We start from the raw sequence: 576,716 nt of genomic DNA on the forward strand, positions 1-576,716 counted from the left end.
TGGATGCGGGTGGCTAAGCAGAGAGGGCAGCAGTGAAGGGACTGTGCAGAGAGAGGCTGAGGAGAGAGTGCTGCAGTTAGTGATGGTGCAGTGGATGAGTCAGGGGTGCAGCCTGGTTGCGGGGGGCTGAGCAGGGAGGGCAGCAGTGAAGGGACGGTGCAGAGAGAGGCTGAGGAGAGAGTGGAGCAGTGAAGGGACCGTGCAGGGAGAGGCTGAGGAGAGAATGAAGGGATGGTGCAGTAAGAGACTGAGGAGAGAGTGCAGCAGTGAGTGACGGTGCAGTGGATGAGTCAGGGGTGCAGCCTGGATGCGGGGGGCTGAGCAGAGAGGGCAGCAGTGAAGGGACTGTGCAGAGAGAGGCTGAAGAGAGAGTGCTGCAGTGAAGGGATGGTCCAGTGAGACGTTGAGGAGAGTATGCATGGAGAGGCTGAGGAGAGATTGCAGCAGTGAAGGGACGGTGGAGGGAGAGGCTGAGGAGAGAGTGCAGCAGTGAAGAGATGGTGCAGTGAGAGGTTGAAGAGAGTGCAACAGTGAAGGGACGGTCTTGTGAGAGGCGTAGTGCACAGGGATATGGTGTAACAGAATTGTAATTTGAAAGACAGATGGACATGTTTACAGGATGAACATTTGTTTCTGTAAGGGCGATGTTAGCTGCTTGATAGAATTGAAAGGGAGAGGCTAAGGGGAGTGCAGCAGTGAAGGGGCGATGCAATGGAAGGCTGAGCAGAGAGTGCATCAGTGAAGGGACGGTGCAGGGAGAGGATAACGAGAGAGTGCAGCAGTGAAGGGATGATCCAGTGAGAGGTTGAGGAGAGTATGCATGGAGAGGCTGAGGAGCGATTGCAGCAGTGAAGGGATGGTGGAGTTAGAGGCTGAGAAGAGAGTGCAGTAGTGAAGGGACGATGCAATGGGGGGGGCTGAGCAGTGAGTGCATCAGTGAATAGACGGTGCAGAGAGAGGATGAAGAGAGAGCGCAGTAGTGAAATGTTTGTGGAGGGAGAGACTGAAGAGAGAGTGCAGCAGTGAAGGGACGGTGCAAAGAGAGGCTAATGAGAGAGTGCTGCAGTGAAGGGATGGTCCAGAGAGATGTTGAGCAGAGAGTACAGCAGTGAGTGATGGTGAAGGTAGAGGTTGAGGATGTCAAACGCACGATACAACAAAGTATTGAAATGTGCTAGAAAGTGTGTAATAAATTAAAAGGTGCACGTATATTTTGAAAATAAAATGTAAAGGTATAACATTGTTACATATATCGTAAGTCAAAATATAAGTGAAGTTAAAAAAGCTAAAACATTAAAAGTCAAGCATTGTGTAATTTTCAATGTATAAAGTTACTTACAGTTCTGTAACAGAGATATATCAGCTCTCAAAGTATACTGCCTGGCTACCACTCGAGAAATGCTCGCTCGAATGCTTGAAATACTAGGAAATAAAAAATAATGTCAGTTACTTGAATAAAATAAGAAAAGAAGTGTGGCATTGGGCAGACAGATAGCGCACGAGGAGACGGATGCTTTACGTAAGGAGTCCGTAGCTACCGCATCCTCCCCTCTCTCCCCCTCCCCACCCTGCCCACTGACAGCAAAGCTACAGGCTGTTTTTGCGAACACTAGTGCTGCTATTTAAAGAGTTTATACGAGGGATAAGGTCTTTGATATACACTGCGTCTAAACACTGCAGCTACTAAAGAGCATTAGATATGGCAACAGTTGCATGATGATGAACGCTTTTTACAACAAATTATCTAAATGTGCTAGACAGTGTTTTAAAAATTACAGAATGCGCGTAAATTTGACAAATAAAAGCTAAAGGTATAACAGCGTTACATTACTCGAAAACAAATGTAAGTGAAGTTAAAAAAGGTAAAATTTAAAAACAAAGCATTATTGTATTTCCATTGTATGAAGTTACTTACAGTTCTGTAAAATAGATAGATGAGCTCTTGAAGTATACGGCCTAGCTTCTTTTCGAGAAATTTTCAGAATGTTCGCTCGTGTGCTTCAAATACTGAGAAAGGAAGAAATAATGTCAGTTACTTTAATTAAACAAGAAAAAGATGACCACGTGTAATGTACAAAAACAGCATGTATGTGCCCTGTGCCCCGGAGACGCGCTGGAGAGGGGTGCTATGGAGGTGGTCAGCCCCGGAGACAGGCCCGAGCAGATAGGGGATGCGCGAGCAAGGGGGGGTAGCTTGAGCGTTCGTGGCCCGTCACAAACGAGACACGATTTGGTGTGCAATCTGTTGACAAACGGATGGATTGTAATAATGTTATTACTTTCAGCTCATTTCAAAAACTTTACCCCGCATGTCACAGAGTTAGACTATTGAACACAGATGGGCATTTTTACAGGAAGAGCAGTTGTTTTGCACAAGAGAATGTCATCTGTTTGTTAAAGTAAAAGTCACCCCAGGACACCGATGATGACAGATGGCACACGAGGAGACGGGTGCTTTACGTAGAGTCCAGGGTTACAGCATCTCCCCTCCCGCTCCCCACAGCAAAGCTACAGGGCTCTTTCCTGCATGGCTACTATTTACTGTTTAAGCTTTTACGAACACTGGTAGTTCTCTTTATGGAGCTACTACAAATGATTAGATCTTTTAAATACACTCCTTTCTTACACTGCAGCTACTAAAGAACATGAGATATGGCAAAAGTTGCATGATGTTGAACGTTTTCCGACAACAAAGTATTCAAATATGCTTCAAAGTGTTTAATGAAAAGCAATGTGCACGTAAATTTTAAAAGTGAAAGCTAAAGTTATAACATTGTTACAAATATACAAATTTAAATAATTATTGTTAAAAAAATTTAAACGGTAAAAGTAAAGCATTCTCTGATTCTTAATGAAAGCAGTTACTTACCGTTTTGTTTTAGAGATCGATCAGCTCTCGAAGTATACCGTCTGGCTTTCTCCCAAGAAATGTCCAGAAAGTCCGCTCGTGTGTTTTAAATAGTGCGAAAGATAAAAAAAAGTGTCGTTGCTTGAATTAAATAACAAAAGAAGCCACATGTAGTGTTGAAAAACAGCAAGTAGGTAAGATGTTGCCCTGTAGCCGTATGTTAATGTTTGGGTGCAGTGCTTCCTTCTAGCAAACAAAGGACTGTCTGGCAAGAAGTGTATTCCATTGTAAGTGAAGAGGTGCGAATTCTGTGTTAAGTATACGTGAAGGCCTGTCAGTTGCTTGAATTAAATACCAAAAGAAGACCACATGTAGTGTTGATGTTGCCCTGTAGCCGTATGTTAATGTTTGGGTGCGGTGCTTCCTTCTAGCAAACAAAGAACTGTATGGAAAGAAGTGTATCTTATTGTGAGTCAAGATGTGGCAATTACATGTGAATTGAATGTGAACGCGCGCAGAGGCAACAGCAGTTCCCACCCTCCCAAAAGAAGTAAAGTGGCACCAAGTAGTCTGGGCAGTTACTACAAAGTCGTGCGTGCATTAAAAACAATATGCAAGTGCAGTGTAAATTTTACTAAAATAAAAACGCAGTTTCATGCAAGCCTGTTAACAAAACGTAATCAAATTGAGCGTAAACTTGCAAGCATAACAGTAGGCATATAATTAGAAACAGTAGCTCACATATTAATGATACGACAAATTGTGGCAAAATATTTTATTTTATCTTACTAATATGGAGCTCTGTACGTAACCTGTCGATCGTAGCAGTAAGGTCAGTGAACTGTAGAAATCAGACAAACGTTACACAAAGAGAACATGAACAGTGCATAAATGTATTAAAATATATCACTTACCTGTCGATCGTAGCAGCACAGTCAGTGGAGTGTATAAATCAGACAAACATTACACAAAGAGAACATGGACAGTGCATACATATACATTTTTTAAAGCAAGAGGAAAAGATCAGAAAATATCAGCTAGTTAAGGCAAAACTAGAGTACAGGACCCGGATACCAGGACAACACGCGCAACCATCAGTCAATGCATGGCGAAGATATGAGCTAAAGACGAGCCAGTGATAGCATGGAAAAGGACACGAAGCAGAGACGAGCCAGACACAAGCCAAGTGCGAGCCAAAAACGAGCCATGATTACATTAACAGCACACAAATGAACTGTATACAATTTAGTGTCAAAAATCACAAACACACTCTTTAATTATATAAAAAAAATGACAATTACCTGTCGATCGTAGCAGCACAGTCAGTGAAGTGTGGAGATCAGACAAACGTCACACAAAGAGAACATGGACAGTGCATACATACTAAGTTTTTAAAAAACAGGAAAACATCACAAAACAAAGGGCAATGCATTGCGGCGAGACGAGCCAGATACGGGCCAGATACGAGCCAAACACGAGCCAGGTGCGAGATAAAAAAAGAAACGGGGTGCGAGTTAAGGCAAAACTAGAGTACAGGACCCGAATACCAGGACGACACCTGCGCAAACATCAGTCAATGCATGGCGAAGATACGAGCTAAAGACGAGCCAGTGATAGCATGGAAAAGGACACGAAGCAGAGACGAGCCGGACACAAGCCAAGTGCGAGCCAAAAACGAGCCATGATTACATTAACAGCACACAAAGGAACTGTATACAATTTAGTGTCAAAAATCACAAAAACACTCTTTAATTATATAAAAAAAATAGCAATTACCTGTCGATCGTAGCAGCACAGTCAGTGAAGTGTAGAGATCAGACAAACGTCACACAAAGAGAACATGGACAGTGCATACATACTAAGTTTTTAAAAAACAGGAAAACATCACAAAACAAAGGGCAATGCATTGCGGCGAGACGAGCCAGATACGGGCCAGATACGAGCCAAACACGAGCCAGGTGCGAGATAAAAAAAGAAACAGGGTGCGAGTTAAGGCAAAATTAGAGTACAGGACCCGAATACCAGGACGACACCTGCGCAAACATCAGTCAATGCATGGCGAAGATACGAGCTAAAGACGAGCCAGTGATAGCATGGAAAAGGACACGAAGCAGAGACGAGCCGGACACAAGCCAAGTGCGAGCCAAAAATGAGCCATGATTACATTAACAGCACACAAAGGAACTGTATACAATTTAGTGTCAAAAATCACAAAAACACTCTTTAATTATATAAAAAAATAGCAATTACCTGTCGATCGTAGCAGCACAGTCAGTGAAGTGTGGAGATCAGACAAACGTCACACAAAGAGAACATGGACAGTGCATACATACTAAGTTTTTAAAAAACAGGAAAACATCACAAAACAAAGGGCAATGCATTGCGGCGAGACGAGCCAGATACGGGCCAGATACGAGCCAAACACGAGCCAGGTGCGAGATAAAAAAAGAAACAGGGTGCGAGTTAAGGCAAAATTAGAGTACAGAACCCGAATACCAGGACGACACCTGCGCAAACATCAGTCAATGCATGGCGAAGATACGAGCTAAAGACGAGCCAGTGATAGCATGGAAAAGGCCACGAAGCAGAGACGAGCCGGACACAAGCCAAGTGCGAGCCAAAAACGAGCCATGATTACATTAACAGCACACAAAGGAACTGTGTACAATTTAGTGTCAAAAATCACAAACACACTCTTTAATTATATAAAAAAAATAGCAATTACCTGTCGATCGTAGCAGCACAGTCAGTGAAGTGTAGAGATCAGACAAACGTCACACAAAGAGAACATGGACAATGCATACATACTAAGTTTTTAAAAAACAGGAAAACATCACAAAACAAAGGGCAATGCATTGCGGCGAGACGAGCCAGATACGGGCCAGATACGAGCCAAACAGGAGCCAGGTGCGAGATAAAAAAAGAAACAGGGTGCGAGTTAAGGCAAAACTAGAGTACAGGACCCGAATACCAGGACGACACCTGCGCAAACATCAGTCAATGCATGGCGAAGATACGAGCTAAAGACGAGCCAGTGATAGCATGGAAAAGGACACGAAGCAGAGACGAGCCGGACACAAGCCAAGTGCGAACCAAAAACGAGCCATGATTACATTAACAGCACACAAAGGAACTGTATACAATTTAGTGTCAAAAATCACAAAAACACTCTTTAATTATATAAAAAAAATAGCAATTACCTGTCGATCGTAGCAGCACAGTCAGTGAAGTGTAGAGATCAGACAAACGTCACACAAAGAGAACATGGACAGTGCATACATACTATGTTTTTAAAAAACAGGAAAACATCACAAAACAAAGGGCAATGCATTGCGGCGAGACGAGCCAGATACGGGCCAGATACGAGCCAAACACGAGCCAGGTGCGAGATAAAAAAAGAAACAGGGTGCGAGTTAAGGCAAAATTAGAGTACAGGACCCGAATACCAGGACGACACCTGCGCAAACATCAGTCAATGCATGGCGAAGATACGAGCTAAAGACGAGCCAGTGATAGCATGGAAAAGGACACGAAGCAGAGACGGGCCGGACACAAGCCAAGTGCGAGCCAAAAACGAGCCATGATTACATTAACAGCACACAAAGGAACTGTGTACAATTTAGTGTCAAAAATCACAAACACACTCTTTAATTATATAAAAAAAATAGCAATTACCTGTCGATCGTAGCAGCACAGTCAGTGAAGTTTAGAGATCAGACAAACGTCACACAAAGAGAACATGGACAATGCATACATACTAAGGGGGTCATTAGGATCGCGGACGGACTTGAGTCCGTCCGCGACCCCAGAGGAGGAGGGAACGTCCGCATGGGCTGCGGCGTTCCCTCTGTGCAGATTAGGATGTGACCGCCAGGGTGGCGGTCACATCCTCTATTTTTAACATTGCGGCGGGTGGAGCTTCAAGCTGCACCCGCAGCAATGTTAAAAATGCACGCATTGCATTTGTATGTAGAAAGTGGCAGGCACCGCGCGGTGCCTGCCGCTTTCTGCATACAAATGCTGGGGGGTACCATAGGTACCCCCCATGTGCACCCCCTACCCCCCCTTCACCTAGGGGGCCCGCAACGGGCCCCTGCAGTGAAGTTCCACATGCTTTTCCACGGCGGAAAAGCCGCCGCGGAAAAGCATGTTTCCGAGATGTTTCCGAGCACATCCTAATCTGGCTGACGGTGTCTGAGAGACACCGTCACCATATTAGTGCTTTTCCGCTGCGGTTGTAAGCCAACCGCGGCGGAAAAGCTGCGGACGGAAACAAGGACCCACCAGCCATCCTAATGTGGCGGTGGGTCTTGGTGGGTCCGCAGAGGATTTTCCGCATCCTCCAGGCTGGCGGTGGCTTCCGCCGGCCCGGAGGATGCGGAAAATCCTCCATCCTAATCAGCCCCTAAGTTTTTAAAAAACAGGAAAACATCACAAAACAAAGGGCAATGCATTGCGGCGAGACGAGCCAGATACGGGCCAGATACGAGCCAAACACGAGCCAGGTGCGAGATAAAAAAAGAAACAGGGTGCGAGTTAAGGCAAAACCAGAGTACAGGACCCGAATACCAGGACGACACCTGCGCAAACATCAGTCAATGCATGGCAACGATACAAGCTAAAGAAGAGTTTAAATTTAAAAAAAGTAAAAGTGGAAAACATACACAAACACGAACATCCCAATAAATTGTACACAATGAACAAAAGTCAAATACTAGTCATGTACATTATTAAATCCACATTTCACAAAATAAACTAGCTAGAATAAAGTAGAACAACACCAAGAACGCAATATGAAAATATATAAGAAAAAAAGGAGACGTACCTGTATGTCGCTTCAAAACGGTCAGTGAAGTATAGAAATGTCACAAGCGGTAGCCAAACAGGACCCCGACAGTGAATAGCTGTAAATGAAAACAAAAAAAAATATTAAAAGACATGTACAAAAAAAATTAAATACATTACATCAACAGACAAAAGTTGCTCTTACATGTAGAACTTTCCAGAAGATATCGGTAAATGACGTTTACGTGAAAAACGTGCCCCACCCGTGCCGTATTAAATTCAATTACTCCCCGTATTAAATTATGAATAGCACTTTCGTTAAATAAATAAAGTCTAAATATCGCAAAACATTTTAAACAAATGAGATTACAGCTAAAAAGCAAGACAAAAAGTAATACACAATATATTAAAAAGCTAGATAAAAATGTATTTTTAAAAAAACTTACCTGTATGTTGCAGCAACCAGGCCATTGTAGTGTAGAAATATCACAATCAGTACACAATCATTAAAGACTTACACATTTCTAAGAAATTAAAAGTCGATCAGAAACAAAAACATTCTTTCATTAATTGTAACACACAAAAAATTCTCTTACCTGTTGAACTTGCCGGAAGACCTCGGTAACTGACGTTTACGTAGCCAAACAGGACTCGGACAGTGAATAGCTGCAAATGAAAAAAAAATTCAATACATTACATCAACAGACAAAAGTTGCTCGTATCTGTAGAACTTTCCAGAAGATATTGGAAAATGACGTTAACATGAAAAACGTGCCCCACCCGTGCCGTATTAAATTCAAGTACTCCCCGTATTAAATTATGAATAGCACTTTCGTTAAATAAATAAAGTCTGAATATCGCAAAACATTTTTAACAAATGAGATTACAGCTAAAAAGCAAGACAAAAAGTAATACACAATATATCAAAAAGCTAGATAAAAATGTATTTTAAAAAAAACTTACCTGTATGTTGCAGCAACTCGGCCATTGTAGTGTAGCAATATCACAATCAGTACACAATCGTTAAAGACTTACACATTTCTAAAAAAATAAAAGTCGATCAGAACCAAAAATATTCTTTCATTAATTGTAACACCCAAAAAATTCTCTTACCTGTTGAACTTGCCGGAAGACCTTGGTAACTGACGTTTACGTAGCCAAACAGGACCCGGACAGTGAATAGCTGCAAATGCAAAAAAGAAATCATTAAAGTACATCTACAAAAAAAAAATTAAATACATTACATCAACAGACAAAAGTTGCTCTTACCTGTAGAACTTTCCAGAAGATATCGGGAAATGACGTTAACGTGAAAAACGTGCCCCACCGTGCCGTATTAAATTCAAGTACTCCCCGTATTAAATTATGAATAGCACTTTTGTTAAATAAATAAAGTCTGAATATCGCAAAACATTTTTAACAAATGAGATTACAGCTAAAAAGCAAGACAAAAAGTAATACACAATATTTTAAAAAGCTAGATAAAAATGTATTTTTAAAAAAACTTACCTGTATGTTGCAGCAACTCGGCCATTGTAGTGTAGCAATATCACAATCAGTACACAATCATTAAAGACTTACACATTTCTAAAAAAATAAAAGTCGATCAGAAACAAAAATATTCTTTCATTAATTGTAACACCCAAAAAATTCTCTTACCTGTTGAACTTGCCGGAAGACCTCGGTAACTGACGTTTACGTAGCCAAACAGGACCCGGACAGTGAATAGCTGCAAATGCAAAAAAAAATCATTAAAGTACATCTACAAAAAAAAATTGAAATACATTACATCAACAGACAAAAGTTGCTCTTACCTGTAGAACTTTCGAGAAGATATCGGGAAATGACGTTAACGTGAAAAACGTGCCCCACCCATGCCGTATTAAAATCAAGTACTCCCCGTATTCAATTATTAATCGCTCTTTCGTCAAACCAATAAAGTAGAAATATCGCAAAACATTTTTAACAAATGTAATTACAGCTATAAGGCAATACAATAAATAACCCACCATATAATAGAAAGGTAGATAAAAATATTTTTAAAGAAATAACTTACCTGTATGTCGCAGCAACTCGGACATTGAAGTGTAGAAATATCACGAACAATACAAAAACATTGAATAATTACAAATGTTAAAATAAAAGAAACATACATCTAAAAAAAAACATTCTTACATTAAACATAAACGCAATATCCCACAACATAAAAATGTAGCACTCACAAGCGGTAGCCAAACAGGACCCGGACAGTGAACAGCTGCAAATGTAAAGGAAAATAATTAAAAGACATCCACAAAAATAAGACAAACACATTACATTAACAGACAAAACTTACTCTTACCTGTAAAACTTTCCGGAAGATATCAGTAACTGACGTCAGAGTGGCAGAGACGCTGAAGTGTAGAAAAGTCACGGACAATCTAAACAGAACAGAGACAAAGAAATACTTAAAAAATGCTGAAAGAAAAACATTACATCTGAAAAAAAAACATAACATAAAATGCACGGAAAAGGTGTTCTTACCTGCAGAACTTGCCGGAACATATCGCCATCTGACGTTCCCGTGAAAAACGTCCCCCCGCCCGCACGTATTCAAATAAGGTATTCCACGTAATAAACGCGTTACAGCACTTTCGTTAAAAACACCAAACAAATATATTAAAAAAAAAACATTATTACCAGATAACAAATAAAGTACCTTCTATAATATAAAAAGAACTCTATAGGCTTACAAAAAACAGAAAAGTCATAAAAACAGAAAAAACATAAGATTATTACAATAGAAAAGATAGCTTACCTCAAACTGCAAAAGAGCCTCGGATCGGAACCACTCCGTGCACAGCGGTGCACACGGCTGCAGGGAGACTCCACGGGCCATGTTGGACCTAAAAAAAAGAAAAGAAACATAAGATAAGCCTCAAAAAACAAACCTGGCTTACCTGTAAAGGAAAACAACAACAACATACATGGACCATTTTAGACCTAAAAATAAGAGAAAAAACATAACATTAGCTACAATAAAAATATGCCTTACTTGTATCCTAAAAGAAAAAAAAACATACATACCTGTCTGAAAAACTGCGTGCACAGTAGTGCACACGGCTGCAGGGAGACGCCACGGACCTTGTTGGACCTACAAAAGACAGAAAAAACATAAGATTATTACAATAGAAAAGATAGCTTACCTCAAACTGCAAAATAGCCTCGGATCAGAACCACTCCGTGCACAGCGGTGCACATCGCTGCAGGGAGACGCCACGGGCCATGTTGGACCTAGAAAAAAGAAAAGAAACATAGGATTAGCCTAAAAAAACAAACATGGCTTACCTGTAAAGGAAAACAACAACAACATACATGGACCATGTTAGACCTAAAAATAAGAGAAAAAACATAACATTAGCTACAATAAAAATATGTATCCTAAATAAAAAAAAAACATACATACCTGTCTGAAAAACTGCGTGCACAGTAGTGCACACAGCTGCAGGGAGACGCCACGGACCATGTTGGACCTACAAAAGACAGAAAAAAGCCGTCTGAACAGCTTCGACTGACGTCAGAGTGGCAGAGACGCTGAAGTGTAGAAAAGTCACGGACGATCTAAACAGAACAGAGACAAAGAAATACTTAAAAATTGCAGAAAGAAAAACATTACATCTGAAAAAAAGAACATAACATAAAATGCACAGAAAAGGTGTTCTTACCTGCAGAACTTGCCGGAACATATCGCCATCTGACGTTCCCGTGAAAAACGTCCCCCTGCCCGCACGTATTCAAATAAGGTATTCCACGTAATAAAAGCGTTACAGCACTTTCGTTAAAAACACCAAACAAATATATAAAAACATTATTACCAGATAACAAATAAAGTACATCCTATAATATAAAAATAACTCTATAGACTTACAAAAAACAGAAAAGTCATAAAAACAGAAAAAACATAAGATTATTACAATAGAAAAGATAGCTTACCTCAAACTGCAAAAGAGCCTCGGATTGGAACCACTCTGTGCACAGCGGTGCACATCGCTGCAGGGAGACGCCACGGGCCATGTTGGACCTAGAAAAAAGAAAAGAAACATAAGATTAGCCTAAAAAAACAAACCTGGCTTACCTGTAAAGGAAAACAACAACAACATACATGGACCATGTTAGACCTAAAAATAAGAGAAAAAACATAACATTAGCTACAATAAAAATATGCCTTACTTGGATCCTAAAACAAAAAAAAACATACATACCTGTCTGAAAAACTGCGTGCACAGTAGTGCACACGGCTGCAGGGAGACGCCATGGACCATGTTGGACCTACAAAAGACAGAAAAAACATAAGATTATTACAATAGAAAAGATAGCTTACCTCAAACTGCAAAATAGCCTCGGATCGGAACCACTCTGTGCACAGCGGTACACATCGCTGCAGGGAGACGCCACGGGCCATGTTGGACCTAGAAAAAAGAAAGGAAACATAAGATTAGCCTAAAAAAACAAACATGGCTTACCTGTAAAGGAAAACAACAACAACATACATACCCGTCTGAACAGCTTCGTGCACAGTGGTGCACACGGCTGCAGGGAGATGCCACGGGCCATGTTGGACCTACAAAAGACAAAAAAACATAAGATTATTGCAAAAGAAAAGATAGCTTACCTCAAACTGCAAAAGAGCCGCGGATCGGAACCACTCCGTGCACAGCGGTGCACATCGCTGCAGGGAGACGCCACAGGCCATGTTGGACCTAGAAAAAAGAAAAGAAACATAAGATTAGCCTAAAAAAAAACCATAGGTTACTTTTAGACGAAAACAACAACAACATACATACCCGTCTGAACAGCTTCGTGCACAGCGGTGCACACGGCTGCAGGGAGACGCCACGGGCCATGTTGGACCTACAAAAGACAAAAAAAACATAAGATTATTGCAAAAGAAAAGATAGCTTACCTCAAACTGCAAAAGAGCCGCGGATCGGAACCACTCCTTGCACAGCGGTGCACATCGCTGCAGGGAGACGTCACAGGCCATGTTGGACCTAGGAAAAAGAAAAGAAACATAAGCTTAGCTTAAAAAAACAAACATGGCTTACTTTTAGACGAAAACAACAACAACATACATACCCGTCTGAACAGCTTCGTGCACAGCGGTGCACATCACTGCAGGGAGACGCCACGGGCCATGTTGGACCTAGAAAAAAGAAAAGAAACATAAGATTAGCCTAAAAAAACAAACATGGCTTACTTCTAAACGAAAACAGCAACAACATACATACCCGTCTGAACAGCTTCGTGCACAGCGGTGCACACGGCTGCAGGGAGATGCCACGGGCCATGTTGGACCTAGAAAAAAGAAAAGAAACATAAGATTAGCCTAAAAAAACTAACATGGCTTACTTCTAAACGAAAACAGCAACAACATACATACCCGTCTGAACAGCTTCGTGCACAGCGGTGCACATCGCTGCAGGGAGACGCCACGGGCCATGTTGGACCTAGAAAAAAGAAAAGAAACATAAGATTAGCCTAAAAAAACTAACATGGCTTACTTCTAAACGAAAACAACAACAACATACTTACCCGTCTGAACATCTTCGTGCACAGCGGTGCACACGGCTGCAGGGAGACGCCACGGGCCATGTTGGACCTACAAAAGACAAAAAAAACATAAGATTATTGCAAAAGAAAAGATAGCTTACCTCAAACTGCAAAAGAGCCGCGGATCGGAACAACTCCGTGCACAGTGGTGCACATCGCTGCAGGGAGACGCCACGGGCCATGTTGGACCTTGAAAAAAGAAAAGAAACATAAGATTAGCCTAAAAAAACAAACAAGGCTTACATCTAAACGAAAACAACAACAACATACTTACCCGTTTCAAGAGCTTCGTAACAGCGACTTCTAGCAGAGACGATCAGGGGAAAATGGCATTTAGAATCCTACGGCCAATTTCGGACTTGGGGGCGTGGTTTTGAAGTTCTGAGTGACAGACAACGTCACTGTCTAAAGAACATCAAAAAATACGCCCCCAAATCCGAAAAGGACGGGGCTACATCGGAGTGACGGATCTCTCCTCCAAAGGCTGGCCTCCGTTTCGGAAGCCAGCCAATAGGGAAGAGACGGGGCAAGGAGGCGGGATCTACTGAGCTACTAAGAGACATTAAATCTCCGACCCCAGACTGCGCAAGCGCAGCCTTTAGGTCCTCGACCTAAAACCAGCCCAACGGCTGCAAACCCACCAATCAAAGCCCTCCCAAACCGCCCGGGGGGGGGACCTCCCTACGGTCGGCTGCTTCCCCTAAAGCCCCCCTTGGGAGGGAGGGGTGTGGGGGGTGAGCAAACCAAAGACAACTGTTGTGTGTGAAAAAGGCTGCTTTATTGAAACAGGTGCACATTAACAAATTAAAACCTCGGCCAACGCCTTACAAAACTAATCCTCACTAAGTATGATATATCCTTAACCCCCAATTACCACCCCCACCCCTAACACGTCATCAACCCCGCCCCCACCTGCACATTACATAATTACAAATTCCAAACAATGCAAACCCCCTGCATAAACTTTTCAACTTATCAAAAAACCCCAAACCATAACACAACTCCCCAATTTGCCCCCCAACCAATCTAGGTCCCCCAACCTATGGAACCTACCCAAAAATCATCCTGCCCAAATCCCCCTGACAATGCCACAACTTAAACACATGCCAACCTAAATCTTGACTATCCCGAAAAAACCACCAAAAACCCCGCCACCCAGAAAGTGGGGGGAGAAATACACCACCCCTTTCTGCCCCCCAAAACTGCAGAACAAACTCAGCAAAAGAACTTAAATCTACGTCGCAAACTGCTGAATCTTCAAACAACGAGACAACACTTCTCTCAACTCAAGAAGATATAAATCCATTCCAATCCTGGACAGATGAACACCCTCACCACGAAAAAACTCTACCGTGTCATACCTAATGTCACCATGAGTCACTCGACCGAAACCCAAACCTCTACAAAATCTGGAAACCTCTAGATTGATCTTCTTATGTGCCTTATCAATTGCTTTGGGCTTGATCGCACCTCTCCAGGACCTCCGCGGAACCAATTCAGTCCAAAAAACATGGCATCCCGACCACTGCTGCTTCAACAAAGAAAGGTCTTTTTTCATGGCTCGCAACAAGACAACACCTTTTACAGTGCACAAATCATTATCCCCCAAGCGGATGACAAGATCATCTGGGCAGTGGCCCCCAGCTAACCAAGAATTAAGAGCAGGAATTAGATCCTTCCAAAGCATCTCTCCCCTGCCCTTCCAGATTACGGAGAAAAAACGCTCATTGAAACCCAGCATGTGACCAAAATATCTATCTCGAGCTTGCACAGATGCTCGCTTCACGAATGGCCCACAATCCAAATGGTTAGAACTGCTGAGCGCGGGCCAGCCACGGAACCTGAAACGAGAAAGGCAGTATCAAATGGAAGAAAAAGCTGATGACGCAAGCGCCTCTCCTGTTTCATTTCGCACATAGCGCCAAAAGCATTTTGAAGACCAACGCCCCAAGCGCATGATGTCCTGGCCAGACCAAGCCCTGTTATGTGCCTCCGTAGCTGCCCCAATCCTAAAAGAATGAGTGCCATATTTCTTATCATCTAAACCAATGTACCGCAAGGCCTTACGAAGCACCATGCGCAATTGATAGTCCATAACCCTGGATCCGTCAGCATGCTGAAAAACAAAAACCTCCAGTGCCCCCCCAGAAACAGACCACCAACGTCGCGCCCAATGTAATGGGCAGGTCCCAGGAGGGGAAGACGCTTCCAGCCAAACACCTTTAATTTTACCTCTCTGGTCAGTCTTTGACCAGGACAACCATAAATGAACACCTCTCTCTGACAAATGAACATCCCCCCAAACAAGCCCCCCATGTAACTTAGAACCTAACAATTCCGAAACTCTGAAAGCACCAAAAAACATCCACACCATAATGGTGGAAAAAAGCCAAGCTTCAAACTCATCTCTGCACACCTGGGGCAAAACTTCTACAACTCTAGCTAAATTTTGCCATGACAAGGGACTCCGAACCGCCTGTTCCCCTCCCCGCTCCCAGGACCAACCTTCTATCATTCTCTTCCCCAACTCCCCAGCAGAAGGAGAATAACCCCAGAGTAGCTTGCCCTAAAGGAAATGCCAGCTAACTTGCCTGCGATGGAAACCTTGGATAACTGCCTGTCCATCAAATCAATAATAAACTGCACAACATCTTTGGTCCGTCTCCAACCAGGATCACGCCTGCAGGCCCCTGATGCCAAAAATTCTCTCCAAGCCAGATCATATGCAGACCGAGTAGACGAAGACAACAAACCTACCACCAGCTGTATGACCCTGTGTCGCCTACATCCCAGAGTTGCTCCGGCATGGGTGTCGGTGTCCTGTCCGCCTCCGAGGCCAGCCCATGGAATCTCTCCCACTGCGAACGAGACAAAGCATCCGCAATGTCATTGTCCACACCAGGAATGTGCAAGGCCCTAAAGCTAATGTCATACTTAAGGCAGCCTAACACAAAAACTCGGAGCAATTTCAAAATCTGCGTGTCCCTGGCGGATTGCCTATTAATGATGTTAATCACAGCCAAATTGTCAATCCGAAAGAGAACTTTCTTGTGCGCCAACACCTGTCCCCACAATGTCAAGGCCACAACCACTGGAGACATTTCTAGGACGGCAATACTCCTACCACCCTCCATCCACCTCGCAGGCCACTTTTCTGCACACCACTTCCCTTGCCAGTACAGACCACAACCCTCACTGCCCGCTGCGTCCAAGAAAATCTGAACGTCCCAAACCCCATCATCCTCCCTGTGTAAAGGAACACCATTGAAGGAATGCAAAAAGGCTTGCAACATGCGCAGGTCTTCTTTTACCCCTGCTGACAAGCGCACATGGTGATGGGGCAAGTGATAACCGACAGGGACCTACCTAAACGCCTGCAAAAAGTTCTTCCAGCTCTGACCACCCTACAAGCGAAATTCAGATGGCCCAACAGCACCTGCACTTCCTTAACTGTGACCTTTGTTTTTGCCAACATTAGTTGCAATAGCTCCAGCATTTTCACCTTCTTATCCACCGGCAAGGGAGCCTGCATTGCCTGTGAATCAATCTCAATGCCCAAAAAAGACATGGTCGCGCAAGGACCCATTGTCTTTCCCGTGCTAACGGTACTCCCAAAAAATCCATAAGGGTCTGAAATGTATCCAAAGCTGCCTGGCATTCTGATGAGTCCTGAGAACCGACAAAAAAGAAGTCATCTAAATAGTGTGTCACTAACTGGTGTCTAGACTTGTGTGTAAAAAAACATTGCAGAAAAGTACTGAACGTTTCAAAAAGAGAGCAAGAAATCGAGCAACCCATGGGCAGTGCCTTGTCCACGTACCATTTTCCATTGAAATGGATGCCCAGGAGATTCCAATCTTCAGGATGGACTGGAAGCAATCGAAATGCAGATTTTATATTGCATTTTGCCATTTCAGCCGAATTGCCAGCAGTCACCACCAATGACATAGCCACATCAACGGAAGAATAAGACACAGAAGCTGCCTCCTCATCAATAAAGTCATTAACTGAGGACCCTTCCGGCCAAGACAAGTGTTGAATTAAACTGAACTGCCCTGCTTCCTTTTTAGGGACAACACCACTTGGGGAAATTATCAAATTATCCAGAGGCCAGTCATCAAACGAACCAGCCATCCTTCCCTCCCGTACCTCCTTGTCCAATTTATCTTGTACTATTGCCCTGTGCTCATCCGCCGATTTTAGATTCTTAGACCAGCGCCGCAGCCCTGAGTAACCAAGCCGAAACCCTTCTTGAAAACCAGTCAGCAAAATTTGTCGTGCCCTAGAATAATCATACTCCAGCATACCTTCCATTAAGTGATCCAATTTCACCGGAGTATGAGCTTTTGGGCCCAACCCCTGAATTGTGCTTCCCTCCCCTAGTAGCCTGTGACTGCTGGGGTGTGCCTGAAGCGCTGGTACCCTGTTGGGACCACTGCTGGCCACCTGAAGTTCGAGGCCCCCAACACTTAACCATGGGGTGACTCCTGCCCCATTGTGAGCACTCATGACGATATTTACAGAACTCCCTGGTACACAAACCTTTGTTAAAGTCCCAGCAGGCGCCCACCCCAGCCTGTGTGACTGATGTACTTCCCACCCCTACCCTGGTGGGCTTTCCCTGAAAGGGCCACTAGCAGTAAAGATTGTCTTACCACCGGTCGATGCCCCAAATGTGTGTTGCCATAAGTCCGTGTCTAATTCCCCCCATTTGGCCTCAGGATCCCAAGCCATCCGGGCCCTAAACTCCTCATCATATTGGGCCCACGCAAAACCACTACCTGTTATCTGCGCCTTTCTGATAACCTCCATATACTTAAATATAGCAATGCAGCGCTCTGGGAACTTTTCACAATATACACTAGCGTATATTAAAAAGGACGCCGTCCAATTTTCGATTGTGAGAGGGACTTTTGGGCGCTTAGCTAACTCATACTCCTCCTCTTTTGATCCTTCCTTAGAACGCATCTCCCTATGCAATAACCAAATTCTCTCCTCTGTGGACAGCATTAAATGAGCACCTAAAGGCTTTGTGACACCCATATAGGGCAATTTCTTAATTTTCAGCTCTTTGCTATGTAAAGTACCTGTTACTAATTCAACTGTGTCAGTGTTCATGCTACTTTCAACTTTGGCGCCCAGCGTTCCATCACCATCCCCTGTGCCTAGACCCTGATCTTTAACATAACTTCCTTTATACAATTTGCTTTCAACTCCTTCAACAGGTGTTTCCCCCCCCCGTCCCCACAGACACCATTTTTGGTTTGGCCCGTGGAACAGGACGCTCACCTGGTTGTAACAAGGGGGCTTGCCCCGGCCCCGATCTCCATGCCACCTGTTCAACATTATCGACCGTCCGAGGAACCCTTACTGCGGGGCTGCGCTCTCGACCTGGTCCTGATACCACCTTCTTTGATGCACAACCACTGGTGCCTGTAAAAGACTACGAGAAGCATGAAATTGCCCCCCGCCAGTCTCATTGTCACGTAGCTCCCCTTCCTCCGGGCTCACATCATCATAATCCAAAATCAAAGACTCTTCCAACTGGGGAGGGCTCGCCTGAGCCTGCACAGAACCATCAAGACCTACATGGGCCTTACCAACCCTTTTTACACCACTTGACGGGGGAGGCGACTGTACCCGCCGGTACTCCCCACACTGTTGACCACTCAAATGCAGATGTTCAGTTGACCGATCCTTCTGTGGATGTTGAAGAAATGTTGGGGCCAGTGAGGTCGCGCCAGACCTCCATTTGCTGACCGCGCCGGGATCCCCCGTCGGTAGGGATTGTGCCGCGCTAGGCTCCACCCTCCCTTCACCTCAGCGCCAATGGGCCGCACTTCGCCCTACCGAGTCAGCTGCTCCAGGGCGACCCCTAACCTGAAAAGAAAAAGGCTGGACTGATGTGCCGGGTCCCTTACTATGAAGAACGTCTAACTGCCCACTCCCACCTGCTACTCTACTCCCAGACCAAACACCCTTCTCCTGCAAGCCCCTCCAAGAATCCACAACATTTGCCTTAAAAGAAACACTACGAGGTGGGGGGAGGGCTCACCCAACTCCTCTCCACTGCTCCAATCCAACCTTGCTTGCACCACCACAGACGCCTGACCAGACTCCTGACGGTCCCCCTCCCCACCTACCGTACTGGCCCCTTCTGGGGGCTGACACAGCTTGCGCAGTTAGCACCTGACCCGGCAAGAATTCCGGCGAGTCAACTACGTCCACTATCAACTCCTCAGACTGCCCCAGAGACTCCACAGCATAACCCCTGTCTCGCACCATCTTCACAACCTCCAAACGCCGCGCTTTGACAGTCGGGCCGCTTTGCGAACCTGCGAGCGGCCCCGCTCACTTACCATTTCGGAACGAGCACGCTTCGGTGTGAGACATGCCGCCACCACAGCCGCCACTCCTACAGAGGCCTGACACTGGGGCCGCGACTGGCCCGCGACATCCCCTAATACTAAGTCCAATCTACCCGCTTCACTAAGCAGCCTGATAGCCTCTAATACTCGAAAATCTTCGGCTGCCATGACTACTAGAAAACACACAACTAGAAAAGATTTCCCTGACAGAAAGACCTCCCGGACACCAGGTCACCAAACCTAAAATGGTGGCCGGGAAGCAGAGCCCAAGGCATTTATGCCTGGGCTTCAATTTGGGCGGAAAAGGAGCCCAATTATAAAAAACTAGCTCAACGGCTGCAAACCCACCCCTCACAGCCCTCCCAAACCGCCGGGGGGGGGGGACCCCCCCTACTGTCGGCTGCCCCCCCAAGCCCTCCTTGTGGCATGTTTAGCTGCGCACGGCATGACCCCTAGTAAGTCTCGCATATCGGCTGGATCTGAGATTGCAAAGAACGCACACGCTCAGCGTTCTCTTTCAGAGCCGGTCGATGGCAGGTCCGGGCTGGACAGTGAATCATTGTTTATAACAGCAGGGGGGAATTCTCTGTTCTGACTCCAAAAGAGGCAGACCAGCCAAGCACTTGTCAGGCGCTTCTACAAAGGCAAAATCAGCTCCTTCTTTATCTCATGGGGGTCAGAAACGCGGAAGGGGATTAAAATCTGTAATGTCTACAGTTTTAAAACGGAGAGAAAATTAATTTCACTCAGTGCAGGATCAGGGTGAGTTGTTGGCTCAAAAGGAATTAGTGGGCACAACTTTAGCTGATAATAAAGAAAATATCATTCCTCACACAAAGTTTTCTCAGGGGTCTTCCTCACTTGTGGCATATCCTAGTGACAGAGAGGAGGATTTGTTTGTCAGATTCCATAAAATTATAGTTTTTCCCTGCAACTTTTAATAACAAAATATCTTTGGATGGTGTTCATTCAGAGTTCATATTTCCTACGGCGAGGTCGGATTTGGCTACAAAGTTTAATTTCGGATAAGCAGGTTTTCTCTGCAACAATACCTGCGTTTGATGAGTCTTGTCAGCTTTTAGGCTCAGAGGTTGTTAGGTCAATGGACAAAAATTTTATTTATCCAGTTGAACATCTTGGTGTCCCACTCGGGCATAGTCACAAAATACTCCTGTTTATGAACTGGTAAAGGCACTACCATGTCCCAGCCCATTTCATATTTTGACTCAATTTTAGATCCACAATCTGGTCAGTGGGTTTGGGTCGCTCACTCAGATTTCATTTTTTCATCAGTGTCAAACGATGCTGCATGTCAGAAAGGGAATAAGAGAGTGGGTTTAGGTCCCCCTTCAGGCACAAGCAGCTTGAAGGCATATTTTTCTGCTCCCACTATTACGGAGTCTGGCGATACCGTTTTTTTTTGTTTGCTGAGTAGGATGTGGCTTTACCACTTGGACCTAAACTTCAAAGAAGATCTAGAGCAGATGCTTCTTCTTTAGTGGCACATTTGAAGCGGATGCCAGTGCATTCTTGGAGGTCGTATGATGGGGGTGTGGGTGATGGTGAAAAGCCGGGTGTGAGCAATGATGGGTTGGTTGTACATGAAGACAACTTGGATCAAGGGGATGAAAGTGATGACTTTGAAGAAAGGGAGTTGAGGGAAGGGGATTGTAATTAACCTTTTAAGGTTTCGCACCTAAACTCTGCGGTGCAAAAGGGTTTGTTGGGGACAACAAATGTGTTTAGTATTTTACAGACATCTAGAGCTGAAAAGTCATCAGATCGAGATCGTCTGAGCGGCCCTCGACAGCAGGAGGATCCTAGAGAATTTCAAAAGCGTTCTTCTCAGTTACCTACAAGTAAGGGGCAATGGCAGAACTTGTGGCTTCTGTCTGATCATAAAGAGTGTAAAATGCATTCCATTGGTGTGGGTGAAGGGTTGGTGGATACGGATTTGAGATCACAATCTGATGTCCTATTACAGAATTCAAGTACACAGGTTAAGGATAAAGTGCATTAAGGGACATTTCTATTCAGTCAAAGAAAGTGTTGGAGGTAGTGAATTCTGATTAAGCAGAGAGGATGGAGGATCAGAATATCCATAGAAAGCTGCCTTAGATGGACATTGCAATGCCTTTAGGGTCACATCTTTCAGACAGGACAAACAACAGAATTTGGAATCATTCAATTCAATTCAATTCAATTCAATTAATTTATATAGCGCGCTACATACCCAGAGGGTCTCAAGGCGCTTGGAGAAGGGTGGGGAATTACTTGTCGAATATCCAGGTTTTAAGTTGTTTTCTGAATGCTAGGTGGTTCTGAGTGAGGCGAAGGAGAATGGGAAGTGAGTTCCAGGTTTTAGCCGCCAGGTAGGAGAAGGATCTTCCTCCCATGGTGGTTTTGTTGATGCGAGGTACAGCAGCAAGGGCTTGGTTGGAGGAGCGTAGCTGGCGGGAGGGGGTGTAGAAGGAAAGTCATGTGTTGAGGCATTCGGGTCCAAGTTCGTAAAGTGCTTTGTGTGCGTGGGTTAGGAGGCGGAATGTTATCCTCTTATTGACGGGGAGCCAGTGGAGGTTTTTCAGGTGATCAGAAATGTGGTCATTACGCGGGATGTCTAGTATGAGTCTGGCTGAAGCCTTCTGGATGCGTTGGAGTTTTTTCTGAAGTTTTGCGGTGGTACCGGCGTATAGGGTGTTTCCGTAGTCCAGTCGGCTTGTAACCAGTGCGTGGGTGACCGTTTTTCTAGTTTCGGTGGGGATCCAGCGAAATGTTTTTTTGAGCATGCGAAGAATGTTGAAGCAAGAAGATGAAACGGCGTTGACTTGTCTGGTCATCGAGAGTGAGGAGTCCAGAATGACGCCCAGGTTCCGTGCGTGGTCTGTCGGGATGGGTGCTTTTCCAAGGGACTCTGGCCACCAAGAGTCGTCCCAGGCAGAGGGGGAGGTACCTAAGATAAGGACTTCTGTTTTGTCGGAATTCAGTTTCAGACGGCTGTGCTTCATCCACTCGGCTACTTCTTTCATTCCTTCATGCAGGTTGGTTTTGGTGGTGTTAGGGTCTTTGGTGAGTGAGAGGATCAGTTGAGTGTCATCAGTGTAGGAGATGATGTTGAGGTTGTGTTGGCGTGCGATGGCCGCGAGGGGGCTCATGTATACGTTGAAGAGGGTGGGACTTAGTGAGGATCCTTGTGGCACGCCGCAAATGACTTCAGTGGCCTCTGACTTGAATGGTGGGAGGCGGACTCTCTGGGTTCTTCCGGCAAGGAACAAGGTGATCCATTCCAGTGCTTTTCCTTGGATTCCGATGTTTCTGAGGCGTTGTAACAGGGTGTTATGACAGACTGTGTCGAAGGCTGCGGAGAGGTCGAGGAGGATGAGGGCGACTGTGTCTCCATTGTCCAGTAGAGTTCGAATGTCGTCTGTTGCTGCGATGAGTGCGGTCTCAGTGCTGTGTTTAGCTCGGAAGCCGGACTGTGAGAAGTCGAGGGATTTGTTGGTTTCTAGGAAGGCGGCGAGCTGGTTGTTGACAGCTTTCTCGATGACTTTGGCCGGGAATGGAAGGAGCGAGATGGGGCGGTAGTTTTTGAGTTCGGTGGGGTCCGCTGTGGGTTTTTTCAGAAGGGCGCTGAGTTTGGCGTGTTTCCAGCTTTCCGGGAAGGTGACGGAGTTGAGGGAGCAGTTGATGATGTCTCGGAGGTGTGGTGCTATGATGGAATCTGCTTTGTTGAAGATGTGGTGAGGGCATGGGTCTGTGGGGGATCCTGAGTGGATGGAGTTCATCAGGCGGATGGTGTCCTCAGTGGAGATTGGGTTCCAGTCATTAAGGATGTTCAAGGGGGGGTGAAGGTACGGCAGAAGGTTGGGTGGGTTGGTCTCCGGGTTGGTTGTGGAATCTGTTGTGGATGTCTGCGATTTTGTCGTGGAAGAACGAAGCTAGGGAGTCGCAAAGGGCTTGAGAGGGAGTGATGTCGTTGGAGTTGGCAGTGGGGTTGGTAAACTCTTTGACGATGTTGAATAATTCCTTGCTATTGTGGGCGTTGTTGTCAAGTCGGTCTTTGAAAGCGGCTTTCTTGGCAGTCCGGATCAGTTGGTGGTGTATGCGGGTGGCGTTTTTGAAGGCGTCCCTGGTGCTGGTGTTTGGGTCTTTTTTCCAGGCCTTTGACGATTTTAAACTATTACACAGGGATATTCAAGCCAAGGAGGGATCTATGGAGGAGGAATGGGAACTGGCTAGGAGGCCCAGGGTTCTCAAAACTATTGATGATAACAGCCTTTCTTATATACGTAAGCGTATATTGTGAACGTCACCAAGATAGGGTGGTAGCCATATTCAAGTACATGGATATAATTCGTAAGGCCCAAATGCATTTTGGAGGTTATGCCTGGTTGAGCTATGAAGAGGAGTTCAGAGCCAGGTTAAGTATATTTCATGACAAGCCATGGGGGGGATATAGATTCCGAATTGTGGCTTCAATGGATGTCTTCCACACATCCTCAAGCCAGGACTCACACTGTTGGGAAGTAATGGAGCGGGTGTTTATCTTACCTCTGTAGTTCCTTTTCGTGTGCGTGCTATGCATGCTTGATTGGGCATGCGCTTGGGGCCGGGGGGGATTTCACAAGTATAAAAGCTGGTTCCTTGCATTTGACCAGCTCTTGGTTTCTTTCCCGGTCCTGTGACCCGGAAGGTCTATGCTAGGTTTTCCGGAACTTCCTGCTGTCCCGATGTTTGCCTGACTTCTTGTTGAGTGGATCCGGAGTTCAGAACGCCGGATCGGGACGGAGAAAACTACGCTGAATTTCTTCTTTTAGCGGGACATTTTGTATTCCTTTTCCTTTGGCAAGAGAAGTGCTCGAGGTACTTTATCTTGTACTTGTTTCCCTTTTTTGTGCCTTACTCTCCGCTGTCACAATGGGATCATTTGTGTAGTGGTGGTAATGGAAATAAACGTGGTTGCGTTTATTGTATAATTCCCTCTGTGTTTTCCCCATATTCTTTTTTGGATTCCCTTTTCTCCTTCATTTGGAGAACCTCTAGTGCCCAGTGATATTTCTAGTGGTCACGTACGTTTTAGGGCTGCACCATTGACGATTGAGTATAGTAGTGTCCTTTCCTCTTACGTCTGGATAAGGTTTTTTTTTCCTGATGTGTTTTCTTTTTTTTCCCTTCTCCTGTTCTACAAAGACTGTTTGGATTGACAAGAAGGTGTTCTTTATTTCATGATTAATGTTTACGTTCTGTGGACAATGACTTTATAATATCCCTGGATTGTTTGTATGATATGGTACACAAGAGTGAATTGAAGACTTCAAATAAGGAGACAATACTTCTAAAACTCAGAAGAAGCTCCTGGAACCTGAGTCAGGGGTAAGAACGTTTACTTGTTACCCAAGTTGCTACGCCCAATCAAGTACGTATGAGTATGGAAACGTGGTGTTAATCTCTCTTCTGTTGCCTTTTGTAGATAGTCCTGGGGTTCCAGTTTATACAGAGAGAAGTGTTGCATCACAAGTACCAGTCCAAACAACACCAGATCCTTTGTTTTGTTTCCCCACCTTGTTCTGTGGTTCTTGTTTGCCACAGCGAGTATATCTGATGGGCGGTGGCAGCGGGACCTGCAGAAGAGGAGTGGGACTAATCTCTGCTCCTGCAGTATTGGGTGGTTTTTTTTAGCGGGAGCAGGACAGAAAACCAAGCCTACGAATTTAAAATACTGCCTGAGGGGAGAAGGATCAAGGTGGGGGTGATGGAGCAAGGATTCGCATGTTACGCGACTTGCTTGTATTCATGAACCTCGAATAACGTTAACGTCATAATCAACCTGTTTGTCTTATTAATATTGCACTTTTACACTACACGAGGGTGTCCCAGTGATGCTTGCCTATGTGTTTACTAATCCTAACTACGCTTGCATATAAAATGGTCACTGCTTTACGGGATTCCAGTCTGCGCATGGGTCGGTCATACCCATGTGATGTGACGCACTCGCAGTTCTGGAGGGAACTTGTCGCTCATGCGCAGTACTGCTAAAGATGGCTGCTTTGTTTCTCACATGCTATTCGCTTGCACTGCTGCTTCAGCCAAGCTGTTTCGTTCTGCTTAACTCCTAATGCTATAGTTATTATAAAGTAAGGGATGTAGTATAGCCAATCATGGTATACAGTGTATTCATTTTTTCCCGTGTTTCTAAATTGTTTTCGCTTACTTTTCATGTAACATTCTTCGGGGGCCTGGGAGAGAGGTGCTACTCCATCTTGGAAGCCCGTGTGGTACCAATCACGTGATGGGGGACAAGAGAGTCATACAGCAGTGGAACCCAGGTAGCTGGCTGCCGAAGCTAAGATGCTCATGGGAACCTGAACAGCGCCCCAGCGCGAAGATATTAAACCCGTACCTGCATCTGTTACATTGTTGTGTTGTACTGTGTGCTCTATTGTTTTCTTAAACTCACATGCCATGGGAACTGGAATGTAGAGGGTGGGTTCAAATATTGAATATTAATTATGAGAATGTCTTAAATCCGGAGGTACAATGACCTAACCATCTCCTGTGTCCAATCAGAAGTTGGGGATCCTTACACTTGCAACATTGGTGGGTGGTACACTGACCCGAAAACAGTATAACTAGCCTAGGTTTAGCTAGAGAAATTGTCCGACTTGTCCGAATAGCTGACCTGTCACTGACCCTACGAACTCTATAGGTGATTGATACAGAGAGTTGCGGAGCACTCTGTCCGTAATTTCCACAAACTCAGTCGGAGTTTGGAAACCTTAAGTGCTGGCGCAGCACTTTGCTGGGTGATTCGAGAACCCAATCGGAGTTATTGGCAGATTCCTTGCAGAGAGGGAGTAGCGCAGGCGTTGCATCCGAAGCTGCAGGTGTTGGTCGTACCCTTTGGTGAGCCCAGTCCTTATCCAAATCCTGGGGTTATCCTGTCTTGACTGTCCATGAGCTGTACCTGCTCGCCTACTGGCATCCTAAGTCCTTGAGGGTCCCTTCCCGCCTTTCCCAACTGACCCGTGGCCAGGGTTAGTCTCCATCCTGTTCTAGGTAAATATATTCCGTGTGGAGGTTTGTCCATCTAAATCTTTCTCTCTCTCCCATTTCTTAAATAAAGCAAACTTGCCTATGTCAATTTCTCTGTCATTTGACTCTCACGTAAAGTATTTTACTAGCATGTTCCATTTCTTCTCCCTACCTATAGTCAAATACTGAACTGTTTAAATATATAGTATGTTCCATTCTTACCCTCCCTATAGAAAATAAGCACCTGTTGGTATAGAGACTTTCATGAGTTTCGTTTTCCGCTTAACTGTCAGGAATATTTTGAAAGCTTACGTTGATTAGTATGTTCCTTTTCTTTACCCGCCTTTAGTAACGTTGTGAAAGTCTGATAGACTAAAGTAGCGTGTTCCTTATTTTCCCTCCCTTTATTCTTCGATTTATAGATGATTCTTACTTTGATTCATAGCTACATTATATTTCTGATCTTAGTTATTGATAGTATGATCTGTGTAAATCTAATTCTCATGGCATATGACGACTAACTTTAATGAGATAAAGGTGTTGAAAATCTCTTGCGTTTGTGGTTATTACAAGAATACAAACAATTTCAAATGTACATGGTATTTGTGTTTTCTACTTAATCCATACAGCTAGCTCCTGATCCATTGTGATCTTAGGTACCTGTTTTCGAGGATTGGTAAGTCAGGTACACGGAAAAAAATATAAAGGAACAAGGATTACTGATAGCGGTGTGTAGGTTACCTGATTCATGAAATATAGTGATAAACACATTATGGGCCCAGGAGTGCATATTTGGTAAAATAAGAGTCGGGTGGCCTGCGCGCTCTATCAGGGGGACTCCTAGTGTAGGGGAGGATGAGATTCCCTCTATGCAGGACTTGATGGCTGCAGTCACATCCCTTCAGTTTGTCAGGATTGAAAGCAGCGCAAGAATACGCAAGCGCCACTAACCTCACTCTGATGGCCAGCAGAGACGATAGACGATAGTCCTCCCAACTCCGCACCGCACAAACCCCAACAATGGAATAAAACCCACTATTCAAGCCTGTACTGAAAGGGGCCGGGAGGTGGATTGGCATCGGGGGAATGGTACTTCTGGTATCGTCTGGTCGTTACACCACGAGGTTACTGGTACTGGGACACTGCAGGTAGAGGAGGGGACAGAGAGCAAGAGATTAATACCACAAAGATAACTGTATGAACTTTGGTTCTCCCCCTTGGATGCAACACTCACCAGTTTCTTAACCCCATGTATCCGAGAATGAATCCAAGAATACGCACTGCGCACTAGCGAAAAGATTGTCAGAAGTACAGAGAAGTTAGCTTCACTTCTCAACCTACAACAATTTGTAGGTAACAAAGGTATATAAGGAGGGCTAATTGTACTAGGCGTTAGAAGCCACGCTTTGTAAGAACCACAATACACCTTGTGGAACGGTGTAGCCCAAGTAGCAGGTAGTGTCAGCAAAAACCCGGACAGAGAAAACGGGAATCCCCAGTATATACAAAACTAAGAAAATAACAATGAACGAAAGAACAGGAGGCGAGCCCGCACTCCTCAGGTATACTTGCACGACAGAATACGGCTTGCAACAAGAATTCTCCGGGAGTCCTGACCACGCTGGCTCTTCGTCGGCGTTGATTGCTCCAACGACGACTGACCACGCTGGCTCTTCGTCGGCGTCGTGCAGATCAGATTTATGACCACGCAGGCTGTTCGTCGGCGTCGTGCTGTACAAGATTTATGACCGCGCAGGCTGTTCGTCGGCGTCGTGCTGTACAAGATTTATGACCACGCAGGCTGTTCATCAGCGTAGTTCACAGGAAATCCACTCTGAGATAGAGAACACCCAAAATACTGCTACGAGAGAATACGGAACAAGATTGACAAGCCCCGTTGTGTTCCGGAGGTGGAGTTTATATAAGGTCCTCCCATTGATTCAACCCCCAGCGCCGGATGGCCTTCTGGGACTTGTAGTATTTCCGTAAGGGACGGTCAGTACGGAATCTTTTGCATTTGGCTGTGTCGATGGTAGCGATCGCTACAGAACCCCCTCTCGTGGACCGCCGTCCCGGCGGTCGACCTGGCTTCCCGGGATACCGCTCATGGAATTGTTCAACCAAATCGGGACAATGTAGATGGTCCACAGGCTCCCAGGTTCTGTCTTCGGGGCCAAATCCTTTCCAATCAACCAGGTATTGAATCCTGCCACGGACCATGCGAGAGTCCAAGATAGACAGTACCTCATATTCCTCTTGCCCCTCAACTTCCACAGGACGAGGACGTTCAGGCAACCTTACACTTGGAAGACAGGGACGCAGGAGTGACACATGAAACACAGGATGAATGGTCCATGACACGGGCAAGGAGAGTTTCATGGCTACAGCATTTATCACTTCGCAAATACCATAGGGACCAACATATTTAGGTTTCAACTTCGTAAGTCCCTTAATATGCAGGTTGCGCGTAGAAAGCCAGACTTTGTCTCCAACCTTATACTCAGGTTCCGGGGTCCGTCTCTTATCAGCAAAACGCTTCTGGGCTGTTTGGGCTTTTTCCAAATTGTTCTGAGCCTCGATCAGAATAGCTCGAAGATGAGCATGATGTTCATGAATGGCAGGAACCAAGGATTCCGCCGGCCATTCAAATGGAAGCATGTTCGGGTGGAATCCATAAAGGCAAAAGAACGGAGAACAACCCAGGGTGTTATGCACCGCGTTATTGTAGGCGAATTCCGCCAACCACAAAAGGATGGTCCAATCCGTGGTGTTTTGCAATGTAAAACATCGCAGGTATTGTTCAAGCGTCTGATTCAGTCGTTCCGTTTTACCATCCGTTTGCGGATGGTAACTGGACGAGAGACGAGCATCTATTTGTAGAATGGTACATAGAGCTTTCCAAAAACGAGAGGTGAATTGTGTTCCCCGATCAGTAATTAACACACTTGGCAATCCATGTGGTCGTACAATGTGTTGCAGGAAGACTTTGGCTAAGTCACTGGAGGAAGGCAGACCAGGCAAAGAGATAAAATGTCCCATTTTCGTTAGATGGTCGACTACCACCAAAACGACCGTTTGTTTCTCACAAGGGGGCATTTCCACAATAAAATCCATGGACAAGGTGTGCCATGGCTTAGGTGGAATCGGTAACGGCTGCAACAGTCCTGGTGGTTTGATATGACTGGCTTTTCCCTGTGCACAGATCGCACAGTTTTTTACATATTCCTTAGAATCAGCTCTGACACCAGGCCATCAAAAAGATCGCTCCACATTAGCGGTGGTCTTGTAAATGCCCATGTGTCCCCCTAAAGCAGAATCATGTGCCCATTCCAAGACTTTGCGTTGCAACGCAGGTAGGGGTATGTATAAGGCATGGAAATGATATGCCAACTGATCCATTTCGCATCGATTGTCAGGCTCTTCTTGCACCCAGGCTGCTATGTCCTGGTCAGTTAGAGCGACTCTAACGTCTTCTAGAAAATCTTCGGAAGTGATTAAGGCAATGGACAGTTCCGAATGTTCGTTCCCCTTAAGAATAAAAGGGGGATCCATAGGAACCACTACTTCTTCATCTTCCAACCTTGAGAGCGCATCTGCTTTTCCGTTACGGGTCCCGGGTCTATATTTGATCACGAAATCGAAGTCTGAGAAGAAGAGGGTCCACCTCAGTTGACGAGGAGTCAAAGCCTTTGCTGTCTTCAAGAACAACAGGTTACGATGATCGGTAATGATTTTGACAGTATGTAATGCCCCTAGGAGGTAGTGTCTCCATTCTTCACACGCTCTTTTGATGGCTAAGAGCTCTTTGTCAGTGATGGTATAATTGACTTCACACGGGGTGAGCTTCTTAGAGTAAAATGCCACAGGGTGGAGCTGACCTGTGGTAGGGTGGCGTTGGGACAGGACTCCCCCAAGAGCATACTGTGATGCGTCAGTTTCCAATACAAATGGCATCTTAGGGTCTGGATGTCGAAGAATGGGTGCTTGCGTAAACTTCTCTTTCAGAAGTTGAAATGAGTTCTCGGCTTCCTCTCCCCATCTGAAAGGGACATTTTTCCTTAAAAGGGCAGTGATGGGATGGATGACCTTAGAAAAATCTTGAATGAAACGCCGATAATAGTTGGCAAAACCAAGAAAGCTCTGCACAGACTTGACGTTTTGTGGCGTTTTCCAAGTTAGGATGGCCTTAACCTTACTCATGTCCATTCGAAACCCTTGAGCATCGATAACATAACCTAAGAAGGCCACTTGCTGAACATGAAAAAGGCATTTTTCCAGCTTGGCATACAGTGAGTTTTGTTGTAGCCGTTCCAACACAGTTCTTACATGTGTGATGTGGTCTAACAGAGATGCAGAATAGATTAAAATATCATCAATGTAAACCACACAAAATGACTCCAAACACCCCCTTAACACCTCGTCCATAAAGAACTGGAAGGCGGCTGGGGCGTTGCCTAGACCAAAAGGCATCACCCGATATTCATAGAGACCAAACTTAGTTCTAAACGCAGTCTTCCACTCGTCCCCCTTCATTACGCGTACGAGATGGTAAGCCCCGCGGAGATCGAGTTTGGTGAAATAGCGAGCTCCCTTCAACTGATCCATCAACACTGGAATTAGGGGCAGAGGATAACGGTTCTTGATTGTTACTTTGTTGATGGCTCGATAGTCAATACAAGGTCGCAACTCCTCACAGTCCTTCTTAGGTATGAAGAACATGGGCGACGAGGCAGGGGAGGTGGAGTGTCTTATGAACCCAGATGCCAGATTGTCCTCGATATAGGTTTTTAGATACAGCGTCTCCTTTTCTGTCAGGGCATATACCCTGCTGCAAGGGATATCCGCACCCGGAATGAGGTCGATCCTACAATCGTAGGTGCGATGGGGAGGCAATTGGGTGGCTTTTTGCTTGTCGAACAAGGCGTGAAAATCACTGTACTCATTGGGTAATGCGGTGGCACAGCAAAAGGAATCAACTGAACATGCACTTACTAGGAAAGTAGCGGGTGATGGATCAGGTGGGAAGTCATGGTTTATCCCATCCTGACAATGTTCTTTACAATACTTGGAAGTCATACAGACTGTACGGGACGCCCAGCTGACCAAAGGATCATGCAGCGTCAACCAGGGCATACCTAGAATGAGACGGAACTGTGGGGCATCAATAAGGTCGAACTGGATGTACTCACAATGATCTTCTCCGAATCTCATTAACAAGGCAAGCGTATGGTACGTGACAGGGCCTGAGGTCAGTACAGTACCATCCACTGTTTTAACGGTTTCAGGTATATGTTTCTTTTCACAGGGAATACCCATGCGGAAGGCATAGTCTTGATCGATATAGTTCCCTGTTGCCCCCGAGTCTAACAAGGCATTGAGTCTTAAAGGGTCCTGATTAGCTACCCATAAAGAAACACTCACGTTCATATGGGCGACTGCAGGGTGTAGGGTATTTGCGACATAAGGGGAGACCTTATCATGTGGTCGTCTCAAATCAGAGGTCTCTATCTGATCCGAGACCTTCAGTTTTCCGCCGGCTCACTGGAGCTAAGAGCAGCCTGCACTCGAGGTAGGAGATTTTTCCCTGGAACGTAATTCCTTGCTCTGCAGTAATTGATGAAGTGCCCACCTTTGCCACAATATAGGCAAAGTTTGAGCCTCCGTCTCCTGTCCCTTTCTTCCCTGGTAAGAGGACCACGTATTCCCCCAATTTGCATGGGTTCCGGTCCTTCTGGTGTCTTTACTTTTTCTTCACCCCCTTGCCGGGGTCTAACCATGGGGTATGAGTATCTATTGTCTCCCCTGTTTCTATCCCCTTTTCGTTCCAGCAACCGGTGATCTAGCTGGACGGTCAAATCTATTAGTTCCTCACAGGTAGAAGGCAATTGCACCACCTGTGCTAATACGTCCTTCAATTCTCCCCGGAGCCCTTGATAAAACAAGGAAATCAGCTTCCGAGCCGGCCAATCCGTTTCAACTATAAGGCGATTAAATGTGGTTATGTAGGACAACAGATCCTGGGATCCTTGTCTTAAGGTCATTAATTTGTGATCTAGGGACAGCATGTAGGACTTTCTGTCAAATAATTTACGGAGTTCTAGGCAAAAATCGGAAAAATTATGCAAAACAGGGTCATTCCTTTCCAGCAAAGGAATGGTCCACCTGAACGCATTCCCTCCCATGTAGGACATCATGAAGGCTGTTTTGGAAGACTCATCCTGAAAAACCATAGGCTTACATAGGAAATGTAGACGGCATTGATTCAAAAACGTTTCAAATTTTCGCCGGTCTCCATAAAACCTTTCGGGGGGGAGCTAGAGGTATCCCATGATTTTGGATTATATGGACCGTGGGAGTGGTCTCGGTAGAAGTGGATGGGGCTGCAAACGAACCCCCTGTTTGGAAGGAAGAAGGCGTCTGCAAGGTAGCCGGCCTAATCAACGGTTTCACCACTGGTTCTTTATGTGCAAGGTTGGACATGTCTTTGCGTAAATCAGAGACCTCTTTATATAAAGCCTGGTTCTCGGCACGGGAGGTTTGAACTTCTTGTTGAAGTTCAGTAAAGCTCTCCAGCAAGGAAGTGAGAATCGTATTAGTATCCATCGTCTAGGCTGGGCTGTACTCTTGGGCTTGTCAATCTGTCGGGATTGAAAGCAGCGCAAGAATACGCAAGTGCCACTAACCTCACTCTGATGGCCAGCAGAGACGATAGACGATAGTCCTCCCAACTCCGCACCGCACAAACCCCAACAATGGAATAAAACCCACTATTCAAGCCTGTACTGAAAGGGGCCGGGAGGTGGATTGGCATCGGGGGAATGGTACTTCTGGTATCGTCTGGTCGTTACACCACGAGGTTACTGGTACTGGGACACTGCAGGTAGAGGAGGGGACAGAGAGCAAGAGATTAATACCACAAAGATAACTGTATGAACTTTGGTTCTCCCCCTTGGATGCAACACTCACCAGTTTCTTAACCCCATGTATCCGAGAATGAATCCAAGAATACGCACTGCGCACTAGCGAAAAGATTGTCAGAAGTACAGAGAAGTTAGCTTCACTTCTCAACCTACAACAATTTGTAGGTAACAAAGGTATATAAGGAGGGCTAATTGTACTAGGCGTTAGAAGCCACGCTTTGTAAGAACCACAATACACCTTGTGGAACGGTGTAGCCCAAGTAGCAGGTAGTGTCAGTAAAACCCGGACAGAGAAAACGGGAATCCCCAGTATATAAGAAACTAAGAAAATAACAATGAACGAAAGAACAGGAGGCGAGCCCGCACTCCTCAGGTATACTTGCACGACAGAATACGGCTTGCAACAAGAATTCTCCGGGAGTCCTGACCACGCTGGCTCTTCGTCGGCGTTGATTGCTCCAACGACGACTGACCACGCTGGCTCTTCGTCGGCGTCGTGCAGATCAGATTTATGACCACGCAGGCTGTTCGTCGGCGTCGTGCTGTACAAGATTTATGACCACGCAGGCTGTTCGTCGGCGTCGTGCTGTACAAGATTTATGACCACGCAGGCTGTTCATCAGCGTAGTTCACAGGAAATCCACTCTGAGAGAGAGAACACCCAAAATACTGCTACGAGAGAATACGGAACAAGATTGACAAGCCCCGTTGTGTTCCGGAGGTGGAGTTTATATAAGGTCCTACCATTGATTCAACCCCCAGCGCCGGATGGCCTTCTGGGACTTGTAGTATTTCCGTAAGGGACGGTCAGTACGGAATCTTTTGCCTTTGGCTGTGTCGATGGTAGCGATCGCTACACAGTTGGAGGTACAAGGTTTGAGACAGAAGAATGTGGGACTGCAGCAGGTAGTAAATGCCCTTAGAGTGAAGGAACGTACATGGCGTGCAGGAGCAGGGCCATCTTCAAAGATTCAGGGGCCTGTATTGCAGCCTGCTACATTCCATTCCGATCGTACCACTAGTCAAGGTGCGGGTGGTGGTAACCCTCTTGCGATTACTGTTAACACTCCGATCCCCGTCCCTTTGGCAGTTCCAGAGACATTTATGGGAGACTGTAATAAGTTTGCAGTGTTTATGAATCAATACCATCTACATTTTATGTGTTGTTCTTCAGATTTTCCCGATGATGCTGCAAGGGTTGTGATGTATTCAGAAATAGGATGGATACTTCAATATAGATTATTCAAGTTACTTTATTAAGTTAAGATGTTAAGATATAATGATAACCCCATCAGGAGAAGCTGTCCTGCTGCTCAGCCCTCACCCAACTGACATTCACAAACCACTAGCATTCCACCAATCCAACATTCCACAACACATGCATTCTAGCTGAGCAGCAGGAAGACATAAGATACAACAGGTGGCTTTTGTCATATCCTTTCTGACAGGTCCTGCAGCTGTATGGGCTTTTCTGTTAGTGGAGGGGGATGATCCTGTCTTGTATAACTATCCGGCTTTCAAGGAGCAGACGTGTTGCCTGTTTGCGAAACATACTTTTATGCAAGCAAGTGACGCTGAGTTGTTGAAGCTAATGCAAGGGAAGCAAGATTTATTGACTTATATTACATTTTTCATCCGCCTAGTGTCTGAAACTCATTGGCCTGTGGCAAAACAAACCTCTATTTTCTATCAGGGGTTATGTGAGAAGCTTAAGGATGTGGTATCACATGTGGTAGATCCTCCTGAGGCATGTACTGAATTTATTGATTTAGTTGTCAAGTTGAATCATCGCCTCCTTGAACGGCATGGGGAAAGGAATCGTTTTATGGTGCCCCGGGCAGTGGCGTAGAGGAGGGACCCAAAGGAACATGTGGCCACCAGACAGACGTCAAAGCCCATGCAGATTGGGGGATTGCGAGGGCCGTTAACATTTGAGGAAAAGAGTAGGAGGCGCTTACACAATCTGTGTCTCTACCTGGGAAGGGTGGCCATTTCGCCAGTGAGTGTCCCGTGAAACCATATTCTACCCCTGGAACTAAGGCAGTTGCTTGTGTGAGGACTGGGACAGCTCATGGTGGGTTCATATGTGAGGACGTAGCTGCTTGTAACACTTATGACATTCCGAGAGCTGTACAAAGGGCACCCAGGCATTTCACTGTTACTATGTGTATGGTGTTATCCAGTAGTAAAATATCAACCGTGACGGTGTTACTTGATTCTGGCGGTTCTGGTAATTTTATGGACAAGTAATTGGCTGAGGCCCTGATGGTTCCTTATGTTTACAAATAACAGCCGGAACCTATTCAGGCAATTGATGTAACCGAGTTGTCGTCAGGGGCAATAACACGTCAGACAGAACCCTTGCTGTTGATTTGTGACAATGGACATTCAGAAACTGTTAGTTTCGATTTAATTGATGCTCCGTCCTTTGGTATGGTATTGGGGGTACCTTGGCTACCATTGCATAACCCGCAGATAGATTGGGTGCGGAGGACGATAACAATGGACTCCGTACATTGTCAACAGCATTGTTATCAGGAGGCAACTGACTGGGTTGTGCCTTTGACTTGTGCAGCTACCATGGAGGGCGAGCTCCTTAATATTCCTACACCCTATGAGGAATACAGGGAGGTGTTTGATGTGGTACAGGCAGGGGTGTTACCTCCTCATAGGGCGTTTGACTGCCGTATTGATTTACAGACGGGTGCTACCTTGCCATGCAGCCGGGTGTATGCGTTATCTGAGCCGGAGGAGAGGCATTTACGGGAGTACTTAGATGATATGTTAAGTACAAGGTATATACGTCCATCTGTGTCCCCAGTTTCTTCCTCTACCATTTTCATCCCGAAAAAGGAGGGTGATCTCCGCCCATGTGTGGATTATAGGGCACTTAATAAAGTGACGATTAAGAACAAGTATACCCTTCCTCTCATTCCGGTGTTGTTGGACGAATTACGGCATGCCACAGTATTCACCAAACTGGACTTACGCGGGGCTTACCATCTCATTCGTGTCCGTGAAGGGGACTAATGGAAGACTGCTTTTCGAACAAAGTTCGGTTTGTTTGAGTACTGTGTCATGCCCTTTGAGTTATGTAATGCCCCGGCTGCATTCCACGAGGTCTTACGTGAGTTTTTGGATATAAGTGTCACTGTTTACCTGGATGACATATTGATTTATTGAAAGGCCCCTGCAGAACATGTTGATCATGTTACACAGGTATTGCAGAAATTATGTGAGCATCGGTAATATGTTAAGCTGGAAAAATGCAAGATCCATGCTGCCTGTGTGGAGTTCTTAGGGTTTCTTGTATCAGCTACCGGGATCAAGATGGACTCCCATAAGATCGAGGCAATAATTTCATGGCCTCTGCCTACTCGTGTGAAGGAGATACAGGTTTTGTTATGGTTCGCCAATTTTTATAGGCGATTTATATCCCATTTTTCGGATATCGTATCTCCTTTGTCTGCCTTGTTGAGGAAGGGTGTTCCCTTCGTTTGGTCCTTGTCAGCTCAGGCAGCTCTGGCCTTGTTGATAGAGAAGTTTACCTCTTCTCCTGTCTTGGTCCATCCAGATCTGGCATTGCCCTTTTTTGTGGAAGCGGATGCTTTTTTTTAAAAACTCTTTATTCAAGACTGATTTAAATCAATGTATCACTGTTACAAATTAGTACATGTATTATTCATCAGTCACATTTCTTTTTTCTCCCCAACCAAAATTAAAGAAAAACACATTCTCGGTCGTCATATTGCCTACAGCTCATCGTGCAACAGGAGAGACTTCTAAAAATATGAAACTACGAATAAAGTCTAACATTCCCATGTCTGTGCCCAATAGTGACATGTCATTCCAGCTCCATCGTGGGTAGAGCCAGTAGTATTCATCCAGTTCCTCCATACATAACCAGGATAAAGCAACCCTTTCCCATCCCTCCCTCCCCAACAGCCCCACCAGTCCCCTCCCTCGTCTCCTGGTCGCAGTGAAATAGCTACAATATAGTGCCTTCTGATTTATATCTCAATTGTGTAGACCGTAGTATAAGTATACAAATGGCCTGTACGCTGCCCCTGGTGTCATAATGTCCTATCCACCCGGCTCTATACACTGTGTAGGCATCATACTCTATCTCCTTGTGACGGTATAAGGTCTGTCCCCTCCAGATCCACCCACATTACCTGCCATTCCTGTGCTATAGGATACTTCCGTTGACTTTCTCCTCCTCTCTTCGAAGAGTTGACCCCTCCACTCTGCCCCATTTCACAAGGTCCGTCTGCCACACGGCCATTTTGGGTGGCCTGGGGGATTTCCATCTCATCGTCAGTGCCCTGACCGCTAATAATAGGGCCAGGACTAAGAATTTCAATTGGGCCTTCAGCTGTCTAGGTCTGTTACGAGACCCAACTAAGCTGTACAGGGCTGCATCAGGTACTGGCAACTGATTAATGGTCCTTAATACCTGACATATCTCTACCCAATATCCCCGCAGGCGTGCACAGGCCCAGAGCATGTGGAGGAATCCTGCCTCATCTACCCCGCAAAGCGGGCAATTATGGGGGGAGTCCGGGAACATCTTGTGTAATCTTTTCGGAGTTAGATAAGCCCTATGCAGCACCATTACTTGTATGAATCTGAATTTAACATTCCGCAACACTCGCCTGGGATGCTGAACGATAGTCTGCCAAGCCTTATCTGTCAGTGCTTCGTCTGTATACTGAGCCCAAGTATCTCTAAGCATAGTAAGTGGAATTGCTGCATGTTCCCTGATCCCTGTGTATAACCATCGCACCAAATGTCCCCCTGCTCCCATATAATATAAAAGGTGAACCAACTCGTGTTGCTTGGGTAGGAGCCGTTGTGGTGCCCAGGTGTTCCGAATGTAATACGACATTGAGGCATGTAATAAATACAATCTGGGGGGCACCTGTAATCTGTAGGAAGGACTCATGGTCCAACAGAGTTCCATCTCCAAAGAATGCACCCACCTCCTCTATTCCATTCTCTACCCAAGGGCGTAGAATATGCTTTATGGTCTCACCCTGCAGTGTCGGGATACCCAGTAAGGGGATGTTCGCTGCATATGGCTTTGTCAGTGAGGTGCATGCCAGTGCTCTTCTCCAGCATATCAAGGCCGTGTGTAGAAGCGGGTGACAGTCCGGAGGGATCCTACTTTTTGGCAACAGCAGAGAGTGTAACTCCCCTCGCGCCAGTCGCTCCGGTGCAAAGTCGATCTCGTAGAGATTCCTGCCAGCTACCCAATAGGAAAGCCATTGGAGCTGACTGGCATAGTAATACCCTCGAAAGTCAAGGACCCCCAGGCCCCCTAGTCAGGTCCCCAATTGAAGTTTCCGGATACTAATGCGTCGTCGGCCAGCACCCCATATAAGGCTAATCAAGATGGTGTTGAGCATATTAAACACCTGTTGGGGGATGAGCACGGGCATGTTTACAAAATAATACAATAAAAGAGGGAGCATGACCATCTTAGAGATTGCAACTCTGCCCATGACAGACAGAGGTACGGATGCCCAGAATACCACACTGTTCCAGAGACGTGTAATGGCTCGCTTAAGATTACCATCCAGTATGTCCTCCGGCGTTCTGTAGACCTGTACCCTAGGTACTTAAACGTAGTCTGGGCTACTGGCATGTGATACCTCCCAAAACGTGTGGAAACAGGATGTTGCGTGTCTCGGAAATAGAAGCCGTTCGATTTTACAGGGTTAATGGCCAAGCCGGATAACTCTTCAAAACGGCTAAAGATGTCATTAAGTACAGTGTGATCAGCCTTTAGGTCTTTGATATATAAAAAAATATCATCCTCGTATATAGATATTAAATTACGTGCGCCTCTGATCTGGATGCCCATCTGATTCCCATGAGCCCAGAGAGCTATGGCCAGGGGCTCCAGAGCAAGTACGAATAGGAGTGGGGAAAAGGGACAGCACTCTCTAGTGCCCCTATACACCGGGTAACTGTCCGAAACATATCTGCCCGTTGGCGCCCTGGCCGAAGGACCCTTATATAATAGTCTGATCCACTGTAACTAGGTGGCCGGGAAGCCAAACCGTTCCAGGGCTGCAAACATGAATGTCCATGACAGGGAGTCGAACGCCTGTTTTAGATCAGGAGCTATACCGCCCGCCCGGGGGTACTCACGTGGCGTAGTTGTCATAAGTGCATGTAACCGCCGCATGTTCAGGGACGTACTCTGTCCTGGGAGAAACCCACATTGGTCTCGATGCACAAGGGTAGGAAGATGGGATTGTATCCGTAGGGCTATAATCTTACTGAGGATCTTATACTCTGTGGAGAGCATAGACAGAGGCCTATAATTTACCAAGTCCTCCGCATCGCTTCCAGGCTTTGGTATTGCCGTGACCAGAGCTTGCATCGTCGACCTAGGTAGATGTCCCTCCTCAAACGCAACCTTGTATATCTTTTCCAGGACCGGTACTAGGGTATCCGCATAAACCGAGTAGAACTCCACCGGGAGCCCATCTAAGCCCGGTGTCTTATTGCGGTTGAGAGATCTGATGGCCACACGTATTTCCTGCTGCGTGATGGGCCCCTCTAGTTCCTTTCGCATGTCATCAGACAGTACCGGGAAGGGAAGTTCCTGTAAAAACTCAGACACCCTGACCGGGTCCTCGCGATCCAAGGGGGCATATAGCGCTCTCAAGTGATCATGAAACGCTTTATTAATCTCAGATTGCGAACGGACCAGGTTACCTGATCTATCAAGTATCCGCGTTCTCACCGGGGGGTCTGGCTGGTCTCGTATCAGGTGGGCCAAGAGAGTACCCGGTCTGTCCGCCTCGGTATGTTGGCGGCGTAGATATTCCTTGTGATCAATGTTCCTCAGTGTTTCTAGTGTTTCTGCGTGTTCAATGTTACCCAACTGCAACTCCCCTTTCTTCCCTGGGTCCACACTCACCTCACTCTCAAGTCTCTTTAAATGGTCTTCGACCTCACACAGTTTTTTTGTGGATTTCCTGTCTGGCTCCTACTAATTGCCCTATGGCTGCTCCCCGCACTACGACCTTCATGGCATCCCAAACCACTAAATTTGAGGAAGCAGTGTCCCAGTTTTCTTTGAAATTCTTAGTCAGAGTGTAAGACAGTGTTGCCCGGAAGGGGCCATCCTCCAGGAGGAGCGGATTGAGCCTCCAGGTAGGTACCGGGTTCGGAACCCTACCCCAGAGGAGGCTGAGCGAGAGGGGTCTGTGATCTGAGAAGGTCTTGGCCAAATACTCTGGATTAACAATCGTAGGCACCAGTGATCTTGAACACATAAACCGGTCGATTCTAATATGTAGGTTATGTAGGGGGGAATAGTATGAGTATTCCTTATGGTCAGGGTTCGATACACGCCACGCATCTGCCAGTCCCCAGCCGTCCGCCCATGTCATGAACACCTCAGGCAAACGGGAAGCTCCGGCCATTTGGAGGGGAGGATGTGATCTATCCAGACCCAGGTCCAGCACCATTTTCCAGTCCCCCCCCCAATACCCAGGGGATACCTGTCCAATCCGAAAGCGCCAGACCCACAGTATGTAAAAACGTATCCTGATCGAAATTCGGTGCATAGATACTGCCAATCACTATCAATTCACCATCTAAGGTGCCCTTCACCAGGACATACCGACCTTGATCATCTACTTTCCTCTCTATTTCTTCGAATGGTGTCCCATGTCTGATCCAGATGGTCGCCCACCTAGAGAAGGCCGAGTATGTTGTGGAATAAATAGTACCTCTCCACTTTTTCCGTAACTTCTGGGCCTCCGATGCTATGAGGTGGGATTCTTGGAGGAACGCAATCTGCGTGTGGTGTCTAAGCAAAAAAGAGTGGATCCGGTGTCGTTTATGTAGTGCCCCCAGCCCGTGTATATTCCATGTAGTAAAGTTATATGTTCCTACAGTGTTAGCCATGATCATCTGTGAGCAAGTGCAGGAGTATGGGCAAACCAGTAGCACATTCCCTTATGCCAAGTGACCAGGAGACTTCATACCCTAAACTCCCCTTCAAGAACTGAACTAACCTGGCGCAGCAATACAACCTTGCTGAGCCCCACATGGTAACAAATGACAAAAAAGTCCTAGCTCCAGTGCATACGCCAATGGGGGGGTGGCCAAGCAGCATTTCGGTCATCTATTCGCTCGCCACGGGTGCCATTGGCTCAACGGCATACCGCCTTGGGGGCACTATTTTAGAATCATACATGTGGCCATTTACTGCAGGCCTTTCCACGGTATGCATCAGTGAACCCGCAGGGTCCAAATCCAACTAGGGGTCGCGCTCCCTTCCCCCTCCCCACCCGGACAGGGAGAGTAACGCACACTCGCAGTATAAGCAGGCGGAAAACATACCTCCCAGCCACCCATCAATTCTTCCTAGCAGGAGAGGGCAGTTAGAACAATAATCAATATATACATTATAAAGGATATCAAACGGTGCAGTTCAGCCAGTCCGCTCCAAGCGGAGCCATCTGCTTCTTCAATTGTCCAGCATGTCATCCGCCGTTCTGGGCGTAACGGTAGGGAACAGGACCACACTGTGGTCCGAGTCTGAGTGGACCGTGCTGTCGTCCGAGTCTGTTGCGATTTTTCCAGAGTCTTCTCGGAATGTGCCTACCATCGCCAATGCTCCCAGCTGATCTTCCTTTTGATGCTCCCGCGACGGGCCGTGCCGTCCAGTTCTCCCCTCCGACCTCAGCGATCCTTTCTCTTCATGTTCCGAACCTCCTCGTGATCCACTGGCCACAGTCTCTTGGGTGACGTCTTGGCTCCCATCTATGCCCATCACCTCCAGCCATACTTCCACGTCCGCAGGGCTCTCAAAAAAGTGTGTTTTTCTGCCGTGAACAATCTTCAATTGGGCAGGGAAGAGTAGTGCATATTTCAGTTTGGCCTTTTGTAGCCTTTTCTTCACCGCCACATAGGAGGAACGTTGTTTTTGGACCACGTTGGTGTAATCCGGGTAGAGGGATATTCTTTGGTTCTCATATTGGATGGGGGAGTTCTCTCGGGCCTTCTGCAATATGCTGTCCCTGTCCCGGTAGTTGAGTATCCATACTATCAGAGGGCGGGGTGGGCGGCCCGGTCTGGGCCTACCAGTCGGGATCCGGTGTGCTCGCTCTACACAGAAGTACGGGGATAACCCCTCCGCAGCTACATGATCCCGGAACCACTGCTCCATAAAGCCCGCAGCACGGGCCCCCTCGCAAAGCTCCGGAAGGCCTATGACGCGGATATTGTTGCGGCGATTACGGCCTTCCGTGTCCTCCACTCGGTCCATGAGGGAGGTGACCTGCTGCTGTAATTGTTGGATAGAGGGGAAGTGGTCGGACACCGTTGGTGTAAGTTCTGCAATAACGAGTCCCTGATCTTTAACCTTATCCGCCAATTTACCATGGTCCGCTTTCAACAGTGATAAGTTTGTGGTGAGGGCCCCCATCTGCTGTTCCATTGCTGACCTGGATTCCCTTATTTCTTGCAGGATTGAGTCCAGTTTGTCTGTTTGTTGTCCTCCAGTGCAGCCCGGTTCAGAGGCACCAGGCGGAATCCGTCCATCTCCAGCACTCACTGCCGTGCGCGTGTTCGCAGGATCTCCCAGCCCCTCCGTCCCCTTCGCACCCTTGCGCACCATGGTGGTCCTCTATTGTGGCAATGCCGCACTCAGTAGGGTGGGGGAGCCCGTGTAGACGGAGGTCCAACTTGGGGGGAACATCAGTTCCGCCCGAGGGGCTCGGTCACTACCACCTCCATGGAAACCACTCCGCTGGGCAGTAGTTCACAGTGCCGGGCCAACCGGGATGGGGAGGGGGACCACAGCGGTCCAACCAGCCGAGAGAAAAGAATTCTCTAGGTCCCTGACTCTCTTTGCAGTGTGCGTGTTCAGTCCTTACGGGCCTCACCTCGTCTGCCCCCACTGGGCGGCCCCCTAAGGTTCCAGCTCGCTATTATATGTGCCGTCAGGGCTGTGCGTTACAAGTCTCAGGTTCACGAAAGCCCGGTTCGGCGATCACTCCCTCCACGCGTCGTCACCACTGTTCCATCCCCATGCCCCCTAGGCCTGCAGGAGTCATTCTCTCCCCACCAGTGAGAGGTACCCCGGACAAAAGGCAAATCAATCCCAGGCGCTTTTGACAGGGTCCTTATGGCCGGGTCGCACTATTGCAGCCTCCGTGTGTGTGTGGGGGGGCGGGGAAAGGGGGAAGAGAAAATGGCGCCGGTTGTATCCACCGGTCTTCACCCGGTATTGCCCTTCACCCGACGTTATTCCTTGTTCGCCGTCGTATGGGGGGGGGGGGGTCAGTCAGAGGCTTTGTGTTCCCTCCTCGTTTCAGCCGCCTACCTCTGGGTGTTCCCGGGCCGCGATCTGGCCCTCCACCGTCCCCGGGCCCCGTCGGACCCGGGACAAGCTCGGTCCTCAAGTTGGGGCTTCCAGCTGGGTCCTCGCCCCCCCGCAGCCAAGCGACGTCCTCCGGTGGGTCTCCGGTTCGGCTTCGCCCCCCCCTACCTTCCAGGGGGCGCAGTCCGGCACTTCTGGTTTCATGCACCTCAGCCGTCTCGGGCTCCACGCCTACTCCAGTTCCCGGCTTCTGCTTGCCGACGCTGAATCAGGCTCAGGCTTCCTCCATGTTAGTTTCAGGGATCGCGATCAATTTTTCCGCCGATCGCAGGGTCCCTGCGGGTTCCGTCAGTATTCCCCCTCCTCTCACTGCAGTCAGGGCTCGTGCAGGATCCCTGAATCAGGATCAGGCCCCCAAGCGGAACCGGAGCTCTAGTGGCAGCCGACCGCCATTGTAGCTGGCTAGCCACGCCCCCGGAAGCGGATGCTTCTATGTATGCCGTAGGAGGTGTGCTGTCCCAAAGGGATGTGGAAACCGGTCTTATGCATCCCATTGCCTTTTTCTTAAAGACGTTGTTACCTGCTGAGCGTAATTATACTATTGCTGAAACTGAGCTTTTGGCTATTAAGTTATCTTTTGAAGAGTGGCGACATGATCTGTGGGGGGCTAGACATTCCGTTACGATTTATACGGATCATAAGAACTTGGAGTTCTTCCATCCGGCGCACGCTCTAACCCCTAGACAGATGCGATGGGTGCTGTTTTTCAGTGAGTACGATTATGTTATTACATACAGACCAGCAGCACAACAGGCAAAATCTGATGCATTATCACAGATACATGGAAGAACATGTGAAGATGGGGTGGGTGTGGAGGAAAGACCGATAATCTCTGTCGAGAAGATAGTGGGAGGCACCTCTGAGGATGAGTTTCTTAAGTCTGTACAAGCAGAGATGGGGGAGATAGATCTAACCCCCTGGTTGACTGACCCTGTGTTTGAAATATGGGCGGGGTTATTATATCATGATGGATGTCTGTTTATACCACCAGAATTGAGGCAAAAGGTTCTTACATAGTGTCATTCCTCTTCTTTGCTTGGCCATCCTGGAATTTGTAAGACCAAGGAAATATGTTTGCGCTGTTTTGGTGGGAGACGATGGGCCATGATGTGCAGGTGTTTGTGGGGTCTTGTCCAGTTTGTGCAGTTAGCAAAGCAACACATACTCGCCCTGCAGGGTTGTTGAATCCCTTGCTGGTGCCCCCTTCCCCATGGCATACTGTCAGCATGGATTTTGTCACGGACCTTCCTGATGTGCGGGGGCATACTGCTGTTCTGGTGGTGGTCGATTTATTTACTAAAATAGCACATTTGATCCCACGATTGGCAATACCTAATGCTTGAGTACTCGTGGAAGTTTTTATCTCCCATATTGTAAGGCTGCATGGCTTGCCAACGGCTATTGTGTCAGATAGGGGTCCGCAATTTGTGTCGCATTTTTGGGCCGAGTTAAGTCTCTCATTGAAGATGGAATTGCGTTAGTCCCCCGCATACCATCCTCAGTCGGATGGACAAACAGAGCGAACTAACCAGACAATGGAACAGTATATCCGTTGTTTGGTATCCACCCTATCTTGCGATTGGTTGTTGGGTTTACCCCTGGCTGAGTTTGCGTATAATAATAGCTTGCATTCGTCTTTAGGTATGACCTTTCTTTTGTTCCTCTGGATTTCATACCAGGGCCTTACCTATTCAGCCACCTGGGAGGGTTCCTGCATTGGATACTTTGAATCAGTCTTTGGTGGCTATTCGGGCGAAGGCTCAGGAACATCTGGTGGCTGCCAAGGAAAGTATGAAGACACAGGCTGATAAGCACCGAAGTCCAGCCCCTTTGTATGCGGTGGGAGATAGGGTGTGGTTGGCCACGAAGAATATGAAGTTAGACGGGCCAAGGAAATTACAGCCAAGATATGTGGGACCCTTTAGGATATGTACAGTAATTAATCCTGTGGCTATGAAACTTGTCTTGCCTGATGAGTATCACATACACCCTGTGTTCCACACTTCCCTGCTGAAGCCGTATACGCCCACCACTTTGTCCTTGCCGCCTCCACCACCTGTAATGGTGGATGATCATGTGGAATTTGAGGTACATGCTGTTTTGGATTCCAGAAGGAGGAGAGGGAGGCTTTATTATCTTAGTGATTGGAAGGACTATGGTCCTGAGGATCGTACCTGGGAGCTAGCTCTGGACGTCCATGTCCCTAGATTAGTACGTTTCATCTTCATCATCCCAGCAAGCCTAGACCTGTGGGAAGGCGTTTGAGGGGAGCTATTGTTGGGAAGTAATGAAGTGGGTGTTTATCTAACCTCTGTAGTTCCTTTTCGTGTGCCTGGCTACGTTTATTGTATAATTCCCTCTGTGTTTTCCCCATATTCTTTTTTTTGATTCCCTTTTCTCCTTGATTTCGAGAACCTCTAGTGCCCAGTGATATTTCTAGTGGTCACGTACCTTTTAGGGGTGCACCCATTGAGGATTGAGGATTGTAGTGTCCTTTTCTCTTACGTCTGGATAAGGGTTTTCTTTTCCTGTTGTGTTTTCTGTTTTTTTTCCCCGTCTCCTGTTCTACAAAGACTGTTTGCATTGACAAGAAGGTGTTCTTTATTTCATGATTAATGTTTACGTTCTGTGGACAATGACTTTATAATACCCCTGGATTGTTTGTATAATATGGTACACAGGAGTGAATTGAAGACTTCAAATAAGGAGACAATACTTCTAAACCTCAGAAGAAGCTCCTGGCCGCAGGACGTGTTCCGGACACCGCTCTGTTCTACTTTGCTTCTGAAATGCGGTATCTTGCTCTTTCTGAGAACCATTCTCCACCACTAGAGATTCTCTTATTCGTTTAAAAACGACAAACTTCCCCGTTCTTGACACTAATTCTGAAGATCCTTTCTTTGAATAAAACGTATTGCCCTGAAGAAGCCCATTTTTGGGCGAAACACGTTGGGTGGTCCCATCGATTGCATACCAAGTACATCTGGAAATAAAAGACCAGAAACTGCACAAAACTAGTGTGGTATTATTGACTGTGTATAACTGTGTGTATATATATGTTGCCTCTCATCCAACAATTTATTGTTATTATTTTTGTGGTCTACGGGCAGCAGACCATTTGAGGTGGGCAATATCCATTATTAACTTAGTGACTAGCCCTGGTGGTGCAGTCTCCTAAGACCCAGCTGCTTTGTTCTGTGCAAGTCTCTTTTCACAACCTATTAATTGTAGGTAGACGCTTTTGGGGTGTGGAAAGTCTGCAGCGGCCTTATCCATCCCTCAAGGGGGCCAGGGGGGAGAAGGAATAAAGCTGGGGAGGGAAAGTGAAAAATTGGGTTTTGCTATTACATGGGGGTTCTTTCAGGAAACATTCGTTGGATCTGTTTGGGGACAAGTTTTACAAATGTTTGGGGCTTTTATGAGATAATGTTAATATTATGTTGTCAAGTTACTATGCAAAGTTGTTTGTTTGGAAAGATGTTTATATAATGTACCTGTCTTAATAAAGTGGCCTTTTTTGCTATGAAATTAATAGTAGCTTGTGATTACTGCGCGAAAGAGTATTGCTTCCTTGAAACTTATGGTCTTGAATTATTCATTCCCAATATCAAAAGAAAAAGTACCAATTCGGATCTGAAAGCCTAGACTGGGGTTGGGCAGAGGACAGAACTGTCAGTTTATTTGTTTATTTACCAGAGCAGTACTGGCTAGCAAAGGAAAAACTGCAAAGCAGCTAATGTACATAAAGATCTTTAAATGTTCACAATAATATTAGGATTTACACAGCTAATGCACATGCAGCAATTAATAAACTACCATGTAATTCTCCGAATATGCATGTCACGTTTCGTGCTTTAACTTTTTCGATGCTGCCCCACTCGCTGGCATGCCCAAATCCCGCGAATCAGCGAAAGGATCACAAATTTTTGTTGGGATTTCCCCTGGGTTACCAACATACAAATGACTACAACCCATGCCCATGTGATGGTATAAGTAAACAGAATGATTTGCACTTTCTATTCTTCTGTAAATTTTATTTAAAATATATTAATTGGTTTTTAACTCCGTATTTTAGAAAACACAGACCCCTTCGTTAGGGGAATCTTACTCAATGTTATTGTCCCTGGATACAGATGAATTAATTTTCCGCACTAGCACTTTTTTGAGAACTATAACAACATGTGCACGCAAAACCATGGAAAGCCCTTCATAATTGTTTACTTGTCTTATGAGAAATGCTTCAGTTTTTAAAACTTATGATTCTATACTTGTTCATATTGTACAAATGAATGTTTTTACTGTGTACTTTTATGAATTTTATGAAATTCGAATAAAGGTCTTTTGAATTGAAATTGATAGAGCAGATGCACTGTACATAGGAACAGGTCTGTACAGTTCCACTGCCCCGGAATTGTAATTAAGATCATACATATCATAAAAGCAACCTTTGCGCTGAATCACTGGACTAACCATTAACATTGGTTTCCCGAGCAGCTCGCTGCCTTGGTAAAGCTCTTAACACCTCGAAGGGGTTTTCTTCTTTTATGTCTATGCCCCTGTCACTTTGTTGTTTTTCCTTCTTCTCTGTCTACTCTCCGGCTGCTGTCACTCTGGTTTTCCGGTTTGTAGCGTGTGCGCTTCCGGGTCGCGTGGCACAGCAGGGACAGAGTAAGCTGAGCAGGAGCACCGCTGAAGCTGCGCTACCCCGCATACAGCGCCACGGAGCACACATTGGAGCGGCAGCTGAAGGCTTCAGCAGGTGGGACATTGGGGACGATTTGGAAGGGGAGAGCTTGACACTGCGGGAGTTTAAAGGGACAACTCAGACAGTTGAGGAAAGGAGGAGGAACTGTCATGGAGGGGTGGGGGGAGGAGGAGGAGGAGTTTCTGCTGCACTAATCCCCATCACTGCCGTTTACGTGTCTTTGGGGTAGAGAGCCCGGCACAGCTTCTGTCTCCAGCCGCACGTCATTCCTACCATTAGTTCTGTTCCACAGTGTCTGTCTGCTTCAGACCGTCGCACAACCTACTGTCCCTATCCAAACCATAGTTCTACTTCCAAACCACAGTTCTACTTCTGTCAATTAGTTTATGTATCTCGTGGATATATGCAGCCAGTTTGTGAGGCTTTTTTTTTTAATAATAGTACGGGTTGACAGGTTACGTAGCCTTTGATAGTGCATCATTACACTTCGCTCAATCTAATGAAATAATACAATTCAACTCGAACTCCCACTCCTCGCCTTAGTGTTCTTTCTGAAGACTGGGATGGAGCAGGACACCATAGGTAATCGAAACTGGAGATCATACAGAACTTAATATAAGCATCTGCTCACGGTGATTCGGAAGATGGCTAATTATATTGTACACTGAATTGATCTAACATGCTCCTAGATAAAACATGGCTCCAACGAAGGCTACTACATCAGGTAACGCTTCTCAGATCGCGTGATTGCATTTTATTTTTGATTTTTTGCAACCAGTTCCAATTTTTTTTTATAAGTTTATATACAATCACCATTTTGAACTAAAAAGGTGGGTGGGGAGGGGTGAGAAAGGCTTTCGTTTGTGCACACTGTCTTTGTTTTTCAGTGAACATCTTTGTACATTTCGTATTTAGGACTAACGCTGCTCGTCCAAAGTGTAGTCCGATAGTGCTCTCTGTGAGGTGGCAGCTTATATCTTGATGCCATACTCGTTGAGACGACAATACTTAAATGATAATGCGGATAAATAAACAAATGGTGCCTGGGAGTGTTTGACTTTACTCTGCCGGTATGCCGCAAGTCTACCAGCAGGGTATTAATTATTAACTCTTGGATACCAAAGCTGTTTCCTGTTAGTTAGGTTGCTGTGCAGGGAAACTGTATCATATGACCCAAACAATCGTCTTTAACCACAGTGTACTGTTCGCGCCTGGATCTACATGTAACATGTGTATTATTTCTGAAATGTGTGCATTTATTTTCAAGCTGTCAACGCGTCAGGCAGGAAAACCAACGGTCGTTTAAGATAGTATTCGTTAGCAATGTACCAACAACGTAAACAACTGAATAATTCTGTCTGCTTCCAGGTGATTGAACAAGAGTAAATTAAACCAACTATTTTTAAACTTTGAGGAATAGAAATTGATGAAACCTGACGCCTCACCCACACCCTCTTAGACTTCCTGGTTTTGTTGCTGTTTGGCTTGCCTTTACTGTTTGGTTCCTTTCTTATCTGATCTTTCTTCCTTCATGTGTTACTTCCTCAACATTTACAAATAGTGCATTAGGAAGGATGGAAAAGGCGGGGGTGTGGGGTCTTTAAAGGGGCATGGCAATGAAACATGAAACAACAATCTATTTAAATGTTTGCAGAAACATATTTCTGTGCCCTTAGAAGTAGTACGACTGAAAAGGAGTTTTTTTTTCAACAGAAAATACCTGTATTTATAAAAAAAATAGACACATTTCATAAGCTAGTTCTCGCAGGATGCCTGTTTCTATTCTCTGCATATAAAAAGTCTAATAGATATTGTTTGGGTTACTTTTATAAGTGAATGCAGCAGAACTTTTACTTTCAATTTGAAAGCATTACGCAGAGATATGATGCCTTTTAGCTATCCTAAAGATTATATTTCATTCTGAAAGTTTTGGCAGTCATGGGAAAGCGAGACGCTAGTAGTAATGAATGAAGGACTAAAAACTCCACAATGGATTAATAGCAATGGCAACGAGCCCCAGGGTACATGGCAGCCAGAGAGACAAAAGCGACGTCGTGATAGCAGTGTCGGAACAAATGCATAAACACTTCGAGCAGCTCACCAAGTGCCCTTGCTCCGTGCTTCAGTAAAGGAGGACTTTACACCCACAAGTTTATCTTAAAAGAAATACAACAAAATAAAAACACTGTACAGGACATTGCATCAGTTGCAGTAAAGGCACTATCCCAGTAACCATGGGGAAAGGATGGTTTTAACGTAATGCTTTATTTCTTATGGGCTTGAAAAAGGTCTAGAAGCTGCTAAAAACTAGGCAACTGCAAAAAGAACAAAAGATGGACGGAATACTGAATGATGTTAAACAGTCACCCCCTGTTCAAAGATCTCGGCCTAAGGCAATCGCTTTTTTGCTCACCACGCCACCCCAGTTTGGACCCAGCCATACGTAAATCAGTCATGACCCAGCTTCCCATGGGAACCGTTCAGACAGAACTGCCAGGCCAGGTCCAGCCTGAACTGGAAACAGGCATCCTAGGACCAGTTTTTGGGTATCCCCTCATCAGTCAGGATAGCCTGAAACCAGCGGCATGGCAAGCCAGGGGCCCACGTCTGAGCATCCCGTCCCACTTAGGGTGACAAATGCAAAAAGAACAATTGATATGTGGAATGCTGAACAATGCCAAACACTCACCCCTGTGTGCATTGTGCTTCCTGGAGCCTTGCTGAGGAAGTTGCAGAACATAGAAGTCTTTCTTGCACGTGTATTGTGCAAATATAACCGCAGGAATATTCTGGCTGCTGATTAAGCAGCACATTCCTTTATTGGTCTGGGTTTTGAACAGTGGGCGTGGTTTACTTTTTGACGCCCATTTGGCCCTGAGATTCATTCAACACCTTTGTGTGCTGAAACAACCATGCTTCAAAATGACTGTCTATAAGGGTAACATGTCCAGGTTCTGGTCCTGCACCTTTGGAATTCTGTTCCGATCCAGCCCTGACATAATTTTGTCTAGTCTCTGTTGTAGATGGCTCTGAAACCAGATTTCTTATGGGAGTCTCCTGTTTCTTGTGTTTATGGCCTGCCCATCTCCATGTGGGTCCTAGTACCAGGATGCAGTCCAGCGACATTTGCTCTGTATGAATAAATAACTAAAATAGTCTGTTCAGGATTGCAAACATTTGTTGATTCTGTTGTTCTACTAATGACATTTTTGGTTGTATTGTTTTGTTTGGTTTTCAGTCTACATGGTCTCTACTTTGTATATATTTGTATTTCATTGGTTCATTCAATTGGGCACAAAGGCTCTGAAGGACAGGTTTAGGGTAGTCAACACAGAATAACTTGTGTTAATTTTTAATTTTTCACTTCATCAACAAGTTATAGACTGATTTACGGAACATTTAACACGAAGCCTGAGCTAATGCAGATTAAACTCTATATGTTATTTAGTATAAATATGTTAATTCATCTTGTAGGATATCTGCAATTAAACTATCCTATTACACCTTTTGTAAGTGCTTTTTTGTTACCAATTGTATGCAAATAAAATGTAGAAATAAAATATTGACAATCCAGGCTTGAAAGGATTCACCTTTGGTAAATTTGTGGTGCTAAGATGCGAATACTGTACTGAAGAATGGAATTTCATATTTATGAGAAACCCAATCGCTTGACACCATGTCAGGTGAGCGTTCTGTGAACCTACATGATTCTGATTGTATGACACAGTGGCTTTCATTCTTTTAATTTCTCTGACTAAATTGGTATTTGAATACTAATCGCAGCATGGGGGGAAGCACTGTTATTTTTTTCCCTCCGGGTTATCAGAGGGCAAGTCTACAACAAAGCGATACTCGGGGGTGGGGTGGGGGGGGCATGGGGCGGTGTTATAAGGCACTCCAGAAGGGTCCAGACTTCCCTTGGTCCCCTAAAATAACTCAACGGTTGTTTGGCTGCAGGCTATGCCTACATCCGCAGACCCCTAAAGCTCAGATGGTGTTCATTATCCCAAAATCCTCTCATAAAATCTGTAAATCTCTTTCTGTGGCTTGCACACCTTTGAAACCATTCTGGTGTGTGAGCACAATATTCTGCAAACTACTATAAATGGCTCTTGGTCCATTAGCATTACACTAGTGATCTGTTTCACTACACGTTCACAAGTAAACCACAGACTTAATTTTTTTTTTTTTAAATAAAACTTATGTTGATGGACTTTATAGATGGTAAAAACTTGAAATCTACAAAGATGGGCTTTTATGTTTATCAGTCCTACCGCACCCATGGCCTGAAATATTTAAAATAGCCATACATTTAGGGTGTACTTGAGTGAAAGAGGTGAGCTTAGCCACTGTAGAATTAATCATGATGCAAACACATCATTATACTATTGGACATTTCATATTCTGTGATCAGATGTGAAAACCCTTGCTCCAGACAAAATTAAAGTTCATTCATGGAAGAAAGTCAAGTCTGAGTTGATAGAAGCATTTTTCTATAATCCTACAGGAATTTTCCACACCTGCAGTGTAGACAATGTACCTCAGATGTTATGTTAACCACAGTTCTAAGTTAGGGGGTATGTAGAACTCTACAACATTGTCAGCAGAAAGAAGTTTATTGGTTCATCACTAAATTGGCATACTGGCCAATCCTCACTAGTAAACTGGACGTATGCTATTGGAATCACATTCCCAGAAGGGTGTTTTCTGTATACTAGACTGATTCAGATCCCTAACTGTCCTTAACACAATTTTTCTTCTTTCACTACGATTGTTCAAGAAACTTGATATATTTACATGAACAATAAATTAAATCTACAACCCCCCCCCCCTTCAATTTCCACCGCCAAATGCAGATTTTGCAGACATTTTTATAGTCAATCTGAAACTGAAAATGTTTTCTTCATTTCTTATCTGTGCCCAGGTTCGTAGGAGTACACATAGCATGATATTCTACTGTAAATGCTGAGTAATGGAACTCTGTACTTTAGAGGGTACAGAATAGGGATGTAATTAGGACGACTTTGGAGTTCTTTGCTCCCTCGCAATTAGAGGCTTTCATTTGGTTTCAGCTGCTTTAAAATAAATGTTTGTGACGATACTAAGTAATCTCTGACCTCTATTTTACTCAAGGAATTTCAAAACACATGTTTATTATTATGATTGAGAATTACTCTACCTCACTTAAATATATTTCATAGTTGTGGGCAAAGAGGTATGTATTGCTCTCAAAGGGTAAGCAAGCATTACTGCCAACAAGCCAATACTATTCAGCACTCCAGAACTATTACCCCACTTCCTTGATTAGTGTGTGCCTGATAGTATGTTTGTACATTTGGGACTCCCAGTCCCCCCCCCTTTTGATTATAGAGTGCTCTCCGTTCTTGGTCACTTACCTGCTCATATGTTTTTTTCAGTCCGTCTCTGGAGTTTCATCAGTTCACCCTTTGATACTCATAGAGTTGTGGGAGCTGAACCCCAATTTTGTTGAACCACATATTTTACCTTAGGCAGTTCAACTCCATAAGTCTTCTCACTGATCTAGCAGTAAGAGACTACCCTCCCCATCAATAACAGAACTTAGCAGAGTAAATCATAATTAGAAACTGGGACTATTTAAGAAGTGAGTTCTAGTTCAAAATTAGGTTTAAAAGGTTTAATACAGAACATTAAATAAAGCATTAAGGGAAAAATGCATATTTTGCCATGAAGGCTCCGATATAGAATCGCAAGTGATAACAGAAACCCTAGTTAGTCAATGGAATGTCTTAAAGTGTCAAACTCTTAAAGACTATGGACAGCATCCTAAGTGAGTAAATCTAAAAATATTTGGACTGCGTTTCAAGAGGAAAATTGAAAGTCTCCCCGATTTATCAAAACAAAGGGTTTTTATACAAAATATATGAATATTAATGAATACAATTTCAAATTCAGCATGGTACGATCATTGTTAGGTCACAGTGGCACATCAAAACCAATTTCGTAAATTTGAAAGGTTCTTAACACCAACCCTTTTCTTAAGGTAACAGAAATCATCCGCTTGCTTCCTCAGTAACTGCACTCCAGAGATATACAACACAATAATAAATATTTTCTTCACAATGGGTCGTAGAATCGAAATTTGCCTAGCTAGTGTGACGGTAAGTTTCAATTCTATTAAGGACACGGAGGCGAGGATTATGTTTTTCTTTCTCCGCCATTTATTAAAATACAAACGCACAGCAGCCCAAGAAAAGCTCTTATTGGAACATCCTCATCGATTTCAATAAAAAAAACGAGAAAAACCATCAAATATAATCAACATAGTGCAAATGTCTCAGACTTTAACTACAAGTCCCAGCACTCCAACTTGTAAGGATCCGAGGGTAGTCCTTTCACAGTGTCCATTATCCTTAGATAAGCAGTCCCCTCTCTCTGTCCTTCCTCTTTCTTTGCGAATTACGCTTCATCTTTACTGGTCCTGCTTGGCACCTTCATTACCTAGTGAAAAACACAACTGCGTCAGAGTTGCACAACCAGATGCATGTCAGCAATATAAGCATGGACAACAGCAGGCATGAAATTAACAGCACCAAAACTGGGAACCTACGTACTTACTGGCATACGGGTGGGACGTCACTTGTGGACGATCTGGGTGGGATAATCCTCGCCTCCGTGTCCTTAAAAGAATTGAAACTTACCGTCACACTAGCTAGGCAAATTTCGATGCTATGGCAGGACCGGAGGCTCAGAATATGCTAGTTTAAAGCTTACTCACCACCAACTGGGCAATGTCCACCACTGGCTTGAAGTAAAACTTCTTAAAAGTGTACTCCGAAGACCAATCCGCTGCACGCATCAAGTCTTCCAAACGTGCACCTACTGCAAACGCCTTAGAGGCCATGGCCCCTCTGGCAGAATGAGCCCCAAAACGTTTAGTATCGATGCCTGCTTCCTGCATGACCCAGCGCACCCACCTGGCAATTGTGGGGGAAGAGACTGCATGGTGTGGCTTTCGCAAGGCAATCAACAACTGACGTTCGCCCGGAGGGCGCAGATCCCAAGTCATGTCTTCATACGCTTTCAAACAGCTCACAACACATAATTTTGGAACATCCACAAAAGCAGGATATGTAATTGTTCTGGAGCCAGATTTCGTACGGCGGCCAACTGTAAAGGTGACGCCCTCAGGCGAAAACACCCGTGCGGACACATCCAGAGCTCGAACATCTGACACTCTGCGACACGATACCAAGCATAACAGCATGGCCAACTTGGCCGAAAGCTCCTTCAAAGACAAGTATCTATTAGCCTGCCAGGAGAGAAACAAGTTCAACACCACATTCACGTCCCAGAGGACGGAGTAACGTGGTTCCGGCGGCAAGGCCAACCAGACACCTCGTAAGAGTCGGCACACAAAAGGATGTTCACCCACTGGGGAACCGTTCACCGGCAGGTGCGCAGCAGAAATCCCTGAACGCATGGCATTAATTGTGCGATATGCCAAACCCGCCGTAGCCAATTCCGCTAGGAAGTTCAGGATGGGAATCACTCCTGCGACCAAGGGATCTAGATCGCGTCAAAGACACCAACGTACCCACTTAGTCCAAGCGGACTTGTAGCGTTTCGACGTACTGGGAGCCCAGGCCTTGGACAAAAGTCCCACAGCCGGTCGCGAAAGTCCTGGGAGCGACCAGCGTCCCCTGAAAGCCTCCATACCATGAGGTGGAGAGAACCCTGCACGAGGAGGTGATGAGGCTCCTGATCTGGACTGAGAAGCAGGTGAGGAAACTGGGGGAGTAGGATTGGAAAATCCCAAGAAAGTTCCAGTAGAACCGGAAACCACACTTGCGACCTCCAGAATGGTGTCACTAGGACCAGCTACCCCTTCTGACGGCGAAGCTGAGCCGCCGTTCTCGTTATCATGGAGAAGGGAGGGAACGCATAAGGAGACTCCCGACTCCAGTCTTGAAGAAATGCGTCCGTGGCTTCCGCCACCGGATCCGGCCTCCAACTGAAGAACCTCGGAAGTTGATGGTCCAACCGTGAGGCAAAAAGGTCGATCGAGAAAGGACCCCAGAGGTCGTTCAACCATTGAAAAACCGGAACATCCAGTTTCCACTGACTGAAATCTCGTAGATATCTGGAATGCCAGTCCGCCACCTGATTGGACTGGCCCGGTAAGTACTCCGCCTGTACCGACACATGATTGTCCAGGCAATAGGTCCAAAACTCCTTCGCTAGGTTCGCTAGCGCATGGGACCGAGAACCTCCCAAATGGTTCACATACCGTACGGCTGAGACGTTGTCCATCTTCAAAAGGACGCACGACTGCACCGTATCTTTGGTCCAACAACGAACAGCAAAGGACCCCGCCAAGAGCTCCAGACAGTTGATGTGCAACTTCTGCTCCTCTGGTGACCAGGCGCCGCCTGTGGAAAATTCTCCGCAGCGTGCGCCCCAACCGGCCCTGCTGGCATCGGACTCGATAACCAAATCCGGGACTGACCCAAAAATCGCCCGACCATTCCAGGCTTCCATGTGAGAAAGCCACCACATCATCTCCTCCTTGACCTCTTCTGAGAGAGGAACCATCTGATCGTAAGACAAACCTCTGCGCAAGTGAAAGGCTTTGAGGCGTTGGAGGGCCCTGTAATGCAGCGGCCCTGGGAAAATCGCCTGGATGGAAGAGGACAAGAGGCCCACCACTCTGGCAATCTGCCTCAAAGAAGTGTGGGACCTCCCCACAGTCTGCCGCAACACATGCCGGGTCTTCGACAATTTGCGGGCTGGAAGACTGAGGTTGGACTAGACAGAGTCTATGATGAAACCCAGGAACTCTATCCGTTGAGAGGGAACCAGAACCGACTTGGTCTCGTTGATAACAAACCCCAGCTTCTGCAAAAGCGACACCGCCAGCTGCAGTTGCATGCGTAGTCTCTGAGGACATTGGTCCAAAAGCAAAATGTCGTCCAAGTAGACGATTAGCCGAATGCCTTGACCGCGCAAAAACTCTATCACCGGGTGCAGCACTTTCGTGAAGCACCACGGAGCGGAAGACAGACCGAAAGGAAGGGCCGTGAACTCGAACACTTGACCCTTCCAGACAAACTGCAGGAAACAACGGTGCGGGGGATGAATGGGGACCACCAGATAGGCGTCCTTCAAGTCCAACCGCACCAACCAATCCTGTGAGAGAAGAATGTCGCGCAACAGATGGATCCCCTCCATCTTGAAGTGGCGATGCACCAGCCACCCGTTGAACTCTCTGAGATTGATGACTGGGCGACGTCCGCCGCCGGGCTTGTCCACTAGAAAGAGGTTGCTGATGAACCCCGAGGGATGACGTGTTGAACGACGAACGGCCCCTTTGCGAAGCAAGTCCGCGACCTCTTCGTCTATCAACAACGCATCGGCCTCTGAGAACACCATCGGAGGGGGGGCACTCACCTGAAAGGGCTGGTCGTAGAATTCTATATGGAAACCGTGGACGGTTTTTAACACCCCCGCGTCCGCGGTCAGAAGTGCCCACTCCTCCCAGAAGGCCGCTAAACGGCCACCAACACAAACCTGGTCTGCAGGAATTACACTCACCGGCAGCGGAGTTGTTTCCCGCACCTTTTCTGAAGCCGCAACCTCCAAAGCGCTGTCCTCTGGTGGGATAGAAGTTCTTATAGTTGGCAGATGTATTATGCTGCCCTCGTCCGGAGCCTTGCCCTCTGTTGCCGGCATTCTGCCCTGTACAGCCGGTCGCACGGCCCCTGATGCGTCCAGCCCCGGAGGAAAAACGCTGTTGGAAAACACGTTTAATGCTGGATTGGGCTTTGTCCAGCGAGGTAAAAGTAGATACGAATTTGCCCAATTCTTTAATGAAGGGCTCGCCAAAGAGACCTCCTTGGGCCACAGCCCCCGCCTCCGAAGAGGCTAGGTCTCCTAGCTTCGGGTCCAGTTTAATTAAAAAGGACCGTCGGCGCTCTGTTGGAAGGGCGCAGTTGGCGTTACCCCAGAAAATAACCACCCTTTGTGCCCAATTAGACAGCACTTCAGGGGAAATGGTTGCACCCGTGACCTTCGCTTCCTCCGCCATATCTAAAATTTTAGTAATCGGACCCACCGCGTCCAACAACTTATCTTGGCAGGACCGCCAAGAACGGTCTATGCCCTTGTGCGGATCCTTCATGAATTTAGCCAGAAATGTCGCCATCTTGGCATCCAGGTCTGGGGTCATGGCCACCTTGCCTTCTAACGATGGCCTAGGGCATTCCCCCCGTAAACAACCTCTGGCCTCCTTCTCCAGTGGTTTGCGAAGCCTGCTCGCCACGAACTTGGCCACTTTGTCGCCCGGGGCCCACGCTGCTGACCGCGGATGAATAATTTAATCCGGGTCCAGCATGCCAGAGCTATCCCGAGGCAACTCCGCAACCGAGCCCGAAGGACGCCAGGAACGCTCAGACTCATCGTCCTCATCGGTATCTGTGGAATCCCTGTCAGGGGAAGAAGGTGCAACCTCCGAAGGCGCCACCGGGACAGGGGCAGCGGGCTGCTCCGCAGGGGGAGCGGTCGCCTTCGCTAAGAATGCGTTCCGAAGACGCTCAAAGGCGCCCTTGTCCACCCCTTGGGCACACTCCGACGGCCCTTCCCTGCAAGGTTTCTTCGGTGCTGGAGGACCCTCCCCCGAAGGACCTGGAAGATCAGCGCGTGCCAACTTGGCGCATTCTTCTACAATGCGCGCCGAAAGGCGGTCTTCCATAGGGCCAACTACCTCAGTCACACACCTTTAGATAGAACTATCCACCGCCTGATAGAACTCATCATCATTCAGGTAGGAATGGGATTCTTCATAGTATTCATCCTCCATAATGAAAGCTACTCTGACAGACAACCACCACCTGACCTAGAGACACCTAACGGCCTCCGCAACACTGCCCCAGTAACGTGGGGGTCCAAGGGTATTCAAACAGCCCGAAGGACTGTACAGCTTTGGGCGGCAGGAACTGACCGCCATTAGGGCGCACTCAGACCCCACACAGCGCGCTGACCCACCACAAGGGACCAGGTCTGCCCCCCCACAGCGCGCTACCACACCAGGGGCTAAGGAGTGCTCGAACCGGCACCACCGGCAGAAATGCGGTAAGACCGCAATACAGACCTTCAACAGGGCGTATGAGTGAAGAAATCACTGAAACAGGGTTACAGACCCGGATTAACCGAGCGTCACTGAGGGGGCACGAGGGCAAGGCTCCGCATCCGTTGGATTCCTCAGCGCGGCTCCTCTGAGGAGAAAACCGCGCTGAAGACCAACGAGACGCCGCAGTGCCCTCTAGCGGCCGATACACGCCGCGGAAAAACAACGGGAATAAAGGTCGCGAAAGGAGCGGAGAACCGCCCCGCGACGCTCTCGGGGCTCTGTGAAGAAAAAACCGCCATAGGGTTTACACAGACCCCGAAAGAATAAACAAGAAACCCCAAACGTGAGGTAAATACCACTATAGACCCAAGAGCAAAGAGAAAACTCTTAACTGGCTGCGGGAGCAGGGAAGAAAGAGGAAGGACAGAGAGAGTGGACTGCTTATCTAAGGATAATGGACACTGTGAAAGGACTACCCTCGGATCCTTACAAGTTGGAGTGCTGGGACTTGTAGTTAAAGTCTGAGACATTTGCACTATGTTGATTTTATTTGATGGTTTTTCTCGTTTTTTTATTGAAATCGATGATGATGTTCCAATAAGAGCTTTTCTTGGGCTGCTGTGCGTTTGTATTTTAATAAATGGCGGAGAAAGAAAAGCATAATCTGAGCCTCCGGTCCTGCCGTAGAATTATGTTCTTATGCATGTGCTGCTTCGGAACTAGAAGTGGAAATCCCTCAAAATAGTACATCAGGGACCCCAATAGTTTCTAAACTGTGCACCGTGGCACCCCAGTGCACTGCTAAAACCAGCCAGGTGCACCATGGTCGCAGTTGCTGAGCATAGTTATTAAACAGCCTGCAATCGTCAGGAAGGATTTTTTCCTTGTTTACAAATGTTTTGACATTTAGAGTTTAAAAAGTTGTTTCTTTCCATTCGTGGTGCCCCATGCCAAGAGCTCCCAGGTGGTACCGTATCCCTGTCAGCACAATTAATGTCTGCCCCAGATTAGTCACAGCTCCCTCGGACAAGGCATCCTTGTCTGCTGTCTCACAGTGATAATAATTAAAGCGTTATTTTGTTATAGCTCGCTCTGCTGACCTTTTCTCAAACTCTGTAACAGAGGTTCAAGCACCCAACAGGCTGATACTCGTGGGCCCAGGTATATTATTGTTACGTATAGGATAGGTATTTGCATAACTCAAAAAGCATTTATGACAGAACTCAGTATAAATAGCAGTGTTGATTAGTTTTTGTGCACAAAGTATATTTGTGTCTGAAGTCATGATGAGCTTAAAGCCGTATTGCATCAACTATTGCAAAACACCTGATTATGTATGAAAATGTTCATGCCGAAACACCGCAAACAGCAATAGGATTTCATCGTAACCCACAAATGCAAAATTCACACAAAGTAGCAGAACCTAGTGCTGCATGAAATTCTAATTCTAAATGGAAACAGGTGTATAACATGGCCATGAGTCGGAAGGGTGGCATTGTGTTATTTTTCCAAAAATTGTAAATGTAGCCTTTGTCACCATAGGGCAGTCATATGAGTGACAATTGTTCTCAAGAATTTCCTTTGACTGCATACATTATAAACATTGGTGCTTGATTATAACTTGTGCTTTCTGGTATAATGAAAAAATCCACTTAGCGATTCCTGACTGCTGGTTGCACTGCTGAATATGGACACCAACAATATCATGGTACAAGAATATCAAAGAAAGAATAACGAGGGACAAAATATCAAAAGCTAAGAGCATATAGGGAAGTATAGATTTGCAATTCCTAACTCTACATCTACGTACCGTGACAATATATGTACAGAGTAGGTACATATAGGTGGAGTTAGGTATAGAAAATCAAAACTTAACTTACATGTCTGTTTTTCTCCAATATTTTGTCCTTTATGTTCCACCAATAATGTGGGTTCGATATTCATGGGTACATATCTGAATGCCATGTCATTTGTGTTACTGTTAATATCATAAATATGGCACTAATCTATTTGTTCCTGTTGGCACAATGCAATCCTGCAGATTTTCATGCATCGTTTAACTGTATGGATCTTAGTAAATCTGCCCCAAGACACCAGTTCCTTACCTTAGCTCAGTAGTTCCCAGAGTGTGCACTGTGGCAGCCTGGTGTGCCTCCAAAACCAGCCAGGGGCACTGCAGTCACATTCGCTGAGCAGAGTCCATTATTACAGTAGTTACCAAACTATGCACCGTGGCACCTCAGTTCCCCCTGTTGGTTTTGGTGGGATGTGTCCAGCTCCAGACTGAGCACGCACGAACAGCAAACAGATTTAGGCAATGCATGGCCTGAGGGCCCAAAAATAATGTGAAAAGAGAGAGTAGGCATAGCCTTGCGTTGCACTCACTATTCTCCATACCTTCATCCCAATTGTTTTCAGGGATTAAAATGGGAGTGCTACCAAGGCCGTGCTACCATCGCAATCCCCCACCCTAAAAAAGTAATGTAATCGGGAGCCATGGCCAAAGGGTCAGGGGAGCCGTGGGTAAAAAAAGTTTGGGAACTGCTGAGGTACACGATGGAAAGTTTAATTCAAAGAACATGCCTTTGAACTCTACAGTTCGCTTACTTCATTGAGTACTATGTTATACGGACGCTGTGGGGAGATTTACAGCTAGTAATTGATTGGGAGGGGCAATGAGCAGGAACAAGAAGAGCAGAACTCCAGAAACGGCATTCATTTTAAAATAATGGTGTCTCACATGAAAATGTGCTATAACCTACTAAATTATTAATCACACTTCTAAATAAGATAATCATATTGTTTTAATTGCAAAATCATTAGTTCGTCTTTTACGGACATAATTCTCATTAAAATGATTATTCATCAAATAATTTCCCCCCCAAATTTGCTCATCAGAAAAAAACTTTGACAACGGTAGTGTTTGAGAAAAGTACAACACTTTATGGGAGGATGGTCATTTTGATTCCCTATATGTCCAACTCATCAACCCTTCGGGCTTGCAGGTGTACATTGATTGACTTGTATAGTTTGGTATTTTCAGTGCATCATGTTATTTATAAGAGTAGTAAGGTTGACACCCATGTATCTAATATGTGTTGAGGGCCTGTTTAAGGGTGTGCTCAATTGTAGCTCGGAGGATGTCTCCTTGTCCACTGTGACTAGAGTGACCCTCTGATTTGGTCATGTTCACCTTAAATCGTGCCACCAGTTGGTATTTTTTCAATTCCCTCATTATGTATGTGGTTTAAGTGGCTAGGTCAACTAAAGTTAGAAGGTGATCATCAGCAAATAGTGCAATTTTGAATATTTTTATCCTCTGTTATTTGCTTAGTAGGTTTGTTTTCTTTAATCCTTTGTGCTATAGACTTGAGGTGTAATGTCAAACAGTGTTGACAGGGGGTATCCCTGTCTTGTATCTCTTTTAACTCAAACTGTCTCTGTTAGAAATCCTTTTACCCTCACTCTTGCTCGGGGAGGTCAATATCCTGCTAATAACCATCCCAACAGCTCTTCTACGAACCCTATATGTTCTAAGATTGCTTTCATAAATGATAAGTGTTCCTGATTAAATTCCTTTTCCACATCCATGGGATATGGGACAGTAACACCAGCTGTAATGTTTCTCTGGTATTTGTATCGAATGCAGGTCTTTTTTGGGTTACCACTGATTTGTCTACGTTTTTATATATCCTAGGCTTAGCCTGGATAGAATATTTAGGGCATTATCTGTTACATGCAGACTTACAAGTACTCCTGTAAATGGTTTCTAGTCAATGTTTAGGAGAGATAACAGTTTAATTGAGCATGTCGTCCTTTACCAGCTTTAATATCAGGGCTATGACCACCTCCTCAATGCTATTTGTTACGCTGCAAGTACATTTAAAGGAAATTAATAATTCCTGCAGATTTATGAGGAGTGGGAAAACAACCTTATGAAAGTTGTCTGTGAACACGTCTGGGCCTGGTTCCTTGGAGGAAGTATAATCGCTAGAAGTATTTCTTCTTAAATGAGTGAAGAATTGGACCTTTTTTAAAGGTTTTTTTTTTTCACAGCTTAGTGGTCTTTCTTGTTTTCAGATGTCTATGAAGTCCGACTCCCTTGTATATGATTTTTTTGTTGAATTTGTAGACTACTTCTATCATCCTTGGTTGTCATCTACTGGGCTTCCCTTTTCTTTTTTCAGACAAGCTGCTTCTTTTATAAATGACCTTGGAGGTCAGCTTTTAGAGCATCTTATCGAATTGCTAATCACACTTGATCAACAATGTTAAAGTGTATGTAGTCTTTAATGGCTTTTTATGTTTTTTATTATTTGGTCATCGTTTAGTAGATTATCATAAAGCCACCAGAGAAGTTGAAGAAAAAAGAGAATGCCAAAACATCTAACAAATATGTTTTAGAAAGCCTTCAAAATATTATGGCGGTGTAGTGCTTTTTGTGACCACTGAGGTGCCAAAAACCTTTATTTATATAAAAGAGAGAAACTTTCAAACAAGAGGATGTATTAACCAAGAGATATTAGAAATCACTATTTAATGTGTTCATTCCGCTTAAGTACCTTTTCACTGAGTGAACCACTATAGATATATATATATTTATATATTTGGCGCAGTTTGACATATTGACAAGTCTTCACACAAAATTTTCCAAAATAGTACACCACTCACTTCAGCTGCTGTTCTGAAAGTTTCAGGGTGATTTGTCGATCAGGGGCCAAGAAAAGAGGGATGGTGGTCCCATAGGGATTTTGAACATTATTAAAGGCCGTAGTACAGGGCGGAATTATACCAAATTTTGTCAGAAAGCTTGCTCTTGGTCCAGAAAGTGTGTTTTCTGTGATTTGATGTAAATCTATTCAGTAGTTTTAGCGATACTCTATATCTAGGGATGCAGATCTCACAGTCCCGAGCTGAAATCTAATTGTCTACCAACACTTAACCATGAAGAGTTGGCAGCAATTTTGAGACTCTAACTCAGCCGAGTCCCCAAATAAAATGTAAAAAAACAAAAGGGGAAAGGAGAGTGATACCCTGACCCCCCCCCCTGGGGTCCCCTTTATTTCAGCAGAAAGCGCAGGCGTATCTGCAAATCATACGAAAACCCCCTCCAAAAAATCAAACAAGCGTGTGTTCCTGCGCTTGCATTTTTATGAGCCCCTGGGTGGACCAGGTCCCAGGGGCATGCTTTTAAAACTGTAAACTGAAGGGGGCGCATGATGCTCCCATCCGCAAGAGTTTTACCCCCAGGGAGCACCACCAGCTCCCGGGGTTTATTTGTGTAACAGGCCCCCCCCCCCCTCCCAGGTTTTTAAAAATCCCATGGACCACCACCTCTCGCAGCACAATAGTACTGATTGAAAGGCAGCAGTGCAGCTCTCCACCCGGACCATATACGGCCCCGGGGACCAACACTGGGGCAGGGTCATAGGAACTGAAGGAGGGAGCTACGCGACTCCCCTCCTGGAGCCTTTAATGGCCCTGGGGGCTACACTCCCCCCCCCCCCCCCCTCCCCACCCCACAGGGCCGCCTCTCTATGTCCCAGGGGGACCACCACTGGGACATAGCTGTTTGCTGTCTTTTGGCAGGTGCTTTCACAGCTCCTGTCAAGTGTGAGCAAATTGTAACCCTTTCTGAATCGTTTTGTCCACCATAAGCGTGGAAGGGTATACTCAGACATGAGTCCCTTGCTCACTGCACCATCAGGATTCAAGCAAGCCGGGCCGAAGACGGCTGTAATGCCAGAAACCGGTCCCCGGAAGCTTGTTTCCTTTCCAGTATAAGAATTGGCTTGGTAGTTTGGTCCGCCCTGTTCCCATGATGCACTGGGCCAGGGACAGACTAATTTGCATGTAGCCAGGTTCTGAGCTGGGATGGTGTAGTGAGCTAAAAAAACGGTGATGGATCAAGCCCTGATCTGTTGACTGGGTAGGAGTATTCTGTTTAATTCAGAAACTCTGTCCATCACCACCCCCTTTTCTGAATCAAATTGTAACTCCGTTCCTAGCAGGCGGGAGCAGGAAAACTGCTCCCACTTGCTGGGAGCAGAGTTTTCATCTGTTTTTCTGCCCGCTGTTAAACGGGGATGGAAAACAGATGAAAGGATTGTTCCTGCATGCAGGGAGCTGCATTTTATGCATTTCCTGTGTGCGGGAATAATGCCTGCTCCAACAGGAGACAGGAAGCCAGCAAGGACCACTGGAGCATTCAGGCTCCCCCTGCGGGCTCCAACATTGCACCCTGAATGCAGCTCTGGGTGGTCTCCAGGGCACCCAGCAGGAAGAGGCTAGGCCCTGGGGAATGGGGTAACAGGGGGCGAAATCGGCCCGGGGAGGGAGCCCTCCTCCACCCCAGTTGGGCAGACATTTTCAGTAAAACAGTGGAAACTTCTTGGAAAGAATGAGGTTCCATTCTGGCCCTAATGCTCATTTCAAAGAAATTAAACCTGAGTGGGAAACCCTTTCAAATACAATCAACGCAGTTGCCCAAGTTGAAACTCCAGTTCATTAAAGCGCATACAAGCCTAACTTCTTGGACTTCGCAAAGGCAAAGCAGTGTGTTTCTTCTCATATTCCACGTTGAAAAATTATATGGAATCCTTAATGGAAGTGAATGCATCATTGATCTATTGAAGTACAATCTGATCTGTAGTGTATGTGATGAGTGATTTATTTCTTGTCGGCTCCTGTGAGAGCAGAGACGATATTTCTCTCTTTTTAAAGACCATGAAGCCAGAAAGAAGCATAAACAGCTTCCTTAATAGAATGGGGGAAAGATTGTGACAGGAAACTGGACAGCTGTGGACCAACATGGGCCTACAAGTCACGTTTTTCAACAATATATTGAAGAATGGGTTACCCACCGAGGTACAGAATGGGTTGGATAGCGTAGTTGGTTTAGACACTAAGTTCTGGCAGGAAATACAAGCCCAAATACTCCATTGCCATAAGAAGAAAAAAGCGAGAGACCGGGAAAAGCAAGAGCAAACCCAGAGACACAGCAAAATGAATGCAGCATAAGCTGAGAAAGACTGCCCTCGAGGGAGCAGCGATTGCCGCAGCCATACAAATGGTGGCAGTCACAAGGGGAGCTTCACCGCAACATTTTATAGGGTTACAAACCAGCAACGGTGGTGGAGGCCAGGGAGTCTGGCTGATATCTGATGCTAAAGAGTGCTTCTATTGTGGTGGGGAAGGGGGTCACCTGGCAGAGGTATGCTGGCTAAAGGCATACTTCGAGCAGCAAAAGCAGCAAAGGCAGAAAATTAGGGGCCGGCCAGCCACCACAGAACCCCACGATACAGGATATGAGCAACGTCCCTCCTCCGTACCAAAAACAGGGCAGTCAGAACATAGCATACAAGGAGGTCCACCATCCTCCACACAGCCACAGCAGGGATCAAGTAATTGGGCGAGCATGTGGCATCAGCAACCACAGATAGGGAACCCAGCACAACAGAGACCAGGGCCACAACCCCTGCAAGGAGCGGTGACCGTGTGGGGAGGTAGTGCCTTCAGGCAACCACAGAGCCAAAATGTGCAGTAAAATTGACCCCACCCCCAGCAAGAGAAGACAGGTAATTATAATTCCAGCAACAACCTCCAGTAGTTCACCCCTCGATGATCTAGACAACCAACATCCTTCTGCCTTCTCCCCCTAAGAATCATATCAGAAAAGACTAACAAACAGCATTAGGAGTCTAAAATGTTTCACTTGCATCTAGAAATTCAGGGCTGCTTGGAGCTATGCCGATCGGGTGCCCACACTAAGTTCAGCACCAAGGGAGATTCCATAGTGCACAGAATTAGCAGGTTGCCTAAAGCGGCCACTGGGATTAGGCCCTACTCTGCTGCTGATTCCCCAACACAGGGTTCACTAGCGACACCCCTGGGGTAGGAAAGTCTGATGAGGGGGGCAGGACAGCACTTCAGAAAACTGTTTAAAAACAGTCACCGAGGTCCCACAGCCAAAATCTAATGGGACCCATTCCAGTCACCAAGTCAAAGGGACTCCATTTTTGGAAATCATGCCCACGCTTCACTTTTCCTTCATGGTGTCTAGTCCCAACCGCTCCTCTCTAAAATGTTCTTTAAGCCTCCAAACTTATGGACGGCTCCCTTTCAATTCTAAAACTATGCCATCCTCCGTGATTGGAAATGAGGTTTTTCTTGCACCAGGGACGGTAACCCATAAAACTCCATATCCCTCACAAACGAAAGTTCGTAATGGACCCCAGTTAGGGGTTCTCTAGGGTGTCCAGTGTCCCGGATTTGCTGAGGCAGTCCTGGTTTCTCACCAAACTTTCCTGCCATATTTTTGTAACGCTTATAGGAAGAGGGTGTGGTCCATCGGAGAGGGGAGTGCCAGAGGTGGAGGTTTCCAGACCTCTATTCCATCTCCAGATGAACGCAGGGCTCCAGCTGCGCTCACCTCCAATCCAAGCATATCCACTCACCGTGCTACAACCTTTCAAGCACTAAACAGTTTTTTCCGGACTTCGGACCCTATGGGACGGCATAGGTGAGGGAAAGGGGGTCACAGAGAAGTCTCAGACCCTCTTCCTGCAAAGCAAGGGAAGCCGTAGATTATGAGATACTCGGGGTAAACACTCAAAACTAAAAGAAAAAACTCTAAAGTTAACCCTAAAGAAGGTTCCAGATAAAAGGGCAGGGCCGAGATTAGCCAAAGCTAGGTATCTAATGCCACAAGGGAGGGCCACGTGACTCACCTCCTGCCGAGAATGGAAAGACACACAATCATAAAAACATGTTCCCAGGACACATTGCAAGTACAAGCACACCAAACGTTAACACGCCCCCTCTTCCCTACATCTCCTTGGACATGTGGCCTACACACAAAGCAACTCGCAGCACGTGCAACTGGGTGTATATTAAAAAAACTGTAGCCCCAGCAGGAAATAGTCATGGGAAGGGGCTGCGCAGCAACTATGCCTTTAGACATGCACCAAGCGAGAATATATTTGGAAATTAGCATCGCCCATAGATCTCCTGCCAAAGTCCCCAGACCAAACCCTCCTAAACTCATGGGACCCATCTCCAAAATACCAAGCACTAATCAGACTCCCAAGAACTAAAATGTCGGGAAAGATCAGAATTCACCAGAGTAGTATGGGGGGGTACCTCAGCGGCTTATAAAATAAGATCTGTCACATTTATAAATATCTATTGTGATTACCCTTATTCCCTGAAACCACTTAAAACATACTCAAAAGGGCCCTCCCATTAACTCACAAGATCGCGACTGGTAGGTTGGTGGAATCACACCCCTAAGGCAAATATAGGTTCTCCAACACAATTGAGAAAGGAGTGCATGTAATAAAACTGAATTAACAACCAAAAAAGTTCTTTCGAAACAGATAGCCGCAAGAACAGCAAATTGCACCAACGCCGACTAGTCATCAACCTCTACAACCTAAGGGAAAAAGAACAGTTTTTGAAGTTTTGCCAATGGAAGGAGGAAACACCCATGACCCACAAAGAGGAGGAGGAAAGTGCGTAGGTGCGCCATTCCAATGTGCTGTAGAGCCCTTTCAATTATTTCTAAAGACAGTGGGCCCTAGAGAAGGATTAATGAGAGCAAACAATAAATATAGACCCAGTCAGTACTATATTTTACAGCTGTCCAGCTGGACAGGTGTTTTTAATATATAGTTGCTTAAATATCCACAAAATTCAGCAAGAAACAAATAAAGTGGGACACAAGCCTGTATCCAACTTAGAGGGAAGGACGTACAACATGAAACAAAAAGGCTCAGGCAGAGGAAATTGTTTGTATGAGATACATTTTGGTAGGACAAACAAATTATAGTGGAGACACCATTAAACATAATAAGTATTAAATAAAGAGGTGTATATGGTGTACAACACGTTGACGGCGTTTTGATCCTTACAAACGATATGGGATCATCATCAGAACATTATACATTTTGCCTAGACCCAGGGCAGAGTAGCTTGGAGGAGGTTTGTTTCAGGTGAAGACCGAGTAGAAGTCAAGGCCAAGTAGAAGGAGAGTAAAGGATGCAGGCGGCCGCTGTCTGTGCAGTTGGATGCTTGGTCAGAGTCGACCTAATAAAGGTTGTAACAGCCTAAAGTAGGCGTTTGAAATGTTAGCCCCCGAATAGGCCACTCTGATTTCGAGACCACTCCGCGGTGTGAACATTTCAAACACTTCCTTTAGGCTGTTACAGGCTTTATTAGGTCGACTCTGACCCAATATCCAACTGCACAGACCACGGCTGTCTGCATCCTTTACTCTCCTTGTACTTGGCCATGGACGTTTTATGAACCTGTGAGTAAGGACGCATTCTTACCTTTCCACAGTTTGAGGCCTTGCGTATTGGTGTTTCTTCACCACTGTCACCCAAATAAGTAATTGACTTGGCTGAGACCTCAGAGCGCTAGGAATAATCTTCTAATTGTCTTAATCTTCAATGTCAGGTAGGCTTTATTCATTATTCCATCACACTAAGTGAAACGCCCTTTCTTATCCTCTCTCATGATAGCCTTCATGATTATCCTAGGGAACTGATTGATGTTACCTAGAACTACCAGTTGGACTAAATCCCTGGTGTACCCACCCCAAGACCTTTGGGCAGAGATTGACGTGCCTCCCTAGATGAAGAACTGGTGAGTACTATGTACGCACACCATGCATTGACGTGCTTTGACACGCTTGTACACATACTTATATCAGAACTTTCTCTCTGCAGGTTGTCCATCCTATCCTTTTGTCCTGATTAGACCCGTCTTGACATTGTTAATTCATGCCACATGTCAGGGTTGAAACTTTTTTTGGCCATGTTTCAACAAGTTCCCAGCACACTCGTTTTTGTAATGTATTTACCAAGCTAGGGTGACTGCCATTATTGTTGTGTTATTGGACTGTGTTTTCAATACTTGCTTTTGTACATACATGTACAGTATTATCTCACCCTGTTGTCACTTTATCACTTCACTCACCTTGTCACTATAATCACGCCCACATGCGCCGTTTTGCTAATTGAATTATTAGACAGCCTTTGTGTCATTCTTTCGTTTTCATTATTGTCCTGGTAACTCTTGACCTCATTTTAGAATTTTGGAAATATGAAGTAAAATAGCATTTCTTCTTTATGAACATGACTAATTTGTCTCTTTGCGTGTGTCCAAGCTTATTACCATTCCTTATAAAAATTGTAACACTACAAAGAAATTGTTTTGACCCGACCGAACCAATTGTTGTTTGTATCAGATATGCCCTGGTTCTGAGGGATACTGGGTTACCCCATTGATTACACATATCCTTTAATGGGATTGGCTGCTGTATGCTGAACCACTAGAACCCCAGCCTGCTGTTGATCACTGGTACCCCTGGGGTCCGTGTGACGTCTTAATACGGTTGGATGCTCATAGCAACGGAGACACTTCACAGACAGGAAGGGCCACATAGGGTAGGATATCTCAAGGGACGAGATTTCCTCGAGAAAATTTGTTGGGTGGTTGCGAAATCCCCAACTCAGTGCACTAATACATCTGCCTCAGTCTCCATCTGTAGACCGAGAGCACCTCTTAGCGTAACCGCGACGGTGTACTAAACAACAAGTGGTCTCCCGACATGGAGTTCCAATGAAGGGCTGCCCAACTCTGGGATAAAAAGAGGAATGGGCCGCATAGAGGAAGCTGGAATGAAAGTATGGCTCCCCATGTCAGCAAATTTGGGACCCGAGGTGGATGGATACACTTGGAAAGAAGGAAAAGGACAACCCCTAATTGTATGAAAACAAACAATGTACTCCTTATATATTAGTGAAAAATGAATGCTTCCGATGGACATGAGTGCTAACTGCGGAGTGATTTTATATATCCCAGATATACAATGGTGTATCTCCACGCTGATGGATGTCTACTGGCAATGCGGCGAGTACGGCTACACTCCACTCCCTCCCGGATGGGGAGGACTGTGTTCCCTGGTCATCATACATACCCAAACTCTGGTCATTCCTGGACAAGAACTATCAGATTGTACCAGCATCCGTTAAGGAAAAAGACAACTTTGCTGCACCAAGTTTGTTTGGAAGAGAGCTGCAACTTATTTTGGCTGGGCCCAGTTCAAGGACATTCCAGAACAGTTTAGACTGTTCACTAAAGCAAAGCTGGGGGTTAAGGGGTCGACCCCCTTCTCAACCCTGCAGACAAAATCTAATGCCCGCTGGCTGCAAATCACCCGGAGGGAAATGCTCAAAATGAGGAACAGTACTGAGCTCGGCCTTAATTCGATCAGGGAAGAATTGTGAGCAATCCGCTTTATGGTAATGCACCATTGTTATGTAATGAACTTAATGACCGCAATGGAGGGAGGGGTTTCTGCCAAGATCGGTGCTGCCAGCTGCACATTCATCCCAGGGAATGACTTGGACATGGGAACTCTGACATTTGCCATCCAAACTTTGCATAGTCTACGAAGAACTACGAGCGAAGAGGGAGGTGCCCCTGAGCAGGAGTCAAGTCAAGTCAAGTTTAAATTTGTATAACGCACTGGTTTTCAAATTGGTTCTCCTGGTTCCTACAGTGGAAATCCGGTTTATGTAAATCCCTGTTGTCCGTTATCATTGTATTTCTGTAGGTATGTGGGGTTATATAATTGGGGATCGCCTGCTGTAAAAACACAGTCTTCAAAATGGCAAGAATACAAGTAAATATAAAGGTAGGTATTGTTGAAAGCTAGCTTAACCAATACCACGCCCCAAATAAAGTGAATATCCAAATGAAATAGTTAGGTAAGGTGGTTGAAGAATCAACTAGAGTGGGGAATGTTAATATGGAATTGGATGCTTGTATCAATAAAAATTATATCTCGTATGTTTTAATTGAATCGCCCGTTGTGAACTCTACATCAATCTCGAATCGCAAATATGTAGTCAAGCAGGCCCTCAGATCAAGGCCCGGGGATTGCTGATTGAAAAGTCACATGTGGGAGGGTGTGTACCTGACAGGCTAACACTCAAGCAGGAAACTCACATACAGGTATGCGCAGCGCCATTACAAAGGGCCACAGGAGATTGCCTCACTAAAGCACACATGGCTGGAGGGGGTATGCCACATGAGTTAAGAACACCTAGCCAATCAGGGCCTAGCACACATAGTGATCAAGCGCTCCTCATGCTGGATATCTGCATTCGTATCCAATGGCTAACATTGTGTCCACGCAAGGTAGAAGACCCACCTGTGGTAACCATTAGACAATTAATTTATGACTCCAAAGGCACAACCAACATTCCTCACCATATAAGCTACGCCGGAAACCTTTACAGCTGTTCACATTTTGTTTAAGAGAAGGCCTTATACGGAATGTAAAGGGAGACAGTCCTCAGACCCTCTGCCTGTAACTGTTCTCCCGGTTTGTAAAGTTTAATGAAATAAACTGTTCCTGTTTTGCCAAATGCCTCTTCATCTGTTTTTTTTTTACGGGATTTCAAACTCAAGCAACACATCCATAGAGCCACTCGCACACCACATTTACTCATAGCACACAAAGTATAGTAATTTTACCTTGAAGTAGCTTAGTATGTATCTTTAAGTCTCAGAAACGTTTACAAAATGCTAACGCTTACTGGAGGATGTAATAAGTGATCTCACTGATCATGTCATGAGTGATGTAATATGTGCGGTCATAAGCAGCGCATTGCAGGGGTGTAAGTTATTCACCCCCGCCACCCCCCATTTTACTGTGGCTGGGCTGCACTTTAAATGAAGGAAAAGTCTAGATTTATGCTTTCATAAGACATCCCTGAATGTTTGTTTATGTTTATGTTTTTGGAATTTTTATTGCGCACAAATACCCGAGGGTGTCTCGGCGCATATCGGACTACCTGGGACGGAGAGCTGCCTGATGAATCATTGATTGAATAACCAGGTCTTCAGGAGTTTACGAAAGACCATAAGAGTGGGACTGGTTTTAATGAACAAAGGGAGAGAGTCCCACAGCCTGGGGGTGGCTACCAAAAAGCGTCTGTCTCCCCAGCTAGTGGTTCTGGTACGTGGGACCGAGAGGCAGTGGGTGCCAGCTGAGCGGAGAGATCTTTGGGGAGTGTAGATCTGAAAAGCATCCTTAAGGAACCTAGGTCCAAAATCATGGATTGCCTTGTAGGCGATACAGAGTGCCTTAAATTTGATCCGACTCTTAGCCAATGCAAATGACGTATGGCCGAAGAGGTGGGGCGACGACTAGGGATGTTGAGCAGGATTCTGGCTGCAGCATTTTGCACTGATTGTAGTTTGGTTAAGATCTGTTCTTGCGTACTGAGGAAGAGGGCGTTGCCATAATCCATTTCCAGATCCACACCAACCCGAACACCACCCTCAGAGGCACCCTGATCTACCGACCCCCTGGACCACGCACACAATTCAGCGAGGACATCGCCGACTTCGTCAGCCCACATGCCCTCCCCTCCGCTGACTACATCCTCCTGGGAGACCTCAACTTCCATCTGGAGAACAACAACGACCGCAACACCAGCACCCTGCTCGACAACCTCACCAACCTGGGACTCAAGCAACTGGTGTCCACCCCCACCCACCTCGCCGGACACACACTCGACGCTGTCTTCTCATCCAGCAAGGACATCAACTTCAGCCACACCACAGAGCTTCAATGGACGGACCACAGCTGCGTCCACTTCACCTTCAAGAAAACAACGACCCACCACCACCAGCAACAGACCGCCCGCAGAAGCTGGAACAAGATCACAGCAGACCAGCTCGCCACCTCCCTGAGCCAGCACCCTCCTGCCAGCTCAGCGAACCCCAGCCAGGCCGCCGACAACCTCACGAAGTGGATCAGCAACTGCGCGGACGAACTCGCCCCACTGAGGACCCCGCCCAGCAGACCCGGCAGCAAGAAAGCCCCATGGTTCACCGACGAACTCAAGAGCTCCAAGAAGAACTGCCGAGCCCTCGAGAAAGTCTGGAGAAGGGAACCGACACCGGACAACAGGACCTCCTTCAAACTTGCCACCCGGAAACACCACCAGCTGATCCGCGCCGCCAAGAAAACAGCATTCAAGGACCGGTTGGACAACAACGCACACAACTGCAAGGAACTCTTCAACATCGTCAAAGAGCTTTCCAACCCCAGCGCAGGAAACAACGACATCACCCCATCGCAAGACCTCTGCAACTCCCTGGCTTCATACTTCCACAACAAGATCGCGGACATACACAACAGCTTCAACAACCAACCAACGCACACCATGACCGAACAACCACCCCCCACCACCACCCTCCGCGCCTGGACCCCGATCAGCACCGAAGACACCATCCGCACGATGAACTCCATCCACTCCGGATCACCGACCGACCCCTGCCCTCACCACGTCTTCAACAAAGCCGACGCTGTCATCGCACCCCACCTGCGAGACATCATCAACACATCCCTCGACACCACCATCTTCCCCGAGAGCTGGAAACACGCCGAACTCAGCGCCCTACTCAAGAAACCGACAGCGGACCCCACCGACCTCAAGAATTACCGCCCCATCTCGCTCCTCCCGTTTCCAGCCAAAGTCATCGAGAAGACCGTCAACAAGCAGATGGCCGCTTTCCTCGAGACGAACGGATCCCTCGACCCCTCACAGTCCGGCTTCCGAGCCAACCACAGCACCGAGACCGCCCTCATCGCCGCCACCGACGACATCCGAGCCCTGATGGACAATGGAGAAACAGCGGCCCTCATCCTCCTAGACCTCTCCGCAGCATTCGACACGGTCTGCCACCGCACCCTAGTACGGCGCCTCAGCAACGTCGGAATCCAGGACAAGGCGCTGGAGTGGATCACCTCCTTCCTCGACGGGAGAACACAGAGAGTCCGCCTACCACCGTACAAGTCAGAGGCCACCGAAGTCATCTGCGGCGTCCCCCAAGGATCATCTCTGAGCCCCACCCTCTTCAACGTCTACATGAGCCCCCTCGCGGCCATCGTACGCAAACACAACCTCAGCATAATCTCCTACGCCGACGACACCCAGCTGATCCTCTCCCTGACCAACGACCCCGCCGCCGCCAGAGCCAACCTGCACGAAGGGATGAAAGAGGTAGCCGAGTGGATGACGACCAGCTGCCTGAAACTGAACTCGGACAAGACGGAGGTCCTCATCCTGGGCTCCTCTCCCTCCGCCTGGGACGACTCCTGGTGGCCTCCCGCCCTGGGCACCGCACCCAAACCGACAGACCATGCACGCAACCTGGGCTTCATCCTGGACTCCTCCCTCTCCATGACCAGGCAAGTCAACAACGTCTCCTCGGCATGCTTCAACATCCTACGCATGCTACGGAAGATCTTCTGGTGGATCCCCACCGAGACCAGGAAGACCGTCACCCAGGCCCTCGTCACCAGCCGACTGGACTACGGCAACGCCCTCTACGCCGGGACCACCGCCAAGCTCCAGAAGAGACTCCAGCGGATCCAGAACGCCTCAGCCAGACTCATCCTCGACATCCCACGAACCAGCCACATCTCCGGACATCTGCGAGACCTTCACTGGCTCCCCGTCAACAAAAGAATCACCTTCCGCCTCCTCACCCACGCACACAAAGCCCTACACGACCAAGGCCCGAGCTACCTCAACAGCCGAGTCAACTTCTACGCTCCCAAACGCCACCTCCGATCAGCCAACCACGCCCTCGCCGCCGTCCCCCGCATCCGAAGAGCGACTACAGGAGGAAGGTCCTTCTCCCACCTGGCCGCCAAGACCTGGAACTCCCTCCCGACCGACCTGCGCCTGACCCAAGACCACCTCTCCTTCAGGAAGAAGCTGAAGACCTGGCTGTTCGAGCAGTAGCGGCTCCCCCCCCCCCCAGCGCCTTGAGACCCCACGGGTATGTAGCGCGCTTTATAAGTGTCACTGATTGATTGATTGATTGATTTTGGAGAAAACAAGGGTGGTGATTAATGTTTTCCCTGCAGCTGGAGGCAGGTATGGCAACAGTTTCTTAATCTTCTTCAGAGTATAGAAGGAAGATGAGACCACTGCATTTACATGATGCTTAAACGACAGCCTGTCATCAAACACGACACCGAGGTTTCTGACCTTGGCAACCGGAATGGGGGATGGACCCATTTCACAGGGCCACCAGATGGAAGACCATTGCGGTGAGAGGTTGCCGAAGGTCATCACCTCGGTCTTGTCCAAATTTAATTTCAAGCAGTTTCCTGACATCCATGAGCTAATGGCCAGCATCCCCTCCTTGAAACTTGCAGCAACGGCTGGTCCATCCTTATGAACCGCCAACACCAATTGAGTGTCATCCGCATAGGTGGTTAGGCGGAGTCCGTGTGCCTTAATGACTCTCGCCAGATCAGCCGCATAAATATTGAATAGTGTGGGGATTAGCGAGGAGCCCTGGGGCACTCCGCACGGAAGGGTGAAGGTGGGCGAATAGAAAGTGCCCAGTTTCACCGCCTGCGTGCGGTTGGCCAGAAACGAAGCAATGAGGTCCCTGGCAAGACGGGTCTCCCCCAGGGATGTTACACGGTCGATCAAGATGGAATGATCGACCGTGTCAAAGGCAGCGGAGAGATCTAGGAGTACAAGGACCGCTGCCCCCCCGATCCATTAGAGTCCTGATCTCGTCCGAGGCCTTTATCAAAGCTGTTTCTGTACCGTGGCCCTTCCTGAACCCGAACTGGGTATCATCTAACGTTGGTGACAATCGATGAACCCCGAAAGCTGTTTATTCATGATTGCTTCAAATATTTTGGCCGGGAAAGGAAGGCAGGGAATAGGTCTATAATTAGCTGAGTCAGCAGAATCCAGAGACTGTTTCTTTAACAGGGCTTGATAAACGCCTTTTTCCAAATTTCGGGGTAAATGCCTGTCTGGAAGATGGAATTACATACGTCCGTGAGCGGAGAAGTAATGACCTCAGTTAGAGCACTCAGTATAGCAGGGGGGCAGGGATCTAATGGAGACCCAGATTTAATCGAAGTGATCAGCTTGCCGATCTGGTCTATCGTGACCATGTGAAAGTTGGAGAAGATAGAAGTGGGTGAGGGGGACAGAGGAAGAGGGTCAGGACAGTCCGAGCATATAGAAGAGGAAAAAGATGAGTAGATATTCATAACCTTGGTAAGGAAGAAAGTTGCTACGGCATTGCACAGGTCTTGAGATGGCTCAATGGGAGGCCCTGTCGGAGGGTTAGAGAGCGAGTCAACTACTTGAAATAGTTATCTAGCCGAGTTCCTTGTATGCCCACAGCGCAGGTTGCCAACATATTAAACTCAAGTAAACTATATATTGGTGTTCGTGTTCCCTCGCAGTGATTATAAAGCCAAAAGCCATTTCCCTCTGTAGGACTGGCTAGACTTTTCTCTAATAGGCTTAGGTGGAATTACAATCTTTATTTTCCATCTATGCTTAGTAAAAGGCTATAAAATGCTTAAAAGTTAATTTCTGCGTAGTTTATAACACCTGACAATCAGAACCACATTCAGAGGGCCACATTGCAGCAGAAGCGACTGCACCCAACCGTGGGGGTTGAAGCATTTACTTGTGATGTCTCTAGCCCATCTTACTATGGGTTCTGAGCAACTGGGCCGAGTACCCCTTCAACACTTGACTAAGTAATAACCTCATCCGAGCAGTCCAAGGCTCCCTTGAGAGGAGGTGGATACAGGGAGTGAACACAGGCTCACAACTCGAAATATGAGCAGCAGCAATCATTTTATTGTCCAGCCAAAAACAAATTTTCATGAAAAAAGAGAAGTATTTTATTTTACAACTACTAACTCAAAGGTAAATAAGACATTTACACACTTCACAGTCCCCCCTGAGGTCAGGACTGTGTCTAACTCTCTCCTTGCTCTAGCGATCGTGGTTATTCCCCATTCACTTTAGACAGCACCCAGGGCAAGCCCCACTCGTAGTCAGAGTCTCATGTGTCCACTATGACTCTACGGTGAAGTCAAAAGTGTTCCAGTGCGGCAGTGCTATCAAGCAAGCAAGCAGGATCTCCAGGGGCCGACTTGGACTGGAATCAGTCTTATCCTCGCCTGCAGGATCAGAGCTTCTGGAGTCCCTGAGCACCCCCTCAGCAGTCACTGGAGCTGCAGCGGCTGTTTCAGGCAGCTCATCTTCTCTAGGTAAGTCTTTGTTCCGTCACATGGTAGGAGGGAAAGGTGTTGTAAAATTCCAGATGTTGATTTTTCGCCCTGTGCAAGTGCGCAGGGGTTCCAGCGACAGCCTCCTTCTTCTGGCGACGTTTCTGTTCAGGTCACACTTCTTGCTATTTCTGGTGACCCCCTCTTGCATACAGGATTCACCGTATTGCTACTGTACACAAGCACAGACCTGGTTGGCTTAGCTGAGGTCTGCATGGTAACTCTTTCTGGCATATGAGGTTGCCAGCTCTTCACTGTACAAGGGCTACGGCCCACTCCACATGGCAATCTGTCCACAGCTGCCCCTCCTGGCATATATGGTGTCTGATCCTTCACTGTAAACAGGCTATGCAGCGTTGGTTACAGTTCCCTTTCTGGTTGCCCTCTTGTGGCATACTGGGGTTGCCAACATTTCCTTCACACGGGCAATGACCTGAATGGTGCAGCAGCTGTTTCCTCACATCTTGCTCAGAGAACCCACCAGCAGGATTCCCCACCGAAACTCGCTCCCTTCATCGCTCTACTCTTCATCGCTCTACTCTTCCTCACAGGGCACACTGGTATTTGCATGCTGGCAGGCGCTGATGCTTTAGTCTCCAGGGCAAGTGGTCCTGGATTCACTAGGTGATGTCCTCTCACCCTGCATGCAAAATCCTAAAAAGCTTTTTCTCTGCAAATGTAATTTTCATTAATTGACAATTTATTTTTATTGTACCCATTCAGGTTGTTTCATGTTGCTTCTCTCATTGTTAAATACATCTTTTTAAAACCAAATCAAATCCCTGGCACTGGCAGAAGTCTTGCAGAGCTTCTCTTCGCACAGTTGAAAATTGTTGGGGTCTCAAGCTCTCATACTTATAGTCCATTTGCAGATACCAAATGTCATTTAGGGTCTCAGTCTTTGAAGTTTATGTTGGGGGTCTGTTTCTTTTGAAGCACTCACTCCTCTGTCCTCTCTTCCTCTTGAAAGCAGCCTGTCACAGCATTAACAACTCCAAAGCTGATAGCCTTGCAACCCAGGCCATGGGAGTGACTAGATTTACAACTGAATGTCAGCCACAGTGATATTTGTATCAAAAGGTTAGTCCAGGGCATACGCCCTACTTTTATATTCCTTTATCAGCTCCATCTCCTGAGATGTGCACAGGCCTCTTCCGTGACCTCTCTCTAAATCAAAGAGAACCCTTTGAAGTATCCGTGGAAAGCCTGGCTCTCTCTTCTCCTGTGTGTCCCACCCACCTTGCAGGACTGCAGCAATATACAAATCTGTCTGGAGGGTTCCTCTACGTCCTCTCTATGTTTCACCATGCAGCCCTGGGTCTCTCAAAATGGAACCCATAGACTTCCATGTATTGTACCATTTATAGGATCGCATACACCCAGCACATGCATTTAACATGCACACACTCCATGGCACTACAAACTGTTTGTACTGTACCACTTTCAGGCCCACATACACCCTGGAAATGCATTAAACATGCATGCACTGCACAGTACTTCATTTACCCTTTATTGTACCATTCCTAGGCACACATACACTCAGCGCATGTACAACAGCTTTTCACAACTACCCGAAATAGGCCAAGTTGTGAGTTAGATCAAACAAATTATGGACTGAATGCTGACAATGCAAACATTCTCCCCCAGTCAAAAGATCTGTGTTAAATCCATTGTTCTGTTGCTCGCCATGCCACCCCAGTTTAGACCCAGCCATTTGCAAATCAGTCTTTACCCTGTGCCTCATGGGAACAGTCCAGACCGAACTGCCAAGCCAGGTCCTCCCTGGACCAGAAACAATCATCCTGGGACCGGTTTCAGGGTATGTCACCATTCTTCAGCCAGGCTAGCTTCAATCCAGTGGCACAGTGATCAACTGTCCCACGTCTGGGCATACCCATCCCACTTGGGGCGAAAAGTGTTAAAGCAAAAAAATGATGGACGCAGTGCTGACAATGCAAACATTCTCCCTCAGTCAAAAGATCTGGGTTAAATCCATCGTGGCTCGGCAGTTCGGGCTGGACTGTTTCCATGAAGCACAGGGTCAAGACTGATTTGCATTTAAACACCCTTCTTCATTATCAGAGTCATCACCCGAAGTCGCAGAAGGACAATATCCCGTTTGGGGAATTTCTGCGACTTCGGAGAAATTGTACCTCCTTAGAGAACTTTTACATACACTCTGATAAATTTTAGAAACAATTAACAGATCGAGGATACCCTAAAAAAATTGATAAAAAACTCATTCAAAAGAGCAAGATTCTACAATAGAGAAGCAATGTTGGACATGAATAGGAATAAAAACCAAATAGTCTTTGTAAGTAAATTTTCAAATGTGAGCAACCAGATCAAAAATATTATTAACAGAAACTGGAAGATTCTCAATGATGAAAGGGAAGAACCCATAGAAAAACCTTTGTTCGCATTTAGGCGAAATACCAATCTTAGAAATTCATTAGTTCATGCTTATCCCGACAGGAATGATTGCTTCCAAAGCACGATACTACAGACACAAGCTATTGGAAACAATAAATGTGGAAACTGTTCAATCTGTGAACAATGTATGGTGGGTAAATCCATTGTATACAATGAGAAGACCTACTGTTGTAAAAATTTGACAAATTGCAGAACCAAAAACGTTGTTTACCTCTTGGTTTGCCCATGTGGCTTAGGCTATGTGGGTGAAACAGGACGGGAACTTCGACTAAGACTAACTGAACATAAATCTGCAATTCGTATTAAAAAAGAAGATGCACCCTTAACTGCTCATTTTGTGTCAAAAACCATAAATGTGAAGATTTCAAATGGTTCATATTGGAAAAAATCAGAATCAACAGAAGAGGGGGTAACACAGAGAAAACCTGAAAAATGAGAGAACAGTGGTTAATGTGCACAAGGAATACGATAAACGAAGGGCTCAACAGTAGGGAGGACTGGATGTCGTTTATCATCTAGACACCAGTTCTGACTAAGAAATATTGTATTAATCTCTGTAGTTCACATTTAGACAGAAGATTTTATAAATATAAAATGATTTGGAGCTCAATGTAGTTGTAACTATAGGGATACACAATAGGTATATCTCGCTAACCCCTAGAAAACAAATTTAAGGTGATCTCAAATATGGGTAGGCCAAGGGCAAGATTACCCCTATTTAGAAAGGATTCATGTTCAGACATATACTTTGGGTACCATTGATGCTTTAAAATAGGTTCGTAGTATATGTTTATATTGGTTGTGACGTTTTAAAACAATTAAGTTGTGCACCTCGAACAATAGCAATAAGGTAAGAAAAAGTGAAAAACATTTAAGACTTCTTTTACCATTATGATATAGAAATATATTCTCTTTAGTGAATTCTAATTTTTTTAACAAATGTCGTTTGGCTTATTTATAAATAAAATTCTTTTATAAACGCATACTGGAATAAACATGTTCTAGGGGCGTATATTTTTGATTTCAGAAAAGTAACGTATTTACACATTAACTTCACTCCTAGATGGCGTGTATTTTAGTCCATCTAGCCATCCGGGAACAAGAAAGTTAAAAAAAAAAAATTGGTCCAGAAGTGAAATCAGACATGCCCCGGTAGTCGTGGCTTTGCACTGCGCGCACACGTAAAGTCAATCCGATGTGCTTGAACTTTCAATTTTGCATAAAAGACACTGATTCTCTCACAGACGTTTATATGCCCAAAGACTACAGCGGATGCTAGACGCACTCGAACAGCCCGTAATAATGGTAAGATAGAGCTACGCATCTGACCGCAAATGGCGGTATTTGGAGTAACGTTAGATTCGCTTCACGAGCAGGCATTTAGGTTTAGGGTCTTAACATGTAAAGATCTCACAGTTTTCTGTTACGAAGAGCGGTAGGGATCTGCTTCTCAATCACCTTGAAATTCCCGGGAAGGGTTGGGTAGTGGGTTTAATCTAGCAGACCCACCTCTATGAAATCAGACATATTTTAACTGAACACTAAGATATGAGGGTATGGTCCCATGGGCAATAAGGGTTGCAAGGAGTTTCTCTTTTAGTCCATGGCAACTCCTTTGAACCGTTGGGCATTTCGAGAATGGCAGTAAAAACAAACTGCCGCAAAACTTTGCTACTAATAGGGGTTTATACAATATAGGGCGATCAGACTTATAGTGTCCTAATTTTTTCTTAAAACAGGAATACTGACCCTAATTATAAAAGGAATATTGAGCAAGATTTTGGCTCAAGGAAATCAAATAACTGCAAAAGATTTGGGATTAATAAGACAACCTGTTTCCCGGGGGCTATACTATCTCCCCTTTTAAGGTAAAAATCATGTTTATTATGACCGTCATAAAATCGATTAAATGATAGAACGTTATGCCTACATTATCTTCTTATTCATGTTCATGCAGGGGCGATTTTTACAAATATACCATAACTTGGAACCATATACAGAGTGTCCAACCTAGGATACCTGACATAGTCAGCCCTGAGGTGAGATATTATTCATCCGTAGGTCATTTTACTTGCAGGGAGACCCCTATGATCATTTATCAGTCTTTTACTATGCCTTTCTGATTTCTGTTTCTGCCCACAGTTTTAACGTTGAGATATTTTAATTGATCGTGGGCCACTGTCTATATTGCCAAGGGATAGACGAGTACAATGAAGGGAAGGCAGTCTGCCATCTCATTAAAGGTGAGGTGTGACAGATAATCCTCACGGTAGTGAGCGTATAAGAGCTCATATTTTACTATAGGTATAAATGATAAAGAATGACTGATAAGAGTGTTGTGTGGAAGGAAGCATCCGGAGTTTGACTCTATCTAAATGATGCTTCTCAGGTATTTGAAGACTGGGCCCTATATCAAAGGGTTGTTCAACAGGACATGTATGATCTTGCGAATATAGTGTTAAAATAAGGGTTGAAACAGATATCAATGGGGGCCTAAACATTTGGGGTTGGAAAAAAAAGCAAAACAGAAAACCATGATCCAAATTGGTTCTCTAAAGATGTTTGTATGCCTTGTATTCCATACATGTGTATATACAATTGTGCATTTTTAACTGTTCAGATGTTGCAAAATATCTCTGAAATGTAGTTTTAGTAATGATTATATTTTTATATAGGTGAATGCATGAAAATATATAACCAGCACAGAGAGTCTATAAACTGGTCTTGAAAAAGATGGAATGATTTATTGAGCCATCGAAACGGGTCGACGCCAAATTAATACATAATCCACCTATCTAGCACTGGTTAAAAAAGTGAATTGTGAACTGTATTTCTCCATGCTAGTGATATCGTGTAGTAATGGATGTGTAGCTTGTCAAGATATAGTATACCTGTCTGGCTTTTTTTACTCTCCACTTTGTTATTGAACTATGTTGGATTTAAATTGTCATATATTGTGTTTTTTTTTTAAACCTTGATATATTTAGCTTATTGTTAGGTTTTTCAATGTAATGATTTTTTGTGTTTATGCAATTAATACAATTTTGTACATACTTTACTCTTTATAGTGGTTTTCCCATTATATATGGTTCAATCTTTAGGTGTGGAAAGAGAAAGTTGAAAGAGTGTAACTGGTGGGGATGTAAAGTGGTGTGTGGCATCCAAGATTTGCATAGAAAACTACCCAAAGGGATTTTTCTCGTTTCATTTGCATTTGATCAGGTCTAAACTGGGGTGGCTTGGTGAGCAAAAGAATGATGGATTTAACCCAGATCTCTTGACTGGGGGTGAATGTTCTGATTTGTTCTGCATTCCGTCCATCAATTGCATGTCTTGTGCTTTCACGCCCTAAGTTGTGAGTTAAGCGCACAGCAGCAGAACTTTAAATGAGTGACCCTGTAGTCCTCACTCCAGTGACACAGGGTAAAAAGGACCTTTTCACTCCTACTGGTCACTACATGGGATGCCACTGATGTGCTGCTTCACTCCTGATAAAAGGCAGTTGCCTTTCACCACTATGAGGGTAGCACTTTGGTGGCCCCTCCCCGTCCAACAAGATCATGATCCATGAGACAGGCATATGTCATGGCACACATGCGTGATCCTTGTTTGCCTGTGAGAACAAAAATGAGCATTTAGGGATCCAGACGTCAGTAGAGTTGGGGCACTTAGGGCAAGGGTGCACGCCCATTACCATGCAGTGGACTTTATCGTCCCAACACTGGCCTAAAGGTGGAATCTGAATTTTGATTGCCTAAGTTGAAAAATAACTTTTGAAAAATGTACTACAGACTGCCTGAGCCATAACTGTCTTAAAACAGTTCTGCCAATCATCCCATCTCCAGAGCTGGACTACTCATTCTTTGCTGGGAGACCTAACGCTTCTGGCTAGGAGGACAATAGCTTACCTTTGGGCTCAGGAAAGGCCAATCAGTGTTAACTGCTAACCACATAGCAGGGATTAGCTATCTGTGAGTAGACGGAAGCAGCTGGCAGAACAAAGAGGCTGATTTAGCACTTCCTCTTTTAACTTGGAAATGCAAGGGTGGACTACTCCTTTTCATCCTCAGGCTCCAGCGCTGCCAAAAAAACCTGGAGGACTGCAGGAAAATTGTTAGGATTGGGTGGTAACATTTCTCTAATCACTGCCTAGTGAACAGGATAAATCTAGCACCCTCCAGGCCACTTGGCTAGAGAGAGACTTGGTGCTCTGGAGCTTGCCCTAAGTAGTGCAGGGGCTGCAATAAGGATCAGAAGACGCTTTCCCAGTAGTTGGAGACTTCGTCCGCCGGTAAATACTTTGATCAGGACAACCCATTTAGTGTATTTGACAGCGGTGTCAAATTGTGCCTAGGTCACTGTCCATCGTGGACTGTTATTTTTTCATAGTGCTTGAGTTTTTCTAAGCACTTTTTCCTCAAAACATGAAAAACGAATATATCCTGTTCCACTTAACATGTTTTTTGATGGTCTTTGTATCTTTTTTGCTTGTTACATTTTTCTCTACTTTCCTAAATTGGTTTGTGAATTTTATTTTTTTTGTTCGTTTAATCTGTTTGTACTGCTTGAACGTAGCACGCAGTTAATTGCCTGGTGCTAATGCCATATCTATCAGGGGTTGAGAGAGATTCTCTCAGAATGGTGTTTTGACCTAGCAAGAGTGGGTTTCTTGCGTTGGTAAAGGTGCAACCCCTTCCACATTTATAACCCTATTTCCAACATACCCCCATAGCACTGTTTGGTTTTATCCATTCCTGCATGGAGGACCATGTGTTGGCTCCACCTATTATGAACGAACCTGTAGCTACTGCAGTTATTTTTTGTAATGTCTGTCAAGACCTTTTCCTAACCAGTGTTGGACCTGTTTACGGGGGTAAGTGGCAAGGGAGAAACCTTTATGGTCCCATTTAGTAAGCACCATCTCCCCATATCATCTTTAAGTGAGCTTGTCACCTAATAGGGGAAACCTCTTGATTTTATAATGCCCATTCCATCTCTTTTTGTTTCTCCTTCATAAGCTAATAAGCGCGATTTGAGCCTGTTATGGTCGGCTGGTTATGGATTTTTTTCTTTTATGAAGCTTGCATGTGTGTCTCCCTGTTTGAACTCCATCTTTAGCCCCATTATTTTAGCTGGCTTTTTTAGCCCTATCAAGTTACAGGCTGTCATCATATTGCTTGTAAAGATTTTGTATTGCTTGTCAAAAATCTCTCCATTCTATAGGTTAACTCTTACCCAAGGATGGCCAGTTCCCCTTCTTTTACTCACTACCTTTATCTCCAGATCAAACTTTCCTCCCCTTGATCCCGCCCTCCTTTCATCTCCATCTGTCTATAGCCATGAAAATTTGAATAAAGCACAACTAGAGCGATGGTATCTCCTACTTCTTTCTTATCTTCTACACTTGTTTTTCTTCCACCCTATCTCTAGGTAATGAGTCAGTGTTACAACTGATCACTGGAGTTCGCTGTTCCCTGAGTTCGTACTTATCTTTTATCTGATGCCTCCTCTGCGGCCACCCACCCTGTACCTTCTTTGAACAAGCTTCAAAAGGTACTTGACAGTCCTGGTTAGCTATCAACTTTTCACTTGGAATGTTCAGTATCAACCCCTCAGCCTGCTCCTATGTCACGTTTTCTGGTGGCATCACATTTTAGTTTTTAACACTTCTTGTCTGCTGTTTTTAATAATGACTTGTCTGCTGTAGGACTTTTTGTTGTTCACTTGCTTTTTTTGCTTGTAGGGCTGTCCTCTCCCATGTTCTAGGTGCACCTTATGCCATTCTGAGCGTTATTTAGGGATCTCATTCTTGACATCGCCCTCTTAATGCAAACTTTCTTGAGTTGGGATGCTAAGTATCTGACAAGCCTATTCAGCGGATTTAGTTACTTGCTGTGACCCTTTCCAGTTAAAGATTATCTTTAATGGGTACCAATTTGTATTGTGTGTCCTGGTTTCTGAGAACATCTGTCTCTTTACGGAGGGCTTTATGTTTTAAGAGGTTCACTTTTGATAGATATTGACTGATGCAATGGGGCACTCTGTTGTATGAGAAACGTTAATTCCTCATGACTTTAGACCTCACTTGTTACTTACCTTTGTAATTGTGACATTTCTCTATGGTGTCTGGTGGGAATCAGTTTAACCTGCCATTGAGGTTTACTCTCTGGGACTCATCATTTTGTATAATGAGATGTCAGGATTGCTGCTGCCATTTTGTATTTATTTTCTGTTTAGAACTTTCAGTATCCTAATGCTATTTCTCCTGGAATGATTTTCCATGCCTTCCTGCTTTTCCTGTAGGGTAATGTTTTGTCCTTCTGGAATTATAAGCTGGGAACTGTAATTTCCCATGCCTAGGACTGCCCCATCTGTCGGTTTTCCAGCATATTGACCCTGGCTCCACGGTATGAAACATTAAATGTATGAGAACCTTTTGCATTCATCTGACTGTTATTTCTTCATTCATTTTCCCAAGGAGTTGCTCAGTAGAGCTGTGGGTTGTTTGGGATTCTGTGGTCTTCATTGACGGTTTTCCCCATTTAGTTTCTCAACTGCTTCTGTGGTGTTCATTTTCTTGACTTTGTTGTGTTGCTGCATGGTTTTGATATTCTCGTCTTTTCTCCTCTTACTGGGTGTAAGTAAATTCCATAACTGTGTCTGTTCACTCTTCTTCACTGGCATACAAAGTGATTCGTGTATGTTACCCTCAGAGGCTTTATCAGGTGACTGTACTAAGGTGATGCTGTTTCTCTTTACCTTCCAGATGATTTATTTATTTTGGATGTGGTGCACACCAGTTAGGTGCTGTCTTTGATTGCTCTTGTCCTGTGTCTCCATTAGGGTTCGCTAGTTTAGTTGGGGTGCTGATGTTACTGTCTTTTTTTTTTGCTATACATCCATCAATTTGAGGATATTTTTCCTTTGTTTTTATTAGTGATTGAGGCCGTCATTCTGAATTCGTATTGCTAATATTAGTATTTTGATAGCAAAGTTTAGCTGTCCAGCACTTATCAGTTCCTCTTTATGTTGGTCTCTCTTAATGCTTTCTCCTGTGTTTTTGCTTTCAGTTATGTCTACAGCTCTTCTTTGTTATTGAATTATGAAAGGTTCTGCCAATGCTGTTATCAGTGGTGTCACTAGAGTTGGTGTCACCCGGTGCAGGTAACTCATGGTGTCACCCCCTCAACTTACCGGATGGACCATCTCACCCTCTGCCTGCACCATGTCCCCTCTGTCTGCACCATCTTCCCTCCACCTGCACCATCTCCCCCCCTGCCTGCACCATCTCTCCCTTAGCCTGCACCATCTCACCCTCTGCCTTCACCATCTCCCCTCCGCCTGCACCATCTCTCCCTCTGCCTGCACCATCTCTCCCTCTGCCTGCACTGTCTCTCCCTCTGCCTCCACCGTTTCTCCCTCTGCCTGCACCGTCTCTCCCTCTGCCTGCACCATCTCTCCCTCTTCCTGCACCATCTCTCCCTCTGCCTGCACCGTCTCTCCCTCTGCCTGCACCGTCTCTCCCTCTGCCTGCACCGTCTCTCCCTCTGCCTGCACCGTCTCTCCCTCTGCCTGCACCGTCTCTCCCTCTGCCTGCACCGTCTCTCCCTCTGCCTGCACCGTCTCACCCTCTGCCTGCACCATCTCGCAGCGCACATATGTGCAAATGTTTGCGCAGACGCACGTTGTTCGTGACAGGCCCCAGGTGTCTGCTTAAACCTGCGGGTCCTGTATCGCTTGGCTTGTATCAGGTCACGTGCTTGACTATACAGAGAGTCATAATAATTCAGAAATGTGCTCCATCTTCCCGGTGTCTCTTTCTATCTCTCCCGTATCGGGATCTTTTATACCAGTAATTTGATTTTGATGGGTAATTTCCTGGCCTGGATGGCCAAGGAAAAAAACAATTTTCTCACCCTCTTCATAGTCCTGGCAATTGCTGGCCCGACTATTAAGAATTTCCTTACCGTTACCCTGAAAGAAATCTTTCAAAGTTTCTTTCTTTTCCTGCCATAAATGCAAAGAGCTAGAAGACTGCTTGGTCAAAGGTTTACACTATGCCTCGCCAGCCCCTCTTTGCTAACTATACTGCTGTTTGCTTTTGTTCTCTCGGTTCACCCACTTGGCCTCTGTGTCCCAGGCTGGCATCATTTGATTCACCCTTTCTCCCGAAGTTAATCCAAAAGTGACAGAAAATTTTAATTTCCAGGTTTCAAATGATTGTTCACACCCGTCCCTTATTGTCTTTAGAAAAGCCATAAAGCAACTATTCCCTTAATAATACATTACTAAAACTCCTCCTGCATCCGACTGTTAAACCTCCTCCCTGTTCCAGCGCCTGGATGCGATATATTACTTTAGTGCTGCTATATAGATATAAAAATATAAATTGAAATGTAAGTGGAATTAAAATCAGTTTAGTTATATCTGAGATTTCCACAGATCCGCTAAGAAGACCATTAGTCTCGGAGTTTCTGTAAAATCCCTAATGTTGGCATTATTTATTCATTCTTATGTACATACTGAATTAATGGATACAACTAATCTGTACCTGCGAGAGGAATCGGTAATGTATTTATTTATTCAAAGGTGAATTCCTTTTGGAAAGGCTTTCGAAACTGAGAGCCTGCTTGGTTTATTTTGGCATTTTACGTCTCTTAGCGGTCGCTTTTTGAAAGAACAAAACATTACTCATTACTCATGGTGTCACCCCATGTGAGGGTGTCACCCGGTGCGGTCTGCACCCCCACACCACCCTAGTGACGCCACTGGCTGTTATAAATGTAGTGTCCCCTTGTGTCCTCAAAGATGTGTGGACCCCGTCTGTATAGTCTCTGGTTGGTCACCCATCAATGTAACGCTAACCCTCAGCTAGAAGTGCGGTTTCGGAAATATACATGTTCATTCTGTGCCTCTAAGGGCTTTTGGCCCTCCTGCTTGTCTTTTTTTGTGGCAGCCACTTAGCTCGCTGAGGTACTTATTTCCTGGTGAAGTAATTGAAGTACCCTGCTATCGTTTTGTTCTCCGAAACAGATTACCTTCCTGTTCTTTGTGTATCTTGGGCATGGACTTCTCATTCAGTGTGGAGTTTCCCCAAGTAGGTAGCACACCCCGTCCCCATCACAACTGTGCTTAGGAAATTAGTCTATCTCTGTGGCATCTCTTCCCACTGTGGTCTCTGAGTCGTCTTTAGCTGGATGGCACCACATCCTTATCACAAGTGTTTCCATCATCTGCTTTGCTGCTCTTATCGCTACCCTTGCAGCTACTGGTCATCTTATGATCTCCCACGCTGGACACCTCCACTTCTAAGTCACCCTCCCACTCCATTGATTAGCAAGGGGTCTCCTACGTTTTGCAGCTGCTGCTTGGCTTTGTTTTACTTTGTGTGGCCTCTGCCATGCTTCAGTTACTGACAGCGGCATCTTGTCTGTTTCCATGGGTTCATATTGCATCATCATCAAGTGCACTCTAGATCCTTCGAGCCGATAGCCTTTAATTGTGTTGTTTCTACATTTATAAGGGTACGTGGCCTACCTTGCTGTGTGTAGTGTGGTCTTGTGCTCCTGGATGGTAGTGAAAAAGGGTTGCCAGAGTAGAGCTCCCAGTTTAGGTGTTTTACGACCTCTTGGCTTAGACAACCCAAAATTGTGTACTTTAAACATTACCTTAATTTGCAGGGCAGTGTGGGTAACAATTGCTATTGTGATTCATACAAGTCATATCTTCATGAATTCCACCAGCTCTCTAGTTTTGTGAAATGTCAGGCAGAGGTTTTTAGGTTTCGGGAGACCCCAGTGCCAAATGTTGCAGTGTTCCCGTTTGTTAAGTACCTGCTAAAAACCCACTAAAAAGCAGTTGATATTGCAAGATTTTATTCCTCTAGTGTGCGTATATCAGTCCGCACACTGAAATGCTCTTTAAAGAAGAGGAGTATGGAAATGGGCGCTGTAGGAGTATTGCCACTGACAATGATTTGGAGTGTTTATCAGATTACAAATATGAGGAAGAGGTGTTTTTCAGCAATATGTAACATTTGCACAGCATCCTGGGTGAGGACTGCTTTAGCAGTAACTGCAAGTCACAACTTACATGGGACTGTAGTTTAAAAAAATGTGTGTGGATATTAGGTTTTGCCTTAATACTGGGCTTCTCCAAACTAAAAACTGCAGACATACCATTTGTCAGATTTCATGACAAAGCATGCACCCACAGTGCTGTACGAGTGTCCATTTTTAAAATGTCCACGACCTTTGCTTTAAATAACCCACTTGGACATTGTGAGGTGCTGGACAGCTGTGGGGGTAGAGGGATGCGGGGGAGAGGACAGCCCAAAACCCATTGTGGTCTACTTATTCAAGCTTTCATGTTAAATAAAACCATTATCCCTTGTAATTATTGGTGTCCAATCACTTTTGGAGAAGGGCTGGAGGTTAATCACCAGATATGGGTCCCCTATTCCGTCTGGCTACTGGTGTGCTTTTTTCATTAAAAAAGTATTCCTGCTATGGAGGGACATTTTGGAAACTTGGCACCAAATGAATTACCAAAATGTTTAACACCTTGGTATGGGGAAAGGGGCGTGGCTTTCCGACTGTGTCCTATAAATCTGATTCCTGCTCATGGATTGTCGGAGTCTGTGGCCCTTGAGGAGGAATATTTCTCCCTAGACACCAGGAATGTCTATTAAGAACGTTTTCCCCCCACAAAAGAATAGTTCCAGTTATTCCCCAGCTCAAAAAGTCTTATTCCTTTCTGGGGGTGACGGCAGATCAGGGTCCCGTGGCAGGATGTTTCTACCCCCATTATCAAACTCTACCTTTCCAGTGCTGCCCTTCCTAAAAGTATTCCTGCTCGGGCATTGCAGCAGGCGGAGTTTGCTTGGTCGAAAATACAAGAATCCTGTCAGTAGGGCTTCAGTGTCCATCCATGGAGGATTCTATGTCAGGACCGGAGGCTTCAGATTATGCTTTTCTCTCTTCGCTGTTTAGTAACACAACATCGCACAGCAGCCAGAAAAGCATCAAACTTGAAATTTTTTTAGTATTCCCAACACAGGAATATCAGAAAACATCGTAATAACATCGCTTAATAACTACAAGTCCCATGAGATCAACATTAGGCAGTCCTTCTTTAGTGTCCATAAATCCCAATATAAGGCGTCAAACCAACGAACTCCTCCTCTTTCTTCGCTGCTTCGCAGCCAGTTAAGTGCTATTTTCCCTCTCTTGCACTTTTTGTGTTTGTTGAGGTTTCTTGTGTTTTCTCTTATTTCTATTTGCATTGACTGTTGCTTTGGGGGTCTGTGGGGTTTTTTCCCTTCCAGAGCCCCTTCCATCGCGGGGACGCCTTCGCCCCTTATGCGATGTCCCTGTGCATTCCGCGGTGTTGAGTCGCCGCTAGAGGGCGCCGTTGCGTCTCGCCTGCCCGCAGCTTTCGACTCACTGATTGGAGCCGCGCTGGGGAGTCGACATCGCAGGTGCCCTGCTGCCAACTAACCCTGACGCCCTCTTGGGTTGTACTGTCCCGTGCTTGAACGCCCCGGTGGGGTCTGTACTAGTGGTTGTAACCACGTTGCCGCCTGCGGGCGATCTTTCAGCACCTTTTCTACATCAGCTTCCGCTGGGGTGTTCCCCGCTCGAGCGCGCTGGGAGGCGGTGCGACCCGGTCTCCGGAGAGAGGGTTGGCGCGCTGTGAAGGCTGGTGCTGCCTTTTGATTGCCCGGTTCCACCGGCCTAAAACCCTTGCTAACCTTCGGTTGGCCCACACGTGGCTTTCTGTGCACGCCATCGGAACCCTCAGTTTCCAATTTCTTCTCTACTGCGTGGTGGACGCCATGGCTGAGGGGTACTACGTCGAGGAGGAGGAGTCTCACCAGTACCTCCAAGACGACGAGTTCTATGCGGCTGTGGACCAGTCGATTTACCGGTGCGTGCAGGAAATCGTGGGGCCTATGGAGGACAGACTTTCGGCCCGCATTGTCGTGGAATGTGCCAAGTTGGCACCAGCTCTAGGGGGGTTCCCCGCCAACGACCCTAGCCAGCCTCCGGCGGCCAAGAAGCCACGTGGGGACGCGGGTCCCAGTGGTTCACAGGGTGTGGACAAGGACGCCTTCGAGCGCCTACGCGACGCTTTCCTGGCTAAGGCGTCCGGGTCGGCCTCCGAGGCGCCTCCGCCTCAGACCCCTTCAACGCCGGCGGACGTTGTCCCGGCCTCCCCGGGGGGTGTTTCCCCCGCGGATACGGACGACGACGAGGACTCCGTGCGGTCATGGCGACCGGCGTCCAATTCGACGGAGTTGCCCAAAGACACTTCAGGCATGCTGGACCCGGACGAAATCATGCACCCGCGGTCGGCCGCTTGGGCGCCTGGTGACAAGGTGGCGCAGTTTGTAGCGGGCCGCCTCCGCAAGCCCTTGGAGAAGGAGGCGCGCAGATGTTTGAGGGGCGAATGTCCCCGCCCGACTTTGGATGGGAAGGTGGCCATGACGCCGGAGCTCGATGGGAAAATGGCCAACTTCATGGCGAAGTTCGTCAAGGACCCCCGGAAGGGGATCGACCGTTCCTGGCGCTCCTGCCAGGACAAGCTCTTGGACACCATTGGCCCCCTCACCAAGATTCTCGATATGGCCGAGGAAGCCAAGGTGTCGGGCAGCGCCATTTGCCTGGAAGTACTGTCCAACTGGGCGCAGCGGGCTGTTATCTTCCTGGGGAATGCCAACTGTGCCCTTTCGACCGAACGGCGTCGGTCGCTGCTGATAAAACTGGATCCCAAGTTGGGCGACTTGGCTTCGTCGGAAGCTGGCGCTGTTGCCCAAGGATGGCTCTTTGGCGAGCCATTCATAAAAGAACTGGGGAAGTTTGTTTCCACCTTCACCTCCCTGGACAAGGCCCAGTCAACCATCAAGCGGGTCTTCCACCAGCGTTTTTCCCGGGGGGCCGGTCGTGGTAGGGGCCTCACGACCGGCCGTGGTGGTCAGCAACAGCCCGGAAAAGGGCATGGCTCCGGCAGAGGAGGCTACAACTCCTCCACGAATTACAACAACTTTTACCCCACCAGAGGTCAGCGTTTCAGAGGACGCGGAAACTTCCGGAACGACTCCGGCAGCAACAATTCACACAGTGAGTGTTATCCCTGCGGATCAGGTTGTTATTGGGGGGAGGTTGGCGTGTTTCCCCCAGGCGTGGGAAGCTATTACAGCGGACGCGTGGGTCCTTCAGACCGTGCGGGGGTTCCGCATAGAGTTTTACGACCAGCCGTGCCAGGTACAGCCTCCTCGGCCCATAACGTTTTCTCAATCGGACGCGCTCTTGATCGACGAAGAAGTCTCGGCGCTGCTGCGCAAAGGGGCTATTTGTCGAACAACGCGCCACCCCCGGGGTTTCCTGAGCAATATTTTCCTTGTGGAAAAGGGGGACGGGGGCAGACGACCAGTCATCAACCTAAAGGAGTTCAATGGCTGGGTGGTGTACAACCACTTCAAGATGGAGGGCATCCATCTTTTGAGGGACGTTTTGCTCCCGAACGACTGGATGGTCCGTCTGGACCTCAAGGATGCGTATCTGGTGGTTCCGATTTACCCCCCGCATCGTCGTTTCCTTCAGTTTTGCTGGAAGGATATGGTGTTCGAGTTCAAGGCCCTTCCGTTCGGTCTTTCCTCGGCCCCTTGGTGCTTTACAAAAATTCTGCACCCGGCCATCGAAACCCTGCGGAGCCAGGGGATTCGGCTGATCGTCTATCTGGACGACATCTTGCTGTTGGGCCAGGACCCGGGCAAGTTGGCCGCTCATCTGTCTCAGACAATCTCCCTGTTACAAGGTCTGGGGTTTATTGTCAACAGAGAGAAGTCGGTTTTCACACCCGCCCAGCAAATGGTGTTCCTGGGCTTTGTGGTGGACTCGGTGAAATCGACACTCAGTTTGCCGTCCAGGAAGATAGCCAAAATCAAGCATGTGCTTCGGCAAACTATCTCCAAATCGCACACCTCCCTCCGGCAGGTGGCCAGAGTAGTAGGCCTTCTCTCATCGTCCAATCAGGAGATATTCCCAGGCCCTCTTCACTATCGGGCTCTTCAGCGACTGAAAGCGCACCATTTGCGCAGAGGGCTCTCGTACGACCGCTTGATTCCCCTGTCGGTGGAGGTCAAAGAGGAAATGTCTTGGTGGCTCGCCCACATGGAAGCGTGGAACGGCCGTGCGATTTTCGGGTCCGTTCCGGACTTGGTGATCGAGTCCGACGCCAGCAGGTCTGGCTGGGGCGCCCGCTGCGGGGATTTCTCCACAGGCGGCGCTTGGTCGTCCGACGAACAGCGACTTCACATCAACTGCTTGGAACTTCTAGCAGGTTCGTTCGCCGTCCGTTGCTGGACGAGGGAATCAGTGAAGTCTTGCGTCCTTCTGCGGATGGACAACGTGTCAGCGGTTCGGTATGTGAACCACTTAGGGGGTCCGCGATCAAGAGCCCTTGCGGACCTGGCGAAAGACTTTTGGGATTATTGTCTCGCCCATCAAGTCTCGGTTACGGCGGAATACCTGCCGGGTCGGGCCAATCAGGTGGCGGATTGGCACTCGAGGTATCTCCGAGACTCCAGCCTGTGGAAGCTGGATGTTCAGGTGTTCCGCTGGCTGGCGGCATGCTGGGGACCGTTTTCCATAGACCTGTTTGCGTCCCGTCTGGACTTCCAGCTCCCGAGGTTCTTCAGCTGGAGACCGGACCCCTTGGCGGAGGCGACTGATGCGTTCCTCCAAGACTGGAGTCCGGAACGGCCGTATGCCTTCCCGCCTTTCTCCATGATAGTGCGGGCCGCGGCCCAGATTCGCCGTCAGATGGCGGATGTGGTGATGGTGACGCCCGTGTGGAGGTCGCAAGTGTGGTTTCCAGTTCTTCTGGAACTTTCCTGGGATTCTCCAATCCTACTCCCCCAGCTTCCTCGTCTTCTCCTCAATCCAGACGGGGTCCCTCACCATCTCCTCCAGGGTTCTCTCCGCCTCATGGCATGGAGGCTTTCAGGCGACGTTGGTCACTCCCTGGCCTTTCGAACTCAGCTCAGCACTTTTTGTCCAAGGCCTGGGCAGGCAGCACTGCCAAGAGGTATAGATCGGCTTGGACCAGGTGGGTTCGTTGGTGTCTTCGACGGGATTTGGATCCCATGGTCGCAGGCCTCGTTCCTATCCTGAATTTTCTTGCAGAACTCTCTACTGCCGGCTTAGCATACCGGACGATTAATACGATTCGTTCTGCCATATCAGCGGCTCATGTGCAGCTGGATGCAGTGGCGGTCGGGGAGCACCCCCTGGTATGCCGACTCCTTAGGGGAGTGCGTCTGGCTTTACCGCCGGAGCCACGGTATTCCGTCCTGTGGGATGTCAACGTGGTGTTGAACCTTTTTCTTTCCTGGCAGCCTAACAAGTATCTTTCCTTAAAAGAACTGTCAGCTAAACTGGCGATGCTCCTGTGCTTAGTGTCTTGTCGCAGGGTGTCTGATGTGCGTGCCCTGGATGTCACGGCGAGAGCGTTCTCCCCGGATGGGGTGACCTTTACCGTGGGCCGACGCACGAAATCGGCTACGAGGTCTATTTCCTATCCGGCATTTGCAGATGCCCCTAAGTTGTGTGTGGTACAGTGTTTGAAAACCTATGAGGATGTCACAACGGAACTTCGCCCTCCGGGCGAGCGGCAGTTACTGATTGCGCTGCGCAAACCGCACAAAGCTGTCTCTTCCCCCACTATAGCCCGGTGGGTGCGTTGGGTGATGCAGGAAGCTAGTATTGATACGAGGCAGTTCGGAGCTCACTCAGCAAGAGGGGCCATGGCCTCTAAAGCATTTGCCCTTGGGGCATGATTGGAAGACCTCATGCGCGCTGCGGACTGGTCTTCGGATTCCACCTTCAAAAGGTTCTATTTTAAGCCTGTGGTGGATATTGCTAGTTTGGTGGTGGACAAGCTTTAAACAAGCATAATCTGAAGCCTCCGGTCCTGACATAGAATCGAAATTTGCCTAGCGTAGTAACGGTAAGTTTCAATTCTATTAAGGACACGGAGGCGAGGATTATCCCACCCATACCTCCTGCGGAGATCCCGCCCGTACTGGAGTAAGTAATCCATTTTCCGACTTGCAGTATGGTTACTGTTTCGTGGGTTGCATGTCGTTTGACTTGATGCTCTGCTTTGTTGATTTGCCTTCGAGTTTAGCGGGTATGGCTTAGCTCACGCTGTTCTTTTTTCTGCCAGGGAATGATGGTGCGAAACGAGATGCTTTAGACTTTGGCCTGACTCGCCACGAAGAAAGAGGAGGAGTTCGTTGGTTGGACGCCTTATATTGGGATTTATGGACACTAAAGAAGGACTGCCTAATGTTGATCTCATGGGACTTGTAGTTATTAAACAATGTTATTACGATGTTTTCTGATATTCCTGTGTTGGGAATACTAAAACATTTTCAAGTTTGATGCTTTTCTGGCTGCTGTGCGATGTTGTGTTAATAAACAGCGAAGAGAGAAAAGCATAATCCTCGCCTCCGTGTCCTTAATAGAATTGAAACTTACCGTTACTACGCTAGGCAAATTTCGATTCCTTGTCAGGAGTCTGGGCTCAGTTTAAGCCTTTCTCCGAATTGCTGACAGTTAAAAATCTTTGTATTTTAGTAGCGAAATCAGTAGTCACACATGCTGAAGAGTCCAGCAGAATGATGATTCTTATAGATTGACTGAATGAAAAATCTCGAGTTTATTAAGGGCTAAGGAGGCTAGTATTATGCATTAACTTTTATTTCCTCCTTCTGAGCAGCAAAACCATTAAAAGCTCCAAATAGAACTTTGAAAAACATCACAATCAATAATAAAATGTTCTGTCCCATATATGCCGTTTGAGCTCCATCTTCTTCCTTTTTTGTTTGACCTTCTTTTTTTACCATTCCTGAACCAAATTGCAGCCCCAAAAAACCTATCCTAGTCTAGTTCTTGGCGGGAAAACCCCACAATATGAACCTATTCATATAAACTTTTAGAAAAAACAGCATTAGACTGTAAAGAATTGAACTTTATAGTTACAAACATCACTATTACGCTTATTCCTCCTCTCCCGAAACCCTCCATTTAGGGAAGGGTGGGTGGGACATTGCTTGCCTCCTTAGTCCTTAATAAAATTCCAATTTTTTATTCAGTCGACTTATAAGAATCTGCATTTTATGTCTAGACAGAAGGCTAGCATTATGCATTTTGAAAGCTTTTCGAAGCATAACCTAAAACATGCTCTACAGCTTTAAAGTAAAACTTTTAAATGTATCTGCGTTACGCCAATCTGACATTTTCAAAACTGCTTCCAACCATCCACCTGACATACAAAACTTGCTTGTCATGAATGAGCTGTAAACCGTGATAAATCCACACCTGCTTCTTTCATCACCGCTTTCAACCATCTTGCAATGGTAGCGCTTGATATCCCCTTGAATGGTTTCACATAAGAGATCTACAACTGATCTTCTCCTGCACACCTTTTATCCAGTACTCTTCTTTCATATTCCCTTTAACATCTCCCCACACACAAACTTGGAACATTATCAAAACTTCGAATAAAAAATCGAATCAAACATTACTTCTCCTCCACAACTCAAAAGGCACACCATTGGGTTGGTAAAATCTATAGATAGGTCTAAAGCCTTAATGTCAGACACCCTCTTGAAATGAATCAAACATAGCAAAATTGACAACTTCTCTGACAATTTAAGCACTCCCAAATATTTGTCTCCTAAACTTGAGAATTCTTGCGCTCACTCTGTGCTTCAGCCTGAACAGAAATACACATGCTCACTGTGCGTCAGTGTGAGAGGCCTAAAAGCATCAGCCACCTCTCGTGCCATGAGAAAGCAGGTTCTCCCCAACGGCACGACCACAAGGGTGAAAACTAAGCGTTCCTCGCACACTCAACCAGAAGGTCAGAACCACCAGTTTTCCTCTTTTAAAAGCCCAACGTAAACCTGAAGTCTAAAGAAAAACTTACCTCAAATGAATGCCAATAAAAATAAACATTTGTGTAAAAAAAAAAAAAAAAAAAGATGAAGCATGGGTGGGCAGCGTTTTTTCACTACGCCTATTTAATGAGCAGAAGGGCGCATCTGCCCCGGTAACGTTGCTTACTCTTAACCTCTACAGAGTATCTCTGAGCTTTAAAAACTGTGTTTAGCTGTATAAATTGTGTATTAAATTTGAATCTGATGGTTGTAGACCTTGGGGACGGGGCCTTCTGTATCAGGGCGTTTTTTTCAAAAGAAATTTTTGCGCGTGACACAACTCCCGGCCTGGTCGCGCGGCCAATGCTTGTTCTTGTTTCTTTGTTGAAAAACACTTAACAAGAGTGCTCGTGTTTTCATTGGCTGCAAAATATGCCTGTAAATCTTGTTCTTATCTAATAACATTTGCTGAGCATTTAAACACCGAGAACAAATGTCAGATGCTTGTTCATTTTCCTTTCTTTCACTTCTAAGGGAGAGGATTTCTTTCAGCAGCCTTTACAGGGCACTGCATGCTTGTCCCCTGCACGACGAGCAGGGCATTATTAACAACCGGGTGCTCTCTGGCAGCAATCACGGGCCGAGATGCCATGTCTGCCACCTGTCTGCCTCCCATCAACATTCAGGAACTGTCTCTACTCCGGGATCTGCGAGGCTCCACATCATACCATCACTTCCCTGCCCCCTTAGCGCGGACCACTGATTGCAGAGCTAGTGAACTGTGAAGGCCGTGTCCGTGATGACAGATCTGCTCCCTGTGCAAAGGCAATCCCAACAGGTAGTGGCACGGTATGTAGTACGAGTACTTGGAGGACGCTCCGGTAAGCAAAAAAAAACAGACTAGCTAGAATGCAGCTGCCCACGGCCCCCGCCTGGGGCCATCTCGGAGGGCGGCCAACCCTAAGTGCCATTTAGATGCCTCCCCACCCCATCAGGGGCAGAAGGGTACATAGTAGGGTTCTGCATAAATAGAGTGGGGCAAGACCTATAGAGCATCAAGAGTCATAGCTGGTTAGCAGGTATGTGGGTATCTGTGATCGAGCGTTAGTTAAGCAAGCCTGGTAGTTGGCGTAGGTTGTAACTCCACATGGTTGCTTCTGTGACTGTAATAGTGTGCGCTATGCGAACAGTCTTGTTCGCCATGGTTTATTAATCGCAAAGGTCTGTGCACATGTCTGGTCAACCCCCAACAAAGTAGGTGCACTCTGTTCCCAGGGCACGTTACGGGCTGCGTCGGTGATGCATGACATTCCTCGTCCACATAGCCAGAGTATATAGGCTGGTTGTGGATGTGGGCTTCTTAGCAAGTGTGCTGCTGTCCCATAAATTGGGTGAAAAAGGCGTTCGGGAGCACAACATGCTAGAAGGGTTGCAACTACAGGTTGTGAGAGGTGAGAGCCACATCAGCTTGCTGGGTAGTATAGCGAGGTTTATGAGAGCTCCCTCCTGGGAAGCCGTCACCGTCTTGTGGTCATGTGAGGCTCTGGTACATTCCCAGAGAAGGATCACCTGCTCCATGCGCAAGTTCGCTGAACTAGGTGCCTTGCCTTCAGCAAGCATGGGCTACGCCTGTCTTGGCACTGGGCCAAGTCCAAAGAATCAGTGGAGCATTCATCTAAAAGGGTTACAGTGCAATGCGTAAGTTCACAGACCATAGAGGTTTTGGCTTTATCAGACATGAGCTGATACAGATGAAGGTAAGAGGCTATTTCAATGCCGATGAGGTCCACTTGTCACAGGTTGGAATGGACCTGATCCTCTTGGACATATAAGAGACACTGGAAGGAGCAAGTTGCAAGTGATTTAAGTGCTGTTTGATTGGTGGGGGGCTCAGTAGGCGACGGGGGCCGCCTCCAGAGCTGTGGCAGAGTTACAGGGTGATCTGGAAGCAGTCTGGGTACAGAAGGATACCTCTGCAAGTGCACAATAGGGGTGCCAGTGCCAAATCACAGGAGCCTTAAGGGGGGGTCCTGGAACAATGACTTTGGCGCCCCCCTTAGTCCTTTAGGGCGGTTGTGGGCCTGAACAACCGTGAGCTTGCCTTGCTACGTTCCGCCCTGAAAGGGGCGTGAGTAATAAGGGACCTATGTGTCATGTGATCCAGTAAGTGGATCACCCCGATAAGGGTAGCGCTGATTGGGTTTCCAAAGTGCTTGGCTCATCAGGCGGGCAGGGTAGCATAGGTTAGTACGTCTACCTGCCCTTGGATCGCCCGTAAGATAACCCACCATAATTTGCATACTTTTGTATGGAATAAACTTGCAGCCATAGTTTCTCCAAACAAAAAGTTGTGTTGTGTATTTATTCATGCATGCCTTTTCTGCTTTGGTGCGGGTGGGGACCTTGCGCAGATAATGGAACTATGCGGCTGCCCGCGGACCCCGCAGGGGGCCACCTCGGAGGGCGGCCACCCCTTAGTGCCATTTAGGCGCCTCCCTACCCCCACTCGTTTCTGAGGGACTCCAGGAGGAGTCCCCTTACAGGGCACGCTGGACACGTCATGTCCGGCGTGCCGGGGGATGGGGAGGAGTATTTAGGCCTCCCCCTGCCTTTGTTGTTCCTCTTTGCTGCCCGACACGCCGTCTCTCACCCTACCGCGTACCTGGCATGGGACAGGCAAGGGAAGTTTGAGGATGTTGTAATGTTTTCTTTTTCGTTGCAGGCAGAGTTACAGGGCGATCTGTAAGCAGTCTGGGTACAGAAGGATACCTCTGCAAGTGCACAATGGGGGTGCCACTGCCAAATCACAGGAGCCTCAGTGGAGGGTTCTGGCAATGACGTCGGCGCCCCGTTAGCCCTTTAGGGCGGTTGTGGGCCTGAACAACCGGGGGCTTGCCTTGCTACGCTACGCCCTGAAAGGGACGTGAGTAATAAGGGACCAATGTGTCACGTGATCCAGTAAGGGGATCACTTTGATAAGGGTAGCACTGATTGGGTTTCCACAGTGCTTGGCCCATCAGGCGGGCAGGGTAGCATAGGTTAGTACGGCTACCTGTCCTTGGATCGCCCGTAAGATAACCCACCATAATTTGCATACTTTTGTATGGAATAAACCTGCAGCCATATTTTCTCCAAACAAAAAGATGTGTTGTGTATTTATTCATGCATGCCTTTTCTACTTTGGTGCGGGTGGGGACCTTGCGCCGATAATGGAACTATATGCTTCCTCATTGCCTGCTGGCCATTAGTTACACAGACATTGCAGGTCAAATTTTGTGGTGCCCCGTAACTGCCTCATCAGCATGCAGCACTGCACGGCTGGCATAAATTAATAAACAAGGGCAACTTATGAAGGCTGTTTGTTTACAATGTCCATTACTCTAATTCAATCCACCCGCTTGAACCTACATACCCCTTAATACCTCAGACATGCGCATAGAGTTCGTTTTAGTATTTATCTTTCAGATTGCACTGGGAGATTGCAAGGGTGCAGTGAGCACATTTAATGACTAAACAATGCCCCCCACACTTTTCAGTCCCGCTGGGGGGAGGGGGATTCATAACAATGTCATAAAAGTATGCAGGCGGAGCGTATTTGAGTCGCATGTGCCTGGTTGGCCGCGGGAGGTGCCATTTCAAAACACTAAGCTTGGTTTCCTCTTGCTTTAGGGACCCTCCTCGCATACAAGTCTGCAGAGATGGACAGTCCTCTTTTTAGGTTTCGGCTAGCCCTCGGCTGGACGAACTGTCATTACTCCGGAAGCAGCAAGGCCGATCATTACACCATCACTCCCCCTCACAAGAAGTGCAGACTGGGGCACTGGTTTTAACTGGGACGGCTGAGACCGCAATGATAGACCTGCTTCTTGCGCCTCTTTTTTTATGTCTCCCTCACCCTCTCCAAAATGAGTGCATAAGAAACCAATGAATCCACAGCACTGCACACTTTTGGAAAACGTTACATATACCTACGTGCCTACCTTTTTTAATTGGCTTTTCGCAGAGACTATGCAAATAGTTTGAAGCAAATCAGACATTAACCAATGAAATACAGCAAAGCTCTGAATGGATTATGCACTCAAGCCTTCATGGGAAATATATCAGCAACTGAACACTATTGTTTAAAATTACAGCTCAACAACTTTTTCTGCCCATTAAATACGGCACATATACTCAAAGACACGGTTTTGTTTGCTGCGCTGAACATGTAAACACATTTGAATTCCACCCCAGAGTTAACTTGAAAAGAGATTTGTCCTCTGCTTTGACAACATTACGTCTACCAGGGCTCCGATAACTCACTTGCGTTGGTTACCGGTGGAATTAGAGCTGAAAATAATAAAAGGTGCCTGTATCTGTGTTTAGTTCTTAAATGCTCGTGTCTTCAGGCCTGTATTTCACCCGGCATTATGTGCATGGAAATAGGTCGTCTTTTCATATGCGCAAGTTTATATCAGTCTGCCTATACTTAATGTTGTGTGTGTGGAAGTGGGGTGAAGTAGGAATTCCAAACGGGTGAATTGAGAGAACAGCGCAATACACTCCAGCTCGGAGTAAATAACATTTTTAAATAGTGATGCAAGTTTACATCCGCAGCTTTCACACTCCTAATTAATGCTATTCACAACTGGGAGACACCTCGGCCGGTTCACAAGGGCTGCAATTTTCAACGACACACATTTGCGCGCTCCAGCCATACATTGCTTCTGCCATCTCTGCTGTGTCCACCACCCCCACTCGATTGCCAAAGACAATATCTCACTCATAGGGGAGACCTATTGGCTTTGCCAATGCTCGTTTTCCCATTAGGAGTGTGTCTGGGGTGTGCAATATCTGTAGTTTGCCAAATGTTGAGTTGCAAGGCCTACCTAGATCAGAATCTCTGGGTTACTAAGCATGATTTATTTTATGTACCAGCATTCAATGTGATGTATGATTAAAAGAGTATTGCACAGTTTTTGACTGCCACTGAAAATCTGAATAAGCTACATAAACATTCAATGCACAGGAATACAAGATCGCATTTTCTATAATTATTTTTCAAAACACATGGTAGCTTAAACAATACTTAACCAGCACCCTACATTCACCTTTCTTTAGAAAACTCAGTTTGAATTCTACACAACTAAACTTCGAGAGCTAGATCGATCCAATGTGACATCTTAGTTCTGTTTGCTGCAGCAATAACCCTTGCCATTAATACTTCCACATTTTTAGTTGCCAAAACCAGTATACACAAACTCTAAAGGAGAGGACAAGGAGACAAAACGTGCCTATGACAGCACCTCATTCCTTTGTGTCAGCTACTTAGATATTGGCATTTGTTATATCAGTGGTTTTAGCAAACTACAAAAGAACCATCCATTGTACCAATGCCCAACACAAACTCAAAACAAGCATTGGCATAGCCAATAGGCCTCGCCTTTGGGACCTTATAAGTGTTTAGTTATCCAGCACAATATCCTTGGTGCAACAACATCAAGGGTTGCATGGCTAAACACTTATGAGGTCCCAAAGGCAAGACCTATTGGTGATGCCAATGCTTGTTTCTCCTGGAGTCTGATGCCCCGGACATCCTGTTACTGACCGATATCTGGCTTACGGAGGATTCTTCTCCAGACGTACTTGCGGCCTTCCCTTCCAACTATTATATCATATAAACAAATAGGAATTCAGGGAAGAAGGGAGGAGGGGTGGCCACTCGGGGGAGAATATTGTCATCCCTTTGGAGTCCTCATCCACGTCTGCTGCTGCTATACCGGCCCCCCATAAACATGCCAGATTTTCCTCAGGTCTTGGTCGAATCTTTGGCTCCTCTAATTGTTGATTATGCTCATGTTCTTGTGGTTGGAGACTTCAATTATTGGGCAAATGAGGTAGAAGGGGGCAGCAAGCCAAGGACCTGTTGGCTGTCCTGACTGACTAAATCTGGAACAAATAGTGAATTGTTCAACTCTCATTAAAGGGCACACCCTGGATCAGTTATAAACCATGAATTCACTGTGCGGAATCAGATAATCGCCCCATGTGGATGGTGTGATCATTATATGATGTCCTGTGTAATATCCCTGCTCAAATGGAATAAGCTCCCTACTACCTATTCTAGGAATTGGGTTAGGGCTAACCCCACAGGTTTTTGCGAGTACTTAAGTATGTCTCCTCCTGATCCGAAGGAAGACTTTGACGCCTTTGCGCAAGACATTACCAGCTGGTTGACAGTGGCAAGCAATGATTATGCTCCCCTCCATAGAACTAGAGCACCTAGGCGCCATGAGGCCAATAAATGGTTCTCAGATGACCTGAAAAATGCCAAGTTGAGCCTTCTGCAAGCTGAAAGAAAATGGCAGTCGAGATATGCGCCTGGACTGAAAAAAGAGTACCTTGAACAACTTCGAAACTATAAAATTCTATTGCGGCAAACTAAAGTAAGCTTTTTTTTATAGGCAGATTCATGATTGCCTTTTACAAATCTAAAGAGACCTTTAGGATTGTCTCAGATCTTTTTAACCCTGATCGAGTTACTCTGCTGATCCTTTCCATGCAAGATCTGTGCGACTCTGTGAATGTCTTTTTTGTAAACAAGATTGAGGCCATTATGAACAGAATACCCCCCTGTGCGCAACTTAATTATTTGATCACAGACGTAGTGAATAGTCAAACTTTTACTTGCTTCCCCAATTTAACGCAAGCGGACCTAGCACTTAAATTGACAAAGGTTAAGTCTGGATCTACTACTGACATCTGTTCTCCGAAGGTCTTGAAAGAAGTATGTACTTGGTTGCCTGAGTGGATACTGTCGTTTCTTGACCATTCTGTCAACATGGGGGTGGTTCCACGATCCTTTAAGAAAGTAATTATTGCTCCAATTATAAAGAAAGCTGGCGCTGACCCCACGGATATGAGCAACTGCCGGCCAATTTCTCTTTTACCCTTTATTGCCAAACTACTTGAGGTCCATGTAGCGTATCATCTATATCTATTTATCGAAAATTCAGGCTTCTTGGATCCTGCACAAGCAGGATTCCGACCAACACACTGTACTGAAGCAGTGATCATGTCGGTTGTTGACGACATGTGAAAAGAGGTAAATAACTGCAACACCCAGATGCTGGTGTTATTGGACCTTTCTGCGGCCTTCGATACGGTCGACCATTGTATCTTGGACGACCGGATCAGGGCTGCGGATTTCCGAGACTCTGCACTGAATTGGCTTCTGTCCTTTTTGGAGGACCGATCTCAATCAGTCAGGCTGCCTCCATGTCCGTCCAAAGAGGTGCAATTGAACTGCTGGGTTCCTCAAGGTTCCTCGCTGTCTCCTCCTCTTTTTAACATCTATATCTGCCCTTTGATTGATGCCCAAAAACATAAAGAAATTAACATCTTCAACTAGGCAGATGACCTGCAACTATTATTTATGATTAATAATTGCCCTTCTTCTTGCCACTTGTTTGAAGATGCTATGCGGTTCATTCGAGACTGGATGAGCAGCAATCATCTGAAACTGAATCCCCATAAAACAGAGATAATTCTTACAAAAAGTAAGGTACTTTATTGGTATTCTTTTTTCTGGCCCAACAAGATGGGTACTCCCCCCCCACACCCAAAAAGCTGTAAAAAACTTGGGTGTCATTATAGATGCTGATCTTTCTTTTAAGCAGCAGGTAGAAGTCGTGACCTCTGTTTGCAGTTCCTCACTAAAGAGGCTCTGATCCAAGTAATCATAGCTTTGGTCATGTCTAGATTATACTATGCCAACGTCATTCGCTTGAGCCTCCCTAAATTTCTCCAGTGCAGGCTCCAGCTTATTCAAAATCTGGCGGTTCGGCTGATTTATACCCTGCGCAAACGTTGCCACATCTCCCAGGCAAGGATGGATCATCATTGGCTCCCAGTAGTACAGAGATCAATGTATAAAGTATGTTGTGTAATCTTTAAGACCCTGTACCTGAGCTACCCTGTCTTCGTGAAGTCTAGAATCATTAAATACTGTTCAATCAGAGTTTTAAGGTGTAGTAACTCGCACCTCTTGACAATTCCACTTTGGAATAAACCAGGATCGGCATGCTTAGGTTTGCTGTCATTTCCCCATGTAAATGAAATAGTCTGCCTTTGGACCGAAGGGCCACAGTAGACCTTGCCACATTCAGGAAACTCCTGAAAACACTGCTTTTTAGACATGCCTACTGCTAAGGAGGGTTGAAATTGACTGGCTACCTAGCGCCAAGAGACCGTTTGGTGGATGTGCCCTCTATAAATAGACATTAACATAATAATTAAGCTCTAATCAAAACTTAAATTTGGGAACTGATAGACCTTATTAAAAATAATACCCATAAATTGGGCAATGTAAGTCTACCCATACAAATTCAAATATGAAATGTTGATATACTTATTTGCTCAGAAGCAGCAAACAAAAGAGGAGGAAGCGGGTCAACCAACATATATGGGACTGAACGTTCTTTTATTCATTGTGATGTTTTTTAAAGTTCTATTTGGAGCTAATAATGGTTTTGCTGCTCAGCAGGCATAAATAAGTTAATGCATAATGCTAGCCTCCTGACGTGACATAAAATCGTGGATGAGAACGAGTGTCTTAAGCTAGATTGCAGGAAAACTTAAATTCCTGAAGCAGACACAAATACATGCATATACCTTTCTCCCTCTTTGAATAGTAGCACCAGTAAAACATGCTTTTGTAAATCTGGGTACCTTGTTTAGCCCACACTTTAGCATGAGCAGAAGGCTGTTGATTATTCTGTTTTAGTCTCAAGATGCAATGGTTTTGTGATGAGGCCCCTGGTAAAACATTCTCTCCCTGCTTGGTAACACCAGAATTACCTTTAAAATTACTTTGCTTGATGTACAAGGGCATCCACACTATTCAACAGTGTAAGAACAGTGGCTTAAGCTTGCCATGTTTCAGATGGCATTTCCTAAGCCACTGAAAACTCATCTTTCCCTCATTTTTATGGACCCTTCCTTTCACAACTAAGTGTAATGGCCAGGGGACTATTTGTAGAATTGTGAGAGCTTTACAAAAACCCATCAAAACCTGACACAAGACAATGGAACTTGTCCTAAGACACTAATGGGTGCCGACAAAATATAGGAAAAATTGAGTCTTTTTCATATTTTGGATTCAGTGTCCCAAAACAGGAAATTATCTGTTCCCATTAGTTCCTTTCTGTATGTACAGTACCATCACAAGATATTCTGACAATCTTTCATAATAGGCCACCGCATAGTAAAGATTACAGATAGTTTGGTGGCTTTTGGAGAACACATTACGGACCAAGCACAGAATCTTAAATCTTGTTCAATCTGAAACTGCTTCCTAATACAGTGTCATCCTAGTAGGATGGAGGGACTTGATTGAATTATTCAAGATTTGTTACCATCTGAAGAGCCATATTTTCAAACTCCTGGTGATTTTTTGTTCTGCAATTTGCTGGTCAGAAGGCCCGCAGCAAGTCATTATCATAGACGATGTATGAGTTAATCATTGGTTTTATTAATATGAATGCCCTATCTTGTGTATGAATTGGTTTTTACTATGGGAACAAGCAAAACTTAATAAATAAGTTCAGTAAGGTAACAAAAGTAATCTTTTCCATCAATAGCCACTCTTGCTTTATTTTGGCATGTTCCCCATACAAAATGGGATACAGGAGTGTAACCATTCCTTTTGCTTTGACAGAAGGACACAGACATCTGATTGATGACGCTACTTGTTCATCTGTAACCAGGCCACCCTTGGTTATCTTCCAGACATTTTTTAAAGCGTATCAGAGTTTCTATGGCATGTTATGGTGAAATAAATGTAAGTATCATCTACTTCAAGATATACATGGAAGAGGTCCTTTTTAAAGATAAATCATCGGGGTTGAATATTAAAGAAGGCAAGTGACGAGACATCGGAACTCCTGTGGTGCCACATGAGAAAAACCATGAGGTGAAAGTAAATTCTTCTGTCGGTACCCATTGCTAGCTTTAGGCTGCAATGGCTCTGACCCACTCCTTAATTTTACCACTTCTCCCACCTGTAGTTTTTTTAACACAAACACAAGGCTTACCTTCTGAACATACTGAACTAGTCCTTCTAGAACATTATGTACACCTGGCTCTTGTCTGCCTTCTACAACAACAGTCCGTTTCTTAAACCCAAATCTTCCCTATGTTTAAGGCAAACTGTATGTGGTCTAGCAACACAACCTGGTTAAAATGCATCATTAGTCAAATGCAAGCGTTTAGCAACTTGGTGACAGGGGACAAGTTTCTTAGCGCTATAGTTCCATGACTCTTTGACACAAAGATTTCACTTTTAAAACATAGAGGAGCTGAACTGTCTTGAGTTTCAAGTGACTCACCTTCAAAGTGTTAACAATATTGGAGAACAGCCTCCTACTTAATTTGCGTTGTTCCATATATATCATTTGTGTGTCTCTTCTACATACAGGTTTCACCTTTGGCTCTCTGTTGTCGAAAGACCTATTGTGGACAATATTTAAAATGGGCTGTGAGTGAGCTTATTGCTTATTAGTAGATGGCGTTCTTGTCAGTATCATTTGCTTGCTACTGTACAATGGTTTTCCTTCCTCCTATTACATTGGAGCATAGCTTTATTGTCATTCTTTTGTCTGGATGACTTGTATCTTTTCATTGCTCCCAGTGAGGGAATATTTAATTTTGGTTTTGCTTTCATCACTCCATGGAAGTGCATTTGTTTTCTTAGTCTGTCCCCTATGGGCTGCTTCATCCTTCACAACCCTGCTCACCCAATCTTTCCATATTGACAGCCTTGATATTCTACCCAGCTACTCCTTTCTGTAAACCTGCTTTTACATAGTTTATTATTTTATTTACCACTTCAAGAGGGGTGTCTGCTATCTTAGAGTGGCAAATTAAAGAACAATTTGAAATGACTGCTATGTCATGATGTATTTGCGCATGCTAGATGAGGTTTGCATGTGTATATATCATCACTCTCAATCAATCAGGGAATTGTAAGTGCGCTACTCACAGGTGAGGGTCTCAAGGTGCTGAGTGGCATGTGGGGGGGAGGGGATCTGCCGATCTCTTTAGCCGAAGAGCCAGGTCTTGAGGGTCTTCCTGAAGGTGTTCAGGGAGGGGCGCTTCTGAGGTCTGCTGGTAGCTCGTTCATCTTGGCTGCAATGTGAGAGAAGGATCGTCCGCCTGCTCTGGCTCTTTGGATGCGCGGGGTTTTGGCCAGTGCGAGATTGGAAGATCGGGGGTTTCTTTTGGGTACGTGGAAGTTGATTCTATCGTTGAGGTATTTAGCTCTGGGGCTATCTTAGCATCATGACGTGCACATACTTGATGACGTGCTTTTTCGTGTTATTGGAATAAAATATTGTAGAACATAAAAAGGATCAGGAATAATACAAACATATAACCTGGTGCTCATGAGGTTGCACATAACAAACCTACAAAAGCACAAATTACAGTGTATACAAACCAACACAATGGCAGAGGAATAATAAACAAAATGTCTACTATATCACAAGATCAATAATGCACTGACTGCGTCCTGTGTAGTTGCCAAAGTAGATGGCGAGTACCCCGAATTGCTACAGAAGCTTTTCCTAATTTCTGGGAATTTCCTTTGTGAATCACTGATTTATCGGACGTGTTCCTTGAGATGAAGTCCGTTTAGAAATCATCGCTTACAACTAAAAATCCAATTCCTGACTTACTCTATGAAATTGTTGAGCCCTATCATATTGGCAAGGCTCTACCTTCGGTTGAAACCTTTGAAACCTTTGACATGATGAGTTCATTCATCATCAATGTTTTATGATGATTGCTTTAAAAACATTTATCTTGTGTCCTGATGATGACCTTTTAAGTGATGAGGTTGAAACTCTTTTGACATTTCCTTTGGAAACTAAAGAGGATACAGACACTGCTTTATTGATCTTGTGATTTAGTAGACACCGTTTTATTATTATTCTGCCTTTGTGTTTGTTTGTATACACTGTAATTTGTGCTTTTGTATGGTTACTAGCAGCCCGCCCCGGCGTTGCCCGGGGCAGAAGGGGCTGGGGGCAGCATCGCAGCAGGAGAGGCGCAGCAGAGCGGCCGTTTTGTTGGTCCTGTCCGCTTCTGCCCACGCTTTGTTTCCCCCGACGTCCCGACTTTGTGGAAAAGGCTTTCTGAGCACTTAGTGTTCATGGCCCACGCCCGTCGTAGGTCCTGGTCGCTTCTGCCCACGCTTTGTTTCCCCCGACGTCCCGACTTTGAGGAAAATGCTTTTTGAGCACTCCGTGTTCATGGCCCCCGCCCGTTCCTTGGTGCGCACCCGCGGCTGCTTCACTTACCTCATCCGTCCATCCTCCCCGCGCTGCTGAGTTTACCGCTCCACTGCTCCTCCACTTCTCGCCGCTCCTCCCCGCTTGTCCGCTCGCCGCTCCTCCCCGCCTGTCCGCAGCTCCTCCCCGCGCTCATGTTGGCCGCTCTTCCTCTTGCTCCTGAACGCCGCACCTCCCCGCGCTCCTGATGTCATCACGCACGTCGCGGCCGGCGCTACTTCCAAGGCACTACTTTTTTTTTTTATTCGTAAATTTTTTAAAGAACGTATATTTTTTCTTTTTATATAGCCTGTGTCCTTCTGCTTGCCGTGACATTTTTAAAGATGTCTTGGGTGTTTGGATTGGTGGTGTACTTTTCGAGTTTACCTGGCTCAAAGGACACAGTTCTCTCTTTATAATAGTAGTATAGATTATGTGTAACCCCATGAGCACCATGTTATATGTTTGTATTATTCCTGATCTTTTTTTATGTTCTACAATTATTTATTCTAATAACATGAAGTTATTTCCAAGAAAACTTTGTCTATGGGAACATTTTATTTGCACTTTTTTATGTGGTTAAATTTTATTCCCTGAACCACTGTAGCCACTTTATTATATAGTACAGACACAAGCACAGAGGCTAAGAGGGCGTCCTAAATTGCACTGATTGGGCTCCACAAGGAAGTGGGGCCTAGTCAGTATCCCATGAGGGTACATCTTGAGAGAGGGTCAGAGAGATCTAAGGGAGCCCCTAGTTATAGCCCTGCAGGGGAATCTAACTCCCTTGGAAATGCCGGCTGGTTTGCCACCTTCAATGGAAGACGGATACATGGCTTCAATCAGCTAGTCCACCTTTCGCTAATGTGCTGTTTACAGTGCAGATGTGTGTTTGTGCATGCAGTGTAAACTGTGAATTCACTGTAATAGGACACAGTATCTTGGTCTGCGCCTATAGGCTAAATTAAGGGGGGGCTGTGATGCAGACTAACAGTGTGCACGGTTCATAATAACATTGTGTATAGTTCTGTTTCCCACTGCATCTGCAATGCTTCTGTGTAGGAAGGTAGGATCTTTCTGCATGATTACCCCCACTTGTGCCTGGTGTTAAGCTGTGTTTTGACTAGTCTGACTAGGATCCAGCTAACCCCAGTCTATCTGCTTTCTCCCTAAATTATGTGTTCAGTACTAGGGTGCCCTTATATGTCCCTAGTATATGGTACACATGTACTCAGGGCATAGATACCCAGCAGTCTCCCATGGGCTGAAGCATGTATTATGCCACCCATGAGAGACCATTCAAAATGGAACTACAGACCTGCCATTGCTGCCTGTGTAAGTTGGTGCTTACACCACTTACTAAAGATAAAGGTTTACTATATCTTGGGTCACTCCACTTAAAACCTATAAGTCACCCCTATAGCAGGCCTTTGCAATCCTGAAGGCAGGGTGCTTGGTTCTAAGTGAGAGGGTGCCCCTGCATGAGCAGGACACCCCTGCAGCCTACGTAGTCCATTCTCCCGGGTTGTCAGTGAAGCAGCCATATACTATATAGAAAGGCATCGCTTAATTACGCAATGACCATCTCGAAAACGGCTGCAACAAATCCCATCATGTTTGGTATCAAACATGTTTGAATCGTACCCCTACACCGTAAACAGTCCTCCGTTAGGATCTCAGTGTTCCCGGTGCCAACCTTCTAGTCCCGGACAGCACATTTCTATCCTCCTGCTGCTGATCTAAGTTCGAGCAGAGGAAGGTGGAACAATAAGTATCCTGTCACGGAGAGGTGTGACCACCTCCCAGACAGGATTTAGTGTATTGGGACTGAGTGGGTGTGCTTGCCCGCAACTGAATGCCTGCATGAGGTGCATGTTTCGTGTCCCTGTGCATAACCCAGTTCAAACTAGTTTTGGGAGCCGTTAGTTCCCGCTCTGACGCGAAACTGGACAAAGGACATGGGATTAACCTCCCCCTGTCCAGGCTATCCCCTGGGTGGGTCCCTTGAATCTTCCCACCCTTTCACTAGGGTACTTAAGGGCTTACTTGGGTGTAGGTCCCTAGATTTGTCTTGGGATAAGATTCAGAACTGACACCACTGCACTTCTACCGTCTGGGGACTCTGGACTTCGCTGGACTTCGTTTGGGCCTGACTTCATCTCCCTTTCAGTCTGCTGCATCGTCTGTGCCTGTACACCATACAGGATCCATGCAGGACCTGTGGAGCATCAAAGACACTTGAAGGAATCTTCCTTGAAGTGAAGGAGTCACTTCCCTGCTCATGCAGGCACCTCAACACTGCTGACTGGTCTGCTGATCCCAAGCTCCTGTGGACTCTAAAGGGTTCTACAACACAGGTGGTGGTTTCCTACGTCCCTCGAGGCCCGAGCTGTCCCCTCACCGAGTTTGAGGCCCGTATCCCTTGTGGGGGCTGCAATAACCGAACCCCGTGCACTGCATTCTTTTGCAAGTGCAAAGGCTTGTTCGCAACTTTGCATTGGACTCCCAAGTAGCCCCAACCTCCGGCAACTTCTTCCACCAAGATCTTTAGCCGCATCGCCTCGTGGGCACTGTGGCTTGCTCCTTTGGTGAGCTGCTCGAGGTCCTCTCGTGACTCAAGTCCCTCCGGCCTTTGGGTCCATTTGAGGGTCATCTTTGTTTGCTTTGGGCTCCCCATATTGCTTGGGGCCTGCCCTGACTCCCCTGTTTGTGGTGAGTCGCCTGGACCTTGCTGGTCCCAACTTTACACCTTCTTGACTTCCTGCGTAGGCTGCATTTGCCAAGGCTTGTTGGCGCTCCTGCCGGACACCGATCCCCCATCAGCACTCAACATCCTTCATGGGACAGCTCGTATCCGGGTCCAGGTCATCCTCAGCGTTGCCTGGTCCTCGCAGCAGCAGAGTCGAGGTCCTCGTCATCTTCTCTGAAGCACCTGATATTGGAGGGCATTCATCTTCCAAGTCTCCTGGCCACTCCCAAGTGACATAGACACTGTCCTCTCTGCTTTCAGGTACTCCTCTTCAAGAATCCACGTTTGGATTCACACAGACACTTTCTCCTCTTCCAGCAGCTGCACTTTCCTGAAGTTCTCCATTGGGGTCGATGGCGGTTTCCGACACCACTTCACACGTATGCACTTGGCTTCCCTGTTCTAGATAACGTGGGACCTAGGGTATCCACAGGTGTTTCTTCAGAGTCCATTGGGAAGCGTCTCTAAACTTTAAAAATCCACCCGCGACTTGCACATAGATTTGTTCTGAGCACGCGGTCGTGTTCCCACACCGCACCCGCACTCCGTGGGGTCCCTAGCTACTTACTTTGGGTGGTTCTCTGGCTCCCCAGAAATTCTACGTCCTCTCTACATCTTCTTGACTTGAATCGTGGTTCTTCTACCGCTTTCTCAGTATATGGTTTGTGCTCCTATCTGCCGTTGTGTCGAGAAGAAGCATTGTTTGTGGTTATTTTAAGGAGTTTGCAATTTTTGACCCTCTAAACACACTTCTACTACACTGAATCTCAAGCTTACACAATGAGAACTATCTTGTGAAGACCATTCTTTGTAATATCACTAATTTGTGTGCTCGTAGTGATTGTTTCTTGGAAAAAACAGCTGTGGTCCTTGCTCCATTGGCTACCATGTAACATTTGCCTTCTGTCTTAAAATAAGATTAGAAGGAAGACTTAACGCTTTTGAGACACAAACATCGGAAATTCCCCAACTATGAACGTTGTTTTTTATGCTGCGCTTCCTGCCTTTTGCTGTGAGTTGGAAACTGTCCTGTTCTTCCTGCTAAAATCGTAATTGTTAACTTTATTTCTGTTTAGTTGATCCTTAAAACAAGAATATTCATTTTAATGGTATCCAATTGTTTCATCTGTGTCCCAGGATCATACAAAAACATGTTTTAATTCCGAAACTATTTTATTGATTTTTGAAATTCAGTCATCATGGACCTTCTTTTACATAGAACCTCATGTGAAACATTGTAGGCCTTGACAGTTATGCTCTGTTTATAAGTAATTTTGGAAGAAACGTCAGTTGTGTTTGCAGAGAAACGAACTCTAGGATAATTGTTAAGGTGGAGAGCGTTCCTTTTTTGCACAGTAAAAAGTGTGTTTTCTAGAATGTTTTTAGTCACTAGATTAGTGCAGTACCATTCATGTCAAACCAGGAAATTACTACAGCATTACCTTTCCAAACATAGTAGTCCAGATTTTAGTTTGGTTAAATGCCATCTGTGACCCACTGGAATGAGCTGAAGTCAATCCCCTCACCTCAGTTTGTGCTGTTTTGCAGCTCATTGGAGGAATATAGGGATGCTACCCTTAGAAGTCCAATCTAAATGTTGTATAACGTTCATAGTTATATGCGTCTCACTTTCTGGCTCAGCGCAGATCTCTTGTATTTTTGTTAAAGCATGCAGAAACCCTTTGGGTAATGCTTCAAATTACTAAGAAGAAGAAAGAATAAAAAATGGGCAAAATAAAACATCAGCAACTCTGTGATACGTTTGCCTGTTTTACATAACTTTCACTTTGCCCAATCTTCTGTGATCTAGTTATGCAGTGTCTTAACTGAGTAACTGTTTTTCTTTGAAACGCAGCCTTATTCATCGCACTCTGTCAAGTTATTTGTTTAATCTCGCGTTGCCTCATAATGAGATGGGTTTGACTGTTGAAATGCCTTTGACGGTTGATTCTTCTGTGTGAAACATTAGTCTGTTACTCAATTTAAAGTTGCAACCCGTTTATTTTGTGCTAGTCCTTTTACCAGCTCTCCACTTCCTACATTTTATGTCAGTGAGCTGTTAGTCCTGTTAGAGTGTTTTGTTTGCCTTTCATGCCTTTTTCCTGAAAGGTAGGCTTGCAACGAAAACAAAAGCGGATTAACTTGTTTTAATTTCTAAAGTGCAGCAGTTTGACGTAGATGTCGTTCCTTTGTACACGAAGGACTAGTTTGACCTGTAGTTTACACCTTTTTCCATCCTAAATATGATATATTTATTTGAATGGTAGGTACTGTGCGATCATTTTTGTTTGTCGTGTGTTTTGCTATTGGCTCACTGATTGAGAGAAAAAAGCTTGCAGTACTATATTGAACTACTCAGTAAAAAGTTATTTGGCAAATTAATTGATGTACAGTGATTGTAGTTAAAAAAGTTGAGTGGTGTGGCATAAACCAGGATGTAAGTCGCATTGCTTTCTAGATGTGCAGTGGTGATGTGGGACAGCTGCCACCAATCTGTTCTAGTTTGAAGTTGTTAAATAACAGGCTTGTATTCGCTGAGCATACAAGAGTTTCAAACAAAATCATGTTCGATAACACTTAGGTGTTGTGAATGGATGTCAAAAAAGGCTGACTGATTCTGCCAAATACCTTTTTGAACGGGTGGCCTAATTTTCGCCTTAAATTAGTAGAGAAATATCAAATCCAATGTAAGGTTCCCGTAATATATGTACATGTTGCATAATCGTTGTTTCTGCTCTGAATTTTGCCAAGCAGTGAATTTGTGGCACAAAGCACTACAGTCTTTTCCCCATGGAAACACATTTTAGGTTCAGTAGGCAACCAGCCATATAAACTTTGAGTTACAGTGGGCGAGTTAACTTGTAATCCATTCCAGATCCTCCAGTTTTGAGAGACACTATTCAGTGTTAGCTCCCAGCTATCCTGTGAATTCATTTGTGTCTCACAGAGGATATTGTTGTTAGACTGAGGGCCTACTCAAAGACATTTTTGAAAGGTGATTTTAACCCTTTCGCTGCTGATGACGAGCTCAGCTCGTCATCACCCACGGGTGTCGTGTGCTGATGACGAGCTGAGCTCGTCATGGAAACCGCAAAATGGCAATTTCCAGCACACAGCAAAAATCATGGCAGCAGCCATGTGGTTAAGCAGTGCACAAAGGTAAGAATATTCATATTCTCAGGTGGAGAAGAAAATCAAATATACTTGTGTGCACTCTCTCAAAGAGCATATGTGAATGAGAACCAGGGCCGCTCCGTTTGTAGCTGTAGGATACTGTTACGGGGATGACGTGTCCTGAAGCATTCTAATCTGTAGGAAGGCGAGGTAGACGCTGTAGCCTTATTTTAGTTGACTGCTATGTTAAACTCAGTAATGCTTCACCCTTTCACCTTTTTAAAGCGGCAGAGTACAAGACCACATAGCTGCTATTGTAAATCCTCTGGTATGCGCGAAACAAATCTGAAGGAGGTGAAGAAGAGGTGGTGTAATGGCCTGAAAATTCTGCCAATAATCAGCACATGCAAGCTTATCCCCTCTTGGCACCCAAAAGGACACAATACTCCACAATACTCACCCAAGAAAGGAATACTAACTCTAAGAATACGTTTATAGCACTTGCCGAGAGGCTCGCAAGCAACAACAAGCCTCCTGATGACAGGCGCTGTACGGGAGGCAATTTACCACTCCTCTCCGCCTTCAGAATACTCACCCAGGTATGACAACTCATACCTCTCCTAGCAAGGCTGGGGGGGTGGAAGAATTAGAATTTCGCTCCTCGCTGAAGGCCAGACAACCTTCCATATCAACAATTACCCATTAGAAGGAAATTCACTCATCCTTCTATAAGAATTTGGTCAAAAAGGAGCCGTTCTCCCTCAACAAGGAATACAGACAAATAATCATATACTCTGAGGTTTCTTTTATTACACAATGATAAAACAAAACAAATAAGGGTATAAGTCACGATAGGCCTTCTTCACATTAGTACCAAAGCAATTGCTAAACGCAATCAGTAAAACATATATATAGAACTAATATGTATATAAATGTATCGGGCCTGAAAATAGAGAAAGATAGTTAAGCAAGATCAGTAAGAATACAAGAATTAGTGGAACACCTCACCAAGTATTTACACATCCCGTTTCCACTTCGCCAGAGAGGAGTCCGTTTCTCTAGCCGAACCGGGGTCACTGGTTCCACCGTCACTCTCACAGCTACACGTCTGCACTGTGATGAACTATTGGTGTTCGAGACTCAGACACCCCCTTTAGTACAAGTGGAGACGTAGGACGAGGCTCCTGTGAGCCGCGCCCCCTTTTCCCATCAGATTCCGTACCACTCCACGCCAAGGCCACAGCATCGGCTGGCCTAGCGTCTGTTATGACTCCGGAGCAGAGTGAGCACATTCCTCCGACAAGAACTGGTTTCTACCAGCATACGAAGTGCAGAAAACAACGAAAAGCATAACCTGGCTTCTCGCCAAAAAGGCTCAGAAGATGGTGACAGCTTAGAAAATGGAGTCGCTTAAGCATAGGCCTCTACTCCCGTAAACAAGCAAAATTAGTATGCAAGACGGCATTAGAGTATGCCAAAGCCAGTAGGTAAGCACTGCCATGAAGCAAGATAGTCGGGAACAGAAAAGGTATAATCAACCCCTACTTTGTAGCTTATTCATACTATACAGGCCTACACATCGCTATATTGGACCAGAATATACTGAGATGGTGATGGGTCATAATTGGGCCATTCAACCATATAAATGGCACATTCCCTACATTCCACCCATGACCATTGTCCAACACCGTTGAATGTATAGTGTCATCAAACAGAACGCAAATCATTGCTAGAATAATAGGAAACATAACTGACAGATCTAGTGAAAGTACCAGGTCGAAACATACTCCAAAGTCTAGGCACACATTGAATACAACAACATATTGTAATGAGAAAACAAATAACCAATAGTGTACCACCCAAAATGGAAAGGAGCAAACCAAGATCAGGTAGCCTTCCAAAGAGCCAATCCCACAATCCCTGATCCAAATTCTGTCGAACTTCTGAAGATAATTCATGTAAAGCATTAATATGAGACTGGATAGATTTAGAGTGGTCAGAAAGATAAAAGCAACATAAACCTTGAAAGTCAGAGCATCCATGAATGTTTCAATAAGAGAGAGTCAATAGCAGCTCTATTCTGTAAAATAGCTCAACGTTCACCTTGTGCACCTAATAGAAATTCAGATAAAGCAGTTGAAGTGTGATTTATAGACCTAACCATAAGACAAGCCAATCTACTCATGGCTCTAGAATTGTAAATTGTCAGTCCAGGAATGCCTACAATTGAGGCAGCTAAACTAATGTATTCAGATTTAGAAAGTAAATGCAAGTTAGATTTACAATGTTCATCCAATTGAGGAGCCTCACATACAGTCCGACTATGAATAGAAGGAGTTAAAGAATACAACATCAAACTCAGTCTTGTCAGAGCACACGGTCCATCAGAAATGTTCGCTGGAATAAAGGACCATTAAGTATTCCCACATGAAAAGAGCCATCCGGTTGGCTGGAAAACATTTCTATAATGACTAATAGCAAGAACTACATTCTTACAAGACATAGAATCATGAACTGAGGAACACATGCTGAGTTTGCGATTATAGCACAAAGTCTGTACTTGTTAAGAAAGTGAAGAAGTATTTTCTAATTTGGTCTGTGGACATTTGCCAATCAACTGTGGATCCCACGTGAAGGTGTAACAAACTTCACCCTCAGTGATTTTGTGAGTGGTAATTACGAAGGTTTGGAATCTGCTAAAATCAGTCAATTCTGTGCAAGATCTACAAAAGTCCTAAATAGACAAATGGTGTGCATCATGAAGGCTAGTACTTCTGTCAATATTGGTAACGTTAAAGGCGTCCATCAAAACAGCAGCAGGAGTCGGAAAGGACACTAAACCCGTCGACAGTATGTACGGAACACTCCTCATGTTCGCCATGCAGAAATAGGAATGATTTAGCACCTCACCTGCAAGGTTCTCCCAAACATTCAGTTTGTTTGCCAAAATCGAATTCATCCTGCGCTCGCGGTCGACCGTCTCGCTTCGGAATCTCCCCAGTTCACCTTGGCACCATGCGCACCATGCCGAAAGGATTCCAGCGACGACACATCCCGCAGCGACAGTCCATACAATGACCTAAAGAAAGGAGTAAAAAAACGGTATTTCTCATTCTCGAAGATAACATTTATCTGCTGGGACAGAGTCCCATTTTTACTGTCCAGGTTTTATGACTAATATGGTGTTATCACGGCCGTGGCGATTTCTTCAGCCGGTTCAGGGGGTTGATTGGGTGACTGAACCCACACTCTGGCTCCTGGATTTTTATCAGTTGAGCCAAAACCTGTTCTCCACGAACAGTTAGGAGGGTTGGGGCAGTCCCCTTTCTCACCACACCTCCCAAAACTGTCATTATAACCAACTGGACAACTCTATCTCCGTGCTGGACTGTTAAATCCAGATCACCACTGTTCAACAGAATAATTTTGATTTCACCTTGGTAATCAGAATCAATTACTCCACCCAACACCTGGATGCCTTTTAGCACTAGTCCAGAGCGTGTGGCGAATAAACCAAAGTGTCCTGCTGATATTTGGACACCAATTCCAGTTTCAATGAGGACAATGTTACTTGGTTTTAAAATATGTTGCTTCAAAGTATGTAAATCAAGACCAGCAGCCTCAGGGGTCGCTCTATGTGGAGCCAAGGCTCGGGGAGTCATTTCCCAATAAACAATGGTAGCAACTGCAGTATGGTGCTGATCATTGACAGAAGGGGGTCAGCATTCTCATTAATGGTGTATCAGAGTTATTCAAAGGACGATTGTTTAAAATTTGTAAAGCATCAAATAAATTGTCTCTCCAGTTTCTCAATGAACCATCAAAGTTTTTTACAATTGATCTTTCAAAAGACCATTCATGCGTTCAATTATACCTGCAGCTTGTGGGCAATAAGGAATATGAAAAATCCATTCAATGTTATGTCGTGCACAATACTGAATTAATCTCCCTTTAAAATGTGAGCCGTTATCTGATTGAATCTGCAAAGGAATTCCATAGTACAATATTAACAGATCTAAAGTCTTAAGTGTATCCATTTGGGTAGCACGCTTGTATGGGGATGCAATCTAACATCCTGAGTAGGTGTCTACGATAGTACAGACATACTGACAGCCTCTGCACATCGGTAAGGGACCTATGTAATCTATCTGCCAAATCTGCGCTGGTGACTTACCTCTGTTTAACTGACCTCTCACTATCTGTGGTATCCCTCGTCGTCGGGAATGTTGGCAAATGGGACACTGCAAAATTACTGTCTTTACAATATCGTGAGGGAGATGTATTCCCCTATCTGCTGCCCACCTGCAAGTAATCTGCTCTCCAAAATGTCCACACTTCTGATGTGCCCACATCGCCAATCCAACCAGTTCAGAATTCTGTGATTCCACCTCTGCCTCAGATTTTAGCATTTTCGTCTGCAATTAGGTTAAACCACCTATCAAGTGAATCAATTGAACAGTGAGCATAGACATGATACACAGTCACAACACTTTGGGGAAGCTTATCCCACACCTCTTTCCACAATTCCTTTCCCCATACCTCCTTTGAATTTATTAACCACTTATGTGTGTGCCATGTAGGAAGCCATGTAGCTAATCCATTAGCAGTCGACCATAAATCCGTATAAATATGGCAAACTCCTGGCAATTCCTGTTTTAAAGCTTGATCAACAGCATAAAGTTCTGCATATGGACTGCTTTTTCCTTCACCAGTTGTACTGAACAATTTCTGGGAAACAGGATTATATGACACTGCTTTCCATTGTCTCTTTGCTCCAACATACCTGGCTGAAACATCCGTAAATCACACATTCTTTCTGTCCTCCGCGGAGAGATCGCTAAATGGTCTACCCGATCCAACAGGAGATTCCTGCACTATAGGTACGTTGTATTCCACATCTGTCTCTTCTATTGGCGCCTGCACCACCTGCTCATGCAACATTGCTGTGCCCTTAGGACCCACCCAAGCCCTATCCTGTATGTACCACTTCCATTTATTCACACTGGTTTCCTGTGCATGTCCGATTCTATGAGTTTTAGGGGAGCTCATAACCCATTGCATAATTGGAATCTCAGGTCTCAAAATTACATCATGCCCTACAGTTAATTGTTTTGTGTCTACCAAAGCCCAGTAACATGCAAGCAACTGTTTTTCAAAGGGTGTATAACGCTCGCCAGCGTCCAGCAACTTTTTCGTCCAGAATCCGAAGGGTACTTTTGTCTTACCTTGTTTTTGCCATAAACTCCAATTCGCATATGGACCCTGTACAGTCACATTCAAATCAACATCACCATTTCGCACTGGCCACAAATCCAAAGCATGCTGAATAGCCTATTTTGCCAGTTCAAACGTGGTCTGCTGTGTCTCACCCCACTCAAACGCATTCTTCTTTCGAGTGACTTTATACAAAGGAGCCAAAATCTGACTTAAATGGGGAATATGCTGTTTCCAGAATCCAAACAAACCAATGAATCTCTGAGCTTCTTTCCTATTTCGGAACCACTTCTCGATTTCCCTGATGCCACTGAATGCCTAAAAATTTTACACTTTTTGCTGGACCTTGTAATTTATCAGGAATGATTCCCCATCCTTTGCTTTGCAAATAAGTTACAATTCGATCTAACTGAATTTGGACTTGCTCTTGTGTCTCACCTTGGATCATAATGTCGTCAATGTAATGACAAATTTATACTCCAGAAATTATCGGTACCTCATCTAAATGCTCTGCCACCAGCCGGTGACATATCATCGGACTACGCAAATAGCCCTGGGGCAAACTTCGAAATGTCATTTGTCTGCCACCCCATGAAAAACTGAATTGTTCCTGGTATTCTGGAAAGCATTGGCAATATCAATAGTCACATACCAAGTCCCTGTATGCCTCTGAATTCTCTCTATCAAAGTAACAGTATCAGGGACGGCAACAGTCAAAGGTGGTGTGTGTTTATTCAGTTTGCGATAATCTATCGTCATGTGCCATGAATTGTCGCTTTTGCGCACCGGCCATACTGGATTGTTCCATGCAGTAGTAATTGGAACCACTACCCCTACGTCCATCAAGTCTTGAATTGGGCATTGATTTCATCATGCCCACCAGGAATTCTGTACTGTTTCATAGAAATCACCTTAGTCGCCTGAGGCAACTTCACAGGAGGGATTTTCAAACGACTTAGCCTCACTTCATTAGCTGAAATGTAATGTTTTGTTCCAAACTGATAGTACCCATCATCCAAACACAAAGTCATTCCTTTTAAAATGTCAATTCCAAGGATATATTCAGAAAGAGGCACAGCTAGTACACTAAATTCTCCTTTTGGTATTCTTCCGATTTTTAACTGGACATTAGTTTGCACTTCTGGGATCTCTTTACCTCCTAAACCTGTAATTGTAAAATACTGTCCTCTAAATTTCTTGGGATTTCCATATATTAAGTGGCCTCCGCTCCCGTTTTTACAAGGGCTCGAGCCTGTTGTACATTGCAATGTTTCCAGAAAATCTCTATATCCACATAGGGTCTATTATCTTTGCGAGCCCAATTCTGTACCGGAGCTTGACCTATTTCCTAGTGATTTTTAGGTCTCGCTGAAGCAATGCGTAAGCATTGTTTTCGGCGAGATTCTAGTAAGCTGCTTTCAAAAGTCTACCCACTGCGGATGGCATACAGTTCATGTGAGCAAGGCGCGTGCACAGGAATTCGCTCCCCCTACCCTTCCCACAAAGCAAGACAAGACAACCTGGCTGTTTCAGAAACAACTGTGCTAAACATCCAACTCAGCATTTTCCTTTGACAAACTTAATGTCAAAGGCGCCGGGAAACCCTTGTTGGGTAGCTGAGCGCCATACAAATGTAATAAATAAATAAATAAATAAATAACAACATCAAAGCAACCGTGGCCGTTTTGATTCCATTTGCCACTTCACACGCTCTGCAGGTCATAAACCGGACCATCTGCTCATGAATCGGAATGCTGGCATGGATGCCCAGCCCCCTCCCAGCGCTGCCTTTCCTCTGCTCAGCTTCAACCGGTGCCCGTACACTGCTCCCCATCGTTCGCTCTACGCACCGCACCCCTTTTTACTCCCTATGCAACACAACCTTCACTCAGTCACATCTGCAAGACTGGACCCTTCCTCAGCATCCCCACCTTGCCCTAGGTGTCTTTTTTCCATACAAACTCCACCCACTGTTTCGCTGCACACTGTACCCTTTTTTTACACTGCTCCACCTCAATATTCATACACCCTACTTATTTTACATAGTCTCAATTGCAGGCAAATATTTTCGCCCCTTTTGTTTCCCCACATTCATGGAGACCCGTTTCTAAAATATCCGTTATCAGTTTTTGAGGCCTGGTTAATGAATTCTGTGTACAAGGTATTCGGTTTCCAGCTTGTATGTATACTGCTAAGAGCATGGATCAGTAAGATGTTTACAGTGCTCCTTAATTTTCAGTTTGACAAAAGTCAAGTATAAACCATTCTCGTCCTCCGCAAACGAGTGCATAGTTAGAGTATAGTGATAGGTGCAATGTATATGTATTTGTGCAAGGTTTCTGTTTTACCTTTCACACACCCTCACCCACCCTCACCAGCATAGCATAAGAAAACCTAACATAACAAAACACAGCATAGCTTAACAAAAAAGCATAGGATAGCAAAACATAGCATAGCATAACAAAACAAACATAGGATAGCAAAACAAAACATAGCAAAACAAAACATAGCATAGCAAAACACAACAAAGCATAGCATAGCATAACAAAACACGACAAAACATAGTATAACATAACAAAGCATAGCATAACATAAAGCATAGCAAAGCAAGACATAGCATAGTTTAACAAAACATAGCATAACAAAACACAACAAAACATAGCATAAGATAACAAAACATAGCATAACAAAACACAACAAAACATAGCGTAAGATAACAAAACATAGCGTAAGATAACAAAACATAGCATAAGATAACAAAACATAGCATAAGATAACAAAACAGCATAAGATAACAAAACATTGCATAACATAACAAAACATTGCATAACATAACAAAACAGAAGCATAGCAACACAAAACATAGCATAACAAAACAAAGCTTACTATAGCATATCATAACAAAACAGCATAACAAAACATAGCATAATAAAACACAACAAAACAGCATAGCATAACAAAACATAGCATAGCATAACAAAACAAAGCATAGGATAGAAAAACTAAACATAGCATAGCATAACAAAACAAAGCATAGGATAGCAAAAGAAAACCTAGCATAACAAAGCATAGCAAAACAAAACATAGCATGGCATAGCATAACAAAACATAGCAAAACACAACAAAACATAGCATAGCGTAACAAAACACAACAAAGCATAGCAAAACAAAACATATAATAGCATAGCAAAACATAGCATAGCAAAACAAAGCATAGCATAATAAAACACAACAAAACATATCATATCATAACAAAACATATCATATCATAACAAAACATAGCATATCATAACAAAGCATAGCATAGCAAAACATAGCATAACACAGCATAGCATAACACAGCATAGCATAACACAGCATAGCATAACAAATCAAAGCATAGGATAGCAAAACAAAACATAACATAGCATACAGCATCACTCAGCACCACCACAGCATCACGCAGGGGCACCATAACATCACTATGCGCTACCACAGCATCACTGAACGCCACAGCATCACTAGTTCGCCATCACAACATCACTCAGCGCCACCACAGCATCAATCTGTGCAACCATTCAACAACAACTGGTTCAAATATGTTCTCTCAATGTTTCAAGCTTTATTACAAACGTAACAAAAGATGTTAATAATTCACTTCTGTTCTTGGATTTTCGTCACAATAAAATACACTGAACATAATCTTCACAAAAGTTATTTACAAACGTTTAAGCTATTGCCATTTTAAATTACAATAACTTTTATTTAAGTATTCATTATTTAAAAAATTAAAAGCCATTGTTATTTGTAATATCAATAGATCTAAGTCCCGTAAATACAACACACATTGCATTACAAATAATATAGGTGTCACATTTGCGAAAGTTAAAACTATTGGCATTGTAGCTGACAAAGCTATTAATTTCGCTATTTTCAAAACCAACACATAAATAAAAAAAAATGTCATTTACAATACCAATAGCTCAAACTTTCCTAATGCGGAACCTATTGCATTGCAAATGCTTGTTTTTAAATGCAACCAGTTTTCCTTTTTAATAAACCGGGCTGCAGTTGATTAAACATGATTGCTTTATTTAAAAGCAATCACGGACATGGTGGTCTGCTGCCCCAGCAGGCCACCATCCCTGTGATTTTAACAATCCCTAATGGGTCTCAAATTGCTACCTACCTCATAAATATTCATGAGGCAGGTTAATTTGCGAACCACTAGACATCTCTAAATTAAACTCATGGAGTTTTATACATTAGGAATAGCGATTACCTGATTGAGATGTGCCAAAATTCACAGTTAGTAATCTCTGTTTCAATATTGATGCATCTGGCCCCATGTTCCTCCCCCGTCTCACAGTCATCATGTCCCCGTCTTACATCCCACTCCAGTTGCATAATTTTCTCATTTTGGCTGTCAGTCACCAAATGACTACTCATCCATAACAAACATCTGTGTCGATTACCAACCTACAGTTCTACCCTCTTGGCTTTAGTTAAAATTAATTTCACTCACTGGGTAATATGATATGTATTGTGTAGGTAAGCCTAACTTGTTGGCAAGTACAAGAGAGGACGAAGTAAAGAAACAACAAAAAAGTATATTCACGAAAAATATATAAAGTAATAAGATTGACCATTGACCAGTCTTTAAAAGTATCATAGCGTTCAGGGAGTTAAAACATGTCATCATCATGCCTCTTCCTCCTTCTACTGCTAAATCTGGGTAAACTCCAGGCCTGATAGGAGTATTCATGCTGATTTATCAGGCACCAACTCCCAATCTGTGCTAGAGTATAGTGGTCGTCTTGCATCAGTATACGTAGTTTCCTCAAAGGAACACTAATACCCCTGAAGCTATTCACTTCTGTGGGTGTTGCGGTCATTTAGAAATTAAGGAATTACAGGTAGCCTGCATAGCTAATAATGAATGAGGGATGTATAAACTGCAGACCTGCACCTGTCATCAATGAGAATATCTGGCATGTTCTCCACCAAGTGGTGCAAGGCCGCAAGCAGATGTATTGGTGGCATATAATGGTAAGTCTTCAGTGAGCATGTTACAATGACAACGCAGCAGAAGCCCTGCTGATCTGCCCTGGCAGGAGCTTCCTTTGGTAGCTGAATGATGTGCGTGTGGTAAGGTTGCAGGATTTCTGTTTTCACCGGACTGTTATATACTGTTCTGGGTGTAGGCTGGCTGTTTCAGGTCCTGATTACCCAGCTATAAACCGTGTGTTCAGGTCATTCAGTAGCATGTGAGTTAATTGTGTTTTGCTGGGACAGGCTGACTGAGGCATCTTGGATTGAAAAGCTGCCAAAATCGCAAGTAATTTCACACAATTCCCGGATATAATTGGCAATTTTGGGACATGTGGGAAGCCTGACGAGTTGCAATACTAAACAGATTGCCAAACGATAATCTTGTTCCCTACTGTGGGGATCGTCCGCACGTTTTTCTCCGGTTTTGATTTTACACTCTGCACAATAACATTTCGGAGGCTGTCTAGGTCCAGGAGGGCCGCGTTTGTTGAACATTCTTGTTAAAACATTTTAATCCCTGCCGCAGAACTTTTAACCTATTTTTAAAGCTATCTTGCACTTTGTTTCAGTTTTGGAAGCAACACACTTCTGACTACGGCCGGTGCTGAGCACTGATTGGTTGGTACTTGGCTAATCAGATGCTAGCCCGGGAGTAGCCAGTTGTACCCCCCGGCAATTTGATGCATGCTGCAGCACGGAAGAAAAGGGGGGCCGCTCGGCCCCCTCGCACGTATTGTAGGGCACCAGCCTCCCCTTCTCCTGCATCCTAGGTGGTGGGGCGTGCCCCTTCGCCGCGTCTTGATGACGAGGCGGGCGCGCCCCACCACCGATTAGTTCCGGCTCCCGCGTTTGACCCGGAAGCAACCAAATTGCTTCCGAGTCAAAAGGGAGGAGCCTGGGGGGGGGGCGGACCAGTAGGAACTGGTCTGCCCCCATGGCCCAGTAAGTTTAAAAGGCCGGGAGAGCGCGGGAGGCGCCTTCTTGCCTCTACGCTCTCCAGGCCCGCTCTGTGCCCCCCAACAAGGGGCTGGATAATGTTATTTTCTTGTATTTTAGGTACAGGGTCGCCCGGAGATAGCGCCGAAGCATCTTGCCTGCCGGGAGTTGCTTGCGAGGAGAGGAGCGAAGGGGTTACAAGTCGCGCCCAGCAGAGGCGGGTGAATCTGTCAGGGCGTTGAATCACTCGGTAAAGAGGATCAACAACAAGATAGAGAAATTATTTTGATCGCCTCAATTGCAGAATATTCTTTTGTATCGCTTTGTTTGCCCTAAGTTGGCAGGGTATGCTCAGACGTGAGTCCCTTGCTCACTTTGCCACTGGATTCAAGCTAGCCTGGCTGATGACGGCTGAAATGCCAGAAACCGGTCCCAGGATGCTTGTTTCCGGTCCAGGGAAGACATGGCTTTGGCAGTTTGGGCTGGACTGCTCCCATGAGGCACAGGGTCAGACTGATTTGCATATGGACATGTCTAAACTGGGATGCGGAGTGAGCTAAAGAATGGTGATGAATTAAACCCAGATCAGTTGACTGGGTTTAAGTGTTTGATTTGCTCAAACGCTCTGTCCATCATCCCCTTTTGTATCACAAGGTATTAGTAGTAGGCAGCCCCCTTGGGAAGTACTCCTGCTGTTGGTCTGTATAATTATAAGCTTAGTCTTATTCTTAAGGTAACAAGCTGTTGACCTGAATCCCTTGGGCACTGTGCTGGCTTGTATAAACAACCCTGTTCTTCACTCGAGCAGATGATTCTGTTACACCGTGACATAGAACCAGTGAGGAGCACTGCTGTGGCAACGCCAACATGTGTCTTTATGAGGGAGGCAGCTGTGCGATAAGCAGCAAATTATTCAAAATAGGATTCCGCTCAGTAGAACAGCTTTGTTTATTGAATTTATTTTAAGGGGAGGGAGAGAACACAGAAGAAAGAAGGGACGCCATGGGTGGGGATGTGATGGTGGTGGGGCGCTAATTGGGGGGAGAGGGGAGGTGGATAGACAGGAGCCAAACCAGTAACTATGCACAACATGTAGCTAAGTACACTGGCAGAAACGATGCGTTACCATACCATCCATATTATTATTAAATAAATATCCAGCAAAGGGCCTAATTGTAATGTCTCCCCCAACGGAAATCATAATGGGCCCTTACAGTCTCAATTGGCTAACAGTAATACAGTAGCAGGAAAAGGATGAGCTAAAGTATACTCAGACATAGTTGACAGAATCTATAATATTACATTGGACCAGTGTAATCAATACTATATTCAGTCACAAATGCAAGAGCAGTGGAATAGTAAAGAGAGTGATATCGCAAAGTTATACTTAGAAAACAACATAACAAAGAGATAACCTATTAGTCTTTGAAATCAAGGAAAACCGGTCTTATGAATGGGATCAATACCGGTTACTAATGACTTATGACTCTGTCAGCCTATCACTGTAGGGGAGTCTTCCCCAGACCTTCTAAGGAAAGGGCCCCATACCTAGTCACATTCTGACCGTTTATCATTTATTTTGTAAACAACTTGTTCATTAGAGGCAATTTTGGATGACATTCTTCAGTAGTGGGTAGAGTTGGTTGAGTTAGTTGCAGCCAGTGCCCCAGGACCCAGAGTTTCACTGAAGCCAGAAAGTTTGCTACCCATCTATGCAAGTGTTTGGTAAGGTCAGGAATGTCCGATAAATTGTGAATCAGTGGCAGTTGTTTGGCTGGAGTCAACTGGACAGCTTGTACTCAAGGACGTTTAAACCCTACCAGCTTTGAGACTTGCATTTCCAGCAAACATTGGTGTGCAGCAGTCCTGCTGTATGCATTTTCTGTGGTGACCAATACCTTGAGTGCAAAACCTTGAAATATATGAATTTAATTCTGTCCTTGCAAAGTTCTTAGACTCGTATCTCCATACAATTGAGATTTTTTGGGAGAATCTTTTCCCGCTATATTTCCTAAGGATGGCAGTAGAATTATTCTATTAAATGTCTGTGTACATCTGAAGTTAGTCCACCCATCCGGCGAAGTACGGTTGAATGTGTAAAACACGAGAGTCCGCTAGTGTCAGTTGGAGGAGGGGAACAAGTCGACATCAAATAGAATTTTGCAGTTATCTATGATGCCAGTGCTGATGGTCAGCTCAGTCGAATTTACATCTCAGATCAAGAAAGGGTTTAAATTCACTAATGAAAAGTAGCTGGCAAGTGTGCAACAGTCCATTTGCTACCCATCCCATTTAATCAGGGGTTGGTTAATAATTTGTAGCCTTGTATTTCCCCACATAATAATAATAATAATAATAAAGCCATTTTTAAAGCGCCTGGTTACACCTATGACGGTGTGTCCCCGCGCTGAAATGCTACTACTCCCAGATGAGACAGAAAGTACCAGAGTACTATTTATTTGGGGAAGAGATAAGTTTTTAAATATTGTCTGAATCTTGTTTCGGAGGGCTCCATTCGAAGGTTTAGGGGGAGGCTATTCCAGTGTTTGCAAGCCAAGAAACGGAAGGAGCTACCTCCCATTCTGGTCTTGTGAACACGGGGAGGTTGGAATAACATCACTCCGGCGGATCTGAGATTTCGGGTGGGGCGATGGATAGTGAGGAGTCTTTGCAGATAGTTCGGGCCTTTTCCCTGGGCAATGCGATGAGCCATACATAGTGCCTTAAATTTTATGCGCTCCACAATAGGGAGCCAATGAAGTTTACGCAATGCTGTCTTGCCGGATGCCCTGCGTGGAAGCTTGAGTACCAAGCGGGCCGCGGCATTTTGGACACCCTGTAGCTGTTGAATGCCTTTTTTGCTCAGGCCTAGAAGAAGGGCATTGCCATAATCCAGATGTGGCGTGACCAGGGCGTGGATACGTTTCTTCCTGGCACCAAAGGGGAGCAGATCGAGAACTTTGCGGAGAGTTTTCAATATTCCAAAGCATTTTCCAGTGATTTTATTAATCTGTTGCTTGAAGGAAAGCTCCGCATCGATCATAATTCCCAAATTTCTGACAACCTCTGCTGAGCGGGGGATTGGCCCTAATTCCGTTGGCCACCAGTCCTGCGACCAGGTGGAGGGGGACTTACCGACCACCAACAACTCAGTTTTATCGCCATTTAGGCGAAGGCAGTTGCTGTTCATCCATCCTGCCACAGCCCGCATACAATTGGAAAAGTTAGCAGCTTCCTCAGGCTGGTTGTTGGCAAGTTGGATTATTAATTGGGTATCGTCAGCGTATGTGACGATATCCACACCATAGGATTCCACAATATGTGCCAAAGGCTCCATATAAATATTGAACAGCGTGGGGCTCAAACTTGAGCCTTGTGGAACTCCATGCCTCAACTTACGAGGAGATGATTTATAAGGAGGGCAATGCACCTGAAAATTCCTATTTTCCAGAAAAGATTTTATCCACTCCAGGGCTGGACCCTCTATTCCCATATCGGAGAGGCGCGACAGCAGCGTTGAGTGCAGCACGGTGTCAAATGCTGCACTAAGGTCTAATAGCACCAACGCTGCTGTCTGCCCTCCATCAACAAGTTGTCTCAGGCGTTCTATGGAAAAGAGGACCGCGGATTCAGTTGAATATCCTGCTCTGAATCCTGACTGGGTTGGGTGAAGACAGGAGTTCTCTTCAATAAATTTCATAAGTTGCTTATTCACAACCTTCTCCACAACTTTCCCGCAAAAGGGGAGGAGGGATATAGGGCGGAGGTTTTGTAGTTGGGAGATATGAATGTTTGCTTTCTTTTTCAGGGGTATAACCTGTGCGGTTTTCCAAGCCTCCAGCACATGGCACTCCTGAAAAGAGAGAGCAGTAAGCTGTTCAATCTGCTCGATCATACCATCTAGAACTCCTGTACAACGGTTAGGGGAAATTACATCCAGAGGGGATCCAGAATGAATTCCTCTCATGATGGAAAGCAGGTCTGATCTCTTAGGGACTGAAAAGCTTGTTAACTGGAGCTTGGTAACGGGAGCATTTCTCACTATTGATTGATAGTCATTTGGGCTGTCTGTGAAAGTGGCATGTATTAAATCTACTTTTTTCACAAAAAAAGTCCGCAATCTCATCACATAACTCATTAGAGTATGTATCTTGAGCCTCAAGTCTGGTGGGAACCGTGAGCTCTTTATATATTGAAAAAAGTTCCTTAGTAGGGTTTTTTGCGGATTCAATACGTTCTTTGAAATGCACACCTTTCGCTGCTCTTATAAGTTTGTGATAAATTTTTAATTCCTTTTTATATTTTATCTTGTCCTCTGGATCATAGTTTTTTCTCCAACCACGTTCAATGTTTTTACATTTAGCTTTAGCTTCCTTAAGTTCTTTAGAGAACCAAGGAGCCGTTTGAGTCTTTCTGACAGGGGGTTTAAATGTCCATGGTGCTACTGTGTCCAGAGCTTTGGACATCCATTTTTCATAGCCCTCCCATGCCTTGAGCAGAGTGTCGTTAGAGGGAGGAGGTTCTCTACATAGGGCAGATTTAAACTTTTCCTCTGTAAAGTTCTTCCAGTCTCTGCGTTTTAAGGGTCTAGAATTGGGCACATTAGAGTTGGTCGCACTGCATTCCTGTAGAACATTTTCCACCTCAAAGGGGATGACAAAATGATCGGACCATGTAATTTGCAACGGGGTGTTTATTTTAAGATCCCCCCAGTTAGCAAAAACCGGGTCAAGAAGATGACCAAGTTGATGAGAAGGAGATGTAGATTGCAGTGTTAGAGATAATGGTTTCAGAGCCTGTACCACGGCCTGTGCCTCCCTACATTTGCGATCTTCAAAATGAAAATTAAGGTCTCCTAAAATAAGAAATTTCTTATGTCGGAGCGCATGTTGTGTTATTAATTCTGTCAGCTGAGTGGCGAATTGAGAGGACTTACCAGGGGGCCTATATACTAGAAGTCCATTGATATTACTTTTGGAACTAGTTTTAATCGCAAAGAACCCACACTCACTGTTCGGCAAGGTAGCCTTCTCTAAAGTACAGTGTAGGTCGCTCTTGTGAATTATAGCCAGTCCTCCTCCTATCTGTTTTTCTCTATCAATTCTAAGCAAGCTATATCCTATCGGGACCGCCTCCAAGGTTTCTGGAGTCGAGGCTGTGTCAAGCCACGTCTCTGTTAAAAAGAGTACATCGAGCTCACCATCCACCACAAGATCATGTATCTCTAATCTGTGTTTTTTGAGGGATCTACAATTGAGTAGTGACATTTTCAAAATCTTCCCTCTTAACTCACCATTCTTTCCATCCTTAATCGTAAAGTGGCAGGACGCACAGTTCTTCGTGGGAGAGTGTACTGACATAGTATGGCGACAGCTATCTTTAACATTGGGACGTATGGCAAGCAAATCCTTGGTGGTGTACTTAATGTGTGTCATATTGGTAATGGCAGTCGGGGTGGAATGGACAGGGGTTCTGGCCCCGTGCCCCGATCTGCTGCGGACGGGCGCAGACGGGCCTGCCTTTGGCGCGCCTTCGGCGCGCCGCCGGCGCTCCCGCTGAGACCGCCCGCTGCGCGGACGGGAAGACGTCATCCTTATATCCAGTAGGGGGGGGTGAGGAGCGTCCTAACAACTGGACCGCTACCCTCTTCCTTCCTTCCTCCCCAAGATGGCGACCTTTCTGACCTGCCGGCGTCAGCCCTAAAATCGGCTGCACCGGTCAGGCAATGTCCTCGGGGGTCCTCGGCCCAATGTTAATCTAGGCGCGAGGAAATAGTCTTTGTCACATAGAGCCTTTCATATGGACCAGTGGATCGATGAGTAAAATTTTGTGGCACTGTTTACAAATCGATAGTATGTAGTTCATAAAGGCCTCAAACACAAGTGAATCGAAACTTGCCTAGCTTAGTGACGGTAAGTTTCAATTCTATTAAGGACACGGAGGCGAGGATTATGCTTTTCTCTCTTCGCTTTTTATTCTATAAAAACCACATAGCAGCCAGAAAAGCATCAAAACTTGAAAAAACTTCATTTATATCCCCAACACTGGGTTATTCGGAAAACCATCATAAGCGAAATTATATTAGAACTACATATTCCATCAGTCCATCATGCGGTAGTCCTTCTATAGTGTCCATAGTCCCAAGGTGGGGCATCCATCTTGTGATCCCCTCCTCTTTCTTCGCGCGAGTCATGCCAAAGTCTCAACGGTCCTGCTTTGCACCATCATTACCTGGCGGGAGAAAACACAACAGCGTGAGCGTTGCCAAACCCGCCAGAATTCTGAAGACCAAGGCATAACATGTACTACGACAAATGACTGAAATTCAAGCAAAAATTGTTTACTTACATCTATACGGGGGGATCTCCACAGGAGGTATGGGTGGGATAATCCTCGCCTCCGTGTCCTTAATAGAATTGTAACTTACTGTCACTAAGCTAGGCAAATTTCGATTCTATGTCAGGACCGGAGGCTTCGGATTATGCTTGTTCAAAGCTTATTTACCACCAAACTCGCAATATCCACCACCGGTTTGAAATAAAACCTTTTGAAGGTGGAATCTGAGGACCAATCCGCTGCTCGCATTAGGTCCTCCAAACGTGCCCCCAGGGAAAAAGCTTTTGAGGCCGTGGCCCCTCTAGCTGAATGAGCTCCGAATTTTTTATTATCAATACCAGCTTCTTGTAATACCCACCGCACCGAACGGGCTGTAGTGGGGGAAGATACAGCCTTGTGTGGCTTCCTTAGCGCAATCAGGAGCTGTCGTTCACCCGGAGGGCGAAGTTCCACAGTGACGTCATTGTACGTCCTTAGACACTGCACAACACACAACTTGAGGATGTCCGCAAAGGCCGGATAAGAAATAGACCTTGTTGCGGACTTTGTGCGGTGGCCTACGGTAAAGGTGACCCCATCTGGGGAAAACACTCTCGCCGAAACATCTAAAGCGCGCACATCAGAGACCCTGCGACACAACACCAAACAGAGGAGCATAGCCGATTTGGCCGATAACTCTTTTAAAGAAAGGTATTTGTTATGTTGCCATGAAAGAAAAAGATTCAGCACCACATTGACGTCCCAGAGGACAGAATATCGCGGCTCCGGGGGTAAAGAAAGCCTCACTCCCCTAAGGAGTCTACAGACAAGGGGGTGTTCCCCAAACGGAGCTCCATCCAACTTCTCATGAGCTGCTGAAATCGCAGAACGTATTGCGGTAATGGTCCGGTAGGCTAAACCGTCCGCTGCCAACTCTGCCAGGAAATTCAGGATGGGAACGACGCCTGCGACCATAGAATCCAAGTCCCATCGAAGACACCAACGAACCCACCTGGTCCAAGCTGATCTATACCTCCTTTGCGGTACTACCTGCCCAGGCTTTGGACAGAAGGTTTTCAGCCGACTCCGAAAGGCCTGGGAGCGACCAGCGTCTCCGGAAAGCCTCCATGCCATGAGGCGGAGAGAACCCTGCACGAGGAGGTGATGAGGGTTCCTGTCCGGATTGAGGAGAAGACGAGGGAGCCGGGGGAGTAGGATTGGAGAATCCCAGGAAAGTTCCAGAAGAACTGGAAACCATACTTACGATCTCCACACGGGCGTCACCATCACCACTTCCGCCATCTGCTGGCGAAGTTGGGCCGCCACCCGTACTACCATGGAAAAGGGCGGGAAGGCATACGGCCGTTTCTGACTCCAATCCTGGAGAAACGCATCCGTGGCCTCCGCCAGAGGGTCTGGCCTCCAGCTGAAGAATTTCGGTAGCTGGAAGTCCAGGCGGGACGCAAACAGGTCTATTGAAAAAGGACCCCACACTGTCGCCAGCCAGTGGAACACTCGAACATCCAGCTTCCAAAGGCTGGAGTCCCGCAGGTATCGCGAGTGCCAATCCGCTACCTGGTTGGCTTGTCCCGGAAGGTACTCCGCCGTTACCGAGATCTGATGGGCCAGACAATAGTCCCAAAAATCCTTCGCCAGATCTGCTAGCGCTCGTGATCGCGGACCTCCCAAGTGGTTCACGTACTGAACTGCTGAGACGTTGTCCATTCTCAGAAGAACACATGACTTTGCGGAATCCCTGGTCCAGCAACGGACAGCAAAGGATCCTGCCAGAAGTTCCAGGCAGTTGATGTGAAGCCTTTGTTCGTCGGATGACCAAGCGCCGCCTGTGGAAAAATCCCCGCAGCGGGCGCCCCAGCCGGATCTGCTGGCGTCTGATTCTATCACCAAGTCCGGCACAGACCCGAAGATCGCTCGACCGTTCCACACCTCCATATGGGCAAGCCACCAAGCCATTTCTTCCTTCACCTCTACTGAAAGAGGTATCAGGTGGTCGTAGGACAAGCCCTTTCGCAGATGATGCGCCTTGAGCCGTTGAAGGGCCCGGTAATGAAGGGGTCCCGGAAAGATTGCCTGAATGGAGGACGAGAGAAGTCCTACCACCCTGGCAATCTGCCGAAGGGAGGTGTGCGACTTGGAGATCGTCTGTCGCAGTTCGTGCTTGATCTTGGCCATCTTCCTGGATGGAAGACTGAGCGAAGTTTGTAAACAATCCACGACAAACCCCAAGAACACTATGTTCTGGGCGGGAGTGAAGACAGACTTGTCCTTGTTGATGATGAACCCCAGTCCCTGTAACAGGGAGATTGTTTGATTGAGTTGAAGTACCAACTTGGTTGGGCTCTGGGCCATCAGTAGGATGTCGTCCAGATACACGATCAACCGAATTCCCTGGCTCCGTAGGACTTCCACCGCTGGATGTAACAGCTTGGTGAAGCACCAAGGGGCCGAGGAAAGCCCGAATGGAAGGGCTGTGAACTCGAAGACTCGGTCCTTCCAGAGAAACTGGAGGAAACGACGGTGAGGAGGATGGATGGGCATCACCAAATACGCATATTTGAGGTCCAGGTGGACCATCCAGTTGTTCGGAAGTAATACGTCCCTCAGTAGATGGATGCCCTCCATCTTGAAATGATTATATACTAACCAGCCGTTGAAATCTTTGAGATTGATTACTGGTCTTTTGCCCCGTCCACTTTCTCCACTAGGAAAATGTTGCTGAGGAATCCGCAAGGGTGCCGCGTTGTTCGACAAATAGCCCCTTTGCGCAATAGCGCTGAGACCTCTTCGTCGATCAACTGCGCATCTGACTGGGAAAAAACGATCGGGCGAGGTGCTCTTAGTTGGCGCGGTTGATCGTAGAACTCTATACGGAAACCACGCACGGTTCGAAGGACCCACGTGTCCGCCGTAATAGCCGCCCAAGCCTCTGGAAAACAAGCCAGCCTTCCCCCAATTAAAACTTGATCTGCAGGAATCGCACTCACCGTGGGAATTGTTGCCTCCTGCGTCGTTCCTGAATCCTCCTCGTCCTCGGAAGCGCTGGCCTCTGGTCAGGTAGAAATTGTTGTAGTTTGTAGAGGTATTGTATTGGCCTCTGCTGGAGCCCTGCCCCCTGTTGGGTTGATTCTGACCACCACGGCCGGTCGTGAGGCCCCTACCACGCACAGCCCCTCGGGAAAAACGCTGGTGGAAAACCCTTTTAATAGTGGACTGGGCCTTGTCCAAAGAGGTGAATGTAGACACAAACTTCCCCAGCTCCTTGATAAAGGGTTCTCCAAAGAGACCACCTTGCGCCACGGCGCCCGCCTCCGAAGAGGCCAAATCCCCCAATTTGGGATCCAACTTGATTAGCAAGAAACGCCGGCGTTCCGTTGAAAGGGCGCAGTTTGCGTTTCCTAAAAATATGACCGCCCTCTGCGCCCAGTTCAACAACACCTCTGGGGATATGGGAGTGCCCGACACTTTGGCCTCCTCCGCCATATCCAAGATCTTTGTGATCGGGCCTATTGCGTCTAACAACTTGTCCTGGCATGAGCGCCAGGAGCGGTCAATCCCCTTACGGGGGTCCTCAACAAACTTGGCCATGAACGTGGCCATTTTCCCGTCCAACTCCGGGGTCATGGCGACCTTCCCCTCCAACGTTGGACGGGGACACTCCCCTCTCAGACAACTCCGCGCTTCCTTCTCTAAAGGTTTGCAGAGGCGACCCGCCACAAACTGCGCGACTTTGTCCCCAGGCGCCCAAGCGGCCGACCGCGGATGAATTATGTCATCCGGATCGAGCATGCCTGAAGTATCCTTGGGTAACTCCGTCGCGGAGCTGGACGGTCGCCAAGACCGCACCGAATCCTCATCATCATCCGTATCTGCGGGGAGTTCCCTCCCGGGGAGGAAAGGGCAGTCCCAGCCGATGTTGAAGGACCTTGGGTCGGGAGTGACGCAGGGGCAGGCACGGTCGCCTTAGCCAGAAAAGCGTCCCGTAGGCGCTCAAAGGCATCCTTATCTACACCCTGCGCACCCCTGGAGCCTCCATCCCTACAAATCTTCTTAGACGCCGGTGGCTTCCCTGGGTCTGACACGGGCGTCCCTACAGGCACTGGCGCTACCTTTGCACACTCCTCCACTATGCGGGCGGAGAGCCTGTCCTCCACAGGCCCCACTATCTCTTGTACACATCTATATATTGACTGATCCACAGCTGTATAAAACTCATCATCCTCTAGGTACTGATGAGACTCCTCTTCCTCAACATAATACCCCTCAGCCATTATGAACTCTTTAAAAGTATAATTAAGGCTAAGCTGAGGGTATTGTGGCGCTCACTGGGCCAGAATATGGGCCAACCGGTGGTTAGCAAAGGTTTTTGCGCCGGCGGAACCAGGCAATCACAGAGGCAGCACCCGCCTCTTTAGCGCGCCGACCCTCTCTTAGAGACCGGGTCCACGCCGCCTCCCAGCGCGCTCAGAACATAGATAAGCAAAGCAATACCTCACAGAACGGCCGAGCCGTTTCAGGGTGCTCAACTCAGCCCGCAGGCGTCAACGCGGTTAAAACCGCCAATACAGACCCCAGCGGGACGTTCAAAACACAGGCAATACAACCCAGAAAGGGCGTAAGGGTTAGGCGGCAGACTGGGCTCCGGCGCGGCTCCTTCTCCCCAGCGCGGTTCCTGTCAGCGAGACGAAACCGCGCTCGGGCAAACGAGACACGACGGCTCCCTCTAGCGGTACAATAAACACCGCTGCGCACACGGGGACATCGCGTAAGGGGCGAAAACGTCCCCGCGATCAAGGGCTCTGTAAAGAAAACCAGAAACGGTAAATTCTACCAACAAGAGGCGCACAGAGCCTTTAAACACCACGTATATCACTCATCATGAAATAAATCATTCACACATCGTAAAGAAATCTCCACACACAAATTTTGTGAGAGAGAAGAAAATAAAGGCACTTAACTGGCTGCGAAGCAGCGACGAAAGAGGAGGGGATCACAAGATGGACGCCCTACCTTGGGACTATGGACACTATAGAAGGACTACCGCGTGATGGAATGATGGAATATGTAGTTCTAATATAATTTCGCTTATCATGTTTTTCCTAATAACCCAGTGTTGGGGATATAAATGAAGTTTTTTCAAGTTTTGATGCTTTTCTGGCTGCTATGTGGTTTTTATAGAATAAACAGCTAAGAGAGAAAAGCATAATCCGAAGCCTCCGGTCCTGACCTAGAATTCTATAAAGCGTTAGCATTGACTCAGGACAATGCAGTAGATTTCTCTCAATGGTGACTCAAGCTGGCTTTGGTGGTCTGTTTGGTGTAATGAAAGAAAAATGGACTTTTCATGCCAAATGATTCGATTCAAAATACATTTTAATATTTGGGAGACGCAGCCCTCCTGAAGGTAAACGTGCCTGGAGTGTTCCAGATTTCATCCGGGGCCTGGCATCTTCCAATATGAGTCTTTTACTATCAGAATCAATCCTCTTTAGTATAGGGCTGTAAGTAAGATTGGGAGCACGGCAGAGACATAATTATAATGTTATGCTGTTGTCATTTTCATTATTTGTATTCTCCCCCCACAGTCACAGATTGAGTAATGACCAGGGTAAAACATATTTTTGAACTATCAGGTGTTTAAATTGTCCTCCATGATGTTCCCAATACCTCAGTTCACTTTGATACCAATTTATTTAACCTCGTGGGAAACGTCAACGGACAATCTTGTATACTGAATATCTTTGTACTGCTGATCATGGGTAGAGCCTCCCTTTTCTCACAGTTCATTTTGTAACCGGGGACTATGTCTTCAGGATATCGGCTGCATATAGAAACGCCATTATTTGTCCTGTCGGTGTTTCTGTGCTGTCGACATGCGAATTACCGCATAGACTTCGTTAAAACGAAAGGGTTAGAAAAGGACAACCTTGCTGATATCGATGGGTATTGACAAAATACCTCCAAACTGTGTGCTTGAAGTTGGAACATTGCACAGCCAACGTTCTTTGGCAATTAATGTCCTTAACCACGTTGGTTACACTGAGATGGATTTGAATGAGTTGTTTTTAGTTTAGCTGTATTGATGTTAGTAGGTGATGTTTTATATTTGAGCAGCATTTTATATCTCCGCAGGGAACAGATATTTGCTTTATATTTAGGAAATATGTAATTTATGGTGGTTTTGCCCTGCATTTTAGGCAGTGCAAAACCTCAATCCATCAAAAGGACAATTGTAATGCATGCTGAATCTCTTTCATTTTTAGGTATGTCTGACCACAGCGATTCCGCACCTAGCAATTCAGCTCCCCCTGCCGCTGAAGAGGTCGAGTCTGACCCAGAGGTGATTGTGTAATGTTTGTGTTAACAAAAAAAATCTGCGAATCTTAACAATTCTTCAGCGCTGGGTAAAATTAGAAATTAACCTGATAGGGACTAATTCAACTTAAGAAAGTAGGTAGATAATGTTGATGGCAAATTGGGTTTGTGATCACTGTGTTAGTAAAATCAAGTTGTAAGCATATGGTACTACACCCCTGCCCCCTTAAAATTTGGCAGTCTGCTTTTCTTAATCCTCCAAATGATTTCTGGATTATTAGTGGTTTATTTTGACTATATATTTTTTCAAATGTTAAATGAAAAAAATGGATCATGGCAATCTTTTTCTATAAATGTTATTTGTCATAAACTGCAGTAAGTGTAAAGGATATGACCCAACATTGTAGTTACATTGGAAGAACATTGATTTTGAAACACAGGCCAGGGGAGGCGCAGCCGGACCGAATGGGGGCCCAGGTCAAACGCCGCCCGGAGGTGGGAGCCCTCCCCCACCTTCCGCGATAAAGCCAGCGAAAAAGGGGGCGAACTAGATTGGGGGGTCCAGTGGCTACCTCTGTGCAATCAATCAGGGGAGGAGGCAGCAAGCGGCAACTGTGTGACTGTCCGGAGCTGTGGGAGGAGATCAGAGCACGCAGCACTGGGCAGTTGGAGCCTCCTCCTTTTTGTTAAAGACACAAGCACCTCACCTGGTTTGCTGAGGATCTACTGCTGCACAGAGCAATGGCTGTGGCAGCTGGAAGGGACAAGCAAAATGCCAGTGTGATTCAGGGAGATGCCGAGGGCTAACGAGGCCCCCGAAAAGGGTCTGAAGAGGCCCCGGTGGTTTCTGGGCTAGAGTTAGAAAAAGACCTTAAGACACTACTTTATAAAGCCAGGGCTTTGGTGGCCCTCAAAGGAAAAACCTGAATGGATGAGCATATTGGGGGTTGAGACCAACAAGAAGAAAGGAAAGCCAATGCAAGCGTCAGCACCCGCACCATCCCCCAAACGACGAGGAGGTAAGGGGCATGCAGCCAAGATTGTGGCCCCAGAGAAGCCAAGCAAAAAAAGTGAGCACCACGGCGGCCCACTGCACCCCTTGGGCTAAAGGCAAAGTGCACCGGATCAAGGAGTGGAGTCCTGGGCAAAGGCACGGCGGCATCAACACCAGAAGTACTGTCCGAACAGAAGGGAGCAGCAGCGGCAATGAGGGTACTGTGGCCAGCACGGTGGCCCCTCGAAAGTCACGCAGCGGGCGCATGTTTCACGACAGATAGCGATGTTGGTAAGCCACATGCACAGAGAGCAGGGGGCGGACAGCATGGAAAAGGGCGAGTGGGTCCAGCGAAGGGTAGGCCAGGACAAAGTGAATTTGGGACACAGCTGGGAGTAAACTATCTAGCAATGCAGTGGCGTTGGCCCCTTCAGCCCCCTTGGCTAACAAGCCAGGGAGGGAATTCTCAAGATTTTCAGGGATAGGCATCAGGGGCAGAGTGAGGCACACCTCGCAGCTTGGGTGCCTTGGTGGCAATGGTCTGGGCCGGGATCCCATTTGGAGGGACCCAAATGGAATGCAGAAAACAATGGGGATGGCCAGGGACCAGATCACAGAGCAAAGAATAAAGGAGACCCTGAAGGAAAAAACAGGTGGGATGCGGGAAAGCCTACAAGGCGAGAAGAGAAATGAGGGGGTGGCGACTGAGGAGACCGCACAAGGAGGAAGGACGAAGCACGGTAGGGTCGGGACCCAGGGGGGAAACTGGCAAGTGAATACATACGCCCCTCCCCGGGGGACCCGCCCACCAACACAAAACTCCTAGGCCTGGCAAAACCTCATCCCGCTAGCAGTGAAAGAAAGGATTTGGAGAAAGGACTATAAAGATATTTTCTCATTGTTGGAGGTGCGCCAAGCAGGTTTAGACCTCACAATGCAGGATAAAAAGATGAGGACAGGAGGGAGGGACAGACTGGTTAAGGGCATTAAGGATGCTGACATGCGTGTTCATAAAAAAGTTTCCGCAAAGGGCTGCAGCTTTAATTCTATACGAGCAGAAGGTAGATGACATGCAGCAAAAGTACGAGGTTGACACATGGTTGAAATATGATGAGGGCTTTAGGGTAAATATGCAGACATGGCCAGTGATGGAGTTGGACTGCCAAGAGATGGAGGGCTTCAGGACCCACTTGGTGGCAGCCAGAGAAGGGCGCAGCACGTGCAAATCCAATTTCCGTCCCCCTGGGTTCAAAGGAGATTTGAAGGTCAGGGACAAGGTTTCAAGGTTGCATGGTTTCAAGGGGAAAGGCCAGTATGGCGGCAAGGCAGGGAAATCCCATGTGCAACATGGCGACATGTTGGGAATACGACAAAGAGGAATGTAAATGGGGGAACGCCTGCAGATTTAGGTTTAACTCTTTTTATTTGAAATCCGCCCCTGGAAGACAAGTCAATCAGCGCATACATTACATCATCAACAGCGATCATGTACATGAGAAGGGTAAGGATAGGGCCTAAAAAAGGCAACATAACAGGCCAATACCCATCTAAACTGCGGCAGCATTGACCTTCAGGGAAGAATGCGCAGTGCCAACCTGGTGTAAAATCCCCACCCCCCTCCCCCACTTGCCCCCACCCCTCCCTCCCTCCCTTCACCTCTCTGTCCAGTGCTTGAAACAGTCTTTTCCAGTGTTGCCTTGTCGGGTCTCGGTTCAGAGTCCCCCCGTTTCCCTCGTATTAAGCCTCTCCCTCCGGTCCCATGAGCCGCAACAGGCGGAGATACAGTGGGCATGTAAGTTCCCTGAATTCAGTAACCAGTAAGGAGCGGAATGGCTGCCAAAGCTCGTCAAATTGGTCTTTATCTCCGGCTAGTGTGAGGGACAACTTCTCCATCCCCAACACACCCCACAGCCGATGAAGCCAGCATGTAGTGGAGGGGACTGTCGTAGTGCGCCAGTGCATCAAGATTTTTTGGATCACCGAGCCTAGGGCAATGGCCATTTGGCGTCCTCTACGTGAGCGCAGGGGGTAGGTCAGTGGATTAGGGAGCCCTAGTATGATGTAGGCGGGGAAGCGGGGCAGATCGGTGTGAAAATGTGCGTCAACATCATCAATCACGTGTGTCCAGTATGGTTGTATCAGGGGGCAGTCCTATAAGATGTGCAAAAACGTGCCTATGTGTCCACATCCCCTCCAGCAGTTCTTGTCTTTACTGCGGTCCATCTCGCTTATCCGTTCTGGTGTGTAGTACCAGTATGTGGTCACTTTGGTCAGGGTCTCAGTAAGTCCGGAGTGGTATGCTGAGTGTCGTGCTCTGGAGGAGATTTGGCCCCATTCTTTGTGGCTCAGGGTCCTGCCTAGCTCCCTCTCCCAACGTTCTCTGCCAGGATTGTAAAGGTGGGATGGCTGTGGTTGGAGGAATTTGTAAAGGTCAGATACGAGTTTGGCGTCTGAAGTGCGAGTCATCAGCCATCTCTCATATGGCCGAAAGTGTCGATCGGCTGTCTCCCTCACCTGTGGCTGTAGTGCCCAGTGGCGAATTTGAAGGTATCGCATGCGTTCTGTCTCGGGGAAATTGAATTCTTGTCGGAAAAGGGGGAAGGGGAGCACTCCATCGGGATCGTAGATGTGGCAAAGGTAGTGACACCCCGCCGACCGCCAGTGGACGTAAGCTCCGTTGGCCATACCAGGAGTGAAATCTGGGTTGTCGACTAAGGGCGTAAGTGGCGTGGGAAAGGAGGAGAGATTGTGTACAATGTTAGTGGCATCCCACACTTTTAGCGGGACCCGTGTGACGAATGATGCGTAGAGGTTAGCCGGTCGAGCCGCTTTGCTAAGGAAGGGGATTTCCTGAAGTGGGCGACCCGCCACTGCTTGATCCTGGAATAACCAGGGTTTTTCGGACTCCCACCTGCTCCATTCGACCAAATAGCGTAATTGTGCCGCCTGGAAATATTTGCGCAGGTCTGGTATTCCTAGCCCCCTAGCCTAGAGACCCGGCCCAACACTCACACCCAGTCAACAGATCTGGGCTTAATCCATCACAGTTCTTTAGCCCACTCTGCCACCCCAGTTCAGACATGGCTATGGTGATGGATTAAACCCAGATCTTTTGACTGGGTGTGAGTGTTATATTGATTCAGATGCTCTGTCCATCACAACCCCCTTTTGTACCGCTTTTGGCCGCCATAAGTGTGGCAGGGTATGCTCAGACGTGAGTCCCTTGCTCACTTTGCCACTGGATTCAAGCAAGCCGGGCTGAAGACGGCTGGAATGCCAGAAACCGGTCCTCGGAAGCTTGTTTCCGGTCCAGGGAAGACATGGCTTGGCAGTTAGGGCTGGACTGTTCCCATGAGGCACAGGGTCAGACTGATTTGCATAAAGCCATGTCTGAACTGGGGTGGCAGAGTGGGCTAAAGAACGGTGATGGATTAAACCCAAATCTTTTGACTGGGTGTGAGTGTTTGATTCAGATGCTCCGTCCATCACCACCCCCTTTTGTACCGCTTTTGGCCGCCATAAGTGTGGCAGGGTATGCTCAGACGTGAGTCCCTTGCTCACTTTGCCACTGGATTCAAGCAAGCCGGGCTGAAGACTGCTGGAATGCCAGAAACCGGTCCTCGAAGGTTGTTTCCGGTCCAGGGAAGACATGGCTTGGCAGTTCGGGCTGGACTGTTCCCATGAGGCACAGGGTCAGACTGATTTGCATATAGCCATGTCTGAACTGGGGTGGCAGAGTGGGCTAAAGAACGGTGATGGATTAAACCCAGATCTTTTGACTGGGTGTGAGTGTTTGATTGATTCAGATGCTCCGTCCATCACCACCCCCTTTTGTACCGCTTTTGGCCGCCATAAGTGTGGCAGGGTATGCTCAGACGTGAGTCCCTTGCTCACTTTGCCACTGGATTCAAGCAAGCCGGGCTGAAGACGGCTGTAATGCCAGAAACCGGTCCTCGGAAGCTTGTTTCCGGTCCAGGGAAGACATGGCTTGGCAGTTCGGGCTGGACTGTTCCCATGAGGCACAGGGTCAGACTGATTTGCATATAGCCATGTCTGAACTGGGGTGGCAGAGTGGGCTAAAGAATGGTGATGGATTAAACCCAGATCTTTTGACTGGGTGTTAGTGTTTGATTGATTCAGATGCTCCGTCCATCACCACCTGCTTTTGGCCGCCATAAGTGTGGCAGGGTATGCTCAGACGTGAGTCCCTTGCTCACTTTGCCACTGGATTCAGAAGACGGCTGGAATGCCAGAATCCGGTCCTCAGAAGCTTGTTTCCGGTCCAGGGAAGACATGGCTTGGCAGTTCGGGCTGGACTGTTCCCATGAGGCACAGGGTCAGACTGATTTGCATATAGCCATGTCTGAATTGGGGTGGCAGAGTGGGCTAAAGAACGGTGATGGATTAAACCCAGATCTTTTGACTGGGTGTGAGTGTTTGATTGATTCAGATGCTCCGTCCATCACCCCCCCCCCCCTTTTGTACCACATTCCCTCTACAAAACATGATGGTTTCCCCATTGGGCGTGGTACCTAAAAAGGAAGCAGGCAAGTTCTGGTTGATACATCCCTTTAACACCCACACAGTGATTCCATCAATAATTGGTTAGATCAAGGGAGCTGCTCAGTAGCCTACGCATCAGTGGACGATGCGGTAGAACTGATCAGGCAAGCAGGAAAGGGGGCACTATTGGCAAAGGCAGACATAGGCTTTCCGCCTATTGCCGGTACACCCAGACAGCTACCACCTACTCTGTTTTCAGCTAGACAGAGAATTTTACTACGACAAATGTCTGACAATGGGCTGTTGCATATCATGTGCGTATTTTGAGGCCTTTAGCGGGTTTTTGGACTAGGAGCTTGGGACACATTACCCTGCAGGGGGGAGGGTCCACTACTTAGATGACTTCCTATTCATTGGTAGGGCAGGAACAGGGGGATGTGCAAACCTCCTCTGCCTTTTTATGGGCCTGGCACAAGAGTTGGAGGTCCCACTCGCACAGGAAATAAACGAGGGCCCAACAACCAAATTGTCCTTCCTTGGGATAGAACTAAACTCAGTGGCCGGGACCTGCAAATTATCACCAGAGAAGGTGGAGGAGCTACACTAAATCATAGGTCGGCTACGGCAGCAAAAGAAGGCAATGCTAGGTGAGATACAGCAGCTGCTGGGGAAATTGAACTTCGCCACAAGAGTGGTCCCAGCGGGGCACCTTTTTGCCAGATGCCTGGCCTGGCTGACTAAGGGCATGACACAGAGAACCACAGGGTTCGCCTCACGCAAGGAGTGAAAGAGAACCTGGGGCAATGGGACACCTTCCTGGACAAATTTAACGGTACCCTCATGTGGCAAGAACCATGGTTGCCCGCTGACCAACTAGAACTTGGGGCCCGCATGGGCAGCAGGGGCATGGCCAGACATCTGCCATAAGAATAGCACTGCAGGCAACCCCTCCTTGCTGGAACTATTCCCCATTGTAGTAGCATTCACCATATGGGGCCCCAAACTGGGTAACAAGCAGATAATCCTATGGTCAGATAACCACAGAGTAGTGCAGGCAATCAACTTGGGTACAGCGAGATGCCCAGCGGTGGTCAACCGACTGTGGAAGCTAGTAGACTGCCAGCTGAAGCAAACCTAGCGATTAGGGTGAGACACATCACTGGGATAGACAACTCAATAGCGGATGCCATTTCTCGTTTTCAGTAGAGCAGGTTCAGGGAACTCGCCCTGGATGCAGACCAGGCGATCACGCCATTGCTGGAAGAAATATGGGCAATAGTGGACCTGGAATAAGAAAATGATTGGACAATGCACTGGCCCCCTAAACAGAGAACCTCTATCGTGAGTGCTGGGCAACCTTTGCTGACATAACAGGCATCAAGGGGGGACGGATAGCAGGACAAGATGAGGTGACCACGTTCTTAGACTGGGCATTTCAGAGCAGAAAAACTAGAACATGTGCCCAAGCACACCTGAGCACAGTGGCATACTACACCATACTGGCATCAGGGAGGGATCACATGGGGTCCTTTATTTGCAAAATGGCCTTAAAAGGCTAGGGCAGACTGCACCACAAGGAAGGGATAGCCGGCTGCCTATTGATTCTACGATCCTAAAACAGGTAATCTGCGCATTAGATGAGGTATGCAGTAGGGACCTGGAAATTAAGCTGTTCACTTGCATTCTTCAGGCCTACAGGGTCAGCAAGATAGTGAACCCTGTGAAAGGGAACCCGGGGACTACTTGCATACGCCATTGGACGTGAACATTGGGGTAGGGTATATCATAATCCACTTACTTCGGTCAAAAACAGACTATGCAGGCAAAGGGAAGTTTACTAGGATCGAGTGCATCGGGACAACACGTGCTGTCCAGAGTGCCTCGTCCAGGACTATATGCTACAGGGGGGGCCCAGCACTGGGGCCGTTATTGGCACATAGGAATGGTTCATGCTTAAGCCGGGGTCAGTTCATAGCTATAATGCCGAAAACACTGGAAAGTCCTAGGCTTTCACCAAGGGCATTCAGGTAGCACTCGTTCAGCATTGGGGTGGCTACCATGGCGGCGGACCTTGGGTTGGGCATGGATCAGATCAAAGCAATAGGGCGCTGGGCGTCTGGCGCTTTCAAACGTTACATACGCCCCTCAGTTAACTGAGTCTGGTTATCCCGATATATAAAAAAGGGGGACAGGTCGGTTGCCATAAACTACTGACCTATCTCCCTTTTAGACTCCTCACTGAAAATCATGAGCCGGGTGATGTTGGCCAGGCTTGAAGAGTGGGCTGAGGACAGTGGTATCCTTGCGCGGTCCCAATTTGGATTCCGAAAGGGCTTGGGAACCGTTGAACAATGTATAAATTTAGATCTTCTAATAGGGAAGTATACTCGTGCTAAGCAGGGTTCGCTCTTTCTCTGCTTCGCTGACCTAAGCAGCGTGTTTGATCTTGTTGATCCTGCGTTGCTCTGGTCAACCCTATTAGATCAAGGTGCCCCGCCAGAGATTGTTTATTTCTTGGCCAGATTATATTCTAAATTATCTGCACGTATAAGGTATGGCCAAGGGGGGAAATGCACGGACCGTATTAGTGTTAATCTAGGCATTAGACAGGGCTGTGTCCTCGCGTCCCTTCTTTTTTCCCTTTTTATTAACGAAATAGATTATGTACTTAGGCAGGTTAATTCAGATGCCCCGCTGGTAGACGGCCAGGCTGTACCCATTCTGCTTTATGCCGATGATTCGGTGCTTTTATCCAGAACCCCTTGTGGCCTACAGAGAATGATGGACAAGTTTGCAGGTTTTATTAAAGGAAAAAACCTTAAAATCAACAATACCAAAACATTCATCATACCCTGTGGGGAAAAAAAATGAGGAAGCTGAAAACTTTTAATATAGAGGGTCAAAAATAGAAATAGTAAACAAATTCTGTTATTTTGGTATAACATTCAGTAGCAACGGCAAATGGTCACAAGAGATATCCAACGTACAAGCCAAGATGTCTAAAAGTGCCCACTGAGTTTTTAAATTTGCGAATAAGCTCGGCGACCGTCGTATATATGATATGTTACACATATTTTGCTGTAGATGCGTTGGAATTGCGCTCTACGGATCCGGTGTTTGGGGGTACTGTCGTCATGGGGATCTGCAAATTGAAGAAAACAGTTTCTTAAAAAGATTGTTATGTTTGCCTATATCATCTCCCTCCATGTTAATACACGAGGAATTGGGCCTGGAGTTTCTATCTGATCTAATTTACCTAAGACCACTGTTGATGTGGAGAGCAATTTGGCATAAGAAAGAAACTAGTTTTTCGAGGTGTATTATTAGGGATAGCCTCTGCGTAGACAAAAGTTCACTGATCCCTTGGATCAAATATGTTGTGGCAACTGCCAGGGACTTATTTGACTTCAATCTCATGGAGGATCCGGAAAGTTTTTCTGATATCCCAAAGAAAGAGATTAAGTGCTCTTACTTACATAAGAAGGGTCTAGTGCTGCGAGACACTACTATGCTATTATCTATCCCTCAGTACTACTACTCCAATAGGGGCATATTTGGCTTCCCTAAATATCTAAAGGTAGTCTCTCGACCATCACACCGCTTTGTTCTTATTAGATTAAGATTCGGAATTGTCCACCATTTGGTGGCGTTTCCTCTTATGAAGCACTATCCCTCTATACCTTGCCCCTGTGATAGGGTCACCAAACAGAGCACTATTCACTTTTTGTTCCTATGTGATTTCTATAAGCATCTTCGTATTGTTTACTTAAACCCCCTATTTCTAAAAAGAGCAATTACAACTGTAAAATCGGCTATGAGGCTGTTGTGTTCCTTAGATGATCCCGATATTTGATTTTTTTACTGCTATGTACAGACTGAAATCTATGGCTGCTAGGAAAAGTATGTTTTTTTTAAACATTTTGTATTTTTTATACCATTGTGCTGTACTAAGTCCATCTGTTTTTATTCCTTTTTAACCCTCAATTTTTACCGATTAACTTTCTCAAACTTTTATGGCGCAATTATATCAGAGCTTATCAATTTGACTGTATATGTATATATTCTATATGCTTTTATGATTGTTTTTTCTTAAATAATCGAATAAAGCTTTGAAACTGAACTGAACTGAAACTGAACTGGTTTCTCACCCTGCCATCGTCTAAGTCCGTCTGAGCAGCTCAAGAAAGTCTGCATCGTGGGGCACTCATACATAACGCATGCGCAACGGTGGGCGGCGGCAAGGCGTTAATTGGGTGGAATCTGTCCCAGCCAGATCACTTCTGTGTTCCGGAGCCAATCGGGAAAGAAGTAGGACCAGCTGCTGTCCGCAGTGCATAGGGCACTGGCACAAGGTGGCAGGCCAGACGCAGTAGTGGTCCTCCTGGGGGGAACGATCTGGCAGCCATGGGCAGGAGAGGCCTCTTGGGAAAAAATGTTCACAGGCCGTGTAGCTCTAGCTAAATTAGTCCGAAATTAGTCCACTCGGCAGAGATAATTTTTCAGGAATAATAGTGCGAAGGCCATGGAGAGGGGCCATAGACGAGGGAGTGTTTGAAAAATCCAGGCACAAATTAAACATTACCATGGCAAAAATATGCAGGGCCAATAGCTGGGGTTTTATATAAGCACAACTTCATTAACGTGAGATCCCCGGAAGATGGAGGCACCATTGCTCCAGTCCCATGACATCAGTGATGGAGCTGGCACAAGAAAAGAGGCTTTGTAGAAATTACCGTAGAAGTATTGTGACCTATATATCCATGTGCAACACTGAAAATGAATTTAAATTCCGTAGCAACGTTTTGGAAGCTGCGACCTCCAACATGAAAAGTGATAAGATATTGGGAATGCATGAGTGAACAGTCCTAATGTGATCTGTCAAGGCCTGGAAACATCCAGGTCTGCAGGGGGCTCTACCAAAAGTCCCTAAGGTTTCTGTTTATGATATCCCTGGTGTTGAAAATATTAGTGAGATCCAGTGCTCCACATTTCCTCAATTAAAAATAAACAATCAAAATCCAAAAGCTTTAAATTCATGTATTCTGAACAAAATTATCACCAATGAAGTAACTGTGGTAGAGTGAAAAATGTATCACTGTTACATTTTTCACTCTACCACAGTTATTTTTCGGAATACTTTCTGCAAAGAACAGGTACATCTATGGGCTTACCGGGAGCCCCGTCATACGCAAATACCTTCATGGCCCGTTTTGAAGAAGAATACATCTTGAGGAACCCAAGCTGGAGTGATCACATACTACTGTTTCTAAGATTTATTGATGACATCTCATTATTTGGAAAGGTAGTAGGTCTAAATTGGAAGAACAAATACTGGAAATCAACTCCAAGAATCCCCGGATAAAATTTCACCCATAACATACAGGAGGATCGCATTTAATTTCTGGACATTGAGATCTTCAAATCCCCTCAAGGTATTTCGACTACAGTGTTTCGAAAACCTACAGACGTCAACAACGCTTTGCATTATACCAGCGCTCTTCCCAAAAACGCTAAAAGATCACTTACCAGCATCACAGTTGATACGCATCAAAAGAATCTCGTCGTATCAAAAGCATTGTGACAATTTGATTAAGGAACAAATTGAGCGTTATAAACAACGCGGATATCCAGAAAAAGTATTAGATCATGCACAAAACAAGGTAGCACTACTTGATCGTGCCACCTTATTAAAGAAATCACAGAAATCTTCGAATGAACGTATGGTATTCATTTTGAAACAATCCAAACAGCCAACATTGATAAAAAAGGTCATTCAGCAGAGATGGGACATTATAGCAAATGAACCAGACTTCGTAAATTTATTTCGGAGCACTCCAATTTTTGCGCACACTCGCCTGAAAAATCTGAGAGAGTTATTGAAAAATAAACAACCGCTCACTCATTTTAGATATAAAGGGATGAGCACAAGACACAATTGTGGCCAATGTAGTAATGTGATTCTGGGAAATGAATTTGCGCACCCCAGAACAGGTCAAAACATAAAAACCTAAACATAACGCTGATTGCAACACCACAGGAGTAATGTACGCCATACGCTGTCCCAACGGATTCGTATATGTGGGGAGAACAGCAAGGAAGGTCAAAACAAGAATTATTGAACACAAAAGCACAATACCCACCCGCCACATGTCATCCAGTTTAGCTACACATTGGTTACAGGATTCACATATATCCCCCAAATCAGATTTACAGTTTTGGAAAAAGTAGAATCGATCAGTGGTATAGATCACACATTGCTTGCCCGAAGAGAAACATTTTGGATAAAGTTTCTTGGTACCATAAACCCGGGGGGGTTTAAATGACCAGTATGATCTACTTTGTTTCCTGTAATCAGTATCTAGCTGAAGTTATATTGATTTGATCAGAAACATCACTGTCATATGCTGATGACATTTGCTTGAGCGATTGTATGGTTGTAGCGCTTATTTGAAACGTAAGTTCGCTGTGTGATTGAACTAGAAAATTGCACCGAGTATTTTTAAAAGTGGAAGCCTGTTCTACGGACACTCCCCAATGACATGTGCTGAAACGACTGAATGTTTATAGCGCGATCTGTGAAATTTTTTAAACAGCATTGTGTCGATTGATTTTAAAAATTGCACCGTGTACCCTGTTAAACTGCACTTTGTATACCACTCACCACTGAGGCACTTGTCGCCCCTGCAGCCCCGGTCCACCGCAGGCGCTAGGCTTGTTAGTGTGGAGGGTGCAGGGCGGTACCTTCTTCCGGCTTCCTGCCTGGGGCAGGCACTGATTGGGCAGGTGTGTGGTGGCTAAGTTGATGACTAGCCCGTCCTCTACATAAACCTAATGCCCTCTACGACGCGCAGCGAGTACGCGCTGCGCCCGTGCCAAATACGCGCCGAAGACAAGCCTAAGACCAGCCCGTCTGGGCCCGTCCGGGTCAGGACGGGGCAGGGAACTATGCCTCGCCGGCCCTGCCAAACCCTGGTATGACCTCTTAGCAGTTAAGGGCCTTACGTCCTGCTAAACACGGCAACTGTACTATACTTAATCCTTCGCTCATAGGAAACACCACCTGCCCAAATTGCAAATTTACTCTCACTAACTTCTAACCCTACCCTGACCAAAGAGACCGTAATTCAAAGCAGAAACAGCTCCCCAGGCCTAAGGCTCAAGATATTTCCTTGTATAGCATTAACTGTCGATCTCTACCGCAACACAAACATTTTTAATCTACTGCTTGACAATAAACCCAGTGCACTTTTCCTGACAGAAACTTGGCTACATGACTGCGCTGGTCCCGATGTAGCAACCGCTCTCCCGCCTAATTATGCTATTGCCAGGAGGGATAGAGCGGGTAAAATAGGCGGTGGTATCGCAATTATCTTCTGCATAGAACTCACATGTAGCCTTGAGTTGGTCAACATCCCTGAATGTGAAGCTGCCTTTTTTAAAATCACCCTTAATCCCAATTTCACGTTCTCCGGTATTCTGATGTACAGGCCCCCCGGGAATGCTAACACGTGGGCTGCAAATCTAGCGAACCACATCACATCGTTTCATCTTGCCTCCAACAACTTCTCACTGATTGGAGACCTAAACCTGCACTTTGATGATCCAGCTAACGCTTCATGCACAAACCTGCTGGATGATCTAGCGGCATTGAACGTTAGACTACTTAACTCTGGCCCCATGCACAAGGCAGGACACCTGCTCGACCTTATTTTTTCTAACATTCCAGAATTGAGATGGCGAAATACTACTCCCATCTGCTGGTCAGACCACCATCTTATTCATTTTAGTCTAACACTATCAACACCTACCCAGCTGAATCCTGTCTGGCCAGCTACTTCAATGAGAAATTGGAAGTCGCTTGACCTTGAAAAACAGAATGAAACTCTAGCCACAAATCCCCCAACTCCTGGCCTCGATATGGAAAGCATTGCGAACGCGAAACACACTTGGCTTGGAAACGCCACAGATGGCTGTCTCCCTTCCTTTCACACAAAAGGGAACGTTCACCCGCCAAGCCCCCTGGTTTAATGAACTCCTAAAAGTGGAAAAATCGAAGTGCAAAGCGCTTGAAAGACAGTGGCGCAAAGATTACGCACACGAAAAAAAAGAGACATACCATAAAGCCAGGAATAAATACCACACTGCCTGCATTAAAGCTCGAGCCCGTTATGTATCAAATACCATCAATACAGCACCAAATAGGGCAAGAACGCTCTTCAACACTGTAAAGGAACTAGTGGGTGTGCAAACTACCGCAACTGCCCGCCCTCTTAACAAGCAACAATGTCAAGATCTCGCTATTTTCTTCACTGAAAAAATCGACAAGATCATTATTGACATAAATAAGAACACCACTGCAAATGACCCACAAGATGACATGGTTCTCATGCCGGCTAAAATGAACACCTTAGAACACTGGCCTCCTATTACCCTTGAGTCACTAAGGTCCACCCTCAAGACCATCAAGTCAGGCTCCCCCCGTGATCCGATACCCGTTAGTGTCTTGAAACAACTGGATGCTCCATCCCTGAACATCATCGTCAACACTCTAAACTCTTCCCTCCAACTCTCCACAGTCCCTACACTCTGGAAACACGCCATGGTCAGTCCACTTTTGAAAAAACCCACAGCCAACCCTGAATTACTAGCCAATTACCGACCCATATCTCTTCTCCCAGCTTTCTCGAAACTTCTAGAAAGACACATCCACTCCGCCCTCACCCTTTTAACTGAAGAAAATTCCCTCCTTCACCCGTCACAGTCCGTTTTTAGAGCAGGTTTCTCCACCGAAACTGCTCTACTAGGAGTAACCGAAATCATCAGGAAACTCCTAGATGAGGGTCAAACAGTCGCACTCATTCTGTTAGACCTGAGTGCGGCCTTTGATACCATCTCACACAATAAACTACTTGCCACGCTCTGTAGAAATGGTATCTGTGGTGCTGCACTTAAGTGGATCAGGTCTTTCCTGACACAAAGGACGTTTCAGATCACATCTTCCCTCGCTTGCTCAGAAACGTTCAGCGCCCCGCATGGAGAACCCCAGGGCTCTATCTTGAGCCCACTGTTTTTTAACCTTTACCTCCGACCCCTGGCCGACTTAGCAGACAGATCAGGTTTCACCCTCATGACTTATGCAGATGACTCCCAGATCATCTTCTCACTGTCTGAATTGAATCCCCTAGCCCCATCCTTTCTCAGACATGGGCTCCACAATATCTTCAGCTGGATGTCTACCAAGCAGCTGAAGTTAAATGGTGAGAAAATGGAGATCCTCCTTCTGGGGAAAAACAAAGACCTTTGGAACTCCTCCCATTGGCCCTCTGAGTTAGGAAACCTCCCCATACCAGCCACCCAAGTAAGAAACCTAGGGGTCACTATCGACAATGCCCTCTCCATGAAACAACAAGCCAACAAAGTCGTAGGCCTCTGTTTCACCATCATGAAGTGGCTGAGGAAAATCCTCTGGATGCTGCCCTCTGCGACCCAAAAGACCGTAGTCAATGCACTTATTACTTCTCGTCTTGACTACGGCAACATTCTTTATCTGGGTTCGAATCAGGCTGTAATTAGGCGGCTGCAACTTGTTCAAAATTCAGCCGCAAGACTTCTATGCAAAATTCCGAAAACCGCCAGTGTATCGAAACACCTGAAGGACCTGCATTGGCTCAGGGTTGGAAACCGCATCAGGTTCAAAGCCCTGAGCTACATGTTCAGGATCAAAGCCGGTACGGCACCGAAATACCTGCAAGCACTGGCCCGCCCTTACATTCCTGGACGGAATTTGCGCTTTCAAACTGCAGCAAATTTTGGGGTACCTAGGTTCAATTTGGCGAGAATGGGAGGGAAGTCCTTTTCATTCCTAGGGCCCACTCTCTGGAACACACTCCCTCCTCACATTCGCAAGGAAAACAACTATGCCAGGTTCAGGAAAAGCTTCAAGACCTGGCTTTTCGAGAAATAACTTGAATGATCAGCTCATCTCATACCTCCGTTCAGTGATATGTCTCGCCGCCGGGAAACCCTTTTTGGGTAGCTGTGCGCCATACAAGTGTAAAAATAAATAAATAAATAAATAATTATTGGCATGATTATTATACATTATGTTGACCTGTGTTTTATTAACTTATTTGTAGCTACATTGATTTTGTCATCATAATTCATGTTTCAGCTAGTGATACATTTGTAAAGGATTAGCACATACCCTTGATTACTCTCTTCCTACTTGAGACCTCAAATTTTCAGCATATTTTTTAGTTATAGTCATAAGTTTTCATATTAGTTCACTGATACGTTTGTCTCCGTCGTTGCTCGTAATCAGTATTCAGTCATGCTGTCAATAAAGTTTTAAGCTTATTGAATACATGGCATTTAAAATGCGATCGCGGCACCCACCGGATGTTTACACCGGAAGGGCGTCTGTGGAGTAAGTCGGCACTCACGGACACGCATACGCGGGGCATATAGGTACGTGCACCACCAGACTCACGCTACGCTCTTAACATCGCTTGCATGATAGGTCTTCTTGGTTTAGGAACGTTATATATTTTTTATCCCTCAGTATATTTTCATGCACCGCCGGCAGCTGACGTAGTGGGATTATCGGCCACGGAAGCGACTCTGGGTAAGATAAAAGGATACTTAATACAAGGGGGAATTGGTATCGGTAGCTTTCCGCGTCTCAAACATAATGGTAACACTTGGTTGTACTAATTTGTTTACAGCTTGAAACTTGAAGATGTCCATTCAGGCATACAATTATATTGAAAGGGAATTAGGTGCGGGTAAGCCTCGACAGTGGATGACATCCGTTACACGGTACACTTTGGGTTAACTGCACGGTATAATACGAACATTGTATCATTACACAATTGCAGAAATCACCATTTTTTGATGCAGTGAGTACGTTTACCCTTTAAGAGGGTTTTATTTTGCTTGGCGTTTTTTCACCACCCATTTGATTTGCACCGGGACAGGCATATTTGAATGTTTATTTGGTCTTGTAGGAAACACTCTGGGTTTTACTCGACACCACTAGCATTAGCACTAGGGGTTTGTCACTGTCCTAGTTGACACTTTTTTTTCACCACCTGGACTTCACCTTCACCTTCGGATTTCTATTGAACATGTGCTAATCCTATAAACAGCTTGCATGTATGACCATTCGACTCATGTCAAGTGCTTAAACTCAGTTTTAAATGTTTACATTGTAGTGCCCAGCCACGGAACCCAAAGTCGAGAAGAATATACTTGAAATCACAAGCACACATTAATTAAACCCTGAAGAAGGGTTCAGTGTAACCCGAAATGCATTGGGCTTTTTAATCCTTTATTTTGCAAACCTTGGTTTTTCATTCAATAACATTGTTTTCAAATGTGATTATTTCTCTAACATGTTGTGAATGTTATGAGTAACTTCATTGGTGATAATTTTGTTCAGAATACATGAATTTAAAGCTTTTGGATTTTGATTGTTTATTTCAATTGAGGAAATGTGGAGAACTGGATCTCACTAATATTTTCAATACCAGGGATATTATAAACAGAAACCTTAGGGACTTTTGGTAGAGAACCATGCAGACCCGGATGTTTCCAGGCCTTGACAGAGCAGATTATCATTTAGGGATGTGGGCACAGCCGTCAGCAGGGTTGCTCCCGTATTGATTTTAACTAGTCTTAGAATTTGATTACCACAGATTCATAAGGTGTGCAGATCTTACATTTAGAGAGCTGTCAGTCCTAATGTGAAACATTTCAACAAAGGTTTTTTTTTTTTAAAAGACTAATATAATTTTCTTGACCAACACTGCAAGCATATTCTTATATTACATAAGTGTTGAGAGCCAATCTGCCTGTTGGATCACCAAGCTCACATATTACCAATTTGTATTTGTACAGTTGCTCATATCTGTGAAACTAGTCTATAATAGCCAACAGTAGTCTAACACAAAATTGTCCCCACCAAATGAAATGGTTTCTAATAGGATAAATCAATTTAAAAAAAACCATTCTTGGTTCAAATCAAATCAAATGAAGCTTTATTTGGTTGTACATAGAACATCCATAAAAGCACAGAATATATTACATCTAAAAAAGTACACTTAAGAACGGTTATATTATAAAAATGATAAAATATCAACAATGGGACAGTTTCCCAAAGTTCCGATCATCCCATAAATAGACACTATTTACTCTTTATATGGAAGCTACGACCATAAGAGTATAAGCTGCTAAAACATAAACACGGAATGAGCCAATACAATCGAAATAGAAAGCTTACAGGTTAAAAAAAAAAGGTGACAAACAATGTGTCATAAATTGATATAAAGATACAGTAAAATCTAAAAGAAAAATGAAGCTAATCCATTTTACAGACACCCAAGGTACATTTCACTGTTGCTCTAAGTTCTGCCTGTGCTTAATAGTCAATTTCAGGAAGTTTACTATTTATTTAGCAAAGGGTTCAACTTCTAGAAATTGCAAAGCAAGGAATGCCGGACGACACGTCAAAGCAAACCTGGCAGCACAAAGGCCTCATGGTTCAACGATGATCTTAAGAAGTCCAAGAAGCTCTGCCGCTCCCTTGAAAAGGCCTGGAAAAAAGACCCAACCACTAGCACCAAGGACGCCTTCAAAAACGCCACCCGCACTCACCACCAACTAATCCGAAAGGCCAAGAAAACAGCATTCAAGGATCGACTTGACAACAACGCCCACAACAGCAAGGAACTTTTCAACATCATCAAGGAATTTTCCAATCCCTCGGCCAACTCCAACGACATCACCCCCTCTCAAGCCCTCTGCGACTCCCTAGCCTCATTCTTCCACAACAAGATTGCAGACATCCACAACAGCTTCGACAACCAACCCGGAAACCAACCCACCCTACCATTTGCTGAACATTCTCCCCCCGTGAACACCCTTAACGACTGGAACCCAATCTCCACTGAAGACACAATCCGCCTGATGAATTCCATCCACTCAGGATCCCCCACAGACCCATGTCCTCACCACATCTTCAACAAAGCAGACTCCGTCATAGCACCGCACCTCCGAGACGTCATCAACTGCTCCTTCAACTCCGCCACCTTCCCGGAAGACTGGAAACACGCTGAACTCACCGCCCTTCTGAAAAAACCCACAGCGGACCCCACCGAACTCAAAAATTACCGCCCCATCTCGCTCCTCCCATTCCCGGCCAAAGTCATCGAGAAAGCTGTCAACAACCAGCTCGCCGCCTTCCTCGAAGCCAACAAATCCCTCGACTCCTCACAATCTGGCTTCCGAGCAAAACACAGCACTGAGACCGCCCTCATCGCAGCAACAGACGACATTCGAACTCTACTGGACAATGGAGACACGGTCGCCCTCATCCTCCTCGACCTCTCTGCAGCATTCGACACAGTCTGCCACAGCACCCTTTTACAACGCCTCAATAACATCGGAATCCAAGGAAAAGCACTTGAATGGATCACCTCGTTCCTCACCGGAAGAACCCAGAGAGTCCGCCTCCCACCATTCAAGTCCGAGGCCACTGAAGTCATCTGTGGCGTACCACAAGGATCCTCCCTCAGCCCCACCCTCTTCAACGTATACATGAGCCCCCTCGCGGCCATCGCCCGCCAACACAACCTCAACATCATCTCTTACGCGGATGACACTCAACTAATCCTTTCTCTCACCAATGACCCCAGCACCGCCAAAACTAACCTACACGAAGGAATGAAAGAAGTTGCCGAATGGATGAAACAAAGCCGTCTGAAACTGAACTCAGACAAAACAGAAGTCCTCATCTTAGGTACATCCCCCTCTGCATGGGACGACTCCTGGTGGCCGGAAGCCCTCGGAAAAGCACCCATCCCGACAGACCACGCACGGAACCTAGGCGTCAAACTGGATTCTTCACTCTCAATGAACAGACAAGTCAGCGCCGTATCCTCTTCCTGCTTCAACATTCTTCGCATGCTCAGAAAAACATTTCGCTGGATCCCCACCGAAACAAGGAAAACAGTCACCCATGCTCTGGTCACGAGCCGACTAGACTACGGAAACACCCTCTACGCAGGCACTACCGCTAAACTCCAGAAGAAACTCCAACAAATCGAAAACGCCTCAGCCAGGATCATATTAGACATCCCACGCAACGAACACATCTCTGGTCACCTTAAAGACCTACACTGGCTACCCGTCAATAAGAGGATCACTTTCCGACTGCTAACCCACGCACACAAATCACTCTACGACATCGGACCAGAATGCCTCAACTCACGACTGTCCTTCTACACCCCCTCTCGCCAACTACGTTCTTCCAGCCAAGCCCTCGCCACTGTACCTCGCATCAACAAGACCACCATGGGAGGCAGATCCTTCTCATACCTGGCTGCTAAAACATGGAACTCACTCCCCGCTTACCTTCGCCTTACCCAGAACCACCTAGCATTCAGAAAGCAACTTAAAACGTGGATATTTGACAAGTAATCCTCCTCCCCTTTCTAAGCGCCTTGAGACCCTCTGGGTATGTAGTGCGCTATATAAATTCTCTGACTTGACTTGACTTGACTAGGCCCATGATTTTTAAAATGGGACTGAGCCAGTTTTCTCAGATCCTGGCAAAAAAGTAACGTATGGATTGTGGATTGGGGGGAGCAATCTTCACAAGGGCATGGTTGAGGGTCTTTTTCCCAGTTATTAATCTTAGGGAAGGTGACTAGGTGGTGAAATGTATTGAGCCTTAACCTCGTTAACAAGAGTCTTTCATATCCCGAAAGCTCAAAGGTTAAATAAGGCTGGACCGTCAGTGTTGTCTGAATCTGTAGTGAGTGTTGCACAGTAGATTTAGACACCTCACTGGATAATCATAAAGATTCTAGATGGGTCAAACATGCCTTTTTAAACAATTCCTTGGTATTGCTGCAATTATAGAAGGCGAGTTAAAAAAACTGTTGCATACCAAGGTCGCACAGGAATTTCCTGACATAATCTAGCCAGGAGATGTAGTGTCCCTTTTCTAGGGAAATACAGTCCTTAATAAACTCCCTACAAAGGGAGGTTTCACTGGTGGACCATATGCGGTGCCACAGAAGAAGGGGTTGGATCCTTATCAGATCTGTTGTAAAAGTCAAGCCCAACTCCATGTGACATGCATAGTTGGAAGTTCCCTTTGGGACAGCCAAAATAAATCTTAAAAAATTATTTTCCACCCTTTGAACCTCCTCAACCTTAACAAAGCCCCAGATCCCAGCCACATAAATTGTGCTCGAAATGCATTTGGCCTTATAGATTTCAAGAAGTTCAACCGGGGGGCGCCTGCCTAATTTATTCGCAAAATTAACCAAGGCAGCTGTTGTCCTTTTAAAAGTGAGCTTCCTTGATTCAATGGCAGGCTTCCAGGTGCATTTGTTGTCAAATAGCACTCCCAAATAGGGATAGGTGGCTGTGGAATCCAATTTTTGATTTTCGATATAAATAGGCTTAGTATTCTTCATCCTTGGACCTGCGGACATAACAAACGTCTTTTTAATTTTTATCTTTAGGTCCAGGTTAGCCATGAAGTCGTGATATTTTACAAGGGCACGCTGAAGCTCTAAAGGGGTACGCGCTAATATGACAGCGTCGTCCGCGTAGAGTAGGATCGGTATAGGGCGCTTATTTATAGTTGGGAGGCTTCTTTAGAGCCTTTGACCATGGCTTTTTCCAGGCCATTGGTATACATATTAAATAAAAACGGGGCTAGGACACAGCCTTGCCTTACACCACGCGCTACTCTAAATGGCTTTGTAAGTTCGCCCCCGACTCAAAATCTAACACTATTTATCGCATTGGAATATAGTTCTCGCAAGTATTTTAGCAGAGACTTATCCACTCCCATGTCAGCTAGGATGGTCCACAGATTATTGTGAATGACGCAGTCAAATGCCGCTGAAAGATCCACATATGCCATGTGGATGCCCCCCCCCTTCGCCTTGACATATTTGTCAATTAATAGGGATACATTGAGGGCTTGCTCTATTGTGCCCAATCCCTCGCGGAACCCGAACTGGAGATCATACAGAACCTTGTTATCCGAGGCCCACTGCTTTAAACGTTCTAATATAATACGACCGGCCACTTTCCCCAGAGAGTCCAAAAGGGAAATAGGTCGGTAGCACGATGGTACTTGGTGATCCCCCTTCTTAAATATGGGCACAAGGATGGATTGGGACCATGAATCGATAAGGCCCAACTCACACGTTGCCTGGAGGACCCTAGTTAAAATGGGCAGCCAGAGTTCCATCTTAAATTTAAAAAGATCGATGGGGACACCATCGGGGCCCAGAGCTTTGCCGTTATTGCTAGCCATCAAGGCTGCTTCCACCTCCTCATAAGTTATATTAATAGGCAACGGGAAAGAAATTAAGTTTAGCCCAGATAAAAGTGATTGAGTTGCGGATGAGGGTGAGCTGAATATCCGCTCAAAATAGTCACCCACGTCTGCTCATCAATGGCAACATCAAGGCTGGGAATCACCGTTGTACTAACTAGGAAGGGGGGACTTCAGGATCTTCCAAAACGCGGCACTGTCTCTTATGGCACAAGAGGAATGCAGTTAAGTCCAAAGCTCTTTTTTCAGCAAGTTCTTCCTGCATCTTAAGGCCTGTTTGTAAATTCTTCTATAAGCAGCTATTTCCTTAGATGTTCTATCCTTTTTATCTAGCGCTATTTTTAAATCCTGGTACGCTTTCGTACAAGCGCTGTCAAACCAACCCTTCTTGGTCGATTTCCCTGTGTTTTTTTTTTTTAACAAAAAGAGATTCTCTAATTGTTGTTGTTAATGATGAAAAACTGACCATGATATCCTCACTGGTGGTGGCTGAATCAAAGAATTTCTCAAGGACTGGTCATAGCTTAGAGACCAGTTTGGTGGTAATAGCCTCAGGGTCTACCATTTCCCACTTAAGGGAATATCCGTTGAGTCTATCTAAGAAAAGATTGTTTTGGGTTAGGGTCGACTTGATGTTAAACCCTTCCAATTTCATAGACAGTTTCAGAGTAATACTGTTTGGGAAATGGTCACTGAGAATTATATTGTGGGTTTTACAATTAATCAGGTCCCTTGATGCTTTTGCTGAAATAAAGATAAAATCAATTGTACTTAAACAGCCTCTACCATTAAACGTGGGCAAGACGGGAATAGGGGGGGTTCACCAGATCATTAGCCAGGTCCAATTCTAAGCCGCAAAAAAATTTCATTCAGGCACTGGCCAACCACGGTGTGGGGAAAATGAGTTACAGGATTCCCACTTTCATCACACTCCCGCACACTATACCCGCACTCTGTTTGCAGAGGGTCTGATTAAAGTCCCCGCCCCAAATTATAGTCCGTTCCTTTCGGGCCTTAACTGGCAGTTCATGGAGGAGTACACTTATCTCCTTTAGCGTTTTTATTAGGTCAGCTATGGGGAGGTTATTGTAGAAATTCACAATAACAAGGGCTTTAGAGTGGCTAAGATGTAGGACAAGAATTTGAAAGTTTGGCTCCTGTTTTATCTGGAAAATGCTTTTCAAATGGAGGAGGTTTGAAACGAAGATAGACAATCCACCCATAGCTCTGCCTGAAGGAGAGGGTAATGCTGGGGGAAAGTATGTTCTGTATCCCTCCAGGTGTATCTCCAAAGGGGCCCATGTTTCCTGTAAGCATAGGATACTAAATCTGGTAGTAAAATCTAGCCAGAGGCCATTCCCAGTCTTTGAACGGAGCTCTGCGACGTTCCAAAATAGGACCCCCATAGTGGGAACGTCTTTATATGTTACCGGTTCCTTGGGTATTTCCGTATATTCCTCATGGTGGGAGGGATTGTTCATAGTTAAGACTGGTTCAAGGATTGTATCATCGCTCTGCTCGGTAATACCTTCGTTATTCCTGTTCACAATAGGAATAGTAGCCACGTTATTTGAGGAAGGTACTACAGGGTCAAGTGCTAGCTGGAGATAGCCACTGTTTCCACCTAGTTGCGCCGTTTCTTTTTTAGGGATGGAGGGTCCACCCTCAATTATACTAAAATTGGTTTTGTTGACTGCTACATATATTCCCTTACTCTTTCTTTTTTGCCATACCCTTGGACTACCCGTACCCGGAAAGTGTAGTGGGATACCAATGCTCTCAGTGGTTTGTGACTCTCCTATGTACAATCGTTATGAATGAGAGAGTCCCTCAAAGCCAGGCTGCAGAGTCAATCGACTCCTTCCATTCCCGCGAGCCTAGAATAATGATTGTATGTGGGGAAATTAAAGTCCGGGTAATTGGTATTATAGGGACGTGTAAGGGGTGGACGAGATGATCTCTCCAGTAGGGACTGAGGGTAAAAGTAAGTTAAGCCCAGTGTTGTGATTCCTTCCCCATTTCTGCCATCGAACCATTCCCCAATGTGTTTGGTTACTCTATGGTCCTTAAAGTTTATAATGATAACGTCCCCCGTTAGATCCTTGGGTCTATGGCCCAGCCACCCTACTCTTCTAACGTGTAGTATTTCCCCGTTTAAATTTGGTGGTAGCGGCCTATTGTTCGCCAACCAATGTACCACCTTGTTTTTCAGGGTTCCAAAGTCCTCAATTCTTCCTTCCTCTAATCCTGGTACCCCCGTCAGAATCACTACGTAGGGCACAGCCTGTGGAGTAAGATCTACATTCCTCCTATGCACCCTTGGGGGGATTAGGGTGGAATTGGGTCTTACTTTCTTCCATCCGGGTTTTTCTAATTTGGCCATTTCTTGGTATTTGGGCCTGTCCTTCCCCTGTTTTTTCCTTAGGGTTTATATATCCCTTAACTGTTTTACTAGTAGTCTTACTTTCCTTCGCTGGTGGAGGCTGCGCTTCCTTACTATGATTTTTACCTGATGGGAGAGATGATGAAGGTGGCTTACAGGAGTGATTTTTGTTAGTATTTGTTATTAGCTCCCTGGTCTGGTCTGCATTCTTCTGTATCGTAATTTCCAGTTCCCCCATTTTTTTGATATGATTTTTACCCTATGTACTAGGGGGAGTATTAGTGACTTAACTAATTGCTCCATGTTCCCCATTAATTCTTTCATGAGGGGAAAATGCGGGGGTTGATACTCCGACCCGCTTTTCTTGGTTGGAGGGGAAGGCTTCGTATGTGTTCCTTCCATCCTCAGAGAATTATGTGCTGTTTTTAATGACTTAAAACTTCTACCTTGGTTATTAACCCCGCCCCCCCCTACGTTTCCTCTTTTTATGCCGGATGTCTTGAGCCTGTTTCACATTTGGAGGGGTAGATGTTGGTGGGTCAACAAAAGATATCTCCTCAGATGAGATTTCCAATGTTGTTTCTACGTGTGATGCGTCTTTATTGGATTCAATTGGTATATCCTGATCCCTTAGCTGAAGTGGGATGCTGATGTCACCCTCATGTATTCCCCCCCTACTCTGATGTTGTGGAGTACTAACTGCTTTGATCATCCCCAGAGAAGAGCGTTTGTTATGCATAGAAGGAGACCGAGATAATCTGCTAGGCAGGGACTGTGTCTCCAAAAGAATGCGGTCACTAATGGGGTAACTGACGTGCGTGTTTGTAGTGTGGTGAGTACCTGGGAGGGATACAAAAGAGGGAGCAAGAAATGAATCCTGTGAGTTATTAGTGGTCGCATTAGTGGTTGATTGTTGATAGAGGGGGAAGAGACCCTACAGGAAGTGAGAGGCGTCTCTCTGTATGCTCAATGGCGTTTACCACCACCCCAATAGTCTTCTGCAACATGCGGTCGATCGCCGTCAAGCTGGGTAGGGTAGATTTTGACTGCTTCTTAGTGAGTCGGGCAGGCATTTCAATAAGCTGATTTATGAGCAAAATATTCCCCTGAGTTAAAAGTCCGAAAAAAAGTCAGTACACAATGTCCAGACTAAAGAATCCCAAGATAGAGAATTATTGCAGTGAATGATCGAAAGTTACTAAATGGTCAGAGGCAGATGTAATAGCCATAGGAAGTTCTTACATTACGAGGCGTGAAGTCCCAGGAATGAACTTTCGCAGAGCCAGAAGGCAAGAGGGGGGCCCAGCCCAGCCTCCTTCGGCCCCTGAACGGCCACAAAATGACCCCGCCCTTGTCCTGGTCTACTCCCGGGGCGCTCCCGCGCTGTGGGTATATTGTTTTGTTTTTATTGCGCCTGAGGTTGGAGGCATGCCGATGGTCCGGGCCAGTTGTGGGTAATCAGAGGGAGTCTTGGGACTTGTAGTCCACCGATGACGGCCGTGATGATTCAGATAGCGCCGCTCTCAGTCAGGGCGCTGTAGATGAAGAGTCTTACTTCCCGTGGAAGCACAGGAGCTAATGGATTCACCACAGAAAGGTTCGCCAGCAACAAAGGAACACACCACAGGACAATGCCACAACCAGCAACAGCGCTGCACTGTCGCACATTCTTGGTTATTTATTAGGTAGTTTTTCAGTCCATTTTTGTATGTTGTAATATCTGATGGTTGGATATTGAAGAAATTTGTATTGCATATAAAGTATGTCCTTTTTAATTAATTGGTGTACTTTGGTGGACCTCCGTTGGAGTTCCATAACAAAATAAAATAAATTGAATTGAACACAAAATTGTAAACCCATCTAGACCAAGTATTCGCTACGACAGCACGAAATATTAATGCACTCCTACCATGTTATTTTGCCACAAGTGTAATACTGACAGTGGCCGTGATCAAGACATGCAAGGAAAAATCTTTTTTTATGAAAACAAGCTGAACATCGCTATAGAAGTCAGACTATTACGGTTCTCAAAGCAAGATGGTGGCCGTGTGAAATGGCTGGGAGCAGCGCTCCATCCCACCAGAGCCTGAAACTCCAGAGATCATCCCTCCTCATTGAAGCAGTTGCCCTGGAGCAGTTCTCAGCTTCTGCCCATTACTGTGGCAGCTGAGAGAGGTAGACTGGTGGAGCAGAGGTCGCATAGCGGCAGAGAAACTGCTGCTGTGGGCCCTGGTGTTCCTCGAGGGTGCCATTAGTTGCGGGGGAAATCAACCCTGAAGAGCAGCAGAGTGCATTATGGTAATAAAGAGTCCAGGCTCGAGTACGGGCGGTTTAAGGCCAGAGGCACTGCAAACTCCGCTGTCTGGGGCACTGGCAGTAGTTTGGTATTGGATGTGGTAAGCAAAGCAGGAGCTGCCGGCTGGGAGCTTCGGCACGTGTTAATACAAAGGACAAAAACAACCAAATTGGAGGAGAAGATCGACTAGGTGAGCCTTCACCTGCCCAGACCCAACAGGCCCTCTATTGTGGATTTCCTTAGGAACTCTGGTGGGAAGCAGAGGCAAGTGACTTGTGTAAGTGGGTTGGGTGCTCTTCAGGGAACAGAGGAACCCGCACCCTGCAGACACGATCAAGCAGCAAGTGAGAGGGATACGCAGGGAGAAGTGCTATTTCTCCCTTCCCTCACAATAACTCTGGAAGGGAATGGGTCTAGCCATCCCTTGCAGCCAGTGCTGGACTTCAGGCCATGCTTGAGGGATATCAGCAGGTTAATGGAGCCCCGATAGTTGAGACTGGGGGGACTATGTAGGAGCTACAAGAAAACCATAATCTCGAGTAAGGGAAGGGCAGCAGGCAGGAGAAATCCCAGAAGACGTTTCTCTCAATTCTGAAATGGCTCGCCGGGCAAAAAGAGATAAGAACTATTGAAAGAAAAAGAGTTCTGATGTAAGAAAAAGAAGGTTAGATCACGACACAGTGGAGTGTTTTTTCTCAGTGCCGGGTGGTTCAAACTGGTTGGATGATCTTGATTCTTTGGGAGGGGAGGCCAAAGGCAGTACATTGAGCAACTTAAGTGATACACCTGACCCTGTTCTTTATGGGAACAGTCCAGCCCGAACTGCCAAGCCAGGTCCTCCCTGGACCGGAAACAAGCATCCCGGGACTGGTTTCAAGGCATCACCCTTCATCAGCCAGGCTAGCTTGAATCCAGTGGTGTAGTGAGCATTGGACCCATGTCTGGGCTTACCCTCCCATTTAGGGCGAGATATGCAAAAGAAACAATTGATGGACCGAATGCTGGACAATGCAAATATTAACCCCCAGTCCCATACCTGGCCTGACAAATTCGGGCTGGACTGTTCCCATTGGGTGCAGGGTCAAGACTGATATGCACATGGGTGGGTCCAAACTGGAATGGCATGGTGAGCAAACAAAACTATGGATTTAGGACCAGATCTCTTTACTGGGGTGAATGTATGACATTGTTCTGCATTCTGTCCTTCAATTGTTATTTTTGCATTTGTCAGCCCGAGTGGGACGAGTATGCCCAGACGTGGGTCCCGTGCTCTCCATGCCACTGGAGTCAAGCTAACCGAAACCGGTCCTAGGATGCTTGTTTCCTGTTCAGGGAGGACCTGGCCTGGCAGTTCGAGCAGGACCCTTCCCTTTGAGTGCAGGGTCAATACTGATTTGCATAAGGCTGGGTCCAAACTCGAATGGCATGGTGAGCAAAAAAACGATGGATTTAGGCCCAGATCTCTGTACTGGGGTGAATGTATGACCTTGTTCTGCACTCTGTCCATCAATTGTTCTTTTTGGGGTACCAATGTTAGCCAGGAAAAATTGATTTGTGGTGAAACGGAATCTCATGGATAAGCTCGGAAGATGGGCTAAGTGGAATGCCAGGTCAAGTCTTACCATATGCTCCATTTATTATTCCAATTCAGATGAAGCTGCAGTTCTAGATGGTCTGGTTGTGGAACTGGAATTGTGGGCTACATCTCTGGTTGAGTGTGGGGACCTTGATTTATATATTGAAGTGGCAAGCTACAGGATTCAGCCAGGGCAGTACGTGGGGAGGAAACCATCAGTATTTAGAGCAGTGTGTCAGCTTATAAGTGATCATGGGCTGGTTGATTTATGGGATTGGATCAAATCCCGAGATCCGAGTTCTATGTAATTTTCTCACCCACACAAGAAGTACATCCAGTTGGATCTTTTTTTTTATTTTGAGCTGCTGGGCAATGCTGATATTTAGAGACTCCTGAGGTTTTTTCTGATTTGTTCTTGGAAATATCGGACTTGGGGTCTCCAGAACGTTGCGAAATGGGACATTTGACAGGAAATTACTTCTAAATATTTGTTTCATTGAACATATGAGAAGTCGCTAGTAGATTTTTTGGAAGTCTATAGAAATAGTGCTTCAGGAGTGGTGGTGTTGCACTCATTAGTTGTGGGAGTTAGGGGTGAGACTATCAGCTTTGTCTTTCATAACCAGAGGCAGCAGGTCAAAAAGGTTAGGGGGGTTGTATGCAGAGTTCTTAGAACTGTAAGAGGTTGATAGTGGGCGTGGGCAGGAGAAGCAGCAAAGAATAGTGGTGGTTTCCAAGGCTATGATTAATAGCTACAATTTTAAAGTGTTCGCTGAAAGGTTCCAGACTCAGAATGGAGAGCTATTAGTATGGCGAGACCGTGGGAAGATTGTTGGTCCTCTGTACATGACAGAGAAAGGCAGATAAGGGGATAGAGGCTACAGACTGTAAGGACTGCTGCCTGGCCAGCACCCCCGAGGCTATAACTAGAATCTTCAAAGAGTATTATGCGGCATTATACCAGGAAGATATTTCTCCCTCAAGGGTCATCTGGGAGGCTTTCAAGGGGGAACTAGTAAAAAGGTTTTAGAGAGAGGAGAGGTGGAATGTTTAGAGTGCGCCATAACCCCTGGTGAAGTCAGAGGCTTTAATTTTCTTGCAGCCCGCAAAGCCACAGGGCCTGATAAGATACCAATATAATTCTAGTGGTTATTTTTCCTGGAACTGGCCAAAAATCTGATTGACACGTTTCTCTCAATGTCCAGAGGGACGGGGACGCCCTGCCTCCTGGGTATGTACTAAATTGTCTTTAGAAAGAACAACCCCCCCAACAAAACTGTGTCATACAAACAGATTTCTCTGATTATTAGCATTGCTAAACTCTAGTCAAAGATTCTTGCGCCACGTATGGGTAGGATCATTGACAAACTGGGTTCACCTTCGCAGCATGGATTTATTCCCGGTCGTGGGATCACAGAACAGTTTAGGTGAGTAATCATGTTGTTTGATGTCTCAGATGAGATGGGGAGTCCATTGGCTATGATCCTCCTCGACGCAGAGAAAGCTTTTGACCAGGTTTCGTGAGTGTATTAATTGGAAGTTCTTGGGTGTAAGGTGCTTGTGCTGGGCCAAATCGAAGGTATCAAAGCGCTATGCTATAATCCAACTTCCAGACTTTAAATAATGGGGTGGAATCCAATAAGGACAAGGCAAGTATGTCCCTGTACGCCCTTCCTTTTTGTACTGTATATTGACCTTCTCATCAACAGACTTGTATGAAATTTTGCTATACGTCCCGTTTGACACCAGAGTTCTGGCATATGCAGTCGATATTGCCTTGCTAACGCCAGCACCTTGACACGCTCTGGCTGAAATAGAAAGGATGCCAAGCTGGTAAGGGTGATTTCAAGCTATCATTTGAATAAAGGGAGTACCCAGATAGTTTGCACCAGTAGTATAGTAATGACTGATAGCCGAAGAGTAGAGTGTGTGATTTATGTAGGTTTTAAGATTTCTGCTATAGAGGAAAAAATTATAGCAATAAACTTCACCCCAATATTGGGGAAAGGCAGGCAGGATCTGAGGAGAATTAATAGCTTAATAGCTAACACTTAACTATAGCAGGCAGGTGTAATGTGGTGAAAATTATTATCTGGCCTAAGGTTGTATACTTATTTTGAGCAATACTACAAGAAGTTAAGTGGCTCAAAAAGCTAGATGCTATTTGTACTCCTTTTATATAGCAGTACAAAAGGGCTCCTCTGAGGGCTTGAAGATAAATGGTGCTGCCTAGAAACGGGGGTGGGAGCCCCAAATTTTAAGTATTATTACTGGTCATCACTGTTGCAACATATGGGGATTCTCATCGCAGAGAGAGGGGAAATTACTCCACCACAGCCAGAGCTACCGTCCATCTGTTAAGTGACAATGGGAGTGCACGCTAAGGGATGTTTTACAAGGAACATTGAGTATTGTTACTATAACAAAAGTTATGTTTGGAACAGTTGGAGCCACCTTTAAGCCTTAAAGCAGCTTAAGAGTAAAATGACATTTACAAAACATTATAGATCTACCCCGTTGTGGCTATCTTCCCGTCCACAGTTCATGATAGAATCTTTAACCTATGGGAACAAGCAGGGGTACTGAGACTTGAAGGGGTTTATTCAGTCAGTCAGGGTCAACTACATATGTTTAGGGGTCTCCAGATAAAGCTTGGCCCTAGCATGGAAAAGCTTTAATTACTTGCAGAGTAGGCACCTACTCTTAAGTAGGTCTATTCTCTGTTGACAAAATTCAGCTTTTTTAACTTATTATGGAGAGAAGCTGGATTGGGCCAAACTATAAAGTACTGATCGATGTGGCTTTGGACACTGTTGAGTGCCATGCAGGCAGATGAAAGGAAAGGCAGGGGATTCAGGGTATAGACCTGCAGAAATTGCTTGAGGTGGGAATGGGATTGCTGCTTAAAGCGAGTCTGAGGAGCCAGCATTATAAGACCATTTCTAGCCTATATTATATTAGAAAAGTAACAATATATCCTTTGGTTGGCAAATACTGAGAGAACTCTTACTCATCCACTCAACTAAATCGCACACATTCAATCATGGGAGAATACAGTACCAATTGAAAAAGCAATGTGCCAGTACACCAGAAAAATGTTGGAAATGTTATGTATCAATTTATTAAAAGCATATAAAACAATTGTAGCAAATTAAAAAACAGGTAATCATACATAGTATATTTATGTTCAAAATCAAAAAAAGTCCCACTATAAATAAGCAAATGAACAAAATCAATAACAAAGACAATTAGACGAGTATTAAAAAGACACTACACTTTTTCCATATCTGTATGAGGTAAAGTTGGGGCTGGAACCTGTTGTACAAAAGAAAATCAATATCCAGTGTGGCAGCCCACTGTGCGGAGTATGGTTCTATGGCGTTGACGCGTTTCGATGGTATTATCTTGAACTAAACCATCTTTATCAACAATAAAGATATTACTCTTGGATGATCTCTACAATTAAAAACAAACAATTATTACATATAGAAAATAACCAAAACGGACAATACAAACAGAACTTTTCAATCACATGATTAATCTGTTAAATTATTAACATGTACATCTAAAACTACAACAAGTTGATTACAAAGTTCATGACATCACTGCTTTAACAATTACCTTCAACTCCCTCCATACGTATCACATAACACATTCATAAATACACACTCTGTTCCACCAATTGGCAGCACACCACGAACCCATACATGAGTGGGCATTTTCTCACCTTAAAAAGTAGCTTGACCAAAGTGCAGAAGTCACTTCTATCCTGAAACTTCCTGTCGGGGAATAGAACATGCTTCTCCCAACATCAGAGAATGGTTTTTTTCAAAAAACACAAAATAAAGACCAGAAATAGTGTCTCAGAACCAGCATATTGCATCTTATTATGCCTCTTTTCTCCTAATTCGGCCCTAGTCACTTGTAAATATGGATCCTATCTCACCTTATATAAGGACCAATACGAAATAAATGAATGAGGAAGCATTTATAAAGCGCCTGGTTACCCGAGGGCATCCCAGCGCTAGAGAACACAAAATCAGACTCTTATCATATCAAGGGAAAAGAAAAGTCTTGAGCTGTTTACGGAAATGGTGGTAATTAGACTGGGAGTGGATATGGAGGGTAACACAATTCCACAACTTGGCAGCACTATATGAGAACATACGGCCTCCACTTCTTGTATGCTTGACTTTTGGAACATATTAGGAGGTGCTTACCCTCTGATCTAAGGGCTCTTTTGGGCTGGTAGGAAAAAATCATAGCCTGAATCAGAAAGGATCCTTTTCCTGCCAGTTATTTATGTGTGATGCACATAGCCTGAAATGTAATCCTTCCTTGGATTGGAAGCCAATGTAATGAGGCTAGAGCAGGTTTGGCTGAAAGGCGTTTAGGGACCTTTGGAAGAATCCGGGCAGGACAATTTTGCACAATCTGTAATATTTTAGTGGTGGACGCAAGGGCTCCAAGATAGATAGCATTCGCATAATCCAGCCTCCACAGGATCAATGCTTGTACTAACAGTCTTCTGGCCGTAAAAGGAAGAATGGGAAGAATTTTTCTGATCGTCCGCAGAAGGCAGGAGCCTGCCACTTTGCGCGCCTGTTCCTTAAAATCAAGATTAACGTCCATTATGACTCCTAGGCTTTTTATGGACTTTTTCGGAGAGGGGGGGGGGGGGTCCAAGACTATTAGGCCACCAAGAATCTATATTCAGAGGGCCGTCTTGCCAAGAAGCATAATTTCTGTTTTAGCTCCATTGAGCTTCAAATAGGAGGTGTCCATCCAGCCAGCCACTTTTCTAGACAGGATGTAAGGGCCCCTCCTGAATTATAATTTTTATTCAGTGAAACAACTAACTGAGTATCATCTGCATAGGTGACAATCTGCACCCCGAATGGGGTGACAATATTTGCCAGAGAACTCAGGTAGACGTTAAACAAAGTGGGTCTTAAAGCTGTTTACCTGAGGGACTCCACAGGCAAGAGGCACTGGTTCAGAAATACAGTCTTCCTCAAAGATCGAAAAAACTCTGTCTTCTAAAAAAGACTGCAGCCATTTCAGTGCCACTCCCTGAAACCCAGCATCTCGAAGTCTACTGATCAGGAGCGGGTGGTTAACTGTGTCAAAGGCTGCGCTGCGATCTAATAAAATAATTTCAGCACAGCCTCCGTTGTCAAGAATCTTCCTGGTTTCCTCCACTACCGACTGGAGGTCAGTCTCAGTGCCCTGTTGTGACCTAAAACCTGTTTTAGAGGTGCAGATTTGAACAACAGCTAACCTCACTGTCTTTCTTTCGTCATGGAATCTAAGACAAGGGTATATTGTACTGTTTATAATGCAACTCCCAAAAGGTCTATTCTTGCCAGAATTATACAAATATCAACTAACCTCCAGCACCAATAGGAGAAAACCTCCAATGTTGGTATACTGCTGCTGACTTAGGCCTGGATGATATATCACAGGGTTCCTATATGCTCTTCATTTGATAGGGTCTGCAGGAAGTAATAAAAACAGAACTCCATTAGGTAGAGAGCAAATAATATCTTACATATGTTCAGGACAGGACTCCAGTATTAGGCCATACTAATCCGGACATACTCCTGTACACCCCCACAAAATAAACTTCCAGTTACTCTTAAATGGCCACTCTATAGTGCAATAAAATACATTTTTTGCTCAAAGAAGGATTTACTAGGTACACCCTACCCACATATTAAGCAGAGAGATATAATATCAGAAATCTAACCACAATTATAACAATAGCCCATTTTGTTAAGGTAAAAGTTATTTTAGAACAAGTATTATCTCTACTCTGTGCAACAATAATCTATTGCTCTGTAAGTCCCTCAATCAATACATTAAATCCTTTAGTATGGAGGCGCCACTCCGCATCTGTCTACTGTTGTTCCTCAATAAACACCGAGCCTGCATGTAACCGAGCCAACCAATAATTCGACCACACCCCCAAGGAGAAAATATATCTAATGCGAGGAACACTGCAAAAGTAGTTCGGCCATCTTGGAATGGTCAAAAGTACTATCTGCTCAGTTCAGGGAACTTTATCTAAGCTTGCACTTGCAAGTGTCCTTTACAAAAAATATATATTATAATCAGCGGCTTCTGTTTTTTCATGCAAAGCCTTTACTGCCTACATTGTTGAATCAGGAGGCGGGTCAACCATTAAACCAACCTCACCCCAGAGAGAATATTTGTCTATTGCGAACCAGATCGGGAAAATAATTAGGCCATCTTAGAATGGTAAAAAACAATGTTTTCCTCCCCTCGCACCATAGTAGGATCGCGAAAGTAGTTTGGCCATCCTAGAATGGTTAAAACGATGTTTGCCTGTGCTCGCACCGTCGGACACTGACAGTTCTCCTTGCCAAAGAATATTGTCAGCGGCATCTGTATTTATGTCCCTGACCTTACTGAAAATGCAGCCTCATTTATATAGGGCGACCCACATGTCTAAAGGTACCACCGTAATAAACAGCGTCATGGTTGTAGCCATGCATGTTGGATGACTCAGCCTATACTAACATTTGGGCACTTACTACAGAGTACCTCAAACACTGGTAAACCTTCCTCTGTATGTAGGGCGTTCCGCATCACTAGAAGCGGTTCCGCCATCTTGGAGGGGTTAAAAATTGAATCAAAGCTCCCACCTAGGGCACTTACTCAGGGTACCCTAAAACCCATCACAGTTGAGGGGACAAATTTCGAATTTATGTGAACATGAAAAGAGCTTCTTAGTTTCAACAAAAGATTTTTTTTATAAGCACATGTGCCTCGAGAAATTCAGCCATTGATATCGCTTTATTGATTATATCATTTTTATTTGGGAAGGCACTAATGACCACCTGGATGAATTTATTGATTGTTTGAACTTGGGGGATTTCAACCTGAGGTTCACAGCACAGTGTAGCGAGGATAGTCAATTTCCTTGACATTTGTATCAAGGACAATGAGGGCAGCTTGGTGGTGGAGCTGTATACCAAGCCAACCAACAAGAATACTCTTCTTCATTATGGGAGTTATCATCCCAGAGACAAGAGGGATAACATTCCCTTTGGGCAATTTCTGCCACTACGCAGGAACTGTTTGTCAATTGATGACTTTAACATACACTCTTATGTTCTCAAAAAAGAAACTGAAAGATAGAGGATATCCCTAGAAATTGATTAACTATTCATACAAATGTGCAAGATATGATCGGGACTACAAGCTGGATATGAACAGAAATTGGAAAAAGAATAAAAATCATGACAAAATTGTTTTTGTCAGTCAATTTTCTGGCATGAGCAATCAGATAAAAAATATTGTGAACAGAAACTGGAAGATTTTGAATGATGGTCAGGATATCCAGTTACAAAAACCTCTCTATGCATTTAGACAAAACAAAAATATACGGAATTCCATGGGTAACACGTATAGGAATCCAACAGGCAGTGCCCAGAGCACAATTGAGAACACTAAAGCAATAGGGAACTACAGATGTGGCAATTGCTCCATTTGTGACCATTGCATCATCACCAAAACCTTGGAGTTTAATGGTACTATCATAAGAATTAATACTCTGAACAACTGTGGAGAAGTGTGTCTCACGGTGTGGAGAAGTGTGGCTCACGGTGTGGAGAAGTGTGGCTCACGGTGTAGAGCAGGCAGACCCGGAAGCTGAGGTCAGACCCGGGACCAGGGTTCAATTCCAGACGCGGCAGGGTCTTGAGCTCAAATGTCCACGGACTCGATAATTCTCGCTTCGGTGCCTGCTCTAATCATGGGTTCTCACTCTGCAACTCTGGGTATTAAGCTTGCTTAATCTCCACAACGGCCCCCCTGCGGCGGGATGCCTGGCTTTCACCTTGGGGATGCCCTGTAGGGGCTATCTCACAGGGAAAAGCCAGGACGGGTTCCCAAGGCAAGCGCCGGAAACCTCCGGGTAGCTGTGCGCTCAATAAATGCAATAATAATAACTGTTGTAGTTAGAATGTTGTATATGTCCTCATATGCCCATGAGGACTTGGGTATGTGGGCGAAACTGGTCAGGTGCTTAGGTTAAGACTTCTCGAGCATAAATCTGCACTGAGATCAAAGAAAGAGAATGATCTGCTCACAGACCACTATACCCAACCTAATCATAATTGTAGTAAGTTCAAATGGTTCATCTTGGAGAAAATCAAAGGGAACATTTGAGGCGATGATTTAGACAAAATAAAAGTAAACTCTGAGAGCAACGGTACATTTGCAAACTTGGAACAGTGCAATAAGGACTAAACTCCAGGGAAGACTGGATGGCATTGATTGTTAGAATATTTCAGCGCATCAGAAACATAACTGCTGTCTATCAGTTGTCCAGACACCCTCTGACTGAAGTACAATATGCATGAAAGAAGATGGGGGTATTCCTAGAGTATTGCCAGGAATAGGAATTTGGAACCAATAGTAGTTAATATCTGTTTTTAGACAAATTAGTGGCGCTGTGATTTGGGTGCTACATCTGGTGACAATATGAGAATATGTGTTGTTGGATTTCAAGACACGGCGAAATCAGCCCGTAGGTTTGTTTCCCATATAAGAATGGCATAAGAACGTGAAAAATGTTTAAAAAAATAAATCCTTTGTTGAAACTAAGAAGCTCTTTTCATGTTTACAGTTGAGGGGACAAAATTCTAATTTATGTGATAGGTTTTAGGATACCCCGAGTAAGTGCCCTAGGTGGAAGCTTGGTGCAATTTTTAAACCCTCCAACATGTTGGAATCGCTTCTAGTAATGCGGGACACCCTATATACAGAAGGGTTTACCAGTATTTGTTCACTTTATATTTACAGGGTATTCTGTAGTAAGTGCCCAAATGTTATCTAGGCTGAGTCATCCAACGTGCATAGCTACAACCATTAGTCTGTTTATGACGGTGGTACCTTTAGACATTTAGATTTTCAGTAAGGTCGGGGACATAAATACAGATGCCGCTGACAATATTCTTTGGCAAGAAAACCTGTCTGTGTCCGATGGTGCGAGCTCAGGCAGACATTGTTTTTAACCATTCTAAGATGGCCGAATTACTTTTGCGATCTGGTTTGTGCTAGGCAAATATTCTCTCTCTGGCATGGTCGGTTTAATGGTTGACCCGCCTCTTGATTCAACAATGTAGGCAATAAAGGTTTTGCATGAAATTACAGAAGCCGCTGTTTAGAATATATATTTTTGCAAAGGACCCTTTTAAGTGCACGCTTAGATAAGTTCCCTGAACCGAGCAGATAGTATTTTTGACCATTCCAAGATGGCCGAACTACTTTTGCGGCCTTCCTCGCGTTTTGATATATTTCCTCCTTCGGGGTGTGGTCGAATGACTGGTTGGCCCACCGCTTGACCTAGCTTCAACAAGGTAGGCTGTATAAAAAAGCCAGGTTACACACAGGCTCAGTGTTTATTGCGAAACAACAGTGGATGGATGCTGAGTTGCGCCGCTATACTTAAGGATTTAGGTATTGATTGAGGCACTTATACATACATATGTTTTGTTCATGCACAAAACTACAGCCGCTAATAGATGGAATTGGGGCCTTCTTAAAGTGTTGCTTAAAGGCGGAGTGGATATCACCCCATCATCGATGTTATTCGGTATAGATTGGTGCTTTTTTGGGTAACAGGGGGAAGCTCCATTTTGTATTCAATACAAAGGCACGTTGTAGTAAAGATGCTGGAGACCACAGATGCAGCAATAAGGGTTTATTGCAGAGGAGCAGAAAGGAGTAACCACAACACAGGCTGGCCAGGCACAAACTGTCACCAACTAGAACACTAGGAGGAGACAGGGCCATGTACATTCTGGAATGGGTGACATAGGTAAGAACTATAGTAGAGCATGGAAATAGAGGAAGGATAAATATACAACACATCTCCTCTCGTAGAAAAACAAAGAAATGAAAGGAAACTTAACACAAAAGGTAAGCATGTCATGGAAAGAAAACTTAACTTAACACAAGGCTAAAAGAGAGCACCTGAAATAAAGATAAGAGTTAACAACGTCATGGAATAAATAGGCATTATAAATAAGCATTGAAATGGACACACGTCACCCCTCTGAAAAAAAAAACTAATCACAACAAAAATCATTCAAATAGGCAGGAGGTCGGTGGCACCTTTGAGGTCTAGTTGCAGGCAAAGAGGGACTAGGATTGGAATCAGGGACGGCAATGGGATTGGAAAGAGACACAACAGGATCAGGGGCATCCCCCCCGCCATCACCCCTAGCCAAGACATTCACAGAAGCAGGAACGACAAGAGAAGAATCCTGAGAAGGAACAAACATGAACCCCGAAGAGGGAAGGTCTTGGACAGGAGCAGGAGAAAGAGCAGGACCAGGACCAACAACAGGACCAACACCAGCTTTCTGATAGAGAGCAATCCTCCTTAAATTCCATTTTTCTCCATTAGAGAGAACAACATAATGAGGATAGACCATCTTGACGAGGAATGGACCACGGAACTTGGACAAACCACCTGAGGCACGACCAGATTTTACCTTGACAAGATCACCTTTAGCGAGTTTGCCGGCAACAACCTGACCAGAGGACTTACAACCTACAAGAGGTTTGCGAGAAGGAACCTTAGACCTGCCAGGAGAACCCACAGTGCCCTTACCATAAGACTTGGGAGCAACCCTGGAAGCATCACCCAAAAGAGACTGACAGACCAGGTCCTTGAGCCAAGAGGGAACGAGTTTGGTGCTGGGAACCCTACCCCTCATCATCTCAAAAGGAGAAGTGGTGAGAGAACCATGAAGGGTGGTACAGTACGCATAAACCATTTCACTAACAAGGGAGGAGACAGAAGAGCCACTAGAGAGAGCCATTTGGACGGTACCTTTCACCAAACTATTAAGGCGCTCACAGAGGCCATTCCCCTGGGGGTTGTAGAGGGAAGTCCTATGGTGGGAAATGCCACAATCAGACAAGAAGGTTTGCATATCATGCGAAACTAACTGTGTACCATTGTCAGTTATGAGAACACTGGGGAAACCCTCTCTAAAAAACAAAGACTTAAGATGTTTGATGGTAGTAGCCGTGGTAATATCCTTAAGAAACTCCACAGACAACCACTTGGAATGGCAGTCGACAATGACAACAGCAAATCTCTGAGGAAGATGTAGTTCAGCCATGGGACCTATAAAATCCAAACAGATGGTGTGCCATGGAATTTCAGGAAACTGCAGCGCGCCCATCTCAGACCCCACAGAAACCTTAAGCCTCTTCTCACCCACCTTGCAGGTGTAGCAATTCTCAATCCATGAGGAAACCATGGAGTCCATACCAGGCCACCAGAAGTTCAACTTGAGACGCTGTTGCGTCAGTGTTTGGCCAAGGTGACCCTCGTGTGCCAAAGAAATGAGCTTTGGTCTCAAGTCAGAGGGAGGCACGAATTTGTCACCACGCATTATGACGTTGTCATTACACACAGACAAATCATCAATGACTTTAAGAAAAGGACGGACAGAGACATGAAGACAGCTCTCCCTGCGGGAACCCAACTTGATGAGCTGAATAACTTCCTGTAACACATCATCCCTGACCATGGCATCCACCCACTCAGAACGAGAAAAGGAGCTTTCAGATAGTAGGAGAACATCATCAATCCAAGCAACATTCTCATCATAACCCTCCAGACTGAAACCAACATCTGCACCAGAAGGAAGGGCTAACCTAGACAGACAGTCAGCCTGGAAGTTCCTCCACCCAGAAATGTGGGAAATATCAAAATGGTATTCCTGGAGTTTCGAGGCCAACCTTGCCAACCTTGGAGAACCAAATGCCCCTCCCCCAGGAGAGAGGATGCGGATGAGGGGTTTATGGTCGGTCTTAAGATTGAAACGGGTGCCCCATAGATATGGTCGAAAGTGATGAGCACCCCACGCAGCAGCCAAAGCCTCTTTCTCGATAACAGAGTAGTTCTGTTTGCATTTTGAAAGAGTGCGTGAGGCAAAAGCAACAGGCCTGTCGCCGTCCTTGTGGGACTGGAGCAAGACCGCACCCAGACCACAGGCACTGGCATCTACCAACAAAGTGGAGGACTTGGCAGTATCAAAGGGTGCCAGGACCTTAGCATTACAGATATCCTCCTTAATTCCATTGAAGCAAGCTTCCATTTCAGATCCCCAAGAAAACTTACAACCCTTCTTCAACAAGGTCCTCAGAGGCAAAGTCTTCTCAGAGAACCTCTCCACAAACTTGGAGTAGTATTCGATCAAGCCCATGAATGACCGTAACTGGTCCTTGTCAGACGGGCAAGGGGCTAGGCGTATTGCATCAAGAAGATTCCTCTTGGGTCTGACTCCATTGACTGAAATTTCATGCCCCAAGTACTCGATGTTCTCTACGAGAAAGGAACACTTCTCCCTACGTAATGTAAGGCCAGTGTCCCATATTCTATGTAGGACATTCCTGAGGACAAGGTTGTGGTCAGCCACAGACTCCCCAAAGACCAAAATGTCATCTTGAAAGAATACCACATTCTTGAGTCCCTTAAAGATTTCGCTGACCAACCTCTGGAAAACACTCGCCGCCGAAATCAACCCAAAGGGAAGACGAGTAAATTGAAAGATCCCCTCTGGGGTGATAAAGGCGGTAAGATGCTTCGATGACTCATGGAGCTTAACCTGATGGTAGGCACTCTTCAGATCGAGTTTGGAGAAATATCTCGCGCCCTGAAGAGTGGAAACCATCTCCGTAATATTGGGTAAAGGGAAGGTGTCCGCAACGACACACTTGTTTAGGGACCTGAGGTCCACACAGAATCTCAATTTTCCGTCTGATTTCTTGGAAATCACGACGGGCGAAACCCATGCCGATGCTTCTGTAGGCTCGATTACACCAGACTGGAGCATCTCTTCAATTAAGAGTTTTACCTCACTGCGGATGGAGATGGGAATTCTCCTTACACGATGTTGGACAGGCAAACTACCCTTCTTCAACTTTATAAGATGGGCATAACCCCGAAGCTCACCCAACTCCTCCCTGAACACAGACCTAAATTCAGACAGGAAAAACTCAATGGAGTCATCATCAACCACCATGATTTGGTTCTTTGCCCTAGGATTGATGACGATATAGAGGTCATATTGATGTACCCACCCTAGAATGGGAGGACCATCAATGGAAACATAAACTTTCCCAAAAATAGACCTCTTCTCAAATGAGATCTCAGATTCAAAAAACCCAAGAATTTCAATTTTCTGGCCATTGAAGCCCTTAGGGGAAATGTCACTTGGTTGTAAATTCACCCCCTCCCAAAAGGCATCGAAGGTAGACTTGGGTATGATGGTATGGCGAGAACCGGTGTCAACCATCAACAGCACCTCGTGGGAGTCAATCTTGAATATGGCTTTGGGTCTGGTTTGCCTTGGATCGTCGCAGATGACATCAACATCGTCAATGACCAAAAGTCTATCTGGTTCAACTGCAGAATCATCAACATAGTCATCAACAATATTCACTCTCTGTCTGGTTTTTGCCTTGCACATTTTGGAAAAGTGTCCGACTTTGCCACACTTCAAACACTCTTTGTTAGAGGCAAAGCAAAACCTGGCATCGGAAGAGTGACTGCTACTGCCACACCTGTTGCAAACTTTGCTTACTGAGGATTTCTTGGCAAAGGGTCTGGGTCTGTTTTTTACTACAGCAACATTGTCACCAGAACAGTGTTCGCACTCCGTAACACCACCTTTGTCAGTGACCACAGAAACTTCTTGATGTGGAGTAGATTTGTGTGAATCTAGGGCCTTCATGCACTTACTAGACTCCTCAATTACTTTGGCCAGATCAATTGCATCCTTTAAGGTCGGATTCTTAGCTGCCCATAGCCTCTCTTGGATTTTCTTACTTGAACACTGGACAACTAATTGATCTCTTATGAGCTCGTCGTTCATAGGACCGAACTTACACTTTATGGAAAGTTCCCTAAGCCTTGCCACGAAGTCATCTATCGTTTCTGACTCTTTTTGGCGTTGCGTGTAAAATTTATAGCGGTTCATAATCAGATTCTCCTCTTTTGCAAATCTGATTTCTAGGCGATCAACCGCCTCCTTAAACTCATCAATGTCATGTCCACTAGCACCAAGTGTGATAGGAAGAAATCTAAAAACTCTCTGCCCTTCCTTGCCCAGAGTGCTCAAAAGGATAGCCTTTTTCCTTTTGGGTGAAAACTCCTGTCCATCAAGCGCTTCCAAATAATTGTCAAACATGATGTACCAGTCCTCCCAAGGTATCTCAGGTACACCAGGTTCAGGCAGGAACTGAGGAGGCAAAGTTACTATAAATTGTTGTGCCATGTTGACTTAACTGTGCAGAATGAGAGGAAAATAATAAAATAACACTGCTTTTGCACAACAGAACACAGTATTGGATTATAGTAACATACCTCTAGCAATTCAAAAGTGTCCAAAGCGATACTGGAGATGTGGAACAGGAATTTGCCTTGAACCTGCAAAATTACGCTTTAAAATGACCCAAAACGGTTGAATTGCGAAGAAAAGGCAGGAGTTTGACTGAAACAGTAAAGATTCCGCTTTAAAATAGACCAAACCGGCTGAATTGCGGTGAAAATGAGGCTTGGATAGTAAACAAAGGATAAAATGGCCGCCGTTGAAAACGAGGCTAAGGATGCTTGAAAACGAGGCTTGAAGCGCACAGAGAGCGTCTCCCTGGTAACGCGAGTCAACAACAGTACGCACGCGCTCCACTGACTCACGCGCTGACTTCGCTGGTGCGTCTCGGCGTCTCGCTGGTAACCAGGCAACAGCGCGTCTCGGCGTCTCGCTGGTAACCAGGCAGCAGCGCTGTTCTCGAGCACCGCCGGGTGACGCGCAGACTCCGCCGACGTCAGGGGCTCTAAGTGACACACCAACAACTCTCGTGGCTGACTCACCAGTCCGTCACGCGCCGGGCTCGCCCTGCTGAGTTCGGATGACGTCAGCGCTGGTTGCGCTCGAGCTGCAATCCTCAATCAAGTTCAATTTAAGAAAATTACCCCAAATCGGTGTCTTCTTTGGAAGCGGAAGCAGAGCAAAATGACATTGACGAAGCCAGCACGCTGTAGGTTCGTTTCTCGTTAAGGAAACTCCGCTAGAAACTGCTCTCCATTACATATCTTGAAACCAGAGATCAAGATGAGGTCTTCAATGGTGCTGGCCAGCAAGTAACGTCGCCAAAATTGTAGTAAAGATGCTGGAGACCACAGATGCAGCAATAAGGGTTTATTGCAGAGGAGCAGAAAGGAGTAACCACAACACAGGCTGGCCAGGCACAAACTGTCACCAACTAGAACACTAGGAGGAGACAGGGCCATGTACATTCTGGAATGGGTGACATAGGTAAGAACTATAGTAGAGCATGGAAATAGAGGAAGGATAAATATACAACACACGTCTTAATATAGCGGCAGCTTAGTTGAACCCGGAACCTTCCTCAGTGCAGTAATGGTTCTCACAGCTGGTCTGTATGTATAATCTGGAGAAAACTCTTCACGCGTGTAAGGGAAAGAGCACTAGGTAAAACGGAGCCCTGATTGGGCACCAATGTGGAAATGGGTTGAGAACAAATTTGGAGTTGGGGACTGGATAGCTTAAAGTGAGTATATTCTCTCCAATCAAACTTAAAAGCTTGTATGAATAAAACTAGTAGAATGCAATGGATTACTCAACTCTATGGCCTATATTAACAACCTGGGAATGGGTGTAAACAATTGGAGGCTGACAAACCCTTGAGAAGGAATTGATGTACATTTTTGGTAAATGTATATGAATTGTTGGCGATTAAGTAGACTTGAGTATCTTTGTATTCGGATGAATATCTTGTTTTTGATCCTTTAATAAAAAGAGAAGAAAAAAGAAGTCGGGCTATTACAGAAATGTTCAGTTTGTCTGGCCAATCGTTTTTCACTAATTGAGGTAAAAGAGCTGCATTCTTCATTTTGGGTGGTGATGTGTTATTGTACCCTATTCACAAAAAGGGAGCAAATCTAACAGTCACACATTTAGGCCTTCTCTTTAAATAGATGTAACCACTGTTAGTGGTTCAGAGATTGACAACGAGCACGCCATCGAAATCTGTGCAAACCATAGCTTCTTGTGACGTACTCGTGTTCCATCATACATACTTAAGAGGCTTGTCTGCTTGCCAACCAGTTCTGTGGCTCGTGTGTAGCGGGCACAGGTAAATCATTTTCCCGTCAGCAATGCATACACCTACTACACTCCCATGGCCTATAGAGGCTGTACCTTATTCTTTCAGACCTTGGAAGAGCACTTACTCTTGCCATGATTTATTATATATAGATGTTTCCATGTTGCAATAAGGACCACCAAACGTTTTCTAAATACCCATAAATGTATCAGTATGTGATTGTTCACCTACCTGTTGCGGCCCACGTGCTTCGGAATGCCCATGCATCGCTGATCGCTGTTATTCTAGCGAGCTGCAAAATCGTTGTACTGTTCACCGAAGTAAATTCGAACTGAAAGTGGAAATGTCTGTCGCACCCGATTTCTGAGAACCGCGATTATGGACTTTACGACCGCGTTTGTATTTGTGCACACAAGGTTCCACGTAGGTGCGGAAAAAGATTTGTGAATCGGACACAATCAAAGAGAAAATTACATTAGGACACAATTTTAAAATACAGAGGCACCATCCTCAAATATGATGCTGCTAAGATATGCCACAAGGTGGTGCTATGACACAGCTAGTTTAATTTCTTTATTGTTGTAATTATGTTAGGTGGATGGTTTGAGATTTTTAGGAAAGTGTTTTAAGACCTTGCTAAATGGACCGTACCCCTAATTTTACTGTATCGTTGTAATGTCTATTGTTCAAATGTCTGCATATCTGATTATGATTGACGTCAGAATAGTTTCTATTGGAAAATTATTAGGTTAATTGCCATTTGGTACGATTCATTTGTATGTGTGCCGGTATAAAAACAGAGAGAGCACTTTTAAGAAATTACAACCGGAAACGCATTTAAAAATGATGAATTCGGAAAACGTATACTATTTATCACCCAAGTATTTAAGGATTCTTATCATCGAGTGCTGCATTTTTCCTAGCAGTTTCTTTAAGCGACTCCTCGTGTTAACGGTTTCTGTTAAATTACAGTTAAACATGTCGCACATGTATTAGCAAATTTCAGTTCGTTTTTCATAAACTTTTAGGTTCAGGTGTTCAGATGGTCAAGGGTTAGTCATGGCACTCACCATCCGATAAAAGTCTTTGCAAACATGCTTCATATAATTCTTGGCTTTATTTTTCGAGAACACGCACAGGAAAGAAAAAAAAGACAATCTAGGCAGAAAATAAAACCTGTGCAAATTATTTGTTTAAATGTGAAACTTCTTTGGGGCTCAAGAACGCGTTTCTCGTGTTTCTGGGTGGGAAACCTTTTTAAAACCCATATACTCTAATCGTCGTTCACTTCGTATTCTGCGTTGCGCTGCCCTGCTTTTCAGTTGGTGAAATTAGCCAACACTCTCACTTAACAGCAATGACCAGTAATGAGCCTAGAAATCAATATTCATATTTGATTAGGTAACTGAGAACAAGATTTACAGGCCAAAAGTTAAGATGTTTTATAGTTGAATAACGAGAGAACAGATATTTAACATTAGCTGCTCGCAAGTGTCTCTGCATCAAGCGTAGTAAACCACTTAACGTCTGTTACTAGGATGTGAACTCTCCAGGTAAACACAATATTATGATAACGGTCCATTAATAGTGTTACTAAACAAAACATTTTTTTACCCGGATTCATGTAAAAATATAACCCAAATAAGGTACAAATTGTCTGTACAGACATATTTACATACCGTGCAAAGAGAAAGGGCATTCATTCTGGATTTTGCTTCAAGCAAAGGTGCTACTGGAGCTTGGAAGAGTGTTTGACTCCAGAGCGAATACCGGTGCCCAGGGACTAAGTGGTTGTGACAGCTGAGACCATGCTGGCAGGGTGTCTCAAGGGTTGTGAGGGCTTCGAAAATGACATTGTCGACTGGTATAGACTAGGGGTGGGCGGAATTTGCGAAATTGACTTTAGCAAACTATCGCGAAATTGCAAAAAATCTCCGAGCATGCTGAACTTTCGCAAAGATGCGGAGATTGCTTTTCCTGCCCGTTCGCGATGTGTTTTTGCGTGCTCGCAGGGAAATGTACCTCTAACATGCCCATGCGGTCGCTAGTGGGTGCGGCCATCTTGCTCGCAATGCTTATTTCCTCTTCCGGGTCGAATGACGTATTCGCGGTCGCAAACTCGTGTGGGATAGCGCGAACGGTTACCAACAAGCCAACATCTTGTGGCGCACGCGGACGGATAGGAAAACTCGTCGGCGAACGCAGGGAGCCGGTAAGTCACTACTGCGAGCGCAAGAAAGCATTTTTAAAGCACGAACAAGAAAAAGCTTCCGTTTCGCGGCAGATTTTGAAAGTTTTGACATTTTCGCGCTCTCCGCGGAATGCGAAAATGTCAAAATATCGCAAATTCCGCCTGCGCAATGAAATTTACCCAGGCCTAGTATAGACTGTCAAAATCATTGCCCTAAGAGTCACAGGGAAAGGACTTGGGAGTCTCTTATGCTCAGAGAGAGTCTATATGGATAGAGGATCAGAGGGCAAGGTGAAGTTACATTCAGGACGCGTTATTGGCTCCAAGAGTCAGTAGAGAAAGTCTCCGGGAGGGTGGGTCTGAGGGTCTGGGAAGACCAGTTGAGAGAATGGGAGTGCCAGCTAAGAGCTTTCATGGGATCTGTCAGGCTGACTAAGGGTATCTTGGGTTCCCTAAGAGTCAACTGATGAACTGACAGAAAATCTCTGAGCAATTTTTCATAGTGACTGTGTGCAAGTGAAGTATGTGAGTGCCAGATGAGAGTTTCCGATTGTTGAGAGTTGTCCCTGGAGGATTTCACGAGGCTGGCAAAGGGCCTCATACGGTGCTAGGGACTCCCATATGTTTGCCTATCACTAAATACTGGTCTCTTAAAGTAATCTGAGGGAATTTTTTGATCTGGCTTCTGATACACGAGGGCCGTAGAGAGGTTAATGAGAGCTGGCTGAGGTAATGGATAGCCAGTTAAAAGCCCTGAAAGTCAGCATATTTGTGACTATAAGATGAGGCCCCTCTTGAGACGTCTCTGAGGAAGACCGGTTGAAGGCCATTAGGCTTACAGTGGCAAATAGAATTTTAAAAGGCTGGGCAGTGGTCTAAGGAGCATAAGATTGGACATAGGCTTGGGGGTGCGGGTCACAGAGGGGCCAGTGTCAGGCTCTTATTCTAGTTATAGACACACGCTACAGTCCTCACTGTCCTTGCAGCATACTCGTGTGGGGGAAGGAGGTCCTAGAGTGGGTTCATGTTTCCACCTTCTCTCTGATGTTCAAGGTCAAGCACAGAAGAGCACCATACAGGACGCCTGCCACCACATCTTCCTGCATGCATTGTAGAAGTCAGTAGGCTTTCACTCTGTACCTTGCCACAGGCATGCTTAGCTGCCTTAGTTTCACCTTTTTTTGTGTGCGAAACTTTCACGGTTATTGTGTATAGACTGCTGAGCACTCTGTGTATAAAGAATGGAGGCCAGAGTTTAGGGCAAGCTCACTGAATATCTTGTTTGTTCTGCTAACGTTCATTTTCCCCCAGAGGTTCTTCACTTCTGACACATTGCTGGTCGTATTCATCAGTGTTGCTGGCTTTAGGGGAAAGCGAAGGAGACAGGTGCATTTTTATTTACTCAAGGCGATGCGTCATAACGTTGAAAGATTACTGGGATAGATGCTGATTCGGTTTTGGAAATTTATGATCAAAACTCCCACCTGATTGTGTTGCTTTGTATCTTAGATTGATTTCTTCCATAATGGGTGCTGGTAACCACCCGTTCTGCGAATGGTGTGCCAAACGATTTGGGATCTGTAGATGGACTGTCAGTAGATAGTCTTCAGTAGCAGGTTTTCATCATGCTTTATATTTGAATCGTTAAATGTTTCTTGTAGTATTGATTTACCCACATACCATTGGTGTTTGTGGAGGGAACTTATTAATGAAAATCTATGTAGCATAGGCACAGGTACATTTCCCTTTATTTCTTTTTTTAAACATTTTATTTTCAGTTACGATAAACAACACTTGTTACGGCAGATGAGAAACCGATTAAGTAATATTGACCGATTCACAGCAGTACATGTCGATATCATGTACGTTGAGCTGATGCTACATCACTAGGCAGGAAGGGAAAGGGTTACACATAATCAATAGTGTGAGATTGAAAAGACATCATTATCCCTGCTTACCGCTGATCTTCATCTAGTCTCTCAGGTCCGGTTCTGTCCCATCGTCAGTCCTCGGTCTCCTCATATGAAATTCTTCTCCTAATAGCCATTCCACAAAATCTCTTGATGAGGGAATTAAGGAGTAATTTCCTACGGCAGTCATCCTCCTCACCAGTAGCCAGGAGAGTACCACTAATCTACATTCAATTTTATTTCGTTTCACTTTAGGGTTTTATCCCAACAGAGCGAGCTTAGGTGTCCTTTGTTCCAGTCTCTACCTGCAGTTGGGTCACACTGGCATGGGCTAAGGCCTCATTTTTTACGCTTAGTGTCTGTAGTAAGAGTGTGTTTACTTTTTGCGCTGCTTTCCTTGTTGGGACTGGCTCTTCCCTGCCAGATCTGAGTTACACCACTCCCTGAGCCTGTTTGCGAACATTGCACCCAAATGTGGCTTTTTATGGCGCCAGAGTGGTGCAGATCGTTTATAGTAAAACATTTATGAGCAAGATGCATATTTATGCTTATAAGTAAATAACGAAACACATTTACAGAAACTGTTTGTGTATAGACATCCTAGAATGCCCCATACACTCAATGCCACATAATGACTAGCCACACATTTCCAAAGCACACTATGCCACATAATTCCGCTACACTACACTATACAACTCCAATCAACATAACACAATTCCACGCCACACAATTCCACTCCACACCACACACACACACTCCAGAACACCTAGCTAAAAGACATTAACATTAACAATGTCTGTAAATCTCGGATTGCCGAGCCCTATAGGCTTTGCCAATGCTGGTTAAGTCTTCCCTACAGATGGACCGTTTTTGAGGTGTGCTGTGGAAGCCCTAATTTGTACGATAGACATGTGGCTTGGGTCAGCCCTGTGCCTATCATTTGTGGGCTTTCTTTTCAGTCTCATTTGCTTGCTTCTTATCTAGTGGCTTTCCTGCCTCATCTTGTGGGTGTTCCTACCATGGAGCATAGCTTCTATACAATCCTTTCAATGGATGACATCCTTCCACAGGCTCAGTTTAGGGTAGTACTTTTTTTCTTTTATTTGAACTCTTTATGATTTCATGGTTATTTTTAGTCTTTCCCCGTGTCACATTCACGTCTGTCCCCTGTTCTGTCTGTATTGCTCCCAATTCCCTCCCACCTCGTCCCTAAAAGCACAGCAACCGGAATTTGTTTTCAGCGCAAAACACCAGATATAATCTTGGTTTTCTTTTATCTCCACCCTTCCAAATGTTGCATGAAATCCAGAGACCTGGCACACAAAGGCATGTATGGCAATCATTCAGAATGTTTGTGAGGCGGAACGTGCTCTTGGTGTGAAAGAAATAAGTCTTTTATAACTGAGGTCCATAAATCTGCTATCCAGGCTGCTGCAAAACTAAATGGCTCGAGCATTTGTTTAATTTCTTATTTGTGTGCAAAGTAAATGGAAAGAAAGCATGAGTGGCGTTGATTGGAAACCCACACTCCTACAGCACACATACAGACTCCACGCTGAGGGGGAGATGCGGAAGCTCTATTGGTAAGATTAGTGAGGCAGCAGGACATCCTGGACCCCACATTGGCATTGTAGGACCCGGTGGACACACTAGTTAGATCACAGGCGGCTATAACTAAACTGCTACAACTTCATCTCACTGACATATATGCGAAAGGCACGACAACGGACCTCAGCGGAGCAGATTTTTTGCGGAATTAGAATTGCCCTGCCTGAGACCGGAAGATAGGGCCACACTTGAGGCGGACCTTACTAAGGAAGAGGTTGCCGCCACGCTGAAAAATCAAAAGCTGGCAAAAATGCCAGGGGCACAGCCTTCCTGCAGAATTTTGTCATACATCTGTGGATCTGATTGCCGATAGGCTGTTGGAGATAATTAGCGAGGCATGCAGATTGGGGCACCACCCAGATACTATGTGAGGAACACAAGCCGGTAGATGAGGTGAAGTCTTACAGGCCTCTGTCAATGCTTAATGTAGAGACGGAAATACTGAGTTGCCTGCTGACGTTCTGAATGCTTCCCTCCATACCTACAGGTAAGTTAATTCCCAAGAGCAGCACCATGTTAAATCTCAAGGCTCTTTCACGTCCTCCAGGCCCCTGAAATACGAGCTAGCATTCCTTGATATAGAACAAGCCTTTGATTCAGTAGTCTGGGATTATACCTGGCAGGTTATGAAGAAAATGGGATTTGGACGCAAATTAATTGCGTTGTTACATCTACTGTATACTGGGCTAACTGCCAGAATACGGACTGGTGGCTGTGTTTCGGAGTCCTTCCCGCTATGCAGTGTCACGGGGTAAGGCTGCCACCTATCACCGTTATTATTCACGGTGGCAGTGGAACCACTCGCAGCGATGCAGGCCAGCGCAATGGGGGATCAAGGTGGGGAGAACTGTGCATATAATATCACTCTATGCTGACGACGCCCTGGTGTACCTGCGAGAAACCGCCAAGGCACCGCCGGTACTACAGGTGGCCCTGTCTGAGTTTGCGTCAGTGTCCGGCCTTTCGGTGAATGCCCAGAAGTCACAACACATTCCACTTGGGACACTGGCGGTCATAGACCCCGTGCTGCTTCCAAAACTTCCGTTGTTATGGTGCCTGGAGCGGGTGCGTAACTTGGGTATTAAGATAGCCTCAGCGAAGCAGAGATTCCTGGATCTGAACATCAGCGGGGTGCTTAGTGGACACTGGTGGGGAAATTGGCCCTAGTCAAAATGGTGGTATTGCCTCGCTGCCTATATATCATGCAAGGCTTGTTATTTGAGATCCCCCGACGGTACTTCCCAAGAGCTTGACAGCATCCTTGTGGATCTATTATGGTTCACAAAGTGGAAAAGAATTGGACTGCGTATGTTGCAGCAAACCTGGGAAAGAGGGGCATTGAACTTTGCAATCTAGAGTTTTACTATGTGGCAGGAAACCTCCAGCATGCGATCCACTTGTTTGATGAGGGAGACAATTGGGAGAAGAGGCTGCTGGGCAGCCTTGATGTTCGCCAAGATCTACCAGAGCTCCTCACGTGTGTGTCACGTATCCCGACACTTACCCCTACTTGGTCAGGCGGACAGAACATATCTGTGAGCGAGTGGTCACAACAGTCCTTTGCAGAGCCCCATTTGTGCGAGATATGTTGATATGGGTGCTCAAACCCTTCGTAGACATGGAGAACACCATGTCGATGGGAAAATGGAAAGACGGAGGTAGTGAGGTACTAGGCGATTTGTACCTGGGGGCCAATTTATCACTCGGGAGGACACAGTGGACTAATTTGTGCTAGATGTGGGACAGTACCTTTAGTATAAGAAGATGCTGGCCACTGCCCGCAAACTCTGGCCTGGTTTCTCGGATGAGCCTGCCCCCTCTAGGCTATTGGGCCTAGCTGGAGGCCGGAGACTTATTACACACTTATACAGAGCGATTTGGGACGATGCTCAGGCAGTCGCCCCAAACGCACACGCTAGATGGGAGGAGGGTCTAGGAGGAGACATGACCCTACAAGACTGGCAAAAGGTCCTCGAAGAGACGCGTAACGTTAGCTCAAACGCTTGGTTTAAGCTTTTACAATTATGTTAATCAGTTGTACCTCACCCCCAAGACCTTGCATGCTATCTACCCGGATAGATCAGAGAGGTGCCCGCGTTACAGAACCCCCGCAGCTGACTGTTTGAATATAATATGGTGCTGCACAGACACTGTCACTAAAGCGAGCTAATGGATGGCAGTTTGAAGGTACTCTCCGAGAAGTGTTGCTGGGCCTTCTCCTGGCCCCTGTTAAAAGGGAACTTAGCTGTATATTCGTGTTCTTGGGGCTGGTGCTTGCCTAGTGGCGAATTGCTATGAAATGGTTGAATGCATGCCCAGCGAGTCATGGAGAATGGATGCGAGACATGTTGCAGTGGGTTAAAGCGGAAGAGGTCAGAATGAGACCTGTCGGGCTAGATGAGAAGATAGAAGATCTAGGTGCGTGGAGACAGATGCTCTCGGATTTGCATACAGGGGAGGGGACACCGGTTCGATATGAAGTAGTTGAGTAACAAATTGCAGAGATACATTGTCATATGCACTGGTGGGCACTGTTGTCCTGGGAGGCTCTGAATCCTACTCAAAGCCCAGAAAGTGTAGTTTTTGAAGACTGCTAATTGTATAATGTAACGCCACCTTGTCATGTACACATGTCTACATCAAATATCGTGCTAACATGTTACCACACCAGAGCTCCACCTAGGGTCCAGGGGGGAATGAGTTGATGTTACATGTTCACAACATATCAGCACTTTGGTGTAAGATGTATGATCTAACTGACTTTTGATGCTGTAAAATTAATAAAACTTTAAAAAAAAGAAAGTAGATAGAAAGCATATTTCTTCAAGTTGCTCAGAGAGCTGTTACTTTCTTTTAAGAAGTTGCAACTAGTCCTCTGTGTTATCTTTAAACTGGATCTCATGAATTATGCTTTTTTTAATTCTGTACAGTTTACTGTATAACATTTAACACCACCACCAGCAACAGGTTGCCCGAAGAAGCTGGAATAAGATCACAGCCGACCAGCTCGCCGCTTCCCTGAGCCAGCACCCTCCGGCCAGCTCAGCGAACCCCAGCCAGGCCGCCGACAACCTCACGAAGTGGATCAGCAACTGCGCGGACGAACTCGCCCCTCTGAGGACCCCGCCCAGCAGACCCGGCAGCAAGAAAGCCCCATGGTTCACCGACGAACTCAAGAGCTCCAAAAAGAACTGCCGAGCCCTCGAGAAAGTCTGGAGAAGGGAACCAACACCGGACAACATGACCACCCTCAAGCTTGCCACCCGGAAGCACCACCAACTGATCCGCGCCACCAAGAAAACTGCATTCAAGGACCGGCTGGACAACAACGCACACAACTGCAAGGAACTCTTCAACATCGTGAAAGAGCTCTCCAACCCCAACGCCGGAAACAACGACATCACCCCATCGCAAGACCTCTGCAACTCCCTCGCCTCCTACTTCCACAACAAGATCGCGGACATACACACAGCTTCCGCATTCAACCGACGCACGCCACGACCGCAGCAACGCCGCCCACCACCACCCTCCGCGCCTGGACTCCGATCAGCACCGAAGACACCGTCTGCATGATGAACTCCATCCACTCCGGATCTCCGACCGACCCCTGCCCTCACCACGTCTTCAACAAGGCCGACGCTGTCATCGCACCCCACCTGCGGGACATCATCAACACCTCCTTCGACACCACCACCTTCCCGGAGAGCTGGAAACACGCCAAACTCAGCGCTCTACTCAAGAAACCTACAGCGGACCCCACCGAACTCAAGAATTACCGCCCCATCTCGCTCCTCCCGTTTCCAGCCAAAGTCATCGAGAAGACCGTCAACAAACAGCTGGCCGCCTTCCTCGAGACGAATGGATCCCTCGACCCCTCACAGTCTGGCTTCCGAACCAACCACAGCACCGAGACCGCCCTCATCGCTGCCACCGACGACATCCGAGCCCTGATGGACAACGGAGAAACAGCGGCCCTCATCCTCCTAGACCTCTCCGCGGCATTCGACACTGTCTGCCACCGCACCCTAGTGCAGCGCCTCAGCAACGTCGGAATCCAGGAGAAGGCACTGGAATGGATCACCTCCTTCCTCGACGGAAGAACACAGAGAGTCCGCCTACCACCGTACAAGTCAGAGGCCACCGAAGTCATCTGCGGCGTCCCTCAAGGATCCTCGCTGAGCCCCACCCTCTTCAACGTCTACATGAGCCCCCTCGCGGCCATCGCACGCCAACACAACCTCAACATCATCTCCTACGCCGACGACACCCAGCTGATCCTCTCCCTGACCAACGACCCCGCCGCCGCCAGAGCCAACCTGCACGAAGGGATGAAAGATGTAGCCGAGTGGATGACGACCAGCCGCCTGAAACTGAACTCAGACAAGATGGAGGTCCTCATCCTGGGCTCCTTGCCCTCCGCCTGGGACGACTCCTGGTGGCCCCCCGCCCTGGGCACCGCACCCAAACCGACGGACCACGCACGCAACCTGGGCTTCATCCTGGACTCCTCCCTCTCCATGACCAGACAAGTCAACGCCGTCTCCTCGTCGTGCTTCAACATCCTGCGCATGCTACGGAAGATCTTCTGGTGGATCCCCACCGAGACCAGGAAGACTGTCACCCAGGCCCTCGTCACCAGCCGACTGGACTACGGCAACGCCCTCTACGCCGGAGCCACTGCCAAGCTCCAGAAGAGACTCCAGCGGATCCAGAACGCCTCAGCCAGACTCATCCTCGACATCCCACGAAACAGCCACATCTCCGGACATCTGAGAGACCTGCATTGGCTCCCCGTCAACAAAAGAATCACCTTCCGTCTCCTCACCCACGCACACAAAGCCCTACACGATCAAGGCCCGAGCTACCTCAACAACCGAATCAACTTCTACGCTCCCAAACGCCACCTCCGATCAGACAGCCACGCCCTCGCCGCTGTCCCCCGCATCCGAAGAGCGACGACAGGAGGAAGGTCCTTCTCCTACCTGGCCGCCAAGACCTGGAACTCCCTCCCGACCGACCTGCGCCTGACCCAAGACCACCTCTCCTTCAGGAAGAAGCTCAAGACCTGGCTGTTCGAGCAGTAACGGCACCCCCCCCCCCCCAAGCGCCTTGAGACCCTACGGGTAAGTAGTGCGCTCTATAAATGTCTTTGATTGAAAAATGTCTTTGATTGATTTGAAAAATAAACAATGTTGGTTATAAAGATTCCAAATAGTAAATTCGATACTCAGTTTGGAGATACGTCAATATTTGCCTTTCTTTTTCCTCACGTTTTTTAAGTGTTTACTTTTACCTTTTTTTTTTCATAGCTTTACAAACAAACCTTGGCAAAGTCGATAGCTTATCACTCATGTTCTAAAGGCGAAACCTGTTGGCTTTGCTACTGCTTTTCTTGATATGTTCTCTCTATACTTCAGGTTTCCCTGTTATTTGGTCGTTTTTCTGATCATGCCAATCCTGTTCCCAGAAATATTGTAATACAAGAGGTGCTAATACCAATTAGTCTGGGGCTACTTCTAAACAAGCATTTACAATGCAATGGGTCTCGCATTTGTTAAAGTTGGAGCTATTGGCATTCAAAATGATGGCTGAGCTGAAAGGAGGAGTCCGGTATGAAGCAGACACTGGTAAAGGAAGGGGCAGGATGACTAGGAAAGCCCATGAAGGTGGGGAGTGCTATAATGAGAGATTAAAAGATTGCGAATAAATAAGTGACTGTGTGAGAAATGGAAAACCTCTGGTGAAAGGAGGGACAGATTGACAAGGGGAGAGATAGCCTATAAAGTACCGGGGGGAGTGCTATTAGAAGACCGTGAAAGGCTGAGGTGAAAGGAGGAGTCCACTAAGAAGCCGAGAGACTCTGGTGAAAGGAGGGACAGTGGCAATGCAAAAGAAGGGACAGTGTGACAAGGAGAGCGGAGAGACAGCAATGAAGTAGTGGTCATGTTTTTATGCATGTAATTTTATTTGCAGTGGAGGTTTTATTTTTAATGAATTAGAATCACAGCGATTGAGGCTGTAAATCAAGCGATCTGTGCTCAGGAGACAGCGGGAAGGGAAGTAGCTCAGGGTGGAGGAGGGGTGGGGAGATGAGAGGCTGTGACCGAAGAGAAAGTTGGGTTAACAGTGAACAACGGGAGGTGGGGGGGTCTGGGTACGGGAGAACAACCAGCTGTTGGGCAACCCCCTTAGGAAAAGCGCATCATTGTGTTTGCCAGTGTGAAATAAAGAAATGCATATACATAGTGAAAGCGACTCCGTTCTTAACCACATCGCTGCTTGAGAGATTCCTCTGCTGTGCTGGACAGCAATAAAAACGGGTGTGGTCATGACGAGCTGAGCTCATCATGAGCACAGGAGCACTGTACTACTGCATGACGAGCTCAGATGACGAGCTGAGCTCTTCATGAGCATGGAAGGGGTTAAACAATGGAAGACGTGTTCAAAGTCAAAGCGTTGCCATTTAGAAATAAATAAAGATGCGAGGTAATGCTGATTGCCCGCTGCCACACCTCCCTGTGCATTTTCCAATGTGTTTACTTACTTCAGCGTCTGAGGCGAAACAAATAAGTGGGTAAATTAGTCTTTTGGATCTGACAACAAAAGTAAACAAGAAATGCAGTTGCTTCCCTGAGAAATGGATCCAAAAATGAAAATGAACCATCCCGCTGAGTGGTGCGCGCACCACAGGAGACGCGTTTTCAATTATTGCACCGTGTGTGAGCACGATAATTGAAACCACGTGACGGCCTATTGGTGTCTATTACGCGCACCAAGCGTGTAATAGACACCAATAGGCCATGGGCGGAGCAAAGCGGCCGCCTTTGGCCAATAGCGTGCAGTCTTTCATTAAAAGACGCACCCTAAGGGCAATTGGGTAGCTGAAAAGGAAACGCACGAGCGTGTGCGATTCCAGGTCAGCTTGATTTCCCCGTTCTTCACCTACTAGAGGTCTCGCGACCTGCACGTGCGCTGCTGCGCAGTGCAACGCAGGTCGGCAAAAGCTTGATTTCACCATTTTTCACCTACTAGAGGTCTCGCGACCTGCACGTGCGCTGCTACGCAGTGCATCGCAGGTCGGCAAAACCTAAAAATGGATAAGTATAGGTATTGTAGATTTTTCCCTAAGATTAGTGGAGATTTACAGACGTTTTGCATTCACAGAAGCTTTTGACAGTATGGTTGTAAACCTAGGCAATTAGTATCTGGGTCCACTACGTATACTCCATCAGATTGTACACAATGCAGGCAGTCCAGTGTAGTGAACTTGTTGGAAATTTGCAGAGACACATTTCTTTTCCTATGGGCATAACATTTCTTGGAAGAGAAATCCCTTCCTCCTACATTCCGTTGAGATTTGAATGTGTACCATTCCTTTCCTTCCATTCCTTCACAGGGGCTCCATCCCGAAGTGAAAAAGGACCTTCATTCAAAAATGTTAGTGAATACGCACAAATCCGTGATTTTAGGGGTATTTATACTATTTACCGACTTTTGGCTTCAAAACAGCCTATCCTGCCCTTGATTTAATACAAAAGATAACCTGCACACCTGATGGATTGTCCGCAGCAGTGAAATGGATAAGTGATGGAAATGTCTGCTGACTAGGAGTCTGTAAATCGATATGAGAAAATGTCTGCTCACATACACATTTGTTGCAGGAAAAGTTTGTGAATTCGGCTCATTGAGGGGGTAATCCTTTAGACAGCCACTGCGTACTCTTAAAGTCTCTTCGATTTTTCACATATTTTATTTTACTGACTTTATTTATGGAAGTACGGTGTGGTGGCTGAGTTTTCAACTTTTAGTTTCAAATCTGTTTATTAAAGAAGATTTTTTCAATTGTATAAGACCATATGTAGGCATTTATACAAAATGCCATATTACACATTGGCTTCAGAAGATCACTTACATTTGCTGTCTACATCATTCTGATGTGTCACATTGCTTATATTCATAGTGTAATGCATACTATTATAACTATCTACATATAACTGTAGTAATGAGCAAACAACAGTAAGTAGGAAATAAAATAACATAAAAGAGGGGAATTTCAGGGAAGAGGGGAGGGGGTGTGAAATACTGCCAGCAAAGGTATCCCGGGGTTTCCCTTTTAGGGCTAGGTCACGGGCTCTCTGTAATGTCCGACTGGTATGTCTCATGCGATATGTCAGTGTGCTGGATTGGTCGGGTGTCCTCAAATAGTTGTACGGCTTGAAGCTTACGTGGGGCGAAGGTATTCTAATTTGGTGAAATGATCTATAGGTTGCCATGTGCCTGTAAATTTAAGTTTAGTGTGCGTTATTTGAGACATAAGGAGTTCCATTGGCATAGTGTGCCATAATCGGGTGAACCACATGGCGATGGGTGGTGTAGATGCTTTCTTTCAGTAGAGAGCTAGTAACTGGTTGGCTGCTCTGAGCATATGGGATATAATGAGCCAGTCTGCGTGAGTCATGACAAAAAGAGTTGAGGGCCTAACTCCCAGGATGACTGCGGCGGGGTAGATGGTATGGGGTAGCCCACTATGTCTTGTATATTACTTAGGAGTTCTTTCCAATAATGAGTCAATAATGGACAGGACCACCATACGTGCAGGAAATCCCCAATCCCGTGCTGGCAATGCCAGCAGTTGAGTGAAGAGGTGGGGAACATTTTATGTAGACGTTGGGGGGGTATCATACCATCTTGTCATAAGCTTGTAAGCGGTGTCCCGCTGCAGCATGCTTTTAAATATTTTCAGTGTCCGCTTATCAGCCTATTTTGTTAGCCCTTCACGGAGACGTCAATAGGTTGAAACATGTAGCCCACGATCACCTTTATTTGCACATAGATACCACAGGTCAGTTTAGCCATGCGGGACTCATGTTGTTTTTAACCTTGTCTTATTACTCCATATTAAATTCTTAGGGAGTTAAATAAAGACAATTTTAACTCACTATTCTACTCGCCTGCACCACTGTTACGACGTGCCTGCTCCACTGTAATCAGGTGTTGAAGCACACCCGGGTAGCATTCGGCTACTTGGGTGGGACCCCTATGATGAAGCATGTCACCAACTAGGTTGGTGAGTGAAGGGTCTTCTTGAAAAGGAAATACTTTTTCCTTTGGTATCCTCTTTAAACCACGTCGATATCTTTTCGTCCTTGGGGTATACTCCTTCATTTGTTTAATAAGAGAGATGTATGACACCATTATCCTGGCAACCATTGTTGGCCCCATTCTTATCTTCTGGAGAACCCCCTTAGGAAATCCCAATCCACCCGATCAAATGCTTTTTCAGCATCAAGCGATAGTAGGCAGGCGGGGATATTCTGACAATGTGATTTTTCTACCAAGTGGGCTATCCGTCGCACGTTGTCGGCGTTGTTGAATGGATCTGATTTGATCGGGGTCAGTTAGACCCGGGAGATATGGTTCTATACGGTTAGCTAGGAGTTTGGTGTAAATTTTGGCATCTGTTTTAAGGAGTGCAATAGGGCGATAAGAGGAGCATAAGGTACGATGCTTGCTAGGTTTGGGAATAGGTGCTGTTTCTGCCATGGCCATTGTAGATGTCTGGCCTGTAGTTCCTGTAAATGAATTAGAGTCGTAATAGTTGGTCTTGTGTTTGAGGAAGAAACATGCAGTAGAAGTGGACCGGCAGGCCATCTGTGCACTTGGATTTACCTACTGGCAGGTCGTTCAGAGCTCGTTGGAGCTCTTCTAGTGTGATTGGCTCCTCGAGGAGTTGAGTGTTGTTTGCGTAGGGGGGTCCACAAACAGAGTATTAAATGAATCTCACCCAGGTTTGAGGACTTGCTATTAAATAGGGCAGAATCGAACAAGCAAAAGGCTTTCATCTTGTCCTGTTCAGTAATGGCCCATGTGTCTTCTGCGATTTTGACTTTAGCGGTGTGTGACTTTGCCTCCGTCTGTCTCAGCCTGCGCGCCAGGATTGACTCCACCTTGTCCCCCCATCGTAATGCCTTTGTTTCAGTGCCAGCATTGTGCGTTATATACTTCCAGTAAGTATACTGTGTTATTCAGAGGCTGCTGAAGAAAGAGTGGGCGAAGTGTTTTATGATGTCTTGCTGGTCTGAGCGGAGGATTGTTCCCTAGACCCTCTTTGCGGCTTGAACACCGTGGACCACTCAGGATGTGAAGGTTCCCTAGTTGAGGGTTGCAGAGAAGAGGGGCTGGCCTCCCTAGAAGGCATGGGGAGCTGCAAGAGTTACTTGGCTTCCTGCAAGGAGCGCATTACTCAGCAATTGCCCTCCCAGGTAACAATTAAGGCAAAGGGGTGGGCCCCATTAATATTTAAAGTCCAGATCGCGGAGCTTATCTGTGATTGGCTTAAAGTCTCTGTGCCTTCAAAGCATTACTGGGGAGATGTCTTGATAGAGTTGAATTGTATACCCCTTGTATGTTAGTTATGGTTTGTTTTGTGAGCTCTTCAGTATCTCTTGCTTTTCTGTGAAGAAGTGTACATTTGTTAGGATGTCTGGCACAAGTTCAGGGTGTCCAGGGGGTGTAGCTACTCAGTTCACCCTATCTAGAGCTGGTGGGGATGCATCCCCCCCCGCCCCCCCCTATTGTAGTGGAGCAGTTCCGCTGTAAGCGCAATGCTATCGGGGCCCTCTGCCCCCTTAGGAATGCCTCTGATCTGGAGGTGGTTTCTACTGCCTCAATTTTCCAAATCCTCCTGATTTATCTGAAGTTGGATATGTTGGTCTTCTAGTGCAGCCCTTCGCTTCCAGAGATTCTCTTGGTCTTCCGTCCGAGTATCTAGAGTTTGTTCTAAGTCATCGACTCTTTCACTAATCTCAATAATATCTTTCTTCTATTCTTTGAGACCTAATTTAAATTCGATTTTGAGAGAGCCAATCTCTGATTTGATTTCTTGGAAGGTGTTCATGTAGGCTTGTGTGTTCGTTTCAGTTGTCCCTTCCCATGAGAACGCATAGGGGCAAGAGTTGGCGGGCCAGTCTTGTGCCACAGGGAAGTAACTGGATTGTCTTTAAGTAGGCTTGGGGCAGTGTCTTTACCCTCTTTGGTGTGCGGCATGTTTGATGGGTTGTGCCCACCTTCAAAATACAACCAGCTCACTTACACAGCCAGATAATGCGGTGGCCTCAGCTTAGTTCTGAATACACCAGGGCTCCGTAGAAGTCCACGCCCCACGGGTAGGTAGGGTCCAGCACCGAAGAGGGGCACCCCGCTGGGGTGGGCAATGCTTGAGCATAGTTCAAGGTGGGTCAGGCTCGAGTTGGGGATTCCAAAGTGCAGCTGGGGATGTAGGGGTGGTCAAATTTCGAATGGTGGCGGAGTATGGGGGGGGGGGCTATGTCGCGCCTTAGGTGCTAAGGGGGAGGCAGGAGGAGGGGACAAACACCCACTGCGCAGTCACTCAGTCTAAACTCCCGTGTTCAGAGGTGAGGTCCATGCTTAAGTAGGAATATCCCTCTGTGCGATGACCTAGTCTGATGGTTTTGGCGACAGACCAAGAGTGCTAAAAGTCCGTGTATGGGCAGTGGTGGGCAGGTCATCCCACTGCATGAGCTAGCAGTCTATCACCCCTTACCGTGTCCGGAAGGTCAGCGTTCCGTAGAGAGCTCCTGCCTCGCAAGGTGCAGGCCCATGTCCCTTCTTTCACCTCTCGTCAGGGCGCGATCCAGAGCTCTGCTCCAAGCCCTCTGGTCCCCAGGAAATATCTGCTGCTCCCTCAGGGTTCTAGGATTCCACCCGGAGTCTCTGCACAACCTGCAGGGCCGCACCCCTAGCAGTGTAAGGCGTTATTCTTTGGGGCAGGGGCCAGCGTGGCCCCTATTTTTGGGGTCTCCAGCCATATAGGGTTTATAATTTCCGTCTAGTCCCGTAGGGCGAACCAGCAAGAGTCCAATGCCCTGTTTAGTTCTGCGTGTGGGGGCCCCTATTGCCCGGCAACCCCGGCCAAAGACTCTCCCAGGTTGTTTGAGGCGTGTATGGCGAGCCCAGGCCGAACACCGACAGTGGTAAGCGGCACCTAAGGCGGCCCAGGAAGTATTTATGGGGCTGGGTTAAATCCGTGAACGGGGGTTGGTTGGGAAAGGGAAGGGTTGGTGGGGGCTGGGGTCCAGGTGCTCATCCCTCCAGCTGATGTCTGTCCTGGGGAGTGCTCGTGGGAACATGCAATTACGCTGCAGCCCCAGTCCTGGGATTGATGGCCGCACAGGCCGCAAGTCTCCTACCTTCCTCAATGGCAGTCTTAGGGCTGGATACCTTCCTCTGGCTGGGCCCGCCAATTCATCGCACGGCCCCAGCGATGTCAAAGGATAGTCTCTTTGGGGTGCGGGGTCGCTCCCCGTCGCAACCCTCACTCCTCACTGGTACTGAGTCTCAAGAGGAAAGCCCCCCCCCCGCTCCAACCGAGGCCACTTCCAGGTGCCGGGCCACCAACAGGAAGTCTGTATTCTTTAATGGGGAGGTGCTGGGGTCCCTCCAGAACGCCTCCGGCGATGGTGCAGCCTCGGCCGCTCTCTCACCCCCAGCCCGTCTCACCAAAGCAGCCCGTCAATGCTGGGTAGCAGGGCCTCTAGGGCACGTCCCGCTCAGTGTTGCTGCTGCGTATCCCAAGATGGTGGCCTCAGCTTCGTAGTCAGTCCCGTTGTGGAAACCGGCCAGAGAGCTCGATTGGGGGATACTTAGTTTCCAACCTTTTCACCGCTACCTCTGATGGTTTAGGTGCCCTCGGGCGGGGCGCCCGATGCCTCGGTGACTTGATAATGGCTTTAATAGGCAGCGGTGGTACGTAGATCTCTCGGAGCACGTCCTACTCTATGTGCTGCTAAGCCACGCCCCCTCTGAGTTGACATCGTTGACTCCTGGGGCTCTTGGAACCGTTGCTCGAATCCTGGAATTATATAGTGGCTGAAAATCACATGCCTGTTAAAATCACTTATTCTTCTGTGCCCATGAAAATATGTAACATTAAATTATGAATATCTGGAAGGTAATTTTATAATTCTGTGATGAAAAACAAGGTTTGATATATACAGCGTTGTAGTGACACCCAGCTGCCCCTATAACGGTTAACATTTTGCTGCCCTCATTTGGGTTGGAGCTATTTAAATCCCCATATATACATACTGAGTAGGAGTCTATAATATACCATTTTTTATTTGTGAAAAAAACTTTGCAATCTTTGTTTTAATGAAATTCGAAACTATCCATAAGCAGAATTAATCAAATGTTTGCTTTGGTATGATTTCGTTGTCCCTCTTTCTTTTAGGAACTTGAAATGTCTGAAGATTCACCAAGAAGCACTGCTGCAGAAATATCCGTAACGAGTAATGGAGAAATCGACGATTCACTTGACCACAATTTCACCAGGGTGCGTGAGAAAAGTTTTTTGTCTTATGTACCTAGTTACTTGTCAATTTATTTCATTTGATGATGTGAAAAAGTAAGGTTTATGCTCCCTGGTGCCTTTCTGTATTGAAAAATCATCACAATTGTTTTTATCATTCTTTCTTTCTTGATTTTGCTACAATTTGCAAGTCCAGCTATTGAGTCAAAAAGAACATATCTTTACATTTCATCAAGTAGAATTACAGTTTTTAGGAACTCGCCAGTCCACCCTAAACAATTTGTTGCTGTGTGGGCAGAAGGAAAAATTTAATTCTTCTCAAAGCATTAAAATATGCTAGATACAATATTGTATTTATCTTCTAGCAGATAGTGTTTAATCTCTAATTTGAGGATCTATACGTTTTGAATCCTCTTTATTCTTTTTCCAGCTAGCTGATTTCTCGTTTCTTATTAGAAGTACCTAAATGAGTGTTTTAAATGTATTATTCAAATCATATCTCTGAGGACAATTGTAAACGTCATGTCTTTGTTTAAAGTATATTTCTGTTAAAGTCTTTTAGCCTCAGATTACTCACCTTTTGAATATTCCCCAGGTGGCAGACTGTATCCAGAAACTTTTAAGCAGTACCTCTGTGTGCCAGTAGATAGCACTGTGCAGCTCCACTCTAATGTCATTCCACTCTGGAAATGTGCGGAGCCTGTATAAGCACTACGTATGCGCTCTGACATCTGTTCCTTTCTGTTCGAGGCATGTGGGCTGCTGAATTCATATCTGTGCATAGATCGCCGCCTAGTGTTGGGTCCGGATGATTGCACTTTGTTGTCTTGGAAGAGTCTTCGAAGTATCACGAGATGGGTGACTCCTCCCCTGGACTACAGTGCGCATGGGCATCTTCTCCATCCTCCGATTGGTTTTTTCCGCCATTGGGTTCGGATGCTAACTCCTATACTCCAACTTCGGAATCGAAAACAAAACTTTTCTTAAGGCCAGAAGGCCTTTGACTTCGACGGTATTGTTCTCGTTCGGTACCTCTCTACTCGATCCAACCGTCCATCTCGAATCGGTCATCGACGCGGGCCGTTGGGCCTTTTCGACGCCACGTGAGCCGACCGTCGATGGAAAGAAGCCCCTTTAAAAGGTGCCCACAATGCCACTCCAAGTTCCCACATACTGATAAACACTTAGTATGCAACAATTTCGAGAAGTGTGGCTCAAGTGGTTGGAGCGGCAGACCCTGATGCAGAGGTCTGGCCCGGACCAGGGTTCAATTCCCCGCCTCGGCGGGTCTTGGGCTCAAATTTCCCCGGACCCGACAATTCTCGCCTCTGCGCCTATTCCAATCATGGAGTCCCACTCTGCAACTCTGGGCAATAGCTTGCTTAATCTCCACGACGGCCCCTCGCAGCGGGATGCCTGGCTTTCACCTTGGGGATGCCCAGTAATGGGTTATCTAACAGGGGAATACCAGGACGGGTTCCCTAAGCAAGCGCTTAGAAACCGGTCGGTGATACAGCGCTATATAAATGAATCTACATTTACATTTACATTTACAACAAGTGCCTTACCCCAGACCATAGGGAAGAAACCTGCCCAGCCTGCGCCCAGCTTCAATCCAAGAAAATTATTTGAAACCGAAGGGCGGCTAGACAAGAAATGCAGCGACAGGCACCGGAACCGGACAACATCTTCGATGATGATCACGATCTCCAAGAAGCTCCAGACTCTGACCTAGAAATCGTCACTGTTGAGGACTACTCAGACTCCGATGACGAGATCCCACTGGGGCAAATCGTGAGTACCCTGCCCCCGACACCAATTGGCCCGTTACCAAAGGCTCCGGTCGAGGCATCGCCAAAAGGCCTTAGCCAAGATCATAAAGTTTCGCCAGCCCCGCCGTCCGGCTCGGCTCCGAAATCGAAACCTTCAGAGACCCCAGGGCCCAGTACCATCGTCCCAAAGAAGGTTCCAGAGCCGAAGAAGGTCGTCGACCCCAAGGGCGTCGATCCCAAAAAGGCTGTACAGCCAAAGAGCGTTGAGCCAAAGAAGACTGTCGACCCCAAAGAGGCCGTTCAGCCAAAAACTGTCGACCCTAAAAAAGTAGTCAAACCCAACAAAGGCACACAGCCGAAGGGCACCGAACCGAAAAAGGTCGCCGACGCGAACAAGCCTACTGTTCCGAAATCAGTCGACCCGGCACACGGGGCCGTACCGAAGCCCGTAGCAAGGCCGGAAAAACCTGTCGACCCAAACATAACTGCTCCAAAGACACAAGCCGATCCAGAAAAAGACACTCATCCAAAAAGCCTACGGAGCACAAAAAACGTGTCGAACCGAAAGTTCCGGTCGACCCGAAGACACCCGTCAACCCGAAAAAAGGGCCCGAACCGATAAAGTCAGACAAAACACTAAAAGTCGTCCACAAACCAGGTGTTATCGACCCAAAAAAGTCTAACACTCCACCCAGGACTGTAGAGGAAGAACTATTCCACCCAGATCCATCAGACGACCAAGCAAACATATATATTAATCCAGAGACTGGTAAAGTTACCATCCTGCATAGGAAAAAAAGGCCTTTGGACTTTGAACCTCATTCCCCTATTCCACTAAAGAAAATGGACTTTGGGACTTCTCCCTCTAGACCCTTCATCCCTTTTAAAAAAAAAAAACAAAAAAAAAAAAAAAACCCTTTATTCAATAAAATTACAAGCACGGGCCAACAACCGCATGGGCCGGCAGCCACACAAGAATAAGATCCAATGTAATATCTAACGACACAGCTCTTCAGCCGACAACCCTGAGGTCCGGCAGCAAATCAGGATAAACATTGCATTGAACTTAAGACACGTTGCAGAATAAGACACAGGTTTCATTTTATGTTTAACACCCCCCCCCCTCCCACCAAGAAAGAAAGGAAACAGGAAACAAACATATCTGGTGCCATACCTTCAAACACTATGATAAAGTGAGCGGGTGAAAATAGACTAGTCACAGATCAATTTAAAGGGAACAACCGAGACTCCTGCGCTAGCAAACACAAAACAGGATATACGACAAGGCGAACTATAACCCAACGCAGCCGCCCGCACACCGACCCCGCCCACCCATTGACACCAGGATAGAAAATGAAGTACGGTTACCAGATACTGGAATACATACGTTCAGGATAATTCGCCCACGTTATACATATAGAAGAGACCGAAAGAAAATAAAAGGACAGAGAAATCGTAAAAGAGGAACACGGACAAAATAATAAACCCATCCCCCCACCCTGCACCCCTGCATATGGCTCTCGCCTAACCCCAACTAGCAATGTGCCTGTCGCCCCAGCTAACTAAGTTCTAAAAGAAGAAAAGAGAAAGAGTGGAGGAGAATAGTTCCAAACAGGCTCCCGTTCCTCTTCCCCCCCGCCAGAAACAGTGACCCATGGGATAAAGCAATAGTCAAACCAATGGTAGAAGAAAACAGATCAGGGGAGCACTTTAAAAAAACACCGCCCGGCCTCACGTGTGCCCAACAGTATAAATCCCACTTCCAGGAGGACCCTAATACTAACCCTAGGCCATACGTCTCAGCCCTGACCCTTCCGCGCCTTCATAGGAACCCCTCCTGGTAGAACCACTGAGTCGACACAAGCATCCGCATGCCAAGAGAGTTAAAAAAATGAGTGTCCGAGACAAATCCAAAACCTAGGATCCTGAACCACGCCAACGGCAGCAAAACTCTCCCTCAACGGCAGGCAGTCTCGATGTTGCTTCCTCCACAGCCACGCCGCAGCCATGGGGGAACAGGATGAAGAGAAGGCACCAATACAGTCAGTGACAGGAAACTCAAGGAAAGAAACGTCAATCAAGTCTCGAACCTGCAATAGAGACGATGTACACTGCAGAATGTTCAAAGCATTAGGGTCACAATCTTCCGATACACTGTCCAAGGGCTCCAAACACTCTTGTTGCGCAGGGTCCTCATTGGGAAACAACATGGCGGTCTTGGGTGTCGTTGCCGGGCGCAGGTCATGTAGCGAAGCAGGGTCTGGTCCTGCAAATCCTTTATCCGTTAAGCCCGCAATCATTCCACACATCAGGGCGTCCATACGAGCTTGAAACTCCCCGATGGCTGCCATTACTGTTGCAAGCGACGGCTCACGCTCCGTCCGGTTCATCATTCCAGTCACAGATACGAACATTTATGTACCCTCCAGAGACCCCGGGTTCTCTGGGGGAAGCGGGCAATGGCAGTGCGGACGGCTTTAGAGGGTGACAGCACACTTCCTACGGCTGCAAACAGTACCCCGTTGCTGCAGGCGGAGACCTCGACCACCGAGCCCCGGCGGGGGCCAAACCTGACGAGGACCTCCGCCCACAGCCTCAGTATTGCCGCTGCACTCCTCTCACCAAAGTTGAACACTCCAAAGTGATTGCCGTCGAAATTGGGCTTACAATACTTCCACCGCTGTAGACAGGACCCTGGTCGCGGCCAGACCAAAACTCGAGACCCCGGCTCTCCAGCTGAACTAGGCCTCAAACTTCAACTCGACATAACTTCGTCAAATCAGCGAATTACGTTTCCGGGATAGCACCATCGGAGCATACATAGATTCGTACACCTTGAGGTCGGGCGTTAATCAGGATTTTCATCAGGATCATCTGGCGGGGGATGGAGGTCGACGGAGCCGGGAGCCTAAGCAGCCATCTTGTTTGCAAGCGTAGCTCCCCACCCCCTTCATCCCTTTTCAACCTATCATGCCTACTACACCTTTTGCTCCTTACTCTGCTTCTCACCACCGGGACAATGAGGGGGACAGAGGGGATGAGCCACAGCCTCTATATGATTTCCCACAGGAGCCTGAACCACAAGAGGAACCTTGGGATGACTCACAAGACCCTTACAACACCCATCCCATCCCTGATGTAGCCACTTATCCTACCAAGCCGTCACCTACTGATCACACCGTAGTCTTCAATCAACTCATAGACAGGGCAGCACGATTCCACAATGTGGACATGCATAATGACCCTGTGGAAGAAGACTTCTTATTTGACACATTCCCTACTGCAGAAAAAAGTGTCAGAACACTTCGCATGTTAAAGGGAGTTCTAAAACACGCACCTGACATATTTAAGGATACAGCCAGGGCACGGGTAATCAATCCCAGAATAGAGAAGAAGTATAAGGCAGTTGCCACTATACTCACTGGTGGTGGCTAATGCACGTAAAAGAGCCAACTCCCAGACTACAGGGGAAGCACCTCCCCCTGACAGAGTCAAAAATACTAGAGGCATCAGGCAAAAGGGTAGCAGCACAAGCCTCAAACTCATGGAGGATTGCTAATACACAAGCCCTACTGGCTTGTTACGACAGGGCGCACTAGGATCAGCTCGAAAGCCTAATGCAACACCTACCTGAGCCTTTGAAAGCACAAGCTAATGATCTCATACAAGAGGGAAAATTCATATCAAACGCCACCATCAAATGTGCGCTTGACGCAGCAGACACCGCAGCTAGGCCAATTAACTCTAGCGTCTTACTACACAGACATGCATGGCTGCGTATTTCGGGGTTTAAGAATGAGGTGCAGTCCACCATTCTTAACCAACCTGTCAATCAGGACTTTCTATTTGGCCCTGCTGTCGACACCATTTTGGATAAAATGAAAAAAGACACAGAAACCGCAAAATCAATGGATGCATTGCAATTTCTGCAGCATAGGGGCTCAATTTCGACGCTCCTCATACAGAGCAAATACACAAGGAAATACCTCGCAAACATCTGCCTAATACAAAAGTTACACACAATGTTCCTTCAGCAAGAACACAACCAGAGGAGGTTACAGAGGCAATACCACCAGAGCCTCCACTGCCACAAAACAGTGACTTTATTACGCTACCTCCAGACCACTTAACACCGGTCGGAGGCAGACTACAACAGTTCCTACCTGTCTGGCACACAATTACCACGGACAGGTGGGTAAGAGAAATTATCCAGACTGGTTATTGCCTAGAACTGACTTCTATACCACCAAACATACCACCCAGACATCGTCCTATGTCCACGGAACACATCACCCTGCTACAACAAGAGGTGAAATGCATGCTGGAAAAGGGGGCCATAGAGCAAGTCCCTTTCCACCAACAAGGGACAGGAGTATACTCCCGATACTTCCTTATTCCCAAGAAGGACGGTTCCCTCAGACCAATATTGGACCTCAGACCCCTAAATCAATATATACTATCGGAGCACTTCCATATGATCACACTACAACAAGTGCTCCCGTTGCTACAGCAAGGAGATTTCCTAGCAACACTGGACCTCAAAGATGCGTATTTCCACATACCCATCCATCCAGCCCACAGAAAATACCTCAGGTTCACAATAGAAGGTCAACACTACCAATTCAAGGTTTTGCCCTTCGGGGTTACCACGGCTCCAAGAGTGTTTACAAAATGCTTAGCGACAGTGGCAGCACATCTCAGGAGGCAACACGTCTATGTGTACCCTTACCTGGACGATTGGCTAATACAAGCAAAATTGTACCAAGAGTGTGCAGCACACAAGTCTCAAACAATTCAGTTGCTACACAGCCTAGGCTTTTCAATCAACTACACAAAATCGCATCTGCAACCATCCCACGTACAGCAATACCTGGGAGCCACTATAAACACCTCAGTGGCGAAGGCATATCCAAACTCAGCAAGGATAGCTAGTATCCAGACACTCATTCGCAAATTCCTGCCACAACACTCTCTACCAGCTCGAGTCTTTATGCAGCTCATAGGCATTATGGCCTCCTGCATATTCATTGTCCCCCATGCCACACTTCAAATGCGCCCATTACAGGAATGCCTAGCACAGCAATGGAACCAGGCTCAAGGACAACTAAAAGACCTAGTGTTGGTAGACAGTCGCGCTCACAACTCTCTGCAGTGGTGGAACCCACAAAACCTTTCCAAGGGTCAACTGTTCCAAGAGCCGGTTCCACAACTAGTACTAACAGCAGACGCATCACAGACAGGCTGGGGAGCCCATCTCCTTCAATACACAGTACAAGGGCTCTGGACAACCAAACAGAAAAAGCTGCATATCAACCAACTAGAATTGCTAGCGATATTTCTAGCCCTAAAAGCATTTAAAAAATACTTGTACAAAAAGATGGTGTTGATCCGGACGGACAACATGACCGCAATGTACTATATCCAGAAACAGGGAGGAACGCACTCTCCACAGCTGTCCCATCTGGCACAAAGAATATGGAAGTGGGCGATTCCCAAAAACATTTTTCTCCTAGCAGAACACCTTCCAGGGAAGGACAATCAGATTGCCGACCTGCTCAGCAGGCACAGCCAACAACTACACGAATGGGAGATTCACCCCCAAGTTCTCCAGCCATTCTTCTAAGAGTGGGGTCACCCATAAATAGACCTGTTTGCCACAAAAGAAACTCCAAATGCCAGTTCTTTGCCGCCAGATTCCCACATCCGTTGTCACAGGGCAATGCGATATGGATGAACTGGTCAGGCAGATTTGCGTACGCTTTTCCCCCAGCACCGCTAATCCCGCTGGTGGCACGCAAACTACGGCAACACTCTCTCACGCTGATCCTAGTTGCTCCCACATGGGCGAGACAACCGTGGTACACCACGTTCCTAGAACTTTCAGTAGTGCCTCATCAAAGACTGTGCCTTGCACCACATCTTCTAACTCAGAACCATGGAGAAATCAGACACCCAGATCCCAATCAGATGAACCTAGCGATCTGGCTCCTGAGGTCTTGGAGTTCGGATACCTTAACTTGCCCCCAGATTGCATGAACATCATTAGGGAGGCAAGGCGACCAACCACACGAGCGTGCTATGCAGCTAAATGGAAAAGATTTGTTATTTACTGCAATAATAACCAAATCAACCCTTTAGACACTTCCATACAAAACATTATATGTTACCTGCTGCATCTACAAAGATGTAATTTAGCATACTCTTCTATACGACTATACCTCGCTGCTATAGCAGCATACCTTCAAAACAGGCAACACCTTTCACTGTTTAGGGTACCAGCAATCAAAGCCTTCATGGAGGGTCTAAAAAGGGTGATTTGCCCCCCCCCCCCCCCCCCCCACAAGACACCCCCCTTCCCCAGTCTGGAATCTAAATATAGTACTGACCAGACCTATGTGCCCTCCTTTTGAACCTCTACACTCATGCGAACTACAATTCTTAACGTGGAAGGTTGCATTCTTGGTTGCCATTACCTCACTCAGAAGAGTGAGCGAATTACAAGCACTAACAATTCAAGAACCTTTCATGCAGGCACATGCCAACAGGGTCGTTCTTAGAACCAATTCTAAGTTCAGGCCTAAGGTTGTATCCAATTTCCATATCAACCAATCAATAGAACTGCAGGTTTTCTTTCAAAACCCACAGTCAGTAGCTGAAATAGCCCTACACACATTAGATGTAAAAAGAGCTCTACTTTATTATGTGGACAGAACTAAATCATTTAGGAAAACAAAACAACTATTTGTTGCTTTTGCACCACAACACAAAGGAAATCCTATTTCTAAGTCAGGAATAGCCAGATGGATAGTTAAATGCATTACATTTGCTATCAAAAGGCAAAACACACTTAACCCGTCCCCCCAAGAGCACACTCTACAAGGACAAGCATTTACAATGCAATAGGTCTCAGGTTAGTTAAGTTTGAGCTATTGGCATTGCTTAATATTGCAACACTAATTGCACCAAAAGTCTATAAATTGTAGGCCAAAAAAATGTGTATGTATTTTTGTAGCAGTGGTGGCATGCTGCGCTTTAGATGAATATTTTTGAAAGTAAAGTGCGCCATACTGCGATTGCTACACTAGCTATTTGTGGATGCGTTAATAATTGATGTGTGCACCGATGGCTGGTGGTGTGTGTGCCTGTAGAAATTGTGCACTGATGGCTGGTGGTGTGTGTGCCTGGTGGAAGTGTGCACTGTCGGCTGGTGGTGTGTGTGCCTGGTGGAAGCGTGTACTGACGGTTGGTGGTGTGTGTACCTGGTTAAAGTGTGCACTGACGGCTGGTGGTGTGTGTCTGATGAAAGCGTGCACTGACAGCTGGAGGTGTTTGGGCCCGGTAAAAGCGTGAACTGATGGCTGGTGGTGTTTGTGCCCAGTGAAAGCGTGCACTGACTGCTGATGGTGCCTGTGCCTGGTGTAAGTGTGCACTGACAGTGTGGTGTTGTGTGTGTGTGGTGGTGCGTGTGGTGGTGCGTGTGGTGGTGTGTGTGTGTTGTTGTCTGTGTGTGTGTGTGTGTGTGTGTGTGGCTGTGTGTGTGTGTGTGTGGCTGTGTGTGTGTGAAGAAAGGAAGGGATGAATGAAGGAATACATTGAAGAAGGCAGCAACAAATGCAGGTGTGTAGGAGAGTACTGGAGTGAGGAAACAAATAAGTAATGGATGAAAGAAGGAGAAAATAAGAAAAGAAAGTGAAAGGAAGACATTAAGGAATATTGTGATAAAAGAAGTGAACAATGTGTAATGGATGAATACAAAGAAGAAAGAAAAGGAGGAAAAACAGCAGAAGGAAGAGTTGAGGATAAGAAAGGAAGAAATTAATGAAGGAGTAGGTGAAAAAAAGAAAGTAAGGAATAAACAGAGGAAAAAATGCACCAAGGGAGGAAGGATGGGGAATGAATGAGGATATATGGAAGCAAGAATGGAAAGAAAAAGGAGTTATGGCTGGAGGTGCAGAGGAAAAAGATGGGACGAACGAAAGAAAAGAGGCCAAGGGAATGGATGCGAGTTTGAAAGGTACTGGATGAAGCAACGACAGAGGGAATGATGACAGTGCAATATTGCAAAGAAATTGGAAAACAAAAGATTAAAATACATTTCTGTGTCCTTAACACGCCATGTATGTTGGTAAAGCACTTATTCAGCAGAGGAGGCCTTGACACCAAATAAAAAATGTTGCTATTCAGCTCAATGGCAATCATTTTATCGACCCCAGAAAGATGAAAGACTGAGTGGCCACACCAAGATTTTAATGTATGACCCTGAGATCAAACAGATTCCTGGAGTGGATATAAAGATATGTGCAAGAAGGAAAAACATAAAAGGGAAAGGGAGGAAGAAGGAGAGGTCTGGAAGCAAGGATAGATGCAAAGATACAAAGGTAGACAAAATATGTGAAGAGAAGTGGGGAAAGCAGAGATTGGGAAAGCAGAGATTGGAGTGAAACATGATGAGAATGTAAAGTGGAAAGAGGAGAAAGGCAAGGTAAGAAGAGCAGACAGCGGGGAGCGCATGAAAGGAGTGTGGAGATGAAAGCTAAAAAATTAAAAGCAGTTAATGAGGGGAGGCGGAGATTAAGAGGAAACGCGGATATAGGGCAGAAAGTGAAGGAAGAATGGAGAGAAGCAAAGGAGTGAGGTGTGAATGTGGGAAGAAAAGCAAAAACTGAGGGAGATCCCTCTTTCCCCTGCCCCTCCACATTTCTGGGGTAGCTTTCCTGTGACTCTGCTCCGATCACTAGGAGTGGACTAAGTGGTTATGAGGTTATGTGCTGCTCCCTTTTTGCACTGAACCTTAAAGAAGGAGCACAGAGAGGCTGATCTTTATAGTTAGTTGGTTCCTTTCCTCCAGAAATCCCGAGAGTTATAATTATCACCAGTCCAATTGGGTGGGGGCAGATACCAAACCCTGCGGGGTCAGAGATGGAAGCGATTTAAGCTTTCCCTTTCTGAGTGTATCTTCCAGTGTTCCACAAATATTTTGATAAGAAGGGGGGAGCTGCGTTGGCTCTACCCAACTCAAGACCCAAGGCTTTCTTGTGGGACACCACCAGCACATATTAAGCACTCGAAAGGATGCAAGTAAATTGGCAGGGCTCTTGGGAGGGGCAGACACAAGTCGGAAAAGGAAAACCATTGAATAAGGAGCAGGCAAAAGAGAATGGCAGGAAAGCCAACCAATGGAAATCAATGGGAGGGCTCTAGGTTCCTGTATGTTCTTAGAAGGCCCACAATATGCCTCACAACAGCATGTGCTCTGTTTTGGATGCTCTACCTACAACGGACAAGGATACAGACCTGGAGACATAGAACCATACAATGAAACTGATGCATGGGCTTATAGATAAGAAGACAGGCTAACATATATACAGAGAGGCCACTGGATGCACATAGAGCTAATATGGGCCCTTAATGATTTATACCTTGGAATTTATTATTTTAAAGCAACACTGAAAGAATGACAGGCCAGCCAACTTAGTCAAGAGTGTGATGGAGTTCAATTACAGACGTCTTGACTTCACAATTATAAACTGTGGTCCTTCTGGCAACCTCTGCTCTCATTAATTAAGTGAAATGCATTAATTTAGTGTTAATTGCTGATTCCCTAAAAAGCGCATTCTCTCTGGTGTGCCACGCTACAAAGGATCTCGTATGCAATTGCTGAGTGATGCCCAAAAGAAGAGTGGTGTAACATCAAATGATGCCCCCACTCCACCCCTCGCAGAAAGTAAAGAGGGGGCTCTGAGTCACACACACATTGCATATATATATATATATGTTAATCTAAAAGGTTAGGAGCTCTACCGCGCCGCGGGGGGGCACGCGTCATACCCAGGGGAGGGCAGGAACAGGTGAAATGCGAGGACTTCAGGATCTGCTGGGACAGGATGCAAGGAGTGACAGCAGGGAGTGCTGAGAGAGAAGCCCCAGGCAATGGAGAAAATGCAGAAGGCAGTGGGTGAAGGGGACAGAACTGCTGACAAAGGAGGAAACAAGAGGAATCCTAAGAGCAGGCGGTGCCCAGCGCATAGCGACTGACCATTGGCTCAGCAGGTGCAGTGGCACCGGGGCCAGGAGCCTGGCTGAGGGCCCAATGAGTCCACCCTGATACTGTTTGGTTTTACTCCCACAATAGCTGTCAAAGGGCCGTTTTCCTCGCTTGCACCAGGGCCACCCATCCTTACCAGGAGTCCCCTGGGTGGAGCTCACTTCCAGGGGCATCGAGGCGCTCCTGTGGAGAGAGAGAGAGAGCTGCAGCCAGGGCCACGGGTAGGGCTGAGGTGAATGTCCCCTCGTGTTCCGCCCAGGCTTCATGACTAACCAGGGAAGGCAGCGTGCATGGAAAATTCCTCCTGGAAGAGATGACCTGTTTAATCACGCACACAACCCTGCATGCAGTGCAAATGAAAGAGGGGTGTCTGTGGAGCACAGCAGCGTGGAAGAACAAGGCACAGAGCAGGGGTCCAGGAACAATTACAGGGGGAGGGACAGAACCAGGAACAACAAAAGGGAGGAGCATACAGGAGAACCAGGCATAGAGCAGGGGATAGGAACAATTACAGGGGTGGCGAGGCCGGGTTTGCCTGATTTTGTGCTAGATTTTTTTTTTTTTTTTTTTTTTTTTGGTGTAAGAAGTTTATTCGCACTTAGCATATCTGAAAATACATTACAAGTGATTCGCCTACATCCAGTGGTGGCCGGCTACAGTTGCACGTGCCCAATCGGGCTCTCTCAGGTATGTACACAGCCCATCAGCCGACATCCGTAGGACCGGCGGCGTTTTACATCGTCATCATACTCACTATCAAATACAGTGCTTCAGCAATGTATATTCTTGCCAGTGTTCCTACTTTTTTGGTTACTTTTTCTCCCAACTTTAAACTTGATGGTAACACCCCTAATTTAACTCGGAGTGTCCATCAGAAACGTATACTCTGTGTCACAGCATCCTCCCTCCCTGCCCATACCACATTATGCTCGTTCACCTGTTATTTACACTTCATGCAACAGTCCTAATTGCTCACATTCATCCTCTCTTCATTACCCTGTTCCAATAAGTAGGATCTGAGGTATTCCCAATAGTCTTTGGGCCTTGATCTAGCTGGCAGTTCCTCCTCATAGGTGTTCAGAGTGTCTCGACAGTACACCATATCTTCTAGCCACCTCTTAACCTCTGGGCCTTTTGTACTGTTCCAGTGCAGTGATACCCTTCTTTTCGCCAGCAACAGCGCCACTGCACAGAACTTTCGCCTCGTCGCCCTTAATGTTGGTTCAATACCCAAGAGACACATTTTGGCATCGCACGTTAAAGCAGTTTCTAGCATGACATTCAGTGTTTGCACCACCCGTACCCAGTAGCCCGCCACCTTGCGACAATGCCACGCCAGGTGCATGAAATCCGCCCCCTCCTGCTTACATCTTTTACACTTTGAATCCTCTTGTAACCCATATCTCTGTAGTCTCCGTGGTGTGTAGTAAACCTGATGGAGGTATTTGTAGTGTATGATTCGCAGGTTACCGTTTGGTGTCAGCATGTCTGTTAGCATGCATGCAGACGCCCATTCCTCCTCCGTTAGTGGTGTCACTAGTCCCTCGCTCCACCTGCTTCTAGCTTTATCTGTGCCCCCTCCTATCGCTCCCTGTAAACTAGTATATAATTTAGACACCAGGTGTGATGCCGTGGGTGTCGTGAGAAGGAGTTGTAGGGGTGCTAGCTGGGTCGGCTCCTCCGGATACGTCGGATAATGCTCCTTTAGTGCTCTTTGGAGCCTATAATAGTTAAAGGTGAATAGTAGGGACGGGTTGCTGATGTACTGTAGTTTGTCTAGCGTTTGGAAGACCCCATTGAGATACAAGTCCCCCATTTTATCTATGCCCGCCCATCGTAGCAGATCCATGCCCACCTGTTCTTGTGTCACTGAGATATGTGGGTTGTGCGCCAAGGGCAGAGCTGGAGCATACAGTGGTAGTGTCTTAGCCGCTTTGCCCATCAATCGCCATGCTTCCGTGGTGGTATCTACCGTGTTTATGTCTCTGTCATGCAGCCTGGGGCGTGTATGTAGCAGTATGTTTACCAGCGGTATCGGGTCTGTGTCCCCCGCCTCTACCGCCACATGCGTCAAGAAGGGTACTTCGTGATGCCAATAATGTGCGAATTGCGCTTGGGCGCACAAATAATAGAGATAGAGGTCCGGCACCTGATTTTGTGCTAGATAGATGAACTATTGCTTGTCTGAAATCTCTCACCTCCGCTCCAACTGCCCTGACCTTTTACACAGCGCTCGTTTGCTCACAGGACTTAGGGGATTCAGGACGGTTTCCTCTGCCACTTGCTTTGTGTCCTCTTGTTGAACTCAGCTGGTCCTGCTGCATTCGGAAAGATTCCTTTGCGCCACTGCCGGGGGCTTGGATGGGGACACCGGACACCCAATCAGCACTCATGCTGCCTGGAGTGCCCCGGAAGTCAATTCGCGCCGAGACCTGCCTGTTCAAATCGCACAGAGGGCTTACTATTCCATCCGCACGAAGGTCTGCCTCTCCCTGCAGAGCCTTGAATCTGCCTCGGACCACAGGCCCGCTCGCCGCTTCACTCCTTGCGCGAGCACTGGCACGCGCTCCCATCATGAGCTAAGGGCGAGAAGCTCCAGTTACAGGGCGAGGAGAGCACGTACGGCTGCGTGAGAGGCAGGGGTGGCACGCGACTGAGGCAAGCCTGGTGTGTTCGGTTGAGAGAGGGTGCCCCTCCTTAGGCGCTTGGTGACTTGTTGGGGGCCTGTAGACGACTGTGTACCTGCCCGTACTTGTGCAAGACAGTCTGCCCAGTGCTCACCCTCATTTGGCGAACGTCACCATACTTAAACAAGGGAGCGCGAAGACACGCCGAGATGAGGTAGGAAGGGGGGGGTCTCTGTGTGTGCGTGCGTGCGTGTGTGTATGCGCGGCGGCGGGGGGGGGGGGGTCCTGTGTGTGTGCATGCGCGGCGAGGGGGGGGTCTGTATGTACGTGCGTGCGTGTGAGTCTGCTTCCAAGGAGCCATGGGAGACAGGAAGCGCGCGCGACCTGATCCCAGTTCCAAGGTTGCACGTGCACCTCACTTGACTCCTGTCTCCCTTGACTCCTTGAAAGCAGGAATGATTGCAATAGAGTCTAGGAACGACGGATCGCTTTGCGATCTGTTCGTAGTTCTGAGACCTTAAAATGGGGGCATCCATGGCTTTCCTAGGAAATATTCCTCTTGAAGACATCTGTAAGGCAGCCACATGGACCACCATACACACTTTCACAAAACACTACTGTGTAGACGTGCAAGCTAAACAGCAAGCTGCTGTAGGCCAGGCTGTCCTCAAAACTCTTTTCCAAACTGCTGCAGCTGGCACAGGTGACCACCGCTAGAGGAGATACTGCTATTCAGTCTATGCACAGATATGAATTCAGCAGCCCACATGCCTCGAACGGAATATGCTACTTACCAGTATGCATCTGTTCTTGGCATGTAGGGCTGCTGACATTCATACTGCCCGCCCTCCTCCCCGGTGCCTGTCGCAGCTGCAGCATTATCTCTGGCATGGCCATCTCTTAATTTACCATCTCCATCTCTGCCACAATGGCAAAAAACAATCTGAGGATGGAGAAGATGCCCATGCGCACTGTAGTCCAGAGGAGGAGTCACCTATCTCGTGATACTTCGAAGACTCTTCCAAGACAACAAAGTGCAATCATCCGGACCCAACACTAGGCGGCGATCTATGCACAGATATGAATGTTAGCAGCCCTACATGCCAAGAACAGATGCATACTGGTAAGTAACATATTCCTTCCACGCCACCAGATACAAATCTGGATCTAACTTGCCTCTTTTTAGCCCTGTAAGGATGGTCACAAACAAATGTCTGTGACATCCTCACAAAATTTGCCTGTGATGGAGCCACAATTAGCCTGCGGTGACTGCGCATCGATGAACCCCAAGGATATACAAGACCGCAAAGTGAAACTCTACATCGCGAAGCTCCGGGTGACAAGACCGGCCCAAGCCAAAATTTCAGTCCAGGTCCCGTTCGAGATTCAGAAGTCTCCGGAGGCATCCCATGGGTTGCCCTTTGTCTCTATCCAAATCTTCAAGTAAGTTGGAGAAAAATATAATAAATTAAGCAAGATTCAGCCCCTTCTTGCCACTCACATTCTCCAGAGTAGGCACGGATACCGCATTATGTGTTTCGCTCTCGTTCCGGAAGTTGGTTGACTACAGAGCCGATGTTGCAAATTGTTTTGGCACAATCCAAGTTCCTAGGACCATCCCCTCCTCCTAAGCAGATCAAAGAGTTTTTTGCGGTCATGCCGGACTCATTCGATCTTTGTCACTCTCTCTGGTGCATCTGCAGGCCCCACATAGCTGAGAGCTCCTTCACCTGGGTTACCATTGGCAGTTTTACCCGTGGTGCCAACTGGACCTTCTGAGCCATAACGGCGTCTCCTCCGACTCCAATCTCGGCCCCATCTCTGACACCATGATCCACGCCGGTACCCAGCATTTCAACGCTGATGCAAACTCCATCAGCTTCAGAAGATGAGGCCCCAATTGTACTCTCTGATGTCAATGGATATAGTTTAATACTCTAATGAAGGAAATACAAAAATATTAGTTGTTAGTAGGTAAGTAAGGCCCATAAGTTATAATGCCACAACAAAATCCAAAATTATTATTTTTTTCAACATTTTGGAAAAAGCATGAACCACCCACAAACATGGATAACGTTTAAGTATTGCATCAGGTAATATTTGATGACAGTACATTGCAGTTTAAAATAACATAGGGCCCTATTATGATGTAGGTCGGACGAGCAACTGACCAACACTGTAGCAGAAGTGGAAGTGCCCGACTATTAGTCGCCAGTTCCACCAGCAGTATTTGAAAGGAAACATCCTTTTTTCTATTGCATTTTGGGCGGTGGCCAGAAAAGGGTCGCAGGACAAGCAGTATTTGAAAAAATGATGTTTTCAAACATCCCTGCACTGTGTCGCCGGCACCATGCGGAGGTCCAGGGGGGAAGGGGCAGTGCTAGGTGCCCCAAAGGCACTTTCCGCCTGTCTTTTCATGGCGGGCGGACCGCCATGAAAGGGCAGGCGGAAAGCGACATCGTAATCCCAACGGCAGAGCTGAGGCTGGCTCCGCTGTCATTTTAGGATTACAATTCCGCCCGGAGCTGAATTCCCCCGCGAGTTCCCCTCCGACCGCCAATATCAGAATAAGGCGATCAGATGAAAAGCAATGATGTCGGACAGAAAGCCTTTGTCAAGCTGTCGGATTGCTTTTCGCCTGACATCATAATAAGAGCCATAGTTATTGCTGTACATCAAATGAGTATCTTAGCTAACAAAGCAAACACAAGTAGATGATGGATGGAGCACTGAATCCCAGTTACTGTTCTGGGTTGAATCAATCATGTTTCTTTAGCTCACTTCGCTACCCCAGTTCAGACCCAGCCATATTCAAATCATTCTTGACTCATGTGAACAGTCCAGCCCAAACTGCCAAGCCAGGCCTTCACTGGATCAGAAACAAGCATCCTGGGACGAGTTTCGGGGTTAAACCCATCATCAGCCAGGCTAGCGTGAATCCAGTGGCAAAGTGAGCAAGGGACCCACGTCTGGGTACACCCTGTCGACTTAGGGCAAACACAAGGAGTCGATGGGTGGAGCACTGAATCTTTTCAGACACTTGCCACCAGTCACAGATCTGGGTTGAATCCATCATGGTTCTTTAGCTCACTTTGTCACCCCAGTTCAGACTCAGCCATTTGCATATGGCTGGGTCCAAACTGGGAGCAGTCCCACAAGCTCCTTCCCGATCATTGTGTGATGCCGTGACTGTGTTGACCCCGATGGGAAGGAAGGGTCTGGATTGAGTTGTGGAGTCAGCGATCTTCTTCGCAGTGAACGTCATCCTACCTTTTTGGTAAGTCCCACAAGAAAAAGAACATCAAGTTGTTGAAGAGATCTTTGACTTTGCCTCGTCTGTTGAAGTTATGTTGAGACGAGGGAATGTCTGCATTCAAGGCCTGGCTCCACGGTTGAGCCTGCACCTGGGCTGTTTCCAAGTCTCCACAAATTTCCTGGAGCCGGAGCGACCTCGCCCAACTCTGAGTTTTACGAGGTCATGCTCCTCATATTTTGGTGGACCATTCCCGCTAGTGCTCCTTCTGGCCCAACAGGATTGGGAGGGGCCCCTACTGGTTTTCTCCCAGCAGGCTTGCCCCTGGCACAAGTCAGGCCAGTTGGACCCATAGACCGATCCGGAATGACCCAGGTTGAGCCATCTTGACCATCCCCAGAGCCGGTCCATTTACTGATGGATCAGGATTGACACCATTAGTGCCACCCCATTCTTATCCTTGACTTCGACACTGAGCCGAATGGGCGTCGTCTGACTCCAGCGCCAACTGGAGCCATTCCTTACAGGCTGGAGCCTGAGCCCTATTCTTATGGGCTAGAACTTGGGGAAGATTTGGAGGGGGCACTGGAACCTTATGAATACCAGCCCCTAGAGTCCAATGAGGACAAGTGATCTGAGGATTTGGCGGTTGTCCGTGGACTGGACACCTCCCTAGATACTGGCATGGTCTCTTTTCCTACCTTGGCTATGGAGGAGGGAGCCTTATTTGCAATGGTGGTAAGAAGGGCAGCCGGAGCCGTTGGCCTTATGCTACCCTCTGCAGCTGTCAAGACAAACTTCTTTACTGAGGTGATTCAACATAGGGTCACCACATCTAAACTGCTTCTCCCATTTTACAGAGCCCTCATGGAAGTTCTACTTGGGGCCTGGTCCAAACCCTGCACAGGGACTTCTATGAATAGAACAATAGCCTGCCACCATATCCCCACCCCAGGGGACCCCAACGTCCTTGCTCAACTGCCCACCCCCGGAGAACTGGGTGGTCCAAGCCTCCCTTCCCAAACTAAGTCATGGTGCATCCCTTGCCACTACACCGGACAGACAATCCATGAGGCTGGAAACCTTAGTCAAGAAAACATTTTATTCTGCCTTTCTGGCACTGCGGTCTCTGAACACCACGTGCTGTTTGGGCCAATATTCCCACTCACTCTGGGACTCGGTTGTGCAGGTGCTGCCTATGGTCTTGGAAGAGGCCCGGGCCATACTCTCCAAAGCTATTGCTGGAGGGCGGGACTTAGCCAAGGTAGCTGTGAACTGGGTGCGAATGACTCACAGGGTAGAAGAGCAGTTTCATAGTCGGTGGCCCTTAGGCACCATGCCTGGTTGATAACCACTACCTTTTCAGGGGATGTTCAGGCCTCGATCATGGACATGCCCTTTGATTGCACCCGTCTCTTTGAAGTCTCGGCGGACTCAGTGCTTGAGGTCTTCAAGTACAGCAGAGCTACGGCCATGTCCTTGTGCTTTTCCATGACCCCTCACCTACCTCAATCTGCATTTCGATCCTTTTATGAACATTAAAGGGGCTTCCAGCCCTGTTTTTGCCTGCCCAGCCACCACAGCACCAAACTTCCCAGCCCTTGTTTGGCCGAGGATGTGGCACTCTCAGGCCTCGTCGGTCAAGTAGCCAGAGGTTAGGTAGTCCACTTCTCCACCAGCAGCCGCTGCTTCCATTCCTCTTTAGTTTGCCCTCCGAACATCATGAGTACCCAGTGGAAAGCAGAATATGTCATCACCTGCACCACTGGATTCTCCAGATTGCCTGAAGGGGCTACTCCCTCCCTTTGGTCTACCCCTCCACCGATGCCACCTTCTTGCAACAGGCTGACAGAGGACTACATCTTCTTACTCTGCCGGGAAGTGGTATCCCTCTTGGCCAAAGGAGTCATAGAAAGGGTGCTGGCATCGGAAGTAGGTTGTGATTGCTATTCTGGCTACTTTTTGGTGCCCAAAAAGGATGGAGGCCTTAGTCATATCCTATATCTGTGCCTTTTCAATTTCTTCCTGAAGAAGGAGGAATTCAAAATGCTCACTCTGTCTTGGACCCGGGAGACTGGATGGTAGCATTGGACATGCAGGCCACCTACTTACACATCCCATCCTACCTGCGATTCATGGTACATCACACGCACTTTCAGTTCACCGCTTTCCAATTTGGCCTTACCATCAGCTCTCGGGTGTTCACCAAGGTGATGGTGGTGGTTGCAGCTCATCTGCGGAAATCAGGAGTGTGGGTCGTCCACTATCTCGAAGACTGGGTGTTGGCTCGCCACAGGCAGTCGTCTACCACGGCCGGACTGCAGCATACCTCTTGCACTCACTGGGATTCGATATCAATGTGTCGAAGTCACTCCTGACCCCATCTCAAACACTCCCTTTCATCAGGGCTAATCTGGAAATTGTGCACTTTTGGGATTATCCTCCTGAAAGGCGAGTCCAGGATATTCAGGCTATGATACTGATGTTTCAGCCTTTAACCTCTATCCTGGATTTCGGTGACAATGACTCTGAGGCTGCTGGGCCTCATGGTCTCCTGCATCCTGCTTGTGGCACTTTATCGCTGGAATATGTGAGCTCTGAAGTGGGACTTGAAGTTCCAGTGTGTGCAGCATCAGGGCATATCTCTCAGGGCACTGCAAAAGATCTGTAGTGGTGGTTAACCAACAGCAAGTTAATCAGTGGCAGACCCTTATCCCTTCCCCAACTAGACCTGACAGAAGTGGCAGATGCAGCACTCCTGAGCTGGGGCAGCAACCTGGGAGAGGTTGAGATCAGAGGTGCCTAGTCTTCGGCAGAATCCAGACTCCACATCAACCTGTTAGAGCTCTGAGCAATCTGACTGGCATTGAAAGCCTTTCTACCCCCCATCAAGGGAAGGCTAGTGCAGGTGTTCCCAACCAACATCACTGCCATGTTGTACTACAACAAACAGGGTGGGTTGTAGACCCTTTTCAAGAGGCCCTATCTCTCTCAATATGATGGGAACATCAGGGGATTTCCCTGGTGGTTTACGACAAGGCTGATAAGCTCAGTTGAAGATGCCTTGCGGGCCACAAATGCCATTTTCATCTGGCAGTGGTGCAAGGTCATTTTCAACAGTTGGGAGAGCCTTCGAGAGATCTGTTCACCACCACTAAGAATGCGCAATGTCATCATTGCAGGGTGTTGGAGTTTTCAAGGCATCTCTCGCTCAGAGACGCTTTTCATCTTGAGTGGTACTAAAGCTTCCTGTACGCCTTTCCCCCCAATACCACTCCTGCCTAGAGTTCTTAAGAAGATGAGGGATGACCGGGCCCAAGTCATCCTTGTGGCTCCTCCTGGGCTCGGAGAGTTTAGTATCCTGAGCTTTTGAGCATGGACATCGGTCCTCCGATCAGGTTCCCCTTCTGGAGGATCGTCTGTCGCAACAGCAGGGGAGGATTCTCCACCCCGTTTGTACTGCTATAAACTGGGTGGGGTTTTGGACCTTTTCCCAGGAGCCCCTATGTCTCTAGACCTGGCTGGAACAACACGGGATCAGGCGGACTCTCTGAACTCCTGCCTTAATGCATGGAGATTGAGTGACTACAGTTTCCGGCTTTCAACCTTCCGCCTGAAGTTTGCTATGTTACCTTGGCAGCCTATCATCCCTCCACCAAGATGGTATACGCCTTGGAATAAGTTTGTGGAATGGTGTACAGCCAAAAAGGTTGACCCCTTATCTACACCCCTTTCGCAAGTTCTTTTGTTTATCCCTACCTTGGGCCAGCAGGGTTCAGCATTGGGCACATTGAAGGGGTATTTGTCTGCCATTTCCGCCTTCCCACTTCAAGGCCCCTATGGTAAATAGGTACCTTAAAGGTTTGTAACACTTATTTTTTCCAGATCCCTTCGTCATGCCTCAATGGGACCTTAGCTTGGTTTTTACCTTCCTTATGTGTGCTTCTTTTGGAGCCGCTTCATCCCTGCCCCTTTAGGCTTCTCATCATTGAGATGGTCTTCCTGGTGACAATTAGTTCTGCTGGAGGGTCTGTGAACTACAGGCATTGTCACCTCAGCCTCCATATGTATCCTTCTTCCCAGACAAATTTGTAGAAGGTTGTAACCCCATTTAATGTAGGAAAATATATCACCTTGTCTACTTTTTATGCTTTACCTCATCGCTCTAAGGAAGAGGAGAAACTGCACTGGCTGACCCAAAAAGAGCGTTGTTCTACCTTGACAACACAAAACCGTTCCGGGCACTGTTCCCTCCAAGGTGTGAGTCTGGGAGGCCGCGCACACTGCAGTTTATCACTGCTTAAAGGGCAGACTGGAGCGCGCTTTACAAAAGAGAGGCAACAAGAAACAACAGCAAGAAAGACTACTTGAACTTGAAAAGCAATAATTAGCATCTGTAGATGGGATGATTTCTGTCACATTTAGCAAGGCTTGTATTTTTACTCTACTTTCTTGGCTATAAAAGTTAAAGTATCACATTTTTGGAAAAGGCGGCTGTAGGATTCCTCCCTGTATGCACAGAGAGGTCTGTCAAAATTTCCTGCTGCCTTTTGACTTCGTTGCACCCTACAGTGACATTTCCATTCGTGTGTGTGTGTGTGTGTGTGTGTGTGTGTGTGTGTGTCTGTGTCCCCCCCCCCCCCACATGGGTTCCCTGCTGCCTATCCAAACTCAGCCATTACCTCACAAAGATGCCCCTATATGTAGAAACCCCATCTACTCCCAGAAAGCCGTGGGTTTTATGCCAAGCTTATGAGGTGGTTCTAATGGCAGTGTGGGCTTTGATCAGCTGGTGTTTATCCTTGGAACAGAGCAAACCCAAGCATCCTGTATTACCAATCAGTTATTTTTTAATGGACACCCAAGGGAGGAGTGAAAGAGGGGTTTGAGGTATGCAAGTTGAAACAGCCAATAATGTTCAGGATTGGGTAACTTTAGACCTCCACATACTGTACTAGCATGGAGTTTGTCCAGTTTCATTTGTGCTCCACCCCCCACCAAAAAAAAGAAATAGTTTGAGAATACAGGAGAAAAGTGCTGCCCGCCAATCCGCATTGGACCTAAATGCATGTATGTTTTTCGCTGGAAAAAAGACCCTGAACCATGTTGTGCTGGCGTCTGTTTTTTCACTTCGAGGCCTACTCTATGACTCCACAACCGCTCGCCCCCCCCAAATGGGAACAGGAAAGTACGGGAATATTTCCTTGGTGTCCTTTTAAAGTGATCTTTGTTAGCATACAGTTTTTTAGTAGATGTATATCAAACCTTGGTTAAAGACGTACTATTGGGCACCATCATTTTCTTGGGGCTAATCCTTTTTGGGAAAGGCAGACTTATTGGCTTCCGTTACTGAAATCCAGGTTTGGCCATTGGCCATGAAAGCAGTGCCAGAGGGATAAGTGGGATGTCCCAGTTGGAGAAGTGCAGTCCTCTAAAAAAAAAAAAAAAATGTGGGCACCTGCTCCGAATTTTTTTTTTTTTTTACAAATCAAGCTGTGTGTCTAAGGTCGAGTTGGCACCGTGGAGACATTGCAAGCAGTGCTTAGTTGGTAGTAGGTGTTGAGGACTCTTCACAGAAGAGCATGAGAAGCTGCAACTGCACTCCAGATGTGTCTGCAGAGTGAAGCCTTGGTAGGGGACGAGCTGCAGTAAATTAGGAAAGGAGCATGTTGACTTTAATGAAATTCCTTCTTGGATCTTCTGTTTGACTGCCAAGATTAAATTATTACATGAGCTGCACCACACCCTCTCTGTAACTGTAACTAATACTGCCTTTATACCATACAGTTAAAATAATGTTGAAAATGTAATTTTCCATTTGTTTCATAGATTTAACTGTTCTTTCACTCGCTCTGCCCAGAAGAGGTACCAGACTGCCTAGGTAAACTTCATCTGCACACACCTCTCAGAATAGTGTGCACAAAGACACAGTATTGCCACACACCCCAAAGATATTAGAGGGAACATTGGTTCCGGGTGGACGATCAACTCTTCGTAGGAAATGTTGGGCCCAAAGAAAGAAGAGGCCACGCAGAAGTGAACCATCTCCCGATGGATGATGCTCTGCATTAAGATCTGCTATTCAACCAGGAAAATAGGTGTTACCTCTATGTTAGCATGCAGAATTCTGGTCCTGGTAATCTGCCAGGCAACAACCTGGGCCTCACTGCATATGTTCACTAGGCAGTACTGCCTGGACAGTCGGGCACGTCGGGGACAGGCCTTTTGCTCACATGGTCCTGCAGGCCTTTGTATTATAAATCAAGTTTGCAGACCACCTCCGGAGAGGTATTGCTTGGTATCTTTTCCAAGGTAAGGAATCTGCAGCTAGAAGTCTCTATCAGATGAACAAGTTACTTACTTTCAGTACATTTTTATTTGGTAGAGGCTCTAGATAGCTGCAGATTCCTTACCGACCGAAACCCACCCTCCCTGCTCTGCGAACTTATTTATAGAGATAGGGCTGCCCCTTTCCGAGCCCTGGTTCCACACACCAGTAGTCAATGTTTTTTATGGCTCGGCACTTCTGTCGAGGAAAGTCGCAAAAGTAAACAGTTTGCACTGCGCACGTCACTTCCTGTGCGGACGATGCCCAAGACACCATTGGTAGCCAAACAATGCCACCTAGCGGCCCACACGGGGTACCGCTCACAAAAATATTTCCGGATCCATTCTGACGCCTGGGGATAATTCTAAGGTAAGGACTCTGCGGCTACAAGAGGCTCAACCAAATAAAGCTTTGCCAAAGGTAAGTAAATTGTTCATTAAGGTGCCCGTCAATTTATACATACTCCGCCATTCTCAAAGTATTCTCCCCTTTCAACTGCGGCTATCGGAAGGAAGATTCTTTTTTTATTTATTAGCGGGATCCCCACATGATAAAATTACAATACCAGTGAACTTAGATGTTAAAAGTCATAGTTTTTTAATTCTCAAAAAATGTATGTGGTAGTACAGCATAAATACTAGTTACTAAATTGTTGGTTTTAAAACGTTACATTAAACAGTACCTTTTATATATTTGCGTGACTAATGCAGAGTACAATTTGTTTGTCTACATCTTCAATTTCTTTAATCCTTTCTCATTTGGTGTTTTATAAAGCACCACTTGTGATAAGCTTGGAAGGCTGAAATATATATATATATATATAACACTGGCGGAAACAATTAGAAGCTCGTCTGAGCTTTGACAAACGACTACAACTTTATTGAGGTAGTAGAACCCATCTGTGGGGAAATGGTAGCACTACAAGTCCCAGGCGGCCCATCTGTGGGCGTGATATAGAAATTGCATGGGACTTTGCGTGCACGCTTCATCCTACTATTGTATGCCCATGATCAAGGGGGAGGATCCCCGAAACGCGTTGGGTTTTGGTATGTCCAATTGTGCACGCTGGTGTTAAAAGAATAAAGGACCCTGAGAAGACTGCTGGACCTGCCTGCATTCGAGTGCGGTTCCGTTTGTTGGACAAACTTGGAGCGTATATATATATATATATATATATATATATATATATCAGGTATGAGATTATCCAATGCTTCCAAAAACAATCATCCGGCACTCCGAGGTAGATTTTAACGACACTCAGTCTGTTTTATTTACTGGCAAAGTTACATCTACGCGTTTCGGCAGTCTTATGCTGCCTTGTTCACGATCACGATATATATATATATATATATATATATATATATCTATATATATATATATATATATATATATCTATCTATATATCTATCTATATATATATATATCTATATATATATATATATATATATATATATATATATCTATATATATTTATTTCAGGATAAGATTCCAGATTCCACAGTCTTTCAGGCTGAAAGCATCCAGGCACTCACGAGCAGGTTTTTATCAAAAGCTTATTTATTTAAGCATGTACCATCAACGCGTTTCGGGAGTCAAGCTCCCTTGATCACGATGTTTTTGCGTTGGTCTGAGCTTTCCTTTTCACGCACACACAGGGTGATTAAAACAGTAAGAGGATATATATATATATATATATATATATATATACTAATTAGCCACCAAAATTGTCCAACACGAGGGCGCACTTCTCACAGCTGGTGCTCGTGGCAAGGCTGGACAAGCCTCGAGCTTCCAATTCTTCACCAAATGTAGAAACACGCAGCACTCTCCCAGATTTGTGAAAATAAACGGTTTATTTCTCTTACTTTAGCAAGCCAGTACTCCTGCCTCCCCTACGCGTATCACCCAGCTGGGCTTGATCATGGTACAAAGAAACAGTTGTCCCTCTACAGTTTCTCTTTTTATACCGAACACCCAGTTCACACATTATGATGTATTCTGGGATTGGTAGTTCAAACTGTTTTTTTCACCCAAATTGTACAATTAAAACTTTGTGTGTACAGGTTGCTGTCGTCAGCCACAAATTCATTGTTACAGGGTATTTTTAGCATTGATACCAGATGTTTTAGGGGGTGACTATTAATTGCTAATGGGTTTAGGTACTTTATACATATATGTGTGTGTATATGTGTGTGTGTGTGTGTGTGTGTGTGTGTGTGTGTGTGTGTATATATATGTGTGTGGTGATACAGGAAATCTCAAACCACTTGCTCAATCTGGACTGAATAATATGATCAATTATACTGAAGGTTTCAGAAGCATCAGGAAGGAGATAGTTAGCTTGCTGGCCTTTTAGTGTAGGGAGGAACTACTCTCAGCCAATGATTATCCGTTCTTCTAATAGAGTGAAAACCTGATTGGAGGTTTTCACTAATAGATAAACCACAAATTCACATATATTAACACAAGTATTTATGAATTTCTTAAAGCAAGCATTACATGTAATGTTTTTCTGCTTGTGAACTAAGCCTGTTCAGATATAAGTGTGTAAGAATGCATGCTCACATGACACCCTTTTCAAATCTATAATGTCTTTGCTAGATTTGTAGTTTTACAACTTCTCCTAAAACCATAAAGGTAAACGGGGCCTTAATAAATACAATTTTAGTGCAGGTTTATGTAAGCTGCATGTTTACAACCTGGAGTAATGCATGTGGTGCATCACACTTGCTTCACTCGTGTATTTGTGCGAGCCAATGTTTTTATGCACACGCTAATTTGTAAATATTTAATGTTGCTGCACGTGCTACTGCTCCTATGTGTGTGTTACTGTAGTTTACTTTTAAGTTATTTTCTACTGCCATTATGTTGGTGGAAGAGCGTTCCAGTGTCAGTTACACGGTAACTCTTCTAGAGCATGGATCCTCAATAAATACTTCTCTAATTACCATTGGAGTTATCTCGCTCTTTTACACAACCTTTTGATACAAGTTTAAGGATGCAGCATTGATGCTCGTTGTTATTGTCACTAAGCCTTCAGTCAGTCCTTGTCAGTCTCATGCAAGGCCCATGTTAAAACAGGACCAGTCCTTAACTAACCATGATTTCCAGAGCTTCACCATTTGCTGCACATGAAAGACATATCAGTTGCCATAAATTAAAGTTCTGCAAGTTCCGAAAGGGTGATTTGTCTCTCTTGCGTCCTCGGATCAATCAAAGTAGAATTGGTTCGATTTCCCTGGACTGGTTTGCCATGCTGGGGATATTCGAGGCAGGGGGGGATGATGAGTCTAATGTTTCGATACCTATAGACTGAACTGTGTCCTGCCCTCAGTGGGCTTGCATGTACCGTAGAAAGACATGGTGCGCTTGAATATGATATGGGATAACCCATGATGTTATTGCTTATGTCACTGACTGATTGTATAGAACAACATTTTTGAAAAGAGCTGTTTTATGGGTACGGCCAAGTACCAACTGATATATACACACATGGTGTAAGAGTGTCTAGGGTGGGGCTTTTATGGGTGGCGGGTGGGAGTTCTTCTGTTCTTAAGGGTTTTGTTCACCTACTCAGAAACACAGCAAAATGAAAATGTACAATATACCTGCTGTTATCATGCCTAATAGAGCACACCTATATGTGGTTTCGTCATATGGTAACCTACTGTAGCTCTAATCACTATGCCAATAAACCGATTTTCAAAAAAAAAAAAAGTAGAATTGGTTACCACAATGATGCATACTACAACCTATCTTTCCAAGGGAAGTTTTTCTTTTATTTACTACAAGGGAAAGATTAGTGTGGATCATTGGGTTTTAGCATTGGTTGCACGTGGCTCAGATGTGCTCTCCCTCTTTTTCCCCTTACAGTTATGCGTCTGTCCACCTATTGAGCAAGATGTAGACATTGCTGAAACTGCCAGAGCTGGTTTCAGAGGAAGAAACTGGCCAGAGGCTCACCCTTTGTACTATTAGGTGTGAATTAGGATTGGGTCCAAGCCATTTGTCCCGTTCATGTTGGGTTTCTTGTACCTTCCTGACTAAGGGGCCTATTACGATGTCCGCCCCCGCCATGTAGCGGAATGCGGGACCGTCCGCAATGGCTCACAGCACCGCCCGCCACAATGCTGGGAATGCACGTCGTGCATTTGCATGCACAACCTAACAGGTACCGCGCGGTGCCTGCCACCTTGTGCATGCAAATGCAGGGTGAACCCCCCCACCCCTAACTTCCTGGGGGCATGCTACGGGCCCCTAACGGCAATGACAACATGCCTTTCCATGGCGGCAACACCGCCATGGAAAGGCTGATCACCGCAGTGATCATAATATGGATGGCAGTGTCTTGCAGACACCACCACCATAGTACCCTGTTTTCCCCACCGGTCGACGAGTCGACCGACTGAAAGCGGCAGACAGTCTTTCCGTCCGCCGCAGACCCCCAGCCATATTAATATGTCGGGGAGTCTTTGATGTGTGGATGGCGGGGGCAATCCGCCCGCCATCCAAATGGGCCCCTAAGTGTTGCAAATGCTGATAAATAAATAAGCTAGAAACTTCAGATATATCCAAAAAACAGGAGTTTATTCCAGTAAGGGACCCACGACTGCTCCCCAACACTTCAGCTTTCAAAGTGTCTAGGTTACATGAATCAATTCTAGAACCAGTTGTGGCATACATAGATTCCAAAGTCAAAGCTTAATGCAGAACTACAAAAGCATAATGTAAAAACTGCAATACCCACAGCACCATCTCCCCATTCAAAATAAACAAAATAAAATAACAATTAAAAAAACTTCTAAAAAGTCAGTACGTAATATAATCTCGGAGTCTGACAGGTGCAGTTCTAACCCTACCACTCCTAGACAAATTACCACAACCATCACCACACCCAGCATTCACCAGAGTTGCATCCCCCTCACCATGTACAGCTGCATTATCCATCTCTTCTTGTCCAGCACCAGCTCTCTCAGTCAAAGCATCCAGGAGATGCCAATCTCCTTTACACACATTAGACCTTCCACAATCCAGCTATTAAAATTATTTTTAATGATCTATGTGTGCTCATTATTAAGTTTAACAAGTACATTCTTATTCCAACCTTCCCTTATTTTCAAGAAGCTCTACCCATCTGGGGACCTTCTAAACTTTCTTGGACTTAGAGAATTTCAACTCCCCTTTCATTACTCTCATTGTTTTCTTTAACTAAAACCCATTCTCCTGGCACTACATCCTTTTCTTTGAAATGCTTATCTCTATCAAAATGTTTCTTAACAGCACTCAGTTTGTTTTTCACGGGTTCACGAATGCCTTCTAAGTCCAAATTACTTCCACTGTTGCCAATCTTTTCACTCAGCCACGGAGGATTGAGAGTAGAAAGAGATTTTCTACCTCTCAAAAGAGCAAACGGGACAACACCTGTATTACTGTGAGGAATGATATTGTAGCTCCACACTTTCTGTTGTAAGTAATCGGATACATTGATCTTTTATGCAATAGCCATTTGCGCACCCTCCTTCAACATGCGGTTGGCACTCCCAACAAGTCCATTAGAAGAGGGACTATACAAAGGCATTTTGACATGCCTAATGGCATGTTTCCTAAGGAATAACACCATTTCATCGAAACAAAATGCATGCCATTATTTGTTACAGTCTCCTTAGATGGATCCTGCACCTCAAACAAGCACTCCAAAAACGTTACTACCGTATGTGTATCATTTATCTTGACAAAGGCAAAATATAACTATTTGGAGAAATAGTCCACGCTACAATCGGATATTTGTTTTCATTCCTCAAAATATTAAATGGTCCTGCAAAGTCAATGCCTATTTTATCCCAAGATCCATTAGGCCACTCCACTGGACATAAAGGGCTTGTACTCATTCTCCAATGTTTACCTGAACACAAACATTCAGAAAACTTGGCAGTGTAGGTTTTAACTTGATTATCGATACCAGAGCACCAGTAGAGTTTGTTCTTCTTAGCTGTCGCTGTAATTCCCAAATACCCTTCGAGGACTTAATGTCACGTAATCCAACAGGTGGGACGAAAGCATCCTGCCTCAGAACGATGTCATTAACTAACAACAATTCCAATACAACCTGTACAAAGGACTTCAATTCTGATCTCATATTTCTGTCACAAGGCCAGCCTGTTATAAGATACTTCTCGTCATTTGAACAATATTCCTTCCACTCATCCTCAGTAATTTTAAGGTTTTCTGTAGCATCTGAAATAGTCATCATATAGTCATCCTCCTCAAAATACCCAGTGTTCTTCTCATCCTTTTCCACAGGCAATCGTAAAATGTGTTCCTCCCTGAAGTTCTTGTCCCTGGTACATATTTTATATCGAAGTTAAACTCCTGCAACCTAAACAACAGCCCAATCAACTTAGAGGAGGCCTTATTGGTGCAAGCATCTCCCAACATGTAAATTACAGGCTTGTGATCTGTATATAAGAAATCTTCTTCCCCCAAATATACATTTTAAACTTTTCTGCTGCCCACGAACAAGCAAGCTCCTCTCGCTTTATTGTCCTGTAATTCTTCTCAGGTGTGTTTAACATTCTGCAAGCACAGGCAATGGTACGTTCTCAAGTATTGAATCTTTCATAGTTTCACATGCTTGACTCTTCCCCATCGTCATAGTGGGAGTCCCACAGTACTTAGATAAGCAGTACTATAGAAGTACATTTGAAACGATTAAGAAAGAAAGGAAATGTTAAAACCCATCTGCATCTTTATGTTAGATCCAAACTTTGACCAATCAGAGAAAAGCCCCAGACCCCATCTCCCCTGCAGAGCCACTATACATCAGATTTTGCGCTCAAGTGCGCCCAAGTAAATAGTCGGAAGAGGTAAAACATGGCAAGCCTGCTTGTGAATCTATGAAAGATCTCAACACTGGAGAACCACAGTGTACAGGTAAGTAAGTTGTTTTTTCTCCAGTATTGAATCTTTCATAGATTCACATGCTTAAATCAGAGTGGTTAGCAGAACAATGCTTGAGGTCAAAGCGTAAACAAAAAATAAAAATGGATAAATACAGAAAAAATGAGAAAAAAATAAATATGGCTGTATGCATACGGAAATAAATACCATAAAACCGGGAGTCCTAATAATAATATATATAATTAGTAACGCTCCTCATATCTAATCACTAATAATACTATATATCTTGTAGTAGCTCCTCTACATAACAGATATAAAGTATACAAAAAAGATTGTCCCTTAAATGAACAGATACCTCACAACCGCTTGACCCACTGCCTCTAAACATTCTGTCCATAATCCTTTGAAAAACACTCTCAGCGGATGCCTGCCCAAACGGCACCTGCAAATACGTGTATAACCCAAAAGGCATTGTGAACGTAGTTAATGGTTGAGGTTCTTTACACAAAGGAATCTAGTGATATGCTGATCATAGATCTATAGTTGAAAAGTACCTACTACAACCTAAGCTTGCCAGCATATCATGAATCCTTTGGAAAGAATGGCAGTCAACTAGTATATTTCATTTTAATATGTCCCCAGACTTCTTCCGAGCAATAACTGCCTGTGTAATCTGGGTGGCGTTACATTTCAATTTGAGTTTGTGCTCAAAACCTTCCACTAACCCCACATTGTCGTTGAAAACCTTGTAATATTTTTAAATTAAATCATCCATTAAGTCATCTCTACCCCACAGACAAAATGGGGGCACCACGAAGAACGACAGGTTCTTCATGACCAGGTTTTAAAATAAATCCTAATCTGGCTGATATTACCAACCCGTTATATCTCTGCCATTTTCTGCCACATATACTTTAGTAAATATTTCTCTGCCTTTGAATTTCAAAACCTCTAAAAAAATCCTTTCATCATGAGGTTATAATCACCGAATGCTTTTGAATTTCCCAAATGTCATATCAGAAAGAATGGGCATAGGAGATCCTGATTCAGCAATTATTCCTAAATTGACTATCGCACAAATATTCGTCGTCCATACTTATTTGACTAACTTTAGACTTTGTTTTAGCTGGTCGGCACACACCTTGAAAATGACCAATTTTCTTACAGTTGTTGCATTTCTTCCCCTGTGCTGGGCATGATATACTAGTTCAAAAAGTTCAAAAGAAACTTTATTCGGTTTAAATCACAAAAACCATAAAAGTGTACAAGCATTAAAGAGTCCACACGCCACCTGTAGTAAAATATAACATTGATACAGAACAGGGGATAACCCCTGAGATATACAGTACATGATGGCAAGAATTTAAAAACAACAACATGAACAATGGTAATCTAATTAGAAAATTCGTACAGTAGTTGATATTTATAAAAAGTCCTCTAGGACCAAGCAATCTTTTTGCCGAGTCTCACTGCTATAGTTAAAAATGTTGCCACATTATAAATGACCCATATTTCTGTCAACAGTTGGATGTACAACAAAGCTGGCTTTACTTGCCTAAAGCCTTTTCCTTTTAACAATGGTATAATAAATTGTGTTCTAATACCTTTGAAATAATCACAAAAGAACAAAAAGTGGGCCGTGTCCATAATTGAGCAGCCATCACATTTGCATAGAACTAAGTCCGTGCTCCTGGTCCAAACAGGGCGGCCAGAAATTAAAAGATGAATTTTGTTCAATCGGAACCTTGTTAACAGATACCTATGATTAGCGTTATTCACAACTTTAAGGTACAGTTCCGGTTCGGGGTCAGGTAAAACGATCAGCTGATGGGTCCTGACAGAGGGTTTAATCAGCTCCCTACCCTCTCTGTCCATTCCTCTATTCAGCAAAAAAGTGTTTTTGACCCATTTCAGATCCCCTTTCACCAAACTTGAGGGTTTATCGAACAATTCGGGCCGTCCCAATTTTTCACACATTTGTTGCACGTACTTCAACCAGGGGATCTTTTCCCAGTGGTCCAGCAGTAAACAATCTTTTAAAATTTCATGGTTTACCTCAAGCTCCGGATTTAACCAGACTGCCAACCATTTTAATAAAGGGGCCATGGCAATTTTGTCTTCCAGGTAACCCACGCCACATTCCTGGTGAACTATATAGTTTGCGGTGGATTTTGGGAGGGAAAGAAGTGTTTTTAGAAAATTGTCCTCTGTAACCTGAAGCGATGAAACCTGCTTAAAACCCCACAATTCGGCCCCGTACATGACGATGACAGTGCATTTGGAAGCGTATACTTTTAGTACTGCCTCAATGGGCTTCACCCCCAATTTACGGGAGAAACTTAGCACTGCCGAGATTGATCGTGCCAAGGATGTTTTTTTCTCCACCAATTGGGGATGCCACGTGGAGCCTTCATCGAAAACCACCCCCAGATAGGGAAATCTGGAAACTCGTGACAACTTGTGTTTGTTACAAAATAATGGCATCACATTTCTTTTGGACTTCGCTTTGTGACCTACTACCATAACATGGGACTTGCCAAAATTGACGCTTAGATCAAGATTATCCATAAAAGCATAAAAGGAGTTCAGCAGGCATTGGAGTCCTACTGCAGTTCTGGCTAGGAGGGCAGCGTCATCCGCATACAGTAGGGCAGGCAATAGGTATTTCCCAGCCTTCGGGATATCCTTGCAAACTACGCTCAAAGCTTTACCTAGGTCATTTATATATAGTGTGAAGAGCGGGGGAGCAAGAATGCACCCCTGTCTCACACCATTGATAATACTAATCTTTTCCGTGCAGTTCCCCTTTCTATCGTATCGGACCGTTGCGGTAAAGTCCCTATGGAGGTCTGCTAGGAAGTATACTATGTTGAGGTCTATTCCGATGTTAAGGAGCTGACCCCACAGTTTGGATCTGTTTACCCGGTCGAATGCCCAGGACAGATCCATAAAAGCTATAAACAGTGACCCTTGCTTAGCCAGGGTGTACTTCCCGATGAGCAGCTGTAAGTTTAGGCTTTGGTCGATAGTGCTGCGACCCTTTCGGAATCCATACTGTAGAGGGGAAAGTGTGTTGGTTTCCTCTAACCAAGTGGTCAGTTTGCCTAAAACCACCCTCCCTAAAACCTTGACTGCAGAATCAATGAGGGATATGGGTCGGTAATTACCAGGGTCCCCCCGGTCCCCTTTTTTATAAATGGGTACAATTACCGACTGTGTCCATGACTCAGGAATGCCTGTCTTAGAAACTCTATTAAAAACATTGGTTAAAACTTTGGACCAAAATAAAATATCAACTTTAAAAAGGTCAGGGGGGACGCCATCTGGCCCGGGAGCTTTGTTACTGGTCACCATACCGATGGCCACTGCCACCTCCTCCTCGTTCACAGTTAAAATATACGGTGATTGAGGGAAGGCGATCATGCCTTCTACCGCCAGGGTCTCTTCTTCGTAAACAGAACTAAAGTGCATGTGCCATCGCTCCATTTGGATCCCACAGTCCAGTTCATTGTTACTGGAATCCGAGAAGTAAGGTTGGTTTACCGCCGCCCAAAACTTGGCGCTACTTTTTAGAACATCTATGGAAGTCAGATCAGCCCAAGCGTCCTCTCTAATATCACGCCGCCTTTTTTCAATAGCAGTCTTGTATTCTCTCCTAAGGATAGCTACAAGCCGTCTATCAACTGGGTCGGACTTAAGGGCAGCCTTGAGTTTGCGATTAGCCGCTGAACAATTTTTGTCGAACCAACCTTCCTTCCCTTGTGATCTGCCTTTTCCATGACTAGTCAGGTTGGAGAGAATATCAAGGCAAACCTTTTTATATGCCTCCATAACTTCTCCATCCCCAGCCCGATCATCCATGCACAACATCAACTCATCCCTGCTACTATGATACAAGTTACAAAAAAAACTCTTCTGGGATTACCCTGCACCATTTGATTCTGCGTGCTTGATCCGTTAACCGCATATCATATTTGTCTGCCTGGTTTTTACAACTTTCCTTAGTAGCAAATATATTCTTTACTTTTAAAACCACAGGGTTGTGATCACTAAAATGGGACCTTAAAACTGAATAGCTGCTAATTTGGGCTTCATTTGTGCTGCTGAGGAATATATAGTCAATCACAGAGCCACTACCATGGCCTGTGAAGGTAGGGATATCCCCATCACACCCCTTTGGCAAGATAAACCCGTGTTCAGCCAACATTATTTCCAAGAAAATACCCTGCTCTGAATGTTCAAAGTGGGTATTTTCTTCGTACGGGGTACCAAATAACACATTGGGGGGGCATTTATCCTGACATCCGTGAATATTAAAATCACCCATCAACAAAATGGGGCAGTCATGCTCTACAGACTCTTTAAAATCAGCCAGAAAAACACTTAACATCTTCAAATTACTAACTGGGCTGTCCCTGTCAAATGAGTTATAAATATTTATGACCAAAACATTGTGATAACTCCTATAAGAAATTAAAACAGCGACACAATAAGGGCAGCCAGTAGCTACTTGCGTATAAGTCCCGGGGATTTTAGCAGAAATCAAGGTTACCAGACCCCCTCTGGCACGCCCCCTCGTTGATCCAACTGCTGGAATAGAAAAGGTAGTAAACCCATCCATGGTCAATAAATTTTCAGTGTCCCAGGTCTCCTGCATAGCTATTAGGTCCATAGATCCTACCAAATCCCGCCAGATCGGATCATCCACTTTGTTTTTAAGTCCCGCAATGTTCCAAGTTGCCATAATGATGTCCTTGCCCCTCCAAAACCCATCTGTGTTTGATTTCGGTAACACCCCTCCTTCCGCACCCTTACCCTGAGTGGGAATTGGATTTAACATCTGCCCATCCAAAATACTCTTATCCACATGCGGAGGGATAGCTGGGTTGTTTTTAGGCCTTTGTGTACCTGAAGAAACCTGTATTTGTCAGTCAACCCAGTCCAAGGTTGACAGACAATCATAACGGTTAACAGTGGGGAAGTTAAAAAGATTATCATATCCATGGGCAGGCTGTTGATAATAGGGCGGATGGCTGTTATAGGGCCCTGCCGCAAATCCCCCAGGAAGCGGTCTTCCTCTTCTTCTCCTAACCTGGTTCCAACCCTCGTCACCACCTTCGTCCCAGCCTATAGGGTGTACCTCCCATGGGGGGTTTGCCTCTGGGTTGCTTTTAGCTCATGAGGTCCCCTTAACCAACTCCATCTGCTATCTGTTTGGTTCCCAGGTAAGTAGAAGTAGGAGAGGGGCCTGGCAGTAACAGTGCTAGCTCGATATCTAGGGGACCCTCTGCATATAAAATCTACCGCCTGTGTATTCTCAAAGGTAACCACCACACAATCCCCTTGTAGATTTTTTCTGTTCCCTCCCCCCCCATGGGGTTCTTTCCACCATTAAGATGTTACTTGGCATATTAGGCGGTAAGAGATAGTTTTTGGAGAGCCAATGGCACACTTTGTTTTTTAAGGCCTGATGGGATTCAGTTTCAGAAGATGAAAGTTCGCTAACCCCAGTAAGGATTACTACGTAAGGACAAGCATCTGGGGGTAGGTGAATATTTCTACGGGCCGCTGCCTTAGCTCTAGGTATCATGTCCGGGTTCGGGGTCGGTGGGGTAGGGTCATTTGGTTTAACTTGGGGAAGTGGCTTGGATTTGGTTAAATTCTCAGGTTGTTTTGACTTGGTGGCCTTAGCTTTGGCATCTCCCAAATTGGGAGTATTACTGATGTTATTAGAGACATTTTTATTGGCCACAGTAACACTTTTACCGGCCATTAATGGCTTAGTGGCTGTATTGGTGGTGTGGGATGTTTTAGAATTCATAATAAGACTAGGGGCACTGATATCCTTGTGGATGTTCTTCAGGATAGTCTCTAAGCAGCGCAGTCTAACCTCTATGGGTTCAAGTAGAGATTTTAATATGTTCAAAATGTTGTTATTGTTAAACATACTTGACCCACTCCCATCCTGACTGTGTCTAACTGAGTTAGTGACTTCTCCACTTAGTTCCATGATTTCCTCCAGACTTTTATCTATGATGGTATCATCTGGGAGACTTAAGGGCAGGCATGTGTTTGTCAAGTGTGCCCCCCCCCCGGTATCAGTTACACAAGCTGCCACGTTAGCAATTGGTGGGTCTAGGGTAGAATTGTTACGGTTATGGGCGGTTTGTGCTTTCTTCCCTTTAACAGAGGTAGATTTTTTTACCTTTTGTTTGGGAATTGCCCCTTCTTTTAGACCCTTTTGATGTATGTCACTAGCCCTGGAAGGATTAACTAACTCAGTCCTGTCTGGGTCACTTTCTGTTATAAAGTTAAGGTTAGGAGTGGCTTTCAGATCCTGCTGTGAATTTTGGGACATCACTTTCGCCATTATCCCCAGGGTTATGTACCAATGCAAGGGTATTGGAACGGGTCTCGGGGTTGGGCGTACAGGCCTGAGCAATTAGACCTAAAGAAGATCTCTTGGCCATGGCCAGATCTTGCGACACCCTCCTGTCCATTAATATTATCCCCTCGTTGATCAATGCGTGGGTGCGGACAATAAAATCATCCAGGGTCCCAGTTAATTTTTTAGCTCCTGCAACTGCCATGCTTCTGGTTTCACGGCAATTCATGGCACTTCCCTACTCTAATTTCTAAATGACCTCAGTACTCAAAACAGTAAAGAAAAAAGCCCATGCATTTAATAACTAACAATTAATTGCAACTAACAGCCCAGTGCCTTGTAAATAGATATTTAGACGACTTACAGGTTATGTGTCCATTAGTCTCTTGAGCAAGGAAAAATCGGGCAGAGATAGTGGCCCAGGCCAGGCTCCTCAGGCCTCTGAGGGCCACAGAGGGCCCGCCCTTAGCCCCGGGCGTCCCGCACGCGTCCCGCGTAGCGGAGGTCTGCCGTTCCTAATGAGGTGATGAGGTGGTTGGGGGCGGGGCAAGCAGGGAGAGCGTCCAGGTGCAGGTGATGGCGACACAGGGACTCCTGGGAAATGGAGTCCCTGTCCCTCACCTGGCGCTCGCAGCCCTGAAGGAGTATTCCTCTCCCGCCCTCTGGTGCAGCAAAAATCTCCAGCAAAGGTCCTTTTCCTTCCTTGGACACCCACCAAGACGGGCGATGCGGCACCCGCGCAGCGGGTACCGCGAGGTGCAGCGTTGTCAAAGGTAAATTAATTCAGCAAGCACGTTGCAGGGATTAGAGGGTGAACTCCCTGATCAGCAGTTTAGAGGTTAGGCGAAGAAAAATACAGTCAGCAAACACGTTGCAGGGATTAGAAAGTGAACTCCCTGGTCAGCAGTTTAGAAGTTAGGCGTCTCCCCATATATTCCACATACATTCCTCCACATATTCCAGGCCACACGGGCACGTGATCAGGTAGACCACGTGCCCGTGTGGCCTGGAATATGTGGGCATGACCACAAGGGCCATTAAGACACGTATGAATGAGCATAAAACCAATGTCTGTTGTACAAAGAGCACAACAAAGATGGCTACACACTACTTAAATGCTCAACACTGTGTTAAGGACCTCAGATGGACAGTGATTGAACAATTGCCATCATAAGCAGGTCTTTTCCAGAAGGAACAAAGATGGGTGTTCCGTCTGGGTACCCATAACAATGGACTTAATGATGAGGTTCCTGGGGCAACTGTCCACCTGAATAATTATTCTCTCCAAGTGACCCCACAACAGATTTAGAAATAATTCCCCCTGCAAAATGTACATCCTTGTCACAAGGGGTTTATTTCTCACAATCTTGACACTCATTTTTAATACTGTAAAAAGCGCAACTGCAGCGATTTCCCAGTCTAAATCGCATTCCAGCGATATGCCTACCCTTGTAGCTTTTATTTCTAACAAGGGACTATTTTTTAACTATTTTAACGATTTTGTCGAGAGTGGAGCTGCTGTGGACAGCATAATAGTTATTTCTACCGCACATGTGCGGGTCATATCATCTGGCCCTCGTGCATGCTCCGTACGTACGGCAGCATCTGTGCATGCGCGAAGGATACACACTTACATACGGGACCGTTGCCTTGCCGGATCTCCCTTAGAAGGTCCTCCAATTATCCAATTTGCAAAAAACCGCCTGATTAACAACGGATTACCCTCATATGGGCAACCCTCTACATCCGCCTAGGCGTTACCACAACAAGCAATTAACCGGCAAATTGGGGTATAAAAACCACACGCCCTTGGCTTTGACAATAGTCCAGCGGAGCAGCGTGTGGGGTAAGACAGAGAACTACTCCCGAGCTCGTGAGTATGGAATGTCACCTAATACATATTCAGGCGGCCCAAGTAAGTAACGGACCATACTCATACTCATATGTTTTCCATTTGGATTGCACAATAGTAATCAACCCCCAGACGTTTCTGAATGCTCATGAAGCAAGCAAGCACTACTAGACTAGTATGACCCTAACCTCTGCAACTTAGAGTGTGTTTTATGTTTCTATCTTGTATGTTATGTCAGTGTTTTTTTGCAAAGGGCTAACAAGCTGTTTGGTTTGTTCCAGGTGACTGCACCTGTCAGAACTACCCATTACAAGGGTGACCATTGTTTTCTCTCCCTTTTTTCTCAGGTCATGCAATTTGTATTAACTTGAGCCAAACCGCTGCAGTCACATAGTAGCCTGTAGTTACACAAACATATATATTTTTTATTTGTCACTTTTGTTAATAACAAGAAAACAATTTTTATAACAATTAGTGAAACGTGAGTAAGGTGGGGAAGTTGTGCCCCCGTCCTGAAGGAGCCCTGCCTCCGAAACATGTTGACGCACACATGAGGTACTGTCCATAATCACGACAGACACACGTCGCACTTCACTTCTTTTAACAGTACCAGCCCGGGGTCATGAATAAAAAAATATTCTAATACACCAACGAGCCAGGTACTTTTTAACCATCTCACTGAATCCCACCACTCGCATAAAATATCCCCAATCACATGCACCACATATAGTCAAATAACTGAAAGTGCTCCCGCGTAGTCGTAGGTCATAGCACACCGCATCCCGCATCCCGCTAGAGCACGGGTACTCATAGTACGGCCCGCGGGCCAACAGCGGCCCGGCAAGCCTTCCCTGGCGGCCCGCTGACCCTTGCACATATCGTACCGGTGTTTTAATTTTTTTTTTTTTTTAAGAGTGCCTGCCAACACAAGTTGCAGCAGCGCGACTTGGAGACTGCTGCTCTGTGGGGGCTGGCCGGGCGATTCCTGCCATACTTAGAGTGGAACTGCAGGGGCCTAAGAGTTGAACAACACAGCCTCATTAACATATTAATGGTCTTTTAAAGACCTGTTAATGCGCTCGGTGCGGCTGTGTGTGTGTGCTCCGAAGCTGTCTCCACCCGGGCGATGGAACTTCACCTCATCTTTTTTTGCAAATCTTATACAGTGTATCACAAAAAGTACATCCTCCCGCTTATGGAGAAAAATAAATTCACACCATGTCGCACTGCCTTATACTTCCTTCAAATGTTGACTGAATATTATGTGTGCTACTGCCCCTGCGTCCTACCTTTGTTTGCCATTAATGAGCAGGAGATCTCTTAATGATATTAATCATCAGTTGTATAGATTGCCCCAAGACATCTAATGCTACCGTGCGCCCGACAAACATTTTAACATATCACCTGCAGGAGCGTTGTGAACCCCCGCTTTTGCAGTTAAACTGGGAGTGGGATTTTTGGGGGGTTTCTTCTGCCTGAAACTCAGCAGACAAATGCTCCTAAATAACGCAAGCATGAGTAAGGAAACAAGAAAGATGAGTAAATGCAAGAAGGAAGGAATATTGAAAGGTGGATGAATAAATGGATGAATGACTGGGTTGATGTATGGGTGAAAGGTTGAGTGAATTGATAGGTGGATGGATATGTGAAAGAATGGCAGATGGATGGATGAATGAGTGACTAGATAGGTAAATGGATAGGTGGGCGGACAGGTGAAAGGAGGTGAGAGTAAAGGGTTGGATGGGTGAATGTATAGGTGAGTTAATGGATAAGTGAATGAACAGGTGGAAGGATGGCAGAGTAAAGGGGTGGATGAATAGATGGATGGACAGGTGAAAGATGAGAGAATGAAGGGATTAATATGTGGATGGACATGAGATGGGATGGCATAGCAAGGTGGTGGATGAGTTGGTGAAAGGATGAGTGACTAGATGGCAGAGTGGAGGGATGGGTGGATAGAAAAGTAGATGGATGGATGAGTGGATGGAAGAGTGGATAGATGAATGAATGAAAGATGGATGGCAGAGTGGATGGATGGATAGATGGACAGACAGAAGGATGGATGAGTAGGTAGATGGATTAGTGGCAGAGTGGATGAAGGAATGGAATGGCTAAAGATGGAATGATGGATTATGAGAAACTGGGTTGTTGGTTAAATGTGGGTGGCCCCTGTTCGAGTAGGCGGATAAAGTTATCATGGAGCATTACGAATTTTAAAATGCTTATCTTTACTCATATTTAACCATGTGAAGTTTAGGAGGGTGCCATGTGCTTTACTGCAGAGTCCCTTGCACTTGAGTCTACTGCATTCAAAACCCTATTAGCTCTGATTCAAGAATAGTTTCTGCCTAATACTAATACACTGGTAATAAATGTGAATTCTTCTTACTGCAGGCAAATTATGGAACAAATCAAGGAGTGCGGAATCCCTGAAGTTGAGACAAAGTGAGGGAGGGAAAGGGAGACTGGGTGAGGGAGGGAGAGGGAAGGAGGGAAAGGGAAAGGGAAAGGGAGGAAGGGAAAGGGAGGGTGAGGGAGGGAAAGAGAGTGACAGTGAGGGAGTGAGGGAGGGAAGGAAAGGGAGTGACAGAGTGAGGGAGTGAGAGAGGGAAAGGGAGACAGAGTGAGGGAGTGAGAGAGGGAAAGGGGGTGATGGAGTGAAAGAGGGAAAGGGAGACAGAGTGAGGGAGTGAGGGAGGGAAAGGGAGACAGAGTGAGGGAGAGGGAGAGGGAGGGAAAGGGAGTGACAGAGTGAGGAAGTGAGAGAGGGAAAGGGAGACAGAGTGAGGGAGTGAGGGAGGGAAAGGGAGACAGAGTGAGGGAGTGAGAGAGGGTAAGGGAGACAGAGGGAGGGAGACAGAGGGAGGGGGACAGAGTAAGGGAGAGTGAAAGAGGGAGGGAGAGGGAGGGAGGGAGAGAGAGAAAGAGAGCTAGAGAGAGAGGTGGGTATGCCGGGTCTGGCGGCTCAGTGGACGAAGGTGTCCGCTGCAGGGACCAGTGATCAACCTCATAGTCAGCTTTTTTTGGTTGGTCTAGCCCCGCCTCCTCCCCCACTGGCCCCGCCCCTACTGGTGCGGCCCTCAGACACAAACCACACTGTAAATTTGGCCCCCGAGAGAAAGTTTGTGAGTACCCATGCGCTAGAGGGTTGCGAAGACCCCTATGATGAAGCATGACACCAAGGGGCCTTTTGGTGTGTGAGGGGTATTTTACAAAACACTAAGTGCTCCCATACCACTGTGGTGAACACTTCCCAGACACTTTTAGGAGGATTCCTTTTGTTTATATCAACTAGTTTGTGGAGTAAGAATCCTTCTATATCACTCTACCTCCCCATTCCTGTTAATTTGTATACCTCTCAGTTTACCCAGACATGATGAGTATCCTGTCATTGTGGTTTTTGCAGTTTTTGCATGTTCAAAATGGCTGATCTGATCAAACAGCTAGTTAGAGCACAAGCAAATTGTAAGAACCTTATTAAAATGCTCTCATGAGACTGTAAGAATGCCGTGTGATGACAACTTCTCTCCCTCGCCTGCAATGACACTATCCAGCAAGTAATCTGTTTTATACACTAACTTCTCATTTAGAGAAGTTCTTACCCAGACATTAGTTTGGAGTTTACCTATCGATGTTTTCATGTCCCACACTAGGAGAGTAGGTTGTAATCGATCAAATGTATACAATTTGCCCAGCAGTTATGATTTTTTCATTAGCTGTTTTTTTAATGACACAAGGCCGTGACATAAATGGTGTATTTCATATAAGTGCTGATTTGAACTGACTCATCCCGACTGCAATATTTTCCCATTAAAATTGCATAGCATGCCCATGTTGTGTTGAAACATGTTAGTGCAACATTGGCTTGCAGGTGTTGCAGCCAAGTTTGGATTGCTTATGTATTTTTTGTGCCTGCAAACAATGAAGCTTGTTCTCACGTGCTCTTGCTGACAGTTGTGCGCTTGAGCGACTGATGGATTCAGGACTCTTGAATGACGCCTTGGGGTCTCTTTCCTGTGATTGAAACTTGTGTTAGTGCTCTAGCAGTTGAAGTTCTTTTTGGCGTCATGGTCTATTGTTAGTGCTAGTGGGATGCCTAATGAACACTGATTTCCTCCCAATTAGTGAAGGAAACACAGCAGACTGAGCTTTTATTTAACTAGAAGTCTTAAAGTCGTGCTTGTACTGCGGCATGCAGTGCGTGGGAAAGTCAGACTTTGGCATTGTAACTTTTCCTCTTCGACATCTCCAGCCTGTAATTGAAGGCCCTCAACAGCCTTTACAACAGGGAGCGAAAAGGATCGCATGTGTCCACCATGAACACGTAAATCACGCAATGTCGGTGTAAAAGAAACTACACTGAGTAAATGACATTCTTAGAAACTGGAAATGTAGAGTGGAAACGCGAACACACAGCAGCCGGAGTGAAAAGTCACTTTCTGAATAACAACTGAGGTTTCAGGATAGTTTCGAATTTTTTGTTTGGAAACAGATGATACATGAATGAGGAGTAATGAAAACCGAGTGCAACTCCTAAGTAATAATAATCACAAGTAGGGCTTAATTGTAATATTTGTCTAACGAGAGGGCTTCAATGGATTTACAGTAGCAAGCTTGGTATGAAATTGGTATCACAGTGATATACCACTGATTTCTAGGCAGGAAATGGTCTTGATTTTGTTTGTACAATGACTGTGCTATTTCAAAATTCTCATTGGACTTGTATACGAAGAGCTAATAAATTGTCATCCAGTGTGGGTCAAATTAGACAAATGCTTTCAAAAGAAAAAACACCATGAATCCATTCACTACTTTTTAAAAGCGATATTATGAATTGTTTATGATTGGTGCGAAAATACAGGATATTCTTCGGAAAGGCCCAAAACCTTTACTGCTAGACAGTTAATTGTGGAGAGGAACACCAGTGTACTCCTCAGAACACTCAGAACCTATGTTTGAGGTAATTCATGATACTGGTCTACTTTACACTAAACTATACGTGCTCATTTAAGTTTGCTGAATGATCTCGGAGGTGATGTCAATGTGTTTATGTGCATGCATGGTTTGAGTGAATATGCTGTGGAATGCGGAGTATGAATGCTGTGAGAATTCCATGATGCCTCTGTGCAGGGGCTGTATAGGACCGTGGTTGTATTTATGGGAATTACATGGAATAAAGCAATTCTCTCTTAATTGACTCATGATCAATGTGTGCTGAAGACCTTACCTTCCAGCTCTACCCATCAATTCTAACGGAATAAGGAACCACTTGACGTTTTTACATGAAAAAGTTTTTACATAGTTTGATCTTCTGAGTAGCATGACTTTTAATTTTAATTGTATTTGACCTTTACCATTTATTTCATGTTCAGACCACTAACCGCTTTGTTGAATGGATCAATTAATATTTTATTACACATAATAATAATAATAAGTAAGTAAGTAAGTAAATAGCTTTATTTCGATATATTTGCATATCATAAAAGCATTACATTACAAAGGTTGAATAAAATACACATCAAAATAACAATGCACATTGAATAAAATCTACAAGTTCAATAGTAAAATATCATAAATAGATTATTTGGCAAGCATAAGAACGAATTAAGGGCAGATACAGCAAAAATATATTACTGGAGCAGCAATTTCTGTGCAGATCTTAACCGCCATGCCCAGCCCAAAAATTTTGCCAGGCAGCAGGCGAAAAAAGGGCGAGCATCAAATCGTTATATACTTAATGCCTCCAGGTATGATCTAGTTCCCAGGCTCCTGCATAGAGGTTTCAGCCATCTCGACCTGGGCGCTGCATATGCGGGGCACTCAAACAACAAATGGGCAACAGACTCAACCCTTAAATCACAGAAGGGGCAATTTGGAACGGTTTGCAACGGTGGCTTCCAAGTGGAGGTTAACTGCCCTATGGAAAGCACTCCCACCCTGAATTTGAAATACAACGATCTGTCACCCTGGTTGCAGATCAAGTCCAGGTATGGTTCTCTATGAGGGAGCTCCTTGTTTGAAAGAAACTCAACAGCAGATTTGCATAGATTGGAGTTGCTCGTTCTCTCATTAGCCACCCATGGCCAGTAAATTTTCTTAAGCATCTCTTTAGATGGAGCTGTTTTATTGGTCCAGCATTCTCCTAGACCCAATTCATAGAGTAGCAGCTTGACTTCCCTGAGCCAACCGACCTTGTGCCAGCCGGGTAGGGAAAGGAGTTCTCTTAGGGCGTCAGCATAACTACACAGTTCAGGAACATTCCATATCCGGGCCCATAATAGGAGGGGGCGTAGCCTAATTTGTTCGCTTATTGGGCGTGTACCTGCATCGAGTAAAAGAGGGAGTGTGGGGGTACAGTGTGGTACCTTCATAAGGTCCTTGTGGAAGTTGTTTTCAAGGTATGTTAAGGTGACAACTCTCTGTACACCCCACAGTTCCGCACCATACAGTGCCGCACTCACCACCCTTGCCCTATAGATGTCTAATAGTGCCCCAATAGGTTTAAGAGATGAGGCACGTTGTTCTTTTAGCAGGGCCCCGTTACCCTCTTGTGCGTCAGAAAGACCTTTTGGTGAAGGGCCTTCCAATTCATGGTGTCACAAACTCGAATGCCCAAATAATCGAACTCCCTGACTCTTTCAAGTGGGACTGAGTCTAGAACAGGAGGGAAAACAGATTTCCTAGGCGGGTTCAGGACAAGGAATTTAGTTTTGCTCACATTAATAGCTAGGCCCTTGGTGTCACAAAAGGCCTTAAAGCTAGAAAGCAACTTTTGAATACCTGCTGGGGATTTTGAGATTAGGAGGGTGTCATCTGCAAATAAATAATAATAATATTAATCTGGTATTTGTAAAGCTCGAACAATTTCCCCTAAGGGTGGCATGGCACTGACAAGATTAAGCGAGCTATTACCCAGAGTCACTTGATGATGGGCTAACCTGCTGCCGGCGCCAGGGATCGAACAGGGAGCCCCAGTGTTCCGGAGTTAGCTGCTCTGGCCACTGCACTACATCTGTGCCAAATATGTATGACACAATGACTGTTATTTTTTGGTTTCTGCAAACACATTAGGTTGTTAGTACAAAGTTCCAATCATCCGAACTACCTCTGTGTTGTTAACTCTGGAACCCTTTCCAGGAATAAAATACTCCATATTAGCCATCTCCCATATATGACATGTATGCACCACCCATACAAAATCCCATTTATGCTCACTTTATATTTGTATGATGTTTGTAGGAACTGGGTTCGCCAGGTCCCCGGGGGGTAGCTTGGACCGAGCCGGCTGGCACCCGAAGTTTAGGTGTAAAGTGACTACACAACGCACTCATCCACAGAGACAATAAGTGCACGCAAGGACTGAGTCCACACCAGAATGCTTGATTCAAATAAATAAGTTTTATCTTGAATTATCTTGAATTGGAATCAGAGCAGTCAAAAATCACAGCGGTATTAACTCATTGCCGTTCCTCTAAAACACAGGTTTTGCATTTCTCGGCAATAAATATGTAAATAAATAAATATTAAATATTAAATAACGGTAGGCCTGGTAACAGCCTTACTCCTAGTCAGCACCTGCAAAGAATTTCCTTCTCAGAGTTTTAAATAACGTCTCATTGCTCCGCAGCAGTCACCAATGGAGGGTAAACATTTCCTAGCTGCGAAAATAATCCATTTATCAACAAATACAGTGCATTTCATCAGGCTGGAATAAAGCAATTCAACACTTAGATATGAGCATTTCTCTTGGTCATAATAGGCAGGACATGACTCTCAGGAATTAAGTATGACAATTCCCTTAACGATCAGGCCACCACAGTAGAACAATCTTTCCCCTGCTAAGGGGTTACTTTTCTTAGGGCTCTTGCCTTGTCCTCAGTATCTCTTGGGGCCAACGGGCCCATTAAAGTCTCCTGCGGGGAGGGCGGACTTGGAGCCTCCCCGGGGGTTTACCTCACTTCTTCGGCCCCTGTTCGGGCCCTTGCGAAGGGTCAGCACAAGGTAAGAGGACTCCCGGAAGGACGCGCTCTTCCTACCGCGCCCTCCGGTGGTGGTGTAGGCTCCTGGGCTCCTTTTAAGCCCTCTGGTGAAGTCCGGGGTGCGCAGGGGCTCCGGTAGTCTCTGCGAGCCCCCCGCGCAGGTGTCGGCTCTGGTCCCGGTCCTCCCTCCGAGCCTGCAGGGACCGGGGACCAACAGGAGGCCAGGGTGCGCAGCGACCGCCAATTGCAGAGCGGCTCACGGAGCACAATTTCAGGGACCCAATCGGGGCACGGCGGGGGCGGAATTACACCGGTGCCCCTGTCACGTGAAGCTAGATCCCAGCTTCAGGCCTAACGAGACCTACTGCGTGCGGCCTGACCAGATTTTACGGCGGCCTTCTCTTGGCTCTGGGGAGCAGAAGGCAGCACCGGCGTCGCGGAAAAGGCGCCAGGCTGCAACGATGCGACCGGGGGGGATGGGAGGGGGGGGGGCAGCTGAGAAGGATTAAGTGGTCAAAGCGCACGGTCCTCGTGGCGCTTTAGGGCAATTTACCATCACGCCTCAGGCAGCACTCTCAGGGCCCACACAGCGTCTCCACGCAGTAGCGATTCTCAAAAGGGGCACAGCGCTTGCCAGTCAGCAGTTCACAGCGCCTCTCAAGGGGAATGCAGGGCTTGCCAGTCAGCAGTTCGCAGTGCTTCTCAAGGGGAATACAATGCTTGGCAGTTAGCAGTTCACAGTGCTTCTCAAGGGGAATACAGTGCTTGGCAGTTAGCAGTTCACAGCACTTCTCAAGGGGAATACAGCGCTTGGCAGTTAGCAGTTCACAGCGCTTCTCAAATGGAATACAGCACTTGGCAGTTAGCAGTTCACAGCGCTTCTCAAGGGGAATACAGCGCTTGGCAGTTAGCAGTTCCCAGCGATTTTCAGGGGAAATGCAGCGCTAATACCTGGTTGATTTCCCCACCGGTCCTGGGGGCAGTAAGAAGGTCTTCTTGGCGCTAGCTGGATCCTGCGCCCTTGGTAGAAGTTACTTGAAGAGAGGGGGGTGGTGGTGAGTTGAAGGCTTGTCCAGTTTCCTCAGTAAATCACTTCATGTGGTCCCTGGGTTCCCCTCCAGCTGGGCCAGATCAGTGGGCTATTTCAGTGTTCCTCACACAGCTTGGTGGGCAGCACCTAAACCCTGTCACCCCCAGTGGCATAGGTTCCTGACTAGGCCCTACCACCGAAGTCTCCTCCGTAGGTTCCCCCAGGTCAGTGATGCCCCAACTACTCTCTCTGGAAAGTTTCCCTCCCTTTACTTATATAGCGACAATTGGCAGTTGGCAGTGGCAGTTGGTGTCACCTTCCCTGTTCTGGAAGGTTCCAGGAGCTTTCCTCATTCTAGCTATGGGCAGGCTGGCATTGCAACATTGTTTAAGGGTTCTAGCCAGCTCCTGGCTACTCAGAGTGCGCCTAAAAAGGCCACGCTGCAGTAGCAGTGGCAGCCATCTTAAGGGAAGCGAGCACCTGCACCTTAGCATTGGTAAGCAATGGGAAGGTGCCCAGAGACCTAAGGCCAACGAAAAGTAGGTGAGAAAAATGAGGCAAAAGCGAAAAAAAATAGGGAAGACCACCCTAAGGCTGACAGGTCTGCCATGCGTCGTCCCCCAGCTGAAAGTGGGGAGAGCTACCCAACCTCTAGGGAGTTCTCTTCACTAAGGCGGAAGAACCGGGAGAGACCGTCAGCATTAGCGTGGTCAGCTCCGGTTCGATGTTCCACCCGAAAGTCCATCCCCTGTAGGGAAATTAACCACCTTAGCAACTTGGGGTTTTCGCCTCTCATCTGCATGAGCCAGCGAAGGGGTCGGTTTGAATCGGGAAGTGAGAGCCATAGAGGTATGGCCTTAACTTCTTCAAGGCCCAGACCACGGTGAAGGCTTCTCGCTCGATGGTACTCCATCGCCATTCCCGAGGGAGAAGTCTTCTGGATATAAAGGCCACAGGTTGGTCTTGGCCATCATTGTTGAGTTGTGACAGCACCGCGCCTATGCCATGCTTAGAGGCGTCTGTCTGCATGATGAATTCCTTTGTGAAATCAGGTGTTGCAATCACCGGGGCTGTGCACATCGCGTGCTTCAGTGCTTCAGTGTTTCGAATGCCTCTTGGCAAGCAGCGGTCCAGATCACTTTTCGTGGCTGCTTTTTGGACGTCAACTCAGTCAAGGGGGCTACGATGGTACCATATCCCTTGACGAACCTGCGGCAATAGCCAGTGAGGCCGAGGAAAGCTCGGACCTCAGTCTGGGTTTTGGGGGGCTCCCAGGCCAAGATGGTCTCAATTTTGGCCTGGAGGGGTTGTACCTTACCTCGCCCACCTAGTGTCCCAGGTAGACGACAGATCCCTGTCCTATCTGGCACTTGCTAGCCTTGATGGTCAGACCAGCACGTTGCAAAGCTTGCAGCGCCTCCTGGAGATGCTGCAGATGGTCCTCCCAGGTGCTACTGAAGACAGCTATGTCATCCAGGTACGCAGCTGAGAAGGACTCCAGGCCAGACAGCATCTGGTTCACCAACCGCTGGAAAGTGGCCGGAGCATTCTTGAGTCCGAAGGGCATCACTCTAAATTGAAAGTGGCCCTCAGGGGTGGAGAACGCTGTGTTCGAGGCATGTGGGCTGCTGAATTCATATCTGTACATAGGTCGCCGCCTAGTGTTGGGTCCGGATGATTGCACATTGTTGTCCTGGAAGAGTCTTCGAAGTATCACGAGATTGGTGGCACCTTGGCACCTCCCCCGGACTACAGTGCGCATGGGCATCCTCTCCATCCTCAGATTGTTTTTTTCCGCCATTGGGTTCGGATGTACTTTTCTTTACTCAAGTTCTGAAACTTTCTAAAGGCCAAAAGGCCTTCGGGTCGTCGATATTGTTTCGATCGGTGCCGAGTTCTTGTTCAAGTTTTCTTAAACAGGACGTCGAAGAGAGCCGCGTGGCCTTTTCGACACCAGAGGCCTGATCGTCGATGGAACGGAGCCCGTTCAAACGATGCCCCCTATGTAACTCTAAGTACCCGCACATCGATGTACACCAAGTGTGCAACAAGTGCTTATCACCGGAGCACGACGAGAACAACTGTCTAGCTTGTGCTCGATTCAGGTCGAAGAAGACGCTTCGACTCTGACGCGCAGTGAGGCAAACTATGTTGAAGCCAGCGCCCGACCCAGTGAATATCTTCGATGAAGACAACGATGATGTCGTCGACACAGAGGATCCAGAACAGCAGTCGGATCCCGGTTCGGAGCATGGCTCCAACTATTACGAAGAAGACGAAGACAGCGTCGAATATGAAAACGTCGTCGAGGTAAGGGACAACGTATCCCCTATCGGAGCCGTTGATGACGACTCGAGCGATGAAACAGGCCCAAGAGTGGGTACGGGGCCCGAAACAGACACTCAAAGACTTTCAAAGGCTCAGGTCAAGGGATCGCCAGAAGGCCTTAACCGAGATCATGAACAATATTTTATAGCCCCGCGTCAAGGCCCGGCTAAGAAAACAGCACATGAGCCATCGGTTCCACTACTCAAAACGAAACCGAAAGCCGTCGAGCCAATAACAAAACCGAAAGTGCTGAAAACAGTCCTCTGGTCGAAAACCTCGAACCCATCGCAGTCGACAAGGAAATGAGGTGTCGACGACCCTGCGGGGTCGAAAGTAAAGGGTGTTGAACCGAAGATCGGGCGCTTAAGTCCGCCATTAAAGCCAAGCACGTCGAACCGAAGAAGTCGCCGTCAATGGACACCGACACAAACAATGGACTCGAGTCTCGGAAGGGTCTCGATCCGAAGCATCAGGTCGACAGACCACAGCTTGTCAAAGGCCTCGAGTCGAAAGTCAAAAGCGCCTCGAAGGACGCCGAATCAAGGCAGAAGAGTGCGCCTCCGACGCCACAAGCACCGAAGTCGGCGCACCCCCAAAACATTATTGGCGAAAAGGCAAAGTCGGTCAGGCCTACATCTACGCTGGCGCCGAAGAAGGTCAGTCTGTCTAAGGACACTATGCCACCGATAAAATTTGGACTACCACTAACTGCACGCCCCAAGGCGCTCGATCCAAAACCTGGGGTGGAAACCCCCAAACAGGTGTCATTGGGAAAAAGAAGTCATCCTATGGAAAAGGACGTCCTGTACCAAGAGCCCTCATATGATGACCAGTCCAAATTACATATCGACTCAGAATCTGGTAAACTTACTATTTACAAGAGGAAAATCGGATCAGAAAATACTTTGGATTCCTACAAAATTCCGCTCAAAAAGAAAAGGGATTCTGCAACATCACCTGTCCTTTTTGAGACTGTGAGGTACTATGGCCAGGACACTTCGGCATATTCACCCACTCCCACGACTGAGGATATGGGGTATGATGATGATGAACAATATAATTACCCTGCGGACAATGATCAGGATGACCAAACACAAGCATGGACAGACCCCGCTGACCAGGGGGAATCACAGACTATTCCTGATACTCCCACCTATCCTGTGAAAACTTCACCAACGGAAGATACAGCTGCGTACAACGCTCTAAGGGCAGCACTAAATCATGATGTGGACATGCATGCTGACCCAGTTAAAGAGGACTTCCTGTTTGACACTTTCTCCACTTCAGAGAAATCTGTTAAAACTTTACCAATGCTAAAGGGTGTCCTTAAACACGCAGGTTACATTTTCAAGGAAACCACTAGGGCAAGGGTTATTAACCCCAGGATTGAGAGGAAATACAGACCGGCGCCTGTGGACCCTACATATATTAAGGGACAGCTGCCGTTAGACTCTTTGGTGGTCTCAAATGCTCGTAAGCGCGCCAACTCACAAACTACGGGTGATGCTCCTCCTCCAGACAAAGAATCTAAAGTACTAGAAGCTTCTGGGAAAAGGGTGGCTGCTCAAGCAGCTATTATCTGGAGGATTTCTAATACACAGGCGCTATTAGCCAGATACGATAGGGCACATTATGACACTCTAGAGCAACTGCTACAACATTTGCCTGAGGCCTACAAGGAGGGAGCGGAGATGCTAATCCAGGAGGGTAAACTCATATCCAACGCATCCATTAAGTGTGCGCTAGACGCAGCAGTGCCGCCAGGGCCATCAACACAAGCGTCATGCTCAGGAGGCATACTTGGTTGCGCATCTCTGGGTTCAAACCTGAGATTCAGACCACATTACTAAATCAGCCTGTGAACCCAGATTATCTTTTTGGTCCTGATGTGGACACAATCTTAGAAAAGATTAAAAAAGACACTCAGACAGCCAAGTCCATGGGTGCCTTGCAGTCCCAACAATTTAGAGGAGGTTCCTTTCGTCGCTCCAGTAACAGAGGAGCTACACGAGGCCAGGCATCACAACAAATTCCTTACAAAAAAGGGAGCACGCAAACCACCTACCATAAAAATAATAGAGGTGGATACCGTGGCAACAGCAGCAAAGGCAGAGGACGGGGGAATAACAACACCAGATCCTCCGCCAATACTAAACAGTGACGCCTTGTCACTGCCCCCGGACCATGTAACACCAGTCGGGGGACGATTACAACAGTTCCTGCCAGTTTGGGAGAGCATTACCACAGACAGGAGGGTGAGACAACTTATTCAGTACGGCTATTGTCTAGAGCTAACCTCCACTTCACCCAACATACCCCCAAGACACCGTCCTATGTCAGCAGAGCACATTATTGCAGCAAGAAGTCATCAGCATGCTGCAAAAAGGGGCCATAGAACTCGTTCCTATACAGGAACAAAGTATAGGGGTATACTCGCTGTACTTCTTAATTCCCAAAAAGGACGGGTCTCTCAGGCCAATACTGGACCTCAGGCCCCTAAACCAATACATCTTGTCAGAACATTTTCACATGCTCACTTTACAGCAGGTTCTACCATTGCTCGCGACACTAGACCTAAAAGATGCGTACTTCCACATACCAATACATCCTGCACACAGGAAGTATCTCAGGTTTACCATACAAAATCAGCACTACCAGTTCAAGGTACTATCTTTCGGGGTGACAACAGCCCCCAGGGTGTTTACCAAGTGCCTAGCAACAGTAGCGGCACACCTCAGAAGAAACCATGTCCACGTCTACCCCTATCTGGACGACTGGCTCATCCAAGCCAAGTCAGTCCAGCAATGTGCCAGCCATATGTCTATCACTATTCACCTCCTGCACAGCCTCGGATTCTCATTAAACTACGCAAAGTCTCATCTCCAACCCGCTCACGTACAACAGTACCTAGGAGCGACAATAGACACTCTGGCAGCAAAGGCACAGCCAAACTCAGCAAGAATCAACAGCATTCAATTACTGATTCAGAGATTCAGACCCCAACACTCGCTCCCAGCACGGGTGTTTATGCAGTTGATAGGCATGATGGCCTCCTGCATCTTCATAGTCCCTCACGCGAAACTACACATGCGTCCGCTTCAGGAGTGCTTAGCACGGCAGTGGAACCAGGCTCAAGGACAATTAAAGGACCTAGTGTTAGTGACCGGTTGCACATACAACTCTCTGCATTGGTGGAACCCACAAAACCTTTGCAGGGGACGACCGTTCCAAGAGCCTGTACCACAAATCGTGCTGACAACGGACGCATCTCTCCTGGGCTGGAGAGCGCATGTCCTCCATTACACAGTGAAGGGACTATGGACGACACAGCAAAGAAAGATGCACATCAACCTGCTGGAACTGATGGCAATCTTCATGGCAATGAAGGCGTTCAAGGTACATCTGTGCAACAAAGTAGTGTTGATCCGGACGGACAACATGACTGCCGTGTACTACATACAGAAGCAGGGAGGGACACACTCTCCACAGTTGTCACATCTAGCGCAAAGCATGTGGAAGTGGGCCATTCAGAGGAACATCTTCCTCATGGCAGAACACCGCCCGGGCAGGGACAACCAGATGGCGGATCTGCTAAGCAGACACAGCCACCAGATGCACGAGTGGGAGATCCATCCCTCAGTGCTACAACCGTACTTCCAGCAATGGGGTCACCCAGACATAGACCTGTTCGCCACAAGGGAAAACGCAAAATGCCAAAGCTTCGCCGCCAGGTTTCCACATCCACAGTCTCAGGGCAATGCGATATGGATGAACTGGTCAGGCAAGTTTGCGTACGCTTTTCCGCCAGCCCCGCTCATACCACTAGTGGCACGCAAACTGCGACATCACTCCATGACACTCATCCTAGTTGCTCCAACGAGGGCGAGGCAACCGTGGTACACCACGTTTCTAGAACTTTCCGTGGTGCCTCATCAAAGGCTGCGACTAACACCCAGTCTTTTAACGCAGAGCCATGGAGACATTCAGCACCCAGATCCGCAACAGTTGAACCTTGCGATCTGGCTCCTGAAGTCATAGAGTTTGGTTACCTAAACTTGCCTCCTGACTGTATGAGCATTATCAAGGAAGCAAGGAGACCTACCACCAGAGCCTGCTATGCGGCGAAGTGGAAACGTTTTGTCATCTATTGTAGCAATAATTACATAAATCCGCTAGATGCATCTACTCAAAACATCATATGTTACCTGTTACATTTACATAGATGCAATCTAGCCTATAGCTCCATACGTATACACTTAGCTGCGGTGGCAGCTTATCTTCAGAACAGGCAACACCTTTCACTATTCAGAGTACCTATTATTAAAGTTTTTATGGAGGGACTCAAACGTGTGATTCCTCCGAGACACCCACCTTCACCTGTCTGGAACTTGAACGTGGTTCTAATCAGACTGATGGGACCACCTTTTGAACCTCTACACTCGTGTGAGATACAATTCCTAATGTGGAAGGTGGCTTTCCTAGTGGCAATTACATCACTTAGAAGGGTTAGTGAGCTACAAGCCCTAACTATTCAAGAGCCATTCATACAAATTCATGCAAATAGAGTTGTACTGCGTGCAAACCCTAAATTTATGCCAAAGGTGGCATCCCAGTTTCACATCAATCAAACTATCGAACTGCCAGTGTTCTTCCCAAATCCAGATTCAGTGGCAGAAAGAGCTCTACATACACTGGACGTTAAAAGAGCTCTCCTGTACTACATAGACAGGACAAAACCTTTCTGAAAAAAAAAACAACTGTTTGTTGCCTTTTCACCACAGCATAAAGGCAACCCCATTTCAAAATCAGGTATAGCCAGATGGATTGTTAAGTGCCTACAAATTTGTTATCAAAAAGCTAAACGCACGTTAACAGTTCCCCCAAGAGCGCATTCCACACGCAAGTTAGGGGCATCCATGGCTTTCCTAGGAAACATTCCTCTAGAGGACATAAGTAGAGCAGCCACATGGACTACCATACATACATTTACCAAACACTACTGCGTAGATGTACACTCCAAACAGCAAGCAGCTGTAGGACAGGCTGTACTCAGAACTCTTTTTCAGGCTGCTGCAGCTGGCACGGGCAACCACCACTAAGGGGGAGACTGCTATACATTCTATGCACAGATATGAATTCAGCAGCCCACATGCCTCGAACGGAATATGCTACTTACCAGTATGCATCTGTTCTTGGCATGTAGGGCTGATGACATTCATATCGCCCTCCCTCCTCCCCGGTGCCTGTCTCAGCTGTAGCACTCAGAATTATTCTTAGCATGGACATCACTTACTGTATCATACTCCATCCCTGCCACAATGGCGAAAAACAATCTGAGGATGGAGAGGATGCCCATGCGCACTGTAGTCCGGGGGAGGAGCCACCTATCTCGTGATACTTCGAAGACTCTTCCAGGACAACAATGTGCAATCATCCGGACCCAACACTAGGCGGCGATCTATGCACAGATATGAATGTCATTAGCCCTACATGCCAAGAATAGATGCATACTGGTAAGTAGCATATTCCTTTCTCCTTTGCTCCATCGGCCATGGCAATCTGCCAGTACCCTGATGTTAGATCAATGGTCCTAAGGTACCGGGCTGCTCCCAGCCGGTCAATCAGCTCATCTGCCCTTGGGATCGGGTGAACGTCTGTCTTGGTGACAGAGTTCAATCCCCGATAGTCCACACAGAACCGAAGTTCTGGTATGGTGCCCGCTGGGGCCGCTTTCGGCACCAACATAACCGGACTAGCCCAAGGGCTGCTGGAAGGTTCGATCACCCCCAGCTCCAGCCTTTTGGCTACCTCACCCTGGATGCTGTTCTTAACCTTATCGGACAGCCGGTAAGACTTGGTTTTTACAGGCGGAATGTCCCCTGTGTCCACATCATGGGTACACAGATGTGTAATTCCAGGCGTGAGGGAGAACAACGAGGCGTACTGCTCCAACACCTGGCGGCAGTCCCCCTGTTGCTCTGGGGTCAAGGATGGGGAGAGGACAACTCCCTCCACTGTACCATCCTTCTCCTGGGCCGCCAGAAGGTCAGGAAGAGGCGCACTCTCTTCCTCCTCGCTCCCATGCGTCGTTTTCCAGCAAACAGTCCACATACAAAACGGTGGACCACGCCATCTTGGTCCACCGGCTAAGACGAGTGGGAATCACCGACTCTGCCCTTGCCTGGATTAAATCCTTCCTTGAGGGAAGATCCTTTCAGGTGTCAGATGGCTCCTCCACGTCTAAAGCCTTGTCCATGCAGTGTGGGGTCCCCCAGGGCTCCTCCCTGAGCCCCACACTTTTTAACGTTTATATGTCCCCCCTCGAAGTTGTTATCACTCCTTTTGGCGTCAAGACAGTGATGTACGCTGATGACACTCAGTTGGTGGTGTCCATCAATCAATCAAACACGAGCCTAGTAAATCTCGCCAGATGTCTCAAAGGTATCTCACAATGGATGTGTGACTCACGACTTAAGCTTAACGGTGACAAATCGGAGATCCTTTTCCTTGGCAACCCGAACAAACTACCCACAAATCTCTCCTGGCCACCCTGCATGGGTACCTTCCCGACTCCAAAAACCGAGGTCAAAAGCCTAGGCATCTGGCTCGACCAGGATCTTAATTTTAAAACCCAGGCCAGAAAAACCTCAGGGACCTGCTTTGGCCTTATTCGCATGGCCCGAAAGATCCTCCACCTGATCCCCTTCCAGTCCAGGAAGTTACTGATGCAGGGACTGGTTAACTCCAGGTTAGACTATGGTAACGTCCTGTACCTGGGAGCCCCTGCATCAGTCATTCAGAAACTCCAGGTGGCTCAGAACGCGGCTGCTAGAGTCCTTACAGGAACCAAAGCAAGAAGCTCGGCGAAACCAGCCCTCAAAAGCCTGCACTGGCTCCCAGTGAAAGAGCGCATCACCTTCAAGACGCTCTGCATCTCGCACAAAATCATGCACGACAAGGGCCCCCCAATCCTCAGATCCCTGATGAAACCACACCAGTCTACCAAAAATCTAAGATCTGATGCACTTGCCCTGGCCTACATCCCAAGAATAAAAAAGGCAAGATCCGGCGGCCGTTTGTTCGCCTACAACGCGCCAAAGCTCTGGAACACCCTCCCAGTAGCCATGAGGAGAGATCATAACCTCCTCTCCTTCCGAAAACAATTAAAAACTTGGCTCTTCCCCTAATCTCCCTGTTTACTGACCTTCCCCATGGAAAAAACTAGGTCCTCTCAGCGCTGGGATGCCCAAGGGTAGCTATGCGCTCTACAAATCCATTTCCAAATTCCAAATTTCCAAATGCAAGGCAGGGCTTATCGCAACTCTCAAGGGGCCTTTCACTCCTCCCCACACAAAGGGAACCTGGGCCACGAGATAGTAGCTCAGTTTGCCGTCAGCCAACACGGCTGGATGGAACACATCCGGTACTATTTGCTCAGGGGACACCAGCCGCCTCACTACAGTGGTCATGCTGGCACCTGTGTCCCTCAGAGCCTCCACCTCCTCCCCATTAACCTTCACCCTCTGCTGGTACTTAGCAGTGTTCGATGGTAAGGACGTCACTGGGACTATCTCTCTGTCCCTAAGTGAAACCAGGGTCAGGCCTGTCCACTCCACTCCCCTTCCCTATCTAGGGGCAGCTCCACCCCAAGCGCTACACTAGCCACTCTGGGACTCTTGCCACCTGTGGGGGCTGGAGGTCTCTTGCGACACTGGGGAACCCCCTTGTAGTGTCCAACCTCCCCGCATTCGTAGCACCGGACAATTTTTGGCTGCTGACTCTTGTCAGGGTAAGTGGGCTTTGGGGAACTGGAATGAGGCAGGGTACCTACTCCTTTCCCAAACTGTCTAGTTTGTGGGCCTCGTGAGAACTCCTTCTTTTTATCTCCCCCCCTCTTTCTTCTGGTGGACCCCCTGTCCGCCTTTCGGGCCATCTCCCCCGGGGCTCTTGTGTGACACCCGGGTGCTAACCCAAGTATACGTCTCCTCCGCAAGCTCACAGTCAGCTTGCGAACTACCAGATGTTGGCGCAGATCCGGAAAACATTTATCAAAGAGGTGCTCTCTCAAAAATAGATTGTACAGGCCCTCATAATCATGCACCTCGCTGCCACGCACCCAACCATCCAAAGCCTTACGGGCGTAATCAAATAAATCCACCCAATTCTGTGTAGACAGCTTATGGCTGCCACGGGACTTTTGGCGATACCTTTCGGGGTTGAGGCTAAACTTCCTAAGGAGCGCCTCCTTCATGGGGTGATAACTGAACTGATCTGCTTTTTCAAGGTAAAGAAGGGTGTCCCTAACATTGGGAGGTATGTAACGATACAGACCACCTCCCCAGTGTTTCTCGGGCACCCCATGGGCTGTCAAGGCCACTTCATATGCCTCCAACCACTTGGCGATATCAACCCCCTGAGTGTAGCTCGCTATCACCTCCTTGGGTAACCAAAACCTAGGCTCTTGTTGAGCCCCTAGTAGGCTGCCTTGTTGGTGCACTTAATTGTAAGGCTCTCAGCTCCGATTCCTTAAGATGAAGCTTGTGCGCCAACTTCCTTTCCTTCAATGCAAACTCTTTATCTTCCCTCTCTCTCTCCCTCTCGTGCTCTAACTTGGCAAGCTCCCATCTCAATTGCCTCTCCTCCCTCCTGTCTTCATACTCCAGCGACGACATACTCCCTCTAGACCCACTACTACTTGCCCGGGAACGTCTTCCTGGCAACACATTTTCAGATACCTCATCATTAAGTAGGTCTAGCTCTCCTGGAGCACCCGTCCCCCCTGGTGCGCCCTGCCCTTCCTGTCCCCCATCCCCTCCCCTCTGGGTGGGCCCTTACCCATGCCCTCAAAGCAGTACGCAGTTCCTCCTTTGCGGCTCTCCGCCCAACCGGCACCCCCATCCCCTGACAAAATTCCCTTAGCTACACCACTGTGTACTCTTCCAGATCAGCTAGCTGGAACTCCATTTTGACAGGTGGGGACCCAGATACAATAAAGGAAAGATACTAGGACGTCGGTAACAATATTGGGTCAAACAGGTCTCTACACACTCAAGTTACACAGCGGGGGTCAATTGCGTAGGCTTGCATGCACGATAGGTGTCTAGTCTGATTGCAGCGCACTCTGTCCCACTGGAGGGTGCTGTATAGTCACAGGTCCTGTATCCCACCCCACGCCACCAAATGTAGGAACTGATTTAGCCAAGTCCTGGGGGAGTAGCTTGGACCGAGCCGACAGGCACTCGAAGCTTAGGTGTAAAGTGACTACACAACACACTCATCCACTGAGACAATAAGTGCACGCAAGGACTGAGTCCACACCAGAATGCTTGATTCAAATAAATAAGTTTTATCTTGAATTAGAATCAGAGCAGTCAAAAGTCACAGCGGTATTAACTCATTGCCGTTCCTTTAAAACACAGGTTTTGCATTTCTCAGCAATAAATATGTAAATAAATATTAAATATTAAATAACGGTAGGCCTGGTAACAGCCTTACTCCTAGTCGGCACCTGCAAAGAATTTCCTTCTCAGACTTTTAAATAACGTCTCATTGCTCAGCAGTAGTCACTAATGGAGGGTATACATTTCCTAGCTGCAAAAATAAGCCATTTATCAACAAATACAGTGCATTTCATCAGGCTGGAATAAAGCAATTCAACACTTAGATATGAGCATTTCTCTTGGTCATAATAGGCAGGACATGACTCTCAGGAGCTAAGTATGACAATTCCCTTAACGATCAGGCCACAACAGTAGAACAACCTTTCACCTGCTAAGGGGTTAACTTTCCTTAGGGCTCCTGCCCAGTCGTCAGCATCTCTTGGGGCCAACGGGGCCCAACTATAGTCTCCCGCGGGGAGGGCGGACTTGGAGCCTCCCTGGGGGTTTACCTCACTTCTTTTGCCCCTGTTCGGGCCCTTGCGAAGCGTCAGCACAAGGTAAGATGACTCCCGGAGGCGCGCTCTTCCTACCGCGCCCTCCGGTGGTGTTCTAGGTTCCTGGGCTCCTTTTAAGCCCTCCGGTGAAGTCGGGGGTGCACAGGGGCTCCGGTAGTCTCTGCGAGCCCCCCGCGCAGGTGTCAGCTCTGGTCCTGGTCCTCCCTCAGAGCCTGCAGGGACCGGGGACCAACAGGAGGCCAGGGTGCGCAGCGACCGCCAATTGCAGAGCGGCTCGCGGAGAACAATTTCAGGGACCCAATCAGGGCACGGCGGGGGCGGAATTACACCGGGGGCCGCCGAGGGGGAGCAGAAGGCAGCACCAGCGTCGCAGAGGAGGCGCCAGGCTGCAGCGATGACAGTAAGGCTCAAAGGCTAAAGCAGAAGTGCAAGAGCGCTCGACAAAAGTGCGACCGAGGGGGGGGGGGCAGCTGAGAAGCATTAAGTGGTCTAAGCGCTCGGTCATCGTGGCGCTTTAGGGCAATTTACCATCACGCCTCAGGCAGCACTCTCAGGGCCCACACAGGGTCTCCACGCAGTAGCGCTTCTCAAAAGGGGCAGAGCACTTGCCAGTCAGCAGTTCACAGCGCCTCTCAAGGGGAATGCAGCGCTTGCCAGTCAGCAGTTCACAGTCCTTCTCAAGGGCAATACAGAGCTTGGCAGTTAGCAGTTCACAGCGCTTCTCAAGGGGAATACAGCGCTTGGCAGTTAGCAAATCACAGCGCTTCTCAAGGGGAATACAGCGCTTGGCAGTTAGCAGTTTCCAGCGCTTCTCAAGTTGAATGCAGCGCTAATATCTGGTTGATTCCCCTCCAGTCCTGTGGGCAGTAAGAAGGTCTTCTTGGCGCTAGCTGGATCCTGAGCCCTTGTAGAAGTTACTTGAAGAGAGGTGGGGGGGGGGGTGGTGGTGAGTTGAAGGCTTGTCCAGTTTCCTCAGTAAATCACTTCATGTGGTCCCTGGGTTCCCCTCCCGCTGGGCCAGATCAGTGGGCTAGTTCAGTGTTCCTCACAAAGCTTGGTGGGCAGCGCCTAAACCCTGTCACCCCCAGTGGCATAGGTTCCTGACTAGACCCTACCGTCTAAGTCTCCTGCGTAGGTTCCCCCAGGTCAGTGATGCCCCAACTACTCTCTCTGGAAAGTTTCCCTCCCTTTCCTTATATAGCGGCAGTTGGCAGCGACAGTTGGTGTCAACTCCCCTGTTCTGGAAGGTTCCAGGAGCTTCCCGCATTCTAGCAATGGGCAGGCTGGCATTGCAACATTGTTTAAGGGTTCCAGCCAGCTCCTGGCTACTAGAGTGCGCCTAAAAAGACCACGCTGCAGTAGCAGGGGTCAGTGGCAGCCATCTTAAGGGAAGAGAGCACCTGCACCTTAGCATTGGTATGCAAGGTGAAGGTGCCCAGAGACCTAAGGCCAACAAAAAGTAGGTGAGAAAAATGAGGCAAAGCGAAAAAAAATAGGAAAGACCACCCTCAGGCTGACAGGTCTAACAATGTTTATATGAAAATTACACATAAAGGATTATTGATATTCATATAGTCAAGAAAACCAGGAATTGTAGTCTAGCCTTGTGTTGCTTCCCTCTGTTACTAGGGTGTGCTTTACCTGTTGAACTCTGCCTAGCGCGATCTAGTCAACCATTCATAAATCCTTTAACCTAATCATTTTACTAGCTCATGTCCTGCTTGAAGTCAGTTTAACTGTAAAACTTGCTACCTGCTGTCTCCAATATTGTCCATGATGCTTCTATTGTCAATGTTGATGTTATTCTTCTTGTTAACATGGATCACCTCAGTTTTTTCATGCTATGATGCTAAATTGCTCTTGTGTCTCAGCTTACCCTCTTGAAATTAAGAAAAATAAATGTGATGGCTGGTGATTTTTGAGTGCTTTCTCCGTTTCCAAGTAAGGTGTTTGCTCTTTGTTGGCATTTGACATTTTTGGGTGTTTCATCTTTGTTGAGACAACAATGGGAGAATGATGTAGCTTTTATGACCAATTTTGGAGTTGCAAGTATTGCTGAAAAAAAATCAAACGTGCGATAGGCTTTTTCCCAGTCATTTGTATTTGGAGCTCTCTTTGGCTAGACGTATCCCTTTTTTATGCCACGTGTCTGACTTATACTGTTCTCTATGAGCACAACATTCTGTTATCTGTTCTTTTTAACTTCTTCTGTATATCACCCTTCAAATGAATGCCTGATCCATTTTCTGTCTGCAATATTCCTGAGTGGGTGGGTTTTAGCTGTATTTGCTTTTGCGGATACTTATTCCAGAGCCACATTGAAAAAAAAGATAATTGTGAAGTTAGTGTTTCTGTTGTACCTGGTTTGGTCCAAGCAAGTATGTGTGCAAGTTTATACTTCTTTGTTCAGCTGTGCATTTTGTCCAGTTGTGTAGCTACCATTAGTGCAGCAAGTGAAGTGACTATAGGGCTCAAGGGTCCCACTGGAATCCACTATTGTCTGTTATTTAATACCAAAAGACTTGCTTGCATGAGTGCCCATTGCACCGTTGTTTTTTCACTACATGCATAGTTTTCATTAAATATATTTTATCAGTTGGCGTATTGCCGCAATGCATGCAAAATACTTTAAAGAGTTTTGTAAAATTGCACGGGGGACAGAAATAAAACTTTTACATCACAGATGGGAAAGAAAAAGCAGAAAAATAATCAGAACTGTTAATGCACATCTGAAACCATTCCGCACTGCTTCTAACTAAACAGGTTGCTACAACAGCTCTGAGATTTTTCTCATTCTATATGCTCCTAATGTTCACACACGGGCAACCACCCCACCCCTCTAAATCAAGACCAACAATGCCAGGTAAGTAAGCCTCATCCTTCTGCCAGACAGACAACACCTATCTTTTATATAATTAACAGCATTGATGTTTTAGTGGCAATCTCACTCCTTACAAGCAGAACGAGTCCCATAAAGATTCGAAACATCAGTAGAAAAACAAAGATATTGCGTAACTGAAATGTCATGAGATCGTCTGGCTTTGTAATGAAGTTGTGTTGAAAAATCAAAATGTTTAATTATTTTGGTAAATCCTAACAAAATGAAGGTTGAAAATTAGGACCCTGCAGTAAATTGGAAAGAAGGTAAAAAGGAATAAAGGATGCCGTGACTGTGGTCTGCTGTTGCATGACTCTACTTTCCCTTGAGAGAGGTGAAGATGCTGTAGTTTTTTTTTCTTTTATTCCTAGATAATCTCTAGATGTCCTTGCTGGCTTTCCATTATAGGACAGCTGAGGTGTCAATGGGTTTATACTATGCTGCTGTGTGTAACGTGAATAAAGGGTAATGTTGCTACTATCTCAATCTGTCTCTCAACTTCCTAACCCATCAAAACCTCCCACCCACAGTCCCCCTGTTTTCCACCAGTTCACACCATTTATTACTGAAGATAGTTACTACTTGGAATACCATGATCCTTTGTTGAGAAAACCTCTCCTGCATCACTCAGTCAGACAGTGTACAATAAAGCCTGCACAGCACTGGCATTATGCCTGCTGGTTAGTTTGTTTTGTGGTATGATTCTCATGACTTTTAGGTAACGGGGCATGTGAGTTCTCTACATTCATTTGACTGTAGGTTTAAGAAGGATGCCCAGTCAGACTCAATCTAGTCTTTCCTGTGTTTCACTGCTTTGGTGATTTTGTTCAATCCCCAAAAGCCCCCCTACACCTTGAGAAACCAGTCAGGGAAATTAGTAGTTCTTAGCTTGCCTAACTGCTCAAAGAGCTAAAGTGATTAGTTTGCCTTTCCTGGAGTGTAGTGGATACACCTGCCTGTTTGCCAGGCTTAGTAAAATGTATGTAGGATATCTAGAGATGGCTGTGTTGAAATTATTTGAAACTAGAAAATGGATAAACTGAGAAAGGGCCCGCGCTTATCTCACCCAAGTTTATACAGCTAGCAAGTGTTACATGAACTTTAATAGTGGATTGTGGGAAGTATAGGAACAACATTCAGAGTGCAAGTTGTTAAGACACTAACAAATTAATTGATCTAATGTGGTTATATTTACTTGTTTCAACAAATGAATTTCATGTTCATAGAAAAGTTACAAGAAATCAAATGATATGCCTCAGATTTCAGGGTATATCAATTTTCAAAACCGCATCATTTGATCATGAGTAAATTCCTGAGAATACATTTCTGAGAATCAATGTAGCATGTACGTAACCAGATGGTTAAATACAATATGAAAAGTAGCTATAACACTAAAGTAGCCTACATGTGTTTCGTGGGCTATCCGCTACTTCAGGGCTACTAAGAAACAGAAAAAACGTTAAAAAGGATAAAGAAAACCCAGTTAGTTGCAGAAATATGATCAGGACATATCAGAAAAATCACAGTGATATTTATAAAGATTTCCGGCTTTGGCGCAAACTCAGCTGTCGAACAATTCAGAGACTACAAAGATAATGAAGCATAAAGAACATAGGGACATGTTGCACAACTTGAGAAGCACAGGCAAGCTTGACTGTAAAAAAGAAAAAGTATAAAGAAAAAGAGACAGAGAAGAAAAGAGGAGAAAGGAAAATTAAATAAAAATAAAGACCATTTCAAGAAGGGGAGTGCATGTATCTAAAAATCTGAAATTTTCCTGGAGATTATGCTGACTTGCACGAAAAAGGCATACGTAACCACATATAAGTAATAAACATATGTAAGAAACACACAAATTAAGAACTCCACATTCCATAGCCTCAAACTAGGGTCTTGTACCATGATAGTCCGAATATAGAAAATATTTTCAACGCCTACCTAAATCAATAAATAATACATCAAATCACCAAGCACAAGCAAGCAAGGTAAGTATAAATAAAAGAGTGAATATGCGAGACGTATCCACAGTTTATTCTTAGATATGTCCAAGATCTTATTCGCGTATTCAAGTGTTTCAAATTCTGGTAATTAGAACATGACTCCATAAAACTAGAGAACATAAAATATAGAAAATGACTAGGTTTCAGTCTGCTAAAGGATCTCATATTAGACAAAGATTAGTCTTTAGTCGTTCTCATTAGTCAGAAACCATTTCTTGAATGACATGAGTTCTAATGGTGCACTGCAGTAGCCAGTGCCTAACTTGGTAGTTGTGGAATCTCTCTGATTCCAGGATGTTATTATAACTATACTCTCTTTTGATGGTCTCCGATGGCTTGATACCATCTATCGTTAGGAACTCTCCTATTCTCCCCGTCCCCTATTCTCACTTCGCATTTCCTTCCACGTTTCAAACTTACTGCCATATCTTGTCTGGACAATGGTTGGATTTGCGATGAACATGTTCAGTTACGACAGATCAAATGAGAGGACTGTGTTGGGTCACAGACTTTCACTGAGGTTCTGGTAAGTGGTGAATTGTACAGTTCTCAGGATTTGTTTTTGGGCCACCAAACGGGATCTTTTTTATTTGTGTTCCCACTATGAAGAACACCACTGCTTCCTGATCAATCCATTCATATACAAACCATAGATGGGCTGTCTGTTAAAGTGTGAAGAAGTGAAAAATTGGCTGCATATGCATTTGAAACATGCTGTGCCACTGGATGGAGCTTGAAGGTGATCCATTTAGATGTTGTTTAGTAAATTACGTGCTACACGGGCTGAGCACGTCACCAGTGTGCACGCAATTTGGACAAAGAGAACTGGTTAAACATTTTTTATAAACTACGGTGTGCTACCCCACCCCAAAATCATGTTGTTCACAATATTCAGCCCTTGGGGGTAAGCACCCGGACAGCAAGGAGTACTTAATTGATATTTGTCATAAGGCACAGCATCATTCCAATGCCAGTGGGAATACCTTTAATACTGGAGTGTGTTTTATTTTGGTTTAAATATGACTGTTAAGTATTTCATGGTATGGTAAAAGAGCATAAATGTGTCACAAAAAGCAGTCTTGTTTAATATCTGTGCAGGAAAAATTAATTTGCATGGTATTGAGTTAGATTCCAGTCACGTTAACATGTAGATATAATTGGTGCATTATGGGTGTTAGAGTAACTGAGAGTGAACGAGGAATGTCAAGCATTCCATATGTGCTAATGATATTGCTTCAAGTGGGCAGATTATGGAGGGAGGGGCGCTAGTCACGTTTATAACAAAGTGGTTGATAGACACAAAATGAAATGACCTCGCTCGGGAGGAAGTTTGTTTGTATAGAGAGCAGGTAAGCTAGCAGAAGCGCTTAAACGTTTAAGAAGCGGGTCACAATGTGCAGTTTAAAACTCCAGTGGGAGGGCTGTTTATACAGGTTTCCATAAGACGGTTTTAAAAGCTTTTGGGAGGTAACTGATGGTGATATAACCTATTAAGTATTTGGATGCGAAGGAGAACTTCTGCCTAGAATATGCCTATAGCCTTTTGAAAACTTAATGAACAAAGTTAACAGCTGGAACAATATTGATGTATATATTACTGTTTTGATGAGTGACAGATAGTGGGTTAATTTATGTATCTTGTACTTGCAGTCACCCCTGAAGAAATTTCCTGAGAGGCCTGAAATGCATTGGTTTACAATAAAACTGCTTTTCACGGATTTTGGCTTTAGCACTTGTTTTTGCTAAGAGGTTCGGATGCCCTGCATTTACATAAGAAACTTGGAAAAATGCTGTTTCCTGGCATGTGGAAGTAAAGAGTGATGAATGTGGAAAAACAATGAACAGAGATGTACGTGAAATTATGAAAAGAAGTGAAAAATTGGCTGCATATGCATTTGAAACATGCTGTGCCACTGGATGGAGCTTGAAGGTGTTCCATTTAGATGTTGTTCTGTCTGGTAATATTTCATAACTTTTGGGGAGGTCCAGCCCCTGAGGCGTTTAAACAGTATATAGCTTAGCAGAAGTTAGTGGGGATGGGGACTTGGTCAAATAGGGTTCATATAGCCAAGAGTTGTGGTATGTGGTAGTATATGAAGAGTAAGCTGAGAATATAAGGGATGGTACAATAGTAAGCAATCATCGTCATGACCTGGTATAACATGGAGGGCAACATTTTCTTGACCATGTGTAAAAGCAAAATGTACACTTCTGCCATCCATAAGTGTTTGAAGGGCGTTTGTCTTGATCTTTTGGTCCTGGCATTGATTCTGTTTCATTTGCATGTGAGAAAATGGTTTGAAATACCTTTTCAAACCTGATGATTTACCGGGCAAGATGATGCTCATGAGAAAGTCCATTGGAGGTTCTGTTGTTATATGCTGGAAATGATTCATCTAGAAAAGGGGTCTCCAAACCGGTCTTGGAGGGCCGGATCCATGCCAGATTTTTTGGATATCCCTATTGAGATACATGTAGTTATTTTAAAAATCTGGCATGGATCCGGCCCTCCAGGACCGGTTTGGAGACCCCTGATCTAGAAGTTGAAGTTATTTTATTCCTGTACCTCTTTCATGCTGCGTTGTTGCACTGGCTACTAGAGTTTGCAAGTTTTTCCATTAGAGAGTTTTGGATGGCTTTACAAGTCAGCTAGAAAGTCTTAAACATACATCTGGCTTCTGTTGAAAAGCAAGATAATGTGAATCAGGACCCAGGTAATGCGAACAGTAAATACATTGGATGACATAGATCACCTGAATTGCTTTTATAATGTCAGTTTCGTTTTATGCTTTAGTCTTCTGAGGGCTTTTGTTAGTCTGGTAATTTCAAGTTTTTGAGCCTCAGCGTGATTGTCCGATCTCGGGATATAGTCTTTTAAGTTTTTCAGTAAACTAAATTTGAAGAGCTCAATTTTCACTTTATTTTATGATGTATAGGTCCAGGTGTATTTTTCACCTAGCATGAACGTGAGAGAATTTACATTTTGATGGATACATCTGCCAGTGGATTCTTCACCTTGTGAATATCCCCTGCGCCAGCAGCATTCGGAAATTTTTTGTAGCTCTCCACGCCAACGAGGACGACGTCACAGAAGCATGGCTCCACTTGCGACTCCGCTGACGTCGCTGGAGCCATAAGAGAGCCTCGTCGGCATGATGACGTCAGTTCCCTTTATACCGCGCCGTCGACGCTGACGGTTTTCTTAGGCTCTGTGGTTTCACTTGCTACTTTATGTTCCTGGATTGTATTTCTGGTCTTCTCTTGTTTTTTTCTCCAAGATGTCTTCGAGGAAGTCGGGTTTCAAGCCCTGAAGGGAGTGCGGAGGACACATGTCCATTACAGATCCTCACGAAGATTGTGTCTGGTGCCTGTCGTCGGATCACGACGTTGAGGGATGCGCCTGCTGTAGGAAGATGAACCCGAAGGCGTTAAAGGAAAGAGAAGCTAAACTGTTCATGGCGAAGATGAGGAAGGAGAAAAGAGGTCGAAGAAGGTCGAGGTCGCGCCCCAGGTCGAGGTCGGGCTGGAAGTGACGTTGGGTCATGCTTCTAAATCAAAGAAGCATAAGAAGAAGAAGAGGCATGGATCTCTGCGCCGTTCAGAGAAGGACACAGCTCCGAAGTCGACCTCTCCAACTCATCGACATCGTAAAGGCTATGTGTCGCCTTCTCCTTCAAATCAGGGTTCGCCTGTTAGATCAACTTCGCCTACGGCTTCACCAGCACAGTCTCCGACACCGGCTCCATCTCTGACTCCCGCTCATTCTCCGGCTCCATTGGAAGAAATTCCGGTGCCTGATGAGTCAACGACTCCATTGGCTCCACCGTCGGTGCCAGTTGGCCTTCTCCAGGCACTTATCCACCTTTCCCTGCTCCGGGGCAAGATCCATAGCATTATTTAAACGCCATGTATGGAGTCTTTCAAAGGGCTATGTACCCCTCTGGAGCACCTTCAGGTCCCATGGGTCCTATGGCATTAAATCTGGGGGTTCCTCAAGCTTACGCTCAGGCTCCCTTTATGCCATTTCTTCCAGCTTAGCATTTCCTGACGCCGAGTACGTCGACGCCGTTCCCTTCATCTCCGGTGCCGTCAGCCAGACCTAGTTCTTCACAGGCTGTTCCACCGGATCCGTGTTCGACACCGGCTTCGGCTCCACCGACGCCAGTTCTAGGAGAGCGGCTCAAAGGATTTTGGAGGAGCAAAGGTATCGAGCAGAAGAAATGGAGGAAGGTGAGCTTCAGGAGTCGGGACTTTTTTGTAGATTTGAGGGAGGCAATTGGCCTTGATATGTCACCAGAATGGGAGCTCTCACCTCCTTCAGATGCTCCTTCAAAGGATGTGGCTCCTTACCACACAGTCATAAGGAAGGCAGCGGAGACTAATATATTGACGGAAGTACTTCATTCTCCTTCCACTGTTGTAGAGCCTTAGCTGCCATTCAATGATGCCATCACTGAGCCAGTAATGGAGGTTTGGCCTAAGCCCTTTTCGGATTTGGCTGTTTCAAAATCTGTTGCCAGGAGATTCAGGGCGGCTCCAGGGGATCCTTACTTTTTAACATTCCATCCTTCTCCTGAGAGTCTGGTGGTTCAAGCTGCCTGTTCAAAAGATCTGAAGCTTTTCCTCAAGTTCCTGGTGATAGGGAGTCGAAAAATGTGCCACTCAGCGAAGAAGGTGTTCTCCCTGGCAAGTATGGCCCTGAAGTCCACGAATGCCACTTGTATTTTGGGTCATTACATCCATGCCCTAATGGACTCTGCGAAACAGCTTGTCCCTAAATTGTCTAAGGAGGACAGACAGAATTTTGATGAGGTCTTGTCAGACACTCAAGCGGCTGCTCGTCAAGTGATTCATAGTTGTTTAGATACTGCGGTCTCTGTTGCCAGGAACATGGGGTCTTCTGTTGCCACAAGAAGAAGTGTTTGGCTTAAGTTTTCGGTGTTCTCCCCGGATGTGCAAGCAACACTTTTAGGCCTCCCTTTTGATGGTTCTGGCCTGTTTGGTAAGAAAGCAGATGCAGCCTTGGAAAGGGTTCAAGGATAGCAAAGCCACAGCTGAATTTCTGGGCCTTCAGCCTAGAGGTTCCTCCTACAGGAAATACAGAGGATTTGGGAGGTCGTCCTTTCGGACCTACAGACAACCTTAGCAGTAGCAGCAGCAGCAGCAGCAGCAGCAGCAGCAGCAGCAGCAGCAAAACACCTTGTACAAGACCTACAGGGGCAAGAACAGCGGTCACACACGAGGTTGTCAGCCCTCCTCCTCCTCCTCTACCTCCCCCCCTCTTGCCACAGCAAAGCAGCCCTAGATCCACCATTCTGGATCATGTTGGTCCTGTGGCGGGTCGGCTTACTCATTTTCTACAGGATTGGGAATCGGTCACTACAATCTTTTAGAGAACGGGTATGCTCTTCCCTTTCGGGAATTCCCTCCAAATTAACCTCCTTGCCAAGGGGCTTGCTCGGAGGACCACCTTCTACTCCTGTAGGAGGAAGTCCTAACTTTACTGAAAAAAGGTGCGATAGAGGTGGTTTCAGAGCAGGAAAGGGTCAGGGATGCTACTTGTATTTCCTGATACTCAAGAAGGATGGCAGGTTACGTCCAATCCTGGATCGCAGGAGGAGAAGTTCAAGATGCTCACCCTTGCGCAGGTTCTTCAAGCGCTGCAACAGGAGGATTGGATGGTGTCAATCAACTTGCATGACGCGTATTTTCGTATCCCGATCCTTAAGTCGCACTGGAAGTATCTCCGCTTTACGGTAGGGTCGCGACATTATCAGTTTGCGGTTTTCCCGTTTGCACTTACTACTGCACCTCGAGTCTTCACCAATGTGATGGCAGTGGTGGCAGCCCTGCTCAGGAGGTCGGGATTCCAGTTTTCCCCTATCTGGACGACTAGCTGATCAAAGTGGAGTCGCCAGAGAAGGTACTTCATCATCTGCAGGTTACAACTCAGCTGTTGTACAGATTGTTTTTTTTTATAAATATGCCCACGTCTCACCTGGTGCCCTCTCGGCGCAACTTGTTCATAGGTGCGGTACTGGGTACTACTGTGTGTCGAGCATTCCCACCTCCACAAAGGATTCTCGACATTCAGGAAATTATTCCTTGTTTTACAATGGAGCAGTCGTTCCAGTCCTGAAGGTCTTTTGCCTGCTCGGTCTGTTTGCTTCCTGCTTCCTGCATTCTGTATGGCAACCATGAACACTGGCACATGAGGGCGCTCCAGTGGTGCCTCCGCATGCAGTGGTATCAGCACAACGGGGATCCCAGGGAGTCTGTGAGGATCTCCAGAGAAGCTGCAACGGATCTGTCTTGGTGGAGCGTGGAGGGCAATCTGTCTTAAGGAAAGCCCTTCCATCTTCTTCCATCGGGGGCCACAGTGATAATGGATACATCCACTCCAGGGTGGGGTGCTCATCTGGGGAACCTGGAGGTCAAGGGTCTTTGGTCTCCAGAGGAAAGGTTGCTTCATATCAACCTTTTAGAATTGCGGGCGATACGTTTGGCGCTCAAGGCCTTCCTCCCTTCCCTTCGCGGTCAGTCGGTTCAAGTCCTGACCGACATCACTACCGCAATGTGGTATGTCAACAAGAAGGGAGGAGTGGGGTCGCATTGTCTCTGCAGAGAGGCTCTGCGTCTCTGGTCCTGGGTTCGGGACCATCAGGTTTGTATGATGGCAAATCGTCTGGCCGGAGTTAGGAACGGGCGTGCAGACAGTCTGTCGGCAGTTCTCTGCAGACCACGAGTAGAGGCTCCATCCGGAGGTGGTTCATCACGTCTTTCGGATGTGGCGAACTCCTCGGGTGGACCTGTTTGCCACTCACGAGAAAGCTCACTGCCCGTCATTCTGCAGTCTCCCGTATCCGATGCAGGGAGCTTTGGGGGACGCGTTTCAGTTGAGTTGGGGCTCCAACACCTTTATGCGTGTCCTCCAATACCCTTGATTCCTTGGGTTCTGAGGAAGATTCGCCAAGACCGGGCCCAAGTCATATTGATTGCCCCGGATTTGCCAAGAAGGGTGTGGTACACAGATATTCTCCACCTTTCCTCGTGGCCTCCGCTCCGTCTCCCTCTCAGGGCAGACCTCCTCTCGTAGTCACAGGGGCAGGTTCTACACCCCCACCTCCAGAACTTACACCTTCATGCCTGGAGATTGAACGGGGCAATCTGAATTCTTTCTTTCTTCCTTCTGACGTGGTAGACGTTATTTTGTCCGCCAGACGTCTCTCCACCAAGTCTATCTATTCCTTTTGGTGGTCCAAGTTTGTTCATTGGTGTGGGGAGAAATTTATTGACCCTTTGAAGGCTCGCTTATCCTACATCCTTCAATTCGTTCTTTCTCTAGCCCAGCAGGGCTTTGCTGTTGCTACTGTGAAGGGCTATTTATCGGCTTTGTCTGCATTCCTTTGCTTGCCGGACCAGCCGTTTTTGTTTAATTCACGCATTGTGCTAAGGTTCATTAAGGGCCTTACTAATAAATTTCCGCCCACTTCCTTTATTGTGCCTCAATGGGACTTAAATCTTGTCTTAAAATCATTTGAGTTCTCCTTTTAAGCCCTTACACAAGTGTCCCTTGAGACTATTGTCTTTTAAAACCGTATTACTTGTTGCCATTACCTCGGCAAGGAGGGCAAGTGAGCTTCAAGCTCTGAGTTCGAAACCCCCGTTCTTGACCATTCATGCTGATAGAATGGTACTCAGAACCAGGGCTGCTTTTCTGCCTAAGGTGGTAACTCCCTTCTATCTGGGGCAGTCAATTACCCTTCCTACCTTCTATCCTCCCCCTTCTAAGGAGGAGGAGTGGTTTCACCGCTTGGACCCTAAAAGGGCAGTGAGTTTTTACCTCAATAGGACTAAAGACTATTGCGTGGATGACCAGCTCTTCGTGGGTTTTGCTGGCTGCAGGAAAGTCAGAGTGGTGCAAAAGCGCACCCTTTCCAGATGGATTATCTTGTGCATCAAGATTTGTTGCTCTTTGGCTGGTAAGGATTCTCTAGAGGGTATAAGGGCTCATTCTACTAGGGCAAAGTCTTCAATATCTGCCTTGTCTAGAGGTGTTCCTGTGGAGGACATTTGTAGAGCGGCAACTTGGGCCTCCCTCCACACCTTCGCGAAGCATTACTGCTTAGATTCCGAGGTGAGGAGGGATGGTCACTTTGCGCGCTCGGTCCTACAGGACTTTTTGGTATAAAAGGGTGGACGCCCTCCGGGAGTGGGGAGTGCTGTGGGACTGTATTCACAAGGCGAGGAATCCACTGGCAGATGTAGCCATCAGAAGAACAAGTTACTTACCTTCAAAACGCCATTGTTTGGTGGATACAGTATCTGCCTGTGTATTCCTCAATGGCCCACCCGCCTCCCCGTTGTCCACCCTTGTATACCCACAATTATGTAATTTTATGTCTGTTACTTTAAGTTGAAGTGTTTAATTCTTTTTGCTTTACTGCATTCATTTCACACTTTGTGTGTTGGTTTGAATACTGTGTATACTGTATATATCTGTGCCGGTCCGTCCGTGGGCCTCGAAGGCATGGATAAAAACGGCTGAACTGATGTCATCACGCCGACTAGGCTCTCTTATGGCTCCAGTGACGTCCGCGGAGTCGCGAGCGGAGCAATGCTTATGGGACGTCATCCTCGAAAGGCGTGGAGAGCCACAAAAATTTTCCGAATGCTGCTGGCGCAGGGGATATTCACAAGGTGAGTAATCCACAGGCAGATACTGTATCCACCAGAAAAAGCGTTACCGAAGGTAAGTAACTTGTTCTTTAGGGTTGATCTTGTCAAAGCGGGGATGTTTATATATTAATCCTCATGTGTAGTCATTAAATAACCCCTCCCACCGGTCATATGGACCTTTCCTTGTCGCCGAAGAGAGCTTAAAAGGAGCATTCATTTGCATAAACCTTTTAGCATCAGTAATTCATTGGACATTTGTAAAAATTAAGAGTTTTTGTGAGTTTAAGGGTTTATTACCAATTTAGTAAATTCAATCTATTTTATTTTGAAATTGTTATGCTTTAGTCATTGTTCTTACAAATTCAAATCCGTTAGTCAATATTTAAAAAAAAGATAAATATCAATATTACTTAAAATCATTGTCAAAATATTGATAATGTATCAAGCGTGTTACATAAAGGAAATTCACCAATCGAAATTGAATTGAGACTAAGATGTCACTTCAGAAACCCAATAAAGAGTTATGACGAGAGACTAAAATGCATAAGCATGATGCCTTTGCACTTCAAATAAAAGAGAACGGTTAAGCTGGAAAGTATTCTCCACTATAATTCAGTAGACATCTCGTAAATGGGACTAGGCTCAAAAAGTGATCGTTCATGTGAAGAGATATGATCTCAATAGCCCAGATAAAGGATCTCCAAAATCAAGTGTCATGTTCTCAGTTTACAGCATCCAAAAGGATTTCAGTAAACTTCTAGGAGCAAGTAAACGCCCCTTTTTCTCAAGTCTTCACAATAAGCCACAGATACAAGTCCTTGAAAAGAAACTTCATCCACATTTTGTGGTTCAGACAGTTATTCCCATGAATCATCCTTCCTGTTGTCTACTCTCCTTCCAGTAAGAACCTCACTATCAGTTGTCTAATACAAAACAAATACATATTCACTAACTAACAGAAGGCTTCTGGAAAGGTACAGAATCTGCATTGGAAATAAAAACATCTTGAGCAAAACAACAATTCAGTATGAAAAAACAGGTCTTTCAATATTAGCATATACATCTTTGTTAATATGGCATCAATAGTTTGGCTTACTAAAGTCAGTTCATTATTATTTCTTTTTATAATGCCTAAGTATGATTGCTTACTGCAAAATTTATTATACTTAATATGTGTATTATGTAGTATTGACCTTTGCACGTTTCAGTTATTTTATGTTATAGCAGATATGATTGGAAGCTGAATTTATACATTTTTGGTATTCAGTTTAAGTGGTGGGGAATCAATTTCTGATTTGTATCTAAACTTCTAGAGGGATGTTTGATATCTTTGTTTGTCAAGTTCTACAGTTTAATTACATGAATGTGTTGCTGTATTAAATGCCCATAGTAGCTCTGTCAAAGCACTTTAATTTCCAGAATAGCTTTTCCAACCCAGGATTTTTCTTTGCATTCTAGTACGTGAAATCCTACACTTTTCATGAAAGTAGTAGGATTCACTGTAAAAAAGCATGCTGGACAAAGTGCCAGATGTCGAGCTCTGTAAATCTTTTTGTAAATTAAATCAAACATATGGCTTGGTTTTTGGCCCCTGTGGTGGCGAAATATTCCTGGCACCGAGCATAAGCCTCTTAAATGTGCTTAATTCTTACATTGGGAGATTGTCAGTTGTGGAGAGGTCTCATCCAGTACTCTGATCCTTCTTTTGTTCTGCTGATTGTTGTTCCACTGTCTTCTGGAATCAAAATAATTTACTGATTTCCCTTTCATGTCCTTTTTGCATTTAATTTAATCTTCAAATTCATACTTCCCGACAAAGATTTCTCAGTTTTAATGAATTTTTCAAAGATTCGTGTCTAGTTATGGTTGTTAAGGTGGCCACAAAATTGTCAGCCTGTAAAAATGATATACTGTCTATTACTTGAGAAAAGCATTCTTTTTGCAGGCATAGTTATTTCTTCAGCAACTCTAACCCAGCCCCACTTTCATTTATTGAAGTGTCCCTAAGAAAGCTATATTGTAATTTTCAGACCTAGAGGGGGGATTAAGACTTAAATTTGTCGTAGTGCGCTCAGTCCCTAGATTTGCCTTCTTAGTAAATCGTAATCCCAAAGAGCAATCAAATGTCAATATTTCTAACTCTCCCTTGGGAAAGTAAAACAAAGCTTGCTTTCTTCTTTTTTAATGACAACATTTAATTAAGGTTAATTTGGTTTACAAACTTGGTTATCGTGGGCAGGCCACTACATGCAGATGAGATTAGCATTTATCTAATGTTCCTCTGCCTTTTTTGCTGTGTTGGGATTTTGTTAATTCATGGAAAAGATTCATAAATTTGCAGCAGCACTGCTTTGAGTGTTCACCCTAAATGAACTGACCTAAACTGTGCAATAAGATGTGTCAAGACAAGATGAGCTGCTCTTGCGTATCACCACCTCTTTAATTTCATTCAATGGTCTGCCTCTTTTGACTCCATAAATTATACTGAACTTTAAGGAGTCCTTTTTATTTGAGCTGTTGTCAGGTTCTTGATTAGATTAATGGAAAGTGTAACTAAAATATATTCCCCAAGTTATTCGTTGTTCAGGCAGCATTGTTGTGTTACTTTTAACTTTCTGTGTTGCTTTTGTTTGTTTGCTTTTTTCCATTTTCTGCTATCGATGAAGGGTTCAGTTCTCAATTAGTGGAGATTACAAGTAATGCATTAGCATCCCTCAGTTATTGCCCTTAACACTTCGTGCTCATTATCTTCTTCTGCTTAAATTACCTTCAATATTAGATGACTTATATTTTCCCAGAAAGTTTTTATTTTACACTTGTTCCTGTCATGTATATCCTTTCTCTTTATTAGACCATTTGTTTTACTGAGGAGAAAACTGCCTTTGTTACTTGTCAGCTCATCTGCTCTTTTATGTTTTAAGTATGATTTGTGTGCGAGTCTCAATAGGAGTATTGCATCCGTTCTGAGTTCCCCTATATGTCCTATTGTTTCCTCTAAGGCAATCAATATTGCCTTCATTCTATTTCTTTTGATATTTGTTAGAGATTAATATTTCTCCAGTAACTGCTTCATCTAGATTTGCAGTGCATACATTGGACATTTTAAGCTTCATTCTCTGTTCACCACCTAGTATTTTGTAGTGATACCTATCAAACCTATAGACATGTATCTTTTCTGTCTAGTTTTGTTTTGTTCCTAAACCTTCTTATGGTCTTCTCATCCAATTCCTTAATTGATGGCTTTTTTTCTTCTCAATGGTGTTCTTTGTTGGTACTCTATATTGCTCTCTGGATACTATTCGAAACTGACATCTATGGAATCACTGTTCGTGTTACTTATGAAATCAAATATGTCAGTCTAACAAATTTTTTTTGTAAATTGGCAAAATCCTACCTATGCCTGTTAGGAAATACAAACGCCTATATATCAAAGACAGAAATTTCATGAGTTGTACACTCCTTAATTATTTACAAAATTGCACTGAATGACTGTACCAAAAAGGGATTCTGGCATCAACGCTGACTTCCTTCAAGTACATTATTGCTTGATGCAACATTAACTGTATTTCCAATAATAAAGATTATTTATCTCAAAACCTTCCATTACATTAACCTTACAAACCCTGTTTTTTAAATTTCATTTACTTAAATAGTTTTATATAGCGCAAATATAACCGAAGGGCATCAGAGCGCAGTTGGACTTCAGGTCCTCCTTGCTATCGTTCTTTACGGGAGGATTGAATAGCAGTTTTTTAAGGTTTTTTTTTTAAGGCTAAGGTCGAGGGGATTATTCGAATCTCAGGTGGGAGAGAATTTCATATTTTCTTAGCAGGCCCAGAGTAAGTACAGTAGTAGGACTTTAGCTTTCTAAATCTCAGGGGTTAAAGCCATAGCGACTTGGCAGCCCCAAGGAAGTGGCTACCTCCTGAGATTGTGAGATTTTGTTTACGGTACAGCAGATTATCGTAGTTTAGGGCTTTATGTGTTAGGCACTCAATTTTTAGCTGGGTCCTGGCTTCTAGATGGAGCCAGAGGAGAGTCTTGAGAGAAGGATTGATACAGTTGAAGTGTCATGTCCCTGTTATGAATCTTTCTGCGACGTTAAGGGGCATTGAGAGGAGCTGTTTTGTGATTTTGGTAAACTTGTTGGGGGTCGCACTCCTGTAGTCCAATCTGGACATAACTAATGACTATCTTGAAGTCCGGGGGCAGGATGAATGGCTTCATCTTTTTGAGTAGGTATCGTTGGTGAGTTGCACTACGATAGTGCGTTAATGTGAGCTTACATGTTAAAGTTTTTATCCAAGGTTATTCCGAGGGTCTTTGTCATTTCAATGATGGCTGGTTTTCAATTGAGGGCATTAAAGTGGTTAACACATATCTTTTCCAATATGTCTCCTATTTACCCGACACATCAATCATTTATTCAAGACAATTTAACTTTGTATCCAGATTATAGGGTTACTTGGTATACTTTCGAGAATTGAGTTCAGAAGGTGGATTTGTATATGTGCTTTTAATGTGAAGTGTATTATTCCTTTTGTTTTATTTGACTGCCCACCGTTTTTACATTTTCAGCTTTTGAAACTCACTTAAAAAAAAATATATAGTATTTTTTGTGTTTTGAGAATTTAAAAAAGTTATTGTGTATGTAATAAATTGAATTAAAACAACTTTGATTGTTGTGTTTTACCTGTTTTATGTATGAATGTTGTAGTAAGATTGTTTTGTGTATTTTTTGGAGTTTTAGAGATGGAGAGCCCACGCTCTGATGTCACTGCAGGATATGCTGGGACAGATGGAACAGGGCAGTTAGGCAGAGTTGTAGGCAGTATATCTGGAATCTAAAACACCTGGCCCTTGAATCATAGATAGCCATGCAAAATACTTCAGGGCAACTGAAATGGAATACTCCAGCATAGAATATAACAAAGAGCATATATTACAGTTTGTACTATAGAGAAACTGAATTGACATCAGACATACACAAATGTGCTCATTGGTCATATATGTTAAACTGCAAACGGTTTGCTCCATCACAGACCCAAGAAATTGTAAAATTGTTAAGGTCAGTTAAAGCGCTCAATGTTGTGTGATGATGCAATTTCTGCATATTGTTGCTGAAGACGAAGGTGCCTGAGATTTTAAGACATAGAACTGAGATAGTGAGGAGTATGTTCTTCATATCACATAGGACAGTATTCAGGCCAATCAATTGCCGGCACTGATGGGAAAGCTTTTCAGCTATTAGTCCAACCTCCTCAGTTATAATGAATCGTACTTTGTTGCAGGTTGAGTGCTGCAACTAAATAACAGCGGTGAAAAAAGCCTCTTGGCTGAAGGGATGTCGTATTGTTACAAAATGGGGCCAAACAGCACATCATTGGCTTGTGACCAAGTCTTTGGAAAAGATTGCCAAATCCTAGGAACAGTAGTTTTAAAATTGAAATACATATTGCAAATCCAAAAATAAAATCTCTGTATAGTGGTGCAAATGGTATCCAGACACCTTATTTGTATCTTGAAAACGCAGGTGGTCAGTTCCCTTAGCAGATAAACCACTAGTCTTTGTCCCCACCCCTACCATCCCACTCAGTCTCCCTATTATAGATAGAAAATTAGTTGTGAATAAGTGAAATAATAGGCATAGTCCTCGATGAAGATAAGAAGCAAGATTTTGTTACGACTGCATCCCTTCCACAGCGTGTTCCTGTAAATAGTGTTTGACACCACTAGAAATTCCTTACCCATCCAGGCATCAGGCTAGAACCCTCACATCATAACATGCCTCGATGTCTCCCGAGTACCAAAATAGGCCTACAATATTACCAGTTGTTCGAAAACCTTGTGATCCTTTGACCTGAATCACTGGTCATGCACGCTGGAATGGTTAGCAGACCGATCAGAGGCCTCCTAGCCGGAGGGATTTGCATTTACAGGTGGTTTTTATGCAGAACAAAAATGTCCATTGCCTTCCCTTAGATTTGTCTGCAGGGTAGCAGTGGTTAGAACAGGGCATTGGCCTAAGGAAAACACTAGCATCATGTCTTCCCTCTTTTAAGGTTTCTTCAGAAAGTAAGCCTGATACACCTACCTTCCTCAGTGAGACTGAGTTCACCCAAGCAATCGTTGAGAGGAAAGGAAAACTCAGTGCAATAGATATTGATGTTACCTCAGTGTGCACAGCCCCTCCCTGTTATGTTGTGCATACAACCCGGCCTGTAGAACAGTTAGTGGTCCCACTGCCTCTCATTTTGGAATAACTATGAAGACTAGAATAGTGTAACTGTCAATAACTCCTGAAGGAATATGGCACGTTACCTCGCATGCTTTTTTTTAGGCATGCCATTACAATGCGGTCCTTACAACGACCGCGTTGTAACAAAGCATGCCATTACTCCGCAAGTCAGAACAACGATTTGCTCTGGGGGACGCTGGATGTTGAAATAGTATAATTTACTATTCCAACTCCCGTCTGTGCAACAGTAGGGAAGGGGTTGGATTTTAAATCCAGCACCTTCTGACCCCTAGAGCAAGTAGTTGTTCCCACTTGCGCGGTGGTTGCAACATCCGTATTGTAATGGCACGTGGTGTTCCGGTTTCGTGGTAAACGATGTTCACCCTCCTGGAGCCTATTAGAGCTCCCTGTCCCTACTGTGGAAATGCAAATAAATCACAATATGTCTTGATCCTCTCGAACACCCACCAGCACCACTCCCTTGGCCTTTGCATGACCATAAGGCTATCTCTTGCAGCTCTCTGTCCTGGCTCTGGGACTACTCTCACCCCTTTGCCACTTCACCCACCAATATCTCATTCTCATCGGCCTGCAAACATCTAGTATATTCCTTCCTATTGAAGGAACTTGGATCTGTACAGGACTCTGCTTGGGTCTTGCCTGACAGGTATGGCCTAGTCTTGTGGCTCTGTTTTTTTTAGACCTAGCCTGCCATTTTTCCAAGTTATGTCACCCATCGCCACTAGCCTGCCCTTCTTGCTGGCATGGGGATCTCTAGGCATGTTCTTGGCTGTGGAAAATCGCCATCTGAGCCAGTGTGCAGTGTTGAGCAAGATCCAGGAGGATGGGTGCACTAGGTTCCCAAAGGGCAGTGATTGGCGCGGACACAAGGAATTGTGTTTGAGGTCACCTAACTGCAGATGATGGCATCTAATCTTCCTCACCTCATTGGTCAGAAGAGGTGAGGGATGGAAAGCGAGCCCTCACAAACCTTTTTGGTAGGTATTGGTGATTATAAAACAAAGGCCATGCTAGGACGTAGCACTGCCCATGCCAAGAGGTAAGAGCCCTATTGTCGTAAAGGAGTGCTCTTATTGTTTTTGTGTGTGTGAGAAAAACCGGGGAATTGTGCATATATTTTCTGAAGTTTCATTTGACTTGGCTAACAAAATGTCTCAATGGGAAATGGTGAGTGGAGCCCAAAAATGTTCATAAAACTAGTATCTTACTGACAGAACATTGGACTGTGCAAGTCATTTGCTCTGTATTTTGGAAAACATAATCCTTTTCTAATGTGAATTAAGATTTTTTCTGTAGTCCTATGCAGACTTTGCATTGTGTGTGAGTGACTGGTAATAAAAAGTACTGTTATGAGGCACACATTGGAGGCATGCAATTTTCTCTTCATGTGACACGAAAGACAAATTATTCTAGTTACATGTGTCTTTTAAGCAGGACATTTAAAATTGCTTCTGAAACGCTCTGATAATTAGCAAGACTCTTTTTAGGTTTTGCCTGCACAGCACATGCAAAACCTCTTGTAAAGAAACAAAAGCCTCCTAAAAGGGGCTTAGAGCTTACAGTTGCTCACCAACTTGTCTCCCATGTCACTCTCATTTCCTTGCTCCCTATTGGACATCGCCTCCTCCTCTCCTCTGGCTTCCTTCTGGGGTTTTGTATGTATCCCTGCTGTGGAGCGTAGACCAAGTACAGCTTCCTGCCTGTCCCTGCATGCCTGCAGAGGTATTTATTTTTTATTTTTAGGTGTAGTACTCGGAGTGCATCATTTTGCAGGCTTTCTCTAGTTACCCCTCTCACTCCGCCTACATTCGTTGCATGCCCTATCCCCACCCCCCACACACACTTTCCTGTGCTAGATTTTTTAGGTCTGTAGTACATTGGTGCCCTGCAGGTAGTTGTCCGAGCAGACAAAATGTCAGCAATGATAATATGTAAACAGTAGCGTGCAGTAAAGATATCGACCTTGTCTGTGGTGGTGGCCATCTTGAATAGTTACGAAAAGAAAGACATGTTCGATAGCTCCTATTTAAATTACAGCACAGTGGCAACCTTCATTGTAGGCTGTCAAGGAAGCTGTGCATATAAAACAGTGCTTCAAGAGGGGTTTCTTAAAGGGTGCAATTTGGATATTCAGCTACAAAATCCATTTCTCCTGAGAAAATCTTATTGGATATTGTGTTTCTGAAGTCCAATATGTTTTACAGAAAATAAATCTTTAAAAAATATCTATTTTATGTACTTCGTTTGACATACTGTGCGTTCTTCAAGGTCATTGGTGACAAACACTCTAATTAATGTGTCCTAACATTTTCTGTGGCTTTCACCCAATGTTCTTCTATGTTCATCTCTGCCCCTAGTATGAGTACACGTTGTGCTACTTCTCTTGGGTAAAGCAAGGTTAGTGGTCCGTTGCCTGTTCAAGCGGCGGAGGGTGGAGGACATGGAGGTGCATGATATGGTTGGCAGAAGTGGCAAGAGATTCACCAGTGTATCTCGCAGGAAGAGCACTTGTTGTTCATCCTGCCCCTCCACCACCTCCCTCTTGTGTTTGCTTGCTCTATTTGACCTCTTGTCCCATCAACAGATTCTTCCTCTTCCCACCCCGTAACTTGGGGTCACACCCGCTCTTTGCTGTTGACCCCAACCCACGCTGGTTTTAGACCTTTTGCACATTAGCGCAGGCTGCTGAGCAGCATTGTGTTGGGGAGGGGGGGAAAGCACTATGACTTGGTCAGTGGTTGTGCAACACAGTGCTTTTTTCTTTTTTTTTTTTAACTTTAAGCCATGTTACACAACAGCGAGTGCTGCTCTGCAACATGTAAAATGTGGGCAAAGACGATTTTGCCCAGGCAAAACATATTGGATTTGTCATTGCTTGTTTGCATAGGCGTTTTAGGGATTCTTGTTTAGAGAATGGGGTAGAGTACAGAACATATTTTTTAGAAGTGGAAAGACGTTAACAGTAAAACATATTTATTTGGGGAAAAACCTGCCTGTGGCCTTGGTATCACTCATGCTTATAAGTTTTGACTTTAATATTCAATTTTTGCTTTTTATGTGTTGATTTATCTCACGTTTTGGTGTTCTTGAGGGAAATCTACGGGCAAATGGTTTATTTTAGTGTGCATTTTCATCACAGTAGAATGTGGTGATGGAAAAAATAAAAAAAGATTTGACCGCAATGACGGGAACACTGAGAATTTTAAAGACCACGCCGGAGAGGCATACGAACTGTACCTGTACTGCTCGATCCCTGAGCACCTACAGGAGCAGATTTACCCCACCAAAGCAGATTGAATAGGGACTCCTCCCATAAAGAAAATAAGGGCCTCATATAGAGTGACTCATCCTACAATAAACCTGTGGAGGAGGGAAATGAATAAATTAATTATTTTTAGTGGTCTAACAAGGATACAAATATAAGAATACAATACACCATAAAATCTTCTCCATATAACTGGAGCAAGAGGTGGTCATAGAACAGAGTGCAGAAAGATTTGTGTTGTCAAAAAACGTTTTGTCCTGAAGAAGGTTGTGTTTATCAAGTTTCATCCACCGAAACGCCTCGTTGACAACCCTAGATCTGTATTGTGATTTCTCTATGTACTTTTACGGTGAAACTTTATAGTTAAATGCACATGCCGAATGTGATATTTTTGTGTTTTTATCGTGAAATTATCTATGCAAATGTAAGAATTGTGTTTTTAATTTTGATGGTATATAGATCAGATCCCTACCTGAAAATATTCTATTTGTTACAAACATAAAGCAATGTATGTGTCATTTTAAGATAATATAATGATTTTAAAGAGTACATTTTCTATATTACAATAACTGAGAAATGTTTGCATATAATAATGTTCAGTTGTAGATATTGGAGTGAGTGAAAAGTGTAAAACTTCATACTGTTGGATATACCATTAGAATATATGACACAAAATGGGCCCTTCTTTGTTTTGATTATAAACAACCCTGTCCCTTTTGGATGTAAGGGCACTTCTCACATTTTTGTGGTGTGACATTTCACCCCCTATGTTCCAATTTAGCATATTTTCCTGTTGAGCTAATGAAATACGCAAATGTGAATTTATTTGGAACCTTTATCCAGATGTTTCCTTCTTATACCATGTTTACCAGGACCTGAAACGTGCATTACCGCCCGGACTTGGCCTGTCTGAAACACACATTACATCCCTCAGCTACGATAGCTCTAAAGAGGGTATCATTGAAGCAGGACCTTTTCAAGGTAAATGTTTTTCTTCATATTCAAAACAGTAGCCCCTCATTTTGTATGTGAAAACAAAATTAACATAAAACCTTTGTTTCTATTGTAGCGTTTATCGTTTATATAGAGGTTAATACCCCGATGTGGGACGCTGAAGCGCATTTTCATACTGGACTACACAGTGGGGAGGAGGGGGGAGTGCATGGTTGCCTGAGAGTTGTTTGTTTGTGAGCCTAAGTGGGAAGTGTTTTGCGTGAGTGGCTGGTGAGGTGATCTTATCTTGGGGCACACATTAGCGTTATGATCGCGGTGATGTCAGAGATAGGCAGATTATGATCGTAGGACTAAAACATATAGGTAGCTATACTGCACCGTGTTATGATGGCCAGTACAGCAAGTAGCTGTAGATAAGTATTTATTAAGAACAAGCAGGTACGTCCACACAGCAGGTTGTATACAGGTGCACTGTCTTCATATTATTCTAGAATGACTAATGAGGTATTAAGAAAGTCACAATGCTATGCGTAACTATGGATACAGAGATGCCACATCTCCACTCTTTGATTGAAAATAATAAATTAATGATACTAATAATAAAACTAAGAAATACAAAACTACAGAAGGAATAGAGATGTAACTTAGAAGAAATAAATTAAAAGTTAGTACAATAATATTAGCTATAATCCCTTTCTTTTCACAACATATAATTTACATTACATAAATTCTGCATCTCACTGGTACATTTATTGCTCTACTAACGCGCGTTACTCTTGTGGAACAACTTGGAGATTGAACAGTTCCATTGATGACCTGGGTAGAATCTGTAGAGATGACTCTTGGAGACTGTTGAAAAGTTGTAGAAGGAATGCTGGATGATCCATTAGCAGATGAACTCATGACTTCATCCCACATCCAATTCATGGAAGAAGTAGATTTTGTACGTTTTTTCTTAGAACATGTATCACTACACAAGGTTATTCTGTTATAATGCCACACATTCCCATCGCTCAATTTGGCAGATTTTGAATAAGGAGAAGTAACTTGTAAAGGTGTAGAATATTTGCTTTGGCCTTTTTTAACTTTTGAAGATAACTTTACTTTGACCCAATCTCCTGCTTTTAATTTGAGATCACTTGCATTCTGTGTTTGTCAAAATGAAATTTGCAAGAGTCATGCATTTTCCTTAAATTAGATCCCACTAGAGCCGGTGACCACTTGTTATGAATCTTCATCGTTTTCCAAGCTACATTGTCTTTACTAAAAGGTTCTCTCCCTCTTACAATTCTGAAATGACTATATCCAGTTCAAGTAGGAGTGATTCTGTAAGCCCACAATGTGCTTAAAAGTTATTTTTCACAATTTTTTCCTGCATTTAAGGATGCTTGGGCACTGCCCATAATAACTCTGTTGAACCTTTCAACAATTCCATTTCCAGCAGGATTATAGACTGGGGCACATTTCCTGCAAATTCCATTTCTTTCTAATAATGTTATGTATTTTTTGGATGTCACTTTGGGTATTCCTTCTTGTATGAATACATTTTGCAAAAAAGTAATGACTTGTTTACTATCAAAATTCTCAGTGATTTCAATTTCAGGCCATTTAGAGAAATCATCATTTACAACCAAAATGTGTTTGTTTCCTTCATCCTCCTCAATCGGATCCAGCCAATCAATACTGAGGTTTTCCCATGGACAATCTGGAATTGCTCTGATGCCAAGTGTGGGTCTAAGTACTCTTAGGGATTTGTCGACATCGGCACAAATGGAACAACTTCTAACAAAGTTTTCAATATCTTTATCTATTCCTGGCCACCAATATAGCATTTTGATTCTCGATTTCAACTTCGTGATGCCAAGATGACCTTGGTGATTGATTTCTAGTATTCTCATACGTAATGTAACGGAAAAAATAATCATTTCACATCTACAGATGTAACCATAGTTGTCAATGGATAATTCATCTTGAATTTCCCACATAGCTTTTAAATCTCCCTGAAGATCGTTTTTACTTGGCCAGCCTATGGTGATGAGGCTTGCAGCTTTAGATAGTACATCATCATGAGAATACCCATTATCCCATTCTTCTTTTGGTATAGCACACTTGTCATCAAATACTATGGCTACACTGAAATCATCTGAGTCTGAACATGAATTGGATTCATGCTGTAATGGTGACCTGCTGAGGTAATCAGCTACTTGATTTTTTCCCCCTGGAAGGTATTCAATATTATATGTAAAGTTCATCAACTTAAAATTCATTTTTTCAATCATAGCTCTGGCCTCGAGTATACCTTCTGACGTTAATACTTTAAGTAAAGGTTTGTGGTCGGTACGAAGAATGAATCTTGTCCCCCAAACAAATTGTCTGAACTTTTCTGTAGCCAATACAGTGGCTAGCATTTCTTTTTCTATTACTGAATATTTCTCTTCAGGAGGAGACATCGAGCAAGAAGCGAATGCAATAGTTACTTCTTCACCATGATTGTTTATTTGTGAAAGTACAGCTCCTAGTCCTTTGCCACTAGCATCAGTCATGATGATACTATATGCAAATTTGTCAAAAGCTTGAAGTGGAAAAGCAGATGTGAGGTCAGATTTAATCCCTTGAAAATCACGTTCAAGTTCTTCATTCCATACAAATTCTTGTTTGATTTTCAGTAATTGTCTCAAATTGTTCGTTTTTGTGGTGAAATAATTCTTTGCAAATTTGAAATAAAATTCTGCGGATCCAAGAAAGGATCTTACTTCATCCTTGGATGTTGGTGAAGATGCTTTTTCAATTGCTTCAATTCGACATTTCTTAGGGGATATACCATCTCCACCGACTTGATAGCCAAGATAAGTTACAGAATTCATTCTAAATTTGCATTTTTTTAAATCAGCAGTTAACCCTTTTTCTGCTAACACACATTTTCAATTTTTCATCATATTCATTCGCATCTCGACCCATTATTAAAATGTTGTCTTGAAAGTATGTTATACCTTTTATGCCTTTGAATAATTTGTGCATTAGCCTTTGGAATACGGCAGCAGCTGAAGCGAGGCCGAATGGCATTTATATTAACAGTATATAACAGTAACAACCAAAGGGTGTAATGAATGCTGTCAAACCTCTGCTGTTGTCGTGTAGTTGAATCTGATGATAGGCTGATGTTAAGTCTATCGTAGTAAACTATTTTATACCTTTAGTTTGTGATAACAGTTCATCTATCCTGGGAAGATGAAATGTGTCTATTATAATATTTTTATTGATATCCCTCATATCTATGCTCAATCGCAAACAGCCATCAGATTTCCGTGCGACGACTAACGGAGCCAACCATTCTGCACTTTCAACTGGCTCTATGATCCCCTATTTCTCTAAAGTGTCTAATTCTGCCATGATACCTTCTCTGACACTTAAAGGAATATTCCTTGCTTGATGGCTTACAGGAATTGCATTTTGTTTAATGATTATCTTATGAGTGAACCCATTGAGTTTTCCTACCTCTCCTGTAAAAGACATTTGGAAATTTCGTCCTATTTCTCTTTTCCCTTTCCTAGGAAAGATTCTTGAAAGTCATATTACTTCCTGCCTCTCGAACTTCATTGAGGACAATCACCTTTTAGCCTCTAATCAGGCCGGCTTCCGTCCAGTTCACTCGACGGAATCCGTGGTCCTCCCAGTCCTGGATGAGCTTAGGCAACGTGCAGACTCCAACTCTTCTCAGGCATTGGTTCTCCTTGATCTATCCGCCGCCTTCGACACGGTCGACCATTCCATCCTTCTCGACCGTGTCGGAGGTGCTGGTATTCGGGGATCCTCTCTGGCCTGGCTCACTTCTTTTCTAGGAGATCGGACATAGGCCGTCCATCTGGAAGGCTTCTCAGCCCCTCCCTGTCCAATCACCTGTGGTGTCCCTCAGGGTTCTGCTCTTTCCCCTCTCCTTTTCAACCTTTATATCCACCCTCTTATTTCTGCCCTTCAAAACATGGAGGTGTCAGTGTATAATTACACTGACGACCTCCAGCTTATCTTCAACCTTTCCCCTTCTGACGAATCCAGGTCCAACTTCTGTTCTGTCCTCTCTTTTATATTCGACTGGATGAACTTCAACCAGTTGAAATTAAATCCGGACAAAACTGAGCTCGTACTTACCGGTAACCTCCCCAGCCCTTGGTCCTCTGCTTTTTGGCCCCCTGCCCTCGGTTCCCCTCCCTCCCCTTCTGCTAAAGCGAAAACCTTGGGTATCCTATTCAGTCAGGATCTGACTATGCACCCTCAGATCAGTGCCGTCATTTCATCCTGCTTCCTATCCCTACGCATCATCCGCAAAATCTCCCGCTTTTTTTCTGTTGAGGCTCTTAAGCTCATTGTAATGGCCATGATTGTCTCCCGCCTGGACTATGGCAATGGGCTTTTTGTAGGGATCCCGGCATATGAGCTTCGGCGCCTCCAGCTCATTCAGAATCAGGTGGCCCGCCGGATATACCAACTTCCTAAGCATCACCGTGTCACTCCCCTTCTCAAATCCCTTCATTGGCTCCCCATTTCCCAACGTTCCCTTTTCAAACTGGGCTGTCTTACTTTTATGGCCCTTGCAGGCACTTCCCCCAAATTTCTTAATTCTAAAATTCAGCCCTATCTTCCTACAAGAAACCTCTGTTCCTCTACCCAAGTCTCTCTGGTCATCCCTCGTTTCAAAAGGAAAAACACGTTGGCCTCCGGTTCTCTATTCTTGCCCCTACTTTCTGGAATGCCCTTCCCCTTTCTGTCAGGACCTTAACCAACTAAATGGAGTTCCGGAAAGCCCTCAAAACTCATCTCTTTCTTTTAGCTTTCCCTTTGTAATTACTGGCTCTTCTTCCCCCTTTTTCTCTTCCCCTCTCTGTGCCAAATCTGAACATAGCGCCATGAATGTTTTTAACTTCAACTTCAAATTGTTTAGTTATATTATTGGTGAAATCTTTATTTACCTCATCAATGAGCATAACTTCATCATCTGATTTAGGGTTAAAGATGATTCCTAATTCACCTTGATCAATCCACCCTAATACAGAAGGTCCTTTTTCGGCAACAAACAGTTTGCCTCTAGTCGATCTGTCTTTAAACTTGAAGATGTCCTCAATGTAACCTACCATAGGGATCTTTTCACCAGTGAATGTTACTGGTTGAATGTCTGAAGGTTTTAACTTCTGTTTAAGAATGCCAGCAAATTTATTTTTCCCATACAGCACGTTATCTTTCAGGTAGCAAAATCCTGTGATACTCTCTCACAATGCAATCCATGTGCACCAGCTTCTTCCTAAACTCATAGTTGTCCAACATCATCCACATTTCCTGCATTATCACCAACTGCACCATCAGACCCAACAGCAGGACCTCCATGTGCGTCTTTAAAATTACCAACATTTCCAGAGTTCGCATAACAGTTGTTATCAGGTGCATGTGACTGTAAGTTTCGTTTTCACTGCTTTTATTCCTATTCATGGCTTTTGGAATCACCTTTGGGTAAATGCCAGGAAACCTGGTCATATCAACAATCATCAGTATTCTTGGTTTCAACCTTTACCTTAAGTTGCAATCATGATACATCGTTGTCTTATTTTGATAAGTCTCAACCTTTTCCAAAATGAAACAATATTCCAGCACAGTCTTGTTTTCCTTTTCACCCACCCAGCAAGAAAACACCTACATTACAACATGCCTGTCTCTCAAGAAAGTAAAAAGGCTATGTCCATTGTTTATTGCGGTGCATTCGTATAGCTCTAACCTTTTGCTAGCAAATTACCCTCGAAGTCCAGATTGGAAGCTAAAGCTATTTCTATATACTCTGATAAATCTATTAGTCCTTCTATCAGCCCATTGGACTATGGTGAATATAAGGAAACCTTGTATTGTGCCATCTCTAAATCATTTAGAACGTTTGTCACTCTGTTCGCCTCAAATTGCACACCTTTATCAGACAAAATAACCTTTGGCAATCCTAATACAAAAATCCTGCTGACAAAAGCAACTGTGGTTTCTGAGGTAATGCAGCTTTAAAAATAATAGTAAATCCAGTTGCTTAATATTCAGTCACTAAAAGTAACAGCATCAATTTAGTAGGCACTTAGATGGTCAACAAAAACAATGGCAAGCTTAATCCAAGGCTTGTTTGGTAAAATTACTGTGCTCAAAGGTGTTTGAGACTTAATAATGGACTTAATACTGTTTTCAATAGAACTATCCATGCCAAGCCTCCAGTAATATGTTCTAATTATCTGAGTGGCAGTAACTCCTAAATGGCAGTCATGCACACTCTATATTAAACCTGTTCCAGTGACACAAACTTCCAGTCTCATTAAAAGGACACTTTTACAATTAGTTCTGCAAATACTTGGCTGAAGCTATTAGATTCCTTGTGCGACACTCTGTTATCCTTTGGCCAAACTTCTTCAATGTACTTAGACAATAGGCAACAATTTTGATCCATCTTGCAACTTTTCTTCTGGTTTCAATACACCTTTACATACGCTAGTGTTGCCTACCCAGATGGCAACACATTCTTTGACCTTGGAATTCCAGGGTAAGTGCATTATTTCAAAATGTAATAATTTTACCTTGGCTATCAACCTCACTAGTCTAGAAGACACCTTATGCACTTCTTATCCCACATTTGATATCAAAGGGGTTGTGGGCCTTGTAAATTACAAATTTAGTTATTTACAGATAGGCTTTACGTTTCTGACCTGCCCACGTACCAGCTAAAGGCTAGAGTTCTGTGGTGAAGATTGGCAACATCCTATGTGTGTGTGTGTGTGTGACAGACAAAAAAGGTTATTGTCCGTTTCCTCTTCTTCACCTTTTGACACAGCACCATGAGCCAACCCTATAGCATTGAAGTCCACTGTTTCATTGCACTTCAGCTTCACATTTTGTTTGATTATGGGGACACTTAAAATGGACTTATGTGATTGAGACTTCTAGCTACAGATTCCTTACCTTTGAATTTTTCCCAGGTGTCAGACTGGATCCAGAAGATTTTTTTGTGAGCAGTACCCCTGCACGCCGGTAGGTGGTGTCTATCGGGTCTGCGGATTGTCGCCGGTGTCTTTGCAGGAAGTGTTGTCTGCTGCACCGCCTCGGCACGCTGACTTAAATTCTTTTCTTTCTGTGTAAGCCACTCTGATCCGAGAGAACTACCCGTCTGTCCATTTTTGGCAGTTATTTTGCGACCTTATGTAACCTTTTTTGAGGTTTTTTCCTCCTGTGTGTCGAGGATGTCTTTGAGGAAGTCCGGTTTCAAAGCCTGTGGTGCCTGTCACTGTGACCATGATTCCAAGTCGTGCTCCGTCTGCCGGGCCATGGCGCCGAAGGCTTTGATGGAGTGATCCCTGAAGCAGTTAGAGGCCCAGCATGCGACTCTGCAGAAGACACAATCCGGGTTGAGAGGAAGGTCTCAGGAACGTTCCAAAAGTCTGAAGTTCTTTTTGTCCCACTCGAAATCGTTGGGGCAGTCAGGCAAGGGGCTAAAAAAACACAAGAAGTCAAAGTGCCCTTGAACTTCTCCTCATTCGTCAGCCGGCGCGACAAAGAAACATTGACATTCGAGGCCTGGTTCCTTTGAACCTGTGTATTGGCCGATTCGGCGTCTCCTCAAATTAAAGCGTTTTATGAGGCCATACGTCTAACTTTTGAGCGGCCTGACCCCTCCGGCGTGCCTTTTTGCGCCGTGGGGTTGGAGGGGTCCCACCTGGTTCTGCGCTGGTGGCTAGGATGAGCCCCCATGGATCCAGTCATAGATCCGGACCGGTGCCTGTTGTGGCACTCTGACCAACGCCGTCCCCAATGGCGATGCTCCTGGCACCGTTGTCTCCCACCGGCAGCACCATCCCCCTTTGTGATACCCAAATCAAATGCGGAGCCGCGTCAACGGTCGCCGACAGGAAAGCAGTGCCTGAGCCCTATTCTAAAGGGGAAGGTCTTGGGGAGGAATGGGAGCCTCGTGATCAGGATATGGACTGGCTTAAGGAACGGGGTGATACCAGCTAACTTGATAAGTCTCCAGATACCGGAAAGTTTTCTCCCCTTACTGTGACTACAGAGGAGGGAGCTACGTACGTAGTGGTGGTGCGGAGGATGGCTGAGGTCCTGGTCCAAACCCAGCAAAGGGGCTCCTGTGAACAGGATGATCGCCTGTCACCACTGCCCCATCCAGGGGACCCACATTTCCACACCCAAAACCGGAGAGCTTAATGTTACAAGCCTCCACTTTCCATGGAGTGTTCTCTGCTGCTCCCCCGGACAGGGAATTGTAGAGACTGGACAACTTAGGAAAGAAAAGGTTTATTTTCTTCTGCCAGCCTTGCATTACGGTCAGGGAACACTGCATGCTTATTGGGCCGCTACTCCCACAGGCTGTAGGAAGCCGTTGCTCAAGTGCTGCCACAGATCCTGGAGGAGGCCTGGGCCATTCTCTACCAAACAGTTGCAGACAGAAGTGGTGCAGCGAAGTTCACTATAAACTGTGTCTTGGACATGACCAACTCACTGGGCAAAGTGGTTTCGTCAACTGTGTCCTCAGATGCCACGCCTGGTTGAGAATGTCTGGCTTTTCTGGGGATGTCCAGGTTTGCCTCATGGACATGTCCTTCGATGGCACCCATCTCTTCAGAGAGCAGGCAGATATGGTGTTGGAGCACTTTAAGGACTCGGGGGCTATGGACAAGCCCTTGGACCTCTCGGCTTCTCTACGTCATCCCCAGCCTGCCTTTTGCTCCTTACGTGGTTGCGGAAGGATCTTTCAACCGCACCAACCCTATGCCAGACACCGAGCCGAACAAGCTTCCCAACCTCTGAGTGGCAGAGTGTGCAGTTCCTATCGACCTCGTGAGTCTGCAGGCCAGTGGTCCAACACAAATTGTGGCCTAGTCTTATAGCATTAAATCATGCAAGAAATGTAAACGATTCAGACGCCTCTGTATTTTTGCCCTGAATTATGCATCAGGAAAGGCAGACATTGCTTTTAAGTTCTGACTTGCATCGTTTTGGTGAGCTCTTTTATACATAGCCGTTAAAGATTTACAAATGGAAAGTGACTTCTGTCAGTCACACAACTATGGCAAACTAAGACCTGTATGAACATCTGCAATAATTCTTTCTCAGACTTCTATTTCTGACCATGTCTGTATGGCTCTCCTTATCACTGACCAATCTTGCCTCATCCTGTATAGAGGATTTGAACTTGGAAATCCCTATTTGCGAATTGCACATCCTTCCATCAGAGTCTCAAAACCAGCCAAGATCGTACGGACGGAACACTCTGATTAGTTGCTTAATTCTCTAGATTATTGTGATTATTGGTTTTGCCTTAAGAGTACTGTGCTAAATCAATGAAGGCGAGTATTCCAATATGTAGGTTATCTTGATTTAACAGTGGTGTTTTTATTTCACAGCAGTATTGAAGAGTGCTTCTTGCCTCAGTATCATGCCTTCTGTTAATTGACTTCTTGATTATTGATCTACTCAGTCTATGGTGTAAAGTCCCAATCAGGGTCCAGTCAGTGATTCCTTCACCCAATTGAGATTTATCTTTTTATAGTAGTTTCTTAACCCGTATCCTCTCTCGGTTCGCTATGGTTAAGTACCCAATCTCCAAGCAAAATAGAAGGATTTAGGATTATTCCTGTGTGGTTCTTAGCTTCTTATGGACTGACAGTGAAGCCTTGCTTATATACTTGCAGAGCCCTGGTGAGAACCCCCCCTTCACTGTGAAATGGTTTTTCGTAAGGGTGTGTCCTCCCCGTCTCTCATCTCTGCTTTCGAGTTGGGTAGAGGCAGAAAAACTAAACCCACTAGGTAAACCGGGCCCGTCTTGGTGAGGGAGGCCAACTGTGATGCACTGTAGAGCAGTTGTTGAAGGCTGGTGTGCTCGGGTGTTCTGTGGAACAATTAAATGTTATCCATGTTTCTATGCCCTGGCTGAATTGTAAAACCTCCTTTTCTTTTTTCTCCACTCCTACCCAGTGGCACGCAAGAAGCAATCATTGATGTTTTACAGCTAAGGTAATTTTTGTTACTTTCCACCTTCAAGAAAAGCAACGTTTTCTACTTTTGGCTTAGAGACTGTGTTAGCTGTCTCTCCAACTCAATGTTTCCCAAAACATTCATAATAAAAATACAACTGTACATAGACCCATAGATAACTGCTTACATAAACACATGCAGAGGCTTTTGGGGTCTCTTCATTTACATTTTGCCCAGCCCACCATTACTCCCATCATGGAGAACTAGGTTAACCCTCTTCATCTACTTGCTGTCTTCAGTGTGATTTGCACAATCACCTGAATGGAGATCTTTTCTGCGGTAGGGCTGATGTGCGTGGATTGTTGGGCCACTCCTTTATTTTGACATGTTTTAAATATTTCTGTCAATGTTTTGAAAATTGCATGTTTGCAATTACAAAAATGTTTTAAAGTGCCCACTTGCCAAAGCTAGAACTATTTATTGGCTTTGACAGTGCTAGTTTTCCCTGTGGTTGAGAGCGGGACTGGAAATAATCTTGTAGGGGTGCCATTCTTCGTTTTCCTGCTAGGAACATCTGTTCTTTCTCTGTTTCATCATTTTTCTGTATTTGCAATGCTGCTGACCATCATATGACATGGTAAGCAGATCCAACTTAATGGTGCACCACTCTTCAGGGCCATTAGCTGAGTATGGCGACCTGTTTATCCAACTCCGAACTGATCGTTTTCATGGTTTAGAGAGGTGTGTGAGTGGTTAACATTGGATGCCCCACCACCACATGAGCTTTGGACTCTACCACACTCTACAATCACTCCCTCAGTCCTGATCCATACTCTGTCGTCAGAGGATTCTCAGAACGGCTGAAATTCCCACTTTTTCTTGAGTGTCGATGAATGCTGCCATCTTGCTTTTTCTCCAGGGAAGAGCACCAGTGCTCTTCCCTGGAGAAATTGTACGCATACTTCTAATGAGAAGTATGGGTACAATTTCTGCACTTCTGCCTCACATGGCTGTGGAGTTGCAGGTGGAAATACACGAGCCACGCAGAGCTCAGAGGAAGCTCTGTGCTGCAGCTCGCTGGACCACCCACTTTCGAAATGCAACTTCTTCTTGCATTTTTGCTGCATTAATGAACTTGTAGAATACACTTTATATCTTTTGATGTGACTTGTTTGGTGGGGGTGAAACTGCACAAGATGAAGATCAGGCTCAGTAAGTAAAATGTGAAAATCTGGCATAAGTTAAAATGTAAACAGCAGGGAACAACATAATGAAAATGTGGGAAAGTGTGCATCTCATGTAAATATTGGATCACAGTTCGTTTTGCTTGAGGTGCTTAGGTTTAGTGAGATCCCTTGTTTTATTTTAACATTTGGGTTTCTTCTCTCAAACGACGCCTAATGTGGCAACAGGAGCACTGAAGTGATGGCTTTTTTGGTTATCTAATCAAAAGGATTGGCTGAGTTGTTTCTCTGCAACCAAGAAATTATATTTAATGCAGAAAAATGTGTTTGGTTATAAAACTGATTGTGTACCCTTTTCAGGTCCCTCCTCGTTGCCTACCTCGCCTATCGTATCTCCCAGCAGTGCAGCAGCTAGCAGACTGGCAGGACAAGGACATGATTGTATTGATCCCCAAGGTATTTCCAGTCCCGACTGGATAACGCCCCAGTACCTGCTGATGCTGCACTAAACTCTGCAAAGTCTCTCCCTTTTCGGTTTGTGGGTATTCTTAATTAACAGGCTGCTTATCGCGTAATCCTCTGCTTGTTGCACACATCTGCTACAATCTAAAGTAATCACTTTAATAATCTGAATGCTCCATTTCCTATCCTATTTAACTCTTCCTAATCTCGGTGTGTTTACGCACAATAAAGGCGTATAATTTACTCCACAGTTAATTCAAGTAAGCCTGATTGTCGACTTTGCTTGCTTTTAAAACCGGAAGCCTAGTAAAAAGTAAATCCTATGGAATCTTATGGGTCTATAAGATAGTGGTTTGACTCTCAAAACAATACATGTACTGAGCAGATTTGGAAACACGGTGTTTCAGTACCACATACTTGTAACCAGTACCAGACATTAGAAGATTTTCATGTATCTTTTTTACACACTTGTTTATTCGTGGATGGGTGAAAAGAGGAAGAGCTAATTCTCAATCAGAAGCACTGTATAAGGTTTCAACACAGAGTGTAGGGGATCAATTATTTTAAATCCTTGACATGCTGCGAGGACTTTTCACTTTTAGTTTTTTCCCTACCAGACAGTGTGTGATTACTTATTGCCAATTTACAGTGGGTTTAGAGCTTGCCCGTTGCATACCATTGGTATGCTTTGTTGTCATTCTAGTTTGTTTACTTCTCTTTTTTTGTGCCCCTAACCCCCAACTTTGTTTGATCTTTCTGATTTTGATTAGCCAATTTGCTCATTGTTGACTTCAAGGGATTTTTGTTTCTTTTTGATTAAGCCCTTCAAGAGTGCATGTGTTTTTCAAGTCTCACACTCATGCTTGTTGCCCCGTTGTGACTAACTTGTATGCTTCTCAACCAACCCAGTGTTGTTCTCTCCCTCGTCCTACAGACCCCTGTGTTGCTCTCTCCCTCTTGTGGTTCTCTCCGTTCTCCTTGTTGCTTTCTCCCTTGTGTGCTGTTTTCCCCTCCTTATTTTTGTTTTATTTCTCGTCCACACTCCACCCACAACCGATCGATCCTCAGTTGCCCCTCACATTTATTAAATAATTTATTTGAGAGGGGCCAAGCAGCAAATTGCTGTCAGCCCAAGTCTTAAAACAGAACTTTAGTTTAATTTTTCGTTTACTTACTAATTTTTCACGGATTGTTGATTTAAAAAAATGGTACCATCACCATTTTGTAGGCAGACAAACGCGTGCTAAGGCATGTGTGTTAATTTCCTGTTCATGCACGTGTCTGCATAATTTCACTGCTGCCAGTCTCACCCGTCATCCTATTTTCGTCTTTTTATTTTTTTAAATCTTTTTGACCATGCTCCGCAGCATCTTTAGCCTCTTAAATTTAAAAACATAGTGCTGTTGAATAGTGCTTTGTCTCTTGGACTACTGCGTCTGATTCTTCCCCCTACAAAGCTAAAAATAGCGTAAGATTTCTTCGCCCTTTTACATTTGCATGGGGTTTTAGGGATAAGATTCGTGTAGGCAAACCCTAGCTATTATGGCACTGTGAACTGTTTCTGTGTCTACTTTCTCGCTTTGTGCTGGGCAAGCTCTTCCTTTTGGTAAATGAGGAAGGGGAATTCATGGTGTTGATATTGCTGTGGTAAAAATGGACATCTGCGATCTATTCTTATTAGATGGTTATTTATTGCTGACCGTTTGTCTGCCACCCTGCTTGGAAATTATTCCTACCTATTCAGGGTGTTTTATCATTTTGTAGCAAGCGGGAGCGCCACCATAGTTTAGATGATTATTGTTGTGTATGAAATATAGAATATAAACTTAGCTCTAGCAAGAAAACACCAACAATTGACAGGTGTCCATTTCTACCACACACACACTTAATTATTCTCATTGTAATTCGACCATGGGCCTTACTAACATTGAGTTATTTAATGTATACTGTCCGCTCTGCTTTGCTTACGCTACTATTTCTAAATTATGCAAAATGGAGTTCTCTTGATGTGTTTTCAACAATGCATGTTTATCGCCTTTTAATGGACATATATGGCTGCCAACATAACTGAGATAAGAGTTTGAAAACGTTGTTTTCTTTTTTAATGATATGTTAATTAATTTCACTAAGTAGCAATGTAAGTGTTTTTCACGAAATCCAGGATGTTTTTCTACTGTTTGCCTATTTAAAAAAAAAATAGGATCTAAAAACAAGATATCAACACAGTGCAGTCGCATTTTCCTAGGAGTCTTGGCAAATATTTAAAATGTTGTTTTTGAGGATAAACAAATGATCTCTGTTTATAAACTAAAACTATTTTGACGCTTTTTACACTTTTATGCAACAACAATCATAAATGTATCTTGTGTTTGACCGCCTATTTTGAAATACTGATTGGAGCATCAGGCAAGCAATATTTGATTTCCCTAGCAGTGGATCTTTGATAAGTCAGTTTCTTGAAACATTCCCCATCACTGAATTAAGAATTCCACAGTGGTTTACAGTTTTGCTGGTTATCATTAATCTGCTATGAGTGCACGTTTAGAAGGGCAGTCACTTTGTTGAAAAATATCAAAACTTCAACCAGTAAGGTGAACGTGCTCTGAACTCCACTCCCCATGGAGGCTACCATAGCACACATTTCTACTGGAAGTCCTGTGTGAAGTGAGTCCCCTATAATCTCTGCTGTATAATCTAGTAAGTGGTTATTTGTCCTTGTTATTTTGCTTTCTTCTTTCTTCTCAAGCTAAGCTCTCTTTGATAGCCTCCGCAACTAGAGAGAATTATTTCTGGGAAATTTGGAACAAGGAGAGCTACCACACTTTATGATCAGGTCACCCAAAAAGTGCCTCTTCTGGCCTTGTGCCATCTGTGACCAAAAGAAATTGTTTGTCGAATATGCTGCTGATTCTCTGCCATATCGCTAAGGGACAATGGACGTGCATCTCCTCCGTCACCTCAGCAAAGCTCCCTTTCCTCATGTCCCTGTTGTCCGGAGATGAATCAATAAACACTGCTCATCCAGCATAGAAAAGTCTGATTTGCACATTTAAAAAAATCCAAAGTGTATCTTAAAACTGCTTCTTTTGACGACTTTCATGTACCCTGCTCATTACGCTTTCAAAAAGGCTGTGAGTCATCAATATCCCTCAGGAAGCCAAAATCCCCCAATTCAAATGCTTTTGCTTGTGTTTGGAGCTAAGCAAGTAGCCCTCTCTGTCTTCGACAGACACCTCTCCTCCAACCTCATTCTCTTAATTGATAATCACTTCTCCTTAAACGTCATTAACCATCCCTTTGTCATGGCATTTTCATACTTTTTCTGTTTCTAATACCATCTTCTCAGCCATTGTTATCTTTGATGACAGTACCAAAGAGGCTCAGATAGCCACCGCAGTGGCCAGTGGAGTTTCAGCTGCCTTTCTTTGTCTCATATTTCGGAAAAAAAGGTGTCAGCAGAGCTGTTGAGAAAACTGACACTATTGAGGAGGCTGAAATTGAGCGGCTGTATGGTCCAGTTCTAGCGGAGACTAACTAAATGTTAGACTTAATGTCAATGATGGTGATTCACCTGGACATGATGCCAGGGACCAAGCTGTGGCTGATTGCACATGGTACCTGTACTTTAACAACCCTTCGTACTGGTGGTACTTTTACCTACATTATAACAGACAGTGCTACTCAGAAGTGCCTATAATTTAGGTCTTGTCCATCTTGTGAAGGACCTGTACAAGAAAGTACTGGACTTACTTTTACATGAGGTTCTCTTCTGCTCCTGTACAAACACAACCCCCACTGCCACAGAAGCCACCTCCTCTTCCTCTAGGCGCATACCCACGCTAGACAAAGACTGACACTTCAGAAGACGTTAAGGTAGCAAAAGTGGTTAGTGAGCTTAAAAAGGAAACTCGGTGCAGGTGCCCAAATGTTTTTCTCTTGGGGTCCAACCGTTGGTGTTGCAAAGTGCTAGGGTTGCCAATTACCTAGGCAGCCTAGTCTAGATTCCACCTCATTTCTTTTTCTTCCATCTTACTACTCATAGTATCTCTTTATCACACTATTTTTTTCCCATCTCTCCTTTATGCATTTGGCACTGTTTTTATACTCCCTTAATCCTCTTTTCTGTCCCTTGTTCTGGGTCCAAGTCTGATGATGAAATAAATGTTGCTATTCACATAACTTCCTGTAGGGTTTAAACCAATGACTAATTCCTAGCCAGGATTGGGGTGAAAGGCGTGTGTTAATCCGTAAACATCTTGGTAAGTCAGGTGGGTGTCTCAGGATCATTCTCTTCAGTCCAGGTTCCACTGTCCTCATTTTCTTTAGTTTAAAATTTTAATGACAGCAGCATTGGTTAGAATATAATATGCAGGGGCATGTGCATGCACCATTAACTGAACCTGTCACCTGAGATTCTTTTACAGAATTCTAGGACAAATGCATCCCTAAAGCTGCTTGCGGCCCCGCAGGTGACAGTGTGGCACTCGACGACTCAGAGGTCTCGGTCCTGGTCCAGACTGGCGCTGGTCGTGCCATTGTGACATTCATCAGCCCAACGCTGATGCTGTCAACACCACTGGTACCCCCTGACAGCACTAGCCTCAGTGTGAATCCTCTCGACCCAAAGCTGGTACCACGTCGACCAATGCTGAATCGGATGCCAATTCCGGTGCCGACAGGACCTCCAGGACCTAGGTTGTTTCCAGAGCCCTACTCTGAAAGGCAAGGAGTGGGAGAAGATTGGGAGGGGTCTCTAGACCCTTTAGAAGACCAGCCGTATAAGGAAATGGACTGGTATGAGGAATTGAGTGAGTTCAGTGAACTGAATACTTCTCCAGAAGCTGGCATTCTTTCTTTCCCTACCGCGTCTTATGCTGTGGTGGTGTGAAGGGTTGCTGAGGTCCTTGGCCTTCAGCTTCCTTCTGTGACAGTCAAGACTAATATCTTCATGGAGGTGCTTCAGCCAGAAATTTCCTCCTCACAACCAATGCTACCCTTTAATGAGGCCTTCTCTGACGTCATACTGGGAACCTGGTCCAAGCCCAGCACAGGGGCTCTTGTGAACAGGACTGTTGTCTGCCGCCAATGCCCTTTGCTTGACGACCCCAATATCCTCATACCCCAGAGAGCTTGGTAGTCGAGGCCTTCATGACCCAGGACACGTTCCCTCTTCTCCCCTTAATGGGGAATCCAAGAGGGTGGATAGCTGGGGCAAGAAAAAAATAATTCTGCCCGTCCTGCATTATGGGCGGTACCCACCTCATGATTATTGGGCCGTTATTCCCACAATTTGTGGGAAACAGTTGCGCAAGTGCTGCCACAGGTCCTCGAAACAGTGTCAGGTGGAAGAGATGCTGCAAAGTTAGCCATTCGATGTGTTTTAGATATAACCAACCGACTTGCTGGTTAGAGCGATTTAATTGATGGTGGCTGTCAGGCACCACCCCTGGCTATGAACATCTGGCTTTTCAGGGGATGTTCCGGCTTCGCTCATGGACATGTCGTTTGATGGCAACTGTCTCTTTGGAGACAAGGCAGACATTCGCTGGAGCGCTTTAAGGACTCACGGGCTACGGCCATAACCTTGGGCCTCTCGGTGGCTGCATTTCCCCAGTCTGCCTTTCGTGGTTACCGAAGGGGTATTCAGCTTTGCCAGCCATACCTCAGCCACCAAGCCGCCCACGTTCAGCAAACCCTGTGCGAGCGCGGTTCATTCTGCCCACTTGGTTCGGGTGGCCAGAGGTGGTCCACCACCACCACCCCCATCCCCGGCAGCTTCATCCTTCAAAATCTCCTAGCAACATCCATTACGACCATGGGCGGCCAATTGGTGGCAAGATCAGCCATCATCTTCACCACTGGCAGGCCATCAGATCGGACAGGTGGGTCCTCCAGATAGTCCAAGGGGTATTTCCTTCCCTTCATAACCATCCCTCCCCTTCTTTCCTCCATCCCACAACTGGCTGACGGAATATTATGTAACTTTACTTCGGAAGGAAGTCATGACTCTACTAGGCAAAGGAGCCATAGAGAGGGTTCTGGTGCCAGAAGTAGGCTGTGGTTGCTAGTCTTGCTACTTTCTGTTCCTGAAAAAGGTCAAGGGGTTTTGTCCTATCCTAGACCTTCTAGCCCTCAACTACTTCCTCAAAAAGGAAAAATTCAAGATGGCTCACACTAGCTCAGGTTCTGTCTGCCCTGGAACCGAGAGACTGGATGGTAGTGTTGAATTTGCCTATTTCAACATTCCCATCCTACCTGCCCAACGCCGCTACCTTCGGTTTACAGTAGTCCATGATCATTTCCAGTTCACCGGGCTCCCTTTTGCCCTTACCAGCGCCCCTCTGGTGTTCACCAAGGTCATGGTGGTTGCAGCTCATCTGCACAGATAGTAGTGTCAGTTTTCCCCAATCTCGATGACTGGCTGTTGAAGGCGGGCTCGGCCCAAGATGTCGTTTCCCACCTCCAGACTATGACAAACCTCCTGCTTTCGCTGGGGTTCACCATCAACCTGACTCCCTCTCAGACGATCCCTTTCATTGAAGCAGTTCAGCAGACAGAGCAGTCTCTGGCCTATCCTCCGGAGAAGCGAGTCCATGATATTCAGGTTGTGATACAGATGTTTCAGCCTCTATCCTTGATTTCAGTGAGAATGACTCTGAGACTGCTGGGTCTCATGGCCTCCTATATCATGCTTGCAACACATGCCAGATAGCATATGTGGGCTCTGCAGTGGGACATGTAGTTCCAATGGGTGCAGCATCAGGAGAATCTCTCCAGTATGGTCAAGCTCTATGAGGGAAATGCAAAGGACCTACAGTAGTGACTGAAGAACCACGACTAGGTCAGAGGCAGACCCCTCTCCCTTCCCCAACCAGATCTCACAGTAGTGACCGATGCGTCACTCCTGGGTTGGGTTGGCCATCTTGGAGAGGTGGAGATCAGAGTACACTGGTCTCTGGCAGAATCCGGACTCCACTTCAACATGCTAGAGCTCTGTGCACTCTGCCTGGCATTGAAAGCCTTTCTACCCTTCAGTTAAAAGAAAGGCTAATGCAGGTGTTAAAAGACAACCCCACTGCCATTTGGTACTGCAACAAACAGGGCTGGTGGGGTCCTGGACCCATTGTCATGAGGTCCTGCATCTCCGGGCATGGCTGGAACAGCAGGGCAAATCCCTGGTTGTTCAGCACCTGGCAGATTCTCTGAACGCCAGGGCCTAGAAACTCGGCCGTCGATGCCTAGCAGATCATGAATGGCATCTCCATCCGGAGGTTGGGATTGGTCTCTTTATGGAATTGGGGAGAGCTTTGGTTATATTGGTTTGTCTTCGACGAGAACGCCCAATGTTTTGCGCGCTGGAGTTTTCATGGCGGTTCTTGCCTGGAGATGCCTTTTGTCTTCAGTGAAGGTCAGGCCTCCTGTACGCCTTTCCATCCATTTCACTCCTGCCCAAAGTACTTAAGAAGAACAAATCCAAGTCATCCTTGTGGCTTCGAATTGGGCACGGAGAGGTTGGGATTCCTAGCTCCTGCAAATGAGCATCCATCTTCCGATCAGGCTGCCCCTTCGGTAGGATCTTCTGTCACATCTGCAGGGGAGGGTTCTCCACCCGAACTGGTCAACGCTACTCCTTCTTGTCTAGAGATTGAGTAGCAGCAGTTGAAAGCTTTTGACCTTCCTCCCAAAGTTTACAATGTTATTCTGGCAGGCAGGTGTCCCGCCACTAAGACGGTATACACATGCTGGTGGAAGAAATTTGTTATATATTGTACAGAGAAGTCTTTCGACCCTCTTTCAGCTTCCCTTTATGATTTACTTTTTATTTTGACCCTTACCCAGCAGGGTTCTGCTCTGGGCACCCTGAAAGGGTATTTGTCTGGGCGGTGTGCTTTCCTGAGGCTTTCAGACCAACTCTCCTTATTTAAGTCACCCATTGTAAATTGATTCTTAAAAGGTCTTGTACATATGAATTCCACCTTTCCTCTTCATTATGCCTCAGTAGGACCTTAATTTGTTTCACACCTTCCTCATGTGTGCTCCTTTCGAGCCCCTGCACAATTTCCCCCTCCGGTTTCTCACCATCAAAACAGCCTTTTAGTGGTATTCACATCTGCCAGGAGGGGAAGCGAACTGCAGGCTCTATCGTTCAAGCCCCCCTTCTTTACGATATTCCCTGACAAATTGGTGCTTCACACTGGAGCCTCTTTCCTTCCGAAAGTGGTGACCCCTTTTCATGTTGAACAGTCCTCCCCCTTGCCCACTTTCTCCGCTCCTTCTCATCCTTCTAAGAAAGAGGAGAGACTCCACCGTCTGGATCCAAAAAGATCGTTGTCGTTTACCTTGAACCCACTAAAGATTTCCATGTGGACGATCAACTCTTCATGGGGTATGTTGGTGCAAAAAAAGATCGGGCGGAGCGGAAACAGACCATCACTCAATGAGTTGTTCTCCGCATCAAGATTTGCTATGCTTTCGCGAAGAAGCAGCCTCCTGAAGGCTTAAGAACTAATTCCACCAGAAGTAAAGCTGCGACCACTGCACTAGCACTTGGGGTCCCAGTACTGGATATCTTCCAGGCAGCAACATGGGTGTCTCTGCACACATTCACCAAACACTACTGTCTGGCCAGACTGAACCACAGTGACGGGCACTTTGCCTGTTCGGTCCTGTAGGACTTCCTAGTTTGGAATTTGTCCGCAGCCCTCCAGTGGGGATAGTACTACTTGGGTATCTATCTATTCAAAGGTAAGGAATGTGCGGTTAGATGTCTCTATCAGATGGACAAGTCACACCTTATCATAGTGGAGAAGTGTGGCTCACTGGTTAGAGGAGGCATACCCTGAAGCTGAGGTCAGACCCGGGACCAGGGTTCGATTCCCGACGCGGCAGGGTCCTGAACCCAATTGTCCACGGACTCGATAATTCTCGCTTCGGTGCCCACTCTAAGCACGAGTTCACACTATGCAGCTCTGGGCAACAAGCTTGCTTAATCTCCACAACGGCCCCCTGCAGCGGGTTGCCTGGCTTTCACCTTGGGGATGCCCAGCACGGGTGATCTCACAGGGAAAAACCAGGACGGGTTCCCAAGGCAAGTGCCGAGATGCCCAAGGGTAAAACCGAGCGCTATAAAAGAACACACATACATACATACATACATACATACATACATACATAGGTAGAGACATGATCTAGTTGCAGATTCCTTACTAATTCACCCATTCTTCCTGCACTGCGGACACATTTCCAGGGTCAAGGTTGTTCACTTTAAGGGCCTTAGTTTTTTCAAACACACCAAATTTATTACTCTTCATGACTCGGTGTTTCTGGTGTGGAAAGGCGTGAAAATTAACTGAAGTCAGTGTGGCGAGGTGGTTCTTATATAGTTCCCACGTGGGTGATGCCGACCGGCGCCACCTACCGGCGCATAGGTGTTCTTTCGTATCCAGACGAACACCTGTGAAGGTAAGGAATCTGCTGCTAGATCATTATTAGATATGTTACTGAAGGTAAGTAACTTGTCCTTTAACACCAAGAACTTCCAAATTGGGCAAGTATTTTTCGAGATATCAGTTTTTACAGTTATGCAAAACTGTAACACAAATGTGTTTTTGCATGGTAATGTTCTCCTATGGAGAAAGAAGCAAACATGTACTTGTAAGCATATTTCGGGGGTCTTCTATAGGACCTAAGGTGCTATGGGGCCAAGGTCCAAAGTACAATCTGCGCTTTGAGTTTACCTACCCTGGCGTGTCCAGGTGCAGAGGTGCTGGACAGGTTGGTAGCCTTGTGGACTACACAGTAGGCAAAAGGGGAGGGGGGGGGGGCTAGAAACAGGCTGCAGAGAAGGACTTGGGGACAAGTCCAGTTGCTACAAGCGGGGGGAGCTTAGTTTATGAAGGTCCTGGTAGCAGGGGAGCACAGGAGATTGTCGTGGATCTGGGCCGGGGAGCTTGGGTGCAGAGGGTTTAGGCCAGCTAGGTCAATACATCAAACGCACTCATGGTTCTTGTTTATACCAACAATGGGGGGCTGGCCTCTGCAATGCTGACATCCCTTGTTAGATGGTCGGTTGTTTAGGTGTTGGAATCTGGATTTTACTACAGACAAGCTTGATTGCTCCAAGGGGTCCAGTATCCTGGGTATTGGTGCAGGTTGGCTCTGGTTGGTCCTACCATCTACACACATGGTGGGGAGACTGATCTGAACTCCTAGAGCATGGTGACATTCTCCTGTGTGGCTGCTGCGTCGGTGGACTCTGTGGTCAGCAGAACGGTGGACCGGACATTGCAGTCAGTGCCTACAGGTCTCTGCTCTGCAAGGGAATTGCTGATGGCTTGGCAAAGTTCTGGAGGCCCTCCAATGCTTTTGGAGGATGTACAGCAGCAGGGCAAGTCGGGGGCAGGGCAAGTCAGATTGTCGTGATTGTCAAGACAGAAGCAGGCAGGCAGGGTTTGGCACCAAAATCCAACAACAGTCCGCAGTTTTCTTTTGTCCTGGAAATCTGAGTTCCTGGTGTCTGGTGGCCTCCTCAATATTGAATTTAGGGGCGTTAAGAGGAGTGAAGGGTAGTAGACAGTTGGCTACTTAACCTTGGGGTCACTACACCCCCTATATGACCACTTCCTGTGAGGAGTGGGCATAACCGTGTCCTAGAGTTCCTAATTCCACCAAAAACAAGATGGCTGAATCTTTCTTTTGTGGGGAACATCAGGCAGCCTGCCTTAGAGGTGCAACTGGCCTGGTAGGTCACCACGCCTCTTTGCATAGCTAATTTCCTGCCGTCCTCGTGCCAAATGGGCCTTCGCGCAGGCGGTGGTATCTCTCAGTTCTGAGAGAAGCCAGGGTCGCATATCCAAGGTGGCAGAGACTTTGAGGCTTCTGGCCTTGGTATGCATATTTCACTAGCCATCCTGCTGGAGGAGGTGTAAACAAGGCAGTCTTTATGAGTGTGATAGTGGGTCCCTTAGGGTGGCACAATACATGCTGCAGCCCTTACGGACCCTCTTTAGTACCCATGCTCTAGGTACCAGGGGCAACCATTTTCTAGGGACTTACAGGGGTACTAAATATCTTGCCAAATAGGGAATAACTGCACAGTTATCTTGTTTTAGGGAAAGAGCACTGGCACTGGGGACTTGGTTAGCAGGAACCCAGTGCACTTCAGTTAAAGTTGCGGCAAATACCAGGCAAAAAGTGTCGGCAACCATGTAAAAAAGGGGCAGTTTCCTAAAGTATGTGTTACTATTTTGTGTCTGAAATCCGGTGTCAAAACAGTAATATTTTGTGGACTACAAACATGTAGTAACCTATTCGCAAACTGGGTGGGGCCCCTTTCCCTTTGTAAATGTTGACAAAACATTTTTTTAAGAGTAGGTACTGGTCCCTTGTTAGTTTTATTCATTTATGTTTTTTCAGCACATTCTGTTATACTTTATGGGAAACAGGTTGCATTTAAACCAAACAAATTGCTTTATTTAAAAGCAGTCACAGACATGGTGGTCTGCTGGCCTCAGCCAGATACCATCCTTGTGCTGGTTGTGATTCCTAGTGGGTCACAATTTGCAACCTACCTCATCAACATTTGAGGCAGGCCAAATTACACCTCACTGTGAATTGGTAATTTATGAACCGACCTATTAGTTAGTACATAGGTCTTTTTTCAAGTTTCCACACTGGTCGCAAAAATACCTGTTGCAAATTGCGACCTGTATTTTGCGACCAGCTCCACGTACATCTGGCCCATGGCCCTTTAAGGCGACAGACCAACTGTTTATGTGACACCCAAGGAAGAGTAGCCCTCCAGTCCAAGCAAGGGAAACACATGAACGATCATGTTTTGTAAGACGAAAACCAATTGCACCTTTAGAAGCAGAGTGAAGGCACTTTCTTGAGGCATGGCACCGGCTGCAGCATTTTACGCTGGTTTGCCTCTAATGAACATCTCTTTATCAGCTACATAGAAGAGCCAGTACACATTCACAGATCAAGAAGGAGGTGGTCATGAAATTGTGTATGTGGCATGTGCTCCATTGCAAACTTGTTCATGTGCCTTTCTCTCACCGTCTAGATATTCATAATTCTGATTCAAGCATGTCTGTGAGAAATTTGTAGCTGGAGCAGCAAGTGCACAGAAAGCTTCTCTTCCCCTGATAGGCCAACATTGCTGAAACGTTTTAAAGAATGTGTGTGAAAAGCATGCATCTGGCAAACTTCTGACTAGGGGGGAGGAAGGGCTGCATGTGAATCTATGAAAGCTTCTTAGGCGAGAGAACTACATTTACCAGTAATTAACATGTTTATTTTCCTTTAGCAGGAGTCAGGTCATCAGCCTAAAAGTTGACTTCTTAGTCTGTAATAAGACTAAGAAACAGGTTTTATTTCTAGCGCTATTGCATGTAAATGTTATAGGTTAACGAGTATAATATTTATTCAAGTGAGATAGCTAATCTACAGTCTTTTCAGTCTGTAACCTCTGTTCAAATGAGTTTTTGACAACTTTTTAAGTCCCACAAAATGAGTGTATCAGAGGTTTTCCACCAGACTTCAAAGATGGCTACAACTACCCTGCACTCTGAACCCAGGGAAGTTAATCTGGTGGGCTGTTCTATGCCAGTAATACTTTAGTCTTTAGTTTTTACAATTCTTACATCTTTAGCATTGTAAGTATATTTTTACTTTTCCTTTGCCGTATGTTCTCCCCGCAGAATATTTTGTAGCATCAAAATGAATAAAAAATGCTTTGTCACAAAACTTTTCACACAAAAACTCATAAAATAGTTTGTACACAAAAGAGCATGTAATGAAGAGCTTGTTTCTGAGAAACAGGCCCTCATTCTCAACCGAGAGTAAACAAGTCTTAGGGATACCAGTAATATGAAATGAATGTATTTCATTTCAATCTCTTTACTTTTCCATATTGTGTTCATCTTATATAGCCAAATATAATTCTCAGGATGAGAAGTGCAGTTTATCACTTTAAAGCTAAGTTTCCATTAGAACAACTCAGGATTTATGTTCCAGTCAACAATGACGTCACAGACAAGGACAGATAAAGGATACTGATGATGCTGTCACACGGCAAACCTCTGTTCAAATTAGTTTTTGACAAGTTTTTAGACGGTTCTCATCTACTGATTGTTGCAGAGCCATTTATTCATCTGGTTTCCTCCTTTTCTTGAAGTGGTTTGTTAGTGCTACTTGTCTTTGCTTGTGAGTGTGCTGCTCAGTCGAGGTGTCTAAAGCTGACTTCGGAATCCAAGGACACCCACTCCGATGGATCTCTTACTTTCTGACTGGAAGGACCCGGTCACTCTGCCTGGGACCATAAACCTTGGGTGCCCACAAGGATCCTCACTGAGCCCGACCCTCTTCACCACATGCATGATCCCTCCAAACAGCACCATCCCCTCTCATGAAAGCAATGTTCTCTCCTACGCTGACACACAACTCATTCTCGCCCTCCCAGTATCCAGAGCAAGTTCATTGCCTGCTTGACTGAAATTGCCCAATGGATGAAGACCAACTGTCTAAAACTGAACACAGACAAGACCGAAATCTTGATCTTTGGGATGAACACATCACCGTGGGACTCCACCTGATGTCCAACAGAGCTAGGACCGACCACCACCCATGCCAAGATCCTCAAGATCAACAGCAAACTCTACTTGACTGCCCAAGTTGATGCCATCAAAACTCCATGCTTCCACAACCTGGAACTACCACCAAACTCATGGGAAGGGTCAAAACGATACAGAATTAAACGGCCAGATTGATCCTCAACTTGCCCAAATGGACCCACAACACCCGACACCTGAGGAACCACCACTGACTCCCCGTCCAGGAAAAAATGCCTATTCAAACTACTGAAACATACCTACAAAGCCCTCCACGATCGAGGACCAGCAACATTAACCACCAACCATTCAGAAACCTCCACTCCGCCTCCCTCGCACAAGCACTGCACATCCATCATAGCTACAGCAGAGGCCCCTCCTTCTCCCTCCATGCCAAGTCATAGAATGCCCTCCCGCACCACCTCCAAATATCACCCTCACTGACTGACTTCAGGAAGAGACTCAAGACCTGGCTTTATGACTAAGCTCAGCAACTCAGTGCCAAATACCCCCAAGGGTGATTAGCCACACTATATAAGTACTGTTTAATTAACCTGAAGATGCTGAGTAAGATTTTCAAATGGATCCCATTCAGCTCCCAGAAAACTGGCACACACTCACTGGTCACAAGAAAACTAGACTACAGCCTACAGAAACACCCTCTATGCCAGGATCAACAAAAAAACTCACCAGAAGGCTGCAGACCATTCAGAACTCAGCAGACAGAGTAACTTAAACCTCCCACGCCACACTCAAATCACTTTAGACCCGAAGGAGTTCCACTGGCTCCCTATTTACAAACAAGCATCTTTCACAAACCTTCCAGACATCTCCGCTCCTCCGGAATCCTACTTGCACAAATCCCACGCAATCCATAGCCGGCGGTTGAGCCTTTGGCTACCAAGCTCCTAAACCTGCCACTACACCTAAGAGCCTACTCCTCACTTCTTGAGTTTGGCAAGAAGCTGAAGACCTGACTTTTCGAGTAGTCCCACTAGGCCCTGGGTGTGCCTTGAGTCACACCTACTCAGCACCAGAATGCTCTCCCGGGTGATATGCACTCTACAAATCTGTATAACATAACATAACACAACCAACTACTTTTCTAATCACTGCCATAATTTGACTGCTTTTCTGTGGGGCATGATATTGTACACTGATTCTTTCCTCTAAGTGATCAGCTCATGCCACTGTCGAATTTATGTGTTCGAGGCATGTGGGCCGCTAAATCTTGTGCATAGATCGCTGCCTAGTGTTGGGTCCGGATGATTGCACCTTGTTATCCTGGAAGAGTCTTTGAAGTATCACGAGATAGGTGGCCCCTCCCCTGGACTACAGTGCACATGGGCATCATCTCCATCCTCAGATTGTTTTTTTCCGCCATTGGGTTCGGATGTGTTCCGTGACTCTCGTTCGGAACCTATAGGAAAAACTTGTTTTCTTCAGGCCAAAAGGCCTCTTTAAGCGTCGGTATTGTACTTTGTTCGGTTCTGAGTTAACTTATCAGGTTTCCCGGATACTTGAGCACGTGTGCTCCCAGCTTTTTAGGCCCGATCGAAGATTGGCATCGACGATGGAATTTCAGGCCCCGTTTAAATGTTGCCCAGTCTGTAACGCGAAGTACCCTCTCTCAGACGTGCACCCTGTGTGCAACAGATGTCTGTCTCCAGACCACGACGAGGAGAGTTGCTTGGCCTGTTCGAAATTCAGGTCGGAAGATGCGCTTGCTCTTCGACGTGAGGCGAGACTACCGGCGCGGAGATCGTCGGATGTGGAGGATATCTTCGAGGCTGGGGACGACGAGGGCGTCCAAGAGGAGGAACCGGAGCACTTCTCCGACCCGGCCTCCTGTCAAGAATCTTATTACTGCACAAGATATGAATTTAGCGGCCCACATGCCTCGAACGGAACATGCTACTTACCAGTATGAATCTGTTCTTGGCATGTAGGGCCGCTAACATTCATATCGCCCGCCCATCCTCCCCGGTGCCTATCGCAGCTGTAGCATTCAGAATTATTTGTAAGCATGGTCATCAAGTATTGTATTGGACTCCATCTCTGCCACAATGGCGAAAAACAATCTGAGGATGGAGATGATGCCCATGTGCACTTTAGTCCAGGGGAGGAGCCACCTATCTCGTGATACTTCAAAGACTCTTCCAGGACAACAAGGTGCAATCATCCGGACCCAACACTAGGCGGCGATCTATGCACAAGATATGAATGTTAGCGGCCCTACATGCCAAGAACAGATCATACTGGTAAGTAGCATATTCCTTTTCAAGAGCTCAGATCCGAGAGCCAGGATTCCAGCCCCTAAGAATCAGTGCTTTAAAAACTTCACCTCATCTGTGGACCTTTGTTTAAAAGTTGTAACAGCTAAAGTATTTTGATCTTGTCATGGATCGACAACAGTTCTTAATTATTGATAGGAAATGGCCTTAGTACTAAGAGTTACGGAGGCATCACAAATGTATGGCATTAGCATACCCACCTTACAAATATAAAAAATGAGTTAACATTTCATGCTAAGTACAAAATGGTTTATAATTTTTAAGGACAAATATTGAATTTTCCTTTACATGCTCTGCTCATTAGATTATCTTTCATATAGATTTTAAAGCCAGTATCACTAAGAACATAAATTAGCATAGTCAGGGAACCAGATCTGCTAGAAGCTGATCTACTGGAGGGTCAGCCATTCCTTTACATGTTAGCATTTTCTCCTTTGCTAATTAAGCAATTTTTTCTCCATTTAATCACTATCTTTCTTTGATGCATATAGTTTTCCTAGTCAAAAAAGGCTTCAGGTGGTTAATCTTTTACTTTCATTTTAATTGGAAAGTGAATATCTTGTTTTACTTAAGATGGACTACGACCATCACGAAGAAGCGGACCAGTTGTTTTGGCAGAGGATCCAAAGAACCCAGCAATGGAGAAACTGGAACTCGTAAGAAGATGGAGCTTGAACACATACAAGGTTTGCAAGATTTCACATTTCAAATATTTGTTCTTCTTTCTCTGGTAGCTGAGATTTTGCATAATTTAGACGAGTCACAAACTTAATGTATAACAGTGGAGTGGAGTACTTGTATTCATGTTTCAAATCCGTAGAACACAGCCTATTTCTTTCCAAGTTACCTTGCTCAATGTTTCTCTTGCTACTAAGCTAGCCAGCATTTGTGATATTTTACCAGTGTTTGGTTTGGTTTTGTCACATTCTTACTGATCGGTGGTTTCAACATTTACCAAATACATTATGACTGTCAAACACCAAATATAACAACGATTATAGTGTGACTGTGTATGTTACTGTAGTCAGTGTTGTCAGTTTATTAACTTTATGTTCTTGCCATCACCATTTTGGCTATAATTATCATAGGAAAAATAAACCCTCTAAAGTTTGGAGAAATTGACTTGCTGTCAGGTAATCATTGTTTTTAAATTGTGCTTCTTTTTCTATCCCTGTAGTAAGTGTTCAGGTGAATGTGGTACTGACATAGACTATCCTGCATACCCCACCACATTTGTCCTGACTTCTGTCTGTTCCTTCGAGAGGCCTAATGTAATCTCTGCAACATCCTGGGCACCTTAGTTCTACCACCACCGCTGGATCAGGGACATGTTGTCTATCGCCGATATTCCTTCATTGTAACATCAGCTGACATGAGTTTCACAAATGGTTTGCAAGACTGAATCATTATTGATGATAAACACATGTTTGGGGGCCATAATTCTCCCACCCCAAAAGAATGCATATAAATGTTATATATTTACTTCTTGATACTGATTGGCTCTTCTGTGACAATTTAGGGCAAAGGGAATTCAGGAATCAAGTTAGAGTACCTTAGGTTGTACAGAGATCTATGCTGAAACTCATGAAGTCATAGAGAACGGTCTGAAAAAAGCACTAATGAGCGAGTATACCTTGTTTTGTTCTCTGATGTGCACTTTAAAGGAACATTTACTTGATGCTTCTCCATGGCAACCATCTTATTTAATTATTTGTTTGGATTTTAAATTGCACTGGCATGTCCGCTTAGGTGACCTCTGACTATCAACAGACAATGTAAACCTACAGCACTACATATGGCAATATCAGCTTATCAAAAATGAAGTTATGTGATGCAGAGCAAGCATCCAAGGAAGAATGCAGGCCAGTGATCTCATGCTTCTAGTGTTAATATCAAATGTATCTAGATAGCTATTTTCAGAGAAGATCAGGGCAGCAAAGGTCAACCTGAGATCAGGCCAAAACTCTGCCTATTTCCCCATGTTGCAGCCTTAGATGCTGTACTATAGTCCTTGATTACCTTAATTGCGATGAGTCAGTCTGCTCTGATTCCTAGGCTTTGGCATTCTGTGAGCTCATCAGCCTTATCCAGCCCACGAGTTAATTGGTGAAATGGCCTTTTGTATTTGTTGTAATATAATAAATGCTCCCAACAGAAAGTAACACACCAACTGATATGCAGAACTCTGCCCAAGCGTCCATCAGCACTACCATAGTCAGATATCTGGTTCAGGGACATTAGGAGTGACCAGCCACATAAAGATATTCTACTGTTGTTGCTTTCTCTTTTTTATATAAAACTTTAATACATTTGTGCAAAGAAATACTTGAGTTGCTGTAGGGGAATAACATTCTATGGTAGGCAATGGCTCTTCCTAATCACTTTCCAAAATACAGGGTCCAGAAGAATAAGGATAGTCACAGTACTGCAGTATAACTGTGCATTACTTTTGACATTAAACCTATTGCTAATCTGAAGTTATTGTTGTCCATCATCCCAACTGATGCTGTCTTGCTATATATTTTCGACATACAGTAAGCATTTCCATAACAGCAACTCTGCTTCTTTGTGTAGGTGAAGTAGTGATGCAAGGATTAGGGAAAAGTAAAGAGATCCGGGGGTGGGATAAATGTAGAAGGTGGAGAGTAGGAATTGTACATCCCACTTCACTAATTTGAAACTTATAATTAAATCAATCAATGAATCATTAAATGAATCATCGGTCAGGAGTAAACAGCAGTGAGTTAACCAGACCTTACCATGTAACAAATGCACAAGCAATTCTGACAAACTGGGATTGTCTTCAAGCGTACGAATATCTCAAGATAGACAAGCCCCTTCATCTGAGTAGACCTTATGCAATAACTAAGTCAATGTCCAGCAGCAAGTGCCATCATTCAGCTTTATCACTTCATCAAGCTCTGTAGGCCCTTTAGATATTCCATAACTGTGACTTGTTGACAAGAGCCTGGTCTGGGCATGGGGGAGAAAGGGGAAAAGGATAAGAGATATTATATATATATATATATATATGGGCTGGTGGGAAGAACTGGTCCTCAGATGCGAATATGAATTTGAATGTAAATACAACATAGTTTCCTGGATGCGCTACAATGATGATCTTTTTATTGTTTGGCGTGGGACAGAGGAGAGTGTGCGGAAATTTATAGATGAAATTAATGTAAATAATCTTAATCTTGGATTTACTTCAGACATCAGCAAACATTCAGTAACCTTTTTATATGTACAGGTTTTTATAAATGAGAATATCTTAACCACTACCCTTTTTAGAAAGCCCACTGCGGGCAATACATTGCTCCATGCTACTAGTGCCCATCCTCCGCATTTAATTAAAAGCATACCGTATGGTGAGATGCTTCGCATCTATAGTAATGTGGAGGATGCCAAAGCAAAACCGCTGGAGAGCTGCGCTAGATTCATTGAAAGAGGGTATAGCCCCCTAGTGGTAGCTTCCGCCATGAGGAAATCCCAACAGAAACCAAGGCAGGAACTCCTCAGGTACAAGTCTAAGAGTACACCAGAAGAGGGATTATCCAAATCTACTCCTGTCCGTGTGATCCTTACCTACTCTAAACAAGAGAAAGAGTTGAGAAGTTCCATAAGGCGGAACTGGCACTTCATTCAGTCTGATCCGATAATTGGGGATCTGATGCCAGCCAATCCATCTATAACCTTTCGGAAAGGAAGAAGTATGGGTAACATGTTATCCAGGAACAGTCAGGAAGCTTTTAAGAAGGATATTTGGTTACCCTCCAGAAAGGGTTTTTATAGATGCCGGACATGCAAGGCCTGTCAGGTTAGGATTAACACCAAGGAATACACCACAGCATTCTCAGGGACTAAAATAACTATAAAACAACATCTGACCTGTAAGACAGAGTGTTGTGTTTATGCCCTGGAATGCGACTGCCATCTTAAATACATAGGCAGTACCAAACTGCAGGTGCACAAATGTATATTGCAGCATCTGCGCGCCATTGCAAACAAAGACAAGAATTATCCAGTCGCTAGGCATTTTGAGGCAGTGCACAACAGTAACCCCAAATTCCTCAAATACTATGCAGTTGACTCTGTCCCGTTTTCAAAGAGGGGAAGAGATAGAGAATCATGCCTCAGGCGACTGGAGACACAATATATTCTAGAATTCGATTGCAAATGGCCAGGGGGGGCTGAATGCGACTGAAGATTTGCAAGTATTTTTTAGATCAGATGTGATTAGATGTGGTATCAATTAGCAGTAGCTGTGGGGTTCCCAGTCATAAACATGTGTATATCCTTCATGAATAGTGATATAGTATTTTTTATGATTGATTTTAGGCAAAATGGGTAGTTTTTATCTGTTTGTCTTTTAAATCAATTGTTTTAAAACTTGTCTTATAGCTATGATATATGTCTGCTATTTTTGATCCATTGCGTATTTTGCACAATCGAGATCTTGCACATCTGACATTTTGCACATTTTCCCTAGACCCATCCCTATTCCCTCGAAAAAACTGTAACTCTGACTCTTTTTGCACTTTACTTAGAGCACTTTCGCGTTGTTGCACTTGAAGCACAGGTCACTTTAGATGAATAAGTATTGGTAGACCTGTTAAACCACACCTTGCATCGACAATTCAACATTGTGAATATAATTATGTCCTTGCTTATGAAAAGGATGTTTTACTAACATATGATATTTAGCTTTTGTATATTATTTGGAGAACAGTGATTCTCAAGGTTAATTTAATTTTGCACGTTGTGCTGAGCACTTATATTTAGAGAAAAACTTATATGAAGTGCATCAAATTGGTCTATGACAATATGGTTGTTGAGGCTCTATAGCATTATAGGTACCAAGAACAAGTATCTGTAACTTGGGAGAACCTCCACCGTTGTGTTTTTTGCTTTTACTAGTCATGAAATACCAAGCATTTATGCGTCTATTAACATTCTCTTTGATTAGAACGTATTCAAACGGTTATATACAAAAGACAACACATGTAAAAGCATTTTTATACATATGTATTTAACATGACAGTATTGTTTCTATGTCTATGACAAAATTGATGCATGTGGACTTTAAAAAGGGCCTGTCAGACGGCGTAAGTCATGTGATCAAGGCCACTTGGACGGCCGAAACGCGTCTTGACTTTTGCAAAAAAGGAAATAAAATAATGCACTACAATTGGGTCCACGCTCGTGATTTCGCGTGCATGCGAGGTTGATCTGCGAGGTATTGCAGAGATATATATATATATATATATATATATATATATATATATCTCTGCAATACCTCGCAGATCAACCTCGCATGCACGCGAAATCACGAGCGTGGACCCAATTGTAGTGCATTATTTTATTTATATATATATATATATATATATATATATATAATATATATATATATATATATCCCGAGGGTTTTTAGAGGCTCACTCACCAACAGTTCTAAAACCGGAAGGTTCTATTGAAACAGAGAACCAACATCTTTCACATGGGGTAAAAAGTCTTGTCGACGCGTTTTGAGGCAGGCAGCCAATTCTTCATGGACAGCTCTGATCACTGCACAGACTGCTCCAATCAGTCTTTTAGGGTGCATGCAAAGACCCACAGTGGATCACGGTTAGTGCCTTTGTATAGTACGGAGCATTCTTGGACAAGAAGTCCTAATTGAAGTACAGTGTTGCCCCCAGTAGGCTCCATGCAGTCATCTAGTGTAAAAGCAATTTTTCGCCCTTCAGTGGGTCCCCCAAATGCCATGCTGATTTATTAACTCACAGCTGATGTTCTTCTTGCGGTGGCGGCATGGATACCGCATAGCCTTCCCTGCACTGAACAGGAATGGTGCAGCTTCCCACGGCTGGGCAGCCATGTTCTTAATTATGGTCAACAAATCCCTGAGGATTTTAGAGGCGCACTCACCAACAGTTGTAAAACCGGAAGGTTTTATTGAAACAAAGAATCAACATCTTTCACATGGGGTAAAAAGTCTTGTCCCCGCGTTTACGAGGCAGGCAGCCTCTTCTTCATGGACAGCTCGGATGACTGCACAGACGGCTCCAATCAGTCTTTTAGAGAGCATGCAAAGACCCGCAGTGGATCACGATAAGTGCCTTTGTATAGTACGGAGCATGTTGGGATACAAAGTCTTAATTGAAGTACAGTGTTGCCCCTAGTGGGCTCCATGCAGTCATCTAGTGTAAAAGCAATTTTTCGCCCTTCACTGGGCCCCCAAATGCCATGCTAGATTATTAACTCACAGCTGATGTGCTTCTCGCGGTGGCGACATGGCACCTATACCGCGTAGCCTTCCCTGCATTGAACGGGAATGGTGCAGCCTCCCACCGCTGGGCAGCCGTGTTCCTAATTACGTTCAACAAAGCCCCGAGGGTTTTAGAGGAGCACTCACCAACAGTTGTATAACCGGAAGGTTTTATTGAAACAGAGAACCAATGTGAACCCCATGTGAAAGATGTTGGTTCTCTGTTTCAATAAAACCTTCCGGTTTTACAACTGTTGGTGAGTGCGCCTCTAAAACCCTTGGGGCTTTGAGATATATATATATATATATTACCTACTGGCGGTCGCCAGTAGGTAGTTATAGTTAGGATTTTTTTCAATGTTAAATCTCAAAATTCTATTTGGAATAACTTTGGCGCCGGTTGACGAATCTGCCTGAAAATTTCCTCAAAATGGCCTCGTCGAGCTCCGGTCCTTCCCTGGAAGTTTGGGGGGGATGCGTCTAGCGGGGGCCGAGATAAAAAGGGGGTCCCAAAACGCGTTTTCCCAATGTTAATTTCCATAGGGCGGTCAACCTCACTTTTAGCCCGAACGGCTGAATGGATTTACACCAAACTTGGCAAAATTGTAGGGACTGGTAGCCCGATGTGCCTTTGCTATGTCTCAAGATATGTGCTCCAGTGGATTTTGAGTAATTTAGGTTAAAAAATATATATATATATATATATATATAAGCGCCCCGGTACCCGCTCCGGGGAGCGCTCCAAGCGCGACACGCGACTTGCGCGCAGAAAGCTGATTGGCTCTCGGGTGTCTGCAAACATTCGAAACTGTCCATAGCGGCTCTTGTGTCTCGGTAGGATCGAGACACAAGAGGTGGCCAAAACAAAGGGGGAATTGACCATAAGGGGGCAGGGTAGACCCCCCCTGACCCCCTAGGTTTGATGTGGGAGCTATAAAAGGGTCCCGCTGGGCAAAAAAAATTTTTTTTTTTTTTTCGATTTACGCGGGGGGAGCGCCCGGTACGCGCACCGGGGAGAAAAGAGAATGGCAGAGTTTAAACATTTTTGGCAATATTTTATAAATGGGAGGTAGTTCTGAAAATAACTTTTTTTAATTCTTTTTGTTGTTTTATATTTTTTTTATTATTTTTCTGAACATTTTTTTATTTTTTTGTGTTTTTGAACAATTTTATATTTTTCTGGGGTTTTTTAAGGGAACAAACAAAAACAGGGAAATGGAAACAGCTCAACAGGAGCAAAAAAAAAGAAAAGAATTACTGTTTTCTTTCCTTGCTGCATTTGTGGTTGTCTATAGCATTATTTATTAAGGTGACGCTAAGTTCACCATAGCATAAAGTTTTGCCACAGAAAATGCAAAGAAATTTGACCTTGCCAAATTTTGGCTGAATATTTGGCACCATTTGTTCTTCAGGACCGGAAAGTGAGGGTACTGAAGAGGAAGTGCTGGCCACAGGGGGTGGGTTGGTACGAAGTTCTTGGACTTCAGCCTGAGCTAAATTATTGGGATGCCACCTCTCAATGTGGCGGATCATGGTATAATTCCCAAAAGAATATTTCTTTGAGGGATTGCCCCTGGAGAGAACTTTGTCACATATAAGACAGGTGACTTTGGGGGCATTCACCTTTTTTTGGTCATCTGGAAAAGAAAAAAATTGCCAAATGAAGTGCACTTTAACGTGCCTTTGTCTGGGTTCTTCTGGGAGGAAGCGCCTTCGTTGTTGATCCTCCTCCTCCTCTTCTTCCTCCTCTTCTTCTTGTCCTCCAAGAAACTGTGGTGGTAAACCTTCTTTTCTTGGTGGTGGGGGTGGACCAGCTGCAGCAACAAGTGAAGCCATTGTCTCCTCCAAAATAGCTCTTGCTCTCTCAATGAAGAAAGTAAGAATGAGGAAAAAAGGAGGAGGCTTTCATTATTTGTAGAAAAAAAATGATGAGAACCCATGAAAAGTGTTATTTTCAAGTCACATGACCCGATGCGCTTACGTTACGCGCTCCGGCGCGCTTACATTACGCGCTCCGGGCCGCGCCGCGGAGCGCTTCCGGGTGCGTTTACGCAGCGCATCATAAGACGCATCACGCGGCTACGCGATATGTCACGCTTACGCGACGCGTCACAATGTTGTTTTCAATCGCGACATTGGCGCTAACGGGACGCTTCCCAGTTCGCGCACCGGGGCGCTTCAAAATACTACGCTTTCCGGGGCGCTCACCGGGGCACGCACCGGGAGCGCTCCAAGACAAAAAAATAAAATAAATAAATAAATAAATTTGAAAAATTGTAAGGACTGGTAGCCCGATGTGCGTTTGCTATGTCTCAAGATATATGCTCCAGTTGTTTTTAAGAAAATTAACTTTAAAAAAATATATATTGGCCTACTTTGGGCTTTATATATGTTAGAGCCCAAATGTAGCCTAATGTAGCCCAAAGATGGCCACCAGAGACAAAAAAATACAAATGTAGCCCAAATATCAGCCAGATGTAGAGCAAGTATAGCCCAATGATAGTATGTACCAGAGTGTTCTAAAGAACATTTAGAGCGCTAACAGTCTTACTTATAAAGTGAGACTTTTAGTTAGGAATTAGCATTAAAAAAACCTTTGAAATTCACTGAAAAAAACATAGGTTTCACACCAGTTATAGTTAGGAATTAGCATTTAAAAAACCTATTAAATTCACTGAAAAAAACATAGGTTTCACTACAGTTATAGTTAGCTGGAAATTTTACTGACATAAAACCATTGAAATTCCCACATTATAGTTAGTTGGACTCACTATAACTTGCGCGTGTAATGTACTGCTGATGACATCACATATTACATCACTCATGACATGGTCAGTGACATCACTCATGACATCACTGATGACACCATCCAGTGAATGTGTGCCTTTCTGAAAAATAATTATCTTTTATATTTGTATATGTAAAGCATCCACTCGCCTACAGCAGTGCCATCACGGCAAAGATACAGTTTAAGGCCATGTGCCTGGCTCACAGAGCCTTCTGGAGGAACGGCCCGGTCATTACTCACTCCCTCATCACCCCCTACCATCCTCCCAGAAACCTTCGCTCCAGCTTCAACTATCTTGCCACCCCGAAGAAAATGCGAAGAACTAGATGGGTCGGGTGCTCCTTTTCTTTCAACGCCATTAACCTCTTGAACACCCTTCCTCCCAATCTGCGAAAGGATCCTAATCTGCTGGCGTTTCGAAAACTCCTGAAAACCTGTCTCTTCAAGAATTCACTTTAACTCTTTGATTGTGTGTATCTGCGTCTGTCCTCAGCACTGGGAGGCCTCAGGTTAGCCATGCGCTATAGAAATATAAATTCATTCATTTATTCATGATTTGCTGGCTGCAACCCGAGAGGAAAATTGTGCTTGCCATTTTGTGCATCGCGTCACGGTGTCCGGGGGACAATAACATTTAAGTGATAGAAAGGGTCAGGGTGATCCTTTGGGACTGATGGAGGGGTCTGTGAGGGGCCCCTCATGGGCAAGATATAGTCCAAAAGTTTTATTTTTTTTGGGTGCAAGGATCCACCCGGTTCCTCATAGATTTGGGTGGATTTGCGAATCCAGTTCGCAATTGAAAAAAATACATACACCCACTCAAAGACCCACACAGCTACTCTCACCTACTCACACTCACTCACACACCCACTTACCCACACAACACACCCATACAGCCGCTCACAACCTATACAGTCAATCGCGCATCCACTCACGGACCCACAAAACCAGTCACACATCCACTCACCTACCCACAGTCACTCGCACACCCACCAATACAGCCACTCACAAACCCATCCATACAGCCACTCACAAACCCATCCATACAGCCACTCACAAACCCATCCATACAGCCACTCACAAACCCATCCATACAGCCACTCACAAACCCATCCATACAGCCACTCACAAACCCATCCATACAGCCACTCACAAACCCATCCATACAGCCACTCACAAACCCATCCATACAGCCACTCACAAATCCATCAATACAGCCACTCAAACACCCACTCACATAGCCAATCACAGACCCACAATACCACTCAAACACCTAATCAGATACACACAGACCCACTCGCACACCCAAATAGCCACAGCCAGACCCATATAGCCACACTCACGCACACACACAGTGATACACTTAAGGGAAATTGCAATAGCATATGTTTGTATTAAGTGTGTTGTTGTTTTAGTATTGAATGTGTGCAATATAACCAGCAGACCCCTTATTTGTCCGAGGATTCGCGATGGAACCGCAAATCCATAAAATGAATTTAAAAAATAGAAAGACTTGGTGTAATGCATCTATAGAAAAACTATATAAGTTAGCTTACCTTAAGGTTTAAATGTTTGGTGAATAAAATGGATTTAAAACTCATAAAAATGTATGTAAGTAAATTCAACTTTTGGTACAAATCGTAGTACAATTTATATTAAAAAAAAAAGGTGAAATTCACAAAAAAGCTGAAGATTACAGGAATGGTATAGTTAGGAAAAAGCATTAAGAAACCAAAGAAATTCACTGAAAAAAGACAAAGGTTGTAGGGACGTTGTAGTTGGGAAATAGAATTTAACAAAAACCTTATAAAATCACTGAAAAAAACAAAGGTTACACGGACGTTATAGTTAGGTTCAGATTTTACACACACACAAAACCATAGAAATTCACCAGTTATAGTCTCGTGCCCTAAGGTAACAATAACTTGCGCCCTAGCCAAAAGAAAAAATCTATAAATATATATTTATGCTATAGACCTACCTCAAGCTCTTCTGGAACTTGTCTCTGATGGCATACAGATCTGAAATCATGTTTTTTCACAGTGCTTAACATATCTGAAAAACATCCTCTTAGCTTCCTTCTAAAAAAATTGCCCTCTTATCAAATTGAAGGTTCTCTCTGCTTTTTTCCCTTCTGTTAAATCAACTTCTCTGTCCTGTTTTTTGTTGTGTTGTTTTTGTGTAATGTGCAACCGGGTATAATGAATAGAAGTCGGAAAAAATGTAAATAACAACTGTCATTTATACCAATGCTAATCCGTCTGTAAAAAAGTAAATTATGTTCACAAAAAAATATAATTTGAAATGTAAAGCCAATCTGAACCAACCATGGAGAGGATTGGTGATATCCAAGAATATCACCAGACTAAATGGAAGTAAAAATGGTTAACTGAAGAATGACTGTCTAATCCCTAACATAAATTAAAAGGTCTCATAAATGTTGTTTGCTTCTGTCTTGCTTAGCAAGCTTGCAAATCTTCTTTAATTTGCCACACACGTAGACCAAATACTAACGCTAAATATAAATATGAATAACCTTTTTCAGTCTAGGTAGAAAAAAAGATAAACCTACATAAAGTTCTCATGCTACCTGTTATATTGTGTGCCACCGGTTGCTTAGCGCTTATAATATGACGCTTCATATTTCTAAAGTGTTGAGATGTTATAACTATCACGTTTATTAACTCTTACACCCTTTTCCTATAATATGCTTAGGTCAAGTAGGCCAGTGTGGTAATTAACTGCAATGTATGTTTATTACCATGATTTAGATCCTTGCAATAACTGAAATGTCATGCACAATGTGACGCACAACCATCCCTTAACTTAAAATACTGTTTAGTCAATCAACTGTGATGCAGGGCTCTCCATTCTCAGATTTTAAGGCCTGCTTCTGCATATGTTTGTTGGAAGACAACTTCATCAGAGTGCATTAAAAACACCTAGGGCCTGATTTAGATGAACGGTGATGGATATCCCGTCCACTGAAATATAAATCCCATTGGATATAATGGGATTTATATTTCGGCGGACAGGATATCCATCACTGTTGTGACGGAGTAACCCGTCCGCCAAGATGTAAATCAGGCCCTTAGATTCCAACCAGGTAACAAACATGTTTCTATGCTCCTTGGAGCAACATTTATTTATGACTAAAAACAGTAATACAATGAGTAACTCTTAACCTTTTGTCTGCCAGAACGTTTAAAACAGGTTCATTAACTGATTTAGGTGATTTACCTGACAAATTAGAACTGTTTGTTCCGAATTCTAGTGTTAAATGAACTATATGCTTTTGATATTCAATTCTGCCTTTTTTGATTTTATGGATGTGACACCTGTACACATTAAGGTGTTTTTTTTGCTTTGGTAGAAGTAGTTTGAGAGAGACAGGCAGTACCTAGGGGGAGGAGGGTTGTGTTTTTTTGAGGAATAAATGCCCAAAGCGTAACCTGTATTTTTTATTGAGAGCATCCGGATTTAAAGGCTGATGTGAAAGAAAATACAGCTGACACGTGTTTCACCCAAAATGGCTGGCACGCCTAGGACTTTCTCATGACAGAGAAACATCGTTCAGTGTTGTTTCGTGGTACACATCACACAAAGGAATCCGAAGACAAGGTCTCTGTGGACGTTACACGCATAGACCTTTTCTTCGGTTTCCGTCATGTGATGTTATCAATTCAAAGTGGGCATTTATTACTCATAATACAGTTGTTTACATTGTTTTCATCCTTTCTAAAGGCTGAGGGTTTTTATCAATACAAAGTGGTGAAACGCGCGTCTACCACCCTTAAACAACGTGGTTTGTTTTTCTTTTATGGATGATATATCAGAATGAGACACACATGGCTGATCATGAACAGCATTTTTGTTGCGTTACTCTTTTGAATGAAGGATAAAACTAATTCTGAAAAGATGTTTCGAAACCTTCTTTGAAAAGATTATTTTAATTAAAATTAAGTGAATGAATATATCCTTTTATTTGGGTGTGACTTGCTGTTTTCAAACAAATGCTGCTAATATTTCCAGGCAAAGGGATTCTCCCAGTAACCCACATTTAAGTACCAAATACACTTATTTTTATCTGTTAAAATAAAGTGCACTATTGGTGACAACGTCCTCATTGCCTTTTTACCCCCTCCATACTCCAAACAACTGAATGAAATGCAAATTTACACAAGTGGACAGAAATGCAAACTTCTGCATTTGGTGTGTTCAAAAGCCAGAAATATAAATATATATCTCCTGTCTGTCAAAATCAGCCCATTTCAGGGGCAACCCTTGCCTTCCGACCCTGCCAGCTCTGTATTTTTGTAAGAGCAGTGTTTAAATTTAATAACGTATAATAACGATGCTCTCAATATTTAAAAATATGTTGAGTTTATGCACTGTTGTCATTGAATTGATAATCAAGTTTTACTAGACTGATCAAGAAAGCCATTTGGACTATTTGACAGTCCTAAACTCCATATTGACTGGCAAACAATTGTTAAAAATGCTAAAAATATATATTTTGATGCCTCGATCTGCAAAGAAACTAATCTATTTGTGGGTGAATAAGCATCTCCCAATTATCAAATTTTTGGAAACAAACTTAGGATTTGAACTTATTTAAATAATTCAGCCTGTACAATGCCCAATTAATTTTTAATACCATCAAATGTTTTAAAGCCACTTCAACTGCATAATTGCACAGCTAATTGTTGGCAATCGAGTCTACATTTTAAATTATGCTAAGCCTGGAAACATCCAAAAGGCATTTGTTGCTTAATAAAAACTGTCTCTACGGTGACTGAAGAAGTTTCTTTAGAGGATATAGAAAGCAGTGCATTATTTTTTGCCTGCCATGTTTAGGGCGCATGCCAATAAATCTTAATAAGTGTAATGGATGAACTTTGAAGAAAATCATAATCGACTACACAATGAGAGTATCTGTTTGGGTCCCTATTATTACCCTTTTCTCTAGAGCTGTCTTATAATAGAACTTTACTGTTGGAAAATTGTCAGAGAGGATACGTTTTTTCATGTTTCATATGGTTGCAAGGGTAGTGATAAAATCTTTTTACTGTTGAAGTTGGATTCAACATTAATATTTAAGAAATGCCACTTTTAGAAAGTGTATGTCAGAGCACTCATCTCACGCCCTTCTGTCGTACTGCGAGATAGGGAAGTTTTCCCTCATTAATCCATGTATTACTCGTAAGCCATGTTTTATCATTAGAAATCCAAAATTCATCCGCTTCTTCTTGCAAGCTTAATGAATCACTGCAGAGACAGCGTCATGCCACTTCTTAAATTTTATTTTCAAAACTCCAAATGAATACTACGTGCCCGTCCAGGCTTTTCACAGCAACACGTTATCCAAACAGTGGAATGTACATCAAAACACGCTCATCACTTCATTTCCCAATGCATTTCGAGTCTAATATGACTCTTCGTCAGGGGTCACTGCAATAAATCAAAAAACAACTGAACCGACTGTTCACAGCAGACTTGAACTAATACCTAACTTAATACTAAAACCATGAATTGTGTTCTAACCCAACCGTCCCACAAACCCTGCCCTGAACTAATTCCTGAATAAATAACACTCTCATATTTATTCTCAACCCATCCTGTCGCGCAAAACCACCCGTGAAAATCGTGAAAAGTAAATCATACCACTCCTATTTTTAAACCCACTACATGTAATTATGCTCACATTCAACAAGGCCCGGCTACTGCACAAAAACACTAAAAAACTAAGATTTCCTATAGAAATACTTCCCCTCTAAACTCACACCACAACCTCCAACCAAGCGCCATCCCTTCTTCTCCCACGTCCAGCAAGATTAATTACCATGAAGAATCCGATGTCAGCAGCCTAACCTCCTCTTCACCTCTCTCCTTAGTGTCAATTATAACGCTTTCACGCTGCCATGCACTCCCGTTTTATTGAAAAAATCGCTCCTCCGTACAACCAATCATTCTGACTTCTCACACCGTCCTGACTCAACACCCCACAGCTGTGCATCAATGATCTATGGTACACCCAAAAACTTCAACTCCCATGATGCAGTCAACAAAATTCATCTGTGATACAACTAAACTAAAATGCTACGTAATGAAGCAAAACCTAATTACCCTCGTAAAGCCCTTCTTCTACCCCCACAACCCCTATTTTTCCTACCCATTACAAGACCTTGCAAGGATAGTGATAAAGCCTTTTTACTGTTGAAGTTGGATTCAACATTACTATTTTAGAAATGCCACTTTTAGAAAGTGATACATTTGTGCTTCCATACAAACTGATCGCATCCCCCTTTGGGGCACTCCTCAGAATGAATAGTGTTATAGATTTCAGTTGGTGTTTCAGAAATAATGTTCATACAAAAAGGGAGAAGTTCCTATAACAAAGAATGTACGCTGACTTACTGATACATTACAGAAAAATTAAAAGTAAACAAACGAAACAAATATAGATTCCAAAGGTAAATAAAGTGTTTTGGTGAATCATGCGTGTGTTACATGCTTAAGTGCGAGCTTGTGCAATTTGTAAACGTGTGTTTGGTACTCACGAGTGTAGAAACGGGGCTGATGTCTCGCTGTCGAAATTCTGCAAAGTAAAGTTCAAAGCAAACATATTCTTGGCGATCTTCAGTTAACATTTACACGCTAAGCGTTAGTTAAACGCTTAAGCGTCAAAATAACCTCAAGGTTTAGAAACGCTCGCCCCTAAACAGCGGAGAACTTACACGGTATGAAATATTAAACTTACTTGAAAAGGGAATCTCGCACTCTCTTACGGGAGTCTGTTTGGTGCCGACGGTGTTCTAAGAAAGTGTTTGTTTGTTTGTAAGGTTGTAACGTGTCACGTGACATAAACAGAAAAGATGGACTAGCGCTAAAAAGAAACACGGCGGACATGTTGAAGTGTGAAATCACGGTGATCTCAAAGGAGGGGTGAATGATATGTAACACTCATGAATGTAAATAAGTTATAATGAAAACGTATGCGAGATGCTATATAAAGTTTAAAAAGTGAAAGTATATGCATCATAAAAGTACAAAACAATTATAATAACTGATATCAAGCATCTTAGAACAGTTCAATTGTGCAAAACTACTTATGCATGGTACTATAGGTAACGGGCATATTCCACTCTTTCATTCAGTCCAAACGGTTTCTGTGATTGTAACTTCACCATCCAGTAGTTTTCTCTTTGTAACAGTTGTTTGTTGTTATCACGACCTTCAATGTTGTCAATTTTCTCCAGTACCATGAATTTTAATTGTGAAATGTTGTGGTGGTGTTCCATAAAGTGGACCGTCACTGTAGACTTGATATTTTGGGTTCTAATATTAGATTTGTGCTCATTAATCCTCAGACGTGTTTTTCTTTCTGTCTTCCCTATGTAAACTTTGCCGCAGGGGCACTTAAGTAAATACACAACATTAGATGTTTCACATGTAGCTGTAACTCTTATTTTGATTTGGTTACTTTTCATAGCATTATTTATAATTGTGCCTTGAATGATGTTGTTGCAATTTTGGCAGTTAAGGCATGGCTTGGTTCCAGTGTATGCTAAAAGAGGTGGTTGATTTTGTTTCAAAATCTCTCCCAAATTATTTTGCTGAGTATAGGCAAATATTGGGAATTGTAGAATGATTCTTTGAAGTCTGGCTCCATGGTTAATATCGGCCAATGTTTCTTTATTATCCTTTTGAATTTGTAACTGGAAGTTGAAAATTTAGAAACAACCACAATTCTGGTATTTTCTTTTTGTTTTTTGTGTCAATGCTTTTTCACGTGAGATAGATGTGCATTTGTTAATGGCTTTGTCTATAGTTTGTTGCGGATAACCTCGGTCTTTGAATCTTTCAGCCATCTAATGGACTCTGATGTTCGATAATACTGGGTCCGATACTATACGTTTGATTCTCAACATTTGAGATGTAGGAAGATGTTCTTTGAGTGAGGGTTGGTGGTGACTTGAGAATTGCAAGAGATTATTTTTATCAGTATGTTTTCTGTAGATATCAGTTTGCAAAGTGGTATCAGTTTTCCGAATTATTACATCCAAGAAAGTGATGTTTGTGTCTGATGTTGTACTAGTGAATTGTAGATGTTCATTGAATGTATTCCATGATTCTAGCACCTTTTCGGCTTCCTCTTTAAGGCCATTCCACAGCATGAAGATATCTTCTATAAAGCGATGATATGCAATGATTCGATGTTTCCAGTCTTGATTTGACAAAATGTATTTGTTCTCAAATTTTTCCATCACCAAATTTGCGTACGCCGGCGCCATACAGTTTCCCATAGACGTTCCACTAAGTTGCAGGAACCAGTCCTCCTTCCATTGAAAGTAGCTTTGGTACAAAGTGAAGTGTACCAACTCCATTAGGAATATTTACATCTGGTTGTCTAGGTCCAAGTTGAGAAGGGTTTGTTCAATAGCTTCTAACCCCATGTTGTGGGGAATAGAGGTATATAATGCTTTTACATCAGCTGTGCATAGTGTAATATTGTCATCTTCTCTCCAAGTAATTTCTTGTAGTTTCTTGAGAAAATCCGTAGTGTCTTTTATATATGACGCCATATTATATGGCTGAGATACCCGCCACCCCCTCTCAACACAATCCCCAAAGGAGGGAAACCGGAAACAGTTCTTGAAGTTTTTGGAAGTGGGAGGGAGTGACCCTCCCGGCCGTATTTATTAAAACAAAAAATTATAAACATTTTAAACATTAATGTACAATTTCATACCACATTGCGATGTTTGGCTAACCTTAACAGATTCTCTAATACAGAGGTTCTCCTAGCCGAACTAACATCCTACAAAACATTTACTTGAAATATTGAAATTGTACATCCTAACGTTTAAGGGCCAATGGCAAGGTCGTAACCGGTGTCAAGATCCCTAACCAGACATACCCCCCCCACTTGGAGGGGCGACAGCACTGAGGCGTACTCAAGTGCAACTACTACCAATTTCCCTTGACTTGACGGGGGCACTTATCAACTCGACGCCAGTTAAAGGTCGTTCGAAGACTCGTGTGAGGTATCTAGAAGGTATCGTAGACCTCCCCCCAACCCCACACAACTTACCGCATCTGCCGTCGCAGATGTCACTGGCCCCGGGAAATTCCCCAGGAGGGGGCTGTAACCCCTCCTACACAGGAAGGGGCCTTGACCGCCTTTCCTCTTCTTTCGGCGACCCATCCTTAGAAGGGACCGCCTCCCCGTTGAGGGGCCAAAGGCCACCTCCCCCGAGCGCTCCCATCCGTGTTGGGTGACGCCCACTCATAGGGATCTTCCAATTAGTGCTCACCGATCATGACCTTACCGCCCGACCAAAATAAATACGACAATGTTAACTAAATGACTAAACTAAAATTACAGTAGCAACTATACTTTCATTAAAAGCATGCTACCAATGAACACTAAAGCAGAATTTCTTTATTTGCAAAACGTACCACAAATCGACATTCTTTATTACATACTCAAAATCATCACGATAATACCACAACCTGTAAACGAAAATCAGAGTTATCCATTAACTTTGTTCAAAACCACTTGCTGTCATCAGGGGCTGGTGGGTGGGTCAAAATTGGCTCTTCGTTCCGTCTCGAGCTCACGTGCAGCGAGGAGGTGCAGCTTCAGAGCACAGGAACAAGAGGATGTCTTCTGGTCTTGCTTCTCCTTTTATCCGTCTTCAGGGCGGGCGTAAACCCGCCCCTGCCTGCCCCGAGGGCGTGGCCAGCCGCGTCAGTGTCTAGGCCAGCCCACTCTAGGGCGGGAAAAAGCGCGCCCCGGCTACGCCGCTTCGGGCATACCAGCCGAGACGCGCCTCCCGCCCAAAATGGCTTCCCGGGGGGATCGAGGCACTCTGCCATACGTTCGGGGGGACCGAGTGGTCGCCCCTTTCCATATGGCTGAGATACCCGCCACCCCCTCTCAACACAATCCCCAAAGGAGGGAAACCGGAAACAGTTCTTGAAGTTTTTGGAAGTGGGAGGGAGTGACCCTCCCGGCCGTATTTATTAAAACAAAAAATTATAAACATTTTAAACATTAATGTACAATTTCATACCACATTGCGATGTTTGGCTAACCTTAACAGATTCTCTAATACAGAGGTTCTCCTAGCCGAACTAACATCCTACAAAACATTTACTTGAAATATTGAAATTGTACATCCTAACGTTTAAGGGCCAACGGCAAGGTCGTAACCGGTGTCAAGATCCCTAACCAGACATACCCCCCCCCACTTGGAGGGGCGACAGCACTGAGGCGTACTCAAGTGCAACTACTACCAATTTCCCTTGACTTGACGGGGGCACTTATCAACTCGACGCCAGTTAAAGGTCGTTCGAAGACTCGTGTGAGGTATCTAGAAGGTATCGTAGACCTCCCCCCAACCCCACACAACTTACCGCATCTGCCGTCGCAGATGTCACTGGCCCCGGGAAATTCCCCAGGAGGGGGCTGTAACCCCTCCTACACAGGAAGGGGCCTTGACCGCCTTTCCTCTTCTTTCGGCGACCCATCCTTAGAAGGGACCGCCTCCCCGTTGAGGGGCCAAAGGCCACCTCCCCCGAGCGCTCCCATCCGTGTTGGGTGACGCCCACTCATAGGGATCTTCCAATTAGTGCTCACCGATCATGACCTTACCGCCACAGGCCGGATAGTTGACCGGCTATCCGGACCCCCCACACAACTCCTACCTAAAGGTCATGTTTCAACGATTTTAACCATGCTAAGAAGTCTCCTAAGAGTAACTCATTCCCCACCCAAGACAAATGCACACCATCCCCCGAATACATACTGTCATCATTAATACAGCTATGAGAAATAGAATGCAATGCCCTGGAACGGAACAACCTACTCACTTTATTGTTAAGCTTTTTAACAGAATGGTTCAAAGCAGGAATAGAGATAGCCCCCCGCCACACCTTTCGTGGAATCAAATGGGACCATGCAATCGTGCACCCCGGAACTCTCCTCGCCAACCAACTTACGGTGGAAAGCATTGCCTCCAGGAGTAGTCGTCTACCGATGGTGACCAAATCATTACCCCCAACATGCACTATAACTATAGACGGCGGTGACCTTGTCCGCCCTAACAAACCCTCGAAAAATGTTTGAAACTGGTCAATACAGAGACCGCCCCTTCCGTAGAAGGACATCCTGTACCCGTATTCCCCAGCTACGTGAATCATGTCACCTGCTTTGAATACGTCTGCGGCACGCCTCACGTATGAGTGGCCCACGACCCACACCTCCTTTTTCACAGCCGGTGATGTCTGACCGCTGGCCCGGTGTAGGGTCGACTGCATAGTCCGCCCCGCCTCGTAGGCTTGCGTAACTGAAAACCAAACAAAAACAAGAAGCGTGAGTACATTATTACAGCTTCACAACATGTGCAACCGCACGTATCTTTTGTAACAATTGGAGGACCAACGCCCCACTCGTTTCACTTGCTCAACATTAAGACCCCTGGCTGTAGCTTCCGTAGCAGCCCCTATCCGAAAGGAATGGGTCCCAAATTCGCCCGGGTTCAAGCCCGCAGCGGCAATTGACATCGCAAGCACCCGCTGAAACTAAAATTTCGTCAGTGGGGTGGCGTCAGCGTGTCTTAACAAAGTCCCCCCCCATGATGCCACCCTTCGTGCTAGGTAATCCTCTAAACACTTTACCGGACACATGGAGGACCCAGGAATCCTGCGTATGATGACGCAGTCACCCATCCCCTCTTGATCAGTCTTGGATTTTACAAAGGAGACAGTCATTGTTTCTCCCCTGATCTGAACGTGTTCCTGGCACAAACCCCCTGCCACATCCAGTTTGTTCCTTGCAACTAGTTCGCTTACCCGCATTGCTCCATGAAATGCTAGCGTAAAAGCGGCTCGGAACAGCACCGCCTCAAACTGAGATGAACATGTGGCCGGGAGTGTGGCCAACAACTGGGACAATCTATCCAAACCTATCGGGCGCCTTTCATCTACTCTGCGACCCTCAAGGCGTTGCCACCCACGCAGCGCTTTCTGTACAACGAAAGACGCTGTTGGGTCCTGGATAGCGTGCGCTCTGGCAACAAAGGAAATGGCAGCACGATGCCTCTGGGCCGTAGCCACCGACTTCCCAGCCCTACGTAAGGACATCAGGAAATTCACTACCCCTTCCTCGTGACCCCAAAGTCGCTCTCTATCACTCCCCAAAAAGGCTAAATAGGCCCGAAACGCCCCTTCGTATGACTTCCTCGTCCTTGGTGCTAGACTCTCTCCCACGAGGTGACGAAGTTCGGGGCACCGAGAGACCAGAGAGCTTCGGGAAAGGGTGCCGGCTCTGGGTCCGCTGAGGGGAGGAAACCCGAAAAAGCCTGCATTTGAAAACGAGACAGTGCGTCAGCCGCCTGATTCATCACCCCCGGCACATGCTTTGCTCTGAATAGCACGTTCAATTGCATACATAGTAAAACAATTTCCTTAAGCAGTCTTAAAATCAGTTTACAACGTGCTGCCTGACTATTGATGCACTCGACCACGGTCATATTGTCAGACCAAAATTTGACAGAGTGATCCTTGAACCCATCGGGCCATGTTCTCAAGGCCACCAAGATGGGAAACAGTTCCAGGAAAGCAATATTACTCGTCAGACCATTCTCATGCCACCATGTCGGCCATCTTTGTGCCGACCATTTCGTGCCGAAGATGGCGCCAAAACCTATGCTTCCTGCTGAATCTGTCCATAGCCCCAGCTCTTCAGAAGACACGGCTGGTTCATTCCAGACGATTCTACCATTGAAGTCCACCAGAAATGCTAACCAAATACGCATGTCCTGGCGGATCTCGGCCGATAGTCTCGTGCGATGATGGCACTCTTTAAGGCCGACCATCGCTTGGGCAATTGAACGGGAAAAGGGGCGGGCCATTGGTATTACTCTCAGGGCAAAATTCAACTGTCCCACCAACTGCTGTAATTGTTGCAGCGTAACTTTTGATGCATTTATACACATTTGCAGCGCAGCCCTGAACTTCAACACTTTCTCAGCTGGCAAACGGAAACACCCTTCAATGGAGTCCAACTCGATCCCCAGAAACTCGAGGCAAGTCGTAGGACCCACTGTTTTACCCGGCGCCAATGGCACACCAAACTGTTTCATTAACACACAAAATTCGGCCAAGGCCCGGCCACATTCAAGATCCCCGGCCGCCCCAAGAAACAGAAAATCATCAAGGTAGTGCATTACATCTTGGAAACCTGTTTTCTTTGTGAAGACCCATTGTAGAAAACTACTGAATTTCTCGAAATAAGCACAGGATATAGAGCACCCCATTGGCATACACCTATCCATGTAATAACAACCCTGAAACCTGAATCCCAGGAGACGCTGGTCGTCTGGGTGTACCGGGAGCAATCGGAACGCTGACTCGATATCTGACTTCGCCATCAGCGCCCCGGGCCCCAGGCGATTCAAAATGGCTACGGCCTCATCGAAGGATGCGTACCGCACCGAACACACTTCTGGATTGATTGCATCATTTACGGAAAGACCTCGCGGAGCTGATAAATTGTGAATCAGTCGGAACTCACCGGGGTCTTTCTTGGGGACTACCCCTAAGGGAGAACAAACAAAATTCTGGACCGGGGGTACACTAAACGGGCCGGCGACCCGACCTCGAGTCACCTCTTTTCGGATCTTATCCTGTACCACGGTCGTATGCTGCAGGACGGAAAGTTGATTTTTACACTTTTCAACACCCCGAAAGTCCCCTACCGGGATGCGGAAACCATACGAAAAACCGTTCCGCAGCACCCCAGCAGAAGTACGATCCGGGTATTCACTGAGCCAGGGAATCATCGCCAGGGTATCAATCGGGGTAGGTAAAGGCGCCCCTCGGACTATATTAGACCTGTTTGGCACCTCCTCTCCCCCCATTATCACCCGTTCTGGCTCTGCACGAGGACTCAGGATGGGACGACCCACAACCACTACATTCATGTTTGAATTTACACGATCCCTGGGGTCTAGTACATTTACCCCTGTTGAAATTAAAGCAGAAACCCTTTTTCCCGGTACTGCCGGCAGGTTTCGAGTACTCGTCGGTACCCGTACCTGATCGAAAGGGCGTCCCCGCATATTGCCGGGAGGATTCGCCAACATTACTTCCCACCAACGGCATTTTTAACATCCCTGACTCCTTCATTTTATCCCAAGTCAAGGAATCATAACAATCCCAGGTTAAACTTTTATTATGCTCCTTTTCCTTTCTGAACAGATTATCGTAACAGAACCAATGATTACCCTGGTGCGATGTCGAGTACCCCATGATTCGTGATTGATAGATTGGGAACTCGGAAAGCAACTCAGGTCTACGTTCCCCCAAGATTGATGTAAAGATTCCCCAAGCATTGCCCCAATTGCCGATATTCTCATTCACTTTAAAGGCGGCCATTTTTGCGCGCCAAACACTCGGATGCATGAGATCCTTCTGACTCTTTACATGCTCTACCTCATAATGATCAACAAGCAGTGAGAAAATGTTCACATACTCCCCCGCCCAAATCTTTTCCTTAATTGCCAAAGGAACATGTTGCCCCAACCTTTCTCTCCGCGAGGGTGTTGACTCATCCCTCGCGATCGGCAACGGCCGCTTACCTGCACCTGACGCTGCCTCTGTGGTCGCAATCGTCCCTGGTGTCTTGTCCCCTACTGCAGCCGGCACGGGCACCTTGGCTGCTTCCCGTTTCTCACGCAATTGCTTCATCAGCGCCTGCGCATCGACAGCCGTGGCGCCCTCGTTACCTTTACCCAACCACGCTGCCAATTGTGCTGCCAACTCGGGCGGCATATCATCCTCGGACACGGGGGTGACCACAACGGGAATTGGATTCCCCTCCTCCGGCACGGGAGTTGGAGCCTCGAGCGGGGCACTGGGACCCGGGATGTCTTCACCCGCTGCCCCCCTCCTGGGCCTCTTGTTTTTCCCTCCCGGGGCTGCTCCCGCCAAAGGACGTTTTGGACCCCCTTCCTCATTCTTGTCCACCCGCTTCTTTAGCTCGGACATCTCCTTCATGAGAACACGAAGCATCTGGTCAGTAGTCATGCGCTTTCCCACCTTCTTCGGCATTCTCCAACAAAGTAACTGTAAAACAAACAAGAACGATTAAAACGCTCAAAATTGGCTCTTCGTTCCGTCTCGAGCTCACGTGCAGCGAGGAGGTGCAGCTTCAGAGCACAGGAACAAGAGGATGTCTTCTGGTCTTGCTTCTCCTTTTATCCGTCTTCAGGGCGGGCGTAAACCCGCCCCTGCCTGCCCCGAGGGCGTGGCCAGCCGCGTCAGTGTCTAGGCCAGCCCACTCTAGGGCGGGAAAAAGCGCGCCCCGGCTACGCCGCTTCGGGCATACCAGCCGAGACGCGCCTCCCGCCCAAAATGGCTTCCCGGGGGGATCGAGGCACTCTGCCATACGTTCGGGGGGACCGAGTGGTCGCCCCTTTCCATTAACATAGGGTTGAAGGTACTTGTCAATAAATTGGCCTACTGGTTCGTGGATGCTGCCACATGTTGAGACGATTGGTCTGAATGGTGGATCTGCGATGTTCTTATGTATTTTCGGTACCATATACAGAACTGGGCTTTTTGGGTAATCTTTCAAAAGGAACTCCTTGGTTTTTTGTTTTATAGTACCCATATTGAATGCTTTGTCGACGATGACTTTGAGAATTTTCCAGAAGTCTTTGGTGGGGTTGTATTCTAGTTTCATGTATGTAGTAGTATCATTTACATGTTCCTTCACACGTCTCTCATAATGTTCCGTATTTAATACAACCAGGGCTCCCCCTTTGTCTGCTTTTTGAAACATTATTTGTGGATTGTTTGCCAGTTTTTTCAGAATAGACCAATCTTTCTGGGTGAAATTCTTGTGTGTCTTTTTTTTGTAGTTAATATGAGCCACATCTTGTTTGATAAGGTTTTCAAAAAGGTCTATGGTTTTGTGGCTCATTGGTGCCATGTAGGTACTAGTGTTTCATAAGCCTTTGAGTTCATCTTGCGTTCCAGTTGTTTTTTGGTCTTGTATGATGATGTCAAAAAAAATTCCTCAATCTTATTTTTCTCATGAATTTAAAAACATTGACGTCTGTTGCTGTCAGAGGTAGGTACATATGATGTGCTGTGTTGGAGTAGTCTGATTTCTTCTGGTTTTAAGGCATAATCTGAAATATTGACCACTAGGTTTCTTTTGTTTTCTTCTTCTTTTCCGGTTTGGATTGAACAGAGCTCCGAGTGTTTGGGTGCTGTTTTTCTTTTTCCCCTCCTGGGTCGTCCACGCGTCCTTGGCCTTTCTCTAAAAAAGACTAAGTTGAAGTGGATTGATGAGATGCGATATTTTGAACTCTTTGTTCACTTCTTGCCCTTTCCTGAGTTTTTTCAAGAGGAGTTTTACGCGGTTGTCTCGTGTTTTCCTCGCCTCCTAATGATGATGTGTCCGTGTTCTTTGAGTAAGGTCTATTCCTTCTTCTTTGGGCGTACACTTCTGCCCAAGTGTACACCTCCCCAAGTTTGTAGTCTAGGGTATCTCTTTTGTATTTCCTGATCTTGCGTTCATTTACCTCCTGTGAATGTTTAGAGATTTGAGTGTTGCTATCTTCTAGTATCTTGGACCACTCTTCTAATGGGGGAACTTTCCAACATATTAGAAGAGCTATCTAAAGAGATAGTTGAAGTTACTAACGAATTGACCAACATGATGTCCTTCGAAGAGTGGTCCAAGATACTAGAAGATATCAACACTCAAATCTCTAAACATTCACAGGAGGTAAATGAACGCAAGATCAGGAAATACAAAAGAGATACCCTAGACTACAAACTTGGGGAGGTGTACACTTGGGCAGAAGTGTACGCCCAAAGAAGAAGGAATAGACCTTACAGAACACGGACACATCATCATCTGGAAGCGAGGAAAACACGAGAGAACCGCGTAAAACTCCTCTTGAAAAAACTCAGGAAAGGGCAAGAAGTGAACAAAGAGTTCAAAATATCGCATCTCATCAATCCACTTCAACTGAGTCTTTTTTAGAGAAAGGCCAAGGACGCGTGGAAGACCTAGGAGAGGAAAAAGAGCACCCAAACACTCGGAGCTCTGTTCAATCCAAACCGGAAAAGAAGAAGAAAACAAAAGAAACCTAGTGGTCAATATTTCAGATTATGCCTTAAAACCAGAAGAACTCAGACTACTCCAACGCGGCACAACATATGTACCTACCTCTGACAGCAACAGACTGGAAACAAAAGTCAAGGTTTTTAAATTCATGAGGAAAATAAGATTGAGGAATTTTTTTGACAACATCATACAAGACCAAAAAACAACTGGAACGCAAGATGAACTCAAAGGCTTAAGAAACATTAGTACCTACATGGCACCAATGAGCCACAAAACCATAGACCTTTTTGAAAACCTTATCAAACAAGATGTGGCTCATATTAACTACAAAAAAAAGACACACAAGAATTTCACCCAGAAAGATTGGTCTATTCTGAAAAAACTGGCGAACAATCCACAAATAATGTTTCAAAAAGCAGACAAAGGGGGAGCCCTGGTTGGATTTAATAAGGAACATTATGAGAGGCGTGTGAAGGAACATGTAATGGATACTACTACATACATGAAACTAGAATACAACCCCACCAAAGAATTCTGGAAAATTCTCAAAGTCATCGTCGACAAAGCATTCGATATGGGTACTATAAAACAAAAAACCAAGGTGTTCCTTTTGAAAGATTACCCAAAAAGCCCAGTTATGTAAATGGTACCGAAAATACATAAGAACATCGCAAATCCACCATTCAGACCAATCGTCTCAACATGTGGCAGCATCCACAAACCAGTGGGCCAATTTATTGACGAGTATCTTCAATCCTATGTTAATAAAATGGGGTCATATATAAAAGACACGGATTTTCTCAAGAAACTACAAGAAATTACTTGGAGAGAAGATGACAATATTGCACTATGCACAGCTGATGTAAAAGCATTATATACCTCTATTCCCCACAACATGGGGTTAGAAGCTATTGAACAAACCCTTCTCAACTCTGACCTAGACAACCAGATGCAAATATTCCTAATGGAGTTGGTTCACTTCACTTTGTACCAAAGCTACTTTCAAGAGAAGGAGGACTGCTTCCTTCAACTTAGCGGAACGTCTATGGGGAAACTGTATGGCGCCGGCGTACGTAAATTTGGTGATGGAAAAATTTGAGAACATATACATTTTGTCAAATCAAGACTGGAAACATCGAATTATTGCATATCATCGCTTTATAGATGATATCTTCATGCTGTGGAATGGCCCTATAGAGGAAGCCGAAAAGGTGCTAGATTCATGGAATACATTCAATGAACATCTACAATTCACTAGTACAACATCAGACACAAACATCACTTTCTTGGATGTAATAATTCGGAAAACTGATACCACTTTGCAAACGGATATCTACAGAAAACATACCGATAAAAATAATCTCTTGCAATTCTCAAGTCCCCACCAACCCTCACTCAAAGAACATCTTCCTACATCTCAAATGTTGAGAATCAAACGTATAGTATCGGACCCAGTATTATCGAACATCAGAGTCCATTAGATGGCTGAAAGATTCAAAGACCGAGGTTATCCGCAACAAACTATAGACCAAGCCATTAACAAATGCACATCTATCTCACGTGAAAAAGCATTGACACAAAAAACAAAGAAAGAAAATACCAGAATTGTGGTTGTTTCTAAATTTTCAACTTCTAGTTACAAATTCAAAAGGATAATAAAGAAACATTGGCCGATATTAACCATGGAGCCAGACTTCAAAGAATCATTCCTACAATTCCCAATATTTTCCTATACTCGTATACTCGCCAAAAAAATTTGGGATGGATTTTGAAACAAAAACAACCACCTCTTTTAACATACACTGGAACAAAGCCATGCCTTAACTGCCAAAATTGAAACAACATCATTCAAGGCACAATTATAAATAACGCTATGAAAGGTAACCAAATCAAAATAAGGGTTACAGCTACATGTGAAACATCTAATGTTGTGTATTTACTTAAGTGCCCCTGCGGCATAGTTTACGTAGGGAAGACAGAAAGAAAAATACGTCTGATAATTAATGAGCACAAATCTAACATTAGAACCCAAAATATCAAGTCTACAGTGGCCGTCCACTTTATGAAACACCACAACATTTCACAATTAAAATTCATGGTACTGGAGAAAATTGACAAAATTGAAGGTTGTGATAACAACAAACAACTGTTACGAAGAGAAAACTACTGGATGGAGAAGTTACAATCACGGAAACCGTTTGGACTGAATGAAAGAGTGGAATATGCCTGTTACCTATAGTACCAGGCTTCAGTAGTTTTGCACAATTGAACTGTTCTAAGATGCTTGATATCAGTTATTATAATTGTTTTGCACTTTTATGATACATATACTTTCACTTTTTACACTTTATGTAGCATCTCGCATTCGTTTTCATTATAACTTATTTACATTCATGAGTGTTACATATCAATCACCCCTCCTTTGAGATCACCGTGTTTTCACATTTCAACATGTCCGCCGTGTATCTTTTTAGCGCTAGTCCATCTTTTCTGTTCACCCCACATGTCACGTGACACGTTACAACCTTACAAACAAACGAACACTTTCTTAGAACACCGTCGGCACCAAACAGACTCCCGTAAGAGAGTGCGAGATTCCCTTTTCAAGTGAGTTTAATATTATATACCTTGAAAGCCCTCCGCTGATTAGGGGAGAACGTTTCTAAACCTCGAGGTTATTTTGACGCTTAAGCGTTTTACTAACGGTTAGCGTGTAAATATTAACTGAAGACCGCCAAGAATAAGTTTGCTTTGAACTTTACTTTGCAGAATTTTGACAGCGAGACATCAGCCCCGTTTCTACACTCGTGAGTACCAACGACACGTTTACAAATTGCACAAGCTCGCACTTAAGCATGTAACACGAGCATGATTCACCAAAACACTTTATTTACCTTTGGAATCTATATTTGTTTTGTTTGTTTACTTTTTCTGTAATGTATCAGTAAGTCAGCGTACATTCTTTGTTATAGGAACTTCTCCCTGATGAAGAGCAATTTGTGCTCGAAATGCATTGGAGACAAAGTTAAAGATATTTTGAAAACGAAAAAATGATTTGATTTTACTGCTTCAATCAAAATGAAAAATCTATATGAATGAATAAAATTCAAAACAAATAACTTTATGCAACTTTTTGTATGAACATTATTTCTGAAACACCAACTGAAATCTATAACCCTATTCATTCCGAGGAGTGCCCCAAAGGGGGATGCGACCAGGTGGTATGGAAGCACAAATGTATCATTGGTTTCATAGACTTCTCAGGACGGAAACGTCACCCCAGGGTGCACCCAACTAACTTAAATACACTTTTTGATTAACCTTTCAAATTTTTTGAACATTGAGAAACCTAGGCTGTGCTCTAAATCCATCCTCTTCAGATACTTTTAGAAAGTGGACATTTCTCTGCACTTACTGCTGTGAGTACCTGACAGCCTGTGTCCAATACACTTTGGGGTTGGTGACAGCTAAACTTTGTGCATTCCCTCTAGACAGCCACAACACAGAAAGGATAGGTGTTTGTGAGTGCCCATATACTTACATCTGCATTCTGATGGCCTTGCCTGGTCAAGATGAAAGTGAGGGGCTAACACATCCCTTGAATAGGTAGTGCCCTATCCGCACACAAAGGGTTGATTAACTCCCCTCCCCCCTCCACCTCCCATTCCTCCCCCCACCATGGATAGCCTGGCAGACACGACTCTGCTGAAAGGTGAACCTGTGCACTTTAGAGAGCTGCTTTGAAGTCACCCCCACTTCAAAGGCACTTTTGGGTATGAGTACTGGGTCTTTCACCCCCTGAAATCAGACACTTCTGGATCTTGAACTGGACCTGTGTAATAAGGACTGCTGTGCTATTTAAAGGACTCGTCTTTGGTCTGAAGATTTTCTCTTGTGTTGTCCTGCTGCTCTCTGGCTCGGCTTTGCTGAAGGAAAGCTGGACTCTTCCTTCCCTCCAAATGATCTCCAAGGGCTTGTTGGCTTGCCTGCTGTTGCTTGAGACTTCGGGTCATCAAAAGTCTCTACCCCTGCTCCTGTGCCTGGCTCACTGGAAGTGGCCCATATACTTGCAACACAAATTTTGATGAGACTCCTATCTGCGTGTAGTTAAACCGGTTTATTTCTTCAGTTGCGCATTGCATCGAAACCAGTGCTTTATCTCCAGCGATTGACGCATCGGGTAGCGTATCACTGGCGCTTGGTGTTATTGATGCATCCCCCTCGATTGCGCGGCAGAAACCGGCGCATCGCTCAATGCCTTTCAACTCCGGCACCCTTCTTCGGAACTGACTTATCATCTTCACTGCGTTGAGAAGATTGTTGCGTCTTGTTATTTGCGACCCGGAAAGGTACTTTGTTCACCGGGACCTGCGTGTATCTTGAAGCCGCCCCTCCATCGCAGTTGGCCCAAACCTTGACTTTCCACCGGTCCAGCATGACCTAAAGTAACCTTTTAGTGCTACGTATTTCTCTGCATTTATACTATTAAAATGTAATATCTCAACTTCTGTATATAGGATTTTTGTCGGTTTGGTGGTATTTTGTTTATAATATAATCTATTTTTATAAACCTGTGTGGATCCTGTTTGTGATGTATTTGTTGTGTTACTGTGTGTCTGTGTGTTGCACAATTTACACATTGCCTCTAAAGATGTGCCTGACTGCTCTGTGCCAAGCTACCAGAGGGCGTGCACAGCTTACTTTTCGTGTGTATCTAGTTTACCCTGACTAGGATTGTGGCTTCTGTTTGGCCAGGGTGAAAATCTTTGAGAACAAGAAACCTAATTACTAACATGTACATTAAGGACCTAGACATTGTGTAACAAGGTGGATATAGATGTTAGGTAATTCAGTATCACATCACCCACCTGGCCTTGCTATGTCAGAGAGAAATTAATACATTTGTGCTAAGCAGGACTATCCATGAACAGGTAGCCTGCTGTGGAAGGGACTCTGCAAGGAATGGTACGGACTAGTGTTAGGCCTTGAACTATGGATGGATATTCATAGTAAAGGTCTGGAGTGCTTACTGGAAAATCTGTGGGATTTCACTGTTGTATTTATATAGGTAAAAATCTGCCCTAAAGTGCAGTTTTGCTCCACTTAGGTTTTTACGATCTAGGAGGGTGCCAAACTGGGGTATAATGTGCATGCCCATTTTGAATGTTGCAGTTCCAAATAAAACACATCTACATCTTATGTGGCTTCAGGATTTGTCATATTCCTCTTGATCAGATTCCAGGCCTTTGTCGCCCCTACTGCTCGCACACACAAAAGAACAATCAACAGCGATTGACCTAGTACCTTTGAAAGGAAGGTTGGGGAGTATATCCGCATCTGATAATTAGCTTGTCACATTGCAGCTGGGAGGAGAAATCTAAGGCCCATTTGAGCAAAGGAGGAGCCAACACTGGATAATCTCTCTTTTATATTTGGTGGTAAGGGCTAAGGCAATGGTATCACCTAGATGCAGAACTGAGGCCCTCACAGGACCTCTTACCAGAAAAAACTTGAAGTTGCTATTTTGGATTGTCTTCATGTGCTGCACAAAAGGGTTGGGATAGGACTGTGGGAATGGTGTGGCATTGTCGGATTGGCCATGGACGCATGCCTCCTAACACTTTCTACCCCCACTTAAAAATCCTTGCACATAGGATAGACACTTGGGAGGACCCTGGACCTGGGAGACTAGTACAGAGGAAAGGATGCCCAGCAAGGATGGACTAAGAACTTTGACTTCAGCTGACCCTCAGGATTAGGATGAGTCTCTCCAGGGCCAGTGGCGCTTGACACCCCCCCCTCTTCAATCCCCCAATGCCCTTTGCGAACCAGTTAGGGAAAAGGAACTGGACTCCACTGCCACCTCTCCCCCAATCCCTGGTTCCCTTCAACTGGCCAGGGGGCTCTAGGGTACGTGGCAAGTAGGCCGGTTGCAAAGGGGCTGTGCAAGACGCTCCCACAAGCAGGATAGGAGCACTAGGAGCCAGGCAGAAAAGTAAGCTGGTCCAGGGATCGAGAAACTCCAGCTCCTCTCAAGATGTGCACCTTTGAAGTCCAGGAAACCTTATGAAATTGCTCCTACTGGCTAGGGCAGACACCAGGAGCAATCCAAGCCACAAATAGAGTGAAGCCACCCAACCGGATGAAGTATGCATCTTCATATATTTGCCCTTTAAAATCAAGAAAAATAAGAAAATGCAGGAATAGTCGTCCACAGGGATTTGCTTGCATCCCCACCTAGGTTGGGCGTGGGACTGTGTTGGCACATCTTCATTGGATTTATTTTTTGGGGGAGCAGGCATGAAATAGGATCCCCCTTGCCCCCTCCAACTCTCCGGGAGCTGGCGCTAGGAAACACAACGAAGATGCCAAAGTGAAAAATCCTCTTTGATCCCCGGAGTTCCAAGGGATCGCAGACCCGTCTGGCCGGGCACATTGTCTACCCCTTATGCCCATGTCTTGCGGGTTCGGCTTGCTCTAGCCTCTGCAACCCCTGCCCGCTCCCACCATGGGCAGGGGACATTGTGCAGCTCTCACACGCTGGTGGGAGCCTTAGAGAGTTGCAGAAGGATAGATGCCAGATCCCACACAGCACAGGGAGCGGGCATGATTACAGGGGCTCTGGGGCTCCCTCTACGGCTCCCATGTTCCTTCAGCTGTGGGTGCCTGGGTGGGACCTGGGGTACCCCTAAAAAAATAAAAACATATAGACTGAAAAAGAAATACCACAACACAAGGTTGGACTTAAAAGTGGAGCAGGGAGGGGAGGAGCCTAGCACGGGATCAAGATGGCCGCATGATCGTGTAGCTCCGTAAGACCCGTTCCTCCGATTGTCTATCCTGTCAATTATCCTGTAACCTGAGGACCGCATTCGATGGGAGAATAGTATTGCTGCGCCCTGGTGAAATTGCGGTTCGAAAGGTGCAATTCTACCCTCCCGGATCGTCATCTGAAGTTTTGGGCCTTCCCGTCGCCTGAGCCGCGGATTGTGGTGACAGTCATGGCCGGACACTAATGCGACAACAACCACTGTGTCGACCGGAAGTGGTGCCTCCTCTTGGAACTGCTACCAGGACCTATCCCTAACGACTTGGCGTTTTGAGGGGGCCCTCTCTGTACTACTTGACTGCTTTTGGCTTTGATCTCGGAGTAAGGAGGAGGTGGGAAGTGTTGTCAGTGGTGTGAACTTGTGCGACATCGCCCGGTTGCTTGAGGCTTCCCTGATCACCCTCCATGGCGGCGAGACTTGAGGTCGAGAAACCTCCTTCTAAAGGTGGGAGAACACAGATAAACTGGACAGGTATACGTTGCCCAAGGCATCTCCCAGTGACCAGAGGCAGCACCCCGCAACCGGACATCCCTCCCCAAGTGGCGGCTCCGAGCCTTCTCTGAAGGACATAATGGATGTCGTCACTAGGATTGAGGCTTCACTGGGGACTAGGATGGATGCGCTTGATACTAAATTGGACTCGGTTAAGATTGACGTTAACCTTTTGCGCACGGATCATGCCAAGACTAGGGAAAAAGTGAAGTCCCTAGACATTAGAACAACTAGCCTGGTGGATGATGTCGCTGAAGTACAGAGAGAGTTCCGGGCCTTGCAAGCAGCACGAGAGGAGACCCGACGGCTGCTTGATGACTACGAGGGCCGTAATTGGCACAACAACGTTCGCATCCTAGGTGTACCGGAAAAGGCGGAAGATCGTGCGCCTGATCTATTTGTGGAAGACTTGATTCTTAACCGCTTGAAGCCTAAGGGACACAGCAAGTTTTTCACGGTGTAGAGAGCGCATAGGGTCCCGGGTGGGCCTCCGAAAATGGGGGCGCCAGCTAGGCCCAGGATTGCGAGGGTCCTTAATTGTCGGGACCGGGATGTCATACTCCAAGCCTCGCGGGTGGATGGCCCGCTACGGTACGAAAACGCCACTGTGTCCTTTTTTACGGACTTTACGCAAGCTGTGCAGAGGATGCGTCGGAGTTTCCTCCAAGTCAAGCGGAGGATGAGAGACAAAGAAATGAAATATTCTATGCTATATCCAGCTAAGCTGCGAGTCGAAGCGAATGGGAAGACCTGGTTCTTTGATAATGCAGAGGTGGCATTGGACTGGTTGGACACTGTGATTGCTGATGGTGCTGAAGACCGGCGACAAGAAGCGGAGGATGAGCGGCAGGGCCCGGAATGAGAGACTTCTGCACCGAACGATTCACTTGATTATTGGACACTGTGGGTGGATATAACCCTTTCTTATTGTGTAACAGTACGGTTTTGGGCTATTACGTTTGTTCTCTGGACATAATTCGTATGGGGAATGGGTTTGGGGCTATGCGGCAGGCGCCTCCTCTTCCTACTTTTAGTTACCATTGTTGGGCGTGGCGACAGGCACACTGCGAGTTGGGGTTGGTGCTTTGTCTGGATGCAGGGGCGCAGGGTGGGGGGAGGAGTTCTGATTGTGGGGAGGGAGTTGTTTTTCTCTTTCTGGTTTCAGTTTCGTTCTGAAATGCATTGGGTTTTAGCAGATGTGAATGTGCGCGAGTGGAGTGAATGTCTTGCTCTAATCATGGAGCGGGGATCCGGGTGTTGAGTTGGAACGTGAATGGTTTGGGAGACAAAATCAAGAGAGGGATGGTTAGTCAGCTTATCAGACGTCATTCACCGGATGTGGTACTTCTCCAGGAGACGCATCTTGTGGGTAACCGTTGTATGGCCCTTCACAGAGGGGGATATAAACTGATCGCTCACGCGGGGTTCACGACAGGCTCCAGGGGAGTTGGCATTTTGGTTAAGAAGGCCTTCCCGTTAGAAGTCCAGGCTACGTGGTCCGATCAGCGGGGCAGATATGTGGGTGTCTCTGGGAGGATGGGGGGTAAAGTTGTCACCTTTCTCTCTATCTATGTTCCCCCATGCCTTCAATCTGACACCTTTAAGGATCTTGCCAAGGTTTTTCTCACGCTCCCACTTGGTCTCCTGGTTTTGGGTGGTGACTTTAACGCCGTTGTTGATGGTAGTTTAGATCGTACCCCGCCGAGATCGCTTCCTCCATCACGCCAGTGGCTCCCCGAATTCTTGGACTCTTTGGGTTTGGTCGATGTGTGGCGACTTTTGAATCCTGCCTTACGGAGCTATACTCATCTTTCGGCTGCACGTGTCTCTATGTTGCGGCTCGATTATGTTCTGTTGCCTGCGGCTATGGCAGACACCATCAGGGAGGCGCGTCATTTGGGTAGGGGTGTCTCCAATCACTCTCCGGTTTGGGTCCGAGTCGAGATGGGACAGCCCACGGTGGGTAGAGTTGCGCCTATTAATGCTTGATACCTTCGAGACCCTGTTGATAGAAAGGAGATATGCAGGGCTTCGGAGCAGTATTTTCAGCATAATCATGGCACTGTGGACTCCGCGCAGACGCTGTGGGAGGCTTATAAAGTTGTTCTACGTGGTGAGGCCTTGTCTCTCATTGCGGGTAAGAAAAGGAGACGTTTGGCGGAGATCAATAAGGTTGAAGCGGAGGTTGTCGATTTGGAAGAGCAGGTTGCCAGTGGTGCTACTGTTGAGAACCAGCATCAGTTACACCTCAAGCAAGACGAGTACCATAGGCTGTCTGGGGAATCAGCGGTGACGCACCACAATGATGTCCAGAGTAGGATTTATGAGCATGGTGATAGGGCTGGCAAGCTCATAGCGTGGCTGGAGCGTGGAGAGCGTGCCTCTCGGTTGGTGCCGGAGCTTGAGAGTGACGGTCCTGAGGCTCTCACGGACCCTCGGATGATCGCGGATTCCTTTGGTTGCTACTATAAGGGTGTTTATGCATCCTCGGACGCATATACCGGCGCAGAACAGGCTGAGATGATCAGAGATATTATTATGCCTAGTCTGTCGGATGAAGATCGTAAATTGCCATCAAGAGCATTAACTCTGGGAAGGCGACGGGCCCTAATGGCATTCCGATTGAGCTTTATAAATTGAATGCTTATAAAATTGCACCCTGCATTAAAGCCATGTTTATTGAAAGTAAAGAGTCTGGTAGCCTCCCCTATGATCAGCGGATTGCGAATATCGTCGTTATCCACAAGCCAGGTAAGCCCCGAACTTCCCCTTCTTCCTATAGACCCATCTCTTTGCTCAATGCGGAACCCAAGATTTTGGCCAAAATACTGGCGATCAGGTTGGTCAAGGTGATCTCCACTTTGATACACCCAGATCAATCGGGCTTTATGCCGCGCCGCAATACCGCGTTGAATCTTCGGCGTTTACACAGAGTGCTAGGTAGGGCCCATGATTTGTTGCAGTCTGCTGTGTTGGTGTCCTTAGACGCCACCATGGCCTTTGATCGGGTCGAATGGTCGTACCTATTTGCGGTGTTGGAGAAGCTGGGTTTTGGGCCTGAGTTTGTAGGATTGGTGCGCCTGTTCTACTCTGCCCCATTGGCTCGCGTCGTGGTGAATAATTGTCAATCTGATGATTTTGCATTGGAGAGAGGGACGAGGCAGGGATGTCCTCTGTCGCCCCTCCTGTTTGCGTTGGCGCTGGAACCGTTGGCGGCGTGGGTCAGATGGGATAGGTCGGTGCGTGGGCTGCGATGGTCCCCAGAATGGGAAGATAAGATTTCGCTTTATGCCGACGATGTGCTTCTCTATCTTACCTCGCCTAGATCCTCGTTGCTTGTCTTGCTCGACATTCTTAGAGTGTTTGGTGAATACTCAGGCTTTGCTATTAACTGGGCGAAGTCTGTATTGTTAGTTTTATCGGGAGACCCGCCGGTGATTCCACATACCTGCCCTCTTCAAATTGCTACTACGGGCTTTGTGTATTTGGGAGTTTATATTGCCTTGGACGCCAGGTCCAGGTACGTTGAGAACTTGTTGCCTCCGCTGGTTAGACTACGTACTGACGTTGAGCGTTGGAAAGCGTTGCCTCTGTCTCTCCTGGGCAGAGCGGTATTATTTAAAATGTTGGCGCTTCCTCGGTTTCTATATGCTCTCCAAAATGCTATGGACCCCGTCCCCGCGAAATACTTCAAGGAGATAGAGGCACTTCAGAGGCGGCTTCTATGGGATGGTAGACCCCGCATCGCCTTTACCAAGCTCACCTTGGCCTGGTATGATGGAGGTATCGGACTTCCCGATTTGAAGAAGTATTATTGGGCCTCCCAGCTAGCGGCTATTAACCAGATAGTGTATGGCTTGCCTGGTGACCCTGGGTACACCATGGATCGTAGTCAGTCGCCCGGGGGAGATTTCCTTCGGGCCTTGTATAATCGGTCGGGACGATTCCCGCTTGCAGGTCCCACCTCACATGCAGTGAAGATCTGGCATGTGGTCAACAGGAGTCTGGGATGGGAAGGGAGATTGACTCTTGCGACCCAGCTCTTTAGCTCCGCCAGATTGGGCAATCTGTGGACCACCAAAGGATTTGACAAGTGGGAGTTGATTGGTATTGGTCAGATTAAGGATGTTTGGGGGAAAGGGGAAGTATTGTCCTTTGAGGCGCTCCAGCAGCGACATCACCTCCATAGTAATGAGCGATTTCGCTACTTACAGGTCAGACATGCCCTCCTCTCCCATGTGTTACCGGGAGACTCCCTCCCCAAGGCCTCCCCTCTTGAAGATCGAGTATTGGATGGGCATATACCAGAGAAAACCATCTCCTTGATTTACAGAAAATTGATTAATCGCATGGAAGACCCCTTGGGGTCTCTTAGGGTGGCGTGGGTTGCTGATGGATTGGAGATGAAGGATGAGGATTGGGTTGAGGCTGTGTCCTCCCCTAGGGTGGTGGCGATACAGATGAGGTTACGCCTGGTGCAATTAAAGATTCTACATAGATCATATGTTACGGGTCCATGTCTGGTGAGGATGGGATGGAGTACGAATGGTGTATGCAAGAGAGGCTGTGGATTGTGACGTTTATGCACATACCGTGGCACTGCAATAGTGTTCAGAGTTACTGGCGCGCCACTTATGATACGCTGAAGGAGGTCCTGGGCTGTGAGGTGCGACTGGAGGCGCGCAGATGTCTTTTGAATATTTGGGAACCCACAGACCTTAACCAATACTTAAAGCAATGGGTTACATTGGCCTGTATGATCGCGAAGCGCAATATAGCACAGCTCTGGGGAGCCACTCAATCGCCACAGCGCACCAAATGGGTCCAAGATCTGGATTGGTGCATGTTCAGAGATCGTGCGGTGTATGTGGCAAGGGGCTGCCCTGAAAAGTGGATTAAGGTTTGGGGGCCGTGGAATGATTACCGTGGCAATATTTGTGCTCCCCAGCCAGGCGGTCTGATTTGGACACTCAGGATTCCCCGTGATTCTACAATCTATTTCATTCTGTGTAACATAGTCTGTTTGCGAGTCTTCCTCTGCTCCGGGCACTGCTGAAATAATGTTGATGCCTTCCCAATGCATTTGTTATCTTTTTGTTTCATTGTTCATTATATCTTAATAAAAAGAAATATAAAAAAAAAAGCGGAGCAGGGGGAGCCCCTCATTATTTGTTCATTAATTCAGGCATATAAGCGCCCCATAATGTCCTGCGCGGGATGATTTACATCTTCTTTTGTGCTTGTGGTGACCGCAAGAAGGGCAGGGGAACCACCACGGTTTGTTGAAGGATGTTTTGGGGACTGCAGGAGTGCAGCAACCTCCTTATTATGCTTGTAACAAAGTTAATCCTATCTGTCCAAGGGAGAGGTACACAAGACCCATGAGACGATTGGTGATTGTATCGAAAACACTCTGGTCTGGAGCTGAATGCTCCCAGGCTGTAGTGTGCAGGGACCTCTTGTGGCTTGGTCTATGGCTGTAGTCTGTTGTCTATAGACAGTAAAAAGAAAAAAAGACTCCCACAGTCAAATGCTTTACTGGGAATATGATGAATGAACAAATTATGATGTCCTAGTAAAATATGACGTGGTTGATTCTATAAATGTTGTGACACTGTGACAAAGGCAGTAGGCATGCCTTATTTAAAATGACACCCTTATTCTAATGTTGCATTTGGCATAGGTCGGTAGTAATGTGACTATGGGGCTCAAGACCCACTAGAGTTGTAATGTGGTATGGGGGAATCACAAAAGGTATTTCCATCTAGGTGATGTATATATTTGTAATTTAATGCATAGTATTTAGTAATGTGTATGTATGATAAAAGTGCTTTTCTTAAAAATAAAAATAAAACACTAGACAATTAATTTGAGTATTGTTGCGTGCCAGCCAATTGGGATTGCTAACCCATGCCACCTCCCTTGAATAGGCTTTATACTGCTCTGCTTCGCTACTCTGAGAGAGTCAAGTGCTACAACGGGGTACTTGGTTCCCAGTAGCAAGACATTTCTGGACTTATTACTTGTGAAGCACTCACGTCCTTTGCAACTCATAACCCAATTTCTTAAACCTACTGTTAGTGCCTCAGCTTTATGTGGGTTATGACGAGCCTGCAAAGTGTCTAGATGTTTGTATAGGAGACATCTCACAGGTTTAAATATCAATAATGCAGCCTCCGTGTATGTTGAATGGAGCTTCTCTGCATACATTGAAAGTTCATATGAACAGAACCGCCTCATTTAAATGTTGTTGAAAGCGTCCTGCTATCACTAGTTTGTATTGTCAAGAAGCATCTAAAATCTGCAGTCTAAAATGCTAGTCAGAAATCCAATCATGCTCAACAAGAAAGTGTTCTATATCTTGTCAAATACCACACTGTGAGGGGGTTTCATTGAGCAGCTGGCTCTCCTCGACATGCTTCAACACATCATCTAAAACCTAGAACATTGTAGTTGCCCCATTATAATGATGGATACAGACTAATTGTCCACTTCGTACCCAAACAGTCATCCTGTGGTGTGTCAGAATGCACACTGTCTTCGCTCGTGCTAAGTATCCTGAAAAAAGTTAATGGAAAGTTAGCCACCCTAGTGCCAAAGTGCTAAGGTGCCAAGTAATTGTCAGAAAAACGCTGTACATAAAATAAAGATTCATCAATGAAAAGATTAGAAAACTATTAGTAAATAGAATCATGGTAAAAGGGAATGGGTAATTTGAATAAAATTGCGTCAAGTTGCTTTCTAGTAAGTGTAAACGTTTTAAATAAAATAAGGTTTTCAGCAGCACTCAAAAGTTAAATTTGTATTTCTTACTATTGACTATTGTTGGAACAACCTAATTTTGGTATGACTTGAACCATTTGTCCAGTAAGTTCGTAGTGTTGTTTTGCTCAATTGTTCTCTTCGTTGATGTTTCAGCTTTATTCACCTGGAGTAGATGATTCTCACACCTAATATTTTGTTGAGTTGGAGAACCTAGACTATGCGTTTATTATCTTATGGTTGCTTTTTAAGACGCGCCAGCGTGACTGACCTATTTTTTCTTTCTCTCCCCCACTACCTTTAGTGTACTCGGCAGATTCTCTCGGAGAGGCTGGGTCGCGGCTCAAGAACAGTGGACTTGGAACTAGAGGCGCAAATTGAAATACTTCGGGATAATAAGCGAAAGTATGAATATATATTGAAACTGGCTCAGACTTTATCGACTCAGCTCTCCCAGATGGTTCTTACTCAACGGCAGCTTGGAGATGCGTTTGCCGACCTGAGTTTGAAATCTTTGGAACTCCATGTAAGCTTGTTTCTAGTTGCTTTTGGATGTACTTCGGTTGTTTATCACTCTTAGTTTCCTGGAGAATCAAGGTTGGTTATACAAAGGTCGATTTGGTACTCACCTTCACTTCCTTGTAGACTACAACAACTTCGTGTATTTTTGGTTTTTAGAAACAACCCCATTTACCCTATAGCCCTGATGTCTAGTATGGCACCATGATCATTTGAAGGATGCCTGGACCTCTGCCTCATCTCATTGCCTCTCAAGCCCATCTTTTCCTTCTCACCCCAAGCGTCCAGGACATTCAAGCCCCCACATCCACTTTTCGATGTCGTCCATTGTCCTTCATTCCCAATTTCACAAACCATTATCATTTGGCAGTAAAATCTAAATCTAAATTTCAAGTTACCATTTTTCTTCAAATTGAGCATAAATGTAACCCTTTAATAATCAATGTTTTTAGAATTGAGAATGTTGTGTACATTTTTCTAAATGGTCCTCTTTTTGTGTCAATGAACTTCGTGAATTGTGTCAGGAATGGCAGTTCTTTTAAATACTTTAGTTTCATTTTACTATATTTGTACAGTGTTTTCCTATACCCAGTTGACTGCTTGAGAGCACCCTACAAGGTTTCACATGAAATTTATTTTTTAGAATGTATAAAGAAAATAATACCCTTACAGATGTAGAAGGAAATCAGATTTCACTACAGGGTGGGACCTGCAAAAGATAAACGGACAAATATTGTCGTCGGTGCATAATTACTAGACTCAGGCTTGGCTATTTTTAAAAAGTTTTATTTTGTCTCTAGCAATTGAACAGCCTTTAACTGTTCATCTATGAAACATGTCGAATATTCCACAGGACAGCAAATCATGTTTAAAACTGAAAATGTTTTTTCTAACGTTTGTTATGATCTTTGGGTCATTTCTGCTCAACCCTCTTCATGCGTGAACTTTGCACTCTTCTTTGAGATACACAGTTGCGCAGATTGCTGGGATAACTCAGTATTCCATTTCTGACATAGGTCCTGTGTGGTACTTATGTTATTAGATTATAACAAATTCAATATGTCCCCTCGTTCCATGCCCAGCTGGTGTTGGTTGTTTTGAAGCAAAATACCAAAAAAGCAATGGCAAAAGCCAATATGTCACATCTATGCGATATAAATTGGCCTTTTCAATATTGTGTTAGCCATATTGTTCAGCAGCGCAGCTGCTGAGCAGCATAGTTGAAAGCATGGTTGAAAGTGAAAAAAAATACTTTGATCCTATCTTTGACCCTATCTATGATGGTCGCATCATAGTGTAAAAAAAAGTATTATACTTTAAACCATGCTGCACGGCAGCTGTGCTGCTGTACAACATTGCAAAAACAATTACAAATTAAAAAAAATAGCTCTCCTGTTTGTCTTTGTAAATATTCATTAAGCCAGTGTGTGAACCCATTGCTTTTAATAAGAATATTTACACTACTTCATCTGATGATTATCCAACCAAGCACAGTTGCTTTCATTTGACCACAAGTTACTGGTGAACTGCATTTGTAGTTTGTAAAAAGAGAAATGATCCCAGGGCAGTAATAGGAAATTTGAATGTAGGGATGTCGTTTTGTAAAAAAAATTTTTTTTTAAAAGCTATTAAAATTCTTAAATCTTTCATTTTGTTATCCTTTAAGAGTTTTACGTCCAAGTATATATTTTATCATGTGCCTTAGACAAATAAATGAAGTGTTTAACGTGATTAAATGCTGCTCACAAAGAGACAATCTTTCAATGGATTACTGTGAATATCAGTCAGTGAATTTTACAAAATTAATTTTACTGTTAACTGAAACACATAACCCTTGAAGTAACATCAATACTTAAATGTTTGTTTGCATCTCCTAGTTTGGCGCTCATGGGATTTCAGAGCAATAGTAGTGTAGACAAAGCTCTCGTTTAAGAGTCCTGCATATAAAGCCACCTCGGGTTGCAGTAAAGTTCAGAGTCATTGGGGATGGGCTTTCTGATGGCTTTCGAAGCCGGCTGCGGTGATAAAGCTGTGTATTTTGCTAATTGTGATGGAGGATTTATGGGAGAAGAAAGGGAATGAGTTATCTCTGATTGTGGAGACAGTGCAACAAAAGCCAAATGTTTGCCGTAGGATGTGGGGACTTGTGGGTTAGAATAAGCAAGACTGGTTCAGTGTGACACATGCTATTGCTGGTGGGAGAAAAGGCCTTTGGCAGGCAAGACGGACAGCGGCAAATCAACACGAATTGCAGGCAGGAATGATGGGGGCAAAGTAATGCATTGAAACAACAACACAGGCAAACAACAATGCAGGGTGAGAGTGGGCAAGGAGCAGGACACAAGAGGGGGAGAAGGCATACAAGCACACTAACTAAGTGCTGTAATGTAAATAAAAAGAGTACTTCCGAAAGCGCATGATCATTGGAAGAACAATGGGCGCTGAAAGGAAGCAGTACTTGGTAAATGCTCCATGGAACGGACAATCACACAAAGAGGAAGTGAAGGCAGAGTGTGCTGACCCATTGGCTGAACTGACTTACAATGCCTACAGATTTACATCTGGTCTCAGTGTCTGAAAATGGTGGCTGAGGGCTGTGTGAAGATAGGATTCTTGGTTTGGTATGGTCATAAACCAATTTCTGTTTGGAAGCTCTCTGCCCTCTAGAAAGTCATGCTGGTATGTATTCGGTGTGCCTTCCACCACATACACGGGATCGTGATAGTAGACGGAGGAACGTTAGGGGATGTACCTCACCCCTCTCCAGTCTCCCCCTGATATGGGCGCTGAGGAAGGGAGCAGACAATATCCACCCTCCCAGATTTTGAAGTAGAAATTGGAGCTAAAACAGTGGCAGACAGAACATCGCTCTGAAGCCATTTTGCGATTTAGAAGAGGCTCAACACCTAACTGTAATAACAAATCTGATAGTCTATAAAGAGAGAACGTGACGTTTTGGGTAACTAGTGGCAATCTCGTCATGGGGGTAATAAAGAATGATTCAGGCTCAACAAAATGCTCAAAATATATGCCACTAAATTCAACAATTTTAACTGAGAAATAATGAAAAATTGATAGCTTGGTAAGTGCTTTGGCTGTTTGGGCCGAGTCAGATCGTTGGTTCGGCTGTCCGTGCTACCCCCCCACCCTGATACATTTTGCATTGATCGTGGTACTACATGCTTTTTTTTTAATTGTTCCATTGCTTAGACATTTATCTCTTTTAGTGTTGCTAACTGTTATAATTTATCTCACATTAATCCAGTATATACCATGTCACCTACCATAGAACTGGTATATGTTTCGTATCGACTACTTTCTGAAGTCAGTGCCTTTATTTGTCAGTCATATGTATCTAAAATAGAGGTCAGTCTGAGAATCCATCACTTCATCCCAAAACGCTGTTAAAGCCACGGAGCATAGTGTCTAGTAGGCTTAGTCAGATCAAGGAATCTAAAACGTTGGTGCTTTTTTGCCTGTTTGTAATTTTTTTTACTTCTGGTTAGCACTTTATACGGCTAAAAAACGGCTTTAGAGGGCTTGTGTGTGACCTTATTGCTGTAGGATTTGAGGAGATGGGTAAATCTAAGTTTGAAATAATCATGTACAAATAGTATATTTTTACTTGATTCCTGGCACTGGCAGGGTGATGTTCTAGTTTCAGTTACTGAGACTTTGCTGCCATCATCTGTTTTGAGTTATCTGACCATCATGTTTAATGGCGTTTTCATAATTTCATGTTCAAGTAAAATTCAATACTTCTCTATCTGGCAATTATATTTGTTGCTGTGAGGTAGATGTGCGGTTAACTTAGTTTCTGGAATCTTGCCATCTTAGCTACTCTAGTTTCTATTTTGAACTGGAGATTGCCCATGGTCAGTTTTGATCGGGAACAATTTTATTCTTAATAATTGTCAAGGGGTATTCATATATTTGAATTATTAATATATATTTCTTTGTGTATTTCAAATCAAAGTATCCGAATTTATTTATTCATTAGTGCATACTTTTCACTAATAATGTTACCTATTTATTTGCACTATGAGTCATCTCAGTGGATACACAAAGAAAATTGATGGAAAGGGGCGTTCTTGCTAGTAGTGTACTCATGTACGATTTTTATCAGTCCTCTATCTCACTGTTCCAAGACACTGATGAGAGTCTCCATGAGGAGTTCAACCTTCTAATGTGAAAAGCACTTGGTAAATGTGAGATGTAGCGGCAGAAACCGCATACTTTTGGGCAGTAAAGTCACTGCAAGGTCTTTTTGGATCAGAGCACATAGCGGTGGCCTGTGCTTCTTGTTGTCTTTTAGCACCCAAAGGCTATCAGTTAGTGGGAAGACAATTTGTTTCTGGTTAAGACCTGCAGGGAAACACCTTAGTGAGCTCCTTTGCCCACAGGTAATTCACCTGTAGGGGAATTACTGCGTAAAATATCTTTTAATAAAAAAACACCAAGTGCTATCAGGACTGTTTGGACTCTCAATGCTGATGCAAGGTTTTTCCTCATCATGGTATAAGATCCTGACATTGAAAATAGGGAGACTGCAGTTTCTGTGTCCATCAACTGACTGTATGCAGATCAAAACCTTCCGCCGTCACATGCTGAACGGCCTCTGCATCCTTTAACCCCTTGCCCTCTCCACATGGGGAATGCCCCCCTGCCCTTCCCAGATGCGGATTGCATTCTTGCAGGCTTGGCTGTTCTAGCACTGCACTGCCACAAGCTCTGTCTTTGACACCGAAGAAGTCTGAGCCTCTTTCTGTGCCTTAACAACCACCACCCACAGAGTTGACTAGATTAGCGCTATCGAAGCAGTCTGTGTCAGAGTAAGTTATCCATGTTACGAGGGAAATAGTTGACACATACTTTAATGATATTTTCTTGGCAGAACATCTCCCTACGGCTTAGAGATCTGTCCTCATGGAGAAACATTAGTGACTCTGACTCCCAAGCCCTTTCCGTGGCTGATGAAGACTAAGGCTTTATATTGGTTTTCAGAGCATGATAGTTTGGAGGCTTAGAACCTTCTTCTCTCTTAAAATACGTGTGATAATTTCTATATCTCATGTATGCTAGTGGCCATGACACTCCACCAGAAGATGAAAACGCTTAACCCTCTGGTCCTGCTTTAGAGAAAGTGTCCTCATTTACAGCTTTAGTATAAAAAGTTTTTGAATTATTGGAACTGATCTTGCCCTCTTTGGAGGGAAAGCTTACATTTTGACTGAGATCTTGCTACCCTTCTCAATGTCGGAGCCATTGTTCGCATTCAGTGAAGCCATTTGATCCTTGTGTGCCTGCTTGGAAGAAACTCTTTTTAGATCTCACTGTTGCAAGACATATTGTCAGCTTACAATGGGCTTAGAGCAAAGGCAAGCCTTACTGACTTGGTTAATGCTTGTTTAGCCTTGAAGTCCATAGACTGATAAGATGTTTTAGGTCTGCTCTGGGTAATGCTCACTATTTTTCTTCTCACCTTTATCAGAAAGTCTGATTGTCCAAACGTCCTCCTTGAATCGGAACCTGAATGCCTTTCCTATTGCGCCTCCTGATAAACAGTTAAAGAATTTTGACTCTGTGGGGTGAAAAGTCTTTGCTTCTGGCACCCTGGCCCACCTCAGTGCTAATCCTACCTACCTCCTGGGCAGATATGTTAATTCCTTGTGAGAATTAGCAAAAGTAGTCATTTGGTTGTCAGACCACATGAAAAAAACGGTTTACGAACCTGGTTGATGACGGATTGGATACATTGAAATGGACCTTAAAGTGAAGCCTGGATGATGTGCACTGTTACTCGATACATGTGTGCAGCAGTGACGCTTCATAGGCATACTCTGATGCATTCCCCTGGCTTCTCCGCAGATGCCCAAGCCGCACGCTTGGACATAACTTTCGGTGGCAAGCATGTGTTCAGCAAGAAAGCAACTCTTCTCCTGATTGCTTCTAAACAGTAGAGCTACAGCTCACGTTTTGGGCTAGTCTTGCCAGCTCAACAGTTCCATCAACAATATAGAAAGCTTAATGGCTTCTCCAGGAATTTGCAGTACCAGCGGAGACAACCTTCTTAGGTTTCCCTGACACCTCAACCTTTCAGGGCAGGGATGGATATAGGGGACGACACCACCACAGCAGGGCCAGCAGCAGATATAGTCTCGGTCATCCTATGCCTCAAAACATCTGACTAACCACCCTTCACATCATCACTTTTCGCTGGTGAACTCTCTGGGTAGGGTCTAATATATTTTTTTGTTTTACCTATTTGGGAGTGATCATGATGGATTGCTGGAAATTAAGCTATTCCACAAAAGCTATATTTGAACTTTCCTGTCCCTCTCTCCTGACCGCCCTCCTTACACCTGGATATGTTCTCCAGAGCATCTCTTGATTTTGGGCCTAGAAGTCCTTGCCCTGCTGAATGAACGGCCCATGGAGGTGGTACCCATATAAGAAATAAACACAGAATTCTATAACCTTCACAATTACAACTGGTGTCTGAGATCCATCGTAGATCAGCGCCTCCTTTATTTAGGCACAGGGAATGCAGGATGATGTCATATCTTTCTCCTACGCAGATGCTGACCTTCATAGAGGTGGTTGTCTTTAACAATTTTTTATTATGCAACAAGAGCACGAAAGCCACAATGGTATTGTATAATATCTCTACCCAAACTGCTTTTCCCATGACAACAAATTCTTGTTTAATTGTAAAAGTGAGATAGTTATAGAAAAAGAGAAGAAAAAAAACATCCTCTGCCTATTTTATTGATAGATATGCCTGGTGCTGTTTCTCCTATCCTGTAAACCCCCTCATACCCAACACAGTTTTCAGATGTATCTCATCCTCATTAGTCTGTGGGGCCCTTCTCAATGGCCTAGTGGCATGGCACCTTTGGTCAACATCCGAAGAGCTTTTGCTCGGAGATTTTGGTTGGTAGTCTGTCGAGCATTTTTTCTTCCATCTAACGTAGCAACATTCAGATTTTGTCAAACCGTCCCACCACATCCATTATATTAACATACCAGTATATATGCGATAGCAAAACCTTTGCCGGGAGGCGATTTACAAGTGGCCACAGCAAATCTTTTCTGGCAGTGGCTGACCTCTCAGGCTCTGTCATAATTAGGGTGGATGCTCTCAGTCCCCTCATGTGAGAGTAGAACCCCAAGATGACGGAGGTAATCTTCTCCAGGTTGCTATTTTTGTGTGTGGATTTAATCACCATCACCCAGAGGTTTACTCAGTTTTTTTCTGCCATACACTTCCCCTTAATGTTTCCCTGGAGAATGCCTTCAGGTTTAATTGGTCTTGGAACCAATGGAGACTGCACCACAGTTGATTTTGATTGCTCCAGATTGGACTTGGAGGTTCTGTTATGCCAGTATGTTTGCACTCAGCTGCCCCTTACCTTCCAATGCAGAGTGGTCAGGCTCTGGTAGCAGGATAGTCATTTCCTCCACCCTAAGACCAAAGAGCTGCAGTTGCACATATTCATATTGAGTCCTGCCAGAAACAGTCCTTTTGTCTTCTTGATAATGTCATCCTGACAGCCTGCTACAAAATCCATCAATGTAGGTCGCTTTGATAAAATAGTTAGGTGGTGCAGGTCGGAAGGCAATGACTCATTTAAATTTCAACCTTCTGCTGTCTTGTGATTAGTACATCTTAGGATTTTTGTTATCTCTTGCACAAAAAAGTACGGTGATGGCAGCCCGATAAGCAGGACCTAATATTTACTATATATTATATAACGAGTGGGTCCTCCAAATTGTGCAACGGGGCTATGCCCTACCATACCTTTCTAAACAACAGCATCCCGCCCCACCCCACCTTCAAGGCAACTGATTGAGAACCATCTGTCTGTCTTATGATAGGAAGTGTAGGCCCTTTAGCCAAAGGGGCCATGGACCGTATTCCCGTCTCGGACATAGGACATTACTCCCACCACTTCATTGTGCCAAAAAAGGGCAGTGTCCTTCGTCCTATTTTAGATTATCACCCACCCAACGCCTTCCTGTGGTAGGACAAATTTAAGATGCCCGTGCTAGTGAGGTCCTGTCTGCCCTGAATACTAGATGGTGGTATTGGACCGGCGGGACACTTATTGTCATTTTCACATCCTACAGGCCCAAAAGTGGTACCTGCAGTTCACTGTGGGCCCGGAGCATTTTCAGTTTGCAGTTGCATTCTTACCATTGGGTCTTACCATTGCCCTTCAGGTGTTCCCGAGAGTGATGTTGGTGGTAGTCGAAGCACACCTTCAGAGGTTGGGGGTACCAGTCTTCCCATGTTAAAAGCAGGCTCGTGCCAGGCAGTCATAAACCACCTCCAGACAATGGTGAACATCCTCACGTCACTGGTTTTCACTATCATTGTCGGGAAGCCATCCCTGGCTCCTTGGCAGAGGCTCCCTTTCATCTGAGCCATTCTGGATACATTACAGTTTTGTGTCAGTCCCCTGGAAGAAAGAGTCAAGGACATTCTGGTTATGATTCCTATATTTCAGCTTCTGGGCTGGATCTCAGTGTGGATGACTGAGGTTGCTGGGATTGTTGGCATCTTTCATCCTATTGGTGACACATGCCAGATGGACTTCAGTGGGACCTCAATCCTAGTGGGAACAACAGCAAGAAAATCTGTCAAACTCTATCCAGATTTTGGAGGCGACTGCAAATGATCCACAGTAATGGCGACAGCGCCACTATTAGGTCGGTGGCAGGCCACTCTCCTTACCTTACCCACAGCGGACTGTGGACACAGATAAGTCACTGATTGGTTTGGGGTGGCCATGTGATATAGGTGGAAATCAGAAGCCTCTGGTCGAGACTCACTCTGCTCCACATCAACTTGTTAGCATTAGCAGCGATTTGCTTGTTGTTAAAGGCTTTCCAGCCCACTAACAAAGGAAAACGTGTGCAGGTGCTCAAAGACAACCCTGCTGCTATGTGGTACTACAGTAAGCAGGGCGGAGTTGGGTCCTGGGTCTTATGTTAAGAGGCTCAGCGTCTCTAGATGCGGCTAGGCTGCCAAGGGATTTCTCTGCCAGTGAACCACCTGGCAGGATCATTCAGTGACACAGTGGACGAATTCAGCCACATATGCTAGTGGACCATGAATGGCAATTGCACCTAGATGTGGGTCAGGCCATCTTCCAGTAGTGGGTAGAACCCTGGCTCGATCTATTCGCCACCACTGAGCATGTGCAGTGTTGGTACTTATGCCTGCTGGTGTTTCCAAATCAGCTCTCCCTCAGAAACGCCTTCCATCTTGAGTGGAGCCCAGGCCTCCTTTATACCTTTCTGCCACTGCCCAGAGTGCTAAAGAAGATCCAGAACGACCTGGCCAGCCCTAGTGCCACTGGGTTGAGCCAGGAGTGTGTGGTACCTGGGACTCCTGGACATGAGCATCTGTACTCGTTCAAGCTGCCGCTTCAGGAGGGTATTCTGTGACAGCAGCAGGGCCTGCTTACTTTGCAGCTCCATGCTTTGAGATTGAACTGCGACAATTGAGCTTCTTCGACCTGAACCTTCAGGTTGTTGATTTAATCTTCGTAGCTAGGCGTCCACCTTCGAAATCTGTATTCGCTCGCCGTTGGGACAAGTTTGTGGACTGGTGCATCACCTAACAAAATGCCCATTTGCAGGAAAAGTTGTCTGAAGTTTTATTGTTTATAATGTTCCTAGCCTAGCAAAGACTTGTTTTGGGTACTGGTAAGGACTGTTTATTGTCACTTTTGGCTTTTTTACAGTTGTTAGATAAGCCTTCGATTTCATATCACCCCTTGTGATGAGGTTTTTGAAATATTTACAACATTTATTTTCACCAAAATGATTTGTGATGCTGCACTGGGTCTTTAACTCACTTTTTGATGTGCACCCCTTTTGAGCCACTGCAAAGTTGTTGTCCCTTGAGACTTCTGAGCTTAAAGACAGTATTTCTCATCTCCAGAACATCGGCTTAGACGTGTGAGCGAACTTCAGGCTCTCTGTTTCAGTCCAGTCTATAAAATCTTCTTTTCTGACAAGTTTTTTTTTAAGTGCCCAGGCTTTATATCTGCCTAAAGTAGTCACTTATTTTCTTGTTGATCAGCCTATCAGCAATCCAGCATTCTTTGGTACTCCTTATCCCTTTAAGGAGGAAATGATACTCTGTATTTGGACCGTAAAAGAATATTGGATTTCTATATCGATTGTACCAGGGGAACATAGAGTGGACAATCAGCTCTTTTGTAGGGTTTTCTGGAGCAAAAAGGCTCAAAGCCGTACAAAACTAGACCATCTCCTGATGGATTATTCTCTGCATAAAAATCTGCTATACGCTGGTGAAAAAACAGCACCCAGACGAGTTGTGGGCTCACTCCACCATTGCCAAAGATGCTACTAAGCTGAGTGCCAGTCCTGGACATCTGCCAGGCAGCTATGTGGACTTTGGTGTCTAAGTTCATGAAACATTACTGCTCGACACTCCGGACCATCAATAGGGTATTTTTCCAACTCAATCATGCATGACTTTTTGGTCCGTCACAGTTCATAGACCCACCACCAAGGAAGGTACTGCTATGGCATCTGTTCAAAATGTAAGAAATCTGTGATTAGAAATATTCATCAGAAGAACAAGTTACTTACCTTTTTGTAACGATTTTTCTGGTGTATACTCAATCTAATCACGGATTCTTTTCCATCTAAAAAGGTCCCAATCTAGAGATCTGCATACTGGTCGTATCAGTTTGCTAATGGGCTCTGCGTCTGAGGGTACGGACAGCATAGAAAGCAGCTAATGTCAGCGCACATGGGTGGCATTTACATGTGGGTCGTCACTTCCAGAGCTGAATGTCGTTGGCATGGAGCCACACGAACCCACCAAGTTGGAAGCAGAAGAAATGCTGTAAAGAGTTCGGGATCCTGTCTGATGCCTTGACAAGGTGAAGAATCTGCGGTTAGATTGAGTATCCACCAGAAAGATTCTCAAGGTAAGCAACTTTTTCATTTCTCCGGTCTCATAGTCAAAAATGTAATATAGTATATCCAAGTCCTTTCTTATATCTCCAAAGGAAATAGGATGATTTAATAAGATGGGCTAATTTAACCAATTCAAAAAGCCTTTTCACATTGTGGATAATATGGGAAGTAATATTCGTCTGGCTAACCAGTTATTACTGTTGACACAGGGACTCCCTCAGATAAAATACCTTATGCCTTCACTTGGCTAGATGCTCCCCTGAAGTATGAGCAGGGCTTTATAAATCAGTAATGTCTCCTGTTTGTAGTCAACCCACACAGATTGTACAAATAAATTGTGTTTTATGGGGTGAATATGGTAAATCACTGTTCTCCCACTTACAGCTTCTATTTTCAAGGTCCGTTCCCTATAACATTTTTGCTGTCAATTTGCATTATTTGATAAAGTGAAACTATACCTGAAATGTGAAGGGTGTTGATTAGAGTAGTTTGAAGGCAAATTATTTGGCTTGTCCACCGGAACGCTCCGTGCCTCTACTTGTGCCCCTACCCTCACCCCCCCACTTGCTCCCTTCCACCTCGAGTGCTTGGTTCTCTATTAAGTCTACCACTAAACAGCTATCAACTGAAGGTTGATGAAGATAAATGCTTTACATTTATCTGATTCATTTTGGTGTGATTGTTGGCAGGTGGTATTAATAAGACACAACAACCTGTAAGAAGAACTCTGAAACAGTAGTGGGGGTATTGTCATAAGGCTACCAGCTTTCCCAAGCTTCGCTGTGCTTTTGGTCCTTCTTTTGCCCAGTAATCATTTGCCAGCCAGGCTGGTTAGTCCTTGATAGCAGATTTTACGAACTTCCTGGAAGTCTATGAATAAAATAAACATCAAATATACTTGGTCCTCAGTGTTATGCTTTGGGACTGTTTTTTAATGCACGGTATACGTCACCATATGGTCCGCCAAGTGGCCTTTTGATCCAAGGATGGAGAAAATACTTGGGGTGCATGTGGCACAATAATTTCAGCCGATATGAGTAAGGCAATAGTTGTGAAAGCACAACAAGTTTCCACTTTTTCATTTGTGGATTCAGTTTATTCAACAGTTTGGCAAACTGGTAAAGGAATGTCTAACGACTTTCACATCATTGTTAGGTTTTGTCTGCACAGGGCGTACGTTGTGCTTGTGAAATCTATTTTGTTTAATATAAATCTTTAAATGGGGCTTACATGCCGCCCTTATTTTTCATTGGATCATGTTTGCCACTTATTTTTCCTCTTTTTCCTTTGGTTGTAGCATGCTGCAGCATACTATTCCTTTTGTTCCTCTTATTGGTGTCCATTGGCCCAAGTACTGTTTTCATCCGCTTTGTGGAACTTTTTTTTTCCTTTTTTGATTTAGCTTTTGCCTGCACAGTGCTTGTTGAATCAGGATTTCATTAAAATGCACAGATCGGCATTGGGAAGTGTTCTGTGAATTTGGTAATTGATAGTTTTATTGTGGACCGTACTTGTGAATGGCCTATTAGACCAGGCATAGAGATTTAAAGTGGGATTGCTTTGAGAATAAGCAACCAGTGGAGTGAGATGATAGCTAGTGGGCACATCAGCCCGCATGAGACAGTACGTTGTATGAGTTGCTTCATTTTGCTGTTGGTCTTTGATACATTAGGTATTGATAGGTATCCAGGTACCATTGTCATACCTGTTTGAACCCTAAGGAGTAAACAGCCTTGTGGAACAATCATCCTTGTTGTTCTTAAGTGAAAGAAACAAGAATTCACTATATTCAATGCCTAAGGGACAGTTGTGAACTCGGAGTGCACTAGCACCCTAGTTTCTTCTCTTGTGTAATGTGGTGTGACAGATCTCCAGTGCAGGAGGTTCGCTGCAAGAAAGATGATATTTTCCCACACCTTTGCTCCGCTGTTACTGAATTCCAGTTTCAGTGATTACAGCTCATCACATTGTAGGCTACCATTAGCAGGTTGAGGAACCACCATGTCTTTTCCCCCTAATAACTTTCTAAGAATGTACTTCACTACATAGGGACTTCTCTGGATTCCTTTCGTCTGGATTCTTTGTAGATGTTTGCAATCTTCATTTGGGGTTTAAACTTGAAGAATTGCACTTCTGTTGCTGCCTCTTTCCCAAGTGGTGATGGTTTTATTGTCTCTTTTATTAGTAATTGTTTTTGTAAGACATTCATGCAGTAATGTTATAAGGATGCAAGCTCTTGATGGAAGAGGTGAGTCTTCATGTGCTTTTGAAAGGATATGATGTTGGTTTTCTGGCAAATATATAGTGGCTCTGTGCTTGGCTTTGAGCGAAGCGAACTGTTGATGACTAGCCAATGGAGTTTTATTAAAAAGGGAGTTGTTTGATGGAAGTTCTTCAAGTTAAGGAATAGGTGACCAGCATCATTTTGAACTCTTTTTAATGTAATCAAGATTTTGATTGAGAGTCCAACTTAGAACTCCATTGATATAGTCGACACGATAGAAGAGAAATTGCATCTTGAGTTTGTAGTGTGGATAGCAGCCTTCATAGGCAATGTAGGAGGAAGGGCTCTTTATTTTCTATTTATTTTTACATTAGAAGTTATGCAGACACCTTTTTCCTGGCTTACATAGGTGCCCTCCTTCCTTTCCTTTACAACAAGTGACTTATTTGACCTATCTTCAAGGTTATACATTTGTCAGCTATTGATCATATAGAATGAGCATTCCTGAAAGTATCCTAAGATTGGAACCTAGCTTGTTGTTTAGTGGGAGCATTTTGCTCTACAGCAGTCGCTAATGGTGTGCACAGACTATTACTAGACTGCTACTCCTCGGTCTTCTACCTCTGCTTTTCTTGGCATGTGATGATCTGCTTGTTCTATTTTATTTCTGAGGTCTTATCACTACATTGTTGTCTCACCAGCTAAAAACACCAGAATCCTAGACTTGCAAGTGTGACAGTATCACAAGGTGACTACAAGATGCCTGCAACTTTATAAGAACAATAAGAGAACACCTCCTAACGATAGAAATTTCAAATAAATGCAGTACATCTTACAAACTGGTTCCATTGAAGTGAATGGGGGAAAACATAGGTGACATTTTGATGGTTAGTTAATAAGGACCCTCTTGTGGAGTAGGTAATGCGATTCCCTAGACCTAGTTCCAACATTCGTTACTCTGTTACCTTGCCCAGGGAGTCCAGCTGCAGAGAGAACTTAGCTGTCCTTGGTACTGAACGAGATCCTCAGGAGCTGTTAGACTTGCAACACTTATCAAAGACACACTTGGAAATGGGGCTCCACTCTACCCATGGAACGTAGAGACCTTTGGGGTAAGAGGACCCGGATTCAACAGCTGTATTTCTTCTACCTTGCTCGGTGGCTCTGGGTGCAGAGGTAGCTGGCAAATGTCATTCACCTGGGCAAGTCGCGACAAAGATGCTTTACCACAAACAACGACTCCAACTTCATGATGCAGGAACACAGCAGTGGGGTTGATCACCCGACTGACAATCACCAAGCCTAGGCTGCGGCAAATGTAGTTCACGGTAACTAAGGCGGCTGGAGGTTGACAGGAGTGGAGTAGCAGCTTGTAAATTGATAAAAGCTTAGTTACCACTCTGGGCTTGCAGGACACCTCTTCTCTACTGGCTCACTCTCAATGGGCCCAGCAGGTCGCAAATTCTTGTCATGCAACATGTAGATTTTCCTTCAGCTTTGCAGGGGACTGGTCCCACCAAGTCTGCTTTAGAGTTTGGCATCCACTGGAGCCCCTCTTGCAACAACGTTTCGACACGGTCACATGTCCAACACAAGGTTCCAGTATATGGTCTCATCGGGGCACTTAAGTGTCCTATCATAACACGGCGGCAGAGTCCAATGTCTTGTTTTCTGTGACGGCACTTCTTTGTGCCTCTTCTCAGATTCAAAGTCAGAACTGAGATTGTGATGTCAGGAGAGCCACTTAAATCCTAGTTTAGAGGGGGGTTAAGGGCATGAGGGACAGTTGCCAATGGGCTGCTTGTCCCTGGCGCTAACCCGCTTCTGTGGTAACAACATCCTGTAGGTGTACTTCACCTTTCTACCCAGAGTTCTCTACTTTAGGGTCTTCCCACATGGCAGTACTGTTTTCTTGGCTGTACAGACCTCTTAGCCCACCCTAAAGGTGTGGCTAGGCTTTTGGAGGTGTACTCCTCCTAAATAACACATTTTCCAGCCTATCAGGCTGGACAGGGCGGAAAGGTCTTTTTCCTCTAGTAGGGGATGAGGAATTACAGATGAAGAGCAGTGAAAGACTTTGAGGCTCACCACCTTGATGACTGCAAATGCTAGCCATTTTGGGAGGGAGAGGTGTGACCTCCTTCCTGTCCAGGCCTTTGTCTTCATACTGGGGAAGTGCTAGCACATCCCAGCAGACTTGTGTCTTGGCGGCAAACAGCTCGGGGAAGCCCGCCATGGCATTGGAGCACTAAATCTTAGGTGGGCACCATATCAGGGAGGCACCTACATGCATGCCAGCTCACCCTTGACAAAAGAATCGTGTTGGGGGTGAAAAAACAGTGTTTGGCACCAAACACAACACACTTTGGTCGTTCCATAATGGAGCAGGCTATCTAGCGACTTATAAGGAGGTAAAGTACCTTGCCAATTGGGTGTACCATTTCACATCACTTTTTATTGCAAAGAGCACTGGCACTGAGGCCTGGTTAGCAGGTTCCAGTGCACTATCATAATCAAATACCAGCATCTAGCAGTCTAAAAAGGGGCAAAAAGTGGGGGGCGTCTGCAAAGAAGCCCAGTTTCCAACAAGTACTACCTAGCCATTTTCGCCAATAACACCATCAGTGAGCCGCTGAGTCCACTGCTTTCCTACCCGCTCAGAAACACTGCTGCGTGTGACTATTGAGGGTTTACCGTGTGTACTGATTGAGCTACAGCCCAAAGAAGTTTTCATGGAATTTGCCTTGATTTTCTAACCTTGCAAAGGAGATTTTCAAATTCGGGCATAGCTAGTGATTAAGACTGGCTTCACACTTAGTACATGTCTCTGCCAATTTATCACTTAATCAATCAAACAGCATTTGCCAAGCGCAACACTGTCACCACTCGGGGTATCTGGGTGGTTTCTCCTTAGAAGAGTCAGGTCTTGAATCTTTCTGAAGTCTGGCAGCAAGGGCGCTGAACGGAACTGAAGGGGAGGGCTGTTACATGTCTTTGCAGTGATGTAGGAGATGAAGCGGCCACCACTGCGATGGATGCGGGGTGTGTGTGTGCGAGGGTGAGTAAAAAGGACGGTTGGTGGAAGTTCATTCTATGGTTGATGTAGGCTGGTCCTAGATTGCGGATTGTGTTGTAGGCATGTGTAATGACCTTAAATTGGCATCTCTTCTAGATGGGGAGGCAGTGGAGGTTTCTCAGGGGGAGGGGCGGGGTGATGTGGGTTCGTTTGGGGAGGTCCAGGATCAAACTGACTGTGTTGTTCCGTATGGTCTGGAGTCTTCTGAGGAGCTGGGTGGAGATGCCAGCATGGATGGCATTGCCGTAGTCGAGGCGACTGGCGACAAGGGCCTGAGTGATGGTCTTTCTGGTGTTGGCTGGGATTCATCTGAAGATTCTGTGGAGCATTCAAATTGTGTGGAAGCAGGAGGAGGCGACTGCTTTGACTTGTCTTTTTCATGGTCAGTTGGCTGTCGAGGATAAAGCCCAGATTGCTTGCATGGTCGGTCGGTGTGGGTGTCTGTCCGAGTGCTGCAGGCCAGCAGCTGTGGTCCCTTGCGGAGGTGTTCTTCCAGAAGATCATTACTGCTGGAGTTGAGTTGGAGTCAGTTGTCTCTCATCCATTTGGCTACGTTGGTCATGGCATTGCAGAAGTTGGTTTTGGAGGGGTCCTCAGTGAGGGAGAGGATCAGTTGAGTGCTGTCTGCATGGGAGATTATATTGAGTCTGTGGGAATCCCATAAGCAATGCCTGAAGGCATATAAAGCAGCTATAATGGAGGAAAAGAAAATACACTACTCAAAGATCACGAGGCTATTACTTCCCCCAAGGAGCTTTTTAAAATGTTTAACTCCTTAATGGCTCCGATAGTCTCGGATAAAGTAGAACCGTCACATGAGCTATGTGATCGTTTATACTCTTTTTTTTCTGCTCCGAAATTTCCGACATCTACGATCAACTGAAGCTTCATAATGCCAACTTGGATTTGGATGTCCCTACCAAGGGCTGCCTGAGCAGCTCTTCTTACAGCCTAATTTCGACAGGTCTCTACGACTTTCCCAAGTTATCACCTACCTCGGTTAACCTTTTGCTTGAAGGCATTAAGTCTGGCTCCCCCTTGGACCCCAGTCCCCCAAAAGTTATAAAAATAGCTAAAGAAGCCTTGATCCCGCATCTTATGACGGTCCTGAATTTAGCAATCTCCTCGGGCCACTATCCTGCAATCTGGAAGGCTGCGGTGGTCAGGCCCATCCTTAAGAAACCTTCCGTAGTCCCACAAAATCTTAAAAACTTTCGCCCTATCTCCTTGCTGCCTCTTCCTGCAAAAATTCTTGAATCCCATCTGAACTCACATTTGAGTGTTTACCTGAGAGACCATAATATCCTTGATGGTTTCCAACATGGTTTCAGGCGGGCGCATAGCACGGAGACAGCTCTTACCACGGTGCTGGACAACATAAGAGTGCAGGTGGATGCAGGTTATACCACTCTCCTCATCCTACTCGATCTTACTGCTGCATTCTACACCCTCTCCCCTTTGAGGCTGGTGGAGCGTCTCAGTGAGCTAGGGGTGGGTGGACGGGCCCTGGACCTTCGTGCTTCCTTTCTTACCCAGCGGTCTCAAACCGTTAGATTGGGTGATTTTTACTCAGAGTCCTGCCCCCTGGTCTGCGGAGTGCCTCAGGGCTCGTCTTTGAGTCCTACCCTTTTTAATATCTACGTGGCCCGCTGGCCAGGGTGGTGCAATCTTTTGGACTTGAGGTGTCACCCTATGCGGACGACACACAGATTATGGTATCTATCACCCAAAATCCCAGTGATGCTGTGCTCAATTTTAAGAACTGCATGACTGCTGTCTCCACTTGGATGGTTTCGAATTATTTGAAACTTAACGGTGAGAAGACGGAGATTCTGATTTTTGTGGACAGGTCGGACATCTGGTCCAGTAATTGGTGGCCCATCTCCCTGGGTCTCAGCCCCACCCCTGTCTCGCAGGGGAAAAATCTAGGAGTGATGCTTGATACTGGCCTCTCTATGTTTCGCTAGGTATCCAGAACAGTCGCTACCTGCCTTGGCCTTATTCGGATGATTAGAAAGATCTCCCAGTTTCTGTCCATTGAAGCCCGAAAAAAGGTTGTGGTGGCTTTAATTTTAGCCAAACTGGACTATTGTAACGCCTTTTATTTGGGGATAGACAAGTGCCAGTTGCCCCGCCTACAGTTGGTACAAAACGCCGCGGCTAGGCTTGTATTGGGTCTCCCCAAGCGCTCCTCGGCCTCTTCTGCTCTCAGTTCACTGCATTGGCTTCCAGTGGACCGTAGAGTCTTGTTTAAGACCCTTTGCATTATCCATAATACCTTTTATGGACAGGGCCCGGTGGGCATAAAAAAGATCTTCCACAGGTACGTCCCCGCTAGGAATCTCAGGTCAGCCAATAAAAATGTGTTAGTGGTTCCTAGATTTAAAAGGATGAAATGGGGGGGGGGAAAGAGCCTTTTCTCTTCTGGCAGCCAGGGCGTGGAACGCTCTTCTCGTCTCCCTCTCGGGCCAGCAAACTCACTCCATTTTCGTAAATCCCTAAAGACCTGGATGTTCTCTGTGAAGTAAATCTTAGTATGTATGCTGTTTGTGCCTGAAGGCCCGTCTGTTCTAGAGCGCCTTGATGCCCTTGGGCTTAGTTCGCGCTTTATACATTTTCTTTCATTCATTCATCTGAGGACGCCTGCGAGGGGGTCTTATAGATGTTGAACAGGGTGGGGCTGATGGATGATCCTTGTGGTACGCTGCATATGTCGTCTTTTGGGACGGAGGTGAAGGGAGGCAGTTGGATGCTCTGTGTGCGTCCTGTAAAGAAGGCGGCAATCCACTTGAGGGCATCTTGCTGTATGCCTATGTTGTAGAGTCTGTTGATGAGGGTGTTGTGAGAGACTGTGTCGAACGCTGTGGAGAGGTCAAGAAGGATCAGCGCCACTGTTTCTCTGCAGTTTCTCTGATGTCTTCTGTGGCGGCAATCGGGGCGGTCTCAGTGCTGTGGTGACACATAGTCTGGATTGTGAGGCGTCCAGTATGTAGTTTTGTTCCAGGAATTCGGTGAGCTGCTGGTTGATCGCCTTCTCGAGTACTTTGGCCTGGTAGGGGATCAGGGATATCAGACAATACATTTTTAGATCGCTGGGGTCGGCGGAGGCTTTCTTTACGGGGGGATCTGCCAGCTGCGTGTTTCCATCTGTCCAGGAAGGTTGCTGTGGATATGGAGGTGTTGAGGATGCTGGTGAGTTGTGTGTTGATTGGGTTCGTTGCAAGGTTGTAGAGGTGGTGGAGGCAAGGGTTGGTGGGCTCCCCGGAGTGGATGGAAGATATGATGACGGAGGTGGTCAGGGCGGCGAGCGGAGACCAGGTGGTAATGGTTTGACTGATGTTCGCTAGTTGATTGAGGTTGGTTGGGTTGAGGGTGGCGGGGTGAGAGGTTGAAATGCTTGTAGATGTTGGTAACCTTGCTGTGGCAGTAGTCTGAGAGGGTGTCAGAGTTTTTGGAAGGGGTAAATGGTGCTCTCTATGGCTGTTGGGTTGGGGAATTCTTTGACTGTTTTGAAGAGTGTCTTTGTGTGGTTGGCCCCGGAGTTGCTGCAGGTGAAGATGGCTTCTTTCTTTGCTTCCTTGATGTCCCGGTAATGTTTGCTGAGAGCTGTTTTGTGAGCTGGTCTTTCGGCGGGGTTCTTAGTGGCACACCGTTGTTTCTCCAGTTGGTCCGGAGTTCTGAGGTATACCAGCTGGCATGTTTGGAGGTCTTGTTGGATTTTGTAAGTTTCAGTGTGGCGACTCTGTCAGCACTTTCAATGATTCAGACGGCGAAGTTCTGGATGGCTTGGTTGAGGTCTGTTGACGGCTCAGGTTGGGATCATTTATGCTTTGAAGAGGGTCGGGCTCAAGGAGGATACTTGCGGAACTCCGCGGATGAGGTTGCATGCGTCCTAGGTGTACGGTGCCAGGCTGACTTGCTAGGTCCTTTCTGTCAGGAAGTGCGTGTCCTTGGATCTCGATGTTGTGTTGGCATGGAATCGGGATTGGGTAGGAGACTGTGCCAAATGCTGGGAGAGGTCCAGGAGGATGAGGGCCTCTGTGTCTCCGCTGCCCAGAGTCATGCGTATGTCTTATGTGGCAGCCATGAGGGCAGTTTCTATGCAGTGGTCTAGTCTGAAATTATTCTGAATGGTGTCGAAGAGTAGGTGGTTATTTAGGTATTTGTCGAGGTCGCTGTTGATGATTTTTTTCTAAGACCTTGGTCGGGAATGGTAGCAGGGAGACCGGTCTGTAGTTGGTGACCGTTTAAGGTTCCGCAGAGGGTTTCTTCAGCAAAGGGAAGACAGTTGCATATTTCCAAGAATCTGGGAAGGTGCCGTTAGAGGTGGTGTCAAGGTTCAGGAGAGGTTTCCTCCTCGTGACCCTACTGTAGCCATTGTCTCCGCCCCCCAACCCCACCGACAAGGATTGGCGTCCCGCTATGGCCTTAGTTGGCGAGTATGAGGCGGGGCTAAGTTTCCAACATGGCCGCAAGCATGTCCGCTGTTCAACGGTCTAGTCTTCTCTAGAACTCCCAGGTGAGGTGAAGCGCGCACCAACATTCCATGGTGCACTTCACCAGAGATTCGACCAGAGCAACACCTTACCTGCTTCTCTCGTCGCGTCAGTTAGTCAGAGTAGCTACGTCGGTCCGCGTTTGGATTCGGCGGTTCCTCATCCTTTACTGAAGTCATGGTCAGTGTTTCTTAGTTGTGCATGCTTAGAAACTCGATGCTGTCGAGTTCCACGCATTGCGCTTGGGAGTAGTGTCCCTGAGAGAGTGAGAGTCTCATTTCCCCTGGCTAGTTAATGTATTTGATGTGCATGCCCGACTTTCGTTTCTGTTTAGGTCGGCGCATTAAGCTTCCGAAAAGTATTCCTGTATGAGAGAGTATTAAAGGAGGCATTTGACATTTGTCAGAGTGGGCAATCAGCTATGCTTCGTTGCGCTTGCCTCTCTAGACGAATTGTGTATCACCCTAAGGAGTAGAGACTCCAGTCAGAGTGTCTGTCAGCGATTCATTGCCGGCGCATTTTAATCCTCACGCCGTATTGAAGCGCTGACTTGTGAACATTTTTGGTCCTTTGGAAAGATATTACAACACCTACCAAACTAGAACTGAAGGGTTCCTAGTTCTTCAGTTATTCACTTCTTGGCAAGGTCTTAAATACTATAGTTCTACATTGATTACAGGGTCCAGGTGAAAGAACCCAAGTGAGTTAAACAATAGACAGAGGTAGCTTAAGTATCGAAGAACTTCCAGAGATATAAGATATAAACTGCTCACTTACCTTATGTTTCTCTGTGTGAAAAATGGAATATCGGAAATCTTCAGCTTCAACCTGCAAGAAAGAAAATTGGGTTAATATCTTCTCCAGTTGTCAGCACTATCAACATTACTATCAACATCACTAGAGAAGGTTATAGAAGAGAGCCTTGGGTTCGAGGTATTCCTGGTAAGATAAGTGGCCTTACATTATGTGCTCTAATTAAATTATGAAGTGATATTTAGAATTGTAATTGTTAATAGCAACACAAGAAGAAAAAAGAAGACAAAGCAGAACAAACAGACTACCGGTCAGGGTACCTTTTCTCTTCTCTATTCCCAATCCCCTTTCCCCCCATGTCACTTACCTGTAAGGAATAATAAATAAAACCAGCAGAGACGTCCTGAGAGGGACATTGGGAACTAGGCTTCATTCTGCTCCTGTGTTAACTAGAGTTCAAGAGAATACGATTGTAATAGGTGGAGGCATTCAGAACGGGTGTGAGCATGGTGCTGATTTGTTGTAAATAAAAGTAGCGTAGTCCTTGTAGTTCCTTGTAAGTACTTTATTCAAGTAAGATGGTAAGTTAAGAAGAGGATAGGAAACCCCCACCAGGAGCAGCCTCCTGCCGCTCAGCCCTTCATCCAACTGACAGTCTTACACACTCAACATTCCAACAAGCTCTCACACCAACATTCTAGGCTGAGCAGCAGGAATAAGTACATGATTGTACGTGCTCACTCCTCTAGAGTAGGTGAGATGGGTGCAGGGTTCAATGGGGCCCCTGAGTGCATGGATTTCATGCTGACGGTGTTTTATTATGGGGTGATGACGGGCCATGTGATTTGCGGGAGGCGTTTGGCGAAGTCTATTAATACCGGTTGCAGGATGAAATTGCTGTAAATGGCAGAGATTTTGTTGCTGAAGAATTGTGAAAGATTGTTGCAGATGTCATGCCAGGAGGTGATTGAGCTGGAGGTGGACGCTGTTGAGGGGAAATCTTTCCCAATGGCAAAGATTTCTTTGCTTCTGTTGGTGCTGGCATCAATGTGATCCACAAAAGTGACGCGTTTGGTCACCCAGATCATTTCGTAGTAGTGTGTAGTAGAAGTAGTGTCTTGGAGCAGATTTGAATGTGTTCCCGTCTACATTGTTATGGCTCATTCTCTATCTGGGCACTAGTTGTTTGCAGTGGCATTTCATCAGTCTAAGTTCCTCTGTGTACCCTCTGGCCTGAGGTCTGTATTTTGTTATATTGCTGTGTTTAAGGGGAGCCAGGGAGTCGATACAAGAGGGAATCCAGTTGTTGAATTAGTTGATGGCGAGTCTGTTGCTGTGCTTGGGTCAGTTGATGTTGAGAGCAGTGTCCCTGTCCTTGTCAGTGATGTTGTTCCAATGTTGGCGGGCTGGTCTGCCAGAAGTGCCTTGGACCAGAACGAGGATGCAGAACTTGATAATTGCCTGCCTTTCCAGAAGGCGTGCGTGGGCTCATCAAATCGGATGTTGTCAAAGGTGGTGAAAATAGGTTCCAGGAGGTGTCCGGTGACAGGGGTAGCTCCCTTTACATGTTGGGTGAGGACCAAGCTTCCAAGGTCTTCAGTGAGTGCTTTTGTGTTGGGAAAGAGTGGACTTCCGTGTGGAAGTTCAGGTCTCCGATTAGGATGTAATTGCTAGCATCAAGGGCGAGTGGTGTGACGAAGTCCCTGATGGTTTCAGTGAAATTTTTGCTCGGTCCCTGTGGTCTGTAGTATAGAGTGCAGATTATGGTCTAGTTGGCTGTGACATGGAGCTTGAACAAGAGGTGCTCCATGATGGAGAATGATGTCTGTGGATGTTTTGCAGCTAATAGTGATGATAGAGATTCTGCTTAGTGTAGTCTGTCTTTCCTGACAGTCTTTTAGCCGGAGGGGATGACTGTGGTGATGTCAGGTGCTGATGCAGGGTTCAGCCTAGTTTCCCTGAGGAAAAGTAGGTCTTGGTCATTGTCTTGCAGCGGGTCCCAGATCTCTGTGACATGTTTGATTAGAGAGCAGGTGTTAAGGAACATCCATGAAAGTTTGGATTGTTGAGTGGGTGGCTTCAGTACTGTGCGAGTGTGAGAGTGTGGGGTGTTGGATGCTGTTGGTTTCGGTGCTGTAAGTGTTGAGTGTATTTACGTGCTTGGAAACTTGCAGGAAGTGCAAGAGAATGCTCCCTAGGTGTTGTGTGGTGAGGTGAGTGAAGCGACGGCTGTGTTTGAAGGTGAAGATTGTCCTAGTGTGGTAGTGGCGGGAGGAGGTAGGACCAGGGTTCCCGGCACTAGGCTTGTCTGTTCAGTTTCTTTGAGTACTTATCTGATTACCTGTAGCAACTATCACAAGTTCTCCTCTGATGTGAAGCTTTGGCTGAAGTGATGAACATTTGCTCCCTAGATTACAGCAGAGCAGGTGGCACCATAAAATATGTATGCAGTAGTATTAATGATGTGTAGTAAGAGGAGAGGTGGCCATAACCCAACTAAAAAAGAAATGTGTTACAGCTTACTGGCAGTGGTAATGGCTGAGTCTCATGCTACATCTTGGTGCCATGCCGGACTGGGGAAACATGCGGGCAAAGAAGCAACTAGATGATAAATCCGTCTACTGGTAGGTACCCTGTAAACTCAAGAGCTGCATATCAGGTGCCACTAGATTGTAGTTCTCATGGGGAGTGTATCCAAATTTCATTAGTATCTTGAAGTGTAGCTAATAGATGAATAGGCTGAATAGGAGTTGTCCTCCCAGTACTGTGGTGCTGTTGCATGCGTACTGCTTGTCAAAATAACCCTCCCTAAAACCTGGGCTTAAATGTGTTGTTGGACGACACATGCAAGAAGAACTCGAAGTTCGAAAAGAGAGTGGCTAGGGGAAAGAGAATGATGTTGTGGTATTTGTGGTATGTATCTTTATGTGGGATCTCTGCACATTTCAAATGATCCGATGGATAAGAACTCTTTGAGGGGTTATTCCACCTTTTGCTGCTGTGCAGTAATGCAGGGAAGTGGTAACTGGAACGATAACGCAAATTTGGTTCCAGTCTTGCCAGCCACACCACCACATATTACTGGTCTTGTTCACCATTCATGAGCCTTTGAAAGCATTTCTTTCTCTGTCAAGAGGGCTTGCTGTTTATACTTCGACAACGTAAAGGGTCAGAAACTGCAGGAGAGTGGTCGAGACCCATTCCTCACAGCTCTGCCATTTCATCTTTCCCTTCTGCACAAACATGCACCCACCACTCAGCCAAGCATTAGTTGAGGTTGCTGACTGCTTGGCAAATTGCTGATCATCTCTGAGGTAACTATCTAAGAAATGTAGCTTCTTATACTGGTGCCAAACATTTGTGAGAAATCATTTCTAGTATTTAATCTAACTAAGAAACAGGTGTGTTCTTTCTTTTCACTCAAAAGCATAGCATTAAAGTGGAAATATACTTGCCTTTATCATAGGTAAGATTATTTCGGCACCTATTGCCATTTGAAAAGCATATTGTAATTCTTAGAACATGATCATTGAATCGGGGTCAGTCCACAAGAAGTACCACTGTTTGTAACACTTGGGCAACGATAACACCACCTACACAATATTTTAATCGCACTCCCAGACTTGGGAGTTGTTTGGGTAGCTTTGGGATTTGCTGTATCTTCCCATTAAGACAACAGGACTGTGGGGTTGGAGTGTTTGTTTTATAGGCAATGTATTCATTGCATCGTTTGTATAGAAGGATATGGATGTGGTTGTGAGAATTATACAGTAATTAGGTGATTCTCATTATTTCCAAGTCTATATTTCTAAGCAACTTCTTGTTTGTTTTTACGATTTCATTGAATTGGCAGTTAAGAGATATATTTAGTAATGATTGTTGCTCCTCACCTTTGCCCACTTGTTGTTATTTGGGAGACAAGCATACCTTTATTAGTTCATCATACAATGGGACACCTTCGACGCCTAGTTACCAAACCCACATAAACAATGTGGAAAATGTTCACCCATACTGTGGATTTTGCAGCTGTAGTTTTTAATCTGACATTTGTTTTGATAAAGCATGTATTCATTCCGAGGCAAATAAACCTAAATCTCCAGTAGCCAAAACTAAAAAGTGTGACCCATTTAGGGACTGTCTGTCAAATATTCAAATGGTATGTTGTCTCTTTTCGCTATTTCGTGTACTTTTATTTAACATTATTTATTATTTAAGACCGTACTTCTGATGTATGGTTATACATTTTGCATATTTTCATGCAATCATTTTGATTTGATGCAACCTTTCTCTTACGGGGAAAGCCTTCCATAGTATCCACTAATAACAGACCCTTAATACCATCCACGTTGCTAGTGTTGTAAAGTTGATACTAGAATATTAATTGAAGTACCCCAATCTTTATTTCGCTGTTGAAGTAGCTCAGGAACACATAGGTAGAAGTGTCCCACAGTAAAGGTTTCACATCACGAACTGTCAACATTCTCTAACATTCTACTCTAGTCAAGAGGATTTAACAGTGGAGGTGAAAGAAAATGGAGGGATGTCCAGGAAAGGGGGAAGGCACAAGAGAGGCAAGGGTAAAATGAGAAAAGTAACAAAACTTTCCTAATGGCATTTCCACACCTTCAGTACATCTTGACCAATCACACTTTGTTTTACTCTAATGAGGTTAGATAATCCATATCATACACACTAATGATGCCATCTCTGTTATAATCTAAATGTTCCTATCCATTATTGTTGATTGTGGAATGCATGGTCATGTATTTTACTACTCGTTTTTTCCAGCATGCATCGGCTTCCTTTCGTTTATGTCCAACATTTCTCATTTCTCACATTCCTAACAGTTAGCCCATTACATAAAACTGTTAGGTTACAATCAGTTTTTAAGACTTTGCTTTTACTTGTCCATGTTTGAGATAATGTGGCGTTATTTTCACTTTTTTCCCTGGTGCAGTTTTCCTTGCCTAGTAGCTGAGTCGTATATACTTGGCATAAGTATTTTGCATCCTAATTTTTCGGTGTTGAATGACAGTATGGTGTTGGAAAGGTGCGCAGCATTCTTGTGCCCTAGGTAAGGGTTTATTAAATCAATGTTGTTCTTTCTCCAGTATAATCTGAAAGTAATACGTTTGCCTGGAAACTTTGAAACATTGATTGCCATTGAGATTTTGGACAACTATGCTTGCCCTTTTAGCATAGAATACAGATTTCCTCATAATTCTTAATCTTGTCTAAAGATCTATTCATTTTACAGCATTGAGACATCTCCGAGTATGCCCTGCACCCATTTCTCTAGCTTAGTGGATGCTGGCCATCTAGATTGCTGCGGCCTGCTGATTAGAATAGTTCTCAAAGCTCTGACCAGGACGGAGGCATGAAGCTGCTGGGAAGCTTTCACACCTGGAGGAAACCAGACCCCCTATCTATATTGGACAGACTCCGCAAATCTGTAAATCCTATATTCTTAAGAATTAGGCAGGAATTGTGTAGCTCCTCTGATTCTGGATGTTACAGTACGCAATATATCCTATTGCCTATAGTTATTGAAGTTCTTTGATATTATCAGAAATCTCTTCATTCTCAGAATTTGAATCTTGCTGCCCCATTATTCAGCTTTTTGTGACTGGAATTTGGAACATACATACAGCTCAGGGCCTCAACAAACAATCACAAATGAACCAATCAGCATAGTGGTTCTTCCTTTTCCATCATTTTTCTTTGTTGTTTTGGATTATTATCAATGGCATATTTTTCTGGGTAAGATTAGAAAAGCATTCTCTTTTTTGAGAAAAAAAAGTGTTGAATATATGTCGATGAATCACCTGATCATGTTTATTAGGAGTAAATCTCTGGTGGCATAACTGCCAAAAGAAGATAAGGACCCCACTATAAATGAGCTTCCTTTCCTATTGTCCGAGATTTCATCCTTGTTCCAGGTTTTGTGGGAGTTGATTGGAGTCATAGAAAATTAAGGAACTGAGGATAGGTGAATAAATATTGAGATAAAATATTGGTAGGCTGTCCTGTTTTGAGTTTAATTTTGTGGATTTCAGTGGTATTTTCTCATTGGTTCCCAAACCTTTTGAAATCAATGCTGATCAGTGTGTGTTCTAACCCCCAAAATGTAATACAACTTTTTTTTCAGTGTTTTCAACGCATGTTTTTTGCAGTGATAATTTTAAAGCACATACTTCATCTGAAGGAGAAGTAATTCAGAGTATGTATTGCCTTCCCATTGACACTGTATCCAGTAGACTTATGTTAGACTGTTTCAAGCATAGAAAGTCTGCTTGAAGGTGACCTGCTACTGATAATGACTTATTAGAAAAGGGGGCTGATGTATCAAAGGGTTTTACCCATTCTCTGTCTACCCGAGATTTATATTAGCATACTACCCGAAATGTATATTAGCCAGCCATTTTACCAATCAGTAAAAAGAATTCAACACTGTCAAAAGATCAAATATGATCTAATAGTCTCAAATTCTCTACAGTGTGTAAAATAATTAGATCTGACCTAAAACATGCTTTTAAACTCTGCACCTTAAATCCAAGCACACAAAACTGGAGTAAACAAAAGGAAGATGAAACAGTATTTTAGTCACATCCCTAGTCACATCCCTAAAAAAACAACTCAAGAAGAATAATAGAATAGTCTTTCTTGCTGGTACCTTGTTTAACTAAGTTCCATTGTGTTGCCCCCTTCTCTAAAAAATAGAAATTATTCATTCTCTCTCACTTTACTTTCTTTGAATGGCATTTTAATTTGTGGTTGTGCTGGTGTTCATCAATGTTTCTATGTTTACACTGATGATGGCTGCGAGAAGGTGGCCTGGCATATGCTGTCCACTATTCTTGTGGGCACCTTGCACCAGTCCAAACGACCCTTATTGATGGTAGGTTTAAAGACAGCCTATATAGAAAGTTATCCTAGCGGTAGCTGTGGAGAGCAGCCTTCAGGCTAAGTCATGAAGGAATGTAAAGCAGCTTGTTTTACCAGACTATAATCTCATGACTGACCAAATGAAAGGAGAACCACATCTGATAGAGACGTCTAGCCGCAGATTCCTTCACGTAGAATATCCCCCAGGCGTGAGACTGGACCCGGAAAACATTCTTGCCCAGCATCCCTGCGCGCCGGGGGGGGCGGCGCCGCGGGACTCCGCCTGACATCCTCTTCGGGCATGACGTCAGCGAGGTCACATAAGCACCACCCCAGCACGCTGATGTCAGTTTTCTTCTTTTCCGCGTGCAACGCGGACCCAAATCCTGTCTCCTGGCCTGTTTCAGACCTCCCTTTTTCGCCTTGAGCGTTTTCTTGAGAACAGTGTACGAATGCTTTCGGGCTTCAAAACGCGCATCTTGCGCATGCCAGATGTCGGCGACGGATCCTCACTCCATGTTTGGGGAATACAACGACTCCACAGACTGTGAGGCGTGTCAGCAAATGAAACCGAAGTCCCGGCGGGAGCGCAGGATGAAACTCCTTTCGGCACGTATGTCCAGGTCGGCATCGTCACCTCGTCCGTACCCCGCGGACGACTTCAAGAACTGCCGCCTGCATCTCTGCATCGTCCTTCTCCCAGGCCGCAAGAGCGTTGCTCACCGGTTGGTAAGTGTCGCAGTTTGTCCTCAAGGGCCGGTCCCCAGCCTGTTAGAGGCGTGGGTTCTCCGCGAGTGGTGCGGCCCCATGCGTCACCACCCTATCCGCCGTTTCCTGGCGCGGGGCGACTAGAGTCCAGATGAAGGCCTATGGGGCGGCCTTGCAGGCCTCATTGGCTCCTGCTGGGACGTCCGCGGATCCTTGCTGCGTGCGGGGACTTCTGCTGCGTCGTCGGTGGCTCCGGCCCAGGCGCCGACAGGTTCGGCTCCAGGTTCGAAGGATGTGGTGCCGTCGAGGTGCGACCCTTCGGGGTTTCCCTCCTTCGGACCATGGCGCCTCTGCCTCGCGGCAAACCCTTGCGGGGATCCTTGTGGTGTCGCGGGAGATTGCCGGGGCTCGTGCGTGTCCCTGAGTCCCCCTCGGTCCTCTGGGCAGGCGTAGGCCTTGTCCGAGGCCGAGGTGATGCTGCTCAGGCGCTGGCAGTTGCTGGCCCTGATGGCGCCGCAGGGGCCGGCTAGGGGTCGAGGCGTGCCCTCGAGCCCCCCTCGTCCCACCTCACAGGCGGCTGCCTCGGTGGGGGTCGAGTCGATGCCTTTTCGGCGCCGTTCCTGTGCCTTTGCATTGTGGCAGAGGTCGTTCCGGCGTCTCCTTTGGCGCCGGTTGACATTGACCTGCGGCGGGTTGTTGATTAGTCTTAGTACGACCCCTCCTCCCCAAAGGTTCAGCGGTTGATGGTTTCATCTTCTCCGGAGATGGGTCGCCGTGTTGTGGATTTTTCCCCGCCGTTGTCTAAGGACGGCTCCTCGACGTCTTCGCCGGAGGCGCCTCAGGTTCCCCATTCCTCGGTCCCTTTCCCGGACTTGGCCTTTCCTTCCTCCAGTGGGACTGGGGGACGGCCGCCTTGGCTTGCAGCCATCGCCCACAGAAGAGCTGCTTTCTACTCTGCTGGGCCCTACGGAGGTGGGTGCTGCCTTTGCTCGGGCTGTGTCCACGGCGGTGGGAATCTTGCGCATGGGTGTTCCAGCTGCCCATTTTCCCACAGATCATCTTCTGGAGGTCCTCCATCAGGGTTCTGGTGATCGGGAGCTGCTTCTTCCCTTCGAGGTTTAGCTCCACACTTCGCTTCTTGGGGCGGCTCGCCACGGGGGACTAGGTGCCCCAACACCTTCTGAACTTCCACCGCCCTGCACCACATGACCCTCTCTGTCTTTCCCTTCACCCTTCTACCAGGAGCCTTCTTTTACAGACGGCCTTTCCCTCCCTGCCATCGGTGTTGTCTCCCCCATCACGGGAGGCCCGCTGGTTAGATTCCTGAGGGCGCAATATCTTCGTCTCCACCAGCGCTGCTTTGCGGGCCCTTAACACTCTGTGAGTCTTGGCTAGGGCCACTTCTTGCTTATGGGATTCGGCTGAGTCCCTTCTGTCTGCTGTTTCTCGGGAGGGTGCCTGTGTTGATCTGCAGCACCATGTGTTGGATTGCCCGGAGCTGGCGTCATTCATTCTTCGCTTCGCTCTGGATGTTTCGGAGGTGCTTGGTCGTACCATGACTTCTTCTGTGGCCCTTCGCCGACTTGCCTGGCTACGGGAAAGTGTGTTCCCGGAGAACGTTAGGGAACAGCTGGTGGACCTTTTTTTTATGGCACTCTCTTGTTCCATGCCCCTGCGGACTCATTCATTCAGAGGTTTCTGGCGGGCCTTCGTCCTCCTCCTCCTTCTCCCCCTCAGTGACCGGTGAGTTGTTCTGGTTTTTGGAAGGTCTTCTTCCATTGTGTTCTGGGGCTTTGTTGCGAGTAGCCCCGGTTGTGTGTCTTCTGTGTGCTTGTTATGCCTTCTGGTCCTTTTGTTAGGACTTTGGCGCTGTTGGCTTCTGGTCGGGCCCTTTTTGCTTGTGGTTTTGGCGGTTCGTAAGCTGTGTTGGCCCTGAGATAGGCCTTATTTGTATTCTTTTTGGCTGATTGACAAGCCGTCTGCGGTTCCTCCACAGGTCTTTTTGTTTGTCCTCTGCTGTGGATACTTTTTCCTAAGAGGGTTCCCATGTCTTGGAACGTAACATGACCTATGTGGGGTATTGGTAGCTATTATATAGCTCTGTCATATGCTGGGAGGTGTGGTCGTCCTTCGACCTCTGCTCTCCGTGGCGTTACAGTATGTCGCAGGTGCGATCCTCTTACTGATGGGTTTGGAGTGACTTGCGTTGCGCCCCGGTCTGTCCTTTTTCTGGATCGCTGTGTCGCTAGCCTGGGCTGGCCTGCTTTCTGCGTGACACTCTGCCTGGTTCCACTTCTCTTGTGGGCCCGTTTGTGACGGCCCCTCCCGTGGTGTGTGTCCGGGCCCTTCTTGGCCCTCTTGGCCTTTAAATTCGGCTGGCGTCTGGCTTGTCCCGGATGTACTATTCCGTGGTGCTGGATGCTGGCTGTGCATACCAGTGCAGACATGTTGTCCTTCTACACCATTGTGCCTTTGGTCCCTTCTTCTCCCGTCTGCCTTTTTGCTGAGGCGCGCTTCGGTCTTCTGGTGGTGACAGGCTTGGATGCCCTCTTCACTGGTTGTGTTCCCGGTGGGGGTGGGGGGGGCTTGCCTTGGATCTACCTCTTCTCCTTGGAGTCTCTGGGTAGTTCCTCTTTCTTGGTGCTCCTCTGCATTGCCTATGCCTCTGGGACTTCTGGTGGAGATCCTTGGTACTTTAACTGGGCTTGGGGTGCTCTGGCCTCCCTTCGCCTTGACCTTGTTTCCTCCTGCTGGGAAGGGTGAGCCACCTCTTTGCTTGTCTTCCCGCATCCCCTCTTGGACTGGTGATCTTCTGGATGAGGGGGTTCTTTCGCCTGGGGGGGGACAGGGCTCTGTTCCCTGCCCGGTTGACTCATCCTCTCGGGCCCTGTGTTGAGTACATGCTGGTGGGTCCTTTCGCAGACCCTCCTTCCCTTTGGGTATGGCTAGGGTATCTATTCTACTTTAAGGAATCTGCGGCTAGTAGTCTCCATCATATGTACAAGTTACTTACCTTCGGTAACAATGTATCTGGTAGAGACGATTCTAGCTGCAGATTCCTTCACGACCCACCGTTTCTGCAAGGACCCTCTGCTTGGCTTTCTGCAGTTGCCTACGTCTGGGTATCTTGTCTTCTGTGGGTATCCTTTTTGTTTCTGCGGCTAGAATCGTCTCTACCACAGATTCCTTAACGTAAAATATCCCCCGGGAGTGAGACTGGACTTGGAAAACTTTCTTGCCCAGCATCCCTTCGCGCCGGGAGGCGATGCCACGAGACTCCGCCCGACGTCTTCCGTGAGCGTGACATCTGCGGCTAGAATCGTCTCTACCACCCTATTGTGCAAACTTATGTACCTCTTGCAACCATTATGGCTGTTATTAACGATATGTTTATCTTCTGCGCAGTGCTATGCATAGGCCTACATGCAACCTTTAATGACAATACAGCTCATGGCAGTAAGCTTGATCATCATACATGGAAACGAAGATGACTCACATTATAGATACTCCTATAGGGACGACAACCATAAATAACCTTAAAGTGCTTTCATTGGATGTAAAGGGCCTGAACCAGCCGATTAAACGACAAAAGGTACTTGATTATCTCCGAAGACAGCATGGTGACATTGCCCTATTACAGGAAACAAGACTAGAAGGAAAACACTTCCATACCCTACGTAATAAATTCTTTACTGAGGTTGTAGGCTCTAGCGCTGTGTCTAAGAAAAATGGAGTAGTAATTCTGCTAGCCAAGAAGTCGAATGTGGAGGTGATTTCCTCCTCTGTGGACAACAAGGGGAGATGGGCCTCTGTGAAATTAGTTAAGGACGACACTGAGTTCTACGTTACAACGATATATGCCCCTAATACACACGAACCTTCCTTTTGGTCAGGGCTCACAAAACTGCTAGACACTATCCCAGACTCATCGGTCCATATACTAGCAGGGGATTTCAACCTACCCTTTGATCCAGCCTTAGATAGGGACTCTAGGTGCACCTTCAGACCTGGCAAAGCGCATAAGGAATTCACTAAACTATGCAAAAAAATTCCACATGATAGACACATGGTGTATTCAACACCCCGATGGTAGAGATTACTCTTTCTACTTCCCACCCCATGACTCGTTTTCAAGAATTGATTACATTTTCATAACCAGGAATGCAGTACCCAGAATAGATGACAGACATCGCACCGCGGCTCGTTTCTGACCACTCTTGCATTTCACTTACTCTGTCAAATGTTAAACACACAACTCGCCAATCAATGTGGCGCCTTAATGATACCATTTTAAGTAACAAGAAACATAGAGATACTATAGAAGGCGCCCTAAAAGACTACTTAATAATTAATAAAAAAGGTGACACCTCTGACTTAACTAGATGGGAAGCACTAAAAGCCGCAATAAGGGGACTGATTATAAAGATATCATCAGCAATGAACAAGGATCATAATGCCGCCCTCTTAACCCTGGAAAAAGATATTTCGGTGCTACAACGTGAATACCTGCACAACAGAAATCCAAAATCACTATCTGAATTATCCAATCGAAAATATACCTATAACAAACTAGTGAGTGAAAGAGCGGGAGTCTGCTTAGACAGGAGGAATCGCTTTAAAATTTGTGACTCTAATAAGGCGGGGAAAGGTTTAGCAGCCTACCTTAAATTTAAAATTCAAAAGAACGCGATAGACTCACTAATGGATGAACAAGGCCACCCTACCTCGGACCCCAATAAAATTGCAAATTTATTCAAAGACTTCTACGAGAAGCTGTATGCCAAAAACAAAAAGGTAAATAAGGAGAAGGTGGTGGACTTCCTCGCCAAGTGCACACTTCCAAAACTTACCCCCTCAGAACAAGAGTCCATAAACGAACCGATATCTGAAGCTGAGGTTGCAAATGCGATCAAGTCCCTTAAGAGTGGGAAGGCTCCTGGCCCCGATGGGTTCACGGCAACATTTTATAAATCCTTCTCACACACGCTTACAGAACCACTTCTGAACGCATTTAGTGAGATCAGTGATACGGGCGAGGTACAGGGAACGATGGCTGAGGCGGTAATAGCCGTTATACCTAAAGAAGGGAAAGATTCCAAACTTGCGAAGAACTACAGACCCATCTCACTGATAAACCTGGATTGTAAGCTTTATGCATCAATCCTTGCAGAACGCATCCAAAGAGTTCTGCCCTCCCTAATCCATCCCTCACAGGCGGGTTTTTTGAAAAATAGATTGTCTAGTGACATCAGAATCCTAAGCCATGTCATAGAAAAGGCTAAGCTCCTCCCCACGCCAACTGTGGCAATAACACTAGACGCAGAGAAAGCGTTTGACAAAGTGGACTGGTCATACCTGGAAGCGGTATTACAGAAATTCGACTTGGGCCCACTTTTTACTAAAATGATAATGTCACTATATACCTGTCCCACCGCTAGAGTGAGGGCTTGTGGAGCCTTCTCGTCACCTTTCAAACTAGAACAAGGAACCAGACAAGGCTGCCCTCTGTCCCCATATCTATTCCTCCTGGCAATCGAACCCTTTCTGTACCGTATCCGAGAAAATCAGGACATACAGGGAATCCCATTCAATGAATGTGTTATAAAACTCACGGCATACGCCGATGATGTTTTAGTACTTAGTGAACAGGCTGACAAAGCTGTACCCGCGTTACTTTCCACGATTGAAGAATTCTCCGGTGTCTTCGGGTAGTCCCTGAATAAGGACAAGACTGAGGTAAAATTGCTAAATAACTTGGGTAATAATACCATCTTGGGTGACTCTGGGCTCACCTGGCAGCCTAAGAGTTTCAAATACCTTGGCCTGGAATTTGAAAGGGACCTGATTATGACGCTGAAAATCAATGAGGACATACTCTTCAAAAAAGTAAGCAGACTCTTGGAAGGGTGGTCCCCGAAATTCCTCTCGTGGTGGGGTAGAGCGGAAACGTTAAAGATGATGATCACCCCCTTGATCAATTATATGGCAAGCATGCTCCCAATGACCTTCACGGAGGACTTCCTGAAAAAAATAAACAAATTAATTAGTAATTTCCTACGGAAAGACAAAAAACCGAGAATCTCTATGAAAAAACTGCAGCTCCCCAAACAAAAAGGTGGACTAGGATTACCGAACTTTCGGAACTACCAAACGGCCTTTTTATGTAAACAAGGAATCTCCTGGTTCCATGAAACACCCGGCTACACGCCGTTATGGGTAAACATAGAGGAAGCTATCATTGGTAAGGCCCCTCTATCAGCAATTTTACCCATGGACCTGTCCCACCTCATGCACTCCAAATACATCATGCTCAATACCAAAAGGGCTCTTCTCAGACTTGACCGTACACATAAATCTGGCCTACAGATAGGAAAGTCATCGTCCTCATCCCTATGGTGTAATCCACTCATAAAGTTTAATGGCTCGTCCCCTCTTTGGAAACTTTGGTCAAACAAAGGACTCAATGTTGTCTCAGATCTCTACGACAATCATGTGCCGCTGCTCTTCTCTTCGCTTCAGTCTAGACATTCCCTTGAACCAATTGACTTGCTATGTCTACACGCACATTCATACAAGCGACGCCGTGGTTAGGAAAGATGCTCCCTCTCCTACAATCTTCAGGTCATTTTGTATCTAAAGCCTACAAGCTGCTCACGCCGAACCTGAGTAAAACACTAAGACGTAACGAAATTAAATGGGAATCAGAGCCTAATAACACCGGTATAATTATTGATTAGGATAAGATACACGCCTCAGCCCTCACACACAAAGTATCACCAATCCTCTCGCAGACCAAATACATGATACTCAATAGGGTGTTCTGGACTCCCCAGAAATTATTTAAACTAAAACTAAGAGACACCCCCACTTGTTGGAATTGCTCCCTAGCTGATGGAGATCTTCCGCATATGCTGTTTCACTGTACATTGTTGAAAAAATACTGGTCGGATATATTTGACTATATTGAACGCATATTTAACATCAAACCAAGAAGGGAATTCATTTACATTATTCTGGGGGCCATCGACCCATTGGTAGTTAAAGACCACGACCGACAACTCCTGGACTTGATCCTCACCTTGGCCTGTAAGGTCGTCCTTTGCCACTGGAAGGCAGCTTCCGAGGTCTCTTTCAACGCCTGGAGGGAGTGGTTGGCCTGTATTAGAGGGGTGGATAATCCGGCCCTAAACTCATCCCCATGGCACACTACAAGCAAGAGACTCTGGTCTTCATTGGACGCGACCTCTATTTCTTTCGAACCACCATGAGGTCCCTTCAATTATGTATGCACATCATATTGCGATAGGCAGCCCTGGCACACGCATTGTTTGTTGAATCCATTCTGGTTGCACAACTAGGCTCGTAAGCTTTACAGGCGCATCAGTACGAAGTTGGCATATAATCTGTATAGTTTCTAGAATTGATTATCAATCTAAGCCCACACTGTTATCATAAACATGTTGTATTGTGTTATTGCTTTGCTGTAGCTCGGCAATGATCCCATGACCAATCATTTAACACTTTACTTATAAACCCATATCTCAAATATCAATGTCAAATGTATGACTGTCAAATGCTAATCAATGATGACGTTGTGGATCTGATCTCTCTTATTTTTAGTTTGTTTTCTTATTTTGCTATTTTCTTATTTTGCTATTTTCATACTTTCATATTTTCATATTCTTCTTATATCTTTTTCACTCATTGATTACCGTAATGTACCCACATGACTGTATCGCATCAAAGCCTGTACATTTGCTTTCTGTTTAATGGATAAAAATGATTTGAACACAAAAAAAAAAAAAAGAATCGTCTCTACCAGATACATTGTTACCGAAGGTAAGTAACTTGTACACCAGGTATATATGTAAAATATATGTTTTTATTCTAAACACATTACTCCAGTCTCTTTATGGGGCTAGAGGCAAAAGTACTTTCAGTAAACCTATTTAGCACACAGTAAATTAGCACAATATACGTTGAGCCCTAGGGGTGTACCAAAGCATATATTAAGAAAGTGGTATAAGAACCACGACTGACATAGATACAAGGCATAGAGCCTTTAGAACTGCTGGGGCCACCGGGAACCACCCAAGGTAGTGACACAGGGGACCCACGAGGGACGTGTGCAGTGTCTAAACACAGCTGCGAATCTCAATTAATTTCTAAGGGGAAAGTTGCGGTTGGAATTTTAAAGATAAAGGACACTTAGAAGAGGACTTGGAGCAAACCCCTTTAGAACTAGGCAGTTCTAGAGTCAATAACCATGGGAGCACCGGAGTACATGAGTTACCTCACCCAGGGAAGCCAGGTGCATAGGTGTCTTTTGGTGTTTGGTATCGTCGTCGATTTCAATGGTGATCTGCTGCAAAGTGCTGCTGGCGACCAAGTCGAAAGTGTCCGAGTGGATCCAAGCCTGGATCAAGGAAGAGAAGAACCTGAAAGCAGAGGGGACAGAGTCTGGGTCACTAGCCAGTAACCTCATCGCCAGTAACCAGGCGATGAGGGGATGCCCACCAATGTCAGGTGATTTCAGGTGAAGAAGGTGAAGCTTGACTCTTCAGCCATGAGAACCAGGAGACATCTACGACGACCAGATGCTGGATTCGAGCTGTCCCACGAAGGATGTCGAGTGCTGCGGTGTCGGTTTCCGGATTAGACCCAACAAGCCTTGGCAGCAGCAACCCACGCAGAAAGCAAAGATTGGCTTTGGTGCAGACCAGCAAGGTCTGAGGGACTCACCACTCGTTGGGGAGTCAGAGCACGTCTGGAGCAACCAGGGAAGCCCAAAGGAAAGAAGAGTTACCTTTTTGGGGACCCACCAGTCCACGGACCAGGGATCGCGAAGGGGCCTCGAGCGGAAATGCTAGAAGCGGGCTCACGAAACACACTCGTGGAGTGTAGGCCCACTATCTTCAGGGCAGATGGTGTTCGGGCTTGGACTACAATTAGCCTAATACACAACTTCGGAAAAGCTCGGGAAGTCGATGCACTTGAGAAGTGCACGGTGTCCAGGAGTTCCCGTTCCACGTCACTTGTGAGGACTGTGGGTCTCAGCTTTGCTGGGATCTCGTGTCGGCCTCTGAGAAGTCTGAAAGTCTGTGTCCTGAGTCGCAAATACTTTGGAGTCCGGTGGAAGCTTCAGAAATGCAGATCTGCAATATGCTTCTTTGGTGCCTGTTTGAACAGGGGAGTCACTCTTTGACCCCAAGGGAGATTCTTCCGTCTCTAGTCATGTAGAATGTCGGAGTTCCAGGATATATATTGCAGAGTTTTGTCCAGGTGTAATCTGAAGTCGTAAGGACTGGGTTCCCATACTTATACTAAGAAAGGGGGTTGGACATACTCTGGGGACCCACCTATGGGAGGGTCTGGGAAGAGGGGAGGTTACACCCATTCCCTTTGTCCAGTTTCGCGCCATATTAGGGACTGAGTGCCCCTGCAACCGGTTTGAACTGGGGTATGCACAGCGACACCAAGTGTGCCCCCAGCACTGTCTGAAAAGAATTCTCTGAATGCACCCACCCAGCCCCACTACACTAAAGCCTGTCTGTGAGGTGGTTACACCTCCCAGTGACAGGAAACCTATTGTCCAGGCCTCCCCTGCCAGAGTTTCGTCCAGCAGCAGGAGGTCAGACCAGTGTCTTTGGCTGTGGCATCCATTTTGTGATGCCAGGGTTCTTTTAAACTATTACCGGCTAGGTCAGTGTGTACATGTCTCTCCCTCTAGAAGGGTGGAATTCTACCCCCGCCGCCTGGACTGGCGGGGGGTGGGGGAATGGGGGGTAGGGGTCCAAAGTGTTTGACACCAAACACGACATGTTTCCATGCAGCCATTCCAAAGTTATCATTTACCACAAGGTTATTATGCACTTACGAGTATATGGTCTGGCTGCATCACAGAACAACCTCAGAGAATAGATTCCGAAAGCTGCAGAGGGGTCCTGCTCATGCATGGGCACCCTCTCACACAAAACCAAGCACTCTGCCTTCAGGGTTGATAAGGCCTGCCATACGAGTGACTGATAGGTTTATATGAGTCAGTGATTTCAGGTAGATATAGGTAACCTACATCTCAGTAAGGGGTGCATGCACCACCTTGCCCAGGCTGCAGTAGCAGTCCTGTGGTTACATTTTGGAAGGCTTCCTAGGGGTGGCCTATGTATCTTTGTATTTGTTTTTATATAGCGCATATATCACCGTTCGGTCTCAGAGCGCTTGCAGGGACTAAGGATAGAGAGGCATGGGACTTTTAACGGATCTAAAAGAGCCAAGTTTTAAGATTTTTACGGAAAGTTTTGTGGTTAGGGTCGGTTCTGATAGACAGTGGTAAGGTGTTCTAGGTGGTAGGGCCTATTTTGGAGAAGCTTCTATCCTCATTTCTGACTGTCCTAACCTTTGGGATTTTTTAGAAGTTGTTTATTTGATGAACGTAGCGTCCTTCCCGGACAATAGCCCTGAAGCTTTCTCTGGAGGTACTTGGGTCCCTGTCCATTTATAGACTTATGCACCAGGCAGCATATTTTAAATTTGATGCGTTTTCTTATTGGGAGCCAGTGGAGAGTCCGCAAGCACGGGGCTGATGGGGTGCGGGATGGGAGGTCAAGAATCAACCTTGCCGCAGAGTTTTGCAGGGTCTGAAGTTTAGTTAAAGAGCCTTCGTTCACATCAGCCAATAGTGCGTTGCCATAATCAAGGCGACTGATTATAAGGCCCTGAATGAGGGGTTTCCGAGATGCAAGTGGAATCCACTTAAAGATTTTTCTGAGGATTCTCATTTGCCCAATGCTGGTGTGAACCACTTTATTTATGTGTTGGGACAAGGCCAGTTTGTCATCGATGATGACTCCCAGATTCCTTGCTGAGTTTTTCGGAGCTGGGCAAGGGCCTAAGGACGGTGGCCACCAGTCGTCCGTCCAGATTTTATTTGCCCTACCAAATAGCAGAATTTCTGTTTTCCCTGCGTTTAGCATTAAATAGTTGGTCGTCATCCATTCTTGAATGGAGATCATACACTGTTGGAATCTCACTTTGGCATCGAAGTGGTTTGGGCCTAGGGTTATCAGGATCTGGGTATCATCGGCGTAGGATACCGTATCAAAGCCATGGGCTTTGATTACTTTAGCTAAAGGTGATAGATATACATTAAATAATGTTGGGCTTAAAATTGAATCCTGCGGGACACCCTTGTCATTTTCCACATAAGGCGAAGAGAACGGGCCAATTTTAACCTTTGACCGCCTCCCTGTCAGATAGCTCTGTATCCATCTGTGTGCTAGAACTCCGACACCAATCTCACGCAGCCGTTTTAGCAGGACACTATGAGAGATGGTGTCGAAGGCCGCCAACAGGTCTAATAAAATCAGGATGGCCGATTGCTTGGCATCCAGGGCCAGTCGGATGTTATCCACTACCTCCAGGAGGACGGTCTTGGTGCTGTGGCAAGCTCTAAAGCCCGATTGGGAGGTGTCCAGTAGCATATTGTCCCCAAGATGTTTGGTTAATTGGGTGTTAATTAAGGATTCCATTATTTTACCAAATAATGGCAAAAGGGAGATAGGACGATAATTTATTGGTTGTTCTGGGTCTGCATTATTCTTTTTTTAAATGGGTCTGACAGTTGCTTCTTTCCAAGACACTGGAAAGACTGCTTGGGCTATCGATAAGTTAAAGATTGCCGTTATTTCAGCCAGCATGGCTGGGGCTATTTTTGTCAAGATGTGGGCGGATGCGGGATCACTTGGGGAACCTGATTTTACTTTCTTTAATTTATCACTTACTTCTTCCTCCGTAACAATATGGAATTCAAGGAGGGATTTAGACAGGGATGTTAATTCTGGGGTAGGTGAATTAGGTGGAGCTGTATGATTATCCTTAGCATTCGGAGGTTCCGTCTCTCTGGAAAAGGCTTTATGGATTACATCAGTTTTATCCTTAAAGTAAATGGAGAGTCTGTCAGCCCATTCCTGGGCCTACTACATGCTTCACCCCCTGGTAGGCCTCTGGGGTACACATGCCCTTGGTACCTAAGGTACCATATACTAGGGACTCACAAGTGTAACCCAGTAACCAATCTGGAGTGTACCCAAAGTACATGTAATAATTTTATAGAACAAGCAGCTAGGTTGGGATCCTGAATAGCGGGACCCGAGCCAGACTAAAGTCGAGAAACAGTGAAGCACCAGCAAAAAGTGGGGGTAACCATAGTAAGCAGATCCTACTCTCCTACAATGGCTGTTTGGGTTTTTGCTGGTATTTTATCAGTTATTATAGGTTTAAACCTGAAACAAGATAGCCTGAATATGAGGTAGTAAATATTTAGAAGGGTAGTTGCAAGAGAATGGGAATGAGGAGTGTGAGTGTTAATTAAATAGTTGCCTATTGGTTAACGGATAGGTGATTTTCTAAGTCCATTTTTAGGTCTGGTCTTTGAACCCGCTTTAGCTGTCTCGCTAAAATATTGTTTTTCGAAAAGGTAATTCATAATATACTTACGAAGAGGGGATTGCGGTTAGAGGACTTCATCCACCGGTCTGTTGAATTATCAATCAGATTTTGCTTCTGACCATATAGCATACACCATAGGGTAAGAGGCCAGCCCTCTTTCCCCATTGTCTCTGGTCACTGTGAATGACTGCACAAAATCTGTGCACATTGTTAACTTCCTCATCAAAATAGTTCACTTGTCTTCAGTGACAAAACTGGTTTTAAATGTATTTTTTTAAACTTTATTATGTTCCTTAACTTTAAACACCAACCATATATGTTGGCTGCACCCTGGGTGACCACTTAACTTGTCATTTATTTTCTGTCTCTTTTTTTAAAGTTATAAAGTAACATCATAGCTGTGTCATTTTAGTGCTTGGTACGTAGCAATTCATTCTTGTCTTCTTCACAAATAACCCTAATAAGAACCTCCATGTCATAACTGAAGGGCTTGTTATTTAAAAAATATATAACTAGTAAAATTGCCAGTGGGATGTCACTGCATACCTTGCATTACTTCTCCTTTAAATTAAAATGTGCATTAAAGCAATCATTGCCAAAAACAGCAGGTTATGTAAACATTCTAAAAATGAAAAAAAAAAACAGTTTTTTTCATTTTGGGGTTAGACAGCTGAATAAACAGCGATGAGCGTGGATCTCAAATTGTTTGAAAAACACTGAGAAAACTGCACTGAAGTCCATTAAACAAAAAACCCACTGAAAACAGGTCAGCCTACTCTTTTTAAAAAAAAAAAAATCTTTTTATTGAAAAAAGTCAGCTCCATAACAGTGCACATCCGTTTACAGCAGAAATCAATTGGTAAATACAATCAAATTATATAAATATGTTCCCCGTTGATACCCGGATCTGCCCACCCACCAGAATCAAACTCTAAAACCCTCCTCACCACATTAACCAGGCACCTTCACTACCCCAGCCTAACCCCCCCCCATACAGATACCCACCCCATCCCGCTCCCCTCCGAACCCTCCTCTGCCATGACCTGCCTTGTCTCTTTCACAGTAGCGGTCCGTTAAGCCCCCAGGGTGTGGAGCCCCCCTCTTCTGCTCTACAAGAAATTTGCATAGACCTAATAACATCATCAGCTCCCCTCTCCTTAAGGCATTGCAGACTCACTTTGGGTGTCTCTCCAGTCCCCCCTATATCGCCTCCATGCCATCCATATTTTCTCCAATTTCTCGGGGCAGCCTCTACTTTCATAGATAACCTTCTCCGCCCTCTGGCACCAACCGTCGGTAATAAATCACTCCCCCATAACCTCGCTATATTCCTCTTGGCTACTATGCTCTCCAGGGCCTGCCATGTTTTGTCCCATTTTGGCCAGGTAGTGTCACCCGTCACCCCCAGGACGTGCCATTGTGCCTCTAGCGGGACCTCCGCCGCCACCCCCTCTTTCATTATACCTGCCAGTCTGGACCAGTATGCTCTAATTTTGGTGTGGTCCCATAGAATGTGGAAGAAGATGCCCTCCTCTCCGCACCCCTGCAGACAGAATCGAGAAGCTACATTTCCAATCCTGTACTGTACCGTGCATGGTATGTAGGATACGTTGCTGAACCAGCCTAAATCTGGCATGGATTGCCACCTCCCGGGGACATTGCAGGGCCTCATTCCAATCGTCATCCTCTAGCAGTCCTATGTCCGATTCCCACTTTTCTCGCAGGGGTCCCAGTGGGTCCGGGAGATTGTTTATAAGCTTTTTGTAAGTGAAGGAGATAGCCTTATCGATCATAGGGTCTAGCAGTAGCCTGTCTTCCTACAGGGCATATTCAGGTAGCTGGTCACCCTGGCTCATGTGCATGCGTATTGCATGTCGAAGCTGCTGATAATGCAAAAATTCTCCATTCCCCATTTGGAATTCTGCCTACACCAGGAAGGAAAAACATTGCAGAAGGTAGGTAACTGCTTCAACCGGTGTTTAATTGGAGAACTTTTTGCAACATCCAAGCCCTAGGCATCTCATAGGCACTCTGTCAAGATGGGTGTTGAAACAGGGACTAGAATATTGTCAACACCAATACTCAATTGTGTCTCTGGAATAGGGCACCCATGTGGTATGAAGGCCTGGGTTAGTTGTCTCCTATTTTAGACATTTGTGAAAAAGAAGAACCCTGCAGGACTTCGCTTTAGTGTCCAGACTGTAAACCGGTAGAAAGATATGGCATCTGATTGACTTCTGCGTTAAAGGAAGTAGAAGAACCAAATAAGAACTATGCTTGTGGTCCTTTGAATGCTGACAACCGATCAAGAAAGATCAGAGCAGCAGAGACTCACTGATCCAAAGTGTCTTGTTTCACCCTGGGCGAATGCCAAGTCTGCTGCAATAGCTCTACTCAGGCGAATATCAAGTTGCTAGGGTTCGAGACTATTTGATTATTTTAGGTTCTAGGCTAGTAGTTTTGCCGCAATGCTTTAAGTCAATCATCCAAGAACTGACATGAAGTCATAGGCTGATAGTCAGTTGTTAGCTAATTACTGTAACCCTACATGCAGAATAGGCTAACCTCAAAGGAGTGGGAGACAATATTTTTTTTTAATTATAAAGATAGGAGGCAGGAACTGATATGCAAGAATGAAGAAACATGACTGGACATGGATCATCAGGAACCAGATTTAACAATGCCGAAAACTTTTTTTTAGTCAGACAAAACCTAGCCCAGGTTTTTGATTTGGATTAAGGATGAGGATTGGAAGTGAACTATGAGAGGTTTTTGTGAGCATATTTTTTTCATTTTGCAGGTGCACATCGGTGCTAGATCTTCACAGCATTACTATGATTTTAATGTAGGAGCAAGTGCACAAATTGCTTTCAGAAAGGATGTTAAATTTTGAACTAATTCCTGAGAAATGTTTGCATAGTGTTGAATACAGTTGCAGAAGCATTTTGATTTTGAATAAAAGGGGACATTCTTGTAAGATTTCAGATGTGCTTTATCGCATTTTGTGCCATCCTCCGATGATTGCTTCAACGTTTGTTATCTAGCTGTCGAAAGACCATCCGCTTCTGTTTGGGGTATCCAGAGAACCTCTTGGTTTGTGGCTTATCGTTTTGAACACCTCCAGATGTGAGGGGGACTTCTTGATTAGGAACAGTATAATCAGGTAGAAGGACAGACTTAAAATGCAAGAGCTCATCATTTTCCAAAGTTAAGTTGGTACTGCGACATAGCTTGGACTGTAGAGATAAGAGTTGTGGATACTTTACATTTTTTCTAGGCATAATAGGTTTTCTTGTGCAACAGAGGTCGTATCCCAGATTTTCTCTGAAATAAATTTGGGTGGTGATTTCTCCAGAGCAGGGAACACTCATTCCTTTTAGGCCAGATGTATGACCCGTTTTTGCATGCACAAACGGAGTTGCGAACCCGTTTGCGGTATCTCCCGATGGCGAATTCCGGTGCCACCGTGACCCCTAGGACTGTCAGATGTGGAAATGCTAACCACAGGCTTCTCGACGACGAGCTCCTTCTAGATGTCGACTTCCTCCTCGACGTAGACTGTCTTCTCGATGTCGACTTCCTTTTTAGGTTTCGCTGGGGGACGGAGCCGTTAGGCTCCTCCTCCAGAGAAATCTATTGAGTACAGTAAGGCACTCTGGAACACGCCCCCTGTCCCATTGGCTAGCTCCATAAATGGAGCCTAGCCATTGGACGAGGGGCCTGTCCATCAATGCCGGACCAGACACGGGGGCGTTCCCGAGATTCTTTGGCTTTTGCCGACGTCACGCGACGCCGGGAACGCCCCCGAGTCTCCTCCGGCCGGGCCGTGCTTGCTGCTGTCCTGCCTTGTGTCCCTCCTCCCGCCGTCCCCACGTTTCCCGCCTCCCTCCCGCCGTCCGTTCCTCTCGTGTCCTTTCCCGCCCCCCTCCCGCCCCCTGTGTCCTCTCCCGCCCCCTCCCACCGTCCGTTCCTCTCGTGTCCTTTCCCGCCCCCCTCCCGCCCCCTGTGTCCTCTCCCGCCCCCTCCCGCCGTCCGTTCCTCTCCCGCCCCCCCCTGTCCTCGTAGGTGCTTGTTTTATGTTGACCACGGATGTAATTTTAGTATTCCTCAGTCGAAAAGTCGGTGCCAAATTACAGTTCTTACATCTTTTGCACGTCCTGTTTTCGAGTTTTTTTCCTTCAGAAGTGCTTTTCTCTTTGTGAAGGGAAGCCCCGGTTAGAATATGAGGGGCGGGGCTCGGGAGATCCATCACGTGACTGTTAACGCCTCTCTAGCGTCATGTGACAACAACTTCTGTCTGGCTTCAATTTTGCAGTTTCTAGTTGTAGTCGAGAGTGGTGGCTCTGCTTGGGGGTGTTACGAGATGGAGCGTGTAGACAGCTGCCCGGTGGAAGAGACTGAAGAGGAGGGAGAGAGCGAGGACAGTGGCAACGTCTCCCAGAGCCTCAGCAATGCCTCTGGGGTGAAAACCAGAAAGGGTCAAGGCAGCAGACCAGGTCAAGCACTACAAGTTCTATGTTTCTAAGTTTTTGGGTCGGTGCAAAACTTCTTCCTACACCTGCTACCAGTCGGTGTTAAGGTCAAAGGATCCAAATACAAAAAATGGAAGGTGCACTCAATGAGAGTCCAAAGGAAAGAAAGTATATTATATATCTTCTTCTTTATTAGTAGTTTTTTTTCACATACAGGCACAGCCAACGCGTTTCGTTCCTTTAACCATGTGGAACTTCGTCAGGGCGAATTAATTTAGTATTGAAATCGGGATCTATACAAACACGACTCGTGGATCGCAAAAATAGTGGCCTCCAGTAGTTCAAAGGCATGTAACCATTTATATAGAGAAGGTGCACTCAACTGGATACCCCTTTGAGCGTCCAGTGGTGATTCTTATGCTATGCCTCTTAGTCTTCAGGGTTCCGGCGATCTAGGTGGGAAACTGGTTCAAAGTGGGGTAAACTTAAAATTGCTACCACGAGACCCTATAGCAATTTGGAGCACCCGACTGCAGGTGCACTGTTGTCATTACCGCAAACACCGAGTTTTATTACGGACCGGTGACCCTTTCCTTTTTGTACTGATGCCGACATTGGAGCCTGGCACTAGGGGGAACAACAGGATATCGTCTTGGCAACAATTAGATTGCCTGTGGACACTTACCCCACTTTGAACCAGTTTCCCACCTAGATCGCCGGAACCCTGAAGACTAAGAGGCATAGCATAAGAATCACCACTGGACGCTCAAAGGGGTATCCAGTTGAGTGCACCTTCTCTATATAAATGGTTACATGCCTTTGAACTACTGGAGGCCACTATTTTTGCGATCCACGAGTCGTGTTTGTATAGATCCCGATTTCAATACTAAATTAATTCGCCCTGACGAAGTTCCACATGGTTAAAGGAACGAAACGCGTTGGCAATGCCTCTGGGGTGGGTGACGCACCCGAAGAGACCCCGGGAGTGAGCCGAAGCTCTGCCTGGGCTCCTGAGCCGCTGGTGGAAGCAGCCGCGGAAGAGCTGGCTTCGTATCTGCTGCCGGGCTGCGGCGCACAGGAGGTGAGAGGCGGGCTGTTAAGATCAATTTGACGTCACGTACGGTGCTCTAACCGACTCCTTGGCTTTCTTAATAAAGCCTTATACGGGTTCTTCACGTTAAGCAGCGGTGATATTCACATGACATTTTTACAGCGCATCATTTTTTGCGCAGAGGCGTGACTGAGTCACAAATGTTGTCCACGTTTGGTTCAGGCAGCTGTATGGGAGGCAGCCGTAGCTGCCATGTACCTTATTGATGAGGCGGGATGTTTTTGCCTGATTTTAATATGGCCACCCATCGTGACTGTCTTTGACATGTCTTGAGCAGTAAATGCCAAATTCATACGTTCCATCCAGGTTGTCAACAGACAACAGTGTATCCATGTGTACTTTTAAACAAAGTGAGTGTGATATTGAACACAAAAGTGAGCGTGATGTTTAGCTGGGTTGTTCCTTGTGTTGTAAATGGACATGTAGTTTTTTAATTTGAAAAAGAGAGTGCAAGCATTTCTCAGGTGGTGTACAGTACTTGCAATGGGAGAACAGCTGCACTTCAAAGGAGTAAATCGGTACGTTGAGAACTGGTGTATAGTTATCATTTATAAATCCTATGCTTTAAAGATCACGTTAAGCTGTTCTTTGGGATGTTCTCCCCTGCCAAATACGTTTTTGGAAATGTTATGGTAAATAAAGAAATTAGGATTACAGTGCAAAGTAAAATAAGTAATACGTCACCATAATAGGCAGACGAAGTGGCCTAAACGGCAGAGCTGCAGACTTTGGAGCTAGGTAACAGGTTTAAGTCCCAGTTTTGGCTCAGCTTCCTATTATTTAATTTCCTGTGACTTAGGAAAAAAATCAGCTCTTGTGTGCTAATGTAAAGTGCTCTAATGCTATTGAACCAATTTCCTGCAAAAAACTGCAAATAAAATAGTTCATGATTTAGAAGGCTGTTGTATTTTGAATATTTGACTGTAGTTATGAAGGTCAGGTAGTCGAGGTGTAGTTTGTAGGTTATTAATTAAGTCTTAGTTGCAAGTTAGTAAATCCACGATCGCAGCCCCACCAGGAGCACCCTGCCTCCTGCTCATCCCATTCTCCTACTGCTGCACCTCGCTGATGGCTGTGTCAACAGGGACAATGGGAGGGAAGGAACAACAAGGGGGTGGGAGTTAACAGGCAATGAGGCAGTGAGATAAAAGTGCTATTATGCAGTTGGCGCTGGCCACCTCATAGCGCTAGTTAAACATTTGGGGGGGGGGGGCGCGGAAGGAGCAACACAGATTTTGTGTGGGTGCAATGTGCAGAAGGGGTGGCTGCAACCAGGGCACGAGTCAGGGGTCCACGCGGGTGGACGGATTCCCCCCATTTATTTTCACAGGGTGGCTGCCGTCCACCCTGCCAAGAAGTTGGTCCCCACAGAAAAAGATACTGAATTCGTCCCGGTGTAATTTCCAAACACCGGGACACTCTCAGCAGCGCCTGCACGTTGTTGTCTGCTTCCGATCACAACAAAGTGCAGGAGGGGACAGGGCTCTCTTATTTCTATACTGGCCATAACAAAGGCCGAGTCTTAGGGGTCATAAGCCTCCTTTTGTTGGAGTCTCCTGGCTGTCAGCAGTCAGGAGCCTCACACCTGATGCAAATGGAGCGGAGGGCTCTGTGCGTGTGTTTGGGGAGCTCTTTGCGTGTGTGTGGGGGGCTCTTGTGTGTGGGGGGCTCTTGTGTGTGGGGGGCTCTTGTGTGTGTGGGGGGCTCTTGTGTGTGTGGGGGGCTCTTGCGTGTGTGTGGGGGGCTCTTGCGAGTGGGGGAATCTTGCGTGTGCGTGGGGGGCTCTTGTGTCTGTGGGGGGCTCTTGCGTGTGTGGGGGCTTTTGCGTGTGTGGGGGTCTATTGCATGTGTGGGGGGCTCTTGCGTGTGTGTGGGGGGCTCTTGTGTGTGTGTGGGGGGCTCTTGTGTGTGTGTGGGGGGCTCTTGTGTGTGTGTGTGGGGCTCTTGCGTGTGTGTGTGTGGGGGGGCTCTTGCGTGTGTGTGTGGGGGGGCTCTTGTGTGGTGTGTGGGGGGGCTCTTGTGTGGTCTGTGTAGGGGTCTCTTGTGTGGTGTGTGTGGGCCTCGTGTGTGTGTGGGGGGCTCTTGTGTGTGTGTGGGGCTCTTGTGTGGGTGTGTGTGTGTGCAAATGCAATACGTCTCGCATTTGCGACAGAGTAAGCTATTGGCATTGTAAATGACAATGCCATATATTTATCTGTTTTCAAAACCAACACATAAATAAAAAGTTTGTCATTTACAATGCCAATAGCTCTAACTTTTCCGAAGGCGAAACCGTTGCATTGTAAATGCTTGTTGACGTTGAATTTCTCCTGGACGGCAACTTGCTCCTCGACGGCGTCTATCTTCTTCTCGACGGCGTCCTACGTGTCGACGTTGACGGCGAGCGGCGGTGTCGCCTCAGCGGCGAGCACCGAAGTCTTCGGGACCCAGATCGATGAGGATGATGTGTCGATGTCGTCAGCGATGTCCTCGACGTCTACTTCATCCGAGGTCTCGACGTCCCTCCCCTCTACGCCGAACGTCGACGTCGTTTAGACCCAGAGCCCTGGGTCGACAGGAGCATATCGTTGTCATACCTTTCGACGCCGACGTCTTAGCCATCGACCGGGACCTGTGCCATTTCTGGGCCTTCTTGCGACTGGGGAGCCCCCCCAGAGGCCGATCCATGGATAGTGGAAGATAAAAAGTTCCCTCCATGCCCAGAGGTCCCACCTGCATCCTGATGTCTCCTCTGCTCCAGGCCTTGAAGACAGATCTTCTCCCTGACACGCAGGGTCCTTCTGGAGAATGACTTGCAGATGACACAGGAGTCAAGAAAATAAGAAGATGGAAAACCGGGTGAGAGTCTGATTTGGCCTTCTTCCTGCCACACTCAGGGCACTTGTCAAATAAAGCTGGCATTTTGACAAGAAAAAGGTGGACTAGCTGCCCAAAAAAGACAGCAAATGGAAGAAAAAGGCCCCAGACGTCGAATGAAACACAAAAACTATAAAAAAAAATCCCAAAATTAAAGAAATCCCTATAAAGTTAGAGCTCAATGCTCCAGGGTCCTGCTACCAGGTGCCAGAAAAAGAACTGAAAGTATTATTTGCCTTTGGCTGTGCATCATGGGATACCGAGGGTCTCTGGAGGGTTCCTTAAAGGCACTGTATCCCTTTTCCAGACACATAATGACAGCCTATGGGGCTTGTCTGCCCAACCCTTCCTTTCTATCATGACAATGGATTTTTGTGAAGGGGAGTTTCTCTATGTGTGAAACTTAGCAAAATGTGTAAATTTCAATATTATTTGACTATCCTTTTTCACTTCAAGATGAAGTGCTGGCCAGTGTAGCCTTGTTAATTTCAGGCTGCATTATTTGTCTTTGATTTTCTCTTAAGTGTCTATGCAGGACTGCAGAAGAGTACAATTTAAGAGACTATTTTGATTGCTCCGGGATCCACGCACATGGGCTGGACTATTCACAGATTATGACTATAACAGAGATACTGGAAAAATAAAGTGAGGGGGGTCAAAAAGGGAATATTTAACGACCACGGTAGCTCAAGCCCCTACAACTATTGAAAAAACAAAGAAGAGTTACCTGGTCCACAAGGTTGTTTGTGTGTTGTGTCGCGCAAAAAAAGACCGTTAGACCAACATGTCACCACTATGATAACACTGGGTTGGAAAAATTCCCATCAGCCCACCCTTATGGTGGAATATCATCATGTGGGGTACATATCATAAATCCAGATCTCACCCAGCGCACCTGGTGATGATGCAGAGACGGATTTTGAAAATATTCTTCCAGACCACAGTGTTTCAAAAGTAGTACTGATGGAGTGCAGTGCTAGTGAAAAGAAAGTGAAGTGTAAATAAAATTGGCTACTAGGACAAAAAATGTGTTTATTAGGTATTATCCCAGGGTCTAAGTTTAAAAGCAACGCCTGATAGTCTTAAAAAATGACTATATGACGGCGCAGTACATTGAGGTCGACATGTTTCAGCTTACTGGCCCTTTCCCCTTCTCTGATGCCGAACCCTCAGAAGTAGGGATCTCTAGCGCTGGGATACCTTAGGGTGACTACGCGCTCTATAAAATTTTAATAATAATACATGGACAATGAGTCCAAGCTTTCTTCAGGACCAGATGATATTAGCGACTGCAATTCGTGAAAAATAAGTGCATTGAAAATATGGATTACTCCTACCAGAAACTTTTAGCCCAAATGTTCTCTGGTGATTATCCAATAATTCGTTTTTCTCCTAAAGAAAAAGGAAAGTGCACAATAGTGAAAAGTATAAGAAGTGCATGATGGTATTTCGGAAATTAGAACACAACACAACTACACAAACAAGGCGAAAGGAAAAAGTATCCACGCCCATCAGAAGCTATATAGTTCTCCTGATAATGACCATTCCAAATTTAGACGCTTTAATCTGTAGAATGTCACTCACCCAGCATTCTGTGGGAGATCACCTCACCTCACCCGGCACCCACTCGGGGAGAAGGAGGCCCCGCTCTGTTAGAATGGAAAAGTATAAAGCACCTCAAAAAAAATTTGAAGGTACAAAGTATGTATAATCAACCATTTCCAAACATATACTAACAAACACCAGTTGATTTAAGAAAAGAGACTCTACCCCAATAAACACATGGTGGTAACCATGCATAGAGAGGAAGTGATTGTGGTTGTTTTAACATATATTATGCTTTCAGTCATAAGATATTTTAGTCAAAAAGATTTTTGCAGGATGTAACTTAGCAAAAAGCAGTCCAAAGATCTAACTGTGGAACATGTTACTTAAAAACAGAGAGACTATGTATAAAGTTTAGTAAGCTCATGTAGACTGACTTGTATAAACCAGCCAAGTTCAAGGTTTCTTATTAGAGTAAAAAAGTAAAGAGAAAGACCTTGTGCACAGATCCCATGTTATAAGGTCCTGAATGCTATAGGAACCCTACCTGTCCGTCGGTACCTCTTAGGCCAGCGTCCGAGCAGGAGTGGAGGTAACTAGACACTGCGCTCGCCTCGCTATTTATACCCGATCTAATTGATTGATCGGGTACAGCTGGCCGAGTGCGTGTCCTATTGGGTACTGCTACGGCGTTTAATTAGAAAGGGGATTCTGTCTTTCTTACACGTGTGCGCCGGTAATGTACTGTTGCGCAGGCGAGCTTCGGTGATGAAACTAGGACTGGGCATGCGCGAGAACAGAGAAGCTACACCGGTCGCGCATGCGTAGTAGCATTAAGAACGGGACTGTGGCTTACGTCTTGTGAGATTGAATTAGTCCCGAACAGGACCTGATGTATATGCCTGTGATAAGTTAAAGTTTGGTCAAGTCAGAAGTTTACAAGTAAGGTTTGCAAGAGAAAAAGGCTACCAACCCAGAATCTGTATATACACAAGATGTTCAAAGATATGCAGAAACGCTCATGTATTCTATGTGAATATTTGATGCAGCAGGAATGTGAGCCCTGACTCACTATGGACATAATGGACAGTATGCATTGCTGTATAGAATGTCAGCGTAATGTTCCCTCAGTGTTGAAACATAAATGATGATATTCTACATTTTATGCTGATAATTCAAATGAATCATCTAGATGCACACGGGAAAAGGTCTTTAGATGCACAGTAACCTTTAACTAGTAAATAGGCAATGTTGAAGTGATCATAACGAAGCCCATGGTATGTCGTCATTGAGCCCTTTAGAGTCACTTTTGAGGTGGAAACCCCATTTCTGTTCTTTCGTGAATAGAAATGTTGATACATCACTTATGTGGGGGGGAATATAAGGATGTTCTAGGACAACCCATTTCATTTCATCCGCTGTATGTTTGCAGGTTAGAAAATGGCTCGTTAGTTTCGTGGCCTGTTTGTGGCACCTAATGGTGCTCTTGTGTTCCCCAATTCTCAGTTTGATTTTGCGGGTAGTGTATCTGATATATCTGCGAGAGCAGGGACAAGTGAGCATGTAAATAACATTATCTGTGTTCCAGTTGGTATGTTTTATAAGGACCCAGGTCCTCCCTGTCCCTAGATCAATCGAGTTGGTTTTGCTAGTCTGAGGGCAAGCCCTGCATGACCCACATGGATGGTGTCCTGTAACTGGAGGGAGATCCCATAGAGTCATTGATCTCTCGGTGTTCTGTATCCTTGGTCTGGTATGGACCAGTGTGTCACGCAAGCTGGGTGCTCTTTTAAATGAGAAAAGGGGTAAAGGAATATTGGCATCTGTGGTGTTCAGGATACCCCAGTGTTTGCGCACAGATTTCTGAATTCTGTTAGACTGTGCATTGAATGTGCTGACAAATGTTAGCCTTTCAAGAGGTGGTTTGGGAGGACGTCTGTCCAGCAAAGCCTCGCGATTATTATTCGATGCACGTTTCCATGCTCTTTTCACAAGATGTGAGGGGTATTTGCGTTCCTGCAGTTGGGTAGAAAGGATGGTAGCATGTTTGTTAAACAGTGCCTGAGATGAACCATTCCTCCTCACTCTGAGTAATTGCCCAAATGGAAGGTTTTCTTTCAGGGAACGTGGATGGTGGCTATTAGAAAGCAGCAAGGAATTCCTTGCCATGGGTTTGGTGAACAATTCGCTCTGCAAACCTCCAGCTTCTGGAAAAATTGACAAATCCAAAAAGGAAAGTCTAATATGGCTGTATTCCAACGTAAAGTTAAGATATTGATTACGTTCATTCAGCCATTGGTGAAAGCACTCTATCTCTGTTTCGGAGCCTCGCCATACCATCAGGATATCATCTATATATCTCTTCCATAGCACCACTTGGTGGAAGAATGGGTTGCTATGGTTGAGAATATAGTCCTGTTCAAATTGCTGAACATAAAGGTTGGCAAGGCTAGGGGCAAAAACACTCCCCATAGATGTCCCGGAGATCTGGAAAAAAAATTGTTCTTCGAATTTGAAGAAATTTTGCTTCATGGCTATTTCAGCACATGCTAAAATGAAGTTCACAGGAGTGATACTGTCCAAATCTTCTGACGACAAGAGATGTCTTATGGTATCCAGGGAGTCTTGTTGGGGTATGCAGGTGTAGAGGGACTCGACATCATAGCTGACCAACAGGTCGGTCTCTGCATTATACTCTACACTAGGTAACAGTCTGAGTACATCAGCTGTATCTTCTAAGTATGTTGGCATTTTCTTGACGAGAGGTCTAAGAAAGAAATCTACAAAGGTAGAAAGAGTTTCCAGGAGAGAGCCAATCCCCGAAATAATGGGACGTCCTGGTGGTGGTCTGGTGGCTTTGTGGATCTTTGGTAGGCAGTAGAACCCAGGTGTAACAGGGTTCTCTGTCACCAAGAATCTAGCTTCCTGAGATGTAATCCACCCTTCGTTGTGTCCTTCATCTACCAGATTTTTTATCTCAGAAAGTAGACGTGGAGTGGGGTCTTCAGATAGACGTCGATAAAATTGGTGGTTATCCAATTGTCTCAAGCATTCTTGTCGATACTGGACCATATCTAAAACTACCGTAGCTCCCCCTTTGTCCGCTGGTTTTATTATAATAGTCGGATCTTTTGTAAGACTAGTCAAGGCCTGCCTTTCAGGTTTGGAGAAATTTTTAAATGTCTGAAACTCAGCATCTTGTAGTTGCGCGATGTCATGTCTGACTGCTTGCTCAAAAGTGGTTACAAGTGATGGCACTTGGTGGCTCAGGGGGGTGAAGGTAGATTTCGGACGCAACCCCGTGTTGGTAAGTTCGTCTTTGCCGCTGTCAGAGAGTTCAGTTTTGTTCTTAAAAAAGAAATGTAAACGCACCTTGCGAAAGAATTTTTCGAGTTCAGTTCTGATCTGAAAAGGATCTCCCTTGTTTGTGGGGACAAAGCCTAAGCCCTTTTCCAAGACTGTCTGTTCAGTGGGTGTCAAATTGCGGGAGCTTAAATTCACTGTTAAGTACCGGTCGTTTCCGTACTGTTGCTCTGTTGAGCCGCTCTCCTGCTCCGTGTGTTGGGAAATGAGGGGTCTGTGTCCCATTGGACAGTTTGTTGTCCTCTTTTCCTTCCCCGGCTTTGTCCCCGACCACGTCCTAAAAAAGACTGGTTAGGAAAAAACTGAGGGTGTTGTCCAAATGGATTCATTTGCTGTGCAAATGGAGGTGGAGGTTGAAATCCCCACGGGCCTGGATGCCACCAGGGTCCAGGATTCTGGTAATTCCCTGGATATTGGTTGTACATACCACCTCTCTGCCGACCACCCCTTTTGAATGGTCGCTGTTGTTGACCATCTAACCCAGAGTATGCTCCAGCGCGATTAGGTGTATCTGAGTCACTAGAGTCAGACCCTGAGGTTGAATAGTTGGACCCATAGCGTTTCCCTTTGCTGTTAAATCCAGGGGCTTCATAATTGTCGCTAGTATAAGGGTAGACTTTGACTAAAGAAAAGCGTTCCAGATCCTTTTTAAATTTATCCATCTTACTTGCTAGTATGTTGTCTTTATAATCTTTATTTGCCTTGTTGGTTTCATCCAGGTGTTTTTTGAACAAAGTGCTGCAGGTTGCCTTGATCTGGCCTTCCAACACTTGAATCTCTACAAGAATAGCATCTGCTACCCTTTTGGCTGTGTTGATGATAAGTATCAGCCAGTCTTGTGTGCAGCGCCACGCTATTAGAGACCAGTCACGCATAAAAACTTTATCAGTCAAACACCCACAAAATGTGTATCACTTACCCAGGTCACATAGTGAGGCATTTCTGTAAGAACTCTTTCAATACACTTCCATTACTCTGGCTTGCATGCCTTGCGGAATATTCGGGCAGTATTTTAAGTGCATTTTAATAAACACCTACCTGCCTGGTCCCCCGTTTTGCTACATCTACGACAAGCTGTTCAAATATTTTTATATACACCTATGTAACTAATCACTTGAGTTGAGCCACTGCCGTGGTTGGTGCTATGTATGAACACGCACCTATAATAATTTGTCAAGATGACTCACTAACGGATTCTCATAACTAGTTAGTATGCCCTGGGGAACGCTATGCTCAAACACTGTAGGAAGTTATTTAATCCCTTTCCCTCTAGCCACCAGCCCTTGCCCTCCTACTTGCAACCCTTCTACTTTCGCCACCAAACTTGCTTCTCACACTACCACGCCTTACTTCCCCGAGCAGCACACGCTTTCCATTTACAATAAAATATTGCCTAAGGCTGTTGTGAGAACTGATAAGGATTAAGCAATACAAATGAAGCCGTGCGTTCGCCACCATTCTAACTGGTTGATACTTAAGGCCTAGTTTATAGATTGGTGCTGGTGTTAAAGTAGACGCAAATAATTCCCGTGCTAGTGTGAACTGTAGCACCAGTCTCTTGGTTGGGTGTAAACTCTTACTTTTACTACCATCTATAATGGAGCCTCAATTTAGAGAACAAAAAAGAAATTAGCAAACAAACTGCTTGTGCCCATTATACTCAATTTTTCTGAACAACTCAATCAGGTACAAAGCCTGGCGAGGACCGGGCTCAAATTTTATTAGTGCCATGGGCTTTCAGCTCTCCAATTGGCTCCACCTCTAAATTAATTGCTTAGTGCCAGCAAGCTATAGAGGCTAGTTAAACATGCACTTCATCTGTCTAATAATTTACTCCTTTCATTTTTGCTTACTACAAGTCTGATCTTTTTTATCTGTTTTTGGATTTTAGGAAGAATTTGGATACAATGCAGAAACCCAGAAACTTTTAGCCAAAAATGGAGAGACTCTTCTCGCAGCTATAAACTTTTTCATCTCTAATGTAAACACCCTGGTAAACAAAACAATTGAGGATACACTGATGACTGTGAAACAGTATGAGAATTCAAGGTAAATAATAAAAACTGTTAAACAACTTTCTTTTAAGAATTTTTACATGCTGCCTCTTGTATAATCTTTAGAACCATTTTATCTCAAGTGTATGTATTATGTGTAACTTATGTAACTAGATTTCCTATTGAAACTATTCCCTTTGCAGGTTCTTTCTCTTTAAAATACACAAGGCATAAGCTGGGACCCTCGGACACTTTTTACACAGTGGCAGGGTGCTGGTGTGGAGTGAAATGGTGCCTGCCACCATAGCTAACTAGCTCTGTTCCCATATTGCTGCCCAGGTAATGGGACACCGGACTCAAAGCTGTGTCCAGTGGTACCTGTGCTCAACCATGTTACTTTAAAGGTGAACTTATTGCCTTAGAGGGTTTTAGAGTATAGTATATGCAAAAAAAGAAACAAATATACCGGACGTTGTGGTGTTTGGCAGTTAAGCATAGCAGCCGAAATCCTGAAGCTTGCAGTGATATGCCTTCAAAATACTGTGGCCTTCATTAAAAACAGACTGGTGGCTTGAGTAAGTTTGCTTATTGTAGTCCAGAAGCTGTGCAAATCGATGAATAAACCCATCCCATCATTGATGGTCTAGGACTTCTATTTATTTCCTTCAGCAGGATTGGCATCAAAGAAACACAAAAGTGAGCTTGGCCTTCCAGAAACAGACATTCTCAAGAAAAAAAGACACCGAGAAAAACTCCTTTCTTCAACTAGGAGGACAAGCCAGACTATGGAGTAATTTGGGAAACTTCTTTGGGACCAACGTTCAAGGCCATTGTGAAGCATGTGAGGGAGGCTTTAGGCATGATTGCACAGTTAAATCTTTTAAATGGGAGTTTCATGTCATTGTCACTCACTTGACAGCTGTTGGTCTCCTTGTTCTCCTTGTTTCCACTCTCCCTATACATTCTGCAAATCCTACATAGCAGTGCAACCGGCATAGGAGATCGTTGCTATGCTACACATCTGCCCATCAATGTGCTGACCGAGAACTAGCCTGATCTGTATCTTAAGAAAGAGGAGTGGTTCGAAGGGTCACATGAGGTGCAGTCTGAAGAAATGGTCAATTCAGGATTTCAGTGCATCACCTTGCTTGTGTTTTTGTGCGCACGCTGTGTCTATGGTGGTAGGTTCAGAAATTGTTAGGCCCCTTCAAACCTTTATGGAAGGTTCTTCTCATTTTGAAGATTGTTATAAGTATGGAGTTCATTTTTCTGAAGCTGACACTTCATACAAAGCCAGCGCTTTATAAATCTTGAAAATAATATAATAATAATAATAATAATAATAATAATAATAAATAAGTAAAATAATGGGTGACAGTTGTACCAGATCTCAGGATGCCAGTGTTTAACATAATTCCATAGAGATTATGAATAAGAAAAACTGTACCTACTATTCAGTGAGTAGATTATAATTGTTACTGTTTCTCTTGTTCTTGAATCTGATCTTTTAATGGAGATCCACTATGTTTGTCAAACTCTGGTGGGTTGTCATAGGACTGGACAGGTGTGATTTTACAGTCCTGAAACACAATATGAAAATGGTAACACATGCTTCTTTGACTGGGTTGGAAGCACATTTAAAATGTATAAATGTGCATAAGCTCACATCGGTTTTTTTGAGTTTTTAAAATGACACTGTTGAAATTAAGTTTTTCTACCTTGTGCACAAGTCATGAGGGATTTATAGATAGCTGCATTCAGTACATTAAAAGTGAGGGGGATTCTAAAAAGCATTGAGCTTCATATTTGAAGTACTTAGTGGCATCGATATTCACGGTGCTCATGTGTTGATAGAGAGCGATGTCCAGGCAGATGTTCTAAGAAGGCTTCAGATGTCTTCTCAGGAGTAGGAGTGTTAATGTTGTTGAAGTGTGAACTATTTTGCAAATGTGAGGATTCCACAATTGTATTGAGTGCTTCAAGCATTTCTTTCAAATTTTGAAGAGCTGCAATGTGGGTGTTAAAATGTCTTTCACCTGTATCTTCAATGTTGTATGTCCTTTTCAACATTACCCAAACTGAAGAAATTCCCATAACGGTATATTTAGTGAGTCTGAATTGGCCCATGAGGTTGTGATTTATGGCTCCTTGTCGGCATTGGCAAAATAATTCAGACCGCTGGTATTCCCATTGCTGCTGTCTCAGCAGGTAGGCTGTTAGTTGAACCTAAACTGCACCAGTCTGCATTGGTATGGGTAGCTTCATAAGGCTGTGGTTTGTTGCAGTGAGGTATTGAAGATGTGGGTGTGACGGTGAGTGGAAAAACGAAGAGCATAAGATGTCTCTGTGGTAGCAGATTGATGTGGTTCTACCTTTGTTAGATCAGTAGCATCTTCAGCAGAGAACGTTTTTTCTGTTTGTGGTACTTGCTTTTTATCTTCTAAAGTGGATTTGCAGGTGTCGATTTTAAAGGATTCTTCGGTATTAGATCTTTCATAGAATCATTCCCTGTCATCAAAGTGGGAGTCCCAAGGTATATATAGAGCAGTAAATTTAAAGAAATACATTTAAGTTAATGCAAAAGACATTCAGTTTAATAGCTTTTTAGTGTAATTTGAAATATCCCAAAGTCCACCCAATCAGTCGATATCCCCCTTTAAAAAACCTTCACCCCAGAGGCTCCAGTCTCAGATTTTCTACCGCATGTCATGTGATGGCAGTCTCCCTATGCTCCGCTCAGTGTTTCAAATTTCTGGCATTCCAGATAAAAATTTCTTCCTAGATATTTACAGTTTTTACTCTCAGATCAGTATCTACTCTCCTTTAGACATCATGTCTACTTCAACCAAAAAAGGATTATTTCAACCATGCGGCTCATGTGGGAAAGTGAGACTTCATTCTGATGACCCACACAAAAACGGCACCTATTCCTTTCACTCTGACAATCAGGTGAGAGGATGTAAAATTTGCCGCACTTTTTCTCACACAACTTTGCGGGATAGAGAGGCTAGACCTCTGCTATGGTAAGAAGCTAAAAACCTAGGAATGCCCTCTATCGGATGAGGAGAGTGACACTTCTCTAAGGACTGTGGCCTCTAAAAAATTAGAGAGATCTACTGAGAGTTTGTCTCCAAATTCATGTTACAGAAAAAGGGGGTGGTGATGAAATTAAGCAGAACACTCCTACCCAGTCAACAGATCAGGGCTTGATCCATCACCGTTTTTTAGCTCACTGCACCATCCCAGCTCAGAACCTGGCTACCTGCAAATTAGTCTGTCCCTGGCCCAGTGCATCATGGGAACAGGGCAAACCAAACTACCAAGCCAATTCTTTTACTGGAAAGGAAACAAGCTTCCGGGGACTGGTTTCTGGCATTACAGCCGTCTTCGGCCCGGCTTGCTTGAATCCTGATGGTGCAGTGAGCAAGGGACTCATGTCTGAGCATACCCTTCCACGCTTATGGTGGACAAAACGATTCAGAAAAAGGGGGTGGTGATGGACAGAGTATCTGAATTAAGCAGAACACTCCTACCCAGTCAACAGATCAGGGCTTGATCCATCACCGTTTTTTAGCTCACTGCACCATCCCAGCTCAGAACCTGGCTACATGCAAATTAGTCTGTCCCTGGCCCAGTGCATCATGGGAACAGGGCAGACCAAACTACCAATCCAATTCTTTTACTGGAAAGGAAACAAGCTTCCGGGGACCGGTTTCTGGCATTACAGCCGTCTTCGGCCCGGCTTGCTTGAATCCTGATGGTGCAGTGAGCAAGGGACTCATGTCTGAGCATACCCTTCCACGCTTATGGTGGACAAAACGATTCAGAAAAAGGGGGTGGTGATGGACAGAGTATCTGAATTAAGCAGAACACTCCTACCCAGTCAACAGATCAGGGCTTGATCCATCACCGTTTTTTAGCTCACTGCACCATCCCAGCTCAGAACCTGGCTACATGCAAATTAGTCTGTCCCTGGGCCAGTGCATCATGGGAACAGGGCAAACCAAACTACCAAGCCAATTCTTTTACTGGAAAGGAAACAAGCTTCCGGGGACTGGTTTATGGCATTACAGCCGTCTTCGGCCCGGCTTGCTTGAATCCTGATGGTTCAGTGAGCAAGGGACTCATGTCTGAGCATACCCTTCCACGCTTATGGTGGACAAAACGATTCAGAAAAAGGGGGTGGTGATGGACAGAGTATCTGAATTAAGCAGAACACTCCTACCCAGTCAACAGATCAGGACTTGATCCATCACCGTTTTTTAGCTCACTGCACCATCCCAGCTCAGAACCTGGCTACATGCAAATTAGTCTGTCCCTGGCCCAGTGCATCATGGGAACAGGGCAGACCAAACTACCAAGCCAATTCTTTTACTGGAAAGGAAACAAGCTTCCGCGGACCGGTTTCTGGCATTACAGCCGTCTTCGGCCCGGCTTGCTTGAATCCTGATGGTGCAGTGAGCAAGGGACTCATGTCTGAGCATACCCTTCCACGCTTATGGTGGACAAAAAGATTCAGAAAAAGGGGGTGGTGATGGACAGAGTATCTGAATTAAGCAGAACACTCCTACCCAGTCAACAAATCAGGGCTTGATCCATCACCGTTTTTAGCTCACTGCACCATCCCAGCTCAGAACCTGGCTACGTGCAAATTAGTCTGTCCCTGGCCCAGTGCATCATGGGAACAGGGCAGACCAAACTACCAAGCCAATTCTTTTACTGGAAATGCTTTATGCTTTAGAAAGAACAGGCATTAAACAGGGATATCTTAAAGCAGTACAGACTTTATATTCAAATCCGGTAGCAACTTTACGTGTGAATGCTGGGAACACGGGGCAATTTCGAATAAAAAGGGGTACTAGACAGGGGTGCCCTTGTTCACCGCTTTTGTTTGCTATATATATGGACCCACTAATCCGTAGAATAGAGGCGTCTGAGATGATCATACCTCTAACAACACTTATCGGGCATTGTAAAATCTTAGCCTATGCAGACGATATCGTTGTAATCACTCCTAATCCTACTGAATCTATAGAATATCTGGAAACTGAGGCGATGAAATTTGGAAAGATATCGGGTTATAAATTAAATACATCAAAAACACAGATAATTAAAAACTCTTTTACTACCTGTACAGATAACTGAGTGACGCAGGTAGGCACATATTTAGGGGTAATCATCTTGGCAGACTTGGACTTGTTAGTAGAGAAGAATATTACCCCTTTAATTAAGAAAGTGGAGAAGGACCTGGACAGGTGGGACAACTTGCAGATGTCAATTGTGGGGCGGACGAATATAATAAAAATGCTGGTTCTCCCAAAATTTTTATATTTATTTAGAGCTATACCTTTGTTATTCGATGTCAAATTATTAAAAAAATTAGAGTGCATAATTAATAGATTCATCTGGGCAAAGGGGAAAACTAGAAGAGCCCTCAGATTCATGACACTTCCGAGAGAGAGGGGAGGCTGGGGAGTACCAGAATTAAAGCTTTATTATTGGGCAGCAGCTCTCCAAAATATGACTGGCTTGCTGGGAGGGGCAGAGTCAGAAGGTCGGAGCAAATTTGGAACATTGGCAATTTATGGATTAACTTTGGGAATAGAAGTGCAGAATGTGTTTTTGAAGTTTACGGAGGCTAGTTATTACAAGAGGGCAAAGTTTAAGACGCTCATAGCAGCATGTACAATTTGGAAAAGTTTTGTTAAAAGAATAGGCTTGGGGAAATATAATGTGTACACCAGATTTTCACATAACCCAAATCTTCCACAAGAGATTTTCTCGGGTTCCATATTTGAGTGGGAAAATAAGGGAATTAGAAGTATAGGGGATGTAATGGGGGAACAGGGGTTTTTTCAATTCTCAGAATTACAGGCTAGATTTAAGCTAGACACCAGGCAACTTTTTAAATACCTACAAATTAGGAGTTTCTTTTGAATAAAAAGGGAGGTGCTTTGGGTTTTAGGCGCGATCCTATTATGGAAGTGGTTCAATTAGGGGAAGATTGTACTATCAAGAGGTTTTATGGTGAGTTGATAAAATCAAAACAGGATGATTATGAAAAATGGAAAGACAATCAACATCAGCGGGGAAAGCTTTGGTATCTCTTTAGAAAAGGGATATTCTCTGTTATGCTCAGCTCCTTTGCAGGCGCAACATTATAAAACGTTGTATCATTTATATTATACCCCTGCAAAAATAGCACAATGGGGAGGTACTGTGGGTATTAAGTGTTATAGGTGTGGAAGTCTGGAAGCTGATCTAAAACATGTATTTGCAACGTGCCCTCATTTATATTCACTTAAAAAAGATATTGAAGGTTTCATAAACAATATTTTAGGAACTGAAATTGTGTTAACTCCCGGAACTATACTATTAGGAGTAAATGTGGAGGATGAACAATTATCAAGCGGGAGGGAATTTTTATTTGTAGCATTAGCAGTTATGAGATTATGTATAGCCTCGGCATGGATCGACCCTATTCCGCCCACCTTTCATAATTGGTTGGCCAAATTAATAACAACATATAATGTGGAGAAAGAGATCTATGCACGGAAAGGGAAAAGGGGAAGGAAGTTGGGTAAGCTAATATGGGGTCCCATTACACGATGGAAGGAGGGTGAAATAGAATAAAACCTAGATGTGAGTAAAATTTGGGTGATTTAGGACAACATACAAGGTATTAATTGCTATGATGGTAATATTCTGAGAGACACAAGTGAATTTACGGAAATATTATAGAATGGAAACTTTGCTTGATTAGTTTATGTTTTCAGAACCTGGACCGATATTCCTGATCATTTTTTTTTCAATTGGGTGTTGTTCCTTTTATTATTGTTGTTGCTTTATTTGCTTTTTCTCTCAGTGTGATGTATTTTGTTAGTAATATTGCCGTGCCCTGTATGTAACAGTAAAAACTTTCAATAAAAAGATTTAAAAAAAAAAAAAAGGAAAGGAAACAAGCTTCCGGGGACCGGTTTCTGGCATTACAGCCGTCTTCGGCCCGACTTGCTTGAATCCTGATGGTGCAGTGAGCAAGGGACTCATGTCTGAGCATACCCTTCCACGCTTATGGTGGACAAAACGATTCAGAAAAGGGGGGTGGTGATGAACAGAGTATCTGAATTAAGCAGAACACTCCTACCCAGTCGACAGATCAGGGCTTGATCCATCACCGTTTTTTAGCTCACTGCACCATCCCAGCTCAGAACCTGGCTACATGCAAATTAGTCTGTCCCTGGCCCAGTGCATCATGGGAACAGGGCAGACCAAACTACCAAGCCAACTCTTTTACTGGAAAGGAAACGAGCTTCCGGGGACCGGTTTCTGGCATTACAGCCGTCTTCGGCCCGGCGTACTTATTTTATTTATTTATAAAAGATTTGTAATGGACATGGCTACCTCAGCAACGAGGCGTCCCAGCACAACCAGAGAACCAAGGATAGAGCAGAGACACCCATAAGCGCCTAAACATCAGATAGAGGGAAACAGCCAGGTTTTTAGAGACTTACGAAACGTCAAAAGATTAGGGATGTCTTGAATGTGCGCTGGGAGAGGGTTCCAGAGTTTGGCCGCCAAGAGGCCAAACAAACGGCCCCCAGCCCTCGCTCTCCAGCCTCGAGGGACACAGACAAGCCCATGATTGCATTCACCTAGAGCCAGAATAGTGGCCGTGCTGATTGGATACAAGAAAGTCTCTCGCTGTATTTACTGTTATGTAAAAATAATTTGACCTTCAACTTGTGTTCACCTATGGGATTGCTTTCAAGAGTGTGGCTGTAAGAAAGCAGTGTTACATTGGATAGTGTTAGGCATCAGTGAAGCTGTGAGGTAGTCAACAAATGTGATTATAAGATGCTTGTGTCCGGCCCAGGCAAGACCTGACTTGGCAGTTCGTGCTTGACTGTTCCCATGAGAAACAGGATCAAGACTGATTTGCATATGGCTAGGTCTGAACTGGGGTGGTGAAGTGAGCTGAAGAACGATGATGGATTCAACCCAGATCTGAGACTGAGGGGGGAGTGTCTGAAAAGTTTCAGCTCTCCGTCTCTCATTGTGTTTGCGTTATAGTACATTCTGCCAGGTGCAGATTGGCCACTGCAACCTGCTTGAGAAGGGTACTTTAACCTGACCACCACCCCCCTCTGACCTCTCACAGAAGGACGGAGAACTTGGGGAGAAAATGGTATAAAATTACCTGTGATACACTCGAACCTGTAGTGACCTACTGGAACTGGCAACTCTCAGACAATCTGAATACCGATGTCAAGAAGTTTAATAAGTATCTTTCCACTGCCATTGACACCATTGCCCCCTACATTCCTTCTCATCGGCCCGAACAAAACCTACTGCCCCTTGGTTCTCTCCAACGTTGCATGAAGAAAAATCCAAATGTAAGAAACTTGAACGCTCTTTGCGATCTACTTATGGTCCCGCTGCCAAAATCACATGCAGAACTCCCTTGAAAAAATTTCATAAATTGAAAAAGACCTCTCTGAAAGAATATTTCGCCCATAAAATCAACACCGCAGATAACTCTGCCAAAACACTATATCAAATTGTGAAAGTTGTGAAAGACTCCACTAATCCGGCGCCTCTTACTCGCCCGATTAAACCCAGTCAAGAGCTCTGTGACGGCCTCTCTGATTTCTTTCATAATAAAATTGCGGATATCTTTTCCTCTTTTAATCCCTCGGAGAGGCCCAGTGAAGTGACCTCAGCCCAGCACAACTCTCTCTCTAGTGAAAATATGCTCCGCAACTTTAAGGCTATTTCACTGGACACAGCATTCCAAAAAATGCAGCAGTGTAAATCAGGGTCACCCCTGGACCCGGCCCCCGCCCCGGTGTTCACATCCCTGGCGCCAGTCATCATTCAATCTCTAATCACAATTTGGAATGCCTCCCTCCTCTCCGGCCACTTTCCTTTAGCATGGAAACAGGCTACATTGATCCCCATTTTAAAAAAGACTGAGGCGGATCCCTCAAAGTATAGTAACTATCGTCCTATATCCCTACTCCGCAAACCAGCTAAAATTCTGGAAAAAATCGTACAAGAACAGCTGGCTGACCATCTGGAGACTTGTAATCTCCTCCATGACTCACAGTCCGGATTTAGGTCCGGTTATAGCACGGAGACGGCACTACTGGAGGTTACAGAGACAATCGGAGAAAGCGTGGACAGGGGTGAGGTAGCCATGCTGGTGCTCCTCGATCTGTCTGAGGCTTCCAACACCGTCTCCCATTCCATACTGCTGGACAGACTCCACAATGTAGGGATACTTGACATACATTTAGCCTGGATAAAATCATTTCTAACGGATAAAACGCAACAGGTATGGTGTCGACCCTACTTCTCTAAAGATAAAAAGCCCCTTGATTGCGGAGTCCCTCAGGGACCGGCTCTCAGCCCCCTCTTTTTTAATGTCTACCTCTCACCTTTGGCTGATGTAATAGAGGCTCACGGAGTCAGAGTGGTCTCATATGCTGATAAACCACAGCTTATTCTTTCTTTTAGAAACCACTCTGACAATGGACTCCAGAATTTCAAAGCTTGCTTATCCAACATTGTATCATGGATGACTCAAAACACCTTAAAGCTAAACACTGACAAGACTAAGGTGTTGTTTTCAATTAAATATCGCACCTGCCCCCATCCATGTGGTGGCCGTCCGAGTTGAACTACCCCCCCCCCCCCCAATCCTCGGTGAAAGTAGCTTGAAACCTAGGATTTCAAATTAACATCGAGCTATCGCATAAAATCCAGATTCATAAAGTAACTTCCGCTTGCTTTGGCAAGCTGCATATGATCAAAAAGATTTCCCCCTACCTGCCCATTGACCCACTGAAGACAGTAGTGCACGCCCTCATTACCTCCCATTTGGACTACTCTAATAGCCTATATGCGGGTGCCCCAGCATATCTCCTACAACGGTTGCAGATTGTTCAAAATGCTGCGGCCAGGCTGATTTGCAAGGTCCCCTACCGTCATTCTATCTCCCCTCCCCCCCCATCTAAAAAGCTTGCACTGGCTCCCGATATCCTCCAGTTCAAGGCCTTAGTTCTTACTTTCAGGGCATTGAGTGGCCAATGTCCTGGATATCTCAGACGTAGGCTAGAGCTAGTCCATTCTTCTCGTGATCTCAAATCCAACCATCTCCGTCTTCTGCTCCCCTCTGCTTTCGTCGTGCCAGAAAAGGAGGTAGAGCTTTTGCAGTGGTCAAGTCAAAACTATGGGACTCCCTTCCACTAAGCCTTCGTCTGATCGAATCAGAATCCCTGTTCAGAGGCAAATTGAAGACATGGCTATTCTCCAGCTACTAACTCCTAGGTTCTATGCTGCTGCGGTCCACAGCGTTGGGGGTAGCCGTGCGCTTAATAAAAGTTATAAATAAATAAATACTTTTGCTGACGTTACGCTAGTAAGTCACTTGGTCTTTGTTAAACACTTTTGAAAAACATTACTAAATGGACCAAGAGCCCAGGCCGAATGCTTTGTTTATAAGATCACTTATTCACTGTGTTGTAAGCATCTTTCTTTCTACTTGATTGAGTTGTCTACTCGTGGGAAACCTTTCACTGATCTACATTCAAGTGCTTTTCATCCTAAACCATGTGCCTTTATTCCTAGAGATGCCCACTATGTGACACCTTTGCAGCCATGTTGCTCCTAATTCATCCTGTGCTGTTCACCAACACTATGCGTCTTCACTCATATTAAAATTTTTGACCCACTACGTGCGCTCACACATTGCGTTCCCTTAATTCGTCCTGTTGTCTCATACATTCTCCATGCACAATCAGCTATTTTGTGGCATCTCTTCGACTGCTTGCCTTCAACCTTTCTGCTCTTCAGTCAGTTTAACCTGCACCATCTCCACCCCAGAGTACCCACGGTCACTGTTTCGTGCCCTTTTAAATTCTGTACTGTGCTTCTTTACTCTATGTGCTCACAGCCTTTATGAGAACCATTACCCACTGTTCTCGGCTGCCGTCTGTGACGTTGTATTCACTTCGTGCCTCCCCACCTACTGTTTGTACCCTTCACCTGTGCTTTGTGTCATAGCTCACTCTTCCTGCTCCCACTGTGTACACTCTGTCGCTCTCTGCCCTCCTGCGTTTTGTTCCATTGGTCTCGTATATCTAACGCACTGAAGCAATCAAGTACATAGCTTTAAAAACCCATCACTTAGATGGTCCATCCATTATTTGTATTAAAAAAAAAACGGGTTTCCTACAGTATTATAAAATCCATATTCATTCAACGTTTCCATGTCCAAGACCTTCAATTTCAGCATTGAAAGTTTAAGAGATGGGTGAGTGAGGAGCTTATGCTTAGCTTGCTATTTCCTCCATTTTCTGAAGACCAGTGCTTATTTCTGTGTGGCAACAACAAATGCCCTTTCCCTGGCTGCCTTACGACCAAACCTGTGTAATTTGCAGCTTGACAGACTTTTGAATTTGCCAGGAGACACCTAAGCCTTTGAATGCCTCTACACCAACCCTTGCTTTTCTACTGCCAGAACTGCACTTTAATTACCGTAGTCCAAGTGGAGTGATGTATTCATTAGTTCATTTTTCTTTTTACCTTTGGCTGCAATCATCAGTTCTTCAAAAAAGTCCAATACATTTGCAGAGAGAGGATGCGCTCTGAGTGAGCCCTTTTAAACCATTGGCTTCCATATGTTTTTCATAGTTTGCCCTTGCTTTATTGGGCTGTTTACCAAGGCATCCTATAACCATTTTGTGGATGTTTACATTAGATTATTTAGGTATGGGTGATGGGGATTCAAGCTGTATCTTTGTGACATTAGGTATCGCTTTTTTTGGTAACACTGCAACATTTAATAATATACTTTGATTTACTTTTTGTGTTTTTTACTAAGTGTTTGGATTCATTAGACTTTCATAAAGAGCTAGTATTAATTATCCTCGTGTGCTCATTTGTTTTACTTCGCATTCATGGTAACATGTTGCTGGATTTAGAGTTTTTTTATTCACAAATAAATATGTGCAAGCACATGCGCTTTTTTGAAAGATCCTATTGAAATACTGGCCCTTTGTTACAAGTACCTACTGTTCAATATTTTATGCGGTAGGTCTTTTAAGCTCACCACTTACAGCATCTTCAGACTTCTTTTCAAAGCACTTTTCTTTTGGGGTCTATCTTTTTTTTAATTTGATTTTTTTAGAGTTTTATATAGTGCGAACTAGACCCGAAGATATCGGGTATTAGAGCGCTTTACATAGCACCAGTTTGGTTACATGAGCACACATTCATTTTTGTTAGGCATAGGGAGATTAAGGGATTTGCCCAGAATAACAGGATGTTGAGTGTTCTTGCCGAGACTCGAACCCCGTTCCCCAGCTTCGACGTTGACCGCTCTAGCCATGCTAATGCTGTCTGCTCAGCAAAGAGGCCCTTTTTATTACTAATAAGGAAAAGAAACATTATTAATGAACCATTCTTGTTTTACATGACACGTGTAAACAGTATGCATTATCAAATTAAAGCAAACCACTCATTTTAGGCAAAAAGTTCTTTTATTAAACCTGCCTATGCTCTGTTGACCTCACGGTCTAGGCTAGTTCCCTTGATAAAACTCATCCAGGTGTCCGAGCAGTGTCCCAGTAATCATTTAATAAAACATAATAGACTTATGAGGTACACTTGTGAGGCACACTTGTAAGGCATGGCAACCTTGAAGCAAGCAGATGAACAAGATAGAGTGAGAAAGAGAATGTGAAAATGTTAGCGTTATTATAGTAAAAAAAAATTAAAAGCCTTTTTAAGCAGAAAATGTATCTATTGAGCTCTGTCCCTCCCTGCATATCCTACCCCCCTCCCCCGCACAAGTCCGGCATGGGATTGGGTGCCCAGCCGCACACAGCTTAAGCCCCGCAACCAACCCCCTCCTTATCTATTACTACCCACAGGTGACCACCGGTATGTATTATATATATATATATATATATATATATACATACATACATACATATATATACACATACACATATATATTTATATATATATATATATATATATTATATATATATATATATATATATATATAAAATAATATATACAGAATAGTGACAGTTCAACAAGATTACATGGAGATACAATTAAGAATTCCAATACTTCTAAAAAGTTACTGAAGGATTTAGAACACGCAAGAACTGTTGAAATCAATAAATGGTGGGAAAGTGTGACACTGAAGAAATATATAGAATGCAATAGAATCCAAAGAGGCTTAAGAATTTTAGTTTTGCCAACATTAAGTGACATGGGTATGGATTTTCTTAAACAATGGCAAAGTGACACGACTGAGTGCTCAATGAAATTAATCAACACGCTCCTTATCCATGCAGAGCACAGATTATCAACTGACATTGAAGGAAATGAAAAAAATGCTTGAAAAATATCAGGAAACTAAAGAAGGCAAAAAAGCTGTGGAGGAGCTTAAAAAGAAATTGGAAAAACTCAAACAAGAGGTACAGTTGAAAAACTTAAGGACATTTAATAGAGACAAAATTGATTACGACATAATAAGAATTTATACCAGTGCAATGTGTTTTGACACCAACTACAATAGGGAAGCGATGGATCAAATACATGAAACATCAAGGTTACCGCCCAGCATTGAGAGCTCGGCAGTGAGTTTGTGGGGCGAAGGGCAATCAATGACATTTTCAAGACTGTTTTTTTCCTGAGAAATTAGCCTCTTCTGGATGACACGAGGGAGAGGCAGAGGAACTCAAGCAATAGGAAATCAAAAAGAACAAGGCAAAGTCAAAAAGAGAAAAGGAAGAGGTGCCAAAAACAAGAGGAAAATATTGAGCATTGAAGATGATTTGATAATAAATCTTTCCACAAAAACTTTGAATCAGAAACACAACACTCTTCTTAATAAAGGTCTCACCTTCTGGCCGGACACTGGGATCAACCTGGAAACTGCAGGTATTAAATCTATACATTTTGTAGTGAATTATAATTGGAAAAAAAATGTTCTATGAAAAAACTAAGTGCAATACATAATAGTACTTCTCAAACTTTGTTTAACCTCACATCAGAAGATGTTACATCTTTAAAAGCTCTAGTTTATTTGAATTATGTATCTGATATTTTACCAGACACATGCAGCCCAGGAGCTATATTGAATAGAGAATACTGTCAAAGAATAGAAATTGAAAATGATAAAGGAGTTTGGAGTGGATGTAAACCTAAGTCGAAGTTTTGCCCATAGCTTCATTCTTGAAATAGGAAAGATATTTTCCAGGACAGCATGATGGAGGAGCTCAAGGTGATCTACTTAAAGGAGGTGATCTACTTAAAGGAAAAGAAAAATATACTCAATCAGGAGAAAAATATGGCCAAAGATGTCTGGTGGGCTTTAAAAGTCCTGCAAAATTACAGCAGCATAATTATCAAGTCTTCGGATAAGGGAGCAAACATATTTGTCATGGACCGATTAAAATATTCGCCAGAAGTCAAATGACAACTATGCAATCCTCTTTTCTATGAAAGGTTGAAAGAAGATCCAACACGGAGAATTAGGTCTGAATTTTGCAATAAGGTAAATGTATGGCATAAACAAGGTTTACTAGAGGGCGAAGAATGTCTCTATTTGAAAATAACTCCTCTGATTACACCTACTATTTATATGCTGCTTAAAGTACATAAAAATGTAGATAAACCTCCAGGGCGTCCGATAGTGAGCTCATGTGATTCTCTACCTGAATGCCTCCAGATTTGTCGATTTATTTTTATTTCCTTATGTAGTGAATCTTCTCTCCTTTATCAGGGATTCCATTGATTTGTTTTAACCGGATTAATGGTATACCATGGAAACCAATTTATACAATGGTTACAACAAACGTTGTTTCTCTCTACACGTCAATGACTCATAAAAATGGACTGAAAGTGTGTGAATATTTTTTAAGATCACGTTCTCTGAACCTATTAGAACATACAAATATGCTTTTAGAGGTAATGTCTTTCTGTCTCAATAACATTGTTTTTCTTTTTGATGGAAAATTTGACATACAAAAGAAAGGCACCGCCATGGGCACATCCTTTGCCCCAAAGCACGCAAATCTTACCATGGTACATTGGGAAGCTGAGGACATATGGCTGGAAAAGAACAACAACGTATTAAGGACAATAATTGTATGGATTCGCTACATGGACGATCTATTTTTAATCTGGGAGTGGGAAACAGATGAATTAATGTTTTTTCGATTATCTTAAAAAAAAAAACTTGGGAACTACAGTTCCCTTACCAGATAAGGAAAGAGACAATCGAGTATTTAGATATCCGGGTTTAGATTGAAAGCAAAAGTTCTGCACTAAGCTACATCGTAAACCTATGTGCTGCAATAGTATACTATTTGCAAACAGTGCACACCCTAAGGCTCTAAAAAGGAGAGTTCAATACAGAGTAGTTTTACAAGCTAGGAGGAATTGTTCAGAGGATGATGAGTTTGTTTCACAAGTGAATGAAATGTTTAATGATTTCTAAGGAGAGGTTATCAAATTTCTGTTTTGGAAGATGCGAAGAAAAGAGTGAGAACATGCATCAGAGATAACTTATTAGTACCAAAACTGCCGCAGGATGGGTCAAATGAAATCATAAGATATATCCTGGATTTCAACCTCTCAGACAGGGAAATAAAGAAGTCTTTACTGTAAAATTTCAGTATCTTAAAGAGAGACAAAGATCTTAAGGCTTTTTTAACAGAACAACAACACTTACATATAAAAAAAAAATTCTCTCGGTAATTTGCTAACACGCAGTTATTTTTCACCTCGCATAACACGTGATGGTAATTGGCTTAAGAGAACTGTTGTTTTTTAAGTGCCAAAAATTTGAAGCCTGTCAAATTGGTTGTAATAAGAAGGATTTTAATTTTTTGCAATGGCACAAAAAAAGTCAATGAGCTAATTTCCTGTGAAACCACCCATGTTATATATGTTCTCAAATGTGGATGTGGTAAGAAATATGTTGGCAGTACTGTTTACAAGCTGAAATTGCAGATCCTTCAGCACTTAAGAACTATCAATAATAAAGATTATTCACATAGGGTAGCCAATATTTGGGAGGAACACAATGGCGATCAGAAAGGATTGTGTTACTATGAATTCAGCATATCCAAAAATTGAGAATCATCATTGAGAAGGACCGAATCAAGATGGATCATCACCTTGGGGACAGAAAAGCCTCGGGGTTTGAATTCTGATGCAGATTTGCATGTACATTTGTAATTGATGATCATCAGTCCTTTCTCTGTATCCTAGGAACTTCATCATTATCATTATTATTATTTTTATTGTCTTCAAATCAAGTGCTCTCCTCAACACATCCTTGGATATCCCAAATACATTAGTTTAACATCTTCTGCTTCATTGTATCTTTTTGCTGTCTTGTAGATTACTGTTGTGAAATGTGAACTTTATATTTATGCATAGATTACATCTTTGAGACATAGACAATATCTGGTCACAGAATGTGTCTCTTTTACTGTCCTTCTCTGAATATTGCACTTCAGACATAAATTGTAATTTCCACTAGAATAATGTCCATCAATGCACTTTATGAAAGAGTACTTCACTCATTTATACTCTATATTGGAATTTGCACTAGAACAGTGTCTATTATTGCACTTTCTGAAAAACTTATTTTACTCATTTATACTGTTATATCATGTACTGTAATATTTTTTTATAGATCTGTTCATTTTATTTTGGTTAAGCTGTGACAAAAGTTGATATATGGTGAAATAGTAGACCAGTATGAGCTAGAGAACATTCATTCTGTATGATATTCTATTTTACTCTATCCTTGCACATCAATCCCCTTCGGCACTCTGAGAAAGGAGTATAGGATAAATAGCTTGAAGGTGGCTCAGGACACCTAGTGATTGACCGATGTACTGATGTGTACATTGAAAACAGCTTGGGGATAGTGAGAATGATTGTTTTAATGAGAATAGCTGAAATGTAAAGAAAAACTGGTCTTCTTTCTCTCTTCTTTTCTTCCTTCCCCTTTAAATTCATGCAAATCCAATTAACTTTACATCTAAAAGAATTATGTCAGTGTTTAAGGGCATATGTTTTAAGATTGGAGCAAAGGCAATAGAATAGAATTAATGCAGATTAGGAAATGAATGCCCTTCACAATAATTTCCTTAGAATCCTCCATTTTCCAAAATATATTCTGTCCGAGAGTACATTACGCATTTGCATTAAGATTTTTATACAGGATATGTGAGATGACAAGCACTCTAAATTACAAGTATATGTTTGATAGTGATGTAACCAGGTTAAACACGAGGAAAACATTTTATTTAGCGATCTGTAAACATATTGTTAATTTTTAAATGTGTGGTGGCGGTAATATAGGGAATGGCCCTTTTACTGGACAGTCTGTGTGGCAGCTTTCTATGGCCCAGTAGAAGGCTTCGGCCAGAACGTGCAGGCCTGTTTTTAGAGCACGATGCACTTTGGCTGAAAAAAGAAAAATCTAGAAAATAAATTGACGTACCTGAAATATCCTCTTTCTGGTTGTTCAGCTTAGCCCTGTTTGCCTGAGTTCTTGGAGAATGGAGCTCTGAAGTCTAATGGTGTGACGGGTACCGAGGTGTTTTATAAGTCGACACCTTGAAGGATTAGAAGGACGACAGCGGTATTAAAAACCGTATATATATATATATATATATATATATATATATATATATATATATATATATATACACACACACACACACACACACACAAATATGTCTGCTCGAACTATATTTTTATATTATGTTTATTATATAGTGCTACCGGTTTCAAAAATGTTCTCACTCTTGTTCATCGGTGTGCTTCATGGTTGCTGTGTAAGTAAGTTAGACTATGACGAATTAACTGATAACTGGGACTCTGAAATGATGTACCTGTATTAGCATAACCATTCAATGTTTAGCTTTGAGCAGACCCCATGCATAAGATGGCACACGGATGAAACACTTGATGGTTGAGTCACAACACTGCTGTGATAGTTTTTACATAATCTATACTATCAACTAAACAAGATGACTAATAAAGGAAATGTTATCATTCAAATTGTATTCTTTTTGTTTCTTAATATATATAAATATGTAGCAAAATATTGCACATGTTAGAACCTAAGGCTACACATTTAACCTTATGTATAAATGTGTACGTCTGCATTAGGAACTGTAAACGGATTTTTCTGGAGGTCTCACTATTTCCAAGTTTACAAGGGGCCTAGCTGTTAAAGTACAAAATATATCTATATCAGCAGAAGATGAACCAGCGTCCTACCCCGACTTTTCATTATATGGACAAGCAAGCGGAGTATGTTACATCCCTGTGGTAGGGAGGGAAGTGATCTTAAATGTATCGTTGGTTTATGGTGAGCATGGTTAATTTAACGTGCATTTTACTTGTCAAGCACTGTAACTCATTACTAATACACATTTTTGTAGGATTGAGTATGATGCATATCGCACTGATTTGGAAGAACTAAACCTTGGACCACGTGATGCAACAACTGTGCCAAAAATAGAGCAATCACAGCAACTGTTTCAAGTCCATAAGGAAAAATATGACAAGATGCGCGGTGATGTTTCAATCAAACTAAAATTCTTGGAAGAAAATAAGGTAAAGTTTGCGCTAGTGTACATTTTAAAGCTGAAATTCCTTTATATGTCCAGTGATTATAACGGGGCGTAGCTCTCATGCCTGTGGATTTGTGCTTAATTTGAGCTGGTCGGCACCACTGGCCCTCATTTTTGGGGACAGGTTCTTATGTTTCGTTCTTAGTCGTTTATCAAGTGCAAAAGTGAGAAAACAAACAAAACAGGTAAACGAAGGCAAAACTGTCACAAAAGGAGACGGTGAGAACCTGCAAGATTGCGATAAGGGGGCAGGGAGCTTCTGGAAAAGGATCAAAAACGCCTGTGGAGCTTTTGAGCAGTGTTGGGCATCAGCTCATTTTCTTGTACAAATGAGGCACTTATGTGGTTCTTGCTGTGAATGCAATTATGTTAAGTTCTGCATCTTCTTAATTGCCGTCGCTTGTGTTTTTCCTTACCTTGGCAGTGGTGACGGTGGCACCTTATTCACAATTCTTTGGGTTTGAAACTGGCTATAGTTTGAGATTTGGAAAGGCTAAGAGGTTTTGCGTGCATTTTTTCACATCAACATTTTGGGTTCGTCTTGTATTTAAAAACAATTGGCGCCCGTCCATCTAAGAAACATTTTTGGGAATTCAGACAGCCTCTTTCCTGTGTGGAACACAGTACAGTTTCTCTAAGACAGTCCAATGTATGTGCTGTTCTAAAAGAGGGCCCTCAAATCTGACTCTTCATTGAACACAACTTGATTATAAAATGATTTCGTACTGTTAATATTTTACTTTTATCAGGTTCACCAGTCAAAAACCCTTCCACAGGCTATGATGTATGTAACTTTTTGTAAGATGTTTGTTTTGTAGGTTGTCCTCAATTGTAGTATCCATTTCAGTCCTTGGATCAGGCGCATCAGAGGAGGACAAAGTGTAGTTGGCAGATCTACTACAGCAGCAAAGACGCAAAGTTAATTGTTATTGTTAAATTGTATTTATACTGAGCACAATCGTCTATAGTGTGTTACTTCAGCAGTACCTTTTAATGGACTGGGATATGACTTTACCAGCGTTTCTATTTCTAACCGGAGCCTGGTCCTGTTTTAGCGAGTGGTGTCTTTTCTTTTACTTTAAACTAAGGAATTGCGACCTTTCAATTTACATATCTGAAGATGTAATGCACCGATTTGCGTTTCTCAGCTGTTCTTTTAGGGCTTGGAGACCATTAGAACAAGGATTTGCAATAGGTCTCGCATTTGTGAGTGTTATAGCTATTGACATTGTAAATGGCAGTGTTTTGGTTTGGAGTGGAGTGGATGTATGTGGTTTGGAGTGGAATTTTGTGGATTGAATTGTTAGTTGTGGAATTGTGTGTTGTGTAGTGTATGTGAAATAGTGAAAAGATAGGGTTGAGAGCTGCACAGAATAGATAGATAGGAAGATAGCGAGTGATAGGTAGTTTGTGCATGAAGTGGTGAATGAACTCTATCCAGATAGATGAGCAGAAAGTGCATTCGAAAGAGAGAATGAAGGGGAGAGCAGGCCACATACGCATGAAGAGAGAGCGCTTGTGTCTGCAGAAGAGACCTCAAGAAGGGGAGGTGAGCGTGGGTTTGAGGGACAGAAATGTTGAAAAGACACAGGAAAGAAATTGTGCTTGAAAAGCAAGGTGAACTCATATGAAAGTGGCTGTAAGAGTGCGCGAGAGAGAGGCGGGAGAGTAGGGAAAGGGATGAGTAGGAGGGGCAACAAGAGGGTGGGGAGGCAAGAGGTGGAATTTTGCACACCTTGAGGTGGTACAGGAAGGTAGCATGTGTGAGCAGGCAGTATAGAGAGTATTGTTGAAGATTATCATAGTCTGTTGACACTATTACTAATTTCCAAATATGCATTTGAGGCTTGTGGACAAAAGATGTAAGATTACTTGAGCTCATGTACAGACCACTTGAGCATTGTAAAGCTGTGCTGGGGTTTATAGGGACAGTAGGCGGAGAAAGAGTAAGAGAGTGTGGGTTGTGTACAGTTTGAGGAGGTCTGGAGAGAGACTGCAAGGAGAATGGATCACGTGGAGAGGCTGTGCACGTGAGAGGAGCTATGAGCACTCGGACATACCATGTAATGAGCTAGGAGCTTATTTACAGTGTTTCGAGCCCACAATGTTATTATGGCTTTTAGTCTCCAGACCAATAACATCATCATATTTTGTTGCTACCAGGGCCCACAGGTAGAGAAACAAATGTGTTCAAAGAGTCTTGTACACTTTTACTTTTATTGGTGCCCTCTTAACCTCGATAGATCTGTAACACCACTAATTGTTATTGATGCTGTGTATTAAATAAGCCTAACCTATATGAAATGAACAGTTTATCATCATAAAACTACCCTTGAGTGCTATTTGCAGCATAAATGTTGGAGAGCATGGAGGTATATAAGGGATGTGTGTGTATGGTGGGAGCTACGGGGATGGGGAAGTAAATGTGTAAATGGCAGAAAATTTCAGAGCCAAACAAGATTATGTGGAAGCGGCTTGTGTTTCCATGGTAACCAATCCAGAGATGCAGTTTAAACTAGAGACTGATGCGACAAACAGCAAACCGAGCATGTGCAAGAAGCGCTGGCTATTAAAACTAGTGCCATGCTGAAATGAATGTACCTCGAGGTAATCAGGGACAGCATACACCAATCCTGGCAAACAAATTCATTATGGTTAGTGTAGTTATACATCAAGTTAATTGAACCCGTTTGAACAATATTATATATTACAATTAACTTAATATGGATGGAGGAACATTATTTTGTATAATGCAAAGTGCAGCGAAAAACCATCTCTAGAGACTGGTGCGGATCACAAAGCAGCATCACCTGGGCCCTGCGGAAGCGCCTAGGAACATAGTATATGTGAAGGGCAGATTCCACCACAGGGAGCGACCACACACAACTGGCTCTTTGTGCAGGCAGACTGGGCGCACCCAGCCCTCCTTATCTTTTGAAAAAGGCCCACTGACCGTATTTACTAGTACTAGTGACTCTATAGCGCTTTACAGTCACCATTATCACACATGCTGAAAGATATGCATTAGCCTTTACAGCTTCCTTCCACACTGGAGATGCTGCCAAATGAGCAGCTTTCAAACCAGCTGTACTAAACTGTCCCTAAACACCCAATCACCGCGAGTAGAGACATTTAAAGCAGCCAATGTCAACGCAGTCATATGTACGTCTCAGTAGTTATGACAGAGATGCACTAAAAGCAGGGGAAAGAGCGGCTTCCGAAAACGTGCAGGCAGCAAACAGAACCTAATATTAACAACCAACAACCTACTGGTTCTAGTCAAGAATGGTAAGAGTAATCATGTTTACTAAACAAGCCAGAGAAGATCTCTGGCTTTAAGAGCCCATGGTGCACAAGTCGAGCCAAAACAATATATTGCCTTATAAATCGTACAAAAAGCATCTTATTAAATATGTTAGTCTTTTCAAAATCAAAAATAGAGATGGGTGAGCCGTGCCGTGCAGAACGAAAGAAAGGCGCATCCCCTATATTTAAAGATAAAGCGCAGCGAGTCGCTGTGATGAAGGCAAACACGAAGAAGTCAGCTGGATGGCAGCCAAAGTTGCAACCACAGCTAAATAAATAAAAAGAGAGTGTGTCAAAACTAAACATAGGGCTGATAGTGAAAGAATCCATGTAGCTTGGGAAGCCTCCAGGGTGGGAACAAAGCATTCAAAAGGTGGGACAAATGTAAACTATTCACCAATGACAGCAAAGGAATTTCGAAAACCAGATGAAACAACCAATGAATAGCGTTGGGCGTGTTCAAAGACCACAGAGTGAGTACAGCATGTTTTGAAGACGGCACATGTGCAATGCGTAGGCGTGTCCTAAAAAAAAAAGCACAAAGACCCTAAGTAAAAAAAAAAACTTGCAAACTGTTCAAATGAAAGCTAGATGAGGAATATTATGATTTTAACCTTGGGCCGTCGCATTTGGAGGGCAGCCGGGCTTTTTGCCAGGGCCAGCTTTAGAGCTGGCGGCACCTGATGCAACTAAGTTTTTTTTATTAAACCCCTTCCCCTCCCCAAACAGTAACCTCCACCGCAGATGCCTTCCCTACCACTTGGTAAAAGGGCCCATCATCTCCCAATAGCCCAGCTAAAACATACTTTTAATTTGTTTTAAAGCAGTAGTAAAGGCTGGTTTTACTAATCCACTCAGCTATCCACAAAAAATGCAGATCTGTTCTTTGCAGAGTAAACAGAACAAAATGGCTGGATAGGGAAAGTTCATATCATGAGTAACAGCAACGCAGTCAATATGTACTACGTAACCACAGTCTTATGTACCAAAACAAATTTATTTTCTTTTTATCTGGTTTTTCAAAATTTCAAAAACACATGGGCAAACCAAAGACTGTCACGACAGTGAATTCATAGGTACAATATCTACACTTATACAAACGTACAGATATACAATATTTACAGAGTGAATGAAACACAATGAATAAGGACAAATAGAAATGACACACCAAAAGCAATGACGTAATTCAGTATTCAAAAATTAATTGCATTTATATACAGTGAAAAATTCGCGCACAAAGCAAGGGTACAACCAGTCCGTGGGGATGTGAAACCAAGGGACAGGCGGGGACAGATGGAGTGGGACGCCTGCCTGCCTGACAAAGCTGTGGTTCAATGTTTATATTGGGTTGCACTACTAGGGTCCCAAATGGTAGACAGTTTCTTTTCCTAGGTGCACCCATTTGAATAACCACAGGGTGGAAGTGTCACGGTTCTCTTCAGGACGGGGACTGGGAACAGTGAGTCTGCACGTGGCAAAGAATGTGCCGTTGTGTCGGTAATTCGCAAGGAAATGGTTGTTTCTGTGGTTAGCCGAGTGTGATTCTTATAGATATGCTGTCCGCCGCGCGGTACAAACTCGAGAGGGGAAACTGCTCACATTATGACTGTATTGTCTTTGGAAAGCTGGGTAAGTAGTTTTGGCGGAGTGGGGCGTCTGATCACAGAGGCCAATTTGGAGCCGGCGGGCGGTGTCTCAGTGAGCCGGGACTTCTTTAAGAGGATTCAATCTCTCAATCTCTCTCGGTCGAGTAAACACACAGTCTATCAGTCATGTGTTTTTGAAATTTTGAAAAACCAGATAAAAAGAAAATAAATTTGTTTTGGTACATAAGACTGTGGTTACGTAGTACATATTGACTGCGTTGCTGTTACTCATGATATGAACTTTCCCTATCCAGCCATTTTGTTCTCTTTACTCTGTTGTTGAGATCCGGGCTGGGTAGACGTAGGATACAAAACCTTCTCTGTTCCACAGATCTGTTCTTTGCAGCAGGTATATAAATCCTCTGTCTGTACTTTATGGCGAGTCAAAACTGCCACTAGAAAAACTTGATTTCTCTACTTCTATCGGGAACATTAATCACGAGTTACGGCCTGAAAGCTCGACGCACATAGAACTCTACAGCAGGTGCCTTTCAATCGTAAGTTATTGCTCAACACAGCATCTCCAAACCATGCAGATCTGTTCTTTGCAGAGGGCTTATTAACAGTCTTCTCTACTTTATGGGCAGTCAAAACTGCTCCTTGACAAAACTCAATTTCTCTCTCTCTCTCTCTCTCTCTCTCTCTCTCTCTCTCTCTCTAGCAGCAATGTTAATCACAAGAGTTACTTGACATTTTTATTACAGCCTGAAAGCTGGACACACATGGAACTCTGCAATGTGGAGGAGTGTAGTTTCTGTGCTGAGTAGAGGTCTGAAACCAGATTGCAAGTCGTCTAAAAGGTAGAAGTTGGTGATGTGTTGGATCTGCTGCTGTTGTACACATTTTTTCAGCACTTTAGTTAGGAGTGGGATGTTTGAGATAGGTCTGTAGTTGTCAGGAGAAGCAGGATCTAGCGTAGCTTTTTTGAAAATGGGGACAAACACATACAAATACAGCAAAAGCAGCAACACCATTAAGCGGCACTAAAAACTGTTTCCACATTCCCTAGAGCACTGGTACTTAAACGGGCATCCACAGATGCCTAATCAGTGCAGTGAGGTATACAACTGTTTTGAAAATTAAACAATATTAGCAGATTAATAAATTACGTTTTTCCATAGAAAAGCAAAATGTAAAATATTGTTTTTTTAAATTCTCATTAACTGTGAAGAAATTTGAAACTGGAGTCTCAAATTTAAGTTGGTGTACTTTGCTTTATTTATGGCAGTAACAAAAGGACTGCAAATCAAATATGGTTGGTTAGTGTCCTCAATTAAAGCATTGACACACAGACATATCTAAAAGTCTTTCCGAAATGAAAACAAATTTTGAGAAGCTCAAAGTGTTCCTTTAAAATGTCGATTTTTTTCCCCATCTTATTGTTTTTTGGGTGAATTTAATAAAAGATTCAATAATTTATGTATTAGATCAATTCTTATTTATGTGTTTTTGTATATTGTTTCGAGTTTCAAGTGGTAAGTATTGCTTAGTCTGGTGTTCCCAGTTTACTAATGTATACCAGTTGAGGATCTACAAAGGGTCAAAGAAACTTCATGTCTCGCTAATTACGAGCTGCGTCTTGGATCACAAACCTAAGAAGGGCCTGCAAAAGTTCTGGGCCCAGACCCAACGAAGCCTCCAACATGCCTGTTTAGACCCATTGTGGAATATTTTTTCATAAATATTGTCTTGTAGAATGCAAAAGTCATCTGGAAACATTTTCCATTGTATTTTGTAATATCAGTTAATTGGCAATAGCTATAATTCTTTTACATAATTTCTTTCATTGCGCCTCCAATTCATTTCATCTTCACAAGTCACCTCACAGTCCTTTGAACCATCAGTCATGTATCCATGTTCCAATCATAACATTATCCTTTCCAATGCATGTGGTGTTTAATGCTTAGGCACAATGTTTTTTGTGAGGTGGTCGTGATGCTGACTCCCATGTTGGAGAAGGGTTGGGATTATGAATGACCATTCTGGACATTGCTTCTGAGTGTATAATCTGTGCCTCATTTTTTAGCCTTAAAGTAGCTCAGCAGAGACTATACATTTTTTCCCTGTATACCTCTCTGGGGACTGGTCCTTCAGAACGTGTCAGACTTCTGTGTAGTCCTCCGTGGAAGTCGGTAATATTTTCAGTCATTTACGGCTTAGATTTAATTATGTGATTATGAGAAAGTTTATTTGCGAGTAAAATTGCAGCCCATTGATCATTTGGATGCCAGCAACCTCTGTGCCGGCATCCCAGGAGCTTGGCATTACAAACTCCTTCCATGTTCGTTGTTTTAATATTAACAGTATGTTGCCAGCACCACCACCTTGCAATTCTGAATTGCAAACCAGCTTTCAGAATTTATGTAATTTCCACCCTGGGATTTGAGGTTAGGAAACTTCAGAGATAACCCACTTAGGGATTTGATAGGATATTATCAAATATTACCAGTTGTCCTGCGTTTTCTGTGCTCTTCTAAAAGAAAAATAGAAGTTGGCAGAGAAAGTCCCAAAATAAACCGCTCTTCCTCTCACCTCATTTTCATTGGTACCTGTTTTTATCCTGATACTTTCATCGGCTGTCTTTAAAGGTTGAACAGGACAATAATGCTTCTAACAACTGGTCGCCAGTGTCATGTGTTGTGACTAAAGAGAAGGGATATGCTTTTCCCCTACCCCACATTAAAAGCTGACCTTCAACTTTGGTCACTGGCTACAAAGATCAGAACTGCTATTCGGGAGAGCCTCAAAATAGACTGTTCACGTATGTGAAATGAGCAAATGGAACTGATTGCAGCACCCACAGGAAAGAAGTAAACTCAAGAACAGAAAGGTTTGGGTAATGTTTGACAACAACCAAGTTAGTGCCCTTTACCTGTGACATTCCTATCCCAGGACTCTAGCTTCAATGGCCTTACTTGCAGAGTGAAATCTGTAATTTATGTGTTGCTTCCCTGTGCTGAAGTTGGACTTTTAAGCCGATTGTATCAGCCATATAGTGATGTTTTGGTACCCTCTCATAGCCGTTTTCTTTTCCTTCCCCTCAGAACTTCATCCTCTCCTGGAATTCAGCAAGCAACTAAAGACAGGTTCTTCAACTGATCCCAGCAAAACCAAAGGGGATGATGGACGGAGTGTTGGACATTGCAAGCACTCACCCCCAGTCAACTGATCTGGGTTTAATCCATCCTCATTCTTTAGCTCACTCCGCCACCCCAGTTCAGACATGGCCACATGCAAATCAGTCTGACCCTGTGCCTCATGGGAACGCTCCAGCCCGAACTGCCAAGCCATGTCTTCCCTGGACCGGAAACAAGCATCCTGGGATCGGTTTCTGGCTAATCACGGCTGATGACGGTTGATTAGCCAGAAACCGGTCCCAGGATGCATATTATATGTAGAAAAGGCATTAGATATGTAGCAGGGCTTTAACATCTGGAGCAACTTGGTTTTCCCTGAACAGTTGTATATAGATTGAACACCGTGTGCAGGATAGGTTACCCTTTCATAGGTGGTCCATAGTCAACATGAACTTGGCTACCCATGAAGTGTACAGATAGGCTCAATGTTACACATAACACAAGCTTGTTTTACGTATGGAGGTTGTATGTATAACAGCAGCAATGATGCTTAATATTATTCGGATATATTTTACACTTATCATACCTTTAATGCTATACCCGTTTATAAGCAATGTGTACAAAAGAAACGTGGGTGATGTTATCAGTGATGTGATAAATGATTTGATAAATGATGTCATGAGTGATGTAATATGTGAGGTCATAAGCAGTGTATGGCAGGGGTGCAAGTTATAGTTAGTACTTTCAACTTTTGTTTTTTCAATGAATTTTGTAGTTTTTTTTTTCTTCAAACAAAACCGCTCTTTTTTATCGCACCTAGCTATAACGCTACTTTAACCTCTGTTTTTTTCAGTTAATTTCTACTTTTTATTTTTTTAACATAAAGTAATATTTTATTGCAGTAGGTAAAAATGGCCTTTGTCCGTGCATGGTGGGTGATTGGTCACAAGCTCTTATGTTTGCTAAAGGGGAAGGGAAGCATGTGGCCCAATCCTTCCTGAGTCTTGTTATGCTGTGGGAAACCCTTCCCCAGGGTATTTTGTTTATTTTTAGGGGAGGGGGACCAAGTGGTCCTCTTAGCCGTATTAGGCCCTGGTAACCCCTTCCCCCAGAGCTGTGTTTATTTTAAAGTAAGGAGTGCCGCGGACCCACCTCCCCAAGCCTTATTAGGACCTGAGGACGCCATCCCTTAGGGCCTTTATTTTTTAATTAAAGATGAAGTGGGCTTGACGGCCTCTCTCCAAGAGCCGTATTAGACCCTGAGAACCCCAGCCCCCAGGTCCGTTAAAAAAAATATATATATAATTTTAATGAAAGGGAAGGGCATCCTCGTGGACCCCCTCCACAAGCCTTATTAGATCCAGGAAACCCCATCCCCCAGGGCTTTTTTGAAAAACGTATCTGGGGTGCAGCATGACCCTCCCCAAGTCTTATTGGGCCCTGGGGACCTCTTCCCCCAGAGCCTTTTTTTTTCTTTTCAAATAAGGGAGGGGGAGCTCGTTGCCCTCTCCCTGAGCCCTAATAGGCCCTAGGAACCCCATACCCCAGGACCATTTTTTATTAATCGAAGGGGCCGGTAGGCTCCATGTCTCCCCTCCCCGAGCCATGTTAGGACCTGGGGATCCCACATGGTCATAACTAAAAGTAAAGGGAAAAGGGGCTACGTACTTCCCGCCTCTTTAGGCCCTGGGAACCCCATCACCCAGGGCCTATGTTAAAAGGGAAGGGGGGCATGGGGCCCCCTCCCTGAGCTGTTATCGGCCCATAGGGATCCTATCGTCCTGGACCTGCATTTCTCAAAGGTTGGTGCCCTGGGTGGCCCACCCAGGTGGGCCACCCAGGGCAGCCACCACGGTGATGGATCAAACCCAGATCTTTTGACTGGGTGTGAGTGTTTGATTGGTTCAGATGCTCCGTCCATCACCACCCCCTTTTGTACCGCTTTTGGCCGCCATAAGTGTGGCAGGGTATGCTCAGACGTGAGTCCCTTGCTCACTTTACCACTGGATTCAAGCAAGCATGGCTGAAGACGGCTGGAATGCCAGAAAACGGTCCTCGGAAGCTTGTTTCCGGTCCAGGGAAGGCATGACTTGGCAGTTCGGGCTGGACTGTTCCCATGAGGCACAGGGTCAGCCTGATTTGCATATAGCCATGTCTGAACTGGGGTGGCAGAGTGGGCTAAAGAACGGTGATGGATCAAACCCAGATCTTTTGACTGGGTGTGAGTGTTTGATTGGTTCAGATGTTCCGTCCATCACCCTTTTGTACCGCTTTAATAGCATTAAGGGCAGCTTGCGGAGAGCCGGCTGAGGCCACAGGGGCCCTGCGATTTCCCCCCCCCTGTCACCCCAACTTAGTGGTTTATAGGTGCCCCCAGTGGGCACCAAATGTAAAAACAAGGTGATGATTGAAGCAGGGTGAAGACTGTTTTGGCATATGGCTGGGTCCAAACTGACGTGACATGGTTAGAAAAAGAACAATTGATTGGAGTACTACCTCAAGCAATTTGCTAGTGGTTAGACGTATTGCAAATATCCTCCCATCGCCATTTGTGTGTTTTATGTACCGCCCTAGGTGACCTGGGTATGCACCAATATGGGCACCATGCTCACTGGGACACTGTAACCTAGATGTAACCAACTGATGAGCCCATAACTCGGGCTAAACTGGTCCTGGGTTGCTTGTCTTCCACTTCAAGGAGGACCTGGCTTGACAGTTCGGGCTAGACTGTTTCCATGAGGAGCGGGTCAAGACTGTTCACATTAGGAACATGGTCAAGATTTCGTAGAGGATGTATCCTTATGGCTAGAGCGGTCAACCTTGGACCTGGGAATCTGGTTCCAGTCTCGACAACGACGCTCAACATCCTGAGATTTTGGGCAAATCACTTAAAATCCCTGTGCCTAACAAAAATGAATGTGTTCGTCTGTAACGAAACTGGTGCTCATGTAAAGCGCTCTGATACCCGATCTCTCGGGTGTAGTTCACGCTATATAAAACTCTTTAAAAAAGATTTAAAGAATTGCATATGGCTGCATCCAAACTCAAAATGAGGTGGCATAGTGAGCAAAATAAATGATGGGTTGGAGTGCTACCCTCAGCGATTGCCAATGGTTAGACTTATTGTAAGCAGCTTCCCATCACCTTTGGAGTGTTTCGGGTGGGCACCCAATAGAGGCCCCAGGATATTGGCTTCCCAGGGCCATTAAGGCTAGGGGAGGTGGGGTCATGTGCCCCCTCTCCCTAAAAAATAAGAAGACCCTTGGGAATGGGATCCCCTGGGCCCAAGGAGGCATAGGCAGGGTGAACTTGGGACCCCTTTTTTTAAGGCTAAAGACCCCAGGGAATGGGTCCATGGGGCCCAAGAAGGCTCAGGAAGGTGGGCCATGTACCCTCTCTCTCCTAATTTAAAGAGAAAGGCCACTGGAAATGGGGTCCACAGGCGCAAGGGGACTCTTGAATGTATTATTCACTGCTCCAGCGTGTTGCGCCCCATAATGCCCTGCATGGACTTTTTTGTTTAATTTTTAGGTCTGGGATAGACAGGGCATGTGCTGCTTTGAAGAGACCTGTTGCATTCAATCTGTGGGCTTCAGCCGGCCCCTAGGCTTACCATTTGCTTGCTCCATCATCGCCCTCATATCTTTTGTCCCCTTTTGTCCATTGCATGTATACATCATGATTCTTCTTGTGTTTTACTGTCCCCCAGAGCATGCACCAAGTACTTGTGTCCATCCACTGCTTCTGTTTTAGGAGCTACTTTTTTGTTTCTTTCAGCACTCCCTGAGAGTGCTCGTATTTAACTGAGCTCTCTCATTAGATGAGTCGTTTTCCTCTGTCTTGTTTCAGTTTTTGTGAAGCACTCCTTTCCCCTCCTTGATTCGCACTGAAGCACTGTATGCTTCTCTGCACCACAGTGCAAAAAGTGGTTCACTGTCAACTTTTACCCCCCTCAGCTGCGCCGCTATTGCTCTCTGTAATGCATGCTTCTCTGTGCCCAGCTCCGTCTATTCCTGGCTCGTTTCATACTTGCAATGGATGCCTCTTGCTTTCACCGTCTATTTTTACCCTCCTCCCTCTCCCTCGCTGCTATTGTTCTCTCTACCCTGTGTGCTTCTCTGTGGCCTGCTCCCTCTATTCCTGGCTCATTTCATACTTGCTATGTTTACTGCTTGCCTCCACCCATATTTATTTTCACTCGACCATGCTTTAGTTAGAAGTGTGTGCTTTGGAAAAGCTTGCCTCCTAGTTTGTTCAAAGCTTTCCGCTTTACTGTCACTCTATGCTTCCTTTTGTAAACATTGGTAAAGCATGTAGCATAACTGCTTGACTTTGAATTTGGGGAACCGGGTTCAAGTCTCAGTGTCAGCTCAACATCCTGTGATTCTGGGCAGATCACTTTCTTCATGCCCAAAAATAAATGTGTCCATCTGTAATACAACTGATTCTCATGTGCAACGCTCCAAATGATGTATCATAGACAGCTAAGTCGTAAGTGTTGGCTATCTTTTAAGTTTAGGGTTTGGCATCGGTATTGTTTCCCTGTGGTAAAACGCAGTGACTGTGGTATGTTTTAATCCTCTCTTAAACTAAAAGGTAAGTGCTGCGAGAAAACCAAACAGCTGAACTGGAGTGAGGTGAGTAAAGCGTGTGTATAAAGCTCTCTCATCAAGCCTCATATTGCTGTTGTCAAGCAGCAGCTCTCTCTAACACATTTGCACAATACTAGTCCTGATATCCATCGGCAGTTTGCTATCCACTGTCTAGTTTGGTTACACCCAGGCTTAGCCTTCATGCTTTTTCACTTCACTTTCAGCCATGCTGAACAGCAGATGTGCTGCTATTCTACATGACTAAAAGACATTGATCGTGCCAATAGCTGTCAGATTTCCGAAACCTTATGGCTTTGCCAGTGCATGTTTAAGCTTGCTGGTGCCCCAGAATAGGGGGGGGGGGCGGGGCGGTACCACCAAGCATTATTTTAATCTTGTCAGGTGGCTGCAGAAAATGTAGCAGCCTCCAGCAACATTGGGGGAAAAAAACAGTAAGTCTACTGGGTCATTACATCCATGACCCCAGGAGAGCTTACCATATTTTGTTTAAAAACACAACTACTTGGAGCTGTCTGCTCTTCAGCTGGAGTGTGGTTGTTTTTAAGATTGAATTTTTCTGGGCCCAAAAATGTTAGAAGAAAGACGCAGAGACTAATTGCATTTAATTAAAAAGTCTGAGTCTTTCTTTTAACATTTTTCAAATATTACTTTAAATTTTAAAACGACCATAGAAATTTACTTAGAAAAAAACAAAGGTTAAAATGAGATGGATGAGATGGGTGAAAATGCCAGTTAAACATGTTTTAAGCGTACAAAACCACTGAAATTCACCAGTTTTAGTTATCTCAAGGTATTTTAACTAGCGCCCTCAGGTAACTATCACTCCCGCCCTCGCCGTGCACTGTTAATTACCCCACATATTACATCATTCATGGCATCTTCTATGACATCATTGATAATTTCATTGCAACATTTGCAATGAAATTATTGATGACAAAACTGTGCATGGCAGGGACGTGAGTTATAGTTGATTGAGCTAACTACAACTGGTGAATTTCCGTGGTTTTATACGTCTAAAACGCTTGTTTTAGCTGACATTTCCACCTAACATTAACCTCACTTTAATCTTTGTTTTTTCCAGTGAATATATAGATTTATATATCCATTTCCTTAGATCCTTTCACTGTATATATATGTATATATATGTATATATATATATATATATATATATATATGTATATATATAATTTCGTACTGTGATCGTTATTGCACAATTGCTTTATTTTTAGCAGGAGAACCATTCAGAATTGATTCTGTCTTCTCAATGAAGGACACTTACAACTATAGTCTGTTGCCTATACAGCTTGGTCACATGACCATCCTTGGAGGTGGGCGGTAGGCAAGGCACTAATGCACTTTAAATGTCACAAAAAATCAGCTATTCCCTGCATGTGAACAAGGGCTGTAAAGCCCGAAATGCGTCATGGTTGGTTGGACCATGAAAAACTGAAAATAAATTTACCTGAAAGAACTTGTGGTCTGTCTCCTGCTTCTCCGGTCCTGGTTGATCGGAGGTGGTATTGCGGAGTTCCAGTTCATGTCAATACAGAAGTTCGGTCTGCTTCTGTTAACAGACCCCCTCTCCGATAGCGGCGCCTGGATTTCAAACCGAACTGTAAGCTTTCCGATAACGGGATTCCACAGGTGCCCCCTATCGCAGCCTTCGATGTAAGACGGTGAGCCTGCGAGGAACAGTCACTGGCCGGATCGGTGGATTCGGCTTGCTGATTGGAGTACCGCGGTACCGTTTCTATCACACGGCATCCGATAGGTGGAGAGGTCGTTCAGGCACATTGCAAGCACTCCACAGTTGAAGCCGCATAAATGACCCACAGGCGGCTTGCCGAGTGCATTTCAGATAATTGTTAAACCTTGTGGCTAACCAACATGTCTGCGCAGGCTTTCCGTGCGAGGGAGGCGGAGGCGGATCAACTTTTTGAAAAGATCACTCTCACAGGTGAAATATCGCAAAAGGTCCCGGCTGGGACGGAGAAAAATGACGACGGGGATATCAGGACCCTATATCGAAACCTGGAAAAACAGAAGCGTTTAGAGGTCACTAAGTGGTGGGAACACTACTCACTAACCAAGTATGCTGACGCTGGTCGCGTTCCCAGAGGACTACGCATAATGCTTGCGCCGAGCTTTGATCGTCCAAATCCCCTGATGCTAAAAGAATGGGGGCAGAGTAATTTAGCAGCATCAATGAATCTTGTCCATATACTGATAAAGTATGCTGCCATCGATAGAGCTGAAATTCTCACAAACATCGATAAACTAAATGATGACATCGCTAAAATCACAGAAACAAAGAAAAAACCTCAGAGAAGCGATGGAGGACAGACTCGAAAAACATGAGGAAAAAATTAAAGCAAGACAAGTAAGCAAATTCGCACGTGATCAGGCCGACTATGCACACGGACAAATTTTCACGATTGCCCGTAAATATAGCATAGCCAAACGACAACAATATAGTGGGAACACCAAAAAACAGATGGGATATGCGGCTACACACAACACACATGTAGATAACGGTGGCTTGAACGATGAAGCAGCAAGTAGAGATACCTTATCAATATCAAGCGGTTCAAGTGACAATCTTGACAGAGATCTGCAATCAGCACCTATCCTCAATTTGGAAGAGGAACTTGATTTTTTAGTGGCGGAGAGAATAAGAACCTTGCGCCCACGCCTAAACAGCCAAGGACAAATAGTAAAAGCAAAAACCAAAAAAGACGAACGAAGGAAACAAGCCAAACAAAGAGGCCCAAACAAAGAAAACAAAAGCGCCATGGCAACGAAGGAAATGAGCAACAACAGATCCGTTGTCAATCTCTCAAATATTGTTCTGAACAAGGCAGAAGAACAATTGCTCTCTTTGGGGCTTAATTTTTGTCCAGCGCAAACTTTTGACTATGCGGCAACCTGCATTGATGTCTATCGTTTTATAAGAAAAATGAAATTAAGAAAATTCTTCGCCACCCAGAAGCTGAAATCCAATGCAGACACAGCCTCATCTGATGAACCATGCATTCCGGACGGAGTGCCAGAGGTAAGAGCTGCTGGCGTTCCCACTTCCTTAACCCTAAATGACCTTTGCCAGGCCACTGATTCTCAACCTATGGGTCATGATATTGACAGCAACACTCAGACCAGATTGGCTAAAATTAACATTATCCAAAAGGGAGCAGGCATCACACCGTTCAAAAATAAGTCTAAATTTGTCCCTTTTATGGTTAAAGATGCCATAGACACTTTCCAAGATTATATCATTAATGAGATTAAGCTGTTGCATACTAAATCACGCAAACGCCACAAGACAAGCTATGATTACCTTCAAGCCATTTATATAGCACTAATGAAGAAGCTCAGCACAAATCCCAACATTGTCGTGAAGACAGCAGATAAAGGTGGCAACCTTGTATTCTGGGCCAAGAGTGACTATGTAATAGAAGCTTTGCGACAGCTGCACGATGCTTCTTGCTACAGTAAAGCGAACAAGAAAGAATATTCCAATGCAAAGATCTCCTTGGAAAAACTTTAGGGCAAATACCGGCGAGAGGGATTGATTTCAGGAGAGGAATATAAATTCATGAACAAAGAATTCCCAGTACTCCCTGTTTTCTATCTAATTCCAAAAATTCACGAAGAGACCTTGCCAACTCCAGGAAGACTGATCATTTCGGCTATCAACAGTGCCGGAGAAAATGCGGGTCGTTATATTGACTGTTTCTTACAAGATCTGGTCACCAAATTGCCCAGCTATGTCCGTGACACCAGCGACTTTCTTTCTAAAATTATGGATATAGAATGGCAAGAAGACATGCTTCTCATTACATTGGACGTAGAGTCCCTTTACACAAGTATTGGACATGAAGAGGTACTTAGGGCCACTAAGCACTTTTATGACACAAAATCAGCTGACTTTTATGAACACAACAAAGTCATTCTTGAACTAATGAGTTGGTGTCTTAACAATAACTATTTTGCTTTTGGTAAAGAACTGTGGAGACAACTACGAGGCGTGGCCATGGGATCCTGCTTCTCCCCCAGCTACGCGTGCTTGCACGTAGGCTGGTGGGAGGAGCGGGTCCTTGGTGTCACGCATGCAGTGTGGGTTAGAGAAAAAATCGTCAAATATCTACGATATATTGACGACATTTTCATTCTTTGGCAAGGTAGTAAAGATGAGGCAAAATCTTTTATAGATTAAATCAATATAAACTCTCTCAATCTTCGCTTCACTTCTCACATTAGTCCCCAGCAAATAGAATTTTTGGACGTCCAACTATATGTGAGAGCCAATAGATTAGAATCGACCCTACTCCGCAAACCTACATCAGGCAATACCATATTGCATGCCTCTAGTCTCCATCCTAAGCACACACTATACAGCTTCCCTTTTGGAGAAATGTTACGGATTAAACGAATCTGCAGTTCTGCTGCAGATTTTGAGAGCTGTGTTAATGATCTCAGGGCCCGTTTTATAGAACGTGGCTAAAGCAAGATTAAGAAGCAGAGAGAGCTTGTTGCCTAAAGTCAATTCTGACACAGACATTATTGAGTCCCCTACCGATTCAGACATGTTGACTAATACCTGTCCTAGATTTATCACTGCTTACAGCAGTGAGGAGAATGCCATCAAAAAGATCATTCAAAAGAATTGGCCGATTAGTTCTCACTGATAATATACTTAACCCTACCCTACCACAAAAACCAACAATAACTTTCCGCAGGGCTAGAAACAATGGAGCCTCTTTAGATGTCGGTAGCCCGGAACTTAAACAGAAAGATACATGGCTGAAGGCCAAGCCTGGTTTTCGGAAATGTACACACTGTAGGGCGTGTAAATTCGGTGAGAACAAGACACATTATCGTACACCATTTAGCTCAATGGACATTCCAATCAAAGGCAGTCATGATTGCAAAACTGACTTCGCAGTTTATGTTCTGACGTGCACCTGTGGATTGCACTACATAGGAAGTACAAAAGCCCAGGTGCACATCAGAATTCTGCAACATCTTAGGGCAATATTACACAATGATCCCACCTACCCAGAAGCCCGCCATTTTGCACTAAGACACAACAAAGATTTTATTTGTCTTACATATTTTGTGGTGGGATCAGTACCGCCTTTGCGAAGAGGAGGCAACAGAGAGTTGTTATTGCGACAACTTGAGACGCGCTTCATTCTAGAATTTGATAGTAAATGGCCGAACGGCCTGAATAATACTGAAGATATTTACAACTTTCTTTAACCCCTTCCACGCTGATGACGAGCTGGGCTCGTCATGGCGTAGCCTCCTCGCACGCTGATGACGAGCCCAGCTCGTCACGTAACATGCGTTTTAAAAAATCTCAGCGCAGGAGCGGAATTCCGCTAGCGCGCATGAGGTTAACTACAGTATAACTAGGAAGCAGTCCCGTATATCCTGTTGCCCCAAATGTGCTCAGTTTTGCTTTCGCATTGAATTAGATAATAATTTTGGCTAAGCTCCACTATTATGATCAGATGGCCTCCTGTTCAAATGGGTAGTCAGGTTCCATGTTGCCCATTTTTTTCACCTGCAATTAATGAAACTGAGAGATCACCACTATTTATGATTTTCAATAGATAGTCAGGTTCCCTGTTATCTAAAGGGTTTTAATGATTTTTTGTACTTGATATATAAATATGTTCATGTTGATATTTATATGTACATAGTATGAAGAGTTCTGGTCTTTTCTATTTTCCGTCTTCTCGGCCATTTTACAACTGTGGCATTTTTTCCCCCTCATATCAATTATGTATTAGCACTTTTGTATTTATCACCGCACTTACTTATATATTCTTTTAAAAATGTAAAATCATGATGAAATTAATGTTTTTAAAATTGCATTTTATATTTACCTTTAATTGAATAATATGGCTTAGTTGCTTATTTTAATACAGGTAATATATATATTTTCTAAAGTGCATTCTCTTTTAGCAATATAATGTATATTGTGGATTTTATCATTATTTTTTAGAATTGAAAGTATGCACTTTATATAAAGCCTCTTTGCACACTAGGCAGGGTTGCCTTAGCTGTTTGGTCGTTAGTATTGTAGCACTTTGTTCTTGCCTCTTTTGCACAATTCTGCTCTTCCTTCTTGTGTCCATATAGACATAGTAAGTTGGAATGATTATTTTGTTATTATGTACGAACATTTATGTTGGTCTTTTCCTCATGATTTACTGGATTCAACCAGTTACCACATCAACAAGAAATCGTAAATTGTCTCAATCATATGTTTTTGGAAAAAGACAAAAACAGACATAATGATTTGTACAAAACGCATTTATGCAAAGTATTGTAAATATGATAATTTCGTGCTGTGATCGTTATTGCACAATTGCTTTATTTTTAGCAAGAGAACCATTCAGAATTGATTCTGTCTTCTCAATGAAGGACACTTACAACTATAGTCTGTTGCCTATACAGCTTGGTCACATGACCATCCTTGGAGGTGGGCGGTAGGCGGGGCACTAATGCACTTTAAATGTCACAAAAAATCAGCTATTCCCTGCATGTGAACAAGGGCTGTAAAGCCCGAAACGAGTCCTGGTTGGTTGGACCACGAAAAACTGAAAATAAATTTACCTGAAAGAACTTGTGGTCTGTCTCCTGCTTCGCTGGTCCTGGATGATCGGAGGTGGTATTGCGGAGTTCCAGTATATATATATATCAGTCCAGGTTCCGTGAAAGTAGAACGGTGCCAAAGGTCGGGACCTCAAAAGCCTTACGCCCAGCAAAACACTGCTGCCTCGAAGAAATCACAGATCCAATAATGGAAAACAGGGAAGACGTTTTAATGAAGAAAGATAGATATATATATAGCTTTGAGAAAGACCATTTGGTTGAAATGTGTCAGCAATAAATTAATTTTGGACTTATCTGGAGTGCGGGCAGTCCTTGCATATAAATATCCATATATCCTACTGGCGATAACGTAGTTATATTTAGGACCAAAGTTCCAAAGGAAAATGTTTTTTGTTTTGCCAATAACATTGGCGCTGCTTGTAGAATCTTCACGAAATGTAAAACTTCCCTTTTTTGTCTCAGCTGCTGTGTTGAAAGTTTTGGGGGCATTAACATGTCTACAGCCTGAACCGCTGAATGGAATTAAACCAAATTTGTCAGGAAAGGCGATGTTGGTTCAGAAAGTGTGCATTTTGTGATTTAGCATAAATCTGTTCAGCCGTTTCAGAGATATTTAGGTTTAAAAAATATACATATCTGGGCCCCTTTAATCCTAATAAATTTGAGTGGCTGCCAACACTTCACTCAGGAAGTGTTGGAAGCCATCTTGGGACCAATATACATGATAACACCCTATTGAATGTAGTGAATGGCAGGTTTTGAGGGTCACAAAAAGAACGAATAAAGGGTGATGACCGTGTTTAGTTACAATATAAATCATTTGGTGGTGGTACCATACTAATTTTAGGGAGTTTGGTGTTTTCTAAGGTGATTTTACCCTGTGGGAAATCCTTCTGCTGGGATTTCAAGAATCATGCTTGAGAGAAAACTGTTTTCACATGATTTCCCCATAGAGGGTAGGGAAGGTGCTCCAGAAGCTGAAATGAGAGCCCATTTTTTTGTAAATTCATACTATCTTCCTCAGCCATATGAAAATGAAGTCTGACAGTTGATTCCCTTGTGTTCTACTGCAGCCTCCTAGAGTGTTCTAAAGAACAACCAGAGTGGTAACAGTTTTACTTATGAGAAATGTATGGCACACCGGTATTGGAGCTTTCATAGATTCTCAAGCTTAAATCATCCCGTTGTCGAGGTGGGAGTCTCACAGTAAAAATAAACATATATATAATAGTAGTAACACATATCATAATATGCTATAATGCACTGCACAATCATTGCAGTAACCCATTCCCTGTTATTTTGTAAAAGGGAAAGAAAAGAACCAAAGTTGAAACACCAGCCAATCATGCTCTAGCACCCTCTAGAGCACTCCACAGAGAGGCAAGTCCCTTAGATTTTCTATGGTATGTCGTTGTGAGCTCTGCTCAGTTTTTTCTCCTCAGTTGGATTTCTGAGCACATGATGTCTGATTGCTCTAATACAGGATTATTCAGGCCTTGTGGGTTGTGTGGGAAGAAAAGGCTACATTTTGAAGATCCCCACAAGGAATGTATTTATTGCCTGTATCCTCTTCGTAAGGTAAAGGACTGTAGGATCTGCAGGACTTTTTTCTCTAAGACCTTAAAAGACAGGGAAGACAGATTACTCATTTGGCTGGTAAGGCTAAAATCAAAGACATCTGTGGTTTCTGATGAAGAAGGCAGTATTAAATCCCAGGCATCAGTCCATCTGGCTAAGAAAAGGGACAGATCTGAGGAATCCCCTGTGAATCACAAAAAATCTTCACAAAAGACCCATTATGAGTCGGAACTACTTCCCCTAAACAAGGGAAGCTGTCATTCTCTTCTAAGGAGAAATATGTGGTTAAAGCTGCCTAAAAAAAGGGTCTCAAACTGCCTCCAAACAGCCGAAAACTCAGTCAGAGTTTGTCAAGACCTCTTCATTGTCGAAAAAGACATAGTCGGCGACGAAACCACCTTTGGATTCAGTAGCTCTGTATTCCTCGTTGGTGCATGCATCGTCGACAGAACAGTCGACGAAGAATAGCCACCGTCGACGAGGCCCCCGACAATGACAACTTCACCTCTTTCGACATATCTTCTGACTACGACACTCCTGTCGTTGACTATGTCTTCATCGTCGACCTCCCTCCGTCGACCCCCTCTGACAATAGTTTTACCGTTGATGGCTTTGACGATGACTGCACCGTCGTTAACAACAGTCATGTCAGCATCAACAGTGTCTGTTTCACCATCGACTAAATCTTGTTGATGCCACAACAAGAAAGGCCATATGTTATGTTATAGGTGTTTGTATAGCGCACGGCTGCCCCAGCCAAGGGGCGTCCCGGCGCTAGCTGCCATTATCCAGGGGACAGCTGAAGATGTAAATTGGGGGGGATGTTATCCTGAAGTGCACATAACATAACTAACTAAAAAGGTAAGTTTTGATGGCTTTTCTGAAGGATAAAAGACCGTTCATCTCACAGATTTGGGCTGGGAGCCCATTCCAGAGTTTGGCAGCTAAGTATCCAAATGAGCGACCGCCCATTCGGCTTAGTTTGATGCGGGGGATGGTGACCAGATTCTGTCCCTCCGACCGAAGGGTGCGTCGAGGAACGTAGGGAGAGAGGAGTGGACATAGCATGGGGGGGAAGGCGAGTTTCAGAATTTTAAAAAGCAAGGCACAAGGATTTAAAGTGGATCCTCTTTTCAACTGGGAGCCAATGTAGGCTCTTGAGAGTAGAGGAAACCGATTTGTGCCGGGGTAAGGAGCTAGCGTAGTCCAGCCGCGAGAGAATTGCTGATTGTACCACCACTTGGCGGGTCTGATGGTCAAAATATTTTAAAATAGGCCGAAGGTTTCGTAAAATTCCGAAACATGTGGCAGCCACTTTTTTAGTGTGGTGGGTAAAGTTCAAGGCAGAGTCCACCGATACTCCTAGGTTTTTTACCACATTCTTGGGTACAGGTGGTTGGTCCATAGTTTCAGGCCGTTGTGTCTTTACCTAGCAACAGGACCTCCGTTTTGCCGGCATTAAGTTGGAGGTAGTTTGCTGACATCCAGCTGGTGATGTCTGCGAGGGTATGTTTGAAATTCTGTGCACTCAGGCCGCTCTCGTCTTTTAGTGCTACCACCAGCTGGGTGTCGTCGGCGTAGGATACCAGTGTGAGCCCACGCTTCCTGGCTACCTCTGCCAACGGAAGGACATATACATTGAACAGGGTGGAGCTGAGAGCAGACCCCTGGGGAACTCCCTGTTCAACGGGACATTCCTTAGAGAGGAAAGGTGGAATGGAGACCCTGAAAGATCTGTCAGACAGGAAAGCCTTAAACCAGCTAAGAGCCTGGCCGAGAACTCCTACTTCCTCAAGTCTGGACAACAGCACCTTGTGGGAAACTGTGTCGAAGGCAGCACTGAGGTCTAGAAGAATCAGTGCTGCCGTTCCTATTCATTGCAATTCACTCCAGTTTCATCACCCAGGTTCTCGTCGATGAGCGGTTTCTACCAGGACCCTTCTTACATCTCTCCTTTGCCTCCTAGTCATTTTTTTGAGGAATCTGAGGATGATGGGTTGTTTAGTTCAGCCCGCAGCTTCTTTCAACTTCACGTAAAATTTCAAGAGGATGAAGATGAATATTATGGCATGCATTACCATCAGACTATGGAAAGGTTGCAGGTGTTGTTGCCTCGCCAAGAGCCTATGATTCAGATGCCTAAAGCATTAGCACTAGATTTAACAGCTATGCTGCAGGATTATCACACTCACTTCCCTGCAGCATCAGGTTCTATCAAAAAACAAAGGTCTCCTCTGCTTGCTTTAGAATCAGAAACAACTTTGTTACCCATGACAGAGGTTCAGGATTCTGTGCCGGTGCCACAGGATCAGACGCCTCAGGGTGATGATGATGGTGATGATGATGATGTCGCTGAGGAAGATTACATTCTAAATATGTCTACTACCATAGACGAGTGGGAAGACTACCTAATTCCAACACTTTCTCCGACGGCTCCTCAATCCTCCTGAGGATATTGGGGGCTTCCATTCTATTATGGAGAGAGCGGCAACTCGTTTCCACCTACCTATGCATGTTAAGTAGTCTGATTGCTTCTTATATGATTTTAAAGACCAAGATTGCTTCTTATATGATTTTAAAGGCCAAAACAGAATTTCTGTCCGCGTACCTAGTAGGACAACCTAGCCAGATTCAGTAATTCCCCAGGCTGCACAGCGAAGGTCATGGAATCCTTCAGTACCCATTACTGCACCACCCGATAAGGATGGAAGGCGCTTGGACAATATTGGGAAGAGATTTACCACTATGGCTGGCACGTCAGTGCATGCTGCAAATTCCGTAGCAATTCTAGGGAGATAAGATCGTCAAATGTGGTCTGATATTGGGCCATACCCCAATTTATTTATTTATTTATTTATTTATTTTGACGGGCAACAAAAAGCAAGAAGCAAGAAAGATTCTGCTTGAAGGAGAAAGGTCTGCATCGTAAATTAGACATATCTATAGATTTGGCGCCTCTAGGTTTTAGGCAACTAGCAGGAGCAGCAGTTCTTCGTCACCAATGATGGCTCAATTCTCCCACCTTTCGTCCTGAGATGAAAAGTAGGATCATAGACATGCAGTTTGATGGGAAGTCACTGTTGGTAAACACATTGACAATGCCTTACAGGAAATAAAGAAGGATATGGATACAGCTAAAGCTTTAGGGACACTCCAGTACAGGAAGACACCCTTTCAGGGGCCTATGGCAGAGGATCATATTCCTTTCGAGGGAATTATCAGAAATTCCAGCCACATACATACCCATTTAGATATGGCTATCAGCAACAGCAGTCCTATAGAACCCCTCCAGCTGTCGCTTACTCCAGACATCAAAACAGAAGAAAACAACCCCCTCAGGCCAGAGACAACGCAAAAAAACAGTGACACCTCCTCAGCGACTGCAACAATTCGGCCACGTTTCAACTCCAATGTTGCAAATATTTCCTTGCATTTCGACCAAAGGAGAAAAATCACTTCGGACAAGTCAGTCCTGGACATAGTAAAGTATAGTCATACCCTAAAATTTGTAAAGATCCCACCGCCTCTTCCACCTCTGAAGAGGCTTCCACCTCATCTCAAACTTCTCAGGAAAGAATCCTTGGTTATGCTTCAGGTAGGAACTATAGAAATAATGCCTCGCTCTCAGGTGGGGAACGGTTTTTATTCCCGTTTCTTTCTGATAAAAAAGAAGTCTGGAATGGAGGCCAATTCTAGATCTCAGAAAATTAAACAAATATCTGCAGCAGAAGTCCTTCCGCATGGTCACCATCCAAAAGATACTACAGCTTCTCAATCGCATGGATTTTATGACAACACTAGATTTGCAGGATGCATATTTCCACTTCCCTATTCATCCCAAACAGCCAAAGTTTCTCTGTTTCACTGTGGCAGATGCTCATTTTCAGTTCAGAGTCCTCCCTGTTGGTCTTCGGTCAGCCCCAAGAGTATTCACCAAGTGTGTGGCTCCAGTTGCTGCTCATCTCAGGCCTCAGGGTCTGCAGCTGTTTTATTACCTAGATGACTGGTTGGTAAAAGCTCCTTCTTTTCAGCAAGCCTCAAAAGCAACTTCAACCTGCCTACAAATGTTTTGTTCCCTGGGGTTAGCTCTCAATTCTCAAAAGTCAGTTCTGCAACCGTCTCAAAGGACACTCTTTCTTGGAGCAGTCCTGGACACTATCCAAGACAAGGCATTCTTGTCCACAGAAAGGTAAAATACACCTTATTTCTCTAGCGACAAAGCTAAAGGGAAGAAAGTTTGCTTCTGTGAGGCTGATAAAATATCTACTGGGCATGATGTCTTCTGCAAATCTAATGGTGCCTTGCGCTCGTCTCAGAATGAGACCAATACAGGAGGAACTAGACAAGCAATGTTTTCAAGTGACCGGATCGTTCGGCGGCATGGTGCGAATAACTCCAATCATAAAGAAAATTTAGCTCTAGTGGCAGTGCTCCAAGAATCTCTCAATAAGGCTAACTTGCCTGTCTCGGATGCCGGATTTTGTCCTCACTACGGATGCTTCGCTAGAAGGATGGGGAGCCCACCTTCAGGACCACCGAATAAGGGGCAAGTGGTCCAAAGCACTCTCAAAGATTCACATCAATTTTCTGGAGCTCCGAGCTATTTCTGTAGCCTTACAAGCTTTCCTCCCAAGGAATCAGGTGGCCTTGGTTTGCCACAAATGGGAGTTAGATCAGAAGGTTCTCGAGCCCATCTTCCAAATGTGGGGCAAGCCCAACTTGGATCTCTTCGCTTCCAGAATGAACTAGAAATGTCAATTCTTTGCCAGCTGGGAACCAGAAAAAGGTTAATGGGGAAACGCCTTTCTATTAAGGTGGACAGGAATCTTCGCCTATGCGTTACATCCTTTTCCGTTAATTCCAAGACTTCTCATAAAACTGAAACGGATTAACTAAATCCAGCCTTATGTTCACATCTCTTAAGTTGCATCTGGCTACCATCTCTGCTTACAGGAGGTCCTCTGGAGGTTTATCTCTTTGTTCATGTTGACTGGTAAAACAATTTATGAAAGGGCTTTTCAGAGTGTATCCTCCGGTATGAGCACCTCCTCCGGAATGGAGACTTAATCTGGTTCTGGCGCAATTTATGAGCCTATACACAGAGCTGAGCTCAAATACATTTCCTGGAAAGTTGCTTCATTGTTGGATCTTACTTCTGCCAGGAGAGTCCACGAAATGTAAGCCTTCACAGTTAAGGAGCCTTATCTACGCTTTACTAATGACTACTTTCTCCTTAGAACGAACCCAGTATTTATTCCAAAGGTACCGTCCACTTTCAATATTAAAGACTGGTTATTCTGCAAGCATTCTTTCCTAATCCTAGCTCCCTGGCTGAAAAGGCACTTCATACATTGGATATAAAAAGATACCTCCAATTTTATCTTTTATATACTAAGTGCATCCGGAGATCTGATCAACTGTTTGAGTCCTATGGTGCACAAAAACCAGGTACTGCAGTGACTAAAGCAACAATTGCAAGGTGGATTGCGGCTGCTATTCACTTTTGCCATGCTAAAGCAGGCAGACCTCTTTCTTTCAAACCTAAGGCTCATTCCACGAGAGGAGTGTCATCCTCAGCGTCGCTTTTTGCTGGAGTGCCATTGGATCAAATTTGCCATACTGCGACATGGAAGAATGTGCATACATTTACGCTGCATTACTGCTTGTATTTGGCTACGGAGGCAGGAGCAGCTAAGTAATCTTTTCCAATAAGGGTAAGCCTCTGTTTTGGAGGTGATTGAATATTTATGCTAACTCAATGTATTTGCTTCGCATATAATTGCTATTTTTAGCTTTCTCAGTATGTATATGTTTCTATTTTACAGGGTCATGTATATCAAGTAGATATGTGTATGTATATCTGTTTGAGGATATCTAATATAGCCATTCATATGATAACCGCCATACTCAAACATTAATATTACATAACTGCTTACTATTCTGATTCAGTATTTCGAAAAACAGAGGTCAAGATGAGGCCACTACAGTCCGTGTGTGGCCTAGGCAAGTAAAATATTTTAGGTCAGTGTTAGTCAAGTTAAAGCAACGTATAGTAGTCCAGGCAGGTCTTGTAGTGCAATAAATGCTGGGACACAAAGTTTTAGTATGAATTCACATTTATTAACCGCATAAACGGAGTATCATAGTATAAGTCTAATAATAGTTCAGGTGCTCACACAACAAGTGAAAAGGCTTGTGAAGTGAGGGGTGTGCTAACAACAATATGCAAAACTCCAGGTTAAGGATAGACTTTTCTTTGTAAGGGTCCACGGCGTTTCGATCTTATGAATGTCAGATCATCATCAGGACGAGAGAGGTGTGAGCTGTTGAATCTATTAGGGGGAAAACCAAAAATCAAACAATGGTCCCGGGAAAAACAGTTTATATTAACAATTCTAGGAATCAAAGCCCTTTTTCCAAAAACTGTGTTAAACGTCATAACAACCAGTTCTATAGAGCTTACTGGTGATTAGTCTAATTGGTAGCTGTATAAGGTAGCTGCAGAGCGGACATGTGTAATTCCTAAAGGAGATAGATTCATGGTCATGTGAGTATAGGAGGAGGAAAGGTTACGACCCATCTTTAGAATCCCAGAGCCTGCAAGGGGAACATATGTGTGGAAGTGAAAAGGTCATGTCGGTGACAGACTTGTTGACCGGTGGAAGCGGGTATCTTGAAATTCCATCCAGTTAGGGCAAGAACGCGCAACAAGGGGGCGGCATTGCTGACTTGAAGGGCGCGGGAGCTGAAGCGCTTGAGCCGTAATTAGGACGGGCATATGGCAGTCGCGGGTTCCAGCCTAGCTTGGAAACATGCCGGAGGCGGGAGTGATGAGGAGGTATAATAAGGCATCAGGATTCAAACCAGCCAAGGCAGGGAGGCAGCGTTGCTGACCTGGTAGTGAAGAGCGCGGGAGGTTAAGGGGTCTGTGAATTCAAAAACGTCTGCCTTCATTGGCTAACCAGCCCACTCTGGCAAGTATCTGTCCCAGATTTCAACCAATCACAGCCGCATGCTTGCTTTGCTCACGGCCCAAGCGCTTCCCCTCTTGCGCCCTTTCCGACCAGGTCAGCTACGTGTTCCTATCATGACACTGATGCCTGACTTCAACCGCCCCAGGCAAGTTTCAAAGCTAGGCTGGAACCCGCCTCTGCCACATGCAAGCATTTATTACAGATCAAACACTTCACCTCCCGCGCTCTTCACTACCAGGTCAGCAACGCTGCCCCCTCTTGCACGTCCCTGCCTTGGCTAGTTTGAATCCCGACGCCTTATTACGCGGATCCATCATGGATTTCCCACGGATGGTTGTGCGGAGTGCCACGATGGATGGATCTGCGGATCCTTGCGCGCCCAAAAAGAAAAATGTTTTTGCCCATGATGGGTCCTTCACAGACCCTCCCATAAGTCCTATACTGCTATCCTGACCCCTTTTATCCTATTTTTACTTTATTTTCCCCTCGGAAACCATGTCCTGATCAACAAAATGGCAGCTGCAACTTTTCTCTCAGGTTGTGGCCAGCCAATAACAAAATTGCAGTTGGCGTGTTGATCCATGCCTCTAATTATACATTAATCTTTTTTCTTTAATAACTCCAAAACTACTGAACAGACTTGCACCAAATTACAAAAGGGATTTTTTGTGAACCAAGATCCAGCTTTTAGCCAAATTTTATGTAATTCCGTTTAGTGTTTCAGGTTCTAGTCGTGCCTAAAATCTCTGTTGGAAATTGCATGGGGGAAAAGCTTTTTGGGAACCCCCTTTTTCTTGGCCCCCACTTGACGGACCACCCAAAATTTTCCAGACAGCAGCTGAAGTGAGTGGCAAACTAGTTTGGAAAATTTGGTGAAGATTTGTCAAACGGCGCCAAAGTTATTAGCAAAACAAAAACTACTCTGTCTATGAAAAATAGGTCCTACCCATAACTACCTACTGCCGAACGCCCAGTAGGTGATATAAATAAATATAGTATCTCTTTGTTCAGAAATGTTGTTTTATACTCCTGATTACGTTGCTTCTGCTCTGGTTTGGTGAGTACCATTTTCTAAGTGGCCAAAATAACATTATTAAATAAAGTTATCCTTGAAGAAACTCCGATCCGGAATTAGAATACGGCGTAATTTATACTGCTTCCCTTTGTTTCGTGTTTTATGAGCCAGGCTTCAGTTCTTGTGCCCTGTATCAAAACGGCAAATATTTGCAATGTATGGAAATGTTGTTGTTGCTTTTTGTTAACATGGGGTTAAACGATGTGCGTGAATTAAGCTCGCTAGCCGTTCCTCTCTTACCTGGACAAGAAAGGTTATTAACTTTTGGTGTTTTAACTTTTAAGAGTTTTTGTGGTGCCACTGCAGCTCTCGGGTCCAAAGACCTGTTGGTGCTCGTGACGCACTTAGATTGGTGTAAGCGCTGTAAACCTCCAGCCATGTTCCTTTTAAAGACCAAGCGGATTTGTAAATAATGGGGCTCTCCGGCGGCATCGCTGTACTTGTGCTTCACAAAAGACCAACCCCCGCCGGACACACAATGCCTTCTTTTGCAGTCTAGGCCCCTATTCATTTTGTAAAAGAGAAGCAAAGCAGGAGGCCGCTGAGTATTCAGTCTTTTAAATGTTTGCCTTGCACTTGTAAAAGTTTAATTTGGGTAGAGAGTTTCATTTGGAAGCCGGTTAACATCTCTCCAATTCAGGAAGGAGACCGATAATCTGAATGTTCTATTTGTAAAACAGATTTGTTTCCCTTCTTTCAAGTTTAGTCAGATAACCTTAAAGGATTAACAAGACATCCTCTGTCTTCAGGACCGTGCCAAGTCACATTTTAACACAAATAAAATTATCTTTGGTGTCCTTAAATATTCTTGCATTAAGCCGTAGTTAATAATCTGGTTGTCCTTTCATATCAGCTTTTCAGTGAATCTGCATTTTGCTTGGTTACCAGGGGCGCGCGGAGAATGTGTTGCTTGTGACTACTCTCCACCAGCACCCTTCTTAATCCCTAGCAATTGAAGCTAGCTGCTCTAACGTTTGAGATGTATGAAAACTCGCTGCTGAGTGGTAGTGTTTTTACGGTCTGCAGCATTGCATAAAGGTTGTTGTATCTATTTTGTGTTTTCCTCCCACAAATTTGCCCTTCTCTATGTCGTTGGGCACAATTGTCTTTTGATACCTCCTACCAGGCCCGGCTCCAGGAATTTTTATTTGGGTGGGCCACTGCGGGCTCGATTTGTCACATATCTGTCTAGGCAGACCTGCTTCAGGGCCCTCCTTTATCTCTTCTTAGTCTTACAAGGCCCAGTAAAACGCACTCTTTTCCAAATCTCTTTCTAAATATTATCTCTCTCAAAAAGTGTTTTTTTCCATGTAATGTTCCTTTGATGGGAAGAGGAGGTTTCTGAGGTGGGAGTATCAGGCAAGTGACACTTCTTGGGCTTCCTCTGTCGAGCCTTCGACGGAGAATCCCTCTTCATTACTACCTCCATCTGACCCTGGACTCTGCAACGCACTCCCTTACAGGCTTGATTATCCACTACTCCTCTCCAGTGCACCTTATCTCACAGCTGACCTTGGGCCCCAGCCCCATATCAGGCAGCATCGGGCTCCACTTTCATTTTTCCCAGTATAATCATTAGTAAAATCACCTTCAAAGTTAAAACATTGAATATAGCAGTAAATATAATTAGCACCCAATTTAAAGTATGTTCCACAGTAGCCCTTATGACTCGACTGCTAATTAAATGAACAAAAACAGAAAGGCCATTCAGCGCTAATGCAAAAGTCTTTTTTTGGTGCCTCACCAATAACCTCTTCTCCATAAATACCTTTACTACCACCTTCCAACAGTGCCCCTCATCCCTCCATGCACCCCCTATTGACCTCCTCCTCGGATTCCCTCACTACCACATGCCCCAAGCGCCCCTCATCTCCCCATAACCCCTCCCCCTCATGACCTTCTCCTCGGATTCCCTCACTGCCATCTCCACCAGTGCCCCTCATCTCTCTGTAGCCCATCCGCCTCATAACCTCCTCCTCAGACTCCCTCACTACCACCCTCTCCCAGTGCCCCTTATCTCTCCCTAGCTCCCCCCTCCACCCATGACCTCTTCCTCGGATTCCCTCATTGCCACCCTCCAACAGTGCCCCTGCTCTTTACGTATCCCTTCTCTCATATCAATTTCATTTGTTGTATAGCGCTACTCATATCAGTGTAGTGCGTATCAGTAATTTACACCACATACACATTATACAGAGACAATCAATTATACAAGTATGTAAATCAGTCTACAGGGAATGTCACATAAGACAATGAGGATTACAAGGTGTATGAATGTATTTATTTATTTATTTTGACATTTATAAAGCGCTCAAATACCCAAGGGTGTCTCAGCGCTATGAATCACATGTCATCCATACTGGTGGGCAGTATATTTAAACAGGGTTGGTCTGGGGAAACACAACCTTAGGATTTAAAGAATATTCCAGTGCTTGGGGGTTGACTTTACTAACAAAAATGTATATCTGCTCTAACAAACTCATTTTAGCAACATTAGAATAATGAAAGACTGGGAAAGTTCTAACTATATTACAAAACAAAAAAGCAAAGTTCTAACTATAGCATTCATGTTTGTATGCAGCTTTTTGATGACTGATTATTGGTCACTGTCCTATGTTAGGATTGTAACTTCTGAACTGCAAGTAACACAAAGATCTCTGTGACAAAGACAGTAACCCTACTACTAACAGACAAATGATTGCTCTCCAGCAGGATCATTAATCACCAGCGTTATCTGGACATTTTGTATTGTCTTATTGTTGTCCTGCATCTGCCATGATAAAAATAAAAACTGTTTAAATGAAGCACTCACGAAGTATGTGTCCTGCTGGGCCTGTGCAGATTTTAAAAAGAAAAACAAATAGTAACACATTCTCTTACCTACTCCATTAGTCAAACTTTGTGTCACAGCCTGATGTGATAAGCAGTTGCAGGGGTCAGGAAAGGCGAATAGGAATAAACAACTTTTTTTCTCCTGAGCTGCATAGAAAAAGAAATATCCACGCAGCAGGACAGTAGGTAAAGGTTACCCATGTCAAAGAAAGGATTTGTCACCTTTGCCATGTGGAGATGAAGGAAATAAAAAAATAAACAAAGCCTCGTTAACATGTAAATGGTCTTCTAAAGACCTGTGAAGTACTTGGGTGCGGCTGCAATAATCTCTAAAACTGGCTGTGTGTGTGAGCGCCTGGGAAGCTGTCTCGGGCCGGGCTGACACACACGGCGTGTGCGGTGCGTGCCTGCCTACAAGCCCTTACTGCGAGGGCCAAGGCTCCTGTTTGGGTGGGCCAGGCTCATGTTTGGGTGGGCCTGGCCCACCCAGCCCACCCTCTAGAACCAGGCCTCCCTCCTACAGGCATCAACTGGTCCTTATCGCCCCATTCCCCCCTCCTCCCCCGTACTATTTCTCAGTTAGTGGGTGTGCACTAAGGAAACTTAATTGTCACTTTCTCCCACTCTCACCCTTGATTGTCACTTTCTCCCACTCTCACCCCTGCCTTTGGTCCCCAAATTAATTGGAGTGCACTGCTCTGAAAGTGAGGTAAATTTGTACATTATTTATTGTGAAAAGTCGCTGCTGAAGTCCCATTTTTAGGCGCCTTCAGCATTGCGTACACTTTATCATCTGCTGTATGTTTACCTGCCACAAATAGTTCACGGGCTCCAGTGCACTCTAGTCTCCGCCTCCAGGTGTCAAAAGGTTCGCCCTCACCTTTGCTATAGTCTTTGCTTCCGTTCCCCTACCCTCAGGGTATTTAATCTTCATCAAATCTAAACGACTTTCACAGAAAAAGCATACTTCACTCGAGAATGGTACGAGACTGGAACAAGCCTAATCATAAGAGGAAGCGAGGTAATAGTATACCTGCCCTGTAGAATCGTCAAAACTGTGGAACTAAAGTCTGATAAAGGTGAGAACAATCGAAAACCACCTATTGCTGCGTACACAGCCCCAGCAGCGTAAAATTGAAGTACAGTATTACTACACTAAAATTAATGTGTTCGATGCACACATGTTTAGATTTACACTGCTCTATACCATAAATATGTTGCGCCTGAATCTGAAATGTAGTCTTGGAGCACCTGTGTTATGGTTCACTGCTGATAACTCTATTTATTTGAAATGGTTATGATCTGTCAGGATTCCCTTTCAGAGGGCCACTGGGCTTGCAAGGGTTATTGGGCCCAACTGCGGTAGCTTAGGCCTTTTTCTCCATATGTCCTTTGGCCCGACCTACTACTACCACTTAACTCCACTCTGCGCCACTTTACGCCACTCTGCGCCACTCCACGGCTTTACTCCACAACTCTATGCCACTCCGCTCTACGCTACTCCATGACACACTACTCTACGACACTTTATCTCACTCTACAACACCCCACTCTTCAACCCTCCACTCTACTCGGCAACACTCTACTCAGCAACACTACTTCATGGCACTCCGCTCTAGGACAGGGTAAATAAAGGGTAATTGCGAGGGAATCACTGGCAGAGATGGCCATTGAGGGGGCGCCAACAAACATTGTCGCACCAGGGGGCCACCAGCGCTAAGGCCGTCCCCTTGCGGGCATATTGTGTGCCTCTGAGAAAGTATTCATGTTACTTGTAGTGCATGACTGGTGCTGCGATTTGTTTCTGTTGTAAGTAGATTTATGATAGTATCCTGCCTAGAACAATTTTAGGTCTGGTCTTTGAGACCTCTTCAGCTGTTTTAATTTACTAAGGTTTTTTTTAAACACACACACACTCTCAGTCACACACTCACATATACACTTACACACTCACTCTTCATCAGTGGGCTTCATCCATTCGTCTGTTCTATTGTCATTCTCATTTTAGCTTTCACCCACCACTGCATAGGGTAGTGTGGAAGCCTCCTTTACCCATTGGCTCCATTCCATATGAAATGCTCAAAGCCTGTATGCATTGTTCACATCCGCCTAAGAATAGTCGCCTTTTCTTCAGTAGCAAGGCTGGTTAAATTGTATTTATTTTGGATACTAACATTCCGTACTGGCTGCAGTCAGGCCCCAAGTTAGATGGTAATGTTGCTTTTTTCAACTTTGTTATAAAGTTATGAAGTAACGTTGTATTTGCTGCGATTGAAGTGCTTAGCTGGATTATAATGTATTCAGGTCTCTCTCACATATAGCAATAATAAAATGTATTGTACAGCTAAAAGGCTTGTTGTAAACATTGCTAGTAAAAATCTGTTTTTTACATTTAATATTTGTATTACAGGCATATGGTGACCACATTTAGGTGGCAGCATGTTTATTTTTATTTTTGTAGCATATGCTTCCAATTGAAAAATAAATAAAATAGACATTGCGCCAGCTTGTCGAGGCCAGACCTATTGGCTTGCTGTTGCCGTTATTTCTATTTCTCTCCAGCTGCATCATAAGTTGGCTTTCTACCTCATGTCTAATGGATGGTATTTTTCAATCCACAGGTTAAAGTTTTGCACAATCAACTGGTTCTCTTCCACAATGCCATTGCAGCCTACTTTGCAGGGAACCAGAAGCAGCTTGAACATACACTTAAACAGTTCCACATCAAACTGAAAAATCCTGGAGGGGACGCACCATCCTGGCTGGAAGAACAGTAAATCCACTTGGCCTAGAAAACGACCACCGTTTGTTTGCCCAAAATCTACAAATACAATGAATGCAATGGGGCGGGTAGATATAAATGGAGATTTTTACTCGAATAGCTTTAATTTTCCATTTTGTAATTCTCTAACAATCAAACTGTTTCAATTTGGATGGGAGTGGAAGAGATATGCATATATGTACCCAGCCTGATTTCTGTAATTCAGGTTTAGAACACTCGATTTTTGAGGGGTAGGACACCTTTCTCTGTAGTTTGAAAGAATTTATTGTAGTTTTGCACTGAAGAGATTTCTGTGGTCGGGCTCTAGCCGCCATAGTGGCTAGCTCTATTTCCAAAGGGATGGTTTACATGATTTATATAAACATCTGATCTTTTTACTACAAAATATTAAACATCTTTAAATATTTGACTTTCATGTAATTTTGTTTGGACAAAAATATATTTTTCAAAAGTAATATTCTAAAATCTTTATGCAGCACTTACCGAAAATAACAATGGCTGCTAAGAAAGACTAATGGTTGGTTTACTAATTCTCAGTAGATAACATTTTAAATAGCAGATCCAAGTGTCAGTTTGACTTGTAAGAAGTAAACATGTTTCAGAAACAGTTCAGGCTCGCACTTAATGAATTGAACATGTTTGTTTCCATTAGAAAAAAATCATATCACTCCAGATAGCTTATTCGGAAGGAGTTGACCAGCAGCAGCCACATTCCATATTCTGTTAATAGACAAAAATCGTAGTAGCCTTAAATCACATATATGTGCCTTTTATGAGATGTTCCATTTGAAAGTGTGTAAATAAAAATCCAATGGAACCCTTAACTGTTAGCTCAACTCTTCTTGAATCTTAAAGAGGTTTCGAAGAAACATTGTACAAAGGTTGGAATACACATGTTTTTTAGATCACATTTAAATGTGGCCTTCCAATTCTTGTATTTGTTATGTGGGAGAATAATGGGGCCAGTTCTCTTGTAACTGCAGGATGTACATCGACAGCAGCACATTTACGTGGCTGATATATTGCAATATGTTAAGTACACCTGGCAGTTGGGTGTTTGTCATTCGGTGGAAAGTTCTATTTGTTCCTAGTTGGTTATTTTTAATGAATCTATGTGGAGGATTTATTATTTGCACATGTTCCATTTCTTTAGATCAATGTTTTATTTTAGTTGAAATGAAGTATAACATAACTTTTACAGTATTTACGACTATATAAATTCTATGATTCCAGTACTGTGTCTCTAAATGCTTTTGGATTTTTTTTCGTTCAAATGTATGTTTGCAATGCTCATCATTCACAGTGTAACATAAATACAACTCGAAAGCTTAATTAGATAATCATTTGTTATATTTACTCAGATGCTAGCAGAGTTATTATTTTATTCTGCCCGGATCACTCCTGTAATATTAGTTTGTTTACATTCCCTAATTGTGCCTCCAGTGTGACCTTTTGTATTCATATTAAAAATACGTGCTGCAAATGTGTGTCCTTGAACGTTTTCTGAGCTGAAAGGTACTCTCTTGAGTTTTGTTGAAACTCCTAAGAAGTTTTTTTTGTCATGGGAATGTTCCAATACAAATTTAATGCAGAATTTCCATTCAAGCATATTCTATACTCAAAGTGTCTTGCTGTTGGGTGCCCTGTTCCGTCGAAAGACCCTCATATGGTGTGTGGAGTATGTTAGGCCAAATGCTGGAAACTAGCAGTGGGATCATATGAGGGTGTACAAACTTGTGTATATTTACTATGTGCATACTTGAAGTGCATTTTGCTGCACTGTTTGCCATTCACCCAGCATACACTGTTGCCCAAATGATCTGAGCGTTCCACTGGAATGTGTGCGCACAAATGCCTACTATGAATTGCGACTGCTCCCTGACCCACAATGAAGAGCTGTCACGTTGAGCGTGGGTGATGTGACTGAGGAGACCACCTTGTTATTTTCCATCCTTTTATGTTCCTTTTTATTCAGTTATTGGCGATTATTCCCACTAGCTTCATGGTTGCTTAGCTGGGCCTTAGTTGTACGTAAGGGCTGCAGAAGGTTGGAGAAACACACACTTTAAAAGGATTGAAATATGGTCTAAAAGTGAAGATTAGGCTTTCTAAGATGTCTAAGAAATCTTTGATGGATCCTGATGTTTGTATTCGTTACTACACTCTCTGATTATCAAGCCCACATTTCACTAGGTACACAATCCTGTATGCACATGTTTTTATATTGCATGAAGACCTGATACTAGATTTTATCTCGGAGGAAACCTTCCTACCTCTATTTGTACTTTATAATTGATTAAAGTAATCATTGGGCAAGAAGAGGTACTTGCTGAAAGAAAAGGATCATCCACAATGTCTATTCGCAAATGGTTAAACACAAATACAAAGGAGACCTCTTTACAAGGGCTTGGAAACAAGTCCATGAGATGTACCTAAAAGAGGTCGCACCTAGGAGAGGCCCAGAAAACCCAACCTTTCTGCCTTGCAGTGTGTAGAATTCTCTGCATTGGGGGAGCACCAGCTGATTATAGTACTGCTTCCCAGGTAAACGCAATATAAGTAATATAGAACAGGAATATGCTGAGAAGTTTGAGAGTGGAAGAAGTAAGAGTCGGTAACTGCCCTTATTGGCAAACTTATTCCATAGGCCAAACCCCAGAGACTTTTAGTGGCAGTGATGTGAAACCTCTTGGTGTACCTCATTGGCTCTCTTCACCTTCCAAAGGTTACAGACTAATGGGCATAAAAGTAACCCAAGGAAACCCAGTGACCATTGCTCCTCAGTGATTCAAATACTCTGCATATCTAGCTGGTTGAAGCTCAAGTACATCACAAAGAAACTCTAGACACAATTCTACAAGAGGCTTGAGCAGTGTTATCCTATGAGAGTACCCTAGAAGGGAGAAGGAATATTAAGTGACACAACATTTTAAGAAGGTGTTGATGGGTTGGCAAAGCCTAGGAGACAGGATCCATGACAAATCCAATCATTGTTCAGTTTAGAGTCCTTCCTGTTATTGATTAAAGTTGAGAGATGGAGATTCAAATAGTCTGATCGTAAAAAGCACACTCAGAAAACATTATCTGCACCCTGGAGTCAGATAATGAAAATGGTCATAATATAGATGTCAGTCTGCTTTGTTTACCCTCTCCTGAATGAGGCACAATTTGGACCATGGGCTCAAAATTTCACACAGGATGTCCTCACTCTGATGAAAAGATATGTACAGGAAGATCTGATGGGGAATAGGGATTACACAACGGGTGTCACTATGCGTTCCGTTTGTGGAGATCAAACCTGAGATGTCCCTAGTTGACCACACTATTGTGAACTAATGTACTCAGGACATGATAAACTTTGTCTCTATAAATGTTCCAAGTGGGGAATATTGAGGTGCCATAAAGCAGAATTTCCTGGTATGATTAAACTTATTACAGTCCATGGCCATCAGACAAGTTTTTGAAAAATATCCTTTGCCCGTCGACTAACTTGATTGAATGCAGCAGGAGCATCATAAATACTGTTCTCCCGTTTTGCATACTGGGCCTAAAACGTTTTATTAACATTTTCTGGATTTGATTTTATTCATTCAAACTTTGGCTAGCACGATACTAAATTCTTGGAAGGCAGGTTACAAACCATGCAGGGCTTGTTCCCGCATGACGTGCGTTACCAATTGCCATTGCGTATGTCTTTGGTGTCTCGAGCGCGACCACAACACAAAGTTGTATTCGGACTGTCTGGCGATGGCTCTCCTTGAGGGACTGAGCGATGAAGCTGCTCTCAGCCACTCAGTGGACACTGTCAAACGAGACTCCGCAGAGGTCACTATTCTGTTCGAAGAAGAGGAGGTCGCAGGACTGCTCCAGGGGCCTCTTCCTCCCATTTGAGGTCCTCAGGACACTCTGGGAAGAGGCACAAGAAGAAGAAGAAATCCAAGCGGACTTCGTGTTTACCTTTAACTGGTGACTGTCATTGAGAGAGGTAAGGAGCACCAACTCTCTAGGCCTGGTTCCATGGACCCGGAGCCAGAGTCAACTTTGCGCCACCCCCACCTTTCCGGAAGCCAGAGCGACTCCCGCTCAAATGAAAGAATTTTACGAGGCCATGCGCTGCGTATTTGAGCAGAATGACCCAACGGGGTCGGAGGGGGTCCCATTGGGTTTGATGATATCGGCTCCGGCCACGATGCTAGTGGGGCCTCAGAGATCCGAACCTGGATCCGGTTCGACACCAGTCGTGTCACTGCGACCGTCCCTGGTGTCGAACCCAAAGTCGATGCCTGCAACGTCTCCAAAACCCGTCAGAGGCGCAATCCCTATGCTCATCCCAGATGACATGGAGCCAGAACAGCATAGATCGACGCCGATTCGGACATTGTCAGAAGCCAGATGTTCTATGTTGTCGCCTGAGCACTTTGAAGACATGCTAGGCTCAGGAGAGGAATGAGAGGGGTCTGGGGACCCTTTAGAGAACCAGGATGTCTCTGAGGAGACTTTGGACTGGTATAGGGAACTTCGGGAGGCCAGTGGTCTGGATACTTCCCCAGACACTGGCATGTTCTCTCCACCTACGATGGCCATGGAGGAGGGAGCATCCTATGCAATGGTGGTAAAGAGTGCAGCCCAGGTACTAGGACCGGAGCTGCCCTCTGTACAGGTCAGGACAAATCTCCAGACTGAGGTGCTTCAACCGGGGCTTCCACTTCTGAACCCCTGTTACCCTTTAATGAGGCACTTAAAGGACGTCCTTCTAGGAACTTGCTCCAAGCCTTGCACAGGGGTTCCTGTGAATAGGACAATTGCACTCCACCATTTCCCAGCTCCAGGCAACTCTAAGTTCCTCAGCCAACACCCCACCCCAGAGAGTTTGGTGGTGCAGGCCTCTACTTCCCAAGGCGCATTCCCTTCTGCCCCTCTGGATAGGGAATCCAAGAAGCTGGATACATTTGGGAAGAAGATGTTTTCTTCCTCCAGCCTGGCATTAAGGTAGGTCAATACAGTGTGCTTATTAGGCCGCTTTCCCCATGCCCTGTGGGAGACGGTTGCGCAAGTGCTGTCACAAGTCCCAGAGGAGACCCGGGCTGTGCTCTTCCAAGCTGCCAAGGACGGGAGGTATGCAGCAAAATTCACCATAGGGTGTGGGTTAGAAACAACCCATTCACTGGGCAGATTGATTTCAACAATAGTGGCCCTGAGACGCCACGCCTTGCTTTGTACTACTGGCTTCTCGGGCAATGTCAAGCCAGTTTGATGAACATGCCCTTTGATGGAACCCGCCTTTTTGGGGAAAAGGCAGACTCGGCCCTGGTCACGTTCAAGGACTCTTGTGCTACGGCCAGATCCTTGGGCATTTCCTTTACTCCTCGTGGTCAGTCTTCCTTTCGCTCCTTTCGTGGCAGCGGAAGGAGTTTTCAGCCATGTCATCCCTATCCCAGCCACCGTCCTGCACAGACTGCTCAAGCCGTACATGGACGCGGTGCATTCCGATCTCGGAATGGAGGCGAGAAGTCGTCTACCACGCTGCCCTCGGCAGCCGCAGCCTCCAAGCACTCCTAGTCTGATTCTGCAGTACCACACTACTGCAGTTGGTGGGAGAAGTCGTCATCATCTCCCACACTGGAGATCAACAACATCAGACAAATGGGTCTTGCATATCGTCCAGGAGGGCTATTCTCTACCTTTCCTTTCTTTTCATCCTACTATTCTGCCAAGTCAGGAAAAGCTGACGGAGAATCATTTGAAATTGCTCCAATAGGAAGTTACGGCTCTCTTGGCCAAGGCAGCTATAAAAAGAGTCCCAGTTTCAGAAGTAGGTAGTGGCTGTTATTCCCGCTACTTTCTGATTCCGAAGAAGAACAAGGGGCTAGGGCCCATTTTAGATCTTCGGACCATCAGTCTCTTCCTCAAGGAAGAGAAATTAAAAATGCTTACTCTGGCTCAGGTCTTGTCTGCCCTAGACCAAGAAGACTGGATGGTAGCGTTGGACCTGCAGGGTGCGTATTTTCATATTACCATCCTGCTGGGTCACAGGCGTTACCTGCGTTTCAAGGTAGGCAATTAGCACTTTCATTTTACCATGCTCTCCTTTGGCCTTACCAGTGCTCCTCTGGTGTTCACTAAGGTGATGGCGGAGGTCGCAACACATCTGCGCAGGTTAGGGGTGTCAGTCTTCCCCCTACCTCGATGGCTGGCTGTTGAAAGAGTCTTCGTCCCAGGCAGTTGTCTCCCACCATCAGACTATGGCAAACCTGGCTGGGGTTCTCTTTAAACATACCAAAGTCACACTAGACTCCTTCTCAGTCGCTCCCTTTCATTGGAGCTGTTTTGGACACAGTGCAGTTTCAGGCTTATCCTCTCCAGCAGCGAGTCCAGGATATTAAGCCTCTATCCTGGATTTCAGTGAGACCGACTCTTAGGCTGTTTGGTATCATAGCCTCCTGCATCCTGTTGGTAAGACACGCAAGATGGCGTATGCGGGATGTGAAGTGGGACTTTCAAGTTGCAATGGACACAGCATCGGGGTAATCTCGCCGACATGGTTCAGATCTCGGCAGGAACTGTGAAAGATCTGCAGTGGTGCATGGCCAACTGCGAATGGGTCGATGGCAGACCCCTCTCCCTTCCTCAACCAGATCACACGGTTGTGAGAGATGCGTATTTTCTCGTATGAGGTGGCCACCTGGAAGAAGTGGTGATCAGGGGTCACTGGTCTCTGGTGGAATTGGATCTCCACATAATTTTATTGGAGCTCAGAGCGATTAAATTAGCATTTAAAGCATTTCTTCCCTCTGTCAAGGGAAAGCAAGTGCAGGTGTTCACGTACAACACTACCGCCATGTGGTACTGCAACAAGTAGGGCAGGGTGGGGCCATGGACTCTTTGTCGAGAGGCCCTGCATCTCTGGACATGGCTGGAACAGCAGGGCATAACCATTGTGGTTCCACACTTGGCAGGTTCTCTGAACGCCAGGGCGGACGAGCTCAGCCGTCGATGCCTAGAGGATCACAAATGGCATCTCTAGTCAGAGGTGGCGCAAGGTCTCTATCAGCAGTGAGGAGAACCTTGGTTAGATTTGTTTGCCTCTGAAGAGAACGCGCAGTGTCAGCATTACTGCGTGCTGGAGTCTCCAACTGTGGCTATCGCTTGGCAATACTTTTCGGTGCAGGTGGAGCTCAGGCCTGTTGTACGCCTTTCAGCCCATACCACTCTTGCCCAGGGTTCTGAATAAGATCAGAAGCGACCGGGTCCAAGTCATTCTTGTGGCTCCGGACTGGGCAAGGAGAGTCTGGTATACAGAACTTCTGAGTAGGAGTATCGATCCTCTGATCAGGCTGCCCCTTCGGGAGGATCTTCTGTCGCAGCAGCTGGGGAGGGTTCTCCACCCGAACCTATCAACTCTGCGCCTCTATGCAGCGACAGTTGATAGCCTTTGGCCTTCCTCCCGAAGTCTGTAATGTTAATCTGGCGGGCAGGTGGCCCTCCACTAAGACAGTATATGCCTGCTGTTGGCAGAAATGTGTATTATACTGTACAGAAAGGTCAATTGACCCTCTTTCTGCTACTCTTTCTACTTTCCTTATATTCATTCTAACCCTTGCCCACCAGGGCTCTGCCTTGGAAACTCCCAAGGATTACCTTTCTGCTCTGTCTGCTTTTTTGAGGCTGCCATCCCAGCCTTCTCTCTTCAAGTCTCCTATTGTAAATAGATTTCTAAAAGGGCTGGCTCACTTATTTCCACCCACGCCCTTTTTTATGCCGCAGTGGGACCTTACTTTGGTCCTCACCTACCTGATGTGCGCTCCCTTTGAGCCGTTGCACAATTGTCTCCTCCGGCTGTTGACCATGAAAACAGCCTTCTTAGTAATGATTACATTGGCCCGGAGGGTGAGTTGCAGGCGTTACCCAGCTCGCCTCCTTATCTTATGTCCTTTCCAGGCAAGGTGGGGCTTCGCACCAGGGCATCTTTTTTGCCAAAGGTTGTGACCCATTTCCATCTGGGTCATTCCATCACTCTGCCCCCCCTTCTTTGCTCCCCTACATCCCTCTAAGGAGGAGGAGCGTCTCCACCTTCTGGATCCAAAAAGAGCATTGTCATTCTACCTTCACCGCACAAAAGAGTTCCGGGTGGACGACCAACTATTTATGGGGCATGTGGGAGCAACGAAGGAAAGGGCTGTGCAGAAAAGGACCATTTCTTGCTCGGTCGTTCTCTGCATCAAAATGTGTTATGCCTTGGCGAAGAAGCAGCCCCCTGAGGGATTAAGAGCTCATTCCACAAGGGGAAAGGCTGCGACTAAAACCTTGGCTCAGGGCGTCCCAATCCAAGACATCTGTCAGGCAGCGACAAGGGCATATTTGCACACGTTCACAAAACATTACTGCCTCGATGGGCAAGTGCGCAGGGATTAATATTTTGCCCGTTCAGTCCTGCAAGACTTCTTAGTCTAGAATGGGAGTGCGCAACCCACTGCCGGGATGGTATGGCTTGTGTATCTGATTCAAAGTTAAAGAATCTGCAGCTAGAAGTCTCAATCAGAGGAACAACTTACTTACCTTCGGTAACGCATTATCTCATAGAGACTCTTATCTAGCTGCAGATTCCTTACAGCCCCACCCATGCCTCCCAGCTTTGTGGACTGATATTGTAGGGCTGGGGTTGGTCTCCTTTTCAGGGCCCTAGCTTTGCACTGGCGTGGAAAAAACTAAAAGTATGGAAGTACGCGCACCGGGGTGCCACCTATATAGGCACTGCGACTTCCTAACCAATGCTGCCGACGACGTCACATGGAGCCGAATGGCGCCACCCGACGCTGCACGCAAGGGGTATTGCTCAGCTAAAGTTTCCGGATCCAGCCTGACGCCTGGGAAATTCAAAGGTAAGGAATCTGCAACTTGATAGTCTCTACCAGACAATTTATTACCGACGATAAAGTAACTTGTTCGTCAATACACAGACTAAAGGGGTATCAATCAAAGATTTTACCCACAAGCAAATAATGAGTCTGAATCAGCGCGTTTAGTTTGAATCTCAAAGCTTTAGTTTCCTTTCAAGGGTAAAGAAAGATTTAAATAAATAGCATACAATCCTAAATTAGACTGTATTAGGTTTAATAAAGCAATATCAAACTCTGTTAGATCCAATGATAGATGGATAAATCTTCCTTAGCCAGGGAGATTTAGGATAACTATAGCATATGGATCAACGGGAAATCAGTTTAGCCTCATACAGACCCTTGGGAAAGTTCATATAGTTCCAGGTGATCTGTTCCAGTTCGCCAGAGACAGGTAATCTATCTCAGTCTGTCGCTGTAACGTCAGTCAAAGCAGCATGCCCAGAACCCATTCAGCAGAAAAGCTTCCACTACGCTAACATACCAGCCGGCAGCAGATAGCAGTATTACATCATATTTTGTGTTGTCTTTAGATGTTTAAGCCGTCCGTCTCAATGCTGCGAAATGGTTGAGCAAGCAAACCAAGTTTAGTTCCAAAGTTTGAGCAATTATACTCCATGGGTTCCGGGGTAACACCCCTTAACATCATCAAGAATATCAGACCACTCTGTCCCATTGGTTGTCTTTTATAGGATGAGGTAGTAGGTAATAGTATACAATCCAGAAGAATTAAATAATCCAGGTTACGTAGCTACCTTAAACTATTGCAAGTTTAGTCATATGAACAATTAGATTATTTCAGAGAGTAAGCAAGATCATACTTTTGTATTTCAAGCAACTCTTCTAGCATGTAACAGTTTTTGTTACAAGTTCGATCAAACTGTGCTACAGATGTCAAAGAAATCAATTGAAAGTTAGAGCACAAGTGGCAACTTAACCAAAAGTTCCCATAGGCTTCAGACTATTCAGTTCATAAGTTCATATTTGAAAAAGAAAGGAAAGGAAGCAAATTTTGAGGCCTACATGAAGTACATTTCACTTCACGATGCTAAAATGTGAATCTCGCATTGCATAAAAGTGTATTAATCTCTCACATAAATGTATTAATAAACATTTCAATAAATTCGTAATTAATTCATGTATGGAGTACTCCTAAAAGTTTGAAAATGTCACTGTTTCACACATATAGAATATATGTAGGCTTTGTTTGCATATATGTCTTTAGGCACATATATTCAAAGGTGCATTTAAGGAAACCACTTTAACTAAAACCTGTGTGGAATTTACTTTTCTATTGTCATTTTCAGTGCAAACGTTACAAATGAAATACTGTTTACCTTTAACACGTGAAACGTTAATTTTTGCATATAGAATCTTTGTTAATATTGTCACATTAGTCAACCCTTAAATCAATGTCAAACAAATGTTTTCAATTTCATATCTATTTAAAGGTAAACATAGAACATAAAATTAGCTTATTGTAGCATTCTGTATGCTTTTATGATGCAGACTCTAAATCAGAATTACATTTTGTCATTTTCCAGAAACGTGGATCTTAACACACGTTTGTCATAATCTATGTAAAATAGTGTCACAAATCATTTTCTTTCAAAATTGTCGCAAATTTGTAAGAGGAAATCCTCTACTCTGTCAATTCCCCCTTTGATGGCGAATCAAAGCCATCACACCCTTATCTTTATCTTATCTGATGTCATATTTATTGTGCTGATGTCTTGATAAGTTTTAGCCTAGATTGCGCTAATGCTATTAGTTCATCATAGTAACCACACTGTCTCTTCAAGTTAGATTTCTGATTACTTGCTTTTTAATATAATTTCTTTCTAATCATTATTTGTATGCAGATAGCAATAGTTAGTATAGATGCTAATATTATTCCCACTAAACTACCTCCCAAAGTTGCAAACCATCTTCCCACAGAAGTAACCCCTTTCCCAATTGATTCCCAAGCTCCATCAACCTTAGGTTCGCCCACATCTTTTCCCAAGTGGGTAATGTCGCTGAGATATCCCCACAAATCTTTACTTTTGATAGTGATACAAGTACAACATTGTTGAACTTTCAGGATCCGACAGACTCTGTCTTCTTTTGCAAGAAGGATGTCTAATGCAACTCTGTTTTGTAACACCATATATCTGATAGCAACCATTTCAGTATCTATGGCAAGGAAACCTCCAGCTGTATCAGTTGAGAAACGATAAACTACAGTAGAAAGTTTTCAAATGTTGTAAACATTTAGAATCACCCTCACTGATGATATTATTGCACCAAAGATATCCCCAATTACCTCAGCAACACTTACCCCCCTTCTTAAGTGTGTATGTTTAAATTTGTTGGTTCCCTCTGTTTGTCCCACATGATACTTTTGAAACTACTAAACCCATATAGTAGAATTCATACCAATGTTTTGGTAGCCTTTAATTGATATTTTCCCTACAGATGCAATATATTCCTGGAAATACAGGATCTACTCCTCCAAGATACAAACCTCACCATCCCACAATTCGAAAGGTGTGATTACATTCACTGGAACCAACAAATGTATTGTTAAATTCAGTTCTGCATCATAATATGCATAGCTTTCCCTTATGGTGCCGATCCAGAGCCATTGCAGATTGTGCATCACCCTTTTTAATATTGCGCATCACCCTTTTTAGGGCTCGCGCCTGCCCTTTTGTACGGGGTTCTGAAAGCTGCTCAGACGCTTGTGCGTGTGATCAGGCTTTCGCCGGCTGCCTTTGGGTTTAGCATGTTTTATTAATAAAAATAATGCACTCAACTGGGCAAAGGAGGCCGAATATCCCGCCTTTGCTCTGCCCATTCCCACCGGTGGCCAGCACGCGCAGCAGCACACGTTCACCTCGCTGCCGCCCCCCCACACCTCTGTGGTGCACGCGCACCACTTTTTTTTTATACATAAGTCGGTGCTTGGGTTTACATTTTTAAAAACACATTTTATCTTAATGACGCAAATACCGTTCCCACATGACGGGCTTGCGGTTTCGGAAGATGTGATTTTTCTATGTGCAGATGCCACAAATTAAGAACAAGACACCAAGCAGGCAAAGTAAAGTTAGGAGAGTTCTTATTTCGCGTGAACGCGTGATGTGCTCCCCCCTCGCCTGACACCGCGGGCTCCAGTACACCAAGTCCATGGCCCTTCAAAGACTCGCACTTGTTGTTCCCCCCTCGTGATCACCTCAGATGTAATCTGGAACCTTGAAGCCCACGGGCGTGCAGTCCGCTTCAAATACGCGCCTCGCTGAGAAGAGGCAGGAGGCGCGTGCACACCGCCACTTCCAGCACAGTCTTGACTGACGTTTGTCTCCAGAAGAGCTGCCTCTCGACCCTCTGCATTCATAGCCACCTGCGTGAAGCTGAGCCCCGGGTATCTCGTGCCAGCACTGGGGCTGGGCATGTGGCAAGTAAGGTGGGGGTAGGTAAAGGCAGATGGTCAGAAGCTAGGATGTGATTACCTGGGTGCCCAATTGGATGTGATCAGGGCTTTAAGAGGAATAAAAAAAACCCGGGGGTCTCGCAAAAGCGCGTGGCAGATGTAATTATGGGCGTGGTTTAAAAACACTTCTGCTAAGAAATCTGTACTAAGCATTGTGCGCCGCCCGACTGTGAATGTGCTGCTTCTGTCATTTTATCCAGATAAATGATACGAGTAAAGTTTCACCTAGAAGTAGCCAGGACTATTGGCTTTGCCAGTGGTTAGTTGCATAAACTAAATAAGCAACAACTTTGGATTCGCTGTATGTAAATAACATTGAAAATGCTACAGTTCTGAAATTATTAACAAAGGCACTTAAGGGTGGGACTGCTGCAGTTAAAGATTTTTTTTCACCCTGAGGATGAGGGCTAAAATGGAGAGCCCAATAGGGACCTGTCTCAGCACATGCTTTTTAGAACTGCAGTTGCGGGTTACCGGCGGGACTCAGCCAACTTAAAGCCCTGAATGTGACATGCCTGCAATAGATTTGGACCCTTTGAACGGAGGGTGTACATTGGGGGGGGAGGGAAGCGGTGTGATGGTAGGCTGGCAAATTGAAATTCATGCAACCTTCATTGATGTCAAACCGCAGTATTTCATGGTTAATGTGTATAAAACACTGCACTGATCACTACAAAAAACGTGCAATCGGTGATCATGGCTGTACTGCTGAACATATAAGGTCGCCTGCCTATTGTTTTATGCTAAACGCGCCAATAATTTGGTCCACAGTGGGCTTTGCAAACTTTTCCATCTTTCTTGAGGCTGAGTGTTGTGTGATACGTATGGAATGGCTGTTAGTTATCCCAGACAGATGCCTTCAATTCTGAACAGGCCTGGGTCTCAAAGAGAAAGACCTCCTCCCCACCCTAGCACTGGATCATGGAGGGTTCTTGAGTGATAAAGAGGTGATGTCATTTCTCCCCCGGCCTGAGGACACGAGAGCTACCCCCCTCCCCAGCCCTGGCCCCAGTATGAAGTGTGCCTTGTTATAGTATTTGTATGTGCTGTACTTCCGGGCAGCCGTTGCTACCTACCTCAGGGCCCGACAGCGCCGCACTGGCATGGGCTAACGCTCCTAAAAGTCCATCGTTTGGCAGACAAAGTGGGTTGGAGCCATGCCGGAACCTGGCTGCCACAGTCGGACATTGACAGTGTTCTCTGATCTCCCTGGAGTATGTGACATGCGAGCAGCATGATCAGTTAAACTTTCGGGGCCCAAACCCTTTGGAATTAGATAACAAAATTAGCATTGTCATGAAGCTGAGATCGCGCTCCACAAGCTCCCTGAGTACAACAGATGGCGCTTGGTAAGTTCCTCTTTACATATCTTAAGTTCATTTTGTATCATGTGTTATTATTTCTCTCAAATTAAACAACTAATGGAACCGTGGAACAGAGCGATAAGGTGACGTGCCCAGGATCACACCATTTCCTGAAGCGAGGAAATGAGTATGAGAGTTTGGTGCAGCTTTTCAGTGTGAGACCCTACCTTCTGTTAATGGCACGAAGTGTTTGTAGCTCCAGTTTGCGCTTTGGCAACACTTTTTCAGTCTAACGCATATTGGAATGCACATAAACATCCTAGATTTGCTTTTGACTCTGAACAACATTGCTTTTAATGTCGGGCTTCAAGGACAAAGCAAAAAACACAGTTGATGGACAGAATGCAGAACAATGTCTTACATTCACCCCAGTACTAAGATCTGGGCCTAAATCCATTGTTTTTTTGCACTCCACATCACCCTAGGTCAGACACTGGCTATATGCAAATCAGCCTTGACCCTGTGCCTCTTGGAACAGTCCAGCCCGAACTACCAAGCCATGTCTTTCCTAGACCGGAATCACGCATCCAAGGACCGGTTTCTGGCTATCAGCCTTCTTCAGCCTGGATAGCTTGACTCCAGTGATGTGGAGAGCCTGGGACTCACGTCTGAGCATACCCAGCCCACTCAAGGTGAAAATTGCAAAAAACACAGTTGATGGACAGAATGCAGAACAATGTCTTACATTCACCCCAGTACAAAGATCTGGGCCTAAATCCATCGGTTTCTTTGCACTCCACACCACCCTACGTCAGACACTGGCTATATGCAAATCAGCCTTGACCCTGTGCCTCATGGGAACAGTCCAGCCCGAACTACCAAGCCATGTCTTTCCTAGACCGTAATCACGCATCCAAGGACCGGTTTCTGGCTATCAGCCTTCTTCAAGGACAAAGCGCCTTCCTTGCTATTTTCCCATCACCTTCACACTACATAGCATACCCATTTTCTTTGCGTTGGAGTCTGCTGATGTAAACCAAGTACTAGATTACTGTTAGCAACGAGATCACAATGTAAATAAAAAGAGGCATGGTGTGGAATGTGGCTGGCGATGATGGGCACGCGCCTGGCTCACATGAACTGTACGCGATCCGCAGCTAGGTAGACTTTTTGGACCGCTTACTATGATCTCGCCTATTCAATTCCTACGGGATAGAATAGGCGAGACCTAAAAAGGTAAAAACAATATAATATATGTGCTTAATGCTGGAAATCAATAGACTGGAATTAGCTTTAATGGAAGCAACCACAGCTGCTCTCTGCGATTCTGGGATGATTGCTTTATCTTATGCATTCTGTGGGTCCACCTCTTGGGCTATTGGCCTTTGCTGAATGGATTAACCTGATGGGGCAATATGGTTATCTTGGCGCATCGGCAATCACGATTAATGCAAAGATGATGGGGAAGTATGATGCTTATATTTTCAAAATGATGTGCATCAAAGCAATAGTTGTTGCTTATTTGTCTAATGCTACTAACAACCATTGACAAAGCCAACAGCCCTGGCTTGTTGTAGGTGTAATGTTACTTGTTGTATCTGGATGGAATGACGAAGCAGAAAAATATCAGTGGGTTAATGCACTATGCTAAGCACGGGTTTTCAGTTTGTGGTTTTAAGCAACGCCCTTCATTACATCAGCCACATCCCTTTGAGAGCCCCCCCCCCCCAGCCTTTTCATTCCACTTAAAGCCCTGCCTCCATTATAGTGACTTCCTGCTGTAGAGGGAGAACAAGTTCACTCAGGGCATCATACTTGTCAACTTGCTATGAATATTACAATTAATTAATTAATTAATATTTTAACTACAAACATTGCATAAAAAATAACACTAAACAATTTCTTACTAATGAAAAGATTACATCACTATTACCATACTCAATACGTATCACCTTCATATTCTTAAAAGTATTGCATAACTGTTACAGTATTCAAATTACAACTAATTCCATTTTTTCAGATATTTAATATCTGCATAACCTGCTATATCTATTTGCATTTCTGACAATTTTTAATAGGTTGCTTTGCTTATAAGTACTTCTTTTCTTAATGCACGTACAAATACAAAGAAAAAAAATCTCATTTTCAGTGCCAACAACTCAAACTTTAATAATGCGAGACCTGTTGCGTTGAAAATGCTTGTTAATTTCAGCCTCGCGGTGTGCCCAAAGTGGAATTGTTTATTGACTTTCACCCTTTATTTATTTCCCCATGTCTGTCTTCAACCAAATTGATAAAATTATTTTCTTTATTATGAAAAAAGCAGGTTAAGTTATGTCTGTGTGCATAAACTGTATCTATAATTTGTGTAGGTTAGACAAATTCACCCGTTATTTCAGCAGTTTGTGTATCTGGAACCAAATCATCAATAATATTCATTAATTGATTTGCTGGGACTGCAGGCTGTCTCATAGCCCTTATCAATAATTTCTTGTGGGGACAGTCCAGTTCTGTCTGGGTTACTGCTCAAACTCATTAACACCAGTGGTAAAGCATCAGGCTATTTTAGAGACTTGGATGCACACGCTTTTGCCAATCTGGATTTCAGCGTTCCATTAACCTGTACGACCACTCCAGATGCTTCTGGTCTATATTAACAATGTAACTTTTGCTCAGTTTGTAATGCTTTACAGAGCATCCGTAGTACTTCATTATTAAAATGAGTTCCTATATCTGACTGAGGTCTGTCTCCCTTGATTGTGTTACACATTAATTTGGGCTATCTGTACACTACCTCCTGATTCATTTCCTTGATGAGCAATATCACCATTCAAATTGTCCACCCCATGTATTAATGTTTTTATACTCTTTAAAATGTTCATGATTCTGAATAGATCTTTCGAATGTCCTTTACAAATCATTTCAATGAATTTTCCAGTAAACACTTGTTGACTTTTAAGCTACCAATCGCTGAGCAGTTCTCCGACACTCTCAGCTAATACTAGCGCAGTTTTCACTTCAACAAACCTATTGCAGCGCGACACTCTGACGTCATACAACTCCTTACATCAGCTACACCTCTTTACAATTTAACCTGCTCTCTGCTCCAATCTCAATAAATCTCCATTCAATCAGAATTTTATTCACACAATCCTGGACTTCACCTAAAAATCCTTATGATTAATCTCCGTGCACTTTTAGAAAAATCTCAAAGATTTTAAATGTCACACGCTCACAAAGTTCCCTTCCATGGTGATACTGCAGATGACATCTCACGCACAGTACCTTCGAAACAGCAGATAAACTTACTCAGCAGCTGCCACACTGATACCACCCTTAGGTGTATATCCTGCGGACCCAATAGCTTCAATTTGACAATCTACTTATCCAACATTGAACACTCAAATAAAACGTTGCTCTACAAATTCTTGCTATTTGGTTCAGTGTGACGGTTCAACCCTTGAAAGTGCATGTACCACATTCTGTTGAGATTTGGCTTACTCCTACTCAAACGCAACATCTCACTAGTAGCCATTTAGCCAAGTATGAACAAGTGATTTTGGGTGCTGAGAATATGACATTACCTGCACCTTGGGGGTCAGATAATGAAAACGGTTATAATATAGGCTCTGTTTACTCTCTGCTAAATGAGGCACAATTTGCACCATGGGCTCAAAATGTCACAAAGGCTGTTTATGCTCTGATGGAAAGGTATGTACAGACAGATCTGATAGGGAATAGTGATTGAACAACGGGTGTTACCATAGATTCCTTTTGGGAGATCAAACTTGAGATGTCCCTAATTGACAACACTATTGTGAAATAATGTACTCCGGACTTGAGAAACTTTGTTCCAAAGACAGCAAGTGGGGAACATAGAGGTGCCATAAAGCAGAATTTTCTGGTATGATTAGACTGATTACAGTCTATGGCCCTGATGGATCAGACAAGGATTTGCAAAATGTCCTTTGCCCTTTGACTAATTTGATTAAATGCAAAAGGAGTAACCTAAATACCATTTGTAACTTGACTTAATTAGGGGTGATGGGTATATGTACAAAGTTTCCGTGTGGAAACAGTTAGTTAGAACAGCCACAGAAAGAATTGGAATGAAGAGAATGTATCAATCAATGACCATTCAATGATAATAACAGAAAAACTGAACCCAGTGATAAGTCTTTATAGGATAATATATTTGAAGCTTAAACAAAATCTGCTCAGGCGATCACACAGTGAATGAAAAATAACCCGTGTAATAGTGTGTATATAAAACAGAAAACAGTGGAACATTCAACTGATTTCAGTAGTAGCTACAGTTGAGCTTGAATCCTAGTAGTTCAGTAACCTGAACGATGCTATAACTATTTGGTTCCAAATGTTGGAATCGGCTGCATTTTGCCCAATAGTATTATGAGGATCATCAAAACATAAGCCTTTCACATAGAGCAAGAACAGAGTATCTGGAATAAGAAAAGGACATGGGAACCGGAACCAGCAAAATTTAAGAGGAAAAGATTAAAGAAAAAATGCTGGGGTAGCTGAAGATTGCAGTACTCACTGACCTCTAAGTGGTTTAGAGAGTTGAATCTGTAATAAACATTAAAAAGATAGCATAAATATTGTGAGAAAAATTAGGAAATTGTGAATGGGTGCAACCAAGGTGAAGTGTGCAATTGTAAGCTAATAGTGTACCATTATTCTTGGACTTTTTAGTGTACCCTATTTTGTTGTAAGGCATTTTCTTTGCCATAGAAATCGTGCTGGAGTGAAAATTGAAGAAATTATCGCCATCTATGGAAAGGATTTGTTTGCCGTCAACATAGCTCAATAACTTTAGTATAAATGAGATAGGCAAGAGGATGGACACACACTTTGAAGAGGGTGGGACTCCGAGATGAGTCCTGAGGAGCCCCGAAAAGTAAGGTTTTGGATTCAGAGCAGATCGGGTCCAGGAAAACCGCTTGAGATCTATTGGACAAATAGTGCTTTAGCCAAGCTAGAGCAAAGCTCTGGAAGTGTGTTGCCAAAAGCTTGAGACTAAAGCTGCCTCAGTGCTAAGAAAGGGATGAAACCCAGATTGAGAAGGGTCCAGATGAAAATTAAATTCAAGAAAGGCTCGGAGCTATTCATTGATGGCGTTCTACAGACTGATGGGCTGCAGGAGAAGAGAGATGGGGCAATAGTTATAGAGATAAGAGTGGTTAGCTGAAGTTTTATTGCAAATGGAAATAACATGAGCAAACTTCAAAGCAGATGCAGTGTTGATGGTAGTATTAAAGGTAGATAAGAGAGTCTGAGGAATGAGCTGATGGCCCACGTGTAAAATCTGCTAGGGACAAGGATCGAAGGGAGAGCATGCTGGACTGCTTTTGCATCCTCAGCTTGACAAATTGGCTTGGTGCATGTAAAGGTAGGTCTTGTAAGTCCTGAATTATGTCATTTCTGTAGTGTTTACACCTCTGGTAGTTTCCCATTGTGAGAAGCTGGCTTGGTATATGGTGCACACTTATGTAATTGGGCACCCTGCAACAATCTAAGACAATTTTAGTTGTCTTAGACAATCTTAGAAAGCTCTCAACGTGAAAGCTGTGCAGAGCAGTCTTCAGGCTTGGTACAGAAGGAGTGTAAAGCAGCTTGTTTTTTCCAAAGCACAATCTTATTTGTATAGATCAAGTGAACAAGAACCACACAGTGTATTTATAAAAAATATGTATTTATTATAAGACACTCCCTAACACATACAGATATCTCCTGCCTAGAACACACAATACTTTGCAATAGAAAAAGGTAAGTAGCACAAATACACAGTGGTCTCCAGGGGGAGACCAAATCATGGAACCACCCGAGTCAAGTAACCAGGAACTCTACTGAGGCTGTGTGGAGAGTGGGAGCACGACCGCGGGCTAAATAGAAGTTAATGGGTAAGTTGCGATTGCAATTTTAAAGAAGGACCCTGACGAAACCCTGTGGAAGACAGAAGGTTGAAGACCCACTCCACCCGCGGATAAACTAGGAACCAGGATATCTACACCAGAGAAGCCGGGTGCATAGCTGTGAAGTGGCGTCGGCAACCGCTGTGGAACTCAGCGGAGGACTTCAGGAAGATGCCGCTATTGGATAAGGCAAAAGTGTCCGGTGGAACCCAAAGGTGGATTCAAGATGAGAAGTACCTGCAAGCAGAGGGGGCAGAGTCTATGCCACTCAGCAGTGACCAGGAGGCACGGAATACGAATGCCCACCGATGTCGGGTGTTTCAGGAGAGCTGCTGGTGACCTTGGAGCTGCAGCTGTGCGAACCAGACAAAGCTGGGGAAGAGTAGGAGCCATTCACGAGCTGTCCCATGTCGGATGTCGAGAGTTTAGGGATCGATGTCCGTCGGGAGCACCAACAAGCCTTGGCAACTGCAACCAACATGGAAAGTGGAGAAGGTGCAATGTTGGGACCAGCAAGGTCCAGGTGACTCACCACAAGCAGGGGAGTTAAAGCAGGCCCGAGCAACCAGGGGAGCCCGCTAAATTCAAAGAAGACCCTCAAGGGGACCCACAGGCCTGAGCCACTGGAGTTGCAAGAGGACCTCAAGCAACTCACCAAAGATACAGGCCCACAGTGCAAGTGATGAAGATCTTGGTCACAGGAAAGGCTTGAGGTTGGGGCTACTTGAAGCCCGAAGATCTTGGAGTAAGGAAGCCAACAAGCCTTTGCAACTGCAAGTCAATGCTATGCACAGGAGTTCGGTTCCTGCGGCTCAGACGAGGGATACTGGCTCAAACTTGGTGAGTGGACAGGGCAGGCATTGAGGGATGTGAAAAACTACCACCTGCTTTGCTGAGCCTTTTAGAGTCTGTGGGAGCCCAGGATCAGCAGACCTTTCAGCTTTGTTGTGGTGCCTGCAGATGCTAGGGAAGGGACTCCTTCACTTCAAGGGAGATTCCTTCAGGTGTATTGCAAGTCCAAAGGCCTTGGCAGGTTCATGTATGGAGCATGGGCACAGATGTTGCTGCAGACTTGCAGGACGACGAGACCCAAGAGCAGCAGGAGTCTTCCCAGTTCCATTCTCAGAGCCCAGAGCAAGGTCCAGCGATGTTCGAAGAAGTGGTGTCTTGATATGAATCTTGTCCCATGACTGATATAGGGACCCACCTACAGGTAAGCCCTTTAGTACCCTAAGGAAAGGGTTAGGACGATTCAGGGTTCCCTTGTAGGGAAGAGTTTGGGCAGTTGGGATGGTACTCCCATGTCCTGTTTCATGCCAGAGTGGGAGCTGGGTTGAACTGGGCTTTGCAAGGAGGGTACCAAATGTGCCCTTTGAGCAGCCTGAGTGGCGCTGGCAAGCACCCCCACCCAGCCCTATTACACTAAACCCTGTCTGGGAGGTAGTCACATCTCCCTGTAACAGGATAACTATATATCTGCCTTACCCCTGCTCGAGCTTGGCTCAGCAGCACGAGGGCAGAATTGTGTCTCTGGCTGGTAGCAGCCATGTTGTGCTTTCCGGGTCTAGGAGACTCCTACCGGGAACACTGAGGGCCTCCTGGAGGAGTTTTATAGTGCATGGATTCATACCTCCCACACAGTTTATGGTGGTATGATTCGAACATGTTTGATACCAAACATGATAGGGTTCGTTGCAACCAGTTTAGAGATGGTCTTGCGTAATGACGCATGGCCACCCTATGTATCATAATGGCTAATGCACTTACAACCCGGGAGAGTGGACTACGAAAGTTGTAGGGGTGTTCTGCTCATGCAGAGGCACCCTCACACTTAGAACCGAGCACCCTGCCTTCAGGACTGAAAGGCCTACTTAATGGGTGACTATTAGAATTTAAGTGCAGTGACCTTAGATATAGGGAAACCTATATCTGTCGTAACTGGTGCTAGCACCAGCTTACATAGGCTGTAATGGCAGGCCTGTAGTTACAGTTTGATTCATCTCCCATGGGTGGCATAATACCTGCTTAAGCCCATGGGGGACCCCTGGTGTACTTATGCCCCTGGTGCCTCAGTACCACATATTAGGGACTTATGAGGGTACACCAGTATTCATCAACAAAAGGGGAGCAGAAGAGGGAGAATTAACTGGATCGCCATCCACTCACTAGACCATAATGCACAATACCTGATTATAATCAGGTCTTGTATATTATGGTACACCAGTATTCAATCTGGGATGTACCGAAGTACTTACCATAACCAATTTAGGGGAGAAAGCACAGAGACTGGGGTCCTGGTTAGCAGGATCATAGTCAGACTAGTCAGAAACCGCACTGCACCAGGCAAAATGTGAGGTTAACCATAAAAGCAGATCCCACTGCCTACACCCATTATCTGTTGCAAGTACTTGTTACAATGCTCAGTTCAGAATTGTCCTTTATCATTGGACCAAAGCTTCTCATTAGCACAGATGAACTTTTCCAGAGATTCTTCTGGGACCCATATGGTTCTTTAGCTCCTTGTGCATCATTGTACCCAAGACTAATTAACTATCTCCTGATTTAACTGATGTGAGTCAAGAGATTTCAGACACCAGATTTGTTAAAACTTTCACAAACCAAGTATTGGGGCTCTTTAGACCAATCAATGTGGTTGGGTATCTGCTCAAGATAAACAGCTGTGGTCCACTCCGTATATACGACCCAACACCATCATCCTTGCATGGAAGGCATTATTCTTGGACGATACACCATTTTTACCTTACCTGAAAGTGTAGAACATACTGACTCTAACAATACAAGACTTCTTCACCTTGAATCTGCCTTCTTGCCCTCGAGACGGGGTCATGGTTCTTTTCATATGGTATATTTCCGCTGGGCATCTATTAAGGCCATCCAACTGTTAGGCTGATATTCTCAGAACTCTGACCCACAGCCTGCAGCAGTGGGAGTTCAGGTACTCCGTTGTTCTCATTCTGTGATGGGCAACTCCGTAGCACAAATCGTTTTACCTCCATACTGAAACAATAGCTATTTTTATTTCGATTAACTTTTTCTGTTTTGGTTTGACCCTTCTTTCCCTTTGCTTTCTAGGACCATCACAAAGCTGTGGAGATCTACTTGGCCTAGTTTTATACACCAATAATGTTGTACTAGTAGGGAGGCCTAGTTCTTCATCCTTGCTTTCGGGCTTTGATCCCAATTTACTGATTCAGAGTTGCTAGTCTGTGGCAACGTTGAACTTGCAGAAGCTATTTAGATATGATCTAACTAACGAGTGGAAATTTCAGACATACCATAAGTTGCTAAGATTCTACCAATGGAATTTGGCAAAAATGTCAAACTTTTCTTTTCAGGTGGATGATGTGTTATCCTGTATTTCAAACCTTGCTATCAGGAACTGGTTAGTGAGTTGCAGTCTTGACTTGTATTACTTGTATTCCGTGGCATGATGTAACCTACTCCTTCTGGCACTTTCACCTTCTCCTTCCTATCCTTCTGTCATAGTTTCATACTACAAATTAGATATTTCTCACTTCATTAATTTAATTCTTTGCGTCTCTTCTCTGAGGCCCAAAGAATCCTGTGCTGATTGTATGTTTGAAGTTTGTGTACATCTGATCTGGACAGCATAAAGCGGATTTGCGCCTTGGGCTGGCTATACATATGGAAGTTCTCTCACCCTATCAGTAATCTTTAAAGACCTTATTGGTCCTGCTCTTGCATCTTAAAATGTTATAAGATTTCTGGACCCTTTTCAGAGGGTAGACATGTGCAATCTGTGAGAGTCAAGTCTGCGCCCATTGCCAGACGTGGGTGAAACTGCATTCATTCTGCGAATACATAATACTAAATTTGCAGAATCTTTTAAAACTACATTTAGCCACATTTTCCCTTTAAAAATAGTTTGAGTGAAAAGCTTACTAGACATATTAATAATTAATTATTGCTCACCATAGTGACATTCGTATTGTTAGTTAATATTCACAATTCTTCTAGACTATTCAGTGCACCACTCTCGCTTTATAGATGGAAGTAAAAATACGGATGGATGTTCAAGGGTGCTTGTACTCAGGGTGCACACAATGCTATGTGCTATGCAAAAATTATTCTTGTCCGCTTACCAGGAGATTCTGGAGGGAAAATAAGGATTGGGAATGTCAAAGTCACGGGGTGAATATTTGTACTTAAATTGGCAAACGGTAAACCTAGGGGCTCTATATACATTTTGGTGAACAGTGTAGCATCTGGGTTTGGCAGACAGGATTTTAAGCTTGTGTGGTCTATCAGCAGATACTTTGGAGGTGCGCCAAACAACCCACTGAAGATTGGATTAAATATTTTTGTTGAGGTATTGATGTTGAAGACTGCACCCCCAGCATATGAGAATAACTTCTCAGAGTGTCGTTGGAATAATAGGGTGTTGAATAGAGGGAGGTAAATCTGGGTACAGTCCTGAATACACCTCTATGCATGCTGTAAGAAAGAATTAATGTACCAACATGTACCAGCTAGATGGAAAGCAACCAGTAAATTGCAAGCTGGCTGTAGAAGTACTTTTTAGGTCTCGCCTGGTGACCGCATGTCATGTTGCTTTAAGCATTTTCCTTCTTGTTTTGGAATGTTTTCTTTTGTGTTGCATTCTTTGTAGCCTGGTGTTCTAAGCAGTAGCCAGTAGGCAGTTGCTGGAACCTAAGTCCTGTGTACGCTGCGTCCTACCTTGCTCCTGTGCCTTTCTTCCATTAAAGCTCTTCTTATTAACCTTTTAAGTGTCCTACTTTACACTGGCGACGAGGCGGAAGAAGAAGAGGCACTAGGAACCTGAACCCATCATTTCATCTACTTTTGGGATTTTTTTTTTTTTCTTCTTTGCATTGCCTAAATTTTGAAGAAGAAGAACCTTCAGTGAGTAATTCTTCTATATTCACTTGGATTGATGTACGATTTTGATTTATTTTTCAAAACTGGCTGGATTGTTTCTGAATCATTTCAAGGAAAATAAGGAAATCGAGCAATGGATGTTCTTTGATTATTAATCTACTCAGAGGTTGAGGAGGAGTGAGCGCGCTGCTTGGAAATGACCGGAAAGTAAGTGCGCGGCAGTCTGGGCTTTTATTTTTCATTTCCAACATCTTTGGGAACATTTTTAAGCCTTGCGAGATTAGTGCATTTTTCAAACAGACATTCATCTGGTTTACCTCGAGCTGTTTGGAACACCTCCGCTCGAGACCTCCGCTCGGTTGAAGCCCCGACAACCAAGATTCGAACATCTGCAGCTCCGACAGCCATGTTCTTCTTCGACGCGTCTTGGTGAAGTCATAGCACGTACGTCGTGCGCGTGATGACGGAAGACGCCGGCGGCCATTTTAAGTTGCCATAGGAACGATAAACTAACATCCGAGAGCAAATCTGGATCGGAACATCGTGGCATTTTTTTTAAAAAAAGGAAAAGGATCGTTTTCTTATGGTCAGTCGTTTAACAAAGGTTTTATTGCAAGTTGAAGCATTCGGAAAAGACTAAATCTTTGGAACTTAAACACTTAAAAAAAATATGTTTTTTTTTTTACAGTGTAATCTTTATTTCCCTTCTTATTTATTTTATGTGGTTTAACTTCTTGTTTTTAGTGATTTCATCATGTCCACACAAAGTTTCACGATTCAGTCTCCTCAAGCTTTTTGGCCTACAGGTTCTGAACCATGCATGAAATGGTTACAGTGGAAGATGTACTTTCTAAACTTTATTGAAACTATCGATGAGGAAGGGAAAATGAAGCCAGAAAGGAAAAAGAAGTTATTCTTACATTCTGTTGGTGCTTGTGGTCTTAAGATTTATGATGAGATGGTAAAAAGTGTTGGCGATGGTGATTCTAATGTTTTTACTGACATCTTAAAGGATTTTGATAATCATTTTAAACCAAAGGTTTGCATAGGCATCACCAGATACAAGTTTTTTTAGAAGGAAACAACTTGTAGGAGAAACCATAGATGTTTATGTTTCAGAGCTTAAAAAACTTGCTGAAGATTGTAAATTTGATCACCTAGTTGAACAGTTTATTAGGGATCAAGTTGTCATGCATGCCATTGATCCTGCAATTCAAGACAGGTTGTGGATCAATAGTGATTCAGATCTAAAAGATGTTCTAGCAATCGTCAGGAAGGCAGAGTTATCTGGTAGAAGTGCAAGAGCTATTAAACTTGATGAAAAAGCAATTGTAGATCAAACTCTTATAGATAAAAATGTAGTTGAGCAAACTGTTTCTAAGGTTCAAAACAAAACTAATTATAAACAGAAACCTTTTGTGAAAGGTAAACCTCATGAAGGAAAAAAGAGTGTACAACTTAGATGTTTTCGTACTGGGAGTGAAACACATTTGGCCAACAATATTTCTTGTCCTGCTTTGAAAGAAAAATGTCCCAACTGTGGCTTAATAGGACATTATGCTAGGGCCTGCAACAGAACACAAAACAAAAAAGTTAAAGTTGTTTATGACTCTCCTTCAGATGATGAAGAGAGTATTGTTAAAAAAAATTATGCATTGCTCTATGGAGGAAAAGTGTGAATCTAGACCTTTAGAGAAAGTTTATATTTTCAACATAAATGATTCTTTTAATAAGAATATTAGGAAAAACCAATATGTAACATGTTAATAGGTGGATTTCCAATTAATATTTATGCTGATTCTGGATCTCCAAAAACTATTGTGAATCAAAAGGTTTGGGACTCTGATTTTGTACGATATTTAGGGAACACTCTTTATCAACCCGACATTTCTCCTGAAGGGTTTTCTGGAGAAAAAATTGGCCTAGTTGGGTTTAGACCTTTGAAATTTAGATTCAAAGGGAGAGAGTCGTTTGGCAAATTGTATGTTTCCAAACGTGGACCTTCTGTTCTTGGCTGGCATGATCAAGGGGATTTAGACATCATGCTAGACCCAAATAGCCCTGACCCTGTTCTCATGGTTAATGAAGGTGTAGAAATTGGGAATCACATGTTAACCAAATGTCCAAGTGTCTTTAGTGGAAAGATTGATACTTTTAAAGATTTCTCACATCGCATTATATTAAAGAATGATGCAAATCCTAAAACGTTTAAAGCCAGAAACATACCCATTTTGATTCGTGAAGAAGTTGAAAAAGAGTTGGATAAACTGGTAAAGGCAGACATAATTGAACCAATTGAATCCTCTGAGTGGATTTCGCCTATTGTCGTGGCAAGACGTGCCAATGGCAAAATACGTTTATGTATTGACCTTCGCCATGTTAATCAAAATATTGTGGTTGACAAATTTCCTTTGCCTAAGATCTCTGAGATGTTGTTTTCAGTTAAAGGGGCCACAATATTTTCGACTGTAGACCTATCATCTGCTTACCACCAGATTTTGTTGAACGAAGATAGTAAGCAAATTACTGCTTTTATTACACCTATGGGGTGTTATCAATTTAAAAGGATGCCTTTTGGTTTGGCTTCGGCCGCGGCTATATTTCAACGAGTCATGCACCAACTATTTGGAAAGCTAAAAAATGTAAGATTTTTTCAGGAGGACATTCTTATTTTTGGTAAAGACAAAACGGAGCACAACACTGTTTTGGAGGAGGTTTTAACTATTCTTGAGGAGAAGGGTTTGACAATAGAGTTCTCAAAATGCAAGTTTGGTGTTAAGTCTGTCACTTATTTGGGCCATGTGTTGTGTCCTGATGGTGTCTCCACTAAACCAAAATTAGTCGATGCCATAAATGAAGCACCATCTCCTAGTTCCAAGGATGAGGTTCGTTCATTTCTTGGAATGGTGGAGTTCTATTCTAAATTTATAAAAGGGTTTTCATCTAAAGTTTTCAACATTAGGCAACTACTTAAGAGTAATGTTAAATTCACTTGGTCTGCAATCTGTGAAGATGAATTCAACAGTATCAAAAAAGATATTGTTAAAGCTCCTGTTTTATGTCCTTTTGATCCTGATTTGCAATCCGTAGTCACTGTGGATGCAAGCAACAAGGGATTGGGAGGTGTACTTTCACAGTTTAATTTGGATGGAAAGGAATGCATTGTGGCGTTTACTTCTAGGGCCTTATCTACTCCTGAGAGTAAATTTTCTGTGATTGAGAGACATTAGCTGTAGTTTGGGTGTTGGAGCATTTCCGCAGTTTTATTTGGGGGAAGGAGTGTATTGTGAGATCTGATCACAAACCCTTGACCAAGCTCCTTTCAACAGATGGGCTTTACAATGCCACTGCCAGAATCGCTAGAATGTCTCTGCGTCTTCAGGACTTTTTAATTAAAATTGAGTACATGCCTGGCAAGAGTAATGTCCTTGCGGATTTTTTATCTCGCATGCCTTCTGATCTTCAGGAGTGTGATATCAGTGAATGGGATTCATTACAAATAGCTTTAGTTCATGATGAACTTTCTTTTAGTATTAACAAGGACAAATGGGCTGAAGAATATGTAAAGGAGAATGTTTTAATTTCTGTCATTTCTCATATTGGTCAAGGTTGGCCTCATAAAAATAGCCTGTCAGCTGATTTAAAAATGTTTTGGGAAGTGAGAAATGAGTTAATTGTTGTAGATGGAACAGTTTTCAGAGGGGAGAGAGCAGTTCCTCCTAGCTCTTTGAGGGATTCAATCATTGAGTTATGTCATAAGGATCATTGCGGCATTGTTAAGACTAAGCAGAATGTAAAAAAATGGTACTGGTGGCCAGGTGCTGATTTAGCTGTTGAAAGGATTGTTCGTGATTGTTGTATTTGTGCTAACTCTGACAAAGTGCTCAATACTTTAAGACCTAATATGTGTGAGCCTATCATTCCTGATGGTCCATGGCATACTGTAGCCATTGATATTATGGGACCTATCGGTAATTCACAGAGATATATTATATCTGCAATTGATGTCTTTTCTAGGTGGCCTTGCATCACTGTTGTGAGTAAAGTTGATTCAGTTAAGGTTTTGGAATTTTTGGACAGAGTTTTTGTGGAGGAAGGTCTTCCTGTTCAAATTGTGAGCGATAATGGAGTTCAATTTTTGTCCAATTTGACAAAATCTTATTTTGAAAGAACTGGGATAGTTCATAGAACTACTTCTCTATACAACCCTAGTGGAAATGGTCTCTGTGAAAGATTTAATAAGGTTCTCGAAAATGCTAACCAAATTGCGGGTGTTCAAGGTGAGGATTGGGAAGCACATGTGTTGAAAGCATCGTTGTTTCAGAACGTGCAGATTTGAGTAGTGGTGGTCTTGAAGTTGTTCAACCTGAAGTTGTTCAACCTTCTGCGGTTGTTCAGCCTTCAAGAGATACTTCTTTTGGATCTGTTGTTTCTGGTGGTGAGGCTTTACATGATCCTGTTTGTGATGCTTCCATTGTTTTTTCTAAGTCTGGTAATCTGAAGAAACGTATCCCTGTTAAACCTAAATGGTTAAGCAATTTTTCATTTTGTTTTTTTTTGTTTTGTTACAGGGGAAGATGTGTCATGTTGCTTTAAGCATTGTCCTTCTTGTTTTTGAATGTTTTCTTATGTGTTGCATTCTTTGTAGCCTGGTGTTCTAAGCAGTAGCCAGTAGGCAGTTGCTGGAACCTAAGTCCTGTGTAGGCTGCGTCCTACCTTGCTCCTGTGCCTTTCTTCCATTAAAGCTCTTCTTATTAACCTTTTAAGTGTCTTACTTTACACCGCAGCGCGAAAGCGCTGTCGCCAGTGAGTTCTATTGTTACTGACTTGCCTCGGAAAGGAGACAGGTGATGGGCACGCACAGGGCGAATGGAGGTCGTGAACGCGCTCGTGAACATGCACGACAGGCGATGTGCATATCTCCTGTCCCCCTTCCGTCCTCGCAAGCCTCAGGCAATTTCACTTTTGTTTTCTTAATGCGCACGTGCGCTCAACTCAGAATTTTCTAAGCCCTGTGAGAGACGCACTTTTCTTTCTAACAGCCTGTCTATCCTATATACAAAAGACATAAACCAAATCACATTATGACATATCACATAGTAAGTAACACACCTTCACCCTCATAAATATTAAACCGCATCAGAATGTACAGAACGGTTTTCACGCTGTGTCGTAACAAGCACTGTGAATTGCGTTAGATGTGCAAAGGGAAGAGATGCGACAAGCAGTTTCATGGTGTTTACCTTATGCCGCACAAAGTGAGGAGCGAGCAAGCAGATTTAAATTTAAACAAGACTGTAGTTGCTTACTTACTCGTGCTCATCGCGCGGTGTGCACGCATTCAATATGTTATGATTTGATTATGCATCCACGGTGATTAGAGCCATAGGAAATGCCAAACCTCCATCTGATAAATATTCTCTCTCAGATCTTTTCTCGGTCTGGCAGAGTACTACGCTAGATTCGTTCCTGCTTATTCTCAATTAGTTGAACCCCTTCGCGGCTTATTGAGGAAAGGTTGCAACTTTGCTTGGTCCCCTGATTTAGATAAAGTTTTTAGTGATGTTAAAAAAATTTATCGTATCCGCTAAAGCTCTTCACGCTTTCAGGGATGATTGTCTTTCTGTCATAACAGTTGATGCAAGTATTACTGGCTTGGGTGCAGTATTAACTCAGAAAGTAGGAGGCAACGTACAGACAGTGGCTTTTGCTTTGCGTTCGCTTAAGACGTTCGAGACTAGGTATAGCACCATAGACAGGGAGGCGTTGGCTTGTGTATGGGCAGTTCAGAAATTTAGAACGTATATTTGGGTTCGGAAATTTGAGCTAGTTACCGACCATAAGCCCCTTGTCTATATTTTTAATAAGGTCAATTCTTCATGTATGTCGGCTAGATTGATGAGGTTGGTTTCTAAGTTACAGGAATTTCATTTTGATGTCAAACACATTAGTGGTGGTAAAAATTTTAGGGCCGACTGTCTTTCGAGACTTTCCATGGTGAAGGATGATGATGAGGATATCTCTGCTGAGGATATCGAATGTGTCACCATGGTGGATGCTGTTACTGAGTTAACCCCTGTTTTATCTGAGAATGATTGGAAGTCTGCATGTGAGGGTGATCCAGTGCTTCAAAAGGTTATCCACTATTCAACTTTTAGATGGCCAGAGCCTAGGTGTTTGGAGGGTGAATTACATAGATTTTCGCAGGTATCTGATGAGCTCTCAGATGAGAATAATATTGTTCGCAAATGTGACAAATGTATTCCTCCATTCAAATTACGCCCTTTGATCATAGGTGAAGCCCACAAAGGTCATTTAGGGATTACCAAAACCATTATGAGGATTAAGGAACACTACTGGTGGCCCTCTTTGGATGTACAGGTCAGGAAATTAATTGATTCTTGTCCAGAATGCCTAGTCTCTGATAAACATTGGCATACAATGAAAGTCCCTTTATCTCCAACTGAATTACCACATGTAGAGTGGGGAAAAGTCTGTATTGATTTTTCAGGTCCTTATTCTGTTTTAGACCAGGAGTGCAAATATGTTATTTTATTGGTTGATTATTATTCTAAGTGGATGTATCATGAATTTATTAAAACGCTCGATTCCGACTCTACTATTTCATTTTTGAAAATAATTTTTGATGTAGAAGGTGCCCCTAAGGTGCTTGTTAGCGACAATGGCACTAATTTCGTTTCTGATAAGATGAGGAAGGTTCTTAGTGATTTAGACATTAACCCCTTCGCTGCAGCGGGAATTCCGCCGCAGCGCTAAGGGGGTGGGGCGGCCGAGCGGCGCTCGCATGCTCGTGACTGAGCCGCTCCGTCACGAGCCGTGGTTGAGCTGTGCTCGTGACGGAGCGGTTCCGTCACGAACGCGCCCGCTCAATGGAACGCTCAGCGCAGGCGCGAAATTCGCGCCGAGCGGGCCATGACGGAACCGCTCCGTCATGAGCACAGCTCAACCGAGGCTCATGACGGAGCGGCTCCGTCATGAGCATAGAACGGGTTAAACAACTGAAGGTTGCTTTATATTCCCATCTTCTAATGGTTTAGTAGAAAGAGGGAATAAAGTGATTAAAGAGGGCATTCAAACGGCGTTGTCTTGTGGAATGAATGTGATTAATTTCATTAGAGAAAAGGTATGGCATTACAACACTTCTCCACACTGTACTATAGGAGTCTCTCCTTTTACTTTGTTGAGAAACAGAGGTTCTCATTCTAATTTGTTTCCTTCCTGGCTTCAGGATTTATCCGGGGACAAGGAAATTGATCTGGGCGCTGTTCGCAAAAGAGTGGATGCCAAACAAATGCATATGAGTTTTGATTCAAAGTGTAATGCTGTTCCTGTTGATATTTCCATGGGTGACTGGGTTTTGATCAAAAAGCCTGTCAAGGTTAAAAAAGGGGAGTCTAAGTTCTTTCAACCCTTAAAGGTTCTTAAAGTTAGTAAGGGTGCTTCTTTCATCGATGGTAAGGGTTGGTGGAACAAACGTCATCTTCTAAAAAGTTTCTCATCATCAAGCGAACATCATTAGAGACAAGAGGAATGAACCTGTTGAGGATCTTGATTGGAGCCATTGGTTGAATACTCCTGTTAATGTGAACGAAACTGTTGATACACATGTTCAAACTTCCAATGTTTGTGTTCAATCTTCCAATGCTTCCTCTTCACAGGTTATTTCTTCACATGGCAGAGCCATCAGAGCACCTAGGAAGTTCGATGGTTTTGTCAGATATTGAAGTTTGATGATCCTTTCTGATGTAGATCATTTGTATTTATATTTCTTTTGTTTTTCTATTTATTGTTGTAAGGGGGAAGGTGGTGTAGTGGTTGCTTACTTACTCGTGCTCATCGCGCGGTGTGCACGCATTCAATATGTTATGATTTGATTATGCATCCATGCGTGATGTGGTCGGATGCAATGTGTTATCATTTGATTATGCATCCACGCGCGATGTGTCCGCTCGGTGGTTGCCTTTAACGTGTGGTCAGTCACCGTTGAGGTTCGCCTCTGGACAGAAGCATCGCGCATCGGCTGAAGTTTACAACCTTATGGAATAAACCTATCTTCAACTACTCTACGTTTTCCTGTGGATTCCTTCCATGTTACATTGACCCTTTTGGCTCCCGCAGGTGCATCCCTCCTTGCCCCAGCCCCCCCTGCTCGTGTAGAGCGCACCGAGGCAGGTAAAGTGAGCTCCTGCCCTCCTCTCCGGGGCCCATTAGTGCCCCTGTGGTGTGAGCGAATCAGTGACTACGGAGACGAGTCTCACCTGCCCAATCGTGGCGCAGGCATAGCGCCTGGATGAGCCACAGCGCTCCGAAGAACCGCAGGGCCATGGCCCCAGGGCTGGTGGGCGCTAGATCCGGTGGCGCTTGCTCGGTTCACCTGGCGGACGCTTCTTGAATATCTTCCCGGTGCTTCCTGCTGACTCCGGGCCAAGGGTGATCGGAACCAGGAAGCCGAGACTGAGTGAGTGGGAGGCACCGAGGAAAGGGAGGGCCCGAAGGAGGGCAGGGGATGGGCCGAGGGAAGATTGCCCGGCCCCAACCATTGCATTGTTGTCGGTGGAGACAGTGGAGGAATGTGGAAGCCGAGCCCCGTTGTGACATCACAGTAGTAAACAGATAGGCTCCTCATAACAGTGAGCTGACACGCTCCTTGTACACTGAGTGACGTCACAGCAGTGAGCAGCCAGGGCCCTTGTACATTGCATAACGTCACAACAGTGAGTAGACAGACTCGTCGTACAATGCGTGATGATTGCCCTGACAATCAAGAAGGGCCTGAAATCAGGGTCGCCGAGCAATCCATGTCCGGCGAAATTCCTGGCAGAGATGACTGAGTTTCTGAATCCTATAGCTAATAGGATAATGAACGTGTCACTCATGTGCGGCAGGGTCACGGTCGCCTGGAAGTGTGCTAAAATCATCCCACTTAAAAAAAAAACAACAGCTGATCCTACTATGCTCACCAATTAGACTCATTTCTCTGCTGCCCTTTTTTGCCAAAACTATTGAGAAACATGTCCACTCAGTTATTTACAATTTTGCGGAAACTAAGAATCTCTTCCATTCTAGCCAATCTGGCTTCCGTCAGAACCTTAGTACGGAGACAGCACTGCTGGAGATTTCGGATTCTTTTAAGGAGACACTCGATAAAGGTGTCAAGGCAGTACTGGTCCTACTTGATCTTTCGGCAGCTTTCGACACCGTGCCCCATGACCGCCTCCTTTGGAGATTGCAGGAGTGTGGGTATGGGGGCATGGTGTTTAAGTGGATGTCCTCCTTTTTGGAGGCAAGGCATCAGGAGGTGTGGTCACCCCCTTTCACAGTGGGACTACCTCCTCTTGAGGTGGGAGTGCCTCAGGGATCCATCTTGAGCCCTGTTCTCTTTAATCTATATATGGCCCCTCTGGCCATACTGTTGGAAGCTGGTGAGGCTGTAATTATATCTTACGCCGACGATACCCAGCTGCTGTTTACTTGCAAAAAGAATGAGGCGTTCAATTGGGAAAAAATTAATAAATGCCCGAGTGACGTTTTCGCTTGGTTCCAATTGAACCACCTTAAATGTAACTCGGAGAAGTCTGAAATCATCTTCTTCGGCTCCCCGCCCCTGGATGCCTGGAAGCAATGGTGGCCCCCTGATATGTCACCTCCTCAAACTCCAGTTTAGACGGTAAAAAACTTAGGAGTAAAGCTGGATGAGACATTATCCATCAAGTCACAAGTACAATCAGTTGTAGGCACCAGTTTTGGCCTCCTGAAGATGCTTCGCAGGTTTCTGTTCCTATTACCTATTTCTAATAGGAAGACAGTTATACAGGCTCTTATTACTTCTAGGCTCGACTATGCCAACAGCCTTTATTTGGGCCTCCCGGAGTGTCTGCTCAACAGATTGCAAGTTGTGCAGAACTCGGCAGCAAGGGCAGTTCTCAGCTTTGGGCCCAGAGAGGGGATTTCTCATCATCTGAAGGCAATGCACAGGCTGCCAGTCTACTGTAGAATACACTTTAAAGCTCTGGTTCTGGCTTTCAAAGCCCTGCATGGTATGGGGGCACTCTACACACGTAAAAGAGTTTCATTCTACACCCCTGGCAGACCTCCTAGGTCTGCGTCTCAACATCTGGTAGTAACTCCGAAATGTGCCAAAGCCCTTTGTGGGGATCGCTCTTTTCAGGCCCTGGCGACCAGGTCATGGAATCGACTCCCTCTACCGCTTCAACAAACAGCAAATGTTCTTGTTTTCAGAAAGAAACTGACAAGATGGCTGTTCCAACAAGCACGCTGTCCATCCCACTTGTAGGACCCTTGTCTCTCTCTCATTGACTGTGTTTCTGCATCTTTTTCTCTGTCTCAGCGCCGGGACACTCTTTGAGTAGCTGTGCGCTCTATAAATCCGCCTTAACATAACATGTCACAGCACACAGTAGCTAGGGTCCTTCTATATAGTGTGACGTCACAGCAGTGAGCTGGTAGACTCCTTTTACGTTGCGTGACGTCACAGAAGTGAGCAGCCAAATTCTCGGTACACTGGCACGACATCACATCGCAGGTAACCTAACTTAATGTACAAAGGTAGGCGGCACCAGAACTCGTTGTAAAGTGACATGACGTCACACCAATGAGCAGACTTGTGGTGCCATAGACTAGCATGAAGACACACTGGCCAGCGCATTCCCTAGCTGAGTGTACACTGGCATGACTGAGCAGTGACGAGCCAGACTGTTGTACGCTGGTGTGATGTCACAGCAGTGAGCTGCTAGACTCTCGATAGACTGGCACGTCATGGCAGGGCATGTCCTTAGAACCAAAAAAGGGTCCACAATGTAATTACTCACTGATGTTTACTCCACTGGACATCTATACGCTCTATTAAGGTGTAGGAGGGCGCCACAAGAGTTTGCAGAGATAACTGGATTCAAAATGTCATATGCATCTGACATACATGTGGGTGGAGAAGTGTGGCTCACGGTGTAGAGCAGGCAGACCCGGAAGCTGAGGTCAGACCCGGGACCAGGGTTCAATTCCCGACGCGGCAGGGTCTTGAGCTCAAATGTCCACGGACTTGATAATTCTCGCTTCGGTGCCTGCTCTAATCATGGGTTCTCACTCTGCAACTCTGGGCATTAAGCTTGCTTAATCTCCACAACGGCCCCCCTGCGGCGGGATGCCTGGCTTTCACCTTGGGGATGCTCTGTAGGGGCTATCTCACAGGGAAAAGCCAGGACGGGTTCCCAAGGCAAGCGCCGGGAAACCTCCGGGTAGCTGTGCGCTTAATAAATGCAATAATAATAATACTGATAGGTGTAGTACATTGTTAGTTCTTTGTGGGTTGCCTTTCTAGTCTTCTTGGGAATGCTTACCTCTTCTATTCTATATTCCATGTTCTACTCTGCCTTCTCTCTGTGTATTCCACTCTGTGGCAGTTTACCGGTTGCTGCTGCTGTGGGTGGTCTGCTCTTACGCTGTCTCCTACTTTGAATAAAGAAACCTGCTGAAATCATCTACTGTCTCTGGACATCATTTACTACAGTATTTTGGTGACGATTCTTGAACCCCTGCGGTTTTCCATCACCTCGTGACTTCAGAGACTTATCAGAGACTTAAGAGCAGACCGATTTGAGCTGAATCCCCGTCTACGCTGTCACACCCTGCCTAAGAAGACCCGAGGGCTTCACATTGGACATCTCAACGGAACTGGCAAGTTTCTACCTGCTTCTGTCTCCGTTCTCCTCATTTTATCCTCCTGCCGTCTTTCTTCTGGCTGCCTCCTGCTCCTGCGGCGTCTCTTCAACACTGATGACGCATTAGAATCCTCCGCGGGAGTCAGCGATTCTCCCTGTGACGTCTGTTTGCGCTCCTCTTCCTCTGCGTGACTCATTCTAACATGCCGCGCCTCTCAGACGACTAGCGCGTTTGCGTGCCTACGTCATCACGCTGGGAGCCATTTTGAGTTTCCATGGTTACGGATTCAACTCCAGCAACGCAACGACGATGCGCTCGTCTTGTGCGCATTCTTCACAAGTAAACCTTCAATATTATTGCTGTTTGTAGCGTTTTTGCCTGGAATACGTTAACTCTTTATTTACTATTGAAACATTTCCGTTCATTTCTGTTCGTGTGTCATTCCCGCAATTAACAATATTTTTAACATTCTGTGCTTCTCACCACAACTTAAATATGTCTGAGCAGCCATCCTTTCAGTCTGGCTCTGTTGTTCTACCGCCCAGTTTTCTTTCTTCGCCTGGCCAGCCCAGCATATCATGGGAAGACTGGTTCCCCATGTTTGAGAACTACCTTGATGCGTTGGATGCCCAAGAGTTTTCTGCCAAACGCAAGAAAGCACTCCTTTTGGGTTCTCTTGGCAAGGAAGGACAACGTGTCTTCAGGTTCTTGCCGCAAGTTCTCTTAGCTGGTGCACAAGCCCCATTGGATGAATATAAGGAGGCTGTGTCTCGTCTTGAGGTCAGGTATGCCAAGGAGGAGAACCTTGTCATGAACAGGTATAAATTTTACACCAAAAGTCAAAAAGCTGGTGAGAGCATAGACGACTTTGTTTCTAGACTGCGCGAAATGTCAGTGAAATGCAAATTTGGCAACATGACGGATGAGCTGATCAGGGATCAGCTTATCGTACAATGCAATAACAAAAAAATCCAGGAACGTCTTTGGGCAGCGAAGAATCCCAATCTGCAAACGGCAATTGATTTGGCTAAGGTTGTTGAACAGTCCCAGGGGTGTATGAAAGAATTAGAAAAGAGAGCTACTTTGAGTGACGTTGGTGAGGTGTCTTGTCATTCGTATACGTTTCCAAGTCAGGAAGATGATGACCAAGACGAAGTTGCTCTTCTTAAACAGAGGAAGTTCTTCAACAAGAAAACTGTTAATGTTAAGAGTAATAGCACTGTTAAACCCCTTCCTTCTAGGCAATGTCTTAGATGTGGTAGTATTGCACATGCTTCCGATTCAAAGTTTTGCTTTGCAGCTAAGCAGGAATGCATGAAATGTGGTAAATTGGGGCATTATGCTCGTGTTTGCAGAAGTAGAGCTCGTCCTTCTGTTTCATGTGTTAGTGACATCTCAGTGGGTAAGGATGACACTGACAAGATTTTGGTAGTTGGTAATGACTGTGATCTTCAACGTGAAGACCACAAACGCAGAAATAGACCTAAGGCTCTTTTCATCATTAATGAGAAAAATGTTTACTTGATGGTGGACACTGGTTCGCGTTACACCATTATTCCCAACTCCCTTTTTGTTGATTTGTGGGGTATGGGTCCTCTTTTTCCTACAGATATTTCTCCTGGTGGGTATCAGGGTGAACCACTGAGTATTCTTGGGTATTTTGAGGCTAACATTGTGTTTTCAACGAGACAAATTTTTGGGAAGGTATATGTCTCAGAATCTGGTCCTGCTATCCTCGGTTGGATACACCAGTATGACCTTTGCATTGTTGTGAATCCCCGAGCCGATCCACAGGTCATGGTTGTGGAGGACTCTGAGTTATTCTCTTTGCTCTCTAAATTTAAAAATGTTTTTGGTGAGAGTTTGGGTCGGCTGAAGGGCTATTCACATAAAATAATAATCAAACCTAACTCTGTCCCCGTTCAACACAAGGTAAGACGCATTACTATCATCATTAGGGATGAGGTCAAGGGTCTCCTTGATGACATGTTGAGTTCTGGGGTCATTGAACCTGTTGAGGCCTCCCCTTGGGTTTCGCCCATTGTCGTCACCAAGAAGTCTGACGGCAAGCTCCGTTTCTGTGTCGACCTCAGGTCCCTCAACCACTGTGTTGTTGCTGACACCTTCCCGCTACCTAATATATCTGAACTGGTTACCACCCTCAATGGGGCAAAATTTTTCACAAAATTGGACCTCAGGAGTGCATACCATCAAATTGACCTACATAAGGACTCTAAATCCCTAACAGCTTTCATCACTCCGTGGGGTACCTTTCAGTTTACTCGTCTGCCGTTTGGCCTCAAGTCGGCAGCTAGCGTTTTTCAACGCATGGTGTCAGGTATCTTCGAAGGTGTGCCCAAGGTAGTCTACTTTCAGGACGACATCCTGATTTATGGTCTTACTGAATCCCAGCACAATTTCACTCTTAGTGTTGTCCTTGAGAAGTTATCTGATGCTGGTCTAACTTTACGGAAGGACAAATGTTTGTTTGGTGTGTGTGAAGTAGACTATCTGGGCTACACCATCACTTCCTCTGGTATAAAACCCAAAAGGAACTTGTGTGAGGCTATTCGTTCTGCACCCTCACCTTCTGACAAAGACCAGCTTCGTTCCTTTATGGGATTGATAGAGTATTACTCTAAGTTTGTACATAATTTTTCTGATAAGACTGTGTCTATAAGATCTTTGCTTAAACGGGGTGTAGGTTTTACTTGGGGACCTGAACAAGAAAAATGTTTTGTAAACATCAAAAATGAAATTTGTGATGCCAAAATGTTATCTCCCTTTGATGTACATAATAGGTCTATTGTCACTGTTGATGCAGGTGCACATGGTCTGGGGGCTATGCTGTCTCAATTGTGTGGGGGATCAGAAGTCACCATCGCTTTTGCCTCCAGGACCCTTACTGATATGGAGAAGAACTATTCCGTTATCGAAAGGGAGGCATTGGCTGCCTCTTGGGCTGTTGAATATTTCCGTACTTACTTGTGGGGCATGAAGTTTACCCTGCGATCTGACAACAAGCCCCTGATCAAAGTCCTTTCTCCTGGCGGGGCGGGAAAAGGTTCTGCCCGCCTTATGAAGCTGGCGGCTAGATTACAAGAGTTTCAGTATTCGGTGGAATACATCCCAGGTTGGAGGAATGTCCAAGCCGATTGTCTTTCGAGACTATCTATGGATTGGCGTTCTCCTCACAATTCAGTTGTTTCACTAGACTTGGATGATGTAGCTGTGGCCTCGGTGGAAGATGCTGTTTTTGTAGGTGAAGGTGTTTTCTCTTCCAGTGACTGGTCTAGAGAAATGTCTGTTGATGCCACTCTTCAGGAGGTCATCAAACTTATAAGGTTGGGGCCTAGACGAGAGAGTTCTGTCCCTGTTGCTGTTCGGCCTTACATTAAGGTCTTAGATGACCTTTCTATTGTTGGGGACATTCTTTTTAAAGGTGAGAAATTTGTACCCCCCTTTGGGTTAAGGACCAAGTTATTGGCTTTGGCACATGAGGGACACATGGGCCAGACCCTCACCCAAAGACGTCTTAGGGATCACTTCTGGTGGCCTGGTGTTGACTCCCAAGTTGTAGATTGGGTTGAGAATTGTTCTCTCTGCAGGGAAGGGGAGAAGCGGTTGAAAACTGGTCCTAAGCTGTCTGATGATGCACACATTCTTTCTCCAAACTTGCCCTGGCACACCATTGCCCTTGACTTCATTGGCCCTATGGGTGAGTTAGGGGAAAATGACAGATTTGCTATTGTTGTTGTTGACGTCTTCACCAAGTGGTTGGTTGTTCATTTTACCAATGATATTACTGCCTCTAACTCTATCAGGTTTTTGGGTAATCTCTTCAAGGATGAGGGTTTGCCTTCCGTCTCAATTACAGATAATGGTCCACAACTCATCTCCAAGGACATGCAGATCTTCTTGAAGGAGTGTGGTGTCTCTCATCGCCGTACTTCTTTGTATAACCCCCAGGGCAATGCTGTTTGCGAAAGAGCCAACAAAGTTGTCAAGGGTATCATGCAGATGGCGTCCAGTGGTGGTCATATTGTCAGGAAGATGGTAAATGAAATGCTTTGGGCATATCGTACCACCCCTTTGGCTGGTGCAAATGTGTCTCCATTTCAGTTGATGAGAGGACGTGATCCTGGTTTGAAATTATTTCCTCCCTGGATGAGAGATGTCGTTACTCTGCAGGCTCAGGGTAATTTTCCAGATGATCTCCATACTGATGTTGCTGAACCTTCCAATATCATTTCTTCTTCTCCTTTTCTCATGGGAGATTTGGTCAAGATCAAATTGGGAAGGCTACAAAAAGGCTTGTCCAAGTTCAAGGGTCCATTTAAGGTCAAGAAGGTGCTCAACCATTGTGTCATCCTTAATAATGGCGAATGCTGGAACTTCAGGAGAGTTGCTCTTTATAAGAGACAAAAGAGCCCTTCCTCTTTGTCTTCCTTGCACCCTGATGCTTCTGTTTCTTCCACCCCTTGTTCTGATGACTCTGCTACTAGTGGTTACTTGTTGGCCAATGACACTGATGGTCACTTAGCTTCAAATGGTTTGTCCCTTGATTCTCATGCACAAAATGAAGTCAATGTTTCTGGTGGGGGTGATGCTCCTGCTCTGTTGCAGGGTCCCGTCCCTGTTCAAAGTTCTTCTCTTTCTGCACGTCCCCTTAGGCCTCGGCGGCCTCCTACTTACCTGCAGGATTTTATTTGTTAAGTTTCATTTATTCATTTGTTTTTTTTTCATTTGTTTTTTTTTAATCATTGTTCTCAAACAACAGAAAGGAAGAAGATGTGTAGTACATTGTTAGTTCTTTGTGGGTTGCCTTTCTAGTCTTCTTGGGAATGCTTACCTCTTCTATTCTATATTCCATGTTCTACTCTGCCTTCTCTCTGTGTATTCCACTCTGTGGCAGTTTACCGGTTGCTGCTGCTGTGGGTGGTCTACTCTTACGCTGTCTCCTACTTTGAATAAAGAAACCTGCTGAAATCATCTACTGTCTCTGGACATCATTTACTACAATAGGCTGTTGCAAAAATTGTGCCTTTTTGATTTAATTGTAACTTTTTTTGTTATTAAATGCTTATTAGCGACTCTTACAGCTGCTTTTTCACCTCGGCCTTTAAAGTTAGCATTCCCAACCGCATGAAGACTAACTCTTTCAATCGCATTCTAACAAAACTAAGGCGTGTTTGTGACGCAACCTATTTACAATGCCGTTGAACTCCTGTGACACTTCAAGGACAGCACAGCTTGGGGCGTAGTTTTTTTTAACAAATAACATCAGAGCTGTGGAACTTCACTCTAAAACTCCCTGCTGAGAGCGCACTGGTCAATTTGTCTCGACGAGGTGTTCAATTAGAAACTCGCACATCAGAGATGCAGAGTTTGCAGCTGCTACCGCCTTATAACGTAGCGCCCATTCAGGGATGATAGTATGCCCATGGGGCTTCCTATCCTAAGATACCATGTAAGTGTCTGGCTGATTTTTCCTCTGTTGGAGTCCACTGTGCTCTGTATGCTTTTTGCAAAGGTGTCTTCTGGAGTAATTACTTCAAGTTTTTAAAAACCATATAGTTGGTTTATCGAGCACTGTTTTTAGGCAACCACTTACTCTATGTAGGTATTTAATGCACAACTGACAATGACAAGACGTTGTTTGTAATACTGAATGAATAACACATTTATTACTAGCATGTTCTTTTTCTAATTATAAAAAGGATAATTTCTTTCAGCTTACATATAATTTGATCCCAGTATATGTGTGCACATGATTAGAGTCTACCAGCGTAGATGCATATTTGTAAGGGTTCGTAATTTGGACGCTTTTGTGTTTTCTATTTACCCCTACAGATTTTTATCGTCTCTCCTATAACAAGGAGTTAATTGAAATTGGGGAAGATTTTCCTAACAGGAGCTTCGACAACTGGAGGTCGTATTGTTCCGTGTAACCACTCCTTGGGTCTGAGCGCTTTAGTGTGCTCCGATCAGTGAGTGGTATTGTATTGTACTCTTGGTCCTGACGAATGCTGAGCTGATCTATTGCTCATAAAGCAGAAACATGTTGACCGTATTTTATTAATTTTCTTTTTTCACTTTATTAAGGGACTAATTGGTTCAAACTTGCACAACCTTTCAGTAGTCCTGAAAAATAATCACGTTTTTCAAACACTGGTTTTAATAGAGTTAGAGCTACCCTCTTATTAAAATAATTCTGAGGAGTAGTCCATACTCTTTTTAACTCACTCTCACTTTTCCTAGCAACTAAGGAGGACCCAATGAAGACAACTGGCTACCAGTGTTTCACTGGGGCCTGAGGGTCCTTTTAGCTAGATCTCTGAGCATGTGCACTCTATTTTCCTACTGAAAATAACAGTCTCTTCTAAGCTTCAGTAGTGCTTTGAACAGAATTTTGCTTGCCTACTGTGTCTGATGTTTGTACTAACACTCTCTTGTTGTTTGATATATGGATTTATAAGGGGCATGAGAGTGTTTTTTTCTGACCCTTACTCTCTTGTTGATGGAACTATGTTTTTAAAAGGGCCACTCCGGTTCTGGAAATCTGTTTAGGACGGGCACCCTCAATAACTCCTAAACTTCAGGAGTTCCGGTTCTGATAGTTAAACAGAAACACTTCCGCGTGACTGTACATATGTTGTGCCGGAGCGTTTGCAGCTAACATTTATGAAGCAATTCTTCATTTAAAAATGAATGTTCTTTAATGTAACCAGGGGTGGAGGGGGCAGAAAATAGTCCCGGGCACCAAAATGAAAGTGGCTCGCTTCGTGAATTAGATAACTAAATGTCTCGCATTTGCGAGAGTTTGAGCTATTGGCATTGTAAATGACAATGCCTTTTATTTATGTGTTTTAAAAAGTTGCAAGCATTGCGTAAACACGCACTTTGTACTTATAGTCAGGGCACAAGTCCTAAATAAAGAAGTGGGGGGACGCTCACAGACAGGAAGTGACGTCACGGCCGGAAGTGACGTCACAAAAGGGAAAAAACCTAGAGGTGGGGGGACGCTCAGATACGTGAAGTGACGGCACGACCGGAAGTGACGTCACGAGAAGGAAAGGGCTGGGGTGTTTATCCTTTAAGCCTCACAAGCCCAGACAGCTGTTTCAGGGATAGGTACGTAACCAGGACGGGCGCACTTGTCTGTGGCGAGCCATCACTGTGCATCTGGCACTTGGTGGGGACAAGACAGGCAGCGCCTGGGTTTTGAGGGTTAGTGGCCAGTGTGCGCAGTGCAGGCATCTTGGCGCTATGCTGATGTCCTATCATTGGTAGCTTTTAGAATGCACTAGAGCAGCAGCATACTGTACAGATTAATTAATGCATGCTCTCCTACAGCATACCAGCTTTTGCGCAGGGGGGACGGCGTCCACCCGGTAAGACCCCTTAAAATAAGTGGGTGGACGTCGTCCACCCGCGTGGTACCCCGACTCGAGCCCTACTTATAGTCCTTGCTTACGTGAAGCAAGGCTGGCAGTAAAGGAGGCGCAGTTATTGCAAGCCTTGCATCTTGTAAGCACGGACTATAAGTACAAAGTGCGCGCTCGCAGATTTTCAAAACACACAAAAAAATGCATTGTCATTTGCAAAGCCAATAGCTCAAACTCTTGCAAATGCGAGACCTATAGCATTGCAAATGCTTGTTTAAATATTGTAGTAGCCAGGATAGCTGCTCCTAGTTCTCATCGCTAATATTTCCCATTTGTGATGTCTGTGGCTATCAGTAATATGTTCACCAACATCTCTATATAGCTCTCCCTCAGAATGATCTTGAATGTAACAGCCCAAGCTTGCACTTGGAGTAAATTGTACATGGTTTTGCCAAAACACATTATTGTATGAGTTCCAAAAGATATTCGGTTCTGTATCTTGCTATCTCAAGATGGAGTTACCAGAATTTTTCTACAGGCTGTGACTGAAACCTCAAAGCACAAGAGTAATCTCGGTCTAAAAATAGTGCCCATGAATAGAACTACACAAGAAGGGTCTAGTCTCAATTGCCACATCCTATTCAGGGCTCTAGATTGCTTCTCATATCGGACTTAATCTGTTTTCCAATACATGCGCTTATAGTTCCACAAATCTCTGTTGCAGATGAACCCCACAGTAATTTGGAACTTTGGTGACACTGAGGAAAGCCTGTCGCACCTGTGTGTATATATATATATATATATATATATATATATATATATATATATATTCTCAATCCTGAGGTGCCAGCAAACGAGCTCAAACACAGACCAGGTACAGACCACAACAAGGGTTTTTTCAGGTGAATAAAGTGCTTTTCCATCGATGGGGACAGCAACATGACGCGTTTCGTCCGGGGAACCCGGACTTGATCACATGCTATATATATATATCATCTTATTTCTACTGAGATTTCATTTATTGTGTGTGATCTAAACCAAGCAATAGGAGTGAGCCGACATTGATTATTTGGGATTTATTTATTTATATGTAGAGATTTGTATAGCGCTAATGTGACCCGGGGGCATCAGAGCGCTTCACAATGTATGGATAGTAGTAATTATGTGGTTTACATAAAACCTATTAGTGTAGACAAACAGGAAAAATGGCAGTACATAGGCGAAACATAAGAAGGTGTAAGGATCAGTAGCAATACATTTATGAGGCAGACACAGTATATGACTATATGAGTTGTTTTAGTAGCGCATAATAGCGGTACCTACTGGGGTCGGCATAAAGATATCCTGGCAGTATGTAGGCAAAATGTCTAGGCATTTCTGAGGTAGAGACAGTGTATAAATTTTTTTTTTTTTGCATATAGTATCAGTACTTATTTGGGTAGACATAACATAGTGGCAGTATGTAAGTTAAATAAATGAAAGTATCAGGGTCAGTTGCCGATACATTATTGAGGTAGCAACAGCATAAATGGATATCTCATGATTTAACAATACTTTGATACATTTGCATTGGGTTACATGTGGAGCAAGTCAACAAACATAGGGCCAAAGATTAACTTTGTGCTGCAGCTTGCGTAAGCGAAATATAGGAAGGCGTTAGGAACTGTAGCGGATACAATGTTGAGATAGAACACAACATAAATATATATATATTTGTATATAATATTTTAACAAAGCATAGATACATTTGCGCAGGTTACCCGGGGAATAAGTAGACTTAGACAAGACCAGGGCTTGACAGTGAGCAGCGACTTGCAGTAGAATTGTATTGGTTACACAGGTAGCTATGGACTGGCTCCTTTGTGGCATAGGAGTGAATGCATAAGTGTGTTCCCCGACATAATGGTGATATGGCTAAACGGCTTTGCGAGTTGCAGCAGGGGTTGTCAAAAGCTTTAGTAGGGTGTGCTCTGTGGTAAATGGTTCTATGTATTTTCCCTCTCTACCACTTTATCAGAATGTCCTGTGACATCATGGAATGTGAGTGTGCCTCCCTGTGTGAAGATTGTTAGTTGGTCATCTGAGGCTGAGGAGCTGGTAGCTCTCTCCTGGTGGTGTTTCTCCTTGTAACTTCCTATCCTGTAATCAGCCACCTAACTACCTGTCAATAAAGAGGGATCTTCTTCTACACCTGGACTACGCATCCTTGTTTGTGTACCACATTTTGGCGACGTTTCTTGGACTAACCTGTGCTGCGCATAAAGAGGACTGTAACTGAGCACTAAGGAAACCAAGGACTGTTGTACATTTAAGTAAGTTTTTCTCCTGGAGATCAGAGTAACGCCCAGTAAACCACACCAGTGTCCTTTTTACCTTGGACAGCCTGCACCCTGGGCGTCTGTGTTGTGAGAGAACTAACTGCCATTTCTCTGTCATCTGGACACTGTCTGTTCCCAGCTACAAGAGCCACTGTCTCAGCGGGCCTGATCACCCTGTTGTGCCTTCTGGCTTTCTTGTCTGCATTGACAGTTCGACTTTATTACAGCACTGTGTATATTGTGTGTTTTCACACAGTGTGGACTTTTGTTTTGAGCACTATTTTTGTTTGCTCTTATGGAGGTTCCCTGGCGCTGGCAGTTCACTCTCAAGCACAGCAACCTTCGTCATTGAAGTCACGTTTTTTTTTTCTATGTGGAGAGTGTTTTACTTTGCCCTGAGTGTTATTCTGAGTGCCGTTGGGACTTGGCCGTTCTCGCAGTTATAAGTATGGGTGGCCGCCCCTCAATTACTGTTTTTGAAACTTTTTCAGTTTGGAAAAGCACACGGGGCGCACGTACGACTTTGAAGGTGCGAGTGGACGTCTCTCCATCATTGTTGCGATGCACACGGGGCCCACAAACAACTCCGAAGGTGTGAGTTGCCGCCCCTCCATCACAGTTGGGCTGTCTTGTTTAAATTTCGCAATGTCCACGAGCTGCGCACATCTTACCTCTTCACGAGCGGCACCCCGTCATTTCTCTATGACGTCTGTCTTGCCTTGGCTGCTCAGAAGTCTCGCAGCAGCAGCGCAGCAACGTGCCTTGAGCCATCCTGTGTGCGTCGTGCGGACGTACCGCCATCTTGGGATTGCTTTACTCTGGTCAGTTTGCGACAGCTTCCCATGCAGTTTCTCCCGCACGAGCGTTGCCAACCACGGTGTAATCTTCAGTAAAATTACAAGCGTCAAGCACTATTGGCATATCGTCTTGCTGTTTCGTTGGTGCTTGTTCTGGGACTCTCGGAGTTACTGTGGAGATGTTGCTTTTGTCTAAGTTTCCCTTCCTCTCCAATGCTGGCGCAGGGACGGTCGACGTCTCAACATTAGATGTATTTCTTCAGCAGTTTTCTTCCCTTGGGTGGATGTTTCGTTTCCTTGGGCGGAGGATCTCCCGGACTACTTTTCTCGTCTTGCCTGCACGTCACCTGGTGTCAAGTCACTCATCGGAGTCTATGGACAGTCCTGGCCATGAAGATCTCGGGTGAGAAATCGCTCACCGGAGCTAAAAACTCTTGGTTTTTTTTCTCTTCAATAGCCTATGCTTTACCTTATTTGTATTTTGGTGTATGTTGAAGGTTGATGTGTGTGTTGGGCATAATGGATTGTTCTATTTACCTTTGGGGGGTTGTAGTAGGTCATTGTGGTGAACTTTTTAGTATCTCCATGCATGTTGTGGGTGGGTGACATACACCTAGAGTTACACAGAACTTTCTCTGGGTGATCTAGTACTTTTTGTTGTTCTCTTTTGTGTGGAGTTTAGTTTCCTAAGGCAACATCTTACCCTACGGTGTACCCTTATTTAGGGGAGGGTGTGTGGCTAGTCAATGCCATATTTTGAAACTAGGACGATGTTGTACCTTATGGTGTACCCTGTATATATATATATATATATATATATATATATATATATATATATATATATATATATATATATATATATATATATATATATATATATATATATATAATGTTGTAGTTTTGGTCTCACAGGGTGTGTATCCTGTGTTTCACCCTGCTTGGGCAGCTAGGGTGTTTGTGTCTTATCTTACCCCATCCATGTACGTAGGGTTAGTTCTTATGGTGTACCCTTACTAAGGGGAGGTTGTGGGGTTGTGGTGCCAGTCAGTGCCACATTTTGTTTCCTAGGGTCATCTTGTTACCTTTGGAGAAGTTACGTTGCGCACTTTTAACGTGGTGTACCCTTTTATTAGGGGAGGTTGTCTGCATGTAACTATTTTGTTCGGGGTTTCAAGGATTAGTATCCTTTGTGTACCCTTTTCTGGGGAAGGTGGTGTGCGTTGTCAGCGCCGCCATTAAGTGATGTTGCGTTGAACAATTTCTACATTGTTCAATTGTGTACCCTTTTGTTAGGGGAGGTTGTCTGTGTTGGTCTAAGTTGCATCACTCTTTGTGGGTAGTCGGGGTGCGTTGTCAGCGCTACCTCTTGGTGAGGTTCCGCCACTTTTTTTAGTGTGTGGATACTGTGTATTTTGTTCCAGGGGCGTTAGTTTCCTCTGGTGTACCCTTTCTTGGGGAGTTGTTTTGTTCCACCGTTTAAAGGTTGCCTTTCTTGGTGTACCCTTAAAGGGGAGGTTGTAGTGCACGTCTTGCATTAGCGATGAAGACTAGTGTTAGTCTTTATTTCAGGCCTTTTCCCCTTTTTCTTTGAAGGTTGCTAGTTCATCTTATTGTGCTTGTTGGACTTGGCCCGCAGGGCAGGTTCACCCCTAGACTTTTTGCCTTATTTGTGACCCTGTGTTAGTGATTTTTGGGTCTCTGCGCACTTTCCCCTGAGTCCCAGAGTGAAAGTGCGTGCGTGTAGTATGGCTGGCCTGCCCTCCCATAGGAATGCATGGGGAATGTGTGTGTCCCTGGTAGTTCCTGATGCGTGGGGAGTGCAGGCTCGAGTTTGGTATGCCTGAACTCGTGAGAGTGAATGCTGCAAGATGGTGTCTGCGGCATGTGTGTGTCTAGTTGGGAAGTGCTACTTCTGGACATTGAGATATGTGTGCAGTGAGGGTGCTGGAGCGTGATTGGCTGGAGCTGGCTGGCATGCCAGGCTCCAGGAAGTCTGGATGGGTCTGCCCGGTGGTGAGTGGGAGATTAGCATGAGTGATGTGTGGGAGGAGTGTACCTGTGTCCTGGATGGGCTGGGTTTTCCCCACACAATGCTGGCTCCGCCCCCCTGTGGTGTGTCTAATGACCCTAGCCTCCCCAGTGAAAGGAATGGGTGGTTGGGCCATCAAGAGTGCTCCAGAACCAGCTGCGACTGGTTTTCCCCCCACCCTGCACATTGTAACAAAGGATTTGTTGGTATAAGAAGGGGCTGTGTCCCCACTGAAAATGTTCTACTTTTGAATCCTGCCAGAGGGGGCTTGTGCCGCTGCTGGGGCCAGAAGGACCGCCACTTGGGGAGTCTCCCTGCCTGGAGACCCAGTGTGCTGGCTCTGACCCAGCCTTGCCCCCCCTGCCTGCCTCCAGCCCTGCTGGAGCCCTGTCCTGTCCTCCAGTGCTAGGGAGCACTGAGGACTTCTTTCCTGCAGCCTGAGAGCGCTGCTCTCTGCCCTTCAGCGCTGGGAGCGTGGAGATCGCCTGCCTAGCGCTTGGAGAGCGCTGGATTTTACCCCTAGCGCCTGGGAGCGCTTTTTGTTTGCTGCTTAGCGCTTAAGAGCGCTTTATTGACCTTTGGAGCCGGTGCCCACCCGGCATTGTCAGCGAAATTGAGTGGTTCGTTGCTAGCACTTTTGGAGCGCTTTATTGATAAAGTGAAGCCGGTGCCCACCCGGCATTGCCCCTTGACATTCACCGCTGTAATCTGAGCAGCGCGCCCCGGAGCCTGGAGGCTCGGCCAAGGGGTCGCGCTGCCATTGGCTGCCAAACCGGAAGTCAGGCAGGCCGGGGCGGGACCTCGAGACAACCGGAAGCGGACGGGAGCTCACCCCGCGCTCCGGTGAGAAGAGAGAGAGCCGGCGCCTGTCCGTCCGTCCCCCGGGGCCCCCAAGAGTGAGGGCGAGCCCCAGGGCGAGAGGGAGAAGAGTGAAGAGAGCCCTCGAGGAGCGGGAGCTCTCGAGAGGAGCCGCCACCCAGAAGAGCCCAGCAGAGAGGAGCTGACGCCGCGAGGAGCCGCCGCCTCCAACAGCCGGGGAGTGCGGGCGGGCTCCGGGTCGCTCCTCTGCTCAGGGAAGGGCCGGGGGTCCCGAGGTGGCAATCAGTGTGCGCAGAGCGGCCCCGGTTGGCAGCGGGCCGCTCCCACGATCTCTGGGGGCATTTCCTTATGTCCCGAGCCCTGAGAGGCTCTGAGCGCCCCCCGTTCACTCCGAGTCCCCAGAGGGGGGACTCCCAAAGAGAAGCGCCCGTGTGTTTTGAGCCTGAGGGCTCAGGGAGCATCTCCGCGTTTTGGAGCCACGAGGTGCCCCGGGGGCACCAGTTGAGTTAGAGCCCAGTAAGGCTCTTGGCCAGCATCATTGCTTTGGGTCCCCAGAGAGGGGGACCCCACAGCCCAGCGAGGCTGCACCTTTTTGTTGCTGGAGCCCTGAGAGGCTCAGCAGCCCCCCCCCCTTCCTGGTGAGAGAGCCTAAGAGAGGCTCACCAGTGCCACAGTGGTGGTTCTTTGAGCCCAGAGAGGCTCCAACTTTGTGCTAACTTTCCCTGCTCCAGTTGCCCAGCACTTAGTGGACAACTGCCACGTTTAGGCCCTGACATTGGGACACCGGGACAGTCACAGGTGGTGACTTGTGAGTATGGGGTAATGGTTATTGATTCTGCACCTCTGAATGTATTGATTATGCGTCATGTGCCTTTACACCTCTGAATGTTGATACATCATGTGTTTTATCCTTGCACCCCTATAGGTATTGTGACATGTAGGTGGTTGTTTTCTCCCTAGTACAGGTGGTGCTAGAGAGGTCCTGTTACCAGTGATTACTGGTTGTATGCTCTACTGTTATATTTTTGTGCTACAGTAATTATTTCTAAAAGTGCTGATACCCTTGACAGTGGTCCAGGTGGCCCTGTCCTGTACAAATATCCCTTGTAAATTCCGCCTGTGTCTGCTGGCACCGTGTAATAAGATGTGTGTTTTATCTGATGTATATTTTTATAATACAAAGGCTATTTTTACATAACCTTGTGTGGAGTGTTTCTTTGTGGTGGGCCTTGGGTGTTGTTGCTGGGGTGCGTGCGCAAATACTTAACTTACATCGCCTCCAAGTTTAGCCTTGACTGCTCGCGCCACGTTACCTAGAGGGCGAGTAGGGGTTGCCTTGGTGTGTGACTCCCTTGCCTTGACACTTAGAACTGGTGATCCCTGACTGACCTCGACGCGAGTCTTGGCCGGCCAGGGTCCCGGGTCTAACATTGGCGGCAAGCGGTGAGGATAAGAATTTGTGTTTGCGTTGTACCACAGTAGCAACTGGCCACTACAAAACTCTGCATTTTAGATGACCACATTTTTGGGGATTATTGTGTTTTGGTGAAGTTCCATTATTGCTTCTCCTGAAGAGTGTAATTCTATAATTGTGTTCAGTACATTTGTCCCCCGCCCTGCTTCCAGAGTTTGGTACCTGTGTCACATGTGGTCAGGTTGAGAAGTCAGGGGTGGTAGAAACTGCCTTACCGATCCGAGGGGAGGGTGTGTGTGGATGAATGGTGTGTTTTCCTGGACGCATGAGTGAGTTTTTTTTTTAAGGAGAGTGGAAGTTTTGGAATTGTGTACTTTTACTTCAGATTGCTAGTTCCCTTGTGTTGCACGTGTCTGTGAGCATCCTGTCAAGATGGAATCTCCTTTTAACCTGTGTGGCCTGTCTGAGTGCAGTGTGCATGAGTTGGTACAGTTATGTAAGGAGAGAGACATCCCAGTGAGTGAGTCAGACACCCAGTCCAAGCTTAGGGATAACATGATCCTGTGGCAGAAGAGTGACTGGGAGCGTGAGCACAGTGAGAGGGAGAGGGCCCGGACCGCACCCCATGAGGGTGGTGGGTCTGAGGGGAGCCCTGAAGAGTCTGATGTGGAGAGTGAGTTTGACAGTGAAGGGGCGCCAGCAGAGAGCGAGTACCCCCTAGATAGGGAGTCCCTTGCTGGGTCCCGTGTCAGATGTAGCCCCCCATCCCTTTCCCTGTCCCCAGAAGAGTGGGTGGATAGGAGAGAAGAGAGGGAGCACCAGCTGGCCATGGAGAAGCTCAGGTTAGAGTATGCCTGGAAGATGGCGCAGCTGGGTGTGAATGAGCGGATTGCAGAGGCTGAGAGGGCTTGGGCCAGGGAGAAGATAGCCCTAGAGAGTAGGTTATCCCCTGCCCGCAGTCCGAATTTTCTGGATCCCCCAGGGAGGGTGGAGTCCAGTGGTGGCAGCTTTTTAAGTGTTGGTGTTGACAGTCCCACTCCCAGTTCCCAGAGTATGGTTCCTGTTTCTCCAGAGGAGGAGTTAAGGTTGAAATTCAGGGGCAGTAGGAGGCTGCCTCACCAGTCTTGGGTAGACTTTGAGGAGGGCTGTTGTGAAGCCCTGTGCGATTGGGTACAGGAGCCCACGAAATGTGATTGGGACATATTGTTCGATGTGTTTCTCAGAGAGCAGATGCTCAGTTGTTGTCCCCCAGGGTTGCGACAACACCTGTTGGGGTGTGGATTGTCGGACCCGTGTGAGCTTGCAGTTGAAGCAGACCGCTGGGAGAGGGCCAGAGGCTCTGCAGAGTCACTAGAAAGTGAGTCCAACAGTAGTGGTACAGGGAGCTTCCAGCCCAGCGTGGTGGAAGAGGCTCAGTGTAGCCCAGCTAGGTCCCAGTATAGTGAGAAGGGTGAAGGGGCTGACTGCCTGGCTCAGTGGAGCAGGAGTCAGGGGGTGGCTGAGAGCACCCAGAGGCCCGAAGCCCTGTCTCAGAACTTGGGTGGTTTCTTAAGGGAACACCAGGTTGGGGACCTAGGCTGTCCTGTTAGTACACTTGAGGAGGATCTCCTAGTGTCTAGGGAACCTGGAGTGTCTGTAACCAGAACTCCAGGGGTTCCAGTGTCAGGCAGTGTCGCTCCAGTTGGGAGGGCACAGAAGTCCGAAGCGAGGAGTGATTGGGGGATAAGTTTCCCAGTGGATGCACCAGTGGACCAGAGACTAGCCAGTGGGGCTAGGTCTTGGGTGGACCCGGGTGGCCCCACTTCTGGTCTGGGGGATCTTTGCGCCCTGTCAGGTGGACAGGAGGCGGGAGATCTGCGCCAGACAGACCGTCACACGACACATGGGTCATGTGTCAGCCTCAGGGGGATTGCGTGTGAGTCCCCAGAAGTCCTGGAGTGCCAGGCGATTATTCCACTAAAGGTTTTAGACCGGAGGTTGGGAGGCCAGGTGCAGGTTCGGCCTGACCTGAAGGGTAGGACGACTGTAAGCAGCGTCCTGACCGGTTCTTCCAGGGGAACTTCTCCAGTTGGGAGAGGGCAGACCTCTGGAAGGGGGTGCAGAGGGTGGGAAAGCCCACCTCTGACCCCGGCGCAACCTGAGGGGTTAAACCCTAGGTTGGAATGGCGTTCGGGGTGTCCCCCTCGCAGGAGGAGGAGGAACCCTGGAAGAAGAGGTAAGGGGAGGAAAGCCTTCTCTGAGACTCCTGGTCCGCCTGAGGTTGTAGGCCAAAGGTTGGTGAACCAGTGGCAGTCTAGTCCTGTCTTGCAGACAGGGAGAGTGGAGAATGGACACTATGTGCCAGGGGTTACTACCCCCCGCTCTGCGAATTGGCAAGGACCGGTGGCACCTGGGTGGCCCAGGGCCTGGTCCGGGCCGCGGACAGCTGAGGAGTACCAGTGGGGTAGCCCAGTTGGTCCTTACAGTAGCTTTAGAAGGAACCCTAGGGGTTCACTGTGGCATAGAACAGGAGGGTGTCCCGGCAGTGGCGGGCCTGCGTCCGTGTTCTATCGCCCCAAGCAGGGAAGTCCATCACGGTGGTGATTGTTCTCCCCTGCGTTTTGGCTGGAAGGGGGTTGTGTTGGACTTGGCCCGCAGGGCAGGTTCACCCCTAGACTTTTTGCCTTATTTGTGACCCTGTGTTAGTGATTTTTGGGTCTCTGCGCACTTTCCCCTGAGTCCCAGAGTGAAAGTGCGTGCGTGTAGTATGGCTGGCCTGCCCTCCCATAGGAATGCATGGGGAATGTGTGTGTCCCTGGTAGTTCCTGATGCGTGGGGAGTGCAGGCTCGAGTTTGGTATGCCTGAACTCGTGAGAGTGAATGCTGCAAGATGGTGTCTGCGGCATGTGTGTGTCTAGTTGGGAAGTGCTACTTCTGGACATTGAGATATGTGTGCAGTGAGGGTGCTGGAGCGTGATTGGCTGGAGCTGGCTGGCATGCCAGGCTCCAGGAAGTCTGGATGGGTCTGCCCGGTGGTGAGTGGGAGATTAGCATGAGTGATGTGTGGGAGGAGTGTACCTGTGTCCTGGATGGGCTGGGTTTTCCCCACACAATGCTGGCTCCGCCCCCCTGTGGTGTGTCTAATGACCCTAGCCTCCCCAGTGAAAGGAATGGGTGGTTGGGCCATCAAGAGTGCTCCAGAACCAGCTGCGACTGGTTTTCCCCCCACCCTGCACATTGTAACAAAGGATTTGTTGGTATAAGAAGGGGCTGTGTCCCCACTGAAAATGTTCTACTTTTGAATCCTGCCAGAGGGGGCTTGTGCCGCTGCTGGGGCCAGAAGGACCGCCACTTGGGGAGTCTCCATGCCTGGAGACCCAGTGTGCTGGCTCTGGCCCAGCCTTGCCCCCCCTGCCTGCCTCCAGCCCTGCTGGAGCCCTGTCCTGTCCTCCAGTGCTAGGGAGCACTGAGGACTTCTTTCCTGCAGCCTGAGAGCGCTGCTCTCTGCCCTTCAGCGCTGGGAGCGTGGAGATCGCCTGCCTAGCGCTTGGAGAGCGCTGGATTTTACCCCTAGCGCCTGGGAGCGCTTTTTGTTTGCTGCTTAGCGCTTAAGAGCGCTTTATTGACCTTTGGAGCCGGTGCCCACCCGGCATTGTCAGCGAAATTGAGTGGTTCGTTGCTAGCGCTTTTGGAGCGCTTTATTGATAAAGTGAAGCCGGTGCCCACCCGGCATTGCCCCTCGACATTCACCGCCGTAATCTGAGCAGCGCGCCCCGGAGCCTGGAGGCTCGGCCAAGGGGTCGCGCTGCCATTGGCTGCCAAACCGGAAGTCAGGCAGGCCGGGGCGGGACCTCGAGACAACCGGAAGCGGACGGGAGCTCACCCCGCGCTCCGGTGAGAAGAGAGAGAGCCGGCGCCTGTCCGTCCGTCCCCCGGGGCCCCCAAGAGTGAGGGCGAGCCCCAGGGCGAGAGGGAGAAGAGTGAAGAGAGCCCCCGAGGAGCGGGAGCTCTCGAGAGGAGCCGCCACCCAGAAGAGCCCAGCAGAGAGGAGCTGACGCCGCGAGGAGCCGCCGCCTCCAACAGCCGGGGAGTGCGGGCGGGCTCCGGGTCGCTCCTCTGCTTAGGGAAGGGCCGGGGGTCCCGAGGTGGCAATCAGTGTGCGCAGAGCGGCCCCGGTTGGCAGCGGGCCGCTCCCACGATCTCTGGGGGCATCTCCTTATGTCCCGAGCCCTGAGAGGCTCTGAGCGCCCCCCGTTCACTCCGAGTCCCCAGAGGGGGGACTCCCAAAGAGAAGCGCCCGTGTGTTTTGAGCCTGAGGGCTCAGGGAGCATCTCCGCGTTTTGGAGCCACGAGGTGCCCCGGGGGCACCAGTTGAGTTAGAGCCCAGTAAGGCTCTTGGCCAGCATCATTGCTTTGGGTCCCCAGAGAGGGGGACCCCACAGCCCAGCGAGGCTGCACCTTTTTGTTGCTGGAGCCCTGAGAGGCTCAGCAGCCCCCCCCTTCCTGGTGAGAGAGCCTAAGAGAGGCTCACCAGTGCCACAGTGGTGGTTCTTTGAGCCCAGAGAGGCTCCAACTTTGTGCTAACTTTCCCTGCTCCAGTTGCCCAGCACTTAGTGGACAACTGCCACGTTTAGGCCCTGACATTGGGACACCGGGACAGTCACAGGTGGTGACTTGTGAGTATGGGGTAATGGTTATTGATTCTGCACCTCTGAATGTATTGATTATGCGTCATGTGCCTTTACACCTCTGAATGTTGATACATCATGTGTTTTATCCTTGCACCCCTATAGGTATTGTGACATGTAGGTGGTTGTTTTCTCCCTAGTACAGGTGGTGCTAGAGAGGTCCTGTTACCAGTGATTACTGGTTGTATGCTCTACTGTTATATTTTTGTGCTACAGTAATTATTTCTAAAAGTGCTGATACCCTTGACAGTGGTCCAGGTGGCCCTGTCCTGTACAAATATCCCTTGTAAATTCCGCCCGTGTCTGCTGGCACCGTGTAATAAGATGTGTGTTTTATCTGATGTATATTTTTATAATACAAAAGCTATTTTTACATAACCTTGTGTGGAGTGTTTCTTTGTGGTGGGCCTTGGGTGTTGTTGCTGGGGTGCGTGCGCAAATACTTAACTTACATCGCCTCCAAGTTTAGCCTTGACTGCTCGCGCCACGTTACCTAGAGGGCGAGTAGGGGTTGCCTTGGTGTGTGACTCCCTTGCCCTGACACTTAGAACTGGTGATCCCTGACTGACCTCGACGCGAGTCTTGGCCGGCCAGGGTCCCGGGTCTAACAGTGCTTATTTCCATCTGCACTCATTTTGTCATCCAGTTGTTACACCCTGCTTGATTTGCCAGGATCGCTACCTTGTTTTATTAAGGAGGGTGGATGGGCATGTTATGTAAGTTGCATTCTTGTGTTTTGTCTAATAATGACCATTTGTGCATCTTATGTTTATCCTGCTACATGCCTCTTTTTATTGTCCTTTGTTTCTGCTTTCACGCTTGAGTTTCTTGCTTTTCAAATTGTCTCTTTGACTAGCTCTTGTGTCTTCAGTCTCCTCTGAATCCTTCTGCTTCGTTTTGACTTCTTACTTGCTGTTGTTTGTTAACGGAAGAGGATGTGTGGTAAATGGTTCTATGTATTTTCCCTCTCTACCACTTTATCAGAATGTCCTGTGACATCATGGAATGTTAGTGTGCCTCCCTGTGTGGAGATTGTTAGTTGGTCATCTGAGGCTGAGGAGCTGGTAGCTCTCTCCTGGTGGTGTTTCTCCTTGTAACTTCCTATCCTGTAACCTGCCACCTAACTACCTGTCAATAAAGAGGGATCTTCTTCTACACCTGGACTACGCATTCTTGTATGTGTACCACATGCTCAAATATTTGTTAATGAGAAGGAATTTCAGGTTCATCTTGACGTGAGGGAGGGATTAATTTTCATGTAATTCTTGAGGAAGCGCCTTCCAGATTCTAGAGGCTTTCCCAGAGAAGGAGCAGGCACATGATTTCTCTTTCTTGAATTTAGGTGGAATCAGGAGAATGCTGTTTGAGCTTCATAGAAGTCTCTTTTGCCAGGCTCTTGAAAGCTTATTTGAGAGGTAGGTTGGTTTATTTGTGTGAATAGCGTTGTGGGTATGCATCAAGTTTTGAATATGGCTCTTGCAGCTATTGGAAGCCAGTTGAGCTGCTTCAGAGTGGGCTTGATGTGGTCATGTCACCTCTCTCCTGATAGAAGCCTGGCCGTATTTTGGAGAGTTGCTTTCCGGGGGGGGGGGGCTGGTATGTTCTTGGGAGGCTTGTGAACCTAGTTCTACTATACTTATCTGTGAAATTCTGAAAGTAACTGCTCCAGACAGGTATGAATTTGATTGCAGGTTTATTGGTAATAGAAGATCTCATCCAAAAACAGGATACACAGCCTTAACTATCTCCCAGCTCAAAACATCTGGTATCACTTGAATGGTACTATGACATAGATACATTCTAATTACTGATGCATGCAGGAGCATAGAAGAGAAAGGCTAGAGTAGAGGAATATAACTATAGAGAGGAAGTGTAAAGGATATATCTTACCAGCTTCAGGAGGGTGAGGGCTTGCACCACGGTTCATAGGCCTTCACTGGGTATGAAGGGTTTGACTTTTTTTTTTGATGTTTCAGGAATTTGAAGGCACTTTTCACAGAGGGGGTTATATGCTCTTTCATACTTAAGTGACTGTCGAATGTGATTCCCAGGGATTTGACGGAGTTGGAGATGGACAGTTTGCAGTTTAGTGCAGTGATATTGTTGAGCCAGTCTGCTTCAGGAAAGGATTTTTCTTTGGGTTGGATGAGGATGCGTCCTGTTTTGTACAGGTTCAGTTTGAGGTGTTTGCTAGGTAGCTAGGATTGAACTGTGTGTAGTTTACTATTTAGGTGCTGGATTCTGAGTGATGAGATTTTTGTGTAGATTTGGGTGTCATCGGAATAGAGGTGATAGGGTATTCTAGCTTGTTTCTGGATCATTGTGAGATGTTCTATATAGAGGTTGAATAGAGCGGGGGCAAAGTTGACTCTTGCAGGACACTTTGTGGGACTGGCGAAGTATTTGAGATTTTGTTTTTGAATTTGATTAGCTGTGTGCCCTTGTTTAGGAAGGAGGCAAACCACTGATGGACAGTTCCATTGATGCCTGCTCTCTTCGAGAGGGTGTTATGGAGGATGTCACGGTTGATGGTGTCAAAGGCACTGATAAATCCGGGATGACTAGAAGGTAAGCTGCCATTCATCCAGAGACCTGTAAAGGTAGTGTATGATGTTCAGTATAGTGGTCTCCTTACTTCAGCCTTTCCTGGAATCTGATTGGAAGGTTGTTAAGTAAAACTCCAGAGAATTTGTAGATTTAAGTATTTATTATATGGACAAGATACCAACGGAGCTTCTTTCCTCAGGGGAATGTAGTAATCGCGCTATACTGAAGAATAAGTGTAATGCAGACACTTATGAATAAAAAGGAAATCTTCAGATTTATTTAGTATGCCCGGTACATGGATGCATGCAGCTCTGTGGGGCACTGCTGATCAAGTGAATCATAACATTCTTAGAGTCACCTACCAATACAACATTCTTATTACATGCATATAATTATACAGTGACTATCTTAAAGAGATATATCAATCACTACACATCCCCTTCTTAATACAACACAAATAAACAATAAGAAAAATTAAGAACATTTAAAAGCGGATAAAATCATCAAATTTCTTTGGCGTAATAATACGTCTCCCAAACTTGCTAGATTTATTTACCACTTTATTGTCCTTAGCGACAAGTCCACTCTGCACACTAGATTCCCCACAGAAGGTTGATTATGAGAATGAATCTCTTCAGAATACAAACCAAGCTGACTACCACCACAATATTTCCCTTGGGGATCTTCACCACTCACTCCAACATTTGAATCTTGTGCGACTAGTGGAACATCCTCCAATTGAGAAGTTGATCACATGGATCAGTATTCATTCTCCTCTCATTCCCTTTTCCAAAACATGGTAAAACATCCATCCACCAATACTATTTCTTCCCTTCTGAAACACACTTACATTTAAAAATAGTATCACCACATATAGCAATACGACTCAAATGATGTACTGTACCATCATCAAGTTCAACCGTATTTCTTATGACTTTAGTAACTGGCCTTGGATCCGAAACCTTGGACTGGACTTTACCTGTCTTCCTTCCAAATTTAACTCTTAACATTTGTCCCACCTTAATAAATACTTCTTTGGTACCATGTTTTGCATCAAAATAAAGCTTATTTCTGCATTGAGAATCCAAAACGGATTCTTTGACTTGTTCAGAATCCCATTCATATTTCCTGCTCCTCCCTAACTATCCAGGGATGATTTTGCAATGGGGAAACCTTCCCCGCATCAATCCAAACGGACTCTCACCGACAGTGTCATGGACAGTAATCCTGTAGGACCAGATCAATTTGTTGAGTTAATCATCCCAGTTCATATTTCCTTTCTTTGCCAACTGAAAAACTCCCTTCAACACTCTATTAACTCTTTCCACAACTGAATTTTCCCTGGGATGATACAATTGCATAAACTTTTGTTCAATACCAGTCTTGTAAATAAATTCTTTCATCAAATCTGATTTGAATTGAACTCCATTGTCGGTCAAAATGGACGCTGGAAACCCCTCTCTTACAAAGCATTTCTCCAGGAAATTGATTACACGATAAGTATCAATTCAATTTCAAAGCTTTATTCGACATCAGTCATAAACGCATTTCCACCCTAGCACTATACAATAAATACTAAATCTTTAATACACAGAATTTTAAAACAAGTATAAAACAATTATCCGTCGAATACAATAAGCTGTTAAAACATTATTAAGAGCAATCTTGACACTTACTCACAAGACTAAACATTAAAAATCTATTGACCGAGTTACATCACAGCATTTTTCCTAATAAAGTACGTGTTCGAATCCCCCAGGCCCAGGCCAAGTATCAAATTTAGTGACCACTTCAATTTCAAGCCACTTGGAAAACAAATCAACAAGAACCAATATGTATTTAGTAACTCCATCTTGCCACATTATAGCCCCCATAATGTCTATTGCAACGCTTTCCCACGGCAAATTTGGACAACAAAGAGATGACCTGGGCGGATTAAGTGTTTTATGAGCTTTATCAGAACTTTCACTATAGACACAAGCTTGTACAAACCTCTCTATGTCTAAATCAATTCTCAGCCACCAATATAATGCGACATCAGTCATAAACGCATTTCCACCCTAGCACTATACAATAAATACTAAATCTTTAATACACAGAATTTTAAAACAAGTATTAAACAATTATCCGTCGAATACAATAAGCTGTTAAAACATTATTAAGAGCAATCTTGACACTTACTCACAAGACTAAACATTAAAAATCTATTGACCGAGTTACATCACAGCATTTTTCCTAATAAAGTACGTGTTCGAATCACCCAGGCCCAGGCCAAGTATCAAATTTAGTGACCACTTCAATTTCAAGCCACTTGGAAAACAAATCAACAAGAACCAATATGTATTTAGTAACTCCATCTTGCCACATTATAGCCCCCATAATGTCTATTGCAACGTTTTCCCACGGCAAATTTGGACAACAAAAGCTGACCTGGGCGGATTAAGTGTTTTATGAGCTTTATCAGAACTTTCACTATAGACACAAGCTTGTACAAACCTCTCTATGTCTAAATCAATTCTCAGCCACCAATATAAAGCTTTAATATTTCTTTTGGAGCGGGACACTCCAGGATGTCCCTCATGACCTACGACTACAATTCTATTACGTATATCTGAGGGGGGTATAGTTTTACCACCTCTACACACAAAATCACTATCTAAACTAAATTCGTCACGGACTTCCCAAAACGCTCTAAGCTTAGGATCAAGCTTGTACTGTTGGACCATCCGTTAGTAATCCTATTTTAACAGTTGACAGAACTTCATCTTTCAAATATTCTTCATCCCAATCATTATTGCATAATCCAACAGTATCGCTAAACACTCCAGCAACACAAAAATCGGACCAAGGATCAGGATCATCTTCTTTCATAGTTAAAGATAAACGACTAAGAAAATCTGCAATCACATTTTTAGCTCCAGGAACATATTATACATCATAAATGAAATCTTGAAGTCTCATGGACATCCTAGCAATTCTTGCTGATGCCCTTGAAAGACCCTCGGTGGGGAGTAATTTCGTAAGAAGTTTGTGGTCAGATCTTAAGGTAAATTTCTTTCCCCATATACATTTCCTAAAATGCTCCATGGCCCATATTCGTGCTAATGCCTCTCGTTCTATCACCGAATACTTCTCTTCAGTGGGAGACAGAGAGCGGGACGCAAAAGCTATGATAACTTCCTTAACATGTTCAGAAATTTGTGACAACATGCCACCAAGACCAGTGCCATTGGCGTTAGTTGTTACAATCGTATTAGCAAGAGGACCCCTGTAGTGTGGGTGCATTAGCAATAGACTCTTTGATGCTATTGAAAGACTTTTGGCATGCATCATTTCATACAAATGTAAAGTTTACCTTCATTAATGAGCGCATGTCAAATGTTTTCTGTGAAAAATTATTGACAAATTTCTAATAAAATTCTGCCAACCCCAGAAAAGATCGCAGCTCGTCTTTTGACTTTGGAGCAGGTGCGTTGAGTATGGCCTCTACTAAACTACTCTTGGGCTTAATGCCAGAACCACAAATTTCGTGGCCCAAATAAGTAACAGATTTTTAGGCAAACTTGCACTTGCTACTTTCAGCAATTAAACCATTATCTCTAAGAATGGAGACCACTTCTCTCAGAACACTGTCTTGATGTGCCTTATCCTTCCCCATAATTAAAATGTTGTCTTGAAAGAATACGACCTCTCGAATGTGACCAAATAGATTTGACATCAGCCTCTGAAATGCTGCAGCGGCTGATGCCAACCCAAAAGGCATCCATTTAAATCTGTAGCACCAAAAAGGTGTGCAGAATGTAGTGAATTGCCTGCTGTCTTCATCCAATACTACTTGATGATACGCAGCAGAAAGATCCAAAGTGGAAAAATATGTGGCATTGTGTGTAAGGGATAGCATTTCATCAATCCTGGGTAGAGGAAACTGGTCAACCAAAATATTGTTGTTAAGATATCTTAAGTCCACACATAAGCGGGCCTTGCCATTGGATTTACGGGCTACTCAGCAGCTTCTACAGGTTCAATAACATTGTTCGTCAAAATCTTTTCAATTCCCCTTTAACTTAATGGATTTTTGGGATTGCTCCCTCTTTTAAACGAATTTTATTAGTAAAACCCTTTAATTTTCCCATGCCACCCGCAAATACTTCTGGAAAATCTTGTAGCACCCATTTCTTGGTGTCTTCGGCTTCACAAGAAACTAAGACTTGCTCCTTGCTGTTAGGGTTAAGAATGATGTCTAACAACTTTTGATCTTTCCACTCCTAAACTGATGGTCCTTCCTTAGCTATATACAGTTTTTCTATCGAATGTCTTTCCTTAAAATGAAAAATTAAAGATCTGAAAGCTAACATGTCGATTTTTTTTCTCCTGTAAAACTTTCAGTGGACACGTCATTCGGTTCTAACCACTCCCCAATACTCTTTACAAAATGTTTTTTCCATACGTCTTGTGAAATGATAGTAAAAGGATAGCCAGAATCTTCTGCCAATTGTACTGTGATACCTCCTAAGGAGACATGACACAACGGGTTTTCAAGAACAACCACCCGTAATATTTAGTACCACTTTATTTTTCTGAACACAATTAATCTGTACCTCATTGTCACTGGAATTTGAGGAACTTCCTTCCTCTTCTTGTAAACAAGCAACTTTGCCTTTGGACTTTTTCTTTGATTTGTGTCTGCAAACCCTCGAGAAGTGTCCAACTAAACCACATTCTAAACATTTTGCAGTTCTGGCAGGACATCTCTCATACCCTGCAGAATGTGAGTAACTACCACATCGATAACAGATCGTATTACTAGATTTCTTTTGTTCAGTGACATCTGTTTTTCGTCTGTCAGTATAGTCTGATTTCTTCTTTTCAAACTTTGTACCTTTATAATTTTTATACACAGACTTCTTTTCAGCAACTTTCCCCACAACTTCCTCTGAACATTTTTTTCTTGTGAAAGTGTAGCTTTTGCACAACGCTCAGAGAGTTCCGCATTTTTTACCATCGCAACAATCTCCTTTAAAGATGCTTCGCCCTCTACCCACAACTTGTCCTGTAAGGACTTATTCTTAGTGTACATGACCACCAGGTCGTGTATGAACTCGTCATGCAGTTGTGCAAATCTACACTTACTCGCTAATTTCTTCAATGAGGAGACATATTCCTCTATCGATTCGTGTTTTTCCTGCTTCCTGTGGAAAAAAGAATGTCTAGTTACTGCAATACAAACAGAAGGAGAAAAATGGTCATCCGGCTCCAAAATAGCTACTTTAAACATATCTTAATCTCCTTCTGATCTTTCATATGTATGTAACTCATTAAATATGCATAAACCTTCAGGACCCAAAGAGTACAATAACATCCTCTTTTTCCTTTCAGGCGAGAAATTTCCACTGACATTTTCAAGATTTGCGATGTAGTTGAGAAAATATTCCTTCCAGTCCAACCATGATTCAATAGGTTCACCAGGAGTAGGCAAACATTCTTTAGGAGAGTTAATATGCACATTTGACACACTGTTGTCTCCTGCAGAGTTTGACCTCGAGGGTACTGCATCTGTGGAATCAATAGGCATGGCGGTAACAAAATAACTATAAGCAGTACTTAGTTGTCAAAAGAGTATTCCTTGAAAAGTGAACTTTACCCAAAAGTGAAAAGAATTCAATTATACCTGGTATCCAGAAAAAGTAAAACAATGAAACCTTAAAAGATTAAAGCCAAACCTCAAGAAAATAGTGCTGCATGCACCAACACATGTACCGGAGTGACCAGAGGGTCAGGAAAATACCATGAAATGCTGTCTTATTACGAAGACGGTGTTGCATTGCTTGAGATCGATGAGTAGCGTGGAGAAATGTATGTCGCGTTGATTATGCCTGATGAAATGCTTCTGAAAATGTCTCAGCAAAGAGCGACGCTGCTTGCTGTATGATCGTAACCATGGATTCCAAAATGGCCGCACGACGTGACCTTGAAGCGCGCTGATGTTTGCTGCATGTAACGCGAACTCGCAAACAAAGCGCTTCACTGACGTCAGTTGCGTTCCGATCGTGTACACGGAACGTGCGCTGTGAACAATGGTACACGAAGACTGGAGCCTGGGGAGTGTGTGACTTGAAAAGGTGAGGCGGTGGGTTATAGAGACAAACGTTGAATCCCGCAGGACCCCCTTTTTTCTGACGACTCCCTTTAAATTCCAAATACAAGCAGGAAAACAGATCGGCTCACCTTGAAGGCTTGTGGCTTCAGGAACGGACGATTGTTCTTCAAGGAAATTGTCCAAAACCAATGTTAAGTGTCACCTCGCATCCACCAGGGGAAACTTCAGGTTATCCACAGGATAGCTTAGCACGCCACCTCATTCATAGTCGATCACGTACAGTGTAGTTTCATATAGAAACAATACAAATGCTCCCAAAAGTCCTTGAAAGTTGAAGAAATGGTTCAAAAACTCCTATCTTGGTCCCAGCCTGTCGCCAAAAATTGTAGTAATCGTGCTATACTGAAGAATAAGTGTAATGCAGACACTTATGAAAAAAGTGAATCTTAACATTCTTAGAGTCACCTACCAATACAACATTCTTATTACATACATATAATTCTACAGTGACTATCTTAAAGAGATATATCAATCACTACAGGGAGCCGCTTAGAGCCACTCGATAGGGAGGCGTTGATGATGTTGATCCATAAAGGACAGATGTGGCTGAGTTTTTTTTTTACAAGTGCCGCCAGGAGAGGGTCTGAGATGTGCAATGTTGGCTTCATGGTTGCAAGTATTTTGCAGACATCTTCATCATGGACATGATTGATTTCAGACCAGGATGCATTGTTTTTCAGTTGTAGGGAGTTGGAGAGCTGTGTTGACAAAGAGGGGATATGACTTGCATTTAGAGGATGGGGTTTGGAAGGATCCTTTCTGTCGAGGGGCATCCTTGGTGTAAGGTGGCTCGGGGGGAGGCTCAATGGCAAAATTGATAATACTTTTTCAGAGAAAAATGTTGCAAATTCTTCAGAGTTTAGTAGAGTTGTTAATTGCAGGTTGCGGGAAGGAGGATGTTTGCTGCTTTATGATGTTGAAAAGATCTAGCGGTCTGTTTTTGTACCAGTTCATTTGTTCCCAGAAGAAGGAGGATTTTTCTCTGATGATGTTTTGTGTATTTGTGGCTTTCAGCCGGCGTATCGAGAGATTAGCTTCTGATGTTTGCTGTCTCCAGGTTCTTTCTGTTGCACAGAGTTCAGACCTCTCATTGTTTAGGTTATTATTAACCAGGATCTGGAGGGGATAATTCTTGACTTTTAAATGTGCGACTGCTTTACTGAGTTCTGTCATCTTTGTGTTCTAATGGTCGGTAAGGTCACTAGTGGAGGAGAGACCAGATGGAGTTTGGATTTGGGAGTTGGCAAGTGTTTCAAACTGTTTTGGTGGAAGTTCCTGAACCAGCGCTGCGTCATGGGTGGCACCCTTGTCATGGGTTTGTTCTTTGCAGTGCTAGATAAGAATGTTCACTTCAAGGAGTGAGGTAAGGGTGAGTACTGAGGGATCCTTCACATTGTTCAGGTGTAAGTTGAGGTTGCCTAATATAATGCAGGTGCTATCGTTAAGGGAGTTTAGCGATATTAGGTCAGCTAAGTTGAGGGTGATAGATGAGATGGAATTTGATGGGGATGGGGCCTTTTGAGGAGATCTGCACTCCTAAATATTCAAAGGTGGGGAGGTTTACAGTGTGAAAATATGTAACGCACAGCTCATTTTAGTGTATGATGCCTACTCCGATGCTACCCAGGCCGTCACTGCAAATGATTGATACGCCTTGGGGGATGAGGAGGTCGATGTAAGGGGATGAATGATTTGTTAGCCAAGTTTCAGAGAGAAAGCATAATTTGAAGCGGAGTTGTTGGATAGTTTCTACTATATCCGTGGCATGCCTGACTTCAGATTGGCGGTTCAGGGGCAGGCAGTGGGGCGAAGGTGGAACATTCACAATAGAATGACTGGGTTGGATGATAGTTGTATGGGTGGATGAGCAGTGTACAAGGCTCTTTTTTGACTTGAGGATGACTGGGATCTTATGAAGGCCTGGCTGGCTTGGGGCCCTGCTCGAGGTGTTGCTGAGCAAAACTGCTATCTAACGTGGCAGCCCTGCCTTGTTATTGTTGGTATTGGGTTGTTGGTGCATGCAGGGGGTGGTTTCCTTAGGGGTGTGGGCTGTGAGATCAGGATGAGTGTCTGAAGCAGGGTTGGTGCTTGGCATGGGTGCAAGTGGTAGGGGCACAGAGTGATTTGCCCTTGCATCACAGCGAAGTGACAACATTTCTTCTAGGATAGAGTTGATTTTGAGTTCAAGGTGGGCAACTATAAGGAGCAGTTGAGAGGCGGCTAGGGTTTCCAAGGGGATGGGGAAGTGTTAGCATTCATCAGAGCCTGAGGTGGGTCCTGGGAAGAGGCACTGCTAGTTGGGATTCCTGTATTGAGTGGATGCGGGTGTAGGACACAGTTCTAGGAGGGCAGTAGATGAGCGCTATTGGGAGGGGTAAGGTAATTCTGACAGTGCAGTTGCAAGGTCATGGCTTGCAGGGGTGGGGGGGGGGACTGAAGGAGGTAAGTCCTGGGAGTCAGTGAGATTGGTAGATAGAGTAGAGGGTTGCACAAGAGATAGTGCGGGCGTGGATCTGATCTCTGGCAGAGAGGAGGGGTGCTTGTTTTCTGGAGGGGAGGAGGTGGGAGTGGGACCAGGGAGCGTGGAGGTGGGGGGTCTGGAATGTGTTGGCGAGGTTGGATCTCTGCGGGAGGGGAGTGGGCGGTGGAACTAGGATCTGGTGTTGTTGAAGGTGTTGGCTCCTTGGGGGAAGGGAGAGCGGTGGGAATGGGACCTGACAGCAATGCGTTACAGAGCATAGGAAAGTGATGGCCAAAGATGGCTAGTTTTTTTTTCCGAGGCTTTGATTAGGATGTTACCTGATCTGTAAACAGTTATGGACACTTCTCCTCTGAAGGACTGCCATGGGGATATGTCAAGCGTTGTTACATAGAGGACTTTAGTAGTGTTGGTTACCTGAAGGTGCTGACAGAAGTTCGTTCTCCATTTGGCAGGTTTTTTGGTGTAGAAGATAAAATCCATCTTATGGCCTCCATGGGTTGGATTGCAATAGATGTCTGTTATTAGTATTTCTGGATGATCTTTGAGAAAGTGGAAATTTAATGTAGAATGAGTTAGGTCCGTGCCTTTCCATGATAATGTTGCGGTGGGCCATTAGTGAGTGGTGCTACTGCAGTATCAGCAGATTAGAAAGTGGGAGTAGACAATGGTTCCCATGATGCCAGGAAAGTAGGGGCACTGTTGCTGCCACAGGGTCGTACAGACAAAGAGGTGCAGTGTAGACAGCATCTACATTCAGCAACAGTGCTGGAGCTTCAGTACTGATAACCCCCAATATATAATGCTGGTGGCCAGAAACATGGGCCGTTATACAGATGTTTACAGGCTTTTGGCAAAACGATGATGATGTGAACTGTTCTGCACTTAAAGCTAGTGTTTTTGACATGCTCACACTCTTTATTGTCTTTCACTTTTAGCTTTCTGCAATACTTGGTGTGAAATTGTGCCATCTTCCCAAGGGTACCTATTTAACAAACAGGTTCCCAAGTTCGAGCATCTAAGTAGAATCTGCTCTAAATCAAAATAATTGTGGGTTTTGAAGTGTAGCATATTGTGTACCTTATATTGAGTATCACTGCCAGGTGAGCTGACTGGTGAGGGAAATCTTATCTGATCTTGGGGTATACAGGTTTTTTGCAATACACTGTGGAACAGTGGATGCACCTTAGTATTCCTAACAATCTGGAGCAGACTGGCATGGCATTTATAACCAAGGTCATGTTAGAGGGTATAAGACTTGTCAGCATTAGGGTGGTTTTTGACCAAACATTTTTACTTTACCCTTGTTATTCCTAAACTCTTTTTAGCTGGTATTAGGACTGTGTGCAATTAATCACTGCTAACCAGTGCTAAAGTGTGTTTGCTCTCTTCTTTAAACATGGTAAAATTGACTTGCACCTGATTGGCATATTTCATTTACTTATAAGACCCTAGTAAAATGATATTCCATGCACTCAGCCCTGTAAAGTAAATGCTACTACAGGGGTTTCAGCCCTTATTGTGCCACCAATTTAAGTATTTTTTTAGAAACAAGGGGACCCCATAAAGCGAACCTGGGGTAGAAATGTACTTTTTAAGAAACAATGGTTCAAGGTAGGCCTAATAAGGTCCTAAAGGAAAAAAGTGAAGTAGCGAGTATTTAATAAACGCTAGGGAGCGAAAGATGTAGGTACAGGTAGGAACTTTTATTTACTCTTTCTTTTTTATATATATATACACAAATCTTTATACTGTATTTCAGGTGCTCAAGTGAATAATACGGTGCAGGACGTGACATAAGTGATCAAAGTGAACAAACTGTCACACAACAACAACAAGGTTAAAAACACAACAAATATATACAATGAAACGAGTGAATTTCCTTGGGTGGGTCGACGGCGTTTCGATCTATATAACTTTAGATCATCATCAGGACTGTTGAGCCTCCTGAAACTGCAAGATTATGGGTTTGAGTTAAAAATGATCTACCTACAGGTATATTTAAACTTTCAGAAAATTATGTGCTCCCGGGGAATTAATGAATTCTCATGCAAATGTTTATGTAATTCTCATGCATATTTTATCAAGGTAAATAGGGGGCGCATAGCTACCTCACCTATAGTGTGCTGCGCATAATTAATCAGAAGGGGATAAAGCTACTTGTAAAAACATGCACAAATTTAATAATCAAATAAATGACTGAATTTTTCAGTACCTTGCCAGTGCGTTATCAGACAAGGAAGACTTATTTGGACAGGGTAACTGAATTTGCTGTAGCTTTCCAGAGAGAATCTGAAGGCAATATAAAGTAGTTAAAAACGAGCAATGCAAAATTGTGGCTGTAGTCATTTGCTAACAAGTTTCAATTTTTTATTTTCAATGGTAGATGCCCAAGGTCTGCCATTGCAGCCTGAATGCAGTTTTAAACTGTCAGTTCATTTTTACAATATAACTGCATTGACAAGCCTTACATTCTCATTTTATTGCATATAGATCATCCCTAAGGTAGACCCTACATAGCCCATAGGGCAGGGTGCATTGTAATTAAAAGGTTAAAAGTTACTTCTAAGTTTTACATGTCTTGGTATTAAAATACTCTTGTTCGTTTTTCCATACTGTGAGCCCTACAACTCCCATAGGATAACAGGGTTGCCTTATTGCATTTAACAAGTGCTAACTTATGATTAGGAACAAGTGAACATTTCATGTTTGGTGTCTGAGAAATTGTAATTAAAAAATCATATTTATTAGTAAAGTCAAATTTTGTTACAATTTAGAAAATTACACTTTTAGAAAATTGGCATTTTCCTGCCTTAGCTATTTGGTGCCTGCAGCCTGTTCCTGTGTCACATGACTGAGTGAAGTTGTACTTTGTTTATTCCTCCCAGTACAAAGAGGGATTAGATGTGCCTGGATGAAGAGCCAAAGGAAGTGAATTCTACAGTGTAGGACTAAAGTAGAATAAAGTCCTGCCTTCCCTTCGGGATTGAAAGACCTATGTGTGTGTCAAGCAGAAATGCACTTGCTGACCTTAATTCACATTGAGGAAAATATTGTTGCATTTTCTTCTGCATTATCTCTAGGCTTTGCTTGTGTAACTCTAGGTGGATAATATACATAGCTTTAAATGTTGAGTGTTAGAACTGGGGGTCTCTAGTTGGTAGAGGTAGGTACCACTGTCCAAATAGGGACCCTTGATTCTAGTCAGGGTTAAGGAGGAAACCCTCTGGGATAACCCCTGCTCACCCTCTAGGTAGCTTGGCACGAGCAGTGAAGGCTAATCAGAAGGCAATGGGTAAAGTATTTGTACCAACACTCACAGTAACACAGTGAAAACACCACAAACTGACTCCACAACAGTTTAGAAAAATAAAGGTATTTAATCTAAACTACACAAGACCAAAACAACAAAAATCCAACATACACAGTTCAAGAATATGGTTTCAAAAGAGTTCTTAAGGTTGCAATAAAAAGTTATTTAGGTTGCGATAAAATAATCCACAGTTGCGTGAAAAGTTCACAGTGGCCTCACGTTTCAGACACCGTACCTTTAGTTGCGACAAAGTTCCAAAAGCAGAAGCTGGTGCGGTGGAAAACAAGCGATGCGTTGCTCCTGAGACCCTGGGGAGGCGATGCGACAGCCCCGCTGCAGCAGCGGGCGTGTTGCGATGAATCTGGTCTGTATGGGAAGGAAGGCCACTTGTCTGGATTCCGGTGCGTAGGTTCCGTAGGAAGTTTGTTCTCGCAAAGGAACAATGCGACGATCTCGTAGGGGCTGCGACGATCTCCGGGGTGATGATGCGCGATCCAGCGGTCATCCTCTCTCTCGCAGCTCCTCGATGCGAAGATTTCGGCGATTACTCTCGCAGCGACGTGATGTGGTCCGCAAGCAGGCGGTGCGGCGATCTCACCCAGCGACTACAGGCTCGGCGACGACACTCGCAGCGATGTTAGGCTTCCTGCACTGATCGGATGGGTCCCGCAAACGAAGGATGCGACGGCTCTGACAGCGGCAACAGGCGCTGCAACGATCTCGACCTTCGTAGCGGCGGGAATTTCCTGGGACTGCCGGGGATGTGCTCCGCAGCGAGCGATGCGATAACTTTTCTGTAGCAAAGTCTCTCAAATCTTAGTTTCCAGCTACCCAGCACAGGTACAACTTCCAGAGGCACCACACATGGGCCAAGCACTTCAAGAAGGATAGAACTCTCTCAGTAGACTCAGGAGAAGCTGGTGGTGAAGTCCTTTTGTTCCTGGGACTTCAGAACAGGGAGCCAGCTCTTCTCAGGCCCTTGGAGATTCCTTCAAGCAAGGGGACAAAGCACACCAAAGTCCTTCCCCTCTCCTTGGCAGCAAAGCCACAGCAGGGCAATCCAGCAGAGCAACAGCTGGACAATCTTTCTTCTTCAGTTTCAGCTTTCTCCTTGGCAGAGGTTCCTTCTTGATTCTAGGATGATCTAATTTTCTGTTGTCAGGGGTCATGTACTTATACCCCCAAAAGTCTTTGTTCTCTTTGTGCAAGTGGGCCCTGAGCCCGGTCAGAACCAGTTCTGGGTGTTTCTTGAGCACTTTGTTTTCCTGGCTTCTCATTTCCTTTCAGAGTGAGGGGCAGTGTCGTCAGCGGCCCAGCAGGAGGGGGAGCCAGCATTGTGTAAGGCAGGCACAGCCCTATTAAGGCCCCGGTGCTATCTCCTTCCACCACTCAAGTTGCAAATGCAGTCATTCAGCCTAGGGCTGACTCAGCCAGCCTCCTGGGGAATCCCCAGCCCCTGTCACTCTCAAACCAGACAGCCAATACACAAACAGGCCAAGGCACACAGAAGGGTCAGACAAGAGAACAGCAACTCTCTAAAAGTGCTGTTCTAAAACACAGGATTTAAAAATAACCTTTCCTAAAAGATGTGTTATTAAATTCTGAGATCAGGGATACTAGACTCTTATGTTCTATCTTGTTCCTATGGGAAGAAATGCTGGTAGCCACTGTAGCCAGCATCCCCCATGTTAGCCTATGGAGCAAGATAGCCTTACAATAGTGAAAAACGAAAATGGCTGTAATTCACTACCAGAGCATGTCACCTGCACCAGTACATGCTCTACCTATCACATACACTGCACCCTGCCCAGGGGGGTATCTTGGGCCTTCCATAGGGGTGACCAATGTGCCCAAAAAGAGAAGTGTTCAGGCATGGTCAGTGGGTAATTTAATCAATAGGAGTATAGGGGGAAAGAGGTAAGGCCGCCCCGCTCAAACAACTGTAAACAAAACATGCCTTACCTACTACTACATCATCAAAAATTCATTGACCAACAGGGATAATCTGATGAGCCATCTAGATCCTCCAAGTGTGTTAAATAACACTAATCTCATGGGACAAAGGATGTGGGTTTAAAGAAAAACAGAAACAGGTCCCCAATACCGCAAAAATGTGTGAGCACAGAGAGAGCGCCTCACGGTCTTAACTCCAGAGGGGGTTCCTGGTTAACAGTGCCCAGTATACCCACTTCTCATCATCGGTCACTCTCTCTGTGTGCAGTATGAAAAAATGACCAAAAAGTGACCAAGTATATAAATACTAATGGTGGTATGTAAAGAAAATAGCCAATACCAGAGTGCACCTTTGTAAATAGTGTACCAGTGCACCTATGACCCCAAAACAATATAATAAATAAACTAATGTGTTAAGTACAACCAAAGTTTAAAAAGATTTTTGGTTAGGGTTGCTAGCTCTCTATCTTTTATTCTGGTGCTGCAATCCTTCCAGATTAAAAATGGGTTTTCATATACCAAACAAGTTCAAAGTGCTGCCATGTTTCATTGCTCTCCTTTCAGCAATTTCATCAGGGCAGTCTGGGGTTCTTGGTTCGTAGTCATCACACTTATGTATATATCAGACCTTATGATTGCCACATCCGGACGTACCGCCAACCATACAGGGGACACTGACCAGGAGGACATGGCAGTTCACAGACTGCACGCAGGCACCGCAGGGGCAGGCCTGAGACACCATTTTAGGGCTACTTATGTGGGTGGCACAACCAGTGCTGCAGGCCCACTAGTAGTATTTGTCATCACCAGCCCTGACACCCCTAGTGCACTTTACTAGGGACTTCATGGTGATACAAATATGTCAATCATGTACATCCAATCATAATAACAATTTACACAGGGAGCACTTACACTCCGGCACTGATCAGCAGAGGCAGAGTGTCCAAATCTGTTAAACCAGCAAAAACGAAATCCAGAAAAGCATCAAAAATAAAGGTAATAGAGGTCAAAAAGACTGGGGAAAGCACGCCAAAGATGCCAGGCCTAACACGCGTCCCCTTCAGCTGAAATTGGGGGGAACTGCCCACCCTCTTGGGAGTTCTCTTCACTAAGGCGGAAAATTCTGGACAGACCATCAGCGTTGGTGTGTTCTGTACCAGGGCGGTGTTCCACCGTAAAGTCCATTCCCTGTAGGGAGATAGACCACCTCAACAGTTTTGGGTTCTCCCCCCTCCTCTGCATCAACCGCCTCAGGGGCCTGGGGTCAGTCTGAACACGGAAGTGAGTCCCAAACAGGTAGGGCCTCAGCTTCTTCAGGGCCCAGACAACAGCAAAAGCTTCCCTTTCAATCGCACTCTACTTCTGTTCCCGGGGGAGTAGTCTCCTACTAATAAAAGCCACAGGCTGGTCCCCGTCCTCCTCAGTGATCCTCCTCAGTGATCTGTGAGAATACTGCTCCCACATTATGCTCTGAAGCGTCTGTCTGCACTATGAACTCACTGGAGAAATCAGGTGCCTTGAGCACTGTTGTTGTGCACATGGCAGTCTTCAGGGCATCAAAAGCAGTCTGGCAGGCTTCGGTCCAGTTCACTCTTATGGGCAACTTCTTAGAAGTCAGTTCTGTCAAGGGGCAACGATGGTGCCATATCCCTTGACAAACCGTCTGTAATACCCGGTGAGACCTAAGAAGGCCCTCACCTCTGTCTGGGTCTTGGGGGGTTCCCAAGCCAGAATGGTATCAATCTTTGCCTGTAGGGGCGCCACCTGCCGCTCCCCACCTGGTGTCCCAAGTACACCACAGATCCCTGCCCTATCTGGCACTTGCTGGCCTTGATAGTAAAGCCTGCCCTTTGCAGAGCCTTCAACCTTCTCCTGGGAACTATTTTGGGGCCCTGGTGTGGACTCCTTTTGATTGCCCTTGTCCCCCCCACTCTTCTGCTGGGAACCCTGCCCACCTTTGGCTGTGGTACCCACAATTCCTCTGTGGACCCTGGTACTGGTCCAGCGGTCCGCCTCAGCAAGCTCAATGGGGTCTGTCAGCTTGCTTTCTAAAAGATGCTGGTGCAGCTCTGAAACACAAAGACTACTCAAGTGCTCCCAACTGATTAAATGCAACAACCCCTTAAAATCAGTTACTTTGCTGCCTTTCATCCAACCTTCCAGTGTACGCGAGTACGAATTCACACACTCCATCCAAGTCTCAGATTCTTTCTTCTTAGAATTTCTAAACTGCAGTATGTACTGTTGTGAATGTATCTAGGACCCTAATTAAATATTCCTGATTCATGCCCTTATGCGGTTATGATAAATCGTGTCCTTATGAAGGCATAAGAATATTTCCCATATGCAGTCATAGCCCACGCAGCCCAAATACGGCAAGGCTACTTCCTTAGGTTCCTAGAGAGCACAACGAGTTCTTTCGACACACCAAACCTTCAGCAACCTGGGAATTCCCCATGTCTTTGTTTTGATTTGTCATTGAACTCCTGCGAGTACTAAAGGAACAGTCAGTTCTTAGTGACATCTTTTATTGACGTCTTGTGTCCAACCTTACGTCAAACATGGCACCTTCCAGGTATAAATATACCGACACTTGCCTTAAGCAACACACGGTGGTGTGGAGCAGAGCGGCTATCTACTTATCCAAAGCCCAGCTGATGCGAGAGCCGAAGGAAGCCGCCCCTCCCCTTTGACACACTGAAGAAGCTGCCTTTTCTCACGCCGAGAAATCCAGCTCCTGTGTATCCAGTCATCCTTGCGGGTTACTGGGAGATCGAGTCCTGAGAAACGAGATACAAGACCTCCTTCATTCTATAACCAAGGTACGGAGCTAATTCAAACCTTGGAGAGAATTCTTGATTCAGATTCTTGGCAAAAACCCAACTTAACTTAAAACTGCAACTTACTTACTCCTTCCCACGTATTAGGCTAAGGTCAGGTACACCGGGGTAGGCGTATCTTAGAAGCACCAGTTGAGTTTGTTAGTCAATGTTTTTATGTATGTAAATATTTTATCCGTTTTAAAGTATCATATGGCTAAGAAACCATATCAATGCTTTTACAGTATTATTTTATAATACTCCTTTTACAGTACGCACTTTACTTCATGATAAGTATTGCAATTGTGGCAATTCATTTCTCTTGCATGAGAAAGAAGACTGCTCAATAAAATAACACCTTTTATTGAAAACGCCTGTCTCTCTATTTCTCTGCACCCTGGTGAAATTAAGCATGCACGATTGACTGAGTGAAATAGCTGTCTATTGTTTTCACACGACTCTGGAGATACACTCCTTATTCTGGGGGAGCAAAGTTGTCATGTTATATAGTTGTCAGAAGCTAATCCCTTCTTGTCTAAATCAGGGAAGTTAAACCCCTCCCTATTCATTCGCAAAAGTTTCTGGTGACCTCTGAGCTAGCTGGCAAAACTAATTAAGTCTAACATAGTCAGTAGAGACCTAGATGACCTCAGTCCTACGTCTACACTGCTGTTTATGTTATTCCAATGCGCAGAGCCTATTGGGAATATAGGAACTACACAGCATGGCGCCCAACGTTTAGTAAGGCGATAAACTACCGCAAGATACTAGAGTAACTCAGTCGTGCTTTTCACACAGACCCCTTTCTCTCGTAAAAGCTCCAATAGACGTCTGGAGTGGGTGAAAGGTTAATATCTGCCGAAACATAGTAGGATGAGAATCCTATGTATTAGTTTACGGTATAGTCAGCGTTGAAGGATACAGTGTTCCAAAAATATTGTGCACCTAATCTATGTTTCCTTGAAACTTTATCTGCAACAAAAGACTCTCTGTCAGTAAAAATGTCAGACAATGAGGATGAAAGGGAAAGAGTTAGACTAGCCGCTCAACTCTTAGCGGAGGACACAGTCATCCAAAATAACGACCCGGATGCAATACTCATCCCGGTCAATATAAGAAAAACCATAACTATAAAACTTATAGAAAATGGGGTATCGCCAAGAGGTGGTACAGTTGTATTTGTGGTAGGGGCACATGAATATCGGCAGACAGAGGTATTCTATTCCTGGATAACTTTTCCAGCAGCACATACTGTGACACGTGAGTTCCACTATTATAAAATAGCGGAATCTCCATAGGAATACTCTCTTTTCGAGGAAATTGAAATTCCACTAATATACCAAGAGCACCTTCTCTTATTTAATGGCGCCCTAAAAACATCAAAATCACATTACCAGGCTTGGTCCACTAGGTAGACCAGGAGCCACGTCGCCGGTTCTATCCAGCTACACACCACACCCAGACATTGAAGGAATGTCAGACGGAGAACTTTTGGTTCAGCTAAAACAATTAATTAAAATTCATAGACAATTGGTCCAATATGTCATGCGGACTTCAACAGTCCAAACTACAATTAAAATTCCGCAAAATACCCCTCATCAGGGGAACACAAATAAAATTACACCACAGAATATACAATCATGTCTTGGTAAAACACCCGCAAAACGGGAACAAATTCCTTTCTGGTTAGCTCAGAAAATCACTCAGAGGCAGTATTTCCTGATACTACCCCACACGAAAAACACAGAATTTTGACTACCTGTGGAGGACTGTGACACTTGGGGCACGGTCTTTGCTTCTATCTACACAAAAACACATGGTGTTCCGTCAATGGCGGTTATACCAGATGTATTAACCCATTCCATGCTGGTGACGAACCCCAGCCGTCATGCACTACGGTGCTCGTGTGCTGATGACGGCTGGGGTTCGTCATGGCCCGCCGGTGTTCGGCCGGCGGCCACACACAGGGAAAATCGCGGCCGCACGGAAGGGGTTAAGACAGATTCAAAATGAATACGGTCCAGAACCTGCTTTAACTCTGGGTATGAAATTACTGAAAGACTTCAAGCAGGTCTCGGCTATATTAATAGCCAACATAAAAGGAGAAGCAGCATGTGTGGCAATCCGCCAAACATTGAAGGAGACGGATATAACAGACCAACCTTTAGAGCTTGCTAAAATAATTGAAATATGCTATGAAGAATTAGGCAGAGATAGTTTGAGTGGTAAACCAGTAAAACCCCAACTAATTGAAAATCCTGAAAAAACCTTTATTAAAAACAACCTCAATTCTCAAAAGAAGAAATGGGAGGGTAATAGACAAACTACTCCCAGAGAAAAACAATGTCAGTCCAGAGGAAGGTCTCCCCAACTGAGAAATAAGTCTCCAGGAGGAGGGGACAAGTCTCCCCAAAGGGAGCCCTCTGCAAAAAGATATAACCTTAGAGATAGGGATAAATTAAGAAAACCTGACAGATATCAAGATGTTGATACATGTCCCTCTCGATCTTTTCAGACTTCCTCACAGAAATCGGAAAGAAGAGGATGGTCAGAACACAAGGAAGAGCACTTCAAGTCCAAAGACAAAGAACCTGCTCATCAAAGTAAAAAATCACAATTTCCCAGGAAGAAGGTAGCAAGTATTAAAATTAAACATGCAGAGAATCCTGAGGACACAACTGAAAAATGGAGAGTGGGCCCAGACAATGCTAGACAGCGCAGCAGAAGTTACCATAGCTCGCAAGATCCTGATGAATCTTCTGGAGACAGTGGACACGAATGAATACATTCAGGTGGAAACTGCAGACACGCAAGTTAGCGTGCCCCATAAACTATATGAAATAACGTTACGTATAGAGGGAGATAAAACTAGGAAAATAAAAGGCCTCTTTGGGAGAATCTTTCTAAAGGCTATGATATCCTATTAGCTGAAAAAGACTGGCCACCAGAGTTTGTCAGGGAGTGCCCTCATGGCGAAGAAATAATTATGCCTGCCTTCTTCAATCATATCCCAATTCATAAAAAATACACATTTGCAAGAAAATGGGCAGTGGCCCAAGCCCCTGCTTTATATAAAAATCATGTAGGATGGGATGAGGATTCTCCTTCCCACAAAATCCATTTAAAAAATCAACCTACTGCTCAAAGGCAGTACCCAGTTAAACAAGAAGCTAAAAAGCAAGTCAGGGAGATCTTAGATCAACTTGAATATCAGGGGGTGATTGAAACATGCACCTCCCAAATGAACAATCCTGTGTTTCCTATCTCCAAGCCAGACAATTCATATTGTCTGGTTTTGGACTACAGACAATTAAACTCCTGCTGTAAAACTTTTGCAGTCCAAAACTCTCACAGTGCAGCACCAATGAATAACATTGTGCGCAAAAAATATAAAATGACATTAGATATCTCTAATGGATTCTTCTGTCAAAACATTGCACCTGAAAGCAGGTATTTGACCGCTTTCTCAATAATGGAGTCGCAAAAACAATTTTGTCGACTCCCACAGGGATTCAAGAATAGCCCAGGATTATTCTCAGCAAGGGTAACAGAATTACTACAAATGTATGATGACGAGGCATTATCCTATGTCGATGACATCTATCTTACAGACGATGACCTGGAGACTCACTTGAAAAGAGTGAACACCATAATACTTGGGTTCGCATCGGAAGGTTACAAATTCAACTTTAAAAAGTCAAGAATAGCCCATCCAACAGTCCTGTTTTAAGGATATGATATCAAGTGAAGGCAAAAGCCTAGCAGACAATTTCTTAGAGAAATGTGCAGTACTCCAAGCACCTAAAACACTGAAGAATTTACAATCAATACTAGGTTTCCTGAATTTTGGAAGAACATTGTAAATTATGCAGAGAGGGCTAAACCACTCTACGAATTAATAAAACCTGATTTCAAACCAAATAATTGGACTCAAGAACACACAGAAATTTTGAGATCATTACAGACAGACTTGTGTAAAATCTTTATTTGGATAAAAGAAAAATATCCTTAAAAGCATTACAAATTGAATCCACAAATCGGTACATTGTAATAAAAAAATTTCAAAACATACAGACAGACATGTTAACTAAAACAAAACTGCAAACACGCGCAAACGAACGCAATCTTGTAATCCGAGTCATCCCAGGAAAATGCGGATTCACATACCTGACCTCTAATGAGGAAGAAACTGTACCAATAGCTTACAAATCACATTTGTACACACAAGCTGAAATGAAATTCAGTTCGACAGAAAAATTCTGACAGAGGTTCAAACTGCTGTAGAAAGAGAAAGAGCCCTAGCCCAAGGCAAGGGAATAACTGTTTTTACATCAGAATCAGCCATTGAGGCATTTACAAGCCCACGCAATCTAAATGCTGTGGCATTCGATCCGAAATGGATACAATGGGAAAATTCTTTAGCTACAGAAGACGTGAAACACTATTTTGATCCGAAAATGAAAAAACTAGAAAATCTAGAATACGAATATGAATATCCTCTGCCGACCGAAATTCTGCCTCTCGAACAGTACACCTGTGTAATCTACACAGACCGATTTGCACAACATTTGGTCATGAAAAAGCAAATTTACAACAACGCGTGCGCGATTGTTAAAGGTCGTTTGTGCTTAGGTAAATTCAGACCAATGGTCACTAAAACGGAATCATTCAGAAACTACAGCTCAGCGAGCTGAAATAAGATCCCTAAAGATGGCGCTTGAAAATGCCAATCACGAATTCCCCACACTGATAGTGTGCGATTCACATTACTGCGTCCAGTCTTACAATAAGAGCCTGCAGACTTAGATTCAAGACGGTTACAAAGATGACACAGGTGCCACAATAAAGCATAAAAACTTTGGGAACAAGTAGTTCTTTTGCAGAAAGAACTGCAAAAGACTCACAAGATACATACACTGAGTCATCGACGTGATGACGTTCACGTTGCAGGGAATTCATCGGCTGATAGAGCCACAGCGGTGGCTGGTCAACCGGCTTCCGTAGCCACTAAAAAGCGTTCAGAAAAACAAATAGATGGTGAAACCATGCTGGCAGTAAAAGCCTCATTAAAAGGCAACTATGCGGCATTACCTCTCAACTAGCCACTCAATAATACATACATAATTGATGCGAACTCCGTTCCATTTGCTCGAATCCCTGGAGTGAATCTTCTTAATATAAGAAGCACACATGGGATTGGGTCTGAGGCACCAAGAGATCCTGAAATCTCTGATAGAATTACAATCACAATACTGGTGGCCGGGGATGAGCGTAGAAGTTTACAATTTTGCAATGAATTGTGAGGACTGCAACAGAGATCGCAGTTGTGAACCGGATCAGGCACCAGCCCAGACACCACTATTAGACAGCATCAGGCTATCTATGCGCAGACGTCTGACCGGACAAATGCGGCCCCATAATTATTAAGACTAGATTCACTGAAGATGTGGCCCCAGCACTCGGCTAACGCCAGAACTGTTATAAAAGATTTGCGAGTCTTTATCGGCACATACGCAATTGGCATTCTACATTCTGACCAGGGTCCTGCGTTTAGCTCTCGCGCTTACAAAGAGGCCATGAGCAGCATGGGCATTGCATTGCGGTACTCTTCTCCCTACCATCCTGAGGGAAATGCGGTTGTGGAAAGAAAAAACCGTGACATAAAGCAATCTATAACAGCGAGGGTATTAGGTTCTGGTGATGGGAGGGTCAAACATCTAAAAAGTGTCCAACGCGGTCTTAACAATCTGCCAAGAAATTCTCTAAAGAGTTTCACTCCATACAAACTATTGTTTGGCACTAGAATGAAAATCCAGGATTTAGATTGTCAAACTTCAGTGGTGGAAGAAAAAACCTTTGATATCAAAGATCGTTTGGCTGTTTTACAGGACTTGAATGAAACAAGAAAAAGTCTATGTAACATAAAGTCTAAGCCAACAACCACTGAAGAACCACCTGTCCCAGCAAGACCTGTCTGGATTCCAAAGATTAGGGATCTGGTCAGAGAAAAGATCGCGGTGAAAAAGGAATTTGGGCCTTCTTACAGAAAAGCAGTACCTGTCTTAGCTGTCAGCCACTTGCTGGTAAAAAGGAGAACAGAATTGTATCCATCGACCTGGTGAAACCACAATCATGTGGCCAAAATTAAGTAGTAGGCCCAGTGGACTCCCAAGAAATAGCAGGAGACCAAATCTTGCTACAATCCAGGAGGTTCAAACTGAAAGATTAATCACTTTCGATAAACCATCAGTGAATAAACAAGCATTTGCAATGCAATAGGTCTCGCATTATGAAAGTTAGAGCTATTGGTCTTGTAAATGACACATTTTTTATTTATGTGTTGGGTTTGAAAATAGCGAAATTAATAGCTTTGTCATTTACAATGCCAATAATTTTATCTTTTGCAAATGTGACACCTATAGCATTTGTAATGCAACATGTTTTGTATTTACGTGACTTAGATGTATTGATATTACAAATAACAATGGCTACATTTTTTAAAATAATTAATAATTAAATACAAGTTATTGTAATTTATAATGCAATAGCTTAAACTTTTGTAAATAACTTCTGTGAAGATTATGGTCAGTGTATTTTATTGCGACGAAAATCCAAGAACAGAAGTGAAATATTAACATCTTTTTGTGACATTTGTAATAAAGCTTGAGAGAACATATTTGAACCAGTTGTTGTTGATTGGTTGCACAGATTGATACTGTGGTGGTGCCGAGTGATGCAGTGGCGATCAGTGATGCTGTGGCGATCAGTGATGCTGTGGTAGCGCATAGTGATGTTGTGGTGCCCCTGAGTGATGCTGTTGTGCCCCTGAGTGATGCTGTGGTGGTGCCATAGATAGAGTGAGGGCGATAGATAGCTAGAGGGAGGGCGATAGATAGCTAGAGGGAGGGCGATAGATAGAGAGAGGGAGGGCGATAGATAGATAGAGTGAGGGCGATAGATAGATAGAGAGGGCGATAGATAAATAGAATGAGGGCGATAGATAGAGTGAGGGCGAGAGATAGAGTGAGGGCGATAGATAGCTAGAGGGAGGGCGATAGATAGCTAGAGGGAGGGTGATAGATAGCTAGAGGGAGGGCGATAGATAGCTAGAGGGAGGGCGATAGATAGATAGAGGGAAGGCGATAGATAGATAGAGGGAGGGCGATAGATAGAGTGAGGGCGATAGATAGATAGAGAGGGCGATAGATGAATAGAATGAGGGCGATAGATAGAGTGAGGGCGAGAGATACAGTGAGGGCGAGAGATAGAGTGAGGGCGAGAGATAGAGTAAGGGCGAGAGATAGAGTGAGGGCGAGAGATAGAGTGAGGGCGATAGAGTGAGGGCGATAGATGATAGAGTGAGGGTGATAGATGTGTGTGGTTGTGTGTGTGGTTGGGTGTGGTTGTGTGTGTGGTCGTGTGTGTGGTTGGGTGTGGTTGTTTGTGTGGTTGGGTGTGGCTGTGTGAGGTTGTATGTGTGGCTGTCTGTGTATGGTTGTGGTTGTGTGTGTTGGATGTGGTTGTGGGTATGTGTGGTTGAGTGTATTGTTGTGGTTGGGTGTGTGGTTGTGTGTGTGTGTGTGTGGTTGGGTGTGTGGTTGTGTTTGTGGTTGTGTGTGTATGGTTGTGTGTGAGATTGTGTGTGTGTGTGATTGTGTATGTTTGTGTGGTTGTGTGTGTGGGGTTGTGTGTGTGGTTGTATGTGTGTGGTTGTGTGTGTGTGTGTAGTTGTGTGTTGTATGTGTGTGGTTGAGTGTGTGTGTGCGTGGTTGTATGTATGTGTGTGTGCGGTTACAGAAGGATGTACGTGGAAGAGAGCAGCAGATCTGCACAGCAGAAGAGAACAGGGAGTTAAAGAAGGAGGCGGTGGAAGAGAGCAGCAGATCAGCACAGGAGAAGAGAACAGGGAGTTAGAGGAGGAGGCGGTGGAATGAACAGCAGATCAGCAAGGGAGAAGAGAACAGGGAGGTAGAGAAGGGGGCGGGTGGAAGAGAGCAGCAGATCAGCATGGGAGAACAGAACAGAGAGTTAAAGAAGGAGGCGGGTGGAAGAGAGCAGCAGATCAGCACAGGAGAAGAGCAGGGAGTTAAAGAAGGTGGTGGGGTGGAAGAGAGCAGCAGATCAGCACAGGAGAAGAGAACAGGGAGTTAAAGAAGGAAGGGGGTGGAAGAGCGCGGCAGATCAGCACGGGAGAAAAGAACAGGGAGTTAAAGAAGGAAGCGGGTGGAAGAGAGCAGCAGATCAGCACAGGAAAAGGGAATAGAACAGGAAGTTAGAGAAGGAGGTGAGGTGAAAGAGAGCAGCAGATTAGCACAGGAGAAGAGAACAGGGAGTTAAAGAAGGAGGCAGGTGTAAGAGAATAGCAGATCAGCACAAGAGAAGAGAACAGGGAGTTAAAGAAGGAGTTGGTTGGAAGAGAGGGAGGGCGATAGAGGGAGGGCGATAGATAGAGGGAGGGCGATTGAGAGATAGAGGGAGGGCGATCGATAGAGGGAGGGCGATAGATAGATAGAGGGAGGGCGATAGATAGAGGGAGGGTGATAGATAGAGGGAGGGCGATAGATAGATAGATAGATAGATAGATAGATAGATAGATAGATAGATAGATAGAGGGAGGGTGATAGATAGAGTGAGTGAGGGCGATAGAATGAGTGAGGGCGGTATAGTGAGAGAGGGCGGTAGAGTAAGGGCGGTAGAGTGGTAGAGTGAGGGCGGTAGAGTGGTAGAGTGAGGGCGGTAGAGTGAGGGCAGTAGAGTGGTAAAGTGAGGGCGGTAGAGTGAGGGCAGTAGAGTGAGGGGGTTATCTCACAGGGGAATACCAGGACGGGTTCCCTAAGCAAGCGCCGGGAAACCCTTTGTGGGTAGCTGTGCGCTATATAAGCTCAGATACATTTACATTTACAGGGTAAGGGTGTGTGAGGGTGAAAGGGTGGGTGAGAGGGTAAGGGTGTGTGAGGGTGAAAGGGTGGGTGAGGGTGAGAGGGTGGGTGAGGGTGTGTGAGGGGGTGTGAGGGTGAGGGTGTGTGGGGATGAGGGTGAGGGTATGAGGGAGGGTGAGGGGATTTGAGGGAATGTGGGGTGAGGGTGAGAGGGTGTGAGAGGGTGAGTGAGGGTGAGAGGGTGAGTGAGGGTGTGTGAGGGTGAAAGAGTGAGTGAGGGTGAAAGGGTAGGAGAGGGTGGGAGAGGGGGTGTAAGGGTGAGGGGGTGTGAGGGGGTGTGAGGATGAGGGGGGGTGTGAGGATGAGGGTGTGTGTGAGGATGAGGGTGTGTGTGAGGGTGAGGGGGTGTGAGGGTGAGGGTGTGAGGGAGGGTGAGGGGATGTGAGGGAATGTGGGGTGAGGGGGTGTGTGAGGATGAGAGGGTGAGTTAGGGTGAGGGTGTGTGAGGGTGAAAGGGCGAGTGAGGGTGAAAGGGCGGGTGAGGGTGAGAGGGTGGGTGAGGGGGTGTAAGGGTGAGGGGGTGTGAGGGTGTGAGTGAGGATGGGGGGGTGAGGGTGAGGGGGGTGAGGGTGAGGGGGTGTGACAGTAAGGGGGTGTGTGAGGGTGAGAGGGTGAAAGGGTGGGTGAGGGTGAAAGGGTGTGTGAGGGTAAGTGGGTGTGAGGATGAGAGGGTGAGAGGGTGTGAAGGTGAGTGGGGGTGAGGGGGTGTGAGGGTGAGGGAGGGTGAGTGGATGTGAGGGTGAGGATGAGGGTATGTGATGGTGAGGATGAGGGTGTGTGAGGGTGAGGATGAGGGTGTGTGAGGGTGAGGATGAGGGGGTGTGAGGATGAGGGGGTGTGAGGATGAGGGGGTGTGAGGGTGAGGGTGTGTGAGAGTGAGGGTGTGTGAGAGTGAGGGGGTGTGTGAGGGTGAGAGGGTGTGTGAGGGTGAGAGGGTGTGCGAGGGTGAGAGGGTGTGCGTGGGTGAGAGGTGGGTAAGGATGAGAGGGTGGATGAGGGTGTAAGGGTGAGGATGTGTGAGGGTGAGGATGAGGGTGTGTCAGGGTGAGGATGAGGGTGTGTGAGGGTGAAAATGAGGGTGTGTGAGGATGAGGGTGTGTGAGGGTGAGGATGAGGGGGGGTGAGGGGGTGTGAGAGTGAGGGGGTGTGAGAGTGAGGGGGTGTGTGATGCTGAGAGGGTGGGTAAGGGTGAGAGGGTGGGTGAGGGTGGGTGAGGGTGAGAGGGTGTGAGGGTTAGGGGGTGTGAGGGTGAGGGGGTGTAAGGGAGGGTGAGTGGATGGGAGGGAGGGTGAGGGGATGGGGGTGTGAGGGGATATGAGGGTGAGAGGGTAAGTGAGGGTGGGTGAGGGTGTGTGGGTGTGAGGGTGAGAGGGTAAGTGAATGTGAGGGTGTGTGTGAGGGTGAGAGGGTAAGTGAGGGTGAGCGGGAGAGAGTTAGCTAAGGGGGGCAGAAGAAACATCTGCAGGGGAACAGAGACAGAAGAGCGATGCACAGAGGTGAAAGGGGGAATGAGGGAGACACAATTGAAAGCTAAATGCAATTCTGCTGTCATTTACCTTGAAGCATTAGATTGGCACAATAACTAAATCTGTCTTGGTTTCCTCTGCGTTGCCTAAATAGATTTTGTATTGGGGCTTTTAGCACTTAGAGAAGTGAGTAGAGCTGTTGTACACATGGCATGACTGAGCATATAAGGCCACCTATGAGACTTTGTGAATTCAACAAAATACATCTGTCCCTTGGTGGCGTTGTTTCATGTATTAAAGTTTAAACTCACACAACAGAGAAACTCTACATATAACAATATAGCCTCATCCATACAGTATCTTATTTGTAGATTAAGGATATTAGTCCCAACATAAATATGCACAGGGGGACAGACAATAAGGTGTATATTGTTCCTTGCAACAAGAGGAAGAACATAGATATCTTAATACTGCCCTCACACACCTCGCGGTGTCATGCTTCATCACTGGGCCGCATCAGACACCTAGGTGCAGACCAACACTCTAGATGGAGCGCAATCTTTTTTTTGACGAAGACAAGGGTTGAGGGTCAGGGTAAAAGGAATACAGATGTGATGATACACAAACGACACTCAGACGTAACATAGAAAAAAAAACAGAGAAAAACAGGAAGGCCTCTTCCCTGTTTTCACAGGACCAAACAATGCAGTAAGAAAGTGTTAAAACAGTCTAAGGATCAACTTTCTCCTATTTATTCTGTTGGTGATCCCTGGCTGGGTTAAAACGTAAGATAAGGGGTAAGTAGGGAAAGTCACGGTCCCTATATCCCCACTGCTGCTACCGCAGTTTCCCATTGCCATCCCACCAGCAAATTCTGTAGCCATTAGCCTATTCCATTGTTCGTTTTAGAAACTAGGCCAATAGTGAGCATAGGTTAATTAAAGTTTAAAAAGCTGTTCTGTGATACCCGACTGTAAACACCACCAATAACTCCAGGGGTTAATTGTAGAACAAAGCCTCACTAAAGTCTCTAACATGTCCACTTCGAAACCAGGAGACCAAAATTATAAAAGCCAGTATACCCTAGTGAGCAACTAACTTTAACTCTTAGTACCACACCCCATTACTTGCCCAAATTGGGAGTAACTAAATATGTTTTTGTTTGTATTTGTGCAACTGTGTAAAGCTCTTTTATTCAGTTGCTGCTCTTTACTTTGTCATGATTGTTTGACATCAGATTGATAGACTTCAGTCAAATTTAAGTAATGTTAGGCTAAACTTGCTTCCCGGTGGGGAAAGGAGAGTTAAGTGGAAAGTTAAAAAAAAGAAGCATGCCATCATTCACTAGCAGATGGTCTTGTTTATGACCTGAGGAGCGTGTGAAGTGGCTGGCGGCAAATGGACTCAAAGCTGCCGGTCGCTTTGATTTTGCTGTGCCACAAGTAAATAAGGCATGCAATAGAGGGTACATTTCAGGTTCTTCCCTCCCACTGCCCCATAATTGTGCAAATGTGTGTTTCAACGCCTCGTACTGCAGGAACTCACCTGGGGGAGCCCACAGCTCAAACACTAGTCCAAACTAGAAGCTAAAAGAACCAATTACAAGTCCTGCTCAATAAAGGGCTTCGGGTTTAACAATTCTCCAGTAAACAAGATTAGCAAGTAAGGTATTACTATTTAGTAAAATGGACACAGTGCAAAATCAGACGACTTGATTACCTACAAAAACTCCAATTAATAAATAACCTAAAAATAAGTTGTAAGTAAAACATCAATCTCAATCATATGAAACATTAAAAAGTTGTGTAATTTATATAATCCCCTTACGTGTCAGTCTTGGTTCAAAAACATAATTTTCTCATTAATATAGGAATTCCATTAAATAGATTATTAAAATGTAATCTGTTCTCCGTTATAGAAAATGTCTCCTTTGCTTTCAAGCCCAAAGAAATGATGCTACAGAAAAACAGTCAAAAGGGTCCTTGAGCTTTTTCAAAAAGAATAAGGCAATACAAAATTAAAACAAGTCTTTTCTCTGAGAATCTTTATAATTAGTGCAGAAATATGATTCTTATAAAGCATTTGCTGAAGCCTAGTGACATGCTTAGGAGGGCACTGGATGAATTTGTTGGTACCGCCAAGAACTTATTGGGCTCACTGTGTGACAGTTTTTTTTGTTTTTAAATGCAAGCTTGTGCTCTATACTGTATCCAGTAAGAATGAACTTTGTTGATGGATTTTCAACAAAAATGTGCACATCTGTTTCGATAAACATGACTGTAGCTTTGAGAGAGATAAGCAATGAAAAACTCCCGAAAGTGTCTGCATTGCCACGGGTGGCCAAAAATGTCACCTGATAAGGTAGTCCTGTGGCTAACACACCTGCTGCACAGAATGCTCTCAACTTCAGGCGAAAGGCTGGAAATCTTGTAAGGGAGGTCACGGGGAGATTAAGGGACAGAAGGCAAGCAGATGAAGCAACAGGGGCACGGCCTGGCGGCCGTGAAGTGCAGGCGGGGGGCGGGGAGCAGAGCCTTTGAAGAGCCAGAGTCACGGCCTGTGGCCGTGAATAAGTGAAGTGAATAATTAGGGGAGAAGAACTGGCAGGCTGATAGGCAGAAGGCTCAGGCAAGCTCGTGCATGAGGCGTGCACTTCCCAAAATCCGCTTTTGGGGAGAGCCCTTGGCCTTAAGTAGTGATTTCGCTGCATTAGGGCTCTTTTTCCTATTCCTGCGGAATAGGAAAGGGGCGAGCCCTAAAAAGAACTATGCAACAAAGCAATGGAACTTGTGCCGCTTGAAACCCAAATTGCAACAGTTAATGAAGAAACACCAGTCTACAACGATGTAGCCTCGGACTATACAAATGTAACAAAAGAGAATGCAAAGATCAATGGAAATCCGGAAGCAATCCCACCAATTGACAGAATTGCATCTGTCTACTTTATCAACTTTGATGACTTTTCCGATGATCCGAGCAAACATGGAGACAAGCCAGCAACAGAAACTTTCAAAAAGAAAATTATAGAACTTTTTCATCAACTCAAAGAAACATATCTGATTTACCCTTGGATTGAACTATGGATTGTGTTAGGGGTACTTATCGTTCTACTTTGGCTAATCTTAGTTTTAATTTTGGGAAAATGTATTGATTGAAAATACTGTACAATCGACACAGCAAGTCAGAACATCAACTAGGGTCCTGAAACCACACAGATCCTCTCACATAGAGAAAAGAGAACCATCATCAGTGAACATCACAGCAAAGCCTATACCTGGTGGTATAGCATGGGACAGAACTGACTATGAAATCTATAGCCCGGTAGAGCTCTTGAAGTATCCACACCAATTCAAGATTTCATTAAGTGACTTTGTGACACCAAGTTCTTTTTCTGATGATTGGGATTTTGAAAACATTATTAATATGATGTCAGATTTAGAAATGTCAGCAAAATGTACAGAACATGATTATTTACAGGGCTCATCGAATTATGAAGAGATGTACTGTTATAACCACTATGGTCATCATTATCTGCATAAGTCGGCGAACCCTAGAAATGTTTTTACGTATAATCAGTGGGAACATTGTCCAACTCCGCCAATAGGCAGTTCGAAAACGTTTTATGAAAAATTCCCATACTTTTCAGGGTTTAATCACACTGATCCAGAAATGTTGTATTTCAAGATGTTAAATAAGACAGGAATGAAAAACATGCTGACAAATAGTAAATTGATTTATTCTGAAAAATGTTATGACAAAATGTCAACATTTGGTTTTGAGTTTAGGAAAAACAACATTGAAACAAAAACCATCTGGGGAACAAAAGAATGGCAGGTACAAGGTCAAGAAGCATTATTCAGAGCCTGCATGATCCCAGAACAAATAATGTTCCTGAATGACACAATTCAGCAAACAACCTGTCTTGGCTTAGCTAAGATAAAAGATTTAAAAAACCCGTCTATACCAAAACCTATGCCTGATAGAAACACCACTACAGATGAGGGGTTAGACGTGTCCTATATTTTAAAACAAAACAGAACAAATCCGGATTGGCAAAAATAGTTGATCTGGCCCATAGACATAAATAACTGTCAAAATAGATTCCTGAACAAAATACAGGGGTTCAAACAGAACAGGCCAGACCCTAGATATTCCCAGAGACAACATCCAGGGATAGTTACAACATATAGTGTAGGAAAACTATGCCTTGACTGGCTACCGAAATCCACACTTCCCAGAAATAAAGCAACACTTAACTTTACTTAAAGAAGGTGCTGACTTGCGAGATTTCATAATGGGACCTCGCAAACAGCGTCAAAAACGTTTCATATACGCCGGTATATACGCAGCTTACAATGAAGCTTGGAAATTAAAACAAATTGAAACTGCAGAACAAATACGAGAAATTGACCGTATCAATTTGGAGAAATCACTTTCTGTAGTGGACAATGGGTTAACGACTCTGTTCTCCAGAATCTATTCACTGGACAGCATTGTATCATCGTATCATCTGCTATTGCTATAATAGAGCAGGACATGCTAATGTTACAACACGGCCAGTTCCAATTACTTTCTATTGTACAGCTAGGTTGGACGTTGCAAAACCTGCATTCAGGCTATGTGCCATGGCGTTTAATCAATACAACGTCATTGTTTTCTATCTTTAACCTTACTGATAAACAAATCAGTTTGGCACAAAAAGGAGCAGACTATACGATACTGAGCATTGAAAAACTTGAGAGATTACCATCGACAATGTCAGAAACACCTGTCATTGAATGGATAATACATGGCACCATTACAATGCCGATACGACTTTTCAGTTTCCATACTGCCAAAAATATATACCAGCAGGCCTGTATGAAAGGTTGGGCAAAGAATACATCAAATCTTCCTGGAATTTACCTTATACACACAAATGTTACAGTGAAGGGAAAAAAGAGGTAATGATTGCAAAAAATCACTAAGCAGTACACTCCTGTGTCAAGGTATTAACTTGCATGGGGCCTGTGAAGGTTCTTTGAACAACCTTTCATGTCATCTTCAGGGCACCCCTACTACGGAGATAGAGCCATTTTTCAGGCAGCTTTCCAACGGTAGCTACGATCCAGTAAGTGATCACAGCTGCTGTGGCATGGTGCCAGGTAAAACCATATCTCGTAACTGTGACGGCCAGGGTCATTTGCTGTATGCAAGTATTGTATCCAAACAACAATCCAGACATGGAGGCGGCAATATGGCCTTATGTGAATATCTCTTCTATTCGAATTGATACTTTAAGCAGAATGAAATCTCTTCTTTTACAGACAACTGTGCCTTTAACCTCGTCCAAAGAGACGTATGACCTGCAAGTTGCAAGGACAGCGGCAGAGATACATACCCTATTATCGACAAACTGCCCGGTGCATTTCGTAGAAATGTTAAGTCAAATCTTAAACATGTCAGATACCAGTGGCATCGCACATGTATTTAAGACAATTTTTTCGGGACTGCTAACACCCTTCGAAGCAGTTCTTGGCATCTTCCCGAATTTTGTGCATTCGCTCTTCGGTGGCCTGCCTCTTATTTTGGGACTCGTAGCAGGAATTTTATTTTTGTTCCTTCTGCTCCGATATCGCAAGCCAAGTCACAGACAAAACTCTGGCAACGATGGAAGAAACGATCCTAGCAATACGATACAGAGAACGTATCAGTAAAATCCTTGGATTGGCCCGGCTAAGAGATCTGAATACTACCTGGTTTCTTTCATGCAGACCAATTTGGCAAAATTGCATCTTACCTGTGCTTCGATGTCTGCTATGCGGAGAGGAATGTGTGTTGGACGTTTGTCTTACACTGCCATCAGCAGTACCAATGGATACCGACGCTTTGCTTTGTCCGGTAACGACTAATGCAACGTGTTGTCCCCAGCGGCTACCTATTCTGATGACGGCATTCGTTAAGACTTCACCATTACGATTAAGTGGCGGTGAGGTACGAGATGAAAGCGGCACCACACAGGAACATTGCTGATCCTGACATCGATGATGGCAATGCATCGCACATATGCACTATTTCCACCTTTTCGGAGTTGGCCCAACTTTCACCTACTGTTGTAGACACATTTTTTGCCGGCCTATCAGAAGTAATGTTCTCCCCTAACAACGAGAATAATATTTGAAAAAAAAACGAGCTCACAGCATTCCCTGAACTCTGAATTCGGCCTTCAATTTTGATAAACAGAACTCCAAAAAGACAGTGAAACTATTTTTTTCTCCCTTCCCTAGAACGAAATTATATTCCCCAAAATTCCAAAATATTTACAGTTTTTTGGCTTATGGTACTCTACTTAAAGTAGAACTATTCTTAGAGAACAGAAGTTCTATTTTTAGAGTCTCTAGAGACAATATTTTGAATCAGCCTCTAGCATATGTACAATCTTGTATAACTTTGTGATGAAATGGTCTCGACTTTTTTCTGTAATTAGAGCCATTTCATAAATGTAATTTTTGCAATTCATTCAGCCAATATTCCTATTTGCATTTCCTGAATGATAACTCTGCTTGAAAGCGTACAGTATAATACTCATTTTGTGTATCTATACCATTTCAAATGCATTTGATTGTATTTTGGGGTGGGTTGGAAAACACATGCATACCTATATGTTTATATATTGCTTATCATTTAGTAATTATGAACATTATACCTGGAGTGGGTGTTGTGAATGTATCTAGGACCCTAATTAAATATTCCTGATTCATGCCCTTTTGCGGTTATGATAAATCGTGTCCTTATGAAGGCATAAGAATCTTACCCATATTCAGTCATAGCCCACGCAGCCCAAACACGGCAAGGCTACTTCCATAGGTTCCTAGAGAGCACAACGAGTTCTTTCGACACACCAAACCTTCAGCAACCTGGGAATTCCCCATGTCTTTATTTTGATTTGTCATTGAAGTCCTGCGAGCACTAAAGGAACAGTCAGTTCTTAGTGACATCTTTTATTGATGTCTTATGTCCAACCTAACGTCAAACACGGCTCCTCTCAGGTATAAAAATACCAACACTTGCCTAAAGAAACACCCGGTGGTGTGGAGCAGAGTGACTATCTACTTATCCGAAGCCCAGCTGATGCAAGAGCCGAAGGAAGCCGCCCCTCCCCTTTGACACACTGGAGAAGCTGCCTTTTCTCACGCCGAGAAATCCAGCTCCAGTGTTTCCAGTCATCCTTGCGGTTTACTGGGAGATCGAGTCCTGAGAAACGAGATACAAGAACTCCTTCATTCTATAACCAAGGTACGGAGCTGATTCAAACCTTAGAGAGAATTCTTGATTCAGATTCTTGGCAAAAACCCAACTTAACTCAAAACTGCAACTTACTTACTCCTTCCCACGTATTAGGCTTAGGTCAGGTACACCGGGGTAGGCGTATCTTAGAAGCACCAGTTGAGTTCGTTAGTCAATGTTTTTATATATGTAAATATTTTATCCGTTTTAAAGTATCATATGGCTAAGAAACCATATCAATGCTTTTACAGTATTATTTTATAATACTCCTTTTACTGTACGCACTTTACTTCATGATAAGTATTGCAATTGTGGCAATTCATTTCTCTTGCATGAGAAAGAAGACTGCTCAATAAAATAACACCTTTTATTGAAAACGCCCGTCTCTCTATTTCTCTGCACCCTGGTGAGATTAAGCATGCACGATTGACTGAGTGAAATGCTGTCTATTGTTTTCACACGACTCTGGAGATACACTCCTTATTCTGGGGGAGCAAAGTTGTCATGTTATATGGTTGTCAGAAGCTAATCCCTTCTTGTCTAAATCAGGGAAGTTAAACCCCTCCCTATTCATTCGAGAAAGTTTCTAGTGACCTCTGAGCTAGCTGGCAAAACTAATTAAGTCTAACATAGTCAGTAGAGACCTAGATGACCTCAGCCCTACGTCTACACTGCTGTTTATGTTATTCCAATGCGCAGAGCCTATTGGGTATATAGGAACTACACTACAGTACTGCTCTGGAGTAAGTCCATACCTGAGACATAAGACCTCCTTCATATTTGGGTAGGTCATGGTACCTGCTAATTCTAAGGGCTCTAGAGCACTCCTCCCAGAAGGCTCAAAATGTTTCCTCAGGCCCGCCCCCAATGCTGTTAACACACCATTCATTCTCAAGTCAATCTCATAGGAAGTAAACCAGGCATAAATATCCTCACTCCTATTGTAATTCTGTGCCAGATCCTTGGGAATATATACTTTACCCCCATGCACTGGCTGCGCCCTGCCACCATTTGAACTGGCATCCACCATTTGAACTGGCATCCACCTCCTTGGCTTTAAGATCCAGTTCTCTCATGCTCAACTCATGAGCCAAAAGCAATTGATTTTCCACCAAGGCGCGGGCACTTTTGCTCTCCTCCGCCGTCTTTTCTCTCTCTTTATCCATTTCCAATTGCTTCATTTTCATTTTCATGACTTCCAAGTCATATTCTCTTACTTTCTGATTTTCTTGTAACTCTTCTGGGGTGAGGTCCCTACCGGAATGGTTGCTGCCAGCTCCTGAGCCTACTCTGCCCACTGGCAGATCTGTGACTTGAAAACCCTTCACTGCATTCACATCATCATTTCCCTCTTGTGCCCCCCAATGGGCCTTCAAGATTCTTTGTAGCTCCTCCTTCCTGTAGGCGGTCTAAAAAAATATTTTACTTGTGATACTTTGTTCTTGTCACTCCCCCCTCCTACCTGCACTTCTGGGCATCTTTTAAACAGCGCTACACGCTGCAACGACCCCCTCCTTCCAGCCGCCATTCTCGAGCGCGAGGCGCGCCACAGACACGCCCCCTCTGTTGGCCACACCCCCCCAACACCCTGTCCCACTGCCATAAATTATGTGTCTTGGTAGGAAGCGCAGCGGACGAGCGCAGCGGGCGCGTCGATTGCGCGCCGAAGGCGCGCCTAAGGCAAGCCCGTCTGCGCCTGTCCGCGACTGGCCGGGACTAGGGGCTCTTCACTCTGCCCCACCTATCACCTATACCCCGGACCAACTTCGCAGCTACCAGGGCCCCTGGCCCATCTCGGCCACTATCAGCTCTCGCATTTCTGCTCTCGGCATAGCTTCCCTCTCCCCCCTTCCTCGCCCTCTTCCTACATTGGATACCCCGCCCACGACTTGTAGGTCTGCTCCCCCGCCAACCCCTAAAAACCTCACAGCCTTCTACCTCAACACCCGGTCCGCCGTTGCCCACGCGCATGAACTTTTGGTCTTGCTGGATCTTCATGCTCCAGATCTCCTCTTCTTAACTGAGACCTGGTTCTGCGATGACTCCCTCCCTGCACTCCTATCCACCCTTCCGGCCTCCTATTATGCCCTTAGGGCTGACCGCCCTTCAGGCAGAGCCGGGGGCGGCGTGGCGGTCATCGCACGTACCGATCTCCCTTTTCAAATTCTATCCCTACCTAACATTGCTACCACCGAATTTCTGGTGATTCGCACAGTATCTACCTCTCCCCCTCTAACCTGCTTCCTCACTTATCGTCCCCCTCAGTCCCCCCTTCAGTTTCTTCCTGACTTTTTGGAGGTCCTGGCCACCATTACAGTCAACAATTCCTCCATCTTGCTCCTTGGCGACTTTAACTTTTGGCCCTCTGATCCCGCTGAGTGTCCATCATCTAAGGAATTTTCCGAAACCCTTCACTCCCTCAACTTCATATCTCATGTTCACTCCCCCACCCACATCAAAGGTCGCCTGCTTGATCAGATCTGGTCCCTGAAATGCCCTGTGGAATCACTATCTGTTTCCCCTTGCCCTTGGTCCGACCACCACCTGATTTCATTTCTCCTTCCTATTCTTCCACCAGCTAAGCCCTCCCGGTCCAAAAACACCTGGGTTCGATCATGGGGCCGTGTCAACCTTGAGAATCTCTCCTCCCTCCTTACCAGCTCTCTCCCGTCCCTTCAGGGCCTCACTACCGTCTCCCAGGTTGACGCCATAGATCAGTGGCTCTCCCACAGCTGCGACTCCGTTGCCCCGCTCAAGCGCATCACTTCTAAACGCGACAAAGACGCCAACCGGTGGTTTAATAAAGAGCTTAAAGCCACCAAACTCACAGTTCGCCGCGCGGAGCGGGCTTGGAGGAGAAATTACTGCCCCACTCTGAAACTGGAATACATCAGCATCCTCAGCCAGTACAAAAAAGGCATCCTGGAGGCCAAAACAGCTTATTTCTCCTCCAAAATTTTAGCAGCGGAGAATCAGTCCAAGGAGATATTCTCCATTGTCCACAACCTGGCGTTCTCGGACAGATCTACGCTAAAACCAGCCCCGTCCGAAGACCTCTGTCTTTCTCTTAATAATTATTTCATTCACAAAATTGTCACCATCAAGGCCAACATCCCTCTACCTTCCCCATCTTTTGTTGATCCTCAATGTCCCCCTCCCAAAGGCAAACTGACCACCTTTCCCCCTATCACTCGGGAAAATCTGACCTCATTGGTGCCTTTGATCAAATCTGGCTCCCCACTTGACCCTTGCCCTGCCCACATTCTCCGTCACATCTTTGTTTCTTGTCCAGATCCCCCCCTTCACCTCCTCAACAGTTCCCTTGCTCAAGGCATAGTCCCTAGCTCCCTGAAGTCTGCGGTAATTGTGCCCATCCTGAAAAAACCTGGGGCAGATCCCTCTGTCCCTGCCAATTTCCGCCCTATCTCCCTCCTGCCATTTCTGGCCAAGGTGCTCGAGCGCCACGTCACCTGCGCTCTGAGCTCCTTTGTGGAGAAACACGGAGCTCTTGCCCCCGTCAAGCTGGTTTCCGCCCCGCACACTCTACGGAGTCCGTTGTCATGTCGGTTCTCGACACCCTCAGGGAGGGTATGGACACCAATCAGCACCAGGCTCTTGTGCTCCTCAATCTCTCAGCCGCCTTTAATACGGTGGATCACAACATCTTACTTTCTCGTATCAGGGCGGCGGGGATCGGGGGGTCTGCCCTGGTCTGGTTATCCTCCTTCCTGAGCGACCGCACCCAGGCTGTCCGCCTGGGTGACTTCACAGCGGATTTCCGGAAAGTTCAGTGCGGGGTCCCCCAAGGTTCCTCTCTTTCCCCCCTTTTGTTTAATCTATACATTGCCCCTCTTATTTTCTCTCTTCAACAGATGGAGGTCGCCGTATTTAATTATGCGGATGACCTCCAGCTGATCTTTGATCTTTCCTCTCCTTCTGCTGTCCTTAACTTTCAAACTGTCATGTTCCACATCAGGGACTGGATGAGCCACAACCACCTCAAACTCAACCCGGATAAAACCGAGTTGGTGCTGACGGGTGGCTCATCCAGCCCCTGGTCCCCTCTCTTCTGGCCCCCCTCTCTTGGCCCTCCTCCTGTTCCTTCCTCCTCAGTCAAAACATTAGGCATAAAACTCAACTCCCAACTCACCCTTCACTCCCAGGTTAGCTCTGTGGGATCTTCTTCCTTCCTTTCACTGCGTACCATACGCAAGGTGTCCCGCTTCTTCACTTTCTCTGCCCTCAAACTTATCATTCTGGCCATGGTGGTGTCCCGCCTGGACTATGGGAACGCTCTGTATGCCGGTATCCCTGCATACAGTCTGCGTCGCCTACAACAGATCCAAAACTAGGCGGCCCGCCTGGCTTTCAACCTCCTTAAATTCCACCGCTCTACCCCACTTCTGAAATCTCTTCATTGGCTCCCCGTGCGAGCTAGAATTCAATTCAAGCTCGCATCCATCACTTTCCTGGCCCGATCAGGTCTGGCACCCACCTTCATCTCCTCCGAGATTGTCTCTTATGTCCCCTCCAGGGACCTACGTTCGTCTTCCCAGTCCCTCCTCACCATCCCACGCTTCCGGAGAAAGAAGTGGGGCGGCTCCAAATTTGCTATTCTTGCTCCTACCCTCTGGAACTCCCTTCCCCTCCAACTTCGCTCTCACTCTCTATCCCCAATTCCGTAAAAATCTTAAGACCTACTTATTCACAAAGTCCTTTGAATAAGCGTCCCCTCTACCCTCCCTGCTCCTAAACCTCAGTTCCCGCTAGCTACAGCGCCAAGAAACCGCCGGTATACGTGCGCTTTAAAAGTGCTTTTAAACTCAAACTCAAACTCAAACGCGGTCTTTATGGGGCACTCAAACTCGTGGCAGAATTTCCTAAGTTGCTCCATTGTGTAGGAATACAAATCTCCAATGGCAAACTCCAACTCTACTTCTGCCCCCTCACTGAGCGCCTTTCCTTTCGTAGACATGATGCTTTGAAGAGTTACTAAAAAATAGAATCAAAAATCAAAAACCAGTAGTATGCGGTGGTGTAGTGGTCTGCACTCACTAGTGATGTACACCAATCACTGTGGGTCTAGTACAAATACAAGTTCAAATCCCCACCGCTGACCAACAATGTTAGAATTGGGGGTCTCTAGTTGGCAGAGGGACCCTTGATTCTAGTCAGGGTAAGGAGGAAACCCTCTGGTATAACCCCTGCTCACCCTCTAGGTAGCTTGGCACGAGCAGTCAAGGCTAATCAGAAGGCAATGTGTAAAGTATTTGTACCAACACTCACAGTAACACAGTGAAAACACCACAAACTGACTCCACAACAGTTTAGAAAAATAAGGGTATTTAATCTAAACTACACAAGACCAAAACTACAAAAAAGTTCTTTAGGTTGCGATAAAATATTCCACAGTTGCGTGAAAAGTTCACAGTTGCGTCACGTTTCAGACACAGTACCTTTAGTTGCGACAAAATTCCAAAAGCAGAAGCTGGTGCGGTGGAAAACCAGCGATGCGTTGCTCCTGAGACCTTGGGGAGGCGATGTGAAAGCCCCGCTGCAGCAGCAGGCGTGTTGTGACGAATCTGGTCTGTATGGGGAGGAAGGCCACTTGTCTGGATTTCGGTGAGTAGGTTGCGTAGGAAGTATGTTCTTGCAAAGGCACAATGCGACGATCTCGTAGGGGCTGCGACGATCTCTGGGGGGACGATGCGCGATCCAGCGGTGATCCTCTCTCTCGCAGCTCCTCTATGCGATGATTTCGGCTATGACTCTCGCAGCGACATGATGCGGTCTGCAAGCAGGCGGTGCGGCGATCTCACCCAGCGACGACAGGCTCTGCGACGACACTCGCAGCGATCTTAGGCTTCCCGCAATGATCGGGTGCGTCCCGCAGACGAAGGATGCGACGGCTCTGACAGCGGCAACAGGCGCTGGGATGATCTCGACCTTCGTAGCGGTGGGAATTTCCTCGCACTGTCGGGGATGCGCTCCGCAGCAAGCGATTTGATAACTTTTCTGTAGCAAAGTCTCTCAAATCTTAGTTTCCAGCTTCCCAGCACAGGTACAACTTCCAGAGGCACCACGCACTCCAGGAAGGACAGAACTCTCTCAGTAGAGCTCAGGGGAAGCTGGGGGTGAAGTCCTTTTGTTCGTGGGACTTCAGAACAGGGAGCCAGCTCTTCTCAGGCCCTTGGAGATTCCTTCAAGCAAGGGGACACAGCACAGCAAAGTCCTTCCCCTCTCCTTGGCATCAAAGCAACAGCAGGGCAATCCAGCAGAGAAACAGCTGGACAATCTTCCTTCTTCAGTTTCATTTTTCTCCTTGGCAGAGGTTCCTTCTTGATTCCAGGATGATCTAATTTTCTGTTGTCAGGGGTCCTGTACTTATATCCCTAAAAGTCTTTGTTCTCTTGTGCAAGTGGGCCCTGAGCCCGGTCTGAATCAGTCATGGGTGTTTCTTGCATGTCACCTGCACCAGTACATGCTCTACCTTTCACATACACTGCACCCTGTCCAGGGAGGTACCTTGGGTCTTCCATAGGGGTGACCAATTTGCACAAAAAGGGAAGGGTTAGGCCTGGTCAGTAGGGACACTGACCAGGAGGACATGGCAGTTCACAGACTGCACCGAGGCATCGCGGTGGCAGGCCTGAGACACCATTTTAGGGCTTCTCATGTGGGTGGCACAACCAGTGCTGCAGGTCCACTAGTAGCATTTGTCATCACCAGCCCTGGCACCCCCAGTGCACTTTACTAGGGACTTCGTGGTGATACAAATATGCCAATCATGTACATCCAATCATAATAACAATTTACACAGGGAGCACTTACGCTCTGGCACTGATCAGCAGTGGCAGAGTGTCCAAAGCAACTAAACCAGCAAAAACGAAATCCAGCACAGCATCAAAAATACAGGAGGTAGAGGCCAAAAAGACAGGGGAAACCACGCCAAAGATGCCAGGTCTAACATCGAGCATGCTGTGTTACCCCGAAACTGGTCCCAGGATTCTTGTTTCTGGTCAGGGTCAAGACTGATTTGCATATGGGTAGTTCTGAACTGGGGTGGGGAAGTGAGCTTAAGAACAATGATGCTTTAAACTCAGATCTGTGACTGGGGGAGAGTATCTGGAAATGTACAATGCTCTGTCCATCATCTCCTTGTGTTTGACTGACTACCATCAAGCCTGATGCCTGGCTCAAGATCCTGAATCTCCCTTTCTCAAGTGGCTCCTTGATTAGCATACGGAGGGGGAGATGTTGAAAATGAAGAACAATGCAAAGAACCTGAAGGCACTAGGTCTTGAAGAAAATTTAGACTTTTGCTACTATTAGCCTTGGATTGTTCAGTCCTATTGCTCCCCCACCCTGATGCACTGCCTTTTTATTTAGAGGATACTAGATCCACCGTTCGCTTTTCCTTTTGTCTTCGTACATATTATCCATATTTCAACCATTGCCGTTGATGTGTTATATTCAATATATCCGTCTGTTCCACATTTTCACCGAATTGCGTTTTTTTGAAACTTTACGTATTAACATGTGCCCATCCAAGCTTCTTTGTAAATACGATCTATACACAAAAAGTAGTTCTCAGCAGCGTTCTTTTATTCATGACCCAATGCATTTCGAGCAATTACTTGCTCTTCGTCAGGGGTAACTGAAATTGGACATAACGAGATTTACATTAATTTAAAAGAACCCAAATTTATTTCTAAATTCTACTTCGTACAAATACCATAGTTCAAATGACATTAAGGAGAACCCTGACCCAATTATTGACTTTTACGCGTCTAGCTTTACTCCTAAAACCTGCTTTCTGTGTGTTTAAACCTGTGTAGTCATTTGTGCATACCGTATGGTTTTGTCAGTTTAAATGCTTGCATAATTGGGTCAGGGTTCTCCTTAATGTTTTAGGGCTTAAGAATTGTGTGAGACAAAAGACCGGGTGGATACATTAAAATGCACGAAAAAATCTTGAAAAGCTTGATTGTAAAGTATTATCAGGGTGTTTGTGTTTTTTTCGAAATAGAAGGGGTGATTTTAAGTGAGTGTATTTTTGCGTAATTTAAAGATGCAATGATGTCATTTGAACTATGGTATTTGTAAGAAATAGAATTTAGAATTAAATTTGGGTTCTTTTAAATTAATGTAAATCTCGTTATGTCCAATTTCAGTTACCTCTCACAAAGAGCAAGTAAATGCTCGAAATGCATTGGGTCATGAATAAAAGAACGCTGCGGAGAACTGCTTTTTGTGTATGGATCGTATTTACAAAGAAGCTTCGATGGGCACATGTTAATACGTAAAGTTTCAAAAAAACGCAATTCGGTGAAAATGTGGAACAGACGGATATATTGAATATAACACAACAACGGCAATGGTTGAAATATGGATATTATGTACGAAGACAAATGGAAAAACGAACGGTGGATCTAGTATCCTCTAAATAAAAAGGCAGTGCATCAGGGTGCGGAGTGTGAAAGTAGCTCTCCCCACTTTTGGATTTTGATACATTGCGCGATGGCAAGGCGAAACCCAGATAGCACGCAAATGGTCAAGTATGCTAAGAATATGGAGTGGTTTATTTTGGTAAATATGGTGTGCACACCACCACATTCATCATCAGTCCTATTGCTGCCATATCAACTGCAACACCATCAGCAACAAGGGCCAGAATCATCACTACCTAATGAAGACATCCAAGGCCAAATTGATGGCAGCACTGGTCCTAACACCTCCAGATCTTCCTCCAACTTCCAACAGCGACAACCTCTTACCATCCCTCTTCCTTTCAACACTTCAGTGGGGGAGCAGGATCCTATCATTCAGAGGAATGGAAGAAAATAACAGCAGCCAAGTGGGTGCTGCACATTGCACTACATTTCAGGGTAAAACAGCCATCTGTTTCTTCAAAAGCAATATCGAAGTACCAGACATCCTTCTTGAGGAAAGAAACTTCTGTACTCTTTCAGAAACCCCAATTAAACTATATCCTCAAAAAAGGCAAATAATTTATTCCAGATATTTCCTCATCCACAAGAGAAATCTAAAATCACAGTTAGGATTCCTTCTAGAGCTGAGTTTTGCCAATAAGTCCATCAAGAAAGAGAAATTTCAGATGCTTGCTCTCCACCAGATTTTTCCATGCACAAATCAGGAAAAGGATGTGTGCAATAGAACTGCAAGATACTGCCACATCCCTATATCAAACACCGAAGGTGTATTGTTTGTAACTATCATTTCCAATATGCAGTTATTCCTTCGGACTGTTTTCTGTCCCAAGTACCTTCTCCAGATGCATCTCTGATGGGCCAGCTCTGTTGTCAAAGAATATTTATCTAGTCATCCTGGACAACTTCATCAAAAATGAAGCAAGGCTTCTGAAAGACCGCATCATTGCTCTGTAGTCCAGGCCCATAGATCAATCAGTAGAAGTCAGTGTGATTGCCTGCTCAAATTCTATCTTATCCAGGGGTAGCAATCGACACAATGGAAGGAAAACTGCTTCCTGTGTTGGAGAGTGTGTCAGCAATTTAGGACAAATGTCACTTTCTGTTGAACAACACTAAACCAACCACCTGACAATCTCTTCTCGGTTCTGTAGCTTTCTGCATTTCTATTGCCCCAAATGCACGACTGCCTATGAGACCCCAACAGCAGTGCCTAGAGGACCAATGGTTACATAAACACAAAAATTGGGGCCACAAGCTACAGCAGATCATGCCATTGAAATGATCTTTCTCATGGTGGTGCAAGTGAGAGAACTATCTCTCTTCACAGAGTGCTTTTTAGCAGGGGTACCCCTCGCAGACGAATGTCAGTTATGTCTCTTACAGGACTTGAGCTCCTGTAGGGCAATTATCAGTGCAGGGTCATTATTCGGCCAAAGAGAGTTCCTATCATATCAACTTTCTGAAGCTGAGAGTCGTCCATCTGGCTCTCAATACTTTCCCTCAGTGTCTGATGACATGTGGAATTCGCATCCAAATGGGCAACACAACAGCCCACTGTATACCTGTTGAACAAGCATGGAGGAACAACATCAAGGTCAATATCGCTGGAGGCTCAAAGGATTTGGAGACGGTCCTTTGCTTGAAGATCCCATGCCGAAGGTACTGTATATGCCATTTGCTCTCCATTAAGAAGCCTTTTCCCCATTTCCACTGATAAAAGCTGTGACTATTGAAACTCAAGTCTCAGACAGGCAACAGTGATCCTAGTAGTGCCAGACTGACTGAGACAATGGTGGTACCCAGACCTATTGCAGATGCCACATCCTGCCGCTCAATAAGTTGTTATGCAGCAGAATTTTACCAAGCACCGGGCAAATTCTTCACCCACATCTTTTTATCACTGAATTTGGCAGCATGACTTCTGAGTTCAGACATTATGTCTACTCAAATCTTCCTCCAACCTGAATGAACATCTTCAAGGAAGCTAAAAAGCCATTCACAAGTACTTGTTATTCTTTTATATACACATTTTCAGTATACTAGGCAAGAATAATGGACATAACCTAATAACTTGCAGGGAGGATGTCAGCATTGCATATCTTTTACATTTAGCTCATTCCAAATGACAATTTATTTAATTTTTCAATCAAAATCGATTGTGCTGCAATTATAGCATACAGAAAAAAATCCAAAACAGATTTCATTCTTCACAATCCCAGAATACCAACTCCTCAGTGGGAGTTGAACCTGCTTTTATCCGGAGTAATGGACTCCTCACTTGAGCCTATTCACGAGGCTTCATTACAGCATTTTGTCTTGGAAGACGGCATTTCAGACAGAAATAACATTGACCCATAGAATTAGTGAGATTCTAGCCCTTTCAGCTGTTGAACCATACACTGTATTTCATACAAACAGGGTGGTGAGGAAACACCTCCCCCCAATGATCTCTGAATTTCATAATCGCAAGACCATTACATTACGTATCTTCTTTCTGCAACCTTTGCCAAAACCAAGACTCTTCACAAGTCCAAACAACTATTTATAAATTAAGGGAAATGCTGGGTGGTAAGAAGGTAGGAACTGTGTGGATCTCCACAGATTCTGGAACTTTCTCTCATAGAAATATCAACAGAGTGCATGATTTGGAGTTTGCAGGGCATTGTGGGTAAGAAAACACTGTGTGGCACATGCAATTCAAACCATTCTGGACTCCAATAGGTGTCTATTTTTCAGAAATGCATGGGTTTATTACGTTTCCTTGGGTAGCAGCTGAGTGATCCCAAATTCCACAGTATCCCACATTGCCAAAAAGGGTCGTTTTTCAAACCTGAATTTTGATGTATCCGCTTTGCAATTTGGGCATTTTGTGGCTCTGGCGCTGGACCCAGCCGCACAAGTTGGGTGCTGCTTTTCTCAAGAAAAATATAAAGCACAGAATTGAAAATGTATTTATTACCTGTTGAATTTCTCTTTCCGTTTGTGGCTTCCACGTCTAAGCCAGTGTACAACAAAGAACACTTTTTACAAAATGCCCTCTGAATTATATATGTGAGTAAACCCCAAATTGATAGGTGTACAAATAGATGCTATTTTTTAATTTCTGCACGACCGATACACAATGAAAAGTCATTACAAGTTGTTGTCTCTGGGTTTCTTGTGTTTTCGACAACAAACACTGTATATGACAGCGACCACAAGTGTCTGTTAGACGTAAAGGTATGTTACTTTTAGAAAACGGCAATGTGGGCAAAACTTACAAATTAAAGCATCACTAACTGTTATTTATTCCTGCTTGTTTTCACAGTTTATTTTTTATTTAAAAAAAAAATCTGTTCGGAAACTATTATCAATCTACACAAATGACCCCTTGCTGAATTTAGGAGTTCTAATAATTTGCCGGACAAGCAAGCTGCTAGTAGATTCAAACCATTAATTTTTTTAAATGGATTGCCTGGGGCGTGGCCAAGATGGCGGGCTAGGAGGACCTACTCTCTGTGAGCTCCGATGTCCCCGAGGCTCTGCACCGTTTCCTAGCCGCTGATCTCCCCCGGATCGAGCGCAGAGGGAGACCGCCGCTGCCTGAAGCCCCGCTGAGCACATTGGAGCGATCGCTGTGCAGGTAGCCCTCGCCGGACGCCGATCGGATCCATCGAAGAGACGGGACCCCGGAGTGCGGCCGGAGGCCCGGGACCCGCCACCCTGTGTCTGCCAGGGACACCCTGACGCGGAGACGCCGCGGCGGCGAGCGACCCTGGGGAGCACCCGGATTTGTTCTCTCAGCGCTGCTGGAGCAGTGGTTGGCCGAGCGGGCAGGTAGGCCTGGCAATTTGGCGGGACCAGCACGGGGAGGAGACGGCGAGGGAGGCCTACGACGGCCCGGGGATCCGAGGACCGATTAGGCCACAGACACTGCCCGATCCCCCGGACCCGCCCCCTTCCGGGAAAAGCGAAACCGGACCCGGGCCGAGTGCTGAGCCGGGGGCCTCCGGGGGTGTGAGACTGCTTTTGGCCCTGCTCGGCCACGATCGCCGACCCTGTGGGGGTGGCTGACTGCCCACACTCGTAGCCCAGTCCGACCCTGAGACTCGGCCCCCTGAGCCACCGCGGATTCCTGGTGCGACGGCGCCGAGTTGGAGCCGGGCGTGTGTGTGGCCCTGGGCAGCGTGGGCCTCGTGGGTGCAGCCCTGACATTTTCTTTGGCTGCCCTGACCGCATACCAGTGTGGGCTAAAGTGGAGGTGGACCACCCTGGAGGCGGACCCGGGGCGGAGATACACTTGCCGGGAGTTTCTCCGGCCGCTGGCGCGGCCCACGCGGGAGCCGTCTGCCCCTACAGGTCCTGCAGCACGCCGCCCTCCCCTGGCCCTGTCTGGACGTCCGGCAGGCGGATTTGGGCGCGAAGGTGGCACTGGTGAGATACGCCCAGAGAACTAGGATCACACTCTGCCCATCCACTCGGCCCACGGGTGGAGCCATTGGAGCTACTGCACGCCTGGGGGCCACGAGATGTCGGGATCCAAGGGGGGTAAGTAGGGAGAGCGCACCCTTACAGAGATGTTGGGCCGTGGGACCCCTCGCCAGGACAGAGGCCACACCAGCAACGGTCCCCCATCGAGCTCGCGGGGTGCGGAGGGCAGGGAGCCCCCGGTGACCAGGTCCTTTCTGGAGTCGTTGTTTGGCACCCTCAGAGAAGACTTCCAGGCATTGAAGCAGGAGGTGGCTGGAGAGGTCCGCGAAGTGCGCAGGGAGGTCGACTCGTTGGGAGAAAGGGTGGCCTCGGTGGAGGAGGCTGGCCACTCCAGAGATGAGGAGATTGCCCACCTACAACAGGAAGTCCTGCGGCTCACAGAACAGCATATCGACCTCCAGACACATAATGAGGACCTCGAAAACAGGTCCAGGCGCAACAACATTCGCGTCCGAGGCGTTCCATCTCAAGAGGAGGGTGAGGATGTGACCGTCTATCTGCTGGCCCTCTTCCGAGATATATTGGGGGAGCCCGGAGACTTCTCGATGAGGATTGACAGGGCGCATAGAGTGGGCCCCCCCCGTAGAGCCTCAGCGCCTCCGCCGGACATCCTGGCCTTCCTCCCGGATTTCCCCCTGAAGGAACGGATCCTTAGAGAAGCCCGCAGGAAGCAACCCCTATCGTTCCGTGGACACCAGGTGGCCCTCTTTCAGGACTTATCCACCATCACCTTACAGAGGCGCAAATCATTCAAGCTTGCCACGGACTTCCTACGAGAGCATGACACGCAGTACTCCTGGGGCCACCCTTTCAGGCTCATTTTCCGATGGAACGGGAGGTTACACCAACTGCGGTCCCTGCAGGATGTCTGCGAGGTGCTGGGATTCACGGCCACTGAAGGAGAGACTCCCACGCCTGAACCCCGGCGGCCCAACAGAGACGGCTGGCAGTCGGTCCGGAGACGGCGTTCCTCGGTTCGGCCCTTGCGGCCCGATTCGCCTACGATAAGAGCGGAGATGGACAGTGCGCTCCAAGAGGTATCAAGAGAGACGGCGTCCACGGAAGTAGCCTTGACGGCCTAATCAGACTCCGGGGGGAGATCGACATAGCCTCATCATCAACGCAGGTGCGAGGGTTCCGGGGACGGGAGGGGGCGGGGGGAGTGGGTAGTGGCTGGACGTCCACTTTACAAACTTTCCACGGCCTTGTCCACTAGGGACCGGACTGGGACAATGGAGTTCAATGTAGGGACGGGAGGTAGAGGAAGGGGGAGAGTAGAGGGAGGATTGGGGAGCCACCGGCTGGTGAACTCCTTGGACACATTGAGGGATTGTTTGCAGTTCGTGAGACCTGGTTTGTTGGGGGGGGGGGGGTTGAGGGAGTTGTGGGTCGAGGGGTGGAGTCCCGGGTGTTGGGGGACGGGACAGGGGAGGGGGGAGTTCTGAGTTCGGGGGGGCTGCTACTAGAGCGGGTGGGGGGGGGGACGAGGGGACCGTACTGTGCTATAGTATTGCTTGATTTCATTATGTACTGCACATCTGTATCGCTGATTGCGGGGCCTTCCCTGCACTGTCTGCCCAGACTGGTTTTGCTTACCCTGTGTACATCTTCCTGATGGCCCTCAAGATTTTGACCCTAAATGTGAAAGGGTTGAATAACCCGGTCAAGCGGAGAGCAGTGCTGTCCCTGCTAGATAATGCCCAGGCGGATATCTGTCTCTTACAGGAAACACACCTCTTGGCCAAAGATTGCCATAGGATGCGCACACCGAAGTTCCCCACGCAGCTCTTCTCTTCTGACACGTCTAAAACAGCAGGGGTTGCCATCCTCGTCTCCGGGAGGTTCAAGGGGGAGTTTCTGCACAAAGTGGCTGAACAGAAGGGGAAGCTCTTAGCATACAGGGCTAGACTGGGTGGCCTGGCGTTTACTGTAGGCACGATTTACAGCCCCAACGACCGGCAAGAACGTTTTCTGCTTCAGGCTCTAGAGGAGGTGACGACTACCCCGGATAGGCATATTGTCCTGGGGGGAGACCTGAATATGGTTTTCGATGCGCCCTTGGATAGATCGGTTCAGAGGCGCTCACAGGCGGGCGAATTCTCTCAGACCCTTAGAACCCGTATGGAAGACCTTGACCTACACGATCTGTGGCGGCGGCTCCACCCTACGTCTAGGACGTACTCCTATTTTTCCCATGCCCACAAGTCCTATGCGAGACTGGATCACCTGCTGGTGTCGGGCCGGTCTGCGAGTTAGCCTTGTCCTCCGAGGTTGGGGTGCTCTCCCTGTCGGACCATGCGCCAGTGGAGGGCGTTTTTTGCTTGCCCCCCATCTCCCCCTCTAGAGGGGTTTGGCGCCTTAGGGACACCCTGCTCCACAGGCACTCAGTGGTCACACGCATACGTGACTCCCTAACTGAATTCCAACGCAACAACGATAATGGGGACACCACCCGGGCGACACAGTGGGCAGCTCTGAAGGCGGTACTCCGGGGCGAGTTCATCGCGGTCTCCGCAGCGGAGAATAGAGAACGCCGTGCGAAGCGGGAGGAGCTCACGGGTAAGGTGAGGGAACTAGAACAGGTACACCAAAGGACAGGGGCACCCAGGGTTTGGCGTCAACTCAAAGCCGCCAGGAAACTCCTGTCCGCACTGGATATGGACAGAGCGGAATATGCGGCGTTACGCCTAAAGCACAAGTACTATACCGGGGGGGACAGATGCGGTCGCCTTCTTGCGAACAAACTTCGCGTACAGCACCAGAGACACCGGGTGAAGGAACTGTCTGTCCCTGGCGGGGGGACAGTAACGGAGGATGACCAAATTGCGGAAGGGTTCCGCCGGTACTACGAGGACCTCTACGAGGGACAGGCCCCCTTGGCGCAGGAGGAGGATGACTATTTGGACGCGGTCACTCTCCCCTCCCTTACCCCGGAACAGGCTCAGTACTTGGAGCGAGACATCAGACCCGAGGAGGTGATCTCGGCGATCTCCCGCCTCAAACTGGGGAAGGCCCCGGGTCCCGATGGCTACACCCCCCTCTTTTACAGGACTTTCTGCCAGGAGCTGACGCCGATTCTGACGCGCCTCTTTAATTCGTTCGCGGAGCCTGGGGCCTTCCCTCGGGACTTGCTCCTAGCGACGATATCGGTAATCCCCAAGCCTGGTAAGAACCGAGCTGAATGTGGATCCTATAGGCCGATCTCACTTCTGAACACGGACCTCAAGCTTTATACGGGGATCCTCGCGGCACGATTGGCACTCCACATGCCGGGGCTTATCGACCCGGACCAGGCAGGATTCATTCCTGGCCGGCAGACTGTGGACCACACCAAACGGGTGGTCCACTTGTTGGAGAAAGCCTCCAGAGTTCCTTGTGAACGTATGCTACTTTCCATCAACGCGGAGAAGGCGTTCGACCGGGTGCACTGGCCGTACCTCGAAAGAGTGCTGTGTAAGATAGGCGTGGGGGAGAAGTTCCGCACTTTAATATTCAATTGCTACAGATCCCCCTCCGCTGTAGTGCGGGTGAACAGCTGCAGTTCTGGTACCTTCGGGATAGAACGGGGTACCCGGCAGGGGTGCCCGCTGTCGCTGCTTCTGTTCGCCCTTTATATGGAGCCTTTCGCCCAGCGGGTACGTGCCAACCCGGCAGTGACGGGCATTCGGATGGGGGGGCTTCGTGCATGTCCTCAGTCTCTACGCGGATGATGTCATCCTGACGCTAGACGACCCAGGTCGTTCCCTTC

At 45.1% G+C, this 576,716-nt stretch overlaps 1 protein-coding gene across 8 annotated transcripts; it reads left to right on the forward strand.

Annotated features, from left to right (window-relative positions):
• The first annotated feature begins 48,557 nt into the window (after positions 1–48,557).
• On the forward strand, positions 48,558–468,973 carry ARFIP1 (ARF interacting protein 1). Of its 8 annotated transcripts, none has more exons than XM_086962303.1 (10): positions 48,558–48,709; positions 141,244–141,320; positions 204,548–204,649; positions 288,970–289,078; positions 300,592–300,687; positions 317,174–317,286; positions 357,194–357,415; positions 414,198–414,355; positions 432,792–432,966; positions 467,330–468,973. In XM_086962303.1, the coding sequence occupies exons 2-10, from the start codon at positions 141,246–141,248 to the stop codon at positions 467,483–467,485; spliced, it is 1,206 nt and encodes a 401-aa protein (XP_086818429.1). In that variant the 5' UTR covers positions 48,558–48,709; positions 141,244–141,245; the 3' UTR covers positions 467,486–468,973. The 8 variants fall into 8 exon arrangements, with proteins under 8 accessions (XP_086818429.1, XP_086818434.1, XP_086818433.1 ...); XM_086962302.1 differs by lacking the exon at positions 48,558–48,709 and adding an exon at positions 48,858–49,379; XM_086962304.1 differs by lacking the exon at positions 48,558–48,709 and adding an exon at positions 83,088–83,216.
• Positions 468,974–576,716: the final 107,743 nt, after the last annotated feature.

The sequence above is a fragment of the Lissotriton vulgaris genome, chromosome 3_1 (assembly GCF_964263255.1).
Source record: "Lissotriton vulgaris chromosome 3_1, aLisVul1.2, whole genome shotgun sequence".
NCBI classification, from domain to species: domain Eukaryota; kingdom Metazoa; phylum Chordata; class Amphibia; order Caudata; family Salamandridae; genus Lissotriton; species Lissotriton vulgaris.

Excerpts from the sequence above, each read along its gene's own strand:
- ARFIP1 (XM_086962302.1), top strand. The coding sequence starts at position 49,352 with ATGGCTCCAACGAAGGCTACTACATCAG. Across the intron at positions 300,688-317,173 it reads TGATTGTATTGATCCCCAAG|ATGGACTACGACCATCACGA; the intron begins GTATTTCCAGTC and ends GTTTTACTTAAG. Across the intron at positions 317,287-357,193 it reads GGAGCTTGAACACATACAAG|TGTACTCGGCAGATTCTCTC; the intron begins GTTTGCAAGATT and ends CACTACCTTTAG.